This window comes from Myotis daubentonii, chromosome 7 (genome assembly GCF_963259705.1).
Source record: "Myotis daubentonii chromosome 7, mMyoDau2.1, whole genome shotgun sequence".
Taxonomy (NCBI): domain Eukaryota; kingdom Metazoa; phylum Chordata; class Mammalia; order Chiroptera; family Vespertilionidae; genus Myotis; species Myotis daubentonii.
Window position 1 is genome coordinate 21,902,435 of NC_081846.1, and position 565,785 is coordinate 22,468,219.

General features: G+C 46.5%; 23 protein-coding genes, 1 long non-coding RNA gene, 2 other non-coding genes and 2 pseudogenes across 73 annotated transcripts in view; 17 read left to right on the plus strand and 11 right to left on the minus strand.

Moving 5' to 3' along the window:
• Positions 1-5,679: 5,679 nt before the first annotated feature.
• Positions 5,680-6,588, minus strand: LOC132237928 (C-X-C chemokine receptor type 2-like). The gene is given in 2 exon segments (XM_059702466.1): positions 5,680-6,449; positions 6,451-6,588. Coding segments are annotated over 2 exon segments (879 nt in total). The 5' UTR covers positions 6,574-6,588; the 3' UTR covers positions 5,680-5,693.
• Positions 6,589-18,809: 12,221 nt separating this feature from the next.
• On the plus strand, positions 18,810-24,471 carry LOC132238810 (large ribosomal subunit protein eL21-like; annotated as a pseudogene).
• Positions 24,472-25,070: 599 nt separating this feature from the next.
• On the plus strand, positions 25,071-55,010 carry ARPC2 (actin related protein 2/3 complex subunit 2). The gene is made up of 11 exons (XM_059703143.1): positions 25,071-25,223; positions 25,425-25,506; positions 32,609-32,643; positions 34,395-34,507; positions 38,316-38,361; positions 41,617-41,803; positions 42,461-42,554; positions 49,485-49,611; positions 51,391-51,491; positions 51,776-51,876; positions 54,558-55,010. Exons 2-11 carry the CDS (start codon positions 25,433-25,435, stop codon positions 54,580-54,582), a joined length of 903 nt encoding a protein of 300 aa, XP_059559126.1. The 5' UTR covers positions 25,071-25,223; positions 25,425-25,432; the 3' UTR covers positions 54,583-55,010.
• Positions 55,011-61,778: 6,768 nt separating this feature from the next.
• Positions 61,779-66,501, plus strand: GPBAR1 (G protein-coupled bile acid receptor 1). Its single transcript, XM_059703140.1, has 2 exons — positions 61,779-63,806; positions 65,333-66,501. The coding sequence occupies exon 2, from the start codon at positions 65,378-65,380 to the stop codon at positions 66,368-66,370; it is 993 nt and encodes a 330-aa protein (XP_059559123.1). The 5' UTR covers positions 61,779-63,806; positions 65,333-65,377; the 3' UTR covers positions 66,371-66,501.
• Positions 66,502-66,749: 248 nt separating this feature from the next.
• AAMP (angio associated migratory cell protein) lies at positions 66,750-71,679 on the minus strand. The gene is made up of 11 exons (XM_059703135.1): positions 71,474-71,679; positions 70,888-71,043; positions 70,105-70,224; positions 69,487-69,626; positions 69,090-69,234; positions 68,726-68,809; positions 68,498-68,613; positions 68,242-68,345; positions 68,000-68,090; positions 67,686-67,840; positions 66,750-67,230 (listed from the first exon to the last, which is right to left on the minus strand). The coding sequence occupies exons 1-11, from the start codon at positions 71,592-71,594 to the stop codon at positions 67,155-67,157; spliced, it is 1,308 nt and encodes a 435-aa protein (XP_059559118.1). The 5' UTR covers positions 71,595-71,679; the 3' UTR covers positions 66,750-67,154.
• A 288-nt stretch (positions 71,680-71,967) lies between these two features.
• Positions 71,968-145,035, plus strand: PNKD (PNKD metallo-beta-lactamase domain containing). Of its 3 annotated transcripts, XM_059703137.1 has the most exons (10): positions 71,968-72,106; positions 72,858-73,026; positions 138,752-138,867; positions 138,994-139,106; positions 139,726-139,784; positions 140,496-140,588; positions 140,926-141,089; positions 141,741-141,827; positions 142,828-142,943; positions 143,118-145,035. In XM_059703137.1, exons 1-10 carry the CDS (start codon positions 72,040-72,042, stop codon positions 143,289-143,291), a joined length of 1,158 nt encoding a protein of 385 aa, XP_059559120.1. In that variant the 5' UTR covers positions 71,968-72,039; the 3' UTR covers positions 143,292-145,035. The 3 variants fall into 3 exon arrangements, with proteins under 3 accessions (XP_059559120.1, XP_059559122.1, XP_059559121.1); XM_059703138.1 differs by lacking the exons at positions 71,968-72,106; positions 72,858-73,026 and adding an exon at positions 124,804-124,972; XM_059703139.1 differs by lacking the exons at positions 138,752-138,867; positions 138,994-139,106; positions 139,726-139,784; ... (3 more) ...; positions 142,828-142,943; positions 143,118-145,035 and adding an exon at positions 74,497-74,938.
• TMBIM1 (transmembrane BAX inhibitor motif containing 1) lies at positions 75,636-94,008 on the minus strand. Of its 2 annotated transcripts, none has more exons than XM_059703141.1 (12): positions 93,866-94,008; positions 83,209-83,444; positions 81,556-81,650; positions 80,760-80,824; positions 80,536-80,589; positions 80,034-80,084; positions 79,257-79,296; positions 79,020-79,057; positions 78,778-78,865; positions 78,377-78,472; positions 77,447-77,500; positions 75,636-77,059 (listed from the first exon to the last, which is right to left on the minus strand). In XM_059703141.1, exons 2-12 carry the CDS (start codon positions 83,402-83,404, stop codon positions 76,913-76,915), a joined length of 924 nt encoding a protein of 307 aa, XP_059559124.1. In that variant the 5' UTR covers positions 83,405-83,444; positions 93,866-94,008; the 3' UTR covers positions 75,636-76,912. The 2 variants fall into 2 exon arrangements, with proteins under 2 accessions (XP_059559124.1, XP_059559125.1); XM_059703142.1 differs by lacking the exon at positions 93,866-94,008 and adding an exon at positions 93,404-93,487.
• A 7,059-nt stretch (positions 145,036-152,094) lies between the features above and the next one.
• Positions 152,095-157,411, plus strand: CATIP (ciliogenesis associated TTC17 interacting protein). Its single transcript, XM_059703114.1, is given in 10 exon segments — positions 152,095-152,218; positions 152,221-152,367; positions 152,716-152,916; positions 153,212-153,267; positions 153,949-154,035; positions 154,212-154,379; positions 155,441-155,565; positions 156,389-156,465; positions 156,772-156,860; positions 157,084-157,411. Coding segments are annotated over 10 exon segments (1,377 nt in total). The 3' UTR covers positions 157,387-157,411.
• A 6,432-nt stretch (positions 157,412-163,843) lies between these two features.
• Positions 163,844-174,715, plus strand: SLC11A1 (solute carrier family 11 member 1). Of its 4 annotated transcripts, XM_059703115.1 has the most exons (15): positions 163,909-164,279; positions 164,808-164,941; positions 165,778-165,900; positions 166,228-166,347; positions 167,111-167,217; positions 167,643-167,713; positions 168,042-168,109; positions 168,252-168,407; positions 168,942-169,100; positions 172,171-172,260; positions 172,367-172,486; positions 172,876-173,025; positions 173,454-173,527; positions 173,921-174,074; positions 174,273-174,677. In XM_059703115.1, exons 1-15 carry the CDS (start codon positions 164,273-164,275, stop codon positions 174,381-174,383), a joined length of 1,644 nt encoding a protein of 547 aa, XP_059559098.1. In that variant the 5' UTR covers positions 163,909-164,272; the 3' UTR covers positions 174,384-174,677. The 4 variants fall into 4 exon arrangements, with proteins under 4 accessions (XP_059559100.1, XP_059559101.1, XP_059559099.1 ...); XM_059703118.1 differs by lacking the exon at positions 174,273-174,677 and having other exon boundaries at positions 163,855-164,279; positions 173,858-173,969; XM_059703116.1 differs by lacking the exon at positions 172,367-172,486 and having other exon boundaries at positions 163,869-164,279; positions 174,273-174,715.
• Positions 174,716-178,536: 3,821 nt separating this feature from the next.
• Positions 178,537-184,084, plus strand: CTDSP1 (CTD small phosphatase 1). 5 transcript variants are annotated; one of them, XM_059703121.1, is made up of 7 exons: positions 178,537-178,923; positions 180,139-180,302; positions 180,682-180,783; positions 180,898-180,954; positions 181,563-181,655; positions 181,767-181,952; positions 182,470-184,084. In XM_059703121.1, exons 1-7 carry the CDS (start codon positions 178,857-178,859, stop codon positions 182,596-182,598), a joined length of 798 nt encoding a protein of 265 aa, XP_059559104.1. In that variant the 5' UTR covers positions 178,537-178,856; the 3' UTR covers positions 182,599-184,084. The 5 variants fall into 5 exon arrangements, with proteins under 5 accessions (XP_059559104.1, XP_059559103.1, XP_059559106.1 ...); XM_059703120.1 differs by having other exon boundaries at positions 178,538-178,923; positions 180,679-180,783; XM_059703123.1 differs by having other exon boundaries at positions 178,544-178,923; positions 180,139-180,287; positions 180,679-180,783.
• Positions 184,085-188,067: 3,983 nt separating this feature from the next.
• On the plus strand, positions 188,068-216,227 carry VIL1 (villin 1). 2 transcript variants are annotated; one of them, XM_059703134.1, is made up of 20 exons: positions 188,068-188,236; positions 196,884-196,968; positions 197,262-197,336; positions 198,387-198,583; positions 200,055-200,163; positions 200,315-200,425; positions 201,945-202,147; positions 202,254-202,332; positions 202,555-202,653; positions 203,281-203,434; positions 203,980-204,080; positions 204,169-204,306; positions 204,918-205,076; positions 206,092-206,271; positions 206,783-206,928; positions 207,598-207,742; positions 208,154-208,342; positions 209,614-209,682; positions 210,783-210,923; positions 215,393-216,227. In XM_059703134.1, the coding sequence occupies exons 2-20, from the start codon at positions 196,894-196,896 to the stop codon at positions 215,504-215,506; spliced, it is 2,484 nt and encodes an 827-aa protein (XP_059559117.1). In that variant the 5' UTR covers positions 188,068-188,236; positions 196,884-196,893; the 3' UTR covers positions 215,507-216,227. The 2 variants fall into 2 exon arrangements, with proteins under 2 accessions (XP_059559117.1, XP_059559116.1); XM_059703133.1 differs by lacking the exon at positions 188,068-188,236 and adding an exon at positions 193,066-193,149.
• An 895-nt stretch (positions 216,228-217,122) lies between these two features.
• USP37 (ubiquitin specific peptidase 37) lies at positions 217,123-298,923 on the minus strand. 8 transcript variants are annotated; one of them, XM_059703126.1, is made up of 25 exons: positions 298,720-298,922; positions 294,711-294,806; positions 286,073-286,296; positions 280,339-280,510; positions 278,533-278,633; positions 274,344-274,522; positions 273,916-273,990; positions 267,834-267,931; positions 265,545-265,629; positions 259,077-259,235; positions 256,725-256,856; positions 256,439-256,562; positions 255,737-255,927; positions 249,193-249,310; positions 247,855-247,934; positions 244,607-244,771; positions 242,003-242,068; positions 239,154-239,295; positions 234,006-234,261; positions 232,971-233,137; positions 227,964-228,024; positions 224,645-224,760; positions 222,595-222,664; positions 222,141-222,279; positions 217,123-221,612 (listed from the first exon to the last, which is right to left on the minus strand). In XM_059703126.1, the coding sequence occupies exons 3-25, from the start codon at positions 286,226-286,228 to the stop codon at positions 221,525-221,527; spliced, it is 2,940 nt and encodes a 979-aa protein (XP_059559109.1). In that variant the 5' UTR covers positions 286,229-286,296; positions 294,711-294,806; positions 298,720-298,922; the 3' UTR covers positions 217,123-221,524. The 8 variants fall into 8 exon arrangements, with proteins under 8 accessions (XP_059559109.1, XP_059559108.1, XP_059559110.1 ...); XM_059703125.1 differs by having other exon boundaries at positions 294,666-294,806; XM_059703127.1 differs by having other exon boundaries at positions 294,666-294,827.
• LOC132238233 (COX assembly mitochondrial protein homolog) lies at positions 231,874-232,359 on the minus strand. Its single transcript, XM_059703144.1, has one exon. The coding sequence runs from the start codon at positions 232,326-232,328 to the stop codon at positions 232,008-232,010; it is 321 nt and encodes a 106-aa protein (XP_059559127.1). The 5' UTR covers positions 232,329-232,359; the 3' UTR covers positions 231,874-232,007.
• Positions 242,408-242,514, minus strand: LOC132238899 (U6 spliceosomal RNA). The gene has a single exon (XR_009453875.1). It is a non-coding gene; the product is annotated as a U6 spliceosomal RNA (small nuclear RNA).
• A 146-nt stretch (positions 298,924-299,069) lies between the features above and the next one.
• On the plus strand, positions 299,070-323,826 carry CNOT9 (CCR4-NOT transcription complex subunit 9). The gene is made up of 8 exons (XM_059703146.1): positions 299,070-299,467; positions 311,721-311,900; positions 313,255-313,370; positions 315,225-315,334; positions 319,132-319,241; positions 321,074-321,172; positions 321,372-321,463; positions 323,019-323,826. The coding sequence occupies exons 1-8, from the start codon at positions 299,444-299,446 to the stop codon at positions 323,185-323,187; spliced, it is 900 nt and encodes a 299-aa protein (XP_059559129.1). The 5' UTR covers positions 299,070-299,443; the 3' UTR covers positions 323,188-323,826.
• On the minus strand, positions 305,037-305,171 carry LOC132238978 (small nucleolar RNA SNORA79). Its single transcript, XR_009453940.1, has one exon. It is a non-coding gene; the product is annotated as a small nucleolar RNA SNORA79 (small nucleolar RNA).
• Positions 323,827-331,089: 7,263 nt separating the features above from the next.
• Positions 331,090-363,056, plus strand: PLCD4 (phospholipase C delta 4). 7 transcript variants are annotated; one of them, XM_059703163.1, is made up of 17 exons: positions 331,094-332,720; positions 333,393-333,464; positions 338,458-338,513; positions 338,648-338,806; positions 339,981-340,209; positions 341,326-341,455; positions 342,018-342,249; positions 348,204-348,405; positions 349,447-349,591; positions 352,475-352,627; positions 358,019-358,195; positions 359,675-359,770; positions 359,914-360,070; positions 360,332-360,448; positions 360,680-360,852; positions 361,642-361,777; positions 362,141-363,056. In XM_059703163.1, the coding sequence occupies exons 3-17, from the start codon at positions 338,492-338,494 to the stop codon at positions 362,473-362,475; spliced, it is 2,463 nt and encodes an 820-aa protein (XP_059559146.1). In that variant the 5' UTR covers positions 331,094-332,720; positions 333,393-333,464; positions 338,458-338,491; the 3' UTR covers positions 362,476-363,056. The 7 variants fall into 7 exon arrangements, with proteins under 7 accessions (XP_059559152.1, XP_059559150.1, XP_059559146.1 ...); XM_059703164.1 differs by lacking the exon at positions 333,393-333,464 and having other exon boundaries at positions 362,141-362,290; positions 362,369-363,056; XM_059703162.1 differs by lacking the exon at positions 333,393-333,464.
• Positions 363,057-363,924: 868 nt separating this feature from the next.
• On the minus strand, positions 363,925-380,647 carry ZNF142 (zinc finger protein 142). Of its 4 annotated transcripts, none has more exons than XM_059703147.1 (10): positions 380,527-380,647; positions 379,864-380,297; positions 378,835-379,148; positions 375,171-375,770; positions 374,014-374,145; positions 372,295-373,119; positions 370,397-370,574; positions 366,448-369,343; positions 365,723-365,828; positions 363,925-364,793 (listed from the first exon to the last, which is right to left on the minus strand). In XM_059703147.1, the coding sequence occupies exons 3-10, from the start codon at positions 379,112-379,114 to the stop codon at positions 364,324-364,326; spliced, it is 5,487 nt and encodes a 1,828-aa protein (XP_059559130.1). In that variant the 5' UTR covers positions 379,115-379,148; positions 379,864-380,297; positions 380,527-380,647; the 3' UTR covers positions 363,925-364,323. The 4 variants fall into 4 exon arrangements, with proteins under 4 accessions (XP_059559130.1, XP_059559131.1, XP_059559132.1 ...); XM_059703148.1 differs by having other exon boundaries at positions 379,864-380,266; positions 380,527-380,630; XM_059703149.1 differs by lacking the exon at positions 379,864-380,297 and having other exon boundaries at positions 380,527-380,626.
• Positions 380,648-380,715: 68 nt separating this feature from the next.
• Positions 380,716-384,780, plus strand: LOC132238239 (mitochondrial chaperone BCS1). 4 transcript variants are annotated; one of them, XM_059703172.1, is made up of 8 exons: positions 380,716-380,864; positions 382,042-382,410; positions 382,502-382,641; positions 382,833-383,027; positions 383,293-383,356; positions 383,587-383,756; positions 384,206-384,323; positions 384,473-384,780. In XM_059703172.1, exons 2-8 carry the CDS (start codon positions 382,091-382,093, stop codon positions 384,720-384,722), a joined length of 1,257 nt encoding a protein of 418 aa, XP_059559155.1. In that variant the 5' UTR covers positions 380,716-380,864; positions 382,042-382,090; the 3' UTR covers positions 384,723-384,780. The 4 variants fall into 4 exon arrangements, with proteins under 4 accessions (XP_059559155.1, XP_059559159.1, XP_059559156.1 ...); XM_059703173.1 differs by having other exon boundaries at positions 380,814-380,921; XM_059703174.1 differs by lacking the exon at positions 380,716-380,864 and adding an exon at positions 380,977-380,999.
• Positions 384,781-385,344: 564 nt separating this feature from the next.
• RNF25 (ring finger protein 25) lies at positions 385,345-391,469 on the minus strand. Of its 2 annotated transcripts, none has more exons than XM_059703170.1 (10): positions 391,352-391,469; positions 389,018-389,092; positions 388,665-388,767; positions 388,509-388,576; positions 388,342-388,411; positions 387,171-387,242; positions 386,931-387,074; positions 386,599-386,691; positions 386,183-386,317; positions 385,345-385,987 (listed from the first exon to the last, which is right to left on the minus strand). In XM_059703170.1, the coding sequence occupies exons 1-10, from the start codon at positions 391,390-391,392 to the stop codon at positions 385,409-385,411; spliced, it is 1,380 nt and encodes a 459-aa protein (XP_059559153.1). In that variant the 5' UTR covers positions 391,393-391,469; the 3' UTR covers positions 385,345-385,408. The 2 variants fall into 2 exon arrangements, with proteins under 2 accessions (XP_059559153.1, XP_059559154.1); XM_059703171.1 differs by having other exon boundaries at positions 390,581-391,437.
• Positions 391,470-391,519: 50 nt separating this feature from the next.
• On the plus strand, positions 391,520-416,490 carry STK36 (serine/threonine kinase 36). 11 transcript variants are annotated; one of them, XM_059703158.1, is made up of 27 exons: positions 391,520-391,641; positions 392,141-392,313; positions 393,010-393,150; positions 393,260-393,337; positions 394,639-394,769; positions 395,009-395,258; positions 397,376-397,469; positions 397,744-397,940; positions 398,054-398,229; positions 398,645-398,750; positions 400,816-400,959; positions 404,159-404,338; positions 405,473-405,570; positions 406,248-406,353; positions 407,571-407,721; positions 407,910-408,037; positions 408,523-408,627; positions 409,164-409,262; positions 409,349-409,437; positions 409,697-409,760; positions 409,931-410,041; positions 411,809-411,883; positions 412,291-412,471; positions 412,696-412,843; positions 413,062-413,209; positions 413,744-414,490; positions 415,784-416,490. In XM_059703158.1, the coding sequence occupies exons 2-27, from the start codon at positions 392,230-392,232 to the stop codon at positions 415,925-415,927; spliced, it is 3,975 nt and encodes a 1,324-aa protein (XP_059559141.1). In that variant the 5' UTR covers positions 391,520-391,641; positions 392,141-392,229; the 3' UTR covers positions 415,928-416,490. The 11 variants fall into 11 exon arrangements, 10 of the variants coding, with proteins under 10 accessions (XP_059559141.1, XP_059559137.1, XP_059559139.1 ...); XM_059703154.1 differs by lacking the exon at positions 391,520-391,641 and adding an exon at positions 391,735-391,864; XM_059703156.1 differs by lacking the exon at positions 391,520-391,641 and adding an exon at positions 391,751-391,901.
• Positions 416,491-418,846: 2,356 nt separating this feature from the next.
• On the minus strand, positions 418,847-420,332 carry LOC132238811 (coiled-coil-helix-coiled-coil-helix domain-containing protein 5-like; annotated as a pseudogene).
• Positions 420,333-422,395: 2,063 nt separating this feature from the next.
• On the plus strand, positions 422,396-423,272 carry LOC132238241 (uncharacterized). Its single transcript, XR_009453756.1, has 2 exons — positions 422,396-422,649; positions 423,022-423,272. It is a non-coding gene; the product is annotated as an uncharacterized LOC132238241 (long non-coding RNA).
• A 1,324-nt stretch (positions 423,273-424,596) lies between these two features.
• On the plus strand, positions 424,597-453,536 carry TTLL4 (tubulin tyrosine ligase like 4). Its single transcript, XM_059703177.1, is given in 20 exon segments — positions 424,597-424,665; positions 436,140-436,357; positions 436,359-437,716; positions 438,603-438,712; positions 439,072-439,135; positions 442,629-442,750; positions 443,177-443,287; positions 443,617-443,693; positions 444,432-444,623; positions 444,724-444,806; positions 445,038-445,166; positions 446,425-446,547; positions 446,843-446,941; positions 447,234-447,368; positions 448,037-448,168; positions 449,719-449,821; positions 450,454-450,664; positions 450,812-450,882; positions 451,263-451,348; positions 452,319-453,536. Coding segments are annotated over 19 exon segments (3,492 nt in total). The 5' UTR covers positions 424,597-424,665; positions 436,140-436,234; the 3' UTR covers positions 452,482-453,536.
• Positions 453,537-465,980: 12,444 nt separating this feature from the next.
• Positions 465,981-498,934, plus strand: LOC132238242 (sterol 26-hydroxylase, mitochondrial). 3 transcript variants are annotated; one of them, XM_059703179.1, is made up of 10 exons: positions 466,384-466,521; positions 493,270-493,375; positions 495,342-495,532; positions 496,194-496,393; positions 496,521-496,718; positions 496,884-497,056; positions 497,649-497,815; positions 498,023-498,104; positions 498,185-498,397; positions 498,552-498,934. In XM_059703179.1, exons 3-10 carry the CDS (start codon positions 495,369-495,371, stop codon positions 498,669-498,671), a joined length of 1,317 nt encoding a protein of 438 aa, XP_059559162.1. In that variant the 5' UTR covers positions 466,384-466,521; positions 493,270-493,375; positions 495,342-495,368; the 3' UTR covers positions 498,672-498,934. The 3 variants fall into 3 exon arrangements, with proteins under 3 accessions (XP_059559163.1, XP_059559161.1, XP_059559162.1); XM_059703180.1 differs by lacking the exons at positions 466,384-466,521; positions 493,270-493,375 and adding an exon at positions 465,981-466,151; XM_059703178.1 differs by lacking the exon at positions 493,270-493,375 and having other exon boundaries at positions 466,158-466,521.
• Positions 498,935-503,280: 4,346 nt separating this feature from the next.
• PRKAG3 (protein kinase AMP-activated non-catalytic subunit gamma 3) lies at positions 503,281-514,304 on the minus strand. 4 transcript variants are annotated; one of them, XM_059703185.1, is made up of 14 exons: positions 514,039-514,148; positions 513,630-513,669; positions 513,079-513,234; positions 512,363-512,715; positions 511,328-511,409; positions 510,855-510,913; positions 510,691-510,736; positions 510,425-510,479; positions 510,109-510,235; positions 509,847-510,012; positions 508,075-508,112; positions 507,746-507,892; positions 507,177-507,402; positions 503,281-506,349 (listed from the first exon to the last, which is right to left on the minus strand). In XM_059703185.1, the coding sequence occupies exons 1-13, from the start codon at positions 514,069-514,071 to the stop codon at positions 507,286-507,288; spliced, it is 1,419 nt and encodes a 472-aa protein (XP_059559168.1). In that variant the 5' UTR covers positions 514,072-514,148; the 3' UTR covers positions 503,281-506,349; positions 507,177-507,285. The 4 variants fall into 4 exon arrangements, with proteins under 4 accessions (XP_059559168.1, XP_059559167.1, XP_059559164.1 ...); XM_059703184.1 differs by lacking the exon at positions 513,630-513,669 and having other exon boundaries at positions 503,281-506,009; positions 514,039-514,304; XM_059703181.1 differs by lacking the exon at positions 513,630-513,669 and having other exon boundaries at positions 514,039-514,304.
• A 23,371-nt stretch (positions 514,305-537,675) lies between these two features.
• Positions 537,676-550,902, plus strand: WNT6 (Wnt family member 6). Its single transcript, XM_059703186.1, has 4 exons — positions 537,676-537,999; positions 547,888-548,108; positions 548,308-548,642; positions 550,087-550,902. The coding sequence occupies exons 1-4, from the start codon at positions 537,920-537,922 to the stop codon at positions 550,546-550,548; spliced, it is 1,098 nt and encodes a 365-aa protein (XP_059559169.1). The 5' UTR covers positions 537,676-537,919; the 3' UTR covers positions 550,549-550,902.
• Positions 550,903-557,570: 6,668 nt separating this feature from the next.
• Positions 557,571-565,785, plus strand: part of WNT10A (Wnt family member 10A) — a 12,732-nt gene continuing 4,517 nt past the window's right edge. Inside the window, exons 1-2 of one of the 2 annotated variants that reach the window (XM_059703188.1) lie at positions 557,571-558,106; positions 559,086-559,348. In XM_059703188.1, coding sequence (XP_059559171.1) covers positions 557,991-558,106; positions 559,086-559,348 — 379 coding nt within the window. In that variant the 5' untranslated portion in view covers positions 557,571-557,990. The remainder of the gene's footprint in view (positions 558,107-559,085; positions 559,349-565,785) is intronic. The other variant, XM_059703187.1, reaches the window with a different exon arrangement.

Genomic DNA, 565,785 nt, shown 5'->3' on the forward strand with positions numbered 1-565,785 from the left:
GGCAGGAAGTGATAAGAATATTAAAGAATCAATTTTGGGACTCAACACCCAGATAAAAGAAATCCTAGAAAAAAAAATGAATAGTGAAAACAAAGGGTGGAAAAGTAGCAAATAATACAAGAAAATTTCAGAGAACCTGAGTTTCCAAATTAAAAGGATTCACCAGGTGCCCAGCAAAATGAATGAGAAAAGAAAAAAACCACCAAGACACATTAATATGCATTATAAGACTAGAAAGATGAAGAGAATATCCTAAAAGCTTCTAAGAATTTCAGCCATTTACAACAGATCAAGAATTAGTAAAACATCAGAAATCCAGCAACTGTAAAAAATAGAAGAAACTAAGAAGAGCCTGCAAAATTCTGAAGGAAAATAAATTCCAACCTAGAATTCAGAACTCAGCCAAATACCAATGCAGTATGAGAGTAGAATGAAGGCTTTTTGGAAATTTAAGTTCTCTAAAATGTTATCTCCTATATATACTTCCCTCAACAAATCCAGTAATACAGCAAAATAAGGGGCTAAACTAAAAGAATGCTCGCTAACATTTATATAGTACCTATTGTATCTAGGCTTCTTTTATGTGTCTGTGTGTATATGTGTGTACTCATTTAATTAAATCCTCATAGGAATTAGCAGAACATTATTATTATTATCCACATTTTACAAAGTGGTAAAGGAAGGTTGAGTAATCTGCCCTTTGTCATAAAGCCTGTAAGCAGCAGTTTGGCTCCAGAGCCCATACCTTTAAATAATGGGGAAGATTTAACACCCATTCATAAAAGGAACTTCCTGGACCTGATAAAGCAGCTCTATGAGACTGACAAAAATCGTACACACATGATGGATGAGGACATTGGGGGCGGGGGGGGGGGGGTTAAGGGCAGAGGGTGGGGTGGGAACTGGGTGGAGAGGAGCTATGGGGGGGAAAGAGGAAAAACTGTAATAATCTGAACAATAAAGATTAAAAAAAAAAAGCAGCTCTATGAAAAATCTTTAGCTTACATCAAGTATGTCAAACTCAAAGGCTAACACGGGCCAAATAAACAAGGCATGTGGCCCGCGGACTGCAAGTTTAACATGCTTGGCTTACATCATCTTTATAGAGAAAGGTTAAATGCTTTATCCCTAAAAATCAGAATAGGGTAAGAATGCCCACTCTCACAACTTCTGTTCAGCATGGTAGTAGAGATCCTAGCCAGTGAAATAAGGCAAGAAAAAGAAATGAGGCATAAAGAAAAGGAAGACATAAACTGCTTTGTTCTCAGATGTCATGATTGTTTTAAATATAAAATCCAAAAGAATCTCTAAAAATAAAACTACTAGAACTAATAACTGAATTTACTAAGGTCCCAGAATATATATACAACTCAATTATATGTCTATATAACAGTAAGAAAAAAACTGGAGAAAGAGATCACACAAAAAAATAATATTTTCTAAAATACCATTTATAACAGCATCCAAATAACCATAAAATAAATACTTAGGGATAAATTTAACAAAACAGATCCAAAAGCTATGTACTCAAAACTCTAAAAGTAGAAAATAAATTAGAAAATCTTATATAACAAAACCCTAATATGCAAGTCGACCAAACTGCAGAACAACTAGTCGCTATGACACACGCTGACCACCAGGGGGAAAATGTTCAATGCAGGAGCTGCCCCCTGGTGGTCAGTGCGCTACCACAGGGGAAGCGCTGTTCAGCCAGAAACCGGGCTCATGGCTGGTGAGTGTAGCGGCAATGGTGGGAGCCTCTCCTGCCTCTGCAGCAGCACTAAGGACCCCTTGGGGTCCTGGACTGCAAGAGTGTGCAGGCCGGGCTGAGGGACCCCCCCCACCCCCGTGCACAAATATCGTGCACTGGGACTCTAGTATCTAAATAACTGAAGAAAGATACTATGCTCATGAATAGGAAGACTCAATATTGTTGAGATATCAATTTTATCCAATTGATCTATAGAATCAACATAACCCCAAACAAAATCCCAGTAGGATATTTTGTAGAAATTGACAAGCAATTTTAAATTATCTGGAGATGTAGTTAAAGCAATTTAGAAAAAAAAGGAGCAAGCCAAAACAGTAATCTGTCCAGATTGCAACAGGACTATTAAGAAGAGAGGAATAAAATCCAGATTATCATTATTTTTTCTGGAACTAGTAAGAATGGTCCTCAGATAGGGGGGCAAGGGATGGTGAGGGGGCTGTGGTTAGTCAGAAGGGAATCTAGTATACAGAAAAGCAGTATATTTCAACAAAATTACTTAGAGGTTGGAAAAAAATTGTAATATATTTTTATTGATTTCAGAAATAAAGGGAGGGGGGAGAGAGAGAGAGAAAAAAAATCTTTACTAATAAAAGGGTAATATGCTAATTAGACCAGACATCTTCTGGACGTCCTTCCGGACAAAGCCACTGTGGCGGCGGCCAAGGCAGAGGCGGTTAGGGGCGGCCAGGCCAGCAGGGGAGAGCAGTTAGGGGCGACCAGGCTGGCAGGGGAGAGTGGTTAGGGGCGACCAGGCAGGCAGGCAAGTGAGCAGTTAGAAGCCAGTCGTCCGGGACTGTGAGAGGGATGTCCAACTGCCAGTTTAGGCCTGATCCCTGGTATCGGGCCTAAACTGGTAGCTGGACATCCCCTGAGGGGTCCTGGATTGGAAAGGGTGCAGGCCAGCCTGAGGGACCTCGCACCCCACCACCCCGTGCACAAATTTCATGCACCAGGCCTCTAGTCAATGATAAGAATCATTGATCGGCTGCCTCCTGCATGCCCCCCGACTGGGGATCGAGCTCACAACCCAGGCATTTCTCTTGACCAGAATCAAGCCCTGAACCCTTCAGTCTGCAAGCCAACATTCTATCCACTGAGCCAAACCAACTAGGTCTGGGCTGGAACATTTTAACCAAGTCTTCAAAGCCAATTTTCAGTTTTTCAAAATTAGCAAGCATTGTGCAAAACATCCATTCACATCCCAACCCCTATCCCCAACAAACCCTATCCTCTGATATTCACCTGTCCTTAACCCCAATCTTATCTGTTTGATGGTGGGGTAGGAGGTGTAATGGCCACTGTAATGAGAAGGTATCCTTTTTTAAATATATTTTTATTGATTTTTAGAGAGTGAGGAAGGGAGAGGGATAGAGAGAGAAACATCCATGTGAGAGTGAAAAATCGATCAGCTTCCTCCCACACCCCCCTCCCCCCCGCAACCAGGACTGAGCCTGCAACCCAAGCATGAGCCCCAAACAGCAGTTGAACCAGCAACCCTCTGGTGCATGGGAGGATGCCCAGCCAACTGAACTACACCAGTCAGGGATCAAGAAGGTATCTTAAGACCGAAAAATGATGCAGGCAACTTCACAGAATATAACAAAATTGATTATAGGGTCATTTACTTAAGTGATGTAGGGTCAGAGGGGACAACAACCCAGCAATCTGCATAGATTATTCTCCACTAACAGGCTCCTGTTACAGTACTTGTTTTATAGTGTAACTCAGGTACTAATGATTGACAAGACAAAAGGACAAAGAATGCAGTGCATGCTAAGAGTCATACCTCCTCGTGGTCTTATGATAGATGATTGTTAATCATAAATACTATCACCATTTTGACATTTATATTTATCTCAGTTGTTGTGCCATTCCCACTCTTACTAACAAAAATATTTAAGGCTACATTGTGTAAGTTTAAGGAACACAGATAATCATGCTTGCTAATGGCAATAACATTGGTTAGAGATCACAACATGAAAACTTAGAGATGAAAGAAATCCGGGATACAGAGATGGAGTTAGTTTTGTTCACATCCACATTTATACACTGTCCCTAACTCTCTGCCATCTCTGACCCCTCCCCCTGACTCCTCTCCTAAGATGCACCCCATCCCTGATCTCAGCACCATCCTGAACATTGAGCTCCTCCCTGAGGTGAACTCTCTGCCTGACCTTCACTAGGTATCTAATCCTTATCCTATCTAGTGATCGAAATACCAGTCTTTTATATTTTAACTAGGGGCCCAGTGCACGAATTCGTGCACCTTGAAAGGAACTGTGGGCGCAAGGCTGAGGTAGGCACAGGGGCGGGTCTCGGCCCATCCTCTGTGCCCCCACCTGGCCCCTCCCACCACAGCCCTCCCCACACACAAACCCCCTCCCCCTGTCTCCTGTCTGCTGACAGCCCCATTCCCGCCACTGCCCTTCCCACATGCTGATGGCACCAGCCCCGCTCACGCCCACTGAAGGCACGGAGCAATTGGGGCCGGTGCCAGCAGCGGGTGCAAGAGGGGCCAGCGCAGTCAGCAGGTGCGAGTAGAGGCTTCCAGCCCCAATCACCCCTCAGGAGCAGGGGGAGGTGGAGAAGCCCTGAGGGACGATCAGGGCCAGCAGCCACCGCTTGCACCACTGATGGCACCAAGCGATTGGAGCTGGCGCTGGGCACTGGCAGTGGGTGTAAGTGGTGGCTCCAGCGCCAGCAGTGGGTGTAAGCAGGGCCGGTGCCAGCAGCAGGTGTGAGCGCCAGGTGGGACCGTGGCATGCGGGAGCAAAGAATTTTCAGTAACTGCCAGAGGCTCACCCCGATGACAGCGACTGGCGCCCCTGCTCACCTGCTCCACCATCCCACTACAGCCTACACCTGCTATGTTCTGTACACGCCCCCTGGTGGTCAGCACACGTTATAGTGACCAGTTGTTCGGTTGTTCTGCTGTTCAGTCTATTTACACGTTAGCCTTTTATTATATAGGATATGCTATGTTATTTCAGTACCAATATCCTGGCATTTTTACAGATCCAAAATCAAAACCTTTTATGTCTTGAGCTATACCCAGAGAATTACACATTGCCTTAACAAATCTAACTGAACAATGGTGTACTTGTTTGAAGACAGTTCTGACACCACCCCTCTCCTTATTGCTATTTGATTCCCTCTTCTCAATTACTAATGAGGCCAAGCATCTTTTCAAATGTGTATTTGTATTTCCCCAGGCCCAATATTAACTTACTGAAGCCCCTGATGAAGTTGTCTTTGGGATGGAGGAAGTTGAGCATTGGGGGATACAGTAGGGAAGGTGGGAAGAGGATTCAGGGATGGAAGGAGAAGAAAGGGAGGTTCCCAGGGCCAGTTCCCAGCCTTCCTTCCTGGATTCTTTCTGCATTCTTCTATCATCTCTCCTTCGTCAAATCCAGCTCTTAGGGATTGAGCCCCTAACTCCTTCCTCACCATCCTATTTGGAGAATCTTAAGCTAAGGCAGGCACAAGTACCTCCATCCTGGTCCTGGAAGAGCATCTTAGACAATACTCTAGAGATGGTGATGGCTTTCTGTTCCAGCCACTAACTGGACTAAATAGCAGTGGCTACTGCTGTAGTCACTAACCCACCCTAGCCATTCACTCTATTTCTGACACTTCTCCCTGAGACTCACCAACCCCCACATTCATCCCATTCCTAAGCCTCCTTCCATATATGCTCCCAATGCCATCTTGAACCTCCCTAAATTTCACTCACATCATTGCCAGCCTTTCCCTATTTCTGAATCTCTCCTTATACTCTGACCCTCCACCTTATTCCAAGTTGCCACACCATGCCTGACTCCCGCCTTTGACTCTAACCTCAACCCTGACCCTAATCCCAACCTTGATCTAAATCCCATTCCTGAACCTTACTCCATCCCCAACTACAACAGCAGCAGGGGCCTTAGAGGGTAGTAGAAGTGTTCCCTGAAGAAGAGCCAACAAAGGAAGGCCTGCTCTCCTTGGCCAAGAACTCCTTGCTGATCAGGCCATGGATGGCCATGATCTTGCGGAGTCCATGGCGAAACTTCTGACCAATGAAGGCGTAGATGAGGGGACTGAGGCAGCTGTGAAGGAAGCCCAGAATCTCGGTGGCATCCAGGGCCCGACCAATGTCGTTTCGGCGACCACAGCTATCCTTGATCGCCCCGATCCTCAGCAGGGTGTCTGACAACAGGACCAGGTTGTAGGGCAGCCAGCAGAGCAGGAAGACGAGCACGACAGCAAAGATGACCCGCATGGCCCGGTGCTTCTGCCCCATGTGGGCCTGAAACAGTGTGCGCAGGGTGAGCCCATAGCAGAACACCATGACCAGCAGCGGCAGGAGGAAGCCAAAGGTCTGGGGCAGGGCCCGCATCACTGTGCGCCATTTAGTTGAACTGTCACTCAGGTCTTCATAGCAGGCTGGGCTGGATAAAGATGGTTGATAGGCCTTATGGAAAACGAAGATGGGCAGTGACAGGACCAGAGATAGAGCCCAGCTGCCTAAGCATATGAACTTGACCCAGTACCGCTTCTGAGTCAGAGTGCGTGCGGCATGAACAACAGCTAGGTAGCGGTCCACACTAATGCAGGCCAGTAGTAGAATTCCACTGTAGAAGTTAACTTTCTTTAGGAGTGAGACCACCTTGCACAGGAGTGTGCCAAAGATTCAGCCCTTTCTTTGCCTTAGCAGCAGCCGAGATAAGCAAGGTCAGGGCGAAGAGCAGGCGGGCCATGGCCAGGTTCAGGAGGTAGACATTAGTGACAGAGCAGCTGGCCCAGCTGTATAAAATGACCAGCATCACCAGGGAGTTTCCCAGCAGGCTCAGCAGGAAGACCAGGGCATAGATGACAACCGCAGCATACCTGTTGAGTGTCTGTGTCCATGAGAAGAGGCTATAATATTTTTCTGTGGATGGTGTGCGGGTAACGTTTTCAAAGTAATCCCATTCATATTACATGAAGGAAGCCTAGATTTGATCTAATTGAAAAATTAGGAAAGAATTGTGACTTATAACTCAGATTCAAGTCACTCTCATCAAGAATGTGAGAACAGCCCTAGCTGGTTTGACTCTTTGGATCCCCAGTGGAGGGCGTGCAGGAAGCAGCTGATTGAAGCTTTGCTCTTACATCCATATTTCACTCTCTCCCTCTCCTTTCCATTCTCTCTAAAAATAAATAAATAAACAAAGTTATCTGAGTTTTCCACTCTATGGATGACAACGCTTATTCTCTTCCTTTTCTAATATTTATTTCCACTTGTTTATTCCTTACATTCCCTAGCAGACTGCCTTTAAAAGCTTCCAACTTGCCTGACACACAAAAAGGGGAAAGGATTTGACTTTTTACAGTAGATTTCAGAAGGAGTCCACCGGAGGAAGGCGCACAGGAGTATTCCACTTAGGAGAAATTTGGGAGCAATCTGGTGGGAAGGGCTGTGTACTTAAACAGAGTTTGCAGAAAAAGCACACAATTTTTACTTCTATTGTAAGCTCCTTCGGGTGGCCTGGGGGCTGGTGGAGATGTTGATGGAGATATGGAGGAAAAATTGAACCCCTCCATACCAGCCACCAGCACTTCTTTAGCACAACCACTACCAACAATTGGTTGATTAGAATGGCCCTGGGGCTGGGGGCAGAGGCCACCTGGGGTCTGGCTGGACAACGGGGATCATTGGGGCAACTAGTGAATGGAGGAGGTGGGGTTCATGTCATTTTGCTCCTCTCTCTGTTCTGACGGGTGGCTTCGCTGGGAACCTGCCTCAGCTGCCCCAGCAACTAATGTCGTCCCCTGGCTTTACACCTCTTCAATCACTGCTCCATTATCACATGAACCCTACTGTACTGCGATGCCGTGTTTACCACTTTACCAGTCAGCCCTCCCCACTAGACCAGGGACCCTCTCTGAGTCATCTTTGGATCCTCCGCCAGGGAACAAGTGCAATGACACTAGACATACCTCCTATGATTTATGGATCATGGATCATCACTAGGATTCAGAGTGTCTGTTACTGCGGGCACATGGTCATGCCTAAGGTGTGCCTGAAAGCTTCACTTGCACACAGCCAGGCTGGTCTGTCTGGCACTGTTCTTTCCCAACCATCCTCTATTGTTTAAAGTCAGTGTCCATCTGTTCGAGTGCAAATTATGCACCTACCCATAAATGCCAAATTTATCATGCCACTGGTGCCTACCATTCTGCCCCGAGCAAGCATTTTTTTTAAGGCTAAGTCATGCTCTCCACCTGGTTCTCTTATCATTTATAACTAGTAGCAGGAAGTGTAGGAGACCATTGCCTAGGGCTACCCATGCTTTGCTTTTACTGCCCTGAGACTATTGTGATCTAATGCCTGGACTAAAAAGGACCTGAGGATGGGAAAGTCCCTGAAGGGAGTGGACATTCCCCCTATTAATCATCTAGAGCAGTGGTTCTCAACCTTCCTAATGCCGAGACCCTTTAATACAGTTCCTCATGTTGTGGTGACCCCCAATTTCATTGTTACAAATTGAACATAATTAAAGCATAGTGATTAATCACAAAAACAATATGCAATTATATATGTGTTTTCCGATGGTCTTAGGCAACCCCTGTGGAAGGGTCGTTCGACCCCCAAAGGGGTTGCGACCCACAGGTTGAGAACCACTGATCTAGAGAAAAGGTAGCTCATGAAGCAGAAAGTAGTACTGGATACAAAGAAAAGAGACTGGGGCGTGGACTACAAAATGCCTGCAGGTCAAGCTGCAGCTACAGTAAAAGAGAGTGTTTGCCACCAGAGGGCAGCAAGGGACCCACTGAGAAAGGCCAGAGCAAGCAGCCATATCTTTTTTTGAGCATCCATATCTTAGTATCTATTTTAAGCCCCTTGTGTTTAATTTCTTTCTGCTTTTCCTAAGCCCTCAGTCAAACCGTTTCAACATTCCAGTCTATTTAAACTAATGTCTGAGAATTAGAAAAGAGTCTGGTCCACCCTCAAGCTTGGAGGCGCAGCAGTGGTAGCTTAGGTCTCCAGTGGGAACATGATCTGGGGGGGTCAAGAGTCAAAAAGAATCTTTGCCTTCATGGCAAGAAAGAGCATTTCATTGAGAAGGGGGAAGGGCACACGTACATGGGCATGAGATAATGTTTTACCCACTTGAAAATGTTCCAGCAAGTCTACCCACCCAAGTATCTTCCAACCTCACTTCCCACTTCTAACCGCTCCATCACAAACGGATCTGTAATGTTCCTAATGGGAAAGCATTTTTCCTTTCTGTGCCTAGCATCCAATGCCACAAAGACACATGGAGGTCCTGTGTCGTGATAGGTGAAGCCTGAATGCCACTCTGATGGCAAAATGCAGAGACCTCTTCTTGTCACCCTGCTTTTTAAATGGCAGCTTCTATGCAAGACCACGGGAACAGCACAGTATGGCTGTGAGTCTATCGATGTTGCCACGTGTCAGCTTTGATGTCCGCATCGGCATTTCTTCACATTCCTGCAGGAGAATCCACTTAAACCTGGGGACCAAAGTGGAGGCAAAGGAGGAGGAGGAGAGGATTCACCCCCCTCCCCGGGGATTACCCCCCCCTCCCCCCCGTTGCCAAATGACAGGTTCAAGGACAAGCATGTAGCCTAAGATGATCTACTCAGAGCCAAGTTCAGGTTGGTTGTTTAACAACAGTGGAAACAACAAGTATGTAGTCTTGTTGCTGCTGGACATCATTTTGCTACCATAAATGGCAAACCAGTCCAAGGACAAAAACTAACATACAGAGGAAGGCAGAGCTCAGAGAACCAGCAAAACAGGAGCCAGAGTCCTGAACAAACCATGCACAGAGGTCATCTTCTCTCTGTACTTTTCAGTTACAGGAGGCAATAAATTCTCTTTATTGTTAAGACCTATTCAAGTAAAGCTTTCTGTTACCCACAGCCAAAACTGTGCCCAACTGAGAGAGTTCTAGAAACAAAAGGTGATCTGGAATGAGAGGAGAGAAGGGGAATATCAGTGCATCAGAGGGTCTTGGTTGTGACTGTCAGGATAATGGCAGGACTTAACAGAGATAAGACCTCCTGGGTGCAGACCTCCTGCCCCCAATTGCCAAGTTCTGGTGGAAGCCAGAGAAGAACTTGGAAAGTTGAGGACTTGAGAACCCATCTCAGGGCACTCTCCTGCGTGAATTCAGAAATGCACATGAAGGATCCAGAAATCCCTGCTTTGAAGTCAGAACGTAATTCAAACACTGCCTCCCCCCGCCCGCCCCCCCCCCCCACTTTATTAGTTTGTGATCTTGGACAAGTTTGTTAACATGTATCAAAGTATTCTTATCCATAGACACGGGGATAATAAAACTCGTCTCATGGTTCTATTGTGATGATGAATGAGATAAGAGTACAGGATCTAGAGCAGCGGTTCTCAACCTGTGGGTCGCGACCCCTTTGGTGGTCGAAAAACCCTTTCACAGGGGTCGTCTAAGACCATCGGAAAACACATATATAATTGCATATTGTTTTGTGATTAATCACTATGCTTTAATTATGTTCAATTTGTAACAATGAAATTGGGGGTCACCACAACATGAGGAACTGTATTAAAGGGTCTCGGCATTAGAAAGGTTGAGAACCACTGATCTAGAGCCAAACCACCCACTTCCATACAAATCCCAACTCTGTCCCGTGGACAAACTTGCCTTGGGCCTCAATTTTCTCATCTGTAAAATGAGAATGAAAGTAGCACCTAGCTTATAGGATTGATATGAAGATCAATGAGTGAATACATGTAAAGTGCTTAGCACAGCATCTCACTGATAATAAATGTTTAATCACTTTTATCTGTCTTTATACAAAATTCTTATGGTCCTATTGGGGAAATAGATACCAAACACACTAAACAATACAGACCCTGACCCTACAATCCCACCTAATATAAGAGAAGGAAGGAACGCAGGAGGGAAGGAAGAGTGGAAGGACAAGTTTATCACAGGATTGTTCATAATAAAACTGGGTAATCATTTCAATGTCTTTCAAAATACTTTTATACAAAGTATAGTAGAGCTATAAAGTGGAACACTATGCTTCTATTTTGATCACTGTATCTCAAGGGCCTAGGAGGCATCTTAGTAATTAGGGTTCAATAAAAAGTTTTTGAAGAAAGAAAAGCAAAGGGAAGAAAGATGGATTATATTTCTAGAGATGGAAGACCCACAGTGACTTGCCTTCTGTTTATTTCACCTCCAGCCTCTGGGAAATAACGCTGGAGGGAAAGCTGACTCCACCATGGCCGTAAAGAAATGATCTAGCAGAACATAAGATCTCTAGCTATACTGGAAAACCAACTTAGATAAAGCAAAGGAGATTTTTCCTCAGGGGTTTTGAAATTCTTCCAGGTGATTCTAAAACACACAGCTGATTAAGAACCACACAGGAATAAGCCAAGTTCTAAAGAACATCAACGGCAGCTCATTTGTTTCATATTTTATTATACTCTTGCAATAAAATAATAAAATTTGTATGTTGCTTTCGTCTGAAAAAAAAAAAAAGCAAAGGAGATTTAAAAAAGAATCTAGGCCTGGTTGCCAGGGTCTGTAGTTGCAAGAACAATCCAGTAGAGGGCAGCATTATCTTCAGTGGGGGTGGTGAAATAATCCAGGTGAAAATACCTTGTACTCCCTAGAAGTTGGATTAGACAGCGAACATCTTGCACCTAACACCACCCTTGAAAGTTTGCAAACCTTTTCCATTCTCCCCTTAAAGTCCTTCCAGGTTAGACTTTAGCAAGTGCCAGAGTATGAATGCAGTTTGAGATGAACGATTGAGGTTTGTCACTCAACTAATCACTGGCTTCAAGAATTTAATAGTCTTATCCCTATGGTCATCCCCTTTTCCAGTCCACTGACCCTTCCTCCAGAGCAGTGTGAACCCTTACTTTCAAACAGCACCTTTGGATACTCTAGGCAAAGCAATGAAAAGGTATAGTTCAGAGAACTAAAAATTTTTCCATTTTCTTCTAGCTCACTTTTTGGTCCTCCAGCACTTAGCTCGGCCTGCCATCACAAAATCCCGTGGACTTGGTGGCTTAAACAATAGCTATTTATTTCTCACAGTCTGAAGGCTGGAAGTCTGAGATCAGGGTGCCAGCAAGCCTGTGTTGTGGTGAGGGCTCTCCATCTGGCTTGCAGACAGCTATCTTCCATGTTGCCGTTTGCTTGCACGGTGCAGAGAGAGAAGGAGCTCTGGTCTCTTCCTCTTCTTATAAAGACACTAATATCATCGTGGGGCCCCACCGTCATCACTCCATCTAAACCTAATTCCCTCCCAAAGGCCCCACAGCCAACAACCATGACATTGGGGGTTGGCGCTTCAACCTCAGAATTCTGAGGAGACACAGACATTCAGCCATAACAAGCACAGCATCACAATTTGAGTAGGATGATTTCCTTCTCCTGTAGCGCTCTCTTACATATTCATGAGGCAAGGTTTTAGCAAGTTCCAACAAACTTCTATCTGTCTTTAGTGCAGGCTTGCTTGTTTTCTCTTACATGGAGGAAACTACTCAGAGCTCTACCCTATGTGACCCAACCAGCATAAGCAACAGTCTGTCTGACAGCCGTGGCTGCCAACGTAGTATCCTTGGTTGCAGTAAAAACAAACTATACAAATAGTTACCTGGGAGTGGAGGGGTTGGAGATGAAAACTGGGTGGGGAGAGAGGGAACAGGTCGGAAGAATAGTTTTCATTAGTAATTCTGGGGTTTTTTTAATATATTTTATTAATTTTTTTACAGAGAGGAAGGGAGAGGGATAGAGAGTTAGAAACATCAATGAGAGAAACATCGACCAGCTGCCTCCTGCACACCTCCTACTGGGGATGTGCCCGCAACCAAGGTACATGCCCTTGACCGGAATCGAACCTGGGACCTTTCAGTCCGCAGGCCGATGCTCTATCCACTGAGCCAAACCGATTTGGCTCATTAATAGTTTTTAATTTTTAAAACGTGTGAGCTGGTTCCTATTTAAATATTAAGTGTAAAATATAAACCTAAAATGTTAAAAACGAACTTAAACATGGAGTGGGGAAATGCGGTGCTGCTAAGCATCTCCTTTAAGCGCTGGTGTCTGCAGCTGTATGTCTTCTGGCTGCTCTGTCTCAGCTTTCACCCAGGGAGCCAAGGAGGCCTTGGGCCAATTCCAGGAAGCACCTGGCTGGGCCCCAGGTTAGAGACCCGTTGCTTCTCTTCATTCCCCCCACTGCAGGCCCTTGACTCCAAATCAGCTCACCCTGGACTCTCTTGGTCCTTGTCTCCTTCCCTTCACTGGTCTGTCTAGCTTCTCGTCAGTCCCTCCACTGCAAGCCAGGGCATCCTGGCATCTCCTCATCTCCCCCTTGGCCCTCTCTGCCTGCGTTGTTTCCAGATAGCTCCATGAATGTGCTCCTACAGTCTCCTAGGCACCAAGGTGACATCACACCCTGGGTTTTAATCTAGCCCTGGCAGTGAACTCCCACTGACTTGCGTTGACTATTAAAACCCTCTTATGTGCCCTAGCAACATCCCCATTTTCTTTCATTTAAAATAAGGCTCTTGATTTATACTTGACTGTACACAGATCCAGCTTCCACTGAAATTACCTCTCATACTAGTAGTCCTAAAGCCACGGATGCAATCAGACTGCAGGTGAGTTTCTTTGGCTGCACAGAATTGATTCCTTTGTTCATTTAAATTAAAATTGGTTCCCAACTCTTAAAAATTTAAACTTTTTCATATTTAAAAAAATCTGGGTTTCTATGTCCTCTTCTAAAATTTAGAAGATCTGGCAATACTGAGCCATGGGGGAGGGGGGGAACCTGCTAAGTTGGTACAGAGAAGAGATCCTAAAAACACCATCCGATTTTAAACAAAAACCCCAAAGCAATCAAATGGGGAAAGGAAAGTTTTAGCAACAAAATGGTGCTGGAATAACTAAATATGGGAAAAACACAAACTTTGACCCCTATATAGTACACAAACATTATTCCTAGATGACTCATAGGCCTAAATGTAAAAGCTAAAACTGTAAAGCCTTTAGAGAAAAACATGAATGAGTATCTTCATAACTTAGGGGTAAGCTAAAGACTTCTTATACAAATAAAAGAATGCAACAACCATTTTTTAAATTTTTTGATAAATTAGACTTCATCATAATCAGAAATTTCTACTCATCAAAAAAAACAACGTTTAAAACAGAAATAGACAAGCCGCTGCCTGGGAGCCAGCACTGACTCGGTGGTGGTAAGAAGCCATGGCTGGCTGAGGTCTCCCCAAGAGAGACCATGGCGTGAGAAGGGAGGAGAGCCATAGCTCCCAAATGCACTGATTGTCCTTGTGCCTCTCACACAAATCTGTAACTCGAATGTCTCACAGCTTCCAGCCACGTTAAATTGTAATCAAGACAATAAATTATATGCCTAAAGTTTGGAAATAGACAAGCAGGAAACTAAACATTCCCTAGGCCTCTGAAACCCAGATGCACGACAGAGTCAAGCTGCCCCCTGCCTTTAGACACAACCCAGAAACAGAGCTGATGGGTGACATTGACAGGCCCCAGAGGAAACCCATCTCTCGTCTATTTATTCCTTTTGTCCTCTTGATGCTATTTAAGGAATAAACATTTCCCCTTAAAGATGGTCCTCCTAAGAGTACAGAGATGGCATAAAGAACATACTAGTTGTCAGAAAACCTGGTTTAGAATTACATTAAGTTGGGCAACTTAACCACTCAGTGCCTCCTTTTCCTCTTGTGTAAACTAAGGATAATAACTGCTAAAGAACAAAGGAGAAAACACACTTTAAAATGTGTCCTGCCCTAGCCGGTTTGGCTCAGTGGATAGAGAGTCAGCCTGCGGACTGAAGGGTCCTGGGTTCAATTCGAGCCAAGGGCACATGCCCAGGTTTGCGGGCTCGATCCCCAATAGGAGGTATGCAGGAGGCAGCCAATCAATTCTCTCTCATCATTGATGTTTCTTTCTCTCTCTCCCTCTTCCTTCCTCTCTGAAATAAAGATATATTTTAAAACAAAAATAAAGTGTGTCCAAAACTTGGCTCAGGGTTATAAAGAAAAGAACCCCAGCCCTAACCGGTTTGGCTCAGTGGATTGAGCGTCGGCCTGCGGACTCAGGGGTCCTAGGTTCGATTCCCGTCAAGGGCATGTACCTTGGTTGCAGGCGCATGCCCAGTGGGGAGTGTGCAGGAGGCAGCTGATTGATGTTTCTCTCTCATCGATGTTTCTAACTCTCTATCCCTCTCCCTTCCTCTCTGTAAAAAATCAATAAGATATATTTTTTTAAAAAGAATAGAACCCCACCCCCTCTAGGGACATATGTTACTTGTATGAAAACTAAAGTTAATAAGTATTTCATTTTGAAAAACTAAGGAATATGTTATCTATGCTGTGCTTTAAAGGATTTCTGCATGTATCCTTTCATTTGACAAATATTAATAGTTGATTATGTGAAAGATGGTGTCTCAGGGATTGGGATAGACACAAGAGACAATCAGAGCTGAGCTATGAGAACCTCTCTCTACTTCCTGACACCCAATGGGTCCCACTGCTGGACCCACTGTCCACACCTTCCTCCTTTGCTCCTGCCACAGTGGAGCTGCTGTCCTTTGGCCACCTTAGATTCCATCTCCCAATTTCTCAGAAGCCTCACACTATTCATTATTGTCTTTGCTTTATCTTCCACTTCTTGTCTCTTGCCGCTTATTTGTGGACGAAGAAAACTGCTCAACGTTCTTCCATACTAATGGGAGGGAGGAAGAAAATAAGTACTAGCCGAAACCGGTTTGACTCAGTGGATAGAGCGTCAGCCTGCGGACTGAGAGGTCCCGGGTTCGATTCCGGTCAAGGGCATGTACCTGGGTTGCGGGCACATCCCCGGTGGGGGGTGTGCAAGAGGCAGCTGGTCGATCTCATCGATGTTTCTAACTCTATCTCTCTCCCTTCCTCTCTGTGAAAAATCAATAAAATATATTTAAAAAAAGAAAATAAGTACTAAGACAGAATTACCTGGGAGGAGGGAGAAGGAAGGGAACAGGAGGAGAGAATGGGGGAGGAAAGAAGCCTCTAGAGTATATTCTCCATTCTTATTTAAAAAATATATTTTTATTAATTTCAGAGAGGAAGGAAGAGGTATAGAGAGATAGAAACATCAAGGATGAGAGAGAATCATTGATCGGCTGCCTCCTGCATGCCCCCCACTAGGGATCAAGCCTGTAACCCTGGCATGTGCCCTTGACCGGAATGGAACTCAGGACCCTTCACTGAGCTAAACCAGCTAGGGCTCCATTTTTTAAAAAATATATTTTATTGATTTTTTACAGAGAGGAAGGGAGAGGGATAGAAAGTTAGAAACATTGATGAGAAAGAAACATTGATCAGCTGCTTCCTGCACACCCCCTACTGGGGATGTGCCCGCAACCAAGGTACATGCCCTTGACTGGAATCGAACCTGGGACCCTTCAGTCCGCAGGCCGATGCTCTATCCACTGAGCCAAACAAGTTAGGGCTGTTTTGTGGTTTTTAGTGTGCAGACCTTTCTCCTCTTGGTTATACTTATTCCTAGGTAATTTATTCTTTTAGATGAAATTGATTTCTTCATTCCTTTTCAGATTGTTTCTTGCTAGAGTATAGAAACACAACTGATTTTTGTGTATTGATGATCTTGAACACTAAAAGTTTACTGAATTCATTTATTAGCTCTAGCAGTTTTTGTGGATTCTATGGGATTTTTTAAAAAATATACTTCTTTAATTATTTCAGAGAGGAAGGAAGAGGGAGAGAGAGATAGAAACATCAATCAACGATGAGAGCTAATCATTGACTGGCTGCCTCCTACATGCCCCCTACTGGGGATAGATCCTGCAACCCAGGCACGTGCCCTTGACTGGAATCAAACCCAGGACCCTTCAGTCCACAGGCCAAAGCTCCATCCACTGAGCCAAAGCAGCTAGAGCTATGAAATTTTCTTTATACAGAATTATGTCATGTGCAAATAGAGATAGTTGAGTTCTTGTTTTCCATTGTACTTCCAGTACAATGACAAATGGCACTGGTGAAAGCAAACACCTTTATCTTCTTTCTCATCTGAGGAGGAAAGCTTTCAGTCTTTCCCCATTGAGTATGATGGTAGTTTTGAGGTTTTTCTCATAAATTCCACTATCATGTTTTAAAAATTCCCTTTATTCCTAATTTTCTGAGTATTTTTATCATGAAAGGGTGCTGAATTTTGTCAAATGTCTTTCGTGCATCTACTGAGTTCTTTTTTCTTTTCCTTCATTCCATTAATGGGATGCATTACATTCATTGATATTCTTATGTTGAACCAAGGCAGCTAACCAGTGATTCTCATCACTGATATTTCTGTCTCTCTTCTTCCTCTCTGAAATCAATAGAAATATATATTTTTAAAAATCCCCAACAAATTACTAGCAAACCAAACTCAACAGCACATTAAAAAGATTATAGCCCTGCCCTAACCGGTTTGGCTCAGTGGATGGAGTGTCGGCCTGCGGACTGAGGGGTCCCAGGTTCGATTCCAGTCAAGGGCATGTACCTTGGTTGTGGGCACATCCCCAGTGGGGGGTGTGCAGGAGGCAGCTGATCGATGTTTCTCTCTCATCTGTGTTTCTGACTCTCTATCCCTCTCCCTTCCTCTCTGTAAAAAATCAATAAAAATATATTAAAAAAAAAAAAAGATTATAGCCCTAACTGGTTTGGCTCAGTGGATAGAGCATCGGCCTACGGACTCAAGGGTCCCAGGTTCGATTCTGGTCAAGGGCATGTACCTTGGTTGCGGGAATTCTTATGCATTCCTGAGATAAATTTTACTTGATCATGGTATATAATCTTTTTATTCTTTTAATTTTTAAAAAAATATATATTTTATTGATTTTTTACAGAGAGGAAGGGAGAGGGATAGAGAGTTAGAAACATCAATGAGAGAGAAACATCAATCAGCTGCCTCCTGCACACTCCCCACTGGGGATGTGCCTGCAACCAAGGTACATGCCCTTGACCAGAATCGAACCTGGGACCCTTGAGTCCTCAGGCCGATGCTCTATCCACTGAGCCAAACCAGTTAGGGCTATAATCTTTTTAATGTGCTGTCGAGTTTGGTTTGCTAGTAATTTGTTGGGGATTTTAAAAAATATATATTTCTATTGATTTCAGAGAGGAAGAAGAGAGAGACAGAAATACCAGTGATGAGAATCACTGGTTAGCTGCCTCCTGCACGACCCCTACTGGGGATTGAGCCCGAAACCCGGGAATATGCCCTTGACCAAAATCGAACCCAGAACCCTTCAATCTGCAGGCCGATGCTCTATCCTCTGAGCCAAACCGGCCAGGGCTTGTTGGGGATTTTTGAATCTATATTCATAAAAGATAGTGATCTATAGTTTGCTTTTCTTATGGTATCTTTGTCTGGCTTTGATATCAGGGTAACACTGGCTTCATAGAATGTGTTAGGAAGTTCTCCTTCCTTTTCTGTTTCTTGGAAGAATTTGAGTAGAGTTAGTATTACTTCTTTAAACTTTTGGCAGAATTTACCAGTTAAGCCATATGGTCCTAAACTTTTCTTTCTTGGGAAGTTTTTGATTATTGATTCAATATCTTGTTATAGGTCTGTAGATATTTTCTACACTTGAGTTTTGGTAATTTGTGTGTTTCTAGAATTTGTTCGTTTCATCTACATTACTTAATTTTTTGGTATACTGTCGTTCATAATATTCTCTTAATTATTTTAATTTATGTAAGGTGTGTATTTTCATTTCTCATTTTAGTTTTTTGCATCTTCTCTCTTTTTTTGTCTCAATCAAGCCAAAATCTTGTCAACTTTGTTAATCTTTTCAGAGGGTAGTTAGGGTATCTTTCTTCTTTTTTAACATTTGAAACAATAAATTTTCCTTTGAGCACTGCTTTCACTACTTCCCATAAATTTTGGTATATTGTATTTTCATTTTTATTTATCTCAAAGTACTTTCTAATTTATCTGGCAATTTCTTTTTTAATGTATTGTTTGTTTAAAAGTGTGTTGTTCGCCTTTCGGCCGGAACCGCCATCTTCCAGTAATTCGCCAAAATGACTAACACAAAGGGAAAGAGGAGAGGCACCCGCTATATGTTCTCTGGGCCTTTTAGAAAACATGGAGTTGTTCCTTTGGCCACATACATGCGAATCTACAAGAAAGGTGATATTGTGGACATCAAGGGAATGGGCACTGTTCAAAAAGGAATGCCCCACAAATGTTACCATGGCAAAATTGGAAGAGTCTGCAATGTCACCCAGCATGCAGTGGGCATAATTGTGAATAAGCAAGTTAAGGGCAAGATTCTTGCCTAGAGAATTAATGTACGTATTGAGCATATTAAGCACTCTAAGAGCTGAGACAGCTTCCTGAAACGTGTGAAGGAAAATGATCAGAAAAATAAGGAAGCCAAAGAGAAAGGTACCTGGGTTCAACTGAAGCGTCAGCCTGCTCCACCCAGAGAAGCACACTTTGTGAGAACCAATGGAAAGGAGCCTGAGCTGCTGGAAACCATTCCCTATGACCTAACACCTGGTCTATCCTGGAGAATGTTCCATGTACCCTTGAGAAGAATGTATATCCTGCTGTTATTGGAAGTGGTGTTTTACATATGTATGTTAGGTTTGATTGGTCTTGTGTTCTTCAAGTCTTCTTTTTCCTCATCAATCTTCTGTCTAGATGTTTAATCCATTATTGAAAGTGGGATATCAAAATACAACTCCAACTATCTTATTATAGAACTGGCTATTTATCCCTTCAATTCTATCAATATTTGCTCCATATAGTCTGGGGGCTCTGTTGTTAGGTTTATAATTATTACATCTTCTTGATAAATTGGCCCTTTAATCAGTAGATAATGTCCTTTTTTGTCTTTTATACAAACTTTTAACTTAAAATCTTTTTTGTTGTTTTTAATAATAGTATAGCAACCCCATCTCTCTTGTGATTACTATTTGCATGGAATATCTTTTTTCACCCTTTCACTTTCAACCTATTTGTGTCTTTGGATATAAAGTGAGACTCTTATAAGCAACATATAGTTCAACCATGCATTTTTTTAATGCATCCTGCAGATTTCTTAATTTTAATAAAGTGAGTTTAATACATTTACACTTAAAGTAATTACTGATAGCCCTAGTCAGTGTTGCTCAGTTGGATGAGCGTCATCCTGTGCCCTGAACGGTTGCTGGTTTGATTCTGGTCAGGGCACATGCCCAGGTTGCGGGCTTGATCCCCAGTGGGCAGCATGCAAGAGGCAGCCAATCAATGATTTTCTCTCATCATTGATGTTTCTATTTCTCTCTCCCTCTCTCTTCCTCTGTGAAATCAATAAAAATATATTAATTTTTAGGAAAATAAACAGTATGCATTGTTATGCCAGTAGTGGCCCCACATATCTCATGCTTACCAAGTATCCCAATTAAATAATTTTCTCCTGCCCTAGCCAGCTTGGCTCAGTGGATAGAGCATCAGCCTGTGGACTGAAGGGTCCCGGGTTCGATTCCAGCCCGGGGCACATGCCTGGGTTGCAGGCTCGATCCCCAGTGGGGGGTGTGCAGGAGGCAGCCGATCGATGGTTCTCTCTCATCATTGATGTTTCTATCTCTCTCTCCTTCTCCCTTCCTCTCTGAAATCAATAAAGAAATATATTTTAAAAATTTTTTAAAAATAATTTTCTCCTGTGCTTGATTTAAGCTCATGTTGTCTTATACAGTAACATGCTAGGAGCAATAGGCTATACCAGGGGTCCTCAAACTACGGCCCGCGGGCCACATGCGGCCCGCCGAAAACATTTATCCGGCCCTCCGGGTGTTTTTGCTGCCACTGCCTGTCCTGCTTAGCAGCCGACTCGTCCCGGGCCCGCAGTGTGCATGTGTGGAATGTCTGAGGGACAGTGAACTGGCCCCGTTTAAAAAGTTTGAGGACCTCTGGGCTATACCATATAACCTAGGTGTGTAGCAGGCTATACCATCTAGGTTTGTGTAAGTGTGCTCTATGGTGTTTGCAAAATGACTTAATCATCTAACAATGCATTTCTCAGAACATATCCCCATTGTTAAGTTGTGTGTTACGAAAATGTGGATGCAGCTAAGTTGATACCACACCTAGGCCCTAAGGGTTGAGGAGAGGGGACGGTTATCAGGACCTGGAATGAAGGAAAGAGCTTTGCTGAGGTAGCCACCTTGAGAGAAGCAGTGGCATTTGGTCAGCCTGAGGCAACAACCTCACAAGGAAGATGAAAAAGAGGATTGAATACTCTGATTCCTCTCTCTCTCTCTCTCTTTCTCTCTCTCTCCACCCCCGAACAGCTCACTCCCCGCTTCTTCCTTCACTCCCTCCCTCCTCTTTCTGGGGCTTCCTATTGACAACCAAAGCCCAAGTGCCAGGGGACCCAGTTGATGTGGGGGTGGAGAAGAGGGAAGAGTAGATCCAGAGGACTAAATGGAAGATAGCCAGATAGCCCCTCCCACCCCCAAGACGACCTCCAGCCTCTATCTTTAAGACTAAAAACAGCACATTTCTGGCTATTTTAGAACAGGTTTTTCTACTTTGGTCAACAGGGTTCAGCAGAATGAAAGTTTAATCAAGAATCTGTTCTCGTTATTTTTAAATAGAGTGTCAGTTTCCTCATCTACAAAATGAAGTAATAGTAGTACCTTCTTCTAAGACAGCGGTTCTCAACCTGTGGGTCACGACCCCTTTGGGGGTCGAACGACCCTTTCACAGGGGTAGCCTAAGACCATCGGAAAACACATATATAATTACACATTGTTTTTGTGATTAATCACTATGCTTTAATTATGTTCAATTTGTAACAATGAAATTGGGGGTCACCACAACATGAGGCTGAGAACCACTGTTCTAAGAGTTGTCACAGGGATTTGGTGAGATGGTACATGTAAGGCTACTATATGTACCATCTAGCCCAGAATAAATCATCAACCTCAATAAATGTTAGCCATTATTGTTTCCAGCCATCCATCTCTTGGCACTTCCCCCTTCCAGGTGCATGCCACATTTTACTGATCTTTCACTTTCTGCAAGATGTCATGCTATCTGGCCCCTGAGTCTTCATTCATTCCTCTCTATCTGCTGGGATAATTCTTATTTTAATAACAATCAGGGAACATTTGAGATCTTGCTCTGTCATCAGTTTGGCTCAAATAAACTCGAATAACTTCTCTAAAAAAAAAAAAAAAGAACAATCAAATATATTTTTCATATCCATTCTTTTCAAAGGCTAACAATACCAAGTGCTAGCAAGGGCAGGGAGTAATAATACCCTTCATACATTGCTCATGGAAGCATAAATTGGTACAACTACTTTGGAGAGCATTTTGGCATCATCTAGCAAAGTTGAAGATGTCTGTAGCCCACAGTTACATTCCTAAGACCATACTCTAAAGAAACTTCACACCTGTACAAAGAAGCTGGGTAGTAAGTACAAAGATATTTATTTGTTCTATTTGTCATTAGTTTAAATAAACCAAAAGTGAAATGAAGACAATGATTGAAAATGTGTTCGAGATGCCCAAGCAGTCAAGTAAACTATCCCTTTTCCCACCCAGCCTATCTCACTTACACATCTTCCTTCATCTCCTCCACCAGAGGTCCATTTGCTATAGACTCTAGCTCAGTGGAAAGCAGTGGATAGGCACAGGGCTGATAATGGCATTAAGTGGAAGTCAGCTGGGACTCAAAACATTCTTCCCTGTTCTCATACACTCTGGGAATACTCACAGCCAAGCTTGTAAACCCTAAATACAACTGGATGATTCTCCTTTGGAGAAAAGACATCCCAATGTTGATATTTGTGGGCTCCTAATGAAATCTGGCACATCATTGGTGCATCTTATAGTGAAGCCCATCCATTCAGTGCTTCTCACAACGTAATGTGCATTGTGATCTTCTTGAGGTGCAGATTCCAAAAGCTGCAGTTTATAATGGGACCTGAGATTCTGCATTTCCAAAAAGCTCCCAATGAAGCCAATGCTAGTCCCTTTTGAGTAACACTCAGCCTCCACCCAATTGTTTTACAGCCTCCTTGTCCTTAAATATGAACAGATTGCTAGTGTTGCCAGTCTTTTGAGGATGGCTAATAACATAACAAATTAGCATAAAGATGGACCCAAAGAAACAGATCAAAGCAGAAAGGAGAATAACTAAAAACATATCCTGTATAATAAAAGGCTAATATGCAAATAGACCAAATGGCGGAACAACCAGTCGCTATGGCATGCACTGACCACTAGGGGGCGTGCACGGAACATGGTGGGCGTCGGCCATGGCGGGATAGTGGAGCAGGTGGGGGTGGGGGGGTGCCAGACCAAGGCAGGCTGCCAGTCACTGTCATCGGGGCGAGCCTCTGGTGGTTACCGAAAATTCTTTGCTCCTGCACATTGCGGTCCTGCAGGTGCTCACACCTGCTGCTGGCACCAGCCCAGCTCGCACCTGCTGCAGGCACCTGGTGCTGGCCCCAATCACTCAGTGCCATCAGTGGGTATGAGCAGTGGCTTCTGGCTCCAATTGCCCCTCAGGGCTTCTCCACCTCCTGAGGGGTGATCAGGGCAGCAGCCACTGCTCACACCCACTGATGGCGCTGGCCCCAATGGCTCTTCGCTGTCAGCAAGATCCAAGTGGGGCTGGTGCCATCAGCGTGTGGGAGCAGCAGTGGCGGGAGTGGGGCTGCCAGCAGACAGGGGTTGGGTGCCGCGGCAGGAGGGGTCGGCGGGGGTGTGGAGGATGGGCCAACACCCACCCCTGTGCCCACTGCAGCCTCACAGTCCACAGTTCCTTTCAAGGTGCACGAATCCAGGCACTGGGCCCCTAGTATATTATAATGTCCTCAAAGAGAAAATATTACTATCCATCAAACATATACTATGCTCAGAAAGATAGAAGATATTCCTGTCCATAAAACAAGGATCAAATAATACAGGGAGGGGCCAGTTGGGGGGGGGGAAAGATCTTGGAAATTAAATATACATTATTTAAAAACATTAATGTCAAAACATTAACACATAATTTGGGGAGACTGACAATGTCTTGAAGTTTACCCATGGCTGGTAAGTAAGGAAATCTGTTTTAAAGGGCTGTATGGGCCTTGAGGACAGGTGCTAGGGTTGTGTTTTGTTGTTGTTGTTATTGTTCATTTTTTGGATCCTAATCCCCCCTTCTGCCCAAGAGCACTTAGCAGAGAATAAATCAACTAAGTTTGTTAAATTCTCCCTGGAGGAGACACTCAGGCAGAAGGTGCAGATGAAGCACAAATACAGTAGGTCCTCGGGTTACTTCGGAGACCCGTTCCTATGGCGCGACATAACGCGATTCTCCCACCTCCATAAGCACCTACGGCACTCACATGGAGCACATACACAGCAGTAATCAAGTGAAACAGTAAAAAAAAAAAATTTAAAAGAAAGATAACAATTCCTGACCTTTACTTGTGGTAAATAATAAAAAACATAAAGCACATATGTACATATGTTGAAATGACGGAACTTTTTTTTTTTTTATAAATAAATGGGAGATGGCCACGTAACCACGAAACGATCTAGTGGAGTCAATTTAACCGGAGGACTGCCTGTATGAGTTCAGATTCCGCGCGTGGACGAGAAGGTACGTGTGGCCGAGGTCCTGGGGGGTGAGGGGCGGCAAAGATAACCCCGCTGGCGGACCGGAGGCAGCTCCCCAGGCTCAGGAACCCAAGGAGGCCCATCCCAGGTGCCTTTTCACCTAGATGACTTCGCATTCCTGTCCTTCCTTGCCCTTTAAGCAACTTCTAGTTATATAATTGGGCGTTTATTGCCTGTTCGCTCTACCAGACGATAGCTCCACTCGGGCAGGACCTTGCCTATCTCATTCACCACTGCACCCCCAGCCCAGAGCAGGGGCCCACTAAACAGTGTTGGAGAAATGTGTGCCACTGGACAGTCATTCGTGTGGCATGAGGAAGGAACACGTCGACAAAAAACATGCCGAGAGCAAAGAAGCCGGTTGGTAGATGACAAGGGCGCGCTACTTGCGAGTTCTCTGAAGTGACAGGAGCGGAAAGATGGAGCTGGACCTCTGGAACGAGCGGGCGGGAGGGAGGGGCTGGACAGTGCGGCCGGCCTGGGGACCAAGCGAGACCGGAGCTCGACAGGGGCGGGGCGCGAGCCGGCGGTAGGAAACTGGAGGTGGGGTGGCGGCACCCCGAGCACGGCCCTCCGGCCGCCCGCCCCCGCGCGCCTGCGCGCGCGCGCACGAAGCGGAAATGGCGCCGCGGGGCCGCGCGTCCGGGCGGCGAGCGGAAGTGGGTGTGAGAGCGGAAGTGGCCGGCTAGAGCCGGGGGCTGGGCGGGGACCGGTCTTGTGGGTGAGGCGGCAGCAGCGGTGGCGGCGGCTCGGCAGGCGGGTTCAGGCATCTGGGGCCAGGTCGGTCCGGTGGGTGGGTGGGTGTCTCCACCGTCAGTGCGTGCATCTTCCCCTTCCCCTACCCCGATCCCTCTCCCCTTCTTCCCTCACCTCCTACCCACCCAGACCCCTCCTCAGGGGGCAGCAGGGCCGCTCCCTCTGTCCTTCCTTCCCTGACCCATCCTCACCCGCCCTTGTTTCTCCTTCCCCTGCCCGGGGCAGCCGCCGCCATGATCCTGCTGGAGGTGAACAACCGCATCATCGAGGAGACGCTCGCGCTCAAGTTCGAGAACGCGGCCGCCGGGTGAGCGCGCGCCCGGGGACGGAGGGTGGCGGGGGAGGCAGAGTTGACCCCTGCTGATCCCCAGCGTTCAGCCCCCGAGACGTGGGGAGGAGAGAGATGGGGGACCCGGCCGGGTGTGGGCACTGGCCCGGCGGAGCAGACGTGGGAGGCGATTGGGTGCGGAGGGGTGAGGGGCAGAGGTGCGTGGGGAGCGGCTCCGGGGAGGATGCGGAAGCGGTGAGTGGACAGGAGTGCGCGTGCTAAAGGGCAGGCGACCTGTGGGACGTGAGGGCAGCCGGGGCCGGAACTCTCACCCGAGGATGCCACTGCCCTCTGTGGCAAGCGTGGGACCTCTCCTCTCCGTATTCCCCGTCATTGTTAGGAACCTAAGACAGCCCCTACGGATTGGGTTCCAGGAGTTTGCAGGAATTCCCAGAGCTGGAGGAGGGCAGGAGATGCAGGCCCGGGTCGTTCAGCCTTCTCGCACCCCACCCAGCTCCTCGTCTAAAGGAGCAGGAGGGGAGCCTGAAAGCAGACCCAGTCTCGCTGCCAGAAAAAAAAACACGCCACCTCTCTAGTTCCCCTTCCCAGAACCCTACTGTGAGAGACACTGGCCATTCTGTTTTATATTTCTCAAGCAAAGCTCATAGTCTCCCCATCCACACCCCTTCCTTATCTCTCTTCTTAGGCTCTCATTCTCTTTTCCCCCACCCATGAGGCTTTATCTGGGTATCTCTTACGTTCTTATTCCAGCTCCCTGATCTGTGATTTCTTCTGTGGTAATTCTGGCCCAGGTACACACTTGAAAGCGTCCGGTGTGTGAAGGTCCTAGGTAACCTTTTCTACCATCGGCCTTTTTAAACGTGGGCTTGGGACACATTGCCAAGGCAGCCTTCTCCGTCAAACGTAAGACTCAGTGGAAGACAGCCTCCTCCCCTGCTTTGCTTTTAAAACATGAGGCAGGGGATTTTAGCTTCTAATTTGTAGCGCCCTGTGGTTAGTCCCGTTGCCCATTTCCCCATCTGTGAGGACGGGGCTTCACATTTTGGTTGCACAGTTGAGGAAATAAGTGCAGACTCTTTCTGGTGAGCACGGAACTGGTAATAAGGAAACTTGGTGCTTGGCGATCCATAGATGGGAGAGGATTGGCGGAAGGGAAATTGTAAGTAGTCATAGGAACCTGTGGCTTGGAGGCATTAAAAGACAGATCCTTCTAACTCACTGCTGAAATTGAACATAGTGTGTCTCCTATATCTTTTATAAGGCCACCGATTTTGATCTGTAAAACCAAGAACAGCTTTCCTTGAAATAATGCATACAGTGAACGGCAGCTTTGTTTCCTGCCAGGGGCTGCAGTTGCTTATATTTTAGGCTAACTTGCTTCTTGTCTTAAGCCGCCACTTACCAGTTCCTTTACATTTTAAATGTTGAAGCGAATCAGCTCAGACTTATTTTGGGTGATTGCTCTCTACTTTTAGAGCAGTGTTGCACACAAGAGGAAGTTAATTAACTTCTGCATTTTCACAGCTGATCCTAAGTGCATTCTCAAGTCCAGACTAGTAAAGAAATGAGACCTAGGTGGTTATAAGCTGGTGCATTTTCAAGTAGGAGCATGCCTTGTACTGTGGGAGTCTGTTCATATCTATTTGTGTACTAATAACTTGTGGTTCCAAAATATAGCCCATTATTCAGAACTTCAGCTCTATTCTTTTTAGAAAATTACTCTTAAAAGGACCAACTAACCATTTTAAAGGACTTAAAAGTAGTCACTCAAGTCTGGAAGGCATAAGTTATAACTTCTAGGGCATTTCTTACAAAGTACATGTTGTAGCAGTGTTGGACATTGGGGCAGGGCAGTAAGGTTTGGCTTTTATTCTGGCCCATCTTCCCTTAGAGACGTGACTTTAAATAATTGGGCTCAAAACATTCTGCTGAAAAGCACTTTGAAAATCTTTGAAATGAGACCATGATAGCCAGTTTAGGAAGTAGGACTTTCCTGGGATTGCACATGTAACACCCTGGTGTGAATTTCCAGGCATACAGGTAAGGTGAGGCGACAGAGAAGTAGTTGAGTATTTATTAAGGCACATGCCTAGGGTAGAACTTCCAGCAAAGGTTAACTAGTGTGATCATCATAAACATGTATGGGATCCTTCTAGTGCTCAGCACCAGCAGGACAGAAAAGGGGGGCCTTTCTGAGAGAGCTTATTGGCAGAGGCAGCTAAGGGGTGAGATGTGTTGAGTTGAAGATCAGAGAACTAAATTAAGGAAAAGGCGTAGCTTGGAGGAGAAACCCTCGAGTTTTGAAAGGCTTTGCCCGTGCGAAAACATGCTAGAGAGGTCAGCTCCACCCTCCTTTACTCTTCTCAGAAGAAACCATTTGGGGGAGATTATAGTTCAGATCAACCCTCTCCAGAGTGAATCTTCCAACTCTGTGATAATCCTATATGGTAGCCAGTAGCTGTGTGTGGCTAGTTAAAGTGAAATAAAGTTAAGTTCCTCACACTAGTCACAGTTCTAGTGCTCAGTTTGCCCACGTGGCTAGAAGCTGTGGTGTTTGAACAGCACAGATGTGTAACATTTCCATTCTCGCAGAATATTCTCATGGACAGCAAGCACTCTTCCAGCTACTGAAAATGTAAGCATGAGATAGCCTTGCAACAGTTCTGTGGCATATAATTCACAACACTGGCAGTAACTTTCCTTTTGAGGTTGGTCTTTTTTTACATGATGCACCTCAGATCATCCTATTGGGTCTTCTTGCCTGTGACATCCTACTAAAAAGCTCAATTTCCTTTGGTAGTCACTCATTGGGTAAAGCAGTCCTATCATCTATGCTGTTTAAGAATACATTTGGTCATGATAACATTTTAATTTGGAGGCAGTTCCGACAAAGCCCAAGATTCATTCCAAACAAATTGCTTTTTATTTTTCCCTACCACACTCCTGGGAGAATGGCTTATTGGAATGATTCATATATCCTCACAAAATGATGATTATTGGTAAGTTGTCTTCCCAATAGCCTACAAACTAAGAGAAAGTGACTGATTAAAAAGCTATACTCAACATTGCAAATAACCTCATGTGCAAGGTCTTGTCAACAGCATTGCCTTTTCAGTTAGGAATTCTTACCCAGACCCCCCAATTGAAATAGAAGTAATCTGTCAAGTTAATTAAATTCTTTTGTTACTCTGTACACACCAAGAACTTTTTCAGCCTCAAAAGCTAAGCTGTCAACTTAGCTAGAGTCTGGAGTCCAAGATTGAGAAAATGCTGTCTGATGCAAATTGCTGTTGATTTTAAGTGCATTCTGGCTCCTTGCCACAGCTGTGCATATTGTGGGGAGCTGTGGTTCTGTGAGGGGGAGTGAAGCTCAGTAAGCAAGCATTGCCAATTGGTGTGGGTGAGAACTGTGGGAAGAGATATTTGAAAAAGAAAGGAATAAATTAAATCTTGCTGATACCTTGTTCTCATTCCCAGCTATACTGCATATGTCCTCAGAGATAAACTGGTTTGAAATGACTTGGAATTAGGACATTGTATGTAGTGGCTGATTTGCTAAAAAGATCTGGTTGGTCTTTTTACAGGTCATTATAGTTACACACTGTTGCCTGTCCTCTGGCCTCCTTGGGGCTGCTTTGGGCATGAAGCCCCAGAGCTACACTCCACCAACTGATGACTCCTTCAGGGCAGGGTCTGTCATTTTAGTCATCTTTCCCCACCCCCACCGGGCTTCCTCACATACATATTGTCAGTTTGGTAAATGTTTTCTTGAAGTAGATAAAGCCAGCTAGCATGGTTCTTACTTTCTTTAAGAGTTTATTGCTTTTCTGACATGGTGGGAATTGGCTTTTAGATCCTCTTCTCCGAATTTTGAGATATGGCTTTAGCAGATCTTTACTATCTTTATAGTAAGATAGTGAGCAGAATTCAATAATTCCTTCAATTTATGGACAGGGATAACTAGAAGAGAGACTTAAGTGCCCAAAGGGAATTGGATATATTTGGGAGTAAAACACTCCAAAATTCTTAATGGAAAAAGAGGATTGGATAATACAGTTCTTGAAATCCATACAGTTCTTGAACGAATATACTATGTTTTAGTGTCTTGTGCTGTCCAGTCAGTAACCCTGAGGACTTCTTCAGCTGGCTTGTACTGCTGATGCATTGCTAATTCTTGGAATTACAATTCCAAAACCTTTCCCAATTGTGGCTTCAAAGTCTGGTCTCCTCTGACATCACCTAGAAGAAAAACTAGTTTATTGGTCACCTTCTGTGAACCAGGCGCTTTGCTATAAGCTGTAATATGGCTTCATTTGATTTCAAATGTGCACTTTGACAGAAGTTCCCATTTACAGTGGGGAAAACTGCTCTTGGGAGTTATGGGGAATAGACATATATTCTAAGCATTGTGCAGGTGCACCCAGCACTGGTGATTCCTGACCTTATTTATGATATGTCACACATAGATTGGTACATTTGGGTAAATGGCCTAGCCTCAAGGTCCTGCCACTGGACTGCCCTAAGGGCTGTGGGGATCATTATCTCAGCATAGCTTTAACTCAGTCATAAGACACTGATTACAAAACTTTGCTGTGCCGGATCATCTCAATTAGTCTTCACAACAGCCTTGTGAGGTGGGTGTTTTAATCTCCATTTTCTAGAAAAGGAACTTGAGACTCAGCAATATTAGAGTAACATTGCTTGTGGTTACATAGCCAGTAGGTGATAGAACTTGCATTGAACCGTCAGCTCTGAAGAACTTGGTTTTTCTGTGATTAAACTCACCCTCACTATATGAAACTTTAGCAGATGGTAGAACCGAAAATAACCGTTTATCTATTTGGCCTATTAAGGTTAAGTGGACCAAGATGCAGACCAATATTACACCCCTCTGCTCCATGATATTTTTAAGCCACAGGAGTAAACAACAAACACCTGGTCTTGGAATTGAGATAGATCTTATTATGGGATATTTCATACTCAGTACGGTCTCCTTGTTGGACAGTTCTCGGACCTCTAGCTCCCAGATGACTTCTCTGGCAGACTCCTTTGGCCTAGTGCTCTCTGCAGCCTGTCTCTCCTCTGCAACCTTTTGTGCAGCCATAAATAGTAAACTAAAATATTAATGGCAGTGATTTGACAAATATTCTCAAGTCAGGCAGAAACCACTTAGAACAGATCTTAGCGACTTCTCTCCTAGGGATCTGTGCTCAGGGAACTCTACACACTAGAGAAATGTAAAATTTCAGAATCAAAATGTTTCTTTGGAACCCTAAGGTGATTTATTTCTAGTTGATTCTTCTCAGTCTGTTAATGAAGTGGGAGAGTGAGGAACTCAGTCTTTCATTGGCCGAGTTAAAGCTTAAAGGTTAAAAAAGAAAACCACCACCACCTACTTACTACATGATGCAATGTCGACTTTTATAAACCCTCCACCCTTTCTGGCACAGCCAGCCTTCTCCAGGAAAATATGCTTCAGTGCTTCCTCCTGTTTGTGCAGCCTCTTAACATCTCATTCAAATGGACCACAGATTAAAATGCACTTCTTTCTTCTTTGCTCTTCTTTTCTAGAGATAAGGAATGGTTGTTGGCCATTCCTTGCTTCTGTTCTTGGCTCCAGTTTCAAATGAAAGATCAGAAGCAATTTAAATGTTCATCTCATTCTTTTCATCATATTCTGAACGCATTGCTTTTTCATAAACCAACTTGATGCTTCCATTCTTAGGGATACCAACATGTTTTTCCAATATGGATGGCTTTGATTTTTCAACAGAGCTAACATATACTCAATAGAAGCCAGTTTCCTTGAAAGGTATTGTTGAGCTTCTGCAGCAGCTTTTTTAAGTAGTCGAGCCATAAACCACATTATATATCCCGTTATTTCCCAGCAACCCTGGAGGGCAACTCAGTCTTGGTTCCTTTTACAGGTGAGGGAGCATGAAATCCTGAGCAAGTTAGGCAAGAATAAATGTGAAAATGTGTCTATCTTATCTACTGGCCCATAAAACAAAGTAGAATCATTTGAGTTAGTGGTAGCCAGCTGGTAAACAGTTTTCATTTGTTTCCTACCATCGGGCTTTGAGAAGTGGGGAGAGCATGTAGAGTAGCTTTTCACTGGGGGTTAATTGACTATTATTGTTTATAGCCAGGATATATGTCATGCTTTCTAGGTAATAGCTCAATAGCATTTATCAAATAGAAGTGCATGTACCAGACTAAGCTGGAAAGTGCACAGAGAGTATTAGGCTTATGAGGCTGCCTGCCTTCCGTGACAGGTTCTTTCGTGTCTGTTCTCTCGTTTTATCTTTAGCAGTTCTATGAGGTAGGTAGGATCACTTCTGTTCTTTCATTTTATAGATGGGTAGATCAGAAAATACACACTATGGATAATAATCTGTCTGAAAATATGGTCCTGGTGAAAAAGCTACAGTTGGAAAACAAGTGTCTTGACTATTCTCAGCGGTTTCACAATGTTGTTTTGTGCTACACTTTCTATGGAAGTATAGCACTGCGATTACAAAACAAAACTAGGGTAGAACCAGTCAAAGGTGGCTTCGTAAAGGAGAGCGGTGAGTACTTTGGTGATACAAAGGGAGAGGGAGATGTGCAGGAAGGCTTATATATTGGCTTTGAAATGGAATAGAACTTTCTGTTTTGCTTTATGGCCTGAAATCATCCTTTTACTTTAAATAAATTAAAAGCATTCTATCTTTTTTTACCAGTTTTCCTGCTGAATGTACTACCTCCATCATTACTGTCCTGAGGGGAGGCACTGACCAAAAGATGGCATCTTGTGGTTCATAAATATAAACATGTATATCAGGGTCTTAAGGAATTCAGAGCTGAACCACAATAGCTCTGAGCACCAGCCACAACAGAGATTCCACATCGGCTGGGAAACAAAAGCTACATCTGTCCTGCTTCCCTTTTTTTATCCTCCACCTTAAGTAAATCCAAAGGTTCAGGTGCATGAAAAAATGAATTGTGTATTCAGATCAGCAGTAAGCATAAGATTGCATCAGAGTGGTCTGATCTTAAATAAAACTCAGGAGCCTTTGCAAGTCCCCTTGAAGGCAAGCAGCAATACAGTTATCTTAACTAAAGAATTTTTGTTTTGCAGAAACAAACCAGAAGCAGTAGAAGTAACATTTGCAGGTAAGTGTCTTTATCTCAATTCTATAAAGAGAAGAGACAATGAAAAAATAGAAAACAGCCCTAACCGGTTTGGCTCAGTAGATAGAGCGTCAGCCTGCACACTGAAAGGTCCCGGGTTCGATTCCGGTCAAGAATGTACCTTGGTTGCAGGCACATCCCCAGTGGGGAGTGTGCAGGAGGCAGCTGGTCGATGTTTCTCTCTCATCGATGTTTCTAACTCTCTATCCCTCTCCCTTCCTCTCTGTAAAAAATCAATAAAATATATTTTTTTAAAAAAATAGAAAACAAATTTGTTCCTCAAACAAGCCTTGACATTTGGAGCACTATACCTTAAATTGTCAAATCTTTATGAGGTCTTTATTATAGATGATTTTAAAAAATATTTTTATTTGTTTCAGAGAGGGAGGGAGGGGAGGGAGAGATAGTAACATCAGTGATGAGAGAAAATCATTCATTGGCTGCCTCCTGCATACCACCCCCTACTGGGGATCAAACCCATAATCCAGGCATGTGCCCTGATCAGGAACCGAACTGTGACCTCCTGGTTCATAGGTTGACACTCAACCACTGAGCCACACCAGCCAGGCTATAGATAATTATTTTATGGATTTATGAACTATATAAAATTGCCTGCTGTTATCTTGGAAGTTTGGGTTTAATTTTGTGGTACAAAATAAGGTTTTTTTTAATTTTGAAATATTAAGATGTTATCTTCAAGTAGCCATCTCAGTTTGCCTAGAACTAGAGTAGTGTGGAAACACAAAAATGCAGAGACCTATTCAAAAAGTTAGAGATGTTACTGTTTTCTATTCCCTGCAAAGAATTAAGCGATAATACTACTTTCTTGCTCTGTGAACTTTGAGTTATACAGCCACCCTCTGTAAAATGAGAATACTTGACTAGATGATCTTGGAAGCTGAAGTCTGAAGTGCTGTGATTTTGGCGGTAGGTAGGCACAGTCCCCATACCCTCCTAGCTAGGAATGCTAGATCTCCCTAAAGAAATGGCAGTCATCACCTAATTTCAGGAACTATGTAGGGCAAGTTCTCTGTGTACTACAGGAAGGTAGAAGCCAAAGAGAAAGGAGGCCTACAGATTAGAAGAAACTTAAGGGATAACCAAATGCAGTATGTGGGCCTTGTTTGGATCTGAATTCAAATAAAAAAACAGTATTAAGAAAACTTTTTTGAGACAGCATTTGGACATTTGACTAGATATTCGATATTAAGAAATTATTTTAAAATCTTAGGCATGATAGTGGTGTTGTAGTTATGGTTTTTTTTAAAGTCTATTTATTTTCTAGAAATTCTAAAATATTTATGGTGTGATGTCTGGGATTTGGATTAGAATCAAATCCATTGGGGGGGGGTGTCTAAATAAAACAAGATTGGCCATGTATTGATAATTGTTGAAGTCATATAATAGGAATAGGGGTTCATTATACTGTTCTTTTAACTTTTATGCTGTTCTTATAACTTTTATACATTTAAAGTACGTCACAATAAAAGTTTTATTAAAAAATTTTCCAATACCAAGCTGTGATTAAGGTAAGGATAGCTTTGTAATTTTAGAAAAGAGCAAAGAAATGGGTACTTAACAGTTCTATCCCAGTGTTTCTGCTGACTGCCCACGTGGATTTAAAATAAATGTCAATTTACTTATATGCCTTCTAAAAAGAGGGCAACAGATAGGTACTTGGAGATATTTTTCCCCATTCCCAAGTTAAGCAATCTTACTTACTTTACTTACAGATTTTGATGGGGTCCTCTATCATATCTCAAATCCTAATGGAGACAAAACAAAAGTGATGGTCAGTATTTCTTTGAAATTCTACAAGGAACTTCAGGCACATGGTGCTGATGAGGTAAGTTCCACATCATTTTCCTTGGGACTCACCCTTTGTTTTTCTCCTCTCCCTTTGTTGACAACTTGCCACCCAGAGAAAAGATCCATGGCACTGAATTTCCCCCACTGGCACTGGCCACTCTGGATAGCTTGCTCACCTAACCAGGGTTTTGGTTTTTTGTTTGCTTTTTACTCTAGAGAAATAAAGATGTTCCCTAACCATTGAAAACAAAAACAGCTTTAGTTCTAAAAAAATAGAGCAAAGAATACTCTTCGTTGACTGATAGAAAAATGGCTACCATGAGAATGAGATGGGTTCCCTTCTATTTCTATAACAGGTCAAGCAGGTATATTAATTCTGGCCTGTTTAAAGTTTATAATCATAATTTTTCATTCTGAAAATGTGGGCACAAATCTTCCATTTAAATTTTTACATTTAACATTCTTTAGAGCTGGCCTCTTAAAGTACCTCCTCTTCTCTATGACTGCCTTAGGGGAACTATGAAAGGATGTCCATGCGTTGTGAAACCCTTGGTGGCCATGCCTTATTCACTGGTTTCTTTCAATAGTTAAAGTAGCAGGTTTGGTTCCTGTTGAACTATATTTGCTCTGAGGAGAGCCATTTATGGAAGAAAGAAACTGCTATTACACCAGTGTGCGCACATTGTGGTTGGGTCTCAAAGCAGGAAGTATGACTCAGTTCCTGAATCAGTTTTCAAATATCTTTTAGTTTTAACAAGCTAGGTTCTTCTTAATCTGGTGAATGAAGATGCTGCCATTTCTTTTTTCTTTCCGATTAAGAGTAGTAGCTTTTGATTATTTAAAATTTATGTAATGAAAAGACTGTTTGCAAAAGAATATGATAGAAATCTCAATAATTTTTTGGTTTAAAAACTGAAATTATATGTTAGCCAAACAATGCCAAAAGCCATTGGTAGTCACTTACCTTAGTTATTCATATGCAGTTGGTTTGCCCCATAAATTCAAGGGAAGAGTCAAAACCTTTTCTGATTTGCCTCTTAAGTTCAAAGGACGAAGAAATGTTTAAAGAGTTTGTATTCATAGTTATTTTACCTGGGAAAGAAAAGCTTCAGGAAGAAGATCTAATCATATAAAGGATAATATTAAAGATAGTAGCTGATTCTTCTCTTTACCAGATAGAGAGCAAGAAGAAATAAGTGACTCTTAAAGTGGCCCTGCTTAGATTATCTGTAAAATAGCGACCTGAAAATAATTGTTAAACAGTTGAATAGCCAACCAAATTGTGTAATGATTTTCCCTACACAGTCCTCTCTCTGTAAAGATCTAGGTGCAATAATAATAATAATCTTTAGAAGGGAAAGAAGTCTTACTTAAGCTAGATTTCTTAAATCTCCTTCCAGTCTGTGCTTTCTTTCCAATGGAACGCCAGAACACATTGCTATTCTTAGAGCTACCACAAGGGTCAAAGAACCAACCCCACCCACTCAAGTGGGTGGAGTGAGTAACATTCACGGTGTTGGAGCAGAGTGCACAGTAAGTGGCTCCCTGGGTTGGTTAAACAGTGACCAGCCTGCAATAACCACAGGAAGCTTTTTACTTTGTCACAGGCCCTTTTTCAAGGCATAAGGCCTCCGCCTCTATGGTGGGAAGGTTTGATGGGGTGACTGATAGGTTATCTATACCATCTCCTGGTGTTAGGTTGGAAGAGTGGGCACAAACTGAAAAGTGAATCGTAGTTAAAAGTGCAAGTGAAGCAAACCAGGTGCGTTGGCTGGTTTGATCAAGGGGAGGGAACAGAGGAGTTGAATGTGTTATAAATTTGGCTCTAAAAACCTTTTAGATCTTAGACCTTAGTAAGCCTAGAAGTAAACCTAATCTTAGGGGCTGTGGTTTCTGACATATCTGATTTCCCTTTCCTCCAAATACTAACAGTGCACATAGTACAGAAGTGTGGCTCAGGAGCAGTGCGCCAGTTAAGATTCTTGTAAGATGTGCATGTTATTTTTCCCCCCAGAAATTCTTTATAAGAAACATATAAGACACCTGAAGATCAGAACTCTCTGCCACCAAGAAACTCCAAGACCTTGAACCTTTCCCCTTCAGTTCCTCTTCTGTGAAAGAGATACCTCACAGTGGCTATATGGTCACCAAATAGGAACTATATGTGGCATTATTTATTTTTTGCCTTTATACAAACTGATCTGATCACTGGTTCATGCTTTGAGGTCCACCCCATTATCCGAATTTTGCAGTTTGAGAATTTCTTCCAGCTAAAGGAAAATGGTTAAATAATATGTGAAATATTAAAGAATACCTAAGAATGGGAGCACGGAGAACCTCACCATGTAATAATTTTCTCAAATGGGACATAAAATATATGGTCTGCTGCTTTTTTAAAAATACCTAGAGAGCACCTTGAAAATAAGATTAGAAGAAAAACATCGATATTCAGTCACATCTATTTATTGCTTGTCCTGATATGCGGGTATATGTAACTGAGACCACAGCAGTGAACAGCACAGAGTGCCTGCCCCCATGGAGCTCCACTCTGTTGCTGCCTGTGTCTACAGTGCTTTTCTTTGGCGAACGCAGTTTTTTAAAACATGCAGGTATAACTTCTATAATTAAAACAAAAGTTTGTGCTTTATTGATTTCAGAAAGGAAGAGGGAAGGAGAGAGAGAGAAACATCAGTGATAGAGAGAATCATTAATCGGCTGCCTCCTGCACACCTCACACTAGGGATCGAGCCTGCATCCCGGGCATGTGCCCTGACCGGAAATTAAATCGTAACCTCCTGGTTCATAAGTCAATACTAAACCACTGAGCCACGTCAGCTGGGCAAATAGCTATCTTTTTAGTGCTTAATGTGTCCAATGTAACATTAAGTCAGAACAATTCCTTCCAAAATAAAAAGTTTGTTTCTTAACCCATGGCAGCCTAAGAGCAATTTCCACCAGGTGAAGCAGTCACACTAGCACAGAAAAAATGGGAGATGTGAAAAGGTTTTATCATTTACTTCAAAAAGCTGGAAAGTAGCCAGCAGTAAGTATTGGTTTGGGGGAAAATGCCTTTAGAGAGTACAGTCTTCTGTGGACCCATCAGTATAAATAACTGGCTAAGATTCAGTTATCCACTGTCTTGCCTTTAAAAAGCTGGTGATGAGCAAAATAATTTTAAAGCATTCAAAATGAGCAGGCTAATTAGAATCAGTTCCCAAAAATTGTGATTTTATCTCTTTATTCACCTGGGTTAATGGTTTGGCTGTACTTACTTGATAATTAACATTGTCTATACTCACTTGGCATGCATCCTTCTGCTCTATTGAAAAAAAGATGTTTACGTGCAGTGTATGATCTGGAGGTTGTGACCAAGTCCTAAAAGAGTAAAGGATGAGCCTTGATTGAAAATCAGGTCCTAGGCTAACCTTTTGGATTTAATAGTTCTGTGAGTGACTTGCTTGGTAGCGCAGATAAATCTGCTTCCCTCTATCGTTTCCCATCTACCGAACGAAATGAAAAATGCTGGCTTAGGAGAAGCTTGGCAAACACAGTGCTTTAAAAATAATGAAATTGCCGAAACCGGTTTGGCTCAGTGGATAGAGCATCGGCCTGCGTACTGAAAGGTCCCAGGTTCGATTCCGGTCAAGGGCATGTACCTGGGTTGCCCAGGAGGCAGCTGGTCGATGTTTCTCTCTCATCGATGTTTCTAACTCTCTATCTCTCTCCCTTCCTCTCTGTGAAAAATCAATAAAATATATTTATAAAAAAAAATAAATAAATAAAAATAAAAAATAATGAAATTATCATGACCTTTGGATTAACATATTTGTTTTTGTATTTTCTAGTTACTAAAGAGAGTGTATGGGAGCTTCTTGGTAAATCCAGAATCAGGTACGTGGCAATATATATGACTGGACAGACATGAAAAGAGACCTGCCCTGTTTGTACTATGCTTTTTTTAGCCAGCGGATTTTGTTTATTATCTTGCAAATATTTCTGTGTGACCCCAGTTCCCACTTCAACTCTCCATAAAAATAGTTTTTAAGGGGCTTTGCATTGTTCAATAATGGTGTACAGTATTGGTGTATGTTTTTTCACATTTATTTAAAGGGGTCAGTTGACTTTCTTATTATTCTTTCAGCCAGAGAGCCCCCTTTGTGATGATTAAGATGCCTTTTGAAAAGACTAAGCAAATATTGATCCCCACCCCAATCCCTAGTAATACCTTTTTCTGTACACAGCACATTTTGGAGAAGGAAAAGGAATATTCACAATTGTTCTCACATTTTTAAATAACAAAAATGGCCAGAGGAATTAAAAAGTTCCATTGCCATCCTTGATTAGAATAGCTATGTTATACTGCTTTAAAGGAAGTTTAAAGTAGAAAAGCAATATTTTCATCCCTGAATGATTAAGTGATCATCTCAAATTTTGAGGCATTTAACTGGGCCCCATAGTTGGACCAGGTAGTAAGACCATTTGAGGGTATGGTTTTTTACTCAAATATTATTGCTGTGGTACCTTGATTAATACATTGTTTTAAGAAGGAAGATGTGTCTGTCACTTTCTTTTAATAGCAATTACTTTTGCTAGCATATTGCCTTCTCTTTTCTGACATGGCCCTGACTCACCACTCCCCTTACAATACTTGCTGTCTCCTATATGCTGCTTAGAAGCAAAATATCAAATACAGAAAGGTACTTTTGGAATGTAACTTGTTACTAGGAGTATTTGTGGATGGGAGTTTTAACTGCCATCCATAAGGAATGCTGAAATGTGTTAATCTCCAAATTGATGGTACCAATATATTGCAGAAATAAAAAACAAAGGTAAATAACACTGTAGACTTTAAGAGGAATCAAGGAGTTTGAGGGAGGATGGAAGGAGAGAAGGAGAGAGAGAAAGAGAAGGGAAGGGAAGGGAAGGGAAGGGGAGGGGAGGGGAGGGGAGGGGAGGGGAGGGGAGGGGAGGGGAGGGGAGGGGAGGGGAGGGGAGGGGAGGGGAGGGGACAAGAAAGAATCAGAGCTAAAACAGAAAAATCACATAGGAACTCTTGGGCATGCTTGTCACAGCTCAGATCCTAAAATCTATCAGGATAACCGGAGTAAACACAGAGAGCTTATATTTTGTACCTGCCTTTTTTCCACTCCCTGCTAAAGCACAGACATTGTCAGATTACAGACCTGTGTTCACACAAGTGCAAAACATGTGAAAATAGTGTCTCTCCTCTTTTTCTATGGGTTTATCTGGGCAAGTTTGGAAAACGCAGCAGGGCATACTAGATTTTTTATTTTCTTCATCCTCAGTATGTTCTTTTCATCATATCAGAAGCCTTACTTAAAGTCTGACTTCAGCAATGGTTTTGTTTATTTTGTTTTATTTGGCTTCTTAAAGCTAGCAAACCTCAACTTTAAATATTTTCCTTTTTTATCTAATCTTGTAGTCTTTTGCTTACTGGTTTTTGGGTCCCTAAAAAGGAATAATGCTTGATATTATTTAATATTGGAGGGCCAAAAATGTGCTAAGCACTATCTAGAATAGAGATTTACGTAGCTCACGCTCTCAATGAGGATAGACTCAACAAAAAACACAGACTGAGGAATGTTCTTGGGAAAAAACTAAATTAAAGGTTCAAGATGTTCAGCAATATGAAATCCTTTGCGGTTCTGGTAAAAGTATTCCCATCAGTTGCCTAGAATATGAAATGATCCTCAGTGATGTACAGATATTAATCTATAGGCATTTGGGCACATATTAATCATATCATTATATAGTCAAGTGTGCCAGCCTTGTGTGCTGGCATTTGTACTCGGTATGCTGTAAGGAGCCAGGAAAGTGCAGTGGTCAGCAGCCTTGGATTTCAGTCCTGTTCTGCCTCATTTATTGATGACTCGCTGTGTTCCAGACACTTTAAATATTGTACTTTTCTCTTAAGTCTCCCAATAGTCTCCCCCATCTCACCACCCCCTTTTTTAACAGATGCAAGAGTTAGAGGGGTTAGGCAATCTGCCCAAGGTCACAGAAGAGGCAAGGCCAGGATTTGGCTCCAGTTGTATTTAGCTCCAAATAGAGGTGCCTCTACCTCTCCGTCATGCTGCATTTGTCATGGCACTTTGCCTGTTTGAAGCTCTTTTTCCCTCTGAAATGAGAATAAACATCTGACCTGCCTGTTTCAAAGAATTCCTATGGAGACCAAATGAAATAAAATATTTTCAAACATTTTGAAAAATTTAGTGTATACAAATAAAAACTACTGGAGATATTTTTTTTCTAGATTTTTCCATTTTCTGCCTCCTTCCACAAAGGACTTGGAATGTTACATAGGAGGTATTTTTATTATCAAAAAGATACCCAATGCCCTGCCAGTGTGGCTCAGTGGTTGAGTATAGACCCATGAACCAAGAGTTCAATTTCCAGTCAGGGCACAATCCTGGGTTTCAGGTTCAATCCCCAGTAGGGGGTGTGCAGGAGACAGCCGATCGGTGTCTCTCTATACTTCTCCCTTCCTCTCTCTCTAAACTCAAAAGCATATTAAAAAAAAAAAAAAGATGCCCAGTTTGTTGGCACTTGGTACATTAAATCTCAAAAATTTTACTCAGTCCCCTTCAAAACTGTGCATAGAACACTAAATTTTTTTTTTAACATATTTTATTGATTTTTTACAGAAAGGAAGGGAGAGAGATAGAGAGTTAGAAACATCGATGAGAGAGAAACATCGATCAGCTGCCTCCTGCACATCTCCCACCGGGGATATGCCCGCAACCAAGGTACATGCCCTTGACCGGAATCGAACCCAGGACCCTTCAGTCCACAGACCGACGCTCTATCCACTGAGCCAAACCGGTTTTGGCGAACACTAAATTTTTAATCAAATTTCCCAGAGTGTGTCATCCATTTATTTGTAGTCAGTCATCTTCAATATTGATTCAAATTTTGCATAGCATTTGTTAATTAGCTGTATATATTTACAGTGATGTTACAAGAATTGAGATTTTATTTCACCTCATTTGTCCTATGAGGTAGGTGGGAATGGACAGCATTCTACCGGGGTTAAAAGTATGATCATGGAGACAAAATAAAATGTCATAAGAACTTGGAGAGTTTTTGTTTTTTAATAATATCATACTGGGTGTTTTTTCCCTCCAGGGTACAATGTCTCTTTGCTATACGACCTTGAAAATCTGCCTGCGTCCAAGGATTCCATTGTGCATCAGGCTGGCATGTTGAAACGAAATTGTTTTGCCTCTGTCTTTGAGAAATACTTCCAGTTCCAAGAAGAGGGCAAGGAAGGAGAGAACAGGGCAGTTATCCATTATAGGGATGATGAGACCATGTGAGTATAGAATATGGTCCTGAAGCTTGGGTGTGGCTGTCGCACTCGCTTTTCAAAAGGCGTACAGCCAGGTCAAACCTTAGACTCTGTTGTGTGAACCCCCCTCCTCTGAAGTGTCTTTCTCATAAATTCTTTAAGCCAGGATGTATGATTTGAGGTCAGAGGGGAGGCTACTTCCCTAGTCTCCAGTATTGAACGTTGGCAAAAGATAAAAAGAGAATCCAGTGCTTTCCTTAAAGGTACCATAGTTCTGAGTCCCCTTCAGTAATATAGCCAGATAATCAGGAGGTAGAGGGTGCCCATAGGTTCTGTGTTATTGCAACTCTTGGATCATCTACATGCTGTGAGTCTCATTGTATGTAAATAAGTAAAACTTTTTAAAGTGGTGTTCAGAGAATCACTAACTTGAGATTCCATTTCATATCATATAGACAAATTTAATAACATCTACTTTGGTGGTTTTCATCTCCTGCCGCTCTCAGGCCATGCATTTATTATACGGACTTTGTTGGCCATAACTACTTAGTCTCACTGGGCATACCTTGTTTTATGAATTAAGAGATTTATGACTTTACCCTCCTAATTTACTTGTAGATCAAGTTCTTAACAAAACCCCATTCTGATTCTGTACTTACTCATGGGTTTTGTTCCCCTCAGGTATGTTGAGTCTAAAAAGGACAGAGTCACGGTAGTCTTCAGCACAGTGTTTAAGGATGACGACGATGTGGTCATTGGAAAGGTGTTCATGCAGGTATGGAGCGGACATCTTGGGGCAAAACCATAGCGTGGTGGTTTATAACCTGGCACCAAAACCCACCATAGGCACAGAAAAGAGAACTGTCAGTTCTGTTGATGTTGGACCTTGTTGAAGATTTAATTAAACAGCCCCCACCAAACTCACTGAATGTATCTTAGTGGTTTTAGCCTTTGTAGGACTGGACTAGAGGGTGATTTGAATATTTAACATACTAACAATATGACTAAAATATTAAGCATCCTTCCTGCCATGGGGGTCTTTGATTTAAAGCTTAGTCACACTTCCTATCCTCTTGTATTCATCAGGTTTCTGGCAAGGTCTATTGACTTGTGTCACTAGATTTCTGAGTCTGATACCTGCTAATCAGTTGCTGGCTCTGGGACATGAGAGCTCATGATGAAGTGGTATCCAGGCTGATTTCTCCTGAAATGGCTTAGCATTCAAAACCTAGTATAGTGGTTAAATTTTCAAAAAACTTTATGTTCATTCTGTTCCTTAGCAGGGTGATGAGATTTAAGAATTCTGGGACAGAGTCTTGAGTTGAAAGATAGTTGTGCTTAATATAGTGAGGGTACTTTATTACAACGTGGCTAGGGAAATCTTCAAAAGTGATCTGAATTTGATCCATCTGTCATGGCTTTTTGTGTGTAGACTAATGAATCAGAAACTCTAATTTTGTATCCCCTATGCAGAAGAATTAGAATATGAATACTTCCAGCCTTTGAGAGTAATAAATTTTGTGTGTATGTTAGAGAGAGAGAAAGTGTGTGTGTGTGTGTGTGTGTGTGTGTGTGTGTGTGTGTATCTTGGGTCCAAAATGTAAGCCTCCAGACAGGAGCTTCATATATTTTTGTGCAGAATTGACGGGAATTAAATGCAGTAGCTCAGAAATTGGGGTAAATCCAGACCAGCGAACTAATTTTAAAAGCTATGAAGTATATATTTAGATTTGGCTGGTTTTTACCAATCTTGTTCCATTTTATTCCAGGCGACATCTTAGCTTCTTTTTATACTCTAAACAGATCTTATCTTGGAGAGTGTACTGGAGATTTGTTTCCCAGGAGAATTTTGTGTATTCTTTTTTTGTGTATGAATGTAAACTCGTCCCTCACAGTACATGTGGTAGAGGACTTGTCTAAAAGAGAAAACAAAGTCTCTGCATTTTTGCACTGACAGTATCTCTAGTTAGTGACTGGCCTGGCACTGTGCAGACTCATATGATGTCTGGGAATGTGAAATGGCTGTGTTCAGGAAGCCATCTGCCTGCCTCCCTCTCCAAATTTAAAGTCTGGGGTCACTTATTTGAAATGACCATAGAAACCTAGACTGACTTTGCCAGTTTTTTCCCCAAAATAAATAATCTGCACATTTTCTTGGACCTAGTGATTCTAAATTTCTCGGAGAAAGAACAATGGATGCCTGGCACAGAATGTTGTGACCTGGGACACTGTTTGGAGTCCCTCATGGTCACTAGTCTGCTTGCTGTGGGCCTTTGTGGGTTTTCCCATGCCAACATGGACTTTCAGCCTAATCAGAACACAATTCCTGCTTTTGTCATTTGGCAGACACACTCTGAGGGATGCTACTGCCTGTAGAAAAAAGACAGGGAGTTTCCAGTCCCCATTCACATAAATGATCTAGTGCCTGGATTTGGTGCATTATCTTTGTAGGCCTATCTATAAGCTGATGTATGCCCACAAAGAGAAAGGTTGGTAGATGTCATCATTTCAATGCTTATTCTGTGAGAACGACTCTTGGAGATTGGAGTATGGTAAACTAGAATTTTTCCATATTAGATCTTAAAGTCAGTAACTAAGAAAAGTTAAATGGAAACCACTGGGTTCTGTATGTTGAGGGACAAGACACAAGCATTCTGCCTCTTTAGATAGTTGTAAAGATAATATTTTGAGGACCCTTGCTATCTGTATATATATCTGTGATTATATATAATACTAGGGGCCCGGTGCACGAAATTCGTGCACTGGGTGTGTGTGTGGGGGGGGGGGGCAGTGTGTCCCTCAGCCCAGCCTGCCCCCTCTCACATACTGGGAGCTCTCAGGCGTTGACCCCCATCACCCTCCAATCGCAGGATCGGCCCCTTGCCCAGGCCTGACTCCTCTGACAGAGGCGTCAGGCCTGGGCAGGGGACCCTCATTTCCCCCCATCACTGGTTCTGCCCCCAGCCCAGGCCTGATGCCTCTGGCCTAGGCATCTGGCCCGGGCAGCGGGGACCCGCAGTGCCAGCGGGGGGCGCCGCGATCACACAGGCTCCGCCCCTGCCCCTGCAGGATGCCTCTGGCTGAGGCGTTCGGCCTGGGCAGCGGGGACCCACAGCTGCAGCGGCCCCGCGATCGTGGGCTCCGCTTTAGGCCCAGGCAAGGGGCCCCTAGCTCCTGGGACTGCCAGCTTCGACCGCCAGCTTCGACCGTGCCCAGCTCCCATCGCTGGCTCCACCCCTACTTCCTGCTATCACTGGCCAGGATGGAAAAGGCGCCTGATTCTCCGATCATGGCTGGGGGGCAGGGCAAAGGCGGCCCTAGGGCCGCCTTTGCCCTGCCCCCCAGTTCTTAGCTCCCCCCTGGGTTTCCGATCACTGTCAGTGGCAGGGGGCTTCTTCCTGCTTTCCCTTTCGCCTCCCTGCATTGTGCCTACACATGCAAATTAACCGCCATCTTGTTGGCAGTTAACTGCCAATTTTAGTTGGCAGTTAACTGCCGATCTTAGTTGGCAGTTAATTTGCATATAGCCCTGATTAGCCAATGAAAAGGGTATCGTCGTATGCCAATTACCATTTTTCTCTTTTATTAGTGTAGATACTAGAGGCCTGGTGCATGAAATTTGTGCATGGGTGCGACCTCTAGGCCTGGCTAGCAATCGAAGCGCGAGTGTCTGGTATGGATGGGCAGGTACCAGCTGATCTCTGGGCCCCCGCGTGCCCCCTCTGTCTGAGTCATCGGGCCCCTGCCCAGCTCACTCAGCACCTGGGAGCCCCACTCGCACCTGCCTTGGCTTGGCACCACCCACTCACCTGCTCCACCATCCCATCATGGTCCTGCTCTCAACAGGGCCCATCATGACCGGCAGCGCCTCCATTGTGGTCCACTGCTAGCGCCATGTTGCCTACACCCATCATGTTTGGCACCACCCCCTGGTGGTCAGCACACGTCATAGCAAGTGGTCGAACTCCTGGTTGAGGGGACAATTTGCATATTAGGCTTTTATTATATAATGATACTAGAGGCCTGGTGCACAAATTTGTGCACAGGTGGGGTCCCTTGGTCTGGCCGGCGATCAGGGCTGATGGGGTGGCAGGAGGTTGGCCAGGGGGAAGGGCCACAGGAGGTTGGCTGCGCAGGGGAGGGGCTGAGGGAGGTTGGCTGTGGGAGTGCACTGACCACCAGGGGGCAGCTCCTGCATTGAGTGTCTGCCCTGTGGTGGTCAGTGCGCGTCATAGCAACTGGTTGTTTGGTTGTTCGGTCATTCGGTCACTTAGACTTTTATATATAGATATAGGATATTTTCCTGACCTGGGAACAGAGTCAAAGTCAGTAATTTTTTTGTTTGTTTTGTTAATCTTCACCCAAGGATACTTTTTCCATTGATTTTTAGAGAGTAGAAGGGAGAGGAAGAGACAGAGAGAGAAAAACATTGATTGGTTGCCTCCCACACACACCCTGAACAGGGATAGGGATCAAGCATGCAACTGAAGTACATGCCCTTGACCAGAATCGAACCTGGGACCCTTCAGTCCTTGGGCCAACGCCCTATCCACTGAGCCAAACTGGGTAGGGCCAAAGTCAGTAATTTTGATAGATATTGCCAAGCTCTCTTCCACAGAAGGTGTACCATTTTCCCTTCCACCCGTTTTAGCATGCCCATTTCCTCAGAAAGTGTTGTCAGACTTTTGGATTTCTTTCAATCTAATGGATTTTAAATGGTATCTATGTTCCATTATGAGCAAGGTCAAAACATATTTTATTATGTTGAAGGTTTTTGTTTTTCTCTTCTTGTGAGGTGTCTTTTTATGTTCTTTACCCATTTTTCAGTTGGGTTATTGATCTCTATTTCTTTATATAGTAGGGAGATTAGCCATTTGTCTGTGATAAGAGTTGCAATTTTTCCCCCCAGTTTGTCATTAGATTTTGTGGTCTTTTTATTCCCCCATGCAGAAGTGCTTATTTACACATAATTACATTGATCAATCTGGTCCTTTATGGCTTTCTTGATTTTGAGTCATAGATACTCCTTTCCTACTTCAAGATTATAAAGAAATTGACCTAGCCCGGCCGGCATAGCACAGTGAGGTCACGGTTCAATTCCGGGTTGGGGCACATGCCTGGGTTGCAAGTTTGCTCTCCAGTAGGAAGCGTGCAGGAGGCAACCGATTGATGATTCTCTCCCGTCATTGATGTTTCTATCTCTCCCTCTCCCTTCCTCTCTGAAATTAATAAAAATATATTTAAAGAAAAAAAGAAATTGACCTGTATTATTTTTCTAGAAATTTTAGTTTCATTTTACACATAAATTTTTTTTATTATCTGTTTGGAGTTTCTCCTGGACTGTAACATAAAAGATGGACCCATCCAGCCATCCATGACTACCCACTGGTCCCAATAGCAATAATTTGAAAGCCCATGTTTATACTACTGATTCAAGATGCTACCTGTATCATATACTAAACTTCTGTAGATACTTGGATTTATTCTGAACTTCTGTAATAAATTGTGCTGTTGCAGAAAAGAAAAATAGTATTGTGATGCTCAAAACATCCTACCTGGAGGGAGAAAAAAGAGATAGTATTGCTGATACATATGTAACAAAGACGCTAAGGAAAGAAACTATTTGGGTGGGTTGGTGGGTTGATTTTTAAGTGTTTAGAGAGAGAACCAAAGAGAAAGACATGACATTTCTGAAGGATAGTCCCAAATGAGAAGTACTGTATATTTGTTAAGTCTTAAATGTATTATTTTCTGTCTGCAGAACTAATGAAATAGTAGTTTCACCTCAGATTTATAAATACCCCATCTGGATATGAATGCTGCATTTATAAGTGAATTGGAGCCTTCGATAAACTTACTAAACACAAAAAAATGCTGGCAGATGGTTATTATCTGTTTTGTTTTCTCCCCTGAGGCTGAAGAGTAAAATGATAGAAGTTAGAAAACCTCCCAGCCACTTTGCGTAATGAAAGGTGTTTTCTAGAGATGGGCAATCTCTAGAGTTTTGCTTTAGGAATTTCCATTTTGAATGATCTTAACTCCTTTTCAGCTTCTCCAAATAATTTTCTTTTGGAGAACAAAATTCAAAAGGGAGTAACCTAACCTAGCTATGTTGATTTATTTTCCACCAACTGAGATCCCAGAGTAGACTTTAGAACTCCTCAAGTGTTATCCTTCCTTTGCCATTAATTTGCTGGGGGCTTCCTGATCAATGTGTATTATTCTTACCTCCAAAAGGAAATATAGTTTCTGTTCCTTCCTGTAGAATGTATGACACTAAGTCAGCTAGGGTAGAAATGCTTTTTTTTATTCAGCAATCCATGTGCTAGGCAGCCTCTTTGAAGGACAAAGGAAAAGCTAGAGGAATAAAGCAGAATCCTTGGCTTGAGGAACTCACAACCTGGTAGGGAAGCCAGCTGCATTAGTAAATAGTGCAGTGTCATAGTAGAGGTTTGTAGAAAAGACATGGGAAACCAAAGGAGAGAGAAGCCAGCTGCCCCAGGCTGCTGGGGATGGCATTATTAAAGAGGACATAGTTGAGCGTAGTAGAAGAGCGGCTGTTTAAACATGCTTTTAGTGCTCATAAAACTCAGGTCTTGATTAAGCCCTTGGTTCCATCCTTCTGCCATCTCTCAGTGACTTTGGATCATCTGGTCTTACTGGCATTGCTAGAAAATCTAGTTCAGTTCTTACGGATCTGAGTTGAGACAGGGATGCCTTGTATCACTTATCTATTTACACAGGAATGTATGGGTTGGAAAAGCTTGAGACTTGGAGATTTGAACAGGGATGGAGTGGCTGATTGTCTTATCCTCAGTCATTTTGCTGTAGTTTGATAAGGATGGGTGGGCTCATTTTGTTAAAGGTAATGAGCTCTTATGCAGCATGGTGGCTGTTTATTTAGTCCAGGGCCATTCAAGAGCCAGAATTAAACATTAGGTTTTCATTTCTCATGTGACACGGTCTCCTTGTCTCAGTGAACACTAGGACAACTCAGCTTCTTTAACTGCGTTGTCTTCTGCCCCATGAAGAGCTTAAATTTCGTCTAAAGTTCTCATTGATGAATTCTAAATAGTAACAGGATCTAAGATATTTCAGTGAAACAAGACTTGTGTTAACACCCAGAGCCCAGAGAAAATGTGGTATTCATGAGACTGAAAATAGTGGAGATGAGGGTGAGGGGAGTGATAAAAAAAATTGGTCTGCTCATCAGGGCGTATATGCAAAGATAAAAGGAATTGAGACTTGGTTTTGAAGTCTTAACCAAGTTTAAGCTTGGGTTCCATTCATCCAGAAATTTTAAAGATTTCTTGAAAAATATTACCTCCTTCACATTGAATCGACAAAACTATTAAGTAGTAGCCCTTATCTTAAACGTAATCTGGTTCTCCCAGTGCTTTGCAATTTGTCATCTGTTTAATCTCAGATATGATTCTATCACCTATGATATTCTAAAACAAGAGAAAGGGAAGATTAATGATTTTCAACGCATTTTGAATATTGAACTTAAGTACATTGTGACTTCTACGTTTTTTAATCTGAAGTGCGTTGTTAGCAGCCAGCACTTGTAATATTTCACATTAGGTATAGTTGAGTTTTAGTCATCTACTGGTCCAGGGAGCTAAAAGGTCACACCCCATAGGGCAAACCCCGTAACATAAGTTCTATTCATCTTACACCAGATTATCTTTGCTTGTCCTGGCAGGAGTTCAAAGAAGGACGCAGAGCCAGCCACACGGCCCCACAGGTCCTCTTTAGCCACAGGGAACCTCCCCTGGAGCTGAAAGACACCGATGCTGCTGTGGGTGACAACATTGGCTACATTACCTTCGGTAAGCAGGGTGAGGTCGCCATGTTTGTGTGCCTTTGATGCGTTCAGACTACAGACTGCCTGCCCTGGACAGACCTTCGTTAAAGGGGGAGGGGGCAAAAGCAAGCATACCAAATTGTTTCTATTGCCATGACTGTAAGGGGGGGTGTCACAAGACACTAATTACAGGTCATGTACAGTAGTCATCTCTCCTTTTTCCTGTTTTAAAACCTAAGGGGGGCAGGGTAGCCTCTGATGTCAAGTGTTGGGAGGTAAGCATTGCTGAGCAGCTGGTGGGAGTTCTCTGTCATTTGGCATATCTTGGGGTTTTTTTGGAGTTAGGCTGAAGCTCCAACCATGATTCACTTATTCCACTTTTTCCACTGAAGGAATTCAGGTCTTCCCATCTTACAGCTGCTTCTGCCTAGTGAGCTGGCTTGGCTCATTGTTAGAGCTGACAGTTTGGAATAACGTTGTGTACACACACTGTACCTCATGCCCTAAAATGACCCCTTTCATGAAGTTTTCATTAATTCATCTCAGTGCTAAAAGGAGCGAGTGGATTTACCCTGTTTCCTTACATCTAAGCTACACATTTTTTCTTTTCATGAGGTCAGGATGCAGCTACATTTCATAGCATATGGCAGTTTAATTGGCAGTACATGTCTCTATGGTACATAAACTGATGGTAAACTTCCAGCCATGAGCATCTTAGGTTCTGTACAGTGCAGTTATCCTATCCCTGGTGGTCACTTCTTTTCGGGGCACATTCCTTTTCATTTCAGCAAAACTTCATACTTAGGATTTTGCTGATGGTGAAACCACTGAGTAGAGTAGGTGCAGGAAATAGGATTCAAGAAGCCAAAGCAGGCAGGGGCGGGGGTGCAGGTGCAGAGGGCTGAGTGCCTGCACGGGTCTTTAGGTGGTCAGTGCCATGGGAGCTGCTTTCCTCAGCCTCCATCCAAGGCAGTCCCTCCTGCCTGTCCTCATCAAGAAAGTTCAGGTCCTTATTGTTTATACCGTAATGCTTGGTTTTCACCACAGGAATACAGGGTCTTGTCTGAATCTAGTTTCTCTGAAGGTTTACTCTACTTCAGTACCAAGGACATAGGGCAGGCATAGGTTTCCTAATCCTGATTTCTTTTTTCTTTCTTTTAACATATTTTTTTAATTGATTTCAGAGAGGAAGGGAGAGGGAGAGAGAGATAGAAACATCAATGATGAGATAGAATCATTGATCAGTTGCCTCCTGCACACCCCCTACTGGGGATCGAGCCCGCAACCTGGGCATGTGCCCCTGGCTGGAATCGAACCTGGGACCCTTCAGTCCGAAGGCTGATGCTCCACCACTGAGCCAAACCAACTGGGGCCTAATCCTGATTTCTTAAGTTAAAGTGTTTTCTCCAAAGTTAGTAGATACTAGTATCACCTTTCAAAGAGATTGCTGAGCTGCAGAGGCAGGAGCTAGTGGGCATGTGGCAGGCAAGGTTTTATTATGTTGGGAGTGCAAAGCCACAGAATCCGGACCTGGGATGAATGCCAGGGCCACACCCATTCCTTGGGGAACTCTGTTTTCTGCCATGATCTCCTCCTTTTTCTCAGTGTCCCCCACCTACACTCGCTGGCATGTGCCCTAGTTAAGGTATTTATCCCTTCCTGGTCTCAAGGAGGAAAATCTGACAGCCTGGGCATGAAACGAGTGGATGGTACTTAAGCAGGAGATGGGAACTGACTGTGGGTTACTGGTCTTCCTGCCTTTGGCATTGGTGTTACATGCTGACTCCTTGTTTGTGCCCCCCAGTGCTGTTCCCTCGCCACACCAATGCCAGTGCTCGAGACAATACCATCAACCTGATCCACACGTTCCGGGACTACCTGCACTACCACATCAAGTGCTCTAAGGTGAGAAGAGCCACAACATCTCAGCTCCTGTGCTCTTGGTCATTCTCTCCACCAGAGCTGATAACAAAAAGTCATCCAGTAGTCCAGGCTGTTGCTGTGAACTCTAAGTAGACGGTTCTAGAGGTCAGGAAATCATAGTCTTGTTCATCTCTCCCCCTACCACCACTCCCCCTAGCAGAGAGATGAATCTATTATTTCCAAACCTTCCTGATAACTTCTAGTGAAAGCAAAGCTGTCTTTCTAGTACAGGACCCTGCTTCAGTACTCACTGTGTTTGCCTCCAGGCCTATATTCACACACGTATGCGGGCAAAAACATCCGACTTCCTCAAGGTGCTGAACCGTGCACGCCCAGATGCCGAGAAGAAAGAAATGAAAACAATCACGTGAGTAGGGCGAGCCCACAGCAAGACCACCTTCCTCTCTTGAGCTCACTCAGCAGGAAGTAGTGGGTGTTGGTAGCCTGGCCCTTCAGGGAGCTGGGCAGGAGCTATCCATATGTGAGGTGGCAGGGTTGGGTCTCAGCTACCAGACAGACTAAAGGTGGGGTGAACAGGTTTTCTTTTCTGAGTGGGCGGGGCTGTGTTTCCTTATTCCCACATGCTTGTGAGCTAGAAGAATGGCAGCTAGAACACAACGGGACCTTTTTACCCAGATAGGCTGTGTTCTCTTTGGGCCTGTGTTGAGGTCAGTGTTATCCTTCCCAAGGTCTTCCTGAAGAAGGAGCAATTTACTTTAACAACATTTACTTGAGTAAATAGGCCTGGAAACACACACCAGTGTTCTTTTTCCTGGTCTGCTCCTCAGCAGGTATTTTGCATGGAGAAGAGGTTGTCTTTATCAGGGATGGAAATGGTGAGTGTGTGCAGAAGAGGCCTCTTGATATAGAGCCTGGAGATTTAGGTCTTTGTGCAAGGTGCCAGGCCTTGGTTCCCTTTCTGGTGACGTTTAGGCAATCCCTTTCTTAAAATAAGGTAATAGGTGCTTATTTGCTGTCTTTTGTGCACATTGAATTACAGTATTGAGGGGACCTAAGCCTCCCTCCCACATTCCCCTGCAGCCCCCCACCCCCCATGCCCCTCACACCCAGTGTACTTGCCAACACCCAGCACTCTTGCAGGTAACTTTGGTAGGTGTGGTATGCATAAAGCTTCAAGCTCTCTCCTCTGGCAAGTTAGTTTCTGCTGCCACTTAACTGGATGAAAGGAGTATCTGGCTCTTAATGTGCCTGAGTAGAGTGTTTTCAACCTCTGAAACACCAGACAGCAGTTAAAGTCACCCCTGACTTCTTCAGGCAAAGGCTTTGGAGACTTCTGGTCTCTTTAGGAAATTAGTACCAAAGGCCTTTCTCTGGAGTAGCTCTGTGCCTCCTGCCCAGAGCTGAGTGCTGTTCAGCCTGTAACTAGATCCTCTGCTTAGAGAGATGTCCAGGTACTCTGGCAACAAAATGGCAGCATGATTCCTTCTGCAGCTTCTGGCCTATCCTAAAATGGGGTGGCGAATCGGGGGGAGGCAGAAGCAGGTATAAGTGCTGAGACACACATGTTCTTTCTGCCCCTCCAGAACCTTGCCTCCATCCTGGAGTGTACAACCTCCCTTCTTTCTCTGCTCACTTTCCACAGGAGTACTTTTCTCATCAGGCACCACTTTGGTGACCTTGAGCGTGAGGCAACCCATTTTGTGCCACTTTCAAAACTCAGGGGAGAGAAGGCAGTTTGGTAGAGCCCAGGAGGTAAACAAGCAGCTAGGGACAGCAGAAGGAAGCCTGACCTGGCCAGCCTGTCACACACCAAACACTGGGCATCACGGGGAGTCACAGGGCTGCCTGCTTGTCCATTCAGGAGATGAGCCCACTGGCCAGCCTGTCACACACCAAACACTGGGCATCACGGGGAGTCACAGGGCTGCCTGCTTGTCCATTCAGGAGATGAGCCCACTAGGCAGCCACTGCCCAGTGTCTCCCCCATGCCTCCTGCACCCTGCTACACGCCAACAGGTGCTCCTGAGGGTCGCTGCAAAGTGAGTGCAGTTGTCTGAGGGGCAGGATAGAACAACTCTATCCTGATGGGGGAACTTGGAAAGGATGAGTCATTGAAATGAATAAATTGCCCATAAACATCCTCCCTGGGACTTACAAAGAGCAGCTTTGCCTTTTTCTGTCCCGTAGCCTCTCTTTGGCAGAGGTGGGCCGCAGAAGGAAGGGGGAGGCAGACAACTGCAGCCATCCCCAAAACCAGATTGTTACTAAGGGTGGGCAGGAGTTAACTGGTTCAGCTGGGCAGGAGAAGCCAGGACACACGCACACACACACACTCACTCCCTGGTACAATGGAGCAGAAGGGGTCTGCAGAACCATGAACAGCATGTAATAGGGTGGCAGGCCGGCTGCAAGAAATGGCCTGGATCAGAAGCTAACCATCAGCACCCACCGTGCTCTGCCAGAATCAAATGCTCATGAGCTTTTTATTAAAGGTGGGATGGTTTCATTTCCGGGTGGTGGGACATTCAGGACAGGAAAAATTTCCCATAGTTCTCAGCTCTTGCTTCCAGGCTGCTTTAGCAAATACTACTCTGTCATTGAGAACCTACCTGTTCTCATAGCTGCCCTTGTGGGGGACTAGTGGGTAGAACACAACTCAGAAGCCTAGCCAGGCAGGTGTTCTGTAACCCACAGTGTAGTTGAGGGTTACTTCTTTGACATTCTGCCTCCATGGTGAAAGATTTAAAATGGGATTGCCATCTGCTGCCCAAAAAGCTATAAGCTGTGTAGAAGGAGCCTGATCTCTACCAGGAAAAGGCTTGAGCCCACTGTTACACAAGTAGATCTAGGCCATCCAGAAACTGTGGACAAATGATTCTCCTTTCTACTGGGGAGGTTGAATGTCCTCATGGACTTAGCACAGGTTTTTCCTGGTACCTGAAAGTATTCAATAGAATGAAAGAGCTGGTGGAACCTTTCCACCTCATGCTTAGTGTCTCTTTGGGATCCCATCCCTAGTTCAGGAGTGTGGGTGGAAGGTAAGGTGAACCCGAAACTAGCCTTTACACTTATTCTCTGCTTTTAAAGGGGGAAGACGTTTTCATCCCGCTAACTCTTGGGAACAGGAAGAGGAAGCGGCTGGCAACTGAAGGATGGAACACTTGCTACTGGATAATCGTAGCTTTTAATGTTGCACCTCTTCAGGTTCTCAAGGGATTCTCCATTTAGGTTCCATTTTGTACACGTTGGAAAATAATCTGCAGAAACGAGCTGTGCTTGCAAGGACTTGATAGTTCCCAAGAATTAAAAAAAAAAAAAAAATCCACTTGATCAACTTAATTCCTTTTCTTTATCTTCCCCTCCTCACTCCCCTTCCCTTCCACCTTCCTACCAAGCTCTTTTGCTTTGCAATATGTTACTGGTAATGAGTTGCAGGATAATGCAATCTTAACTTGTTTTCTCTTGAGTATTTGAGTTCAAAACTCCTGTATCTAAAGAAATACGGTTGGGGTCATTAATAAAGAAAATCTTTCTATCTTACATGAGAATTTGCTGGGTTTCTAGACTGTGAGTCCAAAAGAGGAGAGATGGAGGATGAGGAATCTGCAGACCTGAACTGGAAAACCTCAGGCTCCAGAGCCCCTCAAGCCTTCCTTTAGAGTGGTTCTCAACCTTCCTAATGCCGTGACCCTTTAATACAGTTCCTCATGTTGTGGTGACCCCCAACCATAAAATTATTTTCGTTGCTACTTAACTATAATTTTGCTACTGTTATGAATCATAATGTAAATATCTGATATGCAGGATGTATTTTCATTGTTCACGACCCACAGGTTGAGAACCGCTGCTTAGAGAGAATGGCTAGCTAGTGAGCTCTTGGTTAGTATTTCTGACTGAACTTGAATAAGTTTGCTCTAAAGCTCTGTTACTAAGTCTGTCTGGCTATAGCCAAGAAACTCCCAGGACAGTGATAGGCACATTAAAGTGTGTTCTGACTTATTCTTTTATCATGAATAATGTATAGCATTTCCCCAGTGTGTTCCAGGAAGTATGTGATTCTGCAGGTAGGTATTTAGGTGTGGATCTGATGCAAACGAAGTGGCCACATTTTTCTTTCTCATATAAACAGCCCAAGAAACTGGCACTCCAAAAAACTCACTTTGGGAGATTCTTACCTAGCAAATAGTACAGAGCCTAGCAAAGTATGCTGTCCCTTAGTAGGACACTGATCCCTAAAATAAACTTGGTTCAGAAAGTTTGTTTGGTAAAGAACTATCAGGAGGAAAAGAAAAAAAAAAACTACCACGAGGATTTTAGGAGCACCTAAAGTGGTCTGAGGGCCATCCTTATGGTTTCTATCTCCTTTCCCTGTTTTTAGAAAATACATTTTTATTGATTTTAGAGAGGAAGGGAGAAGGAGAGAAAGAAACATTAATGATGAGAGAGAATCATCATTGATCAGTTGCCTCCTGTAGGCCCCACGCTGGGGATCAAGCCTGCAACTGGGGCATGTGCCCTGACCTGGAATCAGAGCGTGACCTCCCAGTTGATAGGTCGACGTTCAACCATTGAGCCATGCCGTCCAGACTCCTTTCCCTTTTAATTTGTCTCCATCTAATGCTCAAGCTGGGTTGAGGCTCGTTAATGAATCGTGAAATTTCTTGACTGAATCATAACCAGCATTTTCACTTCCTGTACTATCTTGAGATAATTATATCTCACATACAGTTGTAAGAAGTAATACAGAGATCCTGTGTACCTTTCACCCCTGGTAACATCTTGTATAGCTAGTATCATAGCCAGGGAACTGATGTGGTTATAGTCCTGGCATCACTCAGATTGTACCAGTTTCACATGCACTCATTTTTGTTATTTCTATGCATTTTTATCTCATGTGTAGCTTTGTCACCAGCATTTTTAAAAAACAGAATAGTACAGACTAGATCAATCAGTTCATCACATCTGTTAAGGGTAAGTACCAATTTTGAAATGTGTTTTAAGGTATATATGCATATCTTGACTGGATTGTAAAATGCTTTACTATAGGTCATAGTCAAAAAGTTTGAAAGCCACACAAGGTCATTTAGTCACCTAGACTTCATTTGACTTCATTTAAATGGGCCCTTAGCTCAGGATGCAGTCAGGGAGTTATGTGCTGGTCCCAACAAGCATGTCCCCTGGAGAGTGCTATCCTATCCCCTGGCTTGTGCTGACCCTGTGGCCTCCAGTGGGAAGAGTACACCACATGAAATCTGCCCAGCATTTTCCTGGGACATAGCCCCTTGTCACCTACTCCTGTTAGCTGGAAAACCTGGCTAAATTAGATATATTGGGTGATGGTGACATGTATGTATGTATTCTGTACCCCTGTGCCTGTTAGGGTTAACCAACCGGATTCTCCACGTCTCCCCAGGAGCCAACTGCAGTGCTTTTATCAATTTCCAAAGGGAAAAGTATTGCTTGAACTCAAATAGCACCCGTTAATAGCTAGTAGGGGTTTTCAAGGGTAATTTTGACTAGGAGCAGTTTTTGCTTTCCTGCTGGGTTTAGAGCACAGCTCCGTAATAAGTTGGAATTCACTTGTACTCTCAGCCAATAGTAGAGATCAGATTTCTGAGAATCTGAAGCCTATACAATCTATAGATGATAAAGCCAAGATTGCTTAGAAAATACCGAGGGGGGAAAACGAGGCATTACATATTTTTTACAGCATAGATCCCAAGGCAGCATCCTATAAAAGTCCATGCGGGTGAAGACTCTCCAGACTTGCTCCTTTTTCTTCACCTGTGTCAAGACACACTTGGTATTGGTGTAGAAAGACCCTCCCTTTGTGGACAAAGGCCCACTCACTTCAGCCAAGTTCCTGTGGACTGTGGGAGGAAGGAGGCCTCAAGATAATGAGGGTCAGCTTTTGAAGATAACTGGATATCACATAGGCAATTACAGTGCCTATAATTATCCTTGATAATGCCATCTAAGAAATGTTAAGTTCCATTCTTATACACTCAAGGGGATCAGAAGTGGCAGGACTGCTAAGGAAGCAAAGTCCAACATAAGCCAAGGTCCTTCCCAAGAGAGGTGGTATTTTTCTCTGCTTGGGTGCAGTGGGAGATGAGGAGGGTGTTGGTGGGACCCTCTGTGCCTGGGTAAAGTGGGACCTGTGTATGCTAAGAACTCAGTGGTTGAGTGTTGACCTATATATAAATCAGGAGGTCACAGTTAGATTCCGGGTGAGGGCACATTCACAGATTGCAGGCTCAATCCCCAGTGTGGGGCGTGCAGGAGGCAGCTGATCAATGATCCTCATCACTGATGTTTCTATCTCTCCCTCACTCCCTCTGAAATCAATAAAAACATATTTAAGACCTAGGAGCTTGGCAGAAAAGGCAATAAGACTAATAGGAAGTGGAGGGGTGGGGATGAAAGGACAGGAAGTTGCAATCAGGAAAAGAAAGTAGTGCTAGCTGCTACATCAGAGGTGGTACTTAGCAGTTGCCATTTCAGTCCCTTTTGGTGTCATTCAAAGTTGGAATGATAGGCACTCATCCCAAAAGCTCTGTAGAGGCCTAAGACCCAAGCCTGGGTCTACTGGAGGGAGGGGGTGCTATTTGAGTTCAAGCAATACTTCTCCCTTTGGAAATTGATAAAAGCAGTGCAATTTCCTTTGGCTCCTGGGGAGAGGTGGAGAATCTGGCTGTTTAACCTTAACAGGGCCAGGGGTTCTTCTGCCATATAGCTGACTTAGGGCTTCCTGAAGCCAGGATCCTGGCCATTTCAGTCACACGATTATGCCCTGAACCTTTCGGAGACTCCCAAGAGCTAGTGAAGGGTTGAACAGCGGCTCAAGGAGGATCAGCAAAAATCATATATCCAAGAGAATGGAATGGGCAAAGGAGGCCCAGAACATTCCCTGCCAGAGTCTGGATCGGGCACCATGATGCAGACTTTACCTGAGGAAAGGAGAACTGGGTGGGGCTGGGTGGTAGAGCCTGCAGAGTCAGCTCAATGGAACATTTGCAAGCTGCCTGCATTAGGACTCCTTTGGGTAAAGGAGAAATGGCAGATGAGTCAGTCGCAGGGATTGTGGGGGAGCAGAGAGGAACTGGATGATCCAGTAAGGAAGAAATGGCTGAGGGAGCAGGGGATAGAACCCAGGCTTCCCAATTCCCACTGCCTAAGCTGTTCCCCCTTCACACGTCATCCCACACACAGTGTTTAGACAGAGCAGTAAGAAGAAACACAGACATCCTGGATCCCTCAGGGAGGAGGCCAGAGCTGGGAACAGAAGGAGGTCTGTTTATTCCTGGCAGTCCAATATCCGAGGGGCCCCACACCCACTTCTGTCCAGACTCCAGGATGAACTCTCCCAGAGCCTCTGACTTCTGTCCAACAGATAGTGTGGGGCTGAGGACAATCTGTTGGAACCCAGTGTCGCTCGCCCACCGGCTTCCTTGAGGATGAGTTTGAGGCTAGATGCTTTCCTCTACCCACTTTGTCCCAGCGTAAGTCCTGCCTCTCGAGGACCCCTGACAGCTGTGCCTCCAGTCCTTCAACCCTGGTTTCCCCCAGAGAACTCCAAAGTCCCCTTGTCCATCCACCTGTGCTCTTGAGCGAGGAAGTGTTTCCTAATGTCTCACCTCCAGCTTTCTTGCAGTTTTAGCCTGTTCCCTTCCATTTCAGGGCTTGTAACTGGCTTCTCTCCCTCACCCGAAAGCCACACTGGATATGATGTAGAAATGGGGGCACCTCTGGGCTTTCTAACCCTGAACTTGCCTTTCCTCTCACTATACAGTCATGCACTACTTAAAGACGTTTGACCCTGGCTGGTGTGGCTGTTGGTTGAGTGTCATCCCATGCACTGCATGCACTGAAGGGTTGCTGGTGTTCATCCCTAGTCAGGGTATCTCTCCCTCTCCCTCTTTCTCTGAAATCAATAAAAACATACTTTTCTTAAAAAGACATGTTGGTCTTTAAAGGACTGCACATGGGACAGTGGTCCCATAAGGTTATGCAGATGTAGCCTGACTGGCAGCGTTCACTTGCCCAGGTTGCGGGCTCGATCCCCTGTGTGGGGCATGCAGGAGGCAGCCAATCAATGATTCTCTTTCATCATTGATGTTTCTTTTTCTTTTTTTTCTAAGGCTTCTGAAAGGTTTATTGGAATATCTTGGCCTAGACATTTACTCATCACTTTTTTCAATTACTTTTCAACATTCTAAAAACTTTCCATTTAAAATACATTTAGCCCTAGCTGGTTTGACTCAATGGATAGAGTGTCGGCCTGTGGACTGAGGGGTCCCGGGTTCGATTCCAGCCAAGGGCACATGCCTGGGTTGCGTGCTTGATCCCCAGTGGGAGGCTTGCAGGAGGCAGCCAATCAATGATTCTCATCATTGATGTTTCTCTCTACCCCGCTCCTTTCCTCTCTAAAAAATCAATAAAATATATTTTTAAAAAAATACATTTAACTTTGCCAATACTGGATTCTCCCCCAAAGGACTATCATAACTGTTTTCAAACAGGAAAAAAAAATTAATACAATAGGATATAAAACTGAACTATGTAACCTATCACTGCATGTTCCAAATCCTTAAGTTAAATGTGGGATGAATTTGAAAAGGGCCAGGATCTGGGTCTGCTCTAAGCAGGTGGATGCAACATCTTACCTTTCCGAGTTTAATTATACCAACAGGAACAAAGTTATGAGAACGAAGGGCTCCAGAGAAGACAGAAAAGGTAGCTTTTATTTCTCCAGTAAAGCCCTCCAGAATGTCCTCTCCATCTTGTCAGGCCCACATTTTCTCCAAGGACAAACCCACAGCGGCTGGCACTGCCTAATTTACTTGACCAAGGAATTCAAACCATAAACCAAAGCTTTCTGCGCAACCCCTCAGTACTGCCCCCCCAAACACACACGCACAATTGGGGGCCAATGACATGTAGAGGAGAAGACAGACACTCATCATTGATGTTTCTATCTCTCCCTTCCTCTCTGAAGTCAATAAAAATATATATATTTAAAAATATTTTTAATTGATTTCAGAGAGGAAGGGAGAGATAGAAATATCAATGATGAGAGCAAATCACTGATGGGCTGCCTCCTGCACAACAGACCGAAAGGCATAGAATGCCAGAAAAAAAGGGACCCATGTAGAGCACTGCCATCTGGGACATATTTTGGGTGCATTTAGCTTAGTTTTGAAAAGCCTAATATAACAAACAAAACAGCACCAGTTTCCTTCATTGTGCACACATTTTTAGAATGCTTCTTAGGACTATGAGATTTGAGGAATGGCCCCTCATAGTCCCGGATTGCAATAAATGTGACTCTCTAATTCGAAAAAAAAGAATGCTTCTTAGATGCACAAGCCTGAAACTGAGGCGTGTGCCCTTGACTGGAATCGAACCAGGGGCCCTTCAGTCTGCAGGCCAAGGCTCTATCCACTGAGCAAAACCGGCTAGGGCTAAAAAATATTTTTTTAAAAAGATTATGCAGCCTAGTTGATTTGGCTCAGTGGATAGAGTGTCAGCCTGCGAACTGAAAGGTCCCAGGTTCGATTTCAGTAAAGGGCACATGCCCGGGTTGTGGGCTCAATCCCCAGTGGGGGACTTGCAGGAGACAGCCGATCCATGATTCTCTCTCATCATGGATGTTTCTATCTCTCTCTCCCTCTTCCTTCCTCTCTGAAATCAATAAAAATACATTTTAAAAAAAAGATTATGCAGTTGTAAAATTCCTATCATTTAGTGATGTAGCAAAATGCATTACACAAATACCATTATGTTACAAGTGCCTACAGTACCCAGAACAGTGACATGCTGTTCTGGTTTGTAGCCTGGGAGCTGTAAGGGAACAGAATTTGTCACCCGCAAATATGTCTCTTTAGCATAAGGATTATTTTAGGCTGGTTAATTTTAAGAAACCCTCTGACTTGGAAGAAGCTCTGTAAACCAAGTAGAAGTTACTCTTTGTAAAAGATATTTGTGCTTGTAGGGACCTCTCCATTTGTAAGTGTGTCTTCCTCAGTGTACCAGGACCTTATCTCTAGAAAGTCTTATCAGTGTAGAAGACCTTGACTGAAATTTGCATTATAACCTTACCCCTTTCCCCCAGCCCCAACATCAGTGGTTCTCAACCTTGGCTGCACATTAGAATCACCTGGGAATCTTTTTAAAATCCTGATTTCTGGGCCTCATCCTCCGGAAATTCTGTTTCTTTGTTATGGGGTGGGGCCACAACATTAGTAACAAAGAAACAATTTCCGGAGGATGAGGCCCAGAAATCAGGATTTTTTTAAATTTTTTCCCCCCAGAAATCCGGATTTTAAAAAGATTCCCAGGTGATTCTAATGTGCAGCCAAGGTTGAGAACCACTGCCCAACATCCTTTGTCTTAAGCTAAAGATGGTATTTAAGGTGATGGTTTCAGGCATTCTGGTGAGTTACTCAGTTTCCCTGGGTAACTCCTAGCTCCCAAGTATGCATGTTATCAAATGTTTTCTCTTGTTAATGTGTCTCTTATTAAAGAAATGTCTCAGCCAAGAGTCCAGAGGGTAGAGGGAAAATTATTTTTCCTTCCCTACAGAGCTATAAGCTATACTAACCCTAGGTGAGTAGTAGGCTATACCATATAGGTTTGTGCAACTAAATTCTATGATATTTCCATAACGACGAGATAGCTAACAACCCATTTTTCAGAATGTATCCCTGTTGTTAAGTGACACATGATTGTACTTAGTTTCCCTGTGGAGCAAAAGCGTCACTGCCCTCTTGCTTTTCATAGGTAATCTGCTTTTCTCAGGGAAGTTCTTTCTTAGAGGGGAGGATTGGCTGGAGGGAAGGGACATGCAGAGAAGGGCAGAAATCCTAATAATGTTATTAACTGCTACCTTTCATTGAGTGCTTATGTGCCAAGCACTGATCTAAGTTTTTATCACATATTTCATTTAGTCTCAATGGGTGAGTACAATGTGAGCCCCATTTTGCAGATGAGGAAACTAAGGCAAGAGAACTTTAGTTAACTTGCCCAAATTTATACAGCTAAAAAAATAGGATCTCAGCCAGGATTCTGAGATCCAAAGCCAGACTTTCTGATTCCAACACTGGCTTGTGCCTCTTATTCATCGAAGGAGGGGCAGAGTGAGAGAAAAACATTGATTTGTTGTTCCACTTATAAATACATTCATTGTACAGGCCATATAACATTTTCCACAACAACCCTGAGAATGGCTTCCCCCATTAAGTGTCAGGCACTGGGATCTAATTAGTTACATATGTTATCCATAACATTTTCCACAACAACTCTAAGAGTAGCTTGCTTTCTTCCCCATTTTACAGGTGGGAAAATTGGAGCCCAGAGGTAGCTTGCCCAATATCACACCCCAGAGCTATTTGAGCTTGTAGCCCACAACTTGACTCACAAAGTAGCTGAAGAAAATGCGGCATGACCCCAGATTCTAGAAGGCAAGGCTGGCTTTATAATCTGAAAGGTCCACCAGGCAATAAGATGGGGGGCAGTGAATATACTCAACCCCTACCCCCTACTGCCACCATTACACACACACTCCCCTTTGGCAGACAGGTAGGATTATGGAGCTCAATATGCTGTCAGCTGGCTGGCCACTCCAGTATAAAGCTCATAAAATGTAAATGTATTAGCTGGGGCAGAAAGTGGGGAGGGGTAGAAGGAAATCATTCACTGGGGAATGCATTTCTCAGATCAGCTAGGCCAGTGGTTCTCAACCTTCTGGCCCTTTAAATACAGTTCCTCATGTTGTGACCCAACCATAAAATTATTTTCGTTGCTACTTCCTAACTGTAATGTTGCTACTGTTATGAATCGTAATGTAAATACCTGATATGCAGGATGGTCTTAGGTGACCCCTGTGAAAGGGTCGTTCGACCACCAAAGGGGTCGCGACCCACAGGTTGAGAACCGCTGAGCTAGGCAGTATCAGGGGAGGGGTCTCCAAACTGAGTGACCTGAGAGAGGATCTGCCCCCTAAGTGAAGCTATGGCCAGTAGCTGGAAAGGGGAAGCTCGGGTCCAGCAGGAGAGGAGGAAGGCCTCCCATTTGCTAAAGCCGGGGTGTGCCAGGTCCCACCCTCAGAGGCGGGGCCAGGCTAAGCCCTGTGGCCCACAGTTCCATCCTCCCAGAACTCAGGCAGGAGCAGAGCTGGGGCAGCTACGAGCCTGGGGCCCTGCTATCCCAGAGTGGAGGCACCATGCTCTCCGCGGCCGGGACATCAGACATCTCCAGAGGCCCTGCAAGGTCGGCTGCAGCAGTTCCCTGACACAGGCCAGGCCAGGCTGAGGAGCACCTGTCTCCAACTGCCATGTGAGTCGCTACGCCCCTCCCCACCCCAGACCTCAGCCCCAATCCTGAAGAAGCCATTGCCACCAGAGCCAGCAGGGTCACACTACCCACACACCACTGGGAAGTCGCTCCTGGGGCTGGCCCTTCCCTTCTTGCCGCTCTGGTGGGGTAGGGGACTCACTCAGGAGGGCTGGAGCTCCAGCCCAGGATCCAGAGGCTAGGTTGGAAGTAAGGTACCCTGAGGTCTTGTGGGGTTTAATCAAGTTGACATGCAGGGACAAAGGGGAACAGAAACTGGAGGGCTGCTGAAAAGAAAAGATGTCCTGAGTTGGGGGCAAAGGGAAGATTGAGGAAGAGAAAACAGGGAGGGGGGGGGGAGACGTGGGGGCCTCAGCTTCTCCTGAGTCAGGGTGGCTGTCGGGAGGGGGCAGTAGGAATCCTTTCCTTATTGACTTTAATCCTAGCAACAGCAGCTGCTCCCATGGACAGAAGCAGGCGTTCCCACAGGATCCAGGACCCCTCCCTGTTTCCCGATGTAGCAGTGGGGCCAGGGTGCTGGCGGGCTGAAAACAAGGAGCCAAATGAAGGAAAGGACAGGGACAGAGCAGAGCTGCAGAGAGGCCAGCCCTGTCCAGCAGCTCCTCTCCCCTTTCCTGGGGGTCAGCTTCAGCCTCAGGGTGTGGGAGGTGTCCTCCTTGCTGCTGGCATCTCCACATTCACTGCCAATCCTCCTGCAACCTCCCCCCCCCACCACCCACTCACTTCTACCCCCAGCAACTCCTCTCTCTCCTCCAATTCCCTGGAAGGGACCTGTTGCTAGTGGTGCAGATGAGTCAAGTTTATGGGCTGGAAGTCCTATCCAGAGGCTGCTCACTCATCTGTAACCAACTGGCCACAGGGCAGATGGGGATGGTGGTGCAAGGGACAGGGCATCCCACTTGCTGCCACCATTGCCCTGACCTCGCCACTAACTCTGATGCTTAGTGATCCCTCTCTCTGCCTCACTCCTGCCCCCACCCCAATCCTAATGCTCTGGTTTCCCACCAGGCTTCGAGCATCTGAAGACAGAGACCCCTCTCCTGCACCTGAGCACCCACTTCTAGCACCTGGCCCTAGCCCAGAGGAGGCTGTCAGCTTTGGCTGACCACTACACCAGCCACACCCCGTCTTCCCTTCTGGCTAGTTTAGAGGCCTTGCCAGTAGAGGCAGGGGTGGGCAAGATGCTTTGGGGCTGGATGGGTCATTCTTTCAGTTTAAACAGGCATAAGCACAGCTGCCCAAGGGGGCCAAGCGGGTAACAGAAATGGGTGAAGTGGCCTGTGGGGAGGTCCCCACTCCAGCTGGTCACTACCATACAGGACATAGGTATTGCCACAACTGATTTCTTAAGAGAAGCCAGAAATAGAAATTTTAATTGGCCATTAATTGAAAAAAAATGTGTATACAGCTTAATCCATTTGGCTGCAACCTCTAGATTAATAAGTATTCCCAAGAGGACAGTGACCCGCAGCCCCACCCTAACTCTGGCCACCCCATCTCCTGTCCAGGCATGTCGGCCGTTGCTCCAGATTTTCCCTGTCCCCAGACCCAAGATGACACCCAACAGCACCAGGGAGGTGCCCGGTGCTGTTCCCATCGGAGCCTTTGGGCTCTCCCTGGTCCTGGCGAGCCTCATCGTCGTGGCCAACCTGCTCCTGGCCGTGGGCATTGCCGGGGACCGCCGCCTGCGTAGCCTCCCTGCTGGCTGCTTCTTCCTGAGCCTGCTGCTCGCTGGGCTGCTCACGGGGCTGGCACTTCCCACACTGCCAGGCCTGTGGAGCCAGAGCCGCCGAGGCTACTGGTCCTGTCTCTTCCTCTACTTAGCTCCCAACTTCTCCTTCCTCTCCCTGCTCGCCAACCTGCTGCTGGTGCACGGGGAGCGCTACATGGCAGTGCTGCGGCCTCTCCGGGCCCCGGGGAGCACTCGCCTGGCCCTGCTCCTCACCTGGGCTGGCCCCCTGCTCTTCACCAGCCTGCCCGCGCTGGGGTGGAACCACTGGGCCCCTGGTGCCAACTGCAGCTCCCAGGCTGTCTTCCCAGCCCCCTACCTCTACCTCGAAGTCTATGGGCTGCTGCTGCCTGCCGTGGGTGCTGCGGCCCTTCTCTCTGCCCGTGTGTTGATCACTGCCCATCGCCAGCTACAGGACATCCGCCGGCAGGAACGGGCAGTGTGCCGCGGGGTGCCCTCGGCCCTGGCCCGGGCCCTTACCTGGAGGCAAGCAAGGGCACAGGCTGGAGCCACACTGCTCTTTGGGCTGTGCTGGGGACCCTACGTGGCCACCTTGCTCCTCTCAGTGCTGGCCTATGAGCAGCGCCCACCGCTGGGGCCTGGAACTCTGTTGTCCCTTGTTTCACTGGGCAGTGCCAGTGCAGCGGCAGTGCCTGTGGCCATGGGGCTGAGTGATCAGCGCTACACAGCTCCCTGGAGGGCAGCTGCCCGAAGATGGCGCCGGGTGCTGCGGGGAAGAGCCTCCCGGAGCAGTCCTGGCCCCGGCACTGCCTACTGCACCAGCAGCCAAAGCAGCATGGACCTGGACTTGAACTAGGGGAAGGGCCTCCGCTTACTCCTACTAGAAGCATCCATCCATCTCAGCCACACCTGTCTCCACTTGTCCGCACACCCCAGGATCAGAGACCCTGCCCTTTTTTATTGGTGGAATAAAGCTCCTCTGGCCGAGTTTATTGGTATCTCATTCCATATCACAGAAGGGGAGAGGCAGGTAGAACAGCTGTGGAAAGAACCTAAAATAAGGGAATCAAGGGAGATTCCAACTCTGGATAGAGCAGCAATTGTAGGTGAGGCTGCACCACCCGCAGGGAGGGCGGGCTGAGTGCTGGAAGTCCAGCACATGTGGGGGCCTCGCCCTGATATGCCCCTCACCAGTTCTTCCTCAGGTCCAGCCACCACAAAATCCACAGACATAGTCTCTGGGAAGTATATTTTATTTACATTTTTAAAATCTGTAACTAATCTCTCTCTTCCTCCTTTCCACCCCCAGAGACTTGGGAAGGGAAAGAACAGGCATCTCAAACACCTACTCCCCACATACAAATAGGCACCCCATAACTCACACCCACAAATGAAAGTGAAAGAGAAAGAGGTCTGAACCTCCCTCTGAGAGATCCCCCAGGTCTGGGGGAGGAGGAGGGGCCTGAGGGGTGAGGGGTGGGTCTCTTATGAGAAGAAAGGGACAGAGGGGCAAGTCAGTGTGAAGGGGTTGGAAAGTAGTCCGAGGCCCCTCCCATCCTCTTCCTTCATACCCTCCTGCCTCTGCTGGTGAGGGGTCTCCCTTCACCTCAACACCAGACCCAAAGCAGAGGCTGCAGCCACTAGCGGTCAGGTCTCTGGACACAAAATACTTTTGCTTTGTGGTCTCCTGATGTGGTCACCACCAGGGAGGCATCTCTGTGGACAGAAAGAATAGGCTCGAAGGGATGGGAGCCTTGGGGCTGGCCCAAGCCCATGACCCAGGGCCCCCCAACCCCCCACCCCCACCCCCAGTGGCCCTCTGGAGCACATCAATTCTATGCCCTAGGTGCCCAGCACCAGGCTGACACACCCATGTCGAATGAACACATGTGAAGCCAGCAGTCAGCGAGGGAATGAGAGGAACCACAATATGGGGGAAGCAGTCCCAGCCCCTCAGCCCCGGGACTGACATGAGACCCAGCAAGTCACTGTCAACCAGAAGGGCAACTCTCTCAGGCTTCCCAGCACTCCTGCCTCCAAAGCCACAACCAGTCCTTGGGTCCCAGCTTCTCTCAGGAAGCCCCCCCACACCCCCATTTCCGTGTGGCCCTCCACATGCTACTCCCCGCCTTCCAAATACAGAGACTCCAGCCCTTGCCCATTTCACTTACTTGCTGAGGGCAAAGTCCAGGATCTCAGCCGTGTGGCCCCGGTAGTCAGTCAGCAGGCGGCCAGTCCGGGCATCCCAGAGGCGCACGATGCCATCCAGGCTACAAGTGTAAACCACGGCGGTGCCCGCCTCCCACAGCAGCTGCACGATGCCCGACTGCACGGGTACAAGAGGCAAGGTAGAGGTGAGAGGAGGAGAGCTAGGAGGCACCTCAGGGAGGGAGGGTGGGAACGTGGACCATAGACAGGACCAAGCAGGAGCCAGGTCTGGGGTGGATGCTGACAGTGGCCTGGGCCTCCCCACGGGTGCCTGTACCTGGTGCTGACATTGGTGCCTGAGGGTCTGCGTAGACAGGTCATAGATGGCCAAGGTCCCATCCAGGTAGCCAACAGCTGCCAGAGGCATCCTGGGTAGAGGGGAGCACCACAAAGCTCACAGAGGGAGCTGGGCCCACATGCCCTTCGTCCCTTCCTGGTCTCCCCGCCCAGGCCCCTCCCCAAGCGCAGTCCCTCTCATCTCCAGGCGGCCTCCAGGCCTAAGCCTTAGCTCACACTCACACACTGCAGAAGCCCAAGGATTCCACTGAGTTGGACTCGCTCTCCTCCCCTTCTCCCAGGTTGGGCTGGGAGGCCACAGACTCAGGCCTGAAAACACCCACCACCTATGAGCCAGAGGAAAGCATCAGAGAAGGTCCTAGAAACATGGTCCTCTAATAGAGAAGGAAGGTGGAGAGGCAGGGAGGTTGAGTGAAGGATAAGAAAGGGAGGGGGGAAGAGCGGAAGGCTCCACAGCAAGGCTTCAGGTCCCACTCACCTTGCCGGTGGTGGCACTGACCAGCTTGGCCTGGCAATCCACAGAGCCAGTTAGGATCAGGCTGCCATCCTGGTTGGTGGCAACACAGGTCAGAGGGCCCTGGTGACCCTCAGTCCCTAGGATGGAGCAAAGGGATAAGTTAGACTTCACCCTGTCCCGAGTCCTGTCCCAGGTCTGAACCACCCGCCCCACAAAGGCCGAGGGTAACACTTCCCCCAACTCTGATACCTTTTAGTACGTGGATAGGGTTTCCCTGCTTCAGGTCCCAAATCCTGATGGTGCCATCTTCATAGCCGACCACAGCTCTCTTCCCTAAAGGGCCAAAAGTACAGATGAAGACAGAAGGACAGACCACACACTCAGACATACCCAACAAGGGAATTGTGGGTATGGGTGGGAGCCAAGAGAGGGAGACAAGAAAGGGAGGGGACAAACACACCCAGGACCCAGCAGAGGAGACTCAGTTCAGGGTGGAAAAGAGGGAGCTGACGGCTCTGGGGCCTATGAGGTCAGTGCTGCTGAGCCCGCACTCTGAGCCTTGTGCCCAACCTCTCTGCACTCAAGAAAGGACACTCAGGGGAGCTTATCTCACCATCAGGGAGGACTCGGCCACAGGTGGCTGGGCAGTTGGGACCCTGGAAGGTCTTGCAGTCACCACTGGGGACCTTCCACATCCAGGTGTTGCCATCAGCAGTGCCCGCCAGTAGGATAGGTGCCCGAGGGTGCCACTCCATCCACTGGACAGGGAGAAAGAGTCAGCAGGGAGGCCCATCACCCCATCCCACCTAAGAACCTGTCTTCTGAGCCCCACCAAGCTGCCCCTGCTTCTGAGTCAGGGGGGACAGTCTAGGTAACAGGCACAGATATTCTTGCTGTACCTTGAGAGTGCACTGGCTTAGAGATGGCTTGATCTAGTGAAGGTGGAGGCGAAGCTCCAAGCTCTCACCCACTACCAACCAAGGCCCCTGAATTGAATCCACCCTAATCACCTCCAGGTCTCCTGCTTCAAAGGACCAGACCTCCTCCTTGGTGTCCACCTGCCACACTTTCAAGAGGCCACTCATGTCCCCTGTGGCCACTAGGGTGGAGTCATGGCTGAAACCAGCACAAGTCACAGAGTCCTTATGGCCTTCAAAAAAAAACAAAGAGAACATCAGGGCACCTAGTGCTGGGGCACATGACCCAGGTATCTGGCCTCTGAAAGGACCAGCTGAGAGAAAACAAGAGTGGAGCCCAGCAGAATAGGTGACCGAATTCATTGTAGTTGCAGGAATCAACACACCCAGGTCTCCCCACGGAAGACAATGCTGGCCCTCCACTCAACCACACGCAGCCTAGGCCTAGGTCTTACCCTTTTGTCCATTCTGCACCTCTGCCTAGAATACCCACATCCTTCCCTCTTCCCAAATACCCCTACGTCAGCATGTGTCTCCTCCTCTCAAGCCTTTCCCAGACTCCCTTGCCCAATTAGTGCCTCCCTCCCCTATATCCACAGCAGACTATGCTATTCCTCTTCAGAGTCAATAAATGGCTGTGAGATGCACAACTTCTGCAGGCTAGTCCCGGAGGACTTCCAAAGGGACACGACCTCAGCGGGGCCCCCTCACCTGCACACTCAAAGAGCAGCTCCCCATCGCTGAGCCTCCACACGAAGGCTTTGTCATCTTCACCCCCCGTCACCGCCAACGCGTTGGTCTTGGGGTCCAGGCTCACACAAAACACAGATGCTGTCCCAAGAGATATTTCACAAGTAAGGGGAGGGGGCTCCCACCTAGGGTTCTGTCCTTCGGGACCGGCAGGAAGCCCACCCCCTTCCACCCAAAGAAGCAGGTCTTTCCTCCTGGAAAAGAAGGATGCATCCAAGTTCCTTCTAAGCTTCAAGCATCAGATGGTTGGAGAAACCCCTCCCCGAGCTCGCCACGCTCCAAATCCTTCTCCAGAGCAGATGCCCCCTTAGGATGCTGCACCCTTCACCACCCCACACGGATGCCATGGACAACAGGAAAGTGTAGTGCAGGGCTTACAGCTCTCCACATGGGATGCCACCAGGCTGGGTACAGAGGGAGGAGAACATCGTGCTACTGGCTCCTCATTAAGAGCTCACATTGGAGGGTTACATAAAACATGCTCAGTGTAACTTACACCAAAGTAACGTTTTAACAGAAAACTAAGACCCAGGGAGATTAATACAGATGGTAAACTGGTAAGGAGCCGAGGTAAGATTTGAACACAGGTTTCTCGGCTGACTCCAGGGGCCAGGCTCCCCACCATGCCCCCACAGGGCCCCCTGCCCGCGAGTTCCTCCAGACCGGGGCCAGCGGTTCCCTCAGGATGCGATGCTCAGATGCCCGCCCGGCCCGAGTGTAGGACGGATCTCCGCAGAGACCTACCTGAGTGCAGTGCAAAGGTGACCTCGCTGTCGTCTGGGCCCTCCATGCTGCCCACCACCCCTTCCTGGGGTTCCAGAACCCAGCCCTCCTCGTTGCCCTCTTCCTCTTCCTCCTCTTCCTCAAAGTCCACATCTTCCATCTCCTGGGCTAGATCATCTGCATTGGTCAGAGGGTCAAAAAAGGGGGTTCAGCAGGCGGGAAGAGGGATGGTGACAAGTGTGGGCAGTGCTGGGGTGCATCATGTGGCAAGAGAGTGAGGGCAGACGAATGGGATGAAGCGAGGGCGAGAAGGTGTGTGGGACGAGGGCAGGAGCCGGCTGCGTACCTGGCGTTGGCCAGGGACTGGAGAGGAGGACCGAGGGGATGACGGGAAGGGGGTGTGCGAGGGGAAGGGCCGGAGGAGGCGTCAGGGGAACCCCCACCCGGCCAGGCCCGAGCACTAAGGGTGGGGGTGGGAGGAGGGAGAAGGGCGCAGAAAGTCGGTAGGAATGACCGGTAGGGTGTGGAGGGGCGGGGGGGGGGAAGCTGGGGTCATAGGCCAGGGGTGAGCGCCTCCTGCCCTACGGCCGGGACCGGCCATTCTCACCCGGGTCCGGCGGACCGGGATCCAGTTCTACCACCTCGATAATCTCTTCATCACCATGGAAGCTTAGGGTCTCCAGTGGGGGGGTGTCAGCGGCAGCCCCGCTTTCCGATTCGGATTCCATGCGGCGAAAGCAGCCGATCCACTTCTCTGGGCCCAAACGCCTCCCAGAGTCAGCGCTGCGCGACGACGCGGAACTCGGGCCCCTCCTCCCCGGGAGGAAATAGGCGTAAGCAACTCTCCGGAAAGGGAGAGCGACAGCCGTTTGGCCAATCAGAGAAAGGGCTGATAGCCTAACCACCAATCATAGAGCAGGGTTGGGAAAGGGACGGGGCGTGGCAGAGGGAACCCAAACTCCGCCCGACCTGACTCCGCCCCTGGCAGAAGGGAAACAAGCGAGCGTGCGCGCCTCCGGGTCTCCTGGGAGGAGTAGTTCGGCCGGTCCGCTCCGAGGGCTTTGGGGAGATGTAGTTTCTGGTCTGTAGGCGGGACGGAAGGAGCGGGGGAGGCCCCTTACGCAAACTACAATTCCCGGCGGGGACCGCGGTGTAGGGGGGTGGGATCTGAACATGGCGGCGGTGGTGGCTGCTACGGCGCTGAAGGGCCGGGGGGCGAGGAATGCCCGCGTCCTCCGGGGTAAGGAGAGGGACCCCGGGGAGGGCAGGGTTGCAGGGGATCCCCCTCCCTTTTTTTTCCTTTTACATCCAGCCCGGCTATAGCAGGAGGTCAGGGCTGTCGATTCCTGCTCGCACCCCTCTGCGGGGTGAAAGAGTTGAGGGGCTCTAAGGTGGTCTCTCGAGGTCACCCAGTCCGCCCCTCTGCCGTCGGCTTACACACGCCCCCGTGTCCTCGCTGCGAGAGGGCGTCCCAAGGAAGCCTTCTAGGCTCCCGCGCTCCAGGTGTGGGACACTCACCGCAGTGCAGAGGCGAGTCCTGAGCTGCTGGAGGCTCGGGTTCTAGCCCCGGATAATTAGCCGTGTGACCTTGGGCGAGTCGTCCGTCTCTCTCTGGGCTTCCGTTTCCTCTTCTATGAATCGGGGGGGACGGAGTAGACCACCTCTAAGCTCCCTTTCCGTGCTACCGTTTCTGCGGTTTGAAAACATTCCCGCGGAGTTCTCCCCACGGCTCCTGTGAGTCCCACTGCGGTCCTTCCCGCCCGTCTCCCAAGGAGCGGGGCTCGCTCTCCCGGCACCAGGGCGAAGCGCCCACAGTGACGTGGAGGTGGCTTCCCAAAGGTGTCCCCTCCGTGGCGACGTTCCCATTTCCCGTCGGATTCCCCCTGGCACTTGTGACACCACACTGCAGTCACTTCTCTTCCTCAGATCGCAGCCTCTCCTTCCCAGGCGTCCACCTGCCCCTCCTGACCTTCACATCCTCTGCCCAACAGGGATTCTCGCAGGAGCCGCCGCTAACAAAGCTGCCCAGAGCAGGACCCGGGCGCTGCAGAGCCACAGTTCCCCGGAGGGCAGGGAAGAGCCCGAGCCGCTCCCTCCCGAGCTGGAATACATGCCCCGAAGGAAGGCCAAGAACCCCATGAAGGCTGTGGGAGTAGCCTGGTGAGTTTTAACGAGCCCTTTGCCCCCACAGCGAGTGGCACCGGGGGAGGGCGGAACCAGAAACTTCTCCACGTTTCAGGTGGTAAGCGAATCCGGGGCTGGGGGACAGAATTGCTGGCCGCGAGGACTGGAATCTCAGAGGAATGGGGCAGGGGAGGGGGGGAAGGTACGTGAAATGGGAGAGAGAGTGGGTTTTCTGTGGAGAACGCTGAGCTAATCTGATATGAATTTGGGTCCCTGGCCTCATCTGTTTTGGGGAACTTGGGGTGAGACCTAGTTGGGGTTTTTAGCTCGAAGGTGTTCAACACATCATTATTCAGATTTGACTCTGACCTAAATACATATCGTTGATCAATATTAAAGGAAAAGGAGGAGTAAATTACCAATTTTTTTCCAGGGGATCTGATCTTAGCAGAATTTCTAAAAAAATGTTTAAGATTTTTTGAGCCCTAGCTGGTTTGGCTCCATGCATAAAGTGTCCACCCCCGGACTGAAGGGTCCCCGGTTCAGTTCTGGTCAAGGGCACATACCTCGGTTGCAGACTCGATCCCCAGCACCCCAGCCCCAGTGTGGGAGGCAACCAGTTGATACACCTCTCTCACATCGATGCTTCTGTCTGTCTCTCCCCCTCCCTTCCACTCTCCCTAAAATTCAATGGAAAAATATCCTTGGGTGAGGATTAACCAAAAAAATAAGTTAAAGTCAATAAACATAAGGCCCCCAAAAAGGATTGTTTTGAGGGAGAGAGAAATATCAATGTGTGGGGAATTGAACCAGCAACCTTTTGGTGCATGGGATGACACCCAACAAACTTGAGCCACACCCATCAGGGTGGGAAATTACTTTTTTTTTTTTTTTTCCCAGCGCCTTAGGTGTTCCAGGACTTTACAGTATAAGGTTTTAGTCTTTGATAAATATTACATCCCCATTTCACAGATGAGAGAACTGAGGCTCAGAGCTGGGATTCTTACCAGGTGTTTTGACTCCATGCCCTTTCTCCCCACACCAAGTAGCAATTACTCAGATTAAGAAGGGTACTCTGGGAGAGGATGTTGGGCAGTTCAGGCAGAGAGAAACTTTGCCAAGAATTGAAAAGGGAAAGAGGATGGGCCATCTGGGGAATCATGCATAGACTGTATAGTAGGCTTGCACGGCTCATGTTGAGAGGTGTCAGGCTACAGGAGAAAGGAATGTAGAGGTGGGCAGAGACCCACTTACACTGGGCCTTTTGTGCCATGCCTGGGTGTTTGGACTTGGCAGGGAAGTGATGGAGAGCTGTTACGAGACTTTAAGCAGAGTAGCAGCAGGAGCTGATTTGTGTAGGGCCCTCCAGCAGCCAACGAGGAGGCTAAATAGATACGAGGTATTGCAGTGTTCATGAGATCAATGAAGCTGGAATGAGATTCCTCCCAGCCCCTCTAACTCAGGCGTGGCCCTCCCCACACCCCGTGCACATCTCCCCACCCCTAGGGCCATCGGCTTCCCCTGTGGTATCCTCCTCTTCATCCTCACCAAGCGGGAAGTGGACAAGAATCCTTTGAAGCAGATGAAGGCTCGGCAGAACATGCGGGCATCCAACACGGGCGAGTATGAGAGCCAGAGATTCAGGGCCTCCTCCCAACATGTCCAGTCTCCTGAAGCTGGGTCTGGGGTGCAGACCTGAGGAACACTGCAGCCCTCCCCTAGACTGTATTGACTGGCCTCGAGACCACGAAATCCTTTGGGTTTGGCTGCAATTCTAGTCCTTGCCTCTAAGGTCCACCAGAGGGCGCATGAAGCCCAGGCTGCTGCCAGCCCTCATTTCCCTCCCCCCCCCTCCCCTCCCCCTCCATCCCCTCCTCCGCTCTCCCTCCCCTCCCTGAGAAACCAGCCAAAGGCAAATAAAGTTATTGAGTGTGTGAGTGGAAAGGAACCAGGACTGGATTTTTGAGTCCCTTGGGATGGGAGGGGCAGAGGGCGGGGTCGGTTACTCATGTGAGCTGTCTCATTGAAGCATTCAGTGTTCCCCGATTAATGGTTGGGGAAACCACAGAGACTTAAGCAACAAGTCTAGATGCAGGCCCTGGAGACCAAGTCCTCAGAGCTGCTGGCCAGGAGGGTGGGGTCTTTCTCAGCTTTGAACAAATAAATAAAGAAATAAAAAACAATCAAAGAGGGCATTGAGGGTGTGAAAGAAAGAAAGCAGTACTCCTTGTGGCTGAGTCCAAATGACTCAACCCCCCTGGACCTGGGCTACTTTAAGAGGTTTTGAACTAGTGATTTCTAAGGCAGGGGTCCTAAACCTGAATCTGCAGTCCACCCCCCACCCCAACCCAACTGTGAAATTGTGTGTACACATACAACTTTGTGGGGAGGAGAGTTCATAGCTCTCATGAGCTTTTGTAAAGGGTCCATGATGTAAGAAAGGTCATGTTCTCTGAGTGGTCCCTGCCAGACCCAGTAATGCAGGTCGAGCTTCCAGCAGCCTTTTGCATCCATTACCAGGAAGTGCTGGGCAAAGTGTATTTGGTTATCTTAGAAAAGGTGGAAGATAGCAAGCCGGAATGCAAAGGTTGGAAGTGGATGCTTTGGGCAGGGCCAGACCGAAAGTGAAGAAAACCAGAGCCAAATGGGGTTTTAACTTCTAAATGTAAGACTTTATTACATTTCTAGTTATGTCTTTTTATGTGATATACTTAGGACCAAGGACTTAGAGAAGTCCTACTTATACCCTTGAGCTGATTTGGTTTCCACCCCACCTGATAGAGTGACCTTAGAGTGACCCTTGTTCCCCTTCCCATTCCAGCTTGAGGCACTTGGTGTCACTAAGAAAGCAGGCGCTGGCTAGAGAGACGGGGTCTGAGTCTAAAGTCCCTCAGTGGGAGTTAAGAACAGAGGGGAAGTCTCCTTCCTCTCAGGCCCTCCCCAGGTTAGCAGAAGGAAAGAACAATATCTGTCAGACTGGATGGGGTACTCCAAGGCATCCCAACCCAGTCTCTTCTTCCTGGTTACTTCCTGGCCACACATGATCCTACAAACCACCCCATCTCCTGACCATTGCCCCTCGTTTTCTGCCTGAGCAGCCTGAGCATGGAAAGCCAGAGATCCCTCTGACAGAGCTCAGAAGCACCAGGGAGGCCCCCCAGGCAGCTTTGGAGAATGGGGACCCAGTGGCTGCAAACGGGCCTGCTCTCTGCCACCACCACAGCCACGAGGAAGCCCAGGGTAGACGCTGCTCTGTACCGGCCCCTGTGCTTGAGTTTGCTGCTGTCTCTCCCTCTCCCTCCCCACCCCCAGCCCAGATAAACAGTATGTACATGCATCAAGAGAGGAGCTGAAGCAGGGGCACCCACAGCACAGATCGCTTCTACCTCCCTGAGCCAGGGAGCCACAGGGTTTGCCAAAGGAGTACAGGATAATGGCCTAAGAGTCCAGCAGGCTGGGGACAAACCTCTTTGGCTCTGTTAGGGGTTGAGGGAGGAAACAGCTCCAGCTACCTAGCCCAGAAGCCTGTGGCAAAGGTGGGAGGGGGAACCTCATCACCTTGAAGAGTCACGTCTACATCCATATTCCCTTTTAGTTTTAGAAGAGGCTCTTTCATCCCTCCCCACTCTGACCCCAGCAGTTAAGAAGAATGTGGTGCCACATAGTGGGTGGAGGGAGAAGGCACATCTTCAGCCTAGTCCCTGCCAAGTCCATCAAGGGCAAGAGTTAGTCCCCAGTTCCTCCAGCCCCACCAGGTGGTACCCACACATCCACAGCCACAGAGGCCACTCACCCAGGACAGAGAGGAAACTGGGCGTATTACTTTAGGGGAAGGAAAGGCGTCTGTGGCCCAGACCTGGTCACAGGACCCAGCCCTCTAGAGTTGGGAGAGCCCAAAGTGGAGCGGAACTGGGGGTGCTCTTTAATCGCGACTCCCCACCAGCTGCAACACAAAGGTAAAGATGTAGATGATGTCGGTGTAGATCTGCAGGGCGCCAGTGATGTAGTCCTCTGGGCTGATGGTGTGCTTCCGGTTCCCCAGGACCAACTGGGTGTCGTAAGCCAGGAACTGCAGGGACAAGCACGAGTGAGACCCCCGGGTACAATGCCAGAACTCGTTTCTGGTCAGCAGATCTGTCCCTGGAGCCTCTGCCATGCAGTGTGCTTAGGGGACACATTAATGAGTGGCACAACACATGGCCTCTACTCCGAAGCAGTCCCCAGTCTAGAAAAGGGGAGAGACAGTCCGCCTGCTGAGTGTCCTTCTGCAGGCAGTGTGGACACGAGAGGGCAGCGGTGCCCAGAAATCAGCGAACCTCTTAACGGGGGAGAGAGGGAAGGGTAGTTGTGGCCACATTCCCTGCCTCCCAAGTAGCCTAAATTCATGCTCCATCCACTCAGTTCCTCCCTTCCCTCCCCTCAGCTCCCCTTCCCAGAGGGGCAGGGCCTTACTCACCAAGGTAAAGCAAATGGCCCCCAGACCAGCATAGACCATATGGAGCCAGTAAATCTGGGGAGAGGGAACAGGGATGGTGTTAGAAATCTTAGCAAAGCACGACCAAGGTGAGCTCTCAGGACCAGCTTCCCTGGGATTCTGGCATCCAAGCGGATAGATCCAGGAAGCTACCTACACGAAAGGACTACCTCTGCCTTCCAGATCCTGGGAGAAATTGAGAATGGTAACAGATTTGGCAGAGAAAACAGCCATCCTCCAGTGGCCATAGGAAAACCAGTCTCCAAAGTGAGTAAGATACAGAGGTGTCCATGTATTTCTGGGAAAGAGAAGGTGGTTGAATTGCAGCTCTGGGAGGGGCGGGCGCAGGCAAGCACTGGTCAAAGAGCCCCACCACCTTTCCCCAGCCATAGTCCACCTTCAGGGAAGGCTTCTTGCAGCCAATCCTGGAAGGGACGGACTAAAGAAGAGGGTTGGGAGGGAAGCCCCAACCACTTCGATGAACATCAAAGTCAGAGTACCCCAGGCAGCCTGCTCAGCAGCCTCCCAGGTGCCTGTCCACTGAAGGCAAGCAGCCCTCCTGTTCACATGCTTCCCCTCCAGCTCTGTGCTCCCCTCTGCCACGGGGCTCCTCTCCGCCCGCCTCCCAGGACCTGGCCTCAGCTGCCAGACCTCATCCGCCACTTCCCATGGGAATTCCGTGATGCTGTCCAAGGCCTCAGGTGTGATGGGTCCCGGGGCCGCCTGCTGCTGAAGAGGAATAGCTAGACCCTAACTCAAAGGATGGGCCTCAGCACTGGTGCCTCTGCTGGCCAGTCGAGGGTCCTGGGGGCCAACGCCTGCCCAGGGGCCTGTGGGCCTGCTTCGCTCGTTCTACAGAAAGTCTCCCCTGACCACTGGGCTCACTGACCCCAGCTCTCCCGAGACACTCACGTATTTGAAGGACAGCACGATGGCAGTGACAATCCCAGTCACCATCATCACAATTCCCAGGACACAGAAGAGGCCTGTGCACGAGGTGAAGTCCACCTGCCAGGAATGAAGTTTCTGTCAGACGAGTGTCACAACCAGCAGGCCAGCCAGACTGGCCCTGCCTCCCCCCACCTCCCAGGAGTCCCTTTTGGGGGGCATGGGAGTGACAGTCTAAGGACTGACATAGGGAGCCGTTTTGTAGGTGTAGTAGCTCTGAAGGGAAGGGATTAGGGTCTCTAAGGGAATCCCCAGTCTAGGGGGTCTGGGCCCTCCCAGGCCTGCTCAAGCACCAAGCCTTAAGGGCCAGCTCTGTATAAGAAAGGGGGGTGGAGAGGCCAGGGAGGGGCCCCCCAAGCCCTCACCTTGGTCTGGAAGCAGAAGATGGTGACTGAAATAGTCACCACAGCAGTGATGATCATTGCGATGATGACAGCTTTGGTTTGATACATACTGAGGGGAAGGAGAGGGAGAGGCCAGAGGCATAGCCATATGTGACTGACTTCAAAACCACCACTTCCCCCATGCACAGGACTGCCAGCCCAGAGATGCCCGCTCCCCCATAACACACACTTCCCAGAGCATGGTGGTTTGTCCCCGAATGTACCTGGAAATGGTGCCGGTCATGAAGCCCAGGGCAAGAGTCTGAGGGAAGGAGAGAGACAAGAATGAAACACTTATGAGAGGCATGGCCATGGCAGTGTCAGGGCTGGGAGTAAATGTGACTGAGGAGACAGGCGTAAGGATAAGGTGGCGGAGAGAACCAGACACCTTCCACAATGGCATCCCCTCCCTAACCCTCCCTCACACCATCTCCACATCCCCTCCACGCTTCTAGACTTACAAAGAGGGTCAGCAGGATGATGTTCCATGGGAAACGGCGTCTGAAGGGAAAGAAACCATAATTAAGTGACTCAGGGCCAACCAGGTATCAGAGTCCTTTAGCAGAAGGAAGGTCTTGGCCCAGGTGCCTGGAGAATTAGGCCTTGACTGGGGGAGGGGAGGCTGGCTCAGCCTTTGGTACCTGCTCAGGTGTTCTATGCAGGGACAACACAGGACAATAGGACAGATGTGGACTGTGGGGCCACAAAGACCTGCATTCATTTGAGCTTTTACACTATCTGTGTGACTGTGGGAAAGTTACTCAGCCTCTCTGAGACTTGGATTCTTCCTATTTGTTAAATGGTAAAATGTTACATATCTTGCAGGGCTGCTGAAAGAATAATGGCTACATAGCTAAATAGAGCCCACACAGGCAAGGTACTTTGTTTTTTCAAACTGTAAGAGAAAGTTTATTTAGAAAGTTACAGAGGTAGTAGAAGTGAGCCAGCTGGGCTGCATAGGCTCAGGAAACTAGTTATAGATGCAAAAGGGCCCTTAGAGCTTAGAAGAAAAGGCAAAGGTAATGTGCCTGGGGAGGGGGGAGGGGGAGGAGAAAGGGGGAGGGAAAGGCTGGGGCACCAGGCAAGGTACTGTACACACCTGCATGTAGCTATCATCCTCATTACTGCTTGTATGTCTTCATTCAGCTGCTATAAGGAGTCCCCTTTCTGCCCCAAATATTTGGCCCCACTCCTGCCCCCTGCCATCCCTTCTCTTTGTCTAAGTCTATGGGACTCACCTGGGTCCCTGGCAGCAGGCAAGGGTCAGGTAGGTGGCCAGGAAGACAGCACTGGGGAGAAAGAGACAGGAAGTAGTCCACAGGCCTGGTCAGCGCTAGGTCCCTCTTGGCCCCACCTGACAGCACTCACAGGCCAGCAGGTTGGAGGCCACAGAGCTGTTTCGAAGTCTGGGGGAAGCTACCTAGTAGGACGAGATCACCCCCGCCAAGGGCACTGTTATGGGGGGTCTGGCCAGGAAGAGGGTGAAGGAGGTCAGAGTAGACAGGCTAACCGACTGTGGGGACCATTTTACTTTATATGTGTTGCCACCAGTTCCCCACCCCTGCTCTTAGGAGTCTGTGCTGCTGCTGCTCCTCACTGGGTGGCATGCACCCACACTTCCCAACAGAGGTGGCAACATGAAGGGCCCCTCACAAACAGTATTTGGATCCCTGCTCTGGGAAATCCAGGGAGTTGTCACCCCCTCTCCCCTTGACCCGAGCAGAGAGAACATAGACTCACTAGGATACGTAATAGACAGCCACATTTCTTCTCACAAACTCGCCAACTGGCTTCCTGTGGAGCAAGAGAAGACCCGAGTCACAGCTGTTTCCTCAAATTGCCCACATCCAGCCCTTCTTCTGTCCCTCTGAGTCAGGGGCCCCCCACCCCAGCTCCTGGCAGGTACCCAAGCAGGCCCAGGACCTCAGAGCTCCAAAGAGGGGCGGAGAGGCTTAGAGACTCACACAAAGGTGAAGATGGCGATGATGGCCACTGTGATGAGCAGCTGGACGGAGATGATGCTGTAAACCTGCAACACAGACATGTCAGCATCCCACACCCCTGGCCTCTCCCCCGGAAGCAGCCAGTCCCCAGACCAAGGAGCCCGAAGACTCTCCTCCTCCCCTGACTATTAACCGTGAGGAGGGCCTCCTTCTTAATTTTGAAGGATCCACTCTTTGTTTCCACTCGAGAGCCCACCCTAACTGCAGCCAGGTGGAGAGGCTGTCTCCAGTATTATCCACATCTCAGAGCTGATCCTCACCTCCAGCTGCTACCTGACACCCCATCCCTGTCTGACATCCAGCCTCAGTTTACTGCTTACTTCCCCTGCCTCACTGCACAGCCAGTGTGGCCCTGCAGTTGCAGCCGTTCAGGCTGATACTGTCAGGTATCTGTCTACTCTGAGCAGGGTGCTATGCACACAGGAGATGGGGAAGGGAGGGTGAGCTACCATCATTTCTGGCTTCCAGTTGCTTACAGCCAAACAGGAGAAAGAAGTCTGGGGAGGACAGAACACTTTGCAGAGTCTGCTGAGATTTTCCCAGACTGAATCTGCCTCTGACCCCAAAACAAGGTCACGGAAAGAGGAGCGAAAGGTTAGGAACAGGGATGAGAAGAGTACAGGGCTAGAGAGAACCTGGAAGGCAGCAGCTATTTCCATGGGAATGGGTCCCCGGGCTAACAGTGCCTCCCTGCCAACCACCCCATTCCCACAGCCCAAGGGGCCCAGGTACACCTGCCTCCCAGCCCACATCTCACCTTTCGAATGAAGGTGTGTCGGACTTTCATGTCATCCCACTCTCCGGCCCCGAAGCTGTCACTCACTGCTCTCTCCTCGGCGTCATAGCCTGGGCCTGGGGACAGATCATATATGACCAACTAGGAATATGTGTTCTCAATCCCAAAGCCTCTGTGACATTATCTCAGAGTCTCGGATATCTCCAGTCAAAAACCAAGTGTTATAACAAACTCCTTGCCCGAGCCAGGTCCTCTAGATGCCCACAGAGTAACCCATCAGCATGCACTGAGGTCTCCTGGGCGAGGGTGCCCAGCCCACACCTGCGTGCTCTGGTGTATAAACACCTGTGGTTGCAGGCACGTGGACTAGAGTGTCAGCCAGAGGAGCTGTGAGGGTGGGGGCAGAGCAGGGGACTTGATAGAAGGAGGAAAAGGAAGGTAAAAACACTGCACAGCCCTAGCCCACTGGTTAGAATGTCAGCCCACGGACTGAAGGGTCTCAAGTCTGATTCCAGTCAAAGGCATGTACCTTGGTTGGGTTGCAGGCTTGATCCCTGCCACAGTCAGGGCGTGTGCGGGAGGTAACCAGTCGATGTGTCTCTCTCCTATCCATGTTTCTCTCTCTCTCTGTCTCTCCCCCTTCTCTCACTCCCTTTAAAAATCAATGGAAAAAATATCCTCAGATAAGGATTAAAAATAACAATAGAAAACACAGCACACGTGTGTGCAAGGTGAAGAGTGTGTAGACCAGTGATGGAGAACCTTTTGAGCTCGGCGTGTCAGCATTTTGAAAAACCCTAACTTAACTCTGGTGCCGTGTCACATATAGAAATTTTTGGTATTTGCAACCATAGTAAAACAAAGATTTATATTTTTGATATTTATTTTATATATTTAAATGCCATTTAACAAAGAAAAATCAACCAAAAAAATGAGTTCGCGTGTTACCTCTGACACACATGTCATAGGTTCGCCATCACTGGTGTAGACCATGATCTACCTCGGGTCAACAAGTAGGACTCAGAGAAAACAGACATGTCAGGGATATATGTTCACAGGACAAGACAGGACTGGAAATGTGACTGACCACTGATATTTGCATGGAGCAGACGAGTGGCCAGATGAGCCTGGGCTGTGCTCCAGGCCACATGGCATTCCTGGAATGCCTGGGGACTACTTTCAAAGTCCGCGTGTGGGCTACTCAGGAAAGTCACTGCCTTCTCATCTTATCTCATCTCAAAGACCAAACAGCATTTACTTGCCAGGGTGATTACCAAACATCCAAATGACCTCTGGATGTTTGCAAAAATCATGTTACCTTAAAGGACAAGGATTTAAAAAAAAAAAAAAAGTACCTCAGGTTCCAAAGGGAGAGAGGAACTGGGTGGGGTGGTGCCCCCTAGTTAGGAACGGCCACCTAGTAATTAATTACTTCACCCAGCCACTTTCTCTGTGGTGTGTAACTTCCGGTGTGTCTTATGGACTCAGACTCCCTGCTGAATAACGGGGCTAACAGGTGGTCCAGGGGAGCTAGGTACGAGTAGGGAGAAAACAAAGATGGGAAATGGAGAGATGAAAAACCGGGTTAACAGGAAATTGAAAAGGAAGGAAATGAGGTGGCTCGGTGCTGCCAGTGCTCCTCCCACCCACCGCCAGTCACCCTCAGGCACTCACCGTAGTGCATGGGCATCGGGTGCACGGGGGGCATAGGCTGTGGGTAGCCAGCAGGGTGACCATAGCCAGGCTGTGGGTAGGCAGGGTAGGCAGGGTACCCGCCGGGCAGGACAGAAGGCTGCCCATAGCCCCCCTGGGGTGGAGGGTACAGGGGGTTGCGGTCCTCATACGGAGGGGGTGCGCTGGGGTTGGACATGGCCACTCAAGGGCTGAGGGGAGACCCCAGCGGCTGGGACCTGAAATGGAAGACAAGAAAAGCAGTCATGAGTGCCTGAGTCCAGCTCACCCCACCCTAGTCCAGGTGGTCTCTGTGGAAGGAGACTCTCATAGTTTCTCTCAATCATGGGGTGCCATCCTCTGCCCACAGGCCATCCTCCCCATCGCCATAGTGCCCTTGGCCCACCAGCTCAGCCCCTGCCCCTCACCTTCACACCAGCTTTCTGCCCACAGCCCTCCCTGTGCAGCATCCTGCCATGGGGGGTGGGGGAGGTGGGGAGCAAGAGTCCAGAGGGATCACTGGGCATCAGTGGGGTAAGCGATGAGGAGCAGGGGCCTGGGAACTCCCCTGTGATCACTTAAGAATGCCTTCTAGCCCTGGACAGTGTGGCTCAGCTGGTTGGAGCACTGTCCTGTATACCAATACGAGTCAAGTTCGACTCCCAGTCGGAGCACATATCCAGGTTGCGGGTTTGATCCCCAGGCAGGGAGCGTGTGGGAGACAACAGATAGATGTTTCTCAGATTCATGTTTCTCTCTTTCTCTTTCCCTTTCGTTTTCTCTCCCTCCGCCACCGCCCCCTCCCCCCCATTTCCTCTCTCTGGAATCAATTTAAAAAATAATAAAGAAAATAAAATTTTTAAAAAAGCTTTCTAGTGACTAGGGAAGAAGCCCGATGGCCCAGCAAAGCCTGGTGAATCACAGGGCCAGCTGGGACCCATTGAAGGGTCAACCCAGCCCCCAAGGCAGCTGGCAGGAGAGTCAGGCCTGAAAGGCAGAGCTGGGGAGGAGCCAAGGCCGATGGTGGGGGAGGAGGCGAGGAGAACAAGCTAGCCCTGGTGCTGGAGCCACCAGCCCCAGCGTGGGAGGGCAGAGGGCTATGGACAGTGGCAGGCTGAGTCAGGGGACGCCAGAAGCCTGGGGGAATGGGTGCACAGGGCTGGCCACCAGAGCTGGGAGGCGGCGCAAAAGGGCAGGCCTGAGACAGAACTTTCTGGTTCTTTCAAATAACAGCCTAGGCGTGTCAGATGGGTGTGTAGCAGCCTATGGCTGCCACTGCTCTCTTCGTGGCCCTGCCGTGGTGCTTACAGGGCCCCAAAGCCCCCGGGGAGGGGAGACACTTGTTCTGAACCCCAGGGTCTCTGGTGTCCCTGTGATTCTTGCCTGTCTCCCCCAGGGGCAGTGGCTAGCAGGGAAGAGGGAGCCCTAAGGATTCAGGCCACAAGGTCCAATCACTACCTTCTCTGCAGGAGGAAGAACTCCACAGCCAGGGGAAAGCTGAGGACAAGGCCACAAATGCTCAGTTCAGATGAGGGAACCAAGGCTCAGAGCAGTGAAGTGATTCCCCATGGTCACAGAACTGGCAGGTTAATGGTGCCACCAGAATCTCCGAGGCCTTCAGGGTCCTAGATGTTTGTCTTCTATATTATGCCTGTCTGTCTGTCTGTCTGTCTGTCTCTCTCTCTCTCTCTCTCTCTCTCTCTCTCTCTCTCTCTCTCTCTTTGGTTGATTCCTGCATGTGCCCTGACGGGGATCGACCCTGCAACCCTGCCATATGGGGATGATGCTCCAGCCAACTGAGCTAGCTGGCCAGGGCATATGCTGTGTTCTTTATGCCTCTTACGCCAAGTAAATGTCCCCCAGGACTGGTATTCCCCTCTTAAGTGGCAGAGATTGGGGCTTGCGAAGAGCTAAGAAGGAGGTCCCTGAAAGACCTGGATTAGGAACAAGCCCTGATAGAGCCTGGGCCCCTTAACAGGGCCACCACCTCCCCCTAGCATCCTCCAAGGGGCAGACCTTTAGGATCCCACAGAGAGGAAGCGCCCCCAGATTCAGGTCAGCAGACAGCCTCAGAGCCTCTGCTGGAAGGAAGAGCCGGCTTTGTAGGGCACCTGCACAGTTCAGGGATCAGATAAAGGACTGTCTTATCTCTTCTCTCTTATGACAATTGGGATAATCCAGAGAGAAGAAGGTGGCAGGGAGGGTGGGGAGGCAGTATTGAATTACAGGCCAGGTCTCTAAATGGGTTATTTTGAGGAAAGCTGTTCTCCATCTTCCCAGAGTAAATGGACCAGCACAGCAAGAATGTGTCAGGTCAGAAATAAGAAAGATGTCCCGGACAGCAAGGGTGTGGTGACACAGCAAACCAGGGCATCAGAAGTGGGGTTGTGTACAGGTCCTGCACCGGAGCGTAGAGTGGCCTGAGGAGAGTGGAATGAAAGGAACAAGGGAGGACTAAAAACTGGGTGTGCTGAGTTTAAGAAACCGAGATAGTCACTGTTTTTGACAATGTTTTGTTTAGCCCTAGCCAGTTTGGCTCCATGGATGGAGCGCCGGCCTGCGGATTGAAGGTTCATGAGTTCTATTCCAGTCAAGGGCTTGTACCTCAGTTGCAGGCAACCAATAGATGTGTCTCTCTCACATCGATGTTTCTCTCTCGCTCGCTCTAAAAAATCAATGGAAAAATTTCCTCGTGTAAGGATTAACAGCAACAATAACAAAAATGTTTTGTTTATGTAAGAGTGAGAAAATACTCTTAAGTTGTTATATGTGTCTCTTCTTAATAGACTTTTAAAAGAGGAAGAAAAACTGGGGTCCCCTTTTGTGAGACAAGAGGCTCCTTCACCCTGTAACCCTCTATCCATCCCCTTCAAAAATCCCCTTTTAGCCCTAGCCGGTTTGGCTCAGTGGATAAAGTGCCAGCCTGTGGACTGAAGGGTCCCGGGTTCGATTCCGGTCAAGGGAACATGCCCAGGTTATGGGCTCGATCCCCAGTAGGGGGCATGCAGGAGGCAGCTGATAAATGATTCTCTCTCATCATTGATGTTTCTATCTCTCTCCCTCTCCCTTCCTCTCTGAAATCAATAAAAATATATAAAATAAATTAATTAGATTAAAAAATATTTTATTGACATCAGAGAGGAAGGGAGAGGGAGAGATAGAAACATCAGTGATGAGAGAGAATCATTTATCACTGCCTCCTGCATGTCCCCTACTAGGGATCGAGCCCGCAATCTGGGCATGTGCCCTTGACTGGAATCAAACCTGGGACCTTTCAGTCCACAGGCCGATGCTCTATCCACTGAGCCAAACTGTCTAGGGCAAATATATATATTTTTTAAATCCCCTTTTAACTACACCAAGAGAACAGTGGCCTGTTTGCAGGAAGAGGAATGGGCTTATCTGTCATTATTGCCTTCATCTCAGCACCCAGGACCATTTGATGTCCACTATCCAGATGGTGGCATATAAGTGAACAGGCTGAACACAGCAGGGGGCACTGCAAGAAAGGCCCTGTGGTCAGAAGCTCCAGCTGAGCCACCAGTGTCACCAGTACCCAGTTCTATAGCCTCCTCTGGGTGCTCCTCTGTGAAATGAGCTAAGTGGACCAGACGGTCCCTGACTCATTTCCATCTCTAACAGACTGGAATCCTGAAATTCCCCTGAGAAGCCAGGCTATTCAGTGCCTGCCCTGTACATGGCCAGCCAGCCACTCCTCCCACCTTCTTCAAAGCTGAGCCGGACAAACAGGTCCCTCTCCAGACTAAAGGGTGAACCAGGGAGAGAGCAAGGCCGGCCTTAGATGGGCCACGAGGATCCAGGGTTCCAGCCCAGTGCAGAGGGCTGCTGACTCATGAGGACTCCCTCCTCACTCCCGCCCTCCCTCTGACTCTTCTGGTTTCAGAGGAATTCACTAGTGGATCTGCCTGCTGGGGACACAGGAGGTCACAGACCAATTCTCTGGGGCTTCGGCCACCAGCCATGCTCACCAGAGACTGGCACTGACCATTTCACCTCACCATGCCTCAGTTTCTCCAGCTGGAAAATGAGTTTAATATTATATTGAGTTTAATATTAACCCTCCAGAGAGTTGTAAAAATCAAATGAGAAAATACACATAGAACACGTAGAACATTGCCTGACCTCTGATAAACAATAAATGTTGTATTTTTAGTTATTATTTCATTAAATCCTCGCAAGAGGCCAACAGGGTAGATAATGTTATTTTCCCTATTTACAAATGAAGGAATAGAAGCTTAGAAGAATTAAGTCACTTGCCCAAGGTTACTTAGCTAGGATATGAGGAAGTCAAGATTTGAGCTCCAAGACCAACTCCAGAGCCCATGCTTAGAGCCCATGCTCAGATCCCTCATTCAAACACCTCGTCTGTTGAAACTTCTCATCACTTCTCATAGCTTCCCATCCAAGACCCCCTGATGACAATGGAAGGCTTACAGAGTAAGTGGATTCCACACCATTCAGCCCCTTCCATATCCCCCAGGACCCCAATCCTATGCAACCACCAGGAGGAAAAGAAGGTAGTCAGAGACAGAGATTCTTACTTGTAAGAGCTGAAATGAAACTCACTCAGCTAGGGTAAGCCCACCCCTCACTTTGCCAACCAGACAGCCATAGTCAGGGAGGCAGAGTGACCTGCTGTTTGTCACAAAGCTGGAGATGGGGTCGGGTGTAGAGGCCTGGGGACAGGAGAGGGAAAGTGTCCAGGCCATCAGGGAGAGGCTGAGCTCAGCCACACTCACCTCTGAGCAATGCCAAACTGCACAGCCTCAGCCCAGGGCTGCCAGCACCGGCAGTTCTGAGCCTGCTCCCTGGCTGCTGTCCCACTCTCATGACACCCTGGCCACCTCCTCATTGAGCTCAGCTGGGGATGAGGTTTGGGGCTGGCACTGGCCCAGGGAAAGGGGGAAGTGGCCAGTGTTTACTTTCATGGCTATGACTACAGGTGGGAGCTGGAGAAGAATGTAGAGCTGAAAGGGAAGGAAGGGAAATATCTAGAGAGTGAGGATGATTCATGCCCAAAGACTAGGAGCCAGAAATCAGGTCATCTGGAGGGGCTCACAGTCTCCAGGGGCTAAAAAGGACTATTAAGGTTCCCCATTGGAAGCCAGAATTTTCCTAAAACACAGTGAGCATTCAACTCCTACTGGATACACTCCAGTGACAGGGAGCAAGACTGTTCTACTTGCAGGCAGCTTGAATCACTAGAACATTCTTCGTCACAATGCCTATTACCAAGACATTCAGACTCTGTCCTGTCCTTGCCATATTACAGATCTAAGTTTGCTCCCCTCTCTTATGACCCCGATCCCTCATCAGAAAGGAGCCGGCACCTCTCCTTTCTCCTGCAAGACCCCCCAGACCCAGCCGGCACAACCGCAGAAGTGGGTGGGCTCAGATGCAGGACTTGCTGGCTGTCAAGGTTTTCAGGTGCAGCGTCAGGAAAGCATCTCCTTCCCCTGGAGTGTGGCCACCATACTCCTAGCCAGTTGAGGCCTAGGCCCAGGCTCCCCTGGGGGCATCCGAAGGTTAAGGCTCTGGAATCTGCAGAGAGGCTGGTGCTACTGGGGTTACAGCAAGAGGGTGTGTGTGTGTTGGAAGGAGGGGTGGAAAGGAGCAGCTGACTGGCCCAGGCAGCGTGCCCTCCTCCCTGCCAGGAATGGATGCCCAGAGCCAGAGTGGAAAGAATAGCTCAGAGTGCACATCTCAGGAAACCCCGCCCAGCAGGCCTAGGAGGGCAGCCCCGGCCCACTGCAACCAGGACTCTTACTACAGTCTCTTTTCCTCCCTCTTCCTTTACCTAACCCAACTCCCCCACCCAAGAAAACACGTCACCCTCCTACCCCAGCATATAGCCACCAGGGCAGAGGAGGAGTAAAAAGATACACCCAGGAGTGTCTGGGCATGTCACCAGGCCTGACGCACACAGACCAATGGGCCCAGAATCCACTTATCCTCTGTCTGCCTGGCCCCTGGGATTAATAGGATGACGCTGAGTGGATCTAAAAACTGAAACATCAGAACTGGGTTGGACTTTAGAAATCATCTGGTCATTTGACAGACTAGGAAATCCCAGAGCCAAGAAAGTTCCTGCCCCAGCCCACGACAAGCCCTCTGGGTCATGGGTTTGGAACGTCATTCTCAGCCCTGCCCACTGTCTGAGAACTCAGAGAAACAGAAGGCAGCACACACACCCTGAGGCAGAGCCAGAACAGTCCACTCATTTCCCCAGTTCTCTGTGCCTCCTGCTCAGAAATAGATAAGACTGTCAGCCCATGACTTCCTTCCCAGTCCAGGTCTAACCAGGGCACTCTCTCCAGTCAGAGAGTGAGAGGGGCGGCTCCAGTCTCCAAGCTGCCCTGGAGAGCAGGGAGGACACAGGCATCCACAGCTCCCCCATCACCCTTTGCTGAGGGCAGAATTGTGTCATCAGTGTGGTAATCTCAAAGACCCCAGGCAAGTCAGTGGTCAGAGTGGCCTGAGAGTGCAGTTTAGGGAATGAGGAGGCCATTAAACAGGCAGGGAAAGAAGAGAATCACTTACAGTAAGTAGTAAGTGCTGTGTACTTACCACGCAACACTTGGGCACATGGGATACCCACAAGGCCCCTATGAGATGCATATTCTTTTTTTTATTGATTTCAGAGAGGGAGAGAGAGAGAGAGAGAGAAGCATCAATGATGAGAGAGAATCATTGTCGGCTGCCTCAGGCACACCCCCTATTGGGACTCGAACCGGCAACCCAGGCATGTGCCCTGTCTGGGAATTGAACCATGACCTCCTGGTTCATAGGTCTATGCACTGAGCCACACCAGCTGGGTGAGATGCATATTCTTATTCCCACTCTACAGATGACAAAACTGAAATTAAGAGAAAAACAGATCTAAGGTCCCATAGCAGGTGGACAGCAGAGATGGGTTTGAACCTAAATCTGATGTCTGATTTTACACCTGCCTAGAGCAGATGCCTCTGAGACACCCCACCAGTCACCTGTGTGATGAGGTCAGCACCCAAGGCCGGCTGAGGTAGAAAAGATCTTTGCTGTTGATACCAGTCCCCTCCCCCTTGTAGAAAGTCCATCCAGGCCAGGGCCCTGGGTTAGGAGGCAGGGAGCTGAGTTCTTGTCCTGGCCCAGGTCCTGACTCCACTGTGTGAGTCAGGGTAGGCCACTTCACATCCCTGGGCTCAGTTTTCTCATCAGTGAATGAGCACACTGAACCAAAAGATCGAAGTCCATGCCAAGTCTAACAGTCTCTGATTCTGAATGAACTGCCCGAGCAAACCAGAACAGGAGACTTCAGGGCAGATTGACCTACTTCCTGAAGAATCTAGGCTGAGGTCACTACTCATGTTAACTGCTCTGGATGACCGTCTACCGAGGCAAAGGCATGTGGCATGTTCTGGGTATGAAGGTGGCCAAAACTTCTCCTCCCCAACTGCCTCTGAACCCTACAGCCAGCATCTCCTAGGGCCTCACTCACCCCAGAACCTGAAGCGAAACAAGGTAGCACTAGAAAAGAAAGACTGAGGCAGAAAGCCAAGAAACCTGGGTTTAAGTTCTGACTATCACTAACTAGTTGTGGGAATCCAAGCAAATGACCTCCCCTACCCTCCTTTTCACCCAGATCAGCCCAGGTGGGGGAGAGGAGGAGAGACTTGTTATGGGGACCGGAGAGTGGAGAGCAAGAATCATCACCCAGGCCTTCCCTGGACTGCTCTAAAGAACACAGCCCAGGAGATGGGAATGGATGACCTCTGAAAACAGATCAGTCTGAAAAGCAACCCATATCCCCTTTTGGAAATTCACAAGGCACAGTGGCATACTAGGCTGCTGAGAAGTCCTGCAGTGAGCAAACCTGTTCAACTTTTGTTTAACCCAGTGTTCCTTCAAACTTTCTCAAGCCCGAAACATTTTTATCAAAGCACACCTAATGAATAATATTCTATGCGTGCTGAGCAGGCCACCTTTGTTTTACAGATAGACCCAACCTTGAGAATGACTCATGTCCTAACTCCTCATATCTTTACTTTTTTCTTAATGTTTATTTATTGACTTTTTTAAAGTTTTTATTGATTTCAGAGAGGAAGGGAGAGGGAGAAACATCAGTGATGAGAGAGAATCATTGATTGTCTGCCTCCTCCACAATCCCCCACCGGGGATGGAGCCCATACCCTGGGCATGTGCCCTGACCTGGAATTGAACTGTGATCTCCTGGTTCATAGGTTGACACTCAACCACTGAGTCACACTGGCTGGGCTATTTATTGATTTTTGAGAAAAGAAGGGAGAGAGAAAGAGAGAGAGAAACATGGATTTGTTGTTCCACTTATTTATGAATTCAGGATCCCTGAATTGGGATCGAACCTGAAACCTTCTCATATCTTTTTTTTAAAATTGAAGTATAAATGACATATAACATTATATAAGTGTCAGGTATACAACATAATAATTCAATATTTATATATACTGCAAAATGGTCACAATAAGTCGTTATCATCCATCACCATACAAACTTACAAAATGTTATTTTTTGTGACAAGAACTTTTAAGATTTACTCAGCAACTTTCAAACATGCACCACAATATTACTGAATAACTCCTCATATCTTAAAACCTCGGCCCTTACATACAGCCTCTCTGAGCAGTCACATGAAGTACCAGGCATGCCCCCTCTCCGAGAGTCAGCTAGCTCAGTGCCAGGATGGGTCCTCTGTGGGGGTCCTTCCTCTCATCCCTCCCCCTCCCTCCAAGCTGCTATTATAATCTCCACAGCAGGATTTACTGCCAATGCTGGGTGACATCTCCAACTAGCATAGAACCGGGAGGCTGGCATTCCCTGACATCACCTTAATGTAACAAGAAAAAATACAAATCATTACACACAAGAAGGACTCATTCTTATCTTCCTCCCTGCCCACTGTATTGAGTACCCTCTAGGTACCCAGCACTGTGGCCTGTGGACTTCTGGATATCATTTCTACTTCAAAAAAACCAACACACACACACACACACACACACACAAACACAACCAGGGTTTAGCTTAGAATCCCCGAGTCCTAGGGTTGGAAGATTCTGTTAAGGCCATCCCCTCCAGGCGTTTCCAACAGAATACTCCAGAAAGCCCACATCATTTTGCTAGCGGAGGCCTTCCCAGAGAGCTGTATGAGCTTGAGCTTTCACTCCCTGGCCCTCCCTCTGAGGACACACAAGTGTGTGTCCCTTCTCTGGGGCCTCTGCTCTTTCTAAGGGCCCAGGGTGAGAAGTTGGGGGGATGGAAGTGCTCTGAGGTGGACAGCTTGCAGGTAAGGCCCCCATTCCCATGGGAGGAGGCTAAGCTGAGGTGGCTATTACTCAGCCTGACATGAGGTTCTCCCCACACTTAAGGTGTAACCCATCATTACCTCTCTGAGGTGCCCATTTTTACTATGAGGCCCTGAGATCATGGCATAAGGAGACAGTATATCAGGGCCCTTGACACTGTGAGGTCCCACCACTTTCTTCTGAGTTACAAACGGGGTCTCTGGGTCCTCATGACTGGAGAGACAGGGAGCGCAGGCAGGTGAGAAGGAAGTGTGGCTGCCTCTTAGTCCCAGACAAAGCGGCCCCAGGGAAGCACCTCGCTCCCCCGCCACCACTGGCCAGGCCCAAGGCGCCAGCTTTGAAACCAAAGCTCACCAATGAGATGAATATTTCAGAGCCCCAGAGAACTGGACACCTGAGGGACCTGCCATGACACGTGTGTGGCTCTGACCCTGGTTCCCAGGCCTACCCCCACTTATCCCATGTCCAGGTCCCTCAGATAGAACCCCACAGCTAGAGGCCCCAGTGGGCTGAGAGGGGGAGAGACCCCCCAGGGACAAGAACTGATGCAGAAATCACAAGATCAGGGCCAAGCCTCCCAGCATTCTTCCTCTACTTGCCCTCCCACTGTCCCCTGGCTCCTTCCCCAATCTCACTTGTTTACCCCTTTTCCATTTTCCTGCTTGCTTTTTACTCTGACCCAAAGAGGACAGGAGAACAATACTGTCCCTGTAGCTTTCTGAACAGCCTGAGGAAGTGGCAGGAAGCAGGCAAGGTGAGACAGAGCCACGGTGACAGAGGTGCCCACTTCCCCACCCACGGCCAGGGGCTGCTCGCTGTTTCCACCCTGTCGCTTCCCCCACTCACTAGGACTCTTTTACCTGTCTACACCTGGGCTGGCGCAGGGGCAACCTGCGGCCGGGTGGGTCCCGCGCCATCTCGTGCTCCCACCAGCTGAGGGCCATCAGAGCCCTCACTCCACGCACAGCTGGCCACTCTGGGGATGGCACTGTGGACACGCCCTGCGACAGACGCGCGCCAGAAAGAGGGGCACATGACACCCTCAAACCCTGGCCCGCCCGCCGGTGCCCACAACCAGCCGCTCGGCTCCCAAAGATAAACGGGTGGCACCCGCCTGCCCCAGGCGCAAGGGGGAAAGCGAAACTCCAACAGAGAGAGCGACGGATCCGCGTTCTGGCACCGGCAGCCGGGGCGGGAGCGGCCCGGCCCGCCGCGCACTCCGAGAAAGTTTGGGGGTCCCGGCCCAGCACCGCCCCGGCCCTGAGTCAGTCCCCGCCGGCCCGCAGTCCCCAACTCCGGAGGGCCGCGGCCCCCTGACTTGCCTGGCAGATCCTGACGGTGCGTTCCCGGCCTCCAGGCGTCGCAAGTCTGGCACCACCCGCCCGGCCTGGGCAGGACTGGGCTCTGCGCCCCGCCCCGTCGCGTCGGCCCCTGGGGCGGGCTCTCTGGGCGCCGCCAGTGGGGCGCTGGGGTCCGCCCCGGTCCCGCCCACGCCCGGCCTGTGGCCGTGACGAATTCGCTAGTCCTGTATTTTCGGATTTAAAGGCAATACGTGATCACTGATGGAAACTTAAAAACACACAAATACAGGATGAAAGCACTTCATCCCACCCCCTCCCGACTCCCAGCGGGAAGTACTTGCTCTTGGTGCTTCTTTGCCTTTACGTATTTTACTTGTTTTTCTAGAGTGACGTCATATTGTATGATAAGTTTTGTTTATTGCTTTTCTTTAATATTTAACACAAGCATCTTCTTGTTACTAAATATTTTTCAAAAGCAACTTTTAACCCTGGCCGGTGTGGCTCAGTTGGTTGAACGGCGTCGCAGGCACCCAGAGGTCGCTGGTTCCATTCCCAGTCAGCGCACAAGCATGGGTTTCAGGGCTCCATCCCCGGTAGGGGGCGTGCAGGAGGCAGCCGATCAAGGTTTCTCTCTCATGGACGTTTCTTTCTCTCCCTTTCCTTTCCTCGCTCTTTAAAATCAATAAAAACAGATATATATATATATATATATTTTTTTTAAGTACAGTTTTAATGCTTCAAAGTATTCTATCACATAGCTATGCTGACTTATTCTACAATTAACTACTGAACATTCAAATTGTTGCCCATTTTTTCATTATTAGATATAAGTTTGTGATCAACATCTTTGACAATCCTAAGCTTTTAAGCCAAATGCACTTTTTAGGTTTAAAACTTCAAACATTCAACTATAGAGGTGAAACTTAGAATCCATGGGGCCAAGACATTTCCTGCTTGAAGTTGATTCAACCAGGAAAGCAGCTGTTAAGAGTCAGAGTCCTGAATTGAGATGTAAATTACTACTGTCCGTGCACACCCTTGGGCTGAGGGATTTGCATCCCTCTCTCAACCCTCACAGCCACAAACGGAAGAGGCACTATCAGTTTGACCTTAGAGATGAGGAATGGGTTCTGGGAAGTTTAGAAACCCTGCCTGAGTTTACACAGTTCCCAAGTTCTGTTTTTTCCATTACACCAAGGCTGACGCTGCTGGTGGCTGCAGCTTTATTTAAGGTGCTTATCTCGTGTTAATAGCTACAGATCAACACTACCACAAAACGTCTTCACGGGCTGCTGACCCTTTTCCTTTTGAATGCATGAGGGTTGACTTGACAAAACACATCTAGGGATGAATACAGCTAGACAGCCAAGACAACCTGAGCAATTCCTGCTTCCAACCCTCTCACTAAGCACTTTTCCTGACATTATTATCCCCTGTGGCCAGTCCAGCTCCTTTAGAGAGCAAGGCTTGGGAAGGAAGGGCCTGGGCTGGACTTACTGGAAGCTCATATGCATTCTCAGCATAAGTGAAAGCAACCTGTTTACTACTAAACATAGTAAGCAAAGTTGCCACTTAGATTGTATGTTTCAGGCTAATCAAAATAGAAATGTTTCTTAAATTGCCTTCCCCCTCCACACACACACTGTATGTTTATTTGTATAGGTAGATATACCTTCACTAGGAGTTACTTTAGGGGACTGACAGGTGGACATCATGGTGAGCAAACCCCCAACCACTCTAACCTGTTACCAAACAAGGAACCTGCCCCTGAGCAGGTTTGCTAGGGCCAGCCAGTAGTGTGTGAATTGAGGTGACTATGAGGGTATGTTAATTAAAGCTGGGGACAGACCTAGCTGGTTTGGCTCAGTGGATAGAGCATGGGCCTGTGGACTGAAAGGTCCCAGGTTCGATTCCGGCCAAGGGCATATGCCTGGCTTGTGGGCTCGACCCCCAGTAGGGGGCGTGCAGGAGGCAGTCAATCAGTAGTTCTTTCTCATCATTGATGTTTCTATCTCTCTTTCCCTCTCCCTTCTTCTCTGAAATCAATAAAATATATTTAAAAAATATATAAAAAATAAAGCTGGGGACAGTAAAACAGGAAGGGCTTAGGTTAGGTTAGAAGAAGCAACAGGAGAGCCTAGGCTGGATTGCCTTAGCTCTCTGGGAGTCAGAGAAAAGAGGGCCTCGAAGACAGGTTCAGAGGATTAGCCTGGGATGAGCTGCCACTGCCATGCTCCCCTGGTTGCAAGGCTCTTGAGGTCCCTTAGAGTTTAGTAAATGGGTGCCTGTGGGGGAAGAAGAAGGGGAAGGTAATGACGTGCTCCCCAGAGCAAGAGGAGCTGGGTTCTTTATCTTGAGGCTTTTATCTCTCTTGCAGGTGGGAGTGTTAGGGGAGGCCTCGGGGGAGGGTTTCAGCAGAATATTCATCAGTTTTCCAGGTGTGTTCTTCCAGGGTCATGGTCTCTACTGATTGGTCAGTACCAGGGCAGGGTCGTTAGTCGCTGTTGCTGGTCCTGGCGTTGCCCACCTGGTTTTTCTGCTTTTCTGAGCCTGGAGCTGAAATACAACTAAGGCCTAGATGTTATGTATCTGGCTGTAAATTGCTCAGCCAATTTTTTCAGCTCTTTGTCTGTTTCCCCATCCCATTTGTCCTGGCTTACTAGTCTATCTCAGACTATTATCAGTGGAAGTGGAGTTCTTGGGGTGCCATGAGGAAAATAATTTCCTGAGGCCCCCCACAGGATGATGGGGTTTCATGGAAAGCTTTATTAATGATGTAAAATTAAGGAGGTTCCCCTCCAAACTCCCATCTCTGTCCATCTTGCCATGGAGGAAGTCCAATCTTGTCTTCAGCACGGCCAGAATTAAGGCCACTGCCCAGAATTTCTGTTCCATATTAAAGTCTAGTCCAGCATCTGACTAGCTTATATTTCCAGCTGCAGTCCATTGCGTGAGGGGTCCACATGGCCATGGACCATGCAGCTGCTTCAGGCCACATGGCTCTGGAGAGAGAACATTCAAATACATGGAGCAACAGAGAAAAGGGGAGGGAACTCTTTGGGGATTTTTAATTTTCCAAGATTTTGTGTATTTCTGATGGGGTTCACCCTTTAGCCAATCCACTGTTTCCCAGGCCAAACTGTCAGGCAAGCACCTCCCCTTTGTCACTGACTTCACTGTGCATGTGCCCATCTCCCCCTTTGTTTGGTCCCTTCCCCCAGTGATCTGCAGGGAATGGACCGGTGGTTCCCTGGGGAGCATGAAGCTGTAGCTTCCTGGGGAAGCTGCCAGATGACCATGCTTACAGTGTCTGATTCTCTCTTTGCTCTTTTCCTATTATTAATATCAATAACTAGCTAATTATTCTGATAACAAAACCCTTCGATCTAAGTTCAGTTCGTAGGGACAGAAGGCCTCATTTTAGGAAGTCTCCTTCCAAACCGTGAGATCACCAGCAAGAGTTCATGGAACAAGTATAGTTCTGCTCAATTTTATCCTCCCCCTCGATCACAGTGTGGAGCCCTAGGTGAACTGCAAGGCCTTGTAGAATCTGGCCAGACCTCTGATATCCCTGCATGCTCTCTTACACTTTGGCACCCTTTCCAGAAAGCACCCTCCACTTTCTAGAACTTCCAAAGTAGAGACATCTCCAAGGACATTGTTTTCCAGGCAGCAATCACATCTGCCCCGTGGGAAAGTGGAATGTGGGGACTCAAACAGAAAAACCACACAAGCCTTGCTGCAGGCTCTTTCTCCTGAACCCATTTTCTGATCATGGAGTCAAGATTATAATCCTAAAAGAGCATCTGAGGCACCAGGCCCAGAGTGAGGGTTTACAATAAGCATTCAATAAGTGATTTCCTTCTCCTGACCCCTTTTAACTCCTGTGTCAAGATAAGAAGCATCCAAACCTATAGAGAATTTTTGAGTTGATTTGAGACAAATTGACAATTGCTGGGAAGCAAAATCTCAAGGGATTGAGAAAATGCTCCAGAGAATGCAGTTTTGCAGCTTATTTTATACATTAGAATCAAAGGAGATGTAGAGAGGTTACATGAAATCTGTTGATGGTACATTAAGGGGGCAGGAGAAAGCAAAGTGGGGAAAACTCTGGGACTGGATAAAAAGTGAAACAGAGACACATACTTCTTTTACAGTAGTGGGTATAGGATAGTTAACAATGATCACCTACAGCACATAGAGATGGTATGCAGAGAACAAGATAACATGAGGGGCTCTGTGGTCTCATACTCTGCTGCGAGATTGTGCCCTGAGGGATCTGAAAAAGATTACTCTGACCATCCAAAGGTATGTTATCATAGATGCAGAAAGACAACAGTCAGCTGAGTTAAGGTAAAAACTGATCTTTGGTCAAAGAAACTAGAGACCCAGGACATGACAGCCCTCCATGACTCACGTTTTCTGCTGTTGTGCATCCATTTATTCAACTAAACATTTGTTTACTTATCTCAGACCAATGACTCAGATTCAGAAGTTTCCTCAGAGCAAGGGCAGTGAGAGATCAGATTTGGGGGCTAGAGATCCCTCCGTGATTCACTTTTATTTATTTATTTATTTTTAAAATATATTTTATTGATTTTTTACAGAGAGGAAGGAAGAGGGATAGAGAGTCAGAAACATTGATCAGCTGCCTCCTGCACACCCCCCACTGGGGATGTGCCCAACCAAGGTACATGCCCTTGACTGGAATTGAACCCGGGACCCCCCCGAGTCCGCAGGCCAACGCTCTATCCACTAAGCCAAACCAGCTAGGGTTCACTTTTATTTTTTAAAAATATTTTTTTTATTGATTTCAGAGAAGAAGGGAGAGAGAGAGATAGAAACGTCAATGATGAGAATCATTGATCAGCCGCCTCCTGTACACCCCCTACTCTAAATCTAGACCACAACCCAGGCATATGCCTTGACCTCATGGTGATGCTTAACCACTGAGCCATGCTGGCAGGCCCTCCATGACTCACTTCCATTAGGAACTATGGATGAAAGGGGCCACATGCTGACCTGACAAGCTCAAGGGAGGCCTGCATGGCGGTCTTGCAAACTCGGAGACCTAAAGTAACCACAAAGGATGGTCTGAAATTAAATTTTAACTAAAAGCAGTTATGGTGGGCAGTTATGTCCTAGGCCAGTATCTTCACTGACAAGATCAACCTTTACCTTAACTGAGCCTATCTGTCTTTTTGCATCTATGATAACATACCCTTGAAATGCCTGGGTAACTTGTGACTTCCTTTATCTGGAGCCCCTGGGCCACAACCAAATGTGCTGGGCGCCAGGACAGATACCACAAATTCCTTCATCATCATGTTAATTGTTCCTGCTCCCACCTAAGTATGTGTCCATCATTTTACTTTTTATCCAATCCCAGGGGTTTCCCTGCTTTGCTTAGCCCTCTTCTTAATCTATCACGAATGAATTTCATGTAACCCACCTATGTTCCTCCTTTGATTGCAATGTATAAATACGGACGTAACCCCGCCATTCTCTGGAGCATTATCTCAATCCGTTGAAGTTCTGCTTCCTGGCATATGTCGACAGTTTGGCTCAAATAAACTCACAAAAATTCTTTACAGGTTTCAATGTTTTTTTTACGTTAACAGAACTTTTATGTTCAAACCAACATCTGTGGTTACTTCCGGTCTCTTGAGTTTGTAGAGTCCTCCATGCCGGCGTCTTCTGAGTTTGTCAGGTTTAGTATGTGGCCCCTTTTTCATCCACAAGGGAACAGCACTTGAAGCGAAGGGCTTAGATCCCATTGTCCCAGCAATCTAAGACTGGGCAGGTGGAGTGGGGTGGGAATGGTGAGAAACAGAACTAGGCAAGAGGCAGGGAGCCAGGAATTGAGATTTTTACCCAGAGAGCAATGGGGAGCCATGAAACTGGCAATAGCTATTTGGAGGGAAGTTGGAAGGGTAGGAGTGGCGTGGTAGTGCCCCTGGGGCATAGTCACCAACTTCTGAGACTAAGGATGAGGACAGGCATGTCGATGTAAGAAACATCCAGCTCTATAGAGAATTTTCATAGGAGTTTATTTGAGCCAAACTGACTAACATGCCAGGAAACAAGGTCTCAGATGCTCCAGAGAGTAAGTTTGTAGCTTCTTTTATGCATTTGAGATTAAGGAAGGGAAGATTGGAGAAACCAAGGTAGTGACTGGGGATTGGATTGCAGGATTGTTAACACAATTATGTGTTCCCGTTAATATACCCTTTGAGGAGTCTTACTTCTGGTATTTCAAAGGTGTGTTAACCTTTGCACAAACCAATGGACAGGCTGGCTTAAAACTCTTCAAGAAGTTCTAGGTCTGTGTCATGACACCAACCATGACCTGCCCAGTTAGGAATTTAATTAGCTCACCCTGTGAGGTTACTTTCCATTTTCCTTTTTTTTTTAATCCACAACCAATTAAATTTGAACTCAAACAAATAATTTTTTGTATAAGTATGTTCCATTGTCCCATACAGCATTGGGGAAGTATCCATTGCTTATCTGAAGTTTAGATTTAACTGGATATCTTGTATTTTTCTGGCAACCCTGCCCTAGGAGGAAAGTCAAGTCAGTGGTAGCAGGAAAGGGGCTGGAGAAATAAAAGGGATCAAGCTGATGTTTATTTTAGGGAAGGAGTAGCCAAAGTTTAGTGATTGATGAGAGGAAGGGTGGGCCCCTGGAGTGGTTCCCAAGAGCCCGGGCGGAACTCCAGGGAGTGGGTGAGAAACCCTAACTGGATTGGTGGATCCAAAGAACTTTCTCGGCAGCCAGGTCCCCTGCAGCCCAGCCTCCAGGCTCCACTAATCGGCCTACACACTCCTCCTGCAGGTGCCTGATACAAGAGCTTACGGTTACTCCACCGAGAGGTGGAGTTGCTTAGACAAATGCCCTAACTTCCTCAAAGAAGTTGCCTTTTCCAGAGCACTTTGTATTTACTGAATGAGGCATTTAACCCAGCCCAGGGTAAACATGGCTCTTTCTCCCACTGGAGGGCAAAGACAAAGTCTCATTCATCTCTAAGCCTCAGCACAGCCCTGCCCCATCATCTGTTGAATTGAGGGAACTCAAATACTCTAAATTAGGGTCAGCACAAGGCTCTCAGACAGAATGACAGATATATTAGGGGAGGAGGGGGGGACAGTTAGAGCTTTTCCCCCTAAAAATTAGCCTTACTATATGTAAACATTAGTTAGCACTTTCATAAACAAACTAGAGGCCCAGTGCACGAAATTTGTGCACAGGTAGGGTCCTTAGGCCTGGCTGGTGATCAGGGCCTTCTGGCTGCCGCCAGCTGGGGCCACCCTTCGTTCCTCACTGCCCCCTGGTGGTCAGTGCATGTCATAGCGAGCGATTGAACTCCCGGTGGAACTCCCAAGAGAACACTTTGCATATTAGGCTTTTATATATATAGACTAGAGGCCCGGTGCACAAAAATTTGTGCACTCGGGGGGGGAGGGGGGTCCCTCAGCCTGGCCTGTGCCCTCTCGCAGTCTGGGACCCCTCGGGAGATAATGACCTGCTGGCTTAGGCCTGCACCCGGGTGGCAGAGGGCAGGCCCAATCCCTAGGTGCAGCCCCTGGTCGGGCTCAGAGCAGGGCCGATTGGGGAGTTGGGGCGCCGCCCCCTGTCATGCACAGAACAGGGCGGATTGGGAGGTTGCGATGCCACCCTCAGTCATGCACAGGGTAGGGCCTATTGGGGGGTTGGGGCACCGCCCCCTGTCACACTCAAGGCAGGGTCGATGGGAGGTTGCGACGCCACCCCCTGTCACGCACAGAGCAGGGCTCATCAGGGGGGTTGGGGCTCCATACCCTGTCACGCACAGAGCAGGGCCCATCAGGGGGTTGAGGAGCTCCCCCCTGTCACTCACAGAGTAGGGCCGATAGGGGAGTTGGGGCACCGCCCCCTGTCACACACAGAGCAGGGCGGATCAGGGGGTTGGGGCGCCGCCCTCTATCAACCACAGAGCAGGGCTGATCAGGGGGTTGGGGCGCCGCCACTGTCACACTCAGGGCAGGGCCAATGGGGAGGTTATGGCTCTACCCCATCACACACAGAGCAGGGCCCGGGGGGTGGGGGGTGGGGGGTGGGGGCGCCGCCCTCTATCACCCACAGAGCAGGGCCGATCGGGGTTGGGGCGCCGCACCCTGTCGCACACAGAGCCGCAGGGCGATCAGGGGATTGGGGAGCTCCCCTATCAGGCACAGAGCAGGGCTGCTCAGGGGGTTGGGGCCCCGCCCCCTGTCACACACAGAGCCGCAGGGCGATCAAGGGGTTTGGGCGCTGCCCCCTGTCACACTGATCCCGGTGCCGGGAGGCATATTACCCTTTTACTATATACGATAGAGGCCTGGTGCACGGGTGGGACCTGCTGGTTTGCCCTGAAGGGTGTCCTGGATCAGGGTGGGAGTCCCCACTGGGGTGCCTGGCCAGTCTGGGTGAGGGGCTGAGGGCTGTTTTCAGGCTGGCGGGTGACTGAAGCTCCCAACCACTCCTTTTTTTCTTTTTTTTTTTTATTCTGGGCCAGCTTTAGCTTTGAGGCTTGGCTCCAGCTCTTAGGCCTCCGCTGCTGAAAGCAGGTTTCTGGCCTTTGTTTACCTTCTGTATTTGAAACAATGTTGCGATCCTGCTGGCTGAAGCCCGGCGGACTAAAGCAGGTTTCTGGGGTTTTGTTTAGCTTCTATATTTGTAACATAGTTGCTTAGAGTTGCAGCTCAGAGGCCGGCAGGCAGCAGCAGGCGGGGAACGTTGGAGTCCTCCGTCACTGAAACAAGCAAACCTCATGTTCGCTTTAAGCTGCCTGGCTGCTGGCCGCCATCTTGGCTGGCAGTTAATTTGCATATTGCCCTGATTAGCCAATGGGAAGGGTAGCGGTCGTGTGCTAATTACCATGTTTCTCTTTTATTAGATAGGATAGATAGAGAGTGGAAAGAATGGTGGGTTTGGATGTCCCAGGCAGGAGGCTTTGTCACTGAATAACCATGAGGTCCATCTCTTTATCTATATAGTCAGTACTTCATAATGATGTTTTGGTCAAGGACAGACCATATATGCAGTGGTCCCATACGATTATAATGAGGCTGAAAATTTCTTATTGCCTAATGATAGTGTAGCTTTCTAACATTGCAGCGCAATGCATTACTCATGTGTTTGTGGTGGTGCTGGCATAAACAAATGTATTATGCTGCCTATTGTATAAACATGTAGCACATACACTTCTGTACAGTATCTAATACTTGATAATGATGATAAATGCTTATACTATACTTTTTATCATTATTTGAGAGTGTTCTGTAAAACAGTATGTGGTTGTACACTGGCAGCAGCTTCCTCCATTACCTGCTTACCAAGTATCTTGATTGCCTCATTTTCTCTTGTACTTGATTTAATCTCCTGTTGTTTTGTACAATAACGTGTCATACAGGTTTGTAGCCCAGGAGCAATGGACTATACCATATAGGCTAGGTGTGTAGCCGGCCATACCATCTCTACTTGTGTACATGCACTCTGTGACATTCTCACAATGACAAAATCACCCAACATTTCTCAAAGCGTATCCCTGGCATTAATCAGCAATTGACTATATATGAGTCTAAGCATACTGCTCTTTCCTACCTTCTACGACTTTTGAAACCTCAGATGAAATCATCTATATGAAAGCCTTGAAAAATGAAGGGATATTAGTGACTCTACCCAATAGACAGAACTACAAGTGGGTTGGGCAAGAGCTCCTCCTACCCGAGAGAGAAAGTGCTGCTGCCATTTGCGGAAAGCTGGGCCAGGAACCAGCCTGAGGGCCACAGAGCTGCAACTAGGACTCAGGGTGATGCTTTCCAATCTTCCCTGACCATCGGAACACCCAGAGGGCTTTTGAAAGTATTTGCTAAGTGATTCTTTTTTTAGATCTATGTATTGGAATCTTCCCGGAAGGCTGAAACAAATTCCCCCGAGTGAATCTGATTATCAGCCAATTTTGGTGCTCTAGAGACCTGGGCTCTGTTGAAATCGCTTTAGTGTCTGTGTGACATTTGGGATTATTACTACCTTCTCTGAGCCCTGGTAGCCTTATCTGCCAAAGGGAACAATATAGGGTGGTAAGGATTAAAAACAATAGTTTTCAAGAGCTTGGGACATAGCAAACACTGTTAATTATTATTATTGGTGGTGAGATAGAGGCCTAGTGATTCAGTGTTTAACACAACCTGAGTTTGGCCAGTGGTGTGATTGCCTTTGGAAGACTAAACAGGGCCTGGATGATGAATTTGCTATAGCTTAGGAGGCCCAGGTTCCAGCTGTGTGCCCTCACACCCTGCCTGCTGCACCATGGACCTTAGCCTCCTAGGTCATCCTGACCTGCTGGGGATTCCCAGCATTTGCAGCCCCCTCCTGGACAAGAAGCTCTTCATCATATTTCACTTGCATTTGTCTAAGCAACTCCACTCTCCAAAAAACCCAGCAGCTATTTTATTTCCTTTTATTTTATTCTCAGCCCAAGATAGTAGCTACCCTAGAACCTTTCCTTACCACCAACTGCACCCCCTCCATAATCTCAATTTCAAGCACCCTTCACTCTGACCACCATCTCCCTCTCCAGCGCTGACCCTGATTCCAACAACTCCACGTTGATCCACATCAAGATTGACAATCTAGCTTGGTCCACATGGCTCAGTGGTTGAGCATCAACTAATGAACCAGGAGGTCAAGGTCGATTCTCAGTCAGGGCACAAGCCGGGGTTTCAGGCTCGCTGTAGTACTTTCAACAATAAAGATCAATTAAAAAAAAAAAGATTGACAATCTATGCATCTTATCTGCTGTTCCTTGTCCCTTCCATCCTCACTTCCCTTCTTAACCAGCTTAGATCCATTATTACAATCACTCCTCACTCCTCTGCCTCTCTCTGCCTGTGGTACTCAGCAGGCAAAACCCCAGTTCTGCACCAACACATCTGAAAGGGAGGAGAAAAACATGCAGGTGCTGACTGATCTCACCTCCAGCTCATGAAGACTTAGGTTTTTCTGGTTCATTCACATTAACATTCCCATCCCTTTGTCCAATCTCTTCAAAACTCCAACACCTTCTTGGCAGTCTCACTCTCAACCTTGACCTTGCTTTCCTATGTCACTGAGCAAAGAAAAGCAATCAGAGAACTGCCACCTGTATCTCCATTTGGTTATCAAATAGGTGACTGTTTCTCAACCTGTAATGTGCAAACAAATCACATGGCGATCTTGTTAAAGGCAAATTCTGCTTTCATAGGGTTGGGTAGAGCTCAGAGTCTGCGTTGCTTAGGAGCTCCAGGTAATGCTGCTACTGCTGCTGTGTGGACCATACTCTGAGTGGTAAGGTCAAAGGCATCTCACCACTTCTAATCCACCTCACTATCCCCACCCTCCCAGCAGCTTCCTCCATCGCCCTCTGAGAGCCCTCCTGTGCAGGTTCAGAAGGATCTCCAGCCTGTGAGTGCTGTTGTTGAGACAGGCTAGAAAGCCAGGACAAGCAGGAATAGGGAAACTGAGACAGATAGTTAAACAGCCAAACAGTTTACAGCCATCTAATAAATTGCAAAATCCTCATCTTCTGTAATCAAGGATACATAAGAGTACATTTACACTTCTCCCCAACCAGAGCGTATATAGCTTAAGTCACCCTACTTAGGAAGACAGATAACAGAAATCCAATTAGTGCCCTTTGCCAACCATACCCAAGCACAGGTGAAGTAAGGGAATAGACCTCATGAATATTCTATTGATCCTCCCCTAAGGCCTCCCCTAAAACTCCCAGCCTTTAAAACTCCTCACACCCCACGCCCCACAAGGCCCCAGCATGTGTTCTTCCTACCGGGCGGGCGTGCTGGCGTCTTTCCCTCCCTCCTCTTCTTCCCCCACAGGCATGCATATTCTAAACTCAAAGGGAGCCCACAAGGCTTGCAACCAGGGAGCAGTGGGCAGCGGCAGTTCATCCTGGGCTAACCCCCTGACACTATCCCCAAAGCCCCCTTTTCTCTGACTTCTTAGCCAAAGCAGCCCAGCCTAGGCTCATTTCTCTACCCAGTCCCTCTCCTGTTGATTCTTCTATGCTAGGCTCTTCCTGTCCCTGCCCTCCATCCCCTGCCCATTTTTTTTTTTTTTTATAATTCTCCCCCGAGGATATTTTTTTCCATTGATTTTTAGAGAGAGTGGAAGGGAGAGACAGAGAAAGGGAGGGAGAGAGAGAAAGACATGGATGTGAGAGGCACAATTGGCTGCCTGCCTCGGACCTGAGCCGGGGATCAAACCTGCAAGTCAGGTAACTGCCCCTTGACTAGGAATTGAACCCTTGATCCTTCAGTGTGCAGGGCAACACTCTAACACTGAGAAACACTGGCCAGGGCTCACTGTCCCCTTTAATAAATGTCCTCCTGGATTCATGCTGTAAAATCTTTCCTGCACAAAGTCAAGAACCCACACAATACTGGCTGGCCCTAGGCAGGCCTGCTCAGGACCAGGTCTCCTTTCTGGTAACAATGTGACACATTTTCCACCCCCCTCTTTTTCTCTAATTAGAAATTCAAAAGAGGGGTGAGAGTGGAATGGAGGGGGTCAATGGGGGGAAAAGGAGACATATGTAATACTTTCAACAATAAAGAATTATAAAAAAAAAGAAAAATATTTTTAAAAATACAAGGAAGAAAACCCCCAAAAGATTCATCATACATGATAAAGTTGTCAAGAAATTCTGTTAGCCACATAATTTCAATTTTCCAGTAGCCACATTTAAAAAGTAAAAAAAAGCAGGTAAAAATAATTTTAATATATTTATTTAATCCAACAAGATATTATTTCAACATTTTAATCAGTATAAAATTATTACTGGGATTTTTTTTCATGCGAGGTCTTTATTTTATTTTTTATAATCTTTTTTAAAAATATATTTTTATTGATTTCAGAGAAGGGAGAGGAAGAGAGAGATAGAAACATCAATGATGAGAGAGAATCATGGATCGGCTACCTCCTGCATGCCCCACACAGGGGACCCAGCCCGCATCCTGGGCATATGCCCTTGACCAGAACTGAACCCAGGACCCATCAGTCTGCAGGCCGACACTCTATCCACTGAGCCAAACCAGCTAGGGCAGGAGGTCTTTATTTTATTTTTAATATTGTTTATTGATTTTGTGTGTGTGTGTGAGAGAGAGAGGTATTATTTGCTGCTCCACTTATTTATGCATTCACTGGTTGATTCTTGCATGTGCCCTGACTGGAGATGGAACCTGCAACTTTCAGGTATCAGGACAATACTCTGACCAAATGAGCTACTCCACCAAGGCCTCTTTAAATGTGGTATGTAGTTTACGTTTACAGCACATCTCGATTTGGATGTTGGGTCTTCATCAGAAATATTGAATGTTTATTTAGATATTATAAAATGCACAGTTGAAAAAGTAGGTTCACATACCCAGGTTCTTTATGTGAACTAAAAACATATTTGAGGTCGCGGCTGTGACGCGAGGGCTGGTCCTGGCCTGGCCCCGGGATGGTGATGTTCCGCAGCCTGGTGGCCTCAGCTCAGCAGCGACAGCCCCCGGGGGTGGGGGTGGGGGGTAGTCCGCACTTAAAAAACACACAAAAAAAACAAACATATTTGAGTGTTTTCCAGTAACTGAAACAATTTTCCATTTTTATATTTAAATATAAATGAATTAAAATTAAATGATTTAAAATTCAATTTCTCAGATGTACTGTACTAGCTATATTTCCAGCCATATGTGGCTATTGACTACCATATTGGACAGTACAGACCCATTGCAGTTATCATTCCGGGGAAGACTATAGCAGTGAGAGCTTATGTCATAATTTACCTCAGATCCACCCCCCAGATGCCTGCCCTGGGGCCTGCACTCAGTACTTTTTACTGAAATGAATTTATTTTCAAGTTAAAAATTGTTTCTATGAAGACCATCAGTTCCCAAACATGACCACTAGGGAGCAGGATCTGGCTAGCTAGCATCACTTGACAAGAAAAAGGGGAACCCTAACAGTTTTCTAGATAGCTGGAGGATCCTTCAGTGCCATGTTTTTTATACTGCTGGTCATGACCCATTCCTAAAATCAACTAAGTGGTTTGTAAGAACAGTTACAAAAATAGACTAGAAAAATGCAAGCACTTACAGTCAACCCCAGCCCCCACCCCATCCTCAGTTTCTGCATCTCTAATTCAACCAACTGCTGATCAAAAATATTCAGGGGGGAAAAATGTGAATGTTGTTGCTGATGTGTACTGTCATTATTCTCTAAACGATACAGTATAATAGCTATTTACATAGCATTTATATTGTATTAGGTTTCAAGTAAACTAGAGGTGATTAAAGTATATGGGAGGATTGTGTAAGTTATATGCAAACACCATGCCATTTTATTTATTTATTTATTTATTTGTTTGTTTGTTTGTTTGTTTGTTTGTTTATTTGTGTGTGTGTGTGTGTGGTGTGTGTGTGTGGGTGTGCATGTGTGTACACGGTGGGTAAAAGTTCGTTTTAGTTGTCTATATGGAAAATGATACAATAATAAATAATAATAATACAAGAATAAACTCTGCATTCCATGTATGCAACAACTGTAAGCCCACCCTGTGTATGGTGTGTGTGTGTGTCTCTGTGTGCGTAGTGGCAGGCATGCTGTGACTATTTCCCGGAAGGTGAAAGAGCTTGGGGTGTTCTGGAAACTTCCAGTGTGGCTGGAAACTGGTGAGCACTGGGGTGTGGCCTAAGAGGAGACTGGGGAGGTGGGTGGAGGCCAGATCTGTAGGACTTTAGGGATCATAAGGATTTTGGATTTTATCCTATAGGGAATTCATTGAATGGGCTTGAGCAGGGGAAGGACATGAGTTGGGTCATGTTTTAAGAAAATCCCCCAGATCTGGCTGGCGGATGGGTTGGGGAGTAGAGCATGAGAGCAGGGAGGTCATCTCAGAGCTGCCCCAGTTATCAGGTGAAAGGTGATGGCCGAAGAGTCAGTCCACCCCTGCCCACTGCCATCCCAAACCCACACGTCGTCTTTGGCCTCGCCTGGCGGGCTCTCTTCCATTTGGCCCCCATGTCCATCTCCACCCTTCACTGTGCGTGGAGCTGGCCAGTGCGGACACATCAATGGGCTGGCTCTTCGTCGGTGGAGAGCCTCACAGAAGAAGGAAGGAGGCAAGGCGTCCCTGAGGTCAGGTTTTTGGTCTTCTTCTCTGAAAGGTCACCAAGGCCTGGCTCATCCCTCAACCAAAGGGGACAGCTCTAGTCAGATGGCCCTGCCCATACAGCTCTGTCCCTCAGGTTCCATAGCTGCTCCTCCCTTCACCTGTCACGCCTGGAGGTGGAGACAGAGCCCCGCTGTCAGCCCTGGGAACTGCACTGCCATAGCCTTAGGGAGTAGTCCTTTCATAAAGCTGTCTTCCAGTTACCAGTTTGAGGGTGTTATCTGTTTCCTGGCAGGCTCGCTACCCTGGTTGGCAACGCAGTATCAGCAGAAAGAGCCTGTGGGGTCAGATAAGACCAGGACTGAATTCTGGCTCTGTCCCTCAGTAGCCCTGTGATGAGGCATGTCATTCAGCCTCCTTGAGCCCCAGTTGTTCATCTCTAACATGAGGACACTATTACCTTCCTTATAGGGTCGTTAGGATGATGAAATACTACTTGTAAGGGCTTGGTGCAGGCTCAGGGCACAGTAAACCTTCATACGTGTTTGTTCCGTTCTTCCTTCCCTGCAACCGGGCGGGCAAACACTTATTACCCTGCATGGCTCAAGCAGAGTGCTAGGCACTGGGGCAGGGAGACCCAGAAGTACAGGGCACTGTTTCTGCCTACAGGAAAGACACAGTCCTGCAAAGGAGATACAACCCCCCACCCCCACCTCTAGGATTCCCCCATCATTCAAAGTGGAAAGGAGTGAGGGCTACTTTTCAAGCCACTTATTTCTTTTTGACTACTATCTGGTAGGCATTTTTCCAGGGTCTGGAGATGGAGTAATGACCAGAATTGCAGAGAGTTGTGGTAATCAGAAAGGGGTTGAGCCCTGGCCAGGTAGCTCAGTGGTTTAGAGTGTAGTCCCAATATGCCAAGGTTGGGGGTTTGATTCCTGGTCAGGGCACATACAATAATCAACCAATGACGGCATAAATAAGTGGAACAACAGATCAATGTTCCTCTCTCTCTCTCTCCCTTCCTCATTCTCTAAAAACAATAAAGTTTTTTAAACTTAAAAAAAGGAAAAGGGTTGTTAAGGAGCTGTACCAAAGGTCGGGCATATCAGTCTTCCTGGGGACTGAACTCCCTGCCCTTTCCTCCCCTGGAAGAGCCTGCAGAACTCCCCAGACTGAGAGTCTTAATGAGTTAGTTACTCCTGGGAGTGATTTAGAGCGCCTCAGGTGTGCTGGGGCCGAAGGTACCTTGAGAAGTGTGCCTTAAGGACTCCCCCAGGCGTGGTGGGGCAGGTGTAGGGGGGGCAAAAACCCCAGGCCTCTGACCAGTGCAGGTTGACTGAAGGGGGTGGGGCACGTGATGGCAGTGGGAGCATAAAACACTAGAAAACTGGGCTGAGATCCTATTAAAGGTCAAGCAATGTGGATTTAATTGTGTAGACACTGGCTTTGAGCAAGGGGAAGACTTGATTCAATCCTGGGCTTCCAGAGGCTTTGACAATTATGTAATAAGGTGGATGGGAGCTGGAGGTGCCTGCAATGAACCAATTAGGGTGATGGCACTAGGAGGGGAAGGATCACACCCTTGGCGTGCACTCATAATATATCTACCAGAGTACCCACAAGGCCAGACGAATGATACAAAATGCAATAGCATCAGTGAACATTTAATAAGTAACTGTGATGATTTGGGCACAGCGTCCTTTACCTGAGTAACCGTAGTTAATCATCAAAATAGCTTCCTGCAGATTACCAGTCCCTTTACAGAGAGACCGAGGCTCTCCTACCTGCCCACCACGGAGACAACCAGGAAGAGGATGGGCATTTAGATTTGGAACTCAAGAGGGAAGTTAGGCCCAGCCAGTGTGGCTCAGTGATCGAGCTTTGACCCATGAACCAGGAGTTGATGGTTCGATTCCTGGTTTTGGGCTCGATCCCCAGTAGGGAGCATAAAGGAGGCAGCCTATCTAAATTTTATGATTCTCTCTCATCACTGATGTTTCTATCTCTCTCTCGTCCTCTTTCTAAAAAATCAATAAAAACATATTTTTGAAAAAAGGGAAGTTGGGATGGACATTTCTCCCTGGGAGTAATGAGTTGTATTTCAAGTGATAGCTGAAGTCAGGAGAAGCAGTGAATGAAACTGAGAAGAAGAAGAGGCCAAGTACTGACCTCTGGGAAACCAGACACATGAGTGACAGCATCAGCCGGGGGAAGCTTGTAAGGGACGTGAGAGGAGAAGCAGAAGAGACTGTGACAGGGAAGGTGAAGAAAGAAGGCTCTGCCCAAAGGTTAAGTGACAGAAACTGAACAGTGACAAACAGGTTTGAAGTTCAAGGGGTCAGAGCCAAATTAGGATGGAATGGTGGGGCAGAAGCTCAGTTGAGTGGCCTGAGCTAGATGGGAAGTTTTGTTGTTTTAATAAAATGATAGTTTTTATTAATATAGTAATATACCTTTATTATCAAAGGTCAGAAAATATTTTTAAAGGGTAAAAAAAAGAAAACAAATGCCCTAGCTGGTTTGGCTTCGTGGATAGAGCGTCAGCTCACAGAATGAATGGTCCCAGGTTTGATTCTAGCCAAGGGCACGTACATTGGTTGCAGGATCAATCCTCAGCCCTGGTCCGGGTGTGTGCGGGAGGCAACCCATGGATGTGTCTCTCTCACATCGATGTTTTTCTCTCTCTCTGTCTCTCCCCCTCTCTTCTACTCTCTAACAATCAATGGAAAAATATCCTCAGGAGAGGATTAACAAAAAAAGAAAAAAAAAAAAGTGCCCTAGCTGGTTTGGCTCAGTGGATAGAGAGCATCAGCCTTTGGACTGAAGGGTCCCAGGTTCAATTCAGGTCAAGAGCACATGCCTGGGTTGCTGGCTTGATCCCCAGTAGGCGGCATGCAGGAGGCAGTTCATCAATGATTCTCTCTCATCATTGATGTTTCTATCTCTCTCTCCTCCCTTTCTCTCTGAAATTAATAAAAATATATTAAAAAGAAAAGAAGGAAGGAAGGAAGGAAGGAAGGAAGGAAGGAAGGAAGGAAGGAAGAAAGAAAGAAAGAAAGAAAGAAAGAAAGAAAGAAAGAAAGAAAGAAAGAAAGAAAGAAAGAAAGAAAGAAAGAAAGAAAGAAGTGATACTGAATGAGACCTTCAATAAAACATTGTCACTGGTAGCATTTTATTATTATTTTTTTTATTTTTTTTATTGATTTTTTACAGAGAGGAAGGGAGAGAGAGATAGAGAGTTAGAAACATCGATGGGAGAGAAACATCGATCAGCCGCCTCCTGCACACCCCCCACTGGGGATGTGACCGCAACCCAGGCACATGCCCTCGACCGGAACCGAACCCGGGACCCCTCAGTCCGCAGGCCGACGCTCCATCCACTGAGCCAAACCTGTTTCGGCTGGTAGCATTTTAGATTTTTTTTATGCATCCTTATTTTTAGCAATATTATCAATTATACAAAATTTATAGTTTTGAATCCCCCCCCCCTTCCTTTATGGTGAAATTTTACCCACAGTACTAGTTTGAGTATTTAGGCTGCAAGTATCAAAAAACACACAACTAAAAGTGGCCTAAACAATAAGTACAATTTTTATCTCACAGAATGAGAGGCCCAGGGACAGGGTAATCCAGCCTGGTTGTTTCAGGGGCTTGGTGATGTCTTCAAGGACATTGGTTCCATCTCATGTTTGCTCTGTCTTGTTCGGTGTGTTCGAATATCCTCTTCAACTGCTCCCTCATAGTCCTAAAATGGCATCATGGGCAGAAGACGGCTCCCTGGAGCAAGAAAAGAGCACATATCCCCTTTCAACAACCATGGAAACCTTCCTAGAAGGCTTCCAGCCTATTTTCCTCTCCATCTCATAGCTGTGCAACCTGAACGAATTGGCTTGATCTCTCGGCCTTAATATTCTTATCTGTGCAATGGGAATTATAATCGTATTTGATTCATAGGTTCTTATGAGAGATGAGACTTAATCTGTGTAAGTGCCTGACTCATGATTTATGCTATATAAATATTTGCTATTATTATCAAATGGCAAGAATTGTGTCACATTCCTTGGTCTAACCAATCACTTGGCCAGGCAATGAGTATACCAGTTGGCTTGGAACAATCAGGACCACCTACCAGAGCTGGGGGAGGCTCTCTTGGAAGCTATTGTGGTTCATAGGAGAGCTGGCAAAATAAAGGTTAACAAGAGAAAAGGGGGAGTGTAGAATGGGGTTAATAAACCAACAGGATCTGTCACATCCTATTGCGTTTTTTTGTTTTTATTTTTGTTAATCCTCCCCAGGATATTTTTTTTCCATTGTTTTTTTAGAGAGAGTAGAAGGGAGGGAGGGAGAGGGAGAAAGGGAAAGAGTGGAGAATGATAAACATCCATGTGAGAGAGACACATCGATGTGACGGAGAGGCATCAATTGGTTGCCTTCCCAATGAGAAACCCTCGTACATGCCTTTGACTTGGAATCGAACCCACTGACCTTCACTTTGCAGGCCAACACTCTAACCACTGACCACACCGCCCAGGGCCATAATGTGTGGGGTTTTTAAAATAAACAACTTTATGAACATATGAACACAATTCTATTTGTGTGTATTTTAGTGTGTGTGTTTTTAAATAGGAGATATTCTTTTGAAAAAAAATTTTTTTTATTGATTTCAGGGAAGAAGGGGGGAGAGAGAGATTGAAACATCAATGATGAGAGAGAATCATTGATTGGCTGCCTCCTGCACACCCCACACTGGGGATCGAGCCCAAAACCCGGGCATGTGCCCTGACTTAGAATCAAACTGGTGACTTCTTGGTTCCAAGGTTGACCCTCAACCACTGACCCACATTGGCCAAGCTGTGCGTATTTTAGCTTTTTAAAAACTTTTTATGTTAAAGTTATTTCAGAATTACAAAATATTTGCTTCTAGTAAAAGTACAAGGAGGTTCCATACACCTGTCACTTAGCTTCCCCAAGTTCACATTTTGCTTATCGGTAGTATCAGCATCAAAACCAGGAAGTTAACATGCATTCAATTTTTAGACCCTACCCCAGCCGTGGGCAAACTACTGCCCGTGGGCCGGATCTGGCCAGTTTGAAATGAATAAAACTATTGAAAAAAAAGACTGTACCCTTTTATGTAATGATGTTTACTTTGAATTTATATTAGTTCACACAAACACTCCATCCATGCTTTTGTTCCGGCCCTCCGGTCCAGTTTAAGAACCAATTGTGGTCGAAACCGGTTTGGCTCAGTGGATAGAGCGTCGGCCTGTGGACTGAAAGGTCCCAGGTTCGATTCCGGTCAAGGACATGTGCCTGGGTTGCGGGCACATCCCCAGTGGGGGATGTGCAGGAGGCAGCTGATCGATGTTTCTCTCTCATCGATGTTTCTGACTCTCTGTCTCTCTCCCTTCCTCTCTGTAAAAAATCAATAAAATATATTAAAAAAAAAAAAAAAAAGAACCAATTGTGGCCCTCGAGTCAAAAAGTTTGCCCACCCCTGCTACCCTCTCTACAGTCTTTATTCAGTTCTTGGCAGTTGTCCCCCTAGTGTCCATTTTCTGTTCCCAGATCACACATGTCATTGGGTTCTAATTATAAATACTATGTAAAAGCTGCACAGAGGTTCATGGTACCTAACTCTTCCCTTCTGGACCTAAGGGCTGTTTACAGTCTCACTATTGTGTACATTTCAAATGGTATATTTTAGGACAGGTCCTTTGGGGAAACCTCTAAAACAGAATTACTGAGTCAAAGGATAGGAACATTTTTAAAGCCTTGATACATATTGAGAATTGCATCAAGAAAATTGTACCAATGACACCACCACAAAGTATAAACACCCATCTTTCCATATACTTAAAAATTTTCAGGATTTTATTAGGTTTTTTTTAATTGATTTTTAGATTGCACGCATGAGAGAGAGAGAAACATTGATTTGTTATTTCACTTAATTATGCTTTTACTAGGGGCACGGTGCACGAAATTCGTGCACTGGGTGTGTGTGTGGGGGGGGAGTGTCCCTCAGCCCAGCCTGCCCCCTCTCACATACTGGGAGCCCTCAGGCGTTGACCCCCATCACCCTCCAATCGCAGGATCGGCCCCTTGCCCAGGCCTGACGCTGCAGCAGACCCACAGCTGCAGCAGCCCCGCGATCGTGGGCTTCGCTTTAGGCCCAGGCAAGGGACCCCTAGCTCCTGGGACTGCCAGCTTCGACCGTGCCCAGCTCCCATCGCTGGCTCCACCCCTACTTCCTGCTATCACTGGCCAGGGCGGAAAAGGCACCTGATTCTCTGATCATGGCTGGGGGGCAGGGCAAAGGCGGCCCCAGGGCCACCTTTGCCCTGCCCCCCAGCTCTTAGCTCCCCGCTGAGTTTCCGATCACTGTCAGTGGCAGGGGGCTTCTTCCTGCTTTCCCTTTCGCCTCCCTGCATTGTGCCTACATATGCAAATTAACCACCATCTTGTTGGCAGTTAATTTGCATATAGCCCTGATTAGCCAATGAAAAGGGTATCGTCGTACGCCAATTACCATTTTTCTCTTTTATTAGTGTTGATTGGTTGATTCTTGTATGTACCCTGACCTAGGATGGAACCCAAAATCTTGGCATATTGGGATGATGCTCTAACCAACTGAGCTACCCAGCCAGGACAGGTTTGTGTTTTTTTTTTTAAATATATTTTATTGATTTTTTACAGAGAGGAAGGGAGAGAGACAGAGAGCCAGAAACATCGATGAGAGAGAAACATTGATCAGCTGCCTCCTGCACATCCCCCACTGGGGATGTGCCCGCAACCAAGGTACATGCCCTTGACCGGAATCGAACCTAGGACCCCTGAGTCCGCAGGCCGACGCTCCATCCACTGAGCCAAACCGGTCTCGGCTAGGACAGTTTTTATTAGTTTTTAATCTTTGCCGGGAGCCGGTCCATCCTTGCTGTTTCAAGGGACCTGGCATATATGGCATACGGTTCTTAATATGTTTGCTCACCTTCTTGGCGCTGTGTTTTAACCAAAGTCACCTCTCCGAGAAAGGTTGAATCCCCAGGTAGGGATTTTCCCCTGAAGTTAGGGAGGGAATAAAACCCCTCAACTAAGTGCCAGGCGGGTAATTAATCCCTTTAACTACGAACAATCATGCTTAAACTACATAATCTTTTCTCCCTGGAATGGAGATAAGAAACGCCCTAACCTTTGTAATAGAGATTGATAGGATTGAATCAACTGGTATAAATACAGTTGTAACAAGACAGAAACACTCAGAACTCAGGAGACAGAATTCAGAAGACAGAACCTACACGGAGCCTAGAGACAGAAGAACTTCGCTGGCGAGAGCATGCCAGAGGATCCTGGACCGGGACTGGCCTCGGAGCCTAGAGACAGAGCCTAGCGGGAGAACATGGCAAGGGATCCTGGACTGAACCTGACTACAGAGATTGGCAGGAGAACCTGACTGGAACCTGGACACTGAACCTGACTGGAGAGCCTGGACAGAACCTGGCTGGAGAACCTAGCGAGGGAACATGGCTACAGAACCTCGCTGGAGATCCGAAGCAGAACCTCTCTGGAGATCCGGGCTAGAGATCCTGGCTAGGTTGCTGATCAACTGAACGCTGTCTCCGTGTCCTTCCTTCTTCGCCGACTCCGTCTACGCCTTTGGGAACCCCTGGACCCGCTGGGGTTGGACCCCGGCATATGGCGCCCGAACAGGGACCCCTAGGTAAGCCCTATTCTCGGGATGGATAGGACTCCACCGTAGGAAGAAGGTGGATAGTCTTCGCTGACTCCGTCCACACCTTTGGAAACCCCTGGAACAGGATTCCCCTAGGTAAGCCCCCCTCCCCCATTGAGAACCCCCACACTCGGGACGGATCAGACTCCACCGTAGGAAGAGGGTGGATAGTCTTCGCCGACTCCGTCCACACCTTTGGGAACCCCTGGAACAGGATTCCCTTAGGTAAGCCCCCCCCCCATTGAGAACCCCACACTCGGGACGGATAGGACTCCACCAGGGTGCTACAGACCCCCCTATAGAGGATAAGTAGGGTAAGAAGGTGGATAGTACAGAACTTAGATTGAGAAGATGTGCCATACTGAGTCCAAAGAAAGAAGACTCTGTATTGATTCTTAGATTGAGAAGATGTGCCATACTGAGTCCAAAGAAAGAAGACTCTGTATTAATCTTTAGATTAAGAAGATGTGCCATACTGAGTCTAAAGAAAAAAGACTCCGTATTGATCTTTTAACATATATGCTTGTTAGCAGAGGAATTAAGGTTACTCCCAGTCAGACAGAACATTTTATACAAGAAATATGTCCATGCTTTTCTGAGGAAGGAAAGGTGCCGGAAAGGTAAATGTAGAGGCATGGGAGAAGGTAGGCCCAAGGAGCCTTATCCTTAACCCCACTGCAGCCTTTCCACCCCGGGAAAGTGCAGGATTGGCAAGCTCTCCCTGGGGTGATAGATCAGGACTCAGGTAATAGCGGAAAGCGCCAATCCTACTCTTAAAATGGATACAAGAGAGCATTTCAGGTTTTTCTTTTTAATGCCTGCTTTTAAAAAATAAAAAAGGGGGAATTTGCCGGGAGCCGGTCCATCCTTGCTGTTTCAAGGGACCTGGCATATATGGCATACGGTTCTTAATATGTTTGCTCACCTTCTTGGCGCTGTGTTTTAACCAAAGTCACCTCTCCGAGAAAGGTTGAATCCCCAGGTAGGGATTTTCCCCTGAAGTTAGGGAGGGAATAAAACCCCTCAACTAAGTGCCAGGCGGGTAATTAATCCCTTTAACTACGAACAATCATGCTTAAACTACATAATCTTTTCTCCCTGGAATGGAGATAAGAAACGCCCTAACCTTTGTAATAGAGATTGATAGGATTGAATCAACTGGTATAAATACAGTTGTAACAAGACAGAAACACTCAGAACTTAGAACAGAATCAAGAAGACAGAGCCTACACGGAGCCTAGAGACAGAAGAACTTCGCTGGAGAGAGCATGCCGGAGGATCCTGGACCGGGACTGGCCTCGGAGCCTAGAGACAGAGCCTAGCGGGAGAACATGGCAAGGGATCCTGGACTGAACCTGACTGCAGAGGTTGGCAAGAGAGCCTGACTAGAACCTGGCTACTGAACCTGGCTAGAGGAACCTGGCTATGATGATCACCCGAAGGCTGCCTCCGTGTCATTCCTTCTTCGCCGACTCTGTCCACACCTTTGGGGACCCCTGGACCTGCTGGGGTTGGACCCCGGCAAATCTTTGCTATTTTGATAGATAGAAATCATATCCCATTCTTTATCTTGCATTATCTTGATTATAAGTTATAACATTTTTTCATATATATGCCATTTATTTATCCCTTTATTAATTGGGGTCTTTGTGTTTTCTCATTTATTTAAGGTCTTTATATATTAAGTAGAATAACTCTTTTGCAAATTTGAGGCAAATATTTTCCTTCTTTTTTTTTTTTGGCTTCCTCTTTTGCAAATTTGAGGCAAATATTTTCCACTTTTTTTTTTTTGCTTTTTCTTTTGTTTGTGTTATTTTAAAAAAACCTATAGAAGGTTTAATTTTTTTAAGTAGCCAAGAGAGCAATTCTTTCCCTTGTTAGGTCTGTTTCCTTTTGTCTGAGTTTAAAAGTAATATATGCCTATTAAAGAAAATTAGAAAAACTCTTTTATTGCTTTTAGCCTGAGAAAGTTTTCCACTATTAGAGATCAGAAATATATTTAATTTCCTTCTAACAATATAAGGTTTACTTTTATCTTCTTAAACTTTAATTCACCTGGAATTTATTTTGATGTACTCTGGGAGGCACTGGTCTAGATTGATCTTTTCCAAATAGCTAGTCAGTTATCCAAGCACCATGCCTTTCCAACACCATTAATAACTAACCTCTTTGTTCCCACTGTCTTCGTTAGCTACGGTTGCAATAATGCTGTGTAACAAGCAAATCCAGAACTGAGATGCATACAGCAATAGCATGTATTTTTTCTCTCGTGCATCTGTGGGCAGGCTGAGTTTCAGCTGATCTAGGCTGGGCTCTGTTGGGTTGCACTGGCTTCCAAGCCATGAGTGGGGCCAAGTCAACTCCATGTACCTTACATCCTCCTTAGGCCAGCAACTACCTGAGGGATGTTCTCAAAGTGAAAGGAAAGGCACAGGAACAGAGGCCAAGTTAACCACAATAGTACATTTAAGACTTCTCTATGTATCATGTCTGTTAAGATTCCATTGGCCAAAGCAAGTTACAAAACCAAGCCAAACCTCAGTGGTGTGGGGAAATATATTTCACCTCCATGGAAATGAGGCATGGACACATGGTAATGGGTGTATTTACAGGGAGAGACTAAGAATTGAGAACTGAAATGTAATCTACCACACCTAGGGAGGCAGACTTTCAGGAACCTAGGTTATCTAGCTATATATATAAAAGCCTAAGCAACCGTTATGACCAGTCGACCAAATGACCAGTTGACCGGTCGCTATGACACACACTGACCACCAGAGGGCAGATGCTCAATGCAAGAGCTGCCCCCTGGTGGTCAGTGTGCTCCCACAGCCAACCTCCCATGACCAACCAACCTCCCACAGTCCCTCCCCCCGGTCGGCCGGCCTCAATCAGCCCCAATCGCTGGCCAGGCCTAGGGACCCCACCCGTGCATGAATTTGTGCACCAGGCCTCTAGTGTATATATATATATATATATATATGGGCCTAAGTGACCGGTTGACCAGTTGACTAGTCGCTATGATGTGCACTGACCATCAGGGGGCAGACACTCAATGCAGGTGCTGCCCCTGGTGGTCAGTGCACTCCCACAGCGGGAGCATCGCTCACCTGACCAATGGGTGCCAGACGCAGGGCTCATGGCTGGTGAGCACCACTGTGGAGGCATGAGCCTCTCCCAATCGATTGGACTGACTGGACACAGCGGGACCAGGATGAATGAGAGAGGCAGGCAGGAGAGACAGGCGGCATTGGGCTGCTGGTTTCGGCCTGATCCCTGCAGGCCATGCCACCCCACTGGTGCATGAATCCATGCACTGGGCCTCTAGTGTTGCGATAAAGGCAGAACAGAATCTATAAAATGACCCAAGGTTAAGGAAAGCTTTTAAGGCAGGGAGATAATCCCTGTTTGCGCATATGGTAAGGAAAAATGGTGGCCAGGAGAAACACTGCTTAAAGATATGAGCAAGAGGGGCTAATAGTACTTCCTCTAAAAATTTTAAATATAAGTAACAAAATTTGTAGAGGGATGGGCAGGCCCATAAATTATTTCCTCTAAGAAGGCTATTAGCTGAAAGCAAAAGATTGGAGGGCCTGAGGATAATGAGAGGCAACCTCAGCCATGTAAAAGCACTGCCAAGCGTTGGTGTAATGTCCCAGGAAGGCCGATTTGTGGAGGCCCTGATTCACATGGGACAGTCGTTTTCTCCTGTCCACGAGGTTGGAGCAGAAAAAGTGGATTGTCAGGTTGGTACAGGCAGGTCTGGAGGTTGGTAGACTGAGGTTGGAGGGACAGGGTATGAGGAAGCTGACAGCTGGTGAGTGGTTTAAGAGATGACCCCAAGTTCTCAGTGAGAGGGAAGCCATGTAGGCTGGAGGGCTGAAGGGCTGGAAGAAAAATGTTTTGAGGGTCTAGAGATGGAAGGGTGCATGTTGTGGGAGTGAGATAGTCAGGCAGAAGGACACCGGAGTGTAGGCTCTCAGACGTAGAAAGTTTCAGGGAAATCCAGGGTGTGACCATGTGAGTAGGCTGTGGAATTGCATTTGAAAGCCTTGGAATTGAGGTCAGGAACTGAGGCCAAGGCAGAGTTCAGAATCACTGAGGCAAGATTCCTGGGCCCAGCCAGACCTACTGAGTCTGAATCTCTTGGAGAGGGGCCAAGGATTCTGTATTTTAACAAGCTGTGTGGTTCTTAGATTCCCTAAAGTTGAGCTAAAATGTTGAAGGAGCCATACTTGTTGGAACTACCTGGTGGCAGGCATCAGGCAGGAAGTCTAAAAACAGTGTCGAACTCCTCAGAGTCTGGACTTGGTCTGTGGCTGGACTGGTGAGGAGGGTGGAGAGTTTTTAAATGAGGCAGGAGGAGCAGTGATGTTGACCTGGAAAGGCATGTGACAGAGGTAGGAGGCAGAGGATGTCAGGGGGATTTATTTCTAAGCAAACCAGGGTTCTGGGGTGTACAGCACAACAGCTCGGAGGGAAGCTCACAGTGGGATGGTGAGCTTGGGGTGGGGGCATGAACCAATGCTGCATATGAATGGGGGTGGGCTGAGTGGAGCCAGATTATCCTAGTCACCACTTCTGCACTGGCTAACTTTTCTAAACTGAACTTCTTCACCCTGGTCCAACATGATGTCTCTTGTCTCTAACATCCAAACAGCTCCAATCATCTCAGCTTCATGATTGTGTCATCGTGGTCATCATTGTCGTCGTCGTCGTCATCATCATCATCATCATCATCATCATCATCGGTTTCCTGAATGCCAGCCAAACACCAGGCATCAAGCTTGAGCTAGGATGCAAAGATGAAGGCAGGCTCTCAATCCTAAGGGGAGCTAACAGGCCAGTTGGAAAGGCAGGATTCAGACACCAGAGATAGACAGACTAAGATGGCAAATGGATAAGGAGGTGACTTAAGAACCCCACCCCCACCCCAGGAACCTGGAAGGAGGCTTGCTCTTTGTGAGTTAAACTCTAAGACCACCACATCACAGGCCAGACCTGCATGACTGCCAGTCACCTGACCCAGGTTACCAATGGGTCTCTCCTTAGGAGAGTCAGAGGCAAACCTTAGCGTTGGCAGTATCCCCCAAGCTACTCAGGGGAAGAGGTCATGGGCAAAGACCTAGATTGTAAGGGTCCCCAGACTTGGCTTTCCTGCAGCCTTCCCTAATGTTATGAAATATGCAGCCATCAGGCTTGTTCTGGCTCACTCTTCACAAGCCACCCAACTGAGTCAAAGAGCTGGAGGGAAAGTTTCAAGTGGAGCGAGCATGAGTAAAGGCCTGAGATGGGAATGAGCTTGGCACATTTGAGAAATAGTGTGGCTGGTTTGTGGTGAAAAGAGGAAGAATGGCATCTGATGACGGGGAAGATATGGGCTTGGCCCCAGCAAGCAGAGGCCTTGGAGTCGACATTTCAAAGGTTACTTGTGATGGGTGGTGGGCACACAGTGCAATATACAGATCTTGTAACATAGAAACCCACACCTGAAACCTATATGTTCATGTTGACCAATGTCACCCCAATAAATAAATAAATAATAAAAAAAACAAAAGAACACTTGTATTTAGTATATGTCTGGCACTGGAGATTCAAAGATGGAAAAAAAAGTGAAATCATAGTCCCTACTCTTAAGAAAGATAATAAAGCCTTCAAGGCTCTAGACTCTGAGATAAACATGTAAACAAAATATATGGCATAGGAGTATTGCATTGAATGATGCTATACTGTATGTACGAGACCTAGAATTAGCACAAGGGTGGGAGGCATGTTTAAGCCCATGCTGGGGTGGGAATTCTGGAGAAAAGCTTTCCTGAAGAGAGCACACCTGATCTGAATCTTTGGGGAACAAAGAATGAATGGCACTCCAGGCAGAGGGCACAGCCTGTGCAAAGTCATGAGGGTTTGAAGCAATATGATGGGCTCAGGCGAAATACAAGCTGTTAGGTATTAACACAGTGCAAGAGGGGGCGAATAATGAGGCATCAGCCTGGCAGGCACAGAAGATTCTCACGGAGCAGAGGTGAAACAAAAGCAGATTTGGAGCAGAGGTTGGAAGTCTCCCAGAACAGTCCAGGGGAGGGGAGGGTTGGCTTCCTGAGTCTGCATGTGTCCCTAAAACACCCACCCTCACTCCTTATCCCCAGCCCTGTCCTAGCTCCAAATATTTCATAAAATGCAGCTTAGATTATTATCCTTAATCTTGTTAATGTGTGTGTGGCTTGAGATTAGAATTTGGTCATCTCTGTATTCTCTGCTGGCTTATGTCTGAGCCTGCATTTCCTGTTTCAGATGACATGGACTGTGTGTTAATTTCTCAATATAATGCCTGGCACAGCCTTATCTGCAGAAAGGTGTGTTCGTAATGCCTTTTGATGAGGCTTCATAATTCTTTACTTTGCATGTATAGACACAAACTCCTTTGGAAGAACTTTCTGCAAATTAGCTTGTCAGTCTTCTCCCCCCTTTGCCTTCTCTGTAGCACACAGGAAGCTAAGGGCAGGGGCTTACTTCAATTCTATCTTGTTTATTAAGAGCCCTTTATGTGTCAGGCAGTGAGAAGGAGCTGAATTGTAGGCAAGGAGACAGGGAGGGAGCAGGCTATAGGCTCTTGCTCTCAAGATGTATCCACATAAGAGAAACTTTATGTCTGGTGTTTCTGAATGAAATCCAGGACTAGGTGTTGGGATTACAATTCAGTTTGGGGGTCATTTAGCCCATCTGTTGGGTTTTAGGGATGGGGTGGGGAATGAGAGCTCCAGTTCATTGTACATGAAGATCCTATACTTCCATACTCTCCACGCAGGGTAGGTGGCGGGTGGGTGGGGGGGAGGGGTGGTGGTGAAGCTCAGCCTTTAGATCCAACTACCTAATCAGAGTACAGAAGAGGGAGAGAGAAAAATGTGTGATTTGGGGGTCATCTAGCACCATCTCACCTGCTTCCCTCCAACCACCTCCCAGTGGGTGAGAGAGCTAGCTTGACTGTTTGCAGCATTTCCTTCCCTTCCTGTGCTGGGTCAGGGCAAGACTGGAGCCAGGAGCGGAGCCATAGCTCTGGTTTGCCCAAATTTGTAGATGTTACCATGCCTGCCCTTACATCTACTTCCATCCCAGGGACCATAACAGTGGGGGATGGGTGGTGGGTAGAGATGTGGAATTCCCTCAGGGCTTGGGAGTCGGAATATTTTGGCCCTGGTCCTGTCTCTGCCACCCATTGCTGCAAAACCTTGGTCCAGTCACTACCTCTGAGCTTCTGTGGCCTCTTATCCTTCAGGGTATGGCTTACATGTCATCTGCTCAGGGGGCCCTCCGCCATTTAAACTGGTCTTCTGTCCTCCATATCACTGGCCCCCAATCACACACATGTATGTATGTATATATAGCATATATATATATGTACATGTATAAGTATAAATACATATACACACAATTATGTTTGTCTGCTTATTTGGTTTGTTTCTCTACTAGATTCAAGATTGTAGGCTTCGGGAATGCAGAGACTGGGTGTCTTTGATCCTTGTATCTTCAGAGCCTAGCACAGTGCCTGGCAGACAGGAGGGATAGAAAAGTAACTAAGTGAATGAATAAAGGAAGGAATGGCCGCTGACCCACATGATCTCTCAAGTTCCTTCCAGCTGAAACTTTTCATGAGCCTAAGGTTTCCCGCTAAGAGGAGCATTCCAGGACCCTTCCCAGAGTTCCTCTACAGGGGAAGGTGAGAGCTGCGTGGAGGGTGGGCTGCAAGCCTAGGTCCCTTCGAAGGATTCAGGCGAATGTGGACAGGGATCCGTGCAGGTCCGAGGGTGCTCGAGTCCCGCCTCCAGGCCGGCCAGCGGGGGCGGGGCCGGGCCGCCTTTGCCCGGGTGGCATTCGAGGGGTTCTCCAGACCGCGGGTGGCGAGGGGCGGGTTAAAATGCTAGTCAATGGCAAGTCGGGGCCAGAACGCCCCCATCGCCCCCCCAACCTGCTGGCACAGGGGGCGGGGCCTGGACCCTGTGGTTGCCTAGCAACGTCCCGCCCCGCCCCCGCCCCCCGCCCCGCGGCGGCGGGCGCCTCCCCGCAGCATGGCCTGGCTGGGCTGGCCGGCGCCGTGCCTGTGGGTCGCCAGCTGCGGGCTGCTGCTTGTCCTCGTCCTGCTCCTGAGCTCCCGCAGCCGCCGAGCGCCGCGGCCCCTCCGCGGCCTGTTCATGGCGCGCAGCAAGCAGCTGCTCTTCCGAATTGGGTTAGTGCGGGGCGCCCGGGATGCGGCGCTCGGGAAGGCGGGCTAGGGGGACTGACCGGCGGCCGCGGGAGGCTTGGGGGTCAGTGCGGGTGAGGGCTGGGGGGTCCGGGTCCAGAGAAGAGCGGTGGGAGGGGCGGGCTGGAGAAACCACTGATCTGGGGGAAGAGAAGAAGTCGGTGGGTTGGACATTGGCATTGGCTGGTAACGGAGGGTTGGAGGGGCAGGCCAGGGTGGCCAGACATGGGGCGTGAGGGGACATCTGGAGAAAAGAGACAGGTGAGGGCGGAGACAGGGAGCTGGAAAAGGAGGGTAGGTGCAGTATCCGGGGCCCAGAGGCCCGGTGGACAGGTGCAGGGTGGATGGGATGCCACGTACCACCTAAGTGACATTTGAATACGCCAACTCCTTCCACGCGTCCCTGCCCCTCTCCCCATCACCCAGCTCCCCACCACACATCAGCTCTCCTGTCCCAAGCGAGTGTCCCACCCCTGTAGGTCAGTCTGTCCCCTTCCCCCTATCCTGGCCTGTGTGGGAAGCCCCAGGCTGTGAAATCCCACCCTACTTAACACGCTTGACTTGTTACGGCTCACTGACCTCCAATGACTTTTTACTGTCTAACCCCCTCCTTACCCTGTCCTCACTCCCTACCCTGTGCTCACTCGTCCATTCTCCCTACTTCTGCCCCTTCCCAGGCAGGCACGAGTGGCTAACCAGCTCTGTTCTGCCCTGAGACACTGAGAGAAAGGGAAGGAGCCCGAAGAAAAAGATTTCCTAGGGTCCCTACCCGCTTCCCACCACTAGCAGGGCCAGGGGGCAGGACCTCGAGTCCCAGTTTAAGGACAGTGATGTTGGGGATGGAAAATGTGGGAGCCCTTGCCACAGGCCAGTTTCAGGCAAGGACCTAAACTTGGGAATTTCCTGAGCTTAGAGAAGACATTGTAGAATTCACTTCTCCTCCTTACACCACCACAGATATCTCAGGTGCTTCAGCCCTAGGATTCTCCTCCTATTCAGTCTAAGAAATGGAGATGTAAGGGCCTAGTAGTGGGAGAAAACTGGAAAATATGGCGGCGGTGGGGGGATTCTTATTGTGGGCCTTTTGGGGCACTCACATTTCTAATAGCCCAAACATTGGTCACGTTCGATAATGCACCCACCAAGTCACCATTGCTCTGCTAATAGGATTAACATAATGAGATAAATATTTAGATATTTTCATAGTTGGGATTTAAAAAATTGTCTCCCCACAAAAATTTTGGAAATTTTACAATTATATTTGGGGAGGGATTTTTAAATCTACTTCTGATTTTCAAAATGGGTAATGTTGAAGTCATCATACAAACCCTGAGGAAGTAGAAGATAGAAGTTTCCACAAGGAACTGGAATTAGAAATCCTGAGATTAAAATTCCCAAACTGGCCTTCTCAGAATCCTGACAGTTCGAGTATTCCTAGAATTTTGGATCTGGGGGTTACCCAGTTGCCAAACTTGGAATTCTCAGAGAGTTTATTTGGAATTCAGTAATCATAAGGGTTTCCTGTATCTGCATTTCAAGGTTGCCTTGGAATCCACTCCCCAAATTTGCAGAGCAGAAGGGCATGTCTGGAGTCAGAGTTCCAGGTCCTGCCCCTCCACGGTCTGGGAAACAATCGGTCCAGTCCCTGGAGGGAGAGGCTGCTGGCTGCTGGGAGGGGCAGCTGGTGTTAGCAGGAAACAGACTGGGGAAATAGGCAGGTGTTGATGCTGTGGGGGTGCCTCCAGGAAGGATGGAGAGGGAGGGGTGGATGGAACAGGACATGATGGGGAGGGGCGGACGGAGAGGACCACAAATAGAGGATCTACTGGGGGCTGGAAAGCAGCAGTGGAAATACTAAGTAATGCCTGGGAGAAGAGAGGTGGTTCATGTTATCATTAGTAACAATCATCACTGGTGTCTGACAATTTTATAAAGGGCTTTCCTCAAACATAACCACAGTTGTCTTGGAATGGGATAACTGGGCACAGTAGAGGGTAGATTTGGGCAAACCTGAGGTAGACGTGCGCATTTGGGATTCTGCAGGGTCTGGGGAACAGTGAGCATAGTAGTTAAGCACATAGCATGTGGGGTCAGGCAAATCTGCTTTTGAATCCTAGTCTTGTTGCTTAGTAACCATGTGACCTTGAACAAATAGCCTCTATGTGCCTCACTGGTTTGCATCTGTAAAATGGGCATAGTGATAGTGTTTACCTTCTGGGGCTTCTGTGAGGATCAAATGAAATTGTGCATATACGTGCACAGGGCCTGGCTCATCGTCAGCGCTCAGGAAATGTTAGCAATTGCTCATTCTGTAGCATGGGGAATAGGTGGAAGGTACATGGTGCTAGGTAAGCTCCTTCTGGAACTTTTTACATGCTTCTACTCCAGGCTTCCAAGCCTGTTCCGCCAAGCCACCCATCAGGCAATCCTATGGCCCCTCATACAGTGAACCCCTTGCTGCCTGGGTCAGGATTGTGGGATCACAATGTGAGCACAATCTAGTGGCTGTTCTCAAGAAGCAGGGCAAGAGCATGTGAACAGGAACCCAAACCGTGGCAGGAATCAGGGCATGACAAGTTCCCCAGGAGTGAGTGACAGGGTGTGCATGAGGAGGCTGGGATCAAGAGTGTGGGCTCTCCCAGCTGTGTCCCCTGCTTCATGTCTCAGTTTCCCTTTTGCCCCTTTGCCTTCTCAGTGTTGTTGGGTAGGGAGGGCGGGCTGCAGAACCTGGCCCAGAGCAGAAACTCTGTCTGCAGAGTGGGGTTGAATGGGGAACAAAGCTGGGCCCGTGCAGGCCTGGGAATGTCTGCAGAGCTAAGTGGATGGCAGCCAGCCTTTGGGGCTGCACAGCCCATGCTCCCTCCCTGGCCAAACCACCCTCTCCATTTCTAGGCACAGAGGATCTTTCTTTTAAAAAATGTTTTTATTGATTTTAGAGAGAGAAGCAGGGAAAGAGAGAGAAAGAGAAACATTGATGTGAGAGAGAAACATCGATCAGCTGCAGCCTTAGCATCCACAGCAGCCCCTCTGCTCTCCCCCTGTCCAGCTTCCCCTCTGCTGACGGGTTAGTCTTCAAACCCTGGCTCTGAGCGGATGGCCCCTTCCCCAAGCCACACCGTCTAGGAAATGGAGTTCACACCTTCACCCAGGCCTTTGGGGCCCTCCGACACCCCCTCCAAATCTGCCCAATTCCATCATCTCTAGGCCATGAGCTTTCCCATACTTCTGTCTGAGAACCTGTCAGATCTTCCTTCCTCTCTACATTTCTACTGTTGCAACCTCAAAGCTCACCTTCAAAATATGTCCAAAATCTGAACACTTATCCCTACCCCCACTGCTCCCACCCTGGGCCAACCCACGGTCAGCCCTCACCTGGCCTCACTCCTTCAGCCTTTGTACCTCTAACCAGAATGAAACCGTTAGATTTAATTTAGGCCCTGACATTGTTAAATGTCTTTTAATGAATGAATAAGTGAACAGCTTGGCCCAGGTGCCATCTCCTCTGCCCAGCCTCCCCAGTCCAAGTTCATCTCTGCCTCCGAGGAACCCCTCTTTGTCTTCCCTCTTAGGGTTTTCATCGCATGTTCTTGCTTTTCTTGCATTAGATGTTCACAGGTCTGATACCCCTCTGGACTCCCATAGGCCTGGCCCAAGGGCAGGACTGGATCAAGAGGGCCTGAGATTGGCGGGGGGTATAGAGCCAAAACAGACAGACCAAAATCAAATCAAACAAAACCCCAGGGGCCTAGGCTGGGCAGTTGGCCTGGGGTGGTGGGCAAGGAGACAGAACTAGTTCAGGCCTCTCTGCCAGGACTGAGAAACCACAGAGAGGGCCCAGCAATGCCCGTGCCTCTGGTCCCCCTGAGAGTCCTCAGGAGCAGCTCCTCCTCCGTCTGGGAAAGATGGGCGACGTCTGGAAAGGGCCTTGAAGTCCTCAGAAGACCATTCCCGGGATGGGCATGGAGACGGTAGACACAGGCCCCATGAACTCCGGGGCAGGCCTATGTTTGGACCACATGCAGGCACTGCCCTTCTCCTGGGCATGGGGAAGTACCCTCTGCCTGCCAGGCTTGCTGGAGCTTCAGGAAATTCACCCTGTAGGGCCTAGTTAGCTGTCTCTTGCTTCTTCAGTTTCCTCAGCTTTGACAACTCACAAAACATGGAGCCGCTCTCTTTGTCCCTCAGGAGCCTGGGAGCAGGCCCTGGCTGCAGTAGAACTCTGTGTCCTGGTGTCCGTGCAAGTGCCTCAGCCCTCAGCCATTCCTGGGTCGGCTTTCGCAAAGAACGAAAGCCGACTGTGGCTAATCAGACACAAAGCCTTCACCACATGTCCTTGCTTATTCCTGTATTAGCTGTTCAAAGGTCTGGTTCCCCTCCCTGGACTCCCACAGACCTGGCCCAGGGAGCAGGACTGGGATTAGAATGAGGGAGAGCAGGGAAAAGCTAGAAGAAACAGACCAAAACCAAAACCAAACCCAACCCAGGGGCCTGGGGCCTGGGGGGCATGAGAGGAGAATTCCCAAATCCTCCCTGACCAGAGGCCTCACCAACTTAGCTTGCCTGTTGGGTCCTGGTGGAATCTGGGGCCCCACCAGGATTGGGGGTCATTTAGAGAGTGCCAGAGGGAGGGGTCAAAATAAGTGACCCTCAATAGGGGCTTTCCAGGTCATTCTGTTGAATGCAGAGCGCCCCCCCCCCCCCCCCGCCACCCCCATGCCATCTTGAGGCTGAGCCCAGGGCCTGGCTGGGACAGACACTTGAAAAGCCCTCAGGCCTGCCCAGCACGGGGAGACTGCCCTTGGGGAGGAGGGGAAGAAGAAGAACTTCTTTGTGTGCTCTCCACTGTGTGCAGAGGGCGGAGGTGAGGGGGCGGGCTGTCTCACTGTCTCCAGCTGTCCCACCAGCCTCCCATGGGGGCTGGAGGTTCAGACTCAGATATCAGAGAAGCCATGCTCTGGTTCAGTGTGCCCGTGAGCCCTCACTGGGGCAGCTGGTGCTGTGTCCGCAGCCCTAACCCCAGGGGAGGGCCCCTCCGACAGCTGCAGGGCTCACCCCAGCCGGGGACCCCCACCCCCAGCCCTGCTCTTGCGGAGTGGTTTCTCTGTCTCTCCCACTGGGTCCCAGAGGACCAATTAGAAAATATTCTTTCCGTTTTGGTGAGTGACTGTGGGTAGTTCCGGGCCCCAGAAATGTTAAGTGAGAATTTAAGCAGGGGGCCAAAGGAGGAAAAGACCAGAACCTTCGTTGTTAGCCGGTGCCCTGGGTCATTCTAGAGCCCAGCTTTCTGCCCACGCCTGGGGCCATGGCAGAGTCTGGTCCCACATCTGGCCCTGGGGTGTCAGGTCATCTTATCGGTCACAGTGAGCTTGCTGGGCTCTGCTGCTTGCCTCGGCAGCAGAAGAAAGGAAGTGGTAGGGCCCACTCCATGGGGCAGTGACGTCCCAGTCACTTCCCAGTGGGGCCTTCATCTTTCACATTTTCCCATCCAGGGTCTTGTTCTTTTTCCCTAAATTGTCTTCTGCATCTGACTCACGACACTCCCCCGAGAACCATCAACCCCGTCCTAAGTCCAGGACTGAGAAGCACAGGGCAGATTGGAAAGGGATTCTCCGCTTCAGGGGGTCTTACCCTGAGGCCCACGGGCTCTGACCCTCTGTCCTTGTGGCAAAATGCTGCCTGTGTAATGAGTCGGTCCTGGGAGATGATTCACAGTGTCCCGGGGTCTGTATCTCAAAGGGCCCAACCGAGTGTCCCAGGAGTCCCAGGGGGCCAGATCCTGGGCTGCGTGTCTGGTCAGGGTGATAGGTCATTTTCCTCAGCAAAGGCCCTCCAAGGAGCTGGGTCTGCCCCCAAATAGCTCCGCCCACACATCTCATCCGAGCCCCTTACTTGGGTTGGGGAGGATTTTAGCAGTTAAGAATGCAGACTCCAGGGTCAGGCTGTGGGGTGATTCTCTGCCCCTCCACCCACTGCTCTGCAGTCCCAAGCAAATCCCTCTTACCTCTCTGGGCTTCACTGTCCTCATCTGTGAAGTGGAGGAATAGTAGTACCTGCCTCGGGGTTAGTTGGAGGAGGATAGCAGATCATGGCTAGGGCTGCTCACAAGGAAAGCTGTGGAAAAGGTCACTGTTATTAAAGATGAGCCAGTGAGCTCCAGACAGGCAGCCTAACCTGGTGGGCAGAGCCAGGGCTGTGGACTCAGAGCCAGGACTGTCTAGTACTCCTAGCTCCTCCACTTCAGAGACCCTGGGTCCAGACCCCAGGGCTGGGGAAGTTGGGATTCTGTGCCCCAGTGACACAGTCCCATCCATGCTCTTGGGTCTAGGTGACCTGCTTAGCAGAACAGCCTGTTTGGCCAGTTGTGTGGGTGCCGGAGGGGGAGGGGAGGGACTTGGAAGCAGGTGGGTAAGAAGGGGAGGGGAGAGCAGGGGCAGAGGTGGCTGTAGCTTAGGCCCCAAATACCCCCACTGGGCTTCGCAGGATCCACAACCTGGCATGAGGCTAGCTGCACGGGGTGCCGAGTGGACAGTCCATTTCAAGTGCCTGGTCGCTTTGATACCTGCTTGCCCAGCCCTCCCCACCTTCCTGGTCACTAACCATTCTGAGTACCAGTTCTGTGCTGTGCTGGGGCTGGGGCTGCAGGGGGTGCAGAGGAGCCAGGAGGAGCAGGCTGGTCTCCAGCTGAGTCCACCTGCCCTCCTCATGGTCCTTACCAGGTGGGAAGCCCCTGCCTCTGAGGGGCTCCCTCCCCGTGGAGGGGCGAGGCCGAGTGCTCCAGATGGAGGCGGGGAAGGAGGCTTTCTGCTGGGGCAATCAGGAGCTGCAGGGTTTGAGCTGGTCCCTGAAGGAAGCTTAGGATTCCAGTAAGTAGAGAAAGGCATGGGGGGTATTCCAGGCCAGAGACCTGCAGGAGGATGGTAGTTTTGAAATTTTAATGAGTTATTTCAGGTATTCAAAAAAATAGATAACAGTCTCTCCACTACCCAGCTCAAGAGATATTGCAGACCCTGTGAAGGCCTGTGCCCTCCTCCTGCCTCCAAGGAGCCTGCATGCTGGTCTTCCCCTTAGCTGCTGTGATTCTTTACTGTGTACGTCTACATCCCCACCAGTACAGGCGATGGTTGTGCACACTTTGGCATTGTTTTTGTTTTAATCCTCACCCAAGGATATTTTTTCCATTGATTTTTAGAGAGAGTAAAAGAGAGTTGGGGGAGAGAGAGAGAGAGAGAGAGAGAGAGGGAGAGAGAAACATCTATGTGAGAGAGACACTTGACTGGTTGCTTCCCGAATGCATCCCAACCGGGGCCCAAGGATCAAACCTGCAACCAAGACACATGCCCTTGACTGGGAATCAAACCCACAACCCTTTGGTCTGTAGGCCAGTGCTCTAACCACTGGGGCACATGGGCCAAGGCTACATCCTTTGTTTTCCTGGCTGTGCAGTTCTCCATGGTCTGATTATGTCACCACTCATTTATCCCTTGTGCCGTTGGTGGACATTTGGGGCTTTTTGCTTGTTTACTCTTGGGAGCGCAGGGTCTTCCCTGGGCCACAGAGGGGAGGAGGCAAAGACTTGTTCCCATCCCAGTTCAGGCCTGACTGGGCGTCGGACACTCGCCTGTCAGCAGTGGGGAGCCACTGAAGGCTTTTGAGCAGGAGCGGGACTCCGTCAGCAACGGTGCCTTTTTTTGCCAGTGGTTTGTAGTTTGGATTGAAGGTAGAGAGCTGTGTAAAGGAGGCTTGCACAAGGGCCCGCTCCTGGGTGAGCCCATGGGGTGAGGGGTAGACGGTAAACATTTTCTTTTTAATTCTTTGTTGTTGAAAGTATCACATATTTCTCCTTTCCCCTCATTGACCCCTCCCAGCCTGCTCCCGCCTCCCAGCACAGGCCCTCACCCCCCTTGGTTATGCTGATATGCATGCACACAAGCCTTTTGGTTGATCTCTTACCCCCTCCTTCCACCCTCCCCTGCCTTCCCTCTGAGGTTTGACGGTTTGTTCGATGCTTCTTTGTCGCTGGATCTATTTTTGCTCATCAGTTTATGTTGCTCATTATATTCCACAAATGAGTGAGATCGTGTGATACTTATCTTTCTCTGACTGGCTTATTTCGCTTAGCATAATGCTCTCCAGGTCCATCCGTGCTGTTGCGATGGTAGGAGTTCTTTTAGAAGGTAAACTTGAGGGAAAGTCTGTTTTGGTCGCATGTGTCAGGGGAGGGTTAAATCAGGGCTCACACTGTGAAACTGGGCAGATGACAGGGCCTTTCCCAGCAGGAGAGGCAGCAGGAGGAAGAGCTGACAAGCATGGTTTTGGACGCTGGTGATTGTGACACAGCCATTATGTAGAGATGGAAGAGGAGCCAGACCTCAGAGGCTGGAGAGGCACGTGGAAGTCATTGTCAGGGGAGGACTGGGCTGGGAGCTTGGGGTGAGTGTCCCACGTGTTACTAGGTCCTCAGGCCCCCCATTCCCCTGCTTTGCACTGTGATCCAGACTTCAGGGCCACCCTGTCCCTCCCCCCCGCCTCCCTCCCCCACGGCCAGCGGGTCCGGCACCCATCTCCAGCTTTCTCGTCTCCAACACCCCCTCCAGTCCACTCAGCGACTCCATTTCCCCTGCCACCTTCCACTGCACCCCTACACAGCAGCCACATGAATCCTTAAAAAGGGAAGTCAGAGCACATGCTTCCCCACTTTAAAAGCCACCAGCAACTTTCCACCCCTTCTCTTGGGCCTGGCGCCTGCACACCTCTGCCCTGGCTCTCTCTGCCCCGCTGGCCCTGCCTCGGCCCGCTGGAAACTCCGAGGACACGTCCCACTCCCGCCTGCCCCAGGCTGTCGGCACTGCTGGCTCCCTCTCGTCTGTCCACTCCCGGCTCAAAGGCTGCCCTTGGAGAAGAGGCCTTCCCTGACCACCCTGTCCACAGTAAGACAGACCTCTTCCCTTCCATCACCAGCTATAGTTAACTGCTTGCTTGTGGGTTGGTTTTCCGGTTTGGTCTGTTGGCCGCTCCACTCACTATGCTGGCAGCAACCCAGCTGCCTGGTTCTCTGCTGCCTGTGCCCTGTCTGGCATGTGCCATGAATATTTGCTGAAAGAGCAAATGAAAGAGAGGGGCCTCGTTTACTGCAGCTTCTTAATGCACAGCCCCTGTCCTCGTGGATCTTGACATTCGTTGGGGGACAACGCACATATGAGCATCCAGAAAGGGAAAGCAGGGGGCAATGAGCAGCCCCTCCCAGCTGTGGACGCCTTCTGCTAGCAGATGTGAGGGGCGCCTAGCTGAATGTGGGTAGGAAACAATAGTTGCGCAACACTTTCCACTGCCGGGCCCTGACTATTGCCATTTGTTACCTTGTGTTATGTCACTTAGCCCTCACACAGCACTGCAGGGTAAGTCCTGGTAGCATGCTAAGGATGAGGAGCCTGACCTGTGGGCAATGACTTGCCCAAGCTCTCAGGAGCAGGACTCCAAGCACGATGTGAGGTGATGTCAGGGCCCAGAGGAAAGGGTGATTTTAAAAAATTATTTATTTACTAGAGGCCCGGTGCACAAAATTCGTGCACTTGGGGGAAGGGGGGTCCCTCAGCCCGGATTGCGAGAGGGCGCAGGCCAGGCCGAGGGATCCCACCAGTGCATGATCGGGGCTGGGGTGGGATGCGAGAGGTTGGCCAGCTGGGGAGGGGCCACAGGAGGGCTCCAGGGCATATCTGGCACATCTCACTCAGTCCCGATCGGCTGGACCACAGCAGCAAGCTCACCTACCAGTTGGAGTGTCTGCCCCCTGGTGGTCAGTGCACGTCATAGTGAGCAGTTGAGTGGCCTTAGCATTCATTAGTATATTACACTTTGATTGGTTGAATGGACGACAGGATGACCAGACATTTAGCATATTAGGCTTTTATTATATAGGATGATTAATTTTTAACTTTTCATTTTGAAATTATTTCAGACTTGCAAAAATAGTACACAGTATCCCCACATGCCCCTCACCCACCTCCCTTGAATGTTAACTTCTTTCATAACCACAATACTGTTATCAAAAACTAAGAAATTAACATCAATATAAATTATGAACTACTCTCCAGACCTTATTGAAATGTCACCTATTGTCCCACTAATGTTCTTTTTCTGGTCTAGAATCCCATCCAGGATAATTAGGTTGTTCCACAAATCCCCTCAGGTTGGGCATCTCCTTGCCAGCTCTTTGTCATCACTGATACACCCACCAGAATCCGCAGCTCCCACAGCTCGCTCCCTCCCTCCCTCCCTCCATCCTCGGGGCTTCTGCACTTCCTCCTGTCCAGTTCTTGGAGAGCTTTCCCCAGATTCTCACTCGACCTGCTCCCTTCTTCTTGGAAAGTCAGCTCCAGAGAGGCCTTCCTTGACTCTGGTATCTAAAATAGCTCCTCCTCTGTCCTTGACACTATGTTTGTTGTCCTGTCTGTCCCACCAGAATATAAGCTGCAAGAGGACGCTGACTGCCTACTCACTGTGTGCCAGAGCAGGCTAATCACAAGGCCTCACTAAATATTGGTGACTGAGTGATTAAAAAACAACAACAACAACAGTCCTGACCAATATGGCTCCGTTGGTTGAGTGTCATCCAGTGCACCTAAAGGTCATGGGTTCAATTCCCGGTCAGGGCACATGCCCAGGGTGCAGGCTCAATCCCTGGTTGGGGGGGTGCATGCAGGAGACAGCTCATAGATGTTTCTCTCTCATGTTGATGTTTCTCTCTCTCCCTCTCCTTCCCTCTTTCTCTAAAAAAATCAATAAAAACATCTACACCAATAAAAGAGAAAAATGGTAATTGGCGTACGATGATACCCTTTTCATTGGCTAATCAGGGCTATATGCAAATTAACTGCCAACTAAGATTGGCAGTTAACTGCCAACAAGATGGCGGTTAATTTGCATATGTAGGCACAATGCAGGGAGGCGAAAGGGAAAGCAGGAAGAAGCCCCCTGCCACTGACAGTGATTGGAAACCCAGGGGGGAGCTAAGAGCTGGGGGGTAGGGAGAATCAGGCGCCTTTGCCGCCCTGGCCAGTGATAGCAGGAAGTAGGGGTGGAGCCAGCGATGGGAGCTGGACACGGTCGAAGCTGGCAGTCCCGGGAGCTAGGGGTCCCTTGCCTGGGCCTAAAGCGGAGCCCACGATCGCGGGGCCGCTGCAGCTGCGGGTCCCCGCTGCCCGAGCCGGACGCCTCAGCCAGAGGCGTTAGGCCTGGGCAGGGGCGGAGCCTGCAACCGCAGGGAGCTGGGGTTCCCCTGCCCAGGCCTGACACCTCTGCCAGAGGCCTCAGGCCTGGTCAAGGGGCCGATCTGGTGATTGGTGATCGGAGGGTGATGAGGGTCAACTCCTCTGGCCGAGGCATCAGGCCTGGGCGGGGGGCTGAGCCGGGGATTGGGGGGATATGATGGTCCCCTTGCCCAGGCCTGAAGCCTGGGTCAGAGGCGTCAGGCTTGGGCGGGAGGTGGAGCAAGCGATCAGAGGGAGATGGGGGTCCCCTGCCCAGGCATGATTCCTGGGCCAGAGGCCTCAGGCCTGGGCGGGGGCCAGAGCCAGTGATCGGGGGGAGATGGGGGTCCCCTGTCCAAGCCTGACGCCTCTGGCGGAGGCGTCAGGCCTGGGCAAGGGGCCGATCAGGTGATCAGAGGGTGATGGGGGTCTACGCCTCTGGCCGAGGCATCAGGCCTGGGCAAGGGGCAGAGCCAGCAATCGGAGGGGCTGGGGGCAGAACCAGTGATGGGGGGAAATGAGGGTCCCCTGCCCAGGCCTGACGCCTCTGTCAGAGGCGTCAGGCCTGGGCAAGGGGCCGATCCTGCGATTGGAGGGTGATGGGGGTCAACGCCTGAGGGCTCCCAGTATGTGAGAGGGGGCAGGCTGGGCTGAGGGACACTCCCCCCCACACACACACCCAGTGCACGAATTTCGTGCACCGGGCCCCTAGTAGTATATATTTGTCTAACCACATGCGGCACACCCGAAACTAATACAAAATAATATTGAATGTAAACTGTACAACTGAAAAAAAAAAACAATTAAAAAATAAAAGAGAAAGAGGGCCTATGAAAAATGGACATAAAGTCACAAAGGATGACAAAACCCCTCCATCGTGTGTCGAAATTCCCAATCAATACCAGTGCATGAGCACACAGCCAGGGGCTGCAGTGATTCACTTTAGCTAAGTCACATCTGCCAAATTGTCACAGGAACTTGCCTGGTTTTGAACAAATTGCTTGCAGACAAATCAGCTAGCTCTTTACAAAGGGCCTGGAGAGTGGTCACGCCTGCACCTCAACCCCCTCCCCACACCCTCACAATCAGACTCGCACGAATTTTCCCATTAATTTTTATCTGGTACAGCACCAGTTTTAAATGCATATGTGAGGACATGTAACTCCCATGTGGAATCACTGGAACTACATAATTCACATTTCTCAGCTTGTGTAGGGACATGGATTTCGTTCTGACCAGACCACTGGAACGCTGCACAAAACGAACTCAACTCTTTTTATTTCTCCTCTTGACACACCACGTCCTACCCTCACACTCTACCTTCAGCTGATGGATGAGCGAGGAAGGACCGATGAGAAGAAGAGGACAGATCGGTGACCCCCTTTCCCTTTCCTTCTGTAGCATCATTTGCAGCTTAGTTGGTTGAATCATACAGAACGTAACTTGTGTAAGGAAGGATGTGGTAGGGTTCCTTGGTCATTTTTGTTTCTTAGAGCCCCACTGCTTTCTTTATACCTTTGAAGCAGATTCTGGTCTGAACTGAAGGTGTGGCCTCTCAGGTCCTCAATTGTAGGTGGAAACTCACCTTGTATCACTTTGAGTCTGGTTGCATTCCCACACATAGTAGGTCTGCCAGAATTCTGTGCTCATGGGGCATTGCAAACACGGTATGTGTATGGGGCAGCAAGGAACAGAGCATACATGTGTTGTGTGTATCACCTATGCTTGTGTGCATGTTCTGTTGTCCCATCAGACTTCACACAAGGTCAAAGGTAAAATCATTATGGATTTCAAGATGGGAACAGCAGAGCATCAAACCCAGCAGGGGCCACACACCTGTGAGGCTGGCCCTGCGTGCTGCCTTCGGTGTTTGTAGGGCTCTGTCACTTACAAGTCCCGCGTCCTTTTCGCAGCCTTTTCACTGTGTTGCCTGGGATGGCCTGGCAGGGTGGCCAGAAGAGGGAGGAAGTGTGGTCAGCCCATCCAACCTCGCCTCTAGCTGCTTCCTCCACCGAACAGCCAAACAGAACTTTCTAGTTTCCCTCAACAAGCCCTGCTGTCTGCTAGTATAGTTTCCTCTACCCCAGTGGTTCTCCAAGTTGTGGTCGCTGGGCCAGCAGTGTTCCCATCACCTGGGGTTGTTGGAGAAATGCCAATTCCCAGGCTCCCTTTTCAGGTGGTTCAGCATTCCCTGGCACCACTGTGATGCATCCTGCTCTTCCTGAAATATATTTCTCACCTATTTCAGCTTCCTAACTCCTCCACCCCTTTCACTGAAAAAACTCACACTCCAGGAGTCTGTCTGAGTTTTTCACCTCCCCCTGATGGGCTGCAAGCAGGGTGTGTCTGTCTTGCTCTCCATCTTGTCCTGAGCACTGAGCAGGGCAAACAGTAGGCACACAATAAGTGATGATGGCGTTGCATTGACTCAAGGGTGGCCAGCGGAGGGGAGACATGGGGCCCGGGCCTCACGGAAGGTGGGGGGTGCGGGGCTGAGCACAGACATCCCGCCCTGCAGGTACAGCCTGTACACCCGCACCTGGCTTGGGTACCTCTTCTACCGACAGCAGCTGCGCAGGGCTCGGAATCGCTACCCCAAAGGCCACTCCAGAACCCAGCCCCGCCTCTTCAATGGTGAGCTCTGGTGGCCCCGGGCCAGTGTCGCTCCCAGCTATGCCCACTACCCTCCCTGCCTACTCCCTGTCACATACCCTGGGCTCCCTGCTTGTCACCTCACCCACAACCCACTTCTGTCCCCAGGAGTGAAGGTGCTTCCCATCCCCGTCCTCTCGGACAATTACAGCTACCTCATCATCGACACCCAGGCCCGGCTGGCTGTGGCTGTGGACCCTTCAGACCCTCAGGCCGTGCAGGTGAGGGGCAGGGGTCCCTGGGGTCACCTTGGGGACTAGCGGCTACCCTTTACCAGAGAAGGGCTGGTCCTGGTCCCTCTGCCAATGGGATGTGCCCCCTCCACATGCGCTCACACACAGAAACCCCCACAGCCACAGCCTGGGGCAGGGTGGGTGGGTGTCCAGGGCTTAACTGGAGGAAGGGAGGAGGGCAGCAGCGAGGGAACCAGACCCCAAGAGAGCGATGCTGACGCAGGACTGTGGGTCCCTCATTCTCTGTGGCTCTTTCTGGCCCTCTTCTCTCCTCACCTCTGTCTGTCAGTATCCAGGACTCTCCATCTTCCCCTCCTGTTTCTTACTCCTGTGTGTGCTTATGTCTTTCCTCCCCTCCCCTCCCCTTCCTCACCTCTCCTGTGTGCCCATGCTGGGTCTCAGCTACCACCTTCCCTGCTCCAGCCCTTTCCTCCCACCCCCTTCTCTTTCTCTAGCTCTACCCTCTCTCTCATCCCTCCCTCTCTCTCACCCCTCCCTCCTCTCTTTTCCTCTCCTTTCCACCCAGTACCCATGCCCCTATCTCTCTCTGCCTGGAGCCTCCCTCTGTGCCCTGTTCCTCAGTCTCAGTAACTTCTCTCTCCTCCAGGCTTCCATTGAAAAGGAAGGTGTGACCTTGGTTGCCATTCTCTGCACCCACAAACACTGGTAAGGAGCTGGGTGGGGGTCCAGCTACACTTGCTCTTCCCTAGCTGACTCTTACCCAGCTCATGTTGCTAGGTCTGAGCTCCATAAGGTCAGGCTGGGCTGGGGGTCAGGAGGTCAGGATGGGGGCCACCACACCTCATGAAGTACCGGGGCCCTAGCAGAGAGGGAGGGCAGTGGGCCTCCCACTGCTCCACTTATCAGGCTCCGGAAGCCCCAGAGGAGGGCAGGGCAGACACTTATCTCTCGTTCCATGTTCCATGGGCACTTCTTACATGCCTGCTGTGCCCTGGGCATGGGCAGACCTCGTGATCTCTTAAGAAGATTATAGTGCAACAGGGGAGACAGCCATGCATGAAAGTGTACAACAATGACAACAGTGGCAGTTGGCACAGGGTATAGAGGGTGGTGGGCACCAGGTGGGGCATAATCAGATCCACTTGGAAGAATTAGAAGCTGGTGACCCAGGAGCTGAGAGAGTCCAGAAAGATCAGTTGACATTGGCCGGTGATGGGGGCTGGCAGGGTGTGTGTGGGGTGACATTCTGGGTAGGGAAACAGCTTAAACAAAGGCCCGGAGGTATGGACAGCTCGGCTCAGTCCAGCAGCCAGGGACATCCAGGGCTCACAGGCCCGGAGATGCCACGGGAAGAGGAGGCGAGGAGGCCTAGTGCAGTTGTCCCTCAAAGCCCTCCCTGTCCCCGCTGCCCTACAGGGACCACAGTGGAGGGAACCGTGACCTCAGCCGGCGGCACCAGGACTGTCGGGTGTACGGGAGCCCTCAGGACGGCATCCCCTACCTCACCCAGTAAGTCCCTGACCCAGGGGTTGGGTGGCACTTCCACGGGCCCATCCCCCAACTTTCAGTCAAGGATTTTGCTGATGCCTTTCCTGGCCTTTAGAGAGCAAGTCACAGCCCATTTGAAGACTGGCACTGCCCACCCCCCAACTGATCCAGCCATGATCCCCAAAGCAGGAAGCGGGGAGGGTTTGGATCTGAAGTTCTAGGCACTGGGGGTGCCTTCTCTTTCTGGTGTGGAAGCCCCGACTCCTGCAAATCACCTGGCCCCTTGAGCCTCGGTTAGGGCAGTACCAGGTTGGCATAAGCTCTAGTACCTTCTCTCCCCTGTTGCCTTGCTCCTCAGTCCCCTGTGTCATCAAGATGTGGTGAGCGTGGGACGGCTTCAGATCCGGGCTCTAGCCACCCCTGGCCACACACAAGGACATCTGGTCTACCTGCTGGATGGGGAGCCCTACAAGGGCCCTTCCTGCCTCTTTTCAGGGGACCTGCTTTTTCTTTCTGGCTGTGGTGAGTTCCCCCAAAGGGAAGAGGGAGGGAAGAGGCCAGGGCAGGGGCCCAAGGACCGCCTCAATGCCATGCAATGCAGTAAAGCACTGTCTTTGCACAGATGTTGCCTTGGCAGTTACTCTGATTTGGGGAAACCGATACCTATGTTACCTGAATTTCTTTTATATTCTCATGACTTCCCACAGGGACTGGATAGAATGAGACAATGTCTGTAACTGAGGACAGGGCATTTGTTTCCACTGGGTGGAGCCTGGTTCTCTGATACAGTGACTCGGGGACTAAGTTACAAAAACTTGAGAACCCCTGAGCAAGAGGACCATGGGGATCACAAGGCCCAGGCTGTACAGAGTCCCAAAAGGCAGCACTAGCAAAGAAGGAAGTGCTCCGTGGAAAGGAGCAACCTGACAGGGCCATGCTTGGGGTTGTTAGGACCCAATCTGAAGCCTGGCACCCCCTCTCCACCTGCATGTCAGTATGTGCAATGGAGGCCTTCAGGGGGGCTTGGCTGGGGGTGAATAGATGGGCCCAACTCCCTGGTGCGTGGTTGAGGGCTGGTGGCTCGAGGTGCACAAGCTGGTCCCTGCCCCACTTCACGTTCCTTATATCATACTGTGTTATCCTTGTGTTTTATAACCCCCCCGACCCCACCAGGACGGACCTTTGAGGGCACTGCCGAGACCATGCTGAGCTCGCTGGACACTGTGCTGGGGCTGGAAGACGACACTCTGCTGTGGCCTGGTGAGGTGCCCCCTTCCCCAGCCCCTACTCCTAGAGTCCCCCAGACCCAGTGCCTGTCCCAGAGCTGACACAGCTCCACCTCTGGTGGCTCTGGGAGTCCACTGAAGCCGGGGCCACAGCTCCCCTCTTATTGGAGCACTGGCTCTGTAACGCCTCTGCTTAGCCAGAGCCGAGGATGAAAAGTCACCGCCGCTCATCAGGGGAGGAGTCAGTAAATCCAGTCTGCGTGTATCCATTGTCTGCATCATATCCACACATTGTATGTCCAGCCATCTGTGTATATGCATGTACATTGCATGTCTATACAGACATATGTGTGTACAGTTTCTTTCTTTCTTTTTTTAAAAATATTTTTGATTGATTTCAGAGCGGAAGGGAGAGGGAGAGATAGAAACATCAATGCTGAGAGAGAATCATCAATCAGCTACTTCCCGCATGCCCCCACCAGGGACCGAGCCCGAAATATGGGCATGTGCCCTGACCGGAAATCAAACCATGACCTCTTAGTTCATGGGTCAAAGCTCAAACACTGGGCCACACTTGCCTGCGCAAGTCTACAGTTTCTAAAACACATTAACCAATATCTCAGTTAATCCTCAGAATATCTCATTTCATCCATTCACTCATACTATCTTGAGCACCTACCATGTGCAGGCTCTGTTCTAGGCACTGAAGACACACCCTTTTCTAGTGGCATTATTTTCTACACCTGCCAAAGAAAACTGTGGCCCAGAGAGGTGCCATGACTTGACTGAGGTTGCAAAGGTGGGCAGGGGCAGAGGCAGACTCGCGCTAGAACACGGTCTCCTGGCTGCAGATCTGATGGATTCCCCTGAATTGCTTCTGCCACTTTACACTTGCTCACTTGTGCCTACCTTTCCTGGGCAGTGCTGCCCCTCCTCCTGGGTGTCAGTACCATAGACCTGGGGGCAGGGAGGACTTTTCCTGATCACACACCAATCTCTCTCTGCCCTGCCTCTGGCCCCATGGGGATCCCTAGGTCATGAGTACGCGGAGGAGAACCTGGGCTTTGCTGGTGTGGTGGAGCCTGAGAACCTGGCCCGGGAGAGGAAGATGCAGTGGGTGCAGAGGCAGCGGATGGAGCGCAAGAGCACGGTGAGGGGCCGTGAGGGCACTCCCGGAGGGAACCCTTCCTGCTGAGCCCGTTTGCTTCCGGGGCCTTCCAGTGAGAACTCCTGGACCCAGGACGGGGCAGGGGGCGGGAGGCTTCCCTTGTTGGGTACAGTGTCCAGATTCTCCCAACCAAAGCCAGCTGCTCTGGTCCCACAGTGCCCGTCCACCCTGGGAGAGGAGCGCTCCTACAACCCATTCCTGAGGACCCACTGCCTGGTGCTGCAGGAGACTGTGGGGCCAGGGCCGGGCCCTGCTGAGGACGATGGCTGCTCCCGGGCCCAGCTCCTGGAGAAGCTCCGCCGGCTGAAGGACCTGCACAAGAGCAAGTGATGTCCCCCAGCCCCCCAGCCCACCCGCATGGTGGGGAGGCCGCCCATCGCCCACACAAACCACCCTCATTGCTACCAACACCACCTCCATCAGTGCCACGGTGGCATCATTCCCCGACACTGGTCATGGAGAGAGGAGTGACAAGGCGGGGAGACCTTGAGGCCCAGGGAAGGGACTGCTCCAAGGCTTGGAGACTCCATGGGGTGAGGCTGGGCTGACAAGCCTAACAGGAAAGGAGGGGCCCTGGGGCATCTCCAGACCTAACTGTAAGGGTTCCTGCGCTGGCAGTGAGCACCTGGAGGCTGCGATGAGCCCCTCCCTCGGGAGGCAGCGCTCTCGCTGCAGCCACTAAGCCCAGGCCACAGGAGCCGTGAACAGGTTGAGTGCGTTGTCCCCCTCCCCCCATTCAGGGTTGGGAAATTCAGCCTCCCCAAGCGGGCTCTGGTTTACTGAGACACCGCCCCTCCTCCCCCAGCCTCCCCACCCTGCCCCATCCTACCCTGACCCCACAAAGGCATTTTTCAACTGAGCCATTTCTGAGAAAGATGAAAGGGCTGGAAGTCTGGCTGTCTGTCCAGTCTCAGCCTCAGTGGCTTCCCTACAGCCTGGAAGAGGGAGGGTCCTGGTTGCCAAGGAAACCTTGACTTCAGGCTCAGGAGACACCTGAGGGTGCTGGATTGCAGCCCAACAATCTTGTAGGTCACACGGGCTCCCTGCACAGCTGGCCTGGTCCTGCCCGCTGGCCTCTGCCCCTACCCTGGGCCAACAGGCCCCTCCCTTCCAGGGGAGAGAGAGCCATCGGTCGCCATGGCCTCTGCAGTTTTCTCATTATGGCTTTTATTCTTAGGAACTTCTGCCTCCTCTAACTTCTGCTTTATCCTCAGCCCCTTTCCTCTTTTCGTTATTAACGACAGTCATCTGGCCCCTTGCAGTTTGCCAAGAACATTCTGTGACATTGCTCATTTGGTCCCTGGCCCCATCCTGGCTAGGGAGGGGTCTGTGAGGCAGAGTTCAGAAATGGAAACCTGGGAGCAGAGGCCTCTCAAGGGAGTGCAGCTTCCAGGACCCCAGGCCTGGGCCCTGCCCTCTGCTCAGCCCTCCCTCAGCTCAGCGTCTCCTTTGGTCTTGGGCCCAGGTCCCTTTGGGGCCTCATGAGGAACCCTCTGGTCCTCAAGCAGGCGTACCTGGGTCAGCCAGGGCCTTGTCTTCCTTCCTCAGGCTCTGCTCACCTCTGGCGAGCCTCCAAGATGCCCCCTGCCCTCAGTTTCTCCTCATCATCCGGCCTCTGCCTCCCTCTCTAGCCACAGCCTCTAGTACCAACTCTAGCAATACTATCAGAATAGAGTTCCCCGCACCCCAAGATATGCAGTTTCCTGCCTCTGTGCCTTCGCTCATGCTGTTTCTTCAGACTGGAATGCCTTTCCCTGCTCCTCCTGCCTTGTCTGCCTGGCCAACACCTGTTCATCCTTCACAATCCCCCTCAATGGCCCCCTCCTCCAGGAAGACAACCCCATGTCCCCCACCCCCCACCCCCAGGCTACCTCTGCTCTTTGTAAATGCTTCTCTGTGGCACTTATCACTCTGTATTACTTGTTTACACGTTTGTCTCCCCTTCCAGACTGTGAACCCTTCAGGGCATGGACTGTATCTTATGCATCTCTGTATTCTGCGCCTAGCACGGTGCCTGGCACACAGTAGGCGCCCAATAAATGTTAAATGAATGAATGATTTAAGAGACGCTTGATCACTCAGTGGGCTTGTGTTTATTGCTGGTTTTGTTCTGTCTGGGTTACAGGTCCACCAGCTTGGAGTTACTGTACTTCAAGAGCTTTGGCCAGAAACAATGCCACGAATATACCCTCCTATGGCTCGTGTGCATCTGTTCAGGGCTTACAACTCATTTACCTCTGTGTTTTCTGAAGCTTGAGATGCACAGGTGTGCCTGGCCACAGGGAGATGGTTTTACATGGTCACAGCACAGCAGTGGAAAACACTTCAAGGGCAAGGCCTTGGCCTCTCTCTAATGCCTCTCTAACTAAGCGCCAGATGCCACTATCTGGAGATAAATTTTAACAACAGCATTTTGTTTTCATTGTATTTACTTTAGGGTTAGTATTTTTGACAAGTGACACCACTTTTCAATTCAGGACAGTAATTAAAGATATTTATTGAAATAGGAAAATAAGAAGCAAAGGTGACACTTGGCTATGGCAGAATTCTTTTTTTAAATATATTTTTATTGATTTCAGAGAGAAAGGGAGAAGGAGAGAAATAGAAACATCAATGATGAGAGAGAATCATTGATTGGCTGCCTCCTGCACACCCCCTACTGGGGATTGAGCCCACAACCCGGGCATGTGCCCTTGACCATTGAACCCAGGACCCTCCAGTCCTCAGGCTAGCGCTCTATCCACTGAGACAAACGAGCTAGGGCTATGGCAAAATTCTCGAAGGTGGTGCTGGCACTGGCTTAGCTCCACATTTCCCTGGGGCCAGCTCAAGGCATAGTTTTCCCACCCCTGGCCATACCTCTGCCTTCTCTCTGAGGTGCTCCTCTTTGCCCCAAGTTGGGGAGCGTGGCACTGGCCCAGGATGCCCTGGATCAGGGCTGCACCTGGGGTGGGGGTGGGGAAAGGGACCTGGTCCTCACCTTCCTGAAGAAAGGCAGTTGTCTGTGTCTCTGTGTCACTGCTGTCTTGAATGGGCCAGCCCCAGGGCCAGGTCACTCTGGGTACCCAGCTTCAAGGGGCCCTTGGTGATGGTTCTCTAATGCTGGTGACACATCTTCCCAGGGCCTTGGGTCATCCTCCCACAAATGCATGTCCTGAATGATGACACATGTTTCTCCCAGAGCTGGAACTGACTGGTAGCAACCAGGCCACTTGTTCCTTGCTTGTAGGAAGCAGGTGTCACTGGGCTTTGAGACCTGAGTTCTAATCCCAGCTCTGTCACTCAACATCCAAGTGGCCTTGGATAAGTCACTTCCCTGACCTCAGTTTCCAATGGAGATGACAAGCATGAGTGAGTCAGAACCTTTTCAAGGACAAGTGACAAATACTTAACAGAAAGGAGCTTAGACCAAAAGGGAAATTTATCAACTCATGAAATGGAGAAGAATAGGATTATGTCATGGTAAGTTCAGGCATGAATATGAACAGTATCATCACCATTCAGATCTGCTTTCTTCTGTATTGGTATGGTTCTCTGTCAGGCTTTCTCCCTGCAGCAGCAAGATGTCTCTAGAAGTTCCAGGCTACTAGTTCATACCATTTAGCAGAACCTCCCATAGTCCCAGGGATCAAGTTTCATATGCCCAGTTGGGGTCATGTGACCAACCCTGAACCAACCATAGGGATAAGGTATCTGGACCTCTCTGACTGGCCAAATAGGTCACATGACTATACCTGGAAGAGCAGTGTCATACCCAACTGAAACACTGTGCATTGAGAGTAGGGAAAGAGTCCCCCAAAGGACCAGGAGGTCTGATACCAGAAATGATGCAAAGCAGCAAAATCATACCCCTTCACTAACAATTCCACTTACTATTAGGAGAGTCTGATGAGAAAAGGCATATGAAGTCACCTTGGAAAATTCTATATCAGATTTTTTTTTTTAATATATTTTATTAATCCTTTTACAGAGAGGAAGGGAGAGAGACAGAGAGTTAGAAACATCGATGAGAGAGAAACATTGATCAACTGCCTCCTGCACATCTCCCACTGGGGATGTGCCCGCAACCCAGGTACACGCCCTTGACCGGAATCGAACCTGGGACCTTTCAGTCCGCAAGCCGATGCTCTATCCACTGAGCCAAACCGGTTTTGGCCTATATCAGATTTTTGATGCTATAATCTACACTAATAAAAGAGAAACATGGTAATTGGCGTACGACCGCTACCCTTTTCATTGGCTAATCAGCGAGATATGCAAATTAACTGTCAGCCAAGATGGTGGCTGGCAGCCAGGCAGCTTGAAACTAACATGAGGCTTGCTTGCCTCAGTGACGGAGGATCGTTGGAGGAAACCAATGTTCCCCACCTGCGGCTGCAGGCCTCTGAGCGGGCAGTTTAAGAAACATTGTAACAAATGCCGCCGGACTTCAGCCAGCAGATTTGCAACATTGTAAGCAAAGGCCAGAAACCTACTTTCAGCCGCAGAGGCCTAAGAGCTGGAGCCAAGCCTCAAGGTAAAGCTGGCCCAGAATTAAAAAAAAAGAAAAAAAGGAGCGGTTGGGAACTTCAGTCACTCCCAGCCTGAAAACAGCCCTCAGCCCCTCACCCAGACTGGCCAGGCACCCCAGGGGGACCCCCACCCTGATCCAGGACACGCTTCAGGGCAAACCAGCCGGCCCCACCCATGCACCAGGCCTCTATCCTATATAGTAAAAGGGTAATATGCCTCCCGGCACCGGGATCAGGGTGACAGGGGGCAGCGCCCAAAACCCCTGATCGCCCTGCGGCTCTGTGTGTGACAGGAGGCGGGGCCCCAACCCCCTGAGCAGCCCTGCTCTGTGCCTGATAGGGGGGAGCTCCCCAACCTCCCCCGTCCCCACGGGCCCTGCTCTGTGTGTGATGGGGTAGAGCCATAACCTCCCCATCGGCCCTGCCCTGAGTGTGAGAGTGGCAGCGCCCCAACCCCCTGATGGGCCCTGCTCTGTGTGTGACAGGGGGTGGCGCCGCAACCTCCCCATTGACCCTGCCTTGAGTGTGACAGGGGACAGTGTCCCAACCCCCCAATTGGCCCTACCCTGAGCGTGATTGAGGGTGGCATCACAACCTCCCAATCTGCCCTGCTCTGTGCATGACGGGGTGGCGCCCCAACTCCCCAATCAGCCCTGCTCTGAGCCCGACCAGGGGCTGCACCTAGGGATTGGGCCTGCCCTCTGCCACCCGGGAGCAGGCCTAAGCCAGCAGGTCGTTATCTCCTGAGGGGTCCCAGACTGCGAGAGGGCACAGGCCGGGCTGAGGGACCCCCACTCCCCCCCGAGTGCACAAATTTTTGTGCACCGGGCCTCTAGTCCTATCTAATAAAGAGGGAATATGCTAATTGACTGCCCCACCCTTAAAGATGGCGATGCCCACAGCCACAAGATGGTGGTGCTCAGCCCCACCAGGGCAGCAGTCATGCTCTGCAGGCCTGCCTCTGGAGTCCCCAGTTCCCTCAGCCCCCCAGCTGCCCAGGGCCGCCCGAGGATCAGGTAACCAGCACCAGCCGAGGCTTGCGCTGCTGGCAGTGGCAGCAGCAGAGGTGTGATGGGGCATCTCCTTCGCCTGATTGCTGGGTTGCCTCCTGCCCCTGAGGGCTCCCGGACTGTGAGAGGGAGCAGGCAGGGCTGAGGGCCCCCCCCCCCCTCCAGTGCATGAATTTTCATGTACCAGGCAGGCCTCTAGTTAATTATAAAGAAGAAAAGGAGGTAGACATAGGGCCTCCACGGTGTTTGAAAAAATATATAGGAAAAAAAAACTTTAGTGATTTACATATGAAACCAATAGGGTTTCCTTTTTTTTTTAGATTTTATTTAAATCCTCTATTATTTTTGTTAACAACTTTGAGATATAATTTACATAACACAAAATTCACCCTTTTAAAAAGTGCACGATTCAGTAGTTTTCAGTACAGCCACGGTTTTCTGGCCATGGCCACCATCTAATTTTAGAACATTTTCATGATCTCAGATAGAAACCCTGTGCTCATTTAATTCACTCCCCGCCTCCATGTCTCCACTTCACCCCAACTAGGCAACCACTGATCTACTTTCTGTCTCTAGATTTGTCTATTCTGGACATGCCGTAGAAATAGAATCATAAATATGTGGTCTATTGTGACTGGTTTCTTTTACTCAATATGATTTCAAGGTTCATCCATTTAGCATGTATCAGCACTTTATTCCTTCATGGCTAAGTAATATCCCATTGCATTTATTTACCATATTTTGCTTATCCATTCATCAGCTGATGGACAGTTGGGTTGCTTTCGCTTTTTGACTATTATGAATAATGGTGCTATGAACATCTGTGTACAAGTTTTTGCATAGACATGTTTTCAGTGCTCTTGGGTATATACCTAGGAGTGGACTTGCTAAGTCATGCAGTAACTCCATGTTTAACTTTTTGAGGAACTAATAAGCTGCTTTCCAAAGCAACTGTGAGTTTTCCTACTGCCACTGATGGCTCACGTGCAGAGAGAGGCTTATTCATAAATCACTTTGGCTTTAAAAAATTAATGCTCACTTTCTTAAAATGCATATTTTAAAACATAAGCATTTCAAAAATTCTTAAGTTTAATTACCAGTCATATCATTCTAATCACATATCTAATGACTATTAATAACCTCTAAGGGGGCTTTGATTACTAAATGGTCTTTTTAAAATTAAAATGGCTTTAGGCAGTTTATATTACACTTATTTATCCTATATATAAGTAGATTACCATATTTTCTTTTTAAAAAATATTTTAAAATTTATTTTAGAGAGAGAGAGACATCAATGTGAAAGAGAAACACCCACAGCTGCCTCCTACAGGCCTCCTACTGGGGATTGAGCCCGCCAGGTGCCCTGACCAGCGCAACCAACCGAGCCACACTGGCCATAGTTTCTTTTTTAAAGTAATTGCTGTATAATGATTACATCTCAATAAAGCTGGAAAAAATTAAAGTAAAATGAAAAGAACTCAGTTCTCTTAAAATTTTTTTAAATAAAGCCCTAACCGGTTTGGCTCAGTGGATAGAGCATCGGCCTGCGGACTCAGGGGTCCCAGGTTCGATTCCGGTCAGGGGCATGTGCCTTGGTTGCGGGCACATACCCAGTGGGGAATGTGCAGGAGGCAGCTGATGGATGTTTCTCTCTCATCGATGTTTCTGGCTCTCTGTCCCTCTCCCTTCCTCTCTATTAAAAAAAAAAAAAAATCAATAAAAAATATATTTTTTTAAAAAAATTTTTAAATAAAGCAATTGATTGACAAACTAACCTCCCAAGTACTTTTATTGCATTCTAATAAGTAAACATTTAAATACAGTGAATTTGAAGATTTTTTTTGTTTTAATGTTTTTACAATCCCAATAAGAATTTAACTTCGAAGAACAGTCTAAATAAATGATTCAACTGTCTGATTTAAATTAGAATCTCCAGGCTCATCTTTTAAGCACCCCACTATGCCAAATTATTTTAAACATTTCAAGTACTTAAAATACCAAATATGCACAATGCAACACACACACACACAAAAAAAACCCCACACATTAACACTGTTAGTTTGAGTCTCTTAAACAGTTCCACACATAATTCTAAATTTTCCTAAAGTTGATCGATAATTACCCAGTAAAGAGCTATCTGAAGTTTACCTTCCCGAGTGATATGGTGTGGGGGAGGGGATGGGGAGTGAGGAACACACCTCCTTAGCTGACTAAGATTTTATGTCAAGATTTTTCTCTTATTTATTTATTTTAAAATTATAGTCAACATACAATATTATATTAGTTTCATGTGTACAACATAGTGATTAGGTATTTATATACCTTACAAAGTTATCACCTCAATACATCTAGTACTCATCTGTTACCGTACATAATTACAATATTATGGACTTTATTCCCTATGCTGCACACTGCATCCCCGCGGCTTATTTTATAACTGACAGTTTGTACTTCTTAATACTTTCTTTTACCTTTTCCACCCATCTCCCCACCTCCTACCAAGGTTTTTCTTCTGTGTGACCCTATCAGGTTGAGCCCCTTTTTATAGCCACTCACCCCGACCAACACTTACAAGTGGGGATCAGATGGCCCAGAGCCTGGGGTTTGAATACATCATAACTCAATTTTCAAGCCTTTGTCTTTAATTACTACCCACGTTATGGCACCATTTGTTTAGGTTCAATGTATTTACCTCTTCATTTCTCTGAATTCTGACTCTGGAGCCAGACTGACGTGGGTTGAGTCCTGGCTCTGCCAGTTACTAGCTGTGTGACTGGGAAGACATTTAATCTCTTGGTGCCTCCGTTTCCTCAGCCATCAAATGGAGGGGGGAAGTGCCTGCTCACAAGATTATCCTGCAGCTTGAGATCATGTACGTGAGGCCCCATGGACAGTGCCTGGCCTAGAGTCAGCATGGTTTATGAGTTTGCTGCACTGTCACTGTACAACCATCTCTGTTACGTGTTAGGACCACAACCCGCAGCGCTATTCACAGGCCATCGAATTGGGTTCTGAACTGGGTTCTGTGTGTGAGGGCAGTCTGACTCAGGGCCACAACATCTAAGGTCATTCTAATCATCCATGTCATCATCCTGCCTCTTAAGAATGTCACATGCTCCCTCTGCTGGACAGTACCTCAGGCTTGTGCTGAGTCCCGGAACCCATGTGCAATTCCAACCAGTTCCGTTCTCAACCTGTGGGTCGTGACCCCTTTGGGGGTTGAACGACCCTTTCACAGGGGTCGCCTAAGACCATCGGAAAACACATATATAATTACATATTGTTTTTGTGATTAATCACTATGCTTTAATTATGTTCAACTTGTAACAATGAAAATACATCCTGCATATCAGATATTTACATTACGGTTCATAACAGTAGCAAAATTACAGTTATGAAGTAGCAAGGAAAATAATTTTATGGTTGGGGGTCACCACAACATGAAGAACTGTATTAAAGGGTCACGGCATTAGGAAGGTTGAGAACCACTGCTCTAAGATCTGGGTGTCTGGTGAAGTGGGAAATGGCCCTTTAAGAGGCAGTAGCTAGCTCCTAGTTGCCATGGAGACAGCTGGAAACAGACCGGGTGGCAGGCAGCAGGCAGCAGGCAGCATGTCCTCTAAAGTTCAATCCAAAGGTGGGAAGAGGGCTGCAGGGGCTGGAGCGGGGAGGGCGACCTTCTCCCTCACAACCTGCCCGGAGGGAGCCTCGGAGGAGTCTGCTCTTGGGACCATTGCCCACCCCTGTCCTTCTCTCTGGGGTCGGCCATCCCAGCTTCTTTTCCCTCCATAGGCCTCAAGGCCAAGGACCAGCCGGCCCCAGCCCCAGAGAGTCCGCCACCCCCAGAGGCCAATGCTGAAGCCATTCACTTCCTCAACTCCCTCAGTGAGCCTGGGCAGTGTGTGTGTGTGTGTGTGGTGGGGGTCGGGGGTACAAGTGTGGAGAGGAGGGGAGAGAGAAGGAAGGCCCAGACCTGGCCTGGTCTCTCCCAGCCTTGATTCTCCTGGGACTCAGAAAGGGTTGATATTTGTTAATATTTTTCAAGGGGAGACCAGGGACCTGGGGGTCGCTGGGGGTGTCTTCACCGGCTGGCTGCTGTAGGGGCTGCCTGGGAGGCGGGGCTGAGGAGGGAGTGGGTAGGGACTGTGGGATACTAGTGGCCAGGGAATCAGAGATTGAGGCTTGGAGCTGGGGCTTTAACTGTCCCCACGGAACACCCCCCCCCCCCCCCAGGCCAGGAGGAGCTGCAGATGCTGTTCTTCTCTGAGACTCTGGCCATGGTCTCGAAAACAGGGGAGCCTCAGGGAGAGCTGACCATTGAGGTGCAGAGTGGGAAACACGAAGACAACACGGGCACCATGTTGCCATGCGCCCTTGTGCACGCCTTTAGCCGTGGCTTCGTGGACAAAATGCTCTGCGGAAACTCTCTCCTGGGTAGAGTCCCTGCTGCAGAACGCCCTCCCTCCCCCCACCCCAGCACCCCCTCCTCCCCTTCTCCAGCCCCAGGACTTTGCTTAGTACCAGCCCTTGGACTTCACCGTGGGACCAGAATGAGGCACAGAGAGTGCGAGGGAGGTGGGGGAGACTCAGGACAAGAGCATCAATTTTGTCTAGTTTTTTGCTGTGGCCACACTATACCTGGGCCTTCCAACCTGGGCCATCACCCTCCCCTCCTGCAATCTCCAACACTGTCTCCCTCAATGGCACTGTTCCCCTCCTTCCACCCCAGGCTATCTCACGTGGAACCTGGAGATCGTGGAACAACATAGTCAGGAGTTCGTCAAGGTAACTTCTGGAGCCCCGAACCTTGACCCCAATCCAGGGTGAGAGAATAGAGACCCTGGGAGAAAGAGAAGAGGAAAGAAAGAGGTTCAATAGAATGTCACCCTAACTCTCTCCTCAGTTACCCTGTAATCCCTACAAAAGCCTGGGAAACGATCCATCCAGGGAACAGGAGGCCAGCAGCAGGTTGCTTCTGAGGACCTTCTAATACACAAACGCTGGGTCCAGCCAGCTGGACCCCTCCAGCCTGAGAGCCGGGCATCTCCTAGGGTCACGCTGGCTGACCTTTCCCAGAACCTGACCTTTCCTAAGGGCCTGTCACCACCTGCTTCCAAATTCTCCTGCTCTGTGCCCCTCACAACTGCCCCAGCCACTTCATTAACTTCTGGAACGTGGCCTGCTTACACTGTGGAAGCCCCTTTTGCCTAAGAGCCTTCCCACACAAACCATTCCCATCTTTGAAAGCCTGTATTTGAAGTGTATTTGCTTTTTAACTTTATTCTGCACCATCACATGACTTCTATTCTTGGGCTTTCCTGCACATGGAAGGTTTTCTATCCGAATCTCCCCTTGGTTTTCTCACTTATAAAGGAGATTGGATAAGGTGACCTTTGGTGGGGGAGGGGGGCATTCGTATACAATCCTGGGAGTCCCTGATTCTCCTCTCCATGCTCTGGCCCTCAGTTCCACATCCTCCCCATGGAGCAGAAGACGAGTTTGCTGAAGCAGGGGGACCAGCTGGCCATGACCAGAAGTATCAAGGAGGGTGAGGTGAGGGTGGGAGCCAGGTGGGGACCGTCCTCCGTATCCTCTGGACACCAGGAGGCCAAATTGCATCAGAACCTGGGGTGGGGGCTCAGTGAGGACTGTATGCCCAGCACCTGGCTTGCCCGCCCTCCCTGTCCCTTTCTGGCTCTATGTTCCTAACACATGTTTGTCCTGAACAGGAAGTGAGGAACGAAGTGACATTCTTCCCCTGGCACTCAACTGCGGGCTTCATCTCCCAGGCTGCCAACCTGCTGCTGCTGAGGGTGATGGCCTGGAGGCAGATGGTGCCCAGTAATGCCCGCTTCCTGGCCTTGGACATGGAGGGAAAATTCTGCTATTCCACCTACGTGAGGGATCTCCAGCAGGGCGGGGCGGGGGGGGGGGGGTGCGTGGACTTGGCCTGGGGAAAACTAGAAGGGGCAGGAGAATGCTGAAGTAGGGGAAGAGAAAACTACAGAGTGGAAGGGGGGTGGAATGGGGATGAAACCAGGGCAAGGGACAGGGGCTTCCACAGGCAGGAGAAGGTAAGGCCTCATTTGTTAGCGAGAAGATCAAGCGGGGGCAGGTGGAGTGAGGAGAGGGACTAAAAGGTGAGCAGTTGAGGGAAACAACACTCAGTCCAGGAAAAAGAAACATATTTTTTGACATCAGGAAATGCAGTATCTCCAAGTACACTTAAATATTCTTTATTGTGTCTTAACCCTAAAGGGTCTTCCTTTTTTCTTTTTTTTTTCCCTTTCTTTTGTTTTGGCTAAAATTTCATAATCAACATACCTAGGACTCCCTGCAATACGTGATTTTAAAGCCGTGCCTCTGGACACACACTTAGGGACTGATTTGACCAACTTTGTGAATGACAGTCTAGCCTTTTCTATCACATATTGCAGGGAGCCCTAGCAATGTGTTGGACGCAAACAGGCACGTGCCATTTACCCCTGTTTTCTCGGAAACACGTGTTTTGCGTTAGCACTTTTCTCCCCATGGCTGCAGCCCTCCCAGGGGTTTATGTTTTAGTTCCAGCAGGGCATCCTGCCTGCAGCAGGAGGGGCCACAAGTCCTAGCTGAGTCCCACCCCTCAGAGCTCCACTGCCCCCCACCCCAACACACACACACTCACACTCACACCTAATTGGTTGATCCTCATCCTTGTAACAGAATCTGCCAACTAGAAGCACATGGTCATGGGGAGGGATTGGGGCAAGAACAGGCTGGTGCTGGCTATGAGGGGATCCCCAACTTAACTTTGGGGGCACAACTCAAATCTTGTGGTGCCTGGACAGCCAATTGTAGCTCATGACTGATGAACAAGGAATGAAGCTGTGAGAGGGAGAAAAGGGCCAGGGAAAGACTGTCAGAGAGACCCTGGTGGGCATCCACCTCCCCTCCTCTCCTTTTTGGCTGCTGCCAGAAAGCCCTGGGCTCCCAGACCATCCAGGTGGACCGTCAGCAGGCGGACGCATTCATCGTGGAGCAGACCGTGCACTCGGTGGAGGGCATCCCCTTCTCCTGCCAGTTCTACCTGCTGTCTGACGGGTGAGCTACTGGGGCAGGCCCAGGGGGCAGTGTGAGCACAGCCTGGGCACTCAGCCTTGGAGGCTGATGGGAGAAGGAAGACCACTGTTTCTGGGGACACCACTAGGAAGAGATGCTGTTGAGATCTGAGGGCCCCTGCTTTATCCACCTTTCACCCTTTCTTCACTTACTCACTTACTCTCCTGGTCCTCATGATGCCTCCCAGACCTCACCACAGAGCCCTAAATGGCAGAGGACGCTCACACCAATTCCCCAGGACCTAAGGCATAGTTAATGCAGCTGTCACAGGTGCCGGGTTTCACACTGATAAACACCGAGGTTTGAACAACTCAACACGCAGTAAGATGCTGGGAGAAGCGTTCTGGCACACGACTAAGCTGTCCTCAGCAACATGCAGGCGACCACACCGTGAGGAAATGTGGGAGGGGGAGAAGGATTTGTTTCTTGACATTTCTGAGGAGGTATTGACACACTCACTGCACTACACAGGGTAATCAGAGCACTCTTGGACTTCCTTAGTTCGTCACTTAGCCTGTGGTTGCTGTTTTGCACGTCACGTATCAGAGGCTCATGATTTTTTTAGTGATTATGACTCTAAAGGTTTTGGTCCAGTCCTGGCACACCAGCGTGTATCTTCAGGGGTAGGAACAGTGCCCAGTTTGAAAAGCAAGGGCCATTACTGGGGGAATTGGAAATGAACTTGACCTGGGAACTCAAAGATAAGTGGGAGGACAGCAGTAAAGGGAAGCCCCCAGGACGGCTGCCTTTCAAGGGAGTGGGCTGGTCTAGGAAAATGCACAGCTTCTCCTGTGTGGCACTCCAGGCACCTGGCCAAGCGAGTTCAGGTGGGCTCCCCCGGCTGCTGCATCATCACCAAGATGCCCGTCTTGAGGGAGGAGGGTGAGTGAAGCCTCTAGTTGGTGGGAGAGTGGGAACACCCAGCCCCCCCCCCTTGCAGGGGCTGGATTGAGGGTGCTATGGGTGCCATCAGAGCCGGAGATCCGATAAAGAAGCTTTACCCTCCAGCCCTTGACCCCAAGGCCATTAGGGGAGGGTCATTTTGCAGGGGCCCACTGCCAGCAACTGTGCCCACGTGGGCGGATCCCTGGGTTTCACCTGCCTGCAATCTGGGTGCTCTTGGGCGCCCCTGTGTATCCAAGGGAGGTTCTGGGGGTGGATACACAGTCTTCCTCCCTTGGCTCCCAGATGAGATTGAGCCTCGCCCAGTGTTTGAGAAGAAGCCCCTGGCGTGGGAGGAGGACATAGAGCTGCGCTCGAGGTTCCTGGAACGGAAGGTGAGGAGAGGCTGCCCCCAGCCTGGGGTGCCCATACCCCCTCCCCCAGCGCTCCCCTTCCCCCGCATAAATCCCAACGTTAAAGATCTCTCTTCCTGCCGGGTTGCAATGCACACCCCAAGGGACTGGGAGGCCCCAGCGCCCCTAAGTGCCCTAGCGGAGTGGGGGGCGGGGCCTCCCGGGGGGGCGGGGGTCCGGTCGGGCTCAGCCTGGTCCCCGCCAGGAGGAGCTGCGCCTCAGCCACACCAGGTACCTGCAGCAGCACCCCGACGGCGAGGCGATCGTCTCCGACTTCCTGCTCTTCCTGCTGCTGCGCCAGCCGGAGGACGTGGTCACCTTCGCCGCCGAGTTCTTCGGGCCCTTCTCCCTGCGCCGCCCGCCCACGCCCGCCCTGCGCTCCTCCGCCCCGCGGAGCCCCTTCCGCTCGCTGGACCCCCGGACTAAGCGGGACACGCACCAGGCCCGAGCCCTGAGGCTGGGGCCCGGCAGAGACCCGGAGGCCTTGCTTTCCCTGCTGCGGTTTTGAAGGAATAAACCGAGCTGGAACCTTCCCTGGCCAGCCTGTGTCTTGACTAAGAATAGGAGCCCTTGACATCGTTTATCGAGAGAATCTCAGCCTGTCTTCCTAAATGCTCTTTCCGTCATTATCCCCATTTTGCAGATAAGAAGCTAGAGGCACAGAAAGGTTAAATAGCTCTTAGAGTGAGCACGTGGGGAGCTGGATTCAAATCCGGAGGTTACATTCCAAAACCCGCGCTCTTAGTCACTCGGTTAGCGGGGGTGGGGCTTCTTGTCACTCGGGATCGCTCTGGGTACCACGTAACGTAACTGCCCGCTCCCCCACCCCAAGAAAAAGAGCAGGTGACGTCGGGGGAGAGATGGGGAAGGGACCCTGACCACCACTGGTCTCGCTCATCTCCTCCGAAGCCTCCTGGCACCCGCTGCCCTCCCCATTCTCACTGACCTTCGGATCCCCACAAACTGCGTGTGATGGTCCCCATTTATCGGCTCCCGGAGGAAAAAGATGAACAGGTGATCACTTCCTCCGTTAGGGTCCTTGCTATCCAGGAGCTTGTTTCTGCCCAGTGCTAGCTGCTGCTCAGTAACAAATGTTAGGCGAGCGCCCAGAAGGCAGCTGGCAATGGGGGTGCCCTCGGTCAGTTCATTCATCCAACTCCCTGCTGCGAGAGGAGGGACTCAGAGAAGTTCTGCATTCCGGTGAGCAATACCAGCCAATATCTCCAAGGCTGGGAGTAGGGGCTAGTTCATGGCCCAGGAATCAGGGAAGGAAGGCTTCATGGAGAACTGTCACTTGAGTCTGAAAGAATTTTTAAAAATATATTTTTATTGATTTCAGAGAGGAAAAGAGAGAAACATCAATGATGAGAGAGAATCGTTGATCAGCTGCCTCCTGCACTTCCCCCACGGGGATTGAGCCTGCAGCCTGGGCATGTGCTGACTGGGAATTGAACACTCACCTCCTGGTTCATACGTTAACCTCAACACTGAGCCATGCTGACTGGGCAACTTAAAGAATTTTTAATAATATATTTTATTGTCCCCTTCCCCTATGTTCATTAAAAAAACTTTAGAAAAAGGTGATAAACCAAGAGAAGAAGTGAATTCACTTCAATTCTTCTACCTAGAGCAGCCACTCTTCAGGCTTTGGCAAATATTCTCTCTACTCTTTTTTTCTAGCAAAACCTGGTGTTTGTTCAGCAATTACTCTGTCAAACACTTTTACATAGAATGTTTGATCTGGTCTTCACAGTTCTAAGGGACTTCATTTAACAAAAAGTGAAATCATACAGTAATTGATTCTCAGTAACTGGTAATTGCATACTTAATTGTATTCTTGGAAAGTTTCATACGGATAAAGCTGGAATCTCCCTAGATTCCCACCCCAATCTCCTTGTGTTTTGTACCTTTTTCATGTGTTTTAATGGGTTCTTTCATTTAGCAATATATTTTGAAAATATTTCCCTGTCACTACAGTCTTCTACAGGGTATCCCCACAAATGTATACACACTTTAACAGCTGATAGCTCAATTGATATTTCTTTCTTTGCAGACTTAACCCATTGGAATTAATAATTATTCAAAGTGTGTATACATTTTTTGATGATTCTACCATAAGGTAACCAATCTCTCCCCTCCCCCACCTTTTTATTTTTTACTATCATAAACCCTGCTGCATTGAATATCCTTGTAGCTAAATCTTTGCATATATCAACAATTATTTTCTTTTTTTTATTGCTTAAAGTATTACAAAAAGTATTACATATGTCTCCTTCCCCCCCCCCCCCCCGCCCATGACAATCCCCTGGCCTCCCCTACCCCCCAGTGTCTTATGTCCATTGGTTATGCTTATATGCATGCATACAAGTCCTTTGGTTGATCTCTTACCCACCCAACAATTATTTTCTTAAGGATACATTCTGAGGAGTGTAATTGTTGCATTGATATTAAGGCTTTTGTTTGTTTGCTTTAACAAGTTGCCAAATTCTACATGTGTAGCATTTTTATTAAAGGTCCGATAAAGCATTCCAGGCAGAGAAAATGACATAAGCAGAAGTAAGAAAGTGCAATGTATGTGCATGGTCTAGAGCAGGACATCCAACAACGCTTTCTGCAGTGATAGGAATGCTCTGTACCTGCAGCGTCCAGTGTGGTAGCCGCTAATCACATGTGGCCACTGACAACTAGAAACGTGGTAAATATGACTAGGAACTGGGGTTTTACTTTAATTTAAATTCATTTCAATTTAAATAGCCACACGTGGCTAGTGGCTGCCATATTAGATAGTAGAGAGTAAGCTCCTTTCATTCAACCAGGCAAGTAGTTGAACAACTATTGGACCCCTTCCCAGTGCCAGGATTATTTGTGGCGCTGGGAGAGCAGCAGTGACGAGACAAAGTCCCTGTCCCCAGGCAACATGGAGAGATGGACAATAAACACCAACGTTCATTTCAGATGTGAAATTTCAGACATTGATGAAAACAGATAAAACCAAGTTGTGAGTACAGTGACTCAGGGTTGCAGAGGTGAGGGTGGACTTCATGCGCTTCTGGGGTCTCAGTTGAGCTGGGACCTAAATGACAAGAAGTCAGACCTGTGAAGAGCTGCGGGAAAAGCATTCTAGGCAGAGGGAACAGCAAGTGCAAAGGGTTTGAGCCTGGCATGTTGGGAACAGAAGGCTGAGCCCAACAGGGTGGGAGGGGCTGGGGATGAGTCACCCTGAGGAAGGCAGGGCCCTGGCCAGTTCTCTGTGGAGAACTGAAACCGAGGCTCTGACTCAGCCTAGTGCACCCAGAATATTTCTGCAGAGATACAATAACCCCCTCCAACCCCAATAATCTGCAACCGTGGGGAAGAGGTTGGGCAGGAACATCCGACCCACAGAGAACCTTGCTGTCATGCGTCAGATGACTTGGGAAGGAGTCCAGCCACCTTCCTGCCTGGTCTGTGACATCCATTTCAAAACTGGGTTGTTTTTAGATGGTATCACTTGTTCCTGGAACTTCTATGACCCCTCTCTTCTTGCTCCATAACACTAAGAAACATGCTTCTCTGAGCAAAGGGAAAACAAATCTTGAGTACTTCTGAAGTGCCAGGAATGCTTTCAGCATTCCCACCCATATCTTATGCATGATCTGGTTTCTCCACATCATCGCCAAGATTTGGTGCTATGACCTTTTTTTATTTTAGCCATCCTGATAGGGGTGTAGTGATATCTCATTATGGTTCTCTTTGCACCTCCTTAATGGCTAGGGATGCTAAACATCTTTTCAGGGGTTCCTTGCCATCTGCACATTCTGTTTGGTAAAATGCCTGTTCATGATTTTTGCCCATTTATAATTGAACTAGAGGCCCAGTGCATGAAATTCGTGCGGGGGCGGGGGGGTGTCTCTCAGCCCAGCCTGCACACTCTCCAATCTGGGACCCCCCACCGGGATCGGGCCTAAATGGGCAGTAGGACATCCCTTTCACAATCCAGGACTGCTGGCTCCCAACCACTCACCTGCCTGCCTGCCTGATCACCCCTAACTGCTCCCCTGCTGGCCCAGTCACCCCTAACTTCCTTCCCTTGTCAGCCTGGTCACCCCTAGCTGCTATCCCCTGCTGGCCCGATTGACCCGAACTGCCCTCCCCTGCTGACCTAGTCACCCCCAACTGCTCTCCCCTGCAGGCCTGGTCACCCCCAACTGCCCTCCCCTGCTGGCCATCTTGTGTCCACATGGGGGTGTCCATCTTGTGTGTTGGAGTGATGGTCAATTTGCATATCACTCTTTATTATAGAGGATTGTCTGATTTTTTTACTGTTGAGTTTTAAGAGATTTTTCTATCTCTAGATACTGGTCCTTTGTCAGATATGTGGTTTGCAAATATTTTCTCTGAGTCTTTAGCTTGTCTTTTTATCTTTTTACAGGGTCCTTCACAGAAAAAAAGTTTTTAAGTTTTATGAGATCCAATTGATCAGTTTTTCCCTTTTATGGATCATGCTTTGTGGTGTCAAGTCCAACAAGTCTTTGTTTAGTCTTGGATTCTAAAGATTTTCTCCTACTTATGTTTTCTAAAAGTTTTATATTTACATTTTGGTTTGTGCTTCACTTTGAGTGAATTGGGTTTCATGAAATTTCACTGCACACATGCAGGGTTCAGTATCCAGCAACAGCTCCAGGTGCAAGGGAACTGATATGCAGGTTTCTAATCCTCTAGCTCACATAGCTCCCACTCTCTGCTACTCTGTCAGAACCTCTGCTCTTAACCATTACACTATAATGGTTAAGTTAAAGGTTGTACAGGGTATTGATCAGTTGTTAATCAATTATACTTATTGAAACCCTAACTATAAGAAAGGCCCCACAAAAGATACAAAGAAGACATCTGTCTTAGTCATGGTTCTTCAGAGAAACAGAACCAATAGACAGAGAGATAGAAATGATAGATAGATAGATAGACAGATAGATAATAGATCAGGGGTGCTCAAACTTTTTAAACAGGGGGCCAGTTCATTGTCCCTCAGACCGTTGGAGGGCCGGACTATAGTTTAAAAAAAAACTATGAACAAATTCCTAAGCACACTGCACATATCTTATTTTGAAGTAAAAAAAACAAAACGGGCCCTAGCCGGTTTGGCTCAGTGGATAGAGCATCAGCCTGCGGACTGAAAGGTCCCAGGTTCGATTCCAGTCAAGGGCATGTACCTTGGTTGCGGGCACATACCCAGTAGGAGGTGTGCAGGAGGCAGCTGGTCGATGTTTCTCTCTCATCGATGTTTCTAACTCTCTATCCCTCTCCATTCCTCTCTGTAAAAAATCAATAAAATATATATTTTTAAAAATAAACAAAACGGGAACAAATACAATATTTGTATTTGCATGTGGCCCGCGGGCCGTAGTTTGAGGACCCCTGCAATAGATAGACTAGTATACATAGGGAATTGGCTCACATGAGTATGGAAGTTGAGAAGCCCACTGATCTGTGCAAGTTAGAGACCCAGGAGAGCCAATGGCATACATAATTCCAGTCTGAAGGCCTGAGAAGTAGGAAGGGTAAGTTCCACGGTGTAAGTTCCAGTCGAAGCTAAGTCTGAAGGCAGGAAAAAAAGCAATCCTAGTTCACAGGCAGTCAGGCAGAGAGAGAGAGAGTTCTCCCTTACTCAGCCTTTTGTTCTATTTAGGGCTTCAGTTGTCCGGATGAGGCCCATCCACAACAGCAATGGAAATCTACTTCACTCAGTCTACCAGTTCAAAGGTGATCTCCTCCAAAAACACCCTCATCAGCACACCCACATATCCAGTCACATCCTGGTCCAACCAAGTTGGCACATAAAATTAACCCTCACGACATACTACACCAGCCATGCCCACATGAGCCCAAGGCAGTGATTGGGAAATGTGCATAAACCTAGTGGTCAGGGACGGTGATGGGAGCTTGAGCAATAGGGTTGCACAAATCATGATGCTGCTCTCTCCTGTCTGACTCATCATTCACCCCACTCCCCCACTTTCCAGTCCCCCCAGCCTCCTCCATCAACTAGGAGTCAGGGTATTGGCTGCCTCCCCTGACCCTGGGTTTCCGAGCTTTGGTAAAGTTTTTGATTCAACATCGGCATACATCACGTCCCAGATCAGGTCTGGCCCTGAGAACCTGACTGGGTTCTCTCTGGGTCTTGAGATCTCAGACTTTGGAGTTGGACACTCCATAACAATTCCAGTTTTGAATCTTCTTGACAGAAAAAGAAGGCCACAAGATAGAAGGCATGAGGGGTATGGGAGGGAGAAGAACTTGAGGAAGGGAAGTGGGGAGCACAGAAGCTGCCAAAGGGAAGAGACTGGGAGCTGGAGGAGTCTTGCCCACCGTTTATCCACAGGTTACAGGATAATACCTCTCAAGTAGAACCCAGCCCGTAGGGATGTTTTGTTTAGATTATACAATATTTTCAATGTTTTGGGGTCTAGTATTCAAAAAGCCTATTTTGCATAAAATTCCTAGCATCCTTGACAAATCAGAAGGCACTGTGACAATCGGCCCACATGGCAATTGGCTGGAACTCCACAGACACTGCCCTCCTCAGACAGAATATCTGACCTCTGTTTTGCTACAGTCACCACTGTTCCCTACTGTCTCCTCACACAGAGGCTCAGCAACATATGTCATTTAACACTGAGCTAGTGCTGTTTTTCTTGCTCCCAACCTGTCTTATAGTTCATCTTACCAGCCTGGCCTCCATGGGCATTTAAATTTTAACCTCTAGGGTAGTTTGAATCCTTTATTTAATCAAAGAAACAAGCTCAGAGAGAAGACATGCTCTGGTGACAATCTCAAGTGAACGAGTGGCAGAACCAGGACCAGGACCGAGTGCCCCTGTCTTATGAGGATCTCCTTGGCCAGAGTACTGAATGCATGTCCCTGAGGCAGTGTCTGGAAAGTGTTTTCCTCTGAGGCACTCAATGGGAGCCATCAGGGCTCCCTCCCTCCCATTAGCCCAACCAGTGGTCAAGGGACTCCAGGAGAAGAGCTGGACTGCTTATGTAGGTGGGGGGGGGGGGGGGGGGGAGTCAAGTGATATGGATGTGAATGCCCAAGTGGTAGAAACCATCTGGAAATCAGAGCTAACTTGGGTGATGCAGAACATGGGGTGCCTGGAAGGGAGCCACAGATATTGTGGGGCTCAGGCCAGAAGGGGAACAGAAGTCCAAGCAGACCTTTCCGCCAAAGCTGGCCACTTCTGCCTTGGAAAGTGTTTCACAACGCCCCATGTGTGTGAGGACAGCCGGGCTCACGACGGATGGGCAAGAGGGTGTGGGCTCACACACTGACATGTACTGGCACCCAGAGAGAGCCCGCGGCTGAGGAGCCGGCCAGCACGCCACTCACACGCAGAGAGTGCCTGACCTGTCGTCCTCATGGCAAGTGAGTATCCCCTTCCAGGGATGGGGTGGGGAGAGTCAGGGCGGCAAAGGAACTCCTGGTCCCATGGGAGTCCTGGTCTGGGCCACAATTCCGGACACGAGCCTGGGGTTGGGTTCTTTGCATCCCCTTTGTCTGATCTCTGTGTCCTTGGAGCCCCTGGAACTTCTTTGGCTGCTGGAGGAGGCAGGGGTGAGGCCAAGGGGCACACGTGCCAGTGTTAGTGTCAGTCAGCCCTCCTCCGAGCCCCGCGTCCCTCTCCACATCCTCTGTGGCAAGAGAGGTCTGGACGTGGGGATCTTTGCACTCACATGGAAGGCGAGTCATGCTGAAGGCTCCACTTCTGACATTGTATGGAACATTTGGTCAGGGGGTGAAGGTCATGGAGCCTACATGGACGTCAAGGGCCCCTATTCAGCTGGGCTTTGATTCTGCACTTTGCCAGGAGGAGGCAGGGGAGGACACATGGCGTTAGCCCTGGGCCACCGAAAGCAGCAGGTCACTCACCGTGCCCCATGGGGCCCTTTGCAGGTGACAGGGTTCCCCGAAGGCTAAGCAGTCCCAGCTATGGCTCCATCTCCAGCCCGCCCAGCGCAGGGCCACAGCAAGCACCTCCCGGAGAGACCTACCTGAGTGAGAAGATCTCCATCCCGGACACGAAACCGGTGAGCATACTGGAAACTTCCTGGACTCTTTCAGGATTGACAGGACAATATGGGGGGGGGGTCTCACGGGCTGGGTGAGGGAGTCCCCTGAAGACCATGGCAAGTCCCTCCCAGCTCTGAGCCACGGTGATGGGGTAACTGCCCCCTTCCTGCTTCTGTCTCCATCACTTAGCTTACCATTTATCTAAAAATCATCAATGGCTTTCTGGATGAATCCCAGCTTTCCTATGAAGGCAGAGGGACTTGGGGTGAATTCAGGTTGGAGCCTCCAGGATTGGTTGCTAAAGGAAGGGACCTAGACAAGGGCATTGGGAGGAGCAAAGGAGGTTGTGGGCTGGTTTCTAGATGCTGTCACCTGCATTTCCAGAATCTTTAGCAGAGCCCAGGCTGCCAGACCTAGCCCTGGAATGGGGTGGGGGGCCCTTGGCTTGGGGTGGGGGGGCCCTTGGCTCAGTGGACTCTAGAGAGGAAGACCTATGGTCTGACAAGGGGCTTGGGAGGGAGGAACTGGACCAGGGAGGCCTGACCCCAGGAAAATCCCCTATTGGGGCTCTAGGATCTGCAGAGTCAGGGTCTGCAGGAGGTAAGCTGGTCAGGTGCAGGCAGGCTGCTGAATGTGCTGGATCCATAGCGGCCGATGGGCTGTTACTTAGCAAATCTTGCTGGTTCCTCCCACCCCATGTCCTCCACTAACCCCTGGGGGATGCGGCTCCAGGAATGGGGAATAGAGGGCCGGGCTGGCCAGATGAGCCCCTTGGAATTCAGCTGGTGGTGGGCCAAGGCCAGTTATTGCAGGCCCTAGACCCAGGACATCCTCACCCCATTTCCACCCACAGGGCACGTTCAGCCTGAGGAAGCTGTGGGCCTTCACGGGGCCTGGCTTCCTCATGAGCATCGCTTTCCTGGACCCAGGAAACATCGAGTCGGACCTGCAGGCTGGTGCTGTGGCTGGATTCAAAGTGATGGAGTTGGGGCACTGTGGGGAGGGAGGGTGACCCGGTTAAGAAAGTGGAGACCCCAGCTTGCCCCTTTTCCCCGGAGTGGCCTGCATGGCTGCTGTTCATGGGAGATGCTAGGTCCTAATGGGCCGGAAAAGGTCCCCAGGGCATCCCTGCCAGAATGTGGGATGTATGGGGTGGGGTGGGGGGGTGGGGGGGGAGGTTGGTCTTCTTTCTCTGTCTCCCCTACTCTGTCCCCAAGGAGTGTCCTTGGTTAGAGGGTGCCACCAATTCTGGGGTTAGCCCGTTCGCCCCTCTGGCTGAAGGCCTCTCCCTGCCTTCCCGCAGCTGCTGTGGGTGCTGCTGTGGGCCACGGTGTTGGGCTTGCTCTGCCAGCGACTTGCTGCCCGGCTGGGCGTGGTGACAGGCAAGGACTTGGGTGAGATCTGCCATCTCTACTACCCTAAGGTGAGCTTGGTGGGCCCGGACAGGAAACACCCACAGGTCCCAAGCCCGAAACAGCCACTTACAGGTTCCATAATCGAATAAATACATACTCTCAAGTGGGGTGTTACAAGTCCACTTGATAGAACACTGAGGCTCACACTAACAGCACATAGACTGAAAGGGACTTTGGATATACCCTGTCCATTTCATAGAAGGAGAAATGGAAACCTCGAGAAGTGACTTGCTTAAGGCAAAAAAATAGGGAGGCATCAGCTTGGTCGTTGGCTGAGATGGACACTGGGGGCTTGGCTGTTGTCAGTGTCCAGACAGGAAAAAAAATGTCAACATTACACATCGCAAAGGTATTTAATGCAGGGATGTCACCACAGAGGTGTTGGAAGAGCTGGGACAAGCAGGGGAAGGAGGGTGTCACCCCGAGGTCAGAAAGCTGCTGGGCAGGAGCCCAAGAGCCATCTTTTGCTGCCGAGCGCCCGGGAGCATTGCCGCTTCTGCCGAAACGGCCACCGGTGCTGCTGGCGCCTGGGCTGCCAGGTGCTTTTGCTGCCAGAAACGCCACCAGAAGCAGGGGAAACGATCTCTCCCTGCCTTTTCATCTCCCATTAGTGTTTCCTGCCAAACCCAACTGGAAGCCGGCTGACAAGGCCGTCTTGCAAATGCAGTTAGTAGGCTTCTAGCCCAGCAGGGCAGTGCTGAGTATTGAAAGGTGCACGTAGGACCGAGACAAACAACCGTCCACCTTAAGGAAGGTTACCTTCTCCCCTAGGTGCCCCGCACCCTCCTCTGGCTGACCATCGAGCTAGCCATCGTGGGCTCGGACATGCAAGAGGTCATCGGCACAGCTATTGCATTCAGTCTGCTCTCGGCGGGACGGTACGGCCCCGCGGGCTCCGGCTCCAGTCCAGAGCTGGGATCAGCTGCTACTTCTTCCTCAGGCCTTTTACTTCCCTGTGTCCATTTCCTCTTGCAGTCCCCTTTGACCCAGAGTTGTTGCCCAATTGGACAAGTGGGGAAACAGGGACCCAGAAATGCAAAGTGATGGTATCTCGAGTCACACAATGTCAGTGACCTTGCAGGCTTCCGGGTTGCCTGCCAGACTGGACCCCACCCATTTGGCCCTTCCTCTCAGTCCTGTGCCATTCGCCATCTCCAGCACACTCCCACTCCCCTCTCCTGCAGTTGTCTGGGGCCACTTGGGTCCCTGCTCCCGGGAGATCAGACTTCAGTCTCCAGCCCTGAGAGTGGGAGTTTGGGACCCTAGGACCAGGCTGGGCTGACCCAGGCCACTCTGGTTTCAGAATCCCTCTCTGGGGTGGCGTCCTCATCACCATCGTGGACACTTTCTTCTTTCTCTTCCTGGATAACTACGGTGAGTGTGCCCTTCCTCTGAGAGGGCTGCGGGCTGGGGCGTGAGAACATGAGGCCAGCGGATGCTCTGCGGTTCTGGGGGAGGGCTCAGCTTCTCGCTCGGCGTGGCCTTGAGCAAGTTACCCACACTTCAGTTTCTTCGTCTGGAACATGGGGAAAATAACAGCACAGACGTCACAGGGCTGTGGTGAGGATTCACTGAGGCAACATATGTTAAGCACTTGGCACAGTGCCTGGAACAAAGTGCTCAAGATCTCACCATTAATAATCACTTATGTTATGGTTTTTTGTTTTGTTTTGAATGTTCTGCCCCTTTGCTCTCTCCCTAGGGTTGCGGAAGCTGGAAGCCTTTTTTGGATTCCTTATTACCATCATGGCCTTGACCTTTGGCTATGAGGTGGGAAGCCAGAGCTGCTACATTCCCAGGAAGGCCACCCCTCTCTCTGCCCCCTGCGGAGCCTGAGGGGCCAGGGTCAGGGTGGAGGGTGCGAATGGCTTTGCAGGGGCAAGGTTTGTCCTGACCAGGCTCCTCCCCACAGTACGTGGTGGCACGTCCTGCTCAGGGACCGCTTCTCCGAGGCCTGCTCCTGCCCTCGTGCCCCGGCTGCGGCCAGCCAGAGCTGCTGCAGGCTGTGGGCATCGTTGGCGCCATCATCATGCCCCACAACATCTACCTGCACTCAGCCCTGGTCAAGGTGAGCACAGGGGCAGGGAGGGAGGTGCCTGGTCCCTTGGCGTCACACTGGCCCATTCTCCAAGCCTGGAGCCCCTCCCCTTTGGCTCCTGAGGTCGATGGCAAGATAGACAAGAGGGAAAGACCGACCATAAGCAAGTAAACAAATGTCAGAGAGAATTCTAGATTGTACAAGGTGCCCTAAAGGAAACGAAACAGAGAAGTGTGACAGAGAATGACTGAGACGGGGGCTACCTTAGTAAAGGTGGTCGGGAAAGGCTTTTGTAAGGAGTGGCCTTTGAGACATGAAGGATGGGAAGGAAGATCAGGGGAGAAGATATTCTAAGCAGAGGGAATGAATGGGGAGGGCAAAGGCCGCAGGAGAAATAAACCGGGCATGCAGGAAGGGGGTCGCTGACCAGGGCCTGTCCCAGACTTCCATGTGGGGGGCTTTAGAGAGAACTGGGGTTTGGGGAGAACACAGAGGTGTGCGAGTGGAAGGTGTTGGGGTGGCCCTGAGAGACTTGGGCTATTCCCTCCCCTTTGACCTTTATAGTCTCGAGAGATAGACCGGACCCGACGGGCTGACATCCGAGAAGCCAACATGTACTTCCTGATTGAGGCCACCATCGCCCTGTCTGTCTCATTCTTCATCAACCTCTTTGTTGTGGCCGTCTTTGGGCAGGCCTTCTACCAGCAGACCAACCAGGACGCGGTGAGCTGCACCACACCTCCCATCCATCACACCTCCCATCCACCACACCTCCCATCCACCACAGCTCCCATCCACCACACCTCCCCATCCACCACACCTCCCCATCCACCACACCTCCCATCCACCACACCTCCCATCCATCACACCTCCCATCCACCACACCTCCCCATCCACCACACCTCCCCTCCACCACACCTCCCATCCACCACACCTCCCATCCACCACAGCTCCCATCCACCACACCTCCCCATCCACCACACCTCCCATCCACCATACCTCCCCATCCATCACACCTCCCATCCATCACACCTCCCATCCACCACACCTCCCCATCCACCACACCTCCCCATCCACCACACCTCCCATCCACCACACCTCCCCATCCACCACACCTCCCATCCACCACACCTCCCCATCCACCACACCTCCCATCCATCACACCTCCCATCCACCACACCTCCCATCCACCACAGCTCCCATCCACCACACCTCCCCATCCACCACACCTCCCATCCACCATACCTCCCCATCCATCACACCTCCCATCCACCACACCTCCCATCCACCACAGCTCCCATCCACCACACCTCCCCATCCACCACACCTCCCCATCCACCACACCTCCCATCCACCACACCTCCCATCCACCACAGCTCCCCATCCACCACAGCTCCCCATCCACCACACCTCCCATCCACCACACCTCCCCATCCACCACACCTCCCATCCATCACACCTCCCATCCACCACACCTCCCATCCACCACACCTCCCATCCATCACACCTCCCATCCACCACACCTCCCATCCACCACAGCTCCCATCCACCACACCTCCCCATCCACCACACCTCCCCATCCACCACACCTCCCATCCACCACACCTCCCATCCACCACACCTCCCATCCACCACAGCTCCCCATCCACCACACCTCCCATCCACCACACCTCCCCATCCACCACACCTCCCATCCACCACACCTCCCCATCCACCATAGCTCCCCATACTCAGCATTGCTGGGGGCCCCAGGCCATGAGCTAAGCTCTTTGAATCTCTGCTCTAGACTCCAGGCATTGGTAGCAAGAGGGAATCTGTGATCCTGGCCTCTCTGGCTGGGACCCCTATCCTCAACCCACTGGGGAGACACAGCCCCCCACAGGCAGACTTTTTTTTAAAAAATCCTCACCAAGGATATTTTTCCATTGATCCTTAGAGAGAGTGGAAGAAAGAGGGAAAGACAGCGAGAAATATGGATGTGAGAGAAACACATTGATAGGTTGCCTCCACATGCGCCAGGAGGAGCCTGCAACCGAAGTACATGATTTGTTTCCTGCCTGCTCACTCTCCACCCCCCAAATCAAACCCGGTACCCTTTGGTCAGTAGGCCGACGCTCTATCCACTGAGCCAAACCAGCTAGGGCCAGACTTTATCTCTCTCTCTCTCTCTCTCTCTCTCTCTCTCTCTCTCTCTCTCTCTTAAATATATTTTTACTGAATTCAGAGAGGAAGGGAGAGGGAGAAAGAGATAGAAATACCAATGATGAGAGAGAATCATTGATCGGCTGCCTTCTGCACACCCCAAACTGGAGATTGAGCTTACAACCCGGGCATGTGCCCTGACCAGGAATTGAACCGTGATCTGCAGGTTCATAGGTTGACGCTCAACACTGAGCCATGCCAGCCGGGACAGGCAGACTCTTGAGGGTCAGAGCCACACAAAGAGGCTGCAAGGCACAGACATCCAAGGGAATTGCCTGGGAGGGAGGAGCTAAGTCTTGGGAGACCCAGCATTCCAGCTGCACCTGGACAGCTGGGCGGGATTGCCCAGCAAACTGCAGGGAGGGGTTCTGGGAGGAGAGGATGTCAGAGCATGCGTGTGGAGCGGGAACGCACAGCACTCATGTTCTCCTCCGAGTCCTCTCTGCTCATAATCTTCGTTAGCAGATACACGGTCATCCGTTCAGCAAATATTTACCAAGCAGTTGTGATGTGTCAGGCAGTGCCCTGGGTCCTGGGGATACGGGAGTCAATGATATGAAGGCCCTGCCCTCGTGCAGCTTAGATTTGGGGGGTGGAGAGTGAGCAGGCAGGAAACAAATCATCAAATCAATACAGAAGGGAAGAGTATGGACAACTTGTGAAGGAAATAAAGGAAGCAATGGAACATCACTGGGGATGTGGTGGAGGGAGGGCCACGTCAGCCCCGGTGGTCAGGAGAGGACTCGGAGGAGGTGACATTTGGCCGACTCTCTTGGATTTGTGACCTCCTGGGTTTGTGACCTGTGCCTGTCTCCCTTTCCGAGTGGGTCTGTGACGAGGCCCTAAATGACAGCTGGTCAGTGTGGGGTGCTTACCGAATGCTGACCACGTGGTCACTGCCACTGCCTGGCCCCGTGACCTCCCGCGGTCACACCCCTCCCTGGCCTCATGCTGCTCCTCCACACAAGGAGAGAGGTTTAAATAGGGACGGCAAACCCTTGCCTTCCAGACCTGGCCAGTCACAGAGCTGGGGAGGAGGGCTCGGTGTGAGGAAGAGAGGCCTGGGGGGCAGCTGAGGCACTGCCAGCCCATTGCCTCTGTGGTAATGCCAGCTCCTACAGGCCCAACAGACCCCTGGGAACCCGGTTCTCGTGTGAGTTCTCACTTTTTAAAAAAATCTATTTTATTGATTTTCTACAGAGAGGAAGGAAGAGGGATAGGGAGCTAGAAACATCCATGAGAGAGAAACATCCATCAGCCGCCTCCTGCACACCCCCCACTGGGGATGTGCCCGCTACCAAGGCACAGCTACCAAGGCACATGACCTTGACCGGAATCAAACCTGGGGCCCTTGAGTCCGCAGGCCGATGCTCTAGCCACTGAGCCAAACCGGTTAGGGCGAGTTCTCACTTTTAAATGTTGACAGTAAATTCACATGAAAGAAAAAACAACTTGTTACCCAAACAAAACATGTCTGGCCAGACTCAGCCCGGGGCCACCAGTTCTCAGCCCCTGGTCGAGGCCTGGGGTCTGAGCTTCGGAGACTGAGTGTGCACTTCCCGTCTCCCTCCTACTGCCCCGGCGCCCGCAGTTCAGCGTCTGTGCCAACAGCAGCCTCCGCGACTACGCCAACATCTTCCCCAGGAACAACCGCACGGTGGACGTGGACATCTACCAGGGAGTGAGTGCGCGGAGGGCACGAGCCCTCAGGCGACGGCCACGCCCACCGGGGGAGGGGCCTCGCGAGAAGGGCGGGGCCACGCGCCTGACCACACCCCTCCTCCCAGGGCGTGATCTTGGGCTGCCTGTTCGGCCCCGCCGCGCTCTACATCTGGGCGGTGGGTCTCCTGGCGGCCGGGCAGAGCTCCACCATGACTGGCACCTACGCGGGACAGTTTGTGATGGAGGTGGGGTCTGGGGCCTGGGGCCAGGGATGCGCGGTCAATTGACACATTATGGGGACACGGGCTTCGTTGATCCTTAAAGCAGCCTTTATAAGCCCCACTTTGCAGACTAGAGATTCAGAGAGGTGAGCGACTGGCCCAAGGCTGCAGACCCAGGACTGATAGGAGGCTTTTACCTAAAACTCTTCGGTCTGCCGCCATCAGCTGTGGGAACTCCCCCAGTTTCTTCCTACCCATTGCCAACTAGGGACAGAGCTGCCCCCCATTTCAGAAATGCAAAAACAGAGGGTTCCCCCAGCATGAGATGGGGTGAGGGGAGACAGAGGTCCTTCATCTGGAATCTCCAGCCATCAAGGTGTCCCCCCAACCCCCCCCCCCCAACCACACCCCAGGGCTTCCTGAAGCTGCGGTGGTCGCGCTTTGCCCGGGTCCTCCTCACTCGCTCCTGCGCCATCCTGCCCACCGTGCTCGTGGCCGTCTTCAGGGACCTGAGAGACCTTTCAGGCCTCAACGACCTGCTCAACGTGCTGCAGAGCCTGCTGGTGAGGGCAGCCCTACCACTCTGACCCCCTGCGGAGCTAAACAGGAACCACAACAGTTTCCTATATTGAGCTCACCCTCCTCACACACCTTGCCAACAAGCCTCACATAATCCCACAGCCAGCCCAGGGGTAGGAACCACCATTTTTCCCATTTTGCAGCTTGGAAAACGGTTGCACGCAGTTCAGTGCCCAATGGCAGAACTGGGGTTCAAACTCAGGCAGCCTGGGACCACAGCCCCCAAACACTCTCTCCTGCTCAGGAGCCCCACAAACTTGGAAGGCACAGAGGCGGAGACACAGAGTGGTTCCAAGACTTGCCCAAGGGCACACAGCCAGGCAGAGGGTGAAAGGCACTCCGGTCCATCCTCTCCTCCTGGCTGAATTCCGAGGGCAGGGTTCCTCAGCCCCATCCTCCCCGTTCTCCCCAGCTTCCCTTCGCTGTGCTGCCCATCCTCACATTCACCAGCATGCCCACCCTCATGCAGGAGTTTGCCAATGGCTGGTGAGTATTCCCCATCCCAGGCACTGGACTTGCATTACCGGATTTGATCCTCACAATCACCCTGAGGTAGGAATTACCATTATCATCCCCCTTATCCAGAGGAGCTCAGAGAGGTTAAGGAAGTTTCCCAGCAAATGGGGGAGCCAGGACTGAAACCTGGGGGCGAGGGCTGTTTCTAGAACCTGAGCTCTTCACCTTCACCTCAGACTCTGCTCTTGCAAAATCCCACCAGGGTGGAGCCTGCAGGGCCCAAGAGGCAGAAGTGGAGGGGGTCTGCTCCAGATCCACAGCCCAGAGAAGCTGGCTTTGTCACCCCCCGCCCCCCTCCAGACTGGCCGTGGGCACTGGAGAGGAGGAGGTGCAGCAATCCTGAGTCTCCCTCCTGTCCTCCAGGCTAAGCAAGGCCATCACCTCCTCAATCATGACACTGATCTGTGCCATCAACCTCTACTTCGTGGTCAGCTACCTGCCCAGCCTCCCCCACCCCGCCTACTTCGGCCTGGTAGCCCTGCTGGGCGCAGCCTACCTTGGCCTCACCGCCTACCTGGTACGTAGGGCCAGCAGGTGCCTTGGGGATCGGGAGGGCAAGGAGAGGAGGCAACAGATGGAGGGAAGAAGGAAAGGAGGGAGGAAGGGAGGGAGGGAGGGAGGGAGGGAGGGAGGGAGGGAGGGAGGGAGGGAGGGAGGGAAGGGATGGACTGGGGCTTCCCCAGAGGTCTGGTTCTCATAATCACCCTTCCCCCAGGTCTGGACCTGTTTCATTGCCCACGGAGCCACCCGGCTGGCTCACAGCTCCCACCAACACTTCTTGTATGGGCTTCCTGAAGAGAAGCAGACTGGGGAGCCCTCTGGATGATCTCCCCCTGGACCTGCTTGAAGGGAGGCAATAAATGGGGCAGACTGGCCTGTTGGACAGGGGAGTGGGGGAAGTGAAGGCAGAAGATGGAGAGGGAGTTTTGGGGGGCAGGCCAACCTGGGTTCCATAGGGACCTGCTGTTTCCCAGCTTGGACAAGTGATTAACCTACAGGTCTTGGTGTCCTCATCTGTAAAGTGGGACATCAACCTTGCAATGGGTGTAAAGCACTTGAACACAGTGCTTGGCAACGGGACTTAAAAAAAAAAATCCGCCGAAACCGGTTTGGCTCAGTGGATAGAGCGTCCGCCTGCGGACTGAAAGGTCCCAGGTTCGATTCCGGTCAAGGGCATGTACCTGGGTTGCGGGCACGTCCCCAGTAGGAGATGTGCAGGAGACGGTTGATCGATGTTTCTCTCTCATCGATGTTTCTGACTCTCTATCTCTCTCCCTTCCTCTCTGTTAAAAATCAATAAAATATATTTTTAAAAAAATCCTAAAGTATTTACTGAGCACTTACAGGAGCGACCTGACAGTCCCAGGTGGGGGCAGGCTCCAAACTGGCACTTAAAACACAGTCCGGTGGATGCGAACTCAAGGCCAGTTCTATTCTCGTTCAAGAGGGGAAAGGAAACCAAGGAAACACAAAATCCCATCAAGAAGAGCCACCTGTCCTGGCCGGTTTGGCTCAGTGGATAGAGCGTCGGCCTGCGGACTGAAGGGTCCCAGGTTCGATTCCGGCCAAGGGCACATACCCGGGTTGCGGGCTCGGTCCCCAGTGGGGGGGCGTGCAGGAGGCAGCCGATCAATGGTTCTCTCATCATTGATGTTTCTCTCTCTTCCTCTCTGAAAATTTTTTTTTTAAATAAAAGAAGAGCCACCTACTCCAATGCCTCCTCCTCTCGCAGTCTAGTTCCTCTCGCTGGAGTGGCCTCCGCCTTTCTGATCCACCAGCAATCCCATTTTCCAGGCAGTAAAACAGAGGCGCGGTTCTCGCCCCTCCAGGCGCCGGGTCATAGGAACCCGAGTCTCTGCCTCCGAGGCCCGATTCCTCGGCCGCCTCCCCAGGAAACCGGCGGCGGGACTCCCACGCCGGCCCTCACACTCCCAGGGCGCGGACTCCCAGCTCCCCCTGGGGGCAGGGACGGTCCCGCGCGCCCGCATGCCCAGCCGCAGCCTCGCCCTTCCCGGCTGCGGAAGAAAAGGCGGGCACTTGGGCCTCCTGCCCTGAGGCCTCAGAATCCGCCCAGACCAGGAGGGGGTCACGGGGAGCTGTGTGGGCGGGGAAGCCCCGCCGCCGCTGGGAGCCGCCCGACACGCCTTCGCCCCTGGCCGGGACTGCACTTTACAGACGCTCCCTGGGCGGTTTCTAGGCTCCCCCAAGCCCCTCCTCCGGCCTCTTCCCGTTCCTCGGACCCTGGCCCCGAGCGGAGGCGGCAGCCCGGAGAAGGGGTCGCCAGGCTTCTCCGGGTGTTGAACTTGAAGCGGGCGCTGTGCCCCTAATTTCCCGGGGATTCGGCGGGGCCAGCTCTGCGCTCAGGATAGGGCGCTTGTTGATGAGAATTTCCTCTTTCTTAAAAGGGCAACGATGCCAGTGGGGCCCTCCAGGAGGCACGGAATGGGACGGGTCGGGCTCTGCCAGAGCGACCGTGGAAGAGGTGATCTGAGCGAGAAAGCCGCCAAGTCCCTTCCCGGGCCTGGCCCTGGAGAACCGGGGGCCGCGCGAGCTAGAGGGGGGGGGGGGCGGCGGAGAAAGGCCTCTCCCAGCCCTTCCCCAGCTCCCCCGGGCGCCGCCGTCCGTGCCCCCGCAGACGCCCCGGTCAGTTCCCTGAGCGTTAGAGGGGCTCTGGCCCCGCGCTGGGCGCGGAGGGAGGCGGGTTCGAATGACCGGGGATCCCGCCAGGAGCGCCCGCGGGTGGAGGCGGCCGAGTTAGTAACAAATCGCTACTCAGTGGGTGGGAACGATCCACGTGCGAGCGGAGCTGGAAAGGGGGGGTCAGGACCCGAGAAGGCCTTGGACAGACTTGGAAGCTGAATAACCACGGGGCGACGGGCATGGAGGGGCGGGGGGCGAAAGCGCGGACAAGCGGAGGACTCTTCGCTCCCGTGGCGCAGGGAGGGGCCGCAGCGGATGGGCAGTGAGGCCCGGGACTAAGGACCCGGGGACGAGGAATGCGGGGGGGAGGGGACCAAAGGCCAGCGAGGGGGTCACCGCGGGCGAGAGGTGAGCGATGAGAGGGCGTCATTCCAGGTCCAGGGCGGCCCCTGCGGTCCTCCCAGCTCCGGGGTTAAACTGGACTTTCCCCGGAGCTGCCTGGGACCCGCCTTTCCTGCACGGCCCCCCATTTGGAGATGGGGTTCCTGCGTGCTGGATGGAGAAGTCGCAGCCCGCAGGACTTGGTTCCTCCTGGTTTGAAAAATAAACTACGTGCTAAGGCGACCCCGTGCTGGGGTAGAGACACTGGGTGTGCCCCCCCCCCCCCACACACAGTGAACAAACTCCAAGACACCCCCCACCCTACAGACCGCCCCCCCCCCCAGCTCCTCGGTCCCCACAGCTGCCCAGACCCTTCGCGGCAGCCCTCGTGCCTGGGAGCAGGGCAGGTCCCCAGGCGCAGAGGCCGCCCCGACAGAGGCTCAGCGGGGGCACTGGGGAGGGGGGTCGGGGAGGCGGGCGCACAGCGGACCCGCCAGGGCACCAGCCCTGCGTCAGCTCCTCTGGCCTCCGGGGACCGCAGGCCGGTCCGTCCTCCCGCGGCAGGAGGAAGGGGAAGAGGAAGGAGAGCCGCCTGCCCAGGTCAGGGCGCAGCCACGGCCTCACTCCGGCCTCGCCGCACACTTCCCGTCGGGTCGGCGGCCGGGCCTCGGGGTGAAGCGGAGGCCTTGGCCCGGCGGCCGGATCCGCCTCTGCCCGCAGCGGAGCTGGGCCCGGCGCCTCGTGCTCAGAGCCCAGGGACCTCGTGTGCAAACGGGGTGGGGGGACCCGCAGGCCGGTCGTCCAGGGCAGAGGAGGGGGCGCAGCCAGACCAGCGCTCGCTACCCGACGGCGGGGAGCGCTCAACGCCACGAGGGCGGCGGGGGGCGCCGGGGCCGGAGGGTGGGTCCGGCTTCGCGGCTGCGCGTCTTCGGCGGGGCCCGCCCTCCGCAGGCTCCGCTCCGTGGGGCCGGGGGACCCGGGCCGCCCTGGCACCGGCGGTTGGACGGGACCGGACGTGCCCGCCCCGCCCCGCCGCCGAGGCCTATTTGTCCAGGCTTGGCGTTATTTTTTAAATGACGAACACATAATAACGACGAAAGGATAATAAACAGGAAACAGAAACCCACACTCAGGGCCAGTAACACGGGAGTTTGCTTCGTGAAGAACCCGCGCGGACGCGGCCAGGTGTGCCTGCACCGACCGGGCGGAAGCGCCGTTTAAAGCCTAAGACGTGTCAGCCCCGCCGAGGGCCGGGCCGCAGGCTGCGCGTCCCCGGGGCGGGCGCCACAGACACCCCGCCCCGGCCTCGGATGGCCGCGTGGGGTGGGGAGGGCTGGGAAGGCCGCGCGGAGGGGCCGTTCCTTCCAGGTCCGAGGGACGTGGCTGCGCGGAGGGGTGGCAGCGCGTCCCCGGCCGAGGGAACGGCGCGGAGAGGGCGCCTCCTGGCGGGGACGCCGGGTGATGGCCGCTCTGCTGGGCGCCGGGCGGGGCAGCTGGAAGAGGTGGGCCGGGGGGTCCCAGGGCAAAAAGTTGGATTTTCCCGCCCTACGCCCCCGGGCCCCGCGGCTGCGATGGGTGCAGACGGGCACAGTCCGGTCAGGGGTGTAATTGTGTGAATCTTAGTCGCTGGGAGGGAGCCAAGGGCCACCGTTCGCTCACGACTTCCGCGAAGTGGTCCCTGCAACAATCAAAGATAAAACCAGAGAGTTTATCCCCATTTTCCAGAAGAGAAAACAGGAGCGGCGGGCCCCTGGGCCTTGGAATGCGCAGGGGTGAAGGCACCGCGCCGGCGGGGCGGGCCCGGCCCGGAGCGGCGCAGCCGGGAGCTGTCGGTCCTGCCACGCAGCCGCAGAGGCTCCCCGCGGGCGGGCGGGCGCCAGGAAGGGAGGCGACGCCCCCTGGAGCGCGGCCGGAACCGGGCCGGACCCGCCTCCCCACCCGCGGAGCGCGCCGGCCCAGGAGTGGTGAAAGCCGCGGCCGCGGCCAGGTCACGCCGAAGCCGTTGCCCTTTTAAGGGGGAGCCTTGAAACGGCGCCCGGGTTCCATGTTTGCATCCGCCTCGCGGGGAGGAAACTCCATGTTGTAACAAAGTTTCCTCCGCGCCCCCTCCCTCCCCCTCCCCCTAAGAACCTGGCTCCCCTCCCCTCCGAAGCTCGCGGGGATCCCTCCCTCCCACCCTCCCCTCCCCCCCGCGCCCCGATTCCGGCCCGAGCCGGGGGGGAGGCCGGGCGCCGGCGTCGGGGCCAGAGTCCGGCCGGAGCGCAGCGCGCCGGGCCCCATGGACAGCTCGGCCGTCATTACTCAGATCAGCAAGGAGGAGGCGCGGGGCCCGCTGCGGGGCAAAGGTACTGGGGCGGCGCGGAGGGGCCACCTGGAGGCGCCGCGGGGGGCGGGGGCCAGGACCCTCCCCGGGCCGCCGCCGCCCCGGGAGCCCGCCTGGCAGCGGGAGGAGCGGGGAGAGTTGGGGCCCGGGAAGCGGCGCGGGGTCGGCGCCCTGGGCGCTCCGTGTGCTCGGCGGGGGAGCCGCGGCGGGAGTGGACCCCGGGCTCCGTCAGGGTCTCCGGCCGGCGGTGCGCAGCGCCCGGGGGGAGGCCCCCCGCTCCCCCGCCCTAAGCGCCGGCGGGGCCGGGAGGTCGGTGTGGAGGGCGCCCGCGGCCGCCGGAGACCCCGCCCACCACCCCCGGGTCCGGGGCGGGAGGGGCGCGAGGTGACAGCGGGCCGGGAGGGTGCGAGGCTCCCGCCAACACTGATCCGCGATTCCCACAAACTTTGGGTCTCGCGTGGCGGCGCCCAGCCCCTCGGGCACCGAGAGCAGCCGCCACTCCGGAGAGGCGCGCGCCCGCGGCGGCCCGGCTGCAGCCCGTGGGCCCCGGGCCTGTGCACACAAGTTCCGACCGGGGAGCCGGCCGACCGCCTTGGCGGGGTCCGGGGGGGGGGGGGGGAGCGGGTGTCTGGGCTGGAGGCCCGCCCCGCCCCGTCCGGGGACGGACTGCAGCGGCTGGGAGTCCTTCCCGCTCTGCCCACCTGGCCTGCGCCTCCTCCTCCCCGGGGCTGGGGCGGGGGAGACAGGCTGTCAATCAGCCGGTGGGTGCGCGGCTCGAGGTTGGAGGTTGGGGCAGAGAGGGGAGGGGCGGGGTCGCGGTGGCCCGGGTCCACCCCCTGCCTCCCGGTCCAGCCTCGGGTCTGAGGACTTTGGACTCACAGGGGCCGAGAGTATGGAAGGAGGCGGGAGTGGACCCCAGGCCCCGGCCCTCCTGGGCCCCACTGAGCAGGGGCTGCTCAGGTAAAGGTGGGGTCAGGAGGCGCCCCCAGTGGGGCCGATACCTCAGCAGGTGGAGGCTGGGAGGAAAAGATAGGACCCTTGGTGCCCGCTCCAGCCGGTCCACTCCCTGATGGGGTACCGTGTACCCCACACTGGAATGACGTGTGGGAGCAGAGGGGTGGCCTGGAGCCATGCTGATGCGCCTCCCTCAGTGAAGCGGGTATGGCCAGACCCTCAGAGCCCAGGGCTGGCGCCGGGGCACACAGGCATGCCCCCACCTTGGGCCTCCCTGTTCCAGGTGACCAGAAGTCATCCGCTTCTCAGAAGCCCCGAAGCCGGGGCATCTTCCACTCACTTTTCTGCTGCGTCTGCCGGGATGATGGGGAGGCCCTGCCCAGCCACAGTGGGGCACCCCTGCTTGTGGAGGAAAACGGAGCTGTTCCCAAGGTGCGTGGTGGCCAGGTGAGGGCTGCAGGGCACCTGGGCTCGCCCTCGACGGGGGTTACGGGAAAGGGTTTTTCTTGACCAGCCTGCAGGCCCTGGAAGGTCTACCCAGCTTGTCACCTGACAGCTCCGAGAGCTCCTCCAAGGGAATTTAAATGTCCCTGTCGCAGATGGACGCTGTTCTCTGCCCGGATTTCCCGATTGGGGAAGTGAGGCCCAGAGAGCCAGGCGGCCTACCCTGGCTCCAGAGGTGGCAGGGGCAAATCTGGGAAGAGGGTGGCCTCTCCCCTGTCCCTGTGACTTGCCAGCTAGAGGGCTGCAGGAGGGAAGACTTGTATGAAGAAATGACGGGGGTGAGAGAGGTGCCCCCAGCCAGCCCCGCTCGTCCCCACAGCAGACCCCGGTCCAGTATCTGCTCCCCGAGGCCAAGGCCCAGGACTCAGACAAGATCTGCGTGGTCATCGACCTGGACGAGACCCTGGTGCACAGCTCCTTTAAGGTGGGCCTGCCCAGCAGCCCCCAGCCCTGGTTCGGAGGGGCCTGCCCTGGCCTGGGAGGGCGGTCTGGTCTGGGCAGGCCTGGCCGCAGCTCCAGCCGCTCTTTTCCCCCATAGCCAGTGAACAATGCTGACTTCATCATCCCCGTGGAGATCGATGGGGTTGTCCACCAGGTGAGGGGCCGGCTCCTGGGGGGAGGCGGTGGGCTTGGCTTTTCCCACCAATCCTGAGAGCTTCGTATAAGCCTTTGGGAGATGTGGAATGTCAGAGGCCCAGAGAGGGTGTGAGACTTATCCAGGGTCACACAGATCCTCAGGGACTTCACTCTGAGGCCTGCGGGGAATGGGGTTCTTCTTGGCGCCCCCTTACCCCACCTTGCCCGGGACCCAGTTCAAGTAATTCAGGATAGGTTGTGTGCTGTCCAGCCTGTTCTCCATTACTTGGCTCGGGGGTCGGTGCCCTGCAGCCTGGGGGTGAGGGGGCTGCCCCAGGCCCCTCCATTTGGCTGAGGCCGTGGAGCGGGAAGGGCCTGGAATTAGTGATGCCCCTTGAGGCAGGGCCAGCAGCCTGGAACTCACAGGTTCATTTTGATCCCCTTCTGAGAGGGGGTGGTTTCCCTAGCAGCAGTTGGGGTGGCTGGTCAAGTGGGGCCCCCATAGGACCTGGGACCAGCCTGCCCCCTGTGCTCCTCTGCCTCCTTCACTGGCTCCCTCCCAGCCCCCTGCCACCCCCCCACTCGCAGCCTGAGGCCCAGCAGTCCCCTCACTGGCCCGCCCCCCAGGTTTACGTGCTGAAGCGGCCCTATGTGGACGAGTTCCTGCAGCGAATGGGCGAGCTCTTCGAGTGCGTGCTGTTCACTGCCAGTCTGGCCAAGGTGAGTGAAGGGCTCCTGGCACAACCCCCCCGCCCCCCCCCCAGCACGTGGCCTCTGGGCAGCGGCCCCTGGATCACCCTTGGCCCCAGGTGACTCACCTCCCATCCACAGTATGCAGACCCAGTAGCTGACCTGCTGGACAAGTGGGGGGCCTTCCGAGCACGGCTGTTTCGTGAGTCGTGCGTCTTCCACCGGGGGAACTACGTCAAGGACCTGAGCAGGCTGGGCCGAGACTTGCGGCGGGTGCTTATCTTGGACAACTCACCTGCCTCCTACGTCTTCCATCCGGACAACGCCGTGAGTGCCATGCAGGGCCTGGATAGGGGGCTGGGACCCAAGAAAAGGGCCCGTCCATCTGGGCTTCCCCCACCTCTGCTCCCAAGCTGGGTGGTTTCCCAGGCCTGGTGCCTTCCCATTCCTCCCTCTCATAGACCTGTGCCCACTCGCCCCGTACTTCATGGATCGTTCAGATCATTCTGCTTGCTGGGCATTGGAGCAGGTGCAATTTTTTAAGCGGCCAGTTGTGACCAGTTAGTGGGTCACAAAAATAATTTAACAGTTCCTAGTTGGGGTTTTGAAAAAATGAAATAAAATAGGAAATATCAGAGTGCTTTGCACACAGTTAGATTAAGTTTCATTTGGTAAAATTGTTGCTTTGTTATGTATGTAAATGTGATTTACTGGGTGCTGCTGTCAGAATATTTGCACACTGTGGGTAAGGGGCTTCAAGGAGATAGCCCACCCAGCCATGGGTGCTCAGGGGTGGCCTGCATATTCTGCGTCCAGGGTGGTGACCCTACACCCATCTGCCCAGGTACCGGTGGCCTCGTGGTTTGACAACATGAGTGACACAGAGCTCCATGACCTTCTGCCCTTCTTCGAGCAGCTCAGCCGAGTGGATGACGTGTACTCAGTGCTCAGGCAGCCACGGCCTGGCAGCTAGTGAGGCGCCCTGGGGCCAGGACCTGCCCCTGACCACACCTACACCTTTCACACATGGACTTTTCCTTAGGAAAGCCCAGCAGCCTGGGCCACCTCAGTGCCATGGGGAAGTGGGCGTCTCCCCCACCAGCCTGGCCAGGCTGCGAAGGGGGGCAGCAGGCTGCACAGAGGGCAGTGAGACCCTGGGTCCCTGTGTCAGTGCCTTAGAACCTCCTCGCTCTTCTTGGGGGACCTACGGGGCCCTGCATGCTGCTCCCCTTTCTCTTTCTATGCTGCCGTGTTTCTCTGCTGCCAAGTTGGGCCTCTCGGCCCTTTCGGTTCTGCTTGGGGGAGGGGCAGGGTTCCTACTGCCCCCTGCCTTGGGCCCCACCTGGGAACGTGGACACCAAGTGCCTTGCGTAGAGCCCTCTTCCCCGCCTGGCTTTCCCAGGGCCAGGTCAGGTCAGCTCTTGCCTGGAACAGTCTCCAGACTGTCGGTCAGAGAGAAGCTAATCCTCATGCCTCCTCCGTGGGGGCTGCTGCAGACTCCGCCACCTCTGTCTCGGGGTGGGCACAGGAGGGGAGAAGATCTGTTGCCACTTGTGAGAGCAGCAGGGGTTTGTCCTTCAGGACCCAGTCCTGCTTCTCTGGACTCCTCAGCTGAGGGCTGCTCCCCATTCCACCCAAGGCTCTGCAGCTCAGCTCCCCCAGCTCCAAGTGTGGGGGCATAGGCAGGACCCCTTTATGGTGCCATATAAATATGTATATGTGTATATAGATTTTTAGGGGAAGGAGAGGGGGAAGGGTTGGAGTAGAGACAGCCCTTCCTCACCCCTTTCCCGGGCCCATAAATTGGGGGGAGGGAGGAAAGGATTTTTACATTTTTAAACTGCTATTTTCTGAACGAAACAAGCTGGGCCAAGAGGCCCCAGGCCCTGTCCTCTGTCACCCACACCCTCTTTGCTTCATTTAAAACATTTATTGAGCACCTTCTCTGTGCCCAGCCTGTGCTAGGCCAACCAGCTGAGTGTGTGTGTGAGGGGAGGCGGATCTCTCTCCACCACCCACCCCATACTTCACCCGTGCCTTTAGGGGATCTATAGGAGGTGGGACACTTGTGGGGTTTGGGGGGTACTCCTGCCAAGCTACACCCCTCCATGCCAGCCCACTCTCTGCAGCCCCCTGCCTCATCGCCAGCTGGCGGAGGGCTGCTCCCAGGACATCTGCCTTCCAGCTCTGCTTCCTCTACTTGGAATCCCTCCCCCAAATGCTGAGTCTGGAGGTCAAGGCCTTGGGCTCTTCCCAGGGCCTAACAGTTACGGGGACCCACACACCAGTGCCAAGGGGGATGTCGAATGGAGATGTCCTTGTTTCCCACCTACCCCCAGCTGGGGGCGGGAGGGAGGGCATGGCTGGTCCGAATCTGATGACCCTCCCACTTAAGTGCCTTCTCTGTGATAGAGAGCCCCTCAGTGTGACGCGAACTAAAGAGAAAGCCAGACCCCCAACCTGCCTCTGTGGTTATTGGCGGGCGGTGAAGTGGGGGCGTGACTGTCCCAGGAAGCCTCGTTCCGCTTCAGCTGACCCTGTGGAGGGAAGAGGGCGGTCCTGGAGGCTGCCCTACCCCCTCGGGCTCCAAGTGCGAACGTGCAGGAATGGCCCGAGTACTGTCTGATTTCCCTGCTTTCAGCCTCAGTCATCTGGTCTGCAAAATGGAGATCGGCTCCCTGCAGAGCCGCTTCAATGCCGCCCCTGGAGAACTCCGAACGATTAGCTCAGAGGCTACGCAGAAATGCGTCCCTAGGCGAGGCCCCTGGAAGGTATTTGGAGACGGAAGGGGTGGGGTCTCTGCCCGGAGCGAAGGGGAGGAGTTCGTGAGGCCCCAGAGGGGGTAGGTGGGGAGCGGGGCGGGGTAGTGGGAGCCAAGTTCAACTCCAAACCGAAGACCTTTGAGCGAGGCTGCCGTGGGCCTCCCGCTGCTTCGCGGGAAGCGCTGGCAGGCCGAGGCGTGGGGACTCGGGGGAGACGGGCGCCCCTTCCCCCACCGGCCCTCCCGCTGGCCGCGCCCTTGCACGAGCCCCGGCCCACTTCCTGCCCCCGCCCCTCCAGCCCTGGCAGCACTTCCTTTGCAAAACTGGGCAGCCCCGGGCCCTGGCAGGAAGTGCCCTCCCGCCCCGCCCTCTCCTGCTTCCCACGGTGGCCACTAGAGGCCTCTCCGGCCTCGCCGGGCTCCGCTGCGCCGGGCCCTCGGCGATCTGCCCCCACCCCAACCCTGGGGGCCTGGAAAGATGAACATTTCTCCTTCACCCCTTTCCCGGGGGTTACCCGCCTCCCCCTTCTCTTCCCCCCGCCCCCCCCCACACACAGCGGAGAAGGGAGGTCTGCCCCTTCCAAAGGTTGGGCCCTGCCCCCCACCCCCAACCTCTCATCCCCCTGTGAATCCATCCTCAAGCCTCCCTCCTGGTGTCCCAGACGCGATCTGCCCCCCAGGTCTCCGAGGGTGACCTGCCACGTGTATGATGCTGCCCCTTCCTTCCCTCGCCCCCCTCCCCTGCTCCTGGTAGGAAAGTGCTGGGAAGCACCGACCTGGGAAGAGCACCTGCAGTTCCCGCAGTTCCATGAGCCCCCTGTGAGCTGGAGCCTCGGAGCCTTTGGCCCAGTTAAGGCCCAGGTGGCCTGCTTCTGCCCTTGTCCTCCTTCGGGTGCCACTGGTTTCCTGCTCTCCATGCAAACACTAGTCCCCCAGATTTGCATCCCACAAGCCCACAGAGGCCAGGGAGTCGCCAGGGCTCCCAACTTTGAGACCGCAGTCAGCCTTTACCACCCACCCTGCACCCACAGAGTTCAAGGTAACCACATATACCTGCACTTCCCGTGTGCCAGGCACAGTGCCAGGACTGGGGACACACCATGACTAGGGCCTGCCTCTGCTCCTAAGGAACCCACACTCTAGTGTGGAGAAGGACGCCTGAACAGATGATCTAAGACTTTCAATGCTGTGGATGGAGTTGAGGAAGAACATGGAAGGCCGGGCTGGGAGCACAGGGGACACCACCGGCCTGGGTGGCGATGCAGGGTTTGGAAAATGCATCCTGAGGACGTGAGGCTAAGAGGAGTTTGGAAAGGAGGCGTGAGTCAGGTGATGGTGGCCTCAGCAAGGAGAGGCCCCAGAAAGGAAGCCCAAGAGCCTGGAGCCTCCCCAGCAGGGAGTGTGAGAAATGACAACAATTTTGGAATTGTACACAGCCAGGGGAGATGGGAAATGACGCTGCAGAAGGCAGGAGGGGCCAGATAATGCAGACCTATAGGCTCGCCCAGGCAGTGGCCTTCTCTCTTGCAGGCGGTGGGTGTCTTTGAGGGACACGGGGACACTAACCAGGAAAGAGGTGTGCTCCATCCTGGCAGCTTCACGTTGGAAGATAAGTCAGGGGTATGGGACGGAGGACCTTCCTGGGAGGCCACAGCCGGGGAGGGCGGAGAATGGAGAATGAAGACGAACGGGGGCACAGGGGCAGAGTGCAAAGAAGAAGGAAGGATGGATGTGAGCTAGGAGATAAACTTGACAGGAAGCTGTGGCTGGTTGGCCCTAGGGACTGGGGTAGAGGCTTTGGAGATGTCAGCTGCAGTGAAAATGACAGCCCGGTATGGAACAGACATCACTATTTGCCTGTCACACACACACATACACACGCACATACATACACATGCAGAGGAAACAGGCACCTGATACACTCCTGTTGGCAGGAGTGTAAACTGGTACAACCTCTTTGGAGAGTGATTTGACAATACTATTTTTCAAAAGTAATTTTTAGCCCTGGCTGGGTAGCTCAGGTGGTTAGAGCATTGTCCAGATACACCACGGTTGTAGGTTTGATCCCCAGTGAGAGCACATACAAGAATCAACCAATGAATGCATAAATAACTGGAACAACAAATTGATATTTCTTCCTTCCTCTTTCTCTCCAAAATCAATTAAAAAAGAAAACCTATCCATATTTTATTTTTATTTTTTTAGCAGACATCCTTTGATCCAGCAATTCCACTGTTAGGAATTTATGCTGTAGAAAGAATGCATATACACATAACTTTGTACGTATCCAATATTAATTGCATCCTTGTTTGTAATAGCAAAACACTTGAAATAACCTAAGTGCCCACCAGTGAGGGACTGTAAGTAAATCTTGCTCTATCTATACCAGAGAATACCATGCATGGAGAAACAGTGAGGTGGAACTATCCAAGCAGATATAGAATGGCCTCCAAGGTAGACCAGTAAATGAAACAAAGTAAGATTTATAACAATAGTGTTGGTGTATTCCCACTAAAGAGCAATATAAAGGTAGACAAATATACATATATATTTTTGTTTACTCCAGTAGGGTAACAAGAAGTGGGAATTGTGGCTAATCCTGGGAAGTAGTGCTGGAGGACTGGGTGGGACTCATCTAAGATGGGAGGGACACATTTTTACAAACACCTGTTTGTGTTTAGTAAATGTACCAGGTACATTTTTTAATTTTTTTAAAGGTAAAAATTAGTTAAAAACAAAAACAACAGTCAATCTTCTAAACATAACATTAAAACAGAACTCAAATTCCATGTCTTTCCTTCAAATAGTCATTGCATGCCTGTACCAGGCACTAGAGTACAGCAGCGAGCTAAACAGATACTGTGGGGAAAACAGGGTTAAAAAGTAATTACAAAACAAGAAGAATAAGGTGGTAAATAAAGAATTTTAAACTTCCGTACTGCCCTGGCCAGCGTGGCTAAGTTGGTTGGAAGGTTGTCAAGCGGCACTGGGTTTGATCCCAGGTCAAGGTGCATGCAGAAGGCAATCGACCCATGTTTCACTTTCACATCAATGTTTCTCTTTCTTCTCTGTCCCCCTTCCCCTCCCCTCCCCCTCCCCCTTCCCCTCCCCTCCCCCTCCCCCTCCCCCTCTCCCTCCCCCTCCCCTTCCCTTCTCCCTCCCCCTCCCCCTTCCCCTCCCCTCCCCCCTCCCCCTCCCCCTCCCCTCCCCCCTCCCCTTCCCCCCTCCCCTTCCCCCTCCCCCTCCCTCCCCCTCCCTCCCCCTCTCCCTCTCCCTCTCCCTTCCTCTCTAAAATCAATAAAAACATGTCCTCAGGTGAGGATTAAAATAACACTTTTGTACTGTCAGTGCCAAATTATCACCCCAAGATGACTTATGATTGTAAATGGGGGAAAGTGCCTGTACAGTGGAATGCTGGCAGTAAGCAAGGGAGCAAACTTCGCATTACTCACGCTGCGTCAACTTGACTTCATCTATCGCGAGTCAATGCAATGTGAGGTACACAGCATCACCTTTGCCCGTGCTACTCACCGTGCGGTTCAAGAGCCAGCAGGCACATCAGCTTCGCCGGGAGCCTGTTAGACAAGCAGGATCTCAGGCCCCACCCAGGCCTACCGAATCAGATTCTGCATTTTAAAAAGGTTCCCAGGTGATTCTTTGATACTACAGTTTGAGAAGCGCTGGCCTTCATCAAGCATTCTTGAAAAAACCTGTTTAACCAGGACAAACCTTTAGAGGTACTTTCAGTTTGTGGGGAAAATAGGAGGAAGAGGAACAAATTAAATAAGACACAAAGATTTAGACAAGTCCACAGTGTGAACATTCTACAAGACAACTGTCCTTGACTCGGGTAAGTCAATGTCATAGAAAAAAAGGCTGGGAGACTGTTCTAGGTTTAAAATCACTGAAGAGCCCTGGCCGGTTTGGCTCAAAGTTCAGAGCAGTGGTTCTCAACCTTGGTTGCACATTAGAATCACCTGGGAATCTTTTTAAAATCCTGATTTCTGGGCCCCACCCCATAACAAAGAAACAGAATTTCCGGAGGATGAGGCCCAGAAATCAGGATTTTAAAAAGATTCCCAGGTGATTCTAATGTGCAGCCAAGGTTGAGAACCACTGGTTTAGAGCATGGGCTGAGGACCTTCTCGGTTGCAGGTTTGTCCTGGCCCCTGTGGGGCACCTGTGGGAGGTAACCATCAATGTATCTCACATCTCAATGTTTCTCTTTCTCTCTCCCCTCCTCTCTCTAAAAAAATCAATGAAAAAAAAATCCCGCCCTAACCGGTTTGGCACAGTGGATATAGAGCCTCGGCCTGCAGACTCAAGGGTTCCAGGTTCGATTCCGGTCAAGGGCATGTATCTTGATTGTGGGCACATCCCCAGTGGGGGGTGTGCAGGAGGCAGCTGGTCAATGTTTCTCTCTCATCGATGTTTCTAACTCTCTGTCCCCCTCCCTTCCTCTCTGTAAAAAATCAATAAAATATATATTTAAAAAATATATATATATATTTTTAAAAATCCTTGGGTGAGGATTAAAAATAATGCTGAAGATAAAGGATTAAAAAAACAATACTCACCAAAGCCGGTTTGGCTCAGTGGATAGAGCGTCGGCCTGCGGACTGAAAGGTCCCAGGTTCGATTCCGGTCAAGGGCATGTACCTGGGTTGTGGGCACATCCCCAGTAGGGAGGTGTGCAGGAGGCAGCTGATCGATGTTTCTCTCTCATCGATGTTTCTAACTCTCTATCTCTGTCCCTTCCTCTCTGTAAAAAATCAATAAAATATATTAAAAAATAAATTAATTAAAAAACAATAAAAAAAACAATACTGAAGATACATAACAATAAAAGGACATGCAGGATCTTAATTTGATCATGAATCAATAAAAATAGTTGTTTAAGTCCTTGTGAGGACAATTGGAGAAATTTGACCATGAACTGGATAGAAGATGATATTATAAATAATTTGTGATACCATTCTCATGTGAAAATTGTATTCCAGTTATTTTATTTATTGATTGTTTTTATTTTTATTATTTTTTAAAAATATACTTTTATTGATTTCAGAAAGGAAGGGAGAGGGAGAGAGAGCTAGAAATATCAATGATGAGAGAGAATCATTGATCAGCTGCCTCCTGCATGCCCCCCCTGGGGATTGAGCCCACAATCTGGGCATGTGCCCTTTACTAGGAATCAAACCTGGGACCCTTCAGTCCCAAGGCCGGCACTCTAGCCACTGAGCCAAACCAGCCAGGGCTATTGACTGTTTTTAGAGAGAAAGAGGAAGAGAGTGAGAGAAACATTGATTTGTTGTTCTGCTTATTAATGAATTCATTGGTTGCTTCTTTTCTTTTTTTAATCCTTATCCGAGGATATTTTTTCAAAGAGAGTGCAATGAAGGAGGGAGGGAGGAAGAGGAAAAGAGAGAGAGAGAGAAACATCAATGTGAGAGAGACATATAGATTAAATGCCTCCAGCACATACCAAACAGGGTTCGAACCTGCAACCCAGGTACATGCCCTTGACGAGGGATCTAACCCACAACTTTGGCGTATCAGGGCCATGCTCTAACCAACTGAGCTACCTGGCCAGGGCCTTGTATTACAGTTATAAAGGAGAATGTCCTTATTCTTAGGAGATGAGTGATAAGCTAAATATTTGGGGCTGCATAGCATGATATCTGCAATGTACTTACACACACACACACACACACACAGCAAAGGAGAATTTTTGAGCCCATCAGTGTTTATTGTTATACTATTTTACTATCATTTATATTTTTCTGTTTTTGACATTTTCATAATAAAGAAATTGGAAATAATTTTTAAAAACATAGGTTCTCCTCCAGAATCCTGAGGCTAAAATAAAAGGGAAGCACCAAAGTGGAGTAGAGAACCCATAAATGACAGGCAGGCTACCAATCTCAATGCATTAACTATATAAGCAATCAACAAATTACTTTAAAATTCACAAAAGAAGACATAGGCAATACATATATTTAAAAGTGGTCTATCCCACTGGTAATAAAAAACATATATAAATCAACACAATGCTGATTTTCTTTTTGACATTCAGACAGACATTTTATTTTTTATTTTTGGAGTAACAAAACTTTATTTGTAATAATAATTCTTTATTGTTGACAGTATTACATATGTCCTCTTTTTCCCCCCATTGACCTCCTCCAGCTCCCCCGCCCCCAGACCCTCACCACCCCACTGTATGGGGCCATGGGCCATGCATATATGCATACAAAGTTCCTGGTTGATTACTTTCCACCCATTCACCCTCCCCGGCCTTCCCTCCGAGATTCCGCACTCTGTTCCATGCTTCTGTGTCTCTGGATCCACTCTACTCATCAGTTTATTTTGTTATTTAGATTCCACATATGAGTGAGATTCATGTGATACTTGTCTTTCTCTGACTGACTTATTTCACTTAGCATGATACTCTCCAGGCCTCTCCATGCTGTCCCAAAGGGTGAGAGGTCCTTTTTCACTGCTGCATAGTATTCCATGGTGTAAATGTACCACCGCTTTTTTACCCACTCATCTACTGATGGACACTTGGGCTGTTTCCAGATCTTAGCTATTGTAAATTGTGCTTCTATGAGCATAGGAGTGGATCCATTCTGATTGGTGTTTCGGTTTTTTTAGGATATATTCCTAGAAGTGGGATCACTGGGTCAAATGGCAGATCCATATTTAATTTTTTTGAGGAAACTCCATACTGTTTCCATAATGGCTGCATCAGTCTGCATTCCCACCAGCAGTGTTCTAGGGTTCCCTTTTCTCCACATCCTCACCAGCACTTGTCATTTGTTGATGGTAGCCATTCTGACAGGTGTGAGGTGATACCTCATTCAGACAAAGATTTTCTTAAAAACTGGAGCCCAGGGCTGGGAAGAATAGAGAAACAGGCAATCGCCTGTCCTCCTGTCCTGAACACGGGGCTACCAATTAATGCAACTTTTCTGGAAGGCAGCTGGCCTACTCACATCTTTGACCCAGCAACCCCACTTGTAGGAGTTTATCCTAAAGAAAGAATAATGAATGCAGTCTAACGGCAAAGATTTCATAGTAAGAATATTACCACAGCATTCTTGGTAGAATCGAATAATTGGATATAAGTTAGAAGTCTGAAAACGAGCTATTGGTTACAGAAACGATGCTATCTAAATGGACTGCCATGGGACAATTTAAATGAAGTGCAAAATAACAATCATGTCACAGAAAAAGATATATGTATGTATGGTCATTGGCTTCCTCCTTCCCAAGCTCCACGGCCCTTCTTTCACCTCCAGAACTTGTTTGCTAAGCCCATGTCTTCTAGGAATTACTTTTTCTGCCTCTGTAATTTACCCAACAAATGTTCTCTTACAGAAAAAAAAGTATATATATGTAGATAGATCAATCGATCCGTAGATAGGTATCATATACATATAGTAGACATATGCTGTTGAAAGAAATGCTAATAGTGACTTATCTGTAGATTACCTTTATAGTGAAATTACAGATAAGTTTTTCTTTCCTTTTTGCCTGTTTGTACAATTGAATGAACATATACTTCTTTTTATTCATAAAAAAGGTATTATTTTCTTTTTCTTTCTTAATATATTTTTATTGATTTCAGAGAGGAAGGGAGAGGGAGAGAGAGAGAAAAACATAAATGATGAGAGAGAATCATTGATTGGCTGCCTCCTGCTGGGGATTGAGCCCACAACCCTGGCATGTGCCCTTGACTGGAATCGAACCTGGGACCCTTCCATCCACAGGCTGATGCTCTATCCACTGAGCCAAGCCAGCTAGGGGAAGGGTATTATTTTCAAAAACAAAATCTCACTTGCAGTGTGTTTACGCTTAACAGGCTGCACGTCAGAGCGCTCACACTTGCACACACCTGCACATATGTGCACACATAGAACATCCGGTCTCCATAACTCAGGGAGGTGTCAGGAGGTGGGCCGCCCTCACCCAGCCCACTGCATCTCACCCTCCAGGAGACCGGAGTTCAGAGGTGACAGGAGAATTTCTGCAGGGACGCAGGCTGGAGGGCAGCTGCCCAGGATGCTGAATTTGTGGGCAAAGCCAACTTCCGCGCTTGAGAGGGTCGCTCTCCTTTCCCATCCTGAATCCTGGGCCCCCGGGCTCAGGAGGGAATGGAGACTGGCTGCTGGGAGAGGGTGGCAGAGTCCAAAGGCACTGGTTTATGGCAGCTCATAAACACTCCAGGTGGAGCCTGAAGAGGGTGGAGGGGCAAGAAGAACAATGTGCCCCCTCTGAGCGAGTGTCATGCCAAGTATGAGAGACCTCTAGGGTGTCAGGGTCCCATCTGTCCTGGAGGGACCCTGCGAGTGAACCCCTGGCCCTGCATCTCTGGCTCTGGGGCTCCCTTGCCCCACGAACCATTCCCCCAGGGGAGGAGGGAGGTCTGCGAAGCCTGTTCCCTGGCAGGTGCCATCCACCGCAGTGAGGGCCTGGGCCCTGGGCAGAAATGCACCCCATCCCTGGCAGAATGCGGGAGCCCGGGGTGAGGGACTTCGGGTCTGGTTGTCGAGCTGTCCTTAGGCTCCTGGCTCCCAGAGACCTGCTGGGCACCTGCCTCCCTACCCCCTCGGCCATTCTCTCTCTCTCAAGGGCCCTATCTTTCCTTATATGGAGAGGGCAGTTCCTAGAGGAGGGGGGTGGGGACAAAGGTCGCTCTCCCGCAGCCAGCTCGCCACAACTCCCTGAGATCTCCCAGGTGGCAGCTGCCTTCTCCAGCAGGTAAGGCAACCCTGCGGGGACACAGGGCCCATCGGGCCCATCGGTGGTGGGAGAGGACAGGGTCCCTCGCTTCTCTCTGCAACGTGGGGCCTCCTGAGGGGGAGGCTGGGCGCCCTGGAGTCTGGGTAGACCGTGAGCCTGTGGCTCCCTTGGCTTCCAAGTAAAGACTTGTGCAGGCTCCACCATGGACCCTGGCTGCCGCCAGCCCGCGCCTCACTCCAGGTGCCAACCATCCCCGTTGCCTGGACCTGAGGAGAATCCAGAGGTGCGGGACTCTGGGACTTAAAACTCTGACAGTCCTGAGCTAGCCAGGACTCACGGACCTCACTCCTCCGCTCTCTCACCTCTTTACCCATTTCTTTTTCATCTGAAGTGGTTTCTTTCTCGGTGTCACCATCCCCTGACACTCCTGGGACCTCAGGACTCTTGTCTCTTGGGTCCTAGGGTGTGATCAGTAGCCATCAGGGGTTGAATGGGCAAAGCAGAGGCAGGGGACTGGGTGCTTGGCCCTGCTCCACGAACTGCCCATCTCCCTTCCACCAGGACCCATTGTCCCCTTGGCCTCACCAGCCACTATGGCCCCAGTCAGCTGAAATGGGAGCGAAGCAAGAGACGAGTCCAGACTAGGGTCTTGGGACACACTGACCACCCCCTTCCCAGGAAGCCTGCTCAGGCACCCTCAGGGCCGGGGGCACAGAGTCTGTAGGCTAGGGGGGGGGCTGGGGCGTGTCCATCCCACTGTGGTTATGGGCGCGGGGAAGCAAGAAGGTGTCCTTGTTTCAGGAACAGTCACATCTCTGTCCAGCTCAGACTGCATGACTGAGGACTGAGCTGTGACAGTGTCCCAGGCTCTCTGGGACCTGAACTCTGAGGACAACAGGGCAGCAGAGAAGAAAGGGAGGATGGGACCTGGCTGGATAGGAACCCTAACTCCCTCCAAGGCCCCAAGAATGTCAGTCCCCTTCCATTCCACAGTGCAGTCTTCCCGCTATTTGCTGAGCACCTACTATGTGCTAGAAGCTGGGGGCTGCACAGACAAACATGTCTAGGTCCTTGGCCTGGAGGACCTCGGGCTTACAAACAGGTCGTTTCATCACCATGTGGTCGGGGGACAAGACAGCCATCGGCCCAGATGCTTTGGGGCCCCAGACGAGGGGCCCTGAACTAGCCTGAGGATTCTGAGACAGTCTCCTGGGAGAAATGAGACCTAAATTGAGTCCAGAAGAACATTTAAGTATTAGCCAAGCGAAGAAAGGTGGGGAGGGAGGGCTATCATCAAAGGGGACGGCAGGAGCAAGGACAGGGAGGGGAGTGTGAGAAACAGCATGGGGGGCCTCCCTATAACCACTTACCCACCCTTGGCCACAAGGAGGCTCCCCTTTATCTGTCCAGGCTGCTGGAGGTCCCTAATCCTGATTTCTCTCTCAGGAGCTTTTTCAAGTCCTGCTTACCTGAATCTCCTCTCTCATGGGCAAGAAGTACCTCCTCGTGTCCACCCTCTATTCCTCTTGCTGTTCATCCTAGAATCAGATCATGTCCCTGGTGGGACTTCAGAGATCATCTAATTGACCCCCAACCTAGACGAAGAACAGGGCCCATGTTCATACAGCCAGTGTCAAAGAATCTGCCTCAGAGAAAAGGGGATGTCGACAAAGGTGGTGAATGAAATAAAACAAACATTCTCTTCCTTTGCACCCACATTGGTTGTACTGAGCCAGGAGTCCTGGCAGCCTTGGGTCCCTGTGGGTTGGACTCATGGAGGGGAGCAGGGCCAGCAGGGACACAGGCAGGACCCAGGCACAAGCTCTGTGCTGGCCATTGGCAGGTGGCTCTGATCTGCTGGAGGGGAGGCTGGGCCCGGAGACCTTGCCCCAAACTCCAGAGTGCCAGGGCGGGGGGTCACCACTCAGGACTCAGAAGAGGGAGTTTCTGAGCAGTAAAAGGCCAGGTCATTGTCCCAAGAGGTGACTCAGAGTCAAGGTGCAGAGATTAGATAGAGTCCAGGCTGTCATTTCGAGGCTGGGTCTGTGGGGCACCCTGACCTTTCACTCATTATGGATCAGTTCAAGGAGCACTCATGGAGGGTAACCCTGTGCCAGGCTGCGTGGTAGGCTCGGTGGGGAGGGGCAGCAAACCAGGGACGAGGACAACTGGGGACCAGGTCCTCCGCCCTGGTTCATATCAGAATCACCGGGGAGTTTTGAAAGCACCCATGCCTCGCCTCTCAAAAGGCAGAAAATAAAGCGCCCAGGCCCAGGCCCTACCCCAGCCTAGTTAAATCAGGATCCCTGGGAAGTGGCTTGCCCACTGGAGAGTCAGTATCATTTAAAAGCTCCCCAAGTGATTCTGATGGGCAGCTGAAGTGGAGAACAGTTACAAGTCAAAACCAAAAGTGTCATAAATGATACCATGAAAGAGCTTGGGAAGGGGAGGTTTCTCCCACCTGAGCAGGTGGAGGGTGGTTCACAGTGGGGAGTTCACTCATTCATTCATTCATTCATTCATTCATCCATCCATCCATCCATCCATCCATCCATCCATCCATCCATCCGCTCAGCCACCTACGCACCCATCTATCTATCCATCCACCCACCCACTCAGCCAGCTAAGTGCTGCACTGTGCTACATGGGGAGGGAGGATTCAGTACTGAAAAAATAAACCTGACCCCACCCTTGTGTAGTCTACATCTTGTGGGCCAGGAGAACAGTGATTGAGGGGTGTTTGGGGGTAGCTGGGAAGGAACACGAAACTGCTGCATACACTTTTTTATTGTGGTAAAACACACAACATAAGATTTGCCATTTTAACCACCTCAAAGCCTACAATTTGGTGGCATTCAGCACATTCACAGCATTGCACAGCCATCACCCTCTATCTAACTCCAGTATTTTTCAACATCCCAACTGGAAACTCCGTACCGATAGCAGTGATTCCCAATTTTCCTCCCCCGACAGCCCCTGAAAACCATACGATCTCTATGGATTTGCCTAGTCTGAGTATTTCATACAAATGGAGTCATATTCCACAAGCCTTTTGTGTCTGGCTTCTTTCTCTAAACATAATGTATTCAAGGTTCATCTATATTAGAACATGTACCGTACTTTTTGTGCTAAATAATACTCCATTGTGGGAATATGCAACCTTTTGTTTATCAATGCACCTGATGATGAACACTTGGGATGTTTCTACGTTGGGGCTATTGTGAATAAGACTTCTATGAACTTCATTTACAAGCATTTGTTTGAACAGCTGTTTTGTCAATTCTTTTGGGTGCATACATTTTTCAGCCCTTATTATTCTTTGCTTTCTTTAAAAAAACAACAACACCACACACACACACACACACACACACACACACACACACAACTCTCTGATTTTTTAAAATCAATCTTTGATGAAAATTTTCAAAAAGAAAAATTATTTGAGGCTAGAAAGGCCTTAAGTGATAGGCTAAGGAGAGGGGGCTTTATTCAGAAAGTGATAGGGAGTCAGGTGTTTGAGGAAGAGAGTGACAAGATTAGAAATGAGTCTCAGGAAAAAAAGAAATGGGTCTGGGCCCTCAGCCAATCAGGGCCCAGAGTAGGGAGCCAAACCTCATCTCCCCACTCCTCCCCCCCAGCTCCCTGGCCTCTGGCACCGTTGGGAGCTCTCAGGGCTGGACTGGAAGAGCAGCACCTGAACTCCAAGCGATCCCAGCTCCTCAGTCCTTCCTCTCACACTTCTTCCCCCTTAGGCTCGTCGCCATGACCAAACTGAGCGCCCAAGTCAAAAGCTCCCTCAACATCACCACCCCTGGGGTGCAAATATGGAGGATTGAGGTGAGGTCTGCCTGGGTGTGGGGTGGGGAAGAGGACCGAGGGAAGAAAAGGCTGGGGATTATGCTTACTGTCCTCCAATCCTTCCCTCCAAGTGCCCCTCCCCTATCCTCGGGCATGGCCTCTTCCCCTGCTCCTTTACCTCCTTCCCTCCTTATATCCCTTCTCCTCATCAGCTTTGTCATGCCCTCCTCCTCCCAGCTCTCTGCCTCTCCCAACTCCTGTGTGTAAGGGTAGAGGAAGCCGGGGTCCTGAGTGGTTCAGGGCAGCCCCTCTGACCTCCCTTCTCTCTCCAGGCGATGCAGATGGTGCCTGTTCCTCCCAGCACCTTTGGTAGCTTCTTTGATGGTGACTGCTATGTAGTCCTCGCTGTGAGTAGGGGCAGGTGGGAGAGGGGGCTGAACAGAGAGCAAAGCCCTCTGTGGGGTCCGGGAGGAAACTTGAGGCAGGGGCAGTGGGAAGAGCTGGCCTGGCTTCAGCCCCAGACTGTTCTCACCAGGTGTGTGCAGGTGCCCAGCTTAGTGGCAGCTCTGTAGGCTCGGAGCTGTAAGAGGCTCTTCCTGCCTTTGGGCCACTGGGCTCCCAGCTGAGATGACCTTCTGTGGATTCATAGTCTCAGGGACCTTCTGAACTAGTAGAATGTCACCCTACTTGAGTCCACATTTCCCAAACTCACAGCCATCTTCATATCACCTTTTTGGTTTTGGCCACATCCTGGTTCTACCTGTACTATTAATGCATTTGTATTGTTTCTCAAAACTTTTTAAAATATATATGTATATTTATAATAAAACTTTTTAAATATATATATTTGTATTCAGAGAGAGGGATAGAGAGAGAGAAACATTGATAAGAGAAGAACATCATTGATCAGCTGCCTCCTGCACATCCCCTACTGGGGGATCAAGCCCGAAACCTGGGCATGTGCCCTGGCCAGGAATCGAACCAGCAACCTCTTGGTTCCTGGGTCAATGCTCAACTGCTGAGCCACACCAACCGGGCATATAACACACTTTTAAAAATTAAATACATTTGTTTAAGAATATAACTCTATATCATCACTGAAGTGGAAAGCAATGTCCCATGTCCCAAACAGAAAGTAGCTATAAAATATTTACATAGTAATTTCATATATACATTTGCTTGTCTACCACCTAATCACCCAGGGACCTCTGCTGGTCCATGCCCATCACTCTGGGAAATGCTGCTATAGTCCAGCTCAGTTATTTCCAAAGAGGAGGTGAGCAAGGCCCAGTGGGGAAGCTGCTTGCCCCTTGTCTTGGAGGAAGAGCTGGTGCCACAACTCAGGGCTCATCTGTGGCCCAGGCTGCATGTGCATGGGAGACCATGCAAAGCAGGGAGGCGGGAGAGCGCTGTGGGAGCCCAAGGTCTCAGGCACTTTGGACATTCCCTCTCCCTAGATCCATAAGACGGGCAGCAACCTGTCCTATGACATCCACTACTGGATTGGCCAGGCCTCGTCCCAGGATGAGCAAGGGGCGGCTGCCATCTACACCACGCAGATGGACGACTTCCTGAAGGGCCGGGCTGTCCAGCACCGAGAGGTCCAGGGCAATGAGAGCGAGACTTTCCGTGGCTACTTCAAGCAGGGCCTTGTGTATGGAGGGGCGCGCTGCAGGCTGGGGAGTGGGACCAGGGCAGGGGAGGCACACCTGAGGCTGGGGGACAGAGCTGGAGCTGGGAAGGGAGCCTGAGGCTGGGGGGATCCCATGAGGGTGATTTCTTTTTCCACTCCCCCAGCCCCACCTCTGCTGCTTCCTTGTCCTTGGTCTTCATCCTTCCAAGTGCTGTCTTTGGCTGCCCAAATGCTGTTCTGAAATTCTATAACTCTGTGAACCACGAATGTTTGTAAATCAACCTTCAGGGTATCACATCAAGCCTCCCCTCTAACCAACTGGCAAATGACTGCTCCTTTCTCTGAAACAGGACTTTTACACTAAAAGCTCACATTCCAGTCTCTAGACTTTTTCCATAGAAACACATGGTCAGGAACCAAGTTGTTACTGGTCTGTGGTTATAGGCCAGGAGCTCTCCAGGTAGCCACAGTCCCCACCCCTCCCTTTTGTCTTGCTGCTCCCCTTCTTCCCACACTTACAGCAGTATTCACTCATTTGGGCACTTGAGCTGGCACTTCTTTTTTAAAGATTTTTTAAAAGTGACTTCAGGGAGAGGGAGATAGAAACATCAATGATGAGAGAGAATCATTGATCAGCTGCCGCCTGCACGACCCCTATTTCGAGCCCACAACCTGGGCATGTGTCCTTGACTGGAATCGAACCTGGGACCCTTCAGTCCACAGGCTGATGCTCTATCTACTGAGCCAAACCAGCTAAGGCTGAGCTGGCATCTCTTCTGTCTTAGTCTGCTTAGGCTGACATAGCAGAATACAGAAAATACAAAAATAGACTGGAAGGCTTAAACAACGTAAATTAATTTCCTCACAGTTCTGGAGGTTGGCAAGTTCAAGATCAAGGTGCCAGCTGATTCGGTTGCTGGTGGGGGCTCTCCTGCTGGCTTGCAGATGGCTACCTTCTCACTGTGTCTTCACCTGGTGAAGAGAACGAAACTCTCTGATGTCTCTTCTTATAAGGGCACTGACCCCTGACGTCATCTAAACCTCCTCTAAATCGATTACCTCCCAACAGTCCCATCCCCAGTACCATCCCACTGGGGGTTAGGGCTTCGGCATATGAGGTTGGGAGGGGACACAGTTCAGTCCACGGAATCTACCCTCTTTTCCTTCTCTTCAACCCCTGCCCTCAGAGTCCTGCGCTGTACCTCCACATTGCCTTTGAAGGACTCCCAGCAGGGGAGAGACTAAGGTGGAATGGAGCTGTCTAGGGAGCAAACTTCCAGGAGGCATTCACTGCCAGGGCCATGCAAATACAGGCAATGCGGACCTTACCCGTGCATGACCCTGAGAGGGAATGTCTCCTTCAAGTTTGTACCTGAGGTGCCTCATGCACTCATCCTAGCCCCAGCCCCAGCCCTCAGATGACCCTGCTTAGCCAAACACCCTGTCACACTTCCCAGCCCACTCTCTGGGGTCAGCTCACCCCTCTTCTCAGGATCCGGAAAGGGGGCGTGGCTTCCGGCATGAAGCACGTGGAGACCAACTCCAGCGAGGTCCAGCGGTTGCTGCATGTGAAGGGCAAGAGGAACGTGGTGGCTGGAGAGGTGGGCATCAACCAGAGGCCTAGGGCATGGCCTCCTGTCCCCCTCCCAGTTGGGGTGAGGGGCAGAGGCCGAAGAAGGGTGAGGGGCGGGAAGGCGATGGGGAAGAGATGTCGGATGACGGAAGGGTCTGAGCCTCCCCGCGGCTCTCCAGGTGGAGATGTCCTGGAAGAGTTTCAACCGCGGGGATGTTTTCCTCCTGGACCTCGGGAAGCTCATCATCCAGTGGAATGGGCCGGAGAGTAACCGCATGGAGCGACTCAGGGTAAACCTACCCATGCATCACCCCTCCCCCAGGCCCGACCTGCCCCCACCTGCCCCCACCTGACCCCACCTGCCCTGCACACCAGCACCCGGCCTCCCCCAGACTTCTGCTGCCCAGCCGCCTCCATTTCCCCAGGCCTTCTCTCCGGGGGGGCGGTGTTTGAAGGTGGATCTGAGTCTTCATGTGTTTGGGGACAGGTGTGCATGTTGGAGTTGGCGTGTGTGCACCTGTGGCGAATCCCCTGAGATTTAATGGGTACCTGCTGTGTGGCGCATCCTGTGCCAAGCGTTTGGGATCCACTGATGAATGAAGAGGCAGAGCCCTGCCCTGGCTCTGGCCTCCAGCTGAGCATCCAATGGAGGATGGACATGAATGGAATAATGCAGAAGTGAGGGGTGGGGTGTACATCTGGGGATTCTGGGAAAGCTCCTGGGAGTTGATGAGGGTGGGGAGGAGAAGGCCCTCAGGCAGGAGAGAAATGGCTGGGGTCGGGGGGCTGCCTGAGAGTGAGTGGGGGTTCAGGGAGCTTGGAGAGGAGGCGAACTTGTCTCATAGGGGCTTGTTATGTGGTCAGAAGCCTGTGTAAGAGGGTTGGGGATTGTTCTCAGTGCCAGGAAGGCTGTTGAAGGCCACCTGACTTCTGAGTGACAAAGGGATGGAGGGGCTAAGGGGCCCAAGGAGCCCTTTGTCCATCAGGTGAGGAGGGGGCAGGTGCCCTGGCTCCTTGGCCTGGGAAGGTGGAATCCACTAGACGTGTGTGTTGCATGGGGGGTGAAGAGAGAGGGGTGAGGCAGAACTCACGCTCTGCTTGAGCAGTTATAGGGCTGGACGGAGTCCCATTTCCTGAGATGGGAAAGATCAGGAAGCAACAGATTTGGGCAGAAAATCTAGAGTTCAGTTTGGACATCTTAAAACGGGACTCTTATGGAAGTTGGGTTAATAAGGTGAGAGCAGAGAGCTGGGCTGGAGACAGAAATGTGGGATGGGGTGAGATCGCCTTGGAGGGAGAGAGAGGGGCCTGGGACTCAATGCCCATAACCGAACAGTAGATGTTGGGCTGAGGAGGGTGAGCCAGGGTGTGTGTGAGGCTGTGTGTGTGTGTGTGAACATGTGGCCTGTTCACCCTCGTGTGTGTGTGTCTATGTGTGAGGACAGGAGAAACTGTGCTGACTGCCTGTGTGGGTTTGTGCATATGTGTGTGTGCACATGTGAAGCTGTGTGTGTATATGACTGTGTGTGTGTGTGTGCACAAGTGTTTGAGCATGCTATGGGGCAAAGAGACTGAGTACTCTGATCTTGAGAGCTCAGCTTTTGTCCAAAATTGTGAAGTAAAATCATAAATTTCAAACAATGTGAAAAGTGGAGGCGAACAAGGTCCACCTGAAACACCCTCTCCCAGCGGGTTCTTACCTGGTTTCCCCTCCAAGGAGAAAAGCAGGGGGTGCCTCGCTCCTCGGGGCTGCCGCAGGCAGGCTGTGGTCTCGGCCCTGCCTCCATGGGTCACCGGGCTTCTCCGCAGGGCATGACCTTGGCCAAGGAGATCCGGGACCAGGAGAGGGGCGGGCGGACCTACGTGGCCGTGGTGGACGGGGAGAACGAGAAGGCGTCCCCGCAGCTGATGGAGGTCATGAACCACGTGCTGGGCAAGCGCAGGGAGCTGAAGGCAGCCGTGCCTGACACAGTGGTGGAGCCCGCCCTCAAGGCCGCCCTCAAGTTGTACCAGTGAGTGCCCCGCTGGGCTCTTCCCAGATGGTGGGGGACTTCCTGGGGGCAGAGTGCCGGCTGAGGGCGTGAGCCCCCTGGTTTATGCTGTAACTTTGTCCCGCAGCGTGTCCGACACGGAGGGAAAGCTGGTGGTCAGAGAAGTCGCCACGCGGCCACTCACACAAGACCTGCTCAATCACGAGGTGAGAGGGCTGGACACCCCTCCCTAACCCCCCGCCCCCTGCCCTGGCTCCCAAGCTTCCTCAAGCCAAGCAGTGTGGGGAGTGGGGTAGGTTGGGGGGCAGGGGGTTTGGGGTAGGGGGCCCAGGTGGGTGTGGGAGGGAGACTTTCTGTGCCAGCAGTTCCCCAGCCCGGCACTGCGCACCATCAGGCCCTCATTCTGGGTCTCTGTCTCCCACCTTTAGGACTGTTACATCCTGGACCAGGGGGGTCTGAAGATCTACGTGTGGAAGGGGAAGAAGGCCAATGCCCAGGAGAGGAAGGGAGCCTTAAGCCAGGCCCTGGTGGGCATGGGGTCGGGAAGAGAATGGCAGGGAGAGGGCAGAAGCTCAGACTGGGGCGTAGAGGCCAGGCGTAGACCCACTGGGGTCTGAGGGTCTGCTCTGGAGCCATCTGGAGGGTTCTCTGCACACCAAGGAGCCAAGCACCAGGCAGCATGGGGCCTCCTGAGGAGGTGGGCTCCTACCTCAAGCTGAGTTCGGAAAAGGGAGGAAGAAACATGGAGGCCGCCCTTCCCACAGAGAGGATGGGGTCAGCATGGGGCCGGGCCAAGTCAGAGTTTGGGGTCATTGTTGGGCTGGAATCAGTGACCCTAACTGACTTGGGGTCAGCGTACGGTTGAGGATTGGGTTCAAGTTGACAATGGGGCTGACGGCCGGGGTTAAAATTGAGGTGGGGTCAAATTTGGTGTCAGAGTTGGCCTTGGGGCAGGGGTCAGAGGTAGGTTTGGGTTGGTGTCAAGTTTAGGATCTGGTTTGGACCTGAAGGTGGGGCCAGAGCAGGGTCAGCATTGGGACTAGGGTTGGGTTCCGGTGTGGGCTTTGGACCAGGGGTAAGAACCAGGCTTTGGCTTGTACCAGGGGTTGGGGGATAGGGTGGGACACAGCCCCAGCCACCCCATCTCTCCCCAGAACTTCATCAAAGCCAAGAAGTACCCCCCGAGCACGCAAGTGGAGGTGCAGAATGATGGGGCCGAGTCCGCTGTCTTCCAGCAGCTCTTCCAGAAGTGGACAGTGCCCAGCAGGACCTCAGGCCTGGGCAAAACCCACACCGTGGGCTCCGTGGGTAAGGGCCGGGCAAGGTAGGGCAGGGCAGGCTGGGAGCCGGGAGTGGCGCCAGGAGAGCACCCAGGTCTGCCTCCTGCCCTCCTTCCCGGCTACCCTCCTCTGTGTGCACTTTTCCCTGGTCTGTGCTCCCCAGCTGGTGGGGGGACATGAGGGCATATGGATAAACTCAAGAGTTGTCACAAACAGGAGCTGAGAATGACCTGCCTCTCATTTGGAATGGGCTTGGGTCTCCCTGGAAACCAAGTAGCTCAGTCTCTCACCAGATAATATTGGCTGAGGGCAGGCTCAGTGCCAGGCACCTGGGGGAGGCTAAAAGGGTTGTCCCTCTCCTGGCTCCCCTGGGGTGCCCTGGTGAAGCATGAGTCTTAGGGACAAGGAGATATGGTTCTGTATTATAACTCTGCCATGTGTAACCTTGGGTAAGCTACTGAATCTCTCTGGTCTCGGTTTCATCATCTCTAAAACGGGTCTAAGGATTATAGCTACCCCTCAGGGCTGTTGTGAGGGCCTGGGGGACCTCATCTCTGATTCCCTTCACTCCAGCCAAGGTGGAGCAGGTGAAGTTCGATGCCATGTCCATGCATGCCCAGCCTCAGGTGGCTGCCCAGCAGAGGATGGTAGATGACGGGAGTGGAGAGGTGCAGGTATGGCGAGGGGAGGGAGGCCTTGCCTGGGTGAGAGGGGTTGGTGGAGCCTGTCCCAGACCTCACACTCGCCTGGTACTGGCCTCAGGTGTGGCGCATTGAGGACCTAGAGCCGGTGCCTGTGGAGTCCAAGTGGCTGGGTCACTTCTATGGGGGCGACTGCTACCTGCTGCTCTACACCTACCTCATCGGAGAGAAGCCGCACTACCTGCTCTACATCTGGCAGGTCAGGCCCCGCCCACTCTTCCAGAGCACGGCCAGCTCAGCTCCTACCCCACTATACCCTTGCCAAGTGGCCATCCCCTTTGTGCTGAATATTCCTGATGATAAGGAACTCACCTCTTTTCTACTTTGGGACTGCGTTGGCTGTGCGATCCCCTGGCACTGAGAACCCCCATTCACAACAACCCTTTTCTCATTTTGGTTTTTTTTCCCCTTTTGAGTCTCCCTTCTCATTTCCATGACCTCTTGCATTTTCTCTCCACCTGCTTTGTGGGTTTCTGTGTCCAGATGTGAGAGCAGGGAGATGCTGGGGGTGAGTGATGTGGTAGCCATGGTGTTTCCCAGAGAAAGGTACAGTGAGGAGGAGGGGAAGTTTGGGGTTAAGTCTGGGGTTTCAGGTGGGTCAGGCTGGGCGGGGGCAGGGAGAGGGTTGGGTATGAGGCTGGGATCAGAACTGAAATCAGGGTCAGGTTGGGTTGGCTGTGACAAGATGTTAGGTGGGGAAGACAGTTGGGTTTGGGGCCAGAATTGGTGATGGAGTTGTCGCTGAGGTCAGGGGTAGGGTCAGACTCAGTACTTGACCTCACCCCATCCCTTCCCTTCTGCTCATCCCAGGGCAGCCAGGCCAGCCAGGATGAAATCACAGCCTCGGCCTATCAAGCCGTCATCCTGGATCAGAAGTACAACAATGAACCGGTCCAGATCCGAGTCCCGATGGGCAAGGAGCCATCTCATCTCATGTCCATCTTCAAGGGACAAATGGTGGTCTACCAGGTGTGGCTGCTGGACTGAGGCAGGGTGGGCGGCCAGGAGATGGGGGCGGGGATCTGTGATGGGGGCGGGGATCTGTGATGGGGCGGGGCTGTGGGTGAAGCCTGTTCTCCACAGGAGAGGACTGTTGAGGCTCCACCACTGGCGCAGAACTGGTAATAGAAACACCACTCAGTGCTTTAAAAATCCACGTGATGAGCACGCAGCATGTGCAAGCACTGTTTCTCTCTGCACCCCAACTCTTCAGATCCTTTATATGAAAAAGGAAGTTATGTTGGCTAGATTTACCCAAACCATGGACTTGTTCAAATGCATGGGTGCCTTCCAACATAATGAAACAGACAGCTTTGCATTCATTTAAGCAACAATCTGTTTACTGAGAACCTACTAAGTACATAGCCCTCTGCAAAGCGCCAGGTGGGGAGAATGCCTGCTTATACTATTTACCATCTTGTTGGGAGAGCAGTGAGCTAGCAGCCTGTGGCACCATGTGGTTAAATGCCAGGAATATACGTTGAATTTAAAGGGGAATGTGAATACAGTCATCTGGGAATAGGCATGGAGTTCCTGGTGGAAAGGGGGTTTGAAAAGAGTCTTGACATGGGGTCAGCTGAAGAGCTCAGCAGAGGTGTGATGAGGGCATGCAGTGCAGGGGGCACAGCAAGGAAGGAGGCCTGGAGGAAGGGATCTGTGGGGAACAGTGAGGAGCCTGGCCAGGGTAAACTGGAAGGTTTGGAGAGAGCAGAGTGAAGGCAGTTTCCCCCCTATTCATGCAGGGCCTTCAAAGGCCCCTCTGAAGGGCTAAGTTCTAGTCTATAAGCAGTGCGGAGCCACTGCAGGTTTTTGAGCAGGGACGTGCCATGACCACATGTTTCAGAGGATTAATTTGATGTTATCAGCGGACCCGGAGGGGCAGGCAGGCCCTACCCCAACATCTCTTCCTTCCTGGTTTTCTGTGTCCCTCTAACGCCCCCTCATCTTTACTAAGTGACTTCTGCTTTCTCCTCACACCCTACAGGGAGGCACCTCCCGGGCTAAGAACCCAGAGCCGGAGCCCGCCACACGGCTGTTCCAGGTCCGAGGAACCAGCACCAATAACACTAAGGCTTTTGAGGTCCCAGCCCGGGCCACCTCCCTCAACTCCAATGATGTCTTCATCCTCAAGACCCAGTCCTGCTGCTACCTGTGGTGTGGGAAGGTGTGTGCAGGCCCCCAGCCTCAGAGCAGATCTGGCACAGGGTGGGAGCCTCTGGCTGAACAGGCCCAGCTGCCCCTAGCCCCGGCCCCTCCTCCGCAGCTCTGGGTCTGGCCCGCTCAGAGTCTCTGCATTGGTCTGAGTCAATCTCTCATTGTGTGTCTCTGGCCACCCCTGTCTCTCCCAGTATTGGTCTGTCTATGTCTTAGGCTCTCTCTCACTATCCCTGTGCCAGTCACTCCTTCTCCATCTATCTCTGTAATGAGGACTCTCAGCCTCTTATAGTCCTTCTCCTGCCTTGTAAGGTGAGTGAAGCTTCTATTGCCTCCCCTGTCATTCTTTGGAGTGTCGAGGACAGAGGATGGGAGAACTGTCCCTGCATCGGCCATGTGCTCAGGGTCCTGACCCAAGAGAGCCCTCACAGCTCCGGAGCTCAGTGAATGTGGTGCAAGGGTGGGGGTCAGCATGGCACCAGAGATGGTCTCCCCAGTACATCCAGCCCCTCTTTCCCCAGGGCTGCAGCGGAGATGAGCGGGAGATGGCCAAGATGGTGGCTGACACCATCTCCCGGACAGAGAAGCAAGTGGTGGTGGAAGGGCAGGAGCCGGCCAACTTCTGGGTGGCCCTGGGTGGGAAGGCACCCTACGCCAACACCAAGAGGTAAGTAACTATGGGGTTCCTCTGCCTCCAGCAGGCATGGATTGAGGACCCCGTGTGCCAGGCCCCCAGGGCCACAAGATGAGTCAGGAGCAGTCAACACTCTCAGAACCTCTTAGACACAGGGTCTATAGCTGTGCTCGCACCATGGTCTGCCTGGGGCCTGGTGGGGTGTTTCCCTGGTAAAGAGAGGTCACAGCCAGAGGAGGCAGCCCAAAGGGCTATAGGTTTGCCCTTTGGGAAGATGTCAGAGCCCACCCAGTTCCTGCCCTTGGGGTTGACACGGGAGGGACCCGGATGCTGAGGAGTACCAGCTGTAAACCCTCTTTCAAATAGTTTTTCTTAAGAAGATCCATGACCCCCAGTTCAAAAGCATAAGGTCATGTACTGGAGTAGCAGCAGGAAGGCTAGAAGGAAGGTATCAGAAAGAACTTCCTAACAGGACTAGAGAAGAGCCACTGGAATGCATGTCCAGGAAAATCAGTGGGAATTTCTCCTGTGGAGCCATCTCAGACTCTTGGGAAGAGGGGGGACCTTTTGTGTGGCCAGAGGAGAGAGCATTTTCCTAGGAGATGGGCTTTCCCTGTCGGAATCCCTCCTCAGAGTGCGGTGTCCTTGATTCTCCTTTCCCACGCCTTCCTCCTGCCGACACAATCTCTCTCCATCCGGCAGACTGCAGGAGCAGAACATGGCCTTCACCCCCCGGCTCTTTGAATGTTCCAACCAGACTGGGCGCTTTCTGGCCACGGAAATCCCCGACTTCACTCAGGATGACTTGGAAGAGGATGATGTGTTTCTGCTCGATATCTGGGACCAGGTAGGACTGAGGCCTGGCCAAGAAACAGTGGCTTTAGGTGTAGGGAAGGTCTGGCGTTTCCTTGGCTCCCATATATGTTCTTCCTGGGAGCAGTGTTAGGGACACAGGAGCCTGAGAAAGAAGGCGGCAGCCTGGAGGGGCTGCTGGGTGGGATGTCTCTTCCCAAATCCAATTTATTTCATGTGGCAGAGCAGTGTTTTTGAGGGCTTAGGCTCTGAAGTCACATATTTGCAGAATATCCAAGGAGAGAGCATCTGTCCAACCCCCTCAACTGCCCAGATGCAAAGTCAAGGCCAGACGTGCCTGTTCAAGGTCAGGCTCCTCGGTTGGACAGCGGAGCCTGGGTGAACCGAGGCAGAGCCTGCGGGCCAGGGGGACAGGGCAGACTGACAGAGCTCCGGGTTCTCACAGGTCTTCTTCTGGATCGGGAAGCATGCCAACGAGGACGAGAAGAAAGCCGCTGCCACCACAGTGCAGGAATACCTCAAGACCCACCCCAGTGGCCGGGACCCTGATACCCCCATCATTGTGGTGAAGCAGGGACACGAGCCCCCGACCTTCACGGGCTGGTTCCTGGCGTGGGATCCCTTCAAATGGAGTGTGAGTGGCCCAGCCCACCCTGGTCCTTACAGCCCAGCACACCCTTCTCCGGGTGGCTCTTCATGGTGCATCCTGAGAGCAGGGTGATAGATGACATGTGATATATTCGTGAAGAGTTTAGAACGAAAAGTAAGGCTGCAGTGAGCTTATGAAGCCCCCTGGTGAGGGTGAGGGTGAGGGTGAGGGCGAGGGTGAGGGTGAGGGAAGGAAACTCAGGCTGATGACAGTCCATTGCTTGTACACTAGTTTTAGTTCAAAGCTGTTATACATTATTGGTAAGAGCTGTACTGGCTACTTAAATTAACTAAAATGAAACAAAATTAAAGATTCAGTTTCTCACTGGCCACACTTTCAGTGGCTTAGTGGCTACTACCCTGGACAGCACAGGAACAGGAACATTTCCTTCGTCACAGAATGTGCTATGGGACAGCGCTGGTGGGTCCTCGTGCCAGTGAAAGGAAACGTCAGCTCTAACGTTCGGACAGATGTCCTCGTGGCACTAAATTCTAAGCAAAATGGGTCACACATGGGTCCTTCCTGAGAGGCAGTGACTCAGACTTCCACCGGATTTTCCTAAACTGGCCCCAGGGAGAAGCAGAAGGCAGGTCCTCAGATGGAACCCCAGCAAAGGTTTCTGCAGGAAGGAGGAAGGCAGTTAGAATGAGTGCTGGCCTGGTGGCTCTGAGTGTGCTAAGTTGGCACAGCAGACGATCTTCGATTAATTTCCTCAAATACATTTTAAAAAATTCAGTGGGCTGAGTTTAGTTTTGAGGATGGAGTCAGACAAATCTCAAGGTTGCAAATTCAGGTGCCAGAATTTAAATTCACATCATCAGTGTCCCAAGTCAACAACGCTGCCAGTCTCTCCTCACATCAAGTCTGTGCTGGCTTCTCTCTCAGACTTCATTCATTCATTCAGCATAACGGAAGCTCATGTGTCACAGTTGGTGCAGGTCCTGGGGATATGGAGATGGGGTTCCTTGGTCCCTTCTATTCTCTACTCCTTTGCGGCATGGTTCCCTCCAGGCTCTCAGAAGAGCCTCCCAGTTTTCCAGGACCTCTGTCCCCAAGTTGGGCCTTTTCTGACCTTCAGGGCCGATCCTCATCACCCCACCTCCTTTTTCAGGGGCCCCTCCAGCTCCCGCCTAGCTCCCTCTTCCCTTTCTCAGCCCCAGACTGTAGGCCAGCCTTCTTTCAACTCTTGAAGGAAAATGGTCTTCTGTCTCCTCTGCTGAGAGCCAGGCCTAATTTGTTGCTTTCTTTATGTGCAGAACGCCAAATCCTACGAGGACCTGAAGGCGGAGCTTGGCAGCTCTGGGGACTGGGGCTGGATCACTGATGTGAGTCTGGGGCAGGTGGCTGGGCCCTGAGTGGGCATCTGACCATGATCAAACCTGTGGGGGCTAAGAAAGCTCCAGAGAAGATGCCAGTGTCCTGTGCTTTCCTTCCCACCGTCTCCTCCCAGGCCTCATGGAAGTTCATTGTCTCTAGCTGTTTTGTCTTCTCCATTCCCTAGTGAAATGATTCTCACATTTTGTCATGCACAAGAGGCTGGGTGATGGGGAACTGGGGGTGAGGAGAGCATATTAAGCTACAGATTCGAAGGTCTCATTTACTCCCAAAGATTCTGGTTTATAAAATTGGGTTGAGACCCAGGAATATGTGTGTTTTTCATTAGGGGTCCAGGGGTCTAGCTCATAGATGACACTTGGTGACATTTCTCTGTTGTCACCCTTGGGATCCCCTCTCCAGGTAGAATAATTCTACCCTGTCCATCTTAATTCTACAGGTAGACTAATGCAACCCCGTCCATCTTTCAGCTAGTTACAGAAATATATGTAGCCTGGAGGTCTGGGACATGGAAAAGTGAAAGCAAAGCCTTTCCTTTAGGAAGTTCACAGGCTTGCAGGTGAAACAAAGCCAATGAGACCGGCAGAAATGTGTCCAGAACAAGGGAGTGATTTCCCAAGCTCACCAGTATCATCAGCAGATAGCATATATGGCTCCTCAGCCCCACCACAGTCTGATAACCTGGTGGCGTTCATAAACCCTTCTTACTAGATTGATGGTACAGGCAGGAAAGTATGGATAGGTCAAGGCTATGTGACTTTACAGATGACAAGTTCACAACAGATAAGAGAGAGGGTCATAAATGTCTAAGATAGACCTCGGACATCTGGGGGAAGCCATGGAGACGCTCATATGTCATAGAACGAAAGAGTCATCTTTAACCACTGGCTTTGGTTGGATACACACCACCAAGCTTTGGCTTACAAGTGTGTATATGTGTATGTGTATGTGGGTGGGCCGGTGGAAGTGGGGTCATGGAAGGCATCTTGGAGGGGGTGCCTTAGGATCAATGTTGACTTCAGAGAGAAAGGCAGCTTAGGAGGCAGCCACAAACCAGCTGAATTAACAGTGGTTTCTTCTTCTCCTCTAGGAGATCACAAACCCTAAACCGGACGTGTTCAATGCGAACAGCAACCTCAATTCTGGGCCTCTCCCTGTCTTTCCCCTGGAGCAGTTGGTGAACAAGCCGGTGGAGGAGCTCCCTAAGGGTGTGGACCCCAGCAGGAAGGAGGTGGGTCAGACTTGAGAAGGAGGAAGAGCTGAGGCCTTTCCATTCGTTGGACAACACTAATGGCCCCCCAGATTGTACCCTGCAGATGACCAGATGCTGGGGACGACCTGGTGAACAACATACACCTGGTCTCTGCCCTCATGTGAAGTTACATCTCAGTGTGGGGAGAGGAAGGAGCCTGAGTACACTATTATTTAATTTGTGAAGTTAAGGGCCATGAAGGGTATTATAAAAGGAACCTGGGTTAGTCAGAGAAGACTTCCTTCTGAAAGGTGAACAGGAATTGTCCAGGCAGAATGGGTTATTTCTGGAGAAGGGAACAGCATGCACGAAGCCCAGAGGCAGGGAATAAGCACAGGGTGGAGCCAAATGCCAGAGTGGTGACAGGGTGAGTGCTGGGGTGGGGCAGCTGGCCGGAGGGTCAGGGGTTGAACTGAGCAGTGCCTTCTATGCCACGTTAGCGATGGTGGTGTCATCCTAAAAGTGGAAGGGAGCTGCCCGGCCGGCATGGCTCAGCAATTAAGCTTATGAACCTATGAACCAAGAGGTCACAGTTAGATTCCTGGTCAGGATACAAGCCCAGATTGCGGGCTTGATCCCCAGTGTGGGGCATGCAGGAGGCAGCTGATCAATGATTCCCTCAGCATTGATGTTTCTATCTCTCTCTTCCTCTATGAAACAAAAAAAATATATATATAGTGGAAGGGAGACATCATGTTTGAAGCAGGCAGATGCAGTCAGGTTTTTACTTTTAAAAGACCACGATGGCAGCTTAGTGAAGAATGCATTGGGAAATGGCAAAAGCAGCAGCCGGAAGTTAGGCTGAGAGGCAGATGGTAGCTTAGCATAATAGGTGGTGGTGGGGAAGGTGATGATTTACAGCAGTGGTTCTCAACCTTCTGGCCCTTTGAATATAGTTCCTCATGTTGTGACCCAATCATAAAATTAGTTTCGTTGCTACTTCATAACTGTAATGTTGCTACTGTTATGAATCATAATGTAAATATCTGATATGCAGGATGGTCTTAGGCGACCCCTGTGAAAGGGTCGTTCGACCGCCAAAGGGGTGGCAGCCCACAGGTTGAGAACCACTGATTTAGAGAAAGTCTAGGAGATAAAATAAATGATACTTGGTAAGTACCAGATAAAGACTGTGAGAGAGAGGGGGGAAATTGTATTACTCTCTGAGATAAAGAATAAAAACGAAAAAACCCTGAATCAGAAAGAGCTTAGAGGGTGATGTGAGTTCAGGGAAGCCATGTGGTTTGAGACACCTGGGAGACATCCAGGTTGAGGGTTGAAGTACTTGTCGGTGGGCAGGCAATTCAGAGGCGGCGCCCGGGGCAGACCCAGCTGGTAGCTGCAGCTGCATGGATCCCCCGGGGCAGTGGTCGGCAAACTCATTAGTCAACAGAGCCAAATATCAACAGTACAACAATTAAAATTTCTTTTGAGAGCCAAGTTTTTTAAACTTAAACTATATAGGTAGGTGCATTGTTATTAACTTAATTAGGGTCCTCCTAAGGCTTAGGAAGAGACACTCAAGGGGCCAAAGAGCCGCATGTGGCTTGTGAGCCGCAGTTTGCTGACCATAGCCCTGGGGGAAGAGTTTGGCAAGAACTTGTTAAAAACATATTTCTAATATTCATTCCCACTTCATGAAGATCCAAAATGGATTTCAAATCTAGCTTGATTGGGTGCTGAGAGGAAAAAAATTTATTCTATGTGTAGCAAACCATAAAGAAGTCTTATGAATGAATTAGGACATCCACTGAAGAGATACCTAATTTCTCCAAGAATATCCAAGTCTGTTAGGAGCTTGGGCCTGATAAATGTGAAAGTGTATTGTTTCCAGAGCATTTACATCCTGCCCCTCACCTTGGAGACCACCTTCATGCATTCTCTCTCAGATATGCCTATCTGTGTCTTCACTATAATACTGGGGTGATCTCAATGTATTATTTGTAATAATAGTATTATAAATATTATTTGCCCAGCCTCTTGTGCATAGAAAGTGCTCTATAAATGTAAGCTGTGATTATCATTGCTCTTCTACTCCTGAAAAAAACTCAGGTCCAGAGCAGGGAAGTGACTTGCCTAATGTGATGTAGTTACTTAGTAGCAAAGACAGACCAAGAACCAGGTCTTCTGAGTCCCACTGTTACCATCATATCAGGTGGCATAAAGAAAGGATTTCTAAAGGGAAGGGCAGCCAGTGTTACTGAACCAAGTGATTGACAGGAGGCTATATGGATTGCTAATTTTGAATGAAGCACATGGAACCAATACAACCCTAACGGAGTAGAAGCAGTCTAAGAAGTCTTTGAGCCTTTTATCTATCTACCTATCTATCTATCATCTATTTATTTTTTAAAAATATATCTTTATTGATTTCAGAGAGGAAGGGAGCGGGAAAGAGCGATAGAAACATCAATGATGAAAGAGAATCATTGATTGGCTGCCTCCTGCACGTCCCCTACAGGGGATCAAACCCACAACCTGGGCATGTGCCCTTGACCAGAATAGAACCTGGGACCCTTCAGTCTGCAGGCCGACGCTCTATCCACTGAGCCAAACCGCTAGGGCCTTTGAGCCTTTTAAAGAAATCAGTTGTCTATTGCTGATTTTTATCATGGGAGTAGCATACATTCTTGTGGGAGAGCTGTGGGTTTAATGCAGGGGTGGACAAACTTTTTGACTCGAGGGCCACAATGGGTTCTTAAACTGGACCGGAGGGCCGGAACAAAAGCATGGATGGAGTGTTTGTGTGAACTAATATAAATTCAAAGTAAATATCATTACATAAAAGGGTACGGTCTTTTTTTTCAATAGATTTATTCATTTCAAACGGGCCGGATCCAGCCCGCGGGCCGTAGTTTGCCCACGGCTGGTTTAATGCCAAGTGGGGAGGGTGGGAGAGGTCTTCAAACCTCTGGCTGCTCCAAATTCAAAAGTGGAGCCAGTGACAGTGAACAATGGGATGGTGGGTCTGACTGCAGGCAGTAGTAAGAGTGTAATCTAAGTGTTTGATCACAAGTGAGTAAGCCATAGAGAGGCGGATGTGGGCATGGGTGAGGCCGGCAATCAGCTGACAGGACAGCAGGGTTCAAGAACAGGACCAGTGGAAAGATACAAGTCCACAGGGATGGGCAGTCTCTGCTATCTAGCCCGAAGGTCAAAGTCCAGGAGTCTCCACTAAGCTGCAGAGCCGGCCTGGGTGGGCCAGAGAGGGCAACTGAAGCCACTCACAGGCCAAGGACATTGCAGACAGCTGTGAGGGACCTGGCAGGGGAGGGGAAGCTACAAATAGACTTGGTGTAGGCAGCTCTTCCCTATTATTCACTGATGCCCAAACCACTCATATTTACTATCGTCTTCCAAAACAAGGCACTTCACTGCCCTGCCTGTGGGGGTGGGGTGTGGGGTTGGGGAGCGCTCCAGGAGCCTGGTGGCTGGAGGCAAATCTAATGACAGGCTAGAGAACTGGGGCATCAGAACCACCTGAACTTGAAATCCAGCTGCAGGTGTTTACCAAGCTGTTCAGACGAGGGTTCTCTGCGGGAGTCAGCAGTGTTCCCCACGCAACTCCCCATAATGGAAAAAAAACCCATTGCTTTCACTCCACCCTGTTTCCTCCTGGTGCCTGAGGGAGCAGAGATGAAGACTACAGGGTGCTGTTTTATGGCAGCTTTAATTTGGGGTTCTTACTTGAATGTGCCTTGAGGATATTTAGCTGGCCCTAAACAATATCACTGTCATACCAGCTGGGAGCAAAGATCATGTCAGGCAATCCCCTCATCCTATGGCTGAAGATACCCAAGGCCTAGAAAAGTGAATCCTAGCTGGAGGGTCACGGTTTGATAAGGAGGTAGATGCCCTTTCATATGTAATATTTTCATCTCCATAAAAGCATTAAAAAGAAGTGAAAATTGGCCTGTAAGAAATTTTCCCCATTAAGAAAATGTTTTTAAGAGGTAGAAACATCTATGAGAGAAACATCAATTGGCTGCCTCCTGTGTGCCCCCCACTGGGAATCCAGCCCCAAATCCCAGCATGTGCCCTCATAGGGATTCAAACCAGTGAACTCTTGGTTCATGGGAAGATGCTCAACCAAATGAGCCACACCAGCCAGCGAGAAATTTCTCACATTTTACAGAGAGGAAAACTAAGACCTGGAAAGAGAAGCAACTCTAACCAAGCTAAGTAATGCCCTGCTTATTTCAGGGCTAGTGTGAACTTGAACCCGTCAAAAGAAAAGGAGCTCCATCTATCTCATGTTTGTTAGCGTCCTTTTTATTATGCTCCCAATTCAGGGATCCAATTTCTTGGACTTACCCGCCTCATCCTTTCCCAGTCCTCCTAACATTGCCTGTTTTGCTCTTCATTTGATTTCTATACCACACCTATATGACTCATGGAAGCAAACCCTGGGGAAGAATGTGACCTTTGCCTTCTGGTCCCTGTTCTAGGAGCACCTGTCCGTTGAGGATTTCACCAAAGTCTTGGGGATGACTCCAGCTGCCTTCTCTGCCTTGCCTCGATGGAAGCAACAAAACCTTAAGAAAGCCAATGGACTATTTTAATAGCTGCACTTGCAAAGCTGTTTCGTTTTGTTATTACTGGTATTAATCCTTTACTTAATTGAAATTTTACTTGTACCTGTGAGCAGCAGTCTGTGGCAATGCTTCTGTTTACTAACCTATCCCTCCACAAAGATGATGCTTCCAGAAGGAGGCTGTGGTCCCAATTTCAGCTCTCAAGAAGGTGGTTGCCGTATGATTTCACTCATACGTGGGAAATAAAACTGAAACTCCTAGACACAGACAACACTATTTGGGTTACCAGAGAGAAAGGGTGGAGGGTACTACAGGGTAAAAAGAACCAAATATATGTGATGGAAGATGCACTTGAAACCTATATAATCTTATTAACCAGTATTACCCCAATAAACTTAATTTAAAAAAATGAAGAAATGAACCCAATTTCAGATTATAAAGGTATCTGTACCTACATGCTAATTGGGGCGTTCACACACAGAGAGCACTAAGAAATCAGCGGCTCTCAGTTCCCCTCCTTGCTTTAAAGAAATTGAATCAAATGTTATAATCATGGGCTCTGGACTGAGTGCCATCACTCCGTTTTCTAACCATGTAAATATGTTTTTTTCAATTAGTTCACATTCAATATTATATTGGTTTTAGGTGTACATCATTGTGGTTAGACATTTATATAATTTACAAAGTGATCCCCTGATAAGTCTAGTACCCACCTGGCACCACCCATAGTCATTACAACCTTTTATTTTATTTAAAAGGAAAAAAAAAAGGTGGTTGCATTATTTCTGTCCTGAGGTGTTGCACCACTTTAACCATACTGTTCCAGAGCTGCCCCTTCTTAGAAGAGCAGCCAACACTCCCGGGAACACTTGTTCTGGAGTCCTCCGTCCTCCGTAGGCGTTTATCAATGGCAGGTGGGCTGAAGCATTTTTGTCTGCCTTTCCCAGAATAACGGTTTTTCCTTTTCACATACGTCTTCCTCTGGTGATAAGTTAAGGGGGATCCCTTCTTTGAAGGAGTTCAATGGCCTAGGACAGTGGTCGGGCAAACTCATTAGTCAACAGAACCAAATATCAACAGTATGATTGAAATTTCTTTTGAGAGCCAAATTTTTTAAACTTAAACTATATAGGTAGGTACATTGTTATTAACTTAATTAGGGTACTCCTAAGGCTTAGGAAGAGCCACACTCAAGGGGCCAAAGAGCCGCATGTGGCTCGCGAGCCGCAGTTTGCCGACCACGGGCCTAGGAGATGCTGTAGTAGGAGGTTTCACAGTACTCACTAAACCAGTCCCCAGTGAAAGCCAACATATCCACTGGGTTTAGGCTTGAGTTTAAAGGCAAGTATGAACTGCAAATGCTAGTTCATCCTTCTCTGGGAAAGGTGTAAAAAATGCTAAGGCCAATGCTGGGTTTATAAACTGTTATCCAGAACCTCTGCAAAGCTTCCCTGGCTCCTCAGATGGAAACAATGGGAAATCAGTGCATATGTTGGTTTGCCATCCCATTTTCTTTAGGGTTTAACAGTGCTGCACAGAAGTCCCAAGTCTGAAGGCCAACAGAAGGTGATTTCTACAACTTCAACAACTATTGTTAAGTGTCTGCAAGAATATGTCCTTTTCAGAAATAAGTCAAATCAACACAGGGTTAATAAAGGCTTTAATTTCACACACACAAAAAACCTCTATGCATAATTTAAAAAGGAAACCAAAACAAGGAAAAACTGTAAAGAATACAGAGGAACAGTTCTGCTAAAACACAGATACAGTGCCGCTCCATACAAAACAAAACAAAGATTTAGAATCAGAAGTCACTCTGAACACAAAGAAAATCACCTCACTGATAATGTGGCCAAAGCTGCCAGCAAACCTGGTAGTGGCTCAACTAGGCAAAGTGTAGAAGCTTAGTTGTTTTCCTTTTCTTAGCATAAATAAACACTTAACAGGCCAGAGCAGTCAGAGGGAAGGAAACCTGGGGACCCGAGGTGTGTACAACCACATGCAGTCATTCTTCGCTCCCCCTCCCATTCTTGAAGTAGACCAGCCCATTCGATTCTCTTCTTTGTTTTGGTCTAATGAACTTGGGTTCTGATCCAGACCCTCAATACACTCTATTTTTACATCAGTGTACACACCTATTCTTCATCTCTATACTTTAAGAAAAGTCCAATGTTACCAAAATCAATTGCTTATATTCATACTGGCACACTTTGTATTAAAATATCAAAACCTCAGACACATAGCACACATGGAAAGGAAAACTTACTCATTGTTTATAAATATGATACAACCAAAGAGACTGCCTGAAGCTTAGTAATCAAAGCATGCCATAGGAGTCAATGATTGTGGTGAGACACAGCAAAAGAATTCTGTCACACAACTCTCAAGGCCTAACAAACTATAGTTTCCCAATTAAAAAAAAATTTTTTTTTAGAGGTTAGTAAGACCCATCGATAGAGACAAAATCAGGGTTCTTAAGTAATATAGTAGAAAGTCGTTAAGAGGTCAGAAATCGGGTTTTCGTACACATTTAAAAAGAGCATTACTCAGTGTAAAGCAAGATGGGAGGAGGAAAAGGACACATCTGTTTTTGGGGTACATTTTTATGTGACTTGCAACTGGTACTGGGTTGTTGGTGGTTTTTCTGAAGATCTCCACACATATACAAGATCCACATGTACTTGGAGATCTAGCTGTTTCCCTGACTTAAAACACTACCTAAGAGCATCAATTAAATCAAACAGGGCAAAAGATGGCTGGATGACTAAGAGCATCCACTGTTTTATTTCAGAGGACAGAGAAGAGTGAGCAAGAAGGGTAATGTTTTTATTAGTTTTAACATAATCTCTTTTCAGATCACAAATGAGTTTATAAACTACCTTCTTTCTGTATGTTTCCACCCCGCCCCCCTATGCTCTCTCTACATGTTCTCTACACTCAAAGCACTCAACTATATATGAGACATTGCCAAGAATTTCTTTAATTTAGATGTTTTCAAACAATTTTCATTATACAACTATATCAATAGTTGTAGCTATATTTATATAGTTACATAATGGTAACGGCAGTATGGAAGGATAAGTAAAGCCAGGAATTCACTTGCTGAGGTTTTAATTCTTAAAGCTTTTCTTTCAGAAGAATTTTACACTAGACAAAGAAAGAATTGTGTCATCTGTTTGCCTCCCAGAGTTAGCTGATAGTTACTTCTTAAAATGTAAACACATTTACATTTGTTATATTTGCTATTAAACAATTAAATTAGTAAAGTAAATTGGCAAGTAAACAAATAGCATTTGGAATAAAAAAATATAAATAGAACAAGTCATGGATTTGCTTCTTTTCTAGTTTGCTGAAACAAAACTTATGAGCGCACGTACACACACACATATTTTGCCCACAGAACAGAGTCTATCTTCTCACAGGCTTAAATTATAGCCATGGCTACTGAAGTGACAAGAGAGAGCATTTGACAACATACAACCTTCCAATTCTCCATTATAATAGCCAATAAGAATCAAGTTTGAATTTGTTTTTCCCTTTCAAAAAAGTTCCAATTAAGATCAGTTGAGTGCAGAACTAAGTGCTGTCAAGTTCCAATTCAATGCCATTTAGAAAAATGTAACCACATGTGGTATTTTCAATACGAAATTTATTGTGCAGGCTGCCTAGGACTGAAGCACTCTGTCCCTATTTCAGTTGTCCCTTCCTGGCACAACATGCCAAATGCCATCCCAACCCCCTGACTCTGAGCAAACTGATCAGACTGCACACAAAAAATCTACTTATAATTTTTCAATATATATAGTCAGCTCAAAAACAAAACAATAAACCCCATCAACATGGTCCAGATAAAATCTCCATCTATAGTCATTAATCCTTCACTAAATCAAAACAAGAAAGTAATTTAACTCATCTACCCCAGTAACCTGTATTCATTCAGCTAGTAAGTCCTGCCCAAGACATGAAGATCAAATCAAATTAGGTTTCTGAGCCAAGAGTACCTCTAAACCATACACCACAACCAAGCTATGAAAAGCAAGTCAACGAGGGTATTTCATGGGCAATCTAGGCTTATCACATTATTTCTAATTTTTTTAAATGCCCTAATGTACCCCTCACTTCAAATCATTCCCAATCATTTTTTAACAATACCTCTCAAAGCTCTCAAATGCAGACACAGGAAAGAAGAATAATAAATAGCTAAAGAATTTGATCACCACTTCATTTGTATAAGAAAACCAGTTATTTTCAAGAAAAAGAAAAAAAAAAGGAGCTCCCCAGTAGAAATAAAACATAAAAAGCTAGTTTTTAAAACAAATATTTCCCTCTGCTCTATACTACTCTTGCGTATTGTACCACCATACCATTTGGAACGTTTACTGGAGTAATATCTAAGTAAATGGTAGGAAGCAAAGCTTTTATCAGTAGTTAAGCAAGAGTGTTGGGGCTGTTTACAATCCAAAAATTCAAAATTTTAGAAGAGGTTACTATGTCAGAACACATCCAAGTTTTAAGAGTGGAGCTGGAACTCTCTTATGGCAATTTTCCAGAAAAGGTGTTGCATCTTCTGTGACAATGAACTTTACACTTGAAAACCTGCTAACAGTTTTTTCCCTACCTCAGAAGAGTAATTTGTTTACAATAAAAAAGCAAAAAGAAACAATATTGAAGGTTTCATATTGCTATACTTAACTCTGTATGATCCTAATGATCCCTGGGCTTACAAAATTATTTTTTGGACAGAATTCTACTTTCAAACTCATTCTTTATATAGTTTCACAAGCTGCTGAACCACGCTGATTATGTCAGCTGAGTGACTAATGCAGCAATTAATGCTGTACCCCCATTTAACCTCAACTCGAAGCACCTAAAAAGTAGAACAAATACATTATGCACCTTTATATATTAGTTCTTGGGATTATTAAACCAATCACACTTTTAATTCCCATTCTGTTTTAAGGGCAAAGCCAGACAGTGGAAGGTTAAATGTTCAAGCTTTATCCTACAGCTCATGCACTTATTTCACACTATAGCAGGGCTTTTAGCTTTAGTGGTCCAGAATTTTAACTTTTAACACAAGAATACTCCTCTTGACCTCTTGGAGAGACAAGATTCTAGTATTCCTCCTTATCCCTAAGTATCCTTGCTGGGGAGTCCCAATTGGGACAATATTATTTCCCTACCTTTTAAAGTTCTGGTTGAACTCTGTTAGGATAATGCTTGCTCCATAAAATAATGATTCTATCTTCACCACTGTAATATAGATGATATACAATGAATATACTGTGTGAAGGAATCTCTTTAAAGGAAATACAAAGTGTATAATAAATACCAAATGTGGGACCAAAACACATTCCAAGCACCAACAACAATCCATTTCTTGGGACTACATGTAAACAGCAAAAGCATCACGAATCCATGAATTTTTAAAAAATAGCCCCCCAAGTCAGGTGGCAGAAATGCCCCTCCTTTGCAAGGAGGACAAACTGTCATTAGTGTAACATGGAGAGCTTATTTTCCAGTGACCTTTACTAATAAGAAACACACATGAAAGATTACAGACTTGAGTGAAACTACTCAAGGAACATAAAAGCCAAATGTCAACTGATATGTATATCTGTACACATTTCTCAGGTGAATGGATTCTTTGACAACTTAATTTCTTCTCCAAACTGCTGTGCTATTAATTTTGAGCAGGCATACTCTGGTGGCTCATCCTAACTCTTTAAGGCTCCATTCATTCCACATATATGTTTGTATGTACATATATATATTTACAACAAGTATTTCCAAGACAAAAGGAAGTGCTACTCTTGTAGGAGAAAAAGAAGATAATCAGCTATAGAGGTGAGACCAAAGTTTCCATAAAACAATTAGCATGGAGCATTCCACATAACTGCAATTTTCATCTTTTGGTTTGGCCCTGAGCTGTTTGTTGCTCCCGCATCAAATAGAGTTCTAACTTCTCCTCAGGTGGAGGAAAATGAGGTGGGTGACAGTAAGGGAGAATATGCAGTGCACACTGCCAACCCAGCAGTTTGTTCTTCACGAGGCCTGACGAGTGGTCTTCCCCACTTCCATGCTGAATGCCTGAGAGTTCTTTTCTGTTTCCAGCAGCTCATCAAAAACCTCCCTTAAAATAAAACAAAAAAATAAGCATTCAATGAGCAAAGCCAAAGAATATACAGAAAATAGATAATGAAAAAGCATGCATAATCCCATTTGGTACCTAAATTTTATTACATAAGCAGCTCATTCATTTGATCACCATCTTAACCCCAAGTGCTGATTTTTGAAAACATTAGGAGGGAGGAGGCTGGCAAGAGCCAGCTTTCATAAAAATGTTATGTAGTTTCCATAGATGTAACTCAGATCTTCTAGCTGATACAACTAGAAGACCAAAAAGGTTTATGATAAGACAGCTTCTATCATAAAACAGTCTTAGGTTCCATACCTAGATGCTACTGTGTGATGAGTAATTAATGCTGAATTAAGAGAGAAAATATTCTGGACTTATAAGGAAATAAAACATGAGCCCTAAGCAAAGATAACAAAACAAAAAATTATCAACCAATTAAATAATGGGAACATTTTATTCTTAAGGAAGAAAAAAGAGTTGGGTAATTTTTAGCCCATGTCTTCAGATCTGGGAGTTTCTTACTTGTGCATGTAAAAGAAGATGTAACCACTCCGATCCCGATCACTCTGCACGGAAGCCTCTTGGATTTTAGATACCTCCAGGTCATTATAAGTAAACCACGCTTGCTTCTTAATGTCATACACATCACTAATGTAATGACCTGAAATAAAGAAAATCTGAAAATTGAGGTCTGTAAAATTTTTTTGCATGTCTCTCAGGTATAGGAAGTTTCAGAAAGAAAAACAGCCACCCCCTCTACCTTACTCCTACAGAAGTTTCTAAAAACCACTCAAAATACAAGTAGAAACATTTAAGATAGAAATATACTACACCAGACAAATTTTTGACAAAAGACTTCAATGTTTTTCTTGATGCATCCAACTTACACCTCACAAAGCAAGGCACAAAACAACCTAATAAGGAGTAAATGTTGGCTGCTCATTTATAAAATGCTAAAATCATTTTGTCCATTTACCTGAAGAAGAAGTGCTACCAATGTGACTGACAACACTGATGAGCCGATAGGAATGAGGAAGATATCCTGTCTGGAAAACAGAAGTGGGCATGACTTTAAACTCCTCATTTGAATAAAAGCAAAACACTAATTTTAAATTTATTATCAAAGGTGACATGACTAAGTTTTAGTGTGTATGTAAAGTCAGATACAATAAAATATCCAGTGGTTGGTATTGTGCATATTCTTTGATCCAAAAATTCTACTCTCAACAAGAATGTATCCTAAAAAATAATTCAAGCCCAGTTGGTGTGGCACAATGGCTGAGCGTTCAACTATGAACCAGGGGGGTCACAGTTTGATTCCAGGTCAGGGTATATGCCCAGGTTGTGGGCTCAATCCCCAGTGTCGGGCATACAGGAGGCAAGCTGATTGATGATTCTCTCTCAATATTGATGTTTCTCTCTCTATCTCTGAAATCAATAAAAATATATTTTAAAAAATAATTCAAAAGAAGAGTACATGTATAAATTATTTTATTGTAGCATTATCTTTCTTTTTTATAATTTTTTTATTGATTTCAGAGTAGAAAGGAGAGGGAGAGATTATCTTTATTTTTTATTTATTTATTTTTTAAAAATATATTTTATTGATTTTTTTACAGAGAGGAAGGGACAGGGATAGAGACTTAGAAACAGTGATGAGAGAGAAACATCGATCAGCTGCCTCCTGCACGCCCCCTACTGGGGATGTGTCCACAACCAAGGTACATGCCCTTGACCGGAATCGAACCTGGGACCCCTCAGTCAGCAGGCCGACGCTCTATCCACTGAGCCAAACCGGTGCTGGCTGAGATTATCTTTAATAAAAAAAGTTGGAACTAACAATAGGCCCAATAATAGCTAAACCATTAGTGGTACAGCAACTCAATACCATACTATTCAGCTATTTTAAAAAATCATGTGGGTTACCAACATATTATCCCGTTTTCTAAACCTACAAAAACACACATAATAACCATAGTTCTATAAAAACAGTATGTCAATAGTTAAGTACTCAATAACAGAATAAAAAAATGAAGAGTTGCCCTAGCTGGTTTGGCTCAATGGATAGAGCGTCAGCCTGCAGACTGAAGGATCCCAGGTTCTATTCCGGTCAAGGGCACATGCCTGGGTTGTGGACTCAGTCCAACGTGCAGGAGGCAGCCAATCAATGATTCCCTCTCATCATTGATGTTTCTCTCTCTCTCTTCCTCTCCCTTCCTCTCTGAAATCAATTAAAAAAAATGTATATATGTATGTATGTGTGTGTGTATATATATATATATATATATATATATATATATATATAGAGAGAGAGAGAGAGAGAGAGAGAGAGAGAGAGTTGGTGTATGGGTTATGGGTGAACATTTACATTTTAAGTATTTCTAAAAATGCTCTTAAAATATTGTTAGTAAAAAAAATAAAACAAAAACTGAAAAGATATTTCTGCACCGAGGCAGCACTATTAGGTATAATTTTGGGAACAAATACAGCTATATGGAAACCAGGAATCATTAAAATAGTCATAAACTTTGATGTAGTAATTTACTTCTAGGGATTTAGAGAAAAAATCCTAAATATAGAAAATGTTAGAATAATACAGTTCCTTAATGTATTATTTTTTACAGTGAAAAAACAGAAACAACATAAATGCTCAATGTTAAAAATACAGTAAAAAAAAATGAAAGATTCCAATGCGTTCTAGTAACATTATTACTTTTAACAGTTTTTATAGTTTCAGTAGAACTAAAAGAAATTTAATATACATGTGACTTTGAGAGCCATGTCACTTGGTTTTACCTAACTGCACGTAAGGTAGTCAGGAAATATTTCTGTTTTTGTTCCATTTTGTTTTGAATCTTGTAAGAAATGAGAAGCAAAGGACAAGAGAAAGTGAAGACAACTTGATGGCTACCAAAGGGGCAGAAATGCACCTCAATGGAAACTGTCAGTGGGGCCTATGAAGATGAAGAGCAGGAGCAATACTGACCGACTGACCAGTGCTACTCAGGGAACAGAAAGTCACCTACCTCAGCATTTCTCTTCAGTTCCTCAGCTTCAGCTTCTGTGTACTCCATATCTAAAACATCCTCATTCCCAGAGTCTTCATCAGAACCCAATGAATCCAGAAAAGAGTTGTTAAACTCTGAAGAACACAAAGACAGAGTCTTGTAAAATTTCTTGGAATAGACACAAAGAGATGATTAGGAAGAAAAGAACAGCTTGGGTACACATGTTATCATCCAATTCACCCAGCCAATTCTGGGGACCAACAACTCAGGTAGCTGATATCTGTAAAAGAAATGCTCCGTTTCCTTTTAAATATATCTATATGAAAGGTATATAACTCATACAAAGAATAAAACTGAAGAGGAGAATTTAATTTTAAAGATAATCCAAGTGTATTAAATCCTATATTATAGAAACAATTTTTAAGTACATGGTGCATATTGTAGGCAACACCAGCAAATATAAATTACCTCACAGAAAAGACCATAAAAAGGTCACTATCCTTTCATTCTCTTTAATATTAAATCATTTTCTTGAAATTTAACAAAAATAAAGGAAATTTAACCTTTAACTCTTAAATTTCAACTTAAATACATTACACAAACAAATCCAAGATCCATTTTTTTCTTTAAATAATAAATCTATCTTTAAATAATCACAGGAGCATTTGTGCATAAATGGCTCTTTGCTCTGATATTTAATTCCACTAAAATCACAGAATAGAGGTGCCTCGTTAGCGCAGTAGGTAGCGCGTCAGTCTCATAAAATCACAGAATAGAGCTGTTTAAAGCAGCGGTCGCCAACCTTTAGGACCTCACGGACCACCGGTTGGTGACTGATGGTTTAAAGGACATGAACACCTAAGAATGGGAAGAATAGGAAAAAAGACTATGGCCTCAAAATCCTGGAATTTGAAAGTAGATGGGTGACAGACCTGAGAAAGCCAAAGTCAAATCCTAAGCCATAATGGAAAAATTGAGAACCATCCAATTTATATCACCAAAATTTCAAAAGACATACAACTTGGAAATACCAGGTACCTCTGAAACTAGAGGCTAAGTACGGGATAAAAATAATGATTAGATGAAAGTTATTTGAGAAACAGACTCCTAGGATCCACTTTACCCCACTTGATGCCGCTAGAATAACTAAAGTCTGGAACTTTATTCTGTGGAGAGGGTAAAACAGTTTCTGGATAGAGTGTGCCAGGCAAAGGGGAGGCTATGAGTACCACACTGAAAATAGGAGTAGGTAACAGCCTGCATACTGAAGGATGTGCATATCCTCCTCCTCAGTCCTATCCTTATACTTGCCTTTCAGAACTCTGGCAGCCATATCTTTTATCTCTAGGCAAAGGAAAGAGATTAGAAAACTCTTTAGGAATCTGACCAGCCAAAAGACAGGAGAAAATATTAACATCATCCCCATACAGTCCCATCCTGTAAAATTCAAAAGTTGACTAGCCCAGTGATTCATGTGTTCAGAGTGTCCAATCATTTATTTAGTCCCCTATTCTTAACCATAAGCTGACAATCAAGTATTACTAGATATCCGAGGAAAGCCTCTAATAAGAAATATAAAAACCATAATAAACATAGTACAGAGCAATCTGGAAAAGATGGAATCTATTCAGCTATAGTAAACTTGAAATAAACAAACAAATGAACTATATTTAATATTCTCAGAGAATTGAGATGGTATTGTTTCCAAACCAAAACAAACAAAAAATTACAAAAAAGGAACATTCACAAAACAAATCAGTTAAAAAAAAAATAAATATAGAAATAAAACACTCAAAAGAAGTTTTGAAGTTGGAGATAAGGTTGGAAAAACTTTCTAGAGGTAGAGTAAAATGACAAGAGCAAAACAAGAGATAAGAAAATTAAAAGGACTATACTAGAAAGTCTGGATAATATGAGTTTCAAAAGAGAAGAGAAAGAGTGGAAGGGAGGAAATCAGTGAAAATTTCTTAGAATTCAAGGATACATTTCTAGATTAAAATGATTCATCAAATGCCTTGCAAAACGGATGAAACAGACCCACATCAAGGCACATCACTGTGAAACTTCATTACAGCAAAAACAAAGAGAATATACTATTAGCTTTCAGAGAAAAAGAGGTCACATAAGGATAAAGAAAGAACAGCTTTAGATTTTTCACACAGCGACCCTGCAAACAAGACTTCTCCCATTGCCCAGTAGCATGAAGTTGGCGGGAAACAATCTTTTCACAATGACTGCAAACCTGGAATTCTATATTTAGCCAGACTACTAATAAAATACTACAGTAGAATAAAACTTGCAAGGTTTCAAAAAAAAAAAACTTAAGTCATATCCCCTCTATTTCAAGAAAACTACTTGGGGGTGCTCTCTATCAAAGTACAAATAAATCAAGAAAGAGGAAGAGTGAGACATAGGCAATGGGAGATTCAAAGAGAGGAAAGAATCAGACAGAACTCCGAGGAGAATGATTAGGGTGATCTTAGGATGGTTGTGCATGGATGTAGAGGGAAACCAGTCCAGATTGGAGCAATAGGATTCGACATGGACATCACCACCACCATAATACCATCTTTTTTAATTTGAGAGTAGAATGCCTGGGTGAGCTTAGCTTGAATTCTTATTTTAATAGTCTCAACCATGTCCCAAATTCTTGCTCTTTCCTGCATATCATGGTGTCTAGACCAGTCTTTCTCATTTTATACTATCAAAATGTTTTGCTTTGATCTATTTCTGAGAGTTGGAGGAAGACCTCAATAATCTTAGAAACAGAAAATACAGACTTAGCTCACTTCCTGTGGTTGCATGTCCCTGTGGCCTTGCAGCACCTGGTTCATATATTAGTTCTGCCAAATACCATAACTACGGTGAACCCTACTCTTCTGAATACTCGCTCATAACTGCCCACTGATTTTCACAGAGTGAGCTCTTGTAAATTCATGGGGAAACTGAAGCCACCTTATTTTCTCCCAGGAGTCTTACTTAACAGTGGGAGTACTGCTCTTCATATAAATGGATTACAGATAGACTGTCCCTGCTATTTAACTTTTTCGAAATTAAAAAATGTATATTGTTTAGGAATATGGATACAGTAAATACTGTGTTTTGTTTTTGTTTTGTTTTTTTTTTAAAGCAAACTACTGATGAATACAAATGTTAGAATCGTGGTTTCTTTTAGAGGGAGGAGGAAAGAAGGGGAATCCAGGTATCTTTTAAGAGTCTATTTCTTTACCTGGGAGGTGTTCAAATTTGTTATTGTTATTAAAAATAAATTTTACATGCTTTTCTCTGTGTGATTCATTTCACCATTAAAAAAAAGTAATTAAAATAATCTCCATACCTTGAAGACTTAACTCTGTAGCTCTTTTGAGGTCATCATCTTCTTTCTGTTCCCAGGCCTCCTAAAAAGACAAGAATAAAACTAAGGCTCTTAAAGAGGTACTGATTAAACTTATTTAGTGATGATAAAAATCAGTTGCTTGCCGAAACCGGTTTGGCTCAGTGGATAGAGCGTCGGCCTGCGGACTGAGGGGTCCCAGGTTCGATTCCGGTCAAGGGCATGTACCTGGGTTGCGGGCACATCACCAGTGGGGGGTGTGCAGGAGGCAGCTGATCGATGTTTCTCTCTCATCGATGTTTCTAGCTCTCTGTCTCTCTCCCTTCCTCTCTGTAAAAAATCAATAAAAAAAAATATAAAAAAAATCAGTTGCTCTAGAAATATTGTTAATAATATGTTACATGATTTCATAGATGTTTGGAACATGACCTATTGAAGGATGTGGAAAAGTTCTTTACTTTTTCCTACACTGTCCTCCTAAAACAAAACCTGGGGGATTAAAAAAGCTTAAATGCTATCTCTTCTAGTCAGTGAAATTTGGTTTGCTAACCAAAAGCCATTCAATGTGACATTTTGATATAATCCCCTTTCTTCTTACATGTACGAGATACCTGGCATACAGCAGATACTTAGCAAATTGCTCTCTTTACTCTCCCCTGATTTACAGTGTTTGTTCATTTCCTGGTATAAGTGCTCCCACAATGGCCAATTTTAAGCTACCAACATGAGACTGAATGCAGTGTTGGAAAGAGGTGTGTACAAGTTGGCTTTCCTGAGCTAAGAGTGAGTTGGCTGTAGCACACCACTGACCAGAAATCTATGACAGCAGGATAAACAATATTTCCACATGATATTATTCATAGATTTCTATTTCTGTTCTTGCTGAAGAAACCAAGACACATAATAGACGCTTGGTAAGTACTAAATGAATACTATTGACTGTTACTTTTCTAATAAATCTAAGGTTCTCTTAGAGAACAATTAGTACCTCTGAAAATGTCTCAATTAGGGGACTAATTATAAAAAGAAATAGTGAAATGCTGACTATAAAAAAATTTCCCTCTCATCTTTAGAGAAAAGATAATTTATAAACAATGAATGAATAAAAAATATAATTTAAGCAGAATTATTTTATACTTTCCTTAAATCTGAACTTGTTTTTAAAGTTACTAAAATATGAGAAGCTCAGAATGAACTATTCTGCATTATAGTACTTGTAGCAATAAATACTGTATTCAAGAAAGCAATAAATATTTCCTAAGAGAAAATAAGATTACTTAAAAATTATCCAAACACATAAAGTCTATGCTGAAACCAGAAAGAGAATCTTTTAGTTCTCAATAGAATAATGCAAGTAGACTAAACTAAAGAAACTTCATCTTATAATCCTACCCTCACACCTGAAAAAAACACAGGGTGGGGCAAAAGTAGGTTTACAGTTTTGAGTACGTGAAACAGTTCATTCTTGTACTAGTATTTATTAGTTATTGTATTATTTTTCATATGAACAACCATAAACTTCTTTTGCCCCGTCCTGTAAGTCAGTTTTAATGAGCTCAGCTGATAAGAAATACTACAAGGTACTACTATTAAGAAATCAGACATTGCCCTGGCTGGGAGGCTCAGTCAGCTGGAGTGTTGTACCATTGGGGTGTGTAAGGGAGGCAATCAATCTATGTTTGTCTCTCTCTAAAAAATCCATAAACATATCCTTAGATGAAGATAAAGAAAAGAAAGAAAGAAATCAGGCCTTGGTCTTTTACATTAAAAATAAGTTTTCTAAAACAAATGATCTATATTATTTATAAAATAGTTTGACATGTATACATCTTGATGACAAGGTAGCTAGTGAGGAACTATTTATAAATAAAAGAATACAGAACAGCTGGTTTTGAAAGGGTTTTAAAATAGCAGCCCTCAACCTTGGCTGCACAGTAAAATCAAGGGATGCAGCTAAAAGAAAAAAATTCTTATTATTTTTTAAAAAAAGAAAACTAAGAAATCTAGATGCCCAGATCAATTACTTCAGAATTTGAGAGGCAGAATAAGCTAGGCATCAGTATTTTTTAAAACTCCCAGGTTAATATTACCTGTGCAGTTAAGCTTAAGATCCACTGTTTTAGAGAAATTAGGTTTCTTATTTAATAATTTCTTAAAATATGTTTTTGATTTTAGAGAGAGAGGAAAAGAGAGGGATAGAGAGATAGAAACATCAATAAGAAAAAAACATATATTGACTGCCTCCTGCATGCCCTATATCGGAGATCGAGTCCACAACCCAGGCACGTGCCCTGACCAGAATTGAACCGGTGACCTCTTGGTTTATGGATTGACAATCAACCACTGAGTCACACCAGCCAGGCGAAATTAGATTTCTTAATCTGACTGTTTGTAAACATTAAAAATATTCACTCATTCTAGGGAGTCTTGGTAAATTTTTATTAATCACATGGCTTGGATTGCATAGGGTTACAAAAGCATGAAAACAACACTTTTTAGTCAGATACCTTGATTACTGCCACAGTGCAAATCAGACAGCTTTGGCAAATATAAAGAACTAAAAATTAAAGAACAGAATCTATAATAATAAAAGCATAATATGCTAATTAGACCAGATGACCTTCCGGACGAAGCCGGGGCTGTGAGGGAAGCCCGGGTCCCAGGTGCCAGAGGGAAGCTGGTGCTGGCAGCCAGGGGAAGGCCTACTCTTGCACAAATTTTGTGTATCGGGCCTCTACTATATATAAAGAGCAGATAAATGTTAGTCTATGACTAAAATCTAAATTTCAGATAATATTCCTAAGAATTTTATGTCAAACAATTTATAGGAAAGGACTCATATTGTGAGAAAATGGCCAAAACAAATACTTTGCCTTAAAATATTAATGATAAAATCATAGTGTTATACTGGCTGTTTCCACATCTTGCAAAATAAGGTTGCATTGGGATAATCTCTAGTGACCCATCTTGCTTTAGCATGCAATGAATTATTGTAATGGAAGGTAACCAATATATTTTGTTGCATTTGGATTTTCAAAAACAGAAAAATCACCAAAGTTTCTGTTTCAAAACCAATGCAAAGCCCCAAAGTTTTTATTTTGTTTTGGTGGATCAATGACATTGTATTCAAATCACCTGGAACAATGCCTGACACATCATAAATGCTTATAACATGTTGGTTATTATTATTATTACTAGTAGCCTGGTGCACAAAATTTTGTGCACTTGGGGGTGGGGGGGTGAGGGGTGGGGTCAGACCCCTCAGCCTGACCTGCATCCTCTGTCATGTTCTGGGACCCCAGCCGCTCCTGGCCTAGGCACAGGCCTACAGGCTTGGGGCGGCCTGGCTCCCGAGGCCCCATTTTATCAAGAGAACAAAGTCGGCGTTAGTTACAGCCCTCACTGAACCCAGTAGAGTGCATCTGTGCATACAACTGCCTCGTTCATGTGCCTGCTTCACCCTACTGAATTACTAACATCTTGAGGACATAGCTCTGTCTTATCCTGCTTCAACTTCAGTGCCTGTCCTGGTGCCAGGGACCTGAGAGGGTTTGCTGAGTGAGTGAGTGAATAATGAGTGAGTGAATGAGTGAATGAATGAGCGAATAAGTGAATGAGCAAGCAGCTATGGGGCGCTTGCGGCCAGCTGCCTGAACGCCCACCCCAGGAAGTTCCCGCCCTGCTCCCAGCAGCCCAACGCCCCTCTCCCAGCTGCATAGTTCGTGCCAGGCAAAGGCGGCCCGGGTTCTCCACTTTTGCCCTGCCACCTGGCTCTTGCCTGCCGCCTGGGTTTCAGATCACCGTCAGCGGCAGGCAGCTTCTTCCGTCCTTCCCCTTTCGCCTCCCAGCATTGCGCCTATGTATGCAAATTAACCACCATCTTTGTTGGCAGTTAATGTGCATATAGCTTTTTTTTTTTTTTTAAACTTTATTTCAGATAAAATTAGTATTTCCATAATTTAGGATAAGCAGACACACTTCCTTGAGACCATTATATTAGGTAATTGTGATTTCCATGAATAAAGTTAGTATCATGTGAGTATTTGCCTACATGCTTGTTGGAAGCTTCTGTAGCATTTTCTTGGTAGGAATTCCAGTTTTTCTGAATTCTTCCCTTTCCTTCAGGTATTCCATTTTACATTCTTCATAAAAAGCAGGATCAGTATAGTAAGAGGTTAGACATTCTTTTAATGCAGAATTTTCTTTCCGGCATTTTACTACCATAAGCATTCCAGACTCCTTGCAACATTTGGTAAAATCTTGAACTTGTTCAGAACATCTCTCTCGGGCCTTTTCTCTCATTATTTTAGGGATCAAAACATCTTTTTCAACATGCCTGAGATGCTGATCTGCCGGGTCGAGCGCCATCTCGGCGATGGAGGAACGCAGCCGCGAGGCCACGCCCTGCATATCGCCTTGATTAGCCAATGGGAAGCGTAGCAAAAGTACGGTCAATTACCATGTTTGTCTATTATTTGATTAGATTACTAGTGCCCCAGTGCACAGGTTCGTGCACATTGAGGGGCAGGACTGGGTGAGACTCGCCCTGAAGCCAACCTCCTGTGGTCCCTCCCTTCCCCTCCCTGGCAGGCCGCACCTGGGGCGGTGCCGTGGCAAGAAGGGCATCTGTGGAGTGAGTGGGGTACCTCCAGCAGGTGGGGTCCCTTGGCCTGGCCTGAAGGCATTGGGCTGCAACCAGCTCTCTGACATCCCCTGAGGGGTCCTGGATTGTGAAAGGGCGGTTCTTGGGTGATACACCCTGGAATCGGGGTGTGTCACCTGAGAACCGCAGCTGCCAAGTCACCGCAGCTTGGCAGCTCCTATGTTCAGCATCTTCCCCCTGGTAGTCATTGCACATCATAGCTACTGGTCAGACAGTCGCTTAGCCTTTTATATATGTAGATTATTACTACTACTACTACTACTACTACTACTACTACTACTACTACTACTACTACTCCATTTCTTTGGAAAGATAAAGGATGGAGAAAGTAGCAATATAAATCTTACTTGCTCCTGGAGGCTCTGAGCCAAGGCCTGCTGAAGCTCTTGCTCTTCCCTTTCGCGGTCCACATCACACTGCTGAAGCCAATCAACCTCTCCTTGAGGTCCTTCTGGGGTTTTGTTTTCTTTATTCTCATCACAGTCTTTAGTTATCTCAGTAAAACTGGCTGGATCTGAGGAAGCAGAACAAAACATAACTGGGAAATCCTCTCTAATAAACTGAAATCTCTGGACCAGAGTGACATCTACTGTTCAGAGAGTAATTTACCTCAATCTCACACATAGCTTGCTTGGGATATACAATTTCATCTTACTACATGTACACTAGGGTTTCTCTATCTCAAAACTATTGATATTTTGGGTGGACAATTTTGTTGTTGTTGGGGGGTGGCTGTCCTGTGCATACATCCCTGGTATCCACTTACTAGATGCCAGTAACACCCCTTTCTCTAGTTGTGACAACCAAAAATAGCTAATAATGAGCTTTCCCCATTTATTATAATGTATGTTAAATGACTGTTTTAGAATTAATAATCAAATAAGCCTTATACATATTCTGAATCAAGAGTTTCATAGTACTGGTGGTGTGGCTCAGTTGGTTGAGCATTATCCCATGCACTGAGAAGTCGCCAGTATGATTCCCAGTCATGGCACATGCTTAGGTTGTAAGCTCGATCCCTTGTAGGGAGCGTGCAGGAGGCACAGCTGATGGATGTTTCTCTCTCTCTCCTCCTCTCTCTTCAAAAATCAATAAAATCACATTAAAAAAAGAGTTCCATAAAATATGTAATAAACATCTCATGTATTGCACAAGTATATGACAACATATATGTTTAGAACATTGCCCAGGGAGATAAAAAATTAACCATCAATTTCTTTCTGTTCATGTAGACCAGGGGTGGGGAAATTCTGGCCTGCGGGCCACATAACTCTTATACATTATACAGATCCATTTCACACTTCCCATTATTTAGAAGCCATTTGTCACTATAATGATTTTGAACACAGTTGCGCCTTAACAGCTATCTTCATTAAACCTACCTGGTTCTGTGACTGTTTTAGGTTTCTCAATTTCCATAGAGTCTGGATTTTCAGGTATTTCTTGAATATCATCCTCTGCAAATCCAGTATCTGGGCTGCTGGTTGGTTTATCATCATCTTCATGACTCAGGGATGGTGAAGCTTCTCTCTTACTTATCTCTAAAACAGCTGCTAGAAGCTCTTCTTCGCTCATTCCATCAAATCCTGAGTTTTCTAATTCAGACTTATCAGGTTCTATTCTGCATGATTTTGAATCCTGAAGTAGAGAGTTACTTTTAGAGAAAACCTGAATGACTACAAATATAGCAATCTTAGAGTTTAAAGTGAGAAGTTAATTTTATTTCTAAAAAGCTTCCTTTCTTTGATGCTTTGGGTTCAGTTCTTATTCTTTGAATAAATGAATAAAATAAAAATACAAGTATATTAAAAAATAAATACACACACATATATAAAATTAAACAGTTGCATGAGATGATGCAAACTCCTAGAAAAGCTTGTATCTTCAAAGTATTAACTATCATTATGTGTCAAGATAGGAAATAATGTAGTTATGCTTTCACACACATTATTTAAACTTTTAGTTTATGTGGTTAGTCTGTTGTAAAACATTTACTCTGGTTTCATCATATTAACGATTAGTATCAAAATAAAGCAAGTAATTATTTGAGGACCAATATGTAAAAGCTTTGAAGGAAGCCCTGCCTGGGTAGTTCAGTTAGAGCATTGTCCCAATATGCAAAGGTTGCGGGGTCAATCTCTGGTCAGGGCATATACAGGAATCAACCAGTGAATGCACAAATAAGTGGAACAACAAATCGATGTTTTTTCTCTCCCTTCCTCTCTCTCTCTCTCTCTAAAAAAAAATCAATAAATAAAAATTTAAAAATAAAATAAAAGTAAAAGTAGCTTTGAAGGTTTACAGGAGAAAGTATTTTATCTAAAACATCATTTCTTAAAAGTCTCAGTCCTGTAAACAACCAAAGTGCCTATCAATGGATGAACGAGTAAAGAAGATGTAATATACATATATCTTATTCAGCCATAAAAAAGAAGAAAATCTTGACATTTTCAACAATGTGGATGGACCCTGAAGGCATTATGCTAAGTGAAACAAGTCAGACAGAGAAAGACAAATACCACAGGGTCTCACTTACTAATATATGTGGAATCTAAAAAAAATAAACAAAAAAACCCAAGTTCATAGATATAGAGAAGATTGGTGATTGCTAGATGAGGGTGGTGTATGTGTGTGTGATATATATAAAATGGGTGAAGGGGGTCAAAAGGTACAAACTTCCAGTTATAAAATAAATATGTCCTGGGATATAATGTACAGCATGGTGACTACAGTTAATAATCTTGTATTGCATATTTAAAATATATATATTTTTATTGATTTCAGAGAGGTAGGGAGAGGGAAAGAGATATAGAAACATCAATGATGAGACAGAATCATTGATCAGCTGCCTCCTTCATGCCCCCTACTGGGGATTGAGCTTGCAACCTGGGCATGTGTCCTACCTGACCAGGAATCAAACCCATGACCTCCTGGTTCATTGTTTGACGATCAACCACTGAGCCATACCAGACGGGCTGTATTGAATATTTGAAAGTTGTGAAGACAGTCAATGTTAAAAGTTCTCATCACAAGATAAAATTCGTTTGAGCCTTAGCTGGATTGGCTTGGTGGATAGAGCGTCAGCCTGAGGACTGAAGGGCCCCCAGTTCAATTCCGGTTAAGGGCACACGCCCGGGTGGCAGGCTCTCTCCCCAGAGGGGGCATGCAGGAGGCAGCCAATCGGTGATTCTTTCTCATCATTGATGTTTCTATCGTTCACTCCCTCTCCCCTCTTCTGTGAAATCAATAAAAAAAATATAAAAAAATTATTGTGGTAATTATGTATAGTGATGGATGTTAGCTAGACTTATTGTGGTAATCATTTCACAATATGTATAAATATCAAGCTCTTATATTGTACACCTGAAATGTAATATATTATTTGTAACTAGAGGCCCGGTGCACAAAAATTTGTGCACTGGGGGGGGGGGGTGTCCCTCTGCCCGGCCTTTGCCCTCTCGCAGTCTGGGACCCCTCAGGAGATAACGACCTGCTGGCTTAGGCCTGCTCCCGGGTGGCAGAGGGCAGGCCCAATCCCTAGGTGCAGCCCCTGGTCGGGCTCAGAGCAGGGCTGATTGGGGAGTTGGGGCGCTGCCCCCTGTCATGCACAGAGCAGGGCGGATCGGGAGGTTGCGATGCCACCCTCAGTCACGCTCAGGGTAGGGCCGATTGGGGGGTTGGGGCACCGCACCGTCACACTCAAGGCAGGGTCGATGGGAGGTTGTGGCACCACCCTGTCACGCACAGAGCGGGGCCAATCAGGGGGTTGGGGTGCTGCCCCCTGTCACTCATAGAGCAGGGCCCATCAGGGGGGTTGGAGCTCTGTACCCTGTCACACACACAGCAGGGCCGATCAGGGGGTTGGGGAGCTCCCCCCTGTCATGCACAGAGCAGGGCCCATCAGGGGCTTGAGGAGCTCCCCCGTCACACACAGAGTAGGGCCGATAGGGGAGTTGGAGCACCGCCCCGTTACACACAGAGCAGGGTGGATCAGGGGGTTGGGGCGCCGCACCCTGTCACACTCAGGGCAGGGCTGATGGGGAGGTTATGGCTCTACCCCATCACACACAGAGCAGGGCCCATGGGGGGTAGGGGGGGGGTTTGGGGCGCCGCACCCTGTCACACACAGAGCCGCAGGGCGATCAGGGGGTTGGGGAGCTCCCCCCTATCAGGCACAGAGCAGGGCTGATCAGGGGATTGGGGTGCCTTTCCCTGTCACGAACAGAGCAGGGTGGATAGGGAGGTTGTGGCCCCACCCCGTCACACACAGAGCCGCAGGGCGATTAGGGGGTTTGGGCGCTGCCCCGTCATGCTGATACCGGTGCCGGGAGGCCTCGCGGCTCCGCTGATCCCAGTGCTGGGAGGCATATTACCCTTTTACTATATAGGATAGAGGCCTGGTGCACGGGTGGGTGCCGGCTGGTTTGCCCTGAAGGGTGTCCTGGATCAGGGTGGGGGTCCCCACTGGGGTGCCTGGCCAGCCTGGATGAGGGGATGATGGCTGTTTGCAGCTGGTCACACACCCTTCAGGGTGGGGGTCCCCAGTGGGGTGCCTGGCCAGTATGGGGTGAGGGGCTGAGGGCTGTTTTCAGGCTGGCGCGTGACTGAAGCTCCCAATCGCTCCTTTTTTTCTTTTCTTTTTTTTTATTCTGGGCCAGCTTTAGCTCTGAGGCTTGGCTCCAGCTCTTAGGCCTCGGCTGCTGAAAGCAGGTATCTGGTTTGTTTGGGTTCTATAATCGAAACACTGTTTCAACTCCAGCTCTGAGATCCCAGGTGGCTGAAAGCAGGTTTCTGGGGTTTTGTTTAGCTTCTATATTTGTAACAATGTTTCAAACTGCAAGCTCAGAGGCCGGCAGCGGCAGGTGGGGAACGTTGGAGTCCTCTGTCACTGAAGCAAGCAAGCCTCATGTTCGCTTCAAGCTGCCTGGCTGCCGGCCGCCATCTTGGCTGGCAGTTAATTTGTATATCGCCCTGATTAGCCAATGGGAAGGGTAGCGGAGGTACGGCTAATTACCATGTTTCTCTTTTATTAGATAGGAGGATTACATCTCAATTAAAAAAGTCTCAATCCAACTTTAAACAGACTGGTTTTGTAGCTATAGAAAGCACATTCTAAAATTAGTGTTGGAGACTTTCAGTCAAGATGGCAGTGTAGGTAAACTCTGTATTTGCATTCTCCCACAACCACACTGAAGTAACAACTAAACTACAGAACAACCATCAGAACCATGCGAAATCTGGCTGAATGGAAGTGCTACAACTAGGGAATTAAAGAACAAGTCACATAGACTGATAGGATTGGAGATGTGGAATGGGCTGGTCCCACACCCACACGTGACAGATAAAAATCGGGAGGGATATCTCAGCTGCAGAGGTGCCCCCTGAGGAGTGAGGGGTCCTAGCCCCACACCAGGGCCCCCAACTCAGTGGTTCCAGTGCCAGGAAGAGAAGTTGCCATGACTTCTGGCTATAAAAATCAGCTGGGATTGAGGCTGAAGGAGAGGGAGGGCTGCTGGAGTCCCAGGCAGTTTCTCTTAAAGGGCCCACATGTAGACTTACTCAGATTCACTCCCACTTGGTAGCAGCCTGAAAAACACCAGAGACATACAGGGAGGAACTGAATTGTCTAGCATCAAGGTGAAAGCTGGAGGGGGTGGGGGGGAAGGAAAGGGAAGCTTTCTCCCAGACAGAAATGCTGGCAGCGTCCATTGTTCCTTTAATGAGCCCTCCCCACACAGAGCAGGCAGGCAGGCAGCATAACTGAGACTCCATCAACCTGGCTTACACAGTTTGCCCTGCCCTGGTTATTCCCTGAGACCCTGCTCCACCAACTAGCAGGCCCACCCAACCTGTTTCCAGTGGCTTTTCTATATGAGTGGCATGTCTTGGCTCATGCTTCAGATTTTCCTAAAATCTCTCAAATATACAACATCTGGTCTCAGTGTGCCCTATATCTCTCACTAAGTGGCTCTAGGACCAGCACTATGAATATATATCTGTAGATATAAATACGAATCTATCAGTAATTGAGTCTAAAATAAAAATAAACAAGCAGAACAGAAACAGATTCATACATACACAGAACATTTTGATGATTACCAGAAGGGAGGAGGGTTAAGAGGATGGGTGAAAAAGGTAAAGGGATTAAGAAATACAAATTGGTTGTTACAGAACAGTCATGGGGATATAAACTACAGCATAGAGAATATAGTCAATAATACTCTAATAACTATGTATGGGGTCAGGTGGGTGCGAGATTTATTGGGATGATCGCTTACTAGTAGTAAGTTATGTAATGTCTAATCACTGGGGTGTACACCTGGAACTAATATAATAATGCACATCAACTGTAACTGAAAAATAAAGAAAATGATTAAAAACCATAACAACTGGTGTTTGAACAGACCCATTAAGTTTATGATCTATCTTGTGTATTAAGTTTGCTAATGCTGGTTATAAAAGGCATTATTTGTTTGGCTACTAAGAGCTATACAAATCTTTGTCATATATTCTGATAAGAAATTACTTACCTTTTCCACATCTTCCTGCTGTTGTTCACAACCTGACATTTCACAGAATCTCTGGCTAAGGGCCACAGAGCGTTTTAGTTCATCCTCACTGTCTGAATCAAGGCTCAAAGCCAATGAGCTCTTGGATTTGAAGGGGAAATTCCTGTAATTCAAGGGAAAATAAAAAAACCTATATAAGACTGATAAACACTGTCATTATTTTTTTTGAAACACAAGTCCAAAATAAAACAAAAGCTTTTCCTATATGGAAAATAATGTAACAGAAATAAAGATATATCAAAAAGTATACTTAAACATTATTACCTTTGCCCCACTTCAAAAGAGTCATGCTTTGAAAATTAGACAGCTTTTATATTATTATATGTCAATAAACCAATCACTTTGTGCCTTTTTTCTTTTAATGATCAGCCCCAAAGAAGTTTGTTATTGTCTTTATAAAGCAAGTACAGTACTGAACGCATGCAAAGATAGCAATGAATAAATGTTTTGGACAATAGAGTATGAGAACTAATTTTTGAACTTTTAATTTATGATCCATGTACTTTAAAATTAACAGTAACATTCCACTTATCCACTTATATGTAGGTCAGACATCTGGCAACCTCTACCTTCCAAAATACAGGGATTCAAAAGTAAGAAAAAAGGTTTCTGAGGAAGGCAGCATTTCAAAGCCCATGTACTTTACTCTTTAGACAGGGACCCTTCTTTCCCAGGAAATGATGTATAAAATAATGTAGCAAGTTCATCAAGAAATGAGAGCTAAGAAATGAGAGAGAATAACCACAAATAGGGCAATAAAGACCTGTAAGTCATTTAATGTAAAGGTAAACCGTCTTGTAGAATAATGCCATCTGAGGGCATTATTATATTAAAACACAGTGCAGTAACTGATACTCATAATGTTGATTCTAAGTCATTACAATATATTTAAATTATCTTCAATATATTTTACTTAAGAATATAAAGAATTCTGTAAAGTTACAGACTATATAACCACCTAAAATGGTTAAAATTTTTTTAAGCTTTAGTTATATAAAAATTCATTTATGTGGAATATCAAATATTCTTCAATGATACTAGATAAGTAAGGTGTTACTGTGTTGGCTTCCAAGTGAGCTGAAAATGAATTAAAGGAAAAAGTGGTAAAGGTCAAAGAGCACAAACTTTCTTTGATGGAGGTTAACATAAATTCATATGCTATACTATGTAAAATATGTAAAATGGAAATTGGAAAAAAGGCATTTAATTTAACGTGAAAACTGTACATAAACATATAGAATGATGGTACCAAGAAATAAGAGGCCACAGTGGAAACCAGGAGAACTGTATAGCAATGTAGATCAAAGAAAAGAGGCAAGTGGTCAGTGATAATCCCAAACATAGTCTTTGGCTGAGAGCAGCCAGGATATCCCTGCACTTCAGCCGGAACACTTGAATAGTCTCCCATTATGTTTTCAAAAGAGTTTTTAAAAATAACTGAGAAATAGCCAATTAACCATCTTTACTTCTCAGTTCTGATTTAATGCTCACCAAGCAAAACTGAACATGTTAAATTTGTTTATCTACATGAATACTTTGCTGAATGAGGCTGACACCTGGCTATCAATATACCAGGGTCAAATGTGATGACAAAGGACACTGTAGACAATCCAATGGTATTCTGCTTCATAACTCAGCCTCTTTTAAGTTTGATCGGCATGACAGGTCTTCTAGGGCCTAATCATCCTTTATTGACCAATTCTCAAATTCTCATACCAATAGACCCTGGAGAACAGATGACCATGCCAAGTATAATGATGCTCAATGAAACCATCTCTTTCTTGAAACTACAGTGATCTGGTACATAAAGAGTGCATTCCATTAATAGTTACTATATTCACAGAAGGCAGCTTGCCTGTAGTAATGAAAAATATTCATCCTGTAAATGCATCACTTGCTCACTTTCTAAGCAGCCAAGTGGTATTGCTCATTTGTATCTTGAGAACGGGCAAGAGTATTCATATCGGTACCATTTCTAGTCATGTTAGTCATCTGGTTTTAATTGCACTGAAAAATAATTAACAGGAGGAAAAGAAGATAGCAATTCCCAAATGTCATTTTATGGTTATATAAGCCCCCCCCCAAAGCCCTTAAACAACAAAAATGTCTCTTTTCTAAAAGTATGTTGGGACATCAAATTTTTAGAAAAACTAATTTTAAAGACCAATGACAAGCATTTAGACATTTAGAATTGTCTAATCAAGAAACTGTGGTTCTAGTTTAATCATAGAGGAGGTATATTTAAAAAAAGTATTTGTGTCTCATCTTGGACAAACTTTTGGACTTAAGCAAAAAATAAAAAAATAAAACATTTGTAAAGCAGGTACATTCCAATGTGTGTTTGTTTTCTGTCTCCTTTCAGAATAGCTTCAGTTCAGTGTCTAAGACAAGAAGGCCCAGATTGGCTAGCAACAAGTAAAAAGATATTTTTGATATCTCCCATGTTATCCTTGAGGGATGGTGCTTTACACCAACATGGGTTATTTCAGCCCTTCAATCCTCAACATTCCTCATCATCAGTCAATTTCTAGAGAAGTAGGATGAAAATATTACATATTAACAGATGATTTTAAATGTTTTAGAACAAAATCTTGAGACGATCATCTCAAATTGCTTCACTGTTAAAAACTTGTTTTACCCCAGATTATAGTTTAAAGCAGAATCAAGAAAATTCCAAAGTATAGTAATACAGAGCACTTATCATGCAGAAAGAGAAACAATAAAGAAAAGGGGAGGGAATAATTTTGGAAATTAGGGTAAGCCAAATCCTTAAAAATACAAATTTTGGGTACACAAGACATATAACTCACTTTGAAGGTGTAGAAGGGCTGGTGATGCAGGAATTCACCATTTGAGAGGCTTTCAATGGTCTAGAACTATCAGAAAATTAGAAAATATATAATGTATACAATTATATTATTAAAAAAATATATTTAATTTACAAAATGAATTATTCTGAACTATAGACCCATATCTATCCTCTTGAAAAGCAAATAATTATACTACTTTTACTAGCAATAGAGGCCAAAGGAGAAAACAAAATACTATCTCTGGCCCAGCTGGTGTGGCTCAGGGTTTGAGCATCAACCTATGAATCAGGAGATCATCGTTTGATTCCTAGTCAGGGTACATGCCCAGGTTTTAGGCTCGATCCACAGTAGGGGGTGTGCAGGAGGCAGCTGATCAATGATTCTCATTATTATTATTATTTTTTTTTAAATATGGAACGCTTCACGAATTTGCGTGTCATCCTTGTGCAGGGGCCATGCTAATCTTCTCTGTATCGTTCCAATTTTAGTATATGTGCTGCCGAAGCGAGCACTGATTCTCATTATTGATGTTTCTCTCTCTCCCTCTCCCTTCCTCTGGGGGCGGGGCGGGGGGGAGGGGAGATTACACACACACACACACACACATATGTATTAGAGGCCTGGTGCATGACATTCATGCACTTGTGGGGTGGGGCGTCTCTCAGCCAGGCCTGCACCCTCTCGTAGTTGGACATCCTCTGAGGAGTCCTTAGCACTGCTAGGGAAGCAGGAGCCTTGCGGAGGCGGGACAGGCTCCTGACGCAGCCACTGTGCTCACCAGCCATGAGCCCGCTGGCGAGCCCAGCTTCTGGCTGAGTGATGCTTCCCCTGTGGGAGCACACTGACCACCAAGGGGCAGCTCCTGCATTGAGCATCTGGTCAGTGCGCGTCATAGTGACCGGTCTTTCTGCCATTCAGTCGATTTGCATATTAGCCTTTTATTATATAGGATATAAATATATATATAAAATACTACCTCTGGCCTTTCCTTGATCTAATGACCTAAATAAACAGCATTGGAAACAAAGTCAAATGTAAATGAAGTCAAATGTAACGCATATGAACAACTTGGGAAAAATTATCTTGTCCCAGTTCTTTACTTTTAAGCAATAAAATAGTAATAGCTCTCATTTTTTGAGGACTTACTAGATGTCAGCCACTGGAGTAAGAATGCGTGTGTTTCACAGCATTTAACGTTCACAACCACCCAATTATTTTCCCTACAGCTAAGTCAAGGAATTTGTCCAAAGTCTTAAAGCTATTAAATTACAGAGTCAGATAGCCTGTTTTCAGGCCTGGTATGATTCATAAAGAGCCTACATTGATAGGTTGATATAGTACTACTGCCAGCCAGAAAGAGTAACAATTCTACCAGCAGAAGGCAGTTGAATCAAGTAAAAAAAACGAACAAAAACAAACAAAACAAAAAACACACCCACAAAACCCACATCTACTCCAAAGAAAGGCCATAAGACAAAATCCAGAAACATTAAGAATCTCTGGAACAGGTTTTATTAGTCTATCCATTAAGGTCTTTAATATATACTTATAAGATGTAGTATACATTTCAATTATTAAACCAAGGAGAAAGACATTTTTACGAAACAGTATCAATTCACATTAGCAAATGTTCATCCACTTTCTGAAATGTCTTTTATTCCACTTTAGCCAAGAAATCTAGCTTTTCCGGTGTACTAACCATATGACTTTAAGAAAATTACTTAATCTCCTTGGGTCTCCTCTGTAAAATTAAGAGTTTAGACAAAATCTCTAAAGTCCTTTTCAACTCTAAAGTCCTAAACTTTATGACTCTCTCAAACTAGAGTCCAAGTATAAAAAGGATCTACATTATATGGTTCCAAAGTAATACAAGTATGCAGAAGAAAGAGCAGTATTCAGAAAGTCTTAAGGTTTTTCTTGCATTTTATGATGAAGCAAAATTAAAGGTTACTTCTTTTCTCATGTAAAAATTTCTAGGAGCCACTGAAGTTCTTTACTTCCACTGGTAATAATACATTTATGAAGACAAAATCTATTTTTGGGGCCCCAGCATAACATTCAATATAGTGTTTCCCAAATTTCCATATCCCAAAGAGCCAGAAAGGCTTTTGGTAAAAATATTGATTCCCAAGTCCTATCTTAGAACTAATGAAACAGAACTTCTAAGGAACACAGGAGTCAGTATTTTATGTTCAGATAATGCATATGAGCATGCAAATTAAGTTTATATTCCTAACATATATCACACTGTGTTCTAGTGATCTAAAATCATTAAGAGTTATTACCTAAAGAGGTAACTTTTTATGAAAGGCAACTAATGTACTTGGAAAATTTTTGAATAAGCACTTTATTACTTCAATTGATTACAATTACTTCAATCAGGCAGTAATTTAACACAAAATCTCCAAATAAAGCAAAATTAAAATTTCCTTCTTGGTCTGATTTTACCTGGGAGCTGTGTTATCTAGCTTAGTCATTCTTTTGATCAGACACTACAGGCTTTCTACATTATTATTATTATTATTATTATTATTATTATTATTATTATTTTAAGCCTTTCTACTTTAAAAGCAAAGGCAAAGAAATTCTCTCTTAAGGACTTACATTGCCATATGCGCACTCCAACCGAGAGTGAAGGGTGGTTTTGTACTTTCAGTGCAATGAGATGACAGGGTCAAGTATCTTGGAATGATGACTTGCTGCCCAATCTTGTTGTTAAGTGAGAGAGTAATATTGAAGCTATATCGCTTCAAATGAAGAATGAGGATCCTGAAAACAGGAGACGATGATGTCACTAGTTTGTACATAATAAAGGTAGCTCTGTTATGCGTGAAAAAAGATCACAGCAACTAGCCATGTTAAATAGCTCTTGATTTAAAGAATACATTTGATCAAACTAAAGATTTGGCCAAAGAACATTTACTGCATATCTGCTATGTGCTAGGCACTGTGTTAAGTAGTAAGAATAGAAATAAAAATAAAACAGTGGCATTGGGTGGATTTAGGTGAAATACTTACAATGTTCCTAGAAAAACAAAATATACACAAAAAAACCCCACATCAGGCAAGAAAGCTGTATTTTTAAATGCTAATACTGATAACTGGGTTAAATTCTTAAATTCAATGTTATATAGTTTTAAAAAAATAGGTGTTATATAACCACTGATAATTTTAATTAAAGCATTAAACAGCCCTATGTTGGATGGTAAACACTGGTTTTTGACAAGCTGATTTTTTTTCCTTGTTCATCCTTACCTGAGGATATTTTTTCCATTGATTTTTAGAAAGAGTGGAAAGGAAGAGGAGAGACATAGAAAGAGAGAAACACTGATGTGAGAGACACACTGACTGGTTGCCTCCCACACGCACCCTGACAGGGGCGGGGGATCGAGCCTGCAACCAAGATACGTGCCCTTGACCAGAATGGAGTCCAGGACCCTCAAGTCCACAGGCTTACGCTCTAACCATTGTGCAATCGGCTAGGGTAACAAGATAAGTTTTGATAAGAAGCGAGCTTATTTCATTAGAACTTTCTGTGAAAAAAGCTAAGGCAAACAGAAAAATTTTCTCTACTTAAAAGTTCTACAAAATTTCATGGCACATCTGGTTTGTGGGTCTGAAAAGGCTTTTAGATCTGTAAAAACACTTCTTAATTGCTACTGTGACAACCTTTCATCTCTAATACAGAACATAATCTTTGCTTGATGGACTAGATATAGTTCATAGTGCACAAGAACACTTTAACAAGTGAATTTCAGAACTTTATGGGAATAAACATCAATTCTGCAAAAATAATGTCTGATTTATGGAAAACAGTTTCATTTCTTACCATATACATATACCTTCATCACAGAAGCCACGAACTGAAAAATCTGTAAATTAAAGTTATCAACTGTATTTTTCTTTTAAAAGTATGCTAGAATCCTAAGCTTCACATTCACAACTTGAGAAAACACAAGGATACAACTGATGTGAAGAAATTGTCTAATTTGCTGACAATTAGAAATGTAAGCATTCAGAAGTCTAACTGCAATACAAAACTATTATGAGATGTCAAATATTTTGACTAACTCTTCAAATAATCACACCAAAATAAAAGGCAATATGAAAGACAGATGATACAGTTAAAAATCACTGATTTACAAAGATGAAGTAGACTAGAAATGAACAGATTTTTTAAAATTTTTTTAAGTACATTAGAAAGATATTTTTATTGATTTCAGAGAGGAAGGGAGGGAGAGATAGAAACATCAATGATGAGAGAGAACCACTGATCAGCTGCCTCCTGCATGCCACCCACCAAGGATTGAGCCAACAACCCGGGCATGTGCCCTGACTGGGGATCGAACTGTGACCTCCTGGTTCATAGGTTGATGCTCAACTACTGAACCACACCAGCCAGGTAGATTTGTTAAAGATACCAGACCCTTCAAAAATAGTAGTTGACTGGCTTTAATAGTAAAATGAACAAAAACAAAAAAAGTACAATATTAAGACTTATGATACAAAGGCTTCTATTTCATGTAAGTTTGGAATAAATTAACCTTTAACATATGTGACCTACCAGAAAGAAAAAAAACTAAGAAGATAAATTCCCCTCAGTATTTTTTTCTACCAATTGAAAGACCATATAGCTAGACAGCTAGAAAGGGAATACATTCAGGTTGCCAGGTCAAACAAGTATTTTTAATTGTACACCGGTTTCATTCACTAATGACAGCTGGTAATAATCTTTTGCCTTAATATTTGTCCCCTCCCACCCTCCTGCCTTAAGACACTCACAAATAGCAAAGAACAAATTCTTTGTTATGATTTAGAAAGTCATTTCTTTAAAAAATATTTCATTTTCTAGAAAGGAGCAAAAGAACTAGGCTCTAGGGCAGTGATGGAGAACCTATGTCATGCGTGTCAGAGATGACACGCGAACTCATTATTTTGGTTGATTTTTCTTTGTTAAATGGCATTTAAATATATAAATAAATACCAAAAATATAAATCTTTGTTTTACTATGGTTGCAAGTATCAAAAAATTTCTATATGTGACACGGCACCAGAGTTAAGTTAGGGTTTTTCAAAATGCTGATATGCCGAGCTCAAAAGGTTCGCCATCACTGCTCTAGGGGCTAGGTTCCAGAAACTCCATACTTAATTCTTTTTTTTAAAATATATTTTATTGATTTTTTACAGAGAGGAAGGGAGAGGGACAGAGAGTTAGAAACATCGATGAGAGAGAAACATCAATCAGCTGCCTCCTGCACAGACCCCACTGGGGACGTGCCCGCAACCAAGGTACATGCCCTTGACCGGAATCGAACCCGGAACCCTTGAGTCCGCAGGCCAACGCTCTATTCACTGAGTCAAACCGGTTAGGGTACTTAGTTAATTCTTATTGTTACAGAAAACTTACCAACTTATAAGAGCCTTTGAATAAAGAAATACACAAATTGCAGAAAAGTACTCTTCCTATTTTATTTTCACACACAGATATGTGTCTGTAGCAGATTTTTACTGAAAGTTTGGGATAAGAGAGGGAGGGGCTACAGCACAACACAAGAAAAAAAAATTATAGTTGAATGTTATACATTATTTAATTAAAAAACTACTAGTATTCACTATCATTATTCCCAAGTTTCACCAGCCAAGTCCTCTTGTTGCCATCACTTGGGACTCTGAAGTTCCTTCAACATTCCAAACCCTCCTCCTGTCTTCTCCATTCTAGCTTTCTATCCTCTACCCTCTTCATATCTCAGCTCTACTGACCTTCTTTACCAATCCACTCTGGTAAACCTCACTTATTCAGTAATATTTGTAAGTACTTTAAAAAAGAAAAATGAAAGAGCAATTAATTTTACCTGGGTAGCCTGTTAAATTTGTGCCTGACAAGAGCACACTTCCCACTACACTTCTCACAGGAATACTCGATTTCTTCTGCCTGTAAAAAGACAAGAAGGAAAAATAAAGAAGCATAAAGTTGAATTAGTATTATCCCATTAAATGCTACTAATTTTCTTTAGTCATACTACTTCAGTGGCTTGACAGCTCCGACCAGTTTGTATCCACAAACCTAACTAAATTAAGACCTAATGCTCAAAATATAGTTATAACATGCCCTATTTCAGAATTCCTAATTTCCTTTTTTACAAAGGAAACATCTCAATTTATGATAGTAACTCAATTTATGATAGATTCTACGGTAGCAGATTCTCAACCTTTTCCCCATGAATACATACACAAGAACCACTGCCAAGAGTATATCTAACATTTGGCCATAGCAGAGATAAGATCACCTTCAGGTTAGGCGGAGTTCCTGGTCTGTTAGGTGTAACTCTACCCCTTTCTTATAATGGAACTCAATCTTCTGGTAACAGCCCACTAAGAACAACTGCTCTAAAGGACCAAAGTTTGGGGTGGATAGCATTACCTAGAGAAAACTGAAACAAGAAATCCTTAAAAAATGGGGGTAAAGATACACAGGAAAAGCTTCAAATTCTACGATAATAATAGGAATAGCAAGGAATGATTAAAGCAAAAAGAAAAGCAGAGTATTTATCATTGGGTGGAGCTAAATGTTACTCATTTAAAGAAAAGAAGTTTTTTAACCTTAGGAAGACAATTCTGCCCATTTGCTACAACAAAACAAGAAATACTATTTTAATCCTGGCAAATTTCCTTCAGTTATAAGGACTGCTACACAACAGGTCCAATTATGCCTCAGATTATCTGTAACAGTATTTCACAGACACAAATATTTATTTACAGCATTAGGTAAACATGACTTCTGTGTTGTTTCTAATAGAGTACATACAACCTAAGAAAAGCAAAGAGCATTTTTTATTCCTCAGATCTTAGTATACTCACTTATATAGTGTCTCCAATTTTAATCCACATTACCAAATTTTAGCATGTGTCACTTCCTAGGCTTCAAATTAATATTTGTTTACAAATAACTGCTTCTAAGGTTTAAAACACTTCCTGTTGAGTCAAATGTATAATCTATTTAAGCAATCAATCTTCTTCAATGAGTTAACCATTAGATTTATCAAGCTTTTAAAAATATTTATAAATATTTCTCATTTGTTTTCCCTCAAGTAATTTTGTCCAAATTCTGCCTTAAAGAAACCAACTTCAAATATAATTATATATGATATATAAAATTTAGTTATGGAAAAATACCAAAATATATTACTTACCCTAAAGAAAAGATCAAGAGAATCTTGAACTGAACGCAGAGGGAGTGGCTTTTTCCTTCGAGGAAGGTCGATGGAGAGGTCATTAAACTGTTCTCTTTTGGGAATAATCTCTCCACATCTGTAAAAGAAGACAAATCTAAGCATTCAGAAACCTAACTGCAATACAAAATAAATACAAATATATTTCAGGAACACTGCTCCCCCACAGTGTATGAACAGGCTATGATTAAGCATAAGAAATATACACATTTAAGACACGTTACTTTAACCCTTATTAAATCACAGGTATCCGACCGGTGTTGGTCAGCGGCTGAGCGTTGACCCATGCACCAAGAGGTCACTTGGTTTGATGCCTGGTCAGGGCACATGCCCAGGGCTGTGGGCTCAAAACCCAGTAAGGGGCATGCAGGAGGCAGCCGATCGACGTTGATGTTTCTCTCTCATTGATGTTTCTAGCTCTCTCCCTTTCCCTCTATTTCTAAATTCAAAAAAATATATATATCCAAAAAAATCAACACAAAGGGTAATCCTGGCAAGTATTTAAGTACTTTCTTGAAATGTGAAAAGGCCCTGAGGTACCAAAATTCTGGCATTTTTTAAAAAAAGGTTAGAACAGAATGAACAAGGGGAAGAGTAATAGGAGATGAAGCTAGAGAGTAAACTGGGGGAGAGGGGTTAATCAAAGGCAAATCCTAAGAAGTTTTGTAGATCATAGTAAGGATTTCAGCTTTTATTTTAAGGGTTACAAGCAGAGGGTTGACATGAACTAATTTCCATTAAAAATTTATCACTTTGACTAATGTGTTTAAAATAGACCACAGAGAGACAAGAACAGAAACAAAGACACCAGTTTAGAAGGAACTGCAACAATCCAGGCAAGAGATGATAGCAGCTTAGTCCAAAGTAGTGGCAATAGAGGTGGTAAGAAGGGGTCAGATTCTGGATGTACTGTGAAGAATTGAAAGGACGTGCTGACAATTAGATGTAGGGGTGCAAGAGAAAGAAAAGAATTAAGATATACACCACATTTCTGGAACTGTCATTACTGAGACAGACTGCAGAAGGAAGTTTTATGAGGAATATTAAGTACTTAATTTTAGATATTTTAAGTTCTTCAAATGAAAAATTCATAATTCTTTTTTTAAAAAAAATATTTTATTGATTTTTTGCAGAGAGGAAGGGAGAGGGATAGAGAGTCAGAAACATCGATGAGAGAAACATCGATCAGCTGCCTCCTGCACACTCCCTACTGGGAATGTGCCCGCAACCAAGGTACATGCCCTTGATGGGAATTGAACCTGGGACCCTTGAGTCCGCAGGCTGACGCTCTATCCACTGAGCCAAACCGGTTTGGGCAAGAATTCATAATTCTTCATATTCAAGAATACATGAACATATTGAAATGCCATGTAATAATTGAAAACCGGTAGATTTAAACTATAATACTTTAAAAAATAGGTACATTTGGCAAACTGGCCAAACTAACTTATAGACAGAAGAGACAGAAGCTAAAAATAAAAAATTACAATATGAGGAATAAGGTATATAATATCTTCCTTCAGCCAGAAACTACTTTGTGGTTAAAGAACTGTCTTTTTTTTCTTTTTTAAAAAATATATTTTTATTGATTCAGAGAAGGGAGGAGAAACATCAATGATGAGAGAGATTCAGTGACTGGCTCTCTCCTGCATGCCCTCTACTGGGGATCATGCCCACAACCCGGGCATGTGCCCTTGACTGGAATCGAACCCAGGACCCTTCAGTTCACAGTCTGACACTCTATCCCAGCCGTGGGCAAACTACGGCCCGCGGGCCGGATCCGGCCTGTTTGAAATGAATAAAACTAAAAAATAAAAGACCGTACCCTTTTATGTAATGACTAGGGGCCCGGTGCACGAAATTCGTGCACTGGGTGTGTGTGTGTGGGGGGGGGGGGGAGTGTCCCTCAGCCCAGCCTGCTCCCTCTCACATACTGGGAGCCCTCAGGCATTGACCCCCATCACCCTCCAATCACAGGATCGGCCCCTTGCCCAGGCCTGACGCCTCTGGCCTACGCGTCCACCCCGGGCAGTGGGGACCTGCAGCTGCAGCGGCCCCACAATCGTGGGCTTCGCTTTAGGCCCAGGCAAGGGACCCCTAGCTCCTGGGACTGCCAGCTTCGACCGTACCCAGCTCCCATCGCTGGCTCCACCCCTACTTCCTGCTATCACTGGCCAGGGCGGAAAAGGCACCTGATTCTCTGATCATAGTTCTTAGCTCCCCCCTGGGTTTCCGATCACTGTCAGTGGCAGGGGGCTTCTTCCTGCTTTCCCTTTCACCTCCCTGCATTGTGCCTACATATGCAAATTAACCGCCATCTTGTTGGCAGTTAACTGCCAATCTTAGTTGGCAGTTAATTTGCATATAGCCCTGATTAGCCAATGAAAAGGGTAGCTCGTACGCCAATTACCATTTTTCTCTTTTATTAGTGTTGATGTTTACTTTGAATTTATATTAGTTCACACAAAGACTCCATCCATGCTTTTGTTCCGGCTCTCCGGTCGTTTAAGAACCCATTGTGGCCCTCGAGTCAAAAAGTTTGCCCACCCCTGCTCTATCCACTGAACCAAACAGGCTAGGGCTAAAGAATGGTCTTAAAGAAAATTATTAATAAAGCAACTAAGTCATGGTCTTTGAGGAGATAGTTGTACCACAGTGGCTGTGGCCCCACAGAAACTTGTTGCCTACAGACTTGGCAAACTCCTGGGCCACTGTTCAGCCTGGCGTGCCTACATTCTGTGAGTCACGTAGTTTCATGCACCGATGCACACACCTCAACTAAACACCTGACATTTGGGTGCTGTGCCTGACCGATGCTGTTGGCATAGCGCTGGAGCCACCTCTTTGATATCATCTTCTTTCTTCCTGTGCTGCCTGTGGCCATTTCTATCAGAGGCAACTGAAATTTTTCTATAAAAATAAATTTGGTTGCCCTAGCCCAGGGATGGGCAAACTTTTTGACTCGAGGGCCACAATGGGTTCTTAAACTGGACCGGAGGGCCGGAACAAAAGCATGGATGGAGTGTTTGTGTGAACTAATATAAATTCAAAGTAAACATCATTACATAAAAGGGTACGGTCTTTTTTTTCAATAGTTTTATTCATTTCAAACGGGCCAGATCCGGCCCGCAGGCCGTAGTTTGCCCACGGCTGCCCTAGCCAGTATGGCTCAGTTGGCTGAGCATTATCCTGTGCACCAAAAGGTCACTGGTTTGATCCCCGGTCAGGGCACATACCCAGGTTGTGGATCCAATGCTCAGTTGGGCACATATGGGAGGAAACAGATTGATGTTTCTCTCTTCCCCCTCTCCCTTCCTCTCTTTCAAACCAATAAAGACATGCACCAAGAGGTTGCTGGTTCGATTCTCAGTCATGGCACATGCCCAGATTGTGGGCTCGATCCCGGTGAGGGGTGTGCAGAAGGCAGCTGGTCAATGTTCCTCTCCCACAGCCATGGTTCTTTTTCTTTCTTCCTCTCTCTAAAGAAATCAATAAAAAAATATTTTTTAAACCTTTGTTTCTCTTTCTGACTTGAACAAATTTTGTTTGGAAAGTGCACTGGGTCCTGGCTGGATGGCTCAGTTGGTTAAGTGTCGTTCTGTACACCAAAAAGTAGCAGGTTCGATTCCTGGTCAAGGCACATACCTGGGTTGCGGGTTTGACCCCTGGTTGGGGCACATATGGGAGGCAACTAGTTGCTGTTTCTCTCTCACATCGATGTTTCTCAGATCAATGTTTCTCCTCCCTAACCATCGCTCTCTAAAATAAATATCTTCAGGTGAGGATAAATAAAAAAAGTGCATTAGAAGGGAAGGATGGCAGTCTATCACATTATTAACTGCTGATGGGTTTTCCAGCTTTTACAAGAAGTTGAGCTGAATTTGTAAGACCTGGACTTTTTCTTTTAAAAAATAATTTATCCGCCGAACCGGTTTGGCTCAGTGGATAGAGCGTCAGCCTGCGGACTCAAGGGTCCCAGGTTCGATTCCGGTCAAGGGCATGTACCTTGGTTGCAGGCACATCCCCAGTGGGGGGCGTGCAGGAGGCAGCTAATCGATGTTTCTCTCTCATCGATGTTTCTAACTCTCTATCCCTCTCCCTTCTTCTCTGTAAAAAATCAATAAAATATATATTAAAAAATAATTTATCCACTGGAGGAAAAAAGGCTAAAGAAAGTATGAAGGCAACAAATGTCACAGACTGGTGACATAGCGCAATTTACAATAGCTAAGAACTGGAAACAGCCCAGGTGCCCATCAGTAGATGAATGGATAAAAAAGCTGTGGTACATTTACACCATAGAATACTGTGCAGCAGTAAAAAAAAAAAAAAAAAGAATCTCTTACCCTTTGAGGCCGCATACAGAGATCTGGAGAGTATTATGCTAAGCAAAATAAGCCAGTCAAAGAAAGACAAATATCACATGATCTCACTCATATGTGGAATCTAATGAACAAAACAGACTGATGAACAGAATAGATCCAGAGATATAGAAGCATAAAGCAGACTGATGGATCTCAGAGGGAAGGCGGGGTAGGGGAGTTGATGGGAAGAGATTAACCAAAGAACTTATATGCATAATCAATGGACACAGACAATAGTGTGGCCAAGGCCTAGGGTGTGGGGTGTGGGGTGGAGGGCGTTAATGGGGGAAAAAAGGGGACATCTGTAATATTTTCAACAATAAATTTTTAAAAGTTAAAAAAAGTCACAGACTAGTAATACAAAACTACCATCTTTAGTGTCCACGTTTCACATGGTTATTCAAAATTCTAGTAAAAAATACTAGAATGTTCTAGCTGAGAGACCTCAGTGAACACTACATTTTGAGCAAACCAAGAAAAACAGACAAATATGGAAGCCAAAGAATGGAGAGCCAATATATGGGTATTGAGTATTTCTAAAAAAAATTCCAGAATAAAAGAAAAGTAGTATTTAGAGACTAGTTTCCTTGAACTGAAGAAAACTCCAAATCTTCAGATGAAAAAGCTCCATCATGTTAAAAGCAAAATTAACAAAAAGTGTCTAGATCTAGATATAAACTAGTGAAAAGTGCTAATTTCCAATAAATAAGGAAGATTTTCAGGAAGAAAAAGATTATCCAGAAAATCAGGTTTCTCCCAAGTTACATCTAGTAACAAGATACAATGAAACAGCCCAGTCTACGTGGCTCAGTGGTTGAGCATCGACCTATGAACCAGGAGGTCACAGTTCAATTTCCAGTCAGGGCATATGCCTAGTTTTCGAGCTCGATCCCAAGTAGGGGATGTGTGCAGGAGGCAGCCAATCAATGACTCGCTCCCATCATTGATGTTTTTATCTCACCCTCTCCCTTCTTCTCTGAAATCAATTAAAAAAATTTAAAAAGATACAATGAAATAGTTTGCATAATATGTTGAAGGATAAGGCTATATGTGACTGAATAATCCTGTATTAAGTCATGTATTAGAGTCACAAAATTAATTCTCACTAATACAGGGGCTGTGAAGAATTCTACTCTCTCTAAAAAATTGTATTCAGATATGTACTACCAATAACTGGAAAATTAATCAAAACAGAACCTTTTGATGTGATACAATGAGCATGGAAATTAATTAAATTTAGAAAGTAAATTTGAGTAACTAATGTAAATATGGTTAAAAAGCATTGCAGAAGTTAAAAATAATTCAAATTTTTATCTATTTTATAAAAACCCATTTTTAATAAAATCAATTTGGTTCAATAAAATAAGCAATAGCAAGTTTTTTCAGGATAAAAAGAACAAGTATTCCCAGATAACTTGATATTCCACACAGCCCTAGCCGGTTGGCTCAGTGGATAGAGTGTCAGCCTGCAGAGTGAAAGGCCCCAGATCCAATTCTAGTCAAGGGCATATGCCCTGGTTGTGGGCTCAATCCCCAGCAGGGGACTTGCAGGAGGCAGCCAATCAATGATTTTTCTCTCATCATTGATGTTTCTATCTCTCTTTCCCTCTCCCTTCCTCTCTGAAATCAATAAAAATATATGAAAAACAAACAAAAAAAGCACACACACAGTAGATCAAAATGAACTGTTATCACTAAAGCATATGGCAAAATATTTAAGTACTTTTTAGTTCTCACCCCACCAAGCATTTTTACAGAAAATAGTAACACTAAAAAAAGATGTCTGTATTTCTGTTTTTCCCATGACATGGGAAGGAAAATGTGGTAAGAATTAAAACCTTCAGAAGAGTTTCAATCACTTGCCATTAAAATTAAAAGGAGCCCTAGCCAGTTTTGCTCAATGGATAGAGCATTGGCTTGAGGACTAAAGGATTCCAGGTTCGATTCTGGTCAAGGGCACATGCCCGGGTTGCAGGCTCGATCCTTAGTAGGGGGCATGCAGGAGGCAGCTGATCAATGATTCTTTCCCATCATTGATGTTTCTATCTCTCTCTCCCTCTCCCTTCTTCTCTGAAATCAATAAAAACATATTTTAAAAAAAAGAATTAAAAGGAAAAACAGATTTCTTGGAGACTACTTACGCTTTACAGATAATGGAGTGTTGAACCTCAAACTCCAAATTAGTAATAACAGGGCAAGTGTATACTCTAGTGGCTGAAATATCTGGTGAATTTTCTTCTCCAGGAACAGATTCAGTCTTCCAAGTTTTATTTAATTTTTCCATATCCTCTTTTAGCTGGTCTAAGCACTGACTTAGAAATTCATGAGCATCCTAAGAAGGTATAACATCTTTAATCAGATCAAAACATTTTTTATCACAATAATAGCTTATCAACATTATGATTTATAAAACTAAGCACTTGGGAGTCAATAACACTATATTAAAAAGTAACATAGAGATTTACTCTAATGATTTACTCTACATATTTTCTGAATAAGAACAAAATGATGAATTACAGATTCTTTACTATCAGTGAGATTAGCAAGAATAATGGAATCACTTCTTACTTCATTTTTTTTTTAAAAAAAGGTAATTAAAAAAAAAAGCCTTTGTAGGTAAAATACCCCAAGTTCCTTTACTGACAGAACACATCTGTATTATTAAAATATAATAAACCACAAAAGAGTCACATTGAACCTTACCAGAAGTTCTTAGGTTCTCCAACCTGTGATGAACACAACATACATGTATAAATCTCACTTTAAAGTAAAAATCAGGTAACACACTAAGATCATTTCAATTTCCACTACCTTTAAAGTGGCTAAAAACAACTGGTACTCACATTCTGCATATAACCAGAGAATCTCTCTGCTGTAGCAGAAATGGCATTTTTAACCTTCTTGAGTAAATCCTTTTTGGTCTCTGAATTACAGGTATCTTTTTTTACAAGCAAGTGTGCAAAGCGTCTGGTAAAACAAAAGAGACTAGTTTAGCATGTTTTACAAAACACTGAATGGTATGATATTTTAAAGACTATTAACATAGCACATAGAATTTTAAGTGTCTAAAACTTCATTATTCTATAATCAATAAGGTAAAAGTTTACTCAGTAAGTACGTAACAGTTACCTGATAAGTGCATTGTGTGGAATTTTCTTCCATGGGATACCTTGCTTAAGCAGGTCATTGGCAAATGACTGGAGTGAAAATAGGGACTGTAAAATAGCATTCATATAGCAAGTATTTCCCAAGTTGGAGAAGCTGAAAAGTAAAGAAAAAATACTTTTGAAGACATTGGTAGTTCCTGAAGTATGTTCATTAGAGCATGGGTTCTCCAGAAAAGCATGCATCAGAATCACCTAGAGGGCTTATTAAAATACATATTGCTGGGCCCCATCTCCACAGTTTCTGATTCTGGAAAAAGAAGGTGCAAACATATGCATCTCTAATAGGATCAACTGATGTAATGCTGCTGGTCTGGGACCACACTATGAGAACCACTGCATTATAACATTACTAGAGGCCCAGCGCACGAAATCGTGCACAGGTAGGGTCCCTAGGCCTGGCCCGCGATCAGGGCTGATCTTTCCTCGCTGCTGGCAGCTGGCCCCATCCCCGCTGCCACCGGTTGCCCTCTGTGTGTGGGGCGACTGATGGGGCGATTGGGGCCCTGGCACTGCCCACGTCCGCCACCACTCACCCCTGGTTCCCAGTTCGCCATCAGGCCATTGGGGCCTGCGGGCTGGGGGCAGCTTCTGCGTTGAGCATCTGCTGTCTGCCCACTGGTGGTCAGTTCGCATCATAGCCGACTGGTCATTCTGCCATCGGTCAATTTGCACATTACACTTTATAAGACTAGAGGCCAGGTGCACAAAAGTTTGTGCACTGGGTGGGGGGGGGGGTCCCCTCAGCCCAGCCTGTGCCCTCTCACAGTCTGGGACCCCTCAGGGGATGTCCACCTGCTGGCTTAGGCCTGCTCCCCAAGGGATTGGGCCTAAGATGGCAATCAGACATCCCTCTGGCAGTCCGGAAGCCCTCGGGGGATGTCCACTTGCCAGCGGGGAGCAGACTTAAGCTGCAGTCAGACATCCTTAGCGCTGCTGAGGAGACAGGAGAGGCTCCCACCACCACTGCTGTACTGGCAGCCATCAGCCTGGCTTGTGGCTGAGCAGAGCTCACCCATGTGGGAGTGCACTGACCACCAGAGAGCAGCTCCTGCATTGAGCGTCTGCCCCCTGGTGGTGAGTGTGTATCATAGTGACCAGTCATTCCCATGTGCATGGGTGGGGGCCGGCTGGTTTGCCCTGAAGAGTGTCCCGGATCAGGGTGGGAGTCCCGCTTGGGTGCCTGGCCAGCCTGGGTGAGGGGCTGATGGCTGTTTGCAGCCGGTCACACCCCCTTCAGGGTGGGGGTCCCCACTGGGGTGCCTGGCCAGCCTGAGTGAGGGGCTGAGGGCTGTTTTCAGGCTGGCCACACCCCCTTCAGGGTGGGGGTCCCAACTGGGGTGCCTGGCCAGCCTGAGTGAGGGGCTGAGGGCTGTTTTCAGGCTGGCCGGCGACTGAAGCTCCCAGCCTCTCCTTTTTTTCATTTTTTTTTTAAATTCTGGGATTTATTTACCTTCTATAATTGAAACTTCGTTGCTGTCACTGGAGCTGAGAGCCAGCTCCAGCTCTGAGGCCACGGCCTGCTGAAAGCAGGTATCTGGGGTTTGTTTAGCTTCTATAATTGAAACTCTGTTGCTTTCGAAGCTTAGAGCCGGGCCGCAGCAGGTGGAGAACCTTGGCTTCCTCCATCACTGGAGCAAGCAAGCCTCCTGCTCGCTTCAGCTGCGTGGCTGCCAGCTGCCATCTTGGTTGGCAGTTAATTTGCATATCACCCTGATTAGCCAATGGGAAGCGTAGCAAAGGTAAGGTCAATTACCCTTTTTGTCTTTTATTAAATAGGATAACAACATATACTTTCAAATAAAAGCTAACAGAGGCTGGGGACTTACGCAAATTGCTATTTGTTCTTAGTAGGACCACTGGGTCATAGAATACAAAAGTAGGGCAAAAGTAGGTTTACAGTTGTGAGTAAACAAAAGCTTATCATTATATTATTAATCACTGTATTATTTTCCATATGAACTGTAAACCTACTTTTGCCCCACTCTGTATATGTTGTGTTTAGCTTCAATGATTACTACCAAACCCTTTCCCAAAGTACCTATTTTTTAAAAAACCTTTATTTAGAAATATTCTCAAACTTTTAGGAAAGTTGCACAAGAATATTCTTTATCTAGATTCACCAATTGTTTATCTTTTGCACTATATGCTCTATCATTTCATACCTCTGTGAGTTTTATTTTCCTGAACCATTTGAAAGTTGTAGAAATCATACCCCTTTAGCTCTAAATACTTCAAGATGCATTTCCTAAGAACAAAAACATACTTCAGTTGAATCACTTTATAAAAAGAAAGCAAAATGAAAGAATTTACCTACCCCTGCAGTTGCTGTTGGTGAGAGGAAAGGGGCACTCTTGGTTTATTCCAGCCAGTATAATCTTGATTACACCTCAATTTTTTAACAGATAGAGGAGCTGGCTGAGGAAGAAATCCCAAACTTCTTTTGGCAGAGGGAGTTTGGCTTGAGATATTAGTCCTATAAAAAAGAATAAAAATATAAAGAAGCAAAAACAGTTTTTAAAATACTCCCCTCCCACCCCCGTAAGTAGATTCAGAGAAGTCATATCTGAGAGAGAAAAAATCTAAATTTGGGGAAATACCAGTAATAATGATCACTTGAGGAAAAAATCCACAAATTACAAGTCTGATAGAGAGCTGAAGAAGCATATAATACTTAACCTACAATCAAAATAATCTAAGTCAATGGCTTAAGAAACAGTATAAATATAGTTTTACTTTTTTATTCACTTTTACCACTTAATGGATATCATACATTAGTTTGCCTAGTTTGAAAACATTTGGACAGTTAACTTTTTCCACTATTAAATGACACAACCAATATTCTTACCCAACCTACTTGAGAACAACTTTCAGTTTATATGCTGAGAAGGGAAAATATTAGTATCTTTTAATTTTCCTAGATAGTGTGATTTTTTCCAAAAAGACTGTACCAATTTACAGATTCCAACAGTAGTGATTTCCATTTCTTCATATGGTCTCCATTACAGTATTACTAATTTAATGAGTGATACATGATCCCTCATTGTTATTTTATTTTCCTGATTACTACTGAAGTCGAATATATTATTATAATTGTTTACTCTTCTCTAAATTTCTTTTTGTGCACCCTTAGGTTTTATATCGGATTCTTAAAGATTTGTAGTTTTTTACACATTCTATATTCTAGTCCTTTGTCTATTAGATATCCTAAGTTTCAGGTTTTTGCATGGTCAAATTTATCATTTTTCTTTTATAGTTTCAAATTATGTGTCTTGTTTAAGACTCATTCTGTAGCATAAGGTCATAGAAATGTCTTCCTTAAAAGTTTTAACACCTGTTTTCCCTCCTATTTAGGTCTTTAATCTGCTTGAATGTTTATTTACTTGTATGTTGTGAAGTAGGAATATGATTTGCTTTTTTTATAAGGAAAAACTGTCTCCAAATGACTTATTGTCTGGCTAGGCCATCTATTAGCCACTGTTTGGTTTTATTGTAAAAAAAAGAAAAAAAAAATGTGTGTGCCTTAGTCGGTTTGGCTCAGTGGATAGAGCCTGAGGACCGGAAGGTCCTGGGTTCGATTCCCATCAAAGTCATGTACCTCAGTTGCAGGCTCCTGACCCCTGCCCAGGGCCCTGGTCAGGGCGTGTGCAGGAGGCAACCAATCGATGTGTTTCTCTCACATCGATATTTCTCTGTCTTTCCCTTCCTTCTTCCACGCTTTCTAAAAAGCAAAGGAAAAATATCCTTGGGTGAGGATTAAAAAACAAAATGTGAAGTAGAATACTTTACAAAAAAGTATATAAAAATGAAACGTGTACCACTGTGTCAATTGCGAGGGAAGCTGCATGTGTGTGGGGACAGGAGGTTCATAAGAACTCTCTGCACTTTTTGCTCAATTTTATTATGAATCTAAAACTACTCTAAAAAAATAAGGTTTATTAATTTTTTAAAAAGTGAAATGTAGAGCTCAACAATTTTTAAAATTTTACTGATTTCAGAAAGGAAAGGAAAGGGGGAGGAAGATGGGAACATCAATGATGAGAGAGAATCATTGATAGGCTGCCTCCTGCACACCCCACACTGGGATAAACCCCACAACGCTGCAGCCCTCCTCACAGGGAATCGAACCATGACCTTTAGTTCATAGGTCAACATTCAACCACTGAGCCACGCCCCTGGGCAACTTAGTAATCTTTATAAAGTAAATACCTATGTAACAATCATTCATGTCAAAAAACCCTAAATGCCTCCTCTCAAACACAACCCTATTCCTCTACCCCAAAAGGTATCACTAACTATTTCAGGTTTATCCTTTCAATGCACTGCTAAATACTGTAGTTTGGACAATGCAAGGTATATCTGTTTCCATTTTTTCTCTCTCAACCTTTCTGCATCTTTCATTGCAGTTGTTTCTTTTTAAAATAGCAAATAGATTATTCCTCCTTAAAAATCCAGTTTAGCCCTCGCTGGTTTGGCTCAGTGGATAGAGTGTCGGCCTGCAGACTGAAGGGTCCTGGGTTCGATTCCAGTCAAGGGCATATGCCCCCAGTTGCAGGCTTGATCCCCAGTGGGGGCGTGCAGGAGGCAGTCGAACAGTGATTCTCTCTCATCATTGATGTTTCTATCTCTCTTCCTTTCTGAAATCAATAAAGGTACATTAAAAAAAAATACAATTTATTGCCCTGGATGGTGTTTAGTGGTTAGCACAATGGCCCGTGGACCAGTGTCTTGGGTTTGATTCCCAGTTGATGCTTCTTCTCCCCCTCCCTCCCCCTCCTTCCCTTGTCTCTAGAAATCAATGAAAAAAGTATCCTTAGGTGAGGATTTAAAAAAAAATCCAGTTTATCTTTCTCTTTAATTGAAGCATTTAGTATATTTATATATAATATACTTAATGATTTGGGTTAATAACTGTTTTAATATCCTTGCCTACTAATTCTATCATCTGTATAATTTCTGAGTCAGTACTTATTAATTTTTCTCTTTCTTATGAGTTGTGTTTTCCTGCTTATTAGTATGACTAGTAATGTTTTCTCAGGTAGCAGACATTGTGAACTTTACCTTGGTGGGTGCTGGATATTTTAGACTTCTATAAACATTCTTTTTGTTGGTGTTGTTAATCTTTATCAAAGGATATTTTTTCCATTGATTTTTAGGAAGACGGAGAGGGAGGGGGAGGGAGAGTAGGAGGGAGAGGGGGAGAAAAACATCAATGTGATACAAACATTGGTTGCCTCCTGCACGCACCCCAACCAGTGCAGGGGATTGAACCTGCAACCCAGGTATGTGTCCTTCACCAGAAATTGAACCAGCAACACTTCAGTGTCCAGGACTATAAACATTCTTGAATTTCGTTCTGGGATGTGGTTAGGTTACCTGGAAACAGTTTGATCTTTTGGGGCCTTGCTTTTAAGGTTTGTTATGAGGGACCAAAGTAGCAATTAGTCTAGGGATAGTTTTCATCACTAATAAGGTAAGACCTTTCTTAGTATTCAAACTGCTATTCAGAATAGGAACTATGCCTGGGTTTATGTGAACTCCCTAGTATTATTCCCTTAGATCCTCTTGGGTAGTTCTTTCTCTAGCCTTGCCTAGATTTCTCACCTACATAAGATGATTGCCAGCCAACTGAATACTCAAGGTGGACCCTCTACAGATCTCTGCAATTCTTTCTCTGTACAGCTCTGCCCTCTGGTACCCTGTGAATTCTAGGTGCTTTGGCCTCTCTGGATTCTTAGCTCCATTTCCTGAACTCAGGAAGAGCACAGGGCTCTGCCTAATTCCCCCTCTGTGTGGCAGCCTGAGAACTTTCTCTAGAAAGCAAGCTGGAGCAGTCATAAGGCTAATTTTGTTTCCCATCTCTCTAGGATCAATATACTTCACTGCCTCATTTCCAATGTCTTAAGATCCATTGTTTCATATGATTTGCTCTGGTTCTTAATTGTTTCATGAAGGAGGACAGTCTGGTCCCTGTTACTCCACCTTGGCCAGAAAAGGAAATCATCTTTAACTGTTTAATATGTCTAACTTAACTGTGGCCTCTTCTTAAATAAGAAAAGGAACTTAGCCGAAACCGGTTTGGCTCAGTGGATGGAGCGTCGGCCTGCGGACTGAAAGGTCCCAGGTTCGATTCCGGTCAAGGGCATGTACCTGGGTTGTGGGCACATCCCCCAGTAGGGGGTGTGCAGGAGGCAGCTGATCGATGTTTCTCTCTCATCGATGTTTCTAGCTCTCTATCTCTCTCCCTTCCTCTCTGTAAAAAATCAATAAAATATATTTAAGAAAAGATAAAAAAAAAAAAAAAAAAGAAAAGGAACTTAAACTTGTCCTCTGGAAAGAGGAAATGTACAACTAGAAGTTAAGAAACAAAGGGAGATTTACTATTTACTTTTCACTGTATCCACTCTGTAACTTTTGAAGTTTCTACTATATGTATTTATTATACAAAAGAATAAATTTTAAAAGTATTTTGATGTTAAAATTCACCTTTAAAATTATTTTGCTCAACAGTATTTCTTACTTTCACTCCTGTTCAGTTTTCTTTTTGCTGAATACATTCTTGTATTATCTAAAAATAGCATTGTCTGCATTCTTCAATTACAATTTAGCTGGGTATACTGGTAGAATTATTTGATGCTAGTACTTCAGTGTCTTCTGTTCCTATGTTGCTAATGTCAGTCTTTTTTACCTTCATAGATGACATTTTCTTCTGGTAGCTTTTAAAATTTCTTTACCCATCATATTCTACAATGTGAATTTTTATTTTATTTAATATTTGCTGTTAGCACTTGTTGAGGTAATTTTTCCATGTGTGGACTTTCATCATTTTCATCTATCATGTCTTTGACAAATTCCTTACTTTTATTCTTCTTAGTCTTTCCCCCCAGAATGCTATTAAGACATGGAAGATAGACCATGGAGACCAACATAAGTCTCTCAATTTCATTTACATTCATCATCTCTTCTCTGGTGCATTCCATGATCATGCCTGACGTACTTAGTACCTGCCTCGGTCTGGACCTCTAATCTGCATAGGACTTTATGTTAGGGGTTCAGAATTCTTGCCCTATGAAGGTAATACTAAAGCAGATACCAAATCACCGCAATTCCCATTTCTTTGTATTTTTTCTTGCTCAACGAGCATCAGGCAAGCAGCACATTTATGGTTTTGTTTTAGCTTACTAGCATAGAGAGAGCAGTTGTAGATATCCACCTTCATGTAGCTTCATATAAGAAACCAGGTTCTGGTCTAGGGTCTTGTTCAGTTTCCAACCTCATGTTAATTTTGAAGACCCAACCGAAAATACTTGACTCCTGTCTATGTTTTCCATGTGTCTTATGGACTCAGCCTTTACTCAATATTAGTTTTCTCACTTATCTGGAAATTTTAACCTTATTTTTTGAATAAAGCTTTGCATTTTGAAAAATCACTCCCCTCAATCATTGCTTTGTGCAATGAAATGATTATTCTATTACTCTGAGAAGAAATTTGTATTGTACTAATAACTCATGTATAAACCAAATATAGGTGTTTTTTTAAAACTTAAGATTTCTTTATGATCCCTCTAATAAACAGAAATAGGCCAAGCTTCCTCTCTCTTAAATTCAAATGACCTATAGTTACCGCTGCACTCATAAAGTGCTTGACAGATACCACCCAAAGTCTTATATACCTAAATATACATTATCAAATTCTTTACTTCACCTTAATCATTTTCTATAAATAATCAAGATGTTTTTTACCACTCTGAATTTCCAGTAAAAACCAAAATATGACTTAATAGGTCATTCATTATATACCATATTTATTATACAACACCATTACCGTCACTTTTTACATTTACCATTGCTCCTCTGTGCTACAATCTGTAATCACACCTTCCTGACAAGTGTTTAGCAGTTGTCTTATATACTTATATCCAATAAATCTCAAAAAATGTAATCTACAGCTATAGACCACAATTAAATTTTTGACTAGCCCTTTCCAATAATGTGAAACTTGTTTTTTAAAAAGAAAATGCCTTAACTTTTGATATGTACCTTAAAAAATACATAGGCAACAAAGGCAATCTGTTGAGATCTTAATATTTTCATAATTTGGGATGATGGAGAATTCACTGATCCAGGATCTGATCATATTGCCAGTCACAACCTGTGGCCTCAGTACAAATTTCCCTAGAATTTAGTTTATTCATTTACTAAAAAATGTAAAAAAGAAGAGCTTTAAATATTTGTAGGAACTTTCTAAATAAAATGTCAGGAGTCTATGATTTTCATCAATTTTGTTATTTTAAATTAGTGTATTCACTTAGAATATACTTAAAGATGTAATAAACCTTAATGTTGAAATTAAGGTACATCTTACAAAGTTGATGTGAAAGAGAGGGGGGTAAAGGGTATTCATACATAATCTATCCCTTCATTCAATATCTGAAGAAGCCCTAGCTGGTTTGACTCCGTGGATAGAGGATCAGCCTACGGACTGGAGCAGCAGTTGCCAAATGGTGGCCCGCAGACCACTGGTGGTCCGTGAGGTCCGAAAGGTTGGCGACCACTGGACTGGAGAGTCCCAGGTTAGATTTTGGTCAAGAGTACATGTCCGAGTTGTGGGTTTGATCCCCAGCAGGGGGCGTGCAGGAGGCAGCCAATCAATGATTTTTCTCTCTCATCACTGATGTTTCTCTCTCTCCCTTCCTCTCTAAAATCAATAAAAATATATTTTTTAAAAATATTCTGAAGAAGAGAGCTCTTTAAGTTCTTTACAGAGCATATAACCAATGCATACCTGTCTAGATTAGTATTGCCAGAAGAGTAGTCCTTGGATCCAGATCTGCTACCATAAAAGGATGATGACTGCAAAGGTAAAAGTCCTATAAAACGAAGAAACACAGGAACAATTTTATTCCTAAATCAACCATTGAAGTAAAATTAATAATAAAATTATGCATTGGGCCTATTTATATTTAACTCTTTTCCCCCTTTCTTTTCATCAAAGTTGGATAAATGTTAAAAGATCTATACTGTGTAAAAGGTTATAATAGCTAAGAATACTCTCCTGCCCTAAAGTTCCAAAAACTTTTTTATTTATTCATTTTGAACAGTATCAACTGACTCCCTATTAGGAAAAACTTGAAATTTCTCATTTACATCACCCCTACTCTTATGTACTTCCTTCCGACCAATTATTAGTTGTGTTATTTTAGTTCTACTGATTAACTTTGTAACTTTAACACACTTAAAACTTCTACATTTTGTTCCACGAACCTTCTTATCTTCCTTCTCTCTCCTCTTCTACCTTAACTTTTGTAATGTGTATCTTAACTTCAACACTGTTAAGGCTTATTACACCTTCAAGTATTTTCTAACTATAGGTTGATTATAAAAGCTTAAAACTAGTAAATGGAGATTATATAATGTATTATTATTTCAGAGATAAGAAGTATATTCAAGATACTTCTTTCTGTAGGAGTCTAAAATCACAACTCTGAAAGGCTAAAAGGAGATGATTTCTAGAGTCTTAATCGAATTAATTCCCTTAAACTCTCAATTTATCAAAATCATGCCATATTTTAGTTTGCTTCAATTTAATTTCAAGTTGACATAATATTCAAATCTACATAGTTCAGAGGATCATAGAGATTGGTTAAGTGTAGGAAATATTAACAAAACTTAATAGACTATTTAACTTTTAGATTTTGTAAAAACAGGGTACAAGGTGAGATTAAGCAATTGCTTTAGGCAATAACTTCAAGATCTTATAGAACTTATAGTAAATGGCAACACTGATGAACTTTAATTTCAATCACTTTAACTCCTTGAATTCACTTTAAGGTACCTTGATAATGAGAGTTTAATTCTAGGCAGTTAAATAGGGAAGAAGGTAAAGTCTAGACTCTTTATAAATAGAACTAGGGGCCCGGTGCACAAAATTCGTGCACTAGGTGTGTGTGTGTGGGGGAGTGTCCCTCAGCCCAGCCTGCCCCCTCTCACATACTGGGAGCCCTCAGGTGTTGACCCCCATCACCCTCCAATCGCAGGATCGGCCCCTTGCCCAGGCCTGACGCCTCTCTCCTAGGCGTCCGGCCCGGGCAGCGGGGACCCGCAGCTGCAGCGGCCCCACGATCGTGGGCTTCGCTTTAGGCCCAGGCAAGGGGCCCCTAGCTCCCGGGACTGCCAGCTTCGACCGTGCCCAGCTCCCATCGCTGGCTCCACCCCTACTTCCTGCTATCACTGGCCAGGGCGGAAAAGGCACCTGATTCTCTGATCATGGCTGGGGGGCAGGGCAAAGGCGGCCCCAGGGCCACCTTTGCCCTGCCCCCCAGCTCTTAGCTCCCCCCTGGGTTTCCAATCACTGTCAGTGGCAGGGGGCTTCTTCCTGCTTTCCCTTTCGCCTCCCTGCATTGTGCCTACATATGCAAATTAACCGCCATCTTGTTGGCAGTTAACTGCCAATCTTAGTTGGCAGTTAATTTGCATATAGCCCTGATTAGCCAATGAAAAGGGTAGCTCGTACGCCAATTACCATTTTTCTCTTTTATTAGTGTAGATAAAAGGTCCCTTATATTTCTATACTTTAAAAGTATTTTAGCAGAGTACTGGATACAAATTGGTGCCCAATAACTAGTACTGAATTATGGAGTATTCCTGAATAACAGAGAGGTATGTCCCAATTTAGGGTTTTATTTCTAGTCTATACAGTATATCCTATATAATAAAAGGCTAACATGCAAATTGACTGAATGGCGGAACAACCGGTCACTATGACACACACTGACCACCAGAGGGCAGATGCTCAACACAGGAGCTGCCCCCTGGAGGTCAGTGTGCTCCCCCTGTGGGAAGCCGGGCTCACGGCTGGTGAGTGCAGCCGTGGTGACAGGAGTCTCTCCTTCCTCCGCAACGGCACTAAGGACCCCTTAGATAAGCCAGCAGTTGGACATACCTCAAGAAGTCCCGGACTGCGAGAGGGTGCAGGCCAGGCTGAGGGACTCCACCCCTGCAGTGCATGAATGTTGTGCACTGGGCCTCTAGTTATATAATAAATGACTATCTTATATAAAGACCAAATACTTACCTGAAGTCCTATTCTCTTCCGACTGTTTCAAACTCAGCTGCTTCTCTCTACTGCTGGTTAAATACTTTCTTGAGGGATCTGTCATAGCTTTGTTGTTCCTATAATCAATAATTTAATTCAATATATATGTGTGTAAAGTGTAATTCTTAATTTTAAATAGTTGTCATTAAAAATTTACATTTCAAGTGCTAAATTCATGGATTTGCATGGAAGTTATGCTACAAAGTGTTAAAGCCTCAAAAGGTCAGAGACTTAAGCAAATGAGAATCATGAAAATAAGGTTTCATTACCAAGTCAAAAACCAACCAATCCATAACCCTATTGATTAAGCAAAAATGAAGGAGCATTTTATTTTTACAAAACTCAAACCAGAGACAGCAAGATTACACAGGTTTTCTTAGTCAAAAGCAAGGGCAGATGAAATGATTTAGCTACTAAAAGACCAAAAGAATCAAGAAGTAAACTATTTGAGCTTGTTACTAAATAAGTTTAAAAAGTAAACGTAACGGTTTGTTGAAGGAATGAATGAGTAAGGATGTGTCAAATATTCAAAGACCTGTGTACAGAAGAGGAATTGTATTGATTAATAATCTTATCTTAGTGTGATTCTATTTCAGAGTAAGGCACAGTTTTTCGGCAGTTTGTTTATCACTGAATAACCCCAAGCACATAATTGGTACTCAACAGGTATCAGTTAATATAATTGCTCACTGATGCTTTTTTTTTTTTTTTTTTTTACTTTTGACATGTTTAATATAAGAATATTCACATTCTTAAAATAAAATCAGAAAATATGGTCATATAGCTAATATATTGTAGACATTTTTAGACCATATGGGAATATTAACCTTGTCCTCAAATTGCTTATAGTTTACTTATGGAGGAAAAAAAAAATCCAGCCCTGGCCTGGTGGCTCAGTTGGTTGGAACATCATCCCATACACCAAAAGGGTTGTGGATTCAATTACCCATCAGGGCACATATTTAGGTTCTAAGTTCAATCCCCAATTGGAGAGCATACAGAAGGCAACCAATGTTTCTCTCTCACATAGATGTTTCTCTCTCTTTCCCATTTTCTCTAAAAAAATAAAAATCAATAAACATATCCTTAGGTGAGGATTTAAAAAAAAACCTCACAAGAAATAGAACACATTATTAGCAAGAGGAACATGTACAACAATGTAAGCAATATCACATGGTAGCAATATTGTTTGCCCAAAATATATACATATATTTATGAATATGAAAAATGGATTTTTAAAACAAATGTTTGCCAAATAAACTTGTGAAGTTTATTTGTAAAGCAAAGAAAAAAGTAAAGCAAAGAAAAAAGTAAAGCAAAGAAAAAAAACCTAAAATGTTCTTATAGTCTATAGATTTGAAATACTATTTACTGTGTCAATATCACTTACGAGTAACATTTATAGTAATTAAATTATTATTATTTTTTTTTGCCAAAACCGGTTTGGCTCAGTGGATAGAGCGTCAGCCTGCGGACTGAGAGGTCCCGGGTTTGATTCCGGTCAAGGGCATGTACCTGGGTTGCGGGCACATCCCCAGTGGGGGATGTGCGAGAGGCAGCTGATCGATGTTTTTCTCTCATCGATGTTTCTAACTCTATCTCTCTCCCTTCCTCTCTGTGAAAAATCAATAAAATATATTTTTAAAAAATTATTTTTTATCTTTAAATTCTTTATTAGTTAAGGTATTACAACTGTGTCTTCATTCCCCCATTAACCCCCATCCTAAATTATTTTAATTTCATGAACACAAAGGTAAAGTTTCTTAAGCCCCATTTCCCCCACTATCATTCCTAAACTTATATTCAGATAATGCTCATGCTTTAATTAAAAGTGTTTACTTTAGGAGGACCATTATGAATAAAGCCTGTAGCAAACAAATTAGATGCTCCACCCAAATTCCCTCTGACCCCATTTTTGTATCCTCTCTTCCATACCAATTTAGGTATGTTTTCCATAGCAGTACTTAGGACTATCCCTAATAATTTTCTATTACTGTTATTTTGATTTTCTTAAGGGATTTGTTTTCTGTACTTCACTGTCTTGCCCACCCGATTCCCTTCCTGGCAACCTCTGGGAATACTTCCTTAATAAATTACTTGCACACTTAATCTCCATTTCAGGGTTTGCTTTCTGGGAAACTTGATCTGTAACAGCTGGAACTAAGAAGCACACTCTAAGGACAGGATTCTGGAATTGGATCACTTGTTTGGCAATGGGAAGAGAAATCCCATTGCTGATAATACCTCTGTGATCCAGTGTATCTGTACTGAATTGGAATGGGATAAAGTGAAAGAAATATGGCTCATGCAGTATCTCTAGCATTCATGGAAATGTGGTAGAGTGCACAATGAATCTTGGTGGAGTTATAGAAATGTTCAAAAACTGAATTTGGTAATGATTGCACAACTCAATAAATTTACCAAAAAATTACTGAATTGCAGATTCAAAAGAGGTGAATTTTATGGACTATAAAATATACCTCAATAAAGTTGTTTAAAAATGTCCCAAATTGCCCTAACTGGTTTGGTTCAATTCTCGGTCAAGGGCATGTACCTCTTTTGCAAGTTCAATCCCCGACCCCCGGAGTGGCGCTTGTACGGGGAGGCAGTCAGTCTATGTGTCTCTCTCACATTAATATTTTCTCTCTCCTTCCCTTTCACTCTCTCTAAAAATTAATGGAAAAAATATCCTCAGAAAAGGATTAAAAAAAAAAGTCCCAAATTATTCCCCTCCTAATATTCAACACCCCCACCCCAAGAAATGCAATTGCTTCTAACTCTCAAACTGAGGCAATGATAAGAGGTAAATGGAAAAGTAGTTTGTGAAAACTTCGATATTAGCATTAGGGGAAACTGGGTGAGGGATATATAGGAACATTCCATTTCATCTCTGTAACTTTTCTGTAAATCTAAAATTATTCCAAAATTTAATTCTTTCTGGACCCTATAAAAGCCTACTTGTTGTGCCTTTAAAGAAACTTCTAGATTTCTATAGACGCTTCTTCCAAAACAGCCCCAGCATGAAACAGGCTACAAAGAACAGTTTTCAAAACCTTCAGCTATAGCCTTGAAAGATAACAAAGGAAACCCACCAAAGGACAAAGCCAAGAGTCATATGGAATACAATGAACAAGGATTTCTCTCAGAGGAAAGAACAGAGACTGCTACATGTGCTAATCAAGAATTTACTCCCCTGCCCTGGCTGGTTTTGCTCAGTGGATAGAGCATGTCCTGCAGGCTGAAGGGTCCCCAGTTTGATTCCAGGTTGCAGGCTCAATCCCCACTGGGGGGGCGTGCAGGAGGCAGCCGATCAATGATTCTCTCCCATCACTGATGTTTTCTCTCTCTCCCTCCCTCTCTCTCAAATCAATAAAAAAAGAACTTACTCCCCTGCCTTCACAATTTCTGCTTAGCAAGATTTTATTGCTGCCACAGACCAGTGACTCTTCCAGTTTCCTATTCTGTCTATTCTAAACGTAAATTTTTATTGTGAATCTTCTGTGCCTACTCCAGCAATGTACAGGCATACCTCATTTTATTGCACTTCGCACAGCAGTTTATTACAAATTGAAGGCAAGATCCTCTACCAGCAAAAAGATTATGACCACTAAAAGTTCAGATAATGGTTAGCAATTTTTTTTAGCAATAATGTACTTAAAATTAAGGTATACACTGTTTTTTTTGTTTGGTTGGTTTTTTTTGTTTTTTTTTTTAATATATTTTATTGATTTTCTACAGAGAAGAAGGGAGAGGGATAGAGAGTTAGAAACATCGATGAGAGAGAAACATCGACCAGCCGCCTCCTGCACGCCCCCCAGTGGGGATGTGCTCGCAACCAAGGTATATGCCCTTGACCAGAATCGAACCTGGGACCCTTGAGTCCGCAGGCCGACGCTCTATCCACTGAGCCAAACCGGTTTGGCTGTTTGTTTTTTTTAAAAGATATAATGCTATTGCATACTTACCAGGCTGCAGTGGGAAACCAAAAAACTTGTGTAATTTTATTGCAATATTTCCTTCACTGTAGTGATCTGAAACCAAACTCATAATATCTCTGAGATATGCCTGTATAATGATATGTGTATGGAAATGGGCATGGGGAATGCAGACTAACTTGCCTTTTAGTTTTTAGGAACCAGACCATAAGGCACCTGGTCCAAAAGAGCACACCTGGACCTTATGGAGAGGACTGCACATCACTAAGCGATCCTGGACTTGGAGCTGGATACAAGGACTAAATGAGAGTTGGAGGCTGTCTCTATTAGGCTGAGGGAAAGAGTGTTAGTAAACAGGGCTATTTCTGTGGATATAGGGGTAAACTATAACAGCTTGTTAGTTGTCCCCAAATAACCACTGTACCCTTCTGCCATTATAAAATTTGGGCTAGGCATATTTACTGGTCTTCCTTATAACTTGATATAACCATATGACTAAGTTCTGGTCAATGTGACATACATAAAAGTTGTGTGTACAATTTCCAACCTAAAGGAAAGCAGTATGCCCTCCCTTTGCTCCTCTTTCTTTCTTCCCTCTGATAGGAATGCAGACATGAGAGTGAAGACTGAAGCAAAATGGAAGCTTATTAAGGACAGTGAACAAACAAGATAAAAGGAGTCTGAGACCTTGGTGATTGTGGTTTCAGATACCACACTATTACCTACCCAGATTTTTACATTTATTTCAGCAGCAGAACCAAGATCCCGATCTATGCTAATAAAAGGGTAATATGCTAATTAGACCAGGTAGATTGGACGTCCTTCTGGACATCATTCCAGACAAAGCCATGGTGGCAGGGCCGAGGCAGAGGCGGTTAGGGGCAATCAGGCAGGCAGGCAGAGCAGTTAGGAGTGATCAGGCCGGCAGGGGAGAGCAGTTAGGGGCGATAAGGCTGGCAGAGGAGAGTGATTGGGGGTGATCAGGCTGGCAGGAGAGAGTGGTTAGGGGTGATCAGGCCAGCAGGGGAGAGTGGTTAGGGGCATCAGGCAGGCAGGCAGAGGTGGTTAGGGGTGATCAGGCAGGCAGGCAAGCAGTTAGGAGCCAGCGGTCCCAGATTGTGAATCGGACATCCCCCAAGGGGTCCCAGATTGGAGAGAGTGCAGGCTGGGCTGAGGAACACACACCCCCCCCCTCTCCCCCCCCCCCCCGCTGCAGTGCACAAATTTCATGCACTGGGCTTCTAGTTAAAGTTCCTTCACCTTTTTCCCAGTTCTTTTATGGTAATCTCTTAATCTCAAATACCAGTTAACTATCAATTTTTGTTAAGGTGTTAACTGAGGTATTAACTAAGAACTGTGTAAAATAAGTTTTCTCCCCCTAGAAGACAAAAAAGACCCTCCCATGAAGAAAAAGAGGATGTGAGCTGGTGACTGTCTTGTTACAGGTGGATACCTTTTTGTTCAACCCAGAAAATAACTCTAAAAGATTGATACTCAATGCCTAGAACCTATATATGGTTTACATTTTTTTTACCCCTAAGCTAACTTTTCACATGAATAAGGTAAAAAGAAATTTTTGTAGGTAAAGGGAAGAGGGAAAGAAGGAGTTCACTCTAAAAGAGCAGACAGCAAGAAACATTTATTAGAGTTCTTCAACTCTACTCTTCCCCTAAGTCAGTGATGGCGAACCTAGGACACATGTGTCAGAGGTGACACGCGAACTCATTTTTTTGGTTGATTTTTCTTTGTTAAACGGCATTTAAATATATAAAATAAATATCAAAAATATAAATCTTTGTTTTACTATGGTTGCAAAGATCAAAAAATTTCTATATGTGATACGGCACCAGAGTTAAGTTAGGGTTTTTCAAAATGCTGACAGGCCGAGCTCAAAAAGTTCGCCATCACTGCTCTAAGTACTGCAGATTTTTAAAAAAAATCTATAATAGAAGAAGTGCAATCAAATGATCAAAGCAATAGTAATGGTTAATCTATCACTAAAATACTTTAAATTCTGCTTTTCTATCTTTGAAATTCCCATAAATTGAATAATCTTCCCTCACAGTTGTAATTACCACTATAACAAATACTGATCTAGGGCCTTAAAAGCTCTTAAAGCAACTTACGATGATGAATCATTTTCCTTAGGGTAATCTTCATTCAACTCTGAGCCAGACAGCATTCTTTTCCTCTTTTCAGTTCTATAGAGAACAGAGAAAAGGACCTTATTTTAAAAAGTCAGAATTCATACCATTAAAAAGTATTAAACAACACACTCAAGGACAGATACTGTGACTAATGCTATCTAATTCTCTATACCACATGTAAAATAACATACCATATATCTGCACACTCAGTATGTGTCACTGACATAAACCACATAAAACAAATACTAATTATCTACCAAAGATGCACTCTATACTTTCTTCTAACACATTTAACGAACTGGAAAATCTCACTCTTTTTCTCAAACTACAGGTCTTTCTATAAAGCTTAAAAGACATTTATAAACAGGCACAGCTAATGACTAAGAAAGAAAAAATGTCTTTCATACCTATTTTCTAATAAACCCGATCTAAGAGGTGTTGATGTAGATGTCAAAGACGGAATCGTTCGGGTGACAGTTATTCCATTTCCTGCTGCAGTCTTAATCGATCCTCTACCTGGATTACCAAGAACTTTTCGAAATGGAGTATCATCTTTAGTTTCCAAACTTCCTCTTTTTGAAGAGGCCTGTAAGAATAAAGTTTGAAATAGTAAATTGTCAAATTGGCAAACTTTTAGACCAGTGATTCTCAAGTGAGGAAGTATGAAAAAATACATACAACTAGAGACCCATCACCAGAGAGTCTAACTTAATTGGTGTGGGAATGAGGCTCATTCATCAGTATATTTTTTTAAGCACCCTAGGTGATTCTAATTATGATCAGTGTCATAAATTGAGCAACATTTTTTCCCCCTGTAGTATTCTTTTTTTTTTTTCTTCTCGAATTAAAGAATCACATTTATTGTAATCTGGGACTATGAGGGGCCATTCCCCAAATCTCATAGTGATAAGATGGTGGCAAAACCAGACTTATATAGGCAAAGATCACAAAGGAATTGATTACATCTCAAGGTTTGGAATGAGGAACCTGGTTTGCAAAAAAGCAGTTTACAGAAGCAGAAGCAGCCTGTTAATTATAGTTTTGGGTCTCTGGATCACAGAGTTGCCAGGAACACATTATCTAGAGCCCTCGGGTCTTGAGACCACTGAGTTGTCAGGAAGACATTATCTAGAGCCCTCGGGTCTGGAATGAGGAACCTGGTCAGACTTAAGCATGTGATCTAAATTACAGTTTTGGGTCTCCGGAACACCGAGTCAACAGGGACACGTTAACTGGAGCCCTCTGACCTTGGGATAACTGTGCTGTCCTTCACAGGTAAAGGAAAATGTGCTTTCTAAGACCAGTATGACCACTACAAATGGGATTTCACATTACAATCAATAGGGTATTAATCGAATGGGGTGATTTATATAATTGAGAAAATCAAAATAACTTTTCTATTGTTAAACAAAGCAAATAAGTACAGAAGCCAAACAGCATGGTTAAAGTTAAACTACAGTTTCTACCTGAGATGATTGCTACCATACTTCATTCCCCACTGGTTTTATGTACATGAGCCAAATCATGGACTCATCTTCATTAGTTAGGGGATTGTACTGCCCCCTAACTACAAGTAGTTTGACTGAATTAATTTTTCTGAACTGCCTGCTCTCCTGTTCCCTTGACATCTAGCCCCTGTAATATTCTTATAAACTTAAAAATTCCAAAACATACCTAGAGGCAGAAGAAAAATACCGTGAATTATTTATTTAAAAAAAAGGGGGGGGGAGAGGGTTCACATATAAAGACATGGTTCTAGTAACCAGGATGAAAATAAATCTTTAGAGAAAAATCCAATTATAATTATGATAAATTAAAGTGATGTGTGTGTGATGTGCCGATGAGTAGTATCCAGATGAGTAGTATCCAACTCCTGGTAACCCTAGGAATAAGTGATGTCCACAATGTCCTGGCCTCAACTGCCCTGCTCAGCTTCTGAGGAAACATGTTTGTGGCTTCTTTTATGGTGTCAATCCATCTTAGTTTTTGTCTTCCTCTTCTTTTGCTGCCTTCTATTTTTTCCAGTATGACTGTCTTAAAATGACTTAGATGTGACAAAAAGGAGCAACAATAACATTTGGTTGCCACAACTCAAATGCCAAGTCACATGTACATCATTATGACTTTTGAAGGGGTTCCAGTTTGGAAAAATGAAACAAATATATGTAATGATGGAGAAAATGATAGTGACATAGAGCTCATTGCAGAAACTAAGTCAAATACTCTACTACTCTCAAGACACAGCAAAAAAATTTGGAGAGAAAACAGTAATAAAAAAATACAGGGTGGGGCAAAAGTACACTTACAGCTGTTTGTATAGAAAATAATACAACAATAAATAAATAATAATATAAGAATAAACTGTTTCCTGTACTGACAACTTTTGCCACACCTTGGGAAATAGTGCTTTCTACCAGCATTCTGCCAGATTGAAATTTTATAACTATATTAAGAGCTATGTGAATTACAATCTTAGGATAGGGAAGAAAAAAATGTGAGGTTCTCTGCATGAACAATTTAAAAAGTTACACTTATTTTCAAATGGGTGATACATACTCAAGATTCAATAATCAAAATACAGGGGGAGCAAAGGGGTACTGGAAGAGATTAATGGGGGAAAAAGAAGGACCTATGTAATACTTTCAACAATAAAAATTTTTTCAAAAGTCCAGAATAAAAAAAATAAAAACAAAAAAACCCATGCAAAAATCAAAATACTATTATAAAAACCACATGCTGAAAAATTTCATTATCACCCCAATGCCATTCGCCCATTCTTCCACTCCTCATTTTCCTACTCCTTATAAGTATTCTTTTATTGTTCCTTTATGCAGAGGCAAATCAATATTTTATTCTTTTTGTTATATACATGGTAGCATGCTATATGCAAACTGTTTTGCATTATCTTCAACCTTATTTGGCCCCATAGTAAGACACTTTACATTGCAACCTATTACACATACATGTAAAGTAGAAATGAAACAAAAGTTTCAGAAACCAATACTTATCCTTACTATGTATAATACCTATTCTATTCTATTCTTTCCTTTTTTATTTAATGCTAGTCACAGCCCACAAATTAATTTTATAATCTTAGAAATAGGAATTATTTATGGAGTATAAATATTTGCTTCTGCTATACATGATAATACTTACACATTTAAATATTTCAACAGCTTACATTTCTACCTATACTAGTAAATGGGTGGATCTCAAAGTAGTTATGGTGAGTTAAAAAGCCAGACCAAAAGAAAAAAAAAAGAAAAAAAATTACACACTGATCCCATTCATATACACTTATGCAAATTAATCTATAGTGACAGAAAGCAAATCGTCTGTGGCTTAGGTATAGGAACCAGAGAGGGAGAGGGAAGGAAGGACAACAAAGGGAGAATGGGGAAACTTTTAAGGGTTATGGTTATGTACACTAGGTTGACTGTGGTGATGATTTTACAGATATGTATATGTAAGTCAAAACGTTTCAAACTGTACTTTAAATTATGTGCAATTTATTGACTGTCAATTATACCTCAACTAAAATGTAAAAAAAATCCCAACCATCCTATACAACAACAAACTAACAAAAATGAAATTTTGTTCACTGCTTATCCCAGTAAATGGACTAAGTAATCACCTTGATGCACAGCCAAATCAGTTCCAAAGTTTCTCTTTGTGCCCAGTTTCACTTTGTAAAAAAAAATGAAGAGATATAGGACTGTTTAATTTCAACAGTGCATAGCAAATCTCATGGCTGGCTGAATATTTATGAAAGAAAAACTATTTAAAAAGCAAACAGAAGACTTTAACAAAAGAGTCTGGTATCATATAGTGTGGGGGCAAAGTTCATAATGTAGAACAGACACAAATGGCATCATAAAAATAGTAGCAGCAGACTCTGATCAGGTTGTTAGTATATGGTATTCACATGCATTATCTCACAGCAACCCTTAAAATATCATTGTTGTCTCAATTTTACGGATAGGTGCTAAGGCTTAGGATACTTAAAGAATCCCTCTGATGACTCACAGCTAGTTAAGTGTCAGCACCAAATCTCAAGTTCACATACAACTCCAAAGCTATGCTTTTAAAAACCATACTGTACTTTACTGCAGTTCATAAGACATGAGACCCTGAGCAAAGATTAAATTGTATTCTGTAAAACTGTATGTAAGAAGGGAAGTGGTAAGTTTTAGAAAGACGTTCATAAAAAATAGTTGGAGACTGAAATAGCCAAAATGGTAAATTTCAGTTATGTTGAAAAGACCCTTATGACAAAGCCAGAATTATTAGGTATTACAGTCTAAATTCTACTTCTTGCAATTACCTTATAGCAGGGGTCCTCAAACTTTTTAAACAGGGGGCCAGTTCACTGTCCCTCACTCAGACCGTTGGAGGGTCGGACTATAGTTTTAAAAAAAACTATGAACAAATTCCTATGCACACTGCACATATCTTATTTTGAAGTAAAAAAACAAAATGGGAACAAATACAGTATTTGTATTTGCATGTGGCCCGCGGGCCGTAGTTTGAGGACCCCTGCCTTATATAGAATGTCTATCATTTTTTAAAAAAGCTTTTAGATTCAAAAGAACATACCTGATTGTCTGAGTAAGAAAGCTGCCTGTTGGTTTCCTTCTGTGAGGTTCTACTGCCCAGAATAGCTCCAAAACTACCAGACCCCTGAGAAGGTTTCATGGCTAGTGCAAAAGAAAAAAAAAAAAAATCCCAAATCACTTATTTTAATATAGAGATTTTCCATTATTAGTATATAACATTGCAGAAGTAGAAGCAGAAATAAATTAAAGTGCTTATTAACCAATTCTTTCTGAATAGAAAGCACATCTGATATAAATTGTAATTAAAATTTAGAGCTAGTCTCAAGCAAAAAATGAAATAACATGCAAAAATTTGGAAACATATAATAGGATAAGATCTTATTTTTTAAAGTATCTCATAGGGTTGTTATAAGCCTTATAATATAAGGATTAAATATTTTTTTAAAATGTATTTTTATTTATTATAGAGAGGAAGAGAGAGGGAAAGAGAGATAGAAACAATGATGAGAGAGAATCATTGATTGGCTGCCTCCTGCACGCCCCCTACTAGGGATTGAGCTTGCAACCTGGGCATCTGCCCTTGACCGGAATCGAATCTGGGACCCTTCAGTCTGCAGGCCGACGCTCTATCCACTAAGCCAAACCGGCTAGGGCTAGGACAAAATTTTAAATGCTAGAAATTCTCCTATATCGATATTTGGTAATTAACACTATAGAAAAGTTAGTCGCCATGTGTCTATGGCATGAACACTGACATTGAATGAATGCCAAGAAGACATGTCAGAACCAGTGGCAGATATATTTCTAATAATGTATACTTCAAAACATTCTCTGTAAGTTCAGCAAGTGAAATGGCTTGTATTCCAAAGAAATCAGCAATGAAGAACACGCAAAGTACTGTATATACTTTAAAAAATATTTTATACCTAATTTAGTCAATTCCCACTGATAATTTGGAATGTTTTAATTTTTAAAAATTGAAAACAATGCTGAACATCCTTTCAGATCCCTTGCACTAATGGTACGATTTTTATAGGATAAACTCAAAATAATAACTGCTGGGGTAAAATAAAGGATGCTCTGACTATGACTTCCAGTACTATGCTGAATAGAAGTGGTGAAAGAGGGGCCGTAGCTGGTTTGACTCAGTGGGTAGAAGCGTTGGCCTGCTGACCCGAAGGGTCCCGGGTTCAATTCCCGTCAAGGACATGTACCTCAATTGCAGTCTTCCCCAGCCTAGGCCCTGGTCAGGGTGCATGCAGGAGGCAACCAATCGATGCATTTCTCTCACATCAATATTTCTCTCTTCCACTCTCTCTAAAAACCAATGGAAAAATATCCTTGAGTGAGGATTAAAAAAAAAAAAAAAAAGTGGTGAGAGGGCATCCTTGGCTTGCTCCTCATCCTAGAGGAAAATCTTTTAGTCTTCATCATTGTGATTTTAGTTGTGGGCTTTCACATATAGCCTTTATTATGCTGAGGTAGTTTCCTTCTACCCCTATTGAGTATTTTATTGTGTTTATTGAGTATTTTTTATCATGAAAGGGTGCTGAATTTTATCAAATATTTTTTTTTGCATTGAGATGATCACGTTGGTTTTTGTCCTTTATTCTGTTAATTTGGTGTATTACATTGATTAATTTTTTTCATATCTTAAACCATCCTTGCATTACATAAATAAAACTCACTTGATCATAGTGTGATCCTTTTAATGTGCTGTTGAATTTCATCTGCTAATATTTTGTTGAGGATTTTTGCATAAATGTTTACCAGGGATACTGGTCTACAGCCTAGTAATATTTTTTTATAACAACTAATGTCAGACCTTGGGATAATTAGTGCTCACCTGCATTGAGTCTGTTTTGATGGACTGCATCTAGAAATAATCTCATTTCTTCTGCATCCTTACTTGGTACTTTGTCAATAGACAAGAAGCTGTTATCCTGTAGCGTTAACATTAGGCGGCTTTGTTTTGCTCCACTGGGTCGAAGCACCACATTTTTAATGTTATGACTTAGCTGATTAACACAAAAGGGAAATGATCTTATCATTAAAAACATGATAATGAAGTATATACGTTGTATAATGAATACTAAACTTTATACTTTCTAAGTTACATTTCTTACTCTTCCCCACATTAGGTTTTTTCCCCCCAACCAAAAATAGTTCCCACTTCTTGACACATTTAAATCAAAGATTTCACTTTTAGAAGAGGCAAACACATAGTATTAAATTTTATTTTACATTGTAATCCTAGCAGTCTTGTTTTTATGGCAGGAAATTGCATATTTTCAGGTATAGTTACAAAGTTATAAAAACTAGTGAGTTAGAAGGGGATCTTAATATAAAGTGACTTTGGGAGGTGGGCAAACAGTGCAATAAACAGATCTTGTAACATAGAAACCCACACATAAAACCTGTATGTTCATGTTGACCAATGTGACCCTAATTAATTTAATAAAACTTTAAAAATAAATTAATTTTTTACAAAACAGCACAACAAAAAAACTGAGGGAGTTAATTTTCAGAGTTTGGATGGTTTTTATACCATCATCGGTTTAGAAAACCCCAGTGCAGCAGTCGCCAACCTTCGGACCTCGCAGAGCACTGGTTAGTGACCACTGCTCCAAAGGTCTCCTTAAACCAGCGGCTGCCAACCTTTCGGACCTCATGGACCAGGACCACAAGTTGGCGACTGCTTGCCATAGTGGATTAGAGGCTTTCTTTTTCTTTTCAACAAAAGCTTATAAAATACCTGGCAAATGGTGTAAATAGCTGTAATGTAAATAGGACATATTAATTCAAATTATAATCCTCAAAAGAATTCTACTCTCACACACTGAAACAAAACATTACCAGTATAAGAACATCTTTTTTTTCTTTTTTAATTGTTTAAGCAGGCTCATTTAACATTTATTCAATCACAAAGAACATGAGCACCCTAGAACTATCTTAGCTTACTTCTCCCACTCCCTAGAACTGGTTCAGTAACTTGTTTTATACTCTTCCAGACTCTGGACATGTGCTTTCAAGTGATAACTTTTCTATTCTCTTGGCTGAAATTTTTCCTAGAATTAATATATTTTGTAGTTTATTACCTAAATACTTCCTGCCAATCAGGCAAACTTGTTCTTTAACATTCTCCCTCAGCAGGCGTATACAAAAGTTTCTAAAGCTGTCTTTTCATGAAGGCATACTCTCTTAACAGCATAAAAAAGAAAGTAATCAAATTTCATTTCTTGATTAGGAAAAATTGACCTTTACCAATATTCAGATAAGAATGAAAAAAATAATTTTACCAGTCAGACTTAATTTATATTTAAATTTTAAGTGATAGATAGGTCTTAAGTTCCATGTCCTTGAGTAGAAATTTTTTCACAAAACACAATAACTAGTTTTAGATGCTTTAACTCCGAAGTATAAATGAACACTTTAATATCAATAGAAAAGTAGATAACATCAATCAATATACCTCTTTTAAAAAATGAAAGTTAAGCCTTGGCCAGGTAGCTCAGTTAGTTAGTATCGTCCAGATACACCAAGGTTGCGGGTTTGATCCACAAACAAGGCACATACAAGAACCAACCAATAAATGCATAAATAAATGGAACAGCACACAGATGTTTCTCTCTCTCCCCCTCCTCTCTCTTTAAAATCAATAAAACAATAAAAATTGTCTTTCTCTGTTTAACTTATTTTACTTAGCACAATACCCTTTAGGTCCCATCCATATAGTTGCAAATAGGAAGATTTCATTCTTTTTAATGGCTGAGTAATATTCCATTGTGTATGTATGTATATATGTGTATATATATATATATATATATATATATATATATATATATATATATACCACATATCTTTTTTTTTTAATAGCACATATCTTTGAAATATTTTTACAGCTGTGAATGCATTTGATTCTAAGTTCGAGAGGAACAGTGTATTATTCAGCTCTATATTCTTAGCCCTTACTACAGTACCCACCACAGCAATTTGTAGGTGGTTAATGAATGCTGAATGCAACCTGATGTAAAACTGAGATGGGGGTGGAAACACATGTAGAATCATATGCTCCTGAAGATCTATGTTTGCTTTAAATATTTAGTGCTAATTTGGGCTGAGGACTGAAAAACCAAATCTCTATTTGGAAAACAATCTTTCATTGAAATGGGCACTTTGGTATACATATATGGCAGAAATTACTATTGTTTCTATTACCCATGTCACCATGTCTTTCTTCTAATCTATTTAAGAATATCTTTCCAGCTAAAAGCTCTTCTTAAATTTATCTAGTAGGTCTTCCAATGCTCACCAGTAGATCCCCAAAAAACTATGTATATCTTTGATACACAAAATCATAAGCAATTTATTTTCATAGTTGAAAAGCAAAGATAAATGGCAATTTTACCTCAGCTCAGGTTCTCAAGCATAAAGTTTTATAAATTGTTCTTCTATAGGGTACTTTACATTTAGAATAAATATATTTTGTATAATTTAATTAACAAATAGAACTTTAAAGTACAGGAAAATATAAGTAAAACATTTTTTTCTTAATTTCAACTCATATCAAAATGAGCAGTTCTTCGCTGCGCAAGATAAATAGCATAGAAGTGAAAACAAAGTTAATTATTTTTTGCAGTGATAAAATAATGAGACCCTTTAAGTGTGCAAATAGCCCTGGCTGGTGTGGCTCAATTGGTTGAGTGTCATCCCATGCACCAAAGATCACCAGTTTGATTCTCAGTGATTAGGGTACATGCCTAGGTTGCAGGCTTGATCCCCCCAGGTAGGAGGCATGCAGGAGGCAGCTGATAGATGATACATGTTTCTCTCTCACATCAATGTTTCTCTCTCTCTTTCTTCCCCTCCCTCTCTCTCTAAAATTAATAAAAACATAGTATTTTTTTAAAGTTTGCTATTAGAAGAAAATAGCTGTAAGGACGGATGGCCTTGAATTATCATCCTTGAACAGTGCATACACCATTCTGGCAGGATTATTTTGAAAGTAAACATTAAGATAACACTAATCAACCCCATTAAAAGCTAACACTAAATAATGAATCTATCATATACATTAAGAAAAAAAAAAGAATAAAGTTATTCTAATGTGGTTTTTAAAATAGCTTCGATAGTTTCATCTTCCACTAGCTTTCTTTTCAATAATGGTGACTACGTCCTGCTCTTTATTATATACTAGAGGCCCAATGCACAAAAATTTGTGCACTTGGAGGGGAGGAGGGTCCCTCAACTCGGCCAGTGCCCTCTCGCAGTCTGGGACCCCTCAGGAGATAATGACCTGCTGGCTTAGGCCTGCTCCCGGGTGGCAGAGGGCAGGCCCAATCCCTAGGTGCAGCCCCTGGTCGGGCTCAGAGCAGGGCCAATTGAGGGGTTGGGGCACTGCCCCCTGTCACACTCAAGGCAGGGTCAATGGGGAGGTTGTGGCGCCACCCCCTGTCACGCACAGAGCAGGGCCAATCAGGGGGTTGGGGCGCTGCCCCCTGTCACACACAGAGCAGGGCCAATCAGGGGGTTGGGGCTCCGTACCCTGTCATGCACAGAGCAGGGCCAATCAGGGGGTTGGGGCTCCGTACCCTGTCACGCACAGATCAGGGTCAATCAGGGGGTTGGGGAGCTCCCCCCGACACACACAGAGCAGAGCCCATCAGGGGATTGAGGAGCTCCCCCCTGTCACTCACAGAGTAGGGCCGATAGGGGAGTTGGGCACCGCTGCCTGTCACACTCAGCGCAGGGCAGATCAGGGGGTTGGGGCACCGCCACTGTCACACTCAGGGCAGGGCTGATGGGGAGGTTATGGCTCTACCCCATCACACACAGAGCAGGGCCTGTGGGGGCGGGGGGGTTGGGGCGCCGCACCCTGTCACAAACAGAGCAGGACCGATCAGGGTGTTGGGGCGCTGCCCCCTGTCATACACAGAGCAGGGCCGATCAGGGGGTTGAGACGCCGCACCCTGTCACGAACAGAGGAGGGCGGATAGGGAGGTTGTGGCCCCACCCCTGGTCACACACAGAGCCGCAGGGCGAGCAGGGGGTTTGGGCGCTGCCTCCTGTCACGCACAGAGCAGGGCCCATCAGGGGGGTTGGGACTCCGTACCCTGTCATGCACAGAGCAGGGCTAATCAGGGGGTTGGGGCTCCGTACCCTGTCACGCACAGAGCAGGGTCAATCAGGGGGTTGGGGAGCTCCCCCCCCGACACACACAGAGCAGGGCCCATCAGGGGATTGAGGAGCTCCCCCCTGTCACTCACAGAGTAGGGCCGATAGGGAGGTTGTGGCCCCACCCCCTGTCACACACAGAGCCGCAGGGCGATCAGGGGGTTTGGGCGCTGCCCCCTGTCACGCTGATCCCGGTGCCGGGAGGCCTCTCGGCTCCGCTGATCACGATGCTTGGAGGCATATTACCCTTTTACTATATAGGATAGAGGCCTGGTGCATGGGTGGGGCTGGCTGGTTTGCCCTGAAGGGTGTCCTGGATCAGGGTGGGGGTCCCCACTGGGGTGCCTGGCCAGCCTGGATGAGGGGATGATGGCTGTTTGCAGCTGGTCACACACCCTTCAGGGTGGGCGTCCCCACTGGGGTGCCTGGCCAGTCTGGGTGAGGGGCTGAGGGCTGTTTTCAGGCTGGGACTGAAGCTCCCAACCGCTCCTTTTTTCTTTTTTCTTTTTTTATTCTGGGCCAGCTTTAGCTCTGAGGCTTGGCTCTAGCTCTGAGGCCTCAGCTGCTGAAAGTAGGTATCTGGTTTGTTTAGGTTCTATAATCAAAACTCTGTATCAACTCCAGCTCTGAGATCCCAGCTCGCTGAAAGCAAGTTTCTGGGGTTTTGTTTAGCTTCTGTATTTGTTACAATGTTCAAACTGCAGGCTCAGAGGCTGGCAAGGCAGGCGGGGAACGTTGGAGTCCTCCGTCACTGAAGCAAGCAAGCCTCATGTTCAGTTTAAGCTGCCTGGCTGCTGGCCGCCATCTTGGCTGGCAGTTAATTTGCATATCGCCCTGATTAGCCAATCGGAAGGGTAGCAGTTGTACACCAATTACCATGTTTCTCTTTTATTAGATAGGATTATCTATAATGCTGCTGAATAATACTATTTAATAAAGGATATAATATAATATGCAAATTAACCCTCATGCCCTCACAAGGTGGCTGCCTACGACCAGGCCAGCAGGGGGGTTAGTGAGGGACAACCAAACGACTGAACAGCAGGCTGCATGGGGCAACCAGGTTGGCGGGGGGGCTGTGAGGGGTGACCAGGCTGGCAGCAGGGGCAGTAAGAGGTGACCAGGCCAGTGGGGGTGGTGGGGGGATTTTTAGAGGGATGTCCCCCGAGGGGTCCCAGATTGGAGAGGGTGCAGGCTGGGCTGAGGGGACCCTCCCCATGCACAAATTTCGTGCACCGGGCCTCTAGTTTATAAAATAAGAACATAACATTATCAGTGTCCTGGAAATAAAAAACAAGAAATATTAATCTAGTAGAAGGGCTACCATGATTCTCAATATGGCACAGAACAGCTATTCACTAAAGGATGTGTTGGAAGATCTATTCCAAATCAAAAGTTGGTAATACCTGAAATATCCTTGGAATTCCTCCAGTATTGTAGTGAACCACTAGGCTGACTTTATTATCCTTTTCCACAATTTCAAAGGATCCTTCTTTCCATTTTGTAATCCCAGTTTGCATACTTCGAATTCTGATAGGACCATGTATCTTCAGAGGAGACATACTTTCTTTAAAAATAAATTGCTTCTAGCAAAATTATAAAACAAAAATATAACTTGACCCAACAGATTCTAAAAAAGAAAAATAAAATTAAAAGTTACAATTTACTAGTGATTAAAATAAGTGTATGAAAGAGAACAGTTAGTGAACCATCTTATATGTCTTTTTCTCCATTTCCATAAACCACATTTTATTAAGCATCCTTAAAGGCCTTGATTAGCTGGATGGCACAGATAAGAAAAACAACTAAAGCAGTCACTCATGTTAAGTGTCTGAATCTAACCAACATTTAGTTCTTCTATACACATTCTTTTCTTTGCCATGTGTCTTGCACCTGTGTCTATTAGTGCCTAAATTTTGCATTTTGCACCATTAACAAGTCAAAGTGCTGCCTGTAAAGGCGTGCCAATCGATAATACTAAAAATTCCATTCTCAATGTGACCAATTTTTACATTCCTTCATGAATAATAATGCATCTTGAACTTCAAATATATGTAAAAAAATATTTTCAGTCAACTGACTTCATTTCTTAGAATGGAGCTACTTCCAAAATATCAAATCATATCACCAAGTAGTCTAAGCATATTCACGTTTAGAAGACATTAAATGAATACAAACTATAAGAAAAATCAAATTAGTTTAACCTCCAGAATTATTTGAGAAAACCATTTATTTTCTAGGGAAAACAAACTAACAATATAATCTCTCTTCCTAAGAACCACCTATCATTTATATTTAATATTATCATCCCAGAAAGACTATCAATTTTATCCATGACAAATATTCAAATTTCCCAAATAAACTTCTAATAACTTAAAAATGGCTTACAACAGAATTTCTAAAACTCTTCAAGTTAGTTTACCAAATGTCAATACATAAATACAATTCTAGTAATAGCACAGAATGCTATCAAATATCATGTGTATTATACAATTCTACGTCCATATACCTTCCAGGTATCTTTACAATGAATTTCAGATCAAATTACATCACACACAATGTTAAAACAAATTTTATTTATACACTTCAAATCTTTAGAAACACTGCTCTAATACAGATTCTTGCTTACAATTTAATAAATTTTTAAAAATTCATTAAATTTTGCATCTGCAAAAACAGCTAACCTAGAAAAGCTTTAATAAAGTAGTCATCAAAACAGACTAGGTCTAGATATCAGGAACCAGCTCTGATATAATTTATAACTTATCTTTTCTAACCATTTGTTTTCTCAAGTGTAAAATAGGTAGAGCAAATGTTATAGTGTTGCAGTTAAACAACACACATTAGGCATTAAATAGATCCCAGCTCTTAATATGAAATTAGTGTCCACTTTCTGAATTTATTCCTGGTCTATAATACCCTTCTCCAAAGATACCAGATAAATAAGTTAACAGGGATTACCAATCCAACTGCCTGTAAGGCCTGGCAAATCACATAGATGACTTAGACAGGCAAAATATGAAAACCACTAATCACCCCACCCAGAGTGGTTGAGTTGGTTGAGCACTGTTCAGTGTCCTGAAAGTGCAGGTGAGGTTCTTGGTCAGGGAGCACACCTGAGTTTCAGGTTTGACCCTCGGGGAGCGTAAGGAAGACAATCAATTGATATTTCTCACTCACATTGATCTGTCTGTCTCTAACTTCCTTTCTCTACCTATGTCCTTAGGTGAGGATTAAACAAAAGAAAACTGCTATTCAAATTTAGTCAATTTTATCATGTGAAAATAAGTGAACCTCGCATTGCCAGGTCATCTAATTTTTCAAGAAAATGACATCCCAATTTTCATGTAAACCTGCCCGTTTTTAACTGTGGTCAGTGAATTCAACGTTATTTTTAAAAGCTACAAATCAGCCCTAGCAGGTTTGGCTCAGTGGACAGAGCATCAGCCTGTGGACTGAAGGGTCCCAGGTTGGATTCCGGTCAAGGACACATGCCTGGGTTGCGGGCTCAGTCTCCAGTAGGGGGCGTGCAGGAGGTAGCCAATCAATGATTCTCTCTCATCATTGATGTTTCTATCTCTCTCTTCCTCTCCCTTTCTCTCTGAAATCAATAAAAAATATTAAAAATAAACAAATAAAATAAAAGCTACAAATCAAACAAAACCCATCTGTAGGCAGGATACAGCCTAGGGACCACTAGTTTGAGGTCTCTAGATAGTATACATCAAATAAGTGGGAATGAAATTTAAAAAGAGACGTGGAAACACTTTGAATAGTTAAAAGGTGTTGCGCATTGTAAGTCCTTTATTGTTATTCACTCATCTCATCAAATTTTTTTAAAATATATTTTATTGATTTTTTACAGAGAGAAAGGGAGAGGGATAGAGATTTAGAAACTTCGATGAGAAAGAAACTTTGATCAGCTGCTCCTGCACACTCCCTACTGGGTATGTGCCCGCAACCAAGGTACATGCCCTTGACCAGAATCGAACATGGGACCCTTGAGTCTGCAGGCCGACGCTCTATCCACTGAGCCAAACCGGTTAGGCCTCATCTAATTTTTTGGGTTCCTACTGTGGTCAGATTTAGATAATATAATTGGCTGGGTATATGAATCCATCAAAGTAATCGAGTCCACTACTGTTTTTATCCAGTCTGTTAATAAGACAGTTTGCTCAACCAGTAATTACAGAATTTTGGGCCAGCAATGTGTGTTTGTAATACTTTTCTTTGGCAATTAATAATTTGGTGCTTCATTGTTTGGATATGTCCTTTGAGATTTTTTCCTACTCTGTCCTTTAGCACTGCCAATAATATGTGGCTCCCTCCTAACCCAGATGCCTATGCCAGAAACATGGGAGTTATCTTTGACTTTTCTCTTAATGATTATTGATATTGGATTGGGGATGGAAGGTCAAGGTAGAGTACTGTCAATTCTACCTCCATACACCTTCCAGACATTTCTACAATGAGCTGCAGATAAAATCACAACATTTTCCTCCTTAATATTATCCAATGACTCCCAATTGCCCTCATAATAAAATCTAGACTCATTAATATGCCATAAACCCCCTTCATGATCCAGAACCTCATTACCTCCCTATTCCCAACAAGCTCTCCAAATCCAGCCATTTGAACTACTTATAATTTCCCTAAAAAAGCCACATACTTTCATGCCATGTGTACATTGTAGTCAATGTTTATAGGATTTTTATGTACTTTCCCCATCCTCCATAATTTCTTCTCCTGTCTATAAAATCAAGGCTCAACTTAGATATTACCTTCTTTAAGAAGCTTTTCATAGCTACCTTTTACTTCACTCTCACTCCATATCCACACTGACATTGTTTAAGGTTTCTCTATTCTCCTATTATACTCTGTGCTCACTGTTAGTAGAGCATTTATCACATTATATAAACTGTTTACTTTATATAAACTGTTTACCTCTTTGTCTCTACCTAGACTCTGTTATTTAAAGACAGGGAATATGTCCTTTAATCTTTACATCTCCATTAGAACAGTGTCTGACATACACGAAACAACAATCTATACTAATAAAAGAGAAAAATGGTAATTGGCGTACGACAATACCCTTTTCATTGGCTAATCAGGGCTATATGCAAATTAACTGCCAACTAAGATTGGCAGTTAACTGCCAACAAGATGGCAGTTAATTTGCATATGTAGGCACAATGCAGGGAGGCGAAAGGGAAAGCAGGAAGAAGCCCCCTGCCACTGACAGTGATCGGAAATCCAGGGGGGAGCTAAGAGCTGGGGGGCAGGGCAAAGGCGGCCCTGGGGCCGCCTTTGCCCTGCCCCCCAGCCATGATCAGAGAATCAGGTGCCTTTTCCACCCTGGCCAGTGATAGCAGGAAGTAGGGGTGGAGCCAGCGATGGGAGCTGGGCACGGTTGAAGCTGGCAGTCCCGGGATCTAGGGGTCCCTTGCCTGGGCCTAAAGCGAAGCCCACAATCGCGGGGCCGCTGCAGCTGTGGGTCCCCGCTGCCCGGGCCGGAGGCCTCAGCCAGAGGCTTCCTGCAGGGGCAGGGGCGGAGCCCGCGCGATCGCGGCACCCTCCGCTGCCACTGCAGGTCCCCGCTGCCCGGGCCGGACGCCTAGGCCAGGGGCGTCAGGCCTGGGCAAGGGGCCGATCCTGCGATTGGAGGGTGATGGGGGTCAACGCCTGAGGGCTTCCCAGTATGTGAGAGGGGGCAGGCTAGGCTGAGGGGCACTCCCCCCACACACACACCCAGTGCACGAATTTCGTGCACCGGGCCCCTAGTCTATATATATATATATATATATATATATATATATATATATATATAAAAGGCTAATATGCAAATGTCCCCACGGGAGTTCAACCAGGAAACTGAGAGTTCTATTGCTCACTATGATGTGCACTGACCACCAGGCGATGGCGTGGAACAAAGGAAGGCCCTGGCCAGCAGCTGGAATGCCCAGAAGAGCCCTGATCGCCAGCCAGGCCTAGGGACCCTCCTTGTGCACAAATTTCATGCACCAGGCCTCTAGCTTAAGAATAAATAACAACAAAATAATGAACAAATCAGTATTATTAATTTATTGTTAAAATATACAACAGTAGCCCTAACCGGTTTGGCTCAGTGGATAGAACATCGGCCTGCGGACTGAAGGGTCCCAGGTTCGATTCCGGTCAAGGGCATGTACCTTGGTTGCGGGCACATTCCCAGTAGGGGGTGTGCAGGAGGCAGCTGATCGACATTTCTCTCTCATCGATGTTTCTAACTCTCTATCCCTCTCCCTTTCTCTCTGTAAAAAAATCAATAAAATATATTTTAAAAATATATATATACAACAGTAGATACTGGAACCATAAATTCCTTTTATGTGACCAATATAAGGTTATATTTACTAAGTTCTTTAGAAGAGTATCACTATGCCCTGTATTACATATGACTTATCTTTTGAATACTTAAGCTTTTTCTATGTGGACCTGAACATTTACACTAAATGTACAGCTGTTCTCATATCTTAAATTCAATGAGAGAAAGGTCATTTATGAAGAACAAGAATTAATATGCAGTTACAGAATGCATTAAAACAAAAACATTAAGGGCCGGCGGGGTGCGTGCATCATTTCGGGAGAGGGAGAGGGATAGAGAGTCAGAAACATCGATGAGGTCGGAGAACCAAGATGGCGGCATAGGTTAACGCCGGAGTTTGCTGCTTTGAACAACTACTTCAAAAGTGAAACCAAAAAACGGAAGGGACATCACCCAGAACCACAGGAACGCTGGCTGAGTGGAAGTCCTACAACTAGGAGGAAAGAGAAACGCACACGGACACTCAGAGGAGGCACAGTGCTGAAGTCAAATTCTGAGGTGCGGAGTGCGTGGAGTGGGCTGGCAGCGGAGGGCGCGGTTGTTGTTTTCAATCGGGAGGGAGTCGCAGACTCTGAGCACCAGATCCGGGCGAGTCTTTAGGGACCCAGACTCAAACGGGAGAAGCGGGACTGTCTGGCTTCGGTCAGAGCGAGTGCAGCTTTCTCTCCGAGCTTTGCAGCGGGTGCTGGGACTCAGAGAGGCAGAGCCCCTTGGGACAGGACTGAGAGCCGCCATAACTGCTCTCTCCGGCCCACCCTGTTGATCCTGTGCGACCCGCCCCGCCCAAGCCCTGCACAGAGGCATTTGCCGGATAGCCTCAGGCAAAGGCATTTGCCGGATAGCCTCAGGCAAAGGCTAGATTAGCACCTCCCTAGAGGACAGAAGTTCTCTCACTGCTGACACAGCTGATTCTCATAGCCACTTGGCCTGGAGGTCAAACCCTCCCTGGAATTAGCTACAACAATCAAGATTTATCTATAAGACTGCGAACAAAGACCACTAGGGGGTGCACCAAGGAAGCATAACAAAATGCGGAGACAAAGAAACAGGACAAAATTGTCAATGGAAGAAATAGAGTTCAGAACCACACTTTTAAGGTCTCTCAAGAACTGTTTAGAAGCTGCCGATAAACTTAATGAGATCTACACGAAAACTAATAAGACCCTCGATCTTATATTGGGGAACCAACTAGAAATTAAGCACACACAGACTGAAATAACGAATATTATACAGACGCCCGACAGCAGACCAGAGGAGCGCAAGAATCAAGTCAATGATTTGAAATGCGAGGAAGCAAAAAACATCCAACCGGAAAAGCAAAATGAAAAAAGAATCCAAAAATGCGAGGATAGTGTAAGGAGCCTCTGGGACAGCTTCAAGCGTACCAACATCAGAATTATAGGGGTGCCAGAAGATGAGAGAGAGCAAGATATTGAAAACCTATTTGAAGAAATAATGACAGAAAACTTCCCCCACCTGGTGAAAGAAATGGACTTACAGGTCCAAGAAGCTCGGAGAACCCCAAACAAAAGGAATCCAAAGAGGACCACACCAAGACACATCATAATTAAAATGCCAAGAGCAAAAGATAAAGAGAGAATCTTAAAAACAGCAAGAGAAAGAAAGCCAGTTACCTACAAGGGAATACCCATACGACTGTCAGCTGATTTCTCAACAGAAACTTTGCAGGCCAGAAGGGAGTGGCAAGAAATATTCAAAGTGCTGAATACCAAGAACCTACAACCAAGATTACTTTATCCAGCAAAGCTATCATTCAGAATTGAAGGTCAGATAAAGAGCTTCACAGATAAGGAAAAGCTAAAGGAGTTCATCACCACCAAACCAGGATTATATGAAATGCTGAAAGGTATCCTTTAAGAAGAGGAAGAGGAAGAAAAAGGTAAAGATACAAATTATGAACAACAAATATGCATCTATCAACAAGTGAATCTAAGAATCAAGTGAATAAATAATCTGATGAACAGAATGAACTGTTGATTATAATAGAATCAGGGACATAGAAAGGGAATGGACTGACTATTCTTGGGGGGGAAAGGGGTGTGGGAGATGTGGGAAGAGACTGGACAAAAATCGTGCACCTATGGATGAGGACAGTGGGTGGGGAGTGAGGGCGGAGGGTGGGGCGGGAACTGGGAGGAGGGGAGTTATGGGGGGGGGGGGAAAGGAACAAATGTAATAATCTGAACAATAAAGATTTAATTAAAAAAAAAAAAAAAAACAAAAACAAAAAAACAAAAACAAAAACAAAAACAAAAACATTAATAAACTTGCCTAAACTGGGATTCATTTTATTCACAGCTCAATAAAGAAACTTCATTTTAAGAGTATGTCAGATTACTTCACTTTAAAAAAATGTCATTATGGGTTATGGTGCCAAATTAAAATGAATTAAAATAAAACCACATTATCTTAGTGTTTTTCTTACAGACCAAAAGTAAATAAAGGTTATTAACCTTGAATTCCTCCAACAAAAACTTGTTTTTAAAAATTGCATTTAACAAAAATTTGAGATGAAGATTTCAATGTTCACTAAAGTTAATAAAAAATAAAAACTTGTTACTTCTGTTTCTCTATATATAATTTTCAAATATTTGATGCAGTTTTGATTACACATATAAAATTTTACTTCAGATATTTAATATTTTCTTAACCTTTTCTACTAGCAACCTCTCTTTCTTTGAAAGAAGAAACCCTGAAAGGTGCAGGACATAAAACTGGCAGAACCAATAAAATAAAACTTATAATGCCTCAATTTAGTCCATCACCTGCTCTTGTACTAAATGCATTAACTATATCTATTTTTGTATAATCATCATATTTTCAGGGTTTACCTTAAAGAGAAAAAAACTTTCTTTTTCAGTATTCAGCATAATTCAGTAACTGTTAAACTTTCTATGAACCTAGAACCAAGATAAGATTTCTCTGAATTCTGTAATACTAATTCACTACCAAAGTGATATTAGGAAGACGAAATATAATAAAAACTCATTCTTTAAGTACACCATTCAGATTCTCCTTTCCCTAAATTTCTTCACAATTATTAAAACTACCATTCAGCCTTGAGCATTCTATGAAAGCTCAATAACATTGCCAAAAATGTTTCTATACCCTGGACAGATATTTAAATACTCCTATTTTAGCCCCGGCTGGTATTGCTCAGTGGTCAGAGTGTCAGCCCCTGCATGGTTCCATTCCCAGTCAAGGGCACATATCTAAGTTGCAGGTTTAATCACCAACTTCATGTGGGCAGTGTGTAGGAGGCAACCAATCAACGTGTCTCTCTGCATATCGATATTTCTCTCTCCCTCCCTCCCTTCAACCATTCCTTCCACTCACTCTAAAAAGCAATGGGAAAAATATCCTTGGGTGAGGATTAACAAAAAATAAAAACCTACAGCTTAAAAATAAATAATTAAATAAATGTTCTTATTTTAGGTATTGCTTTGAAAATATCCTTATTTAGAAGGGCATTCTATGGTTAAAAAAATACACACACACACACAAAAACATGCTAAAGCATGAAAACTGTTACTAAAAACAGAAGAAAGAAAATGGTCAATTCTTGCCACTATGCATACTCTTTGAAACATATCTAAAATAAAAACATTACTTACTTTTCAGTGACTTTTACTGAAAAACCCTATGTAATAACGATTCACCTTTATTCTGATGCTTGTGCCAAAGGCAATGCAATCTTCTTGGGGAACTACTCATATTCTGCAGCTATCCCAGTTCTTCGGAAGCCATCAACTCAGCTACAGGAAATATAAGTGTGCCTTTTAAAAATAATCCAATTCACAAAATTAAAATGATTGTTAAAAGTGATCATTTATACAACAAAGATTAACCTTTTCATTATTTAAAAACCACAAATTTAACCTTATTGAAAAAATTTAAAACATAATGCTCAGGATACACACACACACACACACACACACACACACACAACAGAACTTTAGGGATCTGTGTGCAAACTGAGGGACTCCAGGAGGAGCTGTACCTTGATCCATTTGTATCTTGGTTTATCCCTGCTACATTTTGAAACTATGAAGGCAGTGAAAAAGAATACATCCTTTGTTGACTTTATAAACATTGTCACATAAGGATGTTTTATGTCTTAAAACACCACTTCCACCAGGTGCTGTTACAAATTTAAAAAAACTGATAAACTTAGTTTTTACTTTTTTCAAAACTAGCTTTACAGGTTTCTTTCTCGAATTGAAGCATCTCTAAATCTCTCATTGCCTTTTGAAAACTAAAACAACTTTAAACTGATTTGTTCACTTCTAAAAAAATCATTTATTGAGCTACTCTAATTTGATACACTGTGGTAGGGATACAAATGTGAAAATTACACAGTCCATGCCCTCAGAAAGCTTCCCTATACTTGTCCTCCCACCATCATTGAGGCAAAAAATCTTAGTATCAGCTTTAACCTCATTCTCATTTACCAAAAACCCCATATTTTTGTAACTACTACCTTAATTCAGAAACACATCACTTTGCTACCACTCCAATCTAATATTTATTACACAACATTTATTAAGCACAGTGCTAGGCACCATACATGCATTTATTTTCACAATAACCCTAAAGGACAGATATTAATATCTATTTATAGATGAGGAAACTAAAGCTAAGAGAGATCAAGTAATTTATCCATGATTATAGTCAGTAAGTGACAAAAATAAGTCTAACATCAGAATCTATGTTTTTAACCACTACCATAATGCATCCTCATCAATGAAAGTGATTCCAGCAATGAATCCTTTACCCTTTCTAAAAAACTACTTTTATTATCTCCTACCAAAGAAAGTACAATATGCACTAATTGTCTTCTTAACTTTCTTCCTGAAGGAGGGGGAGAGAGGAAGGAGGACCTGTCCTATCTTCTTTTGTACTCCTGCAAAATAACAGGCACTTTGTAAGTGCTAAATACTTGCCATTGATGCCAATTCCCTCCTAAACATTTTTAAATTCTGTGTTAAGAATACTTAACACACACACACACACACACACACACACACACACACACACACACACACACAAAGAATACCTAACACAAGATCTGCTCTCTTAACACATTTTTAATTGTACAATACAGTACTGTTAACTATAGGTACAATGTTCCACAGCATATCTCTAGAACTTACTCAACTTGATTAAATGAAACTTCCTCCTAAACGTTTTTAACAGCTCATCACTGACTACCTATAAAATAAATCCAAATGCCTCTTTGTTTGACATTCATACATTTTCTATGTTTTATTTTCTACTTCTCAACAAAAAATGTTCTATATACACACAAATTACTGAATTTTAATACTTTCTTTCACATCCACCCCCAACAACTTAAATATGACATTTTTCTTTATCTGTTTATGAAAGCATCATACTCACTGGTCTCATAGTTTAACCTGTTGTTAAGATATATAAACCACTATTCTGATTTTAAGGGCTTTCTTTCTTAAAAAGATCCATAAAACAAATTCACAGAGATAAAATTAGTGTTATGGCTGAAAGAGAGAAGTTGACCTAGATAAACTTTATCTCCACTGAAAGTGTCTAAAATCTGAATGGTTTTATGACATAAGAATGTAAAAATCATCCAAAGCCTTGGAAAACCCGTTGTTTTTTTCTTTTGTGTTCTTTGTTTGCAGAGTGAATATTCAAATGACAAAAATATCAGTAAGCTGGTGCTTCCAAAAGACATGATGGTTCTTACAGCAAGCTCCAGTTTACTTATTCACTTAACAAATTTTTGAGAAAGAGACATAAAATAATTACTAGCTTATATTCTAATAGGGTCAGACTTTAAATAATCACACAAATAAAGATATAATTAGAAGTTCTGAAAAATGATATAAAATGCAGGGCTTGATGAGAGATTATAATACGGTACCTGACTTAAGACTTGGGAGTCAGGGGTTACAAAGTACCACTTAAGCTGAAAACTGAAGAATGAGTTAAGTGAAGGATGGTCATGCTGGGTCAATCCAGGCAAACAGAACAAAATGTGTAAAAGCCCTGCGATAGAAAATAATTTGGTGTGACTGAGAAATGAAAAGCAGTGTGACTGGAGTTCAGAAAGGGAAGGGAGGATGTGCAAGATGAAGCTAGTAAAGCAGGAAAGAATCAGATTATGAAGAATCTTGTAGACCACTGTAAGGATTTCGAATTTTACCCTAAATGTAATAAACACTTAGTGATGGGCAATCCACTGAAGAGTTTTAAGTGGAGAAATGACATGTTACTGCTGAATGGACAAGTGATGTGCTTTGTTTGGGTTTCAGGAGGACAGTGAAAGCAGCAAGAATGAAAGAAAACAGGGCAACCAGACAGGAAAGTATTGAGTGATTCAACTTATAACAACACTTACAATAACAATGAATGTTTACTGGCTATTGACGGAAGGCCATGTGCATGCTATGGTTACTGCGTTTAATCCTCATAACAATCCAATAAGGTGATGTTTATTCCCATTTTACAGATGAGAAAACAGGGTATCAGTGACATTAAGTCCAGGTGAATGAGGATTGTGGCTTCAACTAGAAAAGTGATACTGAAGATGTACAGAAATAGATTCCGTTATTAAATGCCAAGAATCCCACAGTGCTCCATCCTAGGCCCCTTTCTTTTCTAGCACTGTACGCTCCTCAGGCAATTCCATCCACATCCATAGCTTTACCATCATGGTGGCAGATGACATATATACACTTACTTGTATGTCCAGCCCTGAACTCTCCTCTGAGCACCAACCCAATATATACAACTGTCTACTTGACATCCTCTCTTAGATATCTCCAGGTAGATACTTTTCAGATACTGCCACCCGCCCCAAAAGGGCCTATCCCTAGGCAGAGCCAAATTTTTGAAAGAACTACCACAAAACCAGTACAGGCCAACTTTCCGAAACACAGGATTTTGTCACCGATTATCATTTCCTTTCGTGGACCATGCCCTAAAATATGTAAACTTGCCGAAACCGGTTTGGCTCAGTGGATAGAGCGTCGGCCTGCGGACTGAAAGGTCCCAGGTTCGATTCCGGTCAAGGGCATGTACCTGGGTTGCGGGCACGTCCCCAGTAGGAGATGTGCAGGAGGCAGCTGATCGATGTTTCTCTCTCATCGATGTTTCTGACTCTCTATCTCTCTCCCTTCCTCTCTGTAAAAAATCAATAAAATATATTAAAATATGTAAACTTGACAACGTGATCTGATGTCTAGAGCTGGAGAGCAACCAAATGCATGACAAAAATACAATCCATGCCTTTTTGTTAGAGATGATTAGTAGAGGAAGGTGAAGAATTGTCAAGAGTGAGAGTACCCTGTCCAAGGCCTGACGGATGTGCGGCTACCGCAACCTAAGTTCCCTTTAGAGACAGCAGGCCTCGTTAGGGGTCGAGTGGCGGACGGCGACAGCCCCAGCGAAATGGGGCAGGTTCGGGCTGCGGAGGAAGCGAGTGACAGGACCAGGTCAAAGAAGGAAAGCTTAGGGATAGACCCTAGCGGAGTACGTGTGAGGCCCGGGGAGCTGCGAGGGGCTGGGGGCAGGCTGAGCAGCAGCAGGGCGAACTCCAGAAGAGTGAACGCCGAGTGGGCGGACCGCACGGGGCGAGGGGGGTCTCGGAAAACGGCTCAGTGGAGAAGCTCGCTGGGCCCGTCTTACCTGTGCCTGTGAGTCCGGGGCTCGCTCCGAGTCCGCGCGGAGGGGGAAGAATGGAGGTTAAGGAAGGAAGGGACGCCGAACCCAAACGGAGGTATACAGCTCGCTCCCCCAAGTCAGGGAGAGTGGCTGATGGCGGGAACTGTGACCACACGCAAACACGCAACGCACGCACGCACACTCGACGCGACCGGACAGGGCGCGTGCGCGCAAGCCTGAAAACACCGCCCCTCCACGCCCTCGTTCCGCCCCAGCACCGAGCGGAGTCCGCGGAGGTAGCTCCGCCCCATAGTAGCACGCATGCGCATTTTCACTTCACTCACGTTCGACTTCCCCTCGTTTCGTCTTAGTCGGCCTGGTGGGGCATGCGCACTACTTGTCCTCCCGGGACTTTTTCCCGCCCTTCACTGGCCTCCGGAATAGGGTGGGAGTTCACGCCCCTCTCTCGGGGTACCTCCCAGGGTATGCGGGGACAAGTAGGTGGCAGATGTCCTTAAGGTCCTGAATCTTAAGAGGCAAAGGACATACTTTGCTGAGAGTTAGGAGGTGGGAATAAGTTGTTCAGAGGGGTCAGGGGTGAAAGGTCATAGGTCTGCGAAGGGGCGGAGCGAGCCTAAGGCGGATGGCGGCCGCGGCGGTTCATCATCTTTGGCGGCTTCAGTGCTGAAGTGGGGACGTGGGTCGGGAGCGTTCGGGCGGTGGGCGTAGAGCGGCTGCCACTCCCAACATGCACAGTCTGGCGACGGCTGCGGTAAGTGACTGGGCCGCCCGGCCTAGGCCCAGAACCTCTCTCTCTCTCTAGCCCTGCGTTTCGGCCTCATCCTAGGTCCCTGTGTCGAGCCCGGAGTCCAGCTCCTACTGCCCTCTCCCCCCGAGGCCCCGGCCCCCCTCCTCGCCGCGCCTTGGCCGTGGTGGAGCCCGCCCTCACTTTGCTTGGCGGCCGGCTCTCGTGGCCTCTTGCGTGGCGTTTCGCGTTCTTCTCCGGCCTCGGGGCCTGGTCCCGCGCCCGGAGCGCCGGTCTCGCGGCCGGGACCGGCCATTCATTGCGCTGACCGACAGTTTGGGGTGCCGGTTGCGCGCTGGGCGCCGGTGGGGATGAGGAGAATTCCGTGAGCAACCTGACAGGGCCCGGGGCCCTCGGGACTCCCTGCCTAGGCACAACGCAGCGGGAAGGAAAGGGCTTCTGACCCAAACAACATGCTTTACCGAAGCAACGCTCAGACCCGGGTTCATGGGTGACTTACGGTTCTCTGCGCTTAAAACCTTTTCCCACACATCTCATTTTATCAGTGCAGTTTTTTGACAAAAACGGGGCCTGCAGTTCACCTGTCTGAAGTAATCCTTTGGCTTCCGATTGCAGTAAGATAAAATCCAGACTCCTTGCCATGACATACAAAGCCCTCCCTTGTCTTTACAACCACATTTGCAGTCTCGTTTTATGTCACTTGCTCGGTAGGCTCCACTGGCCGCCGTTGCATCCCTTCTACCCTCCCTCCCAGTGCGCTTTTCCATCGAAGGGGCGCGTTCTGATCTCTGTTCTTGGAACGCCCGTCCTACTCCCATCCCTTATGTGCACACACACACCATGTGGGCTAACGTGGCTCCTCTTCCCTCAGGTCTCTGCCTAAACCTCCCTAGAATTGGCCTTCCCTTACCATTCTTTTTAAAGTAGTTCTGTTAACCCTCGACTTTATTAAAGTACCTTTACAGCATGGATTCCACTTTGTAATTTTTGTATTCATTCCCTTGTTTTGTCGGTCTCCCTCTTGAGGACAGAGACAGGTGTAGTGTGGGCCCTGTGTACATGGTTACCCTTGTTCCTGGCATAAAGTAAGGGCTCAGATACTTTGCTGAATGAGGGAGGTGGCTACCGAGAGCGCTTAGCCATGATGGGAACACAGGACCGTAAGATCTGAGCACGCTCTTCTAAATGCCCATCCCACTTTTTCTGTTTCACCAAGGTGAAGTGATTTAGGAGAGGGTAACATATGGAAACTGCATTATTCGGCAAAATGACAAGTACCAAATAGAGAACCAAAAAAATCACCTTAACTTTAAATATAAAAAGTGAGCTTAAGTGTGATTGGGCTGTAGAAAACTGTCATTTCCAGAGCCAGTGGCATCTCTGCCTCCAGACACCATGTGTCTAAGTGTTTGCAACTATTCAAAGTGGAGAGGTACCTTTTATATGTCTCAATTGGTATTTGCAGTTTCCCAATTTTTTTCTTCTCCCAAATTGCATGTATAATTTAGAAGAAGCAAGTCAAGATGAGGTTGCTGCTGGTAGGGGAGGGGCAAGTTAAATAAGGTTGGCTTGTCTGTCCATCTCTCAAAATCTGATTGTGTCTTCTCCACACTTTGATACCAAGCTGCTCTTTTCCCTGTGCCTCCCCAAACTCTATACCTATTCACTTTTATTTTCATTTGCTCCCTAATGCTTCTTTTGAACAGCCATTAAAGCTGTGTTTCATTACTTAAAATAAGTACTGAATTAATGGTTTTCCAATTAAATTTACAATACCTTGCGTTTTTTTTAAATTTGAACTTTTAGGTACAGTTTCACCTGTTATGCTGTTTAGACCACACAATAGTGCTGACAAGTTCCTTTGTACCACTCATTCACTAGAATATTTGGTTAGTCAGGAGGTGGAAGCATAGAAAAGTTGAGTGGCCTCTTTCCCAATTCTCTATGCCTTCCATTAGACAAGCTGCTTGTTATTCTGATTATTTTGCTCTGGATAAAGGAACAGTAATGGTGTTTGTCACTAGCTACTGTAATACATGCAATAGTGCTTGCAATAATCTAAAGCCACTTGAGAAAATGCTTTGTGCCTAATGATGAAAATTTGCATTTGTGTTAACCTTTATCTCTTTTTAATATAACAGGTAAATCATCACTCAGTTGGGGAGACATTACTATCAAAGGAGAATGTAGTCACATGAATGCAGAATGTCATTCACAAAAGAGAGAATTTGAGATAATTTTGGAAGTATCTTAAATTTTCACTCTTGAGTGGTATTTATTACACTAAAAATGTATGGTGTAGTAGATTTGTCACTTTTTTTTTTTTTTTTAAAGAATGAAATTGGAACCTTATCTTTTTTTTTTAATATATTGTTATTGATTTCAGAGAGAGAGAGAGAGAGAGAGAGAGAGAGAGAGAGAGAAACATCAATGATGAGAGAGAATCATTGATCGACTGCCTCCTGTATGGCCCCTACAGGAGATCGAGCCCACAACCCAGGCATGTGCCCTTGGTTGGAATCGAACCCGGAACTCTTCAGTCCTTAGGCCAATGCTCTATTCACTGAGCCAAACCAGCTAGGGCTAGACTTGTCATTCTTTACAAAATACATCCTAACATCTTCATTATTGCCACCATAGAAAGTAATTTCTGTCTCACATCCTATATATAAAAGCCTAATATGAAAATTGACCGAATGGCTGAACGACTGGTTGCTATGATGTGCACTGACCACCAGGGGGCAGACGCTCAACGCGGGAGCTGCCCCCAGCCCACAGGCCCCAGACCAGCCAAGGCAGGTGCCAGTGGGGACCCCCGGTCGCCCCGCAGATCAGCCCTGTTCGCCAGCCAGGTCTAAGAACCCTACCTGTGCGTAGATTTCGTGCACCGGGCCTCTAGTCTATTAAATAAGGACACACATACCACACAGGATTACCTAAAGATTAAATAAGAATAACAAAGTGTTCAGTGGTTGGCTAGGTTCACTCACTGGTGAAATGACTTGCTCCCAGATTCAACCTTGGGTCTCAATTCCTGCCTCCACAGAGTAACAAATCACTTTGTTATGGACCTCACAGGTTGCTTTAGAATAGTAGAACTACAAACTTCACATACTGTGGGTCTTCTGTAATGAATGTTATGCTAGTGATTTAAAACAGCCAAAGGTAAGCCTTTAGGAGATGCATTGGGTATGCATTTTTTAAAATTTTTCTCACTGATATCCATTGGCAATTCTAACATCCATAAACCTTTTTTTTCCCATCACTTTCCACCTAAGCGGCAACATCATTAGTTACTTTATATCTTTTTGTTGAAGCTGTGCTAGACTCCCAGACACTCTCCCCTTTGTCAGATAAAAAGAACATTGTGCACTCTGAAGGATCTAATTCAAACACTATCTCCTCCCTCCCATGTCTCCTGTTGAAATTTAAGCAGATTGCCTAATTTCTCTTTGCTTATTCACTTCCATTTTTAAAAAGGTATTTTAAAGAACATTCTGGCCCTTATTTTATAAAGATAGGATAATTAAGCTAATTCATTATTTCCCTTTGGCATTATTTAAGAAGTATAGGTTTTTTGAATGTCGTCATTATGTAGACATCCAAAACCACATGTTGAGTCATCTCCAGAATTGGGAAAATACCTGTTTCAGTCCAATTCCATTCTGTTACATATTCATTGGTAGGAAAACCAGCAGTTATTTTGGCCTTTAAACATAAAATTGTATTGATAGGTTTGTCTATTTTCTGTTTAAGAAAGCCATCAATGTCAATTTTTAAATTTAATCATAGGGGCTAAATCATACTTTTATTTATGGGTAAATGAGAGTCTTTTGATTTAGGTTCTAGATATGTTTTTCCTTTTCATATTAGGTGTTAAGATTTTCATAGATAGAAAATCAGCTGTCAGTGTGTTTGTGACACTTGGCGTTAACCATTGGTGACTCACTTTGGTAAATCTCTTGCCTGTGTTAAGCTTTGTTGAAAGAAAGAAAATTATTTGAAATACTTTTTCCTTATACAAATCGTTAAACAGAAAAGAGGAGAGTGATTCCCTCGTAAATGTTGACAATACAAATATTTTTCACACATATATTAAAAGGAAAGAACCACGGACATTAAATGAGTATATAACTAAAGACACAGTTATATCCAATAGATTCTGTTTTTAATCTTAGCAGACATTGTTGAGGAAGATAATAGTCCAAATCAGACTCTCATGACTTTGTTTCCAGATATGTAATTGAACTTACTATTTAGCCAAATCCAACTGTTAGTGAGCTGTATTTACATAATAGAATATTAAAGTTCTATATTGTGTTCTTAAGAAACATTTTCTTCAATTTGGAAGGATATTTGTGATTTCAGTTCTATAAACCAGTTAGGGTTCACTGATTTTAGAGAGAAGTAGACTAATTCTGCCATACACTCACTTTTGAGTATGTTAAACCTCCCTGAAACCATTTCCTGTTAGAATTTTGAGAATAAAGGGAGGTGATCCACAGTGACTGGCTGGCACATAGTATGTTCAATAAATTTACCTCCTATAAATAGTTTCTAGAAAAGGCAGAACTAATTTGTAGCAACAGAAAGCATATCTTTCTGCTTTCTGGTTACCTAGGGCTGAATGTGGTGGGGTTTATTAAAAGGAGTACTAGAAAACTTTGAGGGGTGGTAATTGAAGTGGTCTATGTCTTGATTGTGGTGATGATTACACTGGTGTATAGATTTCTCAAATACTGAAATGTTTTATTGTGTGCAAATTATAACTTAAAAATTATTATTTTTAAAGGGCCACTTAGATTAGGTTCTCACTTATAACTAAACTAAATAATTTCTAAGATTTTATAACTGCCCTAACCGGTTTGGCTCAGTGGCTAGAGCGTCGGCCTGCGGACTGAAAGGTCCCAGGTTCGATTCCGGCCAAGGGCATGTACCTTAGTTGCGGGCATATCCCCAGTAGGAGGTGTGCAAGAGGCAGCTGATCGATGTTTCTCTCCCATCGATGTTTCTAACTCTCTATTCCTCTCCCTTCCTCTCTAAAAAATCAATAACATATATTTTTTAAAAAAAAGATTTTATAACTGACTGAGACTTTGGGAATAATCCTATGTAATAAAAGGCTAATTTGCAAATCAACCGAACTGCAGAATGAGTGGTTGCTATGATGCTCACTGACCACAGGGGGCAGACACTCAATGCAGGAGCTGCTTCCTGGTAGTCAGTGTGCTCCCACAGCGGGAGCGCTGCTCAACCAGAAGCCAGGCTCACGGCTGGTGAGTGCAACGGTGGTGGTGAGAGCCTCTCCCGCCTCCATGGCAGCACTAAGGATGTCCATCAGTCGGGCATCCCCGAGGGCCTCCCACTCCACCCAGTGCACCAGGCCTCTAGTTGAATATGGTTTCCTCATTTTACCAATGATAAAACTGAAGCTTGGAAAAGTAAAGGACACAATTCTAGAAATGGCAAAAAAGTATTTTGAAGACAGTTCTGGCTTCTAGTCCAGTGTGCATTCCACTTTTGTACTTGTGTAGTTACTTGCAAATCAAGGTCTTTTCTATTCTTCTTTTTTTTTAATTGTTTGACTCTGCAAAAATCAGAAGGCACTAATAGACAACCAACCCATCCCATGGTGCTCTGAGTAAAGATAGTCAGCTTAGATATATGATGGACTAAAGTCTATTCTTTAACTTGATAAACAGGTTCTTAATCCTGGGTTAATGGATGGGTTGGGGTGCTATCCATGAGTTCTCTGAAATTATGTGTAAATTTTGTGAAAATCAAATTATGTGCAAAACAATTTGCAGTTAGGTTTTTTTCTAAGGTAAAGATCCATAGATTTCTGTTGATTCAAGAAATGTTCATCTCTGTGTTTGTGGTAGTGTCCTATCATTGTTAATGTGTTTAAGTTAGGTAAGTCATAGATTATTTTGCTTATCTGCTGCTGGACAGTGTGTGCTACTAGGCTGAATTCCATATCAGCCACAGCCTCAGAAATATAATTATTAACTTATAAATTAAAAGATTGTAGCAATGGAATTAGGAATCTTTAGAGGTGATCTTTAAATAGAGAATGGGAAGAGGAGGAAATCTGCCCACCATCATTTACTCATAGTTGTAAAACGAGGATAATAACCACATTGTTGTGATTACTAAGTGAAACTATGTTTTTAAAAAAGTACAATACAATTCCCTCTCTTCCCTCATCCCCCTCTTTCACTTCCCACTCCCTTTTAAGAAGACATCAATTTTCAGATTTTAAAAATTTTGTGAGAGGTATGCCTAAATGATCTTTGGGATTCAGAAAGAGAGTAAGATACATTTTGGGTTTTACTATCAAGATCAAAGAATGAAACTAGATCACTATTTTGCACCATTCACAAAAATTAACTCAAAGTGGATTAAAGATTTAAATGTAAGATCTGAAACAATAAAATACATAGAAGAAAACATAGGCATTAAGCTTTTGGACATCAGTTTTTGTGAATTTGACTAGAAAGGCAAGGGAAGCAAAACAAAAAACTAAAAAGCCTCTGCACAGCAAAGGAACCATGAACAGAACAAAAAGGCAACCCACTGAATGGGAGAAGATATTATTTGCAAATGATATTTATGATAAGGGGTTAATATCCAAAATACATAAAGAACTCATACAACTCAACAACAGAAACAACTGATTTAAAAAATGGGTAGATGGCCCTAGCCATTTTGGCTCAGAGGATAAAGTGTCAGCCCATGGACTGAAGGGTCCTGGGTTCATTTTAGGTTAAGAGCACTTACCTTGGTTGCAGGTTCCCATCCCTGGTCTGGGTGAGTGCAGGAGGCAACCAATCGATGTGTCTCTATGTCTCTCCCTCTCCCTTCTACTCTCTCTGAAAATCAATGGAAAAATATCCTCATAAATAAATAAAAGTAGGTAGATGAACTGAATAGACATTGTTCAAGGAAGCCATACAGAGGGCCAACAGACACATGAAAAGATGTTCAAAATCATTAATATTAGGGAAATGCAAATCAAAACCACAATGGGGTATCACATCGTACCTGTTATAATGCTACTCTTTATTTTTTATTTTGTTAATCCTCACCCAAAGATATTTTTCCATTGATTTTTAGAGAGTGGAAGGGAGGAGGAAGAGACAGAGAGAGAAACATTGATGGTTGCCTCCTGCACACCCCTGGACCGGGGCCAGGGATTAAGTCTGCAACTGAAGTACGATGAACTCAGGACCCTTCAGTCCGAGGGTCAACGGTCTATATCAAATGATTTCACTGACTGCCATTAAAATGATGGTTATTAAGTGCCTTGTAATCTCAACAAGTAGAGAATTTCTCTTAACATCAGTGACACTGTTCATGGTTCTGATTGTTTTCAGATTCTGCTGAACTAATAGCAATAACTTTTTAATTTTAGTTTGAGATTTTTATATATTCCCTATCTCTATTGTCTAGGAAATAGACACAGGAAATAGTTTTTTAGAAAGTCGTCTTTAGATCAGACCTAATCTTTCAGGCAGGTGAGAAGCAGCATTAGCAAAGCAATTAAGAGTCTGTTGCCAGACCACTTGGATTCAAATCCTGGCTTGTCACTTAACTTTTAAGTCAGTGCTCCTCAGGTTTCTCATCTGTAAAATGCAGGTGGTGATTATACATATTTATTTAAGACAGTGCCTGTCAGAGTAAGTATTATATATGTTAGCTCCCTTTATATTTTAAGAAATGATTATATTTATCCCATAACAAATAGGTTGTGGGATTTAAACTAATGCCTCCTATTAAGCTGGAGGCAAAATTCAATAGGAATGATGAAAAGGAGGGTCCCTGCACCAGATATTTCCTGGTATCAAACTGCCTTCACTGCCTTCCCATTGCTAGAATGGTCTACAGAATCCACAGCTCCAAATTAATGTCTGAGATCCCAACCTGACATCCCTAGCTCTCTTAGAACCAAATTCTCAGGGAGGCTGCACCTCCCACGAGTAGTCTCAAAGGTTGGAGTTTTGCTGGTAGTGGGTGGTCATAGCCCTAGGGACCCAAGCAGACAGACACAAGGCATTGGCCTCCCAGAGTGCCAGCACCATTCATCTAATTGGAGTCAAGTCAGCTCTGGAAATATAAATTAATATGTGGGGATAGGGCATGGTGTTCAGAAGCCATAATATGCTGACTGGTGTTGTTCACCTAGGGTGCCCCAGGGTGGATTGGGGTACAGGGGTGCTGGGTATAAGTCACAGGCTGGGTTTAGTTGGGGTCATGGAGTTTATTGACGGTAGTGTCTGGGTGACAGGACTTTGGGGAGAGTTGACCAGAATGAGCAATGACTAATCAGGGTAGATACTATATTGCTAGAGCAGCATCTATGAAGCCCCCTTGAATTACTGGATTATGGGTCATTCAAGAGACTGGGCAGGAAACCCAAAGCTAAAATTTTAGCCCTTGTTTCCACTGAGCTTTTAAGGTGATGTAATACTCTAAGCATATCTTATCTTCTGATGGGAATTGCATTTCCAAAAATAACTTTTTAAGTTGAGGGCCTGTCTATAATAGAATAGAAAGGACAAGTGCTTGGACAATTCTGTTTTTGGTGTAGAGAGGGGAGAAACTACCCTATTCTTTCTACATCATATTGTTATTTTAGGAGCCTTTGTTTCCTTGAGGAGTATCACTGCTGGGAGTCAAAAAACAGCGTTTAACAGATTACTCTAAGGCAACAATTTTCAACTGGTATGCCACAAGAAATTTTAAAACATGCAATACCTGACTATTTAGTCAAGGGCACTAACCTCTTTTCCCTTAGATTGTTAAGTTTAAAAAATGACAACAGCCAACACAATAGTCGTCGGGTGTGAATGAATCAAAATTATACCTTTTTTTTTGTCAGATCAACAAATATATATATATTTTGGTGTGCCACAGAATTTTAGTAATTATTTATGTGTGCAATGAAATGAAAAAGGTTGAAAATCACTGCTCTAAGGCATTTAAGGAAGACTTAAGCTGCATGGTATTGCATTTCATTTAGCAGAACACCTTGTGGTACATTATGTCAGGCAAGTGAAATGATAAACATTAAGCTAAAAACTTACAATCAAGCTTCCATTTATAGAAGGCGATTGTTTAGCTTGGGTAGAGTAAATGTGAATACGCCTCAAAGTTCATCTGAGACTTCAGTCTATTCTTCAACAAAAACAGTTGTCCTTTTTGTTCCTCATCTTTCCATCTGTATGATGGGTGAATCGACATTCTATCACATTAAGGTACAGTGGGAACATGTACCAGTAAATACTATGAGAAGCCATGTAATACCATTCAAGAAAGCATTGGAATATGCACCTTCATACTTGGGTAAATTGAGCAGGTTTATTCCTTTGAGCATAATGATCTAATCTGCAAGTGCAGAGCCCTTCTTTCTAGCTACCCAACTTTTTCTTTGTCATGGTTTGGGAGGAATTAAATGAGAAAATATTGGACATAGGGACAGAAATCAACATAAATTTGATAGGACTTTCAAAACAGCAACAGTTGCCGTAACTGGTTTGGCTCAGTGTATAGAGTGTCGGCCTGCTGACTGAAAGGTCCCAGGTTCGATTCCGGCCAAGGGCATGTACCTGGGTTGCGGGCACATCCCCAGTAGGAGGTGTGCAGGAGGCAGCTGATCGATGTTTCTCTCTCATCGATATTTCTAACTCTCTATCCCTCTCCTTTCCTCTCTGTGAAAAATCAATAATATATCCTATCTAATAAAAGAGAAAATGGTAATTGGCGTACGACGATACCCTTTTCATTGGCTAATCAGGGCTATATGCAAATTAACTGCCAACTATGATTGGCAGTTAACTGCCAACTATGATTGGCAGTTAACTGCCAACTATGATTGACAGTTAACTGCCAACTAAGATTGGCAGTTAACTGCCAACAAGATGGCGGTTAATTTGCATATGTAGGCACAATGCAGGGAGGCGAAAGGGAAAGCAGGAAGAAGCCACCTGCCACTGACAGTGATCGGAAACCCTGGGGCCACCTTTGCCCTGCCCCCCAGCCATGTTCGGAGAATCAGGTGCCTTTGCCGCCCTGGCCAGTGATAGCAGGAAGTAGGGGTGGAGCCAGCGATGGGAGCTGGACACAGTCGAAGCTGGCAGTCCCGGGAGCTAGGGGTCCCTTGCCTGGGCCTAAAGCGGAGCCCACGATCGCTGGGCCGCTGCAGCTGCGGGTCCCCGCTGCCCGGGCCGGACACCTCTGCCAGAGGCCTCAGGCCTGGTCAAGGGGCCGATCCGGTGATTGGTGATCGGAGGGTGATGAGGGTCAACTCCTCTGGCCGAGGCATCAGGCCTGGGTGGGGGGCGGAGCCGGGGATTGGGGGGATATGATGGTCCCCTTGCCCAGGCCTGAAGCCTGGGTCAGAGGCGTCAGGCTTGGGCGGGGGGTGGAGCAAGTGATCAGAGGGAGATGGGGGTCCCCTGCCCAGGCATGATTCCTGGGCCAGAGGCCTCAGGCCTGGGCGGGGGCCAGAGCCAGTGATCGGGGGGATATGGGGGTCCCCTGTCCAAGCCTGACACCTCTGTCAGAGGCGTCAGGCCTGGGCAAGGGGCCGATCAGGCGATCGGAGGGTGATGGGGGTCTACGCCTCTGGCGGAGGCGTCAGGCCTGGGCAAGGGGCCGATCCTGCGATTGGAGGGTGATGGGGGTCAACGCCTGAGGGCTCCCAGTATGTGTGAGGGGGCAGGCTGGGCTGAGGGACACTCCCCCCCACACACACCCAGTGCACGAATTTCGTGCACCGGGCCCCTAGTGTGTGTGTGTGTGTGTGTGTGTGTGTGTGTGTGTGTGTGTGTATATATATATATATATATATATATATATATGTATATATATATATATATATATATATATATATATATAACAGCAACAGTAATCATTTTTCTAGTCTACCATCTTATTTTCCAGATAAGAACAATTAAGGGACTTAACTAGGTCATAAGGCTATTTGACAAGTGTGAAGAATTATAGATATCCTCAATTTGAGGGGAATATTGTGGTTCTTTAGCACAATAATGAAAGCATGTTCTATTAAGTCTTTTATAATTCCTACATGAGTATCTAACATGATTCTCAAAGGGGAGAATCATTAGAAGGAAGAGCTTTTCTAAATTACATCCGTTTTCTTCTTCACAGAAGGGGATGCTGATAAAATAAAATTTTAAAAAAAGAGAGAGAGAAAGGGATGCTGGAATTATTGGAGAAGAACAGCAATAGATGGCATGGGTGTAACTTTTTTCTTTCAAAAACTTATAGCCGGGCCAGTGTGCTCAGTGGTTGAGCGTCGACCCAGGAACCAACAGGTCAGGGCACATGCCCAGGTTGCGGGCTCAATTCCCCATAGAGGGCGTTCAGGAGGCAGCCAATCGATGATGTTTATCTCTCATCAGTATTTCTATCTCTATCCCTCTCCTTTCCTCTTTCTCAAAAAAAAAAATCAATAAAAACAAAAAACTATTATAGGTAACATGATAAAAAAAAGTTTAAACTATGCAAAAGGTTTTATTGTATACAATGAAAAGTAAGTCTCCCATATGGATTCCAAAGTTAGAGGTAACTACTGTTAACAATTTCTTATGTGTTCTTTTAGAAATGTTACATGTAAATATGTAAGAATATATGTGTATGTTAATGGGAGCATATATGCCATTCTGCACTCTTTTTTGTTGTTTTTGGCTTTTTTATTTAGTATCAACAGATACAGAGGTACAGTGTCTCTTTTTTAAAAGACTGCATAGTATCTATAATAATGAAAACATAATATGCTAATTAGACCAGACAGCCGAACGAACTTCAGGATGTCCTTCCAGACGACCTTCTGGACGAAGCCAGGGCTGCAAGGGCCGCTCCTTGCATGAATTTCATGCATCAGGCCTCTAGTTCTGTATAAAAATGTACCCATACATTTTAAACCAATTCCTTAGGGATAGATATTTGTTATTTTAAGTTTTCTGCTTTTAAAACAGTGCAACAGTAAATATCTTGGTATGTCTTCAGTACAGCCCAAGTATATCTATGGGATAAATTCCTAAACATGGAATTATTAAAGTGTATGTGCAATTTAGATTTTACAAATTCAATTAGTTTATATCAAGTGTGTATATTTAGAAAAGCTCTCCAGATATTTATGAAAAGTATATTCACTCTAAAGCACTACTGCAGAGTAAGATTTGGTTTGATTCTAATGAAACTCACTTGTTTACTTTCTTGTTTTCACTTGAAGCCTGTGCCTACTGCACTGGCTCAAGTAGATAGAGAAAAAATCTATCAGTGGATCAATGAGCTGTCCAGTCCTGAGACAAGGGAAAATGCTTTGCTGGAGCTAAGTAAGAAGCGAGAATCTGTTCCTGACCTTGCACCCATGCTGTGGCATTCGTTTGGTACTATTGCAGCACTTTTACAGGTGAGTATATATATACATGAGCTGTAGTTCAGCCCTGTTTATTACACTTGTAACTCTCCCTTTGCCCAAATGATTTTGAAGACATTAGTAGGGTGAGTCTCTAAATGTTGGCATTTGCAAGAATCTTGTAGAAAAGTTTAAGGTGCTTGTTAAAATGCAGATTTTTGGATCCTACCCAAGGTATTTGGTTTATTTAGTCTGAGATTAAAATCTGTATTTTTTTTTAAATATATTTTATTGATTTTTCACAGAGAGGAAGGGAGAGAGATAGAGGGTCAGAAACATCGATGAGAGAGAAACATCGATCAGCCGCCTCCTGCACATTCCCCACTGGCGATGTGCCCGCAACCAAAGTACATGCCCTTGACCGGAATCGAACCTGGGACCTTTCAGTCCGCAGGCTGATGCTCTATCCACTGAGCCAAACCGGTTTCGGCTAAAATCTGTATTTTTAATAAGCACCTCCCCTGCTCTCAGGTGATTCTGATGCAGGTGGTCTAACAACTACACTTTGAGAAACACAGCTTTAGGAATACTACAGGACAGTTCTACATGACAGTGGCGAGAAGGTGGAAAGTCGGGTGTAAAGACTGCAAGGTATATACTGGGGAAAGAAAATGTTAAAGATATGCCGGTTGTAAGATTAAAGGTGGGAACACTTGTACATTAAAGATTAAATAACTGAAATTTGTTTCTGACCAAAATGGTCATTGGTAGAGAATAAATTGATATGCTATAGTCTAGGAATGATAATCCTTTAAAGTACTGTATGAAATACCTAATATTTATGTTAATTTTTCAGATCTGTTAAGTCAGTTCACATTCTGTCCCTATTGCATGTAGCCAAGAATCTAATCTTTCTTATTGGAATATTTTTTATGTAAAAGTTTTACAATTAAAATAAATGAAATTGTATTCAACAAATCATCATCTTTTGAGAGAGAGTACATATATTCACTGCATATACCCATGTTCTTATCTTCCTCTTTTTGCAGTTGCTATCTGACCAAACTCAAGCTCCTTTATGAGTCACTGTGGTTGATTTACTAACATTTTCTGGCCAGGTTCCTCATCACTGTAACTTAAAGCAGGGTGTTGACAAAAAAGGGATTATAAATGTAAGAATTCCACACAAGTGAAAGCTTCAACAGATGCAGGATATAAAGAAAGTGTCAGTGACCACAGCTGCCTCCATAGCTGTCTTCCTAGAGACATGTAGAAATATCAGGTAGTCTCAGTTAAGTATATTTCTGATGAAAGGATAGGAGCATATTTAAGTTCTTTGCTTTAATATCATGGGAATTAATTTTATAACAAGTTATACTTTGTTCATCTGGTGGTTTCCATTTTTTAGGAAATCGTAAATATTTATCCATCTATCAACCCACCCACCTTAACAGCACACCAGTCTAACAGAGTTTGCAATGCTCTGGCATTACTGCAGTGTGTGGCATCACACCCAGAAACCAGGTAAATGCTTTGAATGAGTCTATTTGGGAAGGTTTGTACTGAATGTGATCTTTAACTTTTTCTGAATGATGACAAGGAGGGGCATGCAGTAGGGTGCATGTACGTGGGCATGGATATTCAGGATCCACATTTACTTTTTAATTTTATCCTGAAGAATTTCTGGTATCTTATTCACTAAATTTTAGTGTGATGACAGTTACAGTATTATTTAACATGTTCTTTTATAATTAACTTTTTTTAACCTCTTTTTAGTGTGGTAAACTATACATAAAATTTACCATTTTAACCACTTTTAAGTGTATAGTTCATTAGTATTAAATATACTTATAATGTTCAACCATCACTACCATCCATCTCCATAATTCTTCATCTTTTTTTTTTTAATATATTTTATTGATTTTTTACAGAGAGGAAGGGAGAGAAATAGAGAGTTAGAAACATCGATGATGAGAGAAACATCGATCAGTTGCCTCCTGCACATCTCCCACCGGGGATGCGCCCGCAACCCAGGTACATGCCCTTGACCGGAATCGAACCTGGGACCTTTCAGTCCGCAGGCCGACGCTCTATCCACTGAGCCAAACCGGTTTTGGCAATAATTCTTCATCTTTTAAAGCTAAAACGCTAGCCTGGCTGGTGTGGCTCAGCTGTTGAGGGTCAAGCCATGCATCAATAAGTCACTGGTTCGATTCCCGGTCAGGGCACATGCCTGGGTTGCGGGCTCAATCCCCAGTAGGGGGCATGCAGGAGGCAGCCAATTGATGATTTTCTCTCACCATTGATGTTTCTATCTCCCTCTCCCTGTCTGAAATCAATAAAAATAAATTATAATATTTTTTTTAAAGTTTTGTGTGTTAGCTCTCCTACAAGGTTTAACTATAAATACTGTACAGTAATAGATTGATTCCATATTAGTTGCCTGACATAAGCTGCAAATTAAAATGTTTTTAGAATATTTAGTGTATCTGGAATTTCTCTAATAAAAAGAGAAGAGTATGCATTTAAGCATAGCAAATAAACCTGAAATGGCTGCTTTGTTGTCTTCATTTATAAGGTTTTGTCTGACTATACCTGTGAATATTGTTATTCAGCCATAACTTGGGTGACAGAAGGCATCTAGGAGAATCTCTTGGGCACTTGATTGCATTTTATGGTCTAGTATTTTAAAATCTGCAGTTAGATATTTCTTAAGTACTTGGTACTGATACGAGGGAAAATCATGTATTCTCTTTTTTTTTTTTTTTAAATATATTTTATTGATTTTTTACAGAGAGGAAGGGAGAGAGATAGAGAGCTAGAAACATCGATGAGAGAGAAACATCGATCAGCCGCCTCCTGCACATCTCCTACTGGGGATGTGCCTGCAACCCAGGTACATGCCCTTGACCGGAATCGAACCTGGGACCTTTCAGTCCACAGGCTGACGCTCTATCCACTGAGCCAAACCGGTTTCGGCTCATGTATTCTCTTAACCATTGGCCTAGACTAGGGTTTTTAAATCTTGAACCATTGATGTTTTGAGCTGGATAAGTGTCTGTGGTGGGAGGAGAGGGGATGGGGAGAGAGGGGGCTGTCCTGTGTATTGTAGGATGTTCAGCAGCATCCCTGGCCTCTGTCCACTGGATGCCAACAGCACTACCTCAGTTGTGACAACCAAAAATATCTTCAGACGTTGCCACATGTCCCTGGGGGTGCAAAATCACCCCATTGAGAACCACTGGCCTAATAACAGTCTTTCCTAAAGATACCTCGGTCAGTCAATGTTAAAGACCTTACAGAATTAAGCATCTGAAAATTTGAATGTTTAGAATCCTTAGAAATTAATTCTGGGCTCCTTATGATTATTTCTTACAGGTCAGCATTTCTTGCAGCACACATTCCACTTTTTTTGTACCCCTTTTTACACACTGTCAGCAAAACGCGTCCCTTTGAATATCTTCGGCTAACCAGTCTTGGAGTTATTGGTGAGTCATAAGGGTTGTTCTGCAAGCCTGAAGTCCTGATTTACAATAGTGGTCTTAACTTGAGTGCTTTGTCTGCTGTTTTCTAGTTCACTAATTGTTTTTTTTGTGTGGTTTTTTTTTAATATATTTTATTGATTTTTTACAGAGAGGAAGGGAGAGGGATAGAGAGTTAGAAACATCAATCAGCTGCCTCCTGCACACCCCCTACTGGGGATGTGCCCGCAACCAAAGTACATGCCCTTGACCGGAATCGAACCTGGGACCCTTGAGTCCGCAGGCTGACGCTCTATCCACTGAGCCAAACCAGTTAGGGCTTCACTAATTGTTTTTGTCTTTGAGATTTAGAATGTTTTTTAATGAGTATCGACCATGATGGCTCTTCTCAAGTACCATTCGGGGTGTTAATAAGGCCCAACATATGGGATTAAATTCAGTGTATATGTAGAAACATTTGCTAGAATTTGAAGAGTAAAGTACTTCAGTCAACAAATAAAAAGTATAATTCTAGGAATAAGAATCTGAGTTTGTTGTTTGTCTTTCTCACTTTTAACCTGTTCTCCCTTAACTCGAAGGGTTTACCTTCTATTTCACCTAGCTCAATTTCTGCATGCTCGAGCTAATGCTTCCATATACATTTACTATGGGAAGTGTATCTAAAATACATTTTATTCAAGAAAATAATATAGCTCCTATAATATATAGCTATTTCAGATAGCTATTTCAGATCTCAGCCTCCTGGGTAGTAAAGAACTACTTTTGGGTTTGGGAAATGTAAACACACTCAAAGTTTCTTTCTCAATTACCCTTTCTGTTTTTAGTGTCTTCTTATAGTTTTTGCTTACATACCAATCAAACCATAAGGACATTGATTATTCAAATTTTGTTTTATTAGGTTATTTTTATGTTCAACCTGTGTTCACATGCCTATGTTTATAAACCATAAATCAGGAAGTATAATTTAAAAGTTTGGTATTTCTAAGACATATTTCTGACATTTTATTATGCTTTTAAGGAGTAACTATTACTTCATTTACTCCAGATGAATGTTATTGTTTTTTACATCTTCTGGGTGGCACTCTAATTAGTAACTTTTTTTCCAATATATTCTTTTCTGCTTTAAAGCTATATAAATTGCTATATAAATTTGTCATGTAGAATTTAAGATAACATGATTTCAGCCAAAAGAAAACATTTATATTTTAAATCTGATTTAAATCATCCTATTTCTTTTGTTTTTACTGTTGATGTTGGATGGTATATTTATGAGATGGTAAGATAAAGATAACAGTGGAGGATGAATAAAATACTTGGACAACATTAAGCCAATTGTTCACGGTTGCACATCTTTTCTGAAACTCAGTTTCTCCAAGTCAATTGAAGGTGAACATTTGGACCTAAATTTTTTGCTTATACAGTAAAACCTTGATATAACGGACTAATTTGAGTGAGGTGGTGTCTGTTAAAGCTGAAAGTTTGTTATATAATAAAGTAGGTTTTCCAAATGCGTATGTTAAAAAGTTGACAAATAGTTTACCTGTTTTTACTTATGTAGACATGTTTATGTAATAAGTATGTTTGAGAAGTTTAATTTTACAAAAAATATTTCTAGATGTATAATGGTAATTTTAAATTTATACTGAATTAGTCTAGTAAATGCATGCATTCACCAGTCACTATAAGTAAACAAATGCACATGGCTGGAGCATGGCTTAGCACACATCCACACGAGTTAAAACTGCTGCAGAAAGTCATGTCACACAACAAAGAACCAATTACCAAGCATGATGTATTATGATCACATACTAGTCATTCATTGAACATTGTTTACATGGGGTAACTCTTAGATTTAAATATGTAGACTATAATTGTAGATGTAGTATTTATTTATGTCGGCGAAATTACTATAGTGTTTTTTCTAACATATGGCCTATTCCCTAAAATTTGTCAGAAATAACAGTGAATTGCCCAGCCGGTATCGATCAGTGGTTGAATGTTGACCTATGAACCAGGAGGTCACTGTTTGTTTCCAGTCGGGGCACATGCCCAGGTTGTAGGCTCGATCCCCAGTGAGGGTCATGTAGGAGGCAGCCAATCGATGATTTTCTCTCACCATTGATGTTTCTATGTCTTTCTCTCCCTCTCCCTTCCTCTCTGAAATCAATAAAAACAAAAAGGAAATAAATAACGGTGAATTGCCTTGGCCAGTGTGTAGTTACAGCATTGGCCTGCCCTCCCAAAGGTCTTGGGTTTGATTCTTGGTCAAGAGCACGTACCTGGGTTTCAGGTTTGCTCCCCACCCCCTGTCAGGGTGTATATGGGAAGCAACCAGTCAAAATGTCTCTCTCACATCGATGTTCCTCTCTCTCTCTCTCTCCCTCTTCGCCTCCCTTTCCCCCTCCCACTAGCCCTCTCCCTCTCCCTCTCCCCAGTGGGAAAAATATCCTCTGGTGAGGATTAACAACAACGACAACAAAATAACAGTGAACTAATAACAAAAAGTAACCTGTTAATTTAATTATAAGCAAATTTTGGTTAAAAGCATTTTAAAATTAACAGGATGTTAATTTTCACATATGACATACGTACCGGAAATTTTGTCCATTAAATCCCAAATTCGTTAAATTGAGGTCTGCAAAATCGAGGTTTTATTGTAGTGTAGTTCAAGAGTCATCAGGCAAGTTTGAATATAAATGAAATGATACATAAAAGAAATTAGAAAACACTTGAAACTGAATAAGAATTAAAACATATCAAAATTTGTACAATGCAACTAAAGCAGGGCTTAGAAGGAAATTTGTAGCATTAAATTCTTATACTAGAAAAGGAGAGAGGTCTTTAATTAAGTATCTTAAGCAAGCACTTTAAGAAACAAGAAAAAGGAGCAAGAGAGTAAGATTTTCTCTTTATCAACCTCGTCTTCTTTTCTGAGATGGAAAATGCAAAAGGTAAGAAGTGGAACTCCACAAATAAGTCGGGGTCGGGGAAAAGCTTGAAATTTCAACCGGTAGAAGCTAAAGAGGAACATCATGCTGCTGGTGAACCAAGTATACAAAACTCAGTTGTTTCATGGGTTCTGCTTCCCTGTGTTCAGAATGGAGATAATACCACTGAACTCTGTCAGTCACTTGGTCAATGGTCTTAGTTTAGAGACCAACAGAATAATAGTATTTTAGAAATCATTTGTTTCAACTATTATTTTTAGATAAAGAAACAGGCCTACAAAGGGAAGGTACCATTATCAAACTTAAGTAAACTATTGTAGAACCAGGATTAGAATCTAGGTGTATGTGTGTTTCTTGTTTAGATATCCAAATGTTTGTGCTTTTTGAGGAAAGGGGCAATTAATAATCAGGAAGTAATGTTTATTTATGTGCCTTGTGAAGTAGGATTCAGACTGACACCATCTTTTTGCTATCTGGGAATGTGCTTTAATACTGATGTAGAATTCTCTCTTACCTAAAATAAATGAAGAATAGATGGTAATATTATATGATTGTCTACCAAAAGTGATTAAAAAAATGATTTAGATGGCTACACTGTTGCAAACTCTGTAATGGACCAAACTTGGTTCCTGATCTTTTAGAGCTGACTGATAGCAGTCAGTCTGTGCTTCTCTTCCTCCCCCTTTTTTTTTTAAAAAAAAAAACATGGGTACAGCTGATGTTCTGACATATAAACTACAGTTTGTGTTCTGTGTTATTTCAGTTCCACAACTAGCTTGGATGAACAATACAAAGTTCATTTTAATTGGAAGTCCTAACAACTGAAATACTTTTGTTTGTCCATATTTTCTTTAGGGGCTCTGGTGAAAACAGACGAGCAGGAAGTAATCAATTTTTTATTGACAACAGAAATTATCCCTTTGTGTTTACGCATTATGGAATCTGGAAGTGAACTTTCTAAAACAGTATGTGCTTTAAACTTAATGGATTCTACATTGTGTTGGCTCTTGAGCTACTTCTTTATGGTGTATAGGATAACTATTTTCGAAAGCTATTTGGTGGCAGTATCCACTATAAACATAAGCCTTTTTCATGATCCAGCAGTCCCACTCTTAGGAATATACACAAAAGAAATGAGCTCTCATATACATCAATACATGTACAAGAATGTTTATAGCAGTTTTACGTATAAAGGATAAATTGTATTATAGTCACAAAATAAACGGTATAGTAATTAGCCCTGGCCCATGCACTTAAGATTAGTGCACTTTGTACACTTTACACTTTTATTTTATATGTTTGTATTACTTTGCTATTGATGCCATAACAAATTGCTATAAGCTTGGTGGCTTAAAATAACACGAAATTTATTCTCTTATAGGTCTGGAAGCCAGAAATAATCAATCAGTTTCACCAAGTGAAAGTCAGGGTGTCAGCAGGGCAACGTTCTTTCTGGAAGCTCTAGGGGAGAGTCCCTTTCTTTACCTTTTCCATCTTCAAGAATTGCATGGCTTGACTCATGCACCCTTCCTCCATCTTCAAAGCCAGCAGTGTAGCATGTTAAAATCTCTCTCTGCTTCTATCACACTGCCTTCTCCCCTGTGGTTGAATCTCCCTCTGCCTCCCTCTTGTAACAGCACTGTGATTCCCTGGCCAGTGTGGCTCAGTTGGTTGGGTGTCATCCCATGAACTGAAAGGTTGCCAGTTTGATTCCTGGTCAGGGCACAACACATTGTCCCAGTTGCAGGCTCAATCCCTGGTAAGGGGCAAGCAGGAGGCAGCTGATCTATGGGTTGCTCTCACATCGATGTTTCTTTTTCTCTCCCCCTCTCCCTTAAAAAAAACTACCAGAAACAAACAAACAAACAAACAAAAAAGCACTTGTGATTACATTTAGGACATACCTGGATAATGCAGGATAAGTAATCTCCCCTGCCCTCCCCCAAGATCCTTAATCACATCTATAAAGTTCCTTTTGCCATATTATGTAGCATTCACAGGGTTTGCTGATTAGGACCTGGATATCTTTGGGAGCCATTATGAGCTAACCACAATGTTGTATCCCAGTAAAATTAACTAATTCCCACAGTTGATTCTGATAAGCAGGCAAAGAAGAGAATCATTATAATAACTGACTTGAATTAAACTAGTATTTTTTAAATTCTTTCTATGTAAGAGTTAATGAGCTTAAGTTGGGGGTATTCGAAGGAAGGCTTAAAAATCTTATTTTTTTAAAGATCTTTTAAGAATAGGAAAAGCCTTCATTTGGAAAAGATGAGGCATAGCTGCATCTCTAAAATCATCTTGTCCCATGGAAAACAGAATAGGCTCTGTATTCAAACTAGTTTTGGATCTCAGTTCTGCAACTTAATAGCTTTGTCACTTGGGACCATAACCTGTCAAGTTATTGATTATCAGTTATACCTGATACATAGTAGGTTTTCAGTAACAGAAAGTTTCGACTTTTTTAAGAATCTGGTAATTAATCCAGAATCTATTTTTTTGTGTATGTAAAATGAGAATAACAATGGTACCTACCTCATAGGTATATTGTGAAAATAAAATAAGGCATGTTTTATATCTTTAGGAAAAATTCTGACAGATAGTAACTGTTCAGTATTGTAATAGTTGTTTGTTTTTGTTTTTTTTACTATGTATATCTCATCAAGTAAGATGTATGTAATGCAAGGGTCTCTGCTTCATTTTCTGATTCATGGTTATTTCTGGGAGATTGAATAGACTGTTGGAAGACAAATCTGAGTAATGTTTTGGACTCCTTCATTTTGTTTTACTCCAGGTTGCCACATTCATCCTTCAGAAGATCCTCTTAGATGACACTGGTTTAGCTTATATATGTCAGACATATGAGCGTTTCTCCCATGTTGCCATGATCTTGGTGAGTTCCTTTATCACCCTCTTTGCAACTACTTCTGACCACACAGCTTAGTCCCTTTGCAGTTGATACTGAACAACTTCAGTATTCCAACTAGAAATAACCCTGGAACCTTGTATAATCATTCTTGCGATATCTCATCTTTTGATTATTTTGTGTTTTGTGGTTTTTTTCCTACCCACCCCATTTTGGGGAGAAACAGGGTAAGATGGTCCTGCAGCTATCCAAAGAACCTTCCGCCCGTCTGCTGAAGCATGTAGTAAGATGTTACCTTCGACTCTCAGATAATCCCAGGTAAACATTTACAGAATTTATAGGACTTCAGGGAAATACTCTGGTGAATGGTTGCTTTATCTCATGGCATAGCTTCTATATCTTTAGGGCAGGGAAGGGATATAACTATATTTAGTTTATCTGAGACAGAACTTGATTAATTCCTTTTAAAATCTGAAGTGATAAATTTTTAAAATCCATCAGAATTTTATTTCTCCATTATAACTGTACCCTACTCTAAAATTCCAAAGAGTTCAAATAGTTCCTGGAAACCTTAGAATACATTACTCCTGTGATTTGAGCTTTCAATTGCTACTCTAGGTGGTCAAAAAGATAATATTTTCAAAGATCTTAAGAAAGGAACAGGACTTAGAGGGCTCGTGATGTATTTTCATTTCTCTCCTTGATTCCTGTAAAGTTCTTTAGCTAATTATTTCATCCCCCTATGTTTATAAAATCTTTCAGCCAGAAATCATATATTGTAGGTATAATGCATTTTAGAAATATTTGACCTTTTGCTTTATAAATCCATAATTCATGCTGAAAGCCACTTTCTCAGATTCTGCTAAACCACATAATGGAGTGATTTCTGTGTTCCTAGGAATGGGAATTACTTGATTTAATGTGAACTCTTGCCACTGAGGTTATTCAAGCCCTAACTATTTATTTGACCATTTTGTCCTGCTCCTTAGTGGTTCCTATTTTCACCAAAGTTTGACTATATTTATTTGAAATTCTACTTGTACAGAGCTGTAACTTTGCTTAAAACGAAACTGCCTTATACAGGGGTGGGCAAAAATAGGTTTACAGTTGTGAATATGCAAAATAGTTTATTCTTTGTATTGTTATTTATTTGTATTATTTGTCTTCTTATTGTTATTATTTTGTATCCTGACTTATGATTTATCTTTTAGGTAATGATGTCTAGTAATTTAACCTACTTTTGCCCACCGCTGTAGTTAAACCTTTTTGAGGTTTTCAGATTTGACTTTTTGCTGGTCAACTTTAAAAAAAACATAAAGCATGTAAAAGTTCATCTGATAATTTTGCTACCATAGTTTTGTTTTTATTGCTCATCTCTTACTAAGGATTTTAACTATAAAACTGAAGCAATTTTTGGAAAGAAACAAATTTATATTAATTTAGAATTAAAGTTTATTGTAATACTATGAGTCGGGCCATATTCCTTGTTAGCGTACTGATTTTGGAAATGTTTCATTTATTATAACCCATATATTTCTGGTATGAGCATATTGGCAATATTTACTGTAATAAATCAGAAAGCAGTTTGAATTGAAGTAAACTATTATACCATTTCACTCCATTTTCCTTTGTCATGAAGTTCTATATGGGGGCATCATTGTGAAAATCTGCAGGCTACAGATTCTGAAGATGTCTCTGAGTTTATACCTCATATAAGCTTTAAAGAATGTTAATGGTTTCTAAAAAGTAACTTGACAAAGCCATAGGTTCCAGAATTCTGTATATTTATGTCTAAGTAAGGGGCTCTTCCCTGTCCCTCAAATGTGGCTTTATTTGTTGGTCTCCCTGGTTGGTTTGTTTGTTTCTGATGTAGGGCACGTGAAGCACTCAGGCAGTGCCTCCCTGACCAACTGAAGGACACAACCTTTGCCCAGGTGCTAAAAGATGACACCACCACGAAACGCTGGCTTGCACAGCTGGTGAAGAACCTGCAAGAAGGCCAGGTCACCGATCCCCGGGGTATCCCCCTCCCCCCTCAGTAATCCTCTCCTGTCCCCTCCCACTACTCCCACAAGTTGGGAAGGGAGGGAGAACCTTCGAAGAAAACAGCTCAGGTTTTATTGCCGACTGGGAATAGACAACCTCAATGCTGAACTGCACTGGAGAAAAAGGGCAAGGTACTCCAGCTGAGGTATATGAGCTGCCATCTCAGGCTGCTTTGACGACATGGGCTTCCTCTGCTACTCCCAGAAAATGGGCTCCTGACAGAAGTCTGCCACCACAGCCCCAGGAGGGAGTCAACACCAGCAAATGCTGTATTTGCAGCATGCCCAAGATCCTTCTCCCCCACCTCTACCTAGCCACTGGCAAGGAGAGGAGATGATGGTGATAGCAGCGGAACTCTAGGCATGGGAACGCCTGGGACCAAGCCATGTGGTGTTTGTTTTTTGTTTTCTTTTTTCATTTTGTCTTCCTGGAAGACTCAAGATGTGTCTCTTCATTCCCTCTCTCAGTATTTGTTTACTTTGGTATTTGTTTGTTTTTTTGTTTGTTTAAATCTCAGAGAGAGAGAGGTGTGTTTGTGGACACAAGCTGTAATATTCAGCAAAACTTTGTCAATTGGCAGTGTTTACAATCTGTTAGCTGCATAAGCTCAATAAAAAGTTGGTCTGGGCATAACATCCCCTCCAGCAGGCCAATAGCTGCATGAACTATTGGGAAGAATGGGAGGCAGGGGAAAGAGATAATGCCAAAGGACAGCAGGAACCCAACCACCTATTTCCCTTCCCTTTCCCAGTCTTCTACCCTCAGTTCTGGATGCCACCAGGACCTTAACCTCACTTTTGGCTTCAGCTGCTAACTATATCAAATCTCATTTTCCTCCAATTAAACTTAAAACAGACGTCTTAATTCATCAGGCTGTCCTGGAAGGTTATTATATTGAGGGAGGCAGTGGTTCTCACCTATTCAAGTCCTCAAAGATATTTCCTGGAAGACTTTTTTAAAGGGAGATGCCTGGAATTAAGATGATAGGCTACTTGATCCCATTCTTTCTTTGTTTTAGTGTGAATTTCTGCAGCTCCATCTGTCTTCATGATTGTACTTGAAACAGTATTAGCCAAATTGAGTTCATTTTATTCAGATTTAAGATAGATGGCTGAGTCCACTATCTTAGTCCATTCAGTCCTTTCTTTTTTACACATTCCCTTTTGATCTATGGGAATTATAGTGTTGCCACTAAAATTTTTTTCACTGTTCATATTGTGTTAGAGAACCCCACTTCCTTCTGTGGAGCTTTAGGTAACTCTACTCACAATCCAGTGTAAACTGCCTTGCTTTATCCTAATCCTTCCTCCTACCAACACCTGCTCTTGCTCTCTCATCCCCATCTCCATTGAAAGATGGGATTGTTAATCCAACTCTAGAGAGAGACCAAGTATATTCTGTTCACATCTCACACAATTGAAGGTGTCTGAACAAGTTTAGTCCATAAGAGGCAAGTTCAGAGAAATCTTTGCAGAGACAGTTCTGCCAACACAAGGGCTCTTTCAAATCGACTTTCACAAAGGGAGCCAGCCTTGTTAGTTGACTTCTGTCTCTTTAGAGCCAAGAAAGTTGGAATTGACTAGCCTAGATGTAGGAAGAGTAGGATAAGCACTTAATCCCCTGCCTTCCAAACTGAAGAGGAGGACCAAACTAGCTCTCAATAATCTCAAGCCTGAAGAGAAGAGGTCTTCGAGGAGCAGAGAAGAAGAATGGACTGGATAGACATCTTGACTCCCTTCAGCCCACAGTTTGTATCTGAAGAGTCCAGCTAGGGTAACCCTAATTTTTGCCAAACATCTTCCTACTGAGCCAAAGTGTTCTCATCCCCCTCCACTGGGAAGCAGCTGAGGCTCAGGCCCTTGCTCCCTGAGAAATTGTTTCTCCATCTTTTGGTGCATTGGCCATATTACTGTGCCAATAGTGTCTTAATTCTTTTTCCATCTATTCTCAGCTGTCCTTGGACCCCATATAAGAGTTGCAGGGGAGGGATGGAAATGAGTATTATTCCTTGTAGTTGATCCTGATGTCGTGTGTATAAAAAGATCCCTCCCCTCATTCTGTGTTTTTCATCCCTTGCATTTCTTCAACAGGATTGAAATAAAACATGCTTCTGTTTTTATAAAAATAATTTTTCCTTTAAACTATTTTGTCAGTATAGAGGTATCTAGCTAGGCACTTTAGTCAGATGATCCTTGTCACCCCTGTCTACCCTGTGTCTACCTGAACAAACACACTGACCTGCCAAGAGGGCATTGATAGTTCCTTTGTGGATAAGTCATTTGGGAGAGTCTTGCTGATGTATAAAAGCTGTTTGGGAGACAGGGGTGGTGCCCTTTATCTGATAAAGTATCTCTTTACTGGGACAGAACCTCACTCCTGGCTGTAGTGGCCAGTACTTAGTACTGGTATGAGAGAGACTTCTATATGTAAAGAGGTAACACTTGAAAGATTTTATCACTGACTTTAATATTAATTTTCTTCTTGAGATTCAGGACTTAGAGCTCATCTCCAGAGTTGTTTCCATGCCTGGTCATGGCTCTCAGTGGGATAGAGCCAACCTCTGCTTCCACCCCCCGCCCCCCAAGGTTTTAGAGGGCCTTTGACTGTTTCAGTGGTGCAACAGGGCAAGGAGAGATTGGTAGCCTTCACAGCATGCCTTCCTTACTATCCATATATATGATTTCCTGCTCACTATTCCTGCTACTCAGTGTCTGGGAAAGAGGAGATATACAAAATTATTGCTATCAAAAACGTAAGAAAAACAAGTGGAATAGGAAACCATAGTATGAAATGAGATTTCTTTCCTGAGTTGTAGATTAATTTTTAAAAATATTTTAATATATTTATTTCAAAAGCAAATATAGCATAAGTTGAACAACACAAAAAACCTAGTTTAACTGACAAATAGAATGCTATCCTCCAAACCAACAGTATGCATAGTTTTTAATTAGACTGAAGTATTTTACCAAAATTGATCATAATTAGACCATCAAGCAAGTCTCAAAAAAATTATTTTTAATTAATAGAATGTTCTCAGAAATGAATACATGCGATTAAGCTAGGAAAAAGAAAACTGGAAAATCCCTAACTGTTTAAGATCGGGTAGTACAAAATAAATCAGAGAAAGACAAATACCATATGGTTTCACTTGTATGAAGAATCTAATGAACAAAATAAACTAGGAACAGACTCAGATACAGAGAACAGACACAATTGTCAGGGGTGGGGGTTTGGGGCCTGGTTGAAAAAGGTGAAGGGGATTAAGCAGTACAAATTGGTAGTTACATAATAGCCACAGAGTTGTAGATTACAGCATAGGAGATATAGTCAGTAATATGATAAATAGGTATGGGGCCAGGTAGGTACTTGAAGCAGCAGGGGACCACTCTATAAATTACATGATTTTCTAATCACTTTGCTGTACATCTGGAACTAGCACAGAATAATCTTTTATAATAAAAGCCTGATATGCAAATTGACCGAGTGGCGGAACAAACAGTCACTATGATGTGCACTGACCACCAGGGGGCAGATGCTCAACAGAAGCTGCCCACAGGCCCCAGGCCAGCCAAGGCAGGGGGCCCCCAATTGCTCCACTGGTCCCCCACAGATAGCCCTGATCGCCAGCCAGGCCTAGGTACCCTACCCATGCATGAATTTCATGCACAGGGCCCCTAGTGTTAAAAATAAACTATAATTTGAAAAATTAAAATTTATACCAGAGGGGAAGGGCGGGTGGGGAGAGGGTATACAGGGAATAAATGGTGATAGAGATTTGGGTGGTGAACACAATACAATATACAGATGATGTATTACAGAATTATACACCTGAAACCTATATAACTTCATTAACCAATGTCACCCCCATTAAATTCAATTGTTAAAAACTTAAATAATAGTCCTGACTAGTTTGGCTCAGTGGCTAGAGTATCGGCCTGTGGACTGAAGAGTCCCAGGTTTGATTCCGGTCAAGGGCATGTACCTTGGTTGTGGGCACATCCCCAGTAGGGGGTGTGCAGGAGGCAGCTGATGGATGTTTCTCTCTCATGGCTGTTTCTAACTATCCCTCTCCCTCTCTGTAAAAAAATCAATATATTTTTTTGAAAACTTAAATAATAAATTAAAAGCCAGTAATACAATTCTAAATAACCCCTGGATCAGAGAAGAAATCACAAAAGGAAATTAGGAAAAAATTGTAATTAGATGATAATGAAGATATGCCATATCAAAACTATTTTTTTAAAATATTTTATTGATTTTTTTACAGAGAAGAAGGGAGAGGGATAGAGAGCCAGAAACATTGATGAGAGAGATCGATCAGCTGCCTCCTGCACGCTCCCCACTGGGGATGTGCCCGCAACCAAGGTACATGCCCTTGACCGGAATCGAACCTGGGACCCTTCAGTCCACAGGCCGACGCTCTATCCACTGAGCCAAACCAGTTCGGCTAAAAGATACATGACTTTAAATTCACACGTTATAAAAGAAAGGCTGATGTCAGTGGTCTAGGTTTTCATGTCAAGAAACTGGAAAGGAATAGCAAATTCAAAAAACAGAAAGATACCCAAAAAAGCACATCAGTAAATTAGAAAACTAATGTTCAATAAAGTCAACAAAGCCAAATATCATTCCCTTGAAAATAATAAAATTGATAAACCCTTAGTAGACTAATCAGGAAAAAATAACATCAACAATGTTAGAAATAGAAAAAGGGACATTTTCATATTTTACAGTCACCAATCTCAATAACTGCCAGAGAATAGAAAAAAGGGAACATCCAATTCACTTTTAAAGTAGTATTAACTCAGCCACCAAAACCTATCAAGGATATTAAGAAAAGGGCCAAAATCCCATGAATATAGACATAAAATTTCTAGACAAATCAAATCTAGCATTATATAAAGATGATAGCCTGACCAGTGTGGCTCAGTGGTTGAGTGTCAGCCTATGAACCAAGAGGTCACTGTTATATTCCAGGTGAGGGCACATGCCCAAGTTGCAGGCTTGATTCCCAGTAGGGGGCATGCAGGAGGCAGCCAATCAATGATTCTCATCATTGATGTTTCTATCTTTCTTCCTCTCTGAAATCAATAAAAAAAATATATATTTTTAAGTACCCCAAAAACCCTACCGTAAACCTCTCACATTGAAATCATTATTGATAAAGTATTGAAATCATTCTCCATGAGATGAGGGACAAGATAAAGATGTTCATAACACACCTCCACTTGTTATACTGGTTATGGCCAGTGTGATAAAACTACAAAGGGGAAAAAAATGCTGACAACATGATTATATACACAAATCTAAAAGAATCTACAAGCTATTAGAATTAAGTGAATTTTGCAGCAAAGTCAATATACAAAAATATCAACTATTTCTAAATACAATAGAAAATAAAGTTTCAAAATACCATTTATAATAGCATAAGAAATAAAAGAGCTAGAAATATATCAAAAGACATGCAGAACTTTTACATTGAAAACAATGGAACGTTCTTAAATGAAACCTACATTAATAGAGAGATACATATATCTTCATGAATTGGAAAACAATAGTGTAAAAAGCCAATTTTCTCAAATTGATCTGATTAAACTCACTTCTAACTAAATTCCCAGCAGATTTATTTTTGTGAAAACTGACAAGCTGATTCTAAAATTTGTATGGAAATGCAGAGTGCCAAAGCAGCCAAGCAATCTTGAGTGAGAAAATTGGAGTCCTCCCATTCTCAGATGTGGTCCTTTAAATTTCAACTTTTTAGTAATACCTTTTTGTAGATATGAGTCTTAATAACACACACTTGTATTTGTTATATGACCTTTTCTGAAAGGTTTCTTATGGAATATACTATTTGTATTTTTTTACTCTAGCTTCTATCATTTCAGTCTCTCACTTATTGTATGCCTCCCTGTTCCTCCTTCCCTGGGTGTTCTTGTTTGTTTTTAATTTTGTTGGAATGAAGGGATGGCTATATATTCTCTGGCCTTTTGAAGTTATATATTCTTTTAATTCTACATGTACTCTCACTGATGATTTTTTTTAAGTGAAATTTAATATTTTGTGTTACTTTTTGGACCATCAAGAAGATGGGTTTTACTTCAGAAGTGTGAGTAGTTTGGCTGGATGAGCTGGGAAACTGGTATCTGATTCCCTAGCCTGACTGTTCACAAAAGAAAAAATGTTTAGGGTGTCACTCCTTCATGTCAGGAGGAGGGTCTAGGCTTGTCTGGATGGCAGTGTGAGAGTGTAGAGTTTAGGTCTTCCTCTGCCAGCTGAACCTTCACTTCAATTTAGGGCTTCTGGTCCTTTCCTGGGCATGGTTCCCAGAAAGTCTCTGTGCTGCTGCTGCTGTGATCAGGTTTCTGGATCTGTTAATAATAGCCAACAGTGGAGGAAGGGCCAGGATCATTATGGGAATAGGAATAACCAAACCAGGTGGACAGTTCCTGTGCCTGGAGCCATCTATCTGCTCCCTAATCTAAAGAGCATCCTGCAATGAGCATGTTTTCTAAGCCACTCTTTGAAGCTATTCTAACCTTTGAAGGTCTCCAAGTGCCTGCCCCCAAAATCAGAACATATGATCTGGGAGCACTGTTTATGAGGACACTGAAAGAGAATATTTGAGATCTGGACTCTCCCAGAAAATCCAGATTGAATGAGAGTACTCCTCATAAAACACCCAGAAGAATATAAGCATAACCAATGGACATAAGACACTGGGTGATAGGGGAGGCTAGGGGACTGTCTAGGGCGGGGGGATAAAATGGATACATATGTAATACCCTTTGTAATACTTTAAGCAATAAAAAAATAAATAAATAAATAAATAAATAAATAAATAAAACACCCAGAAGAGAAGAAGGTTGGGCAGAAATAAGGTGAAGCCAATAATCACTTAGGAAGAGGCAAACCATATATAATCCTGGAGGAGTGGGAATGTGAAGGGGAAGCATAGAAAAATAAGGACATGATGATGTTGAGGAAGTAGAAATGGGAGAGTGCGACAAGCATGCGAGACATGGTCTCTATTAATTAAAATCTGAGATCAGCACAGTTTAAATATTGATACCCCCATAATCTTCCTGTTCCCAATAATGGCCTCATTCTGCCTCCCCTCTCTGTACACTCCTCTTCCTTTATCAAAACCTGCTCTCACTAAAGGATGGTAAACATAACCTAGGTATAAATTGTGAAAAACCAGTAAGGCTTTAGAAATTATCAGGTGCAAAAATTTGAAACCTTATTATAAAATATAACACAGATATAGCAAACTACATAAAGAAAACATATAGCTTAATAATCCTATCTAATAATAGACAAACATGGTAATTGACCGTACCTTCACTACGCCTCCCATTGGCTAATCAGCGCAATATGCAAATTAGCCGCCAACAAAGATGGTGGCTAATTTGCATACTGCAGGCAGGGTTGGACAGCACCATCCCGCCTGCCCTGCCGCCATCTGGGCCTGCTATTTGCGGCCCGGGGCAGAAGGGTGGGACAGCGCCATCCTGCCTGCCCTGCCGCCATCCGGACCTGCTATCTGTGACCCAGGGCGGCAGGCGTCCATGTGCGACCCAACCCCGGGCAGCCGGAGGGGTGCAGCAGCAATCGACCAGCCTGCCCGGCCTCCATCCAGGCATCCCGTGTGCGACCCCCCCGGGGTATCCCGTGTGCAACCCAACCCGGGGTAGCACCCCAACCCCTGGATCAGCCCTGCCATGTGCATGACCTAGGGAAGTGGAGTAGGCACTGAGGAATCAGGCCTGCCATCTGCCACCCAGGGAGCGAGCCTAAACCAGCAGGTGGTTATCTCCCAAGGGGTCCCAGACTGTGAGAGGGCACAAGTGGGGCTGAGGGACACCCCACCACTACCCCCTCCCCTGCCAGTGCACAAATTTTTGTGCACCAGGCCTCTCTTTTATTATAAAGTGAAGACCCTTTATAGCACCCAGAACTGGAAATAGAACTTGGCCAGCTGTTTCAGAAGCCATATCTCTGCCTTTTCCATCACAACTCCCACCTCCTCCCCAAAGTAACCACTATCCTGACATTTATGGTAATCACTTAGAAGGATTTTATTTTAATGGGACTAAAGTTTAGCTATAAATAATCACTAATGGTAGAATATTAGGCGGTTGAGAGGTATGTGGAGGAGCCATCAGAGACAGCCAGATCTCAGCACACTTAAAATCACATCATTTTATACAGTTAGTTCACTCTGTGCCCATAATTAAGACAGACCTCACTGGAAAAGGATCCCACAGAAGTCCAAGCAAGTACCGGGCTGTGCCCTATGCCCTCAGCTATTTTACTGTCATCTACTGGTCCAGAAAGAGCCATACCCTGCAGTCTTTCCAAGGCAGAGCAAAAGTAGGTCCCAGCTCACAGTGCTTGGGAGAGTGCAAGGGACTAGTTGTCTTTGCTAATGATATATGAGTCCAGGACATTGCCTAAACTTCCCTGGGCCTCAGTTTCTCACTGTGAAGTATGGGGCCACAATAAAGCCCTTTACAATCACCCATTCCTCTCCTAACTTAGTCCTCTTTCCTCAATCTTGGTGTCTGTTTCAGCTGCCTATTCATTCACCCTTATATAAGAAGCTCATTACCTTCCTTTCCCAGCTGGGTCTTTCCAGTCTTGTGCTTCTCTTTTTGCCCTTGATTCTTACACACGGTGAGTCTGCTTCACACACATCTTTATAAACATGCATGTATGTCCTTGTACATTGGAGGTGCTGAGCAAATGCTCATAGAATGAATGAATGTAAAGGAAGAACAAATGAATTCCTGTATACATTCCTTAACTATTTAGCGAGTGCCTATTATATATACAAAGATACAAACCTGTCTCCCTACACTCTAAAGATCATTCCTCTCCTCCCTTTCTCCTCATCTTCCTTTTCCATCTTACTCCTTTTTTTCTTTCACTGCACCGCGAAGCTAGACTGAGTGCCCTGCAAGGCAGCATGCAGACATACAGAAGCAGGCAGGCTGGTGGAAACGGACACCATGGAAAGAAGCCAGAGGAAATAAGGGCAAAGACAGCTGTATAACATGCAGAGAAACCAACCAGAATGAAAAGCCGTGATTCATGGAGCACTGCAACTCAGACACTCCTTGGATTTCACTTTGAGAGCTGAGTCTGGATTGGGGTCAGCGAGGGCTGGCACCAAGATGAAGGGCAGTCAGGCTCCTCCTCCCTGGAGATGTGGTGCTCCAATCCCTCCCCTTAATCCTTTTCTACCCACTCTATCCCCACGACTCCCTCACTGACCAGTGTCCTGGGCCTTTAAGAGTTGGGTGGGCTGGACTGAAGATAGCTCACACTTCCCCCCACCCCACTCCTTCCTTCTGGCTGTAACTCTGCCAGTCACAGCAGCAAACTGCAGTAGAGGAGGGGAGAAAGCCAGCGAGTACAAGAGGAGCAAAGGAGAAAAGGAGAAAAGGAGCCGGCTGGGTTTCCTCATCCCACAGTGGAGAGCAAGCACTGCAGAGCTCAAAGACACAGGACTGCTATCCTGCACACGGTAAGGGCCTGGAGGCTCTGACCAGCCTCTCTTCCATGTTCTGTCCTGCCTGAGTCCCTAGGTCTGCCTTCTACATGCCTTGATTAAATTGCAGTCTCACCCTGGCCGGGTGGCTCAGTTGGTTGGAGAATTATCCCGTACACGAAAAGTGTGGGTTCGATTCCCAGTCCAGGCACCTGCCTCGGTTGTGGGTTTGATCCCCAGTCGGGGCGCATACGGGAGGCAACTGACTGATGTTTCTCACATCGATGTTTCTCTCCCCTTTCCTCTTTCTCTAAAATCAATAAACATATCCTCAGGCGAGGATAATATATATATCACCCTGGACTCCTTTGCCAGAATAAGGTTCTGGCCTTCTGGTTCTCTCTAGCTTATCCTCTTTGACTTATAGTTTTCCTGCTGGCTCGGGTCAATCACCTCTTTATATGGGACTTCTTAGCTACCCAGGGCTGCCACTTAGAGGTAGCCCCATCATAGTAAGGAGAGAGAGAATTGGAATAACTGTGCTTTAGCATAGATTCATTAATGGATTGTTGAGGATTATCAAATGAGGGTTGGCCATGGCCCAGGTGGAGTATAGGAACCCCTGGTAATAGAGAGTTATGAGACTTCCTTGGAAAGAGCCAGGGTTTGAATTCTATACCTCGTTCTTCACCTGCTCACTGGACCAAGACCGTTTGTTGGCATGCCCAAGTGCTGTTCTGGGAAGAGAACTTGCTTCTAGTCCTGACTGCCATCAATCAGGTAAGGTGACTTTGGTCCCCAACTTCCTGATCTGTGATAAGAGGGAGTTTAGGGTTTCCCAGACTTGCCTGTGTGTCAGAGGTGCTTGATAAAAATAAATCTACCTAAGCCCCATTCTTGGAATTTCTGATCTGGTAGATTGTGGGCTAAGGAATCTCTGTTATAAGACCCTCTCCAGGGAATATTGATGTAGCCAAGAACCTCTGGATTATATGTGTTATAAAAAGTCTTCAAACTCTGACATTCTGAGGGCTAGGACCTATGTCTAGGGGCATTCTGTCCTCTCTACATGAACCAGGCATAATCCTGCTCAGAAGCAAAAGAGTAGACAACATGTAACAAACTTAGAAAAAAAGAGTAGACAGAATGGTTCTCCTCCTTCCTGTTCCTCAGGGAGACCGGAGACACCCTGAATCCCACTGTAATGCCGTTGACTTTTCTGCCATGTCTCCCATAAGTTACCTACCTGGAAGTTGAAGACCCAATCTTGCTTGGAAGACCTGGCCACTTCCCACCTCATTTTTCCCCCCTCTGTTTTCTCATCTGTATTATAGAGGAAATTATTTGTACCCTTGAGGATCTCCACATGTGTGTCCACGAGGGAACAGTTAAGACCAGTCTCTCTTACTCAGTCTTCATCCTCTGCTCCCAGCCTCTTGTTCCTACTCCCAAATCTTTTCTGTCTTTTCTAACCACACTTGCACTAGCTGTGAGCATCCTTCCCAATTTACCTTCAGACACCAGTGGAAACACCGAGACCTAGAACACTTGGGTTCTAAGTTGCATTCTCTGGGCAGTTTGTTTAGTTAGTCTCCTGGGATACAGGGGAAAGTGAGGTTGAGTAGAGGAGGGATGTGCTATTGGACCACAGTTTCAAAATCCTCATGGGTTTAGAACCAGAAAAGAGAGAGGATGAAATGATGGGGAGAAGGATGACAAGAGAACAAAGAGAAGCTGACAAGTGAGCAAGTAGAGAGGCAGATAGGACAGGAGAGAAAAGAATAAGTTGGGGGGGAAAGAAAAGGTATGGGTCAGGTAGAGGATGGGGAAAAGAGAGAAAATAAGAAAGAAAAGCTGTTTTGTGGGATATGGAGGAAACAGAAATGATGGAAGGGAGAGACAAAACTTTGATATTCTTCATTGATTCTAGCCCTGCTTTAACCTGCTTCCTAGTGAAAGCCCTTTCTAAGGGCAGAGTCTTGGTGAAATCTCTGAGCTGGTCATGTGGAGATCTTGGTTGTTATCCTAGTTCTGCCACTTAATTTTAGGTGACTCTGGCAGTTGAGCTAATTTTTCTAGTGCTAACTCCTTTTCTCTATAAAATGAAGTCCAGCTCTGACATTCTGTAGCTCCTTGTGTTGAAACTGGCCATCTTATGCATGGCCACATGTCACCTAGATACAGATTTGAAATAGTGATTCAGGAATGGGAGCAGGATTTGAAGAGCATGCCAAGTTCTGGGGTTGGAAGTGTTTGACAAAAGAGGATAAAAGAACTTTCTAAAGCTGGTCTGAGAAGCTCCAAAAAAGGGGCATCCTGGTACTTGGGCTCTGTTTTCAGGCTTCCCATGTTTTAGGACATTATTCTGTGGCTCCTGGACCCAGGCGTAAGATCAGGTAATTCTGCCTTCTCCCAGGGCCAAGGTCCACCCCGTCCCAGAGTCCCTATGCCCCAGACTTGGGAGCTGAAGTTCCGAGAGAAGATGTTATAGGATGTTGGCAAGGGGGTTTCAATTTCAGCTCCAGGCTGACCCCCATCCCCACCCCAACCCAGAGTCTGAGGACCTGAGATACTTAAGAGGGACCTGTTTGTTACTTTCTACTTCAGTCTTAATATAGCTTTTGCAAGCCTCAGGTTCCAAGCTGTGTATCTCCACCCAGAAAAGTAGAGATGCGCTTCTGTCTCCCAGGAAGCACTCTGCAGCCCTTCTTCCATTCAGGGGTTTCTCACCCAGGCTCTCCTATTCATTCTCAGCCAGCAAAACCTTTTCTTTTTTTGGAACCATTGCAGGGATCTTTCTCTCTTGAGAGAAGCCTTGAGTTCTCTTTCCCACTTAGGTACAGACTGATTACCAACTTTCTCTATTCCCTCTGACACCTGCACATTGCTACTCATTTAGAAAGCCTTTTCTAGGTGCTCCAGTCAGGGAAGCTGTATTTTCAGCAACCTCTACCTTCTTTCCAAAGACTTAGTTATCCCCAGGTGACTTTATAGGCTCTTCCCACTGGAGACATAGGGTACTAATATGCTTTGTGGCCTCAGACAAGTCACATCACACTTCTAGACTTCTGCTTTTTCGTTTGTAAAATATAGAGAGTTGAGCTGCATGATGTTTTTTTAAAAATATGTTTTTATTGATTTTTTTTTAGAAAGAGAGGAAGAGAGAGGGAGAGAGAGAGAAAAACATTGATGTGAGAGAGAAACATCAGTTGCCTTCTGCATGCACCCTGACCAGAGATCAAACCCACAACCTGGGCACATGCTCAGACTGGGAATTCAATAGGCCACCCTTCTGTGCATGGAGCAATGCTCAACCAAGTGAGCCACACCGGTCAGGGCTGCATGATGTTTTCATGGAGCATTAATCAAATGATTGTTTCAGAGATTCTTTTAGTTTTTTAGATGTTCACCAATGTCAACATTTTAAACTTATTAATTAAAAAGCACAACATTTCTTTTCAAGTGTAGATACTTTTCTTATACAAAAGCATAGAGGTTTATGTTTCATGGGCTTTGCCAGTTTCAGAATGATTTGGTCAAGAATTGAGCATTTCTGCCCTAACCGGTTTGGCTCAGTGGATAGAGCGTTGGCCTGCGGACTGAAAGGTCCCAGGTTCGATTCTGGTCAAGGGCATGTACCTTGGTTGTGGGCACATCCCCAGTAGGAGGTGTGCAGGAGGCAGCTGATCGATGTTTCGCTCCCATCGATGTTTCTAACTCTCCCTCTCCCTTCCTCTCTGTAAAATCAATAAAGTATATTAAAAAAAAATTGAGCATTTCTTATAGGGGCAAAACTAGAATCAAGTGGCCATATATAAAATCTTCTAGTCCTTTTCAAGGGAAGTTTGTTGTTACTTACTAGGACAAATGAACCAGGTCCTGAACTAGCATATATCATAAAGGAGGCACTCTTTTTATAGTAGGTAGAGAAAACTTAAAAATGCAATTCTGCCCTGACTAGTTTGGCTCAGCGGATAGTCGGCCTGTGGACTCAAGGGTCCCAGGTTCGATTCCGGTCAAGGGCATGTACCTTGGTTGCAGGCACATCCCCAGTGGGGAGTGTGCAGAAGGCAGCTGATCAATGTTCCTCTCTCATCGATGTTTCTAACTCTCTATCCCTCTCCCTTCCTCTCTGTAAAAAATCAATAAAATATATTTAATTAAAAAAATGCAATTCTGAGACTTTGTAATTTATATGGTCCATTAAAACTCTCAGAATAACTGTTATGAAAAGGAGTATAAAATATGCTTTACCATGTGAAGTGAAGAAGATGGCTTATTTAGTTATGTACAACATGAAGTGTTGTGCACGAGACAAAGGAAACACTTCAGGAGCCCTGGCCAAAGAGCCCAGTTGATTAGAGTAATGCCCTGATATGCCAAGGTTCTGGGTTCAATCTCTGGTCAGGGGACATAAAAGAATCAACCAATGCTCCCTAACCGGTTTTGCTCAGTGGTTAGAGCATTGGCCTGAAGACTGAAAGGTCCCAGGTTCGATTCCCGTCAAGAGCATGTACCTTGGTTGCAGGCACATCCCCAGTAGGAGGTGTGTGGGAGGCAGCTGATCGATGTTTCTCTCTCATCGATGTTTCTAACTCTCTGTCCCTCTCCTTTCCTCTCTGTAAAAAATCAATAAAATATATTTTTTAAAAAGAGAATCAACCAATGAATGCACAAATAACTGGAACAATAAACATCTCTCCTTTCCTTTCCCTCTCTAAAAATCAATTTAAAAAAATTAAAAAAAAGAAAAAGCCCTAGCCGGTTTGGCTTAGTGGGTAGAGTATGGGCCTGCGTAACGAAGGGTCCCAGGTTCAATTCCGATCAAGGGCACATACCTCAGTTGCAGGCTCAATCCCCGGCCCCATGGCTTCGTGCAGGAGGCAACCAGTGTTTCTCTCCTTCTCTCTCTCTTCCTCCCACTCTCTCTAAAAATCAATGGAAAGATATCCTCAGGGAGGATTAACAAAAAATTTTTAAAAAATAAAATAAATTAAAAATAAAGACTTCAAAGCTGGATGGCCTACATGGGAGCATTGAGAGGGCTTCCAGAAAGGGAAGTTAGGATGATTAAGATGATTTTATCTGGAGAAGAGAAGACTAGGATGTAGAGATTCCAGATTCTGCAAGGGCTGCCAGCAAGATAGTGGTTTTTTGCTTGTTTTTTAATATATTTTATTGATTTTTTACAGAGAGGAAGGGAGAGGGATAGAGAGTTAGAAACAGTGATGAGAGAGAAACATCGATCAGCTGCCCCCTGCGTACCCCCGACTGGGGATGTGCCTGTAACCAAGGTACATACCCTTGACCAGAATCGAACCTGGGACCCTTGAGTCTGCAGGCCGATGCTCTATCCACTGAGCCAAACTGGTCAGGGCAAGATAGTGGTTTTTAATAATGAGGAGCTGAGCAGTGTGACATGAGGTTATCTTGTGGAATATGGGATATTGGGAAAGAGAGGAGTATTTGGCAGAAAGACCTGGTTTAGCCCTCTCTGGAGATGACTATGGGAAGCAGCAAAGGTTCTAGAATCAGACATACGTGGCTTCAATTCTGAATCCCTATGTGATTTGAGGCAGGTTTCTTAGCCTTTCTAAGCCTTGTAGTTACCAAATTCAAATTAGAAGTAAAAAGAGCTACAGACTATATAGATGGAATGCCTGACACATAGTGGGCAGTCAGGAAACATTGGTTTCCTTCTCTTCCTCCCTTGTTCTGTTATTCTAAAATCACCAAGTTTAACCCAGTCTTTTGCTCCTCCTTACTCCTTTAGGTGACTCTGGCGCCAGCTGGTGGAGCAGTGGGTGATGGCATCCCTGCTGCAAGGCCGTGAGTACCCCTGCAGAAGAGGGCTTGGGGAGACAGCCCAGGGAGGGGGAGGATATTGAACCCCTATTCAAGAGCTCCTCCTGGGCCCTCCACATCCCTGGTTGGCTATCCAGCCCCTGCTTCTCCTGGCCCAGGGCTGCCCATCAGTCAAGATGTGCTGCTGATGCAGAAAGGTACAATGATGCGCAAGGTGAGATCCAAAAACTGGAAGAAGCTAAGATACTTCAGACTTCAGGAAGATGGCATGACCGTCTGGCATGCCCGGCAGGTCGGAGCCAGAGCCAAGGCCAGCTGTAAGTGACATGGATAGCTAGGGGTGGGCATATGGGTGTATAGAATCCTGAGAACAGCATCTGATAGCAGGAGAGAGACCAGGGTCCTATGATGTTGCCTTATGCTGTCCCACTTGTATCTATGCCTGAGCCTATAAAATGAAAATTATAACAGTATTTGCCTCTTAAGGCTGTTATTAGGATAAAATCAATTATTGCATGTAAAGGGCTTAGAAGAGTCCTGGAACATAAAAAGGCTCAATAAATCATACATTATATATCTTGTTATTTTTATTATAATAAGAGCATGATCTCAGGCATCTGACTGGCTGGATTCAAGCCCTGACACTTTCTAGCTGAGTGGCTTTGGACAAGTTACTTAAACTAAGCTTTAGTTTCCTCATCTGTAAAATGGATGTTAAACAGTACCTGTCTAGTAGGTTATAGGGACTCAATAAATTAATGTTTAAAGCATGGGACCTGAAACCAGATGCATTTAATAAATATGAGCCATTGTGGTGAATATTTTAAAATGTCATAAATGCATCATAAGTATACATTCTATTGGCTGAACACTTTATGATCCCTCTAAAAATTTGATCACAGGACGCATCTAAGGGAGTCTGCTTTAGAGACATATCAAAGCTCACGTTCCACACCACTCCCAGCTGAGGAGAGAGGGTGGGAGCATTTCTCTGGCTCCCTCCTATCTGGAAAGAGGAAGCTCTCAAACCTGAAATGGAAGAACTGAAATTGGGCATATTATGCTTTGGTGTAACTGCTTCTACCCTGTACCTCTGCTTCCATTTGTCAGCCCCACCAGTCCTTTTGTGATCACCATGTACACTGGCCATGTAAGGGACCATCCCTTATTGAAGATGAGGACACTGAGGATTAAGGTCTTTTGTCTGTGTCATACTGCCAGCTGAAAGCTGGGGGCCAGTCCTGCCATTCCCAGCACAGGCCCCTTGCCATGCTGCCTGTGAACACAGCAGTGATTCATGTGGAATCCTGAATCCCAGGGGTCTGCATCTCCCTATACTAAAGTTTTGGGGTTTTAGCCTGTGGAGGCTGGGGTTCCTCCTCTCTATGGCTTCACAGAGAAGAAGGGAGTAATTAATGGTCCTTGATCATTAGCTCCTGCAATTTGGTGAACTCTCTTCCTCAGTCTCCTCACTTGCTTCTTCTCTGGCAGTCTCGATCTCTGACGTGGAGACAGTGCGTAATGGCCATGAATCTGAGTTGTTGCGCAGCCTGGCAGAGGAGTTCCCCCTGGAGCAGGGCTTTACCATCGTCTTCCATGGCCGCCGCTCCAACTTGGACCTGGTGGCCAACAGTGTGGAAGAGGCCCAGATCTGGATGAAGGGGCTCCAGCTATTGGTGGACTTTGTCACCAACATGGATCAACAGGAGAGGCTGGACCAGTATCGGGCAGGATGGAGTCAGAATGGGGGCCAGAGTCACTGAAGGGGCAGATGCTGCAGGGCTAGAGACAGGTGAGGGGGGCGGTATAGGGCTAGGGAATCCCAAGAGTCCAGATGGGGTGGGTAGGGGCAGTTCAGACCGATGTGAGGCTGAGAATGCTGAAGGAGGAATTGAGGTTTGAGTTGGAAAAAGCATAGCCAGGCAGAGTTGGGCATGCATCAGGCCTCCTAGGTTTGGGGGAAGGGACAGGAAGAGGTCAAGGGCCAAACAAGATGCTGATCCTGAGAGCTGAACAGAAGATCCTAGTGGCGTTAACTACCACAGGAGTGGGAAGCAATCCCTTCAAAGACTTAGTGGTGTCAACTCACTTCAAGTTTCCTAGATTGTATTCACCTTCTGTACTAGTTCTTTCATTCATTCATCCATTTGTTCACCAGCTATTAAGCAGAATGTATCAGGCACTATATGCCAGGTTTTAGGAGTACAAAGATATTGTTTTCCTCAGTGGAGAGGATGGGATTGTGTAAATAATCTAAGGACCATGGAACTGTTATGGTACTTAGATTATTTGAGGCTGTTCAAAGAAAGGAGAAATATTTAATTCTAGCTGAGAAGGTTCTGAGAAAGCTTTAGGGAGGAAGTAGTATTTTAGCGAAGGCTTGGATATTAGTATAATTTGAACATTAAGAGAGGAGGTAAAAACACCCCTGCCTGAAGGAACAGCATGAGTAAAGGTCCAGAGATAGGAAATTGAAGGTTGGAGAGCTGGGACCTCACAGAGTGGGAAGTTGGGGTTCTGGCTAAAGTGAAGAAAGGACAGAGATGTGTTGAGAAGACTGGGTTGGGGCCAGATTATGGGGGCACAGGAGATCTTAACTTCTATGTTAAGGAATCTGTACTTTCTGCAAAAAAGAGGTACCTGCTGGCATCTGAGCCATGCAGGGATAAGATAGATAGGTACTTTGGGGGGCGGGTATTCTAGAAGCTAAGTGGAAAATTAATTGGTGTGGGAGATAGACAGGCAGCAAAGATAGGGAGAGATGTCAGTGGATGAACATGCACACACATCTGCACATACAAACACACACAGTACTTTTGCCTTGACTCGGACCTGGATGGCTGAGTGACTGGTTCCAGCGTGGAGACAAAAACCAGGATGGCCGGATGAGTTTCCACGAAGTCCAGCGGTTACTACGCCTGATGAATGTGGAAATGGAACAAGAACATGCCTTTCAGCTTTTCCAGGTGAGTCTTTCAGTTAAGTATTTGCAGAAGCCAAACAAGGCCACATTCTCACTTGACCGTAAGTACTCTGATCCTTTCGAACAACATTCATTTATTTAATCTCTATTACGTGCCCTTAGCACTATGCCAGGCTCAATGGGAAGTGTAGGCCATGCTTCTTATTCTTCAGTCTTGTTGGAAAGATGATTTATAATCTTATAAAAGGTAACTAATAATATGTTATTACATCAGACCCCAAGAACCTCTCTGTCCATGGCCAGACTTTCACAGGTGCTTAGAACAATAGAAAACTCCAACTGGAATATGAATAAATAGAAGAAGGGATATTTTTACTTTTAGGGATTTCAATTCTTTCTAGTTGAAAAAATTTTTTAGTAGCAAATGGTATGGCTGAAATTTTGCTTCTTACTGAAGTGACTTCTTCTATGAACATCAAGTATCATGTATTCTGTGGAAGCATACTTGGATCCATCTGTCAGTAAGACTGTCCTTATAAGACAAGCCAAGGCCATAAAAGTTGCTGTTAAAGGGTTTGTCCAATCTCCTCTAACCCCTCTTTCAGGCAGCAGACACATCCCAATCTGACACTCTGGAGGGACACGAATTTATAGAGTTCTATAAGGCATTGACTAAGCGTGTTGAGGTGCTGGAACTGTTTGGAAACTTTTCGGCTGATGGGCAGAAGCTGACCCTGTTGGAATTTGTGGATTTCCTCCAAGAGGAGCAGAAAGAAGGAGACCATGCTTCTGACCTTGCTCTGGAACTCATTGACCGTCATGAGCCTTCAGAAAGTGGTAAGAAGACCAGAGTAGAGAGGCACCAGAAAGGGGTCAGGGAGGGGGACCATGACCAGAAAGGTCCAGAGATCAGCAGCTTTCTGTCTAAGTCAAGGAAGGCTGAGTCCACCCCTGCCTCAGTCCCCTACCCAATCATCTTCATCTCATTCAGCCACTTCTTGTAGGAGTGCAGCCATTTCCATTTCTTGCCCAGATAAGAGAGAAGGCTCCTCTGCAATGCTAGATCTCTCAGAGGAAGAACATTCCACATGACCCCTTTCCTCCACCATGCTCAAGTGGCACATCCTTCACTTGCTGAAAGTTCTTCCTTATATCAGCTTTTGGCCTCAGTGGAGATATAGTATAAAATACTTGGTCCTCTTGCTTTGGGCTCTTCTCCTCTAGTGCATATGATTCATTTTCCTCTAGTTCCCTTCATGGTTCCTGTTTGCTATCACTTTAAGTGCTGGCTCTCTGCCCTTTCCTTGGCTTTCTCCAAGTTTACCAGATGGTTCTTGAAGTCTCTGATTCCCTTAAAGTCCTAGGAAGCTAGTCAGCCCCTGGCTGAGGGGGATGATGATAAGGTCAATCAATCAGCATTATCAAACACAACTAAAATATGCCCTCTCTGCCCTCAAATTTTTCTCCTTGCCCTTTTAGTAGATATCTTCCTGCTCTCCATTACTTTCAGAATGTGAGGAATTTACTAGTACATCCTATATAATAAAAGCCTAGGTGGCGTCGTGCCACGCCCTCGTGCAATGTTGTCACAAGATGGCCGCCACAAGATGGCCACGCGCACAGTGGAGGCGGGGTCTGGTGGCTGCTCCATGTGGTGAGGCCTGGGGGTCCCATGGCTCTGCATGGCACGGAGGAGTCTGGTCCCGGCGTCTCTGCCACCTTGTGTGGAGGAGGCAGGTCGCAGCAGGGGAGAGCAGTTGTGGGTGATTGGGCTGGCAGGGGAGGGCAGTTGGGGATGATTGGGCTGGCAAGGGAGCAGTTAGGTGTCAATCAGGCTGGCAGGGGAGCAGTTAGGGGGTTATCAGGCCAGCAGGCAGAAGCGGTTACGGGTAATCAGGCAGGTAGGCAGGCGAGCCGTTAGGGGCCAGCAGTCCTGGATTGTGAGAGGGATGTCCGACTGCCGGTTTAGGCCTGATCCCTGCAGGCCAAAACTGGCAGTCGGACATCCCCTGAGGGGTCCCAGATTGGAGAGGGTGCAGGCCGGGTTGAGGGACACACCCCCCCACCTGCATGGATTTCGTGCACTGGGCCTCTAGTTATTAATAATACTAGAGGCCTGGTGCACAAAAATTTGTGCACTCAGGGGGGGTCCCTCAGCCCGGCCTGTGCCCTCTCGCAGTCTGAGGGCATAGACTGTGCCCTCTCCCAGTCTGACATCCCTCGGGGGATGTCCACATGCTGGCTTAGGCCCGCTCCCTGGGGTATCGGGCCTATGCTGGCAGTCAGACATCCCTCTGGCAGACCGGGAGCCCTCGGAGGATGTTCACTTGCCAGTGGGGACCAGGCCTAAGCTGCAGTCAGACATCCTTAGCGCTGCTGAGGAGGCGGGAGAGGCTCCTGCCATCACCGCTGTGCTGGCAGCTGGCAGCCTGGCTTGTGGCTTGGCAGAGCACCCCCTGTGGGAGTGCACTGACCACCAGGGGGCAGCTCCTGCATTGAGCATCTGCCCCCTGGTGGTCAGTATGTGTCATAGTGACCAGTCATTCCCAGTCGTTCTACTGTTAGGGTCAATTTGCATGTTACCTTTTTATTATATAGGATAGAGGCCTGGTGCATGGGTGGTGGCCAGCTGGTTTGCCCTGAAGGGTGTCCCGGATCAGGATAGGGGTCCCACTGGGGTGCCTGGCCAGCCTGGGTGAGGGGCTGATGGCTGTTTGCAGGCTGGCCAAGGCCCCCAGTGGGGACCCTCACCCCATGGGGGTTTGGCCAACCTGGGTGAGGGGCTGAGGGCTGTTTTCAGACTGGCCACACCACCTTCAGGGTGTGGGGGTCCCGCTGGGGTGCCTGGCCAGCCTGGACGAGGGGCTGATGGCTGTTTGCAGGTTGGCCAAGCCCCCCAGTGGGAACCCTCACCCCATGGGGGTGTGGCCAGCCTGGATGAGGGGCTGAGTGCCGTTTTCAGGCTGGCCATTGCCACGGGCTGGAAGCAAGTATCTGGGATTTATTTATCTTCTATAATTGAAACTTTATAGCCTTGAGCAGACCTCAGGGCCAGCAGGGCAGGCGGGAAGCTTGGTTTCCTCCATTGCTGGGGGCAACCCAAACCTCCTGCTCACTCCAGCTCCTTGGCCACCGCCATCTTAGTTGAGTTAATTTGCATATTCCCTCCTGATTGACTGGTGGGCGTGGCTGGTGGGCGTGGCTGGTGGGCATGGTGGAGGTGCAGTCAATTTGCATGTTTCTCTTTTATTAGATTAGACTACAGGCCTGGTGCACAAAATTCGTGGATGGGTAGGGTCCCTAGTCCTGGCTGGTCATCAGGACTGATCAGGTTCCCCACCTCCCCACCTTCTCCCTCCCTTGCTCCCTCAATGCCCCAGCTGCTGCTGGTTGCCCCCCATGTTCCACACCACCCCCTAGTGGTCAGCGCACGTCATAGTGCGCGATCGAACTCCTGGTCTCCCAGGTGAACTCCCGAGGGGACACTGCATATTAGTCTTTTATATATGTAGAAATTATTTACAAGGCACTTTCACATGCCTTACTTCATTTAGTTCTTACTACAATCTTATAAATCAAGATTGGGCGTTTGCCAAGTATTCCATAATGTGCCAATATCTCTACATGCCTTTTCTCTTCTAATCCTTACAATGACCTGTTGAAAGAGTTTTTATTATTGAGTCAGTTGTGCAAGAGAGAAAAACTGAGGTTTAGAACAATTAAATTACTTGCTGAAAGCCAACAGCTAATGAGAGGAGGAATTGGAATTCAAATCCAGGTCATTTGATTCTTACTTGGTGCCTTTCTTGAGAATAAGGATTAGAGATGAGATGAATGAGAGCTGGACAAGTGACCCAGGTTTCCTAAGTCTCAATTCTCACTTCCTTCCTTCCTTCCTTCCTTCCTTCCTTCCTTCCTTCCTTCCATTCATTCATTCACTCACACTATACTTCTGCTAGTGCTTATTGAATATCTAAATGTGGCAGGACTTATGTGCTAGGCACCAGAGATATAGTAGTAGGTCAAGACAAGGGCAATGTATTCATGGAACTTAGAGTCAAATAGAAAGTGTTGATTCATGTGGGTACTCAGATAAGAAAGGGGACTAAAAGCAATCATTTCAGAAAACCACATAGAAGAGGAATGTCACAGGGTTAAGAAATAGGATCTTCTATTACATTTATTACATCCATTACATTTATTCTACCCTCCCCTTGCACTCAACTATCAGATGCTATACTCTGCCTGCCGGGTAGTATAAGTCAAGAGACCTGGGCTCAAGTTTCCACTCTGCTTCTTACTGAGTAACCTTGGTCAAGTTGCTTAATCTGAGACTCGATTTTCTCATTTTTAAAATAATTGGTGATCAAATGTAATAATGCATATGAAAGTACCTGGCAGGTGTGGACTTAACCTATTGATCTGATGTATTACTATAAAGAATGAAAGTTGCTGCCATTCTCCAGCATCTTCGGGCCTTATCAAATCTGGAACAAGAAGCTGGGCATGAGAATCTAATTAGTCTGCCTTCCAAGGGAGCCCCCCTGCAGCAATGTTTCCCTCAGTGAAACTTCACAGCCCAGTGGTGTAGGGTGTGGTTCTGACACCTGGCTTCCTGGGTTCAAGTCCCTACACTTACTGGTTATGTACATGAGATGAGTTACCCAACCTCTCAAGACAGATTATATTACATCTACCTCATCATGTTGGTGAGAGCATTAAGAGGGATGTTGAATGTAACATCCTTTGTATAGAGCAAGTGCTCAATAACTGTTAGTCATTGTTGTAAATATAGAAGCCCATGCTGAAATGGGTGAGGGCTATGGAAGGGTGACAGGACTTGGCCTGCCGGGGTCCAACCCCAGCAGGTCCAGGGGTCCCCAAAGGCGTGGACGGAGTCGGCGAAGAAGGAAGGACACGGAGACAGTGTTCAGTTGATCAGCACCCTAGCCAGGATCTCCAGCCCGGATCTCCAGCCAAGTTTTGGTCTCGATCTCCAGAGAGGTTCTGCTTCGGATCTCCAGCGAGGTTCTGTAGCCATGTTCCCTCGCTAGGTTCTCCAGCCAGGTTCTGTCCAGGCTCTCCAGTCAGGTTCAGTGTCCAGGTTCCAGTCAGGTTCTCCTGCCAATCTCTGTAGTCAGGTTCAGTCCAGGATTCCTTGCCATGTTCTCCCGCTAGGCTCTGTCTCTAGGCTCCGAGGCCAGTCCCTCTCCAGGATCCTCCGGCATGCTCTCTCCAGCGAAGTTCTTCTGTCTCTAGGCTCCGTGTAGGCTCTGTCTTCTTGATTCTGTTCTAAGTTCTGAGTGTTTCTGTCTTGTTACAACTGTATTTATACCAGTTGATTCAATCCTATCAATCTCTATTCCAAAGGTTAGGGCGTTTCTTATCTCCATTCCAGGGAGTAAAGATTATGTAGTTTAAGCATGATTGTTCGTAGTTAAAGGGATTAATTACCCGCCTGGCACTTAGTTGAGGGGTTTTATTCCCTCCCTAACTTCAGGGGAAAATCCCTACCTGGGGAAACAACCTTTCTCAGAGGTGACCTTGGTTAAAACAGCGCCAAGAAGGTGAGCAAACATATTAAGAACCGTATGCCATATATGCCAGGTCCCTTGAAACAGCAAGGATGGACCGGCTCCCGGCATTGGCCCTTGAAGAAAGTGTGGTCCAAGGCAAAACACCATGTGGGAATTGACAATAGGGGAAAAAAAACCCTTAGATCATAGTTGGCAGCAGCTACACAGCCCAGGGAATAAAACAAAGATACCTTGGTTGTGTTGCTAACAAGCCTTTGACTTTGATTCTCTCTGGGCCTCAGTTTCCCTATCTATAAAATTACCCCTTCAAAATGAATATTGTGCTGCCCATTATGGTAGCCTTGAGCACCTTATGACTGTTTAAATTTAAATGAACTAAAATCAAAATTTTAAATTCAGTTCCTGCCCTGGCGGATATGGCTCAGTTGGTTGAGTGTCCTCCCTTGCACCAAAAGGTTGCTGGTTCTTTCCTAGCCAGATTGCTCATTGGTTAGAGCATCAGCTGAGGATTGAAGGGTCTTGGGTTCGATTCCCAGTCAAGGGCATGTATCTCCGTTGGGGGTTTGCACCCTATTCCTAGTTGGGGTGCATGCAGAAGACATCCAGTCTATGTGTCTCTCTCACATTGATGTTTCTCTCTCTCTCTCTCTCTCTCTCTTCTCTTCCTCCTCCCTCCCTTTCACTCTCTCTAAAATTCAATGGAAAAAATATCCTTGGGTGAGGATAAATTTTAAAAAGTTTGCTGGTTCGATTCCTAGTCAGGCAGGGCACATGCCCAGGTTGAGGGCTTGACCCTCAGCAAGGGCATGCAGGAGGCAAATGAACGATGTTTCTCTCTCTCTTTTTTTCCTCTCTCTCCCCCCCCTTCCCTTCTCTCTCTCAAATAAATAAAAACATATATTTAAAAATTCAGTTCCGCAGTTACACAGCTACATTTTAAGTGCTCAGTAGCCTTATGTGTCTAGGCTATCATATTGAACAGTGCAGTTTCCATCATTGTAAAAAGTTCTATTGGGCAGCATCGAACTAGAATGTTTGTAATGATTCCCCTTGTAGCTTTAACATTCTCTGAGGGTGGGGGTGATTGAAATGACAGAAACTGGACGGGGTCAAGTTTGGGGTCTGGAGGCTGGGAGTGGACACCATCTGACAGGCAGGACCCTGGAGAGGTGTAGGGTGGACTGGCTGTGGGTGTGCTGGGGTGCTCCCATTCAGAGTTCTCTCATTCTAGTGTTCCCCTACTCCACATCTCAGGCAAGCTGCGGCATGTGCTGAGCATGGATGGCTTCCTCAGTTACCTCTACTCGAAGGACGGAGACATCTTCAATCCTTCCTGCCTCCCCATCTACCAGGATATGACTCAACCCCTGAACCACTACTACATCAATTCCTCTCACAACACCTACCTGGTGGGGGACCAGCTTTGTGGCCAGAGCAGCGTCGAGGGATATATACGGTGCAGTGGGGAGGAAGGGGGGAGGAATCAAGCTCATGAGAAGGGAACATCTGTGGGAAATTTAGGACACTGTTAATGGTAACAGGAATCAAAAATATGTTGGTGGGGGCGGGGGTGAGTTTGGGGGCTGAGGATCCTTGAATACCTGAGAGACTTGGAGGAGATACTGAAGACTGGTGGGAGAGTGGTAATAAAACCTATGGGTAAATGGAGCTTCTCTCTTTCATAAGCTATGAAACTCTTTTTGAACTCAGGCCCTGACAGATTTATTTTAAATAAATAAGTAAACTAAATGTTAAATGGAAGGCAGTACAAGCATGTCATACTCACAGCTGGTGGGCCGCATACCTCGTTTATTGAGCATGTGGCCCTCTGGCCGTGAGTTTGACATGCTTGCAGTAGAGCATAGGAGTTAAAAACATAGGTTCTGGAGTCAGACCATTTGAAGTCAAATCCTAACTATCTCACTGTTACTCTGGAGCTAAATATTTCACCTCCCTATGCCTCACTTTCCCCATTTGTGAAACAGAAATGATAACAGTGTCTATTCTGTCTAGGTTGTTGTGAGGATTCAATGATATAATCTGTGTCAATACCTAATAAATGGTAACTACTTTTATTGTGACCAATCATGCATTAGATAGAAAGTCAATATATCTTTGCACTTACTACTGATCTAGTAGCTTCAGGGGATACAAACATGAACGGAACATATAGTTTCTGCCCTAGGAAGTCCAATAGAGAAAATAAATAACTCAGGTGTTGTATAATGAAATACAACCAGAACATCAGAGCATCATGAGGCAGTATATGATGACTTGCTAAGGAAAGATTGTGAGTTGGTTGGAAGTGAGGGAGGTGTTGGAGATCAGTGTGAGCTACAGCAGTGTTCCAGTGGGCAGAGAATGGTCTGTGGAGATGTAACTTGAACAGGGATCTTAAGAGGTAAGTGCACTGTTCTCTCCATAGTGGGAAGAAGGTCCCTAGGTGGAAGACCAGACCTTGACCTCTCCTATACCTGGGGGCTTGGGGTTCTTGCAGGGCCCTGAAGCGGGGGTGCCGCTGTGTGGAGGTGGATGTATGGGATGGACCCAGTGGGGAGCCTGTTGTTTACCATGGACATACCCTGACCTCCCGTATCCTGTTCAAAGAAGTCGTGGCCACTCTAGCACAGTATGCCTTCCAGGTAGGAGCCCCAGGATGGAAATACTGTGAGGCAAGAGGATCTGAGGAAAAAGTGGCTGGGGCTGGGGCTGGGGCTGGGTCTGGAGAGGATAAAAGGACAAAGGGAAGTTAGATCAAATGGCATTTGGTAAAAGAGATTTTAACCATGAAGGATCAGGCAAATATTAAAAATTTATTTATTTTAGAGAGTGGGTGCTCAGAGAAGAAAGGGGGCTGAAACAATCTATAAAAATAAAAGTGTAATATGCTAACTAGACTGGACGTCCTTCTGGACGAAACTGGGGCTACAAGGAAAGCCCGGGTCCCGGGTGCCAGAGAGAAGCCAGTGCCGGCAGCTGGGGGAAGGAAGGCCTACTTTTGCACAGATTTCGTGCATCGGGCCTCTAGTCATTTCAGAAAACCACATAGAAGAGGAATGTCACAGGGTTAAGAAATAGAACCTTCTATTCCCAGTGCAGGACACAGTATACATCCATTACATTTATTCTACCCTCCCCCTTGCATTCAACTATCAGAGAAGAGAGACATCTATTTTTTGTTTCACTTATTTATCCATTCATTCATTGGTTGATTCTTTTTTTAAATTTTATTTTATTGATTTTTTACAGAGAGGAAGGGAGAGGGATAGAGAATTAGAAACATTGACCAGCTGCCTCCTGCACGCGCCCTACTGGGTATGTGCCCGCAACCAAGGTACATGCCCTTGACTGGAATCGAACCTGGGACCCTTGAGTCCACAGGCCGACGCTCTATCCATTGAGCCAAACCGGTTAGGGCCATTGGTTGATTCTTGTATGTGCCCTGACCTGGGATCAGACCCACAACTTTGGTATATTGGGACGACACTCTAACCAACTGAGCTACCCAGCCAGGGCAGCATCAGGCAAATATTAAGGGGTTATTATGAGTAAGTGTTAGCTGTGTTACTAGTACTTAGTTGTCATAGAGGTAATTACTAGAGATTAATCATTTCTAACAACTTCATTACCTATCTGAGTGAGGCTGTGGGTAAGGAAATAGACAAAGCAGTGAGTAGGACTGGGGGATGATAGGAACCTGGAGATTAAAGCCTGAGAGTGTAACATGAGCATGTAATGAGGGGAGTGGCCTGGCCTACCCACCCTGAGCCTGAAAACCCTAATATCCCAAAGGAATATGGGTTGGATCTGGCACTTGTCTGAGATTTGGGGTCCCAAGAATGACTTGTGTTTTTTTTTAATTGTTTTTTTCCATCTTTTAAAAAATATATATATATTGATTTCAGAGAAGAAAGGAGAGGGAGAAATAGAAACATCAATGATGGGAGAGAATCATTGATCAGCTGCCTCCTGCATGCCCCACACTAGGAATCAAGCCTGCAACCTGGTCATGTGCCCTGACTGGGAATTGAACCATGACCTCCTGGTTCATAAGTCAATACTCAACCATTGAGCCATGCAGGCCTGGCCCAAAAGTGATTTTTATATATTTACTAGAGGCCCACCACACAAAATTCGTGTGCCGGTACGGTCCCTAGGCCTGGCCTGCAATCAGGGCCACCTTCCCTGGCTGCCTGCAGCTGGCCCCGCCCCCCACTGCCACCCACCCCCATTTCCGTGTTCGCCATTGGGTGATCAGAGCCTGACGGCTGGGGGAAGGGACTGAGAGGTTGGCCGTTTCCGCCTGCTTGCCAGCCCCGCCCTACTGTGGGTCACCCTCTGTGTGTGTGAGATGATTGTTGGGGACAGGGCCTTGGCCTGGCACCACCTGCATCCCCTGCCACCCACCCCCGGTTCCCCATTCACCATTGTGTGATCAAAGCCTGCCGGCCAGGGAAAGGGACTGAGAGGTGGTCAGGGTGCCTCATAGTGACTGGTCGAGTGGTCGTCCTGGTTGTTCTGCCATTAGGGTCAATTTGCATATTATCCTTTTATTATATAGGATTATTTTTTACACTTAAAATTTTTATTATGCTCATCATTTAATTGTCCCTTAATTTTTTAATTTTTAATTGAATTTATTGGGGAGACATTGGTTAATAAAATTATATAGGTTTCAGGTGTACAGTTCTACAGTACATTGTGTTGTGCACTCACCACCCTAAGTCAAGTCTCCTTCCATCACCATTTATCCCCCTATACCCTCCTCTACCTCCCCCAACTCCCCTTTCTCTCTGGTAATCATCATACTGTTGTCTGTGTCTATGAGGTGTGTTTTTCTTTTTTTGCTTAATGCCTTCACCTTTTTCACCCAGTTTCCCAACCTCCCTCCCCTCTGACAGTTGTCAGTCTGTTTTCTCTCTATGAACCTGTTTCTATTTTGTTCGTTTTGTTTTGTTCATTGGATTCCATATGTGAGTGAAATAATATGGTATTGTCTTTCTCTGACTGGCTTATTTCATTTAGCATAATGCTCTTCAAGCCTATCCATGCTATTGCAAAGGATAAGATTTTCTTCTTTTATACAACCAAGTAGTATTCCATTGTGTAAATGTACCACAGCTTTTTTATGGTCTCATCTACTGATGTACTCTTGAGCTGCTTCCAAATCTTGGCTATTGTAAATAATGCTGCAATGAACAAAGGGGTGCATATATTCTTTTGATCAGTGTTTCGGGTTTCTTTGGTTATATAGTCCCATAAATGGAATTGCTGAGTCGTAAGGCAGTTCCACTTCTAATTTTTTGAGATAACTCCATACTGCTTTGCACAGTGGCTGCACCAAGAGTGACTTTTAGATGTAAGGTGGGCTTCAGACCCAGCAAGACCTCCTTGAGGCCTGGAATGGGGTTGGAGGAGTTTAGCAATCAGGGTATTCAGTTGAGTGAGCAACTAGGTGAGTCTGGAGAAGCAAGGAGGTTATAAGTGTTAGAACTCTGGCTTCAGAGTCCTCTTCCTCCCTTCAGACATCAGACTATCCAGTCATCTTGTCTCTGGAGAACCACTGCAGCTGGGAACAGCAGGAGATCATAGCACACCATCTGACCGAGATCCTGGGGGATCAGCTGCTGAGCACCACCTTGGATGGGCAGTTGCCCACTCAGCTGCCCTCACCTGAGGTAGGGGCCCTGCTCCCCCAGCCCAAACTCTTCTGTGGCTTCCGTATCCCCCCGCTTTGGCTCCTTCCTCCATGTTGGTGCCTTCTCACCCTCAGATGGACCATTTTGCTCTTCATATCCTTGGAGACAACTTTAATTTTTAAAAAATCTAATTGAACACAGAGTTCTCTAAATTTTAAATCAGTTTTACTTTATATTTAGTTTTTCATTGAGAGTATCTTAATTTTTCCTGAAAGTTCATAATTGTTGTAGACTATGCCAACAATAAAGAGAAAGGGAAATCCCCCCACCATAATGACTTTCCTAATAACTGCTATTAATAGATTTTAAATACTTCTATAAACATATATGTGTGTATATATATATATATATATATATGTGTGTGTGTGTGTGTGTGTGTGTGTGTGTGTGTGTGTGGTGTATTCATATTTTTAAAAAGTGAATAATAACATAATATTGTACTTCACCTGTAAAAAAGTGAATGGGAATTATCCTCTATATTCCTTTATATCACATATACTAGGTGTACCAATTAATAACGTGGATTTTGTAATCAAAGAAAACACGATAATTTCAGGAGAAACATCAAAAGTGCTTTATTCAGCCCTAACTGGTTTGGCTCAATGGATAGAGTGTTGGCCTGAAGACTGAAGGGTCCCAGGTTTGATTCTGGTCAAGGGCATGTACCTTGGTTGTGGGCATATCTCCAGTTGGGGATGTGTGGGAGGCAGCTGATTGATGTTTCTCTCTCATTGATGTTTCTAACTCCCTATCACTCTCCCTCTCTGTAAAAAAAATCAATAATATATATATATATATATATATATATATATATATATTTTTAAAAAGTGCTTTATTCAAAGTAATGTCCATTGCTTTGTCCATTTCCCCCATCTTTCAGGTAATTTGTGGATACTGTCCCAATAGAACTTTTCTTGTTTTGAGGCAAACCATTCAGAGACCCAATTTTCCACTTGAAGTGCTGCTCAGAAAGTGTGCCATCAATCAGAACAAGTGGTAATCTGAAGGAGCGAGGTCTGGCGGGTGGGTTAATACTTCCCAGGCAAGATCTTTTAATATGTTTTTAACTGGTTTTGAAGTGTGTGATGGTTCGTTATCATGAAGCAAAATTACTTTGCCGTGTTTTCTGGCATATTCTGGTCATTTCACTATCAAAGCATGGTTCAAATTGATGATTTGTTGTCTGTAGTGATCAGTATTAACGGTTTCCCCTGGTTTTAGAAGCTCATAATACACCACACCTTCCTGATCCCACCAAACGCAGAGCATTGTCTTCTTTCTGTAGCGATTTGGCCTCGCAGTTGATGTTGATTGACCTGGATCAACCCATGATTTTGTGCGTTTGGGATTCTCAAAATAAATCCACTTTTTATTGCCAGTCACAATTTGATGCAAAAAAGACTTTATTTTTTTTTTTAAATATATATATTTTTTATTGATTTTTCAGAGAGGAAGGGAGAGGGACAGAGAGCCAGAAACATTGATGAGAGAGAAGCATCGACCAGCTGCCTCCTGCACACCCCACACTGGGGACGTGCCCACAACCAAGGTACATGCCCTTGACTGGAATCAAACCCAGGACCCTCCAGTCCGCAGGCTGACGTTCTATCCACTGAGCCAAACCGGTCAGGGCTCTGGAGGGCTTTAAGCAGGGAGTGGCTAATCAGATTACAGTGCAAAAAGTTCAGTCTGGCTATCGTGTGGAGAATAGAGTGTAGAGGGACAAGAGGGAGGTGGGAAGAAATTGCATCAGTCCAGGCAGGAAGGATATGATGGTGACTAGGAGAAGGTTGGGTGACAGTGGTAGCTAGACAAGAGTAGGCATTTTGGAAACACATTTGCAAGACAGCGATGGTAGTGGGTGGGTGGAAGTGGAAGAGGGCATAGAGGGCATAAATGGTGTTGGAGAAAAATAAAATCTATACTAACAAAAGGGTAATATGCTAATTAGACCGGGAGACCTTCCGGACAAAGCCATGGTGGCGGGCCAAGGCAGAGGCAGTTAGGGGCAATCAGGCCAGGAGGGGAGGGCAGTTGGGGGTGATCAGGCCAGAGGGGAGGGGGACAGTTGGGGGCGAGCAGGCTGGTAGGCAGAGTGGTTAGGGGCGAACAGGCAGGCAGGCAGGCGAGCGGTTAGGAGCCAGCGGTCCTGGATTATGAGAGGGATGTCCGACTGCCGGTTTAGGCCTGATCGCTGTGGGCAGTTGGATATCCCCCAAGGGGTCCCAGATTGGAGACGGTGCAGGCCGGGCTAAGTGACTCCCCCCTGCCCCCCCCCACACACACGAATTTCATGCACCGGGCCACTAGTAAATATATTAAAAAGATAGTGAGGAACGTGCAGGGACTTGTACAAATGTGGGACAATCATCTGTGACATGGGCGGGAAAGGACAATAGAATCCACATCTGATTCCGGAGCCTCCCCATAGGGTCCTTCAATTCAGTTTGAAGCACTCCAGGAAACTCACAACCGTAATTGTGCGGGGAGCGGGGACAGGGATGGGTTGAGGGCAGAACGCCGCAGTGAGGAGGACGGCTTGGTGCAACACTAAGGAGAACCCTATCCTGAAGGAGCCGGGACTGACTGAGGAGTGAAGTGGTGCCTTGAATCCTTCACTCTGGGCACAGCCCCGCCCCAGTTACCTGAAAGCCCTACGTCAATGCCTGGGGGCCCGGCAGCAGGGACCTCCCACAGCGGGCGACCGTAGCTTCCTCTGCCTTCCAGAACTTCAAAAAAGACTTTCTTGAGTGCCATTGGAGCAACATTTTACTGATGACTTTTTGGTTTTCCATTTGTCTTTCGTTCAGTTGATGTGGCACCCATTTTCCTTCCTTCAAAATCTTTCCCATTGCTTGTAAATGATAGGCAATTGTTTGCTGAGCAATGTTTAATCTTTCTGCAAGTTGTTTTTGCATTTGACATGCATCTTCATCCAATAATACTTGTAATTGTTGGTCTTCAAACTTTTTCGGTTGACCTGGATATTCTTTGTCTTTCACATCAAAATCATCACTTTTAAAGCGTTTAAACCAGTGTTCACAAGTATCTTGAGATGGAGCATGTTCACAATAAGCTTCCCGAAGTATACGATAACTTTCAACAGCACTTTTCAAAATAAAGTAATGAATTAAAACTTCCCGCAAATGCTCTTTTTTGGAGCACAAAATTCAACATTTTTAAGCATAAAAATATCTATGATGTTAACACCTTCAGAAAATTTTACATATGAAATTTTGAAGCTTGTTGTCAATACAACAAAATAGCATACATATCATATTGCATATATATCAACATATGTGTAACTCCATCTAGTGAAAAAAATCCGCATTATTAACTGGTACACCTAGTAATATATATCATGGATGTCTTTTCATATATAATGTTTTTCCTTTTTAACAGCTCTATGGTATTCCGTTTTATGTATGGATCATAATTTATTCAACTAGTAGATGGTAAAGGTAACCACTAAGTGATCAATATTTAGGCTGTTTATAATTTTTCACTTGTACATACAGCTTTGCCCACTTATTCTTTCCTTGAGATGAATTCATAGAAGCAAAATTTCTGGGTTGAAGAGTTTGCATATTGACATTTTGGTTATTATTGCCAAGGAGTCCTCTGGAAAAAATACCAAATTGCATTCCCACTAACAATATAAGAGAGGGACTACAAATAACTCCAGTAGTGAGATGATTCATAAAGGCAAGTGTGAATAAAAATTTAAAAAGGTCTATTTCTTCTTTTGACTTAATATTATTTACCCACTTTGAGGGTTTATAAGTTTTATTAACATACTAGAGGCCCGGTGCGCGAAATTTGTGCAGTGTGTGTGTGTGTGTGTGTGTGTGTGTGGCGGGGGGGGGGAGGGGGAGGGGCGTCCCTCAGCCCAGCCTGCACTCTCTCGTAGTCCGTAGTCCAGGAGCCCTGGGGGGATGTCTGACTGATGGCTTAGGCCCGCTCCCCACAAGCAGGCCTAAGCCATCAGTTGGACATCCTTAACACTGCGTCAGAGGCTGGAGAGGCAACTCCTGCATTGAGCATCTGCCCCCTGGTGGTCAGTGTACGTCATAGCGACTGGTTGTTTCACTGTTCGGTAAATTTCATATTAGCCTTTTATGATATAGGATAAAAATTTTTAAATGTTAAAAATATTGGGGTGGGAATGGCTGGAGGGGTCAATCAGGGAAAAAGGAGACATGTAAAACTTTAGACAATAAATAAAAAAATAAAATAATTTGAAAGAAAAAATATTAATGCTCTGGACAATATATTTTTCAGTCTATTTTTCTTACCTTCTACCTCACAGGGGTTTTTAAGCTTTATGCAGTCAAATATGCCAATGATTTTTATGTCTTCTGAGTTTTCATCTCATATTGTAAAGGCTTTCCCACCTTAAGATTATTCAAAAAGATTCCATATTTTTTTGTAATATTCTTTATATTTTCATGTAAATCTTCAATCAATGAGGAATCTTTATGTGTCAAATGTGAGGCAGGGATATTTATCTATTTATTTATTTATTGTTAATCCTCACCGAGGATATTTTTCCATTGATTTTTAGAGAGAACGAGAGAGGGAAAGACAGAGAGCAATATTGCTGTGAGAGAAACATGATTGGTTGCCTCCTGCACATGCCCCGACCAGGGCCTGGGCCAGGGAGGAGCCTGCAACCGAGATACACGCCCTAGACTGGAATCAAACCCAGGACCCTTCAGTCCACAAGCCTGTGCTCTATTTACTGAGCCAAACCGGCTAGGGCTCCATTGATTTTTAAAGAGAGTGGAAGGGAGGGAAAGAGACAGAGAGAGAGAAACATCAATGTGAGATTGGTTGCCTCCCACATGAGCCCCAATCAAGGCCCTTGACCAGAATTGAACCTGGGACCCTTCAGTCTTCAGGCTAACACTCTCTCCACTGAGTCAAACCAGATAGGGCCCCCATTTATTTTTTCCACATGGATAGAGATGTTACCAGTTTGCTTTTAACAATACAAATTCCACCCTAGCCGGTTTGGATCGGTGGATAGAGCATCAGCCTGTGGACTGAGGGGTCCCGGGTTCGATTCCGGTCAAGGGCATGTACCTTGGTTTCGGGCACATCCCCAGTGGGGGGTGTGCGGGAGGCAGCTGATCGATGTTTCTCTCTCATCCATGTTTCTGACTCTCTATTCCTCTCTGTGAAAAATCAATAAAATATATTAAAAAAAAAACCAATACAAATTCCTACTGTATGTGGGAACTTCTGATTACTCACTCACTCACTTCTGTTGCCTTTGACGTGGCCCTGTGAGAGTAATAGGATCTGCATGGTCCCCAGAAGGGTCCCAAAGCAGACAGGTAGCCAAGCCCCTTCATTTTTGTCCCCTAGGAGCTTCAGAAGAAGATCCTGGTGAAGGGGAAGAAGTTAAGTACGCTTGAGGAGGATCTTGAAGAAGAGGAAGAGCTAGAGACTGAACTAGAAGGGGAGCAGGAGCCTGAGCTGGAATCCCAGTTTGAGTCTGAGACCCAGGAGCTGAGCCCTCGCAGCAAGGACAAAAATGAGAAGGTAGGCCAGGGGATTGGTCTTTGCTCTGGCATTTGGTTTGACTATCACAAGCTGGGAGTCCATGTGTGAAGAGACTAGAGCCAGGAGTGTAGAGAGCCAAGTAGCAAAATGCCCCTTGCCCCCAATGAAAGAGGCATACTTGGCATTAGTATATATTGCCATATATACTAGTAGATATATTGCAATGGCTGTCCAACTTCTGTGGGCCATTAAATCTTTTTTTTTTTTTTAAATATACTTTTATTGATTTCAGAGAGAAAGGGAGAGAGAGAGATAGAAACATCAATGTTGAGAGTCATTGATTGGCTGCCTCCTGCAAGCCCCCTCTACTGGGGATCGAGCTCACAATCTGGGCATGTGCCCTTGACTGGAATTGAACCTGGACCTTCAGTCTTCAGGTCAATGCTCTATCCATTGAGCCAAACCAGCTAAGGCAGTGGTCGGCAAACTGAGGCTTGCGAGCCACATGCGGCTCTCTGGCCCCTTGAGTGTGGCTCTTCCACAAAATACTGACTTCTGCGCATGGGCCACGAAGTTCCAATCGCACTGTACGTGCGTGTCTGCAGGTGGTACTTTGTGGAAGAGCCACACTCAAGGGGCCAAAGAGCCACATGTGGCTCGCGAGCCGCAGTTTGCCGCCACTGAGCTAGGGCCATGAAATCTTTTTTAATGAAATCTTATCTGGAATCTTAGTACATAAAATAGATAAATGCAAAGCCATCCTAATTGATATGCCCATTTGGCTCTATCCTGGGTCTCCCAGGTAACTCCTGAGACATCGTTGTACTTCTCAGTCTCCTCAGAGGCAAGTTTGAAAGTGACTGATGGTGTGTGTGCAGCATTATTATATTGAGTAAGTAGGGCTTTTTGGAGTGACTGCTGTGACCTCAACTAAAGTGAGCTTAGTTAGAGAAAGCTATTGGAAAAGGTGAATCTGAGGTTGGGCCAAAAATAGCCAAAGAGAAGGAGCACGAAGAGGTAGAGACAGTGAAGACTGTGAGAAGGCTGTACCTGAGTGGCCCAGCTCCCTGTGGGGGAGGAGTGTCATTTGTGGGACCGTCAAAATCCTGGTTTGAAGTCTGCATTTCTTCTGTGCACTTGCTTGGCTCAGCGACTGACTCCTAGCTTATACTATTCCCTCTGGGGCTCTGGTGTCTAACCTGCTGCCATGCCCAGGGATGGAAATGGGAATTCAGGAGATAAATCTAAAGGTAGTACTCTGGTACCCTCACATCCTCCCAGATGTGACTTACATGACCATTTGCACACCTTGACATATCTATCTGGGTTCATGTACATTCTGACCAAACATAATTGTTTTAAAAGACAAAAGACAGGGAGGATGATACCTGTTTAAGAATAATAATAAAATTTAAAACCCGTTACCCAGAAAGTAATATAGAACAGATTCTTCAAGTCCAGAGGAAACTAATCCCATCAGTATATGTAGACTGCTTTTATTCCCATTCCCATCCCCAGGTTGTGATGTGTCCGCTGCTTTGTTCATCTATCTGTTGTCAGATTACAGTCCAGGCTCCTCTTCCCAAGCCTGGGTTCCCTCTCTTTTTCAAGCAGGTGAGGCAGGAGGGATAATGCAGTGGGGAGGTAGTGGGCAGAGGCTTAGGTTGGGTGGTGAAGTTCAGATCTTGGTTATTGGCTTCTTCCCTCTCAGATTGCTAATGGTTTGATTCCATCATCCTTTCTTTCTCCTTTTCCAGAAATCCAAGGCCATCTTGTGTCCATCCCTCTCTGCCCTGGTTATCTATACAAAGACTGTTTCATTCTATAACTTCACTCATTCGAGGGAGCACTACCGCTTCTATGAGTTATCATCTTTCTCTGAAACAAAGGCCAAGAACCTCATCAAGGAGACTGGTCAGGACCAAAAGGGAGGGACAGGGAAGAAATGGGATGAGTAAGGTCAGGCCTGATGGGCAAGCAGATGAGTTCCAAGAAGACAAGGGAGCTGAGGAGGGATCAGGGAGCTAAGAAACTTCTCAGAGTAGGCATGGGGACAGGAGTTATAGTGGACTCAAAGCTCTAGGGAGAAACTGGGGAGAAGACTGAAGTTGGTGGGACCAGGGGAGGGGGAGCATCCATTCCACTTCCAACTCTCTACCTACACCCTTTTTACAGGCAATCAGTTTGTGCAGCATAACGCCTGGCAGTTGAGCCGTGTGTATCCTAGTGGTCTGAGGACAGATTCATCTAACTACAACCCCCAGGAATTCTGGAATGCAGGCTGCCAGATGGGTGAGGGGGCAGTAGGCCCAATGAAGGGGGAGTGGGAGAGCAACAAGTTGGCAACAAGATCCTGGGTGGCTGTAGGTCCAGGGAATGTTCCAAGAGTGCTAGGCTGAGAAAGATATCTATGGAGGTATTCCCAGCAGGCTCTTTTATACTGAATATATCTTTTATAACTCCCTGAGAGGCTAGATGGCCTCCAAGGTGAATTCTTCCCTTCTTTTCTTCTGGGGCCCTCAGTGGCTATGAATGTGCAGACTGCGGGGCTTGAGATGGACATCTATGATGGCCTTTTCCGCCAGAATGGTGGCTGTGGCTACGTGCTGAAGCCAGACTTCCTTCGTGATACTCAGAGCTCCTTCCACCCGGAGAGGCCCATCAGCCCTTTCAAAGCCCAGACCCTCCAAATCCAGGTATAATGGGAAGTAAAAATGATGGGAAGAAATTTGGGATAGCTGGGATAGAAGCAGGGGGAAAAGGTGGCTAGGCCTGACAGGAGTGTAATGGGTGGAAAGTTCCTTGTGAGATGCAGGCTAGCCAGATTGTTAACAGCATGGACTTTGGAGCCAATTGCCTAGTTCAAACCCTACTAGCTGTGAAACTGTTGGGCAAGTTTCTTTCTTTTTTAAAAAAAAATATTTTATTGATTTTTTACAGAGAGGAAGGGAGAGGGATAGAGAGTTAGAAACATCCATGAGAGAGAAACATCCATCAGCTGCCTCCTGCACACTCCCTACTGGGGATGTGCCCACAACCAAAGTACATGCCCTTGACTGGAATTGAACCCGGGACCCTTCAGTCCACAGGCCGATGCTCTAGCCACTGAGCCTAACTGGTCAGGGCTTGGGCAAGTTTCTTAACCTTAGTTTCCTCACCTGCAAAATAGGGGTAATACTACTAGCTACCTCACAGGGTTGTGGTGATTAGTTAAACCGAAGTGCTTACAACTATGCTTGGTGCACAGTAAATGCTATAGAAGGGGTTGCTGTCACTAACATACCCTTCAAACCTTGTTCAACTTCTACTTGGATGCATTTTAAATTGCACATAGATTACTAGAAGAAAATCTATTACCCATGGAGGATTGGCTTTGCAAACCCAAAGCTAGAGCACAAAGTCCTGCATTTCTTTCTTCCCTTAGTTTTCCCCCTTCCCCTGGGGTGAGAGCTGGAATGGGGCTGGCTGAGCAGAAACTATTGCAGGTGATCAGTGGTCAACAACTCCCCAAAGTGGACAAGACCAAAGAGGGATCCATTGTGGATCCACTGGTGAGAGTGGAAATCTTTGGTGTTCGCCCAGACACAACCCGGCAGGAGACCAGCTATGTGGAGAATAATGGTGAGACTGGGCAGTGCTGGGGGGAGGTGGGAGGAGCTTGACTGTTACTTTCCTAACTTCCTGCCCTTCATTCAGTATAGTCCATGTCACCACCATCCTGCTCCCACCTCCATTGGAGGCAGTGTGGAACAGGACAAAGAATCAGGGCTTGGACATCTTCCGTCTGAATCCTGGCCTCTCAATTATAAGGTCTAGTAACCAGAGCAAATTGCTTACCCACTCAGAGCCTCAATTTCCTCACCTGATTGCTATGAAAATTAAGTGAAAGCACACAGGGAAAGTAACCTAGAATGCAGGTCCCCCCCAAAAGTCAACAATGTCTGTTCCTTCATTCCCTCCCACATTCACCCCTCTTCCACCCAGGTTTTAATCCGTACTGGGGGCAGACACTATGCTTCCAGTTGCTGGTACCTGAGCTGGCCATGCTGCGTTTTTTGGTAAAGGATTACAACTGGACATCCCGAAATGACTTTATCGGTCAGTACACCTTGCCTTGGACCTGCATGCAACAAGGTGAGCGTGTCCTTCCACCCCTGGCCAAACCCCTTACTCTGGCTGCCTTCCTAATGCTGTCCTCCTATGCCTTTCCAGGTTACCGCCACATACACCTGCTCTCCAAGGATGGCACCAGCCTCCACCCAGCATCCCTCTTCGTGCACATCTGCATGCTGGAAGGGCTGAGGGAGGTTGAATCTTAAGGTGGACACTTCATGGGAAGGGTGGGTGTACTTGCTTCAGATGGTAAGATAACCCTGGAAAGATGCTCCAGAAAGCAGAAGTGGTGAAAACCAAGCATGGTTGTGCGTTCCTAAGCATAAAGTTACCTCACCCTTCCTAACAAGCAAATCTAGGGCCTGATTTTTCACCTGCTTTCTCTTCCCTTTCTTCATTTTCACAAACTTTTGGTATCTTTCCTGCCCTTCCCTTTTGCGTACTCTATCCTGGAGTTCCTTCCTTCCTTTGCTGTAGGTTTAGTCCCTACCCAGACCTAGGACTAATCTCTTTTATCAACTCTGGCTCCAAGGCAGATTGCAACTACAAATCCAGAGGGGTTTGGGGCAAAGAAACCCAGAGGCATTATCCCCTCCCCAACAACTTCCTCAAAGGCCAGAGCCAAGGAAAGGAAAAACCAAGCCTCAAGCCTCCCCAAGCAAAGGCTGGGGAGAGAACTGACCCTAAGACTGTACTGTGACTCTCAAGAAAACACTGCACAGCTCTGAGTCCACACTGGTCTGCTCCTTCCTAGTCCCACCAGTGTTAATAGAGCTGCTCTCCCTAATTTGGCTTGAGTATGATCTGTCATTATTGGGCAATAAGGGGAAGAATGAGGGTTGGGGGACATTTGGGTAGACAGAAAAACAAAAGTTTCCAGGAGTCCCTCTGCATGTGCTACATAAGAATGGTACAGAAGTACAGCTTCTAGGGGTCAGGGCAAAAGGAGCAGAAAAAGGGTTATGTGATCCAAGTCCTCCTGAAAAGTTTGCCTGCAACAGTCCTGGTTTATGACTGCTGTCCCAGCACAATTATTAATAGTACCTTCTTTAATTTCCCTAGTGTGCCCTAGTTTAGATGATTAATTAGTCACTGTAAGACATTTATAGAATTCTCCATTAGAGATTTACCTTCAACCCTGCAATCATTTGCCTTTCTTACTGTCTTTATGCTTTAATTCTAGTGTAGTCTGAGGAATGATGTTTCCATGAGGAAGCTTAATGAGTGGCAGTCCTCCCTCTACAGCAAGGGTGGGGAGCGTCTGGCCCATGGTCAGTATAAGCTCACAAAATCATTTGGTCTGGCCCTGCCAAGGCATTAGGGGTCAGTTAATTAAATGTTTGACCAAATATAGCAGGCTAGTTTTAAGTTGATAATTTTGTATGGCCTGTGAATGTTATCAATAATCCAAATTGCCCTTGGCAGAAAAAAGGTTCCCCACCCTTGCTCTACAGGTAGTCAAAGTTGTTCAGAAATAGGGAGAAGAGCAAGGGCCAAGACAGACTCAAGAACAGAGAGAAGGCAGACTTGGGCCTGTTTGAGAATCAATCACTCAGTGAAGATGGAAGGAGAAAAGGAGGCAGAGGTCTAAGAGGAGTTGGGGTAGATCGAGATGACAGACTGAAAATGTTAAAACAGGGACATGGACGAGTCTATAAGCTAGTAAGCATTCTATTTAACATGCTTTACAGAGCGTTAGGCACAACAGCACATGCAGTTCAGTACAATTGTTTTAAAAGAAGCAAAGAGAAGATGGAATGGGTGAAATCAGTATCTTATAGTCAGAGACTTTGGTAGAGTAATGGTGAAGAAACTAAGACCTCACAGGTTAAAAACATAGTGGTTCTCAACACAAAAATCAATCTATAGTTCATCTCTCTTTTATGTAGCCATCAACATCGAAGTACTATAGCCGGAGTCCCAGGAGGGTTCCAGCCAACCTGACATCCCGAAGCCAGTCCTTCCTTACTCTCTGAGCTTCTCAGGCTAGCTCTGGTTCCAGTCTGCACATCTTGGACCACACTTTCTTCTTGTCTGGGAGGTGGGATGGGCTCTCAGCCCTCAGGTCCAGTTGGGGGAGCAGAAAGAGCAGGAGGACTGGGATCCTCCAACTGCACATCATGCAGGTGCACCGTGGGGGTGGTGGGGTCTTTGCCCACACCTTGGTTTGGGTCAGCCTGGTCAGGGTGGTGTCTGCGCACATGCTTGACAACCTGGAACTTCTGTTTGGCTTTGTAGCTGCAGAGACGGCAGAAGAAGGGATGGCGGTCGGTGTGGGTGAGGGCATGATGGCGCAGGCCAGCAGCCCAGCGGAAAGCACGATGGCACACGTTACACACATAGGGTTTGGCCTCGCTGTGCTTGCGGAGGTGGGTGCGCAGCAGGAAGCGTGTCTTGAAGGCCTTGCCACACTGCTCACACATGAAGGCCCGAGCTTCCCGGTGCCTGGTCTCCTGGTGCACCCGCAGGGCATCTGCTCGGTTGGTGCAGTACTCACATTCGGGACACTGATATGGCTTCAGTCCTATAGGACATGGCAAAGATAGGTAACAAATCACCATTGAAGGGGATGAAACAGGGTTCAGTGAACCATAAGAGTCACTGTGATCCTGGGACATAAAAAACTCAAGCAGCAAGCTAATACCATATCATTGGAATATTCCAGTCTTGTCTGACATTTCTGTGCCCTTCTCCCAACACAGTCCCTTGTACACAATGGATGCTCAATAAGTGCTGATAATTAACTGGACCTCTAAATAGCCACCTGATAGCAATGGATACTCAGATATGATAGGGTTTCCAAATAGGAAATTCTAACCTTTTGGTCATGGAGTAGGTACTCATGGAAGTTGGGGATGCATTTAAATACAACTCCTTGTTCAATTCAAGAAGTAGAAAAAAGTGGTTAAGAGGGAAGGGGATAGAAGCGAAAAAGCAGCATTCATAGATGCAGAGGGCCTTGAAATGCATCTGCTCAATTCCTTTACATGAGGAGATCATACCCAATAATCATAGGCATGTCACCATTAACCCTTTTCAGAGAACCTGTAGTTTGTGGACTCCATAACCAAGAGAAAAAAGGATAAGTTAAAACCTTCCCACTTTCTCCTCTTTACTCATGGTAGTTCCATCAGGTCTATAGGAACCAGGTAGACCTCCCTTAGTCACTCATGTTTGAGTTGGGGGGTTCTCAACAGGAGATGTGTGACCTGGTACCACAATCACCCAGGGAGCCTTTGAAAAGTATACATACCCAGGCTCTCAGGCTCACCTCTCTCCTGATTCTGATAAGTCTTCAGTGGATTGGGAAGCTATTCTAGCCATCTGACCCACCTACCACCCCCAAGGTGAAAACGAATGTGCAGCCTGAATCGGTAAGAACCCAATCAGGGAGGCTGTGTGTGCCAGGGAATGGGGAAACCCATTGGGCTTGTCAAAACCATGCAGACTCACCTGTGTGCTTGGTCATGTGGTACTTGAGCTGGTTGACCCACTTGCACTTGTAGCCACAGTCAGGGCACAGATACTTCCGTTCCTCCTTATGAATCCGCATATGGTACTGAAGGAGGAAAGAGCAAAGAATATGCCCAGGAAACGTGGGTACTCAAGGATAAGGAAATAGGGGAAGGAGGCAGAAAGACTGTTGGCAGACAACCCTGTTCCCTGCTCCCATCCTATCTATACTCCTGTTACCAACCAGGTTCCCCAGTCTGGCCACTTTCACACCAACCTCACCCACTGGGCCTACTCCTAGATCTGCCCAGACTCTCAGCTCTGCCACTTTATTTCCTGCATCTTTGGGTGACCTAATCCCTAATTGTCAGCTTAATAATCTGTAAAATAAGAAATAGGAAAAGTAACTATTATCTCATATTTTTTCAAGGATTAAAATTACATTGACCAGCATACAGTAAGTGCTCAATAAATGTTACCTGTTATTATCTAGGTTATCCCCAACCTATTACATGCCTTTATCACACGACTAGCATGTATTATAGAATTTTATAACAACTCTATGAAGTATTATCCCATTTTTACAGATGAGGAATCTAAGGCTTGGAGAAATTAAGGGAATTGACAAAGGTCACAAAAATAATATTTGGTAGAGTCAGATTTAGAGAACCCAGGCAACTTAACTCCACAGACGTACTCCTAGCCCCCTTTGTCCTTGGCCTTACCTTGAGGCGAGAGGGGTCAGCACAGGCATAGGGACAGAGATGACAGTGGTAGGGCTTTTCCCCAGTATGAATGCGGCTGTGCCAGGTGATCTTCTGCCGGTTCTTGGTGCTGTAAGTACAGTCAGTACACTTGTAGAGCCGGGTGCCCCCATGCCCTTTCACATGGTGATCTAACACCAGCTGATGGCGGCACGTGAAGTCGCAAAAGGGGCAGCGCAGAGGGGGCTGGCCAGCATCCCCATCTGAGGCTGCTGCTGAAGTCTCCTCATGCTGTTCCAAGTAGTGCTTCACCAGGCCCACCCGCTCCCGGGCAGCAAAGTCACAGAGCTGGCAGCGGTGGCTGAAATGCTGCTGCCTCCGGTGCTCATCCAGTGCTGGCCGGCTAGGAAAGGCCTGCTGGCAGGCCCCACACTCAAGCCGCGGGTGCTGTTTACAGGTGTGCCCTTGCAGTCTGGCAGGACTGGAGGATAGGAACCCACAGCGGGAGCAATGCAGAGGGCCCTCAGTGGCCTCCACAGGGGAGCCCAGGGCTGGGGGGGTAGGCTCGGGATGCCGGCGCAGAGCATGCTGCTTGAGTGCTGTCTCAGAGCTGAACTGAGCCTCACACTGGGGACAGGCAAAGGCTAGGGTGCCCTGGTGGCAGCTGTTCACATGGCGAGCGATGTCGTGGCGAAGGTAGCCACTATAGTCACAGAATTGGCAGAAGTGAGTGGGTGTTTTGTCGTGTACCCTCAGCCGGTGCAAGCGCAGTTTTGAGTTAGTACCAAATGTCTGAGGACAGGAACTGCAGGGGATGCGGCCAACACCTGTGTGTCGGGACTGGTGAGCCTCCAATCGGTACCGTCTAGTGGTGGAAAAGTCACAGAAAGGGCACTGATGTGGCTTCACTCCTTCGTGCTTGAGCCGCTGGTGCTGCTGCAAGCACCTGCTCTGTTTACAGACAAAGCCACAGTCGCCACACTGAAGAGGGGGGCGGGGGCCACGGGCTGGGGCCACAGTGGGGTGCCTCCGCTTTTGGTGGAGCTTCAGGGCAGCGGCAACAGGAGTGGTGAAGGAACAGAGGCCACAGTGCAACTCTCCAGATTGCTCGAGGGGGCAGCCCCTGGTCTGGTGAGTCCTCAGAGCCCGCTCCTGCTGGCAGCTAAAGGGACATGTGGGGCAGGAAAAGCGAGCCCCCTTCTGCTTTGGAACCAGAGCTGGGTCCCCATCACCAGGGCTACACTTAGTACTCCCACTGTTTAGGGGAATAGAGTCCCCAGTGCTCAGTGGAGACACAATAGGTTGGGTCTGGGAGGCCCCTCGCTTTCCTGCTCCGCTTCGTACCCCCCGGCAGCCGTCAGCCACGTGGGAGGTAATGGAAGAGAGCCGAGAACAAAGGAACACGCATGAGTTGCAGTGAAACTTGCCCTGTTCAAAGTGGAACTTCTCAGGGGCCTCTGGGGATGAGGAGTTTCCTGCAGGAAGTACTGCAGAGCCAGAGAGTATGGCCAGAGACTCCTTTATTTCTTCTGGTTCCCTAGGAAGCTCAGGAGCATCTTTTGGGAGCACCACCTCTACTTCTAATGGTGCAGGTGGGGGGTTCCCACCTTCTGCAGCCTCTGAGGTGTGGGTACCAGTGGGCAGAGGATGCAGAGGGATAGGTGAATCTGTTCTGGCCAATCCCTTGTTCTTTTTGAACAAAACAGGGCACTTTTTCAACAGGTGGGTGCTAAGGCCACGCTGTTGTTTGAAATTAGCCCCACACTCAGGGCACAGCAGGGGCTCTTGGCGGCCCTGGCACCCAGTCCTGGAGTGCAGACTCAGGGCCTTCTCCCGCCGGGTAATAAAAGGGCAGTGTGGGCAGCGGAAGGCCTGCCCTTCTCCCTGTATCACTACCATCTGAACCCGCCCCTCCAGTACCAGTGCCTCTGCCTGTTCTTTGTCCTGTCTCCTTAGGGCCTTGAGTAATGACTCTGACTCAGGCAACTGGGGCAGGAGTGCTGTCTCAGTGGGTGGAGTTGCCTTGAAGGTTTCCACCCAGCTGTTAGGGGATTCCTCTGAGGAAGGAGGATTTTTGGGGGGCTCAGGGACTGGCTTTTCCAGAATGGGCTCTTCTTCAGCACACAAGCCAGAAGTGCCAGCACCTTCAAAGGTAGACAGCTCTGTCAAAGTCCCATCTGGCCCTTCCAGTCTCTGGGGCCCGAATTCCACAGGGGCTGTTTCAGTGATCTCTTCTAGAGGTGGCTCGACCACAGGTTCCAGCTCTACTCCTAGGGCCTCTAGGTGTAGTGTGCAGCTGCCTTCATCTACCTCCGCTGAACTGGGGCTGCCAACCAGGTCATCCCCTTGGGGAAGCTCACTGCCATCCTGTCTCTCGGCACTGGCCTCCTCACTGGCCTCTGGCAGCGTATGGTTCAAGCTGGGGTCTGCCACACCCCCAGGGTTGTGGTCCTGCTCCACAGTCTGGGCTGACAGCTGGCCTGAGGACTCTGAGTCTGGTGGTGTCAGGCATTGCCTGGCCTCCTCTGGCTCCTGGCTGGCATAGCGGAGCTGCCAGACCTGGTCCCCAGGCACATAGCCATGGGCCTTGCGCTTGTGGAAGAAGAGGGTGGTGTTGCTGAAGGTGCGGTAGTCACAGAGGGCACAACAGAACTCACGGAGGCGGGTGTGTTTGCAGTTCTCATGGCTCAGCAGGGCCTGCTTGTGGCGACTCTGGTAGCTGCAGTAGCGACAGGGGTAGAGTGGGGCTGGCTTGCCAGGGTGGTGCTGGGAAGCCATGTGCTTCTGCAGCTCATACTTCCGCTTGCAAGCAAAGGCACACACCTCACACATCAGGGACTTGCCCTGGTGTCTCAGCTTGTGGCTGCTCAGCTGATCAGCCCGGTGGCAGCGATAGGAGCACTGATTGCACTGGTATCTGATGAGGAGGGGTGAAGAGGGCATTGGGGGGAGAGGAGAAGCAAAATCACAACCATAAATTAATCATAACAACTAAAAGTCACTACTTACTATGGGGCAGGCTTTATACTCAGTATTGTACATATACCATATAAGTCAATGTTCTTTCCCACTACCCTATGAAACTGGGATCCATTTTATAAGTGAGGAGACTAAAGCATAGAAGTTATAACTTGCCTGAAGTTACAAAGTGAAGGGCAGAGACAATCTAGCTTCAGGGCTTTTGTTCTAGCCCCTACTCTATATCGCTCCCTAAAGGGAAGACATGACTTCTAAGGAGCTGACATGCTCACAGATCCACAGGGCAGGCTTCTGTGTCTAGTTCCCATTCTCCCATGGAGGCATGAAAGTTAAGGAGATCCAATAAGCAGTACTGTAATATTAAAGGAAAACTGTTCCAATCATTTAAAAGTACTTGTTAATTACTGCTTTTTACAGTTATGACAACTATTTCTTTCTATGCATATAAATCAAGCAACCAAATATCTGTAGCTATGGAAATGTCTGACTAGAAATATTTACATTGGATTCTGAATACAAAATGTCCCTGTGGTAGAAATCTTACTTCTTATGCCTGGTGCAGTATAATTCCCAAGTGTACTGTCTACCAGAAAAAAAACTAATAAAAAATGAAAAAGAAAAAGAAAAAAAGAAAGTTAAGGAGAAACTCCCCGCCAGCTGTGCCCAGAGATCAAAGGGGAAGTGATCAGGTTTGGGGCCACAGTGTAGTCTGCTTTCCCAGGACTGGTCTCTGAGAACTCAAGTGGCACCTTAGTGTCTAGACCTATACTCTGGGTCTATACTCCCTTTTCTGAGCCCAGAGACCTCTCACCATGCAGACTGGGCCACAGGCACAGAGGCGAGCTATAGGCAACGGAGCTGAGATGATAGGAGCACAGAGGGGCATTATGAGGATTCTACCCGGGGCCAGAAGAGCATGGGGCCACAGCTGAATTCAAGAGGAGGCTAACTTAGCCTACGGTTCTTGGGATAGGGATGCGTACGCTCATACCTGAGGTCCCCTAAATGTTTTCTCATGTGCACACTGAGGTAGTGCTTCCACTTGGTGACATAGCCACACTCAGTGCACATGTAATCCTTGGTGTTAGAGTGGGTCAGCATGTGCTTGGATAGGTAGCTCACATCTCGGCATGTGAAGTCGCACAGCTCACACTTGTGAGGTTTCTCGCCTTATGTACAGGTGGGATGAGAAGGGAGAGAACACAGGTCACGCACAGATCAAGTAAGCAGACAGATCATTTTCCCCAGCAATTGTGTCTTGATGCCAGGCGAGAGCAAAAGCTCCGCAGCCCTCTCAGACAATTCCTCTTTGGCTCCAACACCAATGAAGATGGGAAGAAAATGAAGACTGGGCTTTGCAAAACTAGCTTTAAGGTTCCTCCTGATTATACAGCTTAGCACTAACAGCCAACTGCTCCACTTAGCCCAATTCCTTTCAGTTTTGTGGAAGAGAATGAGAAAAAAATTAGGCAAAACAACTTAGTGGTTAAGGTGTCCATGGTGGTTAAGGAATAACAAAGATATTAATAGTCAACATGTATATAGTGCTCACTCTGTGCCAGACACCTTTCTGAGCACTTTATAAAAATGCCTCCCCTCACTTCATCCTCATAACAGCCCTATGAGGCAGGTGCTATGACTATCCCATTTTACAGGAACAAGCTGAGGCACAGAGAAATCATAGAGCTATTAAGTGGTGGCTCAAATCCCAGCTTACTACTACATGGCCGTGGGCAGGTCATTTAACCTCTCTAAGTCTCAGTTTTCTTGTTTCCAAAAAGAGGGCAACTAAAATACTGACCTCACATGGTTGATATGAAGATTACATGAGATGTCCCAAAGTCTTCAGTGGCATCTAGTGGGAACTAGAGGGCAAACTGTCCCTGGAGTTGGTCAGGACATGGCACTAAAAAGCTGGGGGCCATATTTCTTCAGGACCCTTTATTATTATCCCTGCCTACGCTCAGCCCCTTTCCCTATTGTGAAAGGCAAGCCACACAGTGCTCTGGCTCTGTTACTAGCTGTATGATTCTGAAACAGGCCATTTCAATTTTCAGAGTTTCTCCTCTTTATCTGCCTTCTTTACAGGATTCTTACTATGGATTGAATGAGATAATATATATATATATATATATATGAAAGAACGCTGTACACTATAAAGCACTATGTATTTATAAGGTTTCAGAAAAGGCCTCATAAAAATGAGATTTTGTGACTAAAACATGTATCAATGGGAACAATGACTTTGTCCCGAGCTGCCTAACAACTGTCCTCTCAAACTAAACAATCTTCAATGAGATTTTTAAATGTCTTATCAACCCACTATACTTACACAGAGATCACAAAAGCGATGTCGCTATAGCAGGAAGCCTGGTTTGGTTGTCACTCAAAGCATCAGTAATGCTGGTAACTAATTAAAAATCTGACTTGAAATATCTGCAACTTCCAAGTCACCAAATGGGCTTGTGTTTCAGTGTCACAGCTGCCAAAGCTATGTGTATGGACGGCTCAGACCCCTTGCCCCATCTCATAGCACATCTCAAAACTTGAACAGCAAAGGAAGGTTATCTGTCCTGATCTGAGTTTCTTCATTTTAAGAGGCTGGGCGTTGACCCACCCAAGGCTGACTAGGGGTGGGCAGAACTGGGCAGGGCCTTATGGGTAAAACACAACAGCACAGGCTCTGAATCAGACTGCTTGGATTCAAATTCTAGCCTGACCACTTTTCTAGCTGAGTAACACTCAGCCTAAGGCTCATAAATTCCAAATACCAGATTTATCTCTAGGAATACCAGGTCAAATGAGACAACGAATGCAAAGCCCTTCATGTGTGGGTGTGCCCTCATCATCACCACCATGATACAACTGTAAGGAAGAGAGTCACCTCACCTGTATGCAGCAGCATGTGGCGGATGAGCACCCTCTTGTGGGCAGTGGCAAAGCTGCATTCGGGGCACTGGTGGATCTTCTCATGAGCATGCATCTTGCCCACATGATCCTGATAGGCCACCGGGTTGAAGGTGGCGAACGGACAGAAGGAGCAGCGCAGCTCCTCACTGCCAGGGTGGCCCTGCTTCTTGTGTTTGCGGAACAGGTGCTTGTTGGAGCAGGCGAAGTCACAGTGGGGGCAGTGGAAGGCATAGTGGCTCTTGTGGTGGGCCTCCATGGCTTCAGCTGTGGCGAAGAGCATGGGACACGAGTGGTGGCGGCACTCCACAGCTCGCATGCCATGTGTCTCCTTCAGGTGCTTCATGAAGGCCTTGCGGTCAGGCGCTGCATAGCTGCAGCCCTCCTGAAAGCAGCCAAGGGGCAGTGGCTCTGTTGCCGCTGCGGCTGTGTGGCTCTTGAGGTGCTCCTTAAGGGCCTGGCTAAGGCGGAATTCTTCCCGGCAGACAGGACAGGCGTAGGTGTCTGAGTAGAAGTTGGAAATATCCTCGTGCATGCTGGCCATATGGCGGTTGAGTGCGTTCCTCTCCACTGCACTGTAGTTGCACAGTGGGCAGCAGTGGGCCTTCTGGCCCAGCTCCCGCAGCAGATGGGTCTTGAGCTTGCTCTTACTGGTGAAGAACTTCTGGCAGTTGGGGCACTGGAGGCTGGGGTCTGGGAAGTGGAGATGTAGGTGCTCTACCAGATGGGTCCGCTTCTTAAAGCAGCGCTTGCATTCCGGACACATGTGGGTCTTGAAGAGGGACTCGGTGCCAGGAGCCACATCCCCTGTGACACGGAGAGGAAGAGAGGGTTGAGAATTAGATTCTTCGCTAGGCCTGGGGCTGGCCAGATAATGGGAGACCCACAATTTGCCCAGACACAATCAGTGTATGGCTTTTCCCTTCCTCTTTTTTTAAAAAAATACATTGTATTGATTTTTTTATAGAGAGGAAGGGAGAGAGGGAGTTAGAAACATCGGTGAGGGAGAAACATTGATCAGCTGCCTCCTGCACATCTCCTGCTGGGGATGTGCCCACAACCCAGGTACATGCCCTTGACCGGAATCGAACCTGGGACCCTTCAGTCCGCAGGCTGACGCTCTATCCACTGAGCCAAACCGGTTTCAGCTTCCCTTCCTCTTTAGGAAACAAACAATAGCATCTCAAATACTGTGGTCTCAAAGAAGAGACAAGAAATGCAAGTATTTAGATAAACAAAATCACAAGAATTCAGATCTTGCTGTGGCCTGTTTGAAGTGCTCTTCCCAGCCACCCATTCACTATTCCTGAGCCTCTGTTTAGAGTTGCTCAAAAGAACAATCTAGATGGAGCATTCTTGTTCTTCCTGCCCAGGTTCATGGGGGCAGACAGAAGGATCAGCAGAGTTGGTTGGAAGGAAAATAACTCCATATGGAATGAGCAGAGAAGGTAAAGTATTCCAACTTCCAAACATGGGCTCATGAGGTCTAGGTTATGGGGAGCTGGTAATAATCAATTTATTCCTATATACCCGAGAGTTAACATTTATCACTTTCCCACTAGACATGCCAAAGTGGACTGTTAAGAATGAAAACATTTGAACCAAAGCTCAGAAAACCAAACCTAGAACCTTTCAATGCCAGGCTCCCCACAATCCATTCCTCCCTACCCCCAAGAAATTCAAACCTAATCATAGCCTTACCTTCCAATTGCTGAGCCCCCTGGCCTTTCTCCAGGGCTTTCTGGGAGTCCTTCAGGGTGCCACTCTCTTCCTCTATGTTTTCCTCTTCAGCTTCCTCTGAAGGCTGTCCCTCTCCTGGGGGCAGTTGGGGAGCTGGAGACAAATAAAATTTGATGAAATCTACAGGCCAATGACAGCACTGATTGCTTATACTTCTCCTCTTACTGGCTGACAGAATCACCTCTACCCCATTTAGCATAAGGGAATCTTGGGTTTCTATGGGAAGACCAGGAGTGAAGCCATCAGTAATGCTCCAGCCCAAAGTAAATCACTCCTCAGATAACACCATCCTCAGACCCCTCGAAGGTAAGAGCTTGGAGGTCATTGGAGTTGGGGTAGGGGACTGAGAGGTAGAGAATGGGTGGACTGCACTTCCCTGGCTCAGGTCCCAGGGCTAACGGCTGCTGGCTCAGTGCAGGTGAACATACCCTGACCTCTCTAAACTGTTCTACTGATAAACCCAACTCAGCAATTCAGGTCACACCCTGTGCCCTCAAATCTCTCCCTTCCATTCCTCAATAAAGGCAGCTTCCTTGGTAAGGCAAAGACTTACAACTGTTTTCCAGGGAGGGGAAAAATCGGGTCTTCTCTTTGGGAGCAGAGCCCAAATAAGTCTTAGCAAGCCAAATTCTCTCAGAATCTTGGCCTCTCCTGGCCTGATTTCTCTATTTCCTGATGCTCCTCTACTCAACCAATGTCTTTTTTTTTTTTTGACACCAAGATGAGTCTGAATCAGTGAAGCACCACCCTCCTTGAAGATTTCTCCTACCTAATCCCACTTGCTCTAAAATGGCATCAAAAGGCATTCTACCGGAGGCTATGGGCATTTTAGCTTTTGCTCTCTGAAAGTTTTGAAATGGATCAGAAGAGAATGTTGGTTAAGTAACCTCAAGACCACAGTATAGCTGAAGCCCAATTTCACTCACTGACATAGACAAAGACTGTCTCTGTATTCCATCTATTCTGACTGGTCCAAGTTTTCTGGATGCCTTCTCATGTTAGTCAGTTCTGTCTTTCTGAGTCACTTACTCTGGATTCTCTTGTATCAGACATATATCCATGGCACTAGATACACCTGCCTCTCCAGGTGGCATACTGTTGGGTCCCTGGCCTCCTACCTGGCAGCAGCTCCTTGGATGAAAGATCCTTAACGGCCGACAGTTCTCCCTGTGTCCTGGCCCCATGGCTGCGTCGATGCTGCCGGAAGAGTTTGACGTTGGAGCCCATGAAGCTGCAATGGTTGCAGTGGAAAGGGTAATGGGCCTGTCGGTGCAGCTCCATGCCCTGCTGGCTCCCAAAGAGCAGGGGGCAGCCCCGGAAAGAACAGGGCACAGGAACCACTCTGTGGGTCTGCCTCAGGTGGTGCTGCAGACCCTTACGATCTTCAGCAGAGAACACACAGCCAGACTCTGGGCAGGAGAAGGTGTTGGGAGGGCCCCGGTGAATCTTGAAGTGGCTCTTCAGGGCCTGGGGTTGGGCAAACTCCTGTCTACACACAGGGCATGGCAGGGGACTATTGGGGGTGCTCTGGTCCTGCACAGGGCCAGGGAGAGTGAGGTTGTTGGGAGACAGCTCTACAGAGCATGGGGGGCTAGAGAGGCCCTGTACAGGCTGTATAAGGGTCTCAGTGCACTGGTGCAGGGCCAGCAGAGTGGGCTCTGCGAAGCTCTGCTCACAGCGCTCACAGAAGTACAACTCCACCACCTTTACCAGGACACCTGCAGGCAGAGGACCAACAGAGAAAGGCACAGAATCAGATAGAATGAGCCTCATAGGAGTAAGTTACCAGCAGAAAATATAGGTGAATCTTTTTATTTTTAAATATATTTTATTGATTTTTTTTTACAGAGAGGAAGGGAGAGGGATAGTTAGAAACATCGATGAGAGAGAAACGTCGATCAGCTGCCTCTTGCACACCCCCTACTGGGGATGTGCACACAACCAAGGTACATGCCCTTGACCGAAATCGAACCTGGGATCCTTCAGTCCGCAGGCCAACTGCTCTATCCACTGAGCCAAATAGGTTAGGGCGGTCAATCTTTTAATATTCATGGAATGAAGGTGTTCTTTAAGACTGGTTTGCACCTAGACTGTAAGCTCTATGAGGGCAGGGACAATCTATCTTGCACATGGGTTGGATTCCTATTATCTAGCCAACACTTGGCACAAAGTAGGCACTTAATAAATATTTGTTAAATGAATGTAACAAGCATTAATCAAATACAGAAAGCATTAAGAAAAATCAATATATTTTGCCCAAATAAAATATTAGGCTCTGGCCAGTGTTGATCAGTGGTTAGAGCACTGGCCTGCTCACCGAAGGGTCACGGGTTCAATTCCTGGTAGAGGATGCGTACCTGGGTTTGCAGGTTCACTCCCCACCACCAGTCAGGCTGTGTGCCATAGACAACCAGTCAATGTGTTTCTCCTACATCGATGTTTCTCTCTCTCTCCCTCTCCCTCCTTCCTTTCCATTGCAATGAAAAGAATATCCTCTGGTGAGGATTAACAACAACAAAATTAGAAACTTCCAAAAACAAGAAAGCAACAATATGGAGATAATGTCTGCAATATAAATGACAAAGTATTACTTCCATATTCTGTAAAGAGATTTTCCTAAGCATGGTAATTCATAAAATGGAGAACATCCTATTGAAAAAAGCCAAATCATGTTCATAATAATCACTGCCATTTCTTAAGCAGTGGGCAGGGCCTTGATAAAGAAAGGCTTACGAAATACTCTCTTGGTCCTCCAACTGCCCAATGAGCAGAGAGACCTGGGATTCTGCAAGGTTAATGCCACCATGTTTGTTAACGTTGGAGCCATGACTCAAGCCCAGGTTTGCCTCACATTTATTCTGGTGATCATTTTTCTCTTTATTATATTTTTGTTGAAATAAAAAGTTAGTGCAACAGTTCAAATGATACAGAGATATATATTTTTTAAAACCCACCTCACACAGTTTGGTCTATATCCTTTCAGGTCTTTCTGGGTTATTTTTCTGCAATTTGATCATTTTTTTCCTTTGCTATATATCAAATATATTTTTCTCTATAGATCTACCTCATATTTTTTGTCCAGTTCATAAAGCTTCAGAGCATGGATAAATCAAAATGAGATTTTGCCCTCACTGATGAACAGTTATGTTGTTTCTAACCATTACAAATAAAGCTAGCTTACACATCCTTATCCCTATATCCTTGTATGCCTGTGTGAGTCTTTCTGTAGGACAGATCCTGACAAGTGGAATTACGGTGTCAGAGTACACATATTTTAAATTTTGTTATGTAGATAAGTTGACCTTCAAAAGATTAGCTAATTTATACTTTCCATAAGCTATAAAAGTGTCTGTCTTCCCCACAGCCTCACTAACACTAGGTATTATAAAAATGTTGAACTTCTGCCAAAATCAAGAAACAAGAATGGCATCTCATAGTTTTTTTTAACTGGAATTTATTTTTCTATTAGTGAGATTAAGCATCTTTACGGTTATTGACTATTTTTATTTCTTTAGTGAATTTCATGTAGATGTCTTTCTCCCTTTTTTTCTTTTTCTTATAGTGGAGCTCTTTAAATTTTAAAGATATTAACTCTTTCTCATACATTGCAAATGTTTTTCCCAAGTTTTTTTTTTTTTTTAAATATTTTTTTATTGATTTTTTTACAGAGAGGAAGGGAAAGGAATAGAGGGATAGAAACATCCATGAGAGAGAAACATCCATCAGCTGCCTCCTGCACACCCCCTACTGGGGATGCGCCTGCAACCAAGGTAATGCCCTTGACTGGAATCGAACCTGGGACTCTTCAGTCCACAGGCCGATGCTCTATCCCCTGAGCCAAACCAATTAGGGCTCCCAGGTTTGTTTTTTATTATTTCTTTCACCACAAAGAAGTTTAGAAATATTACATGACCAAATTAGTTAATCTTTTCCAGAATTTTTTATACCCATCAAAGGAAGTTGTGACAACTATAGATGAGGATGGCAGTTAAAAGACAGGGAAGTTGCCCTGGCCAATCTGGCTCAGTGGATAGAGCATTGGCCTACGGACTGAAGGGTCCTGAGTTCAGTTCTGGCCAAGGACACATGCCCAGGTTGCAGGCTCAATTCCCAGTATGAAGTGTGCAGGAGGCAGCCAATCAATTATTCTCTTTCATCATTGATGTTTCTATCTCTCATTCCCTCTCCCTTTCTCTCTGAAATCAATAAAAATATATTTTAAAAAAACAAAACTGTGAAGTTACTTAAAAAAGTTGTAGCTGCGGGAGGAATAAAAGGCAGAATCTTTCTTCCAGCATAAGTGTAAATGCTCAACTCTCAACCACATGCCTTTGATGAGTTAAGTATGTTATACACAAGAAACAGGGGGTGGGAAATACCATATTACCTCTGAGAAGCCCTGCCAAGCTTGGGTGGTGGAGAGACTGGGACTTTTGCCTAATCCCTGGCTGCAGTTCCTGGGAAATAGTCCCCAAGGACTATTGGAGTGAGGATTGGGCAGAGGTATCAGAAAGGTCTTCCCTTCTGGATTACTGCCTAGCATACACGATGCCCTTGCAGTGAAAGGCTGCCAAGATCTTGGTACAAGGTTGTGCACCACCTTGTCAGCCAACAATCAACATTTACCAGCTCCAAATCAAATTACATCTCTCAGTATAAAAATAGGATGCTATCTTGTGTTCTCATCATACTTATACTACTATATACGAGGATCAAAAATAGCACAGACAAAAAACATCAGGGCTGTTTGTCCCACTGGCCTGCTAGCAACTGTGTTCATACCTGGGGTCTCTCCAGGAGCACCTGAGGACAGGTTACCAGCTACTGCTTCTACAATGATCTCCATGTTCCCTGTGTCCTCTTCAGTTGTTGTGGCCTCTACCAGCAGGCAGCCTGGATCAGCAGGCAAAGGTGTGGGGTTCCCAGATGTACAGGGGCTCTGGACGGGCTCCAGGATTCCAGGGTTAGAGAGCGGTGGGGGGATCAGCATTAGCTCAGAGCACAGTCCATCCATCTCCGCAGTGCTGTTGGCTGGCTGTGAGTCCAACATAGGGTCCGTCATCACCACCAACTTGTGTGCTGTGGTCTCTTAAGTGCTGATAAACCAACGAGAAAAGAAACCAAACAAAATATAGTTAGATCTCTCACTTTCTTCCCAGTTAGTGTGGGTGCACAACCTATTGTCTCTGCCCTTGCATGGCAACATGCCACAACTAGTTAACCTAGAAGTTTTCTTTTTATTTATTTATAAAATATATTTTTATTGATTTCAGAGAGGAAGGAAGAGGGAGATGCAAACAGCAATGATGAGAGAGAAGCATTGATCGGCTGCCTCCTGCACGCCCCCTACTGGGGATTGAGCCCAAAACCTGGCACATGCACTTGATTGGATTTGAACCCGGGACCCTTCAGTTCACAGGCTCTATCCACTGAGCCAAACGGGTTAGGGCTAGAAGTCTTCTTTTTGTAACAATGTCTGGAACAAAGAGTATAAAAATTATAATAGGGGCCAATATTAGGAGACAATATGCTAAAGACTGCAGATTGTTTTTTGGCGCTAAATGACCTTGGTCAAATCATTAAGTGATTTGGGTCTGTTTTCCTATCTGCAACAAAATTGGGTGGGGTCAAGGGATCTCAGAGATAACTTTCCCTTTTAACATTTTATGACCTTACTATTCCTTAGCATGGGTATATGGCCCTTCCTTCATGGTCTGGCCCCTGCTGACCTCTCCAGACTCGTCTTCCACTTCTCCCCTCCACAGATGTCTGAACCCATCACTCCAATGATGTGCCATTCCCCAGACTCACCACATTCTCTTCTGCTTCCAAACTCACACACATGCAGGCGACTGTCTCTGTCTTTCTCCTCCATGGACCTTCCCCATCTTTCTTGTCTGGCTAACCAACTCCTAACTATTCTTTAATAATACACACACATATCACTTCCATTATGAAGGCTTCCTGACAGATTAAGGCAGAGAGCAGGCGTCGGGAATGAATGAAACCTGGCCCAGGTACTAAAGCGCCCAGTTTCCACCTGCCTGTGGGCTCTGATTCACCGCGTGGGTTTGGGCAGATATAGTGACCTCGCTTCTCTGGGCCTCAGCTTTCTTATCTGTGAAGTGGAGGCAATGACAGTGTCCACCTCGTTGGGCCGGAACGGGAATCACAAGAGCCAGAGAATGGGAAGGCCGACTTGTAACCTGCAAGGCTAGGGACGTGGAATCGTCATGATTATGGCCCTGAGGAGAGGTAGCGGGTAAGCGGGCGAGGTTCAGGGCCGTGATGCGAGTGAGGCACCCGGGCGGCTATGTGATGCTCCTGAGCCCCGCTAGTCGCCGTGCTCATCACCTCCTCCCGAGGGTTCTCACCTCCCAGGCCCACCCTCGCCCTGGAGCACGAGGAACTTCTGCGTCCAGCCCGCTCCATCCGCACTCACTACTCGTTCCCGCCCCGCAGCCGCTCACTCACCTCCCGGCCAGGGCCGGCGGGAGCCGCATCTCTATGGTCGACCAGAAGCTGGAGTCGCCTCCCGCCCAGCGGAACTCTAGGGCTTCGGGCGTACGGAGGCCACTCTCTCTTCCCTTTTGGCGGCGGGAGGAGTACTCTATGGTTTTCTCTAGCGTCCCTGCTCCCGTCCCCCGTCAGGAAGCCCGAGGCACCATCGAGAGAGGTGGAGCAGAGCGGCCGGGCCTTCCCGGTGGGCGTGGCGGGAAGTAGATGGAAGGCTCGGGGGTGGGGCCGAGCGGCGCTTCCCTCAAACCCAAAGGGGTGAAACCATTGAGAGGGAGGGCCAGAGAGTCATGCGGGTAAGGCGATGGAGTGAGGGGTTACCCCCAACCTCGCAGCTGGAGGCGCGAGCTGGGGTGCGGAGAGGGTGCGGGCGGGGGCGTCCGCCCGGGGCCCGGGGCGGGAAGGGCTTTGTCTGTGGCTTCCATGCGTTGGTGCTTTGGAATTCTGCATCCAACTCTGAACCTCCCCGGAGGTCACTGCTGTCAGTGCTTCGCCCCGCGTGCCAGGCGCAGAGCAAAGTGGAAGGAGCGGGGGAAACGTACTAGAAACCGACTGGCTTCTTACCCCTCGGGATCTTACAGTCTAGAATTAGACCCGGTCACGTTTGATGGTGGAGAATTGTGAAAAATCTCTATGGAGGAAGCAGCAAATGGGCGGGACTTCAATTGGAGAGAATACATTAGAATGGGCTCCTGAGTCGACAGAACCGCTGAGCCAGGAGGCGGGAGGTGGTTTATTTATTTGTTCAACAGGTAGTTTTAGGAGCTAATCCATGAGGGGTAAGTGGAGGGCTTTGAGTACCAGGCAGAGGAGTTTTTACCTAATTCAGGGACCTGTTGAGAGATGTTGGGAGTAGGGAAAGAAATATGATTGAAGCCGATCTTTAGGAAGAAAGAACTGGACCCCTGTGTACCAGTTTGGTGAAGCAGAGATGGAGAACTCCCCATCAAGATACCATTTCAAGAACTAAAATTTTTTAATACCTCAGGTGGGAGATATTAAAGGGCTAAGCAGGACATTGGGAATTGAGCATGTAAAGGAGGGGATATTTGAAGGACATTACTCATTGTAACAAGGCATGGTGGTTACTGACAAGTCAATGGAAGAGAATGGCTTCATCCCTGCTGATTCTGGCCAGTGGGTCCCTTTCTATTGCAACTGGTCCCAGGGACCACAAAAATTCTGTCCATTATCCTGTTGTGAAGGCAGTTATTGTTCTCTTAGGATTCTCCAGACAGTCCTTTGGTAGGAAACTGAAGTATGAACAGGATAATGAAATGGGATAAGGGGCCTGGAGTCTCAGCCCTTGCATTCCAACACCAACTCGCAAGGGGAGGACGTTGACGTGCACAGTGACTGACCTGCCTTTCCTGTTCCCAGCTTCTGCAGGAGGGAGGGATTGAGGAGTCCAGTTGCTTAACTAATCTTGTTGTTTTTTTTTTTTTTCCCATTCCCACTGCTCCGCATCTCCAGGTTTTGAAATTGCCTCAGGGCCTATAAGGTTTGGTGTTTCCCTTTCAAGATGCCCCTTTCAGACTTTGTTCTGACCCTGAAGGACAATCCCTACTTCGGGGCTGGATTTGGGCTGGTGGGTGTAGGCACAGCCCTGGCCCTGGCCCGGAAGGGTGCCCAGCTGGGCCTGGTGGCATTCCGGCGCCATTACATGATCACACTGGAAGTCCCTGCTCGAGACAGGAGCTATGCCTGGTTGCTTAGCTGGCTCACCCGCCACAGTACCCGTACTCAGCACCTCAGTGTCGAGACCTCGTACCTGCAGCATGAGAGTGGTCGCATCTCTACTAAGTTTGAATTTGTCCCCAGCCCTGGAAATCACTTTATTTGGTAAGGTTGGGAGCCAGGGAGCGCTCTGAGAATAGCAAAGGAGAATGAATTTGACCCATTAATTTACCCCAACGTGACCATTCTTATTCAGGTATCAGGGGAAATGGATCCGAGTGGAACGAAGCCGAGAGATGCAGATGATAGACCTGCAGACGGGCACTCCTTGGGAATCTGTCACCTTCACAGCTCTGGGCACTGACCGCAAGGTTTTCTTCAACATCTTGGAGGAAGGTGTGTGATGATGACACAGGCAGGCTCTATGGGGAGTTGCAGGGTTGGGAGCATTTGACATCAGAGGAAGGGAAGCTTGGAGGATCTGAGCCCATGGGATCAGAGGGCTGGGGTAAGCTGTTTTGGCATAGCTCTGCCTTAGTTGCACAGCAGAGAGGAATACTGGCTTTGTCTCATCTCCTCCCTCCCAGCTCGAGCACTAGCCTTGGAACAGGAAGAAGGGAAAACAGTGATGCACACAGCCGTGGGCTCTGAATGGCGCCCCTTTGGATATCCACGCCGGCGGCGGCCACTGAATTCTGTGGTTCTAGAACAGGGTCTGGCTGACCGAATTATCAAGGACATCCGGGAATTTATCGATAACCCCAAGTGGTACATTGACAGAGGTGAGAAGCAGCTGGGGTCTTGACCAGGCTGTTTTTGATGTGGTGGTAGAGCAGGAGGAAACAGGTTAGTCTCTGTGGCCAGATGGGGTGGACATACAGCACTAACCCAATTCCCAGAAATGAAGGGGAAAAGAAAGTTGCCGACGGGGATGATTTCTTCTAATACCAAGGTCCTTGGAAACAGGGTTGGGAATGAATGCAGATATCTGGGGCAGAGTACATGACTGACTTGAAGTCTTAATGATCATCCTGGCTGTATTCCCAGGCATTCCCTACAGACGTGGCTACCTCCTTTATGGGCCCCCTGGTTGTGGAAAGAGCAGTTTTATGTGAGTAGAGTCATTTCTCTTAACCCTCAATCTGGAGAAAAACTGGGTTGATGGAATTGGAAAGAGAAATAAATGAGAACAGAAACCAGGATAAATGTAAGACATGTGGAACATTAGGGTGGGGTGGTGGAAGGGTTAGGCCTGACACACCTAGTATAGTGAGCAACGAGCAGTTGGGCCCAACAATGGATTCCCAGATTGCCAACCACCTGTCCTCCCATCCTCCATAGCACAGCCCTGGCTGGGGAGCTGGAGCACAGCATCTGCCTGCTGAGTCTCACAGACTCCAGCCTCTCTGACGACCGGCTCAACCACTTGCTGAGTGCGGCCCCACAGCAGAGCCTGGTGCTCCTAGAGGATGTGGATGCTGCTTTTCTCAGTCGAGACCTGGCTGTGCAGAGTAAGTGAAAGGAGTTGAGGAAAGGGGGGGTTTTAAATGAGGAACAGTAGAAGAAAGAAACCCAGATGACTGAATGGAGGATGGCTGGGTTAGCAACAAGAGCCCAGAAGTGGCTCAGGTAAGTAGGGAATGTGGTGGGGGAATAAAAGAGCCAATTTTAACACATTGCAGACAGATCACAAGAATTCTCGTGTTTTCTGTTCTAAGGCTTGTGGCCAATCACAATATTAAAAAGACATTAGCTTGTAAGAACATGTAATAACTTCAAAATACAATGGGTATTTAATTTTAAAGCGTGCCTTTAACATTTATGTGAAATGTTTTTTGTACTCGTTCAATGGAAACTTATCTGGCCACTGGTAAAGCTAGCAATAAAACTACTGGCCCACAATGTGTTAAGTAGGACTATGACTGACTAGCTATGCTTCTTTCTCTCTCCCTTCCTCTAGACCCAATAAAGTACCAAGGTCTAGGTCGTCTCACCTTCAGTGGACTGCTCAATGCCTTGGATGGTGTGGCTTCCACTGAGGCCCGCATTGTGTTCATGACCACCAACCATGTTGACAGGTAGGAAGGAGTGGGACACTCCGAGGCTGTGAGGCTAGACTTCACCAACTCTGTACCGTGGGAGAAGCAGGAAGTTCAGTGGGAACCATCCTTTTGGGGATACCAGTGGTACTACTACCCGTGACTCTGCTTTGCTGCCTTTTCCCTAGACTGGACCCTGCCCTGATACGCCCGGGGCGAGTAGACATGAAGGAGTACGTGGGCTACTGCTCATACTGGCAGCTGACTCAGATGTTCCAGAGGTTCTATCCAGGGCAAGCACCTTCTCTGGCGGAGGCCTTCGCAGAATGTGTCCTTCAAACTACAACTCAGATTAGTCCTGCCCAGGTGCAGGGCTACTTCATGCTGTATAAAAATGACCCTACAGGGGCAATGCAAAATGTTGAGTCCCTGAGGTGACAACTGGGTTGTGCTCAGCTCCTCTCCTCTAGGGGATCAATAAACACCTGCCACACTACTCTGGTCTCTGATTTCCCTGTATTGGTACTTGAGTAAAAATCAGGGGCTGCCATCACAGGAGCCATTAAGCATCCACCTACACAAGTGTTAGCAGCACAGCCAAGGACAAAGGGGGAAGACAAGACACTATAGTAAACAAAAAAGTGCAGTCCTCCACCTAAAAGCATCTATATATGGTGTCCCCCCAAAATATATATACACACTTGGAATAATTATAAAGGCACTGTTTATTAAAATACATTTCATTATCAAAATTGAGTTACCTGTTAAAGTGTGTATGTATTTTTTGAGGGACCCATACACATAAATAGTGGGTACACACACAGTGGGTTACAGGGCAGGGTGCTTCCTGCAGATTGCTTAAATGCCGGCATCCACTAGTTTTCCCTGAAACCCACTACACTAGCTGTGATGTCGGACCCCTTCTGACCTAGACCTGAATCTCATGGGATAACAGACCTCAGGGCAAAGCTGAGGCTACTCTGGCACACTCCAGCCTTGCTAGGAATTTAGGAAGACAGCCATACGTCACAGGCTTGGCGCTACTGAGCAAAGAAAGCCAAACAAGGCCAAATCTCTTTATTGCCCCCCTCCTACCCCCATTTCCCTGTCCCACCACAGTACTGCTAGGAACCATCCTCTGATTCCAGGCTCAAGGGCTCCCTTTGAGTACCAGGTGGGTAGGTTCCCCGACCCCGAGGCAGGCGGGGATAGGAAGAACCTGGTGTCCGACTCTTAGAACGCTCCCAGCGAGCACAGTCCCGAGTCCTGCGGGGCGGGGGACCCTGCCAGTTGCCAGGCCCATTCTCTTGGGAAGGACCTCCAACCCCTTGGTTATGGGGTTCTTCTGGCTTTACGTCCATGGACTCCTTGGGCCCCTCAGGAAGTGGCAGTTCCTGGGTGTCATTGGTACCTTTGTGGGCATTGTATTCCCCTCCCTTTAGGTGCCTCCGTTCAGGCTGTCTCCAGGGGCCTCGGTTGGCCCGGGGTGTATCCAGGATAGTTTTCTGCGTCTCGCTCAACCTTTGCTGATTTGGCCCAGTCCCTGGAATCTTCTCGCACATATACTGGGAAGCCGCAGGCAGAGGAGCTGACTGGGTAGGTTGGGCAGTTGATGAAGGGGACAGTTCTGTGGCAAGGGCACTGAGTGGTTGGGATCCTCTGGAGGCATCTACAGCTGACTCAGGTTCCACATGGGCAGGCGGCTAGAAAAAAGTGAGCAGATGCAGATAAGGAGATTCAGCTTCTCAAAGCAGGGAACTACAGGCCTCTCGCCCACTAAATGAATTGACCGCCATCAGCCCGTAGCCGCCCTGTGTAGAACAAAGCTTAGCATGGCAGAGGGGTGTTCATAGGAAACTTGGTGTCACTAGGGAAGGCGTGGGAAATTGCTTCCTCACCTGCTGGAGGCTGATAAAGTACCGGTTACGTTCAGCCTCTAGGTCAATGATGCCCCCCCTCTCCTGTTGCCTCTGGTAGAGCCGCCTGAGCTCTTCTTGTTGGCGCAAGCTTTCTGCATTTGGCTTGTACAGCTCCTGGTAGGAAGGGCGCAGATTGGCAGGGAGGGAAGAATAAACACAAGGTAGACCTGAGCCCCTGCTCTTCCGGGACTGCCTCCGGAAATCTGTGCAGTTGTTGGTTTTTATCCCTCAGATTTGGGCTCCGGAATGAAGCTTGGGCTCCAGTGTGGGCTGTGGCTTTATAGGGGTCTCAGATTGAGCCCAATTTCAGAGCTCATTCAAGGCAAACAAGATGCCGTCCCTCCCCCCTCGGAGAATGCCCTTATTCCTGCTCATATTAGGAGGGCGTTCCTTACCATGGGCTGTTGGGGCTCAGGGGCTGCTTTTAGTGAGGCAAGATCATACACGAGGGGCTCTCTGCACACTGGACACTGCACACCAACAGCCTTCTAAAAAGAGAGGAGAAAACCACACCCCTGCTTCACGGCCCAGGATGATCACCAGCTGCCCAACCACTCGGCCAGCCTAATCTGCCGAGGGCTGGGACAGAAGGCACAGGCATGCCTGTTTCTAAACAGAAGTGAGTGTTCACTCATGACCATAAGAAGGTTAACAGCCCCTGGACTGGACGGGGAGAAAAGGTTGTTAGTCATCGGTGTCAAATGTAAGCAGGGTCTGGCGGGCCGACCTGTTTGGTTGCGGCATGATGCCGTTCCTGTTCCTGCTCCTGTCCTTGAGCCTGCAGCTCATGCTCCATGTGCTGGATGTACCGAGCAAGGCAGTGGCAGTGGAAATAGTGGTAACAGGGTGTTTTTGTAAAGGCTTCGTTCTCCTGGAGGGAGTATGGATACAGGGCGCTACATCAGAGCTCCCTCATGAGCCCTCCATTGCCTACCCAAGCAGACCCCAAGTCACAAGAGAGACCCACCTGGAAACCATAGAGGCAGATGACGCACTGGCCATGTGGGATGTTGTTATCTGTGAGAATTTCCTTCCCTTTCTGAGAGGAGAGAAGACACTGTTCAAACAGGGAGGCGGCAGCAAGAACTGTGAGCAAAACCTGTCACTACACCCAGGAGTAACTGGTCTCCCACCACACCTGTCTGTTACCTCGTGTGCACACATTTCTGTCTTGGTGATGCTCCCTCTGCTTGGAATCAATCCTGCTTTAAGTCCCTGACCCTCATCCAACTGCCAGATCAAAATCCAATTTGTTTTCCCACTCATTAGTCACCTTTAATAGCTCGAGGATGAAAATAATGCATCTTAGAGAAAAAAAGTGTTCATTGAAAACTCATCTTCTAGGAGGCCTTTCTTGGTTAGCCCCCTTTGAAATCATTGCCCCAGTGAGTTTGTTCTGGAATAGGCTTTCAGAAAGAAAATCAAGGAACAGAGAACTCAAAGGCATCAAGTTGAGCTATCAAATATGCACTTGCACTGTTATTTCAATGGTTAATACTTTGGAATTCCACAAAGTTCAACACTGCTTTGTGGAGGCCTGACTCAGGAGTGCTACAATGACCTATGCACTCACTCTCTGACACCAGACCACCCAACTTTATTCTTTTCTGAACATTTCTCTAAAATACTCAAAGTAGAGAAAACGAGACTATACTTAATTGTGTGTTTTTTAACCTCAAACAGCAAAAGTGACCTTTGTATGTTAACTTGTAGTTCTAGGTGGTGCTTCCTGTGGGTTTCCTTCACTAGGAGAGAAACTCTGTACAGAGCCATGACTCTGGAGTCAGCTCTAATGGCAGACTAGCCTTCAAATGTTCATTTGTGGCAGAGACCCTCCCGGTCTCTTGCTACTTTCAGTCGCCAGTGCCAAGAAAACAAGAAATGCACTGAAACTAAAGCTAGACTAATGCAAGTTAAAGAAGAAATGCAATTTTCTATCAAGATGCTGGAATAGGCAACGTGAGAAAGCTATAGAACTGTCCTGTTGGGAGACTTTTTTGAAGCAGAAGAAAGTCTTGTCTTTCTGGAGTTAGACCTTACCAAAACAAGGACTAAATGGAAGAACACAGACATATTCATGATTCTAGGCCATGGCTTCCCTTGAAAGAAAGCACATCTCCTCAGGCTAGACCTCTTACCTCGATGAGCTCATAGAGCATGGCAGTGCCCAGCCCAGCCTTGGCTACATGGCCCAGTGCCTGTGAAATCCTGGAGGAAGAAGGCAAACCAAACATTAGGCCAGCTTCCTTCCCTCCCCAGACTGAGCTGTATTCTGAGTTTCCCCTGCTCTGACCAGCCTGCTTACTTGTGGATCTGTTCATCTGAGAGTCCTCGGGGGTTACGAATAGAGATCTGTGGCGCCTCATTGGGATACTAGTAGAAAACCAAAAATTACTGCTAAAGCACCCCACCCTAGACCTGCCCCCTTCCTCCCTTTGCTGCAATAAGGTAGGGAGCTCACCTGTGCTGGGACCTGAAGCACCAGAGTGAAGCAGACATACTGTGAATCCTGGTCTTCGGCAGTGGCAGGGTGCAGGGTGATGCAGACCTCCCACGGCGAAGATCTGTAGGTGGACGAAGTGGAGACCTGGGATGTGACTGGGCAAGGGCTGGAGGGCTGGGGAGGTTGGGGGTGAGGTAGTAAAGCGGGCAGAGGGAGTAAGCAACAGGCTCCCTCTGTTCTTGGTGGTGGGGGGGGAATGAAAGGAATAGTCTTTACACGAGAGAAGCATTTTTGAATCAGGGCTCACAGATTGTGCATGGAAACATCTCATTTCTAAGGGGACCCATGTCTACCTCTACTGGAATACGCACCTGCCATTTCCTTTAATCACTTGTAGTTCATCCAGATAGATAGATTCTAACACCTCGATTTCAGAGGGGAGGACCCTACAGAGAGAGAGTTTTAGAGATCATTTCTGCCAACAGACGAGGAAACAGGTTCTCAGGAAGGTGAAATTACTAGCCCAAATCTCAAGGCCCGACAGGCAGAACTCAGATGAGAACCTGGTTTCCTGACTCCCTAGTTAAGTTTTGTTGATTGTTCCCTAGTAGCCATCTCTCTGACCCAGAAATATGATGTCCATTGATTAACGTCAAGGTTACCAATACCACTCTTGGCTTTCTCTACACTACTGTTCATGGGAATCACAGTATTTACATATACTGCCAATATTAATTACCCTAAACCTTCTCAAAGGAGATACCATCTGAACAGACCAAGGTGATATAAAAGCTGTGTCGCTGTGTTGTAGTGGAAGAGCCATCAGCCTTAGAGTCAATAGGTACCAATTACATATTACCCATGTGATCTGAGTAGTTACTTATCTCTGTAAGCCTGAGTTACCCTGTCTAACATATATAAATGATGCCAAATCCTCACCCTACTCTCTAGGGTTATTGTGAGGACGAAAGGGCTTTGTTTATGTAAGATATCTAGGAACATCTTGGCCATAGTACCTAGCCTATATTTGTATATAACCTTTTCCCTTAAAAGGGAAGAAGGATATAGTTAGTATTCAGGGTATTTATGACACTGTTGTATCAACCTGTCCAGGTCAGGATCCAGCGGTCCTGATGTAAATCAGAGGACACACATTTTTAATCACAGAAACAGCAGTCGTAATGACCCTGAAGGTGACACTGATAATACATTAAAAGATGCATAATTGGCTTGCTTTCTTACAGGTATATTGTTCCCTCTTCACCAAGAGCAATGCTGCTCTTAGCATGACTTTTTATTAGTGGTTCTCAAAACTTTCTTTTTTTTTTGTTTTGTTAATCCTCATTTCTATTACTTTTTCAGAGAGAATGGAAGGGAGGGAGAGAGAAAGATTGATGTGAGAGAGACACATCAATAGTTGCCTCCTGCAACTGGGGGTGGGGAGCGAACATGCAACCCAGGTTCATGCCCTTAACCAGGAATTGAACCCTAGACCCTTCCATGAAAGGCCCAATGCTCTAACCACTGAACACACAAGCCAGGGCTCAAAACTTTTTTTGTGTGTGTGGGTCTCACAGCATCACAGGCTAGCTGTGCAATCACTGCTGCTCTCCCCATGCATCAAAGTGTCTCCTCAGAATCATAATGTTCCCCTGAACAGGCTGAAAACCATGAGTCTAATGATTTCAATAAAGGCCAGCACTGTCTAAGCTTTCTGAATCAATGAAGCCTCCATCAAGAGGCCCTTCAATATTTCACTCAGTCTAGCTGGGACTTGAGCCTTGATGTGAAGTATGGGGTGGGATGGCGGTAAAGTTGTGACCCAAAAAGGGGGGAGGGGACTGTAGAATATCCTAGTACTAAGGATATAGGATTTGGAATCAGGCAACCAGGATTCCTAGTCATGGCTATGTCCCTTTTGGCAAATCATTTACCTGTCAGGCTTCATGTAGTCTCCTCAGATGCCTACATCTCAGAGTTATTCATGAAAAGGAGGCCGATGTATGTTACAAACCCCTCATGATCCTCTCCACTACTCTATGAGGTAGATGCCACACCCACCTTTCCACAGCAGAGGACACTGACTCATAGAACATAGGAGGCCTGGTCGGCATCACACAGCTAATAAAACGTGGAGTGGACCCACTTTGATCCTCTTCCCAAATCCCAGAGTCCTTTCAGGTTCTGGTCTCTTTTAGAATGCTTGAGAGAAGGACTAAGAGAGCTTTTTGTGAAGTGTAAGGCTTTATTCAGACAACAGCCCTCAGTACTGTCAGGGAGGCAGAAGGGAGAGGAAAGCCTCGGCAGAGATAGGCTCACCAAGCGGGGCGGGGACGGGAGCCGGAGGACAGGTTTTGGGAGGTTAAAGAGACGTGGGGCCATATGATGAGCAGGAATCCCCCCGGACCCTGAGCAAATCCACTTCAAGAAGAGACAAGGGGATAGGATGAGGCCGGAGGAAAGAGGGTCGAACCAGATAAGGCGCGGCTCGCCCTGGCCTGGTCAGCGCAGATCCCGTCGTCTCTCGCTTAGATCAGCGCCCCTCCACCCACCCACTCCCAGTCCAGAAGCTCTCAGGGAAAGATGTCAGCGTCTCTGCCATCCCTCGCTCCGCCCCACATGCCCGCCATACGGACCGTCCACGGCGCCGCTAGTCCCCCGGACCGGATCCAGGCGGTCAGCCAAAGCCCATGCCCCAAAGTTACCAGTCCTCCTCCCCTGCAGCTGCCGACGAAGATGTCGCCATGTCTTCTCCGGCCCACAGCCGGAACCGGAAATACTCTCCAGTTACTCGGAGGCAGAAAGTTAAGGGAATGGCGGCTGCGTGGCTAAGCGGAGGTTGCTAAGCAACCGCAGACTCTGGGTCTTTAGTGGGTCCTGATAGCCAAGAGGCGATTCGGAAGTGCCCTAAAAAGTGCCTAAGGACGGTCCACGGTCTTCCCCACACCTCTGAACGCCTTTGTCCTCCGGACTCTGGCTGGTTGTAGCAAACACGGTTGGTAACAATAGGAATCTTCTAGAAGACGGGCAGCGGGGGTCGGGAAGAATTTTAAGTCAGGCACAGTATGCAGGCAGCCTGAGGGGGCGGGGCTGAGGCCAGAGCCGGCGTCCCTCGGCCTGGGGAGCTGGAAGCTCCTGGCCTGAGGTGAAGCGGAGCTCAGGCGTGCGGAGCTCGCGCCGGGGGTGTGGGCGCGGGCGCGGCCGGGGTCGCTGAGGAGGTTGGCGGTGGCAAGAACTTGGGGGAGGCTGAAAGGGGTGGGGCTGGTGGAGGAGGCTGGTGGAGGGGGAAAGGAGACGGGATGGGTGGGCGCGAGGTTGGGTTGGGGACCCGAGGCGTCTGAAAAGGCGGGAGAACTACAAGAGGCGCTCTATTTGCTCTAAGATTTCATCTTTCCAGTCACTCCACTCTACCATGGGTTTGAGGCCTGGATTATTATGAAAAAGAGGAAAAAGCGAGGTGGCTAACACGAACCTTCCTTCCATGTGCCAACCAGGCTTCCCAGATGTGTGGAACTGCGTGGAGCGGGAGCTCTTCGCTACCATCTCTGCTTTCTCTCTTCTGAGGAACCCCGAAGCCCCTGCCATGGAAAAGTACCACGTGTTGGAGATGATTGGAGAAGGCTCTTTTGGGCGGGTGTACAAGGGTCGGAGGAAATACAGTGCTCAGGTGGTGAAAAAAGAGGGGTATCTCTTGGTTGGGATGCCACACCCCCAACTCCAGTGGAAAATGGGGCCAGAAGGGAAGCATTCATACCGACCTGTATTCCTAGGACACTGACTCCTTCGTGCCTAGGGAGTGTGAGCTCTGAAATTGGATACTTGGGTTCAAATCCTCACCCTGCCACTTTCTAGCCTTAGAACTGGACGAGTTAGTAACCGCTTTCGTCTCAGTTTCCTTATCTATGGAGGAACACAGTATAGTATCTGACTGATGGGTTTTGAGAATTAAATGTAATGTTACATTGGATGACTTAGTACAGTGCCTGGCACCACATAGACAACAAATAAAGAAGTATTATCGCTACTATTAATCCTGATCATCCTATGCAGGAAGAAATAAACCACCTGAACTCTATTCTTCTTCTCCATTTTTTCCCTCTAAATTCTTTAAATCTTGAGTTTTTTACTTTGACTAGAACACCTGTCCCAGAATCCACCAAAGGGTTCTGTCTGGCAGAGACACTTTCCTCCCAGGGCAAGGGGAAGGAAAGGCTGGGTGAGGGCACAGTACCATGGGGAGAGTGGAGTGGGAGGCTAGCAGCTACCATGACAATTGCTCAATCTAAAGTCTCACTTCTGGAGTTCTCAGGCTAAAGTTTCAGTGGTGTGCTTAGGCCTTGACTCTTCATCTTACCTCTGATAGGTGGTGGCCCTGAAGTTCATTCCAAAATTGGGACGCTCAGAGAAAGAGCTGAGGAATCTGCAACGAGAGATTGAAATCATGCGGGGCCTGCGGCATCCCAACATTGTGCACATGCTCGACAGTTTTGAGACTGATAAAGAGGTGTATTTTGGCTCGGGGTCGCCTCTCCCCAAGAAGAAGCATCCCAGGAACTTCCCAACCTTAATGCATAATTCTGAAGCCATCAGTGTCTTTTGCCTTTGCCTTTCAGGTAGTGGTAGTGACAGACTATGCTGAGGGAGAGCTCTTTCAGATCCTGGAAGATGATGGAAAACTTCCTGAAGACCAGGTATGTTTCCAGGCTCAAACTTCTCTCTACCCCTGACTCTCTTCAGGTTAAGGACTGGCAGGGAAAGCTGAGGGCACTGAGAGTCTGCATTTTGAAAATTCCTGAGAAAAATATAAGAATCAGTGTATATAGAGAACATGTGGTATGACAATGAAGTATATCAACCGTGAAGCCAAAAATCTTTGAATACAAAGGTTGGCTCTGCCACTTCCTAGCTGGATCCTCTTGGCTAAGTTATTTGAACCTCTTTGTGCTCAGTTTCCTCTTTCTGTTTAATTAATTGATGGATTGATTTTAGAAGGAAAGAGGAGGGTAGAGGGGGAGAGAGAGAGAGAAACATTGATCGGTTGCCTCCTGCACGCACCCTAACTGGGGATATAACTCCCAACATAGGTTTGTGCCTACAACCTTTCGGTGTATGGGACAGTGTTTCAACCAGCTGAGCCACACCAGCCAGGGCTGTTTCTTCTTTTTAAAATGGATATAATAATGTCTATCTCATAAAGCTACTGTGGGGATTAATGAGTTAATTCATGTAAAATGGTCAAAGAGTTCCTGAAACACAATATTCATTGTAGTTAGCTATTATTAGTGTTGGGTGCCATTAGGGAAGAAGGGCTAGTGGGGTGGAACCAGAGAGGGCAGGAAGGTATGAGGGTTATGGTTAAGGCAAGATTCACCACCAAGTCATAGTGGTTCATAGTGGGATTTGGTTAAACACATTTTCCAGCCACACTTAGTCTAGGGGTTTTCCTGTACTCCAGCAAGTAGGCCCTCCTCAGGACTTTCTGTTGCAGCATTGTATTTTCTTACGAGCACTCATCATCATTGGTAATTCATCATCTTATTCCTTTTGTCTGTCTTATTTCTTTGATTACTTCTTTTTAAAAAGGGATTTTGCCTTAATAACAACTAATGCATATCGAATGCTTATTAAATGCCAGGCACCATTCTGAGCATTACATTACTTTACATGCTTTAACTCATTTGATCCTCATAATAATCCTGTGAGGTAGAGGGTTTGATTATTGTCATCTTATTGATGAAAAATCTGAGAGGCATAAGATAATTTGTCTATGGCCGTGCAGCTAGTGAGACTCAATAAATTTTCTTTGAAAGAATGAATGAACAAGTCAATGAATGAATAGGGGAGCAAGAACTATAGAAGGTATTGTGTGAAGCTCAAAGAAAGGAAAGAGATGATCACATCAGTTGTAGTATCAGGGAGGAGTCTTTGGGCTCCTGGATCAGGCTCCTTCGTCTGACCTATCCTTTCTTCCTCCCACTTGGCTGATCCCTAGGTTCAAGCCATTGCTGCCCAGTTGGTGTCGGCCCTGTATTATCTGCATTCCCACCGTATCCTTCACCGAGACATGAAGCCTCAGAACATCCTTCTTGCCAAGGATGGTGGCATCAAGCTCTGTGACTTTGGGTGAGGAGCCTGACCTTCCGTCCCTACTTCCAGTTCTGCAGGGAGTCCTAGGCCATTTGCTTGGCGTACATGGGCCTCGTTTTAGAACCTGAGCTGCAGACTGGGACTCCTGCTGGGTCTTTTGGACGGTGCCCTCTCTGTTTGGGTTTGGGATATCTCACACAATGAGAGGGAGTAGTGACCAGGTCTAGTTTTATTGACTGTCTTCTCTCTTTACATTTCCATTCCATCACCTGCAGATTTGCCCGGGCTATGAGCACCAACACAATGGTGCTAACATCCATCAAAGGCACACCACTCTATATGTCCCCAGAACTGGTGGAAGAGCGACCATACGACCACACCGCAGACCTCTGGTCTGTGGGCTGCATACTTTATGAGCTGGCTGTAGGCACCCCTCCCTTCTATACCACAAGCATCTTTCAACTGGTCAACCTCATTCTCAAGGACCCTGTGCGCTGGCCCCCAACCATTAGTCCATGCTTCAAGGTAATGAATATAGAGAGGGAGATTACTTTTGCATTAGAAACCTATCTCCCCCTGCCTCTGTTCCCTTTTTCAAAATCCTTTTCCAGAGTTGGGAAGGACTTTGCAGTTACTGAATTAATACAGGAGCTGGGCCAACCTGTCTTGCTTTTGTACTGTAGGGACTTATTCTGGGAGGGTATGTCATACTTGGGAATAGCAGCCCTCCTTGGGCCAGGCTATCTTTCGTCACAATGGAAAGGTGATTTTTAAGAAACCAGAGATAGATACTGGTCCTTTTACATACCCTCTATTCCACTTATTTTCTATCAGATGATATCTAGCTTTGCAAACAGTTTTCAGTCCTCTTCTGAAAGAAGGAATCTTTAGCTATCCAAATGGCCAGAGCTAGTGGGGCTATCTTGGTGATTAGGGGAAAACGAGAAAGGTGGTGCCTGCTCCTTGCAGTTAAGTCTCAGTAGACTGGAGGAAGGAGGTATGGAGAGGGGGAGGAAAAAGAGTGGACCCTTTTTACTTCTTATCTAGCTAGGGCAGTGTTTGGCAAACTCATTAGTCAACAGAGCCAAATATCAACAGTACAACGATTGAAATTTCTTTTGAGAGCCAAATTTCTTAAACTGAAACTATATAGGTAGGTACATTGTTATTAACTTAATTAGGGTACTCCTAAGGCTTAGGAAGAGCCACACTCAAGGGGCCAAAGAGCCGCATGTGGCTCTCGAGCCTCAGTTTGCTAACCACTGAGCTAGGGTAAGATTTGGACTTTCAGTGGAATTTATTTTTTTATTTTTTATTTTTTTTAAATATATTTTATTGATTTTTTACAGAGAGGAAAGGAGAGAGATAGAGAGTTAGAAACATCGATGAGAGAGAAACATCGATCAGCTGCCTCCTGCACACTCCCTACTGGGGATGTGCCCGCAACCCAGGTACATGCCTTGACCGGAATCGAACCTGGGACCTTTCAGTCCGCAAGCCGACGCTCTATCCACTGAGCCAAACCGGTTTCGGCTTCAGTGGAATTTAAATGCAGCGTTTTCCCAGAGTGAAATCTCATATAAGTTTTCTTCATTTTATCTAAGATGAAAGGGGACAGGTTTTCCCATAAACTACTCAGTTTGGGAGGCCCAAGTAATTATCAAAAAGAATCTAGCCTGGCAAGTGTGGCTCAGTGCTTGAGCAGCGGCCCATGAACCAGGAGGTCACAGTTCAATTCCCAGTCAGGGCACATGCACAGGTAGCAGGCTCAATCCCCTGTGGGGGGCATATAGGAGGCAGCCAGTCCATGTTTCTCTCTCATTGATGTTTCTTTCTCTCTATCCCTCTCTCTTCCTCTCTCTAAAATAAAAAATATATATATATATAAAGAGAATCTAAACAAAGGAAACAAGTGGGTGATATACATGGGATATATTTATTCTCCCTTGGGGCAGATATGCAGTTATCTCCAGCCAGAGCCATGGCATACTAATTACCTTGTTTTAGAACAGTGGTCATAGTCTAGTACTTTATATTCCTGTTTCAGGCCCAATTGAGGATTTCCCTAAGGATACCTCATAATGTACCCTTTTTAGAGACAGTCTTCCTACCCCTCATCATCTGAAGTCTTGCTGAGAGATTTCTAGTTTTGAGTGCTCCCAAACACATCTTTACACAATGACTCGTGTGTGTGTGTGTGTGTGTGTGTGTGTGTGTGTATGTATGTGTGTGCTTTCAACCATAAATGCATCTGTTTCTGACAAATTGCAGTCAAAGGGAAGGCAAAGTGAGCAGTTTGGGACTCTGTTGTATGTTTGCTTTCTGAAGATAATCATGCAGGTGACAGCTCTGTCTTCTAGTTTTTTTCTCACTTTGTCACAAAGCTGGTGACTTTGAGATTTCTGTTTTTCTGGGGTTCTAGAATGCCCATGGACAGGGATTGGGGTACCCCAGGAGACGAGGTAGTGAGTTCTATGATTTCATCCAGGGAAATGAGGCCTAAGGATAGGGCTAAAGAGGGTGTGATCAAGAGCAGCTGGTCTGGTCTAAGATTAGACTCTGGAGTCTTGGTTTGCAGGCTCTGATTATTTAGAGGCAGCCTATATGGAAGTAAAGGCTGATGGGGGACTTTCTCTCCACAGAACTTCCTGCAGGGACTGCTCACCAAAGACCCCCGGCAGCGCCTGTCCTGGCCAGACCTTCTACATCACCCCTTTATTGCTGGCCATGTCACCAGTGAGTCATTAGGGTTCCCAGGGCTATTGTACTTCCCTAGTGTTCTCCCCAACTTACCCACCTTCCCCCAGCATCTGGATCCAAAATATATTCCTTACCCCACCACCTTGAACTTTCTTCCTAGCCTTTTGCCTAACCTTTGCCACCTCCCTTACAACCCTCTTCCATTTTTGTCACTTTATCAAATGGTCTGGAGACACTGAAATTGTCTCTGGCCAAGTGGACATGGCGGAGCTCTAGTATGATCATGTCTTCTCCTCTTCCCTCCCTGCAGTAATAACTGAACCAGCAGGTCCAGATTTGGGCACCCCATTAACCAGTCGTCTACCCCCAGAACTTCAGGTCCTCAAGGACCAACAGGCACATCAACTGGCCCCCAAGGGCAATCGATCTCGCATCTTGCGTCAAGCCCGTAAGCTCATGGCTGAGGAGGCCAAGCAGAAGGTGTGTGGGAATGTGGGACATATGCAGGTTAGTGACTGGGTTGCTGGAGAAGGAGAATTGCTTTCTAGGGTTGGGAAAGGGCCACAAATAGGATTTGTACTGGCCTATGGCACCCAGTGTCTCCTGCCCACTTCCCACAGAAACACCAGAATACAGGACCTACCCTGGAACAGGAAGACAGGACCATCAAGGTGGTTACTTGCACGACCCCTGTGTCCCCTCCTCAGGAACCAGGCCTCTTGGCTGGGATCATGGCCTCAGAAATGAAGAGCAGCTGGGCTGAGTGGGGTGCTGGAGAAGCCCCCGCTGCACCTCGGTGAGGAGGGTTGAGCCAGGATTTATAGGGACAGGGCCCTAGGAGTGTGAGTCCTGGGTTCTTGAATTCTAATTCCAGATACATTCCTAATTTGTCAGGAAACATAGGAACTTTCCTTTCTCTATGGCTCAGTTGTACATTAACTGTAAGGGCAAGAATTATCTCAGTACAAAAGGGAAGATTGAGTTGGGAGCAACAGGTGGAAACTGCCAAGGTATAAGGAAGTGGGAGGGCAGTCAAGGATGTGTGTGTAATTAGTGGTCAACTTATCCTGTCCTGGCCATATTGTAGAAGGTCGTCTCTATTCAATCCTACATGGCCTTCATTCCTATCCTGGGCTTAGAGGGAGGGGCAAGTTAAGAAACTCCAAGCCTCAAAGGTCTGTAGTTCATTCTACTTCTGCTTCCTCTGGCAGGGAAAACTGGATCACTGAGGATAGTGAGCGAGCATTCCCAGAGCTGAGGCCAGAGCAGTCACAGGCCGGCCAGCAGAGCACTGGTGCAGTAGACCTAGAAAATGAGGTGAGCCTGGGGGCTCTTCTTGGCCTTATCACTGCCATGGGATGTTGGGTCTGGGTGTTTGTTTTTCTAGAACAGTGATTCCCAATGCTCCAAGTATGAGCTCTTGTGTGTTAAAAACTGCTTTGTTATTATTAACTTAATAGGTTTTAGTTGCACAGTTATCTGAATGTGTAATTATAAAAAATTGGAATACATAGGTAAAAATGTAAGTCCCTCTTAAGCCTCATCTAGGTCCCAGAGGTATCTTCTGCTATCAGTTTCATCTGTCTCCTTCCAAACTTTCTGTACATTTATATATATACACATCTCTATATATAAAAGCCTAAGCGACCCCTTATGACCAGACAACCGCCCAGTCACTATGACGCACACTGACCACCAGGGGGAAGATGCTTAATGCAGGAGCTTCCCCCTAGTGGTCAGTGTGCTCTCACAGCCAACTTCCTGTGGTCCCTCTGCCCGCCCTCGCCCCCCCCCCCACCCCCCACTCCCTCGGCCCCTGGCCTGCTGATCCAGACTGTGCGAGACAGCCCCTATCAGTCCAATTGCGGGCCAGGCCAAGGGACCCCACCTGTGCATGAATTCATGCACCGAGCTTCTAGTATAGAAATATATAGTTTGGCTGTTTTTACATTACTGAGTAATTAGTGAATAATTAATAATATATATTGCTTTGCATCATGCCATATGATCTGTTTTAGAGATCATTCTACATCTGAACATGTAGTTCTACTCAATCTTTTGTGTTTTTTTTTTTTAGGGTTTTCGCTTTTTATTTTGAAATAATTTCAAACTTAAAATTCTGAGAATACCACAAAGAATTACTATATATTCTTATTTTTTTAATCCTCACCTGAGGATATGTTTTTATTGATTTTAGAGAGAGGGGAAGGGAAAGGGAGAGAGAGAGGAACATCAATGTGAGAGAGAAATATCAACTGGTTGCCTCCCATATGTGCCCTGACTGGGTATCAAATGCATAACCTTTTTGGTGTATGAGATGATGCTCCAAACACCTGAGCCACTGGCCAGGGCAAATTCCTATATGCTCTTTACCCAGATTCACTAATTGTTAAAATTTTGCCAATTTGCTTTATGATTCTTTCTTTCCATATATATGAATGTATCAACTTTCTGAATCATTTTAGGATAAGTTGCCCTGACTGGGAATTGAACCCGCAACCTTTTTGGTGTACAGGATGATGCTCCATCCACCATGCGTTGTTGGTAGGAAGACTACATAAGTGATGCATCCTCAGTACAACAGTTTTCTTTTTTTAAAATATATTTTTATAGATTTCAGAAAGGAAGGGAGAGATAGAAACATCAGTGATGAGAGGGAATCATTGATCAGCTGCCTTTTGCATGCCCCACACTGGGGATCGAGCCAGCAACCTGGGCATGTGCCTTGATTAGAAATCAAACCGTGACCTGGTTCATAGGTCAACGCTCAACTACTGAGCCATGTTGCCAAGCAACAGTTTTCTTAATAACTTCTTCTTTTTTTTTTTTTTTAATATATTTTATTGATTTTTTACAGAGAGGAAGGGAGAGAGATAGAGAGTTAGAAACATCGATGAGAGAGAAACATCGATCAGCTGCCTCCTGCACATCCCCCACTGGGGATATGCCCGCAACCCAGGTACATGCCCTCGACCGGAATCGAACCCGGGACCCCTCAGTCCGCAGGCCGACGCTCTATCCACTGAGCCAAACCGGTTTCGGCCTTAATAACTTCTTAATGTTTCCTAATATGGATGTGCCATTCTTTAGTATTCCCTTACTGACTGGCTGTGTGACATTTCCAATTTTTTTTTGTATTATAAGTTATGCGACCATGGACATCTTTCTAGGTATCTCTTTATGCACACATGTCAGTGTTCTTGAGACTTTCAAGACCCCTCACAAATGGTCAGCTATACCCTTTTAAACTGGTAGCTGGAAAAATACGTCTGTGCTAAAGGAGTTACTGACTTCTTGCAGTTACTTGTGATCCCCCAGATTGGGAGCCACTACCCTCAGCCTTACAACTCCTCCTGTCCTCTGTCTCTCCCCTATGCCTCAGGAGCCAGACAGTGATGATGAGTGGCAATACCTGCTAGAGACCACCGAGCCTGTGCCCATCCAGCTGAAGACCCCTCTCACCCTGCTGTGCAATCCAGACTTTTGCCAGCGCATCCAGAGTCAGCTACATGAGGCTGGAGGGCAGGTGATGGGCAGAAGGGTACTGTGGAGGGGATTGGGGACTGTTTTCACAGACGAGACATTAAAAAACATTGGCTGGCATAAGGAAGTTTGTCCCTTTCCAATTCTTTTTCAGTCCACCTGCTTAATTCAAGGAGATTTGCTAACCTGCTTTAGTAACACAAAAAGAGCAAGCCTCAGGTTTCTCTTTCTGAAGAGAAAAGCATCCATCTAGAGCAGGAATCAGCAAACTTTCTGATGGTAAAGACTTTAGGCATTGTAGGCCTTGAGGCAAAATGGAGGACATTGTGTAAGGACTTTTACAATGAGCAAAACCACATTTACAAAATTTTTACTGACAAAATGAAAAATATAGCTATAACAATTACGTGTACAATATTTTCTAATACAGGTATGCTAACAAGAAGAATGAGATTCTTTTTTAGGGAGTAACATTTTGCTTAATTGGTTTTCATAGTTAGCGTTCCTTCATACAAAGCCTTTCCTTGCGTCTCTGAAACACAGTGATCTTCCTTCCTGGGAACTCATCTTTTCTGCTTTCTCTTTAAAGCCTTTAAATGATTTTCAGTAAATGTATTAAGATGTGAAACCATCACTATAATCCAGTTTATTTTATTTATTTTTCCTCCCCTGAGATGATATGTTTATTAATTTTAGAGCGAGAGGGAGAGAAACATTAATGTGAGAGCAAAACATCGATCTGTTGCCTCCCTTATATACCCCGACATAGGATTGAACCCTCAACTTAGGTATGTACCTTAACAGGGAATTGAACCCACAGCTTTTTGGTGTATGGGATGATGCTCTAACCAACTGAACTACCTGGCCAGGGCTGTTTTTTTTTTTCCTACTATAATCTAGTATTAGAACATTTTCCTCTCCCCAATAAGATCCTCATACTCATTTACAGTTAATCATCATTCCTACCCTCAGTCTTAGGCAACCATTAATTTACTTTCTGTCTCATAGATTTGCCTTTTCTGGATAATTTATATAAATGGAATAATATGGTATATACAATGTTTATGTTTGGCTCTTTAGCATAATGTTTTTGAGGTTCATTCATGCTGTAGCATGTATCTATACTTCATTCCTTTTCATTGCTGATTAGTATTCCATTACATGGACATATATTATATTTTATCCACTCACCGGTTGATGGACATTGAAGTTGTTTTCACTTTTTGGCTTTTATAAATAATGCTGATATGAACAGTCACATGGAAATCTTTGTGGCCATATCATTTCTCTTGGGTGGATACGAATGAATGGAATTGCTGGATCACATGGTAAATTTATGTTTAACATTTTAAGAAACTGCTGAATTATTTTCCAAAGTGACTACACCATTTTGCATTCTCACAGCAATGAATGAGGGTCTCCATTTTCTCACATCCTTGCTAACATGTATTATTGTCTGTCTGTCTTTTGATTCTAGCCATTCTTGTATGAAATAGTATAGCATTGCTAATTTCTGATTTTAAGCATCTTTTCATGTGCTTATTAGCCATTTGTGAAATTTCAATTTTTTTGCTCATTTTTAAATTTGGTTGTTTGTCTTCTTAATTGAGTTGTAAGAGTTCTTTGTATATTCTGAATACAAGACCTTTTTCAGATATGTGATTTGCAAATATTTTCTCCCAGTCTATGCTTTGTCTTTTTATTCTTATGAGTGACTTAAAGCACAGGAGTTTTAAATTTGAGGAAGACCAATTACCATATTTTTCCTTTGTAGATTATGCTTTTGGTGTTGAATCTAAGAAATACTTTCCAAACTCAAAATCTTGAAGACTTTTCTTCTCTGTTTTTTCCAAAAGTTTTCTAGTTTTATCTCTGACCCATTTTGAGTTAAATTTTGTATGAGATGTGAGGTGTACATTGCGAGGGATCTAAGTTTATTTTTTGGATGTGGGTATACAATTGTCCCAGCACCATTTGTTGAAAAGACTCTTCTTTCTCCAGTGAATTGCCTTGGCACCTTGCATCTCTCTTTTGGCCCTTACATGTTGTGCTGGATAACTTTTTGGTAGGGAAGCAGGTTAAAAGCTCTGCCTCCAGAGTAAGACTTCCTAAGTTGGAATTCCACCTGAACTCTTGAGCTGTGTGATTATTGACTACTTCCTTAACCTACCTAGAAGCTTCAGTCTCCTTATCTATAACTGCATTTGTATTTACTTCATAGGGTTATTAGAAAGATTAAGTAAGCAAATAAGTGAAAAGACTTAGAGCAGTGAATAGCAGACTGTAAAGCACTTGATGTGTTATTCTTCTTTCAAGAAGAATCTTTAAAGAATAACCATTTAAAAATAGAATGCTGCCCTGACCAAATGTTGCTCAGTAGGTTGGAGCATTGTCCTGTGCACTGAAGGGTTGTAGGTTCAATTCCTGGTCTGGGCACCTACCTGGATTGCAAGTTTGATTTCTGGTCAGGGAGTGTATGGGAGGCAACTGATTGATGTTCCTTTCTCTCAATCAATAAAAACATATCCTTGCCCTGGTGGGTGTGGCTCAGTGGTTGAGCATCAACCTATGAACCAGGAGGTCAGGGTTTGATTACTGGTGGGGCACATGCCTGGATTGCTGGCTTGACCCCAAATAGGGGGCATGCAGGAAGCAGCTGAGCAATGATTCTCATCATTGATGTTCTCTCTCCTCCTTTCCTCTTTCTGAAATCAATGGAAACATTAAAAAAACACATATCTTTGGGTGATGATAATATATATATTATTGTCCTTAGCTTGCAGGCTTTATAAAAATAAGTTTATTTAGTCTGTGGGTTGTAGTTTGTCAACCCCTGGTCTAGAGTTGAATATGTTTTGTGACCATTGTTTTTAATTTTCAGAAGTGTATTTGAGTGTGTGTGTGTGTGTGTGTGTGTGTGTGTGTGTGTGTGTGTTTTGTCTTTAAAATGAAGGGCTGGAGAAGGGAGGGAACAAATGGGAATTGCATTGGGTCTGACACAGAGATTCTGAGGGACAGTCCCCTCCCCCTTGGTCACTGCTATTATAAGTTAGATGACCGAGTATCTATACTCCTCTTCCCTGGTACAGTTTCCCTATTTCTCTCTTTTCTGGGCTTTAGACTCACAGAGAAAGGAATGAGAACACCTGGTATGATTTGCCAACTCCTTAGGGACACTTGCTATATACAATTCTTCTTTTACCTCTGGTAATATTGATTACTTCTTCTCTCACATCATCCAGATCCTGAAAGACATGCTGGAGGGTGCGTCCTGTATCCTCCCTGCACTCCGGGTCCTGAGCTATCTTCTGACCAGCTGCAGTGACTCTGTTCCCTTGTATGTCTTCTGCCGTGAGGCAGGGCTCCCTGGGCTGCTGCTCAGGCTACTCAGACACAGCCAGGAGAGCCACAGTATTCAGCAGGTAAGCTCTATGCAGGGAGCCTCTAAAGCAGTGGTTCTCAACCTTCTAGCCCTTTAAATACAGTTCCTCATGTTGTGACCCAACCATAAAATTATTTTCGTTGCTACTTCATAACTGTAATGTTGCTACTGTTATGAATCATAATGTAAATATCTGATATGCAGGATGGTCTTAGGCGACCCCTGTGAAAGGGTCGTTCGACCACCAAAGGGGTTGCGACCCACAGGTTGAGAACCGCTGCTCTAAAGACTTCCAGGAGTTTCTTGTTAGATTTCTCTTCTTCAAACGGCCATCTCTATTTGGCCCAATTTTCCTTCTCTTTCAAGGTAGTAGAGCATGAATTGCAAACTCTAATGCCCTCAGAGACCAGGCAAATATTATCAGTCAGTAAAGTCGACTGTGTCAGACTATGCGAATAGTGGGGAATAGATAAACTGGAGATCTCATGTCCAGTCTAATGATACAGCCTATCCTCAGCTCCAGCCCAGTGTTTCCAGACCTTTTAGTTTTCCAAGAGAAGCTAGAAATCCATATTTTTATGCATAATTTCCCAATATTTAGAGCACTGTGCTTTAAGATGTTAAATTCTTGGCTTTCTTAACCCCATTTTACAGAGCAGGGTACTGAAATTCGGAGAGTAACTGACTCATTTACAGGCTCTAACTTGTAAATGGTCCTGGAGATGATAGTGGAAGAGCTAGGATTGAGACTCAATGTTTTTGGGGCAAACCTCTACTTCTCATGCTGTGTCCTGCCACAGCTAAGCTGAGAGAACAGAAAAAAGAGATGTTTAATGGGATCTGGGCTCAGGCAGCTGGAAAGCTGCACTCTGCTGATGATTATTAATCTTGAGTGTTTTAAAGAAATTGAAAAAAGAATTTGAGCTATTTTGAAAAACGTAACATTCTAAACTCCAAAATGCTGTTCAGGCCAAACAAGGCACATTTTCAGACTATTTACAGCCCATTAGCTGCCACTGGTTTCTTCTAGATCTCCTGTCTCTGTCCAAACACTCTCTTCCTCCGCCCCTTTTTGTCTGGTTAACCTGACTGGATATCTGATACCTTTCTTTACTGCTTTTTCTATTTGTCTCCATCCCCTACATTGCCCTTACTCTGTTTTCTTCCTTGGCAGCAATGTTGGTATGGGACCTTCTTACGGGACCTGATGGCCGTGATTCAGGCCTACTTTGCCTGCACCTTTAACCTGGAGAGGGGCCAGACAGGTGACAGGTGGGATAAGACACAGTTTTGTTCTGTTGGCCAGTTTGGTTTCAGTTTCTATCCCTATTTTTATTTCTCCTTTAGGAAAAGGCTAAGTAAGGAAGAAGCTGTGATTTGTGACAGGTTTAGGGATCAGCTGACTGCCCCCTCAAAGTCCAGCTAATTAATTCTCTTACAGACCCTGAGATACCTCCAACTTTGCCCCAAGACTTTTGGGTTTTAAGGGTCAGCAGTCACTATACACTGAATGAAAGGATCAAGATGTGAATAACCTAGAGCAGTGGTCGGCAAACTCATTAGTCAACAGAGCCAAATATCAACACAGTACAATGGTTGAAATTTCTTTTGAGAGCCAAATTTTTTAAACTTAAACTATATAGGTAGGTACATTGTTATTAACTTAATTAGGGTACTCCTAAGGCTTAGGAAGAGCCACACTCAAGGGGCCAAAGAGCCGCATGTGGCTCACGAGCCACAGTTTGCTGACCACGGATAGAGCAATGGCAAAGAGAAAGGCTTGGAGGTTGTATATGTGAGACTGTGTGTGTGCTGAGCAGGGTAGAGAAGGGAGCATTATGATGTGTTCCTTTACTGAGCTACTCCTACTTGCCCAGAACTGACCCATTCACCATGTCTAGGCTTTTAGTAGAAAGATGAGAAGAAACCATGGGCTCATTTTCCCCCAGCCTACAGGTATTTCAAGAAGCTGCCAATCTCTTTCTGGACCTGTTGGGGAAACTTCTGGCCCAACCAGATGACTCCAAGCAGACTTTACAGAGGGATAGCCTTATGGTAATCTGTTCCCACTTCCAGATTTCTGTCTCTTCTGTCTTTCTCAGTGTTTCTTCCATCCCCTTTCTTATGACTAGATAGGGTTAGATCAAGCAATACATCAAATATTTGTTGAATGCTGACTGTGTGCCATATACAGTTTGAGTAAAAGAAAGTTCCTGTCCTCAAGGGACCATGGGTAGTCTAGTGGGGGAGATATCAAGTTGTAAAGGACAATAGTGTGAAAAGTACACTAGAACTTTGTGTAAGACACACAAGCACCACTGAAGAAGATTAACGCTACTTGGCGGGTCATAGAAGAAATCCTGGAGGAGGAAAAAGCCTCTGCAGGGATTTGGAGAATACACAGAAGTTTGCCAGGTAGATGAGGCAGGAAAGTAGAGAGGATATTCCAGGCAGAAAGAGCAACATATATAAAGGCCCAGAGGCACTAAGCAGTGTGCCTATTTCAGGGAACCACAGATTGAAATATTTGTTCTTGAGGAGACTTGCACATCAGTTAGTATTCCCAACCTTATTTGTCTTATGGACTAGTAAACTATATGGATATGGGTTCTCTCCCCTGGACTTTGGAGTGAGGGACAGGGGAATGGAAGATTGAATGAGAAAATCTCAGAGAAGATAATTAGGAACATTTTCAAGGAAATAAACAATTGCCTGGTCGTGCAAACTGGTAATTGGGAACACATATTTGGGCTACTTTCCTGCCTCTAGCTAGCAGTCCATTCAATTTCTAGTAGTCTGAGAGTCTATTTTAACATTCCTCACCCTTTCAAGTCAGGAAGCTTTTAATATCTAATGTAAATTTTGGCCAGCAGTGACTCACTCTCAGCACTTCTCATATGTCATCGTGCAGTGAGTAGCATGGAGGGTTTGGAATAGATACCCCACCTCCTGAAATTCTGAGAGGGCTGGTTTGGGAGGGACCCAGAAATCCCCAGCAATTTTTATACTCATGGTCACATTGATACTTTGAGAAACATCATCTAGGGAGCAGCTGATCCGAGAAAAGAACAACTGACACCTAATATTCCTGTTCTTGAAATGTGAAGACAGTTATAATGCATCTTCTGTATGAAGAATACTTAAAATTAGATAGCTAGTCCCCCTGGGTTTTCCTCCTCCTCTCTCAGGTTCTCTGGGGAGTCTCGCTCCCTACTCTAAGCCTAGTCAATTTTCTGATGTCCTAATAGTAACCGAGCCTTTATCTCCCTTAGTGCTTCACTGTTCTGTGTGAAGCCATGGATGGGAATAGCTGTACCATCTCCAAAGCCTTTTACTCCAGTCTGCTGACTACACAGCGGGCCGTGTTGGACGGGCTCCTTCATGGCTTGACAGTCCCACAGCTCCCTTTCCACACACCTCCAGGTAACCAGTGTGGGAAGGGGAGGTTCTCTGGACATACTCATTGAATAGGTCCAACTCTGCTCTTTCTACTGCCATCACTGGACACAGTGCCTGGCATTTAGTGAGTGCCCAAGAAATAACTGAAAGAATGAAGCGGCAACTGAGAAAAACAACTAGACCTACCCTGCATTATTTGCCTTTCTCCATAGGAGCCCCTCAAGTGAGCCAGCCTCTGAGGGAACAGAGTGAGGATCTGCCTGGAGCCATTTCCTCTGCGCTGGCGGCCATATGCATTGTTCCTCTCGGGCTGCCTGGCTGCTGGGAAGCCAAGGAACAGGTTTGAGCTGCAGTTTTTTGTTCCTCTCCTATTGCCAGAGTGGGGAAGGCTGGTTCCAGCTTCTTAGAAAGGCAGAAAAAATAAGCCTTTATGCCTCCTCTTTATCTGTAGTTCCAGAAACACATGATCCTACCACTTGTAGAACATGATGTAGCTAAAATCCCAGAGGCCTTGATTAGAGAGCTCAGTGACAAACTGCCCATGTGGTAGGGTAGCTGACCTGAAGCTGCCAGTGATACTTCCGCAAGGGCTCAAGGTTCAGATTTTCTGCTCCCTTTTGGCTGGCAACACTACTCTGTACCTGGGGCTAACCAAGACCCTGCCTTTCGTTCTCCATTGGCCATGAAGGCTTGGAATGGAATGGGGTCTGAGGTTCCTGGTGAACCTAGGGAAGAGTGACTAGCAAGGGTTTGAGAGTCCTGATTAGTTGGATATAGGATTGGAATAATGAGAATAGGATTGAGTCTTCAGGAATGTCCCTATAGATCTCTCGGCATTTGGCAAATCAGCTAACTGAAGACAATAACCAACTGAGGCCATCTCTCATCTGTGGACTGCAGCATCCCATCCTGTGCCTACACCTTCTTAAGGTACTGCCTGCCTGTAACTCTGGGCACTTCAGGTCTCTTTTTAACCCCCAGGACTGAGGGAGAGACCCCTTGCAGGACCCCTTTTTGCTTTTAAGTCTTTTCAACTGAGAAGGTCCCACTGTTAGTCCTCACCAGAACTGAGAAGTATCCCTATCTACTATCTTACAGCAGTGGTTCTCAATCTTCTGGCCCTTTAAACACAGTTCCTCATGTTGTGACCCAACCATAAAATTATTTTCGTTGCTACTTCATAACTGTAATGTTGCTACTGTTATGAATCGTAATGTAAATATCTGATATGCAGGATGGTCTTAGGTGACCCCTGTGAAAGGGTCGTTTGACCGCCAAAGGGGTCGCGACCCATAGGTTGAGAACCGCTGTCTTACATCAAGAGGCAGAGTGGCCCAAGTTTCTCTCATTTCCTCAGGTGTGGGTGCCAGATCTGTTGAGAGGCTAGCCTGCTTTTAGCTGAGCCTTCTAGCCTAGGAGCCCAGGTGCTGCTCTGCTCACTGAGAGACTCCTCCACACTTCCTTAGGTTCTCTACTCCTGCTGCCATGTTAGTGAACGCCTGTGCCATCGTTTAGGGCAAGAGCCCCTGGCCTTGAAGTCATTGTTGATGTTGGTCCAGGGCAAGGTAGGCCAGCAACACAGGTGGGCATTTCATGATGGCCCCACCATCTCAACCAGAGGTTGCTCTGATACCTTAAGTTTCCTTTGTAGATCAAGGTAGTGGATTGGGAAGAGTCTACTGAAGTGACACTCTACCTCCTCTCCCTTCTGGTCCTTCGGCTCCAAGATCTGCCTTCTGGGTGAGTCATAAAGTAGGATCTGTCCACTGAAATTTTCTACCTACAGAACTCACGCTGGCATAGAACAGCCTATCCTTAGGAGAGATTGCTATAGAGAGTGAAGGTTTCTGTACAAAGAATAGACCTGGATTCCCACCAGCTTTGTGACTTGGAGTTGGACATGCAGCCTAGGTGGAGAGTGCCTTCCAAGAAAGAGGGAAGGCCAATCACCGACCTCCTTTCACACTGCTGCATCCCTTGCTATATCTCTTTATTCCAGAATGGAGAAGCTAGGCAGTGAGACTGCTACTCTCTTTACCCATTCACACGTCGTCTCTCTTGTGGTGAGTTTTCAACCTTTATCTTTTTCCCCTATCATCCAACCTTTTGGGGAGTAGGGGAGTCATTGTCCCCTTTGCAGCTGCTTATGTAGTATTCTTCTGGTCTAGGACAGAGACCTAAGTCCTCTCTGCGTGTGCTGAATACCATTTCTTCTCCTCCTTTAACTCTCCAGAATGCAGCGGCGTGTTTACTGGGACAGCTTGGACAGCAAGGGGTGACCTTTGACCTCCAGCCTGTGGAGTGGATCCCTGCAGCCACTCACGCCCTGTGTGCCCCTGCTGAGGTGAGGTCTGCTGGAAATGCATAGACACGTTTTCTCTGAATCCAACAAGGACTGGAATTAGGGAGAAAAGACGGAAATGCCAGCCAGTCTAGAGTAAACTAAAAAGTGATAAAGGAATCAAGGAATCTTTCCTCCCCTCTGCCTCCAGATAAGTGACCCCTCTGAGCCCAGACTGGTCAGGGCTTTAGACCTGCTGTTAACACTCTAGACCAGGGGTCCTCAAACTACGGCCCGCGGGCCACATGCAAATACAAATATTGTATTTGTTCCCGTTTTGTTTTTTTACTTCAAAATAAGGTATGTGCAGTGTGCATAGGAATTTGTTCATGGTTTTTTTTTAAAAACTATAGTCCGGCCCTCCAGTGGTCTGAGGGACAGTGAACTGGCCCCCTGTTTAAAAAGTTTGAGGACCCCTGCTCTAGACTTCTAAAGAGGGACTTCGACACTTGCCTCTACAGCAGTGGTTCTCAACCTTCCCTAATGCCGTGACCCTTTAATACAGTTCCTCATGTTGTGGTGACCCCCAACCATAAAATTATTTTCGTTGCTACTTCATAACTGTAATTTTGCTACTGTTATGAATCGCAAGTTAAATATCTGATATGCAGGATGTATTTTCATTGTTACAAATTGAACATAATTAAAGCATAGTGATTAATCACAAAAACAATACGTAATTATATATGTGTTTTTCCGATGGTCTTAGGCGACCCTTGTGAAAGGGTTGTTCGACCCCCAAAGGGGTCGCGACCCACAGGTTGAGTACTGCTGCTCTAAAGGATCTCTTCTAGGCTCTTTTCCAGTCCATTTTCTTCACTGCCACCAGAGTGAGCTTTCAATAAAGGAAAATTTAGTCATTTGTTTAACCAGTAATTACTTAACACATAAATAGGTATTGAGTACCAGACACTATTCTAGGTTCTGAGAATATGGCCGTAAATAAAAGAGACAAAAATCTGTTTTGCCCATGTGGAGCTTGTGTGATTCCTCAGTGGCTTCCCACTGCTTCCGGGATAAAGTCCAAATTCTTTAGCAGGCTACTGAGAGCCCATCTGTTACCTCTAGGCTCTGTAATCCTGCTAGACCAAAAGAGTTACCATTTCCAAAATTCACTTTGGTCTTCCGTGACTGCCTTTGTATGTGCTGTGACTTCCACTTGGAATGTTCTCCCTACCTCCACTTTCTTTTATCTGTCTTTTAAATGTTTAATCCCATCAGTTTCCTGCCTCCTGGAGGCAGAGTTAGGTACTCTTTTTTTTTTTTAAATATATATTTTTACTGATTTCAGAGAGGAAGGGAGAGAGACAGAAGCATCAATGATGAGAGAGAATCATTGATCGCTACCTCCTGCACGCCCCCCACTGGGGATCGAGTCCGCAACCCAGGCATGTGCCCTTGACCGGAATCAGACCTGGGACCCTTCAGTCCGCCGGCCGATGCTCCATCCATTGAGCCAAACCAGACAGGGCAGAGTTAGGTACTCTTAGCTGTGAACTTCCTCTTCCACCCTAGCCTCTTGTTTAGGAAGTATCTTCCTAAACTATAATTGTTTCCACATCTGCTTACCCTGCCAGACTGTGTGTCTTTAGGACACAGGTAGTCATTGACCAAATAGGCAGGAACCAAGACTCCTCTAAGTTCATAAGAGCTCTCCACAGAACACCAGGCTGAGGAAGAGCTCTTTCTGCCTGACCAGGAGTTGGTGCACAGGCTGTGAGGCCACCTCATGCCTCTCAGATCTGCATTCTTCCTGCCTCTCTCCTGCAGGTCCGGTTGACTCCACCTGATGGCTGTGGGTTCTACGACGGCCTACTCACCCTTCTGTTGCAGCTCCTCACCCAGGTACAGCTACAGCTTAGGGCAAATGGAAAGGAAGGAGAGAGAAACTGGGCGTTTTAGGGAGCAGCTGGACATTAGGAATGAAGCAATCCACAAACTACTATGCTTGTGATGGCTTTGGAAGGGGCCCACCTGCCTTCAGTATGGACCCTTTAAAGGGAACTACTCAAATGCATCCCTTAGGATTCAGTGGGGAGAAAAGAGTAATTTCCTGGTTTCCAGAAGATGTACACATGATTAAAATGTGGTAAGAAAGGGAACTAAGATAACAGGGAAATCCTAGCTGGGAAAACAAAAGGGATTGTTTCTGGGACTTCCTATCCTCGTAGGTCAAAGACTGGAGTGGAAAAAAAGGCATTTGACTCCTGATTTTGACCTCCCCACCCATCTATTTTCAATTTTGTCTCTAGGAGGGGAAAGCTAACCTGATAAGGGACATGGTTAGCTCAGAAATGTGGACCGTTCTGTGGCACCGCTTCTCCATGGCTCTGAGGCTCTCCAAGGAGGTATCTACACAGGAAGAGGAGCTAACGCTGTCCAGTCCACATAGCTCAAGCTCAGAGCCAGACTGGACACTGATCTCACCCCAAGGTAGCTTTTCATCTGCATGGCTTCCTGTATGGGACCAGTGTATTGATCCCTCTTCAAGAGGGGTAGCCTAGAACTAGAGTAGTCATGGAGATTGCTGCTGCTGCTGCTGCTGCTGCCTGGGATGGGAAGGGACTGAATAGATGGTAGCTCTGGGAGACATGGGGAAGCAGGAGTATCTGGGCTTCTTGTCTGCTCCACTGGTTCTTCATTCTTGGTATTTCCAGGTGTGGCAGCCATGCTGAGCCTGGCTGTGGCCACCTTTACCCAGGAGCCCCAGTTATGCCTGAGCCACCTGTCTCAGCATGGAAGTATCCTCATGTCCACCTTGAAGCATCTGCTTTCCCCCAGCTTCCTACAGCAGCTGGGCCAGGCGTGAGTTTGAGCTAGAGGAGGGAGACCCGAAGAGCCAGAATCTGCAGTGGGGGGTGAGGAGGGGAAGGCAGGAGAGAAATAGCTGACAGCTTGAGCTATGAGGCAAGAAATGGTATGCTGAGATTGGGGAAGGAGAGCTGGACTAGGAAATTTGAGAAGGGAGAGATAAAGGGTGAGTGAGCAAGGCCGAGTAAATCCTTCCACACTCACCTCCTTAGGCCTCATGGGTCTGAGTTTCTCCCCGTCGTGGTGCTCTCTGTCTGCCAGCTCCTCTGCTTCCCCTTTGCCCTGGATGTGGATGCTGACCTCCTTGGGGGTATCTTGGCTAACCTTACAGACTCAGCAGTCACGGCCCACCTGCTGCAGGTACTTTGGAGGCATGAAGGTGGGAGAGGAAGATGGCCAGCGACCTTGTACACTCTAGTTCACTTCCAACAGCTCCAGGGCTCTCCTTGGCCCCTGTAAGAGTGGAGCATCTGGTTTGATGTAAGAGTTGGAGTGGAGAAAGCATTCAGGCCTGAACAGAGGTGTGTGGTTAGAGCTGGGGCTGGTAACTGCATCAGTCCCTTATCTGAATTCCGTTGGAGCTTGGTGGGGAGAACATCCCAGTCTAGGTGCTGGAGACTCAGCTCCTGAGCCAGGAATTGCTGGCAGTTCTTGGCATTAAACAGTGGGTCCTTGACAAGCAGAGCAAGGACTGAACTAGGAGAGGACTTATTCTCTTGGAGTCCACATTGTGTCTCCCATGGAGCACCGTGGGTCATCGCTCTTAGCTCTCTGTAGTGTTTCTCACCATAGCTTGGCTTTTCTCCCAGATTTTGGGCTCCTAGCTATCAAGCTACAATGTACTCTCCCTCTCTCTGAACTACTTTTGCTGCTCCCCTCCCCACCTTCTCCTAGGTCTGCTGTCATCATCTCCTGTTGCCACAAGTGGAGCTGCCCATCAGTCTCCTCACACACCTGGCCCTCAGGGATCCCACCTCTCTCAACCAGTTTGTGAACACAGTGGCTGCCTCCCATGGAACCATCATCTCATTCCTCTCAGTTGCCCTTCTAGGTGACCAGCCGCTGCTGACCTCTGACCTTCTCTCTCTGTTGGCCCACACAGCCCGGGTTCTGCCTCCCAGTCACTTGTCCTTTATCCAAGAACTCCTTGCTGGCTCCGATGAATCCTATAGGCCCCTGCGTAGCCTCTTGGGTCACCCAGAGAATTGTGTGCGGGCCCGCATTTATGGGCTCCTGGGACATTTGCTCCAACACAGCATGGCCCTGCGTGGGGCACTGCAGAGCCAGGCTGGACTGCTCAGCCTTCTGCTTCTGGGGCTTGGAGACAAGGACCCTGCTGTGCGGCGCAGTGCCAGTTTTGCTGTGGGCAATGCAGCCTATCAAGCCGGTCCCCTGGGACCTGCCCTGGCAGCTGCGGTGCCCTGTATGACCCAGCTGCTTGGAGATCCTCAGGCTGGTATCCGGCGCCATGCTGTGTCAGCTCTGGGCAACTTGGGATCTGAGGGCTTGGGAGAAGAGCTGTTACAGTGTCAAGTACCCCAACGGCTGCTAGAGATGGCGTGTGGAGACCCCCAGCCACATGTGAAGGAGGCCGCCCTCATTGCCCTTCGGAGCCTCAGCCAGGAGCCCTGTATCCATCAGGTACACTCCAGGGGACTTAGGAACCACAACGATGGGGTTGTATTTCACAACAGTTTCTTGAGGTAGTCTTTAAGGAATTGGAACATCCAGAAATCCAACTCTGTCCCTCTTTGGGAGTAGGACACTCAGGGGCAGTGTCTTGGAAATGAGTTTTCCATCTACCATCTCTCACCACAGAGAAGGGAAGGGACCCGGAAGAGGGCTCCATTGGGCTGAGAAATGCCTGGCATCTCAGGACCACTGTTTATCTTTTCTAGAGGCTACCTGAGAGGGAGGTGAGGGAAGATTAGAAATGTGGAGGTACAGGGTGGTTTTAACACTTGCCATGTTAAAGGCACCATGCTAAGCATTTTACTTGTAATACCTGGTTTAAGCTGTTATATTCCTCCTTTTGCAGGCTATGAAACTGAGGCACAAAGAATTTAATAACTTGTCCAAGTTAAAAGCTAGTATATAGGGTTACACTTTTAAAGTCAAGAGTCTGAGTCCAGAACCTATACTCTTTTTTTAAAAAAATATATTTTATTGATTTTTTACAGAGAGGAAGGGAGAGAGATAGAGAGTTAGAAACATCGATGAGAGAGAAACATTGATCAGCTGCCTCCTGCACATCCCTCACTGGGGAAGTGCCCGCAACCCAGGTACATGCCCTTGACCGGAATCGAACCCGGGACCTTTCAGTCCGCAGGCCAACGCTCTATCCACTGAGCCAAACCGGTTTCGGCCAGAACCTATACTCCTAACCACTGCTTTATTCTGTCTTTTTGCTCAATTTTCAGTATATAAATCTCCCAATGAAGTCACACATCTACCTATGAAAGGCTAAATCTCCAAGTTATAATAGCTCAGTATAGTAGCATCGGGTGGTTCATGCAGAACAGAAATTTGACAGGATAGTGGTGATACATGTTATAGGATTTTCTGGCAATCCAAGTGGGGACATAATAAAAAGGATTCTTGATGGTAATGAGGTTAAAAACCACTGGTCCAGACCCACAGCTGGGAATCACTGGTTTACTGTCATTGCTGCATTCATTTCCTCTTCCTGGGGACAAGTGCTTGGATCCCTTAGTGCCTTGATTTCATGGTCTATAACCAAAGAGAATGGAAATAGACCTCTGATGAAGTGTCTGCTTCCAAGGTTTCTCTTTTATCACACAGTTTATTTTGAGTCCCCAAGAGCCCTTTTTTTTCTTTTTTCTTTTTTTTTTTTCCTTTTCTGGAGTAGGAATTGCTAGTCCGGATGAGAGTCCTCTGCATGTCCTGTTCTGTCATCTGCTCTTTCTCCCACAGGTGCTGGTGTCCCTGGGTGCCAGTGAGAAATTAGCCTTGCTCTCTCTGGGGAATCAGTTACTGCCGCACAGCAGTCCCAGGCCTGCCTCTGCCAAACACTGCATGAAACTCATTCATCTCCTGAGACCAGCCCACAGCACGTGATCCCAGATTCCTGGGGTCCAGCCTCCAAGCTTCGCTGTCCTACTATTGCCAACTCTTCCTTTTTCTACTATACAAGCCACCAACTCAACTGAAAGCTAAGGAGATTTAAAAAGAGAGATAAGCTGCCAACTCACCTGATTTGAGAATGAGAAACTAGAAGGGATTTATGTATAAAGCTGCCCTCCCCCCCCCAATTTAGGATGATTTTAGCCAGTAAACTTCATTGCTGTTGATGCCAGAGAAGGACCCTTCCTTCTCTATATCCAGGGGTCTTTTCTCCAATACTGTGCCTTGAACCCCAGGAACATGCTTCCCGGACCTCCTGCCTAAGAGATCTCTTCCTTTCTGGAGCTCCTATAATCCCCCCAGCAGGTTCTGGATTTAGGCGCACTGGCCCACGGATTGATGAAGACAGCCTGTCTCAGCTCCAGGCTCTGGGTATAAATGTCACCAGTTGTGGAGGGTAGCCCACATTCCCATCTGTGGGAGGGGATGGGGAGTGTATCCTTTTTTTTTTGTAATCTATTTGTAAACTCTTGTAATAAAAGGTGTGCCTCACCCTACTTTGAGCTGTCAGAGTAAGGGGTTGGGAGGTTCAGCTCTTCTTTAGCTTCTGTGTGGTGCTGGAAGCACTGGTGTCCTGTTCAGACACGATCCTGGGTTTGGGAGCTTATGTCTTTTCCTGCCTTCAGCATCCCAAATGACCTACATGTGGACACCTACTTAATTCCAAGCCCAGGCCAGTGAAGCTGAAATAGGAAACGATAGGATGAACCAGAGAGGTAAATTGGATGGCTTTGAAATCTCAGGCTCAGTGGCTAGTGTTACTATAGGGTGGCGTTTTAGGGATAGGGAAGCCTCGCTGCTTTGGTAGGGTAGCTGTATAGAGACTGTGCAGTGTGCCAGAAAGGGGTATTTGGCAGACTCACTAGTTAGAATCATAAACCAGCTGGAAACATTCTGGAAAGCTTAAACATCGACTCATTGGATAGCCTACAGCAAGCTTCCCAGGGCCCTCATTTCTCCATCCATAAAATGAGAGAGTACTTTTTGTCCTTCCTTAAATTCCGGTTGTTTTAGAAATGAAAGCTGTTCCCTTATTTTTACAAGGAATTTTATTTAGTTCTTATCTTCATTGCCCACTCATTGTCTATGTTTCTATTTTAGCAAATGTTTTGACATTTTCCCATAATTTCCTCCTAGTCAGCATATATTTCAACCAATTCAGCATATATTTCCTGAGTCCCGTATTCCAGAAACTTCTAATTACTGGAGATAAAGCAGTGCCTGTCTGAAACAGACTTACCATCCCGGTGGGGGAGACAGAACTTAATCCAAATGAGTGAATTATCCTGTATATAGTCTGTAGGAAAGTAATAAAACGGGAGAAAAATAAAGCAAGGAAAAAGGATGAGGAGTGCTGAGTTAGAAATGGTCAGGGTAGGCCTCACTGAGAAGGTGACATTTCAGCAAAGACTTGAAGGACATGAGGGAATGAGCAGTGCAGCTCTCTGAGGGGAAAGCAGAGAGGATGATCACCGCAAAGGCCCTGAGATAGAAGCAGGCTTGGCCTGTTTGTGGAGCCAGTTTAGATGGAAGAAGTGAAAAAGGGTGAAAATAGTGAGAAATGAGGACAGGAAGGTAACGGGGCCCAGATGTTCCCAGTGATGGCGAACCTTTTGAACTCGGCGTGTCAGCATTTTGAAAAACCCTAACTTAACTCTGGTGCCGTGTCACATACAGAAATTTTTTGATATTTGCAACCACAGTAAAACAAAGATTTACATTTTTGATATTTATTTTATATATTTAAATGCCATTTAAGAAAGAAAAATTAACCAAAAAAATGAGGTCGTGTGTCACCTCTGACACGCGTGTCATAGGTTCGCCGTCACTGTTCTAGGCCTTGTAGATCTTGTACTTTGAATAGAGTAGGGATCTATTGAAGAGTTTAAAACAGAGGAGGGCTGTGATCTACCTTATGTTCAAAAGGATTGCTCTTTATTCTGGTGTTGTAAATGGACTCTGAGGAGTCGGGAAGATGGGAAGTAGGGTAAGCAGTTAAGAGGCTATTGTAGTAATCCAGGTGAGAGAATGGTATTCTGGACTGGGGTGGTACCAATGGAATGGTGAAAAGGAGCCATATTTTTTTTTAAAATATATTTTATTGATTTTTTACAGAGAGGAAAGGAGAGAGATAGAGAGTTAGAAACATCGATGAGAGAGAAACATCGATCAGCTGCCTCCTGCACATCTCCTACTGGGGATGTGCCCGCAACCCAGGTACATGCCCTTGACCGGAATCAAACCTGGGACCTTTCAGTCCGCAGGCCGACGCTCTATCCACTGAGCCAAACCAGTTTCAGCAAGGAGCCATATTTTGAATCTGTTTTGAACATGGAGCAAGTATGATTTCTGGACTGATTGGATGTGGGGGTGTGAACAAAGGAAAGCAGGCAAAGATGTCTACAAGGTTTTTGGTCTGAGCAATTGGAAAGATAGAATTGCCATTAACTGAAATGGGGGAGGCTATTAGTGGAGTGGTGGTAGGTGGGAAAACTCAAGTTCAATTTTGAGCATGTTAAGTCTATTAGTTCGAAATTTGCAAACACACACACAAAAGTAGAGAGATTAATCCAGTGAACACCCTCACTGCTTCAACAGCTATCATATTGTATCTGTTCTTTTTTCACTCAGGTATTTAAAAACAAATGCTGGGCAACATAATGTTACCTATGAGTACTTTGGCATATATCTCTAACAAATCAGAACTTCTGTTTTTGTTTTTAACAAAACCACCGTATTTCAACAAGACTTGCCTGGATTTAGACAAATACAATATTGTGGTTTAAATTTTTTTTTTTTTTAAATGTACACAGTCTTTATTGTGAGTCCTGATATCCAGAAACTAGGCCTACATCCAGGACCCTCAGTACAGCAGCTGGTCATTCAAGCTTCAGGGCTGGGGTCATTAAGTGGCCAGTCACTCCTGTCCAGTTTTCATATGGCCCAGAGTCATCAGGAGGCAGGAAGTGGCTGTGCCAGCACAGTTGTGGGTGGGTTTGGGCTGCACCTGCTCAGCGCACTGCAGGAAGTGGTGCACCTGCTCCACACAGTTGCCTGTAGCTGCCTCATTCTGCGGCAGACACTCCTTGAAGGCCTCAAAGGGCTCCGCACAGGCTTGGCAGATCTGATGGATAACTGGGTGGTTGGAGGTGCATCGAGCAATGCTCATCTTGAGGTGGTGACAGTCCCGCTGCCAGGGCTTGGTGGCCACACATTATCCATACTGGTCCACCTCCCGGCTATAGTGGCAGGCAGTGTACCTCTAGCGCCCCCTGCACGTTGAGGCAGGTGGCAGGGGAATCAGTCTGGGGGAAGCGCCCACCTTTGCTGTTGTCCCAGCATTGTATTTTTAAAAAATATATTTTTATTGGTTTTTTTAGAAAGAGAGTAAAGGAGAGAGGAACATCAATATGAAAGAAACATTGACCAGTTGCCTCCTGTACACACCCAACCAGAGATCGAACCCGCATCCTGGGTATGTGCCCTGATGGGGAATTGAACTAGCAACCTTTTGGTGCACAGGACAACGCTCGACCAACTGAGCCACACCAGCCAGGGCCAGTATTGTATTTTAAAGTCTCAATTTCCCCCCTAAAAGATAACCCAGGAGGAATTACCTTATGAAAGAATTATTTTTTTAAATCCTCACCCAATATTTTCCCATTGATTTTTAGAGAGAGTGGAAGAGAGAGGGAGAGTCAGAGAGAAACATTAATGTGAGAGAAACACATCAACTGGTTGCCTCCTGCCTGAGCCCCAACCTGGGCCTAGAAAAATGAGGACAGGAACCAAGCAACCAAGGTACGTGCCCTTGACCAGAATCGAACCCGGGACACTTTGGTCCTCAGGCCGATGCTCTATCCACTGAGCCAAACTGGGTAGGTGTTTTTTCCCCCAAAGTATTAATTAAATACTAGCTTGAAATATGCTTATTTGGTACATAACATAAACAATATAATGTAGAGAAATTAAATATACATATCCAAACTTTCTAGGCTATCGCATAAAACACTATTTAGTCACTTTATGAGGAGGCATAATAAGAAAACATGTTCCTATCCTTGTGAGCATAAAATCTAAAGGATTAGAATTACGAAAACAATTTTGCATTTAGCAATCATTTCACAAAGTGCTGAGAGGATTTGGAGTGAGTGGTCTGAGTAGTGCTTGGAATTCAGAGAATGTCTGGGAGGTTTGAGGATTTGTGCCTGTGTTTGGTTTTTCGTGTTTATGAGTGTATATATATGTGTTTTACCTTTCTTGGGGGGACAGGGAACTTAAAGTTTTCAAACATACACAAGTACAGAGAATAGCAAACACCCCCATACCTTGATCCCATAGATTCAGCTGTTATCAGCGTTTTGCCACACTGGTTCTATCAATTCCTTTTTCAAGTTTGTCATTGCTATAGTTTTAAAAAACTATTTGAAATAATTTTAAATTTAAAGAAAAGTTTTAAGAATAGTACAAATAACTCCCATACTCCCTTCACCCAGATTCATTAACATTTTACCACAATTTTATATTTTTCTGAACCACTTAGAAGTTGTAAATATTATGCCCTTTTACCTTTAAATACTTAAGTGTGAATTTCTTAAGATCAAGTATATTCACTTATATAACCACAGTATAATGAACAAAATCAGGAAATTTAAAATTGTTATACTACCATTCACTAATCTATAGCTCATGTTTGAATATTGCCAATCATTCCAATAATGTTCTTTATATGTTTTTTTCCTGGTCCAGAAAAGATCATGATTTGTGTTTGGTTGTGGTGTGTCTTTAGCCTCTAATCTAGAACCATTCCTCATCCTTTCTTGGTCTTTTATTTGATTCCAGTTTAAATTTTTGTCAGAAAACACTACATAGTGATGATGTGTCCTTAGTACATGTAATCAGGAAGCTGATGATGTTGCTTTTTTCCATTGTTCACTTGGCTATGGTAGGCTAAGCAAATTTCTGTTGCTATAGCTTTTTAAAAATATATATATTTTATATTTTAGAAAATAGGTTACAGAAAAATTGAGCAGATAGGCGTAGGACAGAGTTCACATATTAAACTCATCCTATACACAATTTCCCCTATATTAACATCTTACATTATCATGATACATTTGTTACAGTGAACCAAAATGTATATATCATTAACTAAAACCCATATGTATTTAGATTTCTTTAGTTTTTATCTAATATTCCTTTTCTGTCCCAGTTACAGTTGTCTCCTTGGGTTCCTCTGTCTATATCAGTTTTTCAGAAGTTTCTTTTTTTTGTTGTTGTTAAACCACACCCAAGGATATTTTTACATTGATTTTTAGAGAGTGGAAGGGAATAGGGAGGGAGGGTGAGAGAGAGCGAGAGAAAGAAGCAGAAACATTGATGTAAGAGAAACATCACTTGGCTGCCTCCTATACACGCCTGGACTGGGGAACCTAAAACCGAGGTATGTGCCCTGACTGGAAATCAAACCCACAGCCTTTTGGTATACAGGGTGATGGTCTAACCAACGAAGCCACTGGGCCAGGGCTCTTGTGTTTGTTTCTCTTTATTTCCTATAACCTGGAAATTGGAGCCAAAAGCTCGATTAGATTCAAATTCATTGTTTAATTCCTTCACAGAAATACACTACCTAAATATTACTCTGTAGTTCAAATTGCATCACATCAGATGACATAATTTATAGCTGTCCCACCTTTCAGCATCTAAGATTGATTAAAATATACAGGTGATGGCAGACATCCTTCCAGTGTAAAGTTCCATTAATTTTCTAATGATTTTAGCATCCATCAATGACTGTTGCTTAAATCAATTATTTATTAAGCATTCTTGCTCTGGTCCAGATTGTTTTCATTAGGTTAGTTTAATCTTTTATCGTCCTCCCCTGTTTTTCCCGGAGCAGACTGTTTAGAAAAGATTTCACAGTCCAGCTCTGTTTAGATCTCCAAATCCGGGAGGTCTAGGGACCTTTGAGACGGAGGGGGCATGATCTGTCTTGTTGAGGAGGTGAATTAAGGTAGTGTTTCCTACAGTTCACACTTGAAGCCCATAAAGCAGGTGGCTGTAGTTGTAACTGTGGGTGGGTTGCCGTTAAGGGAAGTTCGGTTGGAGGAAAACAGTGGATCTGGCAGTCTCTCCTTTCCTGGGGTCAAAGTCAAATACGTTTACTTGAAAGACCTACTAAGAATATTCTTTAATAAGGCCTTCGCTCTTTTATTTTAGAAGGGCGAATTAAAGCACAGCCAATGAAAGGGTCCGTACAGGTTAGGTAAAATCAGGGCAGGGAGAATCCTGGGGGGAGGCTTTCAGGGATTTAATCTCGGAACTACACCTCCCAGAATTCCGCTCTCCGGGTCCCACCGCCCAGAAGCGACTGCGCGTGCGCGAGGCCGGTGAAGCCCTGCCCTCGCCTGCCCCACTACCCCCGAGATTCGCGCGCTTGCCTCCCTGCGGCCGGGATCGCCCCACCCAGGCCCTCGATCTGTCCACTGGGGGCGCGCGCAGTGCGTGGCAGGCGGTAGCGGCGCTGGCGGCTGAGAACGCGGGTCGTGCGGCGGAGCGTGGTTGCTAGGGGCGCCTGAGTCCGCCTGCCTGTCCCGCAGGCCAAAGGAGGAAGTCGCGCGGAGCCGGCGCGGAGTCGGGCGAAGCGGATCCACTAGGTGAGTGTGGCTGCGAAGCCGGAGGAACGACCCTCCGCCGGCCCTCCTCTGCCCCCGTCCCTTCACGCAGGTCCCCGGCCCCCCGGCCGCTTCTGCTCCTGCCCGCCACCTCTCCATCCCCTGGGAGGCCGGGGGCCTCGGCCTTCACCGGCCAGGACTTCGCGCCTTGCCGGAACCCGCCTCCCCCTTCGCCGCGCCCGGGAGTTTAGCGGGCCGCGCCTATGGGTACCGAACCCCGCAGCGCCCCTCAGCCTAGGCCCCTGGCCGCCTCTTCCCGCCGCTCCGCGGTTTGAATTCTCCCTTGGATGTGAGCCCACGCTCCGCATGGCTGAATTTAACACGGATCCCACCTTTTTACTTCCCCACCTTCAGTGCCTATAGAAAAAGACGCTCCTAAACTGTAGAGATTCAAACGATTCTGAGGTCCTGTGGAATCTAACTCTTCATTTATCCAACCCTTCATTTAATCATTCAACAATTTAAAAGAAAAATCAGTAACTATTTAATGAGCCAGGGCACCATGGAAAGCGCTGGGAGGATACGGTGGTCTACGAGACAGGTGTGTTCACGGAGTTTGTAGTCTGGGGAGGTTTTAATCACTTAAACAAGCATTTGCCATACTGTGTGGGGTGTGCTCCGGTAGAGCATTAGACTCATTTGGAACAGCATTATTCCCATTTCCTGGTCTTCACAGTCCTATTCTGGATTCAAGAAATGTTTTCATCCTTCCTTTATGGAGTCATCCCTCAGATAATCAGCGGTCGCCAACCTTTCGGACCTCATGGACCACCGGTTGGCGACCGCTGCCGGAGGTCCATCTTTCTTACAGCACCTGTTGATTTAGCTAATGGACAAGCTGCCCCTCCTTCTAATACTTTCTTCTTCATCGACACCCACCTGGTCACTAAAATCAGAAAATTAGGATCATTCCAGACCGCTCCTTGTCTCATTCTCCCTATGTCTACTCGGCCACCGGGTTTTGTCACTCTGGAGACCAGACTAGAGATGAGGGACTTACGGTGGTTGCAGTGGGAATGGAGAAGGTTTAGAGAGAAGTTAAAGACGTTTTCTCATTGGCTCCCTGCTTCCCTGCTAAAATTCTTCATATTCAACCCATGCACTGACACTATGGTATTCCCAAACACAAATCTGATGCTATTTTCCTGTTAATTATCTGTGATTTTCCTGCAACACACTCTTCAAACGGTTTTATTCATATATTCCCAGAAGAATTTTAAAAACCATGTATTTCTTGCACATCTTAAAGTGGAATTCAAAAATTTTTCATCACAAGTTTAAACAAGTTTCTTCTTTGTTAAGGGGAAGTAGAGCCCGGCTGGTGTGGCTCAGTGGTTGAGTGTTGACCTATGAAGCAGGAGAAGGTTATGGTTTGATTCCTGGTCAGGACCCATGCCCTGGTTTCTGGCTCGGTCTCCAGTAGGGGGCACGCAGGAGGCAGCTGATCAATGATTCTCTCTCATCATTGATGTTTCTATTTCTCCCTCTTCCTTCCTCTCTGAAATAAAATTAAAATTTTAATATAACTTTTAAAATTATATTAAAAAACAAAAAAATTTACATTATTTTTTTAAAAAGGAAGTAGAAAATATAGATGTTTTATAAAAAGAACTAAATTTAGGGTTAACTGTAATTGGCAAAAACATGTCATGACTTGAGTTTTAACCAGTTTATTTAACTTAGTTTTGAGAAGAAAGATAAAGGAGTTACACTCTGGACATGCTGAGTTGAGGTCCCTGCAGCACATCCACATAGAAAGGCCCAGGAGACCAGTCTGTAGGTTTGGAGCTCATGACAGAGGTCTGGGTGATGGTAGAAAGTTAAGAATGGAAGAGGTGGTTGTAGTCATGGGAAGGAACTGGTTGCTGTGGGAATGTTTGTGATAATAATTGCAACTGCCATTTATTAAGTGCACTTACTGTGTTCCAGGCAAAGTGAGAAGACGGAGCTCAGAGGAACACCAAGGAAGCAGAGAATTTATAGCCAATTAAAAAATGAGTATGTAAATGAAGTCACTTGCTGAAAACTATCTAGATGCAGCCTTAACTTCAGGATCTATCTGATACTCGTGATCTTGAGTTTAGCTTTCCCACTAGATTCCTTTATGACCTTGGAATGTTCTGATTGAAGGTTCCCTGGATTTTAGCATAGGATCAGATGCTTTAATCTGTCAGTGAAGTACAGAGAAAAAAAATTCTCTTTTGGCAGAACTGGGAAGCCAGACTTGGCATTTTGAAACAAATACTGAGAGTACTAATTTCTTTTAGGCCCTGAAATACAAAGGACCTTAGGTGCCCTCCTGGATATATCGTGGGCAGATAGTGGTATTCTTGACCAGAGGTGCCCAGATTTTTGGTCTCAGGACTCCTTAATGCACTTTAAGCTCTTTGAGGTCTTAAATATGTATATTTTAGTGTGGGATATATATCTTGACATTTACCATATTAGAAGTAGAAATATTAACTCTTTAGAAATAAGTCCATTACAGGTTAATATAAATAGCATTTTTTAAATTAAAAAAGCTGTTGTTTCAAAAGATTAGTGAGAAGTATGGCATTGTTTTTACATGTATCTTTTTAGAAGACAGTTGGATTTTCATATCTTTCTGCATTCATTTGGTTGGGATGTGTTGTTTGGTTGAATTATGAAGAAAATTCATCCTCACACAGATGTTTAGTTGGAAAAAGGAGTATTTCTATAGCCTTTTCAGAAAATTGTGGGTATTCTTCTTTGGTACTTCACAAAAGTTAACGAAAGGGTGGTTTGTGAAGGTTAGTTGCAATGTAGAATCTGAAATGATACGAGTGAACTTTTCATACTTTGTCACAGCAAAATCCATTGGTCTATTTCACTTTGACCAGATCTTTACCCAGGCACGATTCTGTAACATTGTATCATAGGTATTTGGAAAATACTGAGTTATGCAGATCTTCCAAATGTTGTCACATTTTTTTTTAAATGTATTTTATTGATTTTTTACAGAGAGGAGGGGAGAGAGATAGAGAGTTAGAAACATCGATGAGAGAGAAACATCGATCAGCTGCCTCCTGCACATCTCCCACTGGGGATGTGCCCGCAACCCAGGCACATGCCCTTGACCGGAATCGAACCTGGGACCCTTCAGTCCGCAGGCCGACGCTCTATCCACTGAGCCAAACCGGTTTCGGCATGTTGTCACATTTTACTATACAGCATTAAAAAGTCATACCATTTGGTCACCACACTCATTAGGAAAATGGTTACATATTGGGAAGCTGTCAAGCTCATGGTGGCAGGTGCAAGTTTGCCAAAATTCTAATTTTCTCTTGGAAGCTTAAATTTTATTATTGGCAACAAATACTGTCAGTTGTTTTCCTTGACATGACAGACTATGTTTTGTTCTCTCCCCCAGAAAATGTCTGCCAAATACCAAAGTCTGACTAACCCATCACGTGTGTGTCATTCATTCTTTCAAATAAACAGGGTTCCACGGGAGGTTTTTGCAGTCAGATGTTTGCTGAGACAACCATCATCTCCTGTCTGCACATAAGTGTTTTATATGTGCTTCTCATTTTGTCACACAGAATATTAAAAAGGCATACGTGAGGTTGAGACTTAATTTTTACTGTGTCATCAAGGACAGTCTTAGGTAAAGCTGGCAGTTACTCACAGTATGGTGATGAAGTATGTGGTGGTAAAGGACCTAACTTGGTGCCATTGTCTCAATTCCTGCTCAGACACCAGTGTTTTGACCCACCATTGCTTTTGCATCATCAGTGGAAAGACCAGCACAGTAAAAAAAAGACAAACCACACCTAAGTTTTGTTATGAATATAGTTTCCACTTAGCAGAACTCCTGAGAGGATCTAGGGGTTCCCTCAGATTCTATGGACCATACTTTGAGGACCCACTGCTCTAGAGCTTACCTCAGGGAGGAGGAAAAGAGGGGTACTTTCTGAAGCTGATAAAGGTCAAGGCTTCAGGGGAGCATGTCTACTAATTATGTTATTCATTCAACTGTTACTGTTTTTGTTTTCTTTTGTTTTTTACTTTTCAGTAATTTGTAGATTTACCTCCTTTAGCTCTAGCTGCTGTGAGCTGTATTTTCCCCTCAGGTGTTTTTTTGTTTGTTTTGTTTTGAGAGAGAGAAAAAGATAGAAACATAGATTTGTTCACCCGTTCATGAACTCACTGGTTGATTCTTGTATGTGCCCTGACGGGTGATTGAGCCCACAGCCTTGGCATATCGGGACAACACTCTAACCAACTGAGCTGCCTGGCCAGGGCCTTGCCCTCAGTTTTGCCAACTCCTTTTGCAGTGCTCAACTGTGTTCTGCAGAGCTACCTATCTCAACTTATGGTACTGACTTTCCCTTCTCATTAGGGCTGGGATGGTCACCTTCCTTTAAAAAGTTCGTTGCTAAAAATAATAATAATAATAATAATAATAATTATTATTATTATTATTATTATTATTTTATTGTTTCTCCAACTTTCTTTAGGGAGACATAGGTTGGGATTTATCTCATAAGATAAAATGAGTCTGGTTCCTGTACTCCTCCCCATTCTATCTGGTTCTGCATAAGTCAATTCTATCTTGTAGCACAACTACTGAGCAATTAAAGTAATCTCATCAGAGATCTTTTGAATTGTAGACTCAGAACCATTTCTAATGTCCTGAGTTCCCCTATTGACCGAGGAAACACTTAGATGGAGGAGAAAAAGGAAACTGCAGATCCCAAGAGTCACACACCCTCTTGTAATAGAGGAGAGTGATTCAATCAGTGGCTAATGAATAATTGCTTTCTGTAGAAATAGATACTTTGTCCAAGTTGGTCTGGACCTGGTCCCTGGAGACTTGGGGTGATTTGAGACAGCAACCATAGATTTTCAAGCCTAGGCTGCTCATCATTCTCTCTTACTTAAGGAGAAACTTTGAGGCAGAATTACCCCACAAAGAGTGGAAGGCAGAAAGAGATAGGCAGTTTCTGAATGCTGTATAAAGATGACAAAGCAGGATCTTGAGATTCCTGAGACTGGATGTTTTAGAGGGGGAGAGGCTGAAGCCAAGGAAATCTGTCAGGATTCTACTGTGACAGTCCTGCACTTGGTGAAGGGCTGAGAGGTTAGGGATTGAGTTGAGCCAGCCATGCAAATACAAAGAAAGAGATGTTTGAGGCCATTTTATTCACTTTACAATGCTCTGTAGTTCTTTACCCTCCTTTCTTGTCCCTTTATTCAAACTTTTAACAGCTTTGTGGAAGTTTAATTGACATGGAGCATATCCATCACTCTCAAGTGAATTGTTTTTTTAACTTTGTTTTAGGGAGTCTTAGTACCTCCATGAAGTTGTGAGAGGAGAGTTGGGCAGCATTGCTAAGGAGGAAGCCAATCTAGGGCAGTGATCTTTCCCTTCTAGCAGATTAGTTCTGCACTTGTCTGTTAGAGATACACAGGGCTTCCCTTAAAAACCTTCATGGAGTTTACGAGGCATATCTATATATATGAAAAGAGAACAGTGGTGAAAGATAGTCTTTGCAAAGTGTCAAATTAGAGGAATCAATACACAGATATTCATGGAGAGAGAGGGGCTTGAGCTGGGCCTGTAAAAAACGGTAAGATTCAAAAGGAAGAGGCTTATAAAGGCTTGCAGACAACTTTGAAAGGTTTATTCTAGGAGATGAGTGTTAAGACCAGCAGAGGATGGAGTTAAAAGGGCAGACCCTAGAGATACAGATTTCAGTTCAGTCTGTATGCTGTTGTAATAGTCCAGGTCGTGGGTGGTGGTGGAAATGAAAGGGGAAGCATATTATGAAGAAAGAATCTCATAAGTTTTGTGTCTGGTTTGGCAAAGGAAGAAGTCAGAAGTGACTTAAGTTGTCCTTTAAGGAGACTGAGATAAAGAAGGTTCCACTGAAAGAAATTAGATAAGTCAAGGGTACAGAGCTAATTTGACAAGCTGGATTGAAATGGTTGGACATGGACATGGAGAAGGTAGAGCAGATAGCTGGTGATGAGAACATGAAGCTTAAGAGAGGTCAGGTATGAAAAGTGACTATTTTCCTGAAGATAATAGTTAAAATTGTGGGAGCAGATTGGTTTGATGTGAAAGAGGATAAAAGAGAGACACTGGAAAATTTTGGAGGAGGCCTCAGCAGGAGGAATAGGTATTATTGAAGGTGTTGGGGGTGGCTGTGGCAGAGTTTTAAGCAGTGAATAAAGTAGCAACAAGGAGATATGGTAAGAGAGGAGCCACATACCTGTTTAATCTGAAGAGTTCCATCTTGTGGCTTTGTCATACCTATTGTAGACACATTTGTTTATTCAGCAAATATTTAAGGAACCCTGTTTACATTTTCAGGGCTGGGCATATGCTGTGTGAACAAGGTCCCAGTTCTCATAGAGCGTTCATTGTGAAAGAGAAGAAGACAAATAGCAAAGGAATGTTTAAATAAAGTTTTCATTTTAAAATATAATTAATAAGGTTTTAGATAATGGAAAAATGAAACGAGGACAAGGTCATGTGATAGGGAATAATTAGGGGTGTAGCAGTGTTGTAGAGGAAACAACAAAGACCCTAGGAACTTGCCTGGTGAGGGGCAAAGTGGCTGATGAGGTCAGAGGGAGAGTCAGGGGTCAGATTACATAGGCCTTGGAGCCATCCAATGGCTTTAAGCTACTTTTTATCAAGAGCACCATGGCCACTGTCTGGAGAATCCTATCCTATATAATAAAAGCCTAGTATGCAAATTGTCCCCTCTACTGGGAGTTTGACCACTTGCTATGATGTGTGCTGACCACCAGGGGACAGCGCAGAACATGGCGCTGGCAGTGGGTGGCAGTGGAGGCACTGCCAGCCCTGATGGGCCCTGACGAGAGTGGGACTGCGGCGGGATGGTGGAGCTGGTGAGCAGGCAGCGCCAGTCCAAGGCGGGTGTGAATGGGACCCGATCGCCTCCCTGATCGCCCTGCAGATGGCAACCGGTGGCGGGGGGGGGGGGGGTGCTGCCCAACTCCCAGGCACTGAGGGAGCCAGGCAGGGGCCCGATGACTCAGGCAGAGGGGGCGCGCAGGGGCCTGGGTGCTGCCCAGGGCCCAGAGGTCAGCTGAGACCTGCTCTTCTACTCCAGACGCTTGTGCTTTGATCGCTGGCCAGGCCTAGGGACCGCACCCGTGCACAAATTTCATGCACTGGGCCTCTTGTAGATTGTAAGAAGTGGTAAGAATAGAAGTAGGGAAACCAGCAGATGAGAGATTATAGTAATTTGGACTAAAGTAATAGCTGGAAATGAAGAAGAATAGATGGATTCAAGGACATATATTTGAAGCTGGAAGGACTTGATTGAATGAGTGGAAGTGAAGATCTCCTGAGATTAGGGTGAAGTCATTACCACAGGGCATGTTGGGAGTTTCTGTGTTGCATAAACACCTGTCTTAGGGACTTAAGTCGTTCTGCCTGGATATATTTTTTTTGTATTGAAGTCTTCTTTGTGCAATTACAGCTTATTTCCTTGTCTCTGACTCCAAAAGATTAATTGACTCTAAAAGGTTACATGTGGAATACGATTGATCATTCCTGTTTTTTTAAGTCCTCCACCCACTTCCCTTAACATGACTTTTTACTAAAATCTGACATTCCCATCTAATTTCAAGAAGATTAAAAGATAATGTGTTCCTTCCTTGAATAACAGCAGTCATAGAGAACTCTGAGCTTCCCACACTGTCCCCTTGTTTTCTTGACTCTAGCCCTAAAGTCCTTATTTTAGCATCTAGGTTCCTGTTTTTCAGGTTGGTGCTGACAGCAGCTGCTCTCTCAGTTGAGGGCAAGACAGGACTTGTGTTTTATTGGGTAGTGAGGTTTTCACATAGAATCAGGTTTAAACAGCATTTCTTTTCTAAAAATCGGAGACTCCCCCCACACTGTGTGTTGATGGGCCCCAGAGAAAGTGCTATTAAACTTCATCTGCCAGGTGTAGTGTGTGCCTTCTTCCTTAAACTCCCCTTAAGCCATAGTTTACAAATTCACTGGCAGATTAGAGGAGTGTGCTGGGTGGCTACTTCATCCTAAGGTGGCTGCCTCTAGTGGCTACACTGAAAAGACTTGTGTTTTGGTGAAGCTTTTCACCAGGCATATGACCTCAGTTCAGGTGGATCGCCCAGGCAGGCCTGCTTCAGGTAATAGGATGAGGAGTGAGTTTTATTATATTGGCTTGAGTCATTCAGTGATAAAATCCATTCTTGCCAGTCTAATTTCAAAGAAAATTTGAAGTAGATTTTTCTTTTTTAACTTCTTTTATTTTGAAATTATTTCAGACTTGCAAAAAGTTGTAAATAGTACAAAAAAAAATATCTTTACTTTTACCCAGAGTTATCAAATGTTAATATTTTCCACACTCACTTTATTATTCACTCTTATGTGAACTGTGAACTTTTTTTTTAATGTTTGAGAGTAATTTCCAGACATGATGCCCCTTTACATCAGAATTTCCTAGACAGTTCCTAAATATTTCCTAAAACAATGATATTCTCTTACATTGCCACAGTATGTATGATGACCAAAATCAGGAAATTAACGTCGGTGTAATACCATCTACTTATATAAAAACCCTGGGTGTAACATCTCAGCCAGAAGTGCGACCAACTGGAAGGAAGTCAGTCCTGCAGGGGTCATCTTGGAAATGGCTGCACCCTCTCCCAGCTGTTTGCCAGAGGGCAAGGTTTCAGGCAGGAACCCGCCCTCAGGGCAAGGTTTCAGGCAGGAACCCACCCTCTGAGTGGAGCATGGTAGTACTGAGTCTTGGGTTGCCTTGCCAAGGGCTGCGCCCTCCCCGAGCTGTTTCCCGCGAGGCCTGAGGGAAGAACTCACCCTCGGAGCGCCAGGAGCGCCCAGCAGCAGTCAGTCCTGGGTTGCTGAGGCGGAGGCCACAGCGTGGTATAACTCTGGGTCTGGCCCAATGGGGCGTGGCCAGCCTTCAAACCAGACCCTGACAGTAGGGAGGAGGCAGCCCCATTCCTTACAGAATCTGCTGTTGGATAGCTTGCTGTCAGTGGCCTGCCAGCCAGGAACCCCATTCACCTGCACCCCGGACCTTGACAGGAGGGAGGAGGGAGTCCCATTCCTCACGGAATCCACAGGTGGCCAGCTTGCTGTCGAGGGCCTGCCAGCTAGGAATCCTATTCACCTGCATATCTGTATAAAGTTTTAATACATTATATTAGAGGTCGTGGTGGGACTGTTTTACCCACAGCGTCTATAGGAATTGCTGCAAATTTACTTCTCGGTGGAAGCAACTTTCATTCCCAATATAAATTACCGATTCCATTAAATGAAACTTCAATTTCTAGATTCCATATAAACAGTGAAGTTGCTAAAACTATTAAAAAGGCCCAACTTCTCATTATTGATGAATGCACCATGGCATCCAGTCATGCTATAAACGCCATAGACAGATTACTAAGAGAAATTATGAGTCTGAATGTTGTATTTTCGACAATATCTCAGTATTGTACCGCATGCTATGTGATCGGCCATAGTACAAATGAGTTTAAAGTACTGCAATGCTTGGGGATGTTTCAGAAAGTTGTCTCTTACAACAAATATGAGATCAGAGGATTCTGCTTATAGTGGACTAGGGGCCCGGTGCACGAAATTCGTGCACTGGGTGTGTGTGGGGAGGGGAGTGTCCCTCAGCCCAGCCTGCCCCCTCTCACATACTGGGAGCCCTGAGGCGTAGACCCCCATCACCCTCCAATCGCAGGATCGGCCCCTTGCCCAGGCCTGATGCCTCGGCCAGAGGCGTAGACCCCCATCACCCTCCGATCGCCTGATCGGCCCCTTGCCCAGGCCTGACGCCTCCGCCAGAGGTGTCAGGCTTGGACAGGGGACCCCCATCTCCCCCCGATCACTGGCTCTGGCCCCCGCCCAGGCCTGAGGCCTCTGGCCCAGGAATCATGCCTGGGCAGGGGACCCCCATCTCCCTCTGATCGCTTGCTCCACCCCCCACCCAAGCCTGATGCCTCTGACCCAGGCTTCAGGCCTGGGCAAGGGGACCATCATATCCCCCCAATCCCTGGCTCCGCCCCCCCACCCAGGCCTGACGCCTCGGCCAGAGGAGTTGACCCTCATCACCCTCCGATCACCAATCACCGGATCGGCCCCTTGACCAGGCCTGAGGCCTCCGGCAGAGGTGTCAGGCCTGGGCAGGGGACCCCCAGCTCCCCGCGGTTGCAGGCTCCGCCCCGGCCCAGGCCTGACGCCTCTGGCCTAGGTGTCCAGCCCGGGCAGCGGGGACCCGCAGCTGCAGCGGCCCCGCGATTGTGGGCTTCGCTTTAGGCCCAGGCAAGGGGCCCCTAGCTCCCGGGACTGCCAGCTTCGACCGTGCCCAGCTCCCATCGCTGGCTCCACCCCTACTTCCTGCTATCACTGGCCAGGGTGGAAAAGGCGCCTGATTCTCCGATCATGGCTGGGGGGCAGGGCAAAGGCGGCCCCAGCTCTTAGCTCCCCCCTGGGTTTCCGATCACTGTCAGTGGCAGGGGGCTTCTTCCTGCTTTCCCTTTCGCCTCCCTGCATTGTGCCTACATATGCAAATTAACCGCCATCTTGTTGGCAGTTAACTGCCAATCATAGTTGGCAGTTAATTTGCATATAGCCCTGATTAGCCAATGAAAAGGGTATCGTCGTACGCCAATTACCATTTTTCTCTTTTATTAGATAGGATGGTTAGTAAAACTTGGAGATGGCAAACTTGATATCAGTTTTCATTTAGGAATGGATATTATTGAAATCCCCTGTGAAATGATTTGTAATGGGTCTATTATTGAAGTTACCTTTGGATATACTATATCTATAGATAATATTAAAATATATCTAAATGTGCAATTCTTTGTCCAAAAAATGAGCATGTTCAAAAATTAAGTGAAGAAATTTTAGATATACTTGATGGAGATTTTCACACATATTTGAGTGATGATTCCATTAATTCCACAGATGATGCTGAAAAGGAAAATTTTCCCATAGAATTTCTTAATAGTATTACTCCTTAATGAATGCCATGTCATAAATTAAAATTGAAAGTGGGTGCAATCATCATGCTATTGAGAAATCTCAATAGTAAATGGGGTCTTTGTAATGGTACCAGATTTATTATCAAGAGATTACAACCTAACATTATCGAAGCTGAAGTATTAACAGGATCTGCAGAGGGAGAGGTTGTTCTGATTACAAGAATTAATTTGTCCCCATCTGACACTGGCCCCCCATTTAAATTGATTTGACAATGGTTTCCATGATGCCAGCATTTGTGATGACTATTAATAAATCACAAAGACAAACTCTAGACAGAGTAGGCATATTCCTACCTGAACCCATTTTTGCACATGGTCAGTTATATCTTGCTTTCTCTCGAGTTTGAAGAGCATGTGACGTTACAGTTAAAGTTCTAAATACTTCATCACAAGGGAAATTAGTCAAGCACTCTGAAAGTGTTTTTACTCTTAATGTGGTGTACAGGGAGATATTAGAATAAATTTCATCACTTTATCAGTCATTGGTTTGCATCACTGTTGTTTTTCATATTATGTTTTTATCGTTTTTATATCATGCCTCTGTTGTTATATCCTTTTGTTACTGTTTATTTTTTATTTTTTATTTTTTTTAAATAGTAAATATCTCTCTCTTTTTTTTTTTTTATTGATCTTTTACAGAGAGGAAGGGAGAGAGATAGAGAGTTAGAAACATCGATGAGCTAGAAACATCGATCAGCTGCCTCCTGCACATCTCCCACTGGGGATGTGCCCGCAACCCAGGTACATGCCCTTGACCGGAATCGAACCTGGGACCCTTCAGTCTGCAGGCTGACGCTCCATCCACTGAGCCAAACCGGTTTTGGCAACTGTTTATTAATAAACATATATTATTTTCATATAAATTTTACTAATTTCCTTTCATCTCTCACACTTCTATTATAGAGAAAGGGCAAATAATATTAAAATATCTCCACTAATTAATTCCCTTTTTTAAAAAAAATATATATTTTATTGATTTTTTTTAAAAATATATATTTTATTGATTTTTTACAGAGAGGAAGGGAGAGAGATAGAGAGTCAGAAACATCCATGAGAGAGAAACATCGATCAGCCGCCTCCTGCACATCTCCTCCTGGGGATGTGCCTGCAACCCAGGCACATGCCCCTGACCGGAATCGAACCTAGGACCTTTCAGTCCGCAGGCCGACGCTCTATCCACTGAGCCAAACCAGTTTCGGCATTTTATTGATTTTTTACAGAGAGGAAAAGTGAGAGAGAGAGAGAGAGAGAGAGAGAGAGAGAGAGAGAGAGAGTTAGAAACATCGATGAGAGAGAAACATCGATCAGCTGCCTCCTGCACACTCCCTACTGGGGATGTGCCTGCAGCCAAGGTACATGCCCTTGACTGGAATCAAACCTGGGACCCTTGAGTCCGCAGGCTGATGCTCTATCCACTGAGCCAAACCAGTTAGGGCAATTAATTCCCTTTTAATGTGCGCAAATTTCGTGCACCGGGCTACTAGTCCTATATAAGAAAACCCTAATATGCAAATTGGCCAAATGGCAGAACGGCCAGCAGAACAACTGGTCACTATGATGCACACTGACCACCAGGGGACAGATGTTCAATGCAGGAGCTGCCCCTTGGTGGTTAGTACGCTCCCACAGGGGGAGTGCTGCTCAGCCAGAAGCTGGGCTCATGGCTGGGGAGCGCAGTGGCGGTGGTGGGAGCCTCTCCTGCCTCTGTGGCAACACTAAGGAACAGTGAGCCAAGCAATAAGGAGCAGCAAGCGGGCGGGTGGTAAGGAGCTAGGGGTACTGGACTGCGAGAGGGCACAGGCCGGGCTGAGGGACCCCTCCCCCCCTGCAAGAAATTTGTGCACTGGGCCTCTAGTCTATATATATAAAAGGCTAAGCGACCTTCTGACTGTCTGGTAGGTATGATGCACACAGACCACCAGGGGGAAGCCGCTCAATGCAGGAGCTGCCGAGCTGTGGTCACTTGGCAGCGGCGGTTCTCGGGTGACGCACCCCAGAACCAGAGAGGAGGGAGCCCAAATCTGGGGTGCATCACCCGAAAACCACCCTCTTGCAATCTGGGACCCCTCGGGGGAAACCACTCAGGTAAAGTTGTGAATATTGAGACAAAGATGTTTTTTTGGAGAGAGAGGATAGCACTCTCTGAGTAAGCATGTGAGCAGATTCTCAATGGCAGAGACTTAGAGTCCCAGCCCTTGGGACTTCATCAGTTCCAAACCTGTAGCCAGGTTTGATCACATGAGGGCAGCAGGAAGATCACTGAAAACACGTTAGGAATCTAGTGTTCTTCTCTCATGGCCCCAAATGACAAGCAAGACTGACCACCCAAGAAATACTGAAGAGGGACTCTTGTTTACCCAAGGACCACTGTAGCATTGTACTTGTCTTCCTGGGACTGTAACATTCCCAACTGTTTCTCTCCCCTTCAGGCTGACAGACTTCAAGGATGCAGCTATTACTGGAGATGTGTGGCACCTTACCTGAACCAGGCCATGAGGCCATGTTGGCATGATGTGGGCCCCTCATGGCCTCAGCAGGAACTGAATACTACAGTATTGGCCAGGGAAATAGCTTCACGCAGAGGGGTCCCTCTGGCAAAGTATCTGCCCCACCATCTGAGAAACCCTCTGAGGGCAAAGTCTGGTCTGCAGTTTCATCAGCAGGCGAAGTCAGTCTGGAAGCTGGAGAAGCACGTAGGCACCCTTTCAGCAGGATTGGACCTACACCTCTTGGGTTTCCCAAACGAGCCAGCGTATTTCTTTTGTCCCAGCGCTTCATGTAGCTCTGGGACCACAGCTGCCCTTGCAGGCCACAGCAACACCTGTTACCTGCCTTCTGTCCCGGACTTGTTCAGCAGTACCCTGCTGTACCGCCGCTTCAACCATAGGCACAAAACATATCAGCAGCTGGAGTCTTTCTGCTTACGTTCAAGCCCGTCAGAAAAAAGACCTTTTTCTGTCCCTCAAAAGAGCCTCCTTGTCAGACTCACTGCCAATCAGGCCACTTCTTCCACGGTCTCCCCCATGGCCCAGCCTGTGGCATCCTCATCCATAGATCCATACCTCACACTGGGAGCAGCTGGGGAAAACCCTTCAGGGAAGAGGCTGGCTTCTGCCATCTCAGGGAAGATCCCATCTCCACTCTCCTCCCCTTCACCCTTCTATAAGCCCATGCTAAATAACTCCACGCGGCCAAGTAGCACTAAAGTGCCTTTATCACTGGCCACAGAGGGCCTGAAGCCATTATCCTCACCCAAGATCCAACTTGTGTCCTGGCATCATTCAGGGGGCACTGGAGACTGTGCATTCCAGCCTATTGAACACAAGGTACCCAAGAGCAATGGCATTGTCGTACATGGTGCCCTTGCCCATAGCACCCTGTCTACTCCTAGCTCCTTAGACACTTCTACCACCAGTGTTGCCTCTCCCCAGTACAACCACAGTAATTTAGTTATGAGGATAAAGCCACATCCCTGTGGCCTGAATGGCGACCCTGTTTCCCAGGCTCTGACCAAGGAGGCTCGGTTCACTGAGGCTGTGAGGCAGTTGACTGCAAGAGGCTTTGAGAAGCCGAGGCAAGGCTCCCAGTTTGAACAGTCTTGTTTTGTGAACCCGAGTTTGCAATGGGATCTCCTCAACAGGAACAGGCGGTGGAAACCTCCTGTGGTAGGCCAGCAGTTCCCCCAGGAGGGTGCCCCAGCAGACAATAGGATCCGCCCTGGAGCCTCAGACACCTTGGAGTTGGACAATACAGTCTTTTGTACCAAACGCATCAGCATTCACCTCATTGCCTCACACACCAGTGGGCTCAGCCATAGCCCTGTCTGTGGGTCTGCGGTCGACTCCCCACCACCCGGAGAAGACAAGACGCCAGTGCTGCCTTCTCCCACTCAGCCCTGTGACCTAGCAGATGTGGCCACCCACCTCTCTTCCATCCATTTGGACCAGCTTGGGAAGGAGGAGCCTATAGAAGCCAGGGAGCTGGACTCACCTGCTAAGGATATTGGGTAAGTTGGAGGAAGTTTTTGGTTCATTTAGAGCAGTAGAATATATATATGCAAATTCGCTGACACTGGCCCTGTGTCTCTGAAGGTTGGTTTTATTTTTTAGCTGCCCTAGAGTTATGGTTTTCACTTTAGGGCAAAGGTCCGCAAGCTTCAGCTTGCAAGCCAAATCCTGCACACTGTCTGCTTTTGTAAAGTTTTATTGAAATGCAGCCTCGATCATTCATTTACTACTGTATATGGCTGCTTTCCTGTTGCTATGGTAGGGTTGAGTAGTTGTGACAGACTGACTGGCTCACAAAACTGAAAATATTTACTGTCTGGTCCTTTAGAGGAAGAGTTTGCTGACTCCTGCTTTAGGTTATAACCAGGGAGAAATAAAAATTCCAAACACATGAGTTGGGGCCTGTGACTTTTCTACTTAATTCCAAACCAGATCAGGTTCTCAATCATTCTTGGAATGACAGCCATTTCAGAGTTAGGGCATACATGTACTTGGTTTCTTCTCTTAGCTCCTTGTTACTAATTTGATTCACCAAGATTTTCCTTGTTCTAAGTTTCCAGAGAGCGGTCTAGGGACTTTGAAGTCAATGACCAGACATTCATTGGCGGTGGTTTGAATGCAGAATTTTGGACTTACATGCTTGGAAGGACTTCAAAGAAGATGGAAGACAGTGCCTCTCTGCAGAATAGGGGGTGTAGGGTTGAGGAACTATGGCTAGACCTAAGCTCTGAGAGCAAGGGAAATAAACTGTGAGATTCGGGCAAGAGATAGCAGATTGGTGACCAGGGTAGAGACAAACCCTGGAAGATGATGAAGGAATGAGCATCTTAACTGTGACCTCTGTTATGGAATTGGCTGGGCTGGGGCTTTGGTTCTTTCTTATAGTTCAGCTACTGACCTCCAGCCAGACCAGGTTGAGGCTGACGATCTAGAAGAAGAGCTGGTAGATGGTTTGGAAGACTGCTGCAGCAATGATGGGAATGAAGAGGAGGAGGGTGAGTAGGGGACCCTCTCACCTCCAACTAGGAATTGGTTATTACCACTAGGGAAGGAGGCTAACAATTGTGTACCAGGTCTTTGACCCACTTTGTCACCTGCATTACTCATTCGCCTTGGGGGTCCAAGGGTGGTGGGTAGTGGCTTTTGAGGGACTTTGTTCTCTAGTCCTCCTGTCCCACCAGTCTTGCCTCTCCCTGCTGCTGTTGAGCTCAAGGTAGGCAGTACAAGGCAGCAGAGTGGTGCTCGTGACTCTGCAAGAAGGCTGAGCCAGGCTGTCCAAGGAAGAGCTGTCTAGGCTTGGTGAGTTTGTGTAGCAGCCTTTCCCATTCAGAACTTCTCTGCTTCCCCCTGCCAGGAGGCTCAGAGTGCTCCTCATTCCGTGCTGTCTCTTCCAGCGAGTCGATAGCAGTGATCTCTCGGTGAGTGTTGGTTGTATAGATCATTGATAGATGATCATTTTCTGTCTCTTTAGGAGAGACTAAGTCCAGTACTATTGAGAGGCAGTTAACAAAAAATTTCTGTCTTTTTATTATTAAACTTTTAAAAACTTTTCTAGATTCTCATGCAGTTGTAATATATAATATATAGAGATCTCCAAATTTACTCAGTTTCCCCCTATAGTAACATTTTGCAAAGATATGGTATATTGTTGTATAACCAAGATACTAACATTAGTCAAGATACATTCCCATCACTGCAAGGACCCCTGTTACTGTTCTGAGAGCCACACCTACTTCCCTCCTACTCCCAATCCCTCTTTAACCCTTGGCAACCACTGATTTGTTCTATAATACTGACATTTCAAGAATGTTATACAAATGGAATGATGTAGCTATTTGGGATTGGCTTTTTTTACTCAGCATATTCTCTGCACATTCACCCTGGATGTTACACATATCAATAGTTCATTCCTTTTTATTACTGAGTAGTATCCATGGTATGCATGTGCCATAGTATGTTTAACCACTTACCTGTTGAAGGCTATGTGGGTTGTTTCCAGTTTGGGGCTATTACGAATAAACCATCACATATATGTTTTTGCATGAATGTAGGTCTTTATCTCTCTGAGATAAATACCCAGTAGTGCAATTCTGGGTCATCTGGTAATTGCATGTATGTGTGTGTGTGTGTGTGTATGCATATATATATATTTTTTAATGAGTCTCAAACATCTTTTTTTTTTACTTTTGTTTTATTGCTTAAAGTATTACAAAGAGTATTACATATGTCTCCTTCCCCCCACCCCCGCCCCTCTTGACATTCCCCCGGCCTCCCTTACCCCCCAGTGTCTTATGTCCATTGGTTATGCTTATATGCATGCATACAAGTCTTTTGGTTGATCTCTTACCCCCCACTCCCGCCCCCCAACCCTCGCCAGCCTTCCTGCCATAGTTTGACAGTCTGTTCGATGCTGCTCTGCCTCTGTATCTATTTTTGTTCATCAGTTTATAATGGTCTTTATTACCCATAAATGAGTGAGATCATGTGGTATTTTTCTTTCATTGACTGGCTTATTTCACTTAGTATAATGCTCTCCAGTTTCATCCATGCTGTTGCAAATGGTAAGAATTCCTTCTTTTTTACAGCAGCATAGTATTCCATCGTGTAGATGTATCATAGTTTTCTAATCCATTCATTTGCTAATGGGCACTTAGGCTGTTTCCAGATCTTCGCTATGGTAAATTGTGCTGCTATGAACATAGGGATGCATATATCCTTTCTGATTGGTGTTTCTGTTTTCTTGGGATATAGTCCTAGAAGTGGGATCACTGGGTCAAATGGGAGTTCCATTTTTAACTTTTTGAGGAAACTCCATACTGTCTTCCATAGTGGCCGCACCAGTCTGCATTCCCACCAGCAGTGCACTAGTGTTCCCTTTTCTCCACATCCTCTCCAGCACTTGTCGTTTGTTGATTTGTTGATGATAGCCATTCGGACAGGTCTGAGATGATACCTCATTGTTGTTTTGATTTTGCATCTCTCAGATGATTAGTGACTTTGAGCATGTTTTCATATGTCTCTTGGCTTTCTGAATGTCCTCTTTTGAAAAGTGTCTATTTAGGTCCTTTGCCCATTTTTTGATTGGATTGTTTATCTTCCTTTTGTTAAGTTGTATGAGTTCCCTATAAATGTTGGAGATTAAACCCTTATCGGTGATAACATTGGCAAATATGTTCTCCCATGCCGTGAGCTTTCTTGTTGTTTTGCTGATGGTTTCTTTTGCTGTGCAGAAGTTTTTTATTTTGATATAGTCTCATTTGTTTATTTTCTCTTTAGTTTCCAATGCCCTAGGAGCTGTATCGGTGAAGAAATTGCTTCGGCATATGTCTGAGATTTTGTTGCCTTTGGATTCTTCTAGTATTTTTATGGTTTCCCGTCTTACATTTAAGTCCTTTATCCATTTTGAGTTTATTTTTGTGTATGGTGTAAGTTGGTGGTCTAGTTTCATTTTTTTGCATGTATCTGTCCAATTTTCCCAACATCATTTATTGACGAGACTATCTTGACTCCATTGTATGTTCTTGCCTCCTTTGTCAAATATTAATTGAGCATATTGGTTTGGGCCGATTTCTGGGCTCTCATTAAAATTTCCTAAGGTTTAAAAGATTAATGTTTTACATATTGTGCCTATTTCTGTTATGCTGCACAATAACAGGTAGAATGGCTGTTTATAAACTAAAAATTAATCTTAAATAGTAATATTTGTGGATTCTATGAGCTCAGTATAGAGAATAATCTATTCTGTCTATTTTCAGTGCTATTTATTTATTTATTTTTTAATATATTTTATTGATTTCTCACAGAGAGGAAGGGAGAGAGATAGAGAGTTAGAAACATCGATGAGAGAAACATCGATCAGCTGCCTCCTGCACATCTCCTCCTGGGGATGTGCCCGCAACCCAGGTACATGCCCTTGACCGGAATCGAACCTGGGACCTTTCAGTCCGCAGGCCGACGCTCTATCCACTGAGCCAAACCAGTTTCGGCTTCAGTGCTATTTAAAGAAATGAACTGAGTCTGTCACTTTGTACCTAATAGATAGTTGAGATATTCACTGTTCTGAGACCCCTTGACATAGCCTTGGCCAAGCCATTGTTGAACAAACATAGGGATCCCATGGCCCACTGCCCCAGATTCCCAGACCTGCATTGCTATTTTATTACATAATTTGGTGTCAAATCATTTCCCAGGTGGAGGAGAGCATTAATCAACCATGTTTATCTTCAGAGAAGCCTAAATATAAAATGAGTTAGAAGTATCACTATTTCTTTCCTTTTTGTTGCTTTTCCCCTTTTTAAATTATACATATCATTCTTTTTATCTCATTTATTTCTCTTTGTCTTAGTGTAGCTTATTCCTCTACTAGCTGCCACCCAAACTCAGTTCCTGCTCTCAGAATCACTCTTTTTTATTTATTTTATTTTTATTGATTTCAGAGAGGAAGAGAGAGAAAGGGAGAAAGAGATAGAAACATCAATGATGAGAGAGAATCATTGATCGGCTGCCTCCTGCATGCCCCCTACTTGGGATCAAGCTGGCAACCTGGGCATGTGCCCTTGGCCGGACTCAAACCCGAGGTCCTTCAGCCCGCAGACTAACGCTCTATCCACTGAGCCAAACCAGCTAGGGCCAGAACCACACTTTTCAGGGATTTCCCCAACGTGTAGCTTGTCACAGGAAATTTTAGAGCTGTATCACAGAATGAAGTATCAAAAGCCTTGTCTTCAGGTGACATTTAAAGGTGTGGCTATATATAGGTTAGCACCTTATTGATATTTGCAAAATAATTATTGAGCACTTATAGAAGTACAATTAAAAGACAGCACTCCCAAAGAAATTATATGTAGTAGTAACAATACTTCAGGGCTGTGGCTTTCCCTTTCTGTACCACATGTCTGTTTCTCTTCTTAGGGGCTGCAATGAGGCTCTGACCAAACCTCTTTCCAATGAGAAAGTTGTCCGGCCAGCCCTTATCTACAGTCTCTTTCCCAATGTACCTCCTACCATCTATTTTGGCACTCGAGAAGAGAAAGGTAAACCTGGCCAAGTGTGTGTAAGCCCAGAAGAGCCCCAGGAGAAAGGTGCTAACAAAGTTGGGAGGAGGTGGCAAAAGAATTGGAGGGGCTTTCCAGAATGGTTCTTATGGTGCTTGGTCCCCCACCTGGTTCACCGGTCCAATATGCAGACCTTTTTCTTGTCTGTCCTTGAGCTGATCCTCAGCCCCATGATCTCATGCATTGTTCTTGCCCTTTAACCTGTTTCTTTCCCCTTTCAACCTCTCCTCCTTTCTGTGCTTCTCATTCCTGTGCAGTCCCCCCTCTTCCCCACTGAAACTCTGATCAGAAACTGTATTTCGTGACTTACCTACCCAGGAAAGGTTGAGCAATAATACCATCTTTCCTCTTCTAACCATGACTCTCCTGCTCTTCTCCATCCCCCCACCCCCACTTCTCTCCCAGTGGAGAAACTTCCCTGGGAACAAAGGAAGCTGCTGCGGTGGAAGATGAGCACAGTGACCCCCAACATTGTCAAACAGACCATTGGACGGTCCCACTTCAAAGTCAGCAAGAGTGAGTCACTTGCCTTATTCTGAATCTGTCCTCGGCCCCAACAGATGGGCTCTGGGAAGAAGGGAGCCCTGGGTACTTCCTCCTATGTGGGGATTCTGTCCTGAAGTTGCCAGTCTCATAGGACATAGCTTTGAACTCCTTCTGGGCTGGAACCTATTCCTCAAAACTGGAAGACAGAGATTGTTCTACCTGTGACCCCAGGGCCCCAGATAGGATAGCCCCATGGTAACTCTTAGAAAATAGTGTCTAGGAGCTATATTCCCAGCCCCAGTGGCATCTCTGGGGATCTCTCTGCTCTAGGGACTGACTCCCTGATGTGTCTTCTATAGAAAATGATGACTGGCTGGGCTGCTGGGGTCACCACATGAAGTCTTCTAGTTTCCGATCTCTTCGGGGGCACCAGAAGGTAGGAGCCCTTTCTGAGGTGCTTTTCAGGCGTTTGGACTGGGCAGGAGGAGATTGGTAGTGGGGGAAGAGTTGGATGACACAGAGAAGTCAGGAAGGCTTATAGAGGAGTGGAGAAAGTACAGGAGAGGGTGCAGTATGACCCTAGCAGATCACACACATTTAGCAGTTCAGCACAGTGACTTGGGCAGTCACAGCCTCTCAAAGACATTATTCTCTAATGTGTCTAGAGATGCAACATCTGTTTTCAGTTTATTATGTTTCCCCTATAACCACTGTTTTCAGTTTATTGTTTCCCCTGTAACCACTTTGCCTCCCTTCCTCCAAGCTGAATATGTATAAAGAGGACTCTGGTCTCATATTGAAATGAATGAGTCCCTTGCCCCACCCTTATTGAAGGCCAGGTACTTTCTTATCTTTGTATATAGACTGTCATGGAAAAAGACTTAATAACTTTTTCTTTGCACTTAAGGTGGATATTATGTCTGCCTTAATTGCTATTATATATCATGAACTGTCAACTCCTGAAAGGCACTAAATTTTGTTGTTTTGTCTTTTAATCATTTTTTGGTGAGTGCTTGGCAGCTGAATTCTTGAGGACCATGAGATGGTGAAAAGAAGATAGAACAGGAGCTTAAAAAGTTGCTAAGGAAGTTGGAATGGGAGAGTGAGTTCTGCCATCTTCCTCGTGATCTTACCTGGGCCCTCTCCCTGCTCTCACCCTTTGTCCTTTCTGTAGCTAAACCACTTCCCAGGATCATTCCAAATTGGGCGAAAGGACCGGCTGTGGCGGAACCTATCCCGCATGCAAAACTGCTTTGGCAAGAAGGAGTTCAGTTTCTTTCCCCAGTCCTTCATCCTGCCCCAGGATGCCAAGCTCCTGCGCAAAGCCTGGGAGAGCAGCAGTCGCCAAAAGTGGATTGTTAAACCAGTGAGTGGGTCACAGTGGGGGAGTAGACCATGGCCTGAGATTAGGAACAACAGAGTATTGGCCATGAGCAAATCTCATCTCCTATGCACTTGACTTCTAGCCAGCATCAGCTCGGGGCATTGGCATCCAGGTCATTCACAAATGGAGTCAGCTCCCCAAGAGAAGGCCCCTTCTGGTACAGAGGTGAGTCTGCCTGCAGCTCAGATCCCCCTTCCCATTTTCTCATTTCCTCAGCTTGGAGGTTCCCTTTTTGTCATGTTCTTCTGTCCTTTGTCCTCCCAGCCAAAGACTGTCCTCAGCCAACTGTTTTAGCCTTTATCTCAGGGACTGTTGGCTGGCTTTTGTCATGGCTCAATTACCCACTGAGCCCTACTTCATCTATCATGTTCCTGAAGCTGGCCTTTCTATACGTAGGTATCTACACAAACCCTACCTCATCAGTGGCAGCAAATTTGATCTGCGAATCTATGTTTACGTCACCTGCTATGATCCTCTACGGATTTACCTCTTTTCAGATGGACTCGTCCGCTTTGCCAGTTGCAAGTATGTGCTAGTGGTGAAGTGTCACCTTAACAGGTCTGGGGATTTGCTTTCCTGAGAGGAAGGGAAACTGGAGGACACCCAACAGAAAAATAACAAATGTTTTGGTAGTTTTTGTTAGCAAAGGAGAATGTGAGGTATATTTAGGAAAACCTAGTCTTCCTTTCTTCCTCTGTATCTGCTTTGGACACTTCTGGTCACCAAATATATGGGGGCTTTTCCCCACGCCAAGCAAATCTCTGCAATACCAGCTAGGTGTCCCACAATGTAACTCAATTCTGACATTATCTTCCTGATGTTAGCATCAGATCCCACAGGTTGAGAGCTCAGCTTCACAAGGCTTCCCACTGCTCACTTCAGATGCCAGTCACAACTCCACATTGCCACATGTGCTTCTGACCCATTGGCTATAAATCAGGTTCCCATGACCTCTTCTAGGGTTCTGTTAATTTGGTCGAGCGGCTCACAGAACTCAGTTTACTTATGTTCACTGGTTTCTTATGAAAGAATAGGATAAAAAATATAGATGAATATCCAGGTGGAAGAGATGTGTAGGCTAGGAGCTTTCATTCCTCTTCTGGGGGCACCATTCTCCCTACTCCTCATGTTCACCTACCCAGAAGCTCTCTGAACCCTATACTTTTGGGGTTTTATGGAGGCTTTATCACATAGGCATGATGGATCATACTCATCCATTTTCAGCCTATCTCCCATCTTAAAAGAATGGGGGGGCCAGGCTGAAAATTCCAAGCTTCTAATCATGGCTTATTCTTTCTGGTCACCAGCTTTATCCAAGAGCCCAACCCAAAGCTCTTCATTAGAATAAAACTCACTTTTATTACCTAGGAGTTCACAAAGGTTTCAGGAGTCCTGTGTCAGGAACTGGGCCAAAGACCAATATTAGGACAAAAGATGCTTAATGCTCTTATCACTTAGGATTTACAAGGGTTTTAGGAACTGTGTGTCAGAAAATTGGGGGCAAAGATTATAAATCACAATATTATAAATCACAATATCATATGAGGAGGTTCTTTACTTCAGTGAATCTGGGGAAGGTCTTCCTGCAGGACTGAGGTGGGATAAAGGAGAGGAGTTTAGTGTACTGTTCTAGAAACCTTACCACCAGACATACTTCTGAGGCTCTCGTGCATCTGAAAAGATCTGTCCACTTGTCCTTTATCTCCTCAGGATATGGTAAATGTTTGAACCGTTGTCTGATTGCTATCTCCTCTTCTTACCTCTGCCTTTCTCCTCCTTTCAGGTATTCCCCTTCCATGAAGAGCCTTGGTAACAAGTTCATGCACCTGACCAACTACAGTGTCAATAAAAAGAATGCTGAGTACCAGGCCAATGCAGATGAAACGGCCTGCCAGGGCCACAAATGGTACCGAGGCAGTGTCTCTGTCAATGGAAACCTAGAGGAGCACAGGGTTCTGGGGTTTGGGGAGGCTCAAGGAGATGATGAATGGAAGATTAATTTAAGACCCAAGATATTAAAACACTTGGCAATTCAGAATTGGTCTCTTTGCATCCAAGCTCAACTCTGTCTTAATTCAAAACATCAAAAGAAGAGATAGGAAGAAAATACCGTTGTGCTTCTTGTTCCTTTTTCTTTCTCTTCATCATTCAATTCATAGAATATAATCCCTAATACTTGTATTCCCTTCCCCATGCTGCAGGGCACTGAAAGCTTTGTGGAACTACCTGAGCCAGAAAGGAGTCAATAGTGATGCCATATGGGAGAAGATAAAGGATGTTGTTGTCAAAACCATCATCTCGTGAGTCACACTGTCATCTGGTGTGGGGCCTGCCACCAAAGCCCCTCTTTTCTCATGGGTTTTACACTGCTGTGCCCCAGACTTTGTGCTGTGCTGTTTCAGTTTCTAAGGGAGTAGGAAGGAGTGGATAGAATTAAATTCTGCTCTTCTATGAAATCCATCCCCAGAAGCTGCCCCCACATCAGAGGCCTCTTGAGAGCTGCTTTTTCTGGCTTACTTCTGCTCTCCCGTCTTTGGGCCACTCCATTGGCAGGGCAGCTCTGGGTAAGGCCTCCCTTCTCCCTATGACCAGGTCAGAACCCTACGTGACCAGCCTGCTGAAGATGTATGTGCGGCGGCCCTATAGTTGCCACGAGCTCTTTGGTTTTGACATCATGCTGGATGAGAACCTTAAGCCCTGGGTCCTGGAGGTCAACATTTCCCCAAGGTAGGTGGTATTGTCAGGGCACTCACAGCAGAACCCTTTCTTTATGCTTATGATCCTATTTCCACTCCAATCTTGCTGACTTTGGGAAGACCTTTACTTCATTAAAATTTGTGTTTTCCCTTCAGCATCTGTTTGTTTGCTCATTACTCATTCTTTGCCATTATTTCAGGGTTCTTTGAGGATGGAGAGGGGTTGTTAAAATTTTTTTTAATATATTTTTATTGATTTCAGAGAGAAAGGAAGAGGGAGAGAGAGTTGGAAACATCAATAATGAGAGAGAATCATTGATTGACTGCCTCCTGTATGCCCCAAACTGGGGATTGAGCCCGGAATCCAGGCATGTGCCCTTGACTGGAATTGAACCCAGTTCCCTTCAATCTGATGCTCTCACTGAGCCAAACTGGCTAGGACAGGGGCTGTTAAAATTTGTTCTTTTGAACTTGCTCCCACCACTTGCTTTTCCCTAACAAATGAAGGTCACGGGCAAGAACCTCCCTGACTAAGGTTATTCACTATCTGTGGGGCAGGAAGACCCCTATGATTGTGCTCGTGAGTTTGAATGTCAGAGTCCTTTTATCCTGGGGAAGCCAGGGAGTAAATGGGGCTATCACTGACCTGGACATACAATTGGAAACAGTTTTACCACTCTTTCCACCCTTTCCTTGAAGCCTCCACTCTAACTCTCCATTGGACATCAGCATCAAAGGCCAAATGATCCGTGACCTTCTGAACCTGGCAGGCTTTGTTCTGCCCAACGCAGAGGACATTTCCAGCTCCAGCTGCTCCAGCAGCTCCACCAGGTCAGCCTCTTTGCTTGTCTGCGGCTCGGCTGGCAGCATGAACAGCTCCACTGTGAATCTGAGAAGGAATAATGTCAGTGTGCTCCACCTGCCAGGTCTCCTTTGCTGCTTGATCTGCCCCTACAGTTATCCACACACCTCTGCCATGTCTGTGCCCTTAAAAGCAAGTTTAGTTATACTGCTCACCTGTTCAGGAATCTCCATAGGGCCTGGGGACTCAGCTTTCAACTCCTCACATGGGCAGTCAAGGCCCCAGCCTCCGTTTCCAAGGCACCCCTCCCTTTACTCCTCTTCTGGTTTCCATGTTCTGATGAACCAGACCACTCAGAGAACCTCAAGGTTGGAAGGATCCTTAAAGATCAGTTAATCCAGTCTCCTCTCTGCAACATTTGTTGCTTCTCACTGTTTCCCCATAGTGTCCCCTCCTTTGCTCATAGGGTTTCTTCCTCTTAAAATTCCCCTCAGCTAGACCTCCCTGTTTCAACTTCACCCATCCATCAAAGCCTAACTCAGGGCAACATCTTCATGAAGCCTGCTCTTGGAACCACTCTCGCGGGAAGGGAGCCAGTATTTAGCCAGGACCTGCTTTATGTAAGGAAGAAACTATAACTCAGCACAGCAACCCCATGAGGCTGGTATTGGTGTCTTCAGTTTACAGAAGAGAAAGTTGAAAATCACCAGAATTAAGTAGCCCATCTAAGGTTATCCAGCTACAAAGAGGTAGAGCTGGAATTCAATTCCTAAATTGCCAGTAACAAAACTTGCTTTCCTTACCATACCTTAAGAGACTCTTGGGCTCTGTGCTGTAGTTGTCATTTGACATCTGCCATCCTGTGAGCTCCTTGGAGGCCATCTTTGTGTCTCTCGGTGGTAATTGTAGTAATGTGAGTGATGAGACCAAGGTACAGGGAGGTCAAGTATTTGTCAAGGATCACATAGCCAGTAGGACTGAGCTGGGTATTTAGTAAGTGTTCACTAAATTAAACTAAACTGAGTATACAGTAATTATTCCAGGGTCTTTTTTTACTATTGAAATACAACTAGAAAGGACACTTTGTACTCCCTACTTTTTTTTGTTTTGTTTTGGTTAATCCTCACCTGAGGAAATTTTACAGAGTGTGGGAGGGAGGGAATGTAGAGAGGATGAGAGAGAGAGAAACATTGACACAAGAGACACATCAATTGGTTGTTTCCTCCATGTGCCCCCACCAAAGCTGGGGATCAAATCTGCAGCTCAGGCTGCAACCCAGGCTCACGTCCTTGACTGGAAATCAAGCCCGAGACCCTTCGGTGCATGGACCGATGCTCTCACTGAGCCACACCAGCAGGGCCATACTCCTTACATTTTTCCATGGTACTTGCTCTTTGACTCTCAGACAGTCTGCTCGAATGGGGTGCATTGCAGACTAATCTACTCAATTAACATCTGTCCGTACTTCTTTGTCTTTTCTTGAAAAGGGTGCCTTCCTGGGCTGGACCCTCTCTCCACATGTCCTCAGGATGTGAAGCTGCTGACCTTACCCTTTCTCCTTTTCTGCCCCCTGCCTTAGCCTGCCCACCTCCCCCAGGAACAAATGTCAAATGGCCCCAGAGCAAATCACTGCACAGAAGTTGAAGAAAGCCTATTACCTGACCCAGAAAATTCCTGATCAGGTAGGAGATTACCTCCCACCCCCCAACCCCAGTGCCAGCAGAATGCTTCCCTACTCAAACATTTGGAACCAGTTTTTATTCTGTCTAGGGCAGGGTTTCCTAGTCTAGGTCCACAACCTCCTTTGTGTGCAGAGATATGTTGGCATGTACATCATTCGGGAGTTGATGGCCTTTATCATGTGTTCAAGAACCACTGCCCTTGGCAGTATTCTGTCCTAGCCCACCCTTGTCCTCAGAGCTGTAGACCCTTTGGGTTTCTTTCCCTGAGGTGCAGTGAGCCCTTGGAAGGCTTGGCTTTCTCAGAGCAGGTTGAGGGAGCTGGATGGAAGAGTGGCAGACATAAGGCTATTGCTAAATCTGAGTTGCTGGATTCTGATATTGATCCCACCCAACAAATCACTTAACCTCTGTGCCCCAGTGGTTCCCCTCACCCTGACCAAGAATATATTCATCTCCCAGCTGAGCTCAGTAGACTTTGGAACAGATGAGGTCCAGAGCTGGCTCACCAGGCTGCCTTGGTGGTCCCCTGAGAGTCCTGGGGTACCAGAGTTGTTCTCCCTGACCCCTGGCTTCTTGATTCTCTGTTTCTATTTTCTGTCATACTCTCCTCCTCCGTGTTCCTTGGGTCATAGGATTTCTATGCATCTGTGCTGGATGTCCTGACACCAGATGACGTTCGGGTTTTGGTCGAGATGGAAGACGAGTTTTCCCGCCGGGGTCAATTTGAACGAATTTTTCCTTCCCGAATTTCTTCTCGCTATCTCCGCTTTTTTGAGCAGCCACGTTATTTCAACATTCTCACCACCCAGTGGGAACAGAAGTACCATGGCAACAAGCTCAAAGGTGATGTGTCCTCCCTGCCCATAAGAGGCCATGTTTACTAGTAGTGAGAGATTAAATCCCTGTAGACCAAGAAATGGGCCTCCCTGGCAAGAAGATTGGCCAATTGATTCCACCTCTTAAATCCCACCCCTACTCATCTTGTCCTAGGAGTAGATCTGCTTCGGAGTTGGTGCTACAAGGGGTTCCACACAGGAGCCATCACTGAGTCTGCTCCAGTGGTAAGTGATACCATTGGGAGGGAGGGGTCAGCTCCATCTCAGAGTCCTCCTTCCTCTGCGTGAAGAGTGCAGTGTAGGTTGGGTGGAGGTCCAGACCCTCCCACTTCTCCCTAGGCCCTCCCTTTCTGTCTCATGGCCCTTCCTTTTCAAAGGAATAATTGCTTCTAGGATTCCCTGGGTGCCTTTCTTTCAAGGATCAAAAAGTGCTTTGTAGCCTCAACTTTTTGTCTCAATAGGGAGAAAACCAAGACTTTCCCCATGTGGGCCCATGTATGAAGGATAGGGAAGGGGAGAAGCCCATGGTCATCACTCAGAGGCAGAGGTTCGAGAGAGTGCCAAGACCTGGAACATTTTCGCCTCATTGTTTCCTTTGCTTTCAGTGGTCTCTCCCGACATCACTTCTGACTGTCCCAAAGGCTGATGTGATGGTCAGTGCTTTCTCCAAATCGGAGACTGGCAAGCTGGGGTGAGTGCTGCAAGGAAAGGGTGTTGGGTGTGACTTCAGATACTTTTTAAAATTTATTTAAAATTTATTTTTACATTTGATACACAATATCTTAACGGTATGAGTTCAGAGAGTTTTGTTCCTTTCTCTCTTCCCAGATTATGATGAGACCAGCATTTTTTAATTGGTTGATATTCAGAATATTCAGCTATAATATCCTTTTCCTAGTGGCTTTTGATATGCCCAGACTATTATGAAATCAGCATTTTTCAATTGATTGGCTCTTGGTATGCCCAGGATGCTGAGCCGAGCTGAGCACAGAACCATCTGCAGAAATGGCCACTTTCAGCCATACTCATTAGCTGTAAGAAATTTTTTTTTTTTTTTAATAGGACTTGTTGTTTTTCTTTTTCTTTTTTTTTTTAATATATTTTATTGAGTTTTTACAGAGAGGAAAGGAGAGAGATAGAGAGTTAGAAACATCGATGAGAGAGAAACATCGACCAGCTGCCTCCTGCACACTCCCCACTGGGGATGTGCCCGCAACCAAGGTACATGCCCTTGACCGGAATCGAACCTGGGACCTTCAGTCCGCAGGCCGACGCTCTATCCACTGAGCCAAACCGGTTTTGGCAATGTAAGAAATCTTTTAGCTCTCCTATGCTCACACACATTTATACTTGTACTTAAGCTCTCAAGCCTTCAAATAAATAAAGTATATTTTACAATTATTTATACCTCTATATAACTATGGTTTATTATACCATAATGTTGTGAATTCCCGGTCCAGACTCTGAAGGCAGGTCACAAGTTGAAGTCTAAACTGCACAGTGACTCAGCTATTTCTTTGTCCTATTTATTGTCTAAAAAAAAAACAAACAACAACAATAACAAAAAACAGCTCCTCTGAGGAAATTGTACCACTCTTTGAAGATGGGACTATACCCAAGTCCAAGAAGACTCATGCTTGTGTTTTTTCCTCTTTCTCCAGGAAACCCATTTCCTCAAAAGACAGTGAAGACACCAGCAAAGAGCCCAGCCTCTCCAAGCAGATGTTACCTGTGAACAAATACTCTGGGCGGACTTTGAGACTCTCTGCTCCCCCCACCTCCCAGTCAACCGGTGACTCCCTCCTGGCTGCTGTGAGCCCATGACTGGCCTCTTTCCACTAGCCCCTGCCCAGGAGCACTGGCGTAGCTACCTCATGGGAACTGGCCAGCCTGCGCCCCTGCCCCCTCACCTTCCCCCTCTTCAGAGTATTTTTTTGAAGCAGTAAAATTACAGAGATGGTTATCTGGAGGGTTGGTAGGGTGGTGGGGACAGGGAGAAGATGAAGAAGGTTCACTGGCCGGTACCTCATATCTCAGCAGAGAAGCCAATGACAGCTACTCGGCCTTATAAAGCAGGGTTTGCTTTCTACCTTCAGAGAGCTGTGTGTGGTTTGTTTTAGGCCTTGGTGCAGTGATTGAATTCGAGTTCAAGAGGAGAAAACCTAGTGAACCTGTTTGGGCCTGAAGTCCTTTGTAGTTGAGGAGTTTCCTCTGAAGGTTCTCATTTCCTCAGGTCTTCCGTCTGCTCCCTCACTTCCCTTTTATCCTGAGAAGCCACTTTCAGAAACCTTCAAACTTCCTCAGTAGACAGGGAGAGGCGATGACATGGTGAAACCATGTCCTATCATGCTGGTCTTGGGAGCTTCACCACCTGTAGACCATTTGTCTTTACATATGTCCACCCAGCCAGTGGCCCTGGGTCTTCCTATTCTGACCTCATAACACTACTCAGTCAACCTTCTAGCCTCTCATTCATGGATGTTTCCTCTTCAACTCGTGGCTTTCTGAGGGTGAGAGCCAAATTGTGAATGTCCTATGGCCTCAGTGAAGGAGCCTGGATAATCCCACTTGCTGTTGTCTGTCAATGGACACAATCTGGGGGAGAGCAGAAGGAGCTGTGATTTCCCCATAACCTAGGAAGGCTCATGATCTCTTTACTTCCCTTACTGTCTCTGATTAATGGGGTCTGGCTCACAGGTCGCTAGGGCAAGCAGAGTCTGGTGGCATAACAGGTGGATTTCAGAAGCAGTCATTCATTGAAGGATGGGCTTCCACACACTGCTGCCTAAACTCTTGTACTCTTAACTGAATCTACCTCCCTTCCTAAGACTCAGTAAAACAGTGACTGTTCAATAAATGTTTGAATGAACTGTACAGAAGGAGATCTCCAAAGACACTTGTATCTGATCCAGAAGGTCTGCTTATCTCTCCCCTGGGGAAAAGTGGCACCCAGGGAATCCAAGGTGGGAAGTTTGGATCAGAAAGGTTGTTTTCACTTGAACTGTGCTCCTTCTTAACCCATACAAAGGTACTTCCTGGTTACTGCTTGCCCCCTCCCCTGCCCTGTCATCCCTTTACTTTGTTGTTTTAGCAGCGGAGTCCAACAAGAAGCCACTGGCCCATCTGTGATACCCAAGTTTTCCCCTTTCCACATCAGGCAGGGAGCTCTGCTCACAGTCCTGTCCTGGGCCCTGCCATCATTCTGAGCTTTGGGAAGATGGAGACTACTCTGCTTTATGGCTCCTGGAGTTCTATGGCAAGCTGGAATGGAGCCATGGTAAAATCACTACGAGGTCTGACTAGGTTTAAGGCCACACAAGTAGGTGGCTGGGCTGGCCAGTGTGAGGGCCATGTTGACAAGTTGGGAAGAAAGCTTGGCAGAGTTCTGGGGTAGCCCAGCAGGAGAGGTCTTTGGAGCCAGCTCCTTCTTGTCCTACCTGGATGCAAAAATGTCACAGTGAGCCTTGTCACAAGGACAGTAAGCAGGCTTCCTAAGAAAACTAGCCACCTGTGTAAGTAGTTTTGTTGTGGTTGGTCCTCTGGTCAAGGGCTTCGGTGTCGAGGCCTGCCTGAGCTGGCTTACTCCTTGCAATCCAGCTTTAATTCTCTGGCCTACCTTCTGAGAGTACAACCAGTCCATTTCCATCCCTGCAACTGGAGAGGAAACCAGCATTGCAGCATGATGGTAATGGAGGGGTGCAGGGGGAGGCAGTAAAGGACTTAGGAAATTAAATGATGAAAATAGAGTGTTCTTAGTAGTTTAAAACATGTTTATACATGCATTGTTTTTAATTTTCACCACATTTGAATATAGGAGAGGTGTGTTTTGCTGGGTGGGAGAAGGAATGGGGTTTATGTATTTCCCTTTTATCATTGGGAGAAAATTAAATCTTGCTTATTAAGCATTCAGCATACATACTTAGCAATGAATACCCACAGTATAAGGTGTTCAGCTGAATAAGGAATTTTGGAGAAGTAATGATATTTCTTAGAAAGTTTAAAGTTGGGGATATAGTAGGATAAGTGTCAGGACATGTTAGTTGTTTTCCTAATTTACCCAGACCCTGTTTGGAGAAAGGGGAGTGCAGTACAGAGTATTTCTGGAGCACTGGAGTAAAGATTTAGGGTAGAAGACAAGGGTTGCTTATTGCTGTTTACTTCAAATTCACTCAGGATTAATAAAAAACTAAGTGACTTAGAATAAATACTAACGAAGAGGTGGTATTATGATAGGAAAAGAGCATGGGCATTAGAGACTGACCTTGGGTTCAAATCTCAGTTCTGCTGTGTGACCTCAGCTACCACTTTTTTAAGCCTCAGTTTTTTTTATAATATGAATATACCTATACTGCAGGGTTGTGAAAGTTAAGTAAAATATAGTAAAAGCACTTAGGACTTAGAGCAGCGGTTCCCAACCTGTGGGTCGTGACCCCTTTGGTGGTTGAACGACCCTTTCATAGGGGTCGCCTAAGACCATCCTGCATATCAGATATTTACATTACGATTCATAACAGTAGCAACATTACAGTTATGAAGTAGCAACGAAAATAATTTAATGGTTGGGTCACAACATGAAGAATTGTATTTAAAGGGCCGGAAGGTTGAGAACCACTGACTTAGAGGGTACTTAATTCATGGCCACTCCTTCTTTTGCTATCCAAACCCTGTCTTGGGAAGGGAAGGCAGGTAAGAAATCTAAAACCCCTTTCACAAGGGAAGTGAAGCAGCTGTAGAGCCAGTTTAGAGGTGAAGGAGGCCAGGACAGGGTTTAGATGCCACATCACCCCCACCTTCACCTGAGGTACACAAAATGCAAAATCTCTGGGTAAGGAAGCATATTAAGCATTAGAAATATGTGAATTAAATGACATTATTATCTTACCCCAAGATAAGCTTTGATAAGGAGAGCAAGGGAGCAATGGATGCCTGGTGACTGGGAAGGGGAGGAGCATAGTAAAGAAAATAGAGACCTTGAACTGGAGCTGGGGCCAAAGAACAGACGCACCTACCCAACAGCTCTGCCAAGGGACAGTTGTCATTGCAGGTTAATTCTTATGGTTACAAGCTATTTAGTCACCAGAGCCAAAGGACATACCTGATTGCCCCAGGGGCAATACAGCAGTGGGCCAGTGAAGGAGGTTGACAATTTGGGTACACGGTACATTCCACTGCCCTCATCAGTTGAATTAGTTATTGAAAGGCAGCTAGGAGACCTCCCCTCCTGGCTTCCTCTGGATTTGCCCTTTAAGACTAAGGCTCAGCTGTCTACTGTTCCAGTGCCCCAACTTCTTTGAGGCTTAGAAACATTGATGATTTTCAGATATGTGGCTAAGGATGCTCCTTTCATCTCACTTGAGATTCTGATCCAGCCCTTAGACAGCCCTTGGCCTCTTAGATTTCCCTCCCCCTAAGAGTTTGCACCCTATTGATGCCAAGGGTCATTTGAATTGACCTTTCATCAGCATTGGAGCAATGAAAGCTGTAAGCAGTCTTAATGTTGATCTTGGCAAATCTCTCATTGGTGAAACAATACAAGAAGTGTCAGCAAAGGGTAGTTGTTTTTAAAACCCATTTGTACCTTTATTATAATAGATTGAGACACATGGAATGCTAGAGCCTGGATAGCAAAAGCCCACACAATTTTGAAAGGATGTTTAAGTTTCAATTAGTAAAGTGGGGAGAACAAAGCCTACTTTATAGGGTAGTTAGGAGAGGTGCCTGATATATATTGCAGATTTAAAATATATTCTAAAACAGACAAAATTAGTACCACTGAAAACATTTCTTCATAAATAACAGCATGTTACTATTACACAACTTTGATAAAATATATTTTGATTCTGTCCATGGGTGCCGGGAGCCGGTCCATGCTTGCTGTTTCAAGGGACCTGGCATATATGGCATATGGTTCTTAATATGTTTGCTCACCTTCTTGGCGCTGTGTTTTAACCAAGGTCACCTCTCCGAGAAAGGTTGTTTCCCCAGGTAGGAATTTTTCCCTGAAGTCAGGGAGGGGATGAAACTCCTTAACTAAGTGGCAGGCGGGTAGTTAATCACTACAAACAATCATGCTTAAGCTACATAATCTTTACTCCCTGGAATGGAGATAAGAAACGCCCTAACCTTTGTAATAGAGATTGATAGGATTGAATCAACTGGTATAAATACAGATGTAACAAGACAGCAAGACACAGAACTTAGAACAGAATTCAGAAGACAGAACCTACACGGAGCCTAGAGACAGAAGAACTTTGCTGGAGAGAATATGGCAAAAGATCCTGGACTGAACCTGACTACAGAAATTGGCAAGAGAACCTGACTAGAACCTGGACACTGAACCTGGCTGGAGAACCTGGACAGAACCTGGCTGGAGAACCTAGCGAGGGAACATGGCCACAGAACCTGGCTGGAGATCCGAAGCAGAACCTCTCTGGAGATCCAGACCAGAACTTGGCTGGAGATCCGGGCTGGAGATCCTGGCTAGGCTGCTGATCAACTGAACGCTGTCTCCGTGTCCTTCCCTCTTCGCCGACTCTGTCCACACCTTTGGGGACCCCTGGACCTGCTGGGGTTGGACCCCAGCACATGGGATATCGAACTTGCAGATTTAATCAAGGTAATTAGCTTTGAAAGGTTGGAACCCCAACATTTGTTGTCAGGGAAATGCAATTAAAACTATAATGACACGGGTTTAGATATTTGGTGTACTACCATCTGTGGGATTATCTCTAAATCAGAATCCACCAAGGCAGAATGATAGGGCAGTGGCATGAGTCCTGAGCAAAGAGCCTCCAGAAAAGCAGCTGTGTAGAAAAGGGGGCTGCCCCCTCACATCTCATGCAATGCATGTTTCTTGGGGAACCTGGTGCTAAGTGAAAGAATCCAGAAACACGATTGTATATTTTGTAATTCCATTTATATAACATTCTGGAAAAGGCAAACTGACCAAAAGCACATCAGTGGTTGCCAGGGATTATATGAGGGAGGGAATTGGCTATAAAGGGGTGCATTGGAAATATTCTGTATCTTGACTGTGCATTTGTCCAAACTCATCAAATTGTACACTTAAGATGGATGAGTTTTACTATATGCAGATAAATAGATTTGACTTTTAAAAAAGGACAAAGTATCATTTCATGACGCATGAAAATTAAAACCACAATGAGATAATACTAGAATAGTTAAAAAGGCAGCCTAGACCAAATGTTGGAGAGGATGTGCAGTAAATGAGACTTTTACATAGGGCTGGTGGCTGAGAGTAAAATGTTGCAATTGCTATGGAACACTAGAAGTTTATTATGAGTTAACATATTTACCTATGACTCAGCAATTCCACTTTTAGGTATCCTACCCCCACTCGCTGGCAAATGAAATCAGATGTTCACCAAAAACATTTATTGTGGCTTTATTCATAATAAAAAAATTGGAAACAATTCAATGCCTCTCAACAGATAAACAAACTAGTTTGGAATGCTACTCAGCAATAAAAAGAAATAAACTCTAGCCTTACAAAAAATGTTGGCCATACAAGAATATTCAAGGGACTTCTTTAAACTGAAAACAAGCTGGTGCTGAACTGCCTGCCTCTGCACTGAACTGTTCTGCCTGTGCTGTGTTTCTGCCATCTGAGCCAGCTCTTATAAAGGAGTTCCTAGAATCCTACTTCAACCAATAGGACTGAGGCTTTCCCTGTCCAGTTGGAGCTATGCAGCTCTGACCAAGCAGAGTGGCTCTATTCTGACCAATCAGACAGTGCCTTGTGGACCAAACAAACTTCAAAGATTTGGAGTCCTCATTTACATGAGGATGGGCCAATCAGAGACTAGGGGTGAGGACCCTGTCCATGTAAGGCAGCTCCCCTTGACTGATAGCACATCACTTCCCTTCCCACAGATCCTTGGAAGACTGTGTCTTCCTGGCTGAGCTGAAACACCAAAGATATCTCTGGCCCCAGAGCTGATCTATAGCCATGCTGTTTTCACAGATGTGCTGTATCACAGTTGAGCTGGTTTGCCCTGAATAAAGTTTCCTTCACCAAATCCCAAATTGGGGATTCCTTTTGGTGTTGAATTGGCAACCATATTTGACAAAGGGATCAATCTGGCAAGAAGATAAAACATTTATAAATATATATGCACCCAACATAGGAGTACCAAAATACAGGGTGTCCCCCAAAAATGTATACACACTTTAACAGTTGACAGCTCAATTTTGAAAATGAAATGTATTTTAATAAACACTGCCTTTATTCAAAGTGTGTATGCAATTTGGGGGATATATATATTGACACCAAAAGGAGAAGTTGACAGCAATACAGTAACATCCCACTTAGACCAATGGGTAGATTATTCAGACAGAAAATTAATAAGGAAACATTGAAATGGCACATTAAGAAATCAAGCCTACCCCAAAAGAGCTGGACATCTTTCTCAAGTGCACATAGAACATTGTTTAGGATAGCGCACATTAGGCCACAAAACCACAAAACAAGTCCCAATAAATTGAGCATTTGCTGTAAACTTAACTTTCAGCCTTTGACAAAGTTGATTCTGACAGTTCCAATGTTTCTGTGTGGGGATGGGCATTTGGACCTGCCTACTCCACCACTTTACTGACATCCCCTATCTTTTTAAATATATATATACTAGAGGCTTGTTGCAGGAAGATTTCTACAAGACTAGGGCTTCCTTGGGCCTATTCCTACAAGAATAGGGCTTCCTGTGGCCGGAGCGAAGCAGAGAAGAGAGCTTCACTCCACCACCCTGCTTACTTCCCTCCGGTCTCCGCCCACCCACTTGCTTCTCCGCAGCTTTGCTTCTTTCTATGCTGTCTTCAGTCCTCGCTCCGCATGCCTGTGTATGCAAATTAACCGCCATATTTGTTGGGTTAATTTGCATACTCTCTCTGATTGGCTGGTGGGCGTAGTGGTGGGATGGTCAATTTGTATGTTTCTCTTTTATTAGTGTGTGTGTGTGTGTGTGTATATATATATATATATATATATATATATATATATATATATATATATATATGTTTTTATTGATTTTTAGAGAGAGAGAGAGGAAGGGAGAGGGATAGAGAGTTAGAAACATTGATGATAGAGAAACATCGATCAGCTGCCTCCTGCATGCTCCCCGCCGCGCCCAGGGATCAAGCCCGCAACCTGGGCATGTACCCTAACTGGGGATCGAACCAGTGATCTCTTGGTTCCTGGGTGGAAGTGCAACTGCTGAGCCACACCAGCCGGGCCTCTCTGTCTTTTTAATGTAAAGTTTTAATTGTTATATAGCATATATAAAGGTGTACAAATCATAATTGTACAGTTTGTTTGATGAATTTTTATGATGTCTGCAAAGCCATGAAACCAGCACTCAGAACAATAAACAGCTATAATCAGAACCCAGAAGCCCCCTTGTGCTCCCTTCCAATTGCTAATCACTGCCTTCCCATTCAAGAGAAACCATGATCTTCACTTCCAGCACCACACATTACTTTCATCTGTTTTTAAACTTTATGTAAGTGGAATCATGCAATATGTTATATTTTGCATGATTATCAGTCAGTATTTTTCTAATGAAATTCACTTGTATGTAGTTGCAGTTCATTCTCATCATTGTATGCACTTCCATTGTATGAATATATTACAATTTACGATTTATTCTAAAGTCACGAGTTATTTGAGTGCTTTTTAGTTAGGGACTATCACAAATAGTATTACTAAGAACATTCTTAGACACATTTTGGTGAGCATATATATGTACACATTTCTGTCGGACTTGTATCTAGGAGTGCAATTATAACATCATTGGGTGGGCACAGCTTTCATAAATATGGCTAGATTTCCATAGTACTCATAGCAGCTTACACTTTATTTATTTATTTATTTATTTATTTTTCAACTGAAGAGATATTTTTTAAAGACATTTTTATTGATTTCAGAGAGGAAGGGAGAGAGAAATATCGATGATGAGAGAGAATCATTGGTCAGCTAGCAGCTTACACTTTACTAGCAGTGTATAAAGGTTCCAGTTGAAGAGGCAACACTTGAGTATTTGTAATTTCAGTGTTTCTCATTTTATTCACTTATATGTGTAATTTTACTCTTTCTGGTGGTAGCATAGGGTTATCTTGTAGTTTTACATTGCATTTCCCTGATAGCTAGTGTGGGAGACTGTTTTTTTCCCAAAGGTGGCTGCAGCAGTTTCTTTCAACACACATGCAGTTCTACAACTGACCTTGCCACTTTTCATTTCAAGCTATTTTAATTTTTTACTGCTGGGATGAAGAATACGGAAATAGATCCAAATACGTATCTGAATTGAAGAAAAGATATATACGGTATTGCAAATCTCTGAGGAAGCATTGTGTGGAAGAGTTGGCCACACCCTCTCATCCCAATCAGAGGATAATTGTTGACTTGAAAGACTTTAATGAAGGCAGGTACCTTTCCATGGGTATAGTCATCAAGAGCTAATGCAGACCTGTGATGCAGCAGATCTCATGCATACCCAAGAAAAACAGAAGAGAAAGTAGCTGCTTTGCTCTGCAGTAAAATAACATTCACTGATTCATTGTGGGTTGTACAGTCTTAAAGGGAAGAAAATAATTTATCTAGGAGCAGATGTTTAGGTCAACCAATAGAGGAACCAAATCAGCTGCCTGGCCACCATTCTCATGGGTGCAAATATTGTCAATAAAACAGGAACTGAAGGTTCTTCCTTCATTGTCTCCCAGGAACTCTCACCCCCGCCCCGCTCTGCACCTATGGGACCATTGGCTGAAACCCAGGGTTTGGACTCAGAAACTAGGACTCAGAATCTAATCTGAAGAAAGAAATCCAGGGCCCTTGGGGGAAAGAAGTGGAGCTTTCCTGAGGAAGGGAAAGTGGAGTTTCCCACTTTGAGACTTGGAAGAAGAGAATGCAAGAGGGACAATGAACAAACTATCGTGCTGGAGAACCCAGTTAGAAAGCTGATGGAAAAGCCTCTGAAGTACAAGGTCATTAAGGTCTAAGCATTCAGCTGCCTACCTTGTGGGACTTGAGTAAGTGAGATTTAGCATGTTTGATTCTCCTATGTAGTGAACCCCCCTGGAAATGTCCTAATCTCTTGCTAAAGGAACATGTGCTTTCTGATATGTTGGTCTTGTGAACACTAAAGAGACAGAGTGGCAGTGGAAGTGTCTGTTCTTGTCACCCCCTCCTGGCCGCCAGTGAAGATGGAAGGTCATCCCAGTGTAGACTGTGACTCTGAGCTCCAGGTGGTCATTGCAGTATAAGAGGATGACACAGAGCCAGCTCCTGAAAGTTACATGGCACCAAAGGAATGTCCTGGAGGGAAATGGAAGATCAAATCTTCTGCTGTGTTCTGTAATTTAAAGAATGCTGTTCCCAGATAGGAGATGAGGGCATCCAGAAATCTCCTGAGCTATTATTTAATAAATGATGTTGGAATAATTAGAATATGTTAAGATTCTAGGACACACCAAAACCAAAAATTAAGTCCACATGGATTGAATTGTTAACTTTAAAAAAAATACAGCAAGTAAAAATGAAACTATCAAATGTAGGGTAAAATATAGGAGGTCCCCTCCCTCCAGCTCCCAATAATTTTGGGGCATTCCAAAGCAAGATATGAAAACCAGATGTTATAAAAGGAAAAAATGTCAGACTAAATCACACAGAAATTAAGAAAAGATACCCTAAATACAGTCAAGATACAGGGAACACACACCACCAGGAGAAAATACTTGTAATATATATTTATAAAAATACTTGTAGCCCTCGCTGGTTTGGCTCAGTGTATAGATAGAGCATCAGCCTGTGGACTGAAGTGTCCAGGTTTGATTCCAGTCAAGGGCACATGCCCAGGTTGCAGGCTCGATCCCCAGTAGGAGGCATGCAGGAGCCAGCTGATCAATGATTCTCTCTCATCATTGATGTTTCTATCTCTCCCTCTGCCTTTCTCTCTGAAATAAAAAAAAGTTTAAAAAAAATTATATATATCAGCAACAAAATAATAAGGAAAGAAAAATAATCCAATAGAAAAATAATCAAAGGATGTAACTAAGGACTTCAGGGAAGAAAGAAATGGTCAATAAGCATATTTTAAAAAACAACTTAAGTCTTTATAATATTTAAAGGAATTCACATTAAGGCAGAGGTGGGGAACCTTTTTTTCTGCCAAGGACCATTTGGATATTTATAACATCATTTGAGGGATATAAACTTATCAACTTAAAAATTACCTTGCTATATTTGGTCAAACATTTAATTAACTCACCCCTAATGCCTTGGCAGGGCCAGACCAAATGATTTCTCTGGCCTTATACGGCTCATTGGCTGGACATTCCCCACCCCTGCATTAAGGTATCAACATGATATTTTTCACTTACAGGTAAAAAAAAACCAACGGTTTATATAAATATAGAACAACGGTCTGAAAGAATGTATACCAAGCTATGGACAGTGCTTAATTTTGAGGGAGTATAATTGGGGAAGCAGAGCAGGGGTGTTTTTTTTTTTTTTTTTTTTTTATACATATATTTTATTGATTTTTACAGAGAGGAAGGGAGAGGGATAGAGAGTTAGAAACATCGATGAGAGAGAAACATCGATCAGCTGCCTCCTGCACACTCCCTACTGGGGATGTGCCTGCAACCAAGGTACATGCCCTTGACCGGAATCGAACTTGGGACCTTTCAGTCCGCAGGCCGATGCTCTATCCACAGAGCCAAACCGGTTTCGGCCAGGGGTGTTTTTAAAAAAATCCTCACCTGAGGATATTTTTTCCATTGGTTTGAGATGTGAGAGTAGATAAAAACTGATCTGATTATTTTAACATACATTTTGTGACTTTGAAAATTAAAATAAACAAAACTGTTCCACACCTCCTGAAAGTGGAAAATTTATGTTTACAATTGCTTTAAAAAGAATTTAATTATACAGAAAAACAGCCCCAAAGTAAAAGTCACCCATTATTCCACCACTTGAAAAATTTATATAAAGTAACAAAATAAAAGACACCCCCGCCCTGACTCAGTGGTAGAGCATCGGTCTGCACACCAATTTTTATGCACGCTATTTGTCCTTGTACTGAATTCATAGATATCTTCAATTATACATTTTCTACAACATACTTCTTTTTTTAAAAAATATATTTTATTGATTTTTCACAGAGAGGAAGGGAGAGAGATAGAAAGCTAGAAACATCGATGAGAGAGAAACATCGATCAGCTGCCTCAGCTGCCTCCTGCACATCTCCCACTAAGGATGTGCCCGCAACCCAGGTACATGCCCTTGACCGGAATCGAACCTGGGACCTTTCAGTCCGCAGGCCGACGCTCTATCCACTGAGCCAAACCGGTTTCGGCAACAACAACATACTTCTTTTTGGCGATTCCTCCCCTCCCTCCCAAAAAAAAGAAAAGAAAGGAAAATTAAGGTGCTATAGGTATATATTATCCTTTTAAAAATATGTTCTTACTGATTTTAGAGTAAGAGGAAGGGGGAGGGAGAAAGAGAGAAACATCAATCCATTGCCCCTGGTATGCATTCCGACCAAGAATTGAACCAGAGACCTTCGTTGCACAGCACGACACCCAACCAACTGAACCATACCGGTCAGGGAAGGATTGAATTATTTTATTACATTATTGTTTTCACGGAAGTTCTTGGGTCTAGTGACCAAGATAATGGACAATCAGACATCACTTTGGGAAGCAATTTTCAGAAATTTCAAAAGAAAATGTGTGACTTTTTTGTGTTTTTGTTTGTTTGTTTTCCCATTGATTTTTAGAGAGAGTGGAAGAGAGGGGGAAAGACAGAGAAATATCAATGTGAGAGAAACATCGATTGGTAGCCTCCTGCATGAGCCCTGACCAGAGCCAGGGCCTGAGGAGCCTGCAACCAAGGGACGTGCCCTTGACTGGAATTGCTGCCGACAGGCCGATGCTCTATCCACTGAGCCAAACCAGCTAGGGCTGTTTTATGACTTTTGGACCAGCCAGTTGAAATGTTCTCTTATAGTTTGGGTCTTGATTCTGAATTCTTTCTTAGCTAGAACTCAAGTACCAAAGTTGCTGAACCCAGGTCTGATCCCACAGGTCTAAGAGCTGGTGCCATTACCTTACCCTACCCCCCAAACCCCCCTACCCCCACCCCACCCCCATCTCCAACAGAAACAATGTTTGAACAGTTAATGCCTGAAAAACTTCCCAAACTGATGAAGACATTAAGTCACAGATTCAAGAAACTCTATGACTGCTAAGGCAGGATAAGTATAAAGAAATCCATACCTAGCCATATCAGCTGTCAGTCTAATTGTCCCTTTGAACTTAATATGCCCCTTTCCCCCCTCTGGCTCCCTGTAAATAACAAACTCTCCAAATGCTAATAGAACAAACTTTACTGTTTTGCTGGTTCTGTCACTAATGGGTTGAATAACTTTGACCCTATGTTTATTTTATATTTGTATGTCATGTTTTTAACTTTTTGAAAAGTATACTTTTAAAAAACACACACATATTTTATTGACTTTTTACAGAGAGGAAGGGAGAGGGATAGAGAGTTAGAAACATTGATGAGAGAGAAACATCAACCAGCTGCCTCCTGCACACTCCCCACTGGGTATGTGCCCGCAACCAAGGTACATGCCCTTGACAGGAATCGAACCTGGGACCTTTGAGTCCGCAGACCAACACTCTATCCACTGAGCCAAGTTGGTCAGGACTTGAAAAGTATACTTTTGAATATATGTGAAACAAAGAATTCATGAAACAATATTTTTTCTTCTTACAATATTTTCTGTATTACTTTCCCCCCCATCTTACTGAAAAGTAATTCTGCTTACACTCACTAATCTGATCTCAACCTGCAGTTTGAAAAACTGCCTTAGCAAACTTAGGGCAGGTGAGGGGTGAGGGGCAAGAGTTGGAACGGGTAGAATTGTATTTTAAAAACCTCTTTACATTTGTTTGTTGGTCTGTTTGGCTTCCCCATCCAGGAATCCCATGCCCTCAGACACTGGGCCTTTTTGTTTTGTTTTGTGTTCTCTTGTCTCTCAGCGCTAGGACTGCGGGATCAATTGGGGGTGGGGGTGGAGGGGATGCCTTAGGAAAAGCCCCTCAGCTCGTTAAATCTCAGCGGCGGGTTCCTGGGGGTGATGAACCCACAAGTCAGGCGAGGGCCCCCCCGCCCCGCCCCCCTAACCCCCACCCGTCCGGGCCCTCTGGAAGCCACGGGGATTTCCGAGAACTTCAGGCACTATTGCTCTGAGTTCGGACCAAGCGAACTTCAAGTTCTCCTTTAGAGTTCTCGGAAGTGCGATGTGGGGAGTCACGGAAGAGGCGGCCATGGTCAGCGCTCTCCGGGTCTCCCTAGACTAGGTCCTGTGCGTCTCCTGCCATAGTGTTAGCTGGTCCCGCCCCGGGCTGGGCCGGGAGGCTTGCAGTTGTGGAAGGCGGCTTCTGTGTTCCCGTTGGAGGGACTGAACTAGGTAAAGTGAACATTGCCCTTGAACCCGTCCATCCTGATCTATCTCTGGGCGGGCTCCAGGCGCTCGGCACTCGCGACACACAGGCGCGGCTGCGTGAGCTATGAATCGCATTGCTGCGGTGAGCTGCACGAGGCTGCGGTGGGCGCTGCTGGGGACGCGGGTGGCCCGCCCTGGCCTTGGTCCACTCGGGGCCAGAGCCAAGGCCTCGCTCCCCAGCGCCCTCCCGGCGGCGGACGCAGCCGAGGCTCCTGAATCCGGGCCTGGCGACCGGAGGCTGCGGAGCCTGGAGGAGCTTTCAGGACCAGGGCAGCTGCGCTTCTTATTCCAGCTGTTGGTGCAAGGCTACGTTCTGCACCTGCACCAGCTCCAGGTAAGTGAGCAGGGCCTCGGGACTGGGGAATGGGAGGTGAGTGAGCCCTGGGACAGAAGCTGGGGATGGTGAGACATTGGACAAAAAGTGAAGAACATGGGAACTTAGCTGGGCACCGACTGGGGTCCTGTAGGGGTTATGTGCAAAGGGCAAACAGCCCTTGGAACTGAAATGAACAGGTCTAGGAGTGTTAAGAACCAGGAGGCTAGGTTTAAAGTGGGCAGAGCTTGAAAGAGGAGGGAACTGTCTTGGTAACAGAATGGTAGATGCAAGTATATAAGCTGCCAGATGTTATAGAGCCACCATTTAATTCTGTGGTTATATTGGCTACCATAGATGTCTTCCAAAGGAAATGGCTTCAGGAGGATTACAGAGGTTTAGCACTTAACCTGGTAAATCGACCCTTAGGGGAAAAAGATGTCATTTCTTAGGGACATTAGACGTGAAGGAAATCATAGACATTAAGGAAAAGGCACCTTTTTTTGTCAATTTTCAGTAAGAAGGATTTATTCAATGGAACACTGATATGAGGCAGGAATGAATGGATAGCCTACTGTCAATGGACAGAGGCTAAAAAACTCAATATTGGTTTAGTTGGAGAAGTTTTTTAGGAAAGGAATTGAATTAATGCACCCACTCTGTCCCAGGCATTTTTCCAAGTGTTAGAATTCAATGAGATAAAGCCAACACCCTCATGGGGTTTATATACTCTGGGACCTTCCCTGTTTCTGAGACTTGGTGGGCAGGTCGTAAGGTACTCAGAGATGCTTAAAAAATTATTCTTTTAAGCTCAGCCCCAAGGAACTAAATAAGCCAAGAAACCAGAATCCTGTATACTTTTTCTGCTTGATTTGACCTCTGGAAATTTGAGAGGCCCTGTGAATGGTCCAGGGTGGCACCTGAGAATTTCTCATCATTTCTCAGGGGAAGATTACTAGGAGGTTTTGCTCAGGAGTTTCTCTAGAACAGTAACTACCAAAGAAATCCTAAATGACCCTAGGAGGAGGAGGAGGAAGCACAAGAAAGCCAGGAATGTGTGTCCTTTTAAATGAGAGGCCACGGCTAGGATTTAGGAGAGTCCCCTAATTCTAGCCTTTATAGCCCAAAGAGCTGGAGTCATGTGAACCTGGGATGTTCCATGGGAAATATATTAGCCCTTCCCACTGACTACACGTGGCCTGTGTGAATTAATAAAGGGCAGAGTCCTGTACATCTATAAAACCCTGTTAATAACTCTACTGAAGAATAGGATGCATTCCAGTGACCCACTTTGTATCAGTTCACATTCATTTGGTTTCTACTCACACTGGCTTAAACTATAAAGCAGCTTTATTGGTTCACATAACTGAAAAGTCTAATAGTTGGATGCCCTTCAGGTATAGTTTGCTCTAGAAATTCATGAAATCATCAAAACTACAGTTTTGTTTTTTCTGCAGTTCTCTGGGCCCAGCTGTCCTGCAGAAATTAGTTGACTAGCTTGGGTTAATTGTCCATCTCTGAACACATCATAGTGGCCACATACATGTTCTAATTAGCTTAGACCCAAACAGGTTCACCCCTACATCTGGGTCTTTCCCTCTAAACCAGGTGGCTACTGTACAAGGGGGAGAACTGGAATTAATATAGGGCCACCTGACCACAATGCTTCCTGCACCCTCAGTTGTTAAAAATTGCATGAATGCATAAAAATAATCAAATCAGCTTAAGGAAGCATTGTAGGACTTAAGGTGGTAGAGTGAGAATTGAGACATGTGTAAATCAGGCTAGTAGTCCATAAACGCTAGCTTCTTTCTCTTTCCTTACCAAAATAATGTCCATCCAGAGTGTTGGAAAATGAAATGTGAATAGATGTTAAATGTATGTATATGTATATTTATAGTAAATTGATCTCTTTTAGAGATGTCAACCCTAGGAATGATGAGATCAGTCATCTGTTCTGTAGCTTTTATGGTGGGCTTCCTGGATTGGTGACCCCTCTAATGCTCCGTGCTCATACTTGTCATTTCATGCTTTTTTTTTTTTTATGGTTACAACATTTTTCTTGTGATGAGAACTGTTAAGATCTACTCGCTTAGCAACTTTCAAATATAATACAGTATTATTAATTATAGTCACCATGCTGTACACTATATCCGTAGGACTTATTTATTTTATAATTGAGAGTTTGTGCCTTTTGAGCACATTCAATCATTTTGCCCACCCTCCCAGCCCCTGCCTCTGGCAACCACCAATCTGTTCTCTGTATCTATGAGTTTGATTCTGTTTTGTTTTAGATTCTACATATAAGTGAGATCATTCAGTATTTGTCTTTCTCTGTGGGACTTATTTCAGTAAGCATAATGTTCTCAAGGTCCATCCATGTGGTTGTAAATGGCAAGATTTCCTTCTTTTTATGGCTAAATAATATTCATATATATATATATATGTATATATATATATATATATATATATATACACACACACACACATATATATCACATTTTCTTTTGCATCAGTGGACACTTAGGTGGCTTGCATGTCTTGGCTTTTGTAAAAATGCTGCATTGAACATAGCGGTACATGTATCTTTTCAAGTTAGTGCTGTCATTGACTGGATAAATACCTAGAAGTGGAATTGCTAGATCCTATGGTAGTTCTATTTTTAATATATTTAAGGAACCACCATCTTGTTTTCATAGTGTCTGTACCCATTTACAGCCTCACCAGTAGTGCACCAGGGTTCCTTTTTCTCAACATCCTCACCAACAATTATTATTTCTTGTCTTTTTGATGATAGCCATTCTAACAGGGGTGAGGTGATATCATCATGGTTTTGATTTGCATTTCCCTGATGATTAGTGATGTTGAGCACCTTTTCATGTATCCATTGGTCATCTGTATATTTTCTTTGGAAAAATATTTATTAAGATCCTCTCCTCATTTTAAAAGTAGATTGTTTGTTTTTTTGCTATTGAGTTGTATAAGTACTTTTACATATTTTTTTGGATATTAACCTTTATCAGATATATGTTTGGAATATTTTCCCCATTCAATATGTTGCTTTTTCATTTTGTCGATGGTTTCTTTTGCTGTGCAGAAGTCTTTTCATTTGATGTAATCCTACTTGTTTATTTTTGCTTTTGTTGCCCTTGCTTTTGATGTCAAATTCCAAAAAACCATTGCCAAGAATGATATCAAAGAGCTTACCACTTATGTTTTCTTGTAGAAGTTTTGTGGTTTCAGATCTGATGTTCAAATCATAATTCATTTTGAGTTAATTTTTGTATATGTGATATGCTAATAGTTCAGTTTTATTCTTTTGCATGTGATTGTCCAGTTTTACCAACACCATGCATTGAAGAGACTGTCCTTTCACCATTGTCTATCCTTGGCTCCTTTATTGTAAATTAATTGACCATATATGCATGGGTTTATTTCTGGGTTCTCTAGTCTGTCCCATTGATCTACATGTCTGTTTTTATGTCAATACCATACTGTTTTGATTACTATAACTTTTTAATATAGTTTGAAATAAGGAGGTATGATGCCTCCAGCTTTTTTCTTTTTCTTTTTCTTTTTTTTTTTTTTCAAGATTGCTTTGGCTATTCAGGGTCTTTGTAGTTCCATATAAATTTTAGAATTGTTTGTTCTATTTCTGTGAAAAATGGCATTAGAATTTTAATAGGGATTGCATTGAATCTGTAGATTGCTTTGGGTAGTATGAACATTTTAACAGTATTAAGTCTTCCAGTTCATGAACATTGGATATCTCTCCTTTTGCATCTCTTCAGTTTCTTTCTTCAATGTCATAGTTTTCAGTGCACAGGTCTTTCACTTCCTTAATTTTCTTTCTAGATATTTTATCATTTTATGCAATTGTAAATGTGATAGTTTTCTTAATTTCGTTTTTTGATAGTTCATTATTAGTGTATAGAAGCACAACTGATTTTGGTATATTGATTTTATATACTGCAACTTTACTGAATTCATTTATTCATTCACTAACAGTTTTTTGGTGGAGTCTTTAGGGTTTTCTATATATAATATCATGTCATCTGCAAATAGTGACAGTTTTACTACTTCTTTTCTGATTTGTATGCTTTTTATTCTTTTTATTGCCTAATTTCTCTGGCTAGGACTTTCAATACTATGTTGAATACCAGTGGTGAGAATTGGCACCCTTGTCTTATTCCTGATGTTGGAGGAAAAGCTTTCAGCTTTTCACTGTAGACCAGCAGTTCTCAATCTGTGGGTCGCGACCCCTGGGGGTCAAACGACCCTTTCACAGGGGTCGCCTAAGACCATCGGAAAACACATATATAATTACATATTGTTTACAGTAGCAAAATTACAGTTATGAAGTAGCAATGAAAATAATTTTATGGCTGGGGGTCACCACAACATGCAGAACTGTATTAAAGGGTCGCGGCAATAGGAAGGTTGAGAACCACTGCTATAGACTATGATGTTAGCTGGGGAGGTTGTCATATATGGCCTTTATTATGTTGAGGTAGGTTCCCTCTGTACCCACTTTTATGAGAGTAATATTATAAATGGATGTCAAACTTTGTCAAATGCTTTTTATGCATCTATTTAGATGATCATATGATTTTTATCCTTCATTTTGTTAATTTGGTGTGTAACATTGATTGATTGGCAAATGTTCAGCTTTTCTGGCATCCCTGGAGTAAATCTCACTTTCACTTGATCATGGTATATTATCCTTTTAATATATTGTTGAATTTGGTTGCTAATATTTTTTAAAATATATTTTATTGATTTTTTACAGAGAGGAAGGGAGAGAGATAGAGAGTTAGAAACATCGATGAGAGAGAAATATCTATCAGCTGCCTCCTGCACATCCACTGGGGATGTGCCCACAACCCAGGTACATGCCCTTGACCAGAATCGAACCCGGGACCCTTCAGTCCACAGGCTGACGCTCTATCCACTGAGCCAAACCAGTTTCTGCTGGTTGCTAATATTTTGTTGAGGACTTTTGCATCTATGTTTGTCAGGGATATTGGCCTATAATTTTTTTTTCTAGTAGTGTCCTTGTCTGGTTTTAGTATCAGGAAAATGTTGGCTTTGCAAAATGAGTTTGGATGTGTTCCCTCCTCTTCTACTTTTTGGTAGAATTTGAGAGGATTGGTATTAATTCTTCTTTAAATGTTTGGTAGAATTCACCAGTCAAGCCATCTGGTCCTCAGCTTTTGTTTGTTGGGAGGTTTCTGATTATTGCTTAACTCTTACTAGTAATTGGTCAGTTCAAATTTTCTACTTATTCATGATTCAGTCTGGTAGTTTATATTTTTCTAGGAATTTATCCATTTCTTTTAGGTTGTCCAGTTTGTTGTTCATAGTAGTCTCCTATGATCCTTTGTATTTTAGTGGTATCAGTTGTAACAGCTCCTCTTTCATTTCTGATTTTATTGTCTGAGTCCTCTTTATCTTTTTGTCTTGGTGAACCTAGCCAAGGCCTGTCTATTTTGTTTAGCATTAAAAAAGAAAGAACAGCTCTTAGTTTCACTGATCTTTTCTATTATCTTTTTAGTCTCAATTTCAATTGTCTCCCCTGTGATCTTTGTTATTTCTTTCCTTCTACTAACTCTTGAGTTAGTTTGTTCTCCTTTTTGCTAGTTCCTTGAAGTCTAGAGTTGGGTTGTTTATTTGAGATCATTCTTATTTCTTATCGTACACATTTATTGCTATGAACATTCCTCTTAGGATGCTTTGCTGCATCCCATGAAGTTTGGCTTTTACCACTTTTTGCATCCTTCACCTGAGCAGGGGTGGGGAATGTCGGGCCTGTGGGCCTTAAAAGGCCTGCAGAGTCATTTGGTCTGGCCCTGCCAAGGCATTAGGGGTGAGTTAATTAAATGTTTGACCAAATATAGCAGGCTAATTTTTAAGTTGATAATTTTATGTGGCCCTAGAATGATGTTATAAATATCCAAATGGCCTTTCGCAGAAAAAATGTTCCCCACCCATGACCTAAAGCCTCCATTCCCACTCTCCATTGGACATCATCATCAAAGGCCAAATGATCTGTGACTTCCTGAACCGTGGAAGCTTTGTTCTGCCCCACAGAGGATTTTATTTCCAGCTCCAGCTGCTCCAGCAGCTCCACTAGGTCACCTTCCTTGCTTATCTGTGACTCAGCTGACAGCACGAACAGCACCATCTTGACCCTGGGAAGAAATGGTGTCTGGGCTTCGTCTCCCTTGCTGCTTGGTCTGCCTCTGCAGTCTACTCATGCACCACTACCACATCAGTGCCCCAAAGAGCGTGTTTGATTATATTGCTCCCTGCTCAGGAATCTCCACAGGCTTAGGGAATCAGCTTTAAACTCCTCACATGGACATTTGAGACCCCAGCCTCCTTTCCCAAGCACCCCTCCCTTTATGTTTTGGTATGTTGTATTTCCATTTTCATTTGTCTTTAGGTATTTTTTTATGTCTCTCTCTTTTTTTTTTTTTTCAAGAGAAACATCAAAAGTGCTTTATTCAAAGTAATGTCCATTGCTAGCTACACATTTCCCCCATCTTTCAGGTAATTTGTGGATACCGTCCCAGTAGAACTTTTCTTATTTTGAGACAAACCATTCAGAGACCCAATTTTCCACTTCTTCATACATTTTGAAATGCTGCTTAGAGAGTGTGTGTGCCATCGATCGGAACAAGTGGTAATCTGAAGGAGCAAGGCCTGGTGAATACCGCAGGTGGGTTAATACTTCCCAGGCAAGATCTTTGAATGTGTCTTTAACTGGTTTTGAAGTGTGTGATGAAGCAAAATTATCATGAAGCAAAATTACTTTGCTGTGTCTTCTGGCCCGTTCTGGTTGGTTCACAATCAAAGGGTGGTTCAAATTGATTATTTGTTGTCTGTAATGATCAGCATTAACAATTTTACCTGGTTTTAGAAGCTCATAATACACCACACCTTCCTGATCCCACCAAACGCAGAGCATTGTCTTCTTTCCGAAGCGATTTGACCTTGCAGTTGATGTTGATGGTTGACCTGGATCAACCCATGATTTTGTGTGTTTGGGATTCTCAAAATAAATCCACTTTTCATCACCAGTCACAATTCGATGCAAAAAAGACGTTCTTTCATGCCGTTGAAGCAACATTTTACTGATGACTTTTTGGTTTTCCATTTGTCTTTTGTTCATTTGCTGTGGCACCCATTTTCCTTCCTTTAAAATCTTTCCCATTGCTTGTAAATGATCAGAAATTGTTTGCTGAGCAATGTTTAATCTTTCTGCAAGTTGTTTTTATTTTATTTTATTTTTTAATCTTTATTGTTCAGATTATTATAAATGTTCCTCTTTTTACCCCCCATAGCTCCCCTCCACCCGCTTCCCATCCCACCCCAGGCCTTAGCCCCACTGTCCTAGACCATAGGTGTAAGCTCTTTGTCCAATCTCTTCCCACACCCCCCACAACCCCTTCCCCCAAGAATTGTCAGTCTGCTCCCTTTCCATGCCCCTGATTCTATTACATTCACCAGTTTGTTCTGTTCATCAGATTTTTTTTTTAAATATATTTTATTGATTTTTTACAGAGAGGAAGGGAGAGAGATAGAGAGTTAGAAACATCGATGAGAGAGAAACATCGATCAGCTGGATCCTGCACATCTCCCACTGGGGATATGCCTGCAACCCAGGTACATGCCCTTGACCGGAATCGAACCTGGGACCTTTCAGTCCGCAGGCCGACGCTCTATCCACTGAGCCAAACTGGTTTCGGCTCATCAGATTTTTTATTCCTTTGATTTTTAGATTCACTTGTTGATAGATATGTATTTGTTGTCACTTTGTTGTTCATAATTTTTTTTTAATCTTTACCTTTTCTTCTTCCTCTTCTTAAAGAATACCCTTCAGCATTTCATATAATACTGGTTTGGTGGTGATGAACGCCTTTAGTTTTTTCTTGTCTGTGAAGCTCTTTATCTGGCCTTCAATTCTAAATGATAGTTTTGCTGGGTAGAGTAATGTTGGTTGTAGGTTCTTGCTATTCATCACTTTGAATATTTTTTGCCACTCCCTTCTGGCCTGCATAGTTTCTGTTGAGAAATCAGCTGACAGTCGTATGGGTGCTCCCTTGTAGGTAACTAACTGTTTTTTTCTTGCTGCTTTTAAGATTCTCTCTTTGTTTTTTGCCCTTGCATTTTAATTATGATGTGTCTTGGTGTGGTCCTTTTTGGATTCCTCTTGTTTGGGGTTCTCTGTGCTTCCTGGACTTGTAAGTCTATTTCCTCACCAGGTAGGGGAAGTTTTCTGTCATTATTTCTTCAGATAGATTTTCAAGATCTTGCTCTCTTTCTTCTTCTGGCACCCTCATAATTCTGATGTTGCTACGCTTGAAGTTGTTCCAGAGGCTCCTTACACTATCTTCATATTTTTGGATTCTTTTTGCTTTTTGCTTTTTGGGTTGGGTGTTTTTTGCTTCCTCGTATTTCAAACCTTTGACTTGATTCTTGGGATCCTCTAGTCTGCTGTTGAATCTCTGTATATTATCCTTTATTTCAGTCAGCGTATGCTTAATTTCTGACTGGTTCTTTTCCATTTTTTTTTTTTTTTTTTTTTTTGGCATTCTCACCAAGATCCTTGAAGGTCTCACTAAGTTTCTCGGAAGTTTCTAGAAGATTCTTGAGTAACCTTATAACCATGGTTTTGAACTTTACATCCAGTATTTTGCTTTCATCCATTTCTTTCATTTGTGACATGTTTCTTTGTTTCCATATTTTGGCTGCTTCCCTGTGTTTATTTCTATGTGTTGGGTAGCTGCTAAGTCTCCTTGAGTTGATAGAGTGGCCTTGTGTGGTAGGTGTCCTATAGGGCCCAGTGGCTCAGCCTCCCCAGTCACCTGAGGTGGACACTCTTGGTGTACCCCTTTGTGGGCTGTTTTCACAGTCTTGTTGGGCTGTGTGCAAAGCCTTGATTGCTGTTGGTATCACTGGGAGAAATTGACCTTCAGGCCAGTTGGCTGTGAGGACCAGCTGTGTCTATAATGGGAGGCCTGTTGTGTAGGAGACACCCTTATGGGGCAGGACTTGCTTCAGTGGGGCTTTAGTGCTCACTGAGTCTGCTCTTTGAGTGTGTCCCTTATGGATGTGAAGAGTTGTAATCCAGTATGGTCTCACACTGACCACTGGGTACATTGGCTCTTAGATCTCCAAGGAGGTGCAAAGTCAGCCACTGCCTGGGGCCACCTAGCAGGAGCTACAGAGAGATCTGCAGATTCCTCCTGTTTGTATCAGGTTTGGAAGTGCCCAGATGAGGCCCAGCTGTGTAGCAAGGCAGACTGCTGCGGCTGCTGCCTGTTTAACACGTTTTAGGCTGAGAAAGGACAGGCCATTCATATGCAAAAGCTGGTATGCACAACTTGGGTGGGATTATAAATTGGGTGGGGCGGGGTCTCAGGGAATCACCAGGGCAGAGCAAATAGCAATGGCTGCCAGTCAGCCCTGCACCGGAGAGGTCCCCATGTCCCCGCGCAGGAACAATGATCGCTGCAAGCATCTCTGAAAGAAAGCTGCCCTCGCGTTCCTGTCCTGATGCCAGACAGTCCAGTTTCTCCCCGTATGTGTCTGGGTCCCCCAGAGTCTCACCCAGAACTGGAGTCCATAGCAAGCTGGAGCTTGTATCTTCCTCCTGATTAAGAAAGCAGCACACCTGGGTGCCAGCACTTTCCACGCCTCTGCACCTCCTACCAGTCTCAATGCGCTTTCTTCACCCCTCTAGTTGTGGAACTTCCACTCAGCCAGCTTTCCCACGGTTCTGGATGATAGTGTTCTGCCTTTTATTTGTAATTTTGATGTGGTTGTGAGAGGCAGCAAGTATAGGTGTTTACCTATGCTGCCATCTTGGCTCTCTCTCTTTTTTTTTAATGTATTTTTATTGACTTTTTACAGAGAGGAAGGGATAGGGATAGAGAGTTAGAAACATTGATGAGAGAGAAACATCGATCAGCTGCCTCCTGCACACCCCCTACTGGGGATGTGTCCACAACCAAGGTACATGCCCTTGACTGGAATTGAACCTGGGACCCTTCAGTCCACAGGCCGACACTCTATTCACTGAGCCAAACCAGTTAGGCCTTGGTTCTCTCTCTTTTTTTGTGTGTAAATCTTTATTGTTCAGATTATTACATTTGTTCCTCTTTTTTCCCCCCCATAACTCCCCTCCACCCAGTTCCCCCCCCACCCTCTGCCCTTACCCCCCCCCCCCCCACTGTCTTCATCCCTAGGTGCACAATTTTTGTCCAGTCTCTTCCCACATCTCCCACACTCCTTTCCCCACCAAGAATAGTGAGTTGATTCCCTTTCTATGTCCCTGATTCTATTATAATCACCAGTTCATTCTGTTCATCAGATTATTTATTCACTTGATTCTTAGATTCACTTGTTGATAGATGCATATTTGTTGTTCATAATTTGTATCTTTACCTTTTTCTTCTTCTTTCTCTTCTTAAAGGGTACCTTTCAGCATTTCATATAATACTGGTTTGGTGGTGATGAACTCCTTTAGCTTTTCCTTATCTGTGAAGCTCTTTATCTGACCTTCAATTCTGAATGATAGCTTTGCTGGATAAAGTAATCTTGGTTGTATGTTCTTGGCATTCATCACTTTGAATATTTCTTGCCACTCCCTCCTGGCCTGCAAAGTTTCTGTTGAGAAATCAGCTGACAGTTGTATGGGTATTCCCTTGTAGGTAACTGAGTTTCTTTCTCTTGCTGCTTTTAAGATTCTCTCTTTGTCTTTTGCTCTTGGCATTTTAATTATGATGTGTCTTGGTGTGGTCCTCTTTGGATTCCTTTTGTTTGGGGTTCTCTGCGCTTCCTGGACTTGTAAGTCTATTTCTTTCACCAGGTAGGGGAAGTTTTCTGTCATTATTTCTCCAAATAGGTTTTCAATATCTTGGTCTCTCTCATCTTCTGGCACCCCTATAATTCTGATGTTGGTACGCTTGAAGCTGTCCCAGAGGCTCCTTACACTATCTTCGTATTTTCGGATTCTTTTTTCCTTTTGCTTTTCTGGTTGGGTGTTTTTTGCTTCTTTGCATTTCAAATCTTTGCCTTGATTCTTGCACTCCTCTAGTCCGCTGTTGGGAGTCTGTATAATATTCGTTATTTCCGTCCGTGTATGCTTAATTTCTAGTTGGTTCTTTATCATAACATCAAGGGTCTCATTAGATTTCTTGAGGATCTCAATAACTTTATTGGCGGCTTCTAGACAGTTCTTGAGAGACTTTAAAAGTGTGGTTCTGAACTCAATATCCTCCATTGACGGTTTTGTCCTGTTTCTTTGTCTCCGCATTTTTTATGCTTTCTTGGTGCACCCCCTAGTGGTCTTTGTGCGCAGTCTTGTTGTAGTTAAGCCTTGATTGTTGTAATTAATACTGGGGGGATTTGACCTCCAGGCCAACTGGCTGTGAGAATCAGCTGTGTCTGCAGTGGGAAAACTTCTGTCCTCTAGGGAGGTGCTAATCTAGCCTTTGCCTGAGGCTATCTGGCAAAAGGCTCTGCGCAGGGCTTAGGCGGGGTGGGTCACACGGGATCAACAGAGCGGGTGGAGGGAGCAGTTATGGCTGCTTTCAGTCCTGTCCCCAGAGGCTCTGCCTCTCAGAGTCCCAGCAACCGCTGCAAACCTCGGAGAGAAAGCTGCCCTCGCGTTCCGAACGATGCCAGACAGTCCCGCTTCTCCTGTTTGAGTCTGGGTCCCTAGAGACTTGCCCAGAACTGGAGCTCAGAGTCTGAGACTTCCTCCCGATTGAAAAAGACAACCGCGCCCTCAGCTACCAGCCCGCTCCCCGTACCTCCGCACCTTTGTATTTTCCGCACTGCGCCTCCTCTAAGTCTCATATGCTGTTCTCTTTCCTCCTAGTTGAAGAATTTCCCCTCAGCCAGTCTTCCTGTGGTTCTGGGAGATGTCTGTTCCGTCTTTTAGTTGTATTTGTGAAGTGGTTGTTCGAGGTAGCTAACTCCGGTGTTTACCTATGCCGCCATCTTGGTTTTCTCTAGATGTGTTCTAATCTCCCTTGGTTCTCTTTTTATGTCTCTTTTGATTTCTTCTTTGACCCAGTGGTTGTTCAGTAGCATGTTGTTTAATCTCCACATATTTGTGAATTTTTCAGTTTTCTTCTTGTTATTGAAAAAAATGCTTGATATTATTTGAATCTTTTAAAATTTATTTATGATCTGTCCTGGAGAATATTCCATGTGTGCTTGAGAGGAATGTGTATTCTGTTGCTTGTTTTCTTTTTAAGGAAAGATTTATTATCAATTGAGAAGATGGGAGACCTAATAGTGCCTCAAATCCATCTTGCTTGCTAGACTAGGTTAAGGGTTTCTAAGGGCTTAAGGGGAATGGGTATGCAGAAGTGCTGATGGAGCAAGTTTTAACTGGTGGACCTAGGAACTTGGCCATTTATGGTAAATGGGCATCAACACTGGATTTTTCTGGACAAGAAAGGATTCTTCTGAAAAGATTCCAGTATTTAAATTTTAGTTATGTCCAGGTTCTTTGGTTCCACGTATGTGAGTATTGTGTGGAGCCGGCAGGTCAAAGTTCTTGCCTTTGCACATGCTTTGGCTGCATGACTTGTGGTTTGGGTTTATTGTCTCTGAAAAGCAACTCAGTATCTCAATAAACAGGATAGGACCATGTTGAGCTGATTCTGTGGTTACAAATCTCCTCTTTTTGTTGCTCATTCCTCAAACTTGAGGGAAATAGGGCAACTGGGTCCAGGTTCAGTTAAGAGGGAGGGTTTACTTTAATATAGAGTCAGATTTGTCTGCCCATTGTGCCCGTGTTACCCTCCTCTTACAATCTCATGTACCCACTTCTTCTGTGATGGTCCCTGAGCTTTGGAGGGGGCATTCTAGGTACTCATTTACAAGCAGAGATCATAGCATCAGTGGAGGTAGCAGCAGGCCAGGATGCCTGTATCTTAATATGAGATAAAGAATAAAGAGTAACTTTTGTTATGTCCTCCAGGACCCAAACCATGATGATAATCCTCATGATGATCACTGGGGAAAAATAAGTTTGAGTTTTGATAGCTACTTGCTTTGCTCCTAGCTTTAAGAGTTCCCTGACATCAGGACTATGTTTTTTATATTTGTTTGTTTGTTTATTTATTTTTAAATGTTTTATTGATTTCAGAGAGGAAGAGTGAAGGAGAGAGAGGTAGAAAGAACATCATTGATCGGCTGCCTCCTGCACACTCCCTACGGGGATCGAGCCCACAACCCGGGCATGTGTCCTGACTAAGAATCGAACCATGAACTCCCTATTCTAGTTATCTATTGCTGCATCACAAACTATCCTAAAACATAGTGGCTTAAAACAACATTTTGTTATACTTACTAGTATGATTTTGTGGGTCGACAATTTGGGCTGTGCACATTAGAAATGGCTCATCCTGCTTCTTGATGGAGTGTGGCTTCAGTTCAAATAGCTGATCACATATGGGATCAAATGTCTGAACCTAGGGTCTGGCTTTTGGCTGGCTTCCTCACTTTTTTTCCATGTCACATCTGCCAGAATTGGAATTTCCAAGGTGGCTTTTTAAATTTCATGTTTGGCGTCTGGGATGGTTTAGTTAGAACAGCTGAGTATTTCTTTCTTTCCATGTAGCTAGCTTGGGCTTCCTCATAGTATGGTGGTCTTTGGATAGTCAAACTTCTTCCAGAGTGCTAGCTGTCTCCAAAGTGAATGTTCCAAAAGATAGTGGAAGTTGCCAGTTTCTTAAGGCTTGGGCCTGGAAACTGCCACAGTAGTATTTCCATTGTATTCTACCCATCAAATCTGTTACAGAGCCCATCCAAACTCTGGAGGTGAAGATGTAGACCTTACCACTTAATGGGAGGGATGTCAAAGAAGCTGTGACTATATTTTATTTTTATAAAATATGTTTTTATTGATTTGAGAGAGAGAGGAAGGGAGAGGGAGAGAGAGGTAAAAACATTGATGAGAAACATCCATCAGCTACCTCCTGCATGCCACCCTCTGGGGATCAAGCCCACAACCTGGGCATGTGCCCTGACTGGGAATTGAACCAGTGACCTCCTTGTTCATGGGATGACACTCAATCAACTGAGCCACATCAGCCAGCCTGTGGCTATCTTTAATCCACCACATCCTCTTCCTATGATTTAGGTACTTAGGGAAAGAATTAGTAACTACCCTAGTGGACTGCTGGCGTTCAGGGGACCCCATAACTAAAGGAATATAAATGTATGAAGGAACTTTCATCTAGGCCTTGGAGAAACGTGGTTGAATATATTTCTCTGGTGTCTGTTGGTTTGTTTATTTATTTAATCCTCACCCAAGGATATTTTTCTATTGATTTTTAGGGAGAGTAGAAGAGAGGGAAAGACAGAGAGAAACATCAATGTGAGAGAAACACATCCATTGGTTGCCTCCTGCACGTGCCCTGACCAGGCCTGGGCCAGGGAGGATCCTGCAACCAGATTGAATCCGGGATCCTTTGGTCCACAGGCCGATGCTGTATCCACTGAGCCAAACCAGCTAGGGCTCTGGTGTCTGTTTATTACATAAAGTATCTCTCTCTCGAGAAATAAATGCTGCCAAATTCTTGCTGTTTGGCTCCCATCTTCTGGGTTTTATAATGGCCACTCCTATTTTGTTAACACATTCTTTCTTCAGTTTGGCTAATACCATTGATTAATGGATTTTCTTCCTCAGAACTCACATTACCATCAAGCCTTCCAGAGATTATCCTCCAGTTACCCTGACTTGGCTTAAGTGTTTTTCAGTCTCATCTGGCAGACATTTACAGGTGCTGTTGAGGCTATAGCAGAATTAGGTGTACTGCCTTTAAGCCTCAGGGATGGGTAATTTGAAACTAGGTGTTAAGGCCAAAAATATGAAACATACCAACTTATCAACTGCACTGCCAGAATTTTCATCTTACAGATAAAGGAATATTCCAGTATATTCAAGGTAGCAATATTTCTGATTGGGAAAGATTAGAATGACTTCCATGTTCCAGTAGGGGACTAATTAAATAAGTTATAATATATTTGTATGATGAAATTTTATGCAACCATTAAAAAGAATAGTGGCAGATCTATGGGTATTAACATGAATCACTTGCTAAGAGATGGAAAAAAAGTAAGGTGCAAAAGTATATAATATGCCATCTTATGTGGATAAAAAAGAGTGTGAGGTATATATGCATTTATATGTTTGTATACACATAAAATATCTCTGGGAAGACACACAAGAAATTGGTAATGATGGTTGCCTCTGTGTAGGTGTCTTTGAGTCTGGAGGTGAGAACTAGGAGAAAGACTTAATTTTTATTGCAGGATTGCTATGGACCTCCACTGGAGTTTCTTCTGGCTTTACCCTGCCCAGGCATAAACAGCAAAAGAATGGAGAGCAGCAGATAAACAGATGTCTAACCAAGTGCTTCCTGGTCCAACATAATATTTTGAGGTCCTGTGATGGCCCTTTCTGTTGTACTTATGTCTGGTTTTGGGTCCTTACTTTTGATGATGTCCACTTCTGTGTTGACATCCTCTTTTCAGTTCTACATCTGTTGCTGATCATCTACTCCTTGTTATTGAAATATTCTCATTGCTTCACTCCAGCCCAGCCCAGCCTTTAGGCAAAGTGTGCTCAGTGTACTGAAGTTTGCTTCTGGGTGTGTCAGGGCTGCAGATGGTGGGTGGGCAGTGCTTCTCTTTGCCTGATGGCCTTTTCTTGGATCTTCCTCTACCCTCAACCTAGTGTTTCTCTAGAGTGCTAAATCAGAAGGAAATTCTTACTGTCCAACTACCTGGTAACTTATGACGGTTGTGCCTTGTTGCACAAAAACGCATTTTTCTGTTATTGAAGTAATAGCTGCACACATGCACAAAATTCTTTTTGCAGCTTTGTTTGTAAAATAAAAAATTCAGAAACAAGTTAAATGCCCATCAATAGGATAAATAAATTGCAATATTCACACAACGGAATACTATACAACAATTAGAATGAATGCACAAGATTTTTATGTATCAATATAGAACTCAAACAAAGTTGAGTATAGAATAATATGTACAGTAGAATAGTGTTTCTAAAATACAAACTAAGTACTATAAAATACAAAAATACTATAAGCCATCATTGGATACATATATGTAGTAAAATTATATAAACATTGACAGAAAGACTACACTTCAAATTCTAGATAGTAACTGCTTTGTGGAGGGAAGGATAAGATGAAGAATTTGTATCTGAAATGTTTTCATTTTTAAAAAGATGTGAAGTAAATATGACAAATCTTAATTCTAGAGGGTGGGTACATGGGTGGTTATAATGTTATTTTATTTACTTATCCACATTAAAATATTCATAGTAAAAAATACAAGTAATTTTGCTCATCATGAGTCCAAATGGTACCACTGACTTGTTCTGAACTTGGAGGAGATCCTTCAAGGCAAAGTTTGGAGCAAGGAGAACCTGAGAATGCTGTTAATTATCTAACACCTCTTGTGTCTTTGAAATGTGAATTTCACTTCTGTGAGGGGGTTAGACAAAACCCCTGACAACACTTTGACAACACTGTCCTTTTCATCTTTGATCCTGAGTGGACCTTTTTTCTGGCATCAAAAGAGTGGCCTGTGCCTAAAGTTACATCTGCCTGTTTATCCAACTGGTGGCTGCCAGCTTTTAGGGTCAGGTTTGTTGATATTGGCAGAACAGTACTTGGTATTTGTGAGCTCACTTTTGTCCTCAGGCTGTTTATTTGCTGTGTTAGTGTTTTGTTGTGCTGACAGTCTCCCTAAGAAGCCCACTATCAGTACACTACACAGGCCACCAAGTAGAATAGAACATTGCAATGCAGTATCAATTTTTTCAGGGCGAAATTTTTAGGTGAGTTTAAAAATATATATATTTTAATTGATTTCAGAGAGGAAGGGAAAGGGAGAGAGAAATAGAAACATCAATGATGAGAGAGAATCATTGATTGGCTGCCTCCTGCATGCCCGACACTGGGGATCGAGCCCGTAACCCAGGCATGTGCCCTGACTGAGAATTGAACCGTGACCTCCTGGTTCATAGGTCGATGCTTAACCACTGAGCCAAGCTGGCCAGCTAGGTGATTTTAATTTTCTTATTTTTCTTTTGGTAACAGCTTTATTGAGATATAGTCGCATACCATAAAATTTGACAAAGTTTTCCACATCACATCAATTTTAGAATATTTTCATCACCTCAGAAAGAAACCTTGTACTCTTTAGCAGTCACTCCCCCTTTTCTCCTTATGACTACATTTCCTATGCTGTTGACCTCCCTCATCATCCCCTGGCGACCACTAATCTACTTTCTGTTTATTATGAACATTTCACATGAATGGACTCATTTAATATGTGGTCTGTTGTGAAAGGCTTCTTTCGCTTAGCATGATGTTTTCAAGGTTCATCCATTGGTAGCAATATCAAGTATCACTACTTTATTCCTTTATATGGCTGGGTAATACTCCATTGTAGGAGTTTACTGCAATTTGTTCATTGGTCTGTTGATGGATATTTGGGTTGTTTCCACTTTTTGGCTTATGTAGTACTTTTTGAGTTTTCAAGGTACATGCAACTGTCAAAGGTATTACTTAAAGTGGTGAAAATTCCTTTTATTCAGCAACTACTGACAACAGGGGAAAGAGATGAACTCCATTCCAATCGTACAGAGGGTGTTTAAAGGGAGCGTAAAGGAGTGGGGAGGGGGACCAGCAGGGGCTTGAGTAGAGTCAAGGAAGTGAAAAATTACAAAAGCATGAAGGGAGGCTTGGTTCACATGAAACTCATCTGGGTTTGCTAAATAGTGCTTATCTTATTGAAGTCAGGTTCCCATGATCCCACTGGGACTGGGAGACAGGGACACTATCTTCAGGTGTTGCCTGGAACAAGTAGCAAATTCTTTTAGCAGCCTTGAGTTCCTCAGGCAGGCATTTTAAGGGAGGGTTCATCCTAGGTGTGAAGTTCATCCTAGGGATGGGATCTGGAGTTGTTGGAAACTATGTTAATGTGTTCATGTTTTTCTAGGGCCAGGGGTGGGCAAACTTTTTGACTTGAGGGCCACAATGGGTTCTTAAACTGGACCGGAGGGCCGGAACAAAAGCATGGATGGAGTGTTCGTGTGAACTAATATAAATTCAAAGTAAACATCATTACATAAAAGGGTACGGTCTTTTTTTTTTTTTTTTTAGTTTTATTCATTTCAAACGGGCGGGATCCGGCGCTGTAGTTTGCCCACGGCTGTTCTAGGCCAAGGTTGAGGCCTAGTAGAGAAGAGGGCAGAGGGGATCCTGACTTCAATTTAGTTAAAGAGAGAATTTTTATCATAACCCAAAGCCTATTGGAGTATAGGCTGCAGCCAGTGTCCCCATGGGGAGGGCCACTAGAGGTGTCAGCAACCATGGATACCTGCCTCGGCTGACCCCAGAAGTCCTGGTCAGACAATTGCCTTTTACTACCCAGGCTGAAGAATCGAGAACAACCTATGACAGAATGAGGCTAAAGAACAGAAAATTAATCTTGTTCTGTCATCTTTAGTGGAAACAGATCCCTTCTGAAGCCAGTGGCTCTTGGGAAGTTTCTAAGAGTTTTTAGGCTCAGATTCTCTTTGGCCAGCAGTCAGTTGAGGGTAGATGGTGGCAGTCTGGGTCAAATTGGCCATATGCCCTGTAGACAAGAGCTGAGTAAGAGAGGTTAACATTCCCTTCTTTATCCCTTAACCAATCAGGATTGACCCCTGATATCCCCTAAGCCAGAGGTGTTACCCTTTCGACAGCCATGTCATCAGTGTGAATAGTCCCTCCAGTAATTACTTCATGCCATGTCCCAGTCCTACTTGTGTCTTACCCTCATGTGAGCCCTGGTTTCTCCTGAGGTGCCTCAGCCATCTCTTCCTTGTATACCATTATACCATTCTAGAATATCTCCCACTCCTGGCATTTTGTCATGTCATTTACGTGATCATTATCATCAATATCTATGATTTTCCAAGAGCATGAAGCATAGCCAGTGGCAAAAGAAGCAACAATTGGTTCATTCTCTGACACTTCTTGCTACTTGCAGATTCCAGTAGCCTAATTTCCCAGGGGTAGGTGTGGGAAGAAAAGTAATAGAGGGAGAAAAGTTAATTATGTGGCTTGGGTCTCTTATAGCCTATTTGGGCCTCTTTTCACCTCCCCAAATCATAATGAAAAATTCTGTTTAAATGGGAGGTGCCCTTCTGGCAAATTGCCACGTTTATAGTCCAAACTTTCTAAAGTGTGTGCTCCACTGGGAGCTGAGTCTTAGTTGTTGAGTTATCTTTTACAGTTTCCCCTTTAAAAGTCCATTCCATCTTTCAATGGCCCCTGTTGCCTGGGGATTATCCAGGGCATGAAAGGTCCAGTGAATGTCCCAGGGAGCTGCCCACTGCTGAGTACTTTTTACTACAAAGTTGGCACCATTGTCTGATTGGATGCTCTTGGGGGATTTGAATATGTAGCACAGTTATCTAGGGAAGGGTCTTTGAATAGTGTGCCCCCCCCACATCTGTTATGATGGCAGTGCCATACCTTGAAAAGGTGTCTACTGCAGTCAATGCCCAAGAGTACCCTTGAGGGGACCTATACAGTCTGTTTGCCTGGACAGGTCAAGTCTGGTACCTCTCACTATGTGGCTCAGTTTCCTTTATCACTGGACTATGTAGCTGGGAGTCTGGGCATACTTGCCATGCTTCCTTGATTTCATGTGCTAGAGTCATTGTTTTGGGTCCCTGTCTTGAACTGTAGATGGATTACCATGACTTATGAAGTGGTGTATCCAGGTGGACGTGGTCTTTATATGGGCACCACAGATCTCATCAACTTGTTGGTTCCATTGATGTTTCATCCAAGGAGATCTCTTCCACAGGCATCCACCTGGGTCTTAAACAAAAGGTGTGAATCTTGGGTGATCTGCTGCCATAATGCTCATCCCCCAGGAGGCTAAGATTTGCTCATCCAGGCACTCTACTGCCAGGCACCAGCCCATACTACCATGAACCAGTGAAAATGTAACAAGGTGAAATTTGGGAGGTCTTTTCCAGGGCAAGTACCCATCTTACAGTTGTACCTATTGAACAGAGTTCTCTTTTCCATGCATAGTTTTAATCATTTTTGGGGGTATTGCACAGCAGTAGCAGTTCAGTATACCCCAGTGGCCTTCAATTTAGCTGATTCATCCATGAAATAGTCATCCTCAGTGTACTAAAGTCCTCAGCGTACCCAAGCTTTGTCAAGAGCCTCAGTGTGGCAAAGCTCCCAAGAAACCTGAGATGTTGGCATAGACCCTGCATCTTAATCAGCACATCTGGAGGGCAACCAACCACGTAATGCTCAGTGTACTTCTTTTCCTGGAACTATCACTTCCACATATGACTTGTTAGGCAATACCCACTTTGTTGCTCTTCTCATTTCTGCCCCATTTCATGATAGGAACATCTGGGTATAGCAACACTTTGTTTGGCAGTCTTTCAGTGTCCACAAGCACTCATTTGTCTCCCAAATGAGAAATTCTGGGTGGTGATATAAGGCAAATGTCACATCCAAAACCCTAGGGAGCCATTACGTAAATGCTACATATCTTGCCACAGGCTCCAGTCTATAGAATTGTTAGTCACTCGCATGTGTTGTTCAAAAGTCTCATGAGCTCTGACTGGCCCAAGTAGAAGGACAATCTGTACAGTCCGTTGGGTAGTTTTCTTAACAGATCTCATCAACTTGTTGATTCCATTGATGTTCCATCCAACGAGACCTTTTCCATGGGCATCCACCTGCTATGTGGATGGAGATGGCAGTGCCATACCTTGAAAAGGTGTCTACTACAGTCAATGCCCAAGAGTACACTTAAGAGGTTGTGCTTAAGAGTACCTTAAGCATGTCAGTCTAGTTCTTCTACCCCTTCCCTTTCCCTGAAATCCTACATTTCTTTATTGATACCACATGGCTGAGCTGGGAGAACTAGGTGGACTCCTGATGGTCCCCTCAACCCACTACCACTGTTCTAAATGGGGCAGTTCCTCAATGGGGACTTGCTTTACAATCAAGAGAAGAATTGCATGCATCGAACATGTCTATTCCCACAATACATTCAGCACCACTTGAGTGTGTATTGGTTCAAAAAGTCTCATCCACTGTGAACCTTTTATATGTCAACTTGGCTTGGCTATGATGTTGTCAAGGTAGACTTAGAGTAAAACCGTTTACCCTCCATAATGTGAGTGAAGGGCTTTCAGTGAAAAGACTCTAGAACAGGAAGGAATTCTGCCCCTACACTGTCTTCAGATTCAAGACTGCAACATCGGCTCCTGCTGGAATTTCCAGACTTCTGGCCTACCCTGCAAATTTCAGACTTGCTAGCCTCCACCACTGCATGAGCCAGTTCTTTAAAATAAATCTCTTTATATATACATACTCAGTAAGTCCCCACTTAACATGTCACTAGGTTCTGCAACTTTAAGGAAAACAACCACTTTTACCTAGGCTAATTGATATAAACAAGAGTTCAGTTCCTATGGCATTTCACCATTCTGATGCCTGTATTCCTACCTTCTGCCCCCGTATTAGTTTGCCAGGGCTGCCATAACAAAGCACCACAAACTGAGTGGCTTAAGCAACAGAAATATATTGTGCCACAGTTCTGGAGGTCAGAAGCCCCAGATCAAGGTGTTGGTAGGGTTGGTTTCTTCTGAGGGCTGTGAGTGGAGCCCCTTTTGTTGCCCGTATATGACTGTCTTCACACTCATGTGGCATTCTCCCTGTATGCATGTGTGTCTGCATCCAAATCTCCTCCTTTTATGAGGGCATTAGTCATACTGAATTCCGCCCACCCTACTGACCTCACTTTAACTGTATCACTTCTGTAAAGATTCTATCCTAAAATAAGGCCACATTTTGAGGTACTGGGAGTTAGGACTTAAACATATGAATTGGCGGGTGCGGGGAGAGACGCAATTCAACCCATAGCACCCCCTTAGCCTGAAAGGCATTTATCTTGGTCCGTGTCCAGGCTTGTATTCTGGGAAGTTTGTTGCCCAGAGCTAATTTTCCAGAGTCTGTCTTTGGGGTGCATGAGAAGATTTAACTGTCTCCAAAGGCCTGTTTGTGCCCATTAAACACACCACTGAATCTAACCCTGAGTGACTATCTCATCATCTGGGCACTCTTGTTTTCCATTATAAATCTAGGCTGGGTTATATTTTCCCCTGTGATCATGTATGGTGCTTATCAGACGATGGTTTCATTATAGATGTAAAGACTCTTCACAACCAGCTGTGATCAGTCTTTACTTACTCATCCTCCATGTTCATGTCATCAGCTAAGCTGTTTGTGGCCAATGTGACTAGGAGCATGGGCGTAGTCATTAGGTGATGAATTGATTTCCATTCCTTCAGAAGAACTGGTGTGGCTTTCTCTTCTGCAAGCCAGTGTGCAACCAAACATCTAGTGTTTCATTAGGTTTTTGCCCAAACTTGTCTCTAAGTTCTCCATTCCTGCTCTTTGTAAGCAGGGACCTCAGTATATTTCTGAGGAACTAACTGCCCTTGAAGACCAGGGAGTATTTTATCTGTAATCACAGCTACCTGTCCAAGCAAAGCAATCTCACTTTCAGGGTAAGGAACAACCATGATATGCTTTTTAAATATCATGGGGCCTTCTCCTCTTTTGTTCTAAACACCAACAAAACCAACTCACCAGGGCTCTCAGGAACAATGATCAAAGTCCCTCATCACCTTGTCACTAAATACAGCAGGTCTGCTAATGCCTGACAGGATCCTGTTCTATACCTTGCTAGTCAGCCTGCGAGGTCTCTGTCTGTTTTCCAAAAATATGTTGTGACCTTATCAGCTTTGAGGAGGAAGGGGTTAAAACCCCCTGGAGCCCCAACTGGTTTGGCTCAGTGGATAGAGTGTTGGCCTGCGGACTGAAGGGTCCCAGGTTCGATTCCGGTCAAGGGCATGTACCTGGGTTGCGGGCACATCCCCAGTAGAGGGTGTGCAGGAGGCAGCTGATCAATGTTTATCTCTCATCGACGTTTCTAACTCCCTATCCTTCTCCCTTTCTCTAGGTTAAAAAAAAAATCAATAAAATATATTTAAAAACAAAATAAAATAAAAAAATAAAACCTCCTGGAGATGATCTTCAGGATCACCAGGTACAACTTTTATATCAGGAACATCTGCATTTCAGTTAGTAAAAGACAGCAGTTTTTCTTTGATTGCCAAGGGATTCAGTGTTGTCATTCCACAACATTGTTTCCAGAAAACCACTCCCAACATAGACCTTGGTTGGGAACTTTCAACTTGCCAATCAACAAGACATTATACAGTGAAAACTTTGGATATCAGAGGAATTTTCCTAACACTTTGGGAACGCTCACAATTAAACATTTGTTACTGGTCTCACATTTTTGCAAGTGTAGGAGGCAATGGGCTCACAAGCTTCTCACTCACAGAATCACTTTCCTGTTTGTTCTCTCTTCACGGCAATTCTTGCCCCAAACTATTAGTTACTTTTTACAGAAACTCGGGCTAAAGGTTTTAACACAGGCACATCCGGAATTATGCAGTGGCTGGAAGCTCAGGAAATCTGGGTGGAGGAGGGAATTGGGGGGTGCTTACCAGAAAGCAGTTTTATGCTCACTTTCAGTTTTCAGTGGCCACTTATTGACAGATAGTTAGGACTGTGGGGAGACCCCTACTCTGCACGTTAGTCTTATTTGTCCCACCCTGAACTGCACATCCCCTAATGGGAATAACCTTCCCCTGCCTCCCCCTCCTCCCACTCCCTCTCCACCACCCCTCCACCCCTTTCCCTTCCCACATACACTAGGATAGGGGAAATCCATTTATCTCCTGCTTGGCCAGGTCTTAAAAGAGCATTGTAACTTTACCAGCCACATGTTGGACACCAAACATGTCGAGTTCACACACTACACAAGGCAAGGCCAAGTCTTAAGGATTCTTCCGGGAAAGATACAGTGGGGTATATTTAGATTTAGACAGTTTATTGCTTACCTAGGGAGTGAAAAGAAGAATCGGTCCCAATTTGCCAAGATCATTGTCCCCCGACAGAAAAGGACAACCCTGAAACAAAAGGGGCCAGATGAGTGGAATGCAAGTAATGGAGTACCCTGTTGTTAAGGGGCCCCCCTCTTCTCTAGGGGGTAAGGCAGGAAGTCCACACTCCATCAGAACCCACAGAGCAGGAGAAGCTGTCTCATGACAGCCTCCTAGGGGACTTAGGGAGTTCGGTGCCAGGTGGCCTCAAGGCAGCTCTGAGCAGGCATCCAGGCTCTGGCATTCCTGGAGGATCACAGGGCATTCAGCCTGAAGATCAGAGAAGGCTGCGTCCAAGCCTTTGTGTATATGGACACAAGGCTGGGAGGGTGCCATGGCGGAGCTATTACCCAACAAAGTGACAAAGGCTGTTAGTGTTGGGGCTGGAGCTAGAACAGAATCTACTGCCAAGTAGTCCCTGACTCCTCAACAGCTGCCAGCCACGGATGACTGAGTGCAGACGAATCACATGGCCATGAGACAGGCATTATTTTTCCCTATAAAAATTACCCTTATTTTTTTTAAAAAATCACATAAATATGAGTTACATGCTAATTATTTGTGATTTCATACCACATTTAAGAGGAGAGTATCATTTTTATTTAGTTGAAATTATTTCCAGAAATCGAGAAATCAGAAAATATAAAGACACAAAAAGAAGAAAATCAAATCTTTCCTAACCCTAACACCCTGCATAGTCAGAGTGTCTTGTACACATAGGTGCTTAGTAAGCATTTGTGAATGAACCCATAAATACACACATGGAGTAAGTAAGCATTGTCCCTCCTTGCTTGTCCTTGGTGAATAGACTTCCACACTCTCCCCATGTGTCATCTACAAATACCTGTTTTTAAAAATGAAAGCATACCATATAGTCTCATATTCTCTTTCGTTATTTGTCATTTACTAAAAAAGAAATATGAATATCTTTCTATATCAGTAAACACCTTTCTTTTAATGAATGAATTCAATACCCTCGCTCTTTGGACTGTCACCTGGCAAAGGCCAGCCCTGCCATTCATCCTGGAGAGAATCCCTTAGGAGGTTCTGTTCTGCTAAGTGGTAGTTAGAACCTATCTGAGAACTTGGGGCTTTCTAACTGGCTCGGGTTACAGTCTAATGGTTGGCACACAGACACAGCACACATCTCTCAGCAAGTGTTCTGGTGTCTTTCTAAAATAAGTCCTTACATAAATAGATCCTCATTAAGTTCCACTGAGTAAACTTACTGAGAAGAAGACGACGAAGGAGGAGGGAAGAAAGCAGGGCCTGGGCAAGGGGGAAATGTCCCAGAAACCTCCAAACTGATAACTGGGACGTGGTGCCAGAGACTTTGGATTCCAGGGAAGAAGCTGGTACCCACATAAATAGCTTTTGGTCTAGTCTTTTAAAACATGACATTTCCCCCCTTATTTCAAGTTCATGGTAAAAATTTTAAAAATCAGGGTATAAAGGAGAAAGGAAACTACTATAAGCTGACTCAGAGATAACCTGTGTTTGTGTTTTTATAAATATGTGACATGTAATTTGACTTGAACTTAACAGGAGGAAAAGAAACCAAACTTCAAATAAATATTTCTTCAAAATGAGATATTATTTCTCAAAAAGAGTCCTCTAAAATTAAATAATTAAGAGACATATTAGGAAGTTGGGGTTATTGCAGAGGTTCTCAAGTTGGGGTGATTTTACCCCTCTGGGGACATTTTTGGTTGCCATACTTGGGAGGGACCTGGGATGCTGCTGAACATCCTACAATGCACAAGGCAGACTCCACAGCAAAGGATGATCCAGCCCAGAGTGTCAATTGCTGTGAGAAACCATGGGTTATTGCATAGTTGTTTTAAATAGCACACAGTTTTAAAGGGCCCAAGTTTGTTTCTGGTTAGTAAGACAGTTTTCTCAGGGACCAGTGGAGTAAATGGTTGAGAGCACAGCCTCTAAGCACAGTGGTTCTCAACCTTCTGGCCCTTTAAATACAGTTCCTCATGTTGTGACCCAACCATAAAACTATTTTCGTTGCTACTTCATAACTGTAATGTTGCTACTGTTATGAATCGTAATGTAAATATCTGATATGCAGGATGGCCTTAGGCGACCCCTGTGAAAGGGTTGTTCGACCGCCAAAGGGGTCACGACCCACAGGTTGAGAACCGCTGCTCTAGCTGGTGGTCTGAGCTTGAACTCTGACTCACCAATAAAGTGACCTTAGTAATCTCTTTGGGCCTTAGTTTTCTCGTCTACAAAACTGTGGTCATGTTAAACCTACATCATACAGCTGTAGCGAAGATTGAATGACATAATATAATTAAAATGCTTGGGACAGAATCTAGTTTATACTAAGCTCTGTAGAAATATTTGCTATTATCATTACTACTAATACTATTGTTATTCTTATCTTAAATAAACCAAACAGAAAACACAAATTAAGCTTACTTTTAGGATAATTCTCTTATGGAATTTAGTGGACAAAAATAGATATGTAAGTAAAGTATTTTTAATGGAAATTTTAAGAAAAATAAATGAAATGAATATGTAGGGCCCACATCTAAATCTCAGGAGTGCATACATGAATTCAGAGATTCAGTAAGCCTTTCCTGTTTTCTTGAATTACCTGATGGGTGACTTATTGTTTCAGAAAACACTTTCTTTTTTTCCTCCTTTAGATTAAAAAAATTTGAATGCGTTCTCATAGTTCAAAACTCAAAACAATAAAACAAGATCTACAGTGCACAGTCTTACTCCCACTGCTGTCCCCTCCACCTCCCACAGGTAATCAGTTTAACTAGTTTCTGCTCAATCCAATGTTTCTCCATAAAAGCAAATGCAAATGCTATGTGTTCTTATTTAGATCCTCTTTCTTAGATAAAAGATATCATACTTTTCCATTTAACAATCTATCTTGGTTATCTCTTTCTATGTTAGTGCACAGGGAGTTGCTTTATTCTCTTTTAAGGTGATATAGTAGTCAATTATGTAGATGTCCCCTACTTTGTTTATAAATGTGTTTGTAATTTTTATAGATATTAACAAATTGTCCTCCACATAGGGTTGTGTCATTTTATGCTCCCACTGGTTTCTCTTCAAGAGAATATGCCTGTTTCTCTCCAAGAATGATATAGTTGCCAAAACCGGTTTGGCTCAGTGGATAGAGCGTCGGCCTGCAGACTGAAAGGTCCCAGGTTCGATTCTGGTCAAGGGCATGTACCTGGGTTGCGGGCATATCCCCAGTGGGAGATGTGCAGGAGGCAGCTGATCGATGTTTCTCTCTCATCGATGTTTCTAACTCTCTATCTCTCTCCCTTTCTCTCTGTAAAAAATCAATAAAATATATTAAAAAAAATAAAGAATCATATAGTTTACAGACAATCAACTGTTCAAAATCATACCACACTGGCAGGCATTACTGGGAGGTAGAAGTGAAAACAGCCTGGATATTGGGACTTGTCAAAGCTGCCTTCCTAGGAACTGGCAGAATGAACTGTTATTCAGGGTGGATTCTGAATTGGATAATATGTATTGAGGCAATCATGTTGCATTGATTCTAAGAGGATCCAGTTTGTAATGCCAATAGTAAGACCCAGTAAGACTGGTGTTTTTCTAGACTATGAGTTAGGTGAAGTTCCTTCTATGGTTTGAATGATATATCTCTATAATAATTTTCTTTTCTTTTTCAGAGAGGAAGGGAGAGGGAGAGAGAGATAAAAACATCAGTGATAAGAGACAATCATCGATTGGCTGCCTCCTACACACTCCCTACTGGGGATCGAGCCCAAACATGGGCATGTGCCCTGACCTTGTGGTTCATAGGTTGACGCTCAACTACTGAGCCACACCGGCAGGGCAGACCTCTATAATTTTGAGGCCTCTTTTGCAGAACCCATTGGTCTAATTTTAATACTGGACAGATTCTGATTCTCTTGAAATCTCTTTAGTAACAGATTGTGAAAGACGAAGTACCTGGGAAACTACTGCTGCATTTGCTTTCAGTTTGCAAGTGTAAATTAATCAGTAAATTTTAGTCTCAATATTTGTGGATTCTTTTAAAATGTTACCCCCCCAAAACCAAAATATATCTAGTTTCTTCCTCATTTTTCAGCAGGTATAAAGACATCATAGAAATGTCAATTTCATAGATGCTATGGGTATTGTCAAGTGCTTTTGAAATTCTAAGATAAATATTTGAGAATTACATTAATTAACACAGCTTAATAATTTTTTATTTAAAAAATGCACATTGCATAGTTTACTTCATATTTGTATTCCTTCTTATCAGCTTCTTGTTTTTTTCTGGAGTTTCTAATTGTTGATTACATGAGATATTTATCTCATTGACAGCAAGCTGCAGTAGATTTAAATGCTTCTATAGAGGAGCGATAAGCATTCTACTATATCTCACCAAAGGGCTCAGTTTCTCTAAAACCCTGGACCCCAAATATCTATACCTCAGTTTGCAAACATATCCCATTTTTCCCAAATCTCATTCCTCCAAGGACCTCAGTTCCCCCAGTTTCACCAGGTACTCATTCTCTCAATATTCTAACTCCTGTGTGCTCATTGTTTTCACTGTTCTCCTTTTGGAACTGCAGGCCATCCTGGTGCCTACCTACTACATAATGTGGTTTTGCCCAGCCTACTTGCTGTGATGTGGCCATCAGACACTCTCCCATCTCACCTTCTCTCCATGAAGTGCCTGCCTGGTTGGGCATGGTTATTCAGCTTTGGTTGAACCCTACAGGTGCTGAGCAAGGCCAAGTATGGTCCAATGTGGGTAACCCGTGTAGGACCTCAGACCCATGTGAACCTGGCCAGTGCCCCACTCCTGGAGCAAGTCATGCGGCAAGAGGGCAAGTACCCAGTACGGAATGACATGGATCTATGGAAGGAGCACCGGGACCTGCAGGGCCTGGCATATGGGCCCTTTACCACGTGAGCTGGGGCCTGAAGGGACTGGAACAGGGCCCCAGAGGGCCAGGCCCAAAGAACAGTGGCACTGGGCAACCAGTAGATCATGGGCAGGGTAGGCTCTCCCTGCAACCTCTGAACCTGATACTCAGTCTAGAAAGCAGTGGCTGGGATGGACTAAACCCTGGGGACCATTCACTGACCTTTCCACTAGTATATTATGATTTTGGACAAATGAATAATTTTCCCTTCCTTGGTTTTATCCTAATATATAAAAAGCCAGGGGCCATCACGACCGAAACAACCAGATGGACGACTGAACAGTAGGCTGCGTGGGGCGACCAGGCTGGGCGGGGAGGAGGCAGTTGGCGGTGACCAGGCCGGCGGGGGGCGGGGGGGGGGGGCAGTAAGGGGTGACCAGGCTGGTAGGGAAGGTGCAGTTAGAGGTGACCAGGCCGGCAGAGGGAGACAGTAGAGGGCAACCAGGCTGGCAAGCGGGGGCAGTAGTGAGATTCTAAAGTTCTGTGATTCAAAGAGTCCATCATTTGACAGTTTGGTGATTCTATCATTTTCAGCCTCAAAATGAGATTTTCCTAGACTCCGTAGTGGTCTCATGGTGGGAAGATGCCTTCTAATCTAAACCCCATTAGATACTTACATTGGTGCTGCCCCCTGTTCCCCACAGGCAAGGACATCACTGGTACCAGCTGCGCCAGGTTCTGAACCAGCGAATGCTGAAGCCGGCCGAGGCCGCGCTCTACACAGATGCTCTGAATGAAGTGATTGACAGTTTCATGGTTCGACTGAATGAGATTCGGGCAGAGAGTTCCTCTGGGGATCAGGTGCCTGACATGGCTCACCTTTTCTACTACTTTGCCTTGGAAGGTACCTTTGTTGGGAGAGGGGCTGGGTGGGCGTGGGTCAGGGGGAGGTTGTGCTTGCCTTCCTCAAAGCCTCCTGGGTTCTGTGTGCCATGGAACCACCTCCTGTGTTGGCCTTTGTGCACTGCCAGCTATTTGCTACATCCTGTTTGAGAAACGTATTGGCTGCCTGGAGCGCTCCATCCCCCAGGACACTGCGGCCTTCGTCAGATCTGTCGGGCTCATGTTCCAGAACTCGCTCTATGCCACTTTCCTCCCCAAGTGGACCCGTCCCCTGCTGCCCTTCTGGAAGCGATACCTGGATGGCTGGAACACCATCTTCTCTTTTGGTGAGGAACCCAGGAAATGAAGTTGGGGGTGGGTCCCAGGGACTAGGAATTAGCAGTCTCTCCCAGGACCTTCTCCCTCATGCTGCCAGCTATTGGAGTGGCGCTTGGTCCATGAAGATCATGACTTTTGACCTTGTCCTCCCCTGTTGTCCATTGTCCCTGTAGGGAAGAAATTGATTGATCAGAAACTCAAAGAGATAGAGGCCCAACTGCAGGCAGAAGGGCCAGAAGGGGTCCAGATATCTGGCTACCTGCACTTCCTGTTGACCAGTGGACAGCTCAGTCCTCAGGAGGCCATGGGCAGCCTCCCTGAGCTGCTCATGGCTGGAGTAGACACGGTGCGTGAGGGGGGCCAGCAAGGAGAATGGGGCTCCCATCCTGATCCAATTCCCCATTATCCCCCACCTGAACCTGACCTTCGTCCCTCCAGGTATCTGCTTCTCTTTCTGTAACATGGATGTAGAACTAGAAGGAAAATAGGGAGGGGGGTGTCATTCAGCCCAGGAGAGGTGGGCAGGGAATCGTCCTTTAGTAGTGGGATCCCATCCCCTTGGAGCTTTGCTGACAGCTGGGAGTTTCATCTCACATCTAACTCTACTCTCTCGTGCTGTAATTTAATGGAGAGTTGAAAGCATGTCCACAAAGATCCTTCTTTGTAGGATCTCCTTTCGGTCCTTTTGTCATGTCGGGTTTCTCTACATTACAGCCTCCTGTGTTATTAGAGTGTGATCCTACTTCATTGGTCCTCATCCCACTGTGGAGTCACGTTTAGTGTGGCGGGTCCCATGAACCCTGTCTCATCCTGTCATACTCATGGGAAATTCATTTTTCTCCTGCATTTTGCATCACCCATTCACACACCCTCCCACTACCTAACTGGCTTCTTTCCTAGAAATCCCTCCTCACTTCCTCTCTCACTCTATTTCCTAGACGTCCAACACGCTGACGTGGGCCCTGTACCATCTTTCAAAGAGCCCAGAGATCCAGAAGGCCTTGCATGAAGAAGTGGTAGGTGTGGTGCCAGCTGGGCAGGCGCCCCGGCATAAGGACTTTGCTCACATGCCCTTGCTCAAAGCTGTGCTGAAGGAGACCCTGCGGTAAGCTGCTGTTTTCGGGAGCACAGAGTCTGTGAGTGGGATGACTCAGAGACAGGAATGGGAAGTGGGGCCTGGTGGGCTGAGGGTAGGGCCAGGGGTAGGATGGGAGGAAGGGCCTTGGGGACCAGAGAGGTAGGATTGAAGGGGTGAGCATCCTGCCCCTTCTTGGATCCAGAGCAGGCCTACTACATTTTCTTTTCCCTACAGTCTCTACCCTGTGGTTCCCATAAATTCCCGGGTAATCGTGGAAAAAGAAATTGAAGTTGGTGGTTTCCTCTTCCCCAAGAATGTGAGTGGGGCTAGAGATCTGGGGTTCCCAGGGGTGCCCCACAACCCTAAGCTGATGTGTTGCCCATTCTTCCTCTAAAGACCCAGTTTGTGCTGTGCCACTATGTGGTGTCCCGGGACCCTAGCATCTTCCCTGAGCCAGAAAGCTTCCAGCCCCATCGCTGGCTGAGGAAGAGTCAGTCTGATACCCTCGGGGTCCAACACCCATTTGGCTCTGTGCCCTTCGGCTATGGGGTCCGGGCTTGCCTGGGCCGCAGGATTGCAGAGCTGGAGATGCAGCTGCTGCTGGCAAGGGTGAGTGGGGAGAGGCAGGAGGTGTGTGGGCCAGGGAGGGGTAAAGAAGGCCTTGGGAAAGAGAGAAAGGGAGGCACAGAGTGGGAGCATGCAGAGGAGGGCAGCGGATGAAAGTCACAGATTTTAACCACCCCATATGCATTTTACCTCCCAGCTGATGCAGCAGTACCAGGTGGTCCTGGCCCCTGAGACAGGGGAGGTGAAGAGTGTGGCCCGCATTGTCCTGGTTCCTAATAAGAACGTGGGTCTGCGCTTCCTGCAGAGACCTTGCTGAGCTGGGCCTCTGCCATCCTGGGGCTTGCCCTAGAGACCCCGGCCCTGTCACAGTGATTCCTGGCCATTGCTGTGGCTCAGATGAGGAGGAGCAGAGGGGGCTACCAGATACCAAAGGTTGGAGAAACTCAGTGCACTTCCTATAGAACCCTGAGATTTTGCTACTTTTATCATTGTGCTCAGCTCCCTCTTAGATAAAAGGCCATCCCCTTGTTACATTGCTTTCCTTGGGGAAATACAGAATAAAGGGACTTTTATTGATAATTGGAGACCTTGGTCATTCTTTTTGATGATTCAGCATCTGAACCCCTTTCTGTGTTTAGGAAATGCTCTCTCTCCACTTAGGAATCTTGGTGGAAGCAAAACCACCTCCTCCCATGGGAACTGAGAACACCATATGCTTTCCCAGACCTCCCAGGCAGGCCTTGGTTTCACCTGGAATTTGTTGAGGCCCCACCTGAGCAGGAGATGCAGAGATCCTCCTACACACTGAGAACAGCACCTTCTTTTGAGCAGAAAGTTCTTAGATATAGACACTACAAGGTGCTACACAAATTTTGGGAAGAGCTTTAGGCTAGGTCTATAGGAGTGACTTCTAGGACATCACCAGGGCACTGACCAGCCTGGGGAGCACCACATTGACCACACTCAGGAGGATGAGAGATGGGAAGCTCTTACCACGATTGTTGGTACTAGGACTTGGACCTCTGCTAATGCCTCCAGAAAGATCAGAAGCAGCAGAAGCATGGCCTCTGCCTCCCAACCACCTTACAAATCTCTCTCATATACATCTGAGAGGTGGAACCTAAGTCTCACTTGGAACTCTAGCTGCAAGGGAGTCTGGGGATTATTGTTTTTCGCTTTCAAGCCTCTTTAGTATAGAAAGTCAACTAGAAGGAAAGCAGTTTTGCATTGACATCCAATGTACCATATCACAAGCCCTAGGAGTCAGTGAGTCCCAACTTCATAGAGTCCCAGTCCCAGTTGTAAATGTCTGCTGAGTCATAGAGAACAAGAGTCAAATTTCTTATGTCTGTGGGGATTTGAGTTTTAACTCATTAAAAAACACATAATTGTCCTGACTAAAATCCTTTAGTGTCCCCCCACCAACACACACACCCTTAGCACTCAGGCAAATTTCAAGCTCCTTAGCAGGTTTAAAAGACTCATGTCCTGGCACCCTACCCTCCATACTCTCCCTTCTCCCTCCCAACCCAGATACTCTTGCCACAGCTGAGCCCAAATTCTTTGTATTTTCCTGAGCACCTTATGCTCTTTCAGGTCTCAATACTTTGTACTTAATATCCCCTCTCCTTAGAACCATGTCTTCACCAACTATCATGTAATCCCAGACAACTTGCTTTTCCTTAGGACTCACCTCAAATGTCACGGCCTCTGCAAAGCTTTCCCTGACCTCTCTGGGTGAGTGTGAGCACAGAACTGAGCCCTCAGTTTGTTCACCTTGTTGTAGACATGACTATCTCCCCATCCAGCTGTGAACTCCGTGGAGGGCACAGATCAAACTCCTTTCAGTTTGGATCCCAGTGTCTAACTCTGTGTCTAGCACTTGGGTGATAAATAAATGTTTATTTTTTATTTATTTTTATTTTTTAAAAATAAATCTTTATTGTTCAGATTATTACAGTTGCTCCTCTTTTCCCCCCTGTAGCTCCCCTCCACCTGGGTTCCACCGCACCCCCTGCCCTTAACCTCCCCTACTGTCCTTGTCCATAGGTGTACGATTTTTTTCCAGTCTCTCTTCCCACACCCCCAACACCCCCTTCCCCCCGAAATTGTCAGTCCACTCCCTTTCTATGCCCCTGATTCTATTCTATTCACCAGTTTATTCTGTTCATCATATTTTTTATTCACTTGATTTTTAGATTCACTTGTTGATAGATATGTATTTGTTGTCACTTTGTTGTTCATAATTTTTTTTTAATCTTTACCTTTTTCTTCTTCTTCATCTTCTTAAAGAATACCCTTCAGCATTTCATATAATACTGGTTTGGCGGTGATGAACTCCTTTAGCTTTTTCTTATCTGTGAAGCTCTTTATCTGACCTTCAATTCTAAATGATAGCTTTGCTGGGTAAAGTAATCTAGGTTGTAGGTTCTTGCTATTCATCACTTTGAATATTTCTTGCCACTCCCTTCTGGCCTGCAAAGTTTCTGTTGAGAAATCAGCTGACAGTCGTATGGGTACTCCCTTGTAGGTAGCTGACTTTTTTTCTCTTGCTGCTTTTAAGATTCTCTCTTTGTCTTTTGCTCTTGGCATTTTAATTATGATGTGTCTTGGTGTGGTCCTCTTTGGATTCCTTTTGTTTGGGGTTCTCTGCGATTCCTGGACTTGTAAGTCTATTTCTTTCACCAGGTAGGGGACGTTTTCTGTCATTTCTTCAAATAGGTTTTCAATATCTTGCTCTCTTCTTCTGGCACCCCTATAATTCGGATGTTGGTATGCTTGAAGTTGTCCCAGAGGCTCCTTGCGCTATCTTCATATTTTTGTATTCTTTTTTCCTTTTGCTTTTCTGGTTGGGTGTTTTTTGCTTCTTCGTATTTCAAATCTTTTACTTGATTCTTGGGATCCTCTATTCTGCTGTTGGATCTCTGTATATTATTCTTTATTTCAGTCAGTGTATGCTTAATTTCTAATTGGTCCTTTTTCATATCCTTGAGGGTCTCACTATATTTCTCGGAGGTTTCTAGAAGATTCTTGAGTAGCCTATAACCATAGTTTTGAACTCTATATTCAGTCGTTTGCTTTCCTCCATTTCTTTCATTTGTGACCTGTTTCTTTGTCTCTGCATTTTGTCTGCTTCCCTGTGTTTGTTTCTATATATTGGGTAGCTGCTAAGTCTCCTTGAGTTGATAAAGTGACCTTGTGTGGTAGGTGTCCTATAGGGCCCAGTGGCTCAGCCTTCCTAATTACCTGAGCTGTACCCTCTTGGTGCACCCCTTTGTGTACTGTGTGCACAATCTTGTTGTAGTTAAGCCTTGATTGCTGTTGGTATCACTGGGAGGAATTGACCTCCAGGCCAATTGGCTATGAGGACACGTTGTGTCTACAGTGGGAGAACTGCTGTGCTGGAGACACTCTTATGGGGCAGGACTTGCTTCAGTGGGGCTTTGGTGCTCACTGAGTCTGCCCTGAGTGTGTCTCTTATGGATCTGAAGTGTTGTAATCTGGATGGTCTCACTCTGACCACTGGGTGCACTGGCTCTTGGATCTCCAAGGAGATGCAAAGTCAGCCACTGCCTGAGGCCACCCAGCAGGATCTACAGAGAGATCTTCAGATTCCTTCTCTTTGTTTGGGGTTTGGAGGTGCCCAGATGAGGCACAGATGTGAAGCAATGCAGGCTGCTGACAAGCCTTAGGCCTTCTTTTGGAAGCTCTGGGGTTCTCTGACCCAGATGCAGTTTGACAGGTTTTTAGGCAGAGAAAGACCAGGCCATTCATATGCAAACACCTATGCACACAGCTTGGATGGGGTTGTAAATTGGGTGGGGTGGGGTCTCAGGGAATCACCAGGGTGGAGCAAACAGCAATGGTTGCCCATCAGCCCTGCCCTGATAGGTCCCTGGGTCTCTGTCCCGTGGCCCGTGCAGGAACAATAACCACTGCAAGCACCTCTTGAGAGAAAGCTGCCCTCACGTTCTGGCCCAATGCCAGAAGGTCCAGTTTCTCTCCGTATGAGTCTGGGTCCCCAGATTCTCACCCGTAACTAAAGTTCAGAGCAGTCGCGAGCTTGTATCTCCCTCCCGATTGAAAAAGACAACAGAGTACCCAGTAGCCAGCCCCTTTCACACACGCCTCTGTACCTCTGCACTTCTGCACCTCTGTACCTCCTACCTGCTTCAATGCGCTTTTCTCTTTCCTTCTAGTTGTAGAATTTCCACTCAGCCAGCCTTCCTGTGGTTCTGGATGATATTCGTTTTGTCTTTTAGTTATAGTTTTAATGTGGTTGTGCGCAGCAGCAAGTTCAGGTGTTTACCTATGCTGCCATCTTGGTTGTCTCAATAAATGTTTATTTAATGAGCAGAGACTGGAATTGGAGGAAGGAAACGGAAGGACAGGGATGGATATGAATTTTCCATATTGAGAAGAGAAACCAGGAGATAATTGGAAGGAATTCCAGATTATAAAGATGTGGATCTCAACCCTACCTGTGTAGCGGTTCACCTGTGAGAGCTCCTTATAAATGCAGAGGATTGGGGCTGGGCTCAGAGGGTGCCAGGATCCCTGTCACAATGCCAATCAAAGCAAATTCCTGCCTTTCCCAGTGTGTTGTTCCTTCAGACCACCAAAGGTGAGCTGTCCAAGCCACATGAACCCCTCAGTGCTGGCACATGGGTGGGGGAATATTGGTGTGATGTGGTTTGGAAGTGGGGTTTTGTAGCATTTACCCAAGTGGGTCAACATTCATGATCTACAGCTCAGCAAATGAACATAAAGGCTAATTTCCCATTAAAATCTATGAAGATCTTGTATATCCATAAATAGAATATTATTCAGCCATAAAAAAGGAATGATATACTGATTCATGCCACATCATGGACAAACCTTGAAAACATTATGTCAATGAAGGACACCAGACACAAAAGACCACATATTTTTATTAAATTTATTGGGGTGACATTGGTTAATAAGATCATACAGGTTTCAAGTGTAGATAGCTATAATACATGATCTATATATTGCCTTGTGTGCCCACCACCCAAAGTCAGATCATCTTCTGTCACCATATATTTGGAAAAGACCACATCTTATATGATTCTATTTACATGAAATGTCCAGAATAGGCAAACCCACAGGGACAAAAAGTAGATTAGTGTAGTAGTTACCAGAAGCCAAGGGGAAGGGAGAGTGAGAGGTGATTGTTAATGAATACAGAGTTTCTTTTGGATGATGAATATGGTCTGAAATTAGACAATGGTGATGGTTGCACAACTTTGTGAATATATTAAATACCACTAAATTGTACACTTTGAAAGAAAGAATTTAAATGGTATGTGAATTGTATCTCAATTGAAAGAAATCTGTGGAAATGAGTTGGTAGAAATAGCTGCCGATGGAAGCAGTACCTCTGGAGGCACCACAGGAAATTCTGAGGTGGCACTGTTCTGCTGTGCAGGATCTACAGGACCTAAAATCCAACCTCCAATTGGAAATCGAAATGCAGAGCTGAAACAAGAGCTAAGCAGGCTACTGAAGTAGGCACAGCTTCAGAGGCTCCCCACAAAAAGCCTTGCCATCAGTGACACGTGAACATCGTGTCCCACAAGACATAAGAACCAAAGAACTATTAGCACAACTACAAAACCTTGCCCTCAGACATAGCTCTGGGAAGAAAAGAATCAAAAACTTCTACCCAGAACAGAGTAAAACAAAATACAACATGGCCAAAGAAGTTTTTCCTTTGTACTAGAGGTTCTTTTTTTAAATTTAATTTGTATAAGATTAAAAAAATTTTTTAAATATGTTTTTATTGATTTCAGGGAAAGGAAGAGGAGAGAGAGAGAGAAAGAGAGAGAGAGAGAGAGAGAGAAACAACAATGATGAGAATTGGCTGTCTCCTGCAAGCCCCTAACTGGGGATGGAGCCCGCAACCCAGGCATGTATCCTGACTGAGAATTGAACCATGACCTCCTGGTTCATGGGCCGACGCTCAACCACTGAGCACACTGGCCAGGCTATTTTTATAAGATTTTTATTGAAATATACCTGCAGAACAATGCACCTACACCAGATGTGCACATGAAGTTCTTTTGCTTATCTTGGGGGCTTGAAAATGGCCTCTGCCAGTTAAAATTCCAGCACAATGCCCAGACAAGACTTGTCTAATGTTTCTTTGACAGGATGGATGTGATGTAATAGCATGAACTCTTTACTTTGCACTATTCTCTCTGGAGGGTGAAAAACACCAGCTCTGGTTTGAAGTTTGGCACAGAGTCCATCAGTGGCCAGTGATGAGGCACACTTCCAGCATCTGAGGTCTCAGAGACTCTGGGCTGCCCCCAGAAGTCACTGGGAAGGATATCACAGTGAGGCTCCCTGCTAACCCACTCGACCTGACTGTAAGGAAAGAACAATAGGATTGAGGGTAACTGAGGAAGAGTAAACATGAACTCAGCACAGCAAATGTACCTTTGACTGAAAGAATGTTCTCCCCAGGCGGGTGAACTTCTGGCCCTCAGGATGGTGGGCCCAGGAGGGCAGACCTATCTGCTCTGAAGGGGGAAGACCGCCTTCCTCGGGCTGCCCTTTATCACCTAAGGCCTGTGCTGTGGCATCTGAAGGTCTGCTCGTGCTGAGCAACCCAGGGCACCAAAGACTGACCCTTCTGCGTTTTCCCTGGAAGGAGCTGTTCTGAAGGTGGGGGAAGAATGACTAATACCCCAGAGAAGTTTGGAGGGGAAAGAGTAGAAGAGCCCTGGGCCCCATCTTTCCTGGGTAAAGGCTGGGAAAACTGTAGGGCTCAGAGTAGAACAGGCCACTTGCTGTCCATCTCAGCAGATGGGCTTGGGACAGCCCCACAGAGCTTCCTGAAGCCCAGAGGGTGCAGGGCCAGGAGCGAGGATGTTCTTATGCCCCAAGAGCAGGCAGGCCCAATGAGGCTTCGTGGTAGGGAGTGAGGGGGCATTAAGCAGGGGCCATGCCCACCAATGACCAACCAAGTGACAACCAGATGGAATGGGGATATTTTAGCAGGAGCTGACATGGATGGTTGATGAAGACTGAGGAACAAATTCTCATACTATTGAAAGCCTTCCCCCCATCACCAAACTTAACCCCAGGAAAAGTTGGAAGGGGAACCCAAAACTGACTGAGATTCATTTCTACCACCTGGTAAATGAGGCTTCATAATAGAAATTACATTCAGTGTTAGAAAAATAAAGTTATGTTTCTTGCAGAATAGAGTTTATGGTGTGAGTTGTAGCTACTATGTAAGTAATATTTTCTTTATGGTTTTGTTATAAATAAAAGATGAAAAAGACATTTTGGTGGAATAACACTCTGCACAAAAGTAACGCCACTTGCAATGTTTGCTAATTACAGATTTTCCTTCTGTATCTTCGAATTCACAAAGTGGAGGGGTCTTGCCACAAGATTAAATGACTGTAGCATTTTCTGAGCGAAACATATCAAACCTAAATTTGTGTGTTGTTCTTTTTGTTTTTGTTTTCTCTATGTCCATCGTCAGTCATCTCAATACAGGGCCATCACTGGGAACCGAGAACACTGTTTGCAAGTGAGAGCTGAGGAAAAGAATGGAGGGAGGGCCACTCTACCAGGCAGTTCTACAAATAACTGCTGCTCCATGGTGCCCCCAGCAGCCCTGAAACGACAATGCAGGGGGAGTAGGAGGTCAGAGGTTCTCCAGGGGAAAGAACAGCTGGGACTCTTAGGAGCTTCGAAAAATCCGGAGCCCCTGACTATACCCATGTGCTGAGGGCTCATGGCCCCACTGGGGCCAGTCACAACCCAGGTGGGGGAAGGTGATGTGGGTGGACAGGGAGCAGTGGGCCTTAGGGCAATCCCAGTGCCTCTGATTCAGGGATCTCTAGGCTTGACTCAGCTGTTCTCCTTAATGTCATCATCCCATAGTGCACTGGGCATTCCCGAGGGCTTCTGGGAGAATAGTCAGGGCAAGGGCATTTAGGGAGGGCTGGAGAAGCCTGTGAGGAAAAGAGAAGAAGATGGTGACTAAATGGCCTCTGAGAGGAGGTTGTCTTTCCAATATGGGAACCTCAGTCTTGCCACTCACTGCCAAGTGGGTGAAATTTTCGCCCCACCCTTATGCCAACCCTTAGCAAACACACTCCCAGGAAAAAGTCTGAGATCACGTCGAATTTACTGAGACGAGTATTTAGAAACTCCCTCCTTTTAGCCTTAGTTTTTACTGAGTGGGGAAACTCCATTCATTCAACAAATGTTTAACTTGCTTCCTTCCAGTAGTGGAATTCCAAACAGGTGGGAATTGATTTGTGAGAGGACAGGTTAATCTCCCCAGAGTGCCTGAAGTCACATCACACGGCCCTTGTCTTTACCTTGGCCCCTGTGCATCCCTCTTATGAGGGGCTCTAGGACCTCGACTAAAGAATGGAACAAAAGGCCCAGCTGATGTGACTCAGTGGTTGAGCATCGACCTATGAACCCGGAGATCACAGTTAAATTTCCAGTCAAGGCATATGTCCAATTGCGTGCTCAATCCCCAGTAGGGGGCATGCAGGAGGCAGCCAATCAATGATTCTCTTATCATTGATGTTTCTATTTCTCTCTCCCTCTTTCTTCCTCTCTGAAATCAATACAAATATATTTTTTAAAAAAGAAGAATGGAACAAAGTGGTGGCCCCATGGTGAGTCCTGACACTCATAGTTTTCACAGGGCTGCTCAGCTATGAGCTGGGCCACTCCCATCCTCAGGGTACCTCAATCTGAGATCTGGGAGACCAGAAAGACCGAGGGGCTGGTGCTGAGGCCAAAAGCCCAGGGCAGAGCCTACCTGAACCAGAGTCGAACCAGCTAATGGGGGTGGGGGAAGATGAAGGCCGACGCCCGGCTCTTCATTGGCTCCGCTGTGGAAGGCAGTCTGGGAATGAGGACTCATATTCTCAGGCACTGAGGGCCTCAATGCCAGCAGGGCTGAGCACCAGTGCCTGAAGGATGTCGGATAGGGACACCACGCCCAGGAGATGCTGGCTCTCATCCACTAGCACCAACCGGTGTACCTGTGGGTCCACAGAGATTGGATAAGGGGGCAGGGCCATGCAGCTCTGGCACCAGTGAGGTTGGCATCAAGAATCAGGGACAACAGTTGGACATAACTGGGAGAGCAAGAGGGTGCCTCTTAGAAATCAGTTAAGGTTCTGTCCTCTCTGTGTGATCAGACGATGGTGGCCCATGGCACATGGGCCAATGGACAGGACCAGCTGCAGACCAGTGTGGACACCAAGAGCTTGGCCATGAAATAGGAGGACAGGGCAGGTGCCCAATGTGTAGGAAGAGCTGGAGCAGTACATGAGAAGGATTGGACCATATGTGTTAGGAACGTGTATGACGGGCACGGGGTACCTGCTCCCGGACAATCCGGTCGATGACTTCCCCCAAGTTCTCTTTGGGCTGGCAGGAAAGGACTCCCTCCAGACACAGCGTCCTCTGCCTCAGTGCTTCCCCCACACTCATGTCTAGGTGGTTGTAGGTATGCTGGGCAGCCAGGTGCTGGGCAGGGAGGGAAGTATCGCTCTTAGTCACCCCTTCAACCAGGCTCTAGCCCAGTGGATATCATCGGCCACACACTCAAAAAGGTCCCCCTGTTCCACAGATGACTCTGATTCTCACACCCACAGCCTCCCTGCAGCACCCTCAGCTCCAGCTCCCCTCCATTCCCCACAGACACTTACGATCACATCGAAGCGGGAGTAGAGGCCCACAACCTGACCTGCAGGAGTGGTGGGTGGGGAGAGAGAGAGACGGAAGAGGATCAGAACCAGGATGCTGTGCAAGGGCTTGGGCTGGGCTTTTGGAATAAACTCCTCGATACCCACCCCTGCCCAGCCTTAGACTACTAGCTTTATAATGAAGCATCAGGTGGCCACTATCTGAACCCAAATCACACAGCATCACAGAGACAGACAACCTGCCATCATGCCTCCTGACACAATATGAGCACATTGAGTCACCTATGAAATATTCTAGCCTGGGTCTGATAGAGTCTTAAATCTAATTTCTGGTTTACAGGAAACAGGAATAGAGGACCAGGTAAAGGCCACCTGTAGGAAGCAAACATGCAGAGCTGGGGGTGGATGGAACATGCTATAGGACAACTGACCCAGGCTTTTCATCACCAATATCATAAAAATTAAGTGGGGGAGGGAACAGTTTTGAGTTAAAAGATTTAAAGGACAAAAGGAGCAAAACATAGGCCTTAATTGATCCTGGTTTGAACAAACCAACTGTATGTATTTGTTCTTGGGGAAAATAGGGAAATGGGAATTAGAATGGGATATTAGATAACATTAATAAATTATAGTTTATTAGGTGATAGAGGAAATATTTTAAGAGATGCAAACTGAAACGTTTAGGCATGAAATGACATGATGTCTATAATTTTATTTTAAATTACTTCAGCAAAAGAAAAGAAAAATAACTGATTATGGCAATATGTTAACTTTCAATCCAGGCAATGGATATGGGGGATTCATTATATAGTGTTTTCTACCATTTTCATGCATTTGAAGTTTTTCATGATAAAAAAATAAATTAGAATACTTCTTGATATGTAGCTTCATTGTGGCAATTTTAACTTTTAAATCATTTATAACCATGGTTTACCAAAGAAGTGGTCTTGTAATTCCTCTGACCCTTTTTCAGAGTAAGAAATCCAGGTCTGAAAAGGTCCCATGGCCCATTTTAGGATGAATTAAAATGAAAAACCTCATCTACTATTTCCTCTCATTATGTTCATTTGATAGCACATAAACCTTTAAAATCATCCTTTGGTTATTGCCCTAACTGGTTTGGCTCAGTGGATAGAGCATCGGCCTGCAGACTGAAGGGTCCCAGGTTCGATTCCGGTCAAGGGCATGTACCTTGGTTGTGGGCACATCCCCAATAGGGAGTGTGCAGGAGGCAGCTGATCGATGTTTCTCTCTCATCGATGTTTCTAACTCTCTATCCCTCTCCCTTCCTCTCTGTAAAAAATCAATAAAGTATATTTAATAAAAAATAAATAAAATCATCCTTTGGCCCTAGTCGGTTTAGCTCAATGGATAGAGCATTGGCCTGTGGACTGAAGAGTCCCAGGTTCTATTCCGGTCAAGGGCACATTCCCAGGTTGTGGGCTTGATCCCCAGTAGGGGCGTGCAGAAGGCAGCCGATCAATGATTCATCATTGATGTTTCTTTCTCTTCCCTCTCCCTTCCTCTCTGAAATCAATAAAAATATGTTAAAAAATAATAAAATCATCCTTTAAAGTCAGAAGGTGGGTATTGTTAAGATGCCCACTTTATACATGAGGAAACTGAGGCACAGAGAGGCTAAGTAACTGGTCCAAGGCTCAAAGCAGGCAGAGACTTCTAACCCAGACTCCACCCTGGGCCCTGAGCTGATGCCACATAGACCTCTGCCCCTCATAGCCCCCCTGCACCCCTAAGTCCTATCCTGGAGTGGGTACCATCTTCGTTGATCACAGGCAGTGCAGACACATGCCGGTCCACAAAGATGTCCAGTGCAGTCAGGATGGGTGCCGTCTCAAGCACCACAGCCAAGTCTCGGAATGTGCCGATGCCCAAATCTTGGATGGTTCGGTAGAGGAGTGGGGGCCGGGGCAGCAGATCGCCCTGGTTGGGTTGGGGACAGGTGGTGCCATCAGGGTGAGCAGCCTCCAGGGCTCCCAGCTGCCCCCTTCCCAATGATCAGGTCACCCCTAGGCTCACAAAGATGTGCAGGAACTTGAGTAGCCGCTTGTGTGTGATGATGTGGAGCACATCGCCTGATACCGGGTCCAGGACAGGCAGGCGGTGTATCCGGTTCTTGATGAGGGTGTAGACAGCTTCAAATAGGCTGAGGGGTGGGAACAGTGAGCCTGAGGCAGCCTGGGAGAGACACCCTGCACCCCAGTCCCTCGGCAGGAGGACAGGTGCTGAAGCTGCCTTGTGGGCCTCCCAGGATGAGAGGTGTGTTCAGAACTGAGGGGTGGGGAAGGGGACCGTGTAGAGCAAGAAGGCTCAGGTGGGTGATTGGGATGCTTACCTGTCATTGGGAGAGATGGAGACCAGAGGCTTGATGCAGCCTTGAAGGTAGATCTCTGAAGAAAAAGCCGAGTCAGGCCAAGGGAACCGGCTAACCTGCCTTACCACATAGCCCACCAGTGCATCCCCTCCCTCAGGCCCCCTGGGCTCCCTGTCACCCTTCCTCTGCTTCGTCCAGGAAATCCTCACAGCCCATCCTCTCCCACGCTCCTTGGTCCCACACCCACACACCCTCAGCCCCTTTCCGGGTCCCCTCAGACCGCTCACCCCTCCAGGTCTCAATCTTATGCTCTTCAATCTCATAGATCTGGACCTAGAGACATAGACAGGCCTCCAGAAGTCAGACACAAGGCCCTGGGGCACCAGGTTCCCTGAACTCCCCACCACCCAACCCAGATGGGTGCTCGCTGGACTCCCAGCCCATTCCTCACCAGGGGGGACCTGTAATAGCGATGCAGCACCAAGATGAAGTCTGTGATGGTCAGCATCCCTGTGGGGTGGGGAGTGGGGTATTGGGGCATCAGCCTGGGGCCTTGTGGTGGAAGGCAGGGTGAGGGGCCAGACTCCCCCGCCCCCCTCTGGGCCCTCCAATGTCCTAGTACTGAGACAGCAATGGGAATTGTGGGAGGAGGGGAGTAGAGCAGCCCACCCTGCCATGCCTGAGGAATGGGGTTCTCCCTTTCTCCTCCAATTTCTCTCCTCCCCCCACACCCTTTCCTATTCTCCTAAGTTCTTCCCTTCCCTTTTCCCTTTTTCTACCTAGCACCTATGACCTGGGACCATGGGATAGTAGAGCTGGAGGGGTCACTCCTCCCCATATGGGAAAATTAAATGTAGAACCACCACACAAGGTCCCTCCTCTGAGGGACCCTTCCCCACCCCTCTGCCTCCCAGCCCTCCTCACCCACAAAGCTCTGCTTCTTGCTGTCCCATAGAGGTGCAGCCCGGACACCGTTGGCCACCAGGGCAAAGAAGGCCTTCTTGATCTGAGGGCCAGGGAGAAGCCGAGGTGAGTCTCTCACTGCCCCCGGTGGCCCCTGTCCCGACCAGCGTTCCCTTCTCACAGGTCCTCCTCCACACCAGCTAGCCTGCCTTTCTCATAATCCCTGTCGGGGATGTTTGCTACAGAGATAAGGCTGCTGGTGGCCAGAGGCGCTGGGGTGATCCCCTCACCAGGCACCAGGGTGTGAAAACAACTGTGTTTCCACTCAGAAGTCATATGTGTATAGGCACACACGGTATAATTTTGCTAATATAAGTACCAGAGGTATAATTATTTTGTTGATTTACAAAATACTTTTATCTAAATAAATTTTACATTGACCCATTTTGGCCCTACCTAAGCAATGCTATCTAAACATGCTGCTTATATTTCTAATACATATTAAAATAAATACAAAGCTACTAATATAAATATATCTATTCACAAGTCACTAGAATCATATCATGTACTGTGGACAACACATATGCCATGCTTTGGGAAACACTGTTTTACGTGATGATACGAATGGAATTATAGGCATGTTGTAGCTCAGCCAAAGGAAGAACAGGGGCCAGAGCTCATCCTATTTATATGGTATGAGAGTCCCCTGCTCTGTGCCCTAAGCCATTCTGGAATATCTTCCACATCGTCCAGGGTTTGCAAAGCGTTCCTACCTATCCTGGGATGTTGTAGAAGTCCTTTGCATTCCTACCCCATTGTAGAGACGAGAGAGGTAACGTGGCTGACCCAAGACCCCAAGATACTAAGTGGCAGAGCTGTATGACAGTTAGGGGTTGCTCACAGAGAGGAGCAGCCCACCCCACACCGGTCTCCAGGGTGCTAAGAAGGAGCTTGGAAGGGGACCTGCTGGGAGGCCTGGCCTGGCTAGGTATCCTGGAGTGTGTGAGTGGTGCTGCAGCCCCGTGAGGATGGAGGTGAGCAGAGCTGCGGCCTCACCTGCAGCGTGGTGTCGAAGATGACCAGCTTGGAGCTGGTTGCCATGGCATCGTAACAGGTGTGCTTCTGCATGAAGTGCATGTAGACCTGGGCTCCCGGCTTCTGCAGTTCATCGTCCAAGCCCTGCTTGGGTAACGGGGCCTGTGGGGATGGGCATGGGGCAGGCCTCTCTTCCACCAGGCTGAGCTCAGACCTGCAAGCTACTGTGGCTGGGAACTCTTCGCTGGAGCCGGTGGCTGAGACTGCGCACTCAGAGGGGAGGATGTCCAAGGGAGCAGCCTGGGCCAAGGGTGTGGCCTTGGGGAATGTGGACTCCAGCCCGATGAACTCAGCAGCTGGCCTGGATTGGGGACCTGTTTGAGGGGGAGAGGACAGTAATTCCATCACCCAAAGTACCTTATTATGTGCTGTCTCAGCTTATCCTCAGAGCAGCTTGGGGAAGCCTGGATGTTGGGGGCCCCATTTTGCAGATGAGAAAGCTGAGTCTCAGGGAGTCACATGAGACAGTGGTGCTGTCCTGAATAACCCATGTTGAGTCCCTGGCTCTGCAGTGTGGTACTCCTCTATCATGTGGGGACACTGAGGCTGCAAGACGAGGGTTGGGCCCAACTCTGTGTTTTGGAAGAATCAAGGACAAAACCCAGGCCCCAGGCTCTGGGGCTTCACACTGCGTGCACCCCGCCTCCCATTCTCCCTAGAACTAGTCTTGGCCTCACCTTCCCCCAGGCCTGGCAGGTCCTCTTCCTCCACAGCTTCCTGCCTTGTCCATCCTGAGGCCTTGGCCCCCCGCTTCCTATGGCTTCTTTCTGAGCTGGTGGTCGTGGCGGGTGATGGCCACGGAGTGCTCTCTCCTTGCTCCAGGAGGCTCATCTCTGGAAGGGGAAAAGGGGCCTGTTTGGTTAATAGGGAATAACATAACAGAATCAATTAAAATGTTATTAGTAGTAATGTTTAATATTTGCAAGCTTTCAAAGGGCCTTTCTTCAACATTTTCTCATCCAAACCTCATAGCAAGATTAGAGAGGTTAAACAATTTGCCACAAATCACACAGCCAGTAAGTGATAAAGTCAGAACCAGGGTCTTCAGACTATAGGTCTACCTTCTCTTCATTTGAAAGAGGAAGGAGCAGGTGAGGAAAAGGAAGAAGAAACAAAGAAGAACAAAAAAAGAAAAGGGGAGGAAGACCGAAGCCAGGCTGGTAGAGTGGGTGAGGTTGGGGACCCAGAGAAAGGAGACTGGGCCCCCAGGAGGGGACTGCCCACCTACCTTGATGCTGAGAACCCACCAGGCTGCTCCAGGATGGGGTCTGTGGGGAGAAGAATGTCCGAAGGGTGGAGCACAGGTTCTTCCCTTCCCACGGTGCACACGTAAACACACGTACACATGCACCTCATAAACACATATAAACATATACACACTCACCCCACAAACACACATAAACCCACACACCCATACTCAAATACTAATACACACTAGAAACAAACAAATGCAACCACTCCCAGGTACACTGACCCACACAAAGAATATATACACCCAGACACCCACATGCTCTATACTGAGAAAATCCAGGTCAGGTCTCACACACACACACACACACACACACACACACACGCGCGCGCGCACATTCACACAGTGTGGTGTATTCCCCCTCACGGCCTCCCTGGGACCCCTGTACCGTGCGCAGTGAGTGCTCCAGCTCGGGCTCCATGGGGCCAGCCGGGCCTATGGAGAGCAAGTGCTGGCCACTGTGGCTGGGCAGCACTATTCTGGGCCTGGCTCCTGGCACCCTGCCCTCCCATATCAGTTTCTCTCTGGGTGTCAGGCAGCTGGGAGGGAGGGGTCCACTGGCTCAGCTGCTCCAGCCCAGCAGCCTGGGGGCAGGGGGGGGAGGCCTGGGGCAACCTGGAATCTTGATATCTGGTCCTGGGCCGCCTTCTAGATCTCTAAGGACAAACAGGAAGGACCCTGCTGTGTGTGTGTGGCGGGGGGGGGGGGGGGGGGGGGGGGGGATGAGGGGGGGCTTGGAGCAATGTGGGGCATTGGGGCTAGGAAGTGGGTTCCTCCTCTGAGGGCCTCTCTCATCTTTGTCAGATGGCAAATGAAGGAAAATAGAGGCGGGTTGAGCTTACCTTTCTTGCTTGTACCAGCTTCAGTCAGGGTGGTGTTAGAGTTAGAAAGGGCAGTTGCAGCCAACTAGCTGGGAGGCTGGGGATACGGGGTTTGTGGGTGGTTCCGGGAGAGTGACCAATATGTGTCCGGACGTCCCCATTTGAGACCCAGGAGCCTCAGGCAGGTGGGGACCTGTGATGATCCTCTTGAAGGTGTGCCATGGGCTTGAGGGCTTGGGACCTACACTTGTCCACAGGGTGAGAGACACCTGTTTCTGCCTGTGGTTTGAAGGTAAGTCCAGGTGTGCAGCAGCCCAACCCCCTCATCCTGCTGTGTCTCCTGTCTCTACGTCTTCTGGTGCCAACAGGATCCCAACCTGGCTCTGGTGGCTGCCCACCCCCCTTCCTTGGCATTCCTGGGGCCTGAGTCAATGTCCAAATCAGGAATGCTGACCCAGCTGCGCTAGCTCCTCTCTCTCTGCCCCTCCCCTTCCTCTTTTTCTTCCAGTCTCTTCCATCTTAGTCTCTGGCCCTGGAGTGGACACTTGGTAATGGATTACTGGATTTCTTGCTGAATTCATTGAATACATTTTCCATCCTCCCTCAAAGCCCCTGTCCTGCCTAAGGATGGGGGTGGGGAAGAACACAGCAGGGAAGAGACTGTGCCCATCCATGTGTCTTGGATAGTGCAGGGGTGAGTGCAACTCTCCTTTCACAAGATCCCTGTCAGATGATGGAACTTCTAAGGCACAGCTAATGGGACACCTCAAATGGTAGAAAGATCAAGTGGACCATCCCTGAAGGTATCCGATGCATCAGACTTGGAAAACCCCCACCCCTTTTGCTCCCCAGGCCACCCTCACAGACAAACCAGATACACATCAGCTCACACCATCACCTTCTCTTGCAATACTCTGTGGTCCCTCCACCTCAGATATGGTTTACCTACAGGGCCAGTAGGCACCTTTTCAGTCTTCCCTGATTGCATCACCCTCACTGCAATGGTCTGACAGTGAGTGTTCTTTGGACGCATTTCAGCATGCACTGGACTGGCATTTACATAATGAATCACATGAAAATATCTTTTATCTCTAAGTAAACAGTGGGCACCTTGATGATCAAATTTGTTGGCTGGATGTGATGCAAAGCCTGTTTGGGGGTCAGGCAGACCTGATGAAAATATATGCTCTGCCCTTGGCTGGCCATATGACCTTGGCAAGCATTGCTCACTTTCTTCCCGCCTGTTTCCACAAATGTAAAATAAAGATAAAAGCATTAGGTGGCAGAGACTACCAGTTGCCTCCCAAAATCTATTTTCCTCCTCTTCCTTTAGTAATAGAATCACTTAAATTTTAGTGGGAATGGCTGCCTGTTATAAACAGAAGTTCCCATCTATCTTGCAGCTAAATATGGCCTTGTGGCTAAATTTTGCCAATGACATATATGAGTGGAAGTGATGTGAGCAACTTCCAGGTCAGGCCTTAAAAGAACGAAACATAAGTTCTCCTTTTCACCCTCTGCCGACTGGAATGCTAATGTGATGGCAGGAGCTAGAACAGCTATCTTACACCAATGATGAAAGATGTTTATTAAGGGTTTCATAGTCACCCTACCAGGTTTGGATTGTCTATAGACTCTTATAAAAGAGAAATATAAACTTTCTTAAGTCATTTGAATTGGGGTCTTTGAGCCCTAGCCAGTTTGGCTCAGTGGATAGAGTGTCGGCCTGCGGACTGAAGGGTCCCAGGTTTAATTCCGATCAAGGGCACATGCCCGGTTGTAGGCTCAGTCCCCAGTAGGAGGCATGAAGGAGGCAACCGATCAATGATTCTCTCTCATCATTGATGTTTCTATCTCTCTTTCCCTCTCCTTTCCTCTTTGAAATCAACTAAAATAAAAATGAAGCCCTAACCGGTTTGGCTCAGTGGATAGAGTGTCAGCCTGTGGACTGAAAGGTCCCAGGTTCGATTCCAGTCAAGGGCATGTACCTTGGTTGCGGGCACATCCCCAGAAGGAGATGTGCAGGAGGCAGCTGATTGAGGTTTCTCTCTCATCGATGTTTCTAGCTCTCTATCCCTCTCCCTTTCTCTCTGTAAAAAATCAATAAAATATATTTTTTTAAAATGAAAAAGAACTCCTGGGGGCCCAGTCCTAGGGGTTCCCCACACTTAAAAAAATAAATAAATAAAAAGGATCTTTTTTTTTTTTTCATTGCTTAAAGTATTACAAAGGGTATTACATATGTGTCCATTTTTTTTCCCCCCGCCCTAGACAGTCCCCTAGCCTCCCCTATCCCCCGGTGTCTTATGTCCATTGGTTATGCTTATATGCATGCATACAAGTCCTTTGGTTGATCTCTTACCCCCCTACCTCCTGCACCCACCCTCCCCGGCAATAAAAAGGATCTTTGTTACAACAACCAAACATGTACATTAACTATTGCAAAATTTGGTATCTGGAGGCAGCACTGCTTTAAAAGCCTAAGACAAGTGTCATTGGTTTAGAGAATGGACAGAAGAAAGCAAAGAAAAATATTGTATGCACGTAAGCTGGTGACCATTGTTATGTTACAGCAAAACATAGGCCATGTCTGTCATCTATGACCCCTTGAAAGGTAAAGCATATGTAAACACTCATGGAAACTGAGCGGAAACACTGAGATTGTTGTTGGCTGCTGCTTGCTGCTACAAGCAAAGTCCCACAAGACAGATGCACTCAGGCTAGTTCTAAGAGGTAGTTTGGAGCAGGCAGGCCTGGCAAGGGCTGTATCTGTGGTCCCAAATCTTTCTCAAGCTCACCCTGTTCAGCAAACAGTGCAAGCCGGCTCAGTGGGCAGAATAAGGAAGTCCCCTTCAGAGCCAAGCATATTTGTTTCAGCTGGCCTCAAGATAGCCACCAGCAGTGAGAGAAAGATTAGGAAGTACACCAAGTCCAGCGTATTCAAGCATAAAAGTTATCTCTGTATGAGCTCATTGGCTGTGGTTACTCAAATATGGAACCAGTCAGAAGACTTCTAAGATTTTAAAGATATTGTTTTCACAAAGAAACCACAATCTGGTCAGCAAACCCTGGTTTGACACCCCCACCCCAGTTATTCCCACTCCCCCAAATCTGCACCAGCAGGAGGAGGGCTGTGAAAGTTATAAGGTCTGCAAGAAGGCAGATATGTTCTTTGATGCAGCTGCAGAGGATCTTGGGTAAAGAAAACTTCCCAGGAGGTAATGCCAGAGGCCACAGGGGAGAGTAGACAGGGGAACACCTCCCAGACAGCAGAAGCGGAGCGGCCAGAGGCATTACCCAACTTACTCCGTGGCTAGGAGGCAGCTTTGCGGTTCCTACCCGACTGGATTTAGTAACTGTTAAGATCCAGTGACTGCTGGGTATTTGCTGTTCTTTCTTGTTGAGTGGATGTATTTGTTTGTTATTATAATTAGAATTTTTTCCAATTACAGTTTACATTCAGTATTACTTTGTATCAGTTTCATGTGTATAGCAAAGTAGTTAGACAATCATATAATTTACAAAATATCCCCCCTGATATTTCAAGTACCCAACTGGCACCATACATAGTTATTGCATTATTAGTGGCCCAGTGCACGGATTCGTGCACATTGAAAGGAAATTAATTACCACAGCTCAGCAGTATACCAGATTCAGGACCGACAGTGCCCCAGCAACAGCTGAAGGTGGAACACATGGCCCCCATGAGGAATCAGGCTCCTTCCTCTCTGGTTCTGGGGTGCGTCACCCAAGAACCGCTGCTGCTAAGTCACCACAGCTTGGCAGCTCCTGTGTCGAGTGTCTGCCCCCTGGTGGTCAGTGTGCATTATATGTACCGACTGGTCAGATGGCCAGCCAGTCAGATGGTCATCTAGCCTTTTATATATATAGACTAGGGGCCCGGTGCACGAAATTCGTGCACTGGGTGTGTGTGTCGGGGGAGTGTCCCTCAGCCCAGCCTGCCCCTCTCACATACTGGGAGCCCTCAGGCGTTGACCCCCATCACCCTCCAATCGCAGGATCGGCCCCTTGCCCAGGCCTGACGCCTCTGGCTGAGGCGTCCGGCCCGGGCAGCGGGGACCCACAGCTGCAGCGGCCCCACGATCGTGGGCTTCACTTTAGGCCCAGGCAAGGGACCTCTAGCTCCCAGGACTGCCAGCTTCGACCGTGCCCAGCTCCCATCGCTGGCTCCACCCCTACTTCCTGCTATCACTGGCCAGGGCAGAAAAGGCGCCTGATTCTCCGATCATGGCTGGGGGGCAGGGCAAAGGTGGCCCCAGGGTTTCCAATCACTGTCAGTGGCAGGGGGCTTCTTCCTGCTTTCCCTTTCGCCTCCCTGCATTGTGCCTACACATGCAAATTAACCGCCATCTTGTTGGCAGTTAACTGCCAATCTTAGTTGGCAGTTAATTTGCATATAGCCCTGATTAGGCAATGAAAAGGGTAGCTCGTACGCCAATTACCATTTTTCTCTTTTATTAGTGTTGATTATTGACTATATTTCCTATGCTGTACTTTATATCCCCATGATTATTTTGTAGCTACCAATCTGTACTTCTCAATCTCTTCACCTTTTCACCCAGTTCCCCAACCTTCCTCCCCTCTGGTAACCATCAGCCTTTTTTCTGTATCTCTGAGTCTGTTTCTGTTTTGTTTGTTCATTTATAGTGTTCTTTAGATTCCACATTAAGAGAAATCATATGATATTAGTCTTTTTCTGACTTATTTCACTTAAGTGTTGCAAATGGTAAGATTTTGTTCTTTTTTATTGCTGAGTAATATTCTATGGTATATATGTATACATGACCTACAGTCTTTGTATCCCTTTTTGGATGTCTTGAGTTTATCTTGTTCTTTCTCCACTGTTGTTTATGAGGAATGGGTGGGCCAGATTGCCTGCCTTTGGTTTACAAGTCACTAGACCATGAGGACCTCATCCGCACCTGGTCCCTCAGAGGTCCTAGGCTCTGGGCTGGTGCTGTGTCTTGGAACCCTGCCTTTCCTCCCTCTGAGGGATGCTTAATGAGCTTGTAAGGGGTGGACAGATGTTGAACTCTGGCAGAGTAATATCTATTTCCTCCTCCTTCTTCCTCTATTAGTAAACCCTTACAATTTTAACTAAGAGCAAGATTATATTTCCCAGCTTCCTTTGCAGATAAGATGGCCATATGACTAAGTTTGGCCAATGGGATCTGAGCAGCAATGTTATATGTAACCTTTAAGGGTGCTGTTAGATGGAAGGGGTTGATTTCCCTTTTCCTGCTGACTAGAATTAAGATCTGATGGTGGGAGCTGAAGCAGCCATTTGAACCTAATGGTAGAAGATGCAAGTTGAACATGATAGAACTCCCCACCCTCGTGCTGGCCTGCCTACCTATCCCTGGACTGCTGTATTATAAGGAGAAATAAACTTCTATTTTGTTGAAGCCACGGACAATCGGAACCTTTGCTACAGCAGCCAAACCTCTCTTTAAGCAATGCACTTGCACGGCAGGATCAGGGTAGGATTAGAAATTACAAGTGCAAAGAAGGATGCTTCCCATTTATGCAGTGCTTAAGGTTGTGTGCAGTATCCCACGTAATCCCTCACAATCCTATGTGGTAAATACTTTCATTATTATAATTTTACAAATGAAAAATCAGGTCACAAAGAGATTAAATAACTTGATTAAAATCTCAAACCCAGTGTTGCTGGGCTCTTGCATCACACTTTCAACCACTAAGCTTCATGTAAATAAAGCACAGACCTGGCATGTAGTATATGCTTGTAAGTGGTTACTAAAAGGATTGCCTTGATGTCTGCTTCTGGTCCTCATAGACCTCCAGCTATGAGGCTTTGAAGGCAGGCAGGCACGAGGAAGCGGCTCTTCGCTAGTCATCTTGGGGTGGCATCAAGGGTGGGACAGAGGAGGGCTCTAGTGGGGACAGACGCCAGCACTGCTCAACACTAAAACCATAGCGATTTTCTGGGTGTCAGAAAGGAGCGCTTGGCCTTGCCCTAGCCCTTCACCTCTCAGAGCTCCCACACCGGCTCCTGCTGCCATCCCAGCCCACTCATCCTCTTAGGGCAAATCAGCAGAAGGTACTGGCTTTGGTTGGGAATCAAATACTCCTTGGGTGTTTGGTTTTAGTTTCTGGTCGTGGTATCTTATTTCTTGAAACCCTGTTTCTTGGCTTGCTCTCAAAAGGAGATGTGATAAGAGCACTGCATCCTGGCCCTGGCCTGGATTTGGCTGCCATCTCTGGGTAGCTTATTTGTCTGGAACATGGGGTCGGGATCCTCTGTAACTGTTATTTTTATATTAGAGAAAGAAAAACAGCTTGAGGAGGCCAAGGGAGTAACCTGGATGAGACCCCTTACTGATATGTTGTAAATGGTGGCCCCTGTGCCAGAGTGGCTGGGAGAGCAGCCGTCATGTCAGTCCCCAGACACTCCAGCTCCTGTCCTGTCTGTGTGTGGCTGAAACTAAGCAGCGTCAATGCCCGTGTTCCAGACGGACTCAGAATCTTGTTAATGTAGTTTAGTCTGCCCCACATTACTGACCCCTTTTCTGTGGGCTGTGGAAATTGAACTGGACAAATGGTGCTTTTATCTACTCAGTATCTATTATACCCTCTCATGGCAGCCCTCCAAGGAACCACGGGCCCTTCAGGGAACCACAGTTCCTCCAATCTCAGAGCACATGGTTTTCCAAAAGGCTTAGCTATGGGTTCCAGGGACTATACCTCTGATTCAGACTTATCCAATCAGCTCATCATACTCTCCTGGCCACAGCAAAGGGGGCATTGATATAATTAGTCCCAAAGGGGTGAATCCTGGGACTTTTGATGGAGCTAATGAGAACTCTTTCCCACTGGATTTGGAGCTGTAGGTGTGGAGATCCTGCCACCACCATGCAGGAGCTGCCTGAGAATGAGCCCCAGATCAAACTATACCTGAAGACCTACCCCTGGGTTTTTTCAGTTACATTAACCAATAGAGTCTTTTTTGTTTAATGCAGTTTGAAGTGAATCTTCCATCACCTGCAGTTGAAGTTCTGATACCAGAGTTAAAGAAACAAGACCTAGACACCTTCAAAGGCTTCTAGAGGTTGTGCTCAGTCACTGCATTTTCCCAAGAAAAAGTGCACATCTGAAGAAGCAATTGGAGTAAAGCAACACGGTGACAATGGGGACAAAAAGGCACTTTGGAAAATACAGTAAAAGATGGACTGGAATGGGACAAGGATAACGAAGGGAGGTTCCTAAAGAAGGCGAGTCTGGATATAGGAATAATAATCACAACAGCAGCAACTATTTACTGAACCCTAAACATGTGCTGGGCACTGGGTTAAGCAACTTACATATGTGGTGGAAGGATGTTTTGAAATACTAGCCAAATGGAAGTGTACTTCCTTCTACCATATAGCCCTTTTCTCACTCCAACTTGGCATTTCCTCGTTTAATACCTCAGGGAAGAAAGGATACCTGCAAAGAAGAGAAGGCAACCTTGGACAAAAATCGTGCACCTATGGATGAGGACGGGGGGGGGGGGGGGGCGGGGGGAGGGCGGAGGGCGGGGTGGGAACCAGGTGGAGGGGAGCTATGGGGAGAAAAAAGAGGAACAACTGTAATCATCTGAACAATAAAGATTTAATTTAAAAAAAAAGAAAAGGCATCCTCTAGCTTTTGAGTTTTAAAAGCGAGGTCTTCTGGAGGAAAGGGAATACCTGTGACTTGGAAGGTTTGGTGGGGTAGGTTATTTAGAAAACATATTCCACTAAAAACAACAAAAATGCTGAATAAAATATAAAGAGCATCTTCTTTTTTAAAAAAAATATTTTATTGATTTTTTTACAGAGAGGAAGGGAGAGGGAGAGAGAGTTAGAAACATCGATGAGAGAGAAACATCGATCAGCTGCCTCCTGCACACCCTCCACTGGGTATGTGCCGGCAACCAAGGTACATGCCCCTGACCGGAATCGAACCTGGGACCCTTCAGTCCACAGGCCGACGCTCTATCCACTGAGCCAAACCGGTCAGGGCAAGAGCATCTTCTTAAAAGCACTGAAAAGACACGGTAGTAATGACTTACTAGGGCCAACTGAAAGAAAAATGGGTACACAGTGAAGTTACTGCCAATGCTAACAATAATCACATAGGGTCATGGGGGCCCAGGACCCATACAAGTTAGGAGTACGATAGAAAATCCAACCTATAAAAAGCTGGGCTCTCAAAGGGCCACATCCTCAGAGGAAGTGCACTTCAGAAGCAAACTAGTTCTTAGATTGATTTACAGTCAAGGTTTTCTTCATCTGAATGGTTCAGAGAGTATCAAAGAGTAACTTGGCTTGAGGTGGTCCTTATGTTTGTCCAGATGAAGCAAGCGTAAATGTTCTCTGGGCAGTTACCTCTTCCAAAGCCACAAACTATTCCAACGATATCTAGCACATAGTTGAAAATAACTAGATATACAAGGAAACTAGGAGTCATGAGCAAGAGCCAGCAGAAAAGACATCAGGACCAAATACCTACTCTCAGTCCCCAAATCTTAGCCTATATTAGTACTCAGGAACTTAGATACAACCCCAGAGGAGTTGAGGAGATCCTGAATTCATTGAGGTTAAATTTCTCAGAGGGCAGGCTGTACCAGTCAGGATGATCTCAGGCACAAGAAATAGAAAACTCTATTCAAATTGGGTTAAACAAGATGGAGATTTACTGGTTCACTTAACAGGGCACCCAGGGCTGGTTGGGCTTCCAGTTGATTTAAGCTAGTGGCTCTGATATATTTTCCTTTGAGTCTTTTAGTTTGGATCTCCTCCAGTGCCAGCTTCAAGTGCTGAGGTGGCAGCAACAGTTCTGGGTCCTTATTGATGTCCAACAATACCCAGAGACCCCTTTTCCTGCACTTTCTTCTAAGAGAAGGAAACATCTTCCAAAACCCCTCGGCAAAGTTCTCTTTGTATCTCATTAGCCCAAAGTGGGCCACATGCTCATTCCAGAATCATCACCCAGAGAAAACATTTGACTTAGACCCCTCAGGGCTCATCCTTGGCTAAGGTCAGTTCTCCCAATTGCATGACTACTACAAAATAAGGAGAAATGGAGTGGACATTGAAGAACAACTGTAACTATAATCCTCCCCTTTAGTTGCCCAATATTCACATGTAACCCCCATGCTATGTTACACACAACTCCAGAAATTCCCCTGCCTAATAAAATGCACTTGGGCCCTTCTGAAAAAGTACCACCCGAACTTCATCGAAGTCTGTATCCAGGTGCAAACCCAGGACCTCTGGGAGATGTGCAGTCCCCTCCATCGTCAGTTATGTACACCCGGATAGAAAAGAAACTGGGCAGAGGAATGAAGTGATTATTTCTTATTATGTAAGCTTGGAAAACTCTGAGTTTCAGTGTCCTCATGTATTCAATGATAATAATAATAATGTCTTCTATGCAGCTTGTGATACTGATTTAAAATAAAATAAATGACAAAAATAAACCAATGTGAGCCGTGTGTATTCATATCTCATCTGCTTATCATAATAAATGTGCCACATTTGCAGATGATATGCCAAAATCCTGGAGCTCAAAATTATACTCCTTTGATTAGCAAAAAGACCTGTTATGTTCCCTCTGGAACTAAGCCCTTCCTCCCCTATTCCTTCTAGGAGTTTGAGTATGTTTCACACAGTCAGAGCTATCACGCTGGGCTGCAGTCCCATCGCCTTGCTGCCCTCTGCTCTTGCCATCCTTCTCCCTGGTGGCTGAGACTGCCCTCCTACCCACACCACTGCTTGTGCATGTCCTTACTCCTCTGGCCACAGACCTCTGTGGCGTCTGTCTCCCCCTTTGGCCAACAGAAACATTCTATCTAGATCTTTAGATCAGCTATTTCAAAACGCCTTTCCACAGTCGAGCTGCTAGCCCCCAGTAGTACCCTCTTTCCCTTGTACCAAGCCTTCTCCTTCCCAGTCTCAGGGAGTGGAGTGAGTGCTGGATTACTGTCTAGCACAGACTCACTTCCCACCTGGACTCACAGCTCTCGCCAACATCCTGGCCCCGCTTCCCAGCGCAGCCTTTTCTGCCAGATTTCTTTCACAAACAGTAACTTTGCCTCCAGGCCCTATTAGAGCTCTCTCTCTCTCTCTCTCTCTCTCTCTCATTTTCTCTCTCTCTCTCTCTCTCTCTCTCTCTCTCTCTCTCTCTCTCACTTTTCTTCCCTCTCTCTCCCCTTCTCTCAGTCTACCTTCTTCAGAAAAATCCCATCCCACCTGTTGCACATGTTTAAATGCTAATAACAGGCCAAGTTTTCTCCTTCAGAGCCTCTCAGTAGCATGCAAACTTGAGGGGACATCTGTCCCAAGAAGTCTTTGTTTACCTAGTGGCCACAGAGAGCCTTTGAGAAGAGTCTGGGCCTCAACAGAGCTCCTGCTCTGCTCAGCTAAGAGACATTGCCTCACTAGCTGTGTGACTTTTAGCAAATCATTTGCTTTCTCTGAGCCGTGATTCCCACATCCCTAACATGGCTAAAACAGTGCCTAAAGGGAAATTTATAGCACTAAATACTTATATTAGAAAAGGGGGGAAGAGGAAGGTGGGAGAGAATTTTTTAGTGATATAGAAAGATATCCAGGACACATTGTTAAACAGAAAAAACAAGAGGCAGAACAGTGAACATAGAGTGCCACCTTTTGTATAAGAAAAGGGGACTAAAATATACATTTGTATGTCTATTTTACACAAAGAAACCCTGGCAGGATACATGAAACAATAGAAGTGCTTACCTTGAGAATTTGTAACAATTGAAATGCTTGGCCTCTCTGACTGCTTTTGTTCAAGCCTGCTTTGTTTCCATAACCTTCATGCTAATAACTTCTGCTTAGTCTTGCATAAAGACATGCTAATCATTAGAGGCATTCTGCTTGCAGCCTGGGGAGACAAGGAAAATATACATTGTTTATCAAATATGTGCAGGAAGCTAGCCACTGGGCTCACAGGACTAACATGAACCCCCGCTAACACCCATGTCTGCAGTCGTCAATCACATCTTGTCCCTCCCATTTCCCTATCCCTTGACATAAAAGAAGCCTGAACTCCATACTTTCTTAAGATCTATTTGAGGCACCAGGAAGTCTCCCATCTTCTCAGTTGGTGCCTTTTCTACCAATAAACCCCTCCTTACTCCAAACACTGACGTTTTGAGTTTGTTTTTCAAAGCATTGGACACATGGACTTTGGACCAGTAACAGATTGGCAGAAGATGGGCTGGGGTGGGGAGTTAAGAGAGTGAGGTAGATGCGAACAAGGTGGGAGTAAGATTTATTATATTGTCCTGATTTTTTTGGACTTTATAATGTGTAACACATTCAAAATAACAAGACATGCCCTGACTGGTTTGGCTCAGTGGATAGAGCGTCGGCCTGCGGACTGAAGGGTCCTGGGTTCGATTCCAGTCAAGGGCATGTACCTTGGTTGCAGGCATATCCCCAGTAGGGGGTGTGCAGGAGGCAGCTGATCGATGTTTCTCTCTCATTGATGTCTCTAACTCTCTATCCCTCTCCCTTCTCTCTGTAAAAAATCAATAAAATATATTTAAAAAAAATAACAAGACATTTTTAAATGTAAAGTATAAAGATAAAAACAGAAATAATGCATACTCTTCCTACCAGATAATCCCTGTTGACATTTTAAAATGATAATACATGCACATTGTTAGAAAATTCCAAAGCAGCATACGGAAGAGAAAAACTGAGAAGTAAATCTCCCTTTCCCATTGTCCCAGAAGGTAGTGCCCCTGTTAACAGGGCGCTAAATTACTTGTGTTTCCTCCCAGAAATTTACCCTTTTCAGGATTTATCCTGGTGCATTGTTCTTGTTTTCTTCACGAATAGTATGTCTTGACCCCATTGGTATCTGTAGAGAGTTTATATTTTATGGTATTTAGGTTGGGGTTTTTTTTGGTGGTTTTTTGTTGTTTTTACTGTTATCAGTAATGTGCTAACAAGTTGTCTTGTTTAAACATCTTGAAATGACAAATTCACTTTGAACTTAGATGAGGTAAAAATGAGGCATTTGCATCTTCTGCAGAACCGGATAGTTTCCCATGATGCTACATTCCTTTTCCCCAAGTATTTTAAAATATTTTTTTGTAAGGAGAGAGAGAGAATATGCATGAATCTAATCTTCAACTGCCATCCAATAGTGGAGCCTCAAGAGAAGGTGGTGCTGGAATGAAATGTTGCCTTTGACTACCATCCAGTTGGTCTCTAATTGCCATTAGCCCAGAGAGATAAAGTGCCTTGCCCCCAGCCAGGCTGGGGCACCTCTGGCCCTGTCCCTACACAGGGCTCTTTCTCCTGAGCAGCCCTGTCCCTCCACCAGTCAGTAGATGACCCCATCACTCTGTCTCACTGTGGTTCTTTCTGGACGCTCTGAAGGTTGCTTTGAATCTGCTCCTTAGGTTCTGCTGCCCTCTGCTGGCCTTAAGGATCCACCACAGTCGTTACGGGACTGCCTGACCTGCACTCACCTTAAAACTCATCCATCCCCACCCCTACTGTCATATGGGGAAACTGAGACAGACAGCAGGTGGGGACATGACTTGCTTAAAAACAAAGCAAATCAGCTCCTCGAACCAAAACATAGGCCTTCTGACTCTTCTGCCAGCACGACTCCCAGCGTACCTTTGTTGGAGGGAATGACGAACATAGGACATGTCAGACTGGGCTCCCAGGCGGGGAATCCGCCTTCCACACATGCCCCCAGGAACTCTCTGGAGCAGGTGACGCCTGGATTGAAAGGAACAAATGTTAGCTGTATGCTGCTGTGCTCTCTCTGGGACTCCTCATTTCTGCCCTTAGAGCATGGATGGGTTTAATAATGACCTCGGCACAGGTCATGCTTCCCCAACACCACCATTTGCTGGCCCCTTCATGGATTTTGCCATATCCATGTACCACCCAGACTATCATTTGCCTAATACTTTTCTTAAATTATCTCATTTTAAACTTAAAAGTGAAAAGAAATGCATCACCTCTCCCTGGGTGGTAACAATCAGGGGTGGGCAAACTTTTTGACTCGAGGGCCACAATCGGTTCTTAAACTGGACCGGAGGGCCGGAACAAAAGCATGGATGGAGTGTTTGTGTGAACTAATATAAATTCAAAGTAAACATCATTACATAAAAGGGTACGGTCTTTTTTTTCAATAGTTTTATTCATTTCAAACGGGCCGGATCCAGCCCGCAGGCCGTAGTTTGCCCACGGCTGATATAAATGCATCTGCTTGCCTAGGAATTGTCTAGGAGTCCTGTTGTCTATCTTTAGTGCAAGAAGACTTGGTCCTCACCCTGAGTTCTTCACTTAAAAAACAAGCATTGCTAGCAAATGAGAACCTGGTATCTTCCAGGCTGATCTTCTTGTGTGTCTTCATCATATTGTTCAATCCTCATTACAGCTGCGGGTGGTGGGTATTCTTATCTGGATGGGAAATCTAGGCATGGACAGGCTAGTTACTTGATCAAGGTCCCACAGTTGGTAAGTGATTGACTGAATTTAATCCCACTCTATTCCCAAAGCCAACTGATGTGACCTTGCTTGTCTTTTGAAATTAAAAGTAAAATGATGCAGCCTAGCCGGTTTGGCTCAGTGGATAGAGCGTCCGCCTGCAGACTGAAGGATCCCGGGTTTAATTCCGGTCAAGGGCACGTACCTTGGTTGCAGGCTTCATCCCCAGCCCTGATCAGGGCTCGTGTAGGAGGCAACATATTGATGTGTTTCTCTTACATCGATGTTTCTCTCTAAAAATCAATGGAAAAATATCCTCAGGTGAGGATTATAAAAAACAAAGTAAAATGATGCAAAGCTGTAGTTATGAGATAATGACTGGGGAAGCATCTGTGCTATGGAGGGATTTGTTGTGCAGGAGGAAGGCAGACGGTGCACATGTGAGTATTGTCATAGAGGCATGAGGAGGTGTGATGTCCTGGCCTATGGGAATATAGGAAGATGACAGGTGGGCCATACATCCTGGGAGTAGGGACAGAGAGGGGAGAGAGAGGAGATGGGTGGATTCGAGGGGCATTCCAGGACCTGCCTTTCTGATGCCCCGGGGAATGTCACTGGCGCTGCTGGGTACCCCGTGGCCTCTTCTGATCACTTACATGCTGCCGGTAACATTGGGTCCATGGGAGCCTTCCTAATGGGTGGCTCCACCTTGGCCTTCCCCTGGGGTAGAGCTGGGCCACCGGCGGACAGACAGGAGGAGGATGGGGATAAGGCAGAAGTACCAGCTGGACTCCTAGCTCTATTACTCGATGACTCTGACCTAGGCTTCAGTTTCCTCATTTATCAAAAGTTCCATTGTAAACACGGAGATGCACCGCCCAGGTTCCCCTTCATGGAAGCACTTGCTGCCCAGCTACAGGGAGTGGGGACAGCCAACAGCCTCCAGCTTCTTCAGGGCCAGCGTCAGAGGACACACTCTGTCTCTCTTGGGGCTGCCCACCTATCTGGCGACCAAGTGAGGGAGGGTGTAAAGGCCCCGCCACTTCAGTCCAGCCAGGGGCATTCTGGTGGGTAACTCTCCCTCCAGAGCTGTTGAGAGAGGAAGGGCAAGGAGGAAGATGGTCAATATTTCGGGCAGTTAATCGTTTTCATTTAGAGCAGGGGTGGGGAGCGTCCGGCCCACAGGCTGTATGAGGCCAGAGAAATCATTCGATCTGGCTCGGCCAAGGCACTAGAGGTGAGTTAATTAAGTGTTTGACTAAATATAGAAGGCTAATCCCCGCCCCCCCCCTTTTTTTCTATCGCAGGCTAATTTTTAACTTGATAACTTTGTGTGGCCCGTGAATGATGTTTTAAATTTCCAAACGGTCCTTGGCAGGACAAAGGTTCCCCAGCCCTGACTCAGTGGCTCCGCAGACGTTTAGAGAGCACATGCTATATGCACAACCTTGTGCTAGGAGGTGGGCAGTTTTGGAGAAAAGCCTCAGGGAAGGTCTCTGACCCTGATTGCCCTGAAGGGAGACTCCTCAGCCCCATGAGCTTCGGACACTTTCCTAATCGGTTCCCTCCTTATTTGATTTCTTTTCTCTGAATAGCTGAAGCCTGGATAATAAAAACAAGCTTCAACTGAAGAGTAAATAAGTAGGCAAAAACAACAACAACTCAAAATGCTTCTTCAGTATTGAAGAACATCAACTACTTCTAAGATTTTTAATCCTCTTCTGATCCCCATTGCTGCATGCACTGTTTCCATTTCACAGTCTTTACTATAAAAATAACATTTGGGGTACTCTTTTTGTCACTTGGAATTATTTTATAGAGATTGTTCTTCGTTTCAAACCATATCTGCTTTAGCTCTACCCTGCTGTTGGCTAGGCATTACATAAGCTTCTAGCTCTTCACTAATATAGTAAATATAGATAATTACATTTGCATGCATTGAGTAGCTTCTTCTTCTTCTCTTTCTTTCTTTCTTTCTTTCTTTCTTTCTTTCTTTCTTTCTTTCATTCTTTCTTTCTTTCTTTCTCTTTCTCTCTCTCTCTCTCTCTCTCTCTCTCCCTCTTTCTGTTAAATCTCACCCAAAGATATTTTCCCATTGATCTTTAGGGAGAATGAAAGAGAGAAGGAAAGACAGAGAGAAACATTGATGTGAGAGAAACACACCAATTGGTTGCTGCAAGAGCTCCAACCAGGGCTCAGGCCAGGGAGGAGCCTGCAACCAAGGTACGTGCCCTTGACCAGAATGGAACCCAGGATCCTTCAGTCTGCAGGTTGACGCTCTATCCACAGAGCCAAACCAGCCAGCGCTATTTCTCTTAAGTAACATACACTGGTTATCACCCCAGAAGTAAAATCATGCAAAGTATATTAGCAGTTTTGCCAACATGCCCCCCAGAAAGCATGGTCGAATTTATAGTGCCATCAGCGATACACGGAAGTTCTGCCTCACCTCTTCCAATTTTGCGCTTTACACCTTCTAAAATTTTGTTGGTAATTTAACAGGTTGGTGTTCTTCCTGGTTCTCGTTTTTAATTTGTATTTCTCCGCTTTGGAGACCACCTCTCTTAAGGAACAGTGCCCCATCTCGGCAGGAGATGGCGCTGTGACCCTGTGCTTAGGCTCCCTGAGAAGTAGCCCTGCGGTCAGGATGGGTTGTGTATATGCAGCAGGAGAGGGGATATTAAAAAATCTCCTGATCTCCTCTGAAGCCCCCGTTTCCAACCTGAGTTCAGAAGACTTGGTTTTGGTGAGGAGCTGAGACCACGCCTGCTGAGTTGGCCTTGCCCTGCCAGACAGCATATCTTTCACTCTCTCGCAGTACGACAGAACCCAAGTTTATGAAGTGTCCACTGCAGGCCAGACATACCTAGTTCTCACCCTCCAAAAAACTCCTAAACAAGTGGGAGAAAATGTACAAACAAAATCAAGTCTAAAGGCTGTACTTCCTATAAAGGTTCAAAGTGCTATGAGTTATTGGGAATCTGAGCGATTGCCTCCAACTTTAGGTATGTGGGGTCTTGGAGGATGTGGGGGTTGAGCTGGGCCAGCAGAGTGTGGAGGGGAGAGAGTCGGGGCAGGATATGGAGGCCTGACCCAGAGCCATTGTGAGCCTGGAACTCAGGTAGAAACAAAAAGGAAGATGAGGCTGGGATGACCAAGAGACAAACTGTGTGGTGGGGTCTGAATGCCAAGCTAAGAAGCATGGACTTGATTTTGTAAGTGAAGGTATGCTGATGGAAGTTTTCCAGCAAGAACGGTGGGGTCATATTTGTGCTTTGGCAAAATTAGGCTGTGGTTGAACTGATTCAGTGGTTTTTCTCTTGTGTTCTGTAGATACATTTTCCTCCCCATCTCAGAAGTGGTTGGTATGGTTTTCCACACTCTCTTCTCCAAGTGCTGTCTTTCCTGTGAACCACCGTGCTCTTTCCCCTCCTGCCTTTGGAGCCCCTCCTTCGCCCCCTTTGCAGCCTCTTCCTCTCCATGCAGCCATTAAACACCGCACTTCATCACGGCTCCTCTCACCCTTCACTCTCCCCTGGGCGATCTCAGCTCTGCTCTGGCTTAATTGCACCTTACATCAAGATGACTTGCCCAGGCCTCCCCTCTGAGCTGCAGACCCATATATCCTACTGCCTGCTCGACAGCTCTTGCTAATGTTTCGGAAGCATCTTTAATTCATGTCCCAAACTCCCCCACCCGACCTCACCTAATGCTGGTCCTCTTCCAGTGTTCTTAGCTGAGTAGACACATCACCATTCATCCTGTTAGGCCAGTTAAATGTTCAGAGGCATCCCTGCCACCTCTCTCTTCCTCACCCCCATTTCCACCCCCTCCCCAAGTCCACTCAACCCTACTTCCCCAATACCAGTCAGAACGCTGGCTTTTCCCCATCTCCTCCACCACCGACCTGGGCCCAAGTCACAAGGGCTTTTCACCTCGGCCACACAGAGCCTCCTAATTGGTCTTCCTGCTTCCACTCTGGCTCCAATCCACTCTTCACACTGTGGCCAGAGCCACCTTTTCAAAATGTAGAACTGGCCCTGTCACTCACTGTCCCAGTGAAATCTTCACAGGGCTTCCTGTTGCTTTTTACCTTTAACCCTTTGATGAAGATAATGCAGAAAAGAGTGCAGATCAAATGTTAAATTGAAGAGCTTTGAAACCAACTGCCATGAAAGGAGACAGAATCTTGCCAGCCATACCCCTCAAAATAGAACTGCCTCCTTCCCTCAACCCCAGAGCAAGTACTATCCTGACTTTTATGACAACATATTTTTGTCAGCCAAGCATGCGTCTCTAAATACTATATAGTTCACCTTTGTTTTGTTTTTTAATTTATACTAGGGGCCCAATGCATGAAATTTGTGCAAGGGGCTCAGCCCTCGCAGCCCTGGCTTCATCTGGAAGACCGTCTGGACGGTCATTCTGCTGTTTGGTCTAATTAGCTTATTAGCTCTTTATTATATAGGATGTCTGCAGTTCTCCTTTAAACTAGAGGTCCCCTTCCATCAATTTTTCTTCCCTCTTGTAATATATTTGTCTTGTAGAATTCCCATTGCTTTCAAAATTAAAAAAAAAAATTGCTTCCATGCCTGTAAGGCTTTACTTGGTCTGATCATCTAAATACCTTCAGCCTCATCTCCCACCAGCTGCCTTTCATTCTTTCCCACCCTACGATTCGGTGCCAACCTTGATTCGGTGTTCACATACCTTCTCCATATCCCCACAGGGTGTTTTTTTTAAAAAAAATCTTCACCCCAGGAGTGAGGATATTTCTTTCATTAATTTTTAGGGAGAGTAGAAGGGAGGGGGGAGGGGAAAAGAGAGAGAGGAGAGAAAGAAACATTGATGTGAGAGAGGCACTTCGATTGGTTGCCTCCTGCTCACTGGCAGGGAAAGGAGGGTTCAGGGGGATTCAACCTGAAACCTAGGTACGGCCCTTGACCAGGAATCGAACCCGTGACCTTTTGGTCTGTGGGCCAACATTCTAACCACTGAGCAAAACTGGCCTGGGCCCTATAAGGCTTTTGCAGAGGCTGTTCCCTCTGCCTGGAATGTTCTCCCCTCCCTGTGTCTCCCACTTAACCCCAACTTATTTTTGTATTTCAATTGGAGCATTCCCTTCTCAGAAAAGCCTTCTTCACCTTCCCAACTTGGTCAGTCCCCCAACCAGAGACTCTCACAGCCCCCTCCTTTCTCCTTCACAGGTCAAGGTTGTGGCTTTCCAGTTGTTTGTGAGATGCTTGATTAATGACTGTCAGCTCCCTGAGGGTAGGGGTTATGTCTGCTTTTGCTCACCATTGTTTCTCCACTATCTAGCTGGGTGTTTGGCACATAGTAGGTGCTCAATTAAAAGTTTGCTGCCTGCTGCCCAGGGAGAGATGATAGCCAGCAGACACCAATACAATTAGGAGAGAGTCTGGGTCTGAAGAACTGATTGAGGAGCCTGGGTTTCCTCAGAGGTGAGAGCTGACACAGCCGGGGATAACTGGTGTCACTTGGAAAAGAATGGAGCAGTGAGAAGAGGGTAGGGGCTCCCCCCAGAATACCCAGGGTCCTCCTGCCCACCCCACTATCCATAAAGCAGGAGCTGGGCCTGGACTGGGATGGCTGGAGAAGCTCCTGGGTCCTACCACTCCCACTCAGGGCCACTGGGGCCCAGCTAAGTGGAAACAAATGTTCCTTGGCTTTTCCTAGCCCAGTCCTGGTGGGCCAGCAGCCCCTCCCTCTTATCCCCTGCTCCCTCCCCCTCCTTCTTTCTCCCTTTGACTGATGGGGTGATAGGAAGGTTGGGGACATGGATAGGGTTGAGAGATGTGGAAGATGGGAGGCAGGTGGGCTCTGTGGGGAACTGGGGCCTGGAGTGGGGGTTCCCTTGGACAAAGGCCCAGAGGGAGTCTCAGAGGAAACTTGGCCTGCGGGGCAGGGACAAGCCTAGCTAAAGCTTGGACATTTGAATTCCCACCCTCTCAGCTGGGAAGGTGTATTCTGATGACTTCAGGTGGGCTGGGAAAAGCTGGAGTGGAGGGATCTGGGGAACAGAAGGGAGAGGAAAGTGACTCTTTTTTTCTATCTTTTTCCTTCCCTCCATCTCTCTAGACAGTTGGCCTGTCCTCTGTTCTCCTGGGACCCAGAGACCCAGGGCCCTGAGGAATTCTGAAGCCCTGCCACCATCCTAAAGGAATGAGAGTTAGGTCCCATTGCTGGGAAAGAAGGGAGGGAGGGCAGTGGGGAGGGAGGAAGAGAGAGAGGTTATTGGGAGGGGAAGGGTCACAGGCCCAAATTCCTGGGCTCCTGCAGCTTCAGTTCTTTTGAGAAACAAAGAAACAGAGAAAGTGATTTAGAGACAGACACAAATAGAGACTGAATCATGGAGATGAAACGTGAAAAGACACTGAAAGAGAGAGAGAATCCGACAGAGACAGAGGGCTCTGCTTGTGCCTGCAGCGATTCTGATGTTATCTTTCTCCAGGTGCCTCTCTCCCCCTCCACAGTCCCCAACTCTACCCCTCCTTCCTCTCCAAACCCACAGCCAGACACCCATGTCTCTCCTTCCCATCTCTCTTTTGCATCAGGGCCTAGACTTGGAATTAACAGGTTCTTGGGACTTAAGGCAGAGCAGTGGGGGTGGGGGTGGGGGGGTGGGGGGGGAGGAGAGGGTGCCCAGTGCTCAAAGAACAGAGAGAGGGGGATTAGAGGGGCACCATTCCATTCATGCTGCCCACGTCTGGGCTGCTGTGTTCCCATTCCAATCTCTTGTGACCCTTTCTCTACATGCATGTCTGTGCAGAGGTGGTGTGTGTGTGTGTGTGTGTGTGTGTGTGTGTGTGTGTGAGAGAGAGAGAGAGAGAGAAAGAGAGAGAGGGGGAGAGAGAGAGAGAGAGAGAGAGAGAGAGAGAGAGAGAGAGAGAGAGAAATGTGCATGCATCTTGATCTGTCTTTGTGTGCCTCTGTCTCTAACTCCTGGTCCTTCTCTATGGAAAGCCTTCCAGGGTGATAGTGATGGCTTGAAGTCTTGGTAACTTCTGAATTCATCTACATGAAGGTTTGGAGAGTGTAAGGGCAGAAATCATTGCTCTGGCTCTGCCCAGGTGCCAGCCAACTCCTAGATGAGAATGCAGAGAAAGTAAAAGGAAATGAGCAGAGGCAAGGTTTCCCTTGGAACCCAGGCCCCGGTAATTGAGGCTTTGGGAGCCTGTCCATCACAGACTACAGCCCACACCTGCACTGCCCCAGTGCAAGCGCCACTGAGCCAATTGGTTCTGGAGTGGGACTCTGGGGTGGGAGGAGAGGACAAGGAATTGGGGAGTCCAGGGATGGCCAACTATTCTGCAAGATCTGACCAGAGTACTGCAGGAGGGGTGGGGCTGTGTGTGTTTGTAGGAAAGGTGGGGGGTGGGGGCAGAAAGGCCGCCTGCGGGGGAGAAGGCTTCTTGGCAAACACCCCAGTTTCCTGAGCTGATCCCTGCTCCCTGCCACTGCTCCCAATTCTGTTGTTTCAATAACATCATTTTTATCCACCCCACAGAGAGACTGTGTCTTAGAAGGGGGAGGCGAGGGGCAGGGCTAGGGCATGAGGGGGTGGTAATGGAGAGAGGCTGGGGTCTGGAGGCAGCTGGGACCAGATTTGGGGCGCTCCCTCCTCAGGCAGAGGCAGGGCGGTCCCAGAGCCCTGGTCCCCTGATGACAAAGACAAATACATTAAAATTCTTGCCTCCAAGAAGAATGCAGGATAGGGAGAGCATTTCATAATCTGCAATAACAGTAGCAGGGTGGGGGCAGGGGGTTCAGAACCCAGGCAGTGGATGGGAGGGGGGGCTGATCATTGGCCACCTGCAGCCTCCAGGGACCCCCACAGAGCCCCCAACAGTCTGTTCAGCACCATCTAGCCTGAATGTGTGCCTAACCTGGGCATGTCTTTGAGTGTGCAGTGCCCAGAGTTGGCATTGCCTTGCAGAAACAGCAACTGTGTGCAGAATTAATAGGTGCAGGGCTATACATGGCATCTGGATGCTACGGGGGGGGGGGGGGTTTAAAATGGGAAGGGCAGCACTAGACCATGTCCTCCTCATTAACTCCCTCAGCCACAGCTCCTCCTGCAGGGCCCCCTCCCCTTCTCTGAGTAGCCCAGCCCCGCACCAGAACTCTCTGTATCCAGGAATTAGACCAGCACAGCCCAGACACCAGGGCCCTGGGGTGGAGCTCCCAGCAAACTCAGAGGCATCCCTATGTGCCTCGGTGAACATTTCTCCTTTTCCTTTCCCCACTTTTTACCCATCCTTTCCTTGCCCACATCTGCCTCCTCCTGTGGGTGGGCACCTGTGGTCTTCTGTCACACCCCTTGCTCCCCACTCTCATCTTGACCCACTTGTCTCTGCTCTCTGAGGAACTCAGAATCTTGCCTTCTCTGTTCACCACGGGTGTTTTTCTTGGAAGTGGCTTAACCCTCCAAGTTCAGGGGCTCCCCCACTCAAACCACCAGGCGTCTTGCTGTGGGAGCCTGAGGTGTCTGCACCTCGGGCTTGAAGTCCGAGACCTGCCCTCCCCACCCCAATACCTTCCTAAAGGTTGATGGCCACTCTAGATAGAGGATGGTGGTTTGGAGACAGGCCCTTGCTGTGGAATGTCCGCACCACCTGTCCCTCAGCACCCCTGGGGCATGTGGGGCCGGAGGGGAGGAGCAGGGGCTGCAGCCGTTGTGAGCCCGAAGGCCGTGATGAATGGAGCTGTCCCTCCTTCCCACGGAGCCTTTGATCTCCCCACGTGGGGAGGGGGCCAGGGGCATCAAAGACATTTTTGTAGCATTAGAGAATCGAATAAATGCCATCTCACCTGCAGCTGGCTCTCCTACCCCTTCTGGCCTCGCTAAGTTGGGGAAGCAACATGAGGCAGGAACCCGCGGATACGCGAGGCCCGGCTGCAGTTCTGACCCCTCAGTCTCCTGCTCGGCTGCACCCTTGGCTCTCTCGGTCCCGAGTCGGAGCGCTGGAGCGCAGACCATCAAGAGGTTCCCCTTGCTGTGTAGTCTCCCCTCCGCACCTCCCTCCCCGGAACGCGGGCTGGGAGAGGCAGGGTGGCTGTGGAGCGAGAGTGGAGGCCTAGGGCTTCCTCCTTTCCTCCACGAAAGGCTGAGAAGGGGGCATGGGGCGCGGAGGCGGGCCCCGGTAAGGGGTGACCCCCTCCTGAGTCCGCCCGTCCCTACCCTCTAGTTCGATAGACACCCCGCCCAGGAGCACCCAGAGCCCCAGGCGGACTTCCTCTTCTGCTCCCCCCCTCGCTCAAGCAGCGCCCTCCGCACCGCCCTCCCCCCCACCCACCCAAACTCCCTCATTCCTGGGAAGTTTTCTCTCTTTACAGTCAACAAACCTGTCAAACGTCTCCCTTCCAGCCCGTCCCCCATTCCTCAGCGCCTCTTCTCCCCTCCCTCACCCCGCTCCACCCTGTTTCCCCGCCCTCCTTGCCCCCGACTCCCGCGACGGCGGGGGGCTCCCATTCCGCGAGAGGCGTGGTGAGGGGGCGAGGCCGGCGGGTCCGGCAGCCACGAGCGCGCGGCCCCGCCCCGGACCCTCGCTCCCGCCCTCCGCGGCGCTGCGCCTGCCGCCCCGGGGCTCCCCGCTCCCTCCCGAGAGTCCCGCCGCCTGACTGTCGCAACTGCCACCCCAACAGCCTCCCGGTCCCCGCCCCCGCCCGGGCCCCGCTCCCCTCCCACCCCCGCCCCCGGCTCTGATTTCTTCTCCCGAGCGAGCTCGGCAGGAGACTCAGGCGCTGGCTGCCCCGTCCGCTCTCCGCCTCCGCCGCGCCCTGGTCGCCCGGGATGGGCCCCCCCGCCGCCGCCGGAGCCGTCGCCTCCCGGCCGCCGCCAGAGCCGCACTCGCCCTGAAGCCCGGGCCCCGCGTGCACCGACTGGCCCTGCAGCCTCGCCCCGCTGCCCGCACCGGCGGGCGGTAGAGCGGTCACGATGCTGCCGCCCTTGCCCTCCCGCCTCGGGCTGCTGCTGCTGCTGCTGCTGTGTCCCGCGCACGTCGGCGGACTGTGGTGGTGAGTGCTGCAGCGCGCTGTCCCGGTGCGGCTCCCGACGCTCGCTCGAGGGTGGGGACCTCGTGACGGATTGCTCCGAACCGCGGTCCTGCTGCCGCCCGGCTCTACCTGCGCGCTGGGGCGGTGCGGGGGAGGTGCGTACCGCTCTCCTGCCGGCCTCCGCCCGAGGCACTTCTCCACCACCGCTCAGGCGGCTCCAATCTACTCCAAACCCCCGCACATTCTATTGTATTTCCTCCTCCCGTGTCCTACACTCCAGCTCCCTCCCAGGTTATGCGCTCACTCCAGGTCACCAAGGAACTGGTGGGTGGATAGGAAAACGCTACCGGGGAGACGGGGGAAGATCTGTAGTTAGAGACCCGAAGAAAAGAACACGCGAGGAGGGCTCTGGATTTAGGGGAGTTGGACCGGATTTAGGAAAAAGAGAGGGACAAGGTAGGAAGTCATAAGCAGGGTCAAACGGCTGCCTTTTCCCCGCCCCACTTTGCCCACACATCTACCTACTTCTCTCTGAGCTCCTTCAGTGTGAGCGGGAGTGGCAGGAAAGGGACGGAAAGGGGAAACTGAGTTAGGACCTTGGTTTTCTCTATGTCCTCCTCCCCGAGCAGAGGAGGAAAGGCAGGAGAGGGACCCAGGAGCCTGGACCTTGCGGATATGGGATCAAGGATCAAGTAAATGTGCAGCTCAGGAACCGGGGAGGGTCCGGTGGAAGGGAGGGAGGCTTGGTCAACCAAGAAATGAGGACATCTTTCCGGAACTGGCCTTAGCTAGAGCAGACACCTAGGCAGCGAAGGGTGCAGCAACTTTGAGTCTTGGGGCTGGAGTGAGGACTGGGAAGGTGGGTGCCAAGTCAGGACCATTCGGATATCTGGGTCCCGCGGACTTTTTCCTTTCCAGTCTCCAGAGCAGCAAAAACCATCCCGGAATAGCTTTAGTGTTGAGAGAGGAGGGACTTGGACAATATCGCTGAGGCATCAGCCAATCCTAAGGAGGCAGGGTCTTGCCTATTTGCATATCGCCATGTCATTGGCTGGATGCGCTACACTCCACTCCTCCCCCATCCCAGGATTTGGAAGGCGGGGTGGAGCAGGCAGGTCTGTCTCTTCTAGGGAGATGGAGTGGAGGATGCCCACACAGGGAGTTGCTGGCGGGAGAGCATCCCTCGGGGTGTCAGCGAGGGGGCAAATTGAGGACGACCCAGGTTCCGGCTAGGCAACATGTGTCCTTTGCTCCTGTCTTAGCATAATCCAGGAGCAGCTTTGAAATAGACCTGAGATCTAACCTGCTCCTTTTGTTAAATCTGCGACCCTTGGGCAGGTCACTTTTTTGCTGCCCGCCCCCCGCCCCCGACCCCCCCCTCCCCCCAGCAACGTCTCAACCATAAAACAGGGAAACAATCCTTCTACCTGGCAGGCTTAGTCAGAGTATTAGGTGGGATAATTTGCAAAGTTATCTGACATTGGGAGGTACTCCTTAAATGTAGTTCCCTCCTCCACACCCCAGGTTCTCCTGGCCAGAGACCTCCTGGGTGTAAAGGGATATTTGTTTAAGTTTAAAGTCCAGGGTCCCAAGCAAAACTTCGTAAAGGGGTTTCTCTTGTGCTCTCCAAAACCTTTCTTAACTTTGCCCTTTCTCAGGGTGGGACAGGGGTTTCTCCCTGATAGTTGTTGCCTTACCTCCCTTCCCCCTCCATTTGTCCAAATTGTCCTCATCCTTCCAATTAAAATGACACTTCCTCCAGGAAGCTGTCCCTCTGTCTTCTCTCCCTTTGCCTTCTCTGTGCTCCCAATGCACCATCCCATGCATTGGGCAACTATGCCAGTTACTGCATTTTGACAACCATCTCCTCTTGTATCTCTCTCCCCTGGCCTTGGAAACCAGAGCCTTGGCTTTTGGGGTCCTGGAGGCTAAAAGCGCTGGGGACAGTTTTACGGAGTGTTACTGGTTGGTTGATTCTCCTTCTGGGATTTGTATCTGTGGGGGGACCTTTGTTCAGGAAGGGTTGCTGGGTAAGAGCCAAACCAGAGGGAGGGAGACCTGATCCTTTGGAGACTGACCCTGAAGCTGGGAAGCAAGGAGTGGGGGAGGAGGTGGGGAGGGCAGGTGTGGGAGAACACAGAGGCCTTCATGGCCACAGCTGCAGGGCAAGCAGGGTGAAGAGTGAGGGGCTGGGCTGATAAGATGTCCAGAGACTGCCTCGCTCAGATGCTTCCCAGGTAGAACCTGCCTCTCCTGCCCGCCTTGGCCCTTCGCACTCCTCTGTTTCTGATCCTTCCTTCTTTTGGTCAGAGCCCAGATTCCCTTTCTCAGGACCTTTGACTCTAGTTGCTTTCACTCCTGTTCCCACCACACCCATCGTTGCCCTCCAAGATCAGGCACGGGCTGATGGCCAGACCCAGCAGCCCAAGTGGCCTGAGGCTCCTGCCATTCTTTTTCACCCTCACCCTCCAGCTTCACTTTGGCTAGGAGCTTTTCCAGGCTGTTCTCTGAGGCCTAGGACCTACTTGCTGGCCCTCTTCTCCCTACTTCTCAGGTTAGGGCTCCAGTGGTGGAGGAGGAAGCAGTGACCTGCAGCAGCCCACTGCAGTCCGCTCGGACATTCCAGCAGTGGCCAGACTGGGAGCAGAGCAGACCCCAGGAACTCTGGATGACAGGGCTGTCCTGGATAGGAGAGGAGAGTCCTTCCTGGAGTGGAGTGGCCCTGGCCCTGGAATAGGCTCAGGGACCTGGCTCCTGGTTCCAAAGGTTTCTCTCACTTCTGTCCCTCTCCACCTTGTTCCCTTGATGGAAGTGATGCTTTCTAAACTCTGCCCCAGCCTCTTTGCCTGCCTCTCTCACATCTGTAACTATATCCTTGTGAATTGCAGAATCCGAGGACACTGACTAGGCTGCCTTGTCCAGCCAGTGCGCTGACCCTGACAGGTCCTATTTTGGGAATGAGTCAGAGAGAGGGAGAGGCTATAGCTTCCAGGGCACCAGTTCCCTTCTACCTGTTCCCCGACCATCCCACCCCAAAAGTTCTTCTTAAGTCTGACCCATCTATATTTGTCCTTTAATTAGTGGATGTAGAAAATAGCTCACTTTCACAGAATAGCCAAATTAATCTCCCCTTTTCTCTCTTCCTCTTTCCTCTTTCTGTTTTATATTTCCTATGAAAGAAACTAACCCTCCCCTTATTCCACTGGGAAAAGCACCACCCAATCCCACCCCGTCCCCCCATCTCATCTTGCCTTTCACCACCACCCCCTTCCTTATAGAAACAGGAACCATGGGCCTAAGATAGCCTCATATCTGGCCCCAAGGGAGACAGGGAAAAGACAAGGCTCCTTCCTGAAACCCGGGTTTTCCAGCTGTGACCCCCACCCCAAGCTGGGCCTGGCCACCCTTTCCCATCCCATCTTTATCTGGGGCCCTCACCCTTTGTGGGCAGTCCTGTTGCTGGTCCCTGCCAAGCTCAGGGTGCAGTGGGGATGGGGGTGGGGTGGTCATCCAGTCCCACCCTCCAGGCCTCCTGCCTTGGCAGCTTCCCTGGAGGAAGACAATGGGGCTGTGAGCAGAAAAGGGCAGGGGCAAAAGGAGGCTGGCTCAATCTGGGCCAGAGCATGCCCTGAGCCCACCAGAGTCCTGGCACTGTGACACTTCCTGGGAGGTGCCAGCCCCCTCCTGCCCAGCTCTCATCAGAAGCCAGGAGTTGGTGGGGGGAGGTCAGTGGGAGGCTTGATCACCAGGGCTCAGCGAGGGGGATTCAAATGTGTACTTTGATGAAGAAATGCAGCTGTGGAGGGGATGAGGCCAGGGCGGGGCAGGCAGCCAGGCCTGGGTCAGACTGGCAGCAGGGCACCCAGCCAGCCAGAGCAGGAGGCACTCGGGGAACAGAAGCCTGTCCCTGGGGACTGGGTAAGAGTCCTCTAGCCGCCCTCCTTCCTGCCTGCACTGGGATGGGAGGCGACCTTAGGTGCTGCCTGGACTGCCTGAGGAAGGGAAAGGTTGCTGGGAGGGTTCTCCCGTTTCCCACCTGGCCTCTTAGGCTGGTTTCTCCAGCTCTGAACCCTCCATTTAATTCAGAAATTAGACCAAGAAAGGACTTAGAGATCATCTGGCCCCATCTTGTCACTTACAGTAAGAAGTCCAGCAAAGTCCAGGGATAGGAGATGGCCAGAGGCCACACAGAATGTAGGCTGCTGAGGGTGGGAGCCAGGAGCCCACCTCCTGCTGAGGATCTCACCCTGGGTGCCACTGGAGGTGGGAGTCAGGAAAGGGGTACTGAGCTTCCCCCATCTCTGCCCCCACCTAAATATGGGAGAGCAGAAGGCACAGGTTGAACTCAGGGGATCCAGTAGGAGGTTCAATGTGTCTACTCTTTGGCCTCCCACAGCCCTGATCAATAGGAAGCCCTCTTGTATGGTGAAGTCCATACAAGAGGAATGGGAAGGAGAGAAGTGTGAGGAGGTGGGAAGGGCCATGTCCAGGACAGGGCACAGGGAACCGAATTGGGGTGGGGTGGGGTGGGGAGGGGTGGTGGAATAGGGTGGCTGGTGGGTGGTGGGGAGGCATGGGTTAATGGAACTGGGGCATCACTGGCTTTGATGTGGTGGTTGGGGTGGGAGTAGGGACTGGGGGAGGGGGAGCAGTAATTAGGGAGTTAGACAGAGCAGGACAGGACAGGCGGGCGGGCACAGGCCCGGGCCCAGCCGCCTCCGCAGCCGTCAGGCAACATTTTTCTGCCCCTTCTCCACCACCCACCTCCCCCACCCCCGTGCAGCCCCCACCCACAGCCCCAGGGTTCAGGGCTCCCTCTGCTGGCTCCTGGAGGTGAGGGTCAGATGAGGGACCCCGGCCGGTGGGGTGGGGGTGGGGGGCGGGTAGAGAAAATAGAGAGCTGGCTGTGAGACCTTTCAGAGGAGGCTGGGCATCAAAAGGGTCTGTGATCCCCTTGGCCTCAAAAATCCACCCAGGAGTGCTCATGGGGAAGGGGGGTGGGAGTCCTGGAGGGTCCTCTGGTCCATGGGCAGGGCTGGTAGGGGCGGAGACACAGGCTGAGAAGTGTCAGTTGGAGAAGAGAGAGTTCTCAGGAATCCACAGACACCGCCTGCTCTCCTACTGTTTGCCCTGCACTGAGCAGGCCAAGAGATAAATAAGGGTGTGAATGGCAAGACAAAAATCACTTGTGGGAGCCCACTCTCTGGACAGGCTCTTTTCACAGGTCACCTGGGAAGTGGGCAGGCGTTACTATTTGCTTCCATTTCACAGTTGCAGAAACCGGCTCAGAAGGTTAAGTCTCAGCAGCCATTCAGCAAATACTAAATGCCAACTTCACATGCTAGGGATTTGCTCCACGTCACAGAATAAGCAAGCAGCAGAGCCCAGATCCAACCCCATGTCTGCTGGATCCCCAAAGCCCTGCATGTACTCTGCCACTGATATTTATGCTTCCTCATGAGATCTTTGTCTTTAATGAGTTTCCTATCTAATTGGAGAAATAGACAAGAAAACAGGACAAAATAATTATGCCACTGGCAGGATTACAAGCACCTGCCCTTCTCCCCCAAATGAGTGACAGGCAGAATGATGTAGAGGGAGGCATGGGGCCCAGAGGAGGCACCTTAGGGCAAGTGGTATCTAAGGTGAGCTTGGAGAGATGTTGGGGAAGCTTTTCATGACTTAGGGGGTATGGAGGGGCTGGCTCTGAGTCCAGAAATTTAGCAGTAGAATCTGGGATGGCTGCAGAGTTACCCAATCCTGCTAGGAGTAAGGGCTGTATGGAGGGTGGCATGTGAGGCTACCTAATGTCTTCTGATACCTTTGGTGGCCATTTCCCTCTGGCCCTTTGGTTTTTAAAATATTTACCTAAGTTTCTTGCAATGAGACCCCCCACACACACACACACACATACACACACACTGAGTGGTCAGTGTTGGTCACCTCCTTCTCAGATTGTGCATCTGTATAATGGAGGTCAGGTTGGTGGAGCTGGACTGCATGACCTTGGGCATTCTCTTAGGCCCTGTGAAACTGGGAAAGGAAAGGTAGAGCAGGCCAGGACCCCGGGCCCCTAGAGCGGGATCTACAGATGTTGTGCCCTGGGAGGAAGATTTTGGCGCAGGCCAAGCCAGTTAGAATGGCTAACCCTAGGCTTGTCCCTTCTTGTCTGCATACTGATTTCTTTTAAAACTAGCCTCATTGTTTCTATGCCCAGGAATGTCTACTTGATTAGGATCACAGACCCTACATATTCTATATTACATATTTCTTACCACCTTGTGTTCCAGCCCCCAAAACATGCAGATGTTCCCAGACGGGCACAGCTTCTGTGGGCTGATCCCAGGACAATGCTGACTCAGAGCATGAATAGCAGAGTTCATTCCCTAAGGAAGCAGAAGGGAAGGAAGGAGGGTAAAGGAAGAGGAGAGATGGGGGAGTTATTTTTTGATGTGGAGTCAAGTGTTAAAGTTAGAGGGGGTATGTGAGCCTTTCATGCTAGCTCCTCATGTTTCTGAAACCCAGAGAGGGAACCGACTTGCCCAGAGTGGCTCAGCTCACCCAGAGCTGACAGAGACCAGGGTATTGAAGCGAGGCTCAGTGTTTTGCCCAATGCTGCCCTGCCACTCATTTTCTGGAATTCCCTTTCCTGTGACTTTAGGATGGGAGCAAGAACAGGAGGGCAGGGAGCAAACTGGTCCCTTGGGACTCTGGCTGCTACTACTGCCCATCCCTTCTCCTGACCAGCTTGTAAACAAGTCTAGTTCCCAGGCAGCCAGGAATCCTTCTGAGTCTTCTATCTCTAGCCCCTGGGAAACAGATAAGGTCAAGAGATTTCTGCCTTTCTCCCCTGCATACCCCCTCCATCCCCTGGGACAGGAGGAGGGAGAAGTGAGGGATGGGGCAGAGTAACCTTGGGAAGATAAGGCCAGTCGACCTTGGGAAAGTAGGGAGTCAGCAGAGGACAGGGTTGGGGAGGAGAACTGGGGAACTTAGTAGCAAGGAGTGTTGAGTGTGTAGAGCCCCAGACTCCTAGGCAGAGGCCTGGACATGTGGTGGCAGGAGAGGACCTGGACAGCCTGGGAAGGCCTGCTTCCCTGCCTCTGAATCCAGTGGGAGAAATAAAATGTTTACGGAAAGCAATTAGGAGTCATGAAATGACATGTGGACAGGGGCTGGGCTCAAGTAAGGATTTTTCTCCTTAGATGGCTCATTTATTCATTCAAAAACATGTATTAAATGGTTTTCATTATATTATTATAGTAATTGTTCATAATATGCAAAATTTCCTTAAAATCGAGGGGAAATATGAATTAAGCACCTTAAAATCTGCCTAGGAGACAAAAGAAAATGACGCTTCTAGCTCTCAAGGTGCTTATAGTCTTATCTGCTGACCCTATATGACCTTACTGGAAGCTGCCTCAAATTCTTTTTGTAATGAGGTGAAATAAGTGGCTGGAGGTGAGGATAGATAGATAGATAGAGGTCAACTCTTTTTAAAATTAAAAAAATGTTTTTATGGATTTCAGAGATGAAGGAAGAGAGAGATAGAAACACGCCTCACACTGGGGATTCGAGCCTACAACCCAGGCATGTGCCCTGATCAGGAATCAAACTGTGACCTCCTGGTTCATGGGTCAACACTCAACCACTGAGCCACACTGGGCAGTAGAAATCAATTCTTGAAGCACCTAAAATTCTTGAAGGTCACTGAGCCACTGGGAGCCCGCTTGGCTGCCCTACCCTTGGCCTGCTCCATCCATCACTTCTCTAGGGTTGGGGCCTTCCCAGGCTACAGTTGGAATGCAGTGATGGGCAGGTCCTAAGCATGGAGGAGGGAAGGTCTGGACCAGCGATTTTCAACCTTTTTCATCTCATGCCACACATAAACTAATTACTAAAGTTCTGCAGCACACCAAAAATGTGTCAATCTGACCCAAAAAATTAGGTATAATTTAGATTTATTCACACCAGACAACTATTGTTGTGTTGGCTGTTGTCATTTTTTTTTGTTTAATAATCTAAGGGAAAAGAGGTCAGTGCTATGGCTCAATAGTCAGGTATTGCATGTTTTAAAAATTCTTACGGCACACAGGTTGAAAAATCGCTGGTCTGGACTATAAGTCTCTCCACTGAGGAGAGAACGCTGGCTCCTGGACTTCTTGGAAAAGGATGATAACAATGATCTGTCGGGTGGTGTGTGTGTGTGTGTGTGTGTGTGTGTGTGTGTGTGTGTGTGACTTTAAAGGACTTACACATCTTCCTGCAACCACCTCTTCTTCAAGCATCTCACTCCTTAGTGTTAAGTTCTATCTTAAGACCTAAATTCCTCTTGCTGCTATTTAAGCCCATTACATTTCATTGTTGTTGGGCCAGAACATGCCTGGGAAGCCTGTACTTGTGGAGCAAATGGGGACAGTGGGGGGTGGAGTACACTGAAGCTAAACTGAAAAGAAGCCACCTTGACCTTTGGCACCTATCTACCACCATTTTCCTCTACATTTTCTATTTCCTGATGCCACTTTTCTCTCCCCGCCCAGAGAGCCTTTTTCTGCCCTCTGTGAAGGGTTTTTGAGTGGTCTCAAATTACCCTCAGCTCCCAAGTGCTCAACTCACTCATTCCTACAAGACAGGCATACCAGTTAAGCATTCAAATAAGAGCAATCTGATGAAAGCCCTTTCACCCAGGTGTGAATACCCAGCCAAGTTAACCTTCACGGGCCTGGTATGGAGACCACATGGTAGAATGAAGGCTGGGAATGTGTGTGGGAGCCAGCATGGTGGTGGGAATGGAGGAATTTCTGAAAGTGTGTGGAGCTTCCCATGAGGTCTTTACCCACCTCTCAGGGTACCCCTTCTCCAATCAGTTATGTCACCCCAGTGCACAGGGCTTGGCTTGCTGCCCTGCTGCTCTGCAAAGGCCACAGTTCCTGGAGTAGGAGAAGGGTCACTGTCACCTGCTTCTCAGTGCTTCAGAGACTCAGCCCCCAGCTCCTTCTTCCTGCTCTCCAATTCAGGGAAACAGAGGATCTCAGGGTGGGAGGGCCCACCTTAGAGACCAAAGCCCATCCTTCCCATTGTACAGAATGAGAAACTTGGGCTGGAGAGGGAGTGTGACTTCCCTCAGAGGCTCCATTCCCCAGCCATTCTAACATCAGATGGCTTTCTATAGTCCTTGGAATTGCCCATGCCTTTCTAGCATCAGGACTGTTCAGCTGACACATAGCCAGTTTGTGGTCCACTAAGACCAGTTCTTTTCTAATCTTTTTCTAAAATCTTTTTCTTTTCTTTGACAATCTTCTTGATCTTCCTTCTGTTAATTTCTTCCTTGTCTCCCTTTGGGCGAGGCCTGTTGAGTTTTAGTCTTGGCCTATCTGCTGCCAGCTGCCTTTACCTTGAGTCAAATTATATAAGGATTTATTAGTAAAAATGTGCATAGAAGGACAAGATTGAATTCTCTTTTTTAAAAAAATATATTTTATTGATTTTTTACAGAGAGGAAGGGAGAGGGATAGAGAGTTAGAAACATCGATGAGAGAGAAACATTGATCAGCTGCCTCCTGCACACTCCCCACTGGGTATGTGCCCGCAACTAAGGTACATGCCCTTGACTGGAATCGAACCTGGGACCTTTCAGTCCACAGGCTGACACTCTATCCACTGAGCCAAGCCGGCCAGGGCTGAATTCTTGCTCTACAGTGATTTCAGTCTACTTTAGTTAAAAGGGAACACAGACATGGATGGAATGGCAGGGGAACCAGATAGGAGAATCTCAATGTTAGTTGGTGGTGGGAGGCATATCCCGGCTCCTGGGCTGTGGGCTGAGGGGGGGGAAGGGTGTTGGTCTCCCTCTCTGTCACCCCCAACCCTTGGAGTTACACCCCTGACTTGCTGTGTTTTGCTTCCCAGGGCAGTGGGCAGCCCCTTGGTCATGGACCCCACCAGTATCTGCAGGAAAGCACGGAGGCTGGCAGGGCGGCAGGCTGAGTTGTGCCAGGAGGAGCCGGAAGTGGTGGCTGAGCTGGCGCGGGGTGCCCGGCTTGGGGTTCGAGAGTGCCAGTTCCAGTTCCGTTTCCGCCGCTGGAACTGCTCGAGCCACAGCAAGGCCTTTGGGCGCATCCTGCAGCAGGGTCAGTGTGAGGAGGGAACCTCCGGGCTCAGAGGAGAGGGTGGAGGTTTGGGGAGGCTGCTGGAGCCCCACCTCTCCCACGAATCTTTGGGCACCCTGCCCCGACCCTGTCTTCCAGCCCCACCTCACTGCCCCGCCCACCGCAGTCCCCTAGGACTCAGCTTTGATGCTGTGCTGACTGCTCCTCCCTGTCCCCACAGACATCCGGGAGACCGCCTTCGTCTTTGCCATCACGGCGGCGGGCGCCAGCCATGCAGTCACGCAGGCCTGCTCCATGGGCGAGCTGCTGCAGTGTGGCTGCCAGGCACCCCGCAGGCGGGCCCCACCGCGGCCCCCTGGCCTGCCAGGCACCCTTGGGCCCCCTGGCCTTGTGGGCTCCCCAGAGGGCAGTGCAGCCTGGGAGTGGGGAGGCTGTGGGGACGATGTGGACTTCGGGGACGAGAAGTCCAGGCTCTTTATGGACGCGAGGCATAAGCGGGGAAGTGGAGACATCCGAGCGTTGGTGCAACTTCACAACAATGAGGCGGGCCGGCTGGTGAGTATGGGCAGGGCTGTGTGAGAGGGTGTGTGCGCACAAATGTGGAAACGTGTGCTTGTGTCAGTGGATGTGGGACAGTGTGGTGAATGTGTAGGAGCACTTTGTGGAAGTGTGTGAGAAGTGAGGGTGTGAGAGAGGGTTTGTATGTGCAGGAGTGTGTTAACATGTGTGGGAGCTAGCGTGGTGGTGGGGGGCCACTTGGGAAGATTGGTTGGGGGGCTGGGAGAGCCTGAGGCAGGTTGTCACCCAGGGAAGAGGACTAAATTGAGGCTTTTAGGGACCCCAGGTAGAGAGGGCATTCCTCCGAAACAGGACAGGTGGGGTAAAGCTTGGGGTGGTTAGAGATGTGGCTGCCAGGGCAGGGACAAGAGGATGGAGACAAAGGTCTTGAGGTAGGGGAACCAGGAGGTGTGAGGGAGGCCTGGAAAGGGGCTAGACCAAGGGGCAATGGGCTGGATCCTGGTGGAGGCAGGAGGGGGTCAGGCAGAGGCCAGGAAGCTGTGACTGAATCTGGGCTCTTGTCAACTGGCCTCCCAGCAACCCTAGACCAGGCCCTGCCCAGACTCGGGCAGCCTCTCCCCTTCCCTCTGCAAGGAGGAGGCCCAGGAGCTTGTTTAGGGACAAGAAAGCTATCTGGGCCAGATGTCTCCAAGGGGAAGGACAGAACCTGGGAGGGGGAGGGACACAAATGTCTATAATCAGATTGGTCCCTAGACTCTGAGATTCCAGAGATGATCTTCCTGGGGCTTTTGGCCCCATAAATCTCTAGTGGGGTTGTGACTCTTAGACATAAACAGCAAATAGAGGCAGGACGCCTAGGTTCCAGTTCTCAGTAGTGCGTCCACAGTGGGCCCCTGCCTTAGTTCTAGGGTGCTCTAGGGGCATCCCCACACATATCCTGTATTTTCTAGAGTTTGGGGCTGAGTGAGGCATGGGCAGGGGGTAAGAAGGGGCCCAGAGTGGTATGTCCTGACAGGCCCACATACCTGTCAGAGAGGGATGGGGAGGGATGGTGGAGACAGACGCCTAAGGGGTGGGCTCTGCGCCTCTGCTCAGCCCTGCCGGGTGCCTTGAGGGTTGGCAGGAGGGAGAAGGTGCGACAGCTACCACCACCACCTCCCCTGCTCCAGGGAGATTCTCATCTGCGCAGTCCATTCTACTTTCTCCCCATCCTCTGGCTTTGGATCCCAGAATCCCTGCGCTGCATTCTTTCCCCCACTCCCCACTTCTACCTCTCCATCATTGTCATCTTACCCTCCACCCTTGATTTCCTCCTCCTCACCTTGCGCTCTTTTTTTTTGTTTGGTCGGCTCTTTCCTCTCTTCCATTCCCCCCTCCCACCCCACCCGCCCCGCTTATTTTCTGTCTGTGGGTCCTCTGGCCCTTTCCGCGACTCGCACCCCACATTTGTCTCCATCCGCCTGCTCTCTGCTCCCCGCAGGCGGTGCGGAGCCATACGCGCACTGAATGCAAGTGCCACGGGCTGTCGGGCTCATGCGCTCTGCGCACCTGCTGGCAGAAGCTGCCCCCGTTCCGAGAGGTGGGCGCCGAGCTGCTCGAGCGCTTCCACGGCGCCTCGCGTGTCATGGGCACCAACGATGGCAAGGCTCTGCTGCCTGCGGTCCGCAATCTCAAGCCGCCGAGTCGCGCTGACCTGCTCTATGTCGCCGACTCTCCCGACTTCTGCGCCCCCAACCGGCGCACAGGCTCTCCAGGCACGCGCGGCCGCGCCTGCAACAGCAGCGCCTTGGACCTCAGCGGCTGCGACCTGCTGTGCTGCGGCCGCGGGCACCGCGAGGAGAGCGTGCAGCTCGAGGAGAACTGCCTGTGCCGCTTCCACTGGTGCTGCGTAGTGCAGTGCCACCAGTGCCTCGTGCGCAAGGAGCTCAGCCTCTGCCTCTGACCTGCCGCCGGCCTCTCCCAAGGCGCGCAGCGCTGCCTCTCTACCTGTGTGACCTCTGGGCTCCAGCAGGAGGCGCTGCCGTGGCCCAGTTTACCCTGGCAAAAGTCCATCTCTCAAGCCTCTGGAAACTGAGGTTGGAGGTATTCGCGTGCCCAGGAAGGCCCAGTGCGGCGGAGGGATCCCCAGAGGTGCTTTAACGGGTTCTGGGGAGACTATACGCTGCAGGGAGCTCCGCGGTTTCCCTCTTTTGGTCCCAGATGGAAACTTATCTACGCCTCTGGATGCGGGGTCCTCAGAACTGCTGGCCATGTGCTGGGTGGGTGAGTTTAGTATCAATAAAGATATTTAAACCAATAGGACTGGGACCACAGTTTGGGAGGGGTTGACATGGGACCAGGCTCTGGAAGGAGTGTCTAAAGGGAGATGGTTTTGATAGAACTGGGTCCCTCTCTTCCCCCCCCCCCCCCCATACCAATGGGTCTGGGCTCTCCTGGCAACCATGGTGAAGAGTGCCAAATCTCCCCTTGGCATTCTTCTTGTTCACTCTTGTCACACATCTAGGGCCTGGATCTACAAGCCGGGGAAGAAGTAGCAATCCCTCTTTAAAGGAACAGACTCTTGAGCGGGTTTGGGGAAAGCAGACGGGAAGCCTCTACTGGTATACTCAGCTCTCATCGACATTCTAGGGGAGTGTGATACCCTCATCTGCCCTTCTGTTTCTGTGATCCCTGGGGGATTTGTGGGTAGACTTTTAGGACCACCCAAGCCCATAGGATTAAAGCACTTTATGAACTATAGAATGTGATGAAATATGTTATTACTAACATCAGACTAAACATTTGAAACTAACTTTACCCCCATTAACACTGAAAAGACTGCTCAGAACAGCATTTCTAATTACACCTAGAGGGAGACAAAGAAAAGTTGTTCCAAGGTTTTTCCTGGCACCCAACTACATTTCCTCCCTTCTAGCTCTTTCTCAGGAAGCTGACAGTTAGTGTGGAGGGAAGAGAGGAAAGGTTTGGGAGATCTGGGCTCTCCAGAGCTGAACTTCATGCCCCCATCGTCCTCCAGAGAGAATGGGGGAGGGAATAGCCAAAAGGCTAGGATTCAAAGCCCCCAATATTATCATAGTCCACATACTGGACATGCCCCCTTCAAGGTATGTAGGGCAAAGCAAGAGCTTTGGGTCTGAAGCTGGTGCTGCTGCTTAGAAGTTTACAGTACAGATCATGTGAGTCTCAGTTTCTTTACTTATATAATGGGACTATCCTGTTTCAGTTATCCATTGCTGCATAACAAACAACCCCAACAAAACTACTTCTCACGATCCTTTTGGTCAGGAATTTGTCAAAGCTCAGCGTGGTTGTTCTGCTCTTTATTGGCTGTAGTCATTCACTTGGCTGTACTCCACTGGTGGCTGGGCTGGGCTGGACACTCAAAGAGGCTTCACTCATATGTCTAGTGCCTCAGAGCTTCTCCAGTGGCCTTCCTCTCCATATGTCCAGCTTGGGCTTCCTCCTAGCATGGTGGCCTCGGTGTAGTGGGACTTCTTACATAGGCTGACGTTTGAAATAGACTGTGCCAAACTGGGAGACAGAAGCTGCCGGTCTCTTCTTTCAGTTCCAGCTTTGGAAGTTGCACAGCATCTCTGATACTCTCTATTGGTCGGCACTAGTCATAGAATCAGCCAAAATTCAAGGGGAGGAGAAATAGACTCCACCTCTCCATGGGAACGTGGCGAAGAATTTGCAACCATTATAATCCATCCCACGTCCTCATAGAATTGTGGGGAGGACATCTTTGGACTGTGGAAAGCACTCAGCACAGAATAATTTATGTGAAATGTATGCTTAATAAATGGTAGTTACTGTAAGAATGGGAATAGAAAGCTGCTGGGTTGTTGTTGTTGTTTGTAGGTATTAGGCAGACCCTGATGAAAAATAAAGATACCCAACTCAAACTAGCTTGGTCCAGCCTGGCCCGTGTGGCTCAGTGGTTGAGCTTTGACCCAGGAACCAAGAGGCCACAGGTTCTATTCCTGGTCACGGCACATGCCTGGGTTTTGGGCTTGATCCCCAGTAGGGGTCATGCGGAAGGCAGCCGATCAGTGATGCTTCTCTCTCATCTCATCGATGTTTCTATCTCTCTCCCTCCCTCTTTTCTCTATAAAACTCAATAAAGACATATTTTTTAAAAACGAGCTTGGTCCAAAGAAAGTTGATGAATGGGTCTTATACCTTGGAAGTCCAGGGGTAAAAGTGAATTCAGGCACAGTGAACCCAGGAGCCCAAAGGGTCATACGTCTCTTTTCCCACCTCCACCCCACATCTATTGTTTCTGCTTACCTCTGCCTCTCTTTTCATGCTATCCTCATTCTCGCCTACTGCCGATTGACTTTCTCTAAATGACAGCCTACATTCCTAGAGCTAGTGATATGAAAAGGAATGGCCTTCTAAGTGGAAGTCCTGAGGAAGACTCTGACTGGGTCAGCTTGGGTTTCTTGCCTATTCCTGAAGCAATAACAATGTCCAGGGAGATGTACTACTTTGACTGGGATTGACAGCCCCACTAAGACCACAGGGAATAGGGGCACAGGGAGGATGGCAGAGTTCTTTCAATGAAACAGAAGGAAGGGGGACTTATCCTGGACGTGCCAGACCCTAACCATGGCTTGTAGTGCATTTGTCCCCCCTGCCCCTCAATGCCCCTCCATCCTCATCGATGACCTCAAGGATCAAGTTGGGCCCCAGCATGTGGCATGTATGGCAAGGGGGTATAGGCTGCCGTGGGAAGGAAGGAGCATCTGGGTTTTCCTTCCTGCTTCTCCTGGCTCCCTCGGGTCAAATGCCTGGGCTTCAGGGAAGTGTCATGGAGAATTTGGACTTAGAACTTCTTGTACAAGCGGACTTGAATAACTTACAAAGGGAAGAGAGTGGAACTGGTGTTGTGGGCCATGTGGAGGTGAAATGAAGCTGCCTATGGATAGGGTTTTTATTCACATCTCTGCCTTCCCCAGAGCTCTTTGGTGGGTACAATACTTTAAAAAATAATATCCTGAACTTCTTTCCGAGACCACCAGAGGGTGCACAGAGCCCAGTTTCCCTATTAAAAGGGACACCAGAACCTGCAGGACGTTTAGGGAACTCAGAATGGTAGGCAGGAGAAAGGATGAAAGGAAGCAAGGAGACCCAGAGACAGTTTAGGTTAAGCTGCTAGGGTTCCAGATCGTCTGGGATGCCTGCCTCCCCATCTTTACTTCCAGGTCCAGGGGAGTGGGGGAGTAGAGAGTGTATGGGGTGGGTGATACTGGACATTCTTCTCCATGATGCCAGAGAAGGAAACTGAGGCAGTGGCATGAACTGATACCAACCCAAGCATGTTAAAAGGAATGCAGAGGAAGCAGCATGATACAGTGAACGAAAGGCCTAGTTTGCTAGCTCGACCTTGATCAAATCAGTTAATCTCTCTGAGCCTCAGTTTTCCCATCATTAAATGGGGGGGGGGGTGCCTGGTAGCTTATCAGTACATGTAAAAGTACACTGCAATCTTTAAAGTGCTAGTCACTTGTTAGGGGTCCATCTTCTGTGACGGCGCCTAGCAGGAGTCTGGGAACAGCTATCTGTGGAGGGTGAGAGTAATGGCCCGATAGGCACCATTTTAACCATTATCCTGGTCCTCTTTAAGATGAGAGAGGGCTCTGTGCTCTTGCACTGCTGCCTGGGAAGGAGGCTGGAAGCAGAACTCAAAAATATCCCATCATACACTGCCCCCCCGCCCCCCCTGCCCCCCCCCCCCCCCCCCGGTTGCTGACCCAATTGCTCAGCCCCAGGCACAATCTGGGCCACCAAAGCTTCCTGCTGGCTGAGGGATGGAGGACATGTGGAATCAAAGAGATGGGGGAAGAGTCCTGAGATGCTCCAGATGTGTGAGTGACCATGTCAGGAGCAGCCTGAATGCAGGATGGGTGGGGAGATGGCTGGAAGGGCCAGGATCAGCTGGAGGCGGAGAGCTCAAGACACATTTCCCCTTCCCTTCAATGACGAAACAAATTAGGTGTTTGGGAGGCTGAAGCAGCGAGCTATGCTCCCTTACCTTGCTGAGGGGTAGTGGCCCCTGAGACCTAGACAAGTGGACAAAAAGCTCCCGTATCAGTCTGGGACTCCTTCCCTCTCTTCTTCACCAAGACAAACTTCTCTGGCAGAGCATCAGGACTGAGGGTCCCACCTGTTCTCACCCTGGTGCCTTCCCAGCACTCCCTTCCCTGCAACCTCCTCCAGAGCTGCCACAGCTGGAACCATTCTCAGAGCTGCCTTTCAGCCATGGTGCTCCCCCACCCCCAGTGGCCCCTGTAATTGTGGTCTCAGGCTGCACTGAGGCTGCTGCGGGGGCTGGGGCTGGGCTGAGGGCCAGAGCCCAGGGCAGGGCCAGGGTGGGGCCTAGGGGCTGCCCATGGCGTGGGTCATATGAGGCTGGGGCGGGCCCTCTTTCTGGGCTTCATCTGCACGTAGACCAAAACCCTACATATGCCCTTTCCTCCCCAAACTGTGGAGAGGTGCCCCAGGCTTGGTGCTTCTAAACCCTCTTGACATCAGGCCAGAACCACGCCCTAGTGCAAGCAGGGTTGGGCAACATTATTTGTCTCCTGGGGGTTTCGAAGAAAAGGCCTTCTCCCTCTCCTCTACATGCCTATGGTTCGTGAACAGTAGAGGGTGGGAGAGCAAAGAGACCCTCCCTCATTAGACGGAGGCCGAAGGAAAAAATCAGCCACTCAAGCAGATCGGCAGTGGTTCCCAAATGTGGTCCCCGCAAAAGTCACTGGGGACGCCAGTTAGAAAAGCAGATGTCCAGGCCTTGCCCCTGGAAAGGATGGGCTGGAAGCAGTGTTCCCCACAATGGCCCACCCCAGGGGATACGTATGATGCATGGGTACTGGGAAATGCTAGTGTGAGCACTAGACAGGGAGTAAGGATTAGGAACCCATTCCTAATTGAGCATGTTCCTTTCTGGGCCTTAGTTTCTCTAGCAGCCAATGGGAGCATGACCTCCCAGCCTGGCTTGCCCCTGCCCTCACCCTGGGTTCATGCCTCCTTCCTGTGTTGAGTCTGATGTTGCCCTGTCCCTCTCTATACCCTTCCCAAAGTCTAGTCCCAAATTTCCTGTGCCTGTAGCATGGTGCCTGCAACATGGTGGGAGAGAGAGGTGGGGGCAGAGGGCAGCTGGGGTCAAACAAGTCTCTGGCTGACACAGACTGCTTCCTCCCCTCCCTTCCTCCCCCCCGCCCCCCCCCCCAGCTGTTTTTGTGCTGTCCAGCCAACTTTTCCCCCTCCTCCTTGCCACCCCCATCCCCCACAGCCTCAAGTCCTTAATTCCTGACAGCTGCGGTGGCTGCAGGCAGCGATGGGGGGAAGAAGGGGGGAGTAGGCCATCAGCCTGCTGTTGCTCAGGCTGCCTCAGCCACCTGACAGCACAGGGACAGAGAAGGCCCCACCCCTCTCAGCCAATTCCCCAGGGCGGGCCAATTCCAGGAAAGGGCCCTTTTTGTCTCTGAGGCCAGAGGTTCGGTAGTTTGTCCCTAAACCAGCAGGGGCGCTCTTCCGAGAGAGCGGGCAGAGCGGTTGGCAGGGAGGTGTGATCTAGCGTGGGAGGCTTGTGCCCATTTTAGAGAGGAGGGTGCTACGGCCTCAGTGGGAGTAGGGTTCACTATCAGGGCACAGATTAGCCAGGGGTGGGCGAACTTCTGACTCAGGGCCACAATGGGTTCTGAAACTGGACCGGAGGGCCGGAACAAAAGCATGGATGGAGTGTTTGTGTGAACTAATATACATTCAAAGTAAACATCATTACATAAAAGGGTACGGTCTTTTTTTTTTTTTTTTTTTTTTTTATTCATTTCAAACGGGCGGGATCCGGCCCGCGGGCCGTAGTTTGCCCACGGCTGGATTAGAACCAGAATCAGACGCTGAAGCCTCTATCCCAACCCTCTGGCTCTCGGGCGCTTGCCTATATTGAGGTGAGCCCAGTGTTCAGCTACAGAGAGAGGACAGGAAGGGATCCCAGAGAGGAGTGGGCCTGAGGCAGGAAGCTGGTGCTGGGGAGCTCCCAGAGGACCTACAGGTGCAGGGCCAGGGCAAGCAGTACTCAGTGTTGGGGCAGTTGCTGCTGTGCTCAGGATCAAGCAAACTGGTGTTAGTTCCAACTCTTCCACCTCCTTGCTGTGTGGCCTTGAGTAAGTCACGACCCTCCCTGAACCTAAATATCTTCTTGTGAATAAAAGAGGGTGAAATAAGGTGCCCTTGAAGCACATCTTTAGGATTAAAAGGCTCTCTAACCCCACCCCTCCCAGGGTGTGCCACTCCTGGGTGCTCTGCGCCCAGACAAGCATTTACTACTGGAGTCCCAGCAATTTTATCTTCATTGGCTGGAGGAGGTGACTAGATGAGGGGGGCCTCATTAACCTCATTTCACAAAGGAGCAAAGGGTGCCTCAGTTAGCAGCAGGCACCTGTTTAAGGTCACACGGCGAAGGAGAGCAAGATCCAGAAGCTGCCAAACCCCTCTTTGCAGAATCCTACACCTGCCTCGACAGCCAAGCCTGGGAAGTCCCCCCTGAAGTGGGGGAGGCGAGCAGAGGGGCCAGCCCTTCCCCTTCCAGCCCTTGCAGGTGTGTGTATTGGGGGGACCGCTCCCCAGCAGCTGTCTCAGCCAGGCACCCACACCTCCCGGTAACACACACCTTCCAACACAAACCAGCACGTCCGGAATACTGGCACCTCCCTGTGCCTGCGCGCACAGACCCCAGCCCCTCCTCCCCTACCCCCGCGAGTCCGCTCCCACCCAGAGTCCTGAGCGGACGCAGTGGCCTCAGGACGCGTACACGCCTCCACTCCTCCACCCCGTCATGACGTCACGTGGGGTAGAGCCCTGAGACATGCTGGGGGGTGGGGAGGCGGCGGCGCTCCCTGAGCTGGGACAGTCACTCACTCTCTGGGCGGCGAGGCCAGGCACAGACAGCGCCGCCCCCCCACACCCCCCACCCCGGCTCGCCCCACACGCCCTCGGAAGCGAAGGCTCGGCGGGACAGCGCTGGGGGGCTGCCCGGCACCCCAGCCTCTCGTCCCCAGCCCGCAGCACCTCCGGGCCCCCCTTACCCTCAAGAGGCACCAGGAGTTGTCGCAGGGGGGGCTCGGGAAATTCCCTGGACCCCTGTGCCAGGAGGTGCCCGGTGCGCCCGCCCGCTACCCCCCCCCCGGGGGCGGTGCCCGGGGGCGCTGCCCCATGGAGCGGGGAGGCGGGCGCCGTCTGCTCCCGGAGCCGTGACCCAGGTCGGAGCTCTGTGTCGCAGCCACCCCGACCCCCGCGGATCATGCGCCGTCGCCCCTGGCTCGCGGGTCCTGCCGGACTGTGAGCCCCCTACTCCCCGCCCATCACGGCCCGCGCGCCATGGGCAGCACCCACCCTTGCCCCTGGCTGCGGCTTCTCCGACCTGGGCCCCAGCCGCGGCCCGCGCTCTGCGCGCTCCTGTTCTTCCTACTGCTGCTGGCTGCCGCCCTGCCCAGGTGAGCCCTCACCTTATGCTCCGCCCTCCTAGAGAGCTGGGACCCCCAGCCACAGAGGCCTCTGGGGACCCTGGAAGGAGGGAGGGACAGTGTCGCAGGAAAGTCCTGCTGCCCAATGAAAGACAGTGTCCTCATAGGAGGGTGTAGAACTGGTGACAGAATATGGGCAGTCCAGGGAGACAGGGCAGTGCCCAGGAGAGTGATGGCTACTAGAAGGGAAGGTGAGGGGTGTGTGTGTGTGTGTGTGTAGCAAGTACCAAGTTGGAGTCAGTGCTGTGCTGGGGCCATGCACCCCCACCTGAGGAGTAAGTTCAAACTGCCTTGCTTCACCTTGGAGATGGCTCACAGGCAGGGACAGGGTTGGGGGTTGGAAGGGTGTAGCCCAGGTGGGGCCAGTGAGGTACTGAAGATGGAAGGGGTGTGTGTGTGTGTGTGTGTGTGTGTGTGTGTGTGTGAGCCCAGCAAGCTGTGTTATGTAAATAGCAGTCTGTATTCACATGTATGTGAATGTGAGAGCTCCTAGATGTTAAGATGAACACATGTGTGTACTTGTGTGTCTGTGTGTGTAACTATGTCTGGTGAAGTGTGCATGTGTGTAAGTGGGTCTGGGTGTTCACCTCAATGTGCAGAAGTGTGTCTTCAGGAATATGACTGTCTGAAACATGTCTTAAAGAGCGGTCTTCTGGGGAATGCTGTGTGTAAGCATCTATGTCTGCAGATGCACTTATAAAATACTGTGTGTTCAGGCATTCCAGATGTGTGCATTTGCACATGTTTACCTGTGTGGGTGTGCAGCTGGGTGGGTTTTGTTGGAGTTGATGCTGGTGAGAAGGCCAAGGAAAAGAGAATGCTTTAGGGGTACACTGATGGGCCCAAAGTCAAAGGCCAGGGGATTATAGCCTTTGGGACAGACTGTGTACTGTTAGATGGGGTCCTCCTAGTTCCCCAAACACTCACCCACCCCCATCCCACTCTGCAGGTCTGCACCCAACGACATTCTGGGCCTCCGCCTTCCCCCGGAGCCCGTGCTGGACGCCAACACTGTGTGCCTGACATTGCCCGGCCTGAGTAAGCGGCAGATGGAGGTGTGTGTGCGCCACCCCGATGTGGCTGCCTCAGCCATCCAGGGCATCCAGATTGCCATCCACGAATGTCAGCACCAGTTCCGGGACCAGCGCTGGAACTGCTCTAGTCTCGAGACTCGAAATAAGATCCCCTACGAGAGTCCCATCTTCAGCAGAGGTAGCTGCCCCTCTTCTTGCCCCTCTGCCTGCCCCATCCAGTACCTCCACCTCAAAACCTATATCTGCCAGCCATCCCCAACCCACTCCCTCAAGCCGGCAACCGCCTCAGGTGCCCATTTGCCAGCCATGCTACCTTTATCTGGTCTCAGAAATGCCCCCCCCACACACACACACAGAGTGAGGGGGGGAAGGGGCACACAAATGGGGAAGAGTTGGCTAGAGGCTGGGCTGTGTGGGTCCAGGGTGGCAGGTTCCACGCCTGAGAAGGGGACTCCTGGGTTATCCTGCCCTGTCATTGCAACGCATTATCTCAGGCCCAGGAACTATCTATGTCTGTGACCTGCCTCACTTACCCTCCACCTAGCAAACAGCACTGGGGTCAGAGAGCCTGTGATAAAGTACCCAGAATCAGCATGAAGAGGCATGGGGGACTTTTGCCAAATGGCGTAGGCGAGGGAAGCCTGGGCAGGTAAAAGGTCTGTACTTCCGAAGAAGCTCTTCCCAGCAGGGTATGCCACCAGCCTCTGTGTCATCCTCACCTCTCTGGAAAGCTCTCTCTGAATCAGAGGCACTGGGTGTGTGTGCCTCCAGCCTAGTAAGCCTGGAGGCCCTGCCAATTTCTTTTTCCCTCACAACACAGAGAAACTTAAGACTCCTGCTCTCCCTCCTCACTGCTAGGTGACCCAGGTCTCACCTGGGCAGTCCCTAGAATGGCTTGGGCTGGAGATCTAGGAAGGTTTTGTCACTCATTTCTGCTCACACCTACCTCCTGGGTTGGTATCTTAGACTCAGGCGCTGTGGGGAAGATGGGGGTCCTGCCTCCTGGGCGGGCCTGGCTGGATACCTATCTCTCCTACTCAGCTGCTTGGGTGAGGCTATGTGGGGACCCGTGTGGGACAGTGTGGGGACCTCGCTCCTGGGGACTTGTCCAATTCCCGGTTGACGGTGAAGGAGGAAGGAGGGGTACTCCTATACCCTTTGGCCTAGGAGCCTGAAGCTTCTGGGAGAATAAGGCTCCAATGGACCCCAACTTCAGAGAGAACTTAGAAAGCCAGGGTCTTCCCTTTTCACCAGGACCCCTCCGAGCATTCCCAGTCTCCCCCAGGCCGCCCGCCCCGCCCCCGCGCGCTCTCCCTCCTGCCTCCCCCGCGAGCCCGGGGCGCTGTTTCTCCCTGGCGGAGCCCAGCCCGACGCGTGTGGCGGCATGCAGCCGCGAACTAATCCCCGCGGGCCGCAGCAGACGGCTCCCGGGCCCAGCCGCGCCGCTCGGAGAGGGCGCCCCCCGCCCGGCCCTGCGCTCCCGCCCCGCCCGCCCCGCTGCTCTCGAGCCTCTCCAGCCACTGGAGGGCGGCGGGCCCGGACCCCGGCTGGCCGGCCCACCGGCGCCCGCCCCGCCCTGCCCCGCCGAGAGCCGGCCGACGCGAAGTGACAGGCCTCCGCATCTGTCACGCCCCGGCCGGGCCAGGCCGGCGCTGGCCGCCGCCGCGCGCCCGCTCCCACTCCGGGTGGGTCTCTAGGTCACCCGAGTTCCCCGAAGTCACGATCTCCCTCCAGCGCTCGCGCCGCGCAGTGAGGACACCGTAGCACTTTGCTTCGGTTCCGCTCCCTGGGACTCAGGCGGGCGCAGAGCTTCTCAGCCCCGCCGCTTCCGAAGGGGCGAGGCAACGCTAGCTCTTTACCCCTCCTGGCCTCGGCGCCCCTCTTCCTTCTGGTCCTCCTGTCCCTTCTAGACAGAGTGAGCCAGGCGTCCCGGTGGCTGCGCCTGGCGAGGCCCGTGCGCCCAGGGGAGGACGCAGGGTCTTGGACACTGGGGGCGAGTTCCGAGCGGTAGAACCTACCGAGCGGGCTTGGCGCGGCGCCAGGCGCTCCCGGGTTCACCTGCAGTTTAATAAGCGGGAGGTGAGCTAGGGGGACGGTAGGGGGAGAGGTTAGGGGTGGAGGGGGAGACTTGCCAGGGCTAGCCGGGGCGGGGCGGTGCCCAAAGCGGGGAGGGGGCGGGACAGCGACTCCTGGGCTTGGCAAGGAGGCTGGGTTCCTTCCTTTGGCCTCAGAACACCGTCGCACACCTCTGCGGCTTCTGCTCCCGGCATTGCGGCATTGCGACACCTCATTTGTGCCTCTCCCTTGAGGAGGGGACTCTGGGCTTCTGGAAAGGAATTGCCACTCCCCCCTCAAAGGACCTCTCTCATCTCCACCTCTCAGTTCACCCTCATGGGGTCATTTCCTGGTCTGCCCTGGCCCATAGACCTGAAGGACTAGCTGAGTTTAAATCCCATGGGACCATTTTTGGTGGCAGCCAGCCTCTGGTATAAGCCCTTTCCACAGTTTCACTTCGTTTTAAGCTCTGGGCTGTCCATTGTGGGGCCAGGTGACCTCAGTTCTGCCACATGGAATATCAAGGTGCTGAGCCCTCTCCTGACCCAGGCTGCCAATAGGGTTTCTTGAAGGTGCATCCTGCCATGTTTAAAATACAGGAACTGCTAGGAAGAGGTGGTCCCTTGGGCCTTCCATTTTAATGCTGTTACTGTCATCTAATTGTCCTGGCACCTTTCCTGAGATGGGTTGGGCTGAGGGATGGGGTTCTAGTGTAGGAGAGAGAAGGAAAGGAGGTGTTCTTGGGAAGGCAGGGCATATAACAGGGCGTTACCCAGCCAAGGAGAGGGGTCTCTAGGAAGCTAGAGTCAGAAAAAAAAAAAAAAAAAAGAAAAGCTGTGAGAGGGCTCCCAGTCCATGCTGGCTGCTTTACCCAGCCCAGGGGCAGCTGTGACCTAAGTGTCAAGGGCACTGGTATTCCCAGCTTTTAGTTCTAGGACCCAGAGGGTTAGTGCCTGGGTGGGTGGAGTATTGGCAGAAGACCAGCTAGAGGGGAGCTCTTCCTTGTGAGAGCTAGAGAACCCATCTCTCACTCAGGGACCAGAGGGAGATTTGAGGAAGGGGCTACTTCAGTCTGGACTTGGACCCTGGCGTGAGAAGGGATCAGAGGACAGGGAGAAGCTTGATGGAGGAGACTGCAATAGATTCACACAGCAGGTCCTGGAGCTCCCACACAGTTTAGGTACTGCCCACCCTAAGGCTCAGACCCATTGGATAGAAGGCACAGGAGGCCCCACAGCAAGCCAGGCTCCTAGTGCAGGAGAAGCCAGCAAATTAGAGTCCAGCCTCTGTTCTCCAAGGTTTTGGTTCTTTCTTCTCCCACCTCCTTTTCACATTCAGCCTCAGAGAGTCTTGGTTTCATGCCTAGGTCTCCAGGCTTGGGGTATGTGGCAGAACTCAGATGGGGACACAGGCACAGGCAAGCATATGCCAAGGTCACCTAAGGTCCCATTACTCTAGTAAGTCAGACAACACATAGTAAGACCTTGCTGTGTGCCAAGCACTCTTCTAAAGCACTTTATCTGTACTTCAGGGTCCTCAAACAATCCCCATTCGGGAGGTCCTATGATTATCCTCATTTTACAAATGAAGCTAAGAGAGGTTAGGTAACTTGCCTTTAGTCACACAGCTTGTAAGTGAGCTGTAGAACCAGGACTCAAGTGCAGGCCAGCTAACTTTAGAGATTCCACTCAACTCCTGCCATACTGCCTCCCAAGCTAAAAGGCCACCAGGATCTCTGTGCCCAGAGGTGAACTGTGCCATGTAAGAGTAGTCCAAGAAATGAAACTGACATGCACACACACTCCTACCCATGTTTGTGCAAGCATGTAGCCACATTCAGTGTCATCCCTAAGTGTTCCCATATGCACACAACTCTCTCCCTCTCAGCCCAGGCCCATGAGCACGCACAGATTGTTTGCACAGAGAGAATGGGGACCAGACCTTTCCCCTTTTCTGTCTGATTCAAATGGGCAGGGCTCAAGCTTCTTTACCCTCTCCAGGTTCCCACTGGCTCCTGAATCCTCTCTCCTCCACACTCCCCTACCCTCCGAATCTCCTCCCCCAGCCCTTTCCTGGCCGTTGGCTTCAGCCTGTAGCAGCAGCTGACTCCACTTAGATGCTGGCAGTCCCTGTCCCAGATCAAAGGCAGAGAGGCTAATTGTGTGTCTTAACGAGCCCCCCACCCCCACCCCAACCAATGCTCCCGGCAGCCCAGCTGGCCATGGCCCCACCCCTCTCTCCCTCCAGCTGGCCAGATGGCACAGTGCCTGCGTCTGCTCCAGACAGTCGGGGCCAGGACCGAAACTGGGGCCCTGAATGGGAACTGGAGGCAGACCCAGTGGGCTGGACTTCTCGAGGCCTGGATACTTAGAACAGAGGGTGGCCACAGACAGAAACTCCGCCTGGTCACACCTACATGGGGCTGTGACAGCTACTAGAGACCATGGAATGGTTTCTTTTGCTGCCTGTGGTAGGTATGGGTGGTCATTGCAGGCTGTGGACTACATTTCTCCAGTTTCTTCCAGCCTATCCTTGAATGTAACAGAGCCTAGAATATGATGGTTGGCTTAGCACATCCCCCTCTGGACCAGCCTCTTGCTCTTTCCTGGTGCCATCCATAGTCAGTGCCATGGAAACTGGGAACTGGGCTACCTGGTATCTTACTCAGCAGCAGGTCTTCCCTGTCAAAATCTTTAGCAAAAAGTTGTCAGGCCTGGAAACTGGGAGAGCTGGGGCTGGATCCAGCTCCATAACCCCCATGACTTTGGGCATCTCCCTTTCACTGTGTGTGTGTGTGTGTGTGTGTGTGTTCTGGGGAGTAGATTTCTGAGGTGTGGGCTTTCTCTCGAGATCTGATTATTGCCATTTGTCTAAAGAGCAGACTGATGACTCCCTCAGCAATAAGAAAAGTGCTTCAGAGTTCCATAGACCATTGGTCGGCAAACTGCGGCTCGCGAGCCACATGTGGCTCTTTGGCCCCTTGAGTGTGGCTCTTCCTAAGCCTTAGGAGTACCCTAATTAAGTTAATAACAATGTACCTACCTATATAGTTTAAGTTTAAAAAATTTGGCTCTCAAAAGAAATTTCAATTGTTGTACTGTGGATATTTGGCTCTGTTGACTAATGAGTTTGCCGACCACTGCCATAGACAAAACGCAATGGATAAACACAGGCTGTGCTCCTTAGCGTGAATCTGTCCTCCTTTCTCTTGGGCCCCACCTCCCAGAGCAGTGCCTACTCCTCTGCAGCTGCCACCAGTTCCCAGTATCCCCTTTGAAGGTTCCAGTCTAATATCCATCTCTTCTTGTCTGTTCATAGCTGGCTTCTTATGAAAGGTCCCAAAGATACCACAAGCTGGAAAGAGAAAATAGAGAGGGACAGTCTGCTGTATGGGCTTCTGGTGACCCAAGTAATTTATTGTAGATGAGCTTCTGGGCTCTGTCCCTGATCAGGGAAACAAAAAGCAATGGCCTGAAACTATAGAAATAGTGAGTGAGGTCAGACAGCAGGAAGAACTTAATAGCTAATGTTTACATAATACTTACTATGAGTAAGGTATTATTCTAAGTACTTTAAATTTACTAACTCATTTAATCCTTGGAACAACAGTGAGGCAGATAATAATAACCCTGTTTTACAGATGCGAAAAGTGAGGCACAGAGAAGTCAAGTCACTTGGCCAAGGTCATATAGCTATTGACATCTAGTAAGTGGAAGAGCCTAGATTTGAACCCAGGCAATCTGATTTTAAGTTCATAATCTTAACTACTACTATATATCTTGGGTTTTTTGGGGTTTTTTATTTTTTTGTTTGAGTTGGTTGGGCAGGAAGAGAAGGACAGGGGCCTGTGGTGCACATGGTGAGGGTCCCTGTCCAGTCTTGGTTGGCTCTCTGGAGCTGTAAGTCCTTTGAGAGCATGCCCTTCCATTCTTTGATGCTGAATGGAAGGCCCCAGTTTTTCCTCTGAACCCAAGGCCTTCAGCCTCTGGCTAGTTATGGGCTTCCTCAGCAGAGGCCCATGGCATAGGTAGATTCTCCTCTTTGAATGAGGACTATTATTACTTTTAGCTTCTTTCATTGCCCACACAGGTTCAGAGACTGGTCAGAAACTTGTCCCAGAACCTGCTCATAGCTGGTCCTTTCTCAGATGCAGAATAAGCAAGAAGCAGCTGTGGGTCTGGGAGCCAGATACTCTTCTGCAAGTAGGCCTCCCCTGCCACAGGCCCAGACCTACCAGGGATGCCCCAGAGAAAAGCTCTGGGAACACCAAGGAGGAAAGCAGTGTAGACAAGTCAGTGGCCAGCCTGGCCCAGCCCTGAGTCCCTGAGAGTGGCTCATGAGGGAGTCTTTGTGCCCCCCACCTACCACCACCAGCATCTCAGGGAAAGTGTCTGTGTTAGATCGCGCTTCCCTCTTAGTTTTCAACACTATTATGCTTGACCCCATGCAAGGCACAGGGCTCACCTCTAGCATCCCTCAAACAACCTTCAGCTGACCTAGACTCACCACAGGTAGCCCTTCTCTGAGCAGATGTTCAGGAATGTCCTGTGGAGAGGAAAA

Bases quoted from the DNA above. Each gene is read 5' to 3' on its own strand.
- PNKD (XM_059703137.1), top strand. From the start codon at position 72,040: ATGGCGGCGGTGGTGGCTGCTACGGCGCTGAAGGGCCGGGGGGCGAGG. The intron at 139,107-139,725 runs GTGAGGGGCAGG...TCTCTCCTCCAG, and splicing joins CAGACCCTCAGGCCGTGCAG to GCTTCCATTGAAAAGGAAGG. The intron at 140,589-140,925 runs GTAAGTCCCTGA...CTTGCTCCTCAG, and splicing joins GGCATCCCCTACCTCACCCA to TCCCCTGTGTCATCAAGATG.
- RNF25 (XM_059703170.1), bottom strand. From the start codon at position 391,392: ATGGCGACATCTTCGTCGGCAGCTGCAGGGGAGGAGGACTG. The intron at 388,412-388,508 runs GTAAGCAGGCTG...TTCTTCCTCCAG, and splicing joins TCAGATGAACAGATCCACAA to GATTTCACAGGCACTGGGCC. The intron at 387,075-387,170 runs GTGGGTCTCTCT...TACTCCCTCCAG, and splicing joins TCTGCCTCTATGGTTTCCAG to GAGAACGAAGCCTTTACAAA.
- STK36 (XM_059703151.1), top strand. From the start codon at position 392,128: ATGTGCCAACCAGGCTTCCCAGATGTGTGGAACTGCGTGGAGCGGGAG. The intron at 394,770-395,008 runs GTGAGGAGCCTG...CATCACCTGCAG, and splicing joins ATCAAGCTCTGTGACTTTGG to ATTTGCCCGGGCTATGAGCA. The intron at 395,259-397,375 runs GTAATGAATATA...TTCTCTCCACAG, and splicing joins CCATTAGTCCATGCTTCAAG to AACTTCCTGCAGGGACTGCT.
- CNOT9 (XM_059703146.1), top strand. From the start codon at position 299,444: ATGCACAGTCTGGCGACGGCTGCG. The intron at 311,901-313,254 runs GTGAGTATATAT...TCCATTTTTTAG, and splicing joins CTATTGCAGCACTTTTACAG to GAAATCGTAAATATTTATCC. The intron at 319,242-321,073 runs GTATGTGCTTTA...GTTTTACTCCAG, and splicing joins GAAGTGAACTTTCTAAAACA to GTTGCCACATTCATCCTTCA.
- LOC132238233 (XM_059703144.1), bottom strand. From the start codon at position 232,328: ATGGCGCTCGACCCGGCAGATCAGCATCTCAGGCATGTTGAAAAAGAT.
- LOC132238242 (XM_059703178.1), top strand. From the start codon at position 466,252: ATGAATCGCATTGCTGCGGTGAGCTGCACGAGGCTGCGGTGGGCGCTG. The intron at 495,533-496,193 runs GTGAGCTGGGGC...TGTTCCCCACAG, and splicing joins GCATATGGGCCCTTTACCAC to GCAAGGACATCACTGGTACC. The intron at 498,105-498,184 runs GTGAGTGGGGCT...CTTCCTCTAAAG, and splicing joins GTTTCCTCTTCCCCAAGAAT to ACCCAGTTTGTGCTGTGCCA.
- AAMP (XM_059703135.1), bottom strand. From the start codon at position 71,594: ATGGAATCCGAATCGGAAAGCGGGGCTGCCGCTGACACCCCCCCACTG. The intron at 71,044-71,473 runs GTGAGAATGGCC...TGACCAATGCAG, and splicing joins TCCCGGTCCGCCGGACCCGG to ATGATCTAGCCCAGGAGATG. The intron at 69,627-70,104 runs GTGAGGGGGCCC...TTTTTTTTGAAG, and splicing joins GCTGCTCTTTGAGTGTGCAG to GCCATAAGGACTCTGTGACT.
- PLCD4 (XM_059703163.1), top strand. From the start codon at position 338,492: ATGGCATCCCTGCTGCAAGGCC. The intron at 340,210-341,325 runs GTATCGGGCAGG...ACTCGGACCTGG, and splicing joins CAACAGGAGAGGCTGGACCA to ATGGCTGAGTGACTGGTTCC. The intron at 360,071-360,331 runs GTCAGGACCAAA...CCCTTTTTACAG, and splicing joins GAACCTCATCAAGGAGACTG to GCAATCAGTTTGTGCAGCAT.
- ZNF142 (XM_059703147.1), bottom strand. From the start codon at position 379,114: ATGACGGACCCTATGTTGGACTCACAGCCAGCCAACAGCACTGCGGAG. The intron at 369,344-370,396 runs GTATGAGCGTAC...CCTCCTCATCAG, and splicing joins AAACATTTAGGGGACCTCAG to ATACCAGTGCAATCAGTGCT. The intron at 365,829-366,447 runs GTAAGGCCAAGG...TTCCTCCTTCAG, and splicing joins CTGACCCCTCTCGCCTCAAG to TACCATATGCGGATTCATAA.
- CTDSP1 (XM_059703119.1), top strand. From the start codon at position 180,063: ATGGCCAGACCCTCAGAGCCCAGGGCTGGCGCCGGGGCACACAGGCAT. The intron at 180,784-180,897 runs GTGGGCCTGCCC...TTTCCCCCATAG, and splicing joins TGGTGCACAGCTCCTTTAAG to CCAGTGAACAATGCTGACTT. The intron at 181,656-181,766 runs GTGAGTGAAGGG...TCCCATCCACAG, and splicing joins TCACTGCCAGTCTGGCCAAG to TATGCAGACCCAGTAGCTGA.
- ARPC2 (XM_059703143.1), top strand. From the start codon at position 25,433: ATGATCCTGCTGGAGGTGAACAACCGCATCATCGAGGAGACGCTCGCG. The intron at 49,612-51,390 runs GTAAGCAGGGTG...TGTGCCCCCCAG, and splicing joins CATTGGCTACATTACCTTCG to TGCTGTTCCCTCGCCACACC. The intron at 51,492-51,775 runs GTGAGAAGAGCC...GTTTGCCTCCAG, and splicing joins ACCACATCAAGTGCTCTAAG to GCCTATATTCACACACGTAT.
- PRKAG3 (XM_059703184.1), bottom strand. From the start codon at position 514,162: ATGGGAGGGCAGGGTGCCAGGAGCCAGGCCCAGAATAGTGCTGCCCAG. The intron at 511,410-512,362 runs GTGAGGCCGCAG...CCTGGCCCTCAG, and splicing joins TCTTCGACACCACGCTGCAG to ATCAAGAAGGCCTTCTTTGC. The intron at 510,013-510,108 runs GTGAGCCTAGGG...CAACCCAACCAG, and splicing joins TCAAGTTCCTGCACATCTTT to GGCGATCTGCTGCCCCGGCC.
- SLC11A1 (XM_059703115.1), top strand. The intron at 165,901-166,227 runs GTGATGGAGTTG...GCCTTCCCGCAG, and splicing joins GTGCTGTGGCTGGATTCAAA to CTGCTGTGGGTGCTGCTGTG. The intron at 169,101-172,170 runs GTGAGCTGCACC...CGGCGCCCGCAG, and splicing joins AGCAGACCAACCAGGACGCG to TTCAGCGTCTGTGCCAACAG.
- GPBAR1 (XM_059703140.1), top strand. From the start codon at position 65,378: ATGACACCCAACAGCACCAGGGAGGTGCCCGGTGCTGTTCCCATCGGA.
- TMBIM1 (XM_059703141.1), bottom strand. From the start codon at position 83,404: ATGTCCAACCCCAGCGCACCCCCTCCGTATGAGGACCGCAACCCCCTG. The intron at 81,651-83,208 runs GTGAGTGCCTGA...ATCTGTCCCCAG, and splicing joins CCCGATGCCCATGCACTACG to GCCCAGGCTATGACGCCGAG. The intron at 77,060-77,446 runs GTGAGTAAGGCC...TTGTCCCTGCAG, and splicing joins GGGCCATTTGCTTTACCTTG to TTCCTGGCTTACGACACCCA.
- WNT6 (XM_059703186.1), top strand. From the start codon at position 537,920: ATGCTGCCGCCCTTGCCCTCCCGCCTCGGGCTGCTGCTGCTGCTGCTG. The intron at 548,109-548,307 runs GTCAGTGTGAGG...CTGTCCCCACAG, and splicing joins TGGGCGCATCCTGCAGCAGG to ACATCCGGGAGACCGCCTTC. The intron at 548,643-550,086 runs GTGAGTATGGGC...TGCTCCCCGCAG, and splicing joins ACAATGAGGCGGGCCGGCTG to GCGGTGCGGAGCCATACGCG.
- LOC132238239 (XM_059703172.1), top strand. From the start codon at position 382,091: ATGCCCCTTTCAGACTTTGTTCTGACCCTGAAGGACAATCCCTACTTC. The intron at 382,411-382,501 runs GTAAGGTTGGGA...ATTCTTATTCAG, and splicing joins CCTGGAAATCACTTTATTTG to GTATCAGGGGAAATGGATCC. The intron at 384,324-384,472 runs GTAGGAAGGAGT...CCTTTTCCCTAG, and splicing joins ACCACCAACCATGTTGACAG to ACTGGACCCTGCCCTGATAC.
- VIL1 (XM_059703134.1), top strand. From the start codon at position 196,894: ATGACCAAACTGAGCGCCCAAGTCAAAAGCTCCCTCAACATCACCACC. The intron at 202,333-202,554 runs GTGAGAGGGCTG...TCCCACCTTTAG, and splicing joins AAGACCTGCTCAATCACGAG to GACTGTTACATCCTGGACCA. The intron at 209,683-210,782 runs GTGAGTCTGGGG...CTTCTCCTCTAG, and splicing joins ACTGGGGCTGGATCACTGAT to GAGATCACAAACCCTAAACC.
- USP37 (XM_059703128.1), bottom strand. From the start codon at position 286,228: ATGTCTCCTCTGAAGATACATGGTCCTATCAGAATTCGAAGTATGCAA. The intron at 280,511-286,072 runs GTATTACCAACT...TGTGTTAATCAG, and splicing joins GAATTCCAAGGATATTTCAG to CTAAGTCATAACATTAAAAA. The intron at 244,772-247,854 runs GTAAAATTAATT...TCCTGTTTTCAG, and splicing joins AAATTTAACAGGCTACCCAG to GATCCTCATTCTTCATTTGA.